Here is a 464,597-nt window from a genome sequence, read left to right as displayed (position 1 = left end):
ATAGCTCATAAGGGTGTGTTATGATGCAGTCATTACAAGGTTTAGAAAAGATTAGAAGCATGTTTGTGAGATGAGTAAACTATAATCAGCCTATTATAAAAGATCTTAACTAGCAGCATTATCACTGCTTTGAAAGCAACCAAAATATATAAGATGCTAAATACACAGAAAAATTAAGCCAAGAAAATTGTGCTGAGAAAATGATATCAAAACCTTAAAGGGGTTTTCCACATAAATTTTTTTTATTCCACATGTTTGCTCTGTATGAAAAAAAAAAGATAAAAAAAATTGGAATCCTGGTCAAAACTGCCCCTATTGATAGTAGGTTAAAGTAATCTAATTAATCTCTACTTCTGTATTTGCTTCTTAACCCCTTCACACCCGAGCCTGTTTTCACCTTCAATTTAAGAATTCTGACCAGTGTCACTTTATGTGGTAATAACTCTGAAACGCTTCAATTTGAGCAAAATTTTATAACGTTGAACCTTGAAAATTAAAAAATAAATTTTTCCTCAAAAAATGTTGTTCCAGCCACAATTTTTTCATTTTCACAAGAGTAACAGAAGAAAATGGACTGTACAATTTGTTGTGCAATTTATCCTGAGCACACCGATACCCTATACTGTATGTGGTGGAAAACTACTGGTTAGGTGCACTTCAGGGTTCAGAAGCGAAGGAGCACCATTTGAATCGGGAGCACGATTTTGGCTGAAATAGATGCCGGAAGCCATGTCGCGTTGTGCAGACCTCCTGATGTCCCTAAACAATGGAAACTCCACAAGTGACCCCATTTTGGAAACTACACCCCTCAAGGAATACATTTGGAGGTGTGGTGAGCACATTGAACCCACAGGTGTTTCAAAGAATTTTATATCAGAAAGCCATGAAAATGAGAAAATACCTACCGTATTTTTCCGACTATAAGACGCACTTTTTTTCCTCCAAATTTGGGAGGAAAGTGTGAGTGCGTCTTATAGTACGGATATAGCATGTGGGGAGGGGGGCAGCAGTGAGTGGGATCGCAATGATATCCCACTTCAGGATGTCCCCGCTGCCCGGAATCAGCTGCTGGGGAAACCATATGGCCCCGCTGGTTAAGTGCAGTGAATATTTATTGGCGGCTCCCCGCCCACCGTTCAGCTGAGCGGTGGGCGGGGAGCAGCAAATGAATACTGCACTTAAGCAGCGACACACAGTTTCCCCAGCACTGATTCCGGGGAGAATCTGTGTGTCCGGGGGAGGAGGAGGCAGCAGCAGCAGGGGCCAGGAGATCGCTGCATACCTGCCTGTGCTGGACGCTGAGCTGTCTGTGGTGCACAGGGAGGACCTGTGTGATGTCAGAAGTGGGCGAGCTGGAGCATCACATGGCAGCTCAGAGCCCTCCCTCTTCTGACATCATCATAGGTCCTTCAGACTCCCACCTAGAATCTGCAGCTTCCTCTTATGTCCTGCGCTGTGGAAAGGCAACAACAACAGGGAGGGCTCTGTGTGTGTGCAGCCATGGGATGCTCCAGCTTTTACCTCACCACAGTGTGGCTGGCTCCCACAATTAAGAGGTCAGTCTTTACAAAACACAATAAAGCACTCTGCCACTCCTTTGGTGAACTATAACTCCCAGCATGTCATAGGATCTGCAGGACATGCTGGGAGTTATAGTTCTCCCATGGGATTTTAAAGCAGCACTCCAGTGTTATTTTGCAGTGCTGGAGTGGTGCTTTCACTATAAACCCTGTGCACCCATTCTTAGGGCTCATTTCCACATGCGAGGCACACGTCCGTATCTCGCATGTGGAAACCAAGCTGTGGAGCCGGCACTCCAGAGCGGAGCGTGCGGCCGCATAGGAACACATGGAGCTGCACAGCTCCGCTCCAAAGTGCCGGCGCCAGAGCTTGGTTTCCACATGCGAGATACGGACGTGTGCCTCGCATGTGGAAATGAGCCCTTATACTCACCCTCCAGCGTCTTCATATAGTACTTCACAGACACCACACTGGTCCCGCAGCTTCCAACATAATAACATACTATTGTATATAATAACACCACATATTATAGTATGTTATTTATGTTATTAAATATTTTACCACATTTTTTTTGCTTCAAATATCTTTTTCCCTATTTTCCACCTCTAAAACCTGGGTGCGCCTTATAGTCCGGTGCGTCCTATAGTCCGAAAAATACGGTATTCCCACAAAAATGAGAAAATACATATTCCCACAAAAATGTTGTTTTTTCCCCAAAGTTTTCATTTTCATAAGGGTAACAAGAGAAAATGGACCATACAATTTGTTGTGCAATTTCTCCTGAGTACACCGACACCCCATATGTGGTGGAAAACTACTGTTTGGGCACACGGCAAGGCTCGGAAGGAAAGGAGCACCATTTGACTTTCGGAACGCAAAATTGGCTGGAATAACCTCTGATATGCCTAAACCATGGAAACTCCCAAAAAGTGACCCCACTTTGGAAATTACACTCACCCCTCCAGGATCTTATTTTGATGCTTCAAGAATTTTATAAGGTTGAGCCATGAAAATACAAAAAATACATTTCTCCCACAAAAATGTTGCTTCAACCCCAAATTTTTCATTTTCACAAGCATAACATAAGAAAATGGACCGTACAGTTTGTTGTGCAATTTCTTTTGAGTACACTGATACCCCATATGTGGTGAAAAAAACTACTGTTTGGACACACAGCAGGGCTCGGAAAGGATGGAGCGCCAATTGAATTCTGGAGCGCAATTTTGTCTAGAATAGATAGAACAGAACAGCAGCCCTCCCACAAGTAACCCCATTTTACAAACTACATCCCCAATGAATACTCACTTATATATAGCACCATTAATTCCACAGGGCTTTGCAGACATTATCATCAGTGTACCAATTAAGGCTCACAATCTAAATTCCCTATTAGTATGTCTTTGGAGTGTGGGAGGAAATCAGAGAACCTAGAAGAAACCCGCGGGAACTTACAGACTCATTTCAGATGTTGTCCTTGGTGGGACTTGAACCCAGGATCCAAGACTACAGTGCTAACCACTGAGCTACTGTGCTGCATTAAAGGGATTTTCTCAAAAACAAAGTTAATTTTAAAGTTTGATTTTAATCAGTACATCTTTCTTTCAATAATAATTTCCACGATTGGATATGTTTAAAAAGAATGTTCCTGCGCTGAGATAATCTTATAAATGTTCCCCTGCTGTGTACTGTGTAATGGTTGTGTCTCACCATACAGAGACATGGTCGGATCATGAAACACAAAAGGGGGATCAGGGATGCTTCTTTTGCAGCTGCCCTGATCCCTCTTTCGTGTTTCAAAATGCATACTTGTATCTTTCCAGTGATCATGTTTTATAGACAAGGGCGCATTGCAAAATAGATCAGCCTCAGAGATACAATTAATTTAGTGAACAGTACCGTAATTTAATTATGTTAATTTATGTGTGGTACCAATACATTTCAGTTTGCAAGTGGAACATTCAGTGACAGACCACACATGCAAAAGCTCAATTCAAAATGTTTTTTATTGGATAAGTTTACTGAATTTTAATTATAGAAGAAGCAGAATATTTCAAGTTCATAAGTCCAGTGTTGCGACAATTGCTGCTAGTGGCACCGCCACCTAACTTCTGGATATAACAACTTTTGTTTCTACTTTTAGATGAAAATGCTGTAATTGGCTGATCAGAACGTAAATTGCAACGGGCTCCTTGGCAATGAGTAAAGATGGCCTCTGTCAGGGTTCGCAGACACAGTAACCATGTCCTGCTATGAGGTCCATTTTTGGGAAGACCTTACCATCCTGACTGTATGGTTAACAGGCTTCCACAGTCAAGTGCGGCATATCATCACTGCTTTTTTTGTGGCTAGTCGAAAAGTTGATGGTTTGGGGTGTAAGTCTAATATTAATGGCCTTTTTTAAGGAAACTAGCATAATCAAAGAGAATTTGATCAAAAACTACTAGAAAAGTGGGGGAGTGTAGAAGAATTTCAGGAAAGATATGTTTTCCATTGACTTTAAATATATTTTTTCTCTTGTCTTTTAATCTGAGTTAATGCATAGCTCTAGTTTAGTGAGTATTTCTAAAAACCTTTTTAGATAGTCCAATTTTAGCCCGTTATCTAGCACCAATCAACTACATAGACAAAGGATTTTATATCCGAAACGCGCGTCGGGGTGTGCGCATTGCCTGGACAGAGTGGCATCTATAAGGTAAAGACCCTCCTAACATTATCTCTCGCTGCTGGCACTCTGCACTTTTTGCACATTGCACTCTATTACCCTATATGTGGGTTGTTTTATTCTTTGCTGCTGGCACATTGCACTTTTTATATTTTGCACACTGCTACCCTATACAAGGGTACTTTTTGATTTATTCAATCACGCTTTTTATTAATTTATATTTACACCTTGCACGAAGTGACCTTATGGGTAGCTTTTGTTTGCTTAATCACAGTTTACACTGATGTGCTCTGTGAGATATATGATCCCTTTGCCAATTTAGAGGTCAATAGGATTATTTATATTGGAGGTCTGTTTGATAGCTATATATAGATATCCGTATATACTCTTTTTAATATACCTTCTGGGTGCCACTCACTCCTATCTAGGCTTGATTTTAGATATTTTTTAAAATATTTTGTCCAATTTATGTGCACACTGTATGTTATAATTTGATTGTAGCAAACAAAGTATATGAGATTTTATATCCTTGCTAAGTAATTTCTTCGGTTAGCTTCCATGAATCTGGTGATTGGTTTACACAAATAATTGAGTGGTTTCCACTTGTTCTTTTTGTTGCACTAGAGGAGGAATTTTTGCGAAATACAGGTCCTTCTCAAAAAATTAGCATATAGTGTTAAATTTCATTATTTACCATAATGTAATGATTACAATTAAACTTTCATATATTATAGATTCATTATCCACCAACTGAAATTTGTCAGGTCTTTTATTGTTTTAATACTGATGATTTTGGCATACAACTCCTGATAACCCAAAAAAGCTGTCTCAATAAATTAGCATATCAAGAAAAGGTTCTCTAAATGACCTATTACCCTAATCTTCTGAATTAACTAATTAACTCTAAACACATGCAAAAGATACCTGAGGCTTTTAAAAACTCCCTGCCTGGTTCATTACTCAAAACCCCCATCATGGGTAAGACTAGCGACCTGACAGATGTCAAGAAGGCCATCATTGACACCCTCAAGCAAGAGGGTAAGACCCATAAAGAAATTTCTCAACAAATAGGCTGTTCCCAGAGTGCTGTATCAAGGCACCTCAATGGTAAGTCTGTTGGAAGGAAACAATGTGGCAGAAAACGCTGTACAACGAGAAGAGGTGACTGGACCCTGAGGAAGATTGTGGAGAAGGACCGATTCCAGACCTTGGGGAACCTGAGGAAGCAGTGGACTGAGTCTGGTGTGGAAACATCCAGAGCCACCGTGCACAGGCGTGTGCAGGAAATGGGCTACAGAGAAGCAGCACTGGACTGTTGCTAAGTGGTCCCAAGTACTTTTTTCTGATGAAAGCAAATTTTGCATGTCATTCGGAAATCAAGGTGCCAGAGTCTGGAGGAAGACTGGGGAGAAGGAAATGCCAAAATGCCTGAAGTCCAGTGTCAAGTACCCACAGTCAGTGATGGTGTGGGGTGCCATGTCAGCTGCTGGTGTTGGTCCACTGTGTTTCATCAAGGGCAGGGTCAATGCAGCTAGCTATCAGGAGATTTTGGAGCACTTCATGCTTCCATCGGCTGAAATGCTTTATGGAGATGAAGATTTCATTTTTCAGCACAACCTGGCACCTGCTCACAGCGCCAAAACCACTGGTAAATGGTTTACTGACCATGGTATTACTGTGCTCAATTGGCCTGCCAACTCTCCTGACCTGAACCCCATAGAGAATCTGTGGGATATTGTGAAGAGAAAGTTGAGAGACGCAAGACCCAACACTCTGGATGAGCTTAAGGCCGCTATTGAAGCATCCTGGGCCTCCATAACATCTCAGCAGTGTCACAGGCTGATTGCCTCCATGCCACGCCGCATTGAAGCAGTCATTTCTGCCAAAGGATTCCCGACCAAGTATTGAGTGCATAACTGAACATTATTATTTGATGGTTTTTTTGTTTGTTATTAAAAAACACTTTTATTTGATTGGACGGGTGAAATATGCTAATTTATTGAGACAGGTTTTTTGGGTTATCAGGAGTTGTATGCCAAAATCATCAGTATTAAAACAATAAAAGACCTGACAAATTTCAGTTGGTGGATAATGAATCTATAATATATGAAAGTTTAATTGTAATCATTACATTATGGTAAATAATGAAATTTAACACTATATGCTAATTTTTTGAGAAGGACCTGTATTTATGTTTGGACTGTGCCGACTGTTATTTTGAACAAATTATTATTTCTCTGAGGTGTATCACATTTTTTAACTTATTACAGGACATGAATATCATCTACATAAAATGAATTGACGTCAGGGGTTACCAACTACAGTGTTTAATTCAATTTAAGATTATAGATGACTTTGTCAAAAAGTATTTATTGAGAGTAATGGCTGGCTGCCACAGTCATGAGTCAAGTGAGGCATATCATCACTGCAGAGTAGTAGACATATTGTATATAATCAATGAAAAGTATTTTGCTGGAAAAGCATCAACAAAAGCTAAAATATGACTTTTTATCATGAAGACAGTACAAAGAGCAGAAGAAGTGCAATATGTGCCGTGAACTTATCCTATGTTTAAATGCTAAAATATAGTGTAATACCATTGTCTTTGCATACTTGTTTTGGGTGTCAAAACACTTATCCTGTATCTGTAAGAAATACATAATGAGCAGAAGGTTGACTAAAAAAGTGCAAAAAGGGCACAAACAAGATATTGCACAGGTTGTTAAAAGGTCTTCCATAAGACACTTTATTACCATGGGGAAGTGAAGAATAACCTATGGTAGATGAATGCACTGGCCAAATAATGCCATTGAAGAATTGGTAGCTAAATATTGTATAATCAAAAGTGACTAAGTGTAGAGTTAAAAATGGTAATCTGCATCACTGTATTTGATTATGCCCATTTAGTGTGAAAAAAAACAGCAGAAAAAAAGCAGCACCTCTTACCTGCCTAGGTCTTTGAACAAATGCACTACAGGATGCAGCTAGCCCATATAGCCACAAAAGAGGACTAAAATCCTCCAAAAATAAAAAAAAACATCATCCTGTAGTGCATTTGTTCAAAGACCTAGGCAGGTAAGCAGTGCTGCCTTTTTTATGCTGTTTTTTTTTTTAATTTTTGGAGGATTTAGTCCTCTTTTGTGGCTTTGCTATTAGTTTAGGGACAGGACTCGCATGTCTGGGGACCCTTGACGCGGGTTGCGAGCTTGACGTATTTTGGCCAAAATATTGACCAATACCTCACTGTTTTTATGTATTTTGTGCACTATATTTTTCAGGGTGCAGCCAAGCCCAGCACGTTTGGTGTTGTATACAGGTTTGTTCACACTGGGATGCATTGAGAGAGTGCTGGGCAGCGGGCCTAATCGAATAGCAGGGGCTTGACTAAAAGGCTGAGAACCAAACACTATGCATTTCCTTTATGTGAACAGCATCCTATACAGGCATTTATTGTGCAAATGTAATAATAAGCAGTCACCCCCTCCATTAATGGGTAGGTGGTGAGTGGCTGTCTATTTAGTATTTTACATCTGTGTTGCCAACATCTTGCTATATGGGCTGACTGCATCCTATAGTGCATTTGTTCAAAGACCTGGGCAGGTATGCGGTGCTGCCTTTTTTCTGCTGTTTTTTTTTTATTTTTAGAGGATTTTAGTCCTCTTTTGTGGCTTTGCTATTAGTTTAGTGATAGGACTTGCAAGTGTGAGGACCCTTGACGTGGGTTGCGATCTTGCGTATTTTGGCCAAAATATTGACCAATACCTCCCTATTTTTATGTATTTTGTGCACTATATTCTTCAGGGTGCAGCCAAGCCCAGCACGTTTGGTCTTGTATACTGGGGTGTTCACACTGGGATGCATTGAGAGAGTTCTGGCCATCCCCGCCTAAACGAATAGTATGGGCGTGAGTAATAGGCTGAGAACCAGACACTATGCACTTTCTTTATGTGAACACCGTCCTATACAGGCCTTTATTGTGCAAACATATACTAAGCAGTCACCCCCTCCATGAATGGGTAGGCTGTGAGTGGCTGTCTATTTAGTATTTTGCACTTGTGTTGCCAACATCTTGCTATATGGGCTGGCTGCATCCTGTAGTGTATTTGTTCAAAGACCTGGGCATGTAAATGGTGCTCCCTTTTTTCTACTTTTTTTTTTAATTTTGGAGGATTTTAGTCCTCTTTTGTGGCTTTGCTATTAGCCCATTTAATGTGCCCAACAGTAAATAATGGATTGAGGCTGGAATCTCATATTAAGAGTAACCAAATGCACGAAAGAATCTAAAGGAAAGGACATTTCTAACTTCAAATGCAGTGATATGTGCACTCATATCAATAAAGCCTGATCTTCATTACTACTGGCTGGTACTAGACTTTGGATTTGCATCCACAACGTCATGACACAAGGACATCTGTGTTTGGCTGCAGAAATTGTATGTCCTTGGCCATATAAAAACTGAACATCTTGTTTTGCTGGCACCATTGTCTCAGTATCACAGTGCAGAGAGGTCACTCCTGCTCGTGCTGCTGCTGCTGCTGCTGCTGAAAGTAAACTTGGCAGTTAGCTAGATAGGATCCTGTCCTGTGTGAAATCTTCCAGCTTCAAACTACATTGTGCAAAAACTGTGTGGCAGACTCCGGAGGCACCATTTGCTAATCCAAATCTTTTGTGATAAAACTGTGTTTCAGTGGCAAATTAGAAGGCCAGATTTCCACTTAAAATTCATTAGGCCTAATAATGGGGTGCAGTCACGAGGCCCAATTAGCTAATTGAAATAGTTTGTGATTAAGCTGTGTTTCACAGACAAATCAGAAGGCCAGATTTACACTTAAAAAAAATTAGGCCTAATATTGGGGTACAACTACGAGGCCCAATTAGATGCTCCAAAACTGTGTTTCCGTGGCAAATCAGATGGCTAGCTCTGCATCAAGTGGCCTCTCCTCCTCTTCCTCCTCCTTAACATCACACACAGTACAATCCTCAGAGATGGCACTCCAATCACCCTTTTTCCCTAATGTCAAAAATTTCCAAACATCCAACTGACTGTGGGGAACCACAGATGAGCCATACTGCAGAGCAGTTCACACATTCTATTCCATGGACATCAGAGGTTTGCTCCGAAGCATCACAGAATCCAGAGGAGGAAAGCATCTGCACCAATGCCCAAAATTTTTTCATGTTGGATCCAGTGCCGGACAAAGTAGGGTCCCAGCAGAATCCAGACCCTTGTCACCAGAAGTTAACCACCAAGGGTGGAGGTGAGCCTCTGTTGGGTCATCCTTTGTGGTCTCAAAAAAGGCCCAGGCTAGGCAACCCTTGCCACCCCAGCAAACTGCACACTCGTGACCGATGCTGGCCACAGCCAGAGTTGTGCTGAGGATGCAGTGCTTGTTCTGGTTGCATCACTTCATGTCTGTTAGGTGTCAAGTTCCCGCCGCTGAACAGGGGGAATCTCGGGCTTTGTCTGCTGCGGTCTCCCATTCTCCTCCAGCCGCAGTGGAACCTGCTCAGCGGAGACATCGTCCCAGCGTCGACGTCGGTCCCAGCATCTGGCTCAGCCTGATACTGTGCAAATGGTTACTGTTACCTTTCCAGGCTCTGCCCTTGTAGCCAGAACTGGACAGCGGCGAGCAGGCTTTTCTGGAACTAAGTCCTGCTTTTCACACACTGAGCATGCCCACGGGAAGTCCTCTCATTGAAGGTCGGGAGTCACACACTCGGGCCCTGTTGCAGCTCCTATTGGTCCACCAGGAAGGTCCTGTAGAGCTGTAAGTATAAAAGGTTCGCATGGCCGCACGGCCATGCGCTAGTATCAAATGTGTTTGGCTTATGCCAGTGGATACTATACCACTCTATACATATGTGGTTTGAGGCTGTAGCTTTGGGACTGTACACTCAGGCAGGCAGCTAGCATCAGTGGGGGCAATTAGCTTTCGCTTAGCATCTGGATCCTTCATGTGTGCGGTTAACACAGAAGAGTTCCAGAGCAAGCACAACCCGTAGTTAGCGTAATAGTTTTGTGTACAGCGCGAATCTGTGAGTCAACAGAGATCGCTTCCAGTTCACACGGCGTGAAGCTTAACCCACGTGTGAGCTCAGAGGTTATCCGCCGTTACTTTGCAGCAGATATCTCTGCACGGTGGATCCCGGGCTGCGAACGCACCTTGTAGCTACCTATCTATACTCGGTGCGTTCCACTAGCCCTAACAGTATACTAGCGCCAGGGTCTGGCTAAGTAATGGAAGACAAACAGCGATTGCAGGGGTACATCCAGCAGCTGGAGGGCAGGTTGGCAGCTCTCGAGCGTGCAACCTTAGCTGTGGATGTTACCGCAATAGCTGTTCAGGCTGCTAGTGTGGCTGCAGCAACTTTAACCACTGTCACCCCTGTTCCGATCTTATCCCACCTTCTACTGCCAGAGAAATACTCTGGTGACAGTAAATCATGTAGGGGTTTCGTGAGCCAGTGCGGTATAAACCTCGAGCTCCTGGCTGCACGTTTTCCCACAGAGCGGGCAAAGATGGGAATCATTATTTCTCTTCTGTTGGACAGGGCGTTGGAGTGGGCTACGCCGCTGTGGGAGCGCGACGATCATGTGGTGCAGAGTGCTCCTCGGTTTTGAGCACTCTGAAACAGGTCTTTTTAGGACCTCGAGTCACCCATGATACGGCGCTCCAACTGCTGGCATTGACTTAGGGTTAGTCCATGGTCAGCCATTTTGTCGTCCACTTTCGGACTTTAGCATCCGAGCAGGAGTGGCCGGATAAAGCCCTCATCCCGGTATTTTGGAAGGGGCTGGCTGACGATGTGAAGGACGCTTTGGCCACTAGGGAGATTCCCGCCACACTGGAGGAGCTCATAGCAGTATCATCTCGCATCGCCCTTCATTTTAACGAGCGAAGGTTGGAGCGAGCCCAGTGTAGGCAGAGGTTCCGGCTGGCTCCCACCTTCGCCAAAGCTCTGGAATCTCCGGTCCAGGCGTCTGAGTCACATGAGGCCATAGAGGTGTCATGAGCGGGATCTAAGTCCCGGACAGCTCGTGCACTTAAGGTCTGTCATGTTTGCCGGCAGTCAGGACACCTTGCCTCCAGTTGTTCTCAGCGTTCGGGAAAACATCAGCCTCTAGTGGTAGTCGGAGGAGGTACACTAGACAAGGCGACGTTTTCCTCCTTCAAGGGGACAATTACCATAGGCCCATCCACTCTTATGGTAGAGCTTTGCGTGGACTCCGGGGCAGAGGGCAATTTTATGTCAGCTGCTTTCGCCCAATGACACTCAATACCCTTGGTGATGCTCGCCAAACCTGTGACCGTTCGAGTGGTAAATGGGTCGACACTACCCTCACAGATTACACATCAAACCATTCCATTCACTCTTTCCATGTCTCCATCTCATCAGGAGATTATTTCCCTACTAGTCATTCCCGAGGGAATTGATGAGGTCTTGTTGGGGATACTATGGCTACGCTACCACTCTCCTCATATAGAGTGGTCCTCAGGGAAAATTCTGGGATGGAGTAAATCCTGTGAGGGTAGATGTCAGAGGGAGTGCGTTCAGGTTGCTACAACTGTGGTACCCGCAGATCTTTCCTCTCTCCCCAAGCACTATTGGCCCTATGCGGATGTGTTCTCCAAAAGGGCTGCGGAGACCCTTCTGCCTCACCGTCCCTATGACTGTCCTATTGATCTCTTGCCTGGTGCAGAGCCTCCCCGGAGTCGAGTCTATCCATTATCTCTTCCGGAGACGGAGGCAATGTCCCAGTACATCTGAGAGAATCTGGCAAGAGGATTCATTAGGATGTCAGTGTCACCTGCAGGGGCTGGGTTCTTCTTGTGCAGAAAAAGAGCGGAGAACTACGTCCATGCATAGACTACAGGGGTCTTAATGCCATCACCGTTAAGAATAAGTACCCACTACCCCTGATATCTGAGCTCTTTGATAGGCTATGGGGAGCAAGGGTATTTACTAAATTAGAGTGCTTACAACCTGATTTGCATCCGTGAGGGGGACGAATGGAAGATGGCTTTTAACACCAGGGATGGGCACTATGAATATCTGGTGATGCCCTTCGGGAACTGTAATGCCCCAGCCATTTTCCAAGACTTTGTGAACGACATCTTCCGGGATATGCTGCTCACCACCTCGGTCGTAGTCTATCTGGATGATATTCTCATCTACTCTCCAGATATTGACTCCCACCGGAGAGATGTTTGCAAAGTCTTCGACCTCTTACAGGCAAACTCCCTCTATGCCAAGTTGGAGAAGTGTGTGTTTGAGCAGGAGTCCTTGCCTTTCCTTGGCTATATCATCTCTGCCCAGGGATTGGCTATGGATCCTGCCAAGCTACAGGCTGTGATGGACTGGCAGGAACCTCATTCTCTTAAGCGGTGCAGCGCTTTATGGGGTTCATTAATTACTATCGCCAGTTCATTCCCCACTTCTCAACTTTGGTAGCTCCCTTGGTTGCCCTCACCAAGAAGGGAGCAAATCCCAAATTGTGATCGGAGGAGGTCTCCAAGGCCTTTCTCGCTATTAAGTCACTCTTCGCTAGCGCTCCCATCCTACATCACCCCGATGTAGATAAGCCGTTTATAATGGAGGTGGATGCCTCATCTGTTAGTGCTGGAGCAGTCCTCTTCCAAAAGGATGCTCAAGGTCGGAAGCATCATTGCTTCTTCTTTTTCAAGACCTTCTCACCAGCGGAAAGGAATTATTCCATCGGGGACAGGGAGTTGCTAGCTATGAAGTTGGCTTTCTCAGAGTGGAGACATCACCTGGAGGGGGCTCGCTTTCCCTTCCAGGTTTTTACAGACCACTAAAAATTGGTGTACTTACAGACAGCCCAGCGGCTAAATTCTCGCCAGGCCAGATGGTCCCTGTTCTTCTCCCGGTTCTATTTCACCCTCCATTTTCTCTGGGGAGAAGACCATTCGTGCCGACGCTCTCTCCCACTCCGTAGTGTCATCAGAGGAGGAAGAGCCTCAGCTTATTGTCCCTTCTGAGAGCCTGATAACGGTGGCTCCGGTTTCACTAGAGTCTGTGCCCTTGGGCAAGACTTTCGTACTATCAAATTTGGAAACGGAGGTTCTCTCTTGAGCTTGAGGACATACTGGTGGCCGCATATGGCTCGTGACATCAGGGATTATATTCAAGCGTGTGTCTCCTGCGCCAAGAATCAGTCTCCTCAGCAACAGCCTGCTGGGCTACTTTACCCCCTGCCGGTGGCAGACAGGCCCTGGGAGATGGTTGGGATTGACTTCGTGGTGGGCTTACCTATGTCTCATAGCTGCACCGTTATCTGGGTAGTCACCGATCATTTTTCTAAAATGGTCCACTTGGTGCTGCTTCCACGGTTACTTTCTGCACGGGTCTTGGCGGCATTGTTCATTAAACATATTTTCCGTCTACATGGCATGCCTGACAAAATTGTCAGTGACTTGGGTCCCCAGTTCGCCTCTTGGTTTTGGAGAGAGCTCTGTCGTTTACTCAGCATTGAGCTGAATCTATCTTCTGCATACCATCCCGAGACGAATGGGTTGGTAGAGAGGGCCAACCAGACTCTGGTGACATACCTGCGACATTTTGTCTCTGTTAGGCAGGATGACTGGGCATCTTTGCTACCTTGGGCAGAATTTGCTTTGAACAACGCCGTAGCCGACTCCACTGGGCAGACTCCATTTCTCCATAATTACGGCCAGCATCCGTGTGTCCCTGTGCCCATGCTCGTGTCATCCACTAATTCCAGGGTGGCAGACTGGGCAGTGGAGGCACGTGACATTTGGGACTGCACACAGGATGCCATTCGGGCCTCCAAGGAGAGAATGAGGGTTTCTGCCGATGCACACCGGCGCCCTGATCCGACCTTCACTGCTGGCGACATAGTGTGGCTCTCCGCCCGTAACATCAGGCTGCGAGATGAGTCCACTAAGTTTGCGCCTCGCTACATTGGTCCTCTCAAGGTTCTGGAACAGGCTAACCCTGTGGTCTACCATTTGGCTATTCCTCTGCACCTTGGTATCACCGACACCTTTCATGTTTCCCTCTTAAAGTCCATCTATACTGTATGTCCTGCCTTTCCGAGTCATCTGCCGGGACATCGGGTTCATCCACGGATGAGTACAAGGTGAACTCTATCTTGGGGTGCAAGGTGGTACGTGGCAAGAAGTACTATCTGGTGGACTGGAAGGGTCACGGCCCAGATGACAGAACCTGGGAACCTGTGGAGCACATTCGGGCTTCGCTGCTTATTGCAGCCTTTGAGCGAAGCGAGGCTCAAGGAGGAGGGGGCGCTAGGAGGGGGGTAATGTTAGGTGTTGAGTTCCCGCTGCTGCACAGAGGTCGGGGGTCACACGCTCAGGCCCTGTTGCAGCTCCTATTGGTCCACCAGGAAGGTCCTGTAGAGCTGCAACTATAAAAGGTTTGCATGGCCGCACCGCCATTCGCTAGTATCAAATGTGCTTGGCTTATGCCAGTGGATATTATACCACTCTAAACATATGTGGTTTGAGGCTGTAGCTTAGGACTGTACACTCAGGCAGGCAGCTAGCATCAGTGGGGGCAATTAGCTTTCGCTTAGCATCTGGTTCCTTCATGTGTGCGGTTAACACAGAAGAGTTCAAGAGCAAGCACAACCCGTAGTTAGGGTAATAGTTTTGTGTACAGCGCGACTCTGTGAGTCAACAGAGATCGCTTACAGTTCACACGGGGTGAAGAATAACCCACGTGTGAGCTCATAGGTTATCCGCCATTACTTTGCAGCAGATATCTCTGCACAGTGGACCCCGGGCTGCAAACACACCTTGTAGCTACCTATCTATACTCAGTGCATTCCGCTAACCCTAACAGTGTGGGAAGCCGCAACGTAACTTCCTCATCTTCCTTCTCCTCCACCTCCTGAGCTGCTCAGCTGTGTACCTCTTGGTTCACACCAAGTGGTATCTACAACCTCATTGTTATCCTCTCTGTTATCACACTCCTCAATCTGAGAATTACCCTCCTCCTCTTTCTGCCCTGACACCACAGTACAGCCCGCGTGCGCTCTGGTATCTAAGTCTCTTCAGGTTCACTCTCATAAAAATGAACTAAACCTGGATTAGCCAACACTTTTCCACACTACCAAAAGATATCAGCACATAAAGTGTTTGTAATACTCAATATTTTAACCCCTTAAGCCCCGAGGGTGGTTTGCACGTTAATGACCAGGCCAATTTTTACAATTCTGACCACTTTCACTTTATGAGGTTATAACTCTGGAACGCTTCAACGGATCTTGGCGATTCTGACATTGTTTTCTTGTGACATATGGTACTTCATGATATAACTTGCGTTTATTTGTGAAAAAAACTGAAATTTGGCAAAAATTTTGAAAATTTTGCAATTTTCCAACTTAGAATTTTTATGCCCTTAAATCACAGAGATATGTCACACAAAATAATTAATAAGCAACATTTCCCACATGTCTACTTTATATCAGCACAATTTTGGTACCAAAATTTTTTTTGTTAGGGAGTTATAAGGGTTAACAGTTGACCAACAATTTCTCATTTTCACAACACCAATATTTTTTAGGGACCACATCACATTTGAAGTCATTTTGAGGGGTCTATATGATAGAAAATAACCAAGTGTGACACCATTCTAAAAACTGCATCCCTCAAGGTGCTCAAAACCACATTCAAGAAGTTTATTAACCCTTCAGGTGTTTTACAGTAATTTTTGGAATGTTTAAAAAAAATGAACATTTAACTTTTTTTCACACAAAATATAATTCAGCTCCAATTTGTTTTATTTTACCAAGGGTAAGAGAAGAAATTAGACCACAAAAGTTGTTGTGCAATTTGTCCTGAGTACGACGATACCCCATATGTGGGGGTAAACCACTGTTTGGGCGCATAGCAGAGCTCGGAAGGGAAGGAGCGCTATTTTACTTTTCAATGCAAAATTGACTGGAATTAAGATGGGATGCCATGTTGCGTTTGGAGAGCCCCTGATGTGCCTAAACATTAAAACCCCCCACAAGTGACACCATTTTGGAAAGTAGACCCCCTAAGGAACTTATCTAGATGTGTTTTGAGAGCTTTGAACCCCCAAGTGTTTCACTACAGTTTATAACGCAGAGCCGTGAAAATAAAAATTCTTTTTTTTTTTCACAAAAATGATTTTTAGCCCCCAGTTTTGTATTTTCACAAGGGTATCAGGATAAATTGGACCCCAAAAGTTGTTGTCCAGTTTGTCCTGAGTACGCTGATACCCCACATGTGGGGGGGAACCACTGTTTGGGCGCATGACAGAGCTCGGAAGGGAAGGAGCGCCATTTGGAATGCAGACTTAAATGGATTGGTCTGCAGGCATCACGTTGCATTTGCAGAGCCCCTGATGTACCCAAACAGTACAAACCCCCCACAAGTGACCCCATATCGGAAACTAGACCCCCCAAGGAACTTATCTAGATGTGTTGTGAGAACTTTGAACCCCCAAGTGTTTCACTACAGTTTATAACGCAGAGCCGTGAATATAAAAAATCATTTTTTTTCCACAAAAATTATTTTTTAATCCCCAGTTTTGTATTTTTCCAAGGGTAACAAGAGAAATTGAACCCAAAAAGTTGTTGTCCAATTTGTCCTGAGTACGCTGATACCCCATATGTGGGGAGGAACCACCGTTTGGGCTCATGGCAGAGCTCGGAAGGGAAGGAGCGCCATTTGGAATGCAGACTTAGATGGATTGGTCTGCAGGCATCACGTTGCATTTACAGAGCCCCTGATGCACCTAAACAGTAGAAATCCCCCACAAGTGACCCCATATTGGAAACTAGACCCCCCAAGGAACTTATCTAGATATGTTGTGAGAACTTTGAACCCCCAAGTGTTTCACTACAGTTTATAACGCAGAGTCGTGAAAATAAAAATTTATTTTTTCCCACAAAATTTGGGGTAAACCCCTGTTTTGGCGCATGGGAGAGCTCGTAAGGGAAGGAGCACTGTTTTACTTTTTCAACGCAGAATTGGCTGGAATTGAGATCGGACGCCATGTCGCGTTTGGAGAGCCCTGATGTGCCTAAACAGTGGAAACCCCCAATTCTAACTGAAACCCTATCCCAAACACACCCCTAACCCTGATCCCAACCATAACCCTAACCACACCCCTAACCCTGACACACCCCTAACCCTAATCCCAACCGTAAATGTAATCCAAACCCTAACCCTAACTTTAGCCCCAACCGTAACTCTAACTATAGCCCCATCCCCAACCCTAACTTTAGCCTCAACCCTAACTATAGCCCTAACCTTAACTTTAGCCCCAACCCTAACCCTAACTTTAGCCCCAGCCCTAACCCTAACTTTAGCCCCAGCCCTAACCCTAACTGTAGCCCCAACCCTAACTGTAGCCCTAATCCTAACTGTAGCCCTAACCCTAGCCCCAACCCTAACCCTAGCCCCACCCCTAACCCCAACCCTAGCCCCAACCCTAGCCCTAACCCTAACACTAGCCCTCACCCTAGCCCTAACCCTAGCCCTAACCCTAACCCTAGCCCTAACCCTAAACCTAGCCCTAATGGGAAAATGGAAATAAACACATTTTTTTAATTTTTTTATGTTTCCCTAACTAAGAGGGTGATGAAGGGGGGTTTGATTTACTTTTATAGTGGGTTTTTTAACAGATTTTTATGATTGACAGCTGTCACACACTAAAAGACGCTTTTTATTGCAAAAAATATTTTGGCGTTACCACATTTTGAGATCTATAATTTTTCCATATTTTGGTCCACAGAGTCATGTGGGGTCTTGTTGTTTGCGGGACGAGTTGACATTTTTATTGGTGCCATTTTTGGGCATGTGACATTTTTTGATCGCTTTTTATTCCGATTTTTGTGAGTCAGAATGACCAAAATCCAGCTATTCATCAATTTCTTTTGGGGTGGGGGGGTTATACCGTTCCACGTTTGGTAAAATTGATAAAGCAGTTTTATTCTTCAGGTCAGTACAATTACAGCGATACCTCATTTACATAATTTTTTTATGTTCTGGCGCTTTTATACGATAAAAAATATTTTATAGAAAAAATAATTATTTTTGCATCGCTGTATTCTGAGGACTATAACTTTTTTACTTTTTTGCTGATGATGCTGTATGGCAGCTCGTTTTTTGCGGGACAAGATGACGTTTTCAGCGGCACCATGGTTATTTATATCAGTCTTTTTGATTGCGTGTTATTCCACTTTTTGTTTGGCGGTATGATAATAAAGCGTTGTTTTTTGCCTCTTTTTTTATTTTACGGTGTTCCCTGAAGGGGTTAACTAGTGGGACAGTTTTATAGGTCGGGTCGTTACGGACGCGGCGATACTAAATATGTGTACTTTTATTGTAAAATGTATTTATTTATTGTAAAAAATAATTATTTAGATAAAGAAATGTATTTATGAGAACAATATTTTTTTTTTCTTTATTTAGGAATTAAATTTTTTTTTTTTTTACTTTGTCCCAGGGGGACATCACTGTATAGTGACAGATTGCTGATCTGACACTTTGCAGAGCACTGTGTCAGATCAGCGACCTGACATGCAGGGCTCCTGACTTACCAGTGCCTGACTTACCAGCGCCTGCTCTGAGCAGGCACTTGGTAGGCCACCTCCCTCCAGGACCCGGAAGAAGCCCCACGGCCATTTTGGATCCGGGATCTGCAGGGAGGAGACGCTCGGTACAAGGAGAGCACATCGCCTTGTACCGATCATCTCAGGGAAGCACGCAGGGAGCCTCCTCCCTGCGCGGTGTTTCCCTGTACCGCCGGAATGCTGCGATCATGTTTGATCGCAGTGTGTCAGGGGTTAATGTGCCTGGAGCAGTCCGTGACTGCTCCTGGCACATAGTGCCGGATGTCAGCTGTGATAATCAGCTGACACCTGGCCGCGATCGGCCGCGCTCCCCCCGTGAGTGCGGCCGATCACAAATGACGTACTATCCCGTCACTGGGAATTGTCCCAGGTCACCTTGACGGGATAGTACGTCATATGGGATTAAGGGGTTAATGAAGCCCGCCAGTTGTTGCCTTTCAGAGGTCTATAGATGACCCTAATCATATTTTCTGTCTGGCTTTGCACTTTCTGCAAAGCCTTTATCTTTTATGCTTGTATAAGTACATCAACAACAAAATATTATCATTCAAAATGTTGTTATGGATTCAGTGACTCATCCATACAGTTTAACATGGTTATTGTTGTATTATGGTGGTATTTTAAACATGCAAAAATCATAGAAAAATAGTTCAGGATTAAATTACTCATACATACAGTATTAAGTGCTTTATGTCACATTTTTGTGGTGTGTAAAAGTAGAAAATGTGTTTGAAAATTTTGCTTGTTTCTTCACATTTCTTACCCATACACTATTCCATGTTCTGGGGTACTTTTTTGTGATATATAATAAATACTAAAATAAAGTTTTGCTGGGTTACATTTCTCAGCCATACAGTATTATATATTCTTGGATACATTTCGTTCGTATATAACCCTCCAAAATCTTTTTCAATATTTTATCACTATTATATTGGTCACCTACAGACTATTCCGTTGTCTGGAGTACATTTTGTTGCTATAAAAGCCTCAAAAAATTGATAAAAATTTTATCGTTAAAAGAGGAGGTTTTGCAGGTGAAGCAAGTTGAGATGGAGCAAGAAACTATACTGGGTGATACTACACAGCCCATCCTCATCTCATCTCATCTCATCTTCTTAATGAGATTTGGGTGATAATGAGGAGGGGAAGGTGGAGGAGAATGACCAGGAGCTGGTTGCCTACGCTACAGATGTTAGTACCCACACCACCTTGATCCCATCTGTTCAGCGTGCATGGCCTGAATAGAAGATGGAGAGGTAAGACGAAGAGGACAACATGGACAGTCGCCCTCTTGGTGGGGATAGAGAAGTCTTGGCTGTTGGCAGTCTGGCACACATGGCTGAGTTTATGTTCCTCTGCTTTTCCTGTGACCATTGTGTTATATGCATTTTGGACACTAATTACTGACTGGTCACCCTTCTAGACCCACACTACAAGATGAACTTTACATCTCTCCTTCCATTGGCAGAAATGTCTGATAGAATGTTGCAGTACCAGAAAGCCCTAGTTGAAGAATTGTTAAAAAAAATCCCATCTGACAACACTGGAGACAGAGGTCACAGTTCCTTAATCAGCCAAGGAGTAGAGATGAGGAAAACACACACCAGATACAGTGGAGGCAGGGAAACAATATTAACCCCTTAATGACCAATGTCGGATCTATACGTCAGCAGACACCTCCCCGTTTGGTGCGAGCTTCGTCGATTTTCCGATCTTATCAGCTATGTGCCGCTAACAGCTATGGGAGAAATCGCAATCCTTCCGTGTCTGTTAACCTGTTAAATGCCGCTGTCAAACGCTGACTCCGCTGCCAAATACGCTTGGCAGTGGAGTCTGGACGCTAAGAGTGATGTTTTTTGCTTGTCTGTCTCTCATTTGTCAATGTCCCCTGTGTTTGTACCTGTCATGCTGCTACAGTGCAGTACAGCGCAACCTCCACCAGGGGGAGCTTGAAAGGGAAGTGAGACTGCACACACAGAGCAGCAGAACAGATTCCACCAAGTAGCAAGAGAGTGGTCAGACATGGCGAGTCAAAGCACGAGATAGCATGACAGTACAAAAGAATTAGACAGAACGGATAGTCAGGACGTAGCAAGAGATCAGTAAACCAGAACGTCAAATATACAGTACAATAGGGACAAACAGTAACGGAGTCAAATAGCCAAGCCAGGAGGTCAGAACTGGAGAATCAAGCAGATAAACAGAGAAACGATGGGAAAAGGGCAGACAGAGGGAGTAAACAGACACGGGACAAGTCAGGGATCACAGCAGGACAAATCAAGAGTTACCAGAGTCAGGTTCACACGCCGAAGACAGAACTATACCTGACACCACCAGCAGGATACCTGGGAGCTAAATAGCAAACCTGAGCCCAGAATGAGGCAGAGAAAAGTTAACCCTTGACATGATTCGCCCGGAAAAAGAGCAGACAGGACTAAACTCTGGAACGGATCATGACAGTACCCTCCTCTCAAAGGGGGGTCACCGGACCCCCAGGTTTTCCAGGATAACATGCGTGAAATGCCCAGACCAGTCGATCAGCATGGACAAATCGCGACGGGACCCAAGATCGATCCTCAGGACCGTAACCCCTCCAATGGACCAAATACTGAAGTGAATTACGGACCATGCGAGAATTAACAATCCATTCCACTTCAAACTCAGTCTGACCATCCACAGAGACAGGAGGTGGAGGGGATGGAGGCCCAGCAGAGGATGGTACAAATTACTTAAGAAGGGACTTATGGAACACATTGGGAATCCGAAGCGACGGAGAAAGCCGTAAGCGAAAGGCAACCGGATTGACCACTTCAATGATCTCATAAGGACCAATAAACCTGGGACCTAGCTTAGCAGAAGGAACCTTAAGGCTACTTTCACACTAGTCTGCCGGTAGGGGCCGTTGCAAACCGTCGGCCCGACGTACCGACAGACAGTGTTTTAATGAAGCACAACGGGGGCAGCGGATGCAGTTTTACAACGCATCCGCTGCCCCATTGTGAGTTCCGGGGAGGAGGGGGCAGAGTTTCGGCCATGCATGCGCGGTCGAAAATGGCGGACACGACGCACAAAAAAAGCTACATGGAATGATTTTTTGTGCCGACGGTCCGCCAAAACACGATGCATCCATCGCACGACGGATGCGACATGTGGCAATCCGTCGCAATGCGTCGCTAATGCAAGTCTATGGAGAAAAAACGCATCCTGCAGGCAACTTTGCAGGATGGGTTTTTTCTCCAAAATGACTCATTGCGACGGACAGCAAACAACGCTAGTGTGAAAGTAGCCTAAGATGAATGTTCCTGGTAGACAACCACACTTTATCTCCTACCAGCAATATAGGTCCTACAGACTGTTGCTTATCCGCAAAAAGTTTATGTTTGCCCTGAGCCTCGCCAATGTTCTTCTGGACCTCCCTCCACATCTCCCCCAATTGTTGCACTGCCGTATCAGCCCCTAGACATCCTGAATCTAGCCTAGAAAATTCTCCAAAATGGGGGGTGAAAGCCATAGTTACAGAAGAATGGAGATGTGCCCGTGGACTGGTTAATCCGATTGTTAAATGCAAACTCAGCCAGGGGCAACGAAGAACACCAATCATCCTGCCGAGACGTAGCAAGACACCTCAAAATCTGTTCAAGTGACTGATTGGTCCTCTCCGTCTGACCATTGGTCTCAGGATGGTAAGCAGAGGAGAAGGTCAAGCAAACACCCAATCTTTTACAAAATGCCCTCCAAAATTTGGACACAAATTGTACCCCTCTATCAGAAACAACATTTAAAGGCACGCCATGCAGCCATACAATGTGCTCAACAAACAGCTTAGGTAATGTTTCAGCATTAGGCAATCCCGCCAGAGGTACAAAATGTGCTTGTTTACTGAATCTGTCAACAACTACCCAGATTACAGTTTTGCCATTAGAAGGAGGGAGGACAGTGATAAAATCCATGGACAAATGAGTCCAAGGTCTATCCGGAATTGGCAATGGCACCAATTCCCCAGCTGGCCGGTTATGGGAGCTCTTAGCATGGGCACAGGTATCACAAGCAGATACAAACACAGTGATATCAGAGGTCATGGAGGGCCACCAAAACAGCCTAGGAATGGCTTTCCGGGTGGCAGAGATCCCCGGGTGTCCACTGAGAGCAGAATCGTGGAACTCTCGGAGAACCCTCAACCGGTACTGAACCAGGACAAAGAGCATATTGTCAGGCAAAGAGGGAGGAGCAAGAGTCTGAGCCTTCCGAATCTCCTGCTCCAATTCAGAGGATACCTCTGCAACAACCACCCCGTGCTGAAGATAGGAGAGGGAGGTTCAGGGGGTGATATCGGATCAAGACTGCGAGATAAGGCATCCGCCTTGACATTCTTCGAACCAGGCTGAAAAGTGATTGAAAAATGAAAACGAGAATAAAAAGCGACCACCTAGCCTGTCTAGGAGTTAACTGTTTGGCAGATTCAATATACGTCAAGCTCTTGTGGTCCATAATCACCGTGATCCGATGAACCACCCCCTTCAAAAAATGCCTCCAATCTTCAAAAGCCAATTTTATGGCCAATAAATCCCGATTACCAACATCATAGTTTCTCTCTGCAGAGGAAAACTTCCTGGAGAAAAAGGCACATGGTCTTAAATTGGTCAAAGTAACGGGTCCTTGAGACAACACCACCCCCACTCCCACCTCTGATGCATCCACCTCTACAATGAATGGTTCAGATGGATTGGCCTGAACCAATACAGGAGCAGACATAAAACACTTTTTTAATGTAACAAATGCTTCAACCGCCAAGGGTGACCAAACCTTGAGATCAGCCCCCTTGAGGCTAAGATCGGTGAGTGGCTTGACCACCTGAAAAAACCCTTGATAAATTTTCGATAATAATTGGCGAAACCCAGAAAACGGCTGTAACCCCTTGAGGTCTCTGAATTGCACCCAATCAACAATGGCCTGTACCTTTCTGGGATCCATCCGAAACCCATTGGTAGAAAGGATGATCCCCAGAAAAGAAAGATCCTGGACACAAAACAAACGTTTCTCGGGTTTAACGAATAGAGAATTTCCCCGTAACCTGTGAAGAACAGCACATAAATGACCAATGTGGGATTCCTTGTCGGGCGAGAAAACAAGGATATCATCCAGGTATACAACCATAAAGCGCCCAATAAAATCAGAAAAAGCATCATTCATGAAGTTCTGAAACACGGCAGGCGCGTTCGTGTGACCGAAGGGCATGCTCCCCTGAGATCAAGTTTGGAAAACCACTTAGCCCCAGACAATTGGTTATAGAGATCAGGAATGAGTGGGAGAGTGTAGGTATTCCTCACCGTAATTTTATTTAGTTCCTGGAAATCGAGGCATGGGCATAAACCACCATCTTTTTTCTTGACAAAAAAAAATCCCATGGCCACAAGTGAGACAGAGGGATGAATTAGACATTTGAGTAGACTATCAGAGATATAGTTTTTCATAGCAGTACTTTCCGGGCCAGAAAGATTGTACAAACGGGCTTTGGGCAATTTAGAACCCAGAATAAGAATGATGATACAATCATAAGGACGATGGGGTGGTAAGACCTCAGCCTTTTTCGGAGAACACGTCCCCAAAGTCCTTTAGCTACTCCGGAATACCCTCCGGACTAATGGCAGACACAAAAACAGCAGAAAGACAACCATTGGAACAATTAGGAGCCCATTTAACAATATCACGAGATCCCCAGTCTATAACAGGATTATGCCTCTGCAACCATGGGAATCCCAGCACCAGTCCCGCAGGAAGATTATTAATAACAAAACATGAAATTCGTTCCTGGTGCAAGGAACCCACCTTGAGGAGGAACTCCTCGGAGACAAATGTAAGGACATTTTGAGCCAATGGTGTCTTATCAATGGCAACGATATGAATGCGAGCCTAACTGTCCCTAACTTTAACTTGGACACCAGACTAGAGTCAATGAAGTTCATGGAAGATCCACAGTCCACAAACGCTGAAGTGAATGCAGAACCACATCCATAACACAGTTCCATCTCTAACAAAACTTTTTGAAATGATGAAAATGGTACCTGAGAGTCTGCATGACCTCCTAGACCATCACCCAGACTCGGCAGCTTGTTACTCGATGGACAAGAGGGGCAGTCCTTCTTCCAATGTCCCAGATCTCCACAATAAAAACATAATTTCCCATCATGTCGTCGTTTCCTCTCTTTCTCCTTGAAGTTGGTGGCACCAGCCTCCATAGTCTCCTTGAATGACATCACCTCAGACTTGGCAGGCAATATAGGAATCTCACGCTTGATAATTCCTCTCTCCTGTAACCTCCGGTCCATACAAATGGCCTGGGTCATGGCCTCCTCTAGGGAACCGGGTGGCGTATGAAGGGCCAGCGCATCCTTGAGATGATCAGAAAGTCCTCTCTCAAATAGGCATCTCAGAGCAGAGTCACCCCAAGACACCTCAACAGACCACAGCCTAAACTCAAAACAATACTGTTCAGCAGTGAGTTCATCCTGGGAGAGACTCATGATCATGTCCTCTGCTACCCTGACCCAGTCTGGTTCATCATAAATCAGTCACAAAGTCTCAAAGAATCTGTCCATAGACACACATTCAGGGGCAAAAGCAGGTAAACAGAGAAACAATGGGAAAAGGGCAGACAGAGGGAGTAAACAGACACGGGACAAGTCAGGGATCACAGCAGCTGACACCACTAGCAGGATACCTGGGAGCTAAACATCAAACCTGAGCCCAAAATGAGGCAGAGAAAAGTTAACCCTTGACATGATCCGCCTGGAAAAAGAGCAGACAGGACTAAACTCTGGAACGGATCATGACAGTACCATTTGCAGTGTGAGGTGACAGCGAAGAACAAGTTTCCTGATGTAGGTGGGGGGAATGACCCACTTAGGGCATTAGGGGAGTGCAGGGACACAGGCTCAGGTTTGAGCTCAGGAGGTGTCCACCCCTCATTTTCCTATTGGTAGGGCCTTCCTCTCCCCTTTTCCATCCTGTTGTGTTTGTTGCGGTGTCCGCTGACCGACCCCCCTTTGGGTCATTGTATTTCATGAAAAGCGCCACCCGGTGGTCGGCGCTCATAGCAAGTAAAGTATTCTGCTACATGCAGGCGATCTGATCTTTGCCTGCATTAGCAGAGCCGATTAAGTTATGTCAGCTTCTAGTCTCCCATGAAGACTATTGAAGCATGCCAAAAGTGGAAGAAAAGTTTAAAAAAATATAAAAAAATAAAAAAATATGAAAGTTCAAATCACTCCCTTTTCGCCCCATTCAAAATAAAACAATAAAAAAAAATCAAACATACACATATTTGGCATCTCCACCTTCAGAATCGCCTGATCTATCAATAAAAAAAGGATTAACCTGATCGGTAAATAACGTAGCGAGAAAAAAAGTCAAAATGCCAGAATTACGTTTTTTTGGTCGCCGCGACATTGTATTAAAATGCAATCATGGGTGATCAAAAGATCGTATCTGCATCAAAATGGTATCATTAAAATGTCAGCTCGGCAGACAAAAAATAATCCCTCATCCGACCCGAGATCATGAAAAATAGAGACGCTACAGGTATTGGAAAATGACGCAATTTTTTTTTTAACAAAGTTTGGAATTTTTTTTCACCACTTAGATAAAAAGAACCTAGACATCTTTGGTGTCTATGAACTCGTAATGACCTGGAGAATCATAATGGCAGGTCAGTTTTAGCATTTAGTGAACCTAGTAAAAAAGCAAAGAAAAAGAACAACTGTGGGATTGCACTTTTTTGCTATTTCACCGCACTTTGTATTTTTTCCCGTTTTTCAGGACACGATATGTTAAAACCAATAGTGTCATTCAAAAGTACAACTCGTCCGACAAAAAACAAGCCCTCATATGGCCATATTGACCTCTGGTCATGAAGCGGTTAAAGGTCTGGTCTGATGGGACCCGTAAAAGCGCTGTTGTTCAGCGCGAAACGGCTGTTGTTCCGTCCTGCGCACTCCTCACTCGTCAGACTCCCCCATGCCGTGAAGACTTATCCTTACATGTTGCAATAAAAAGAACACTTTGACCACAGTGCCGGTGAGTGCTGCGTTTATCTTTTTGCTTTTCATTTATGATAGACTTTTTGTTTCTACGCAAGCACCGCCGGTAGATACATCGGTGGGTCCGCCCCACTTTGGCAGTACACTGTGATATATATCCTCTGGAACAAGCTGTGCCACTTTACTTCTTTTTTTCTCTTTGTTCTTTCTCAACCTATAGTTAACTGTCCTGCCGTTGGTTTGAAGTAATGCTTGGAGCCTAATACTTCCTCGGCGTTCTGGCCACCGGCTACACGCCTCAGTAGGATGTTGCTGATCTTGTGGCACGACTCCTACTGGCTTTATCTCCTTTTTGCTGCGATCTCGTTACTCACTTCTCCACAATAAACCTTGCTTCTTGTCCTTTCTTAGGATACCGCCGCAATGAAGTGCAGGCGCGGTTCCGTAACGTTCTGTCTTGTTCGCTAGGCCTCTGTCAGGATCCCACCCCTGACAGGGACCCCCCTGAATCTTTCCCCTGCAACACCCTCTGCCACAGGATGTTGCCTGGTTCCAACCCAGTCAGCTTCTAATTAACTTCCTATCCAGCCCCCAGTTTTACCAGATTGTGAGGAGTGGCCTAGTACATAGAACCCTTTGCTCCCCCTGGTGGCCAGAATGTGAAGTGTATTGGTGCCTGTGATACCTGGTCAGGTGAACTCCTTAAGTGCCATCAGACGTACCATCACCCCCCTTAGCGGCGGAGCGTCAGTACTGCAACGACCAGGACTCTGGGGCACTGCAAGTATATGTATGAATATATATATATATATACATACTGTATATATATAAGTGCAGCGCCCCAGAGTCCTGGTCGTTGCAGTACTGTGGCTCCGCCACTAAGGGGAGCTATGGTGCGTCTGGTGGCACTGAAGGAGTTCATCTGATCAGGTATCACAGACACCAATACATTTCACAGTCGGGCCTCCGGGGGGAGCTAAGGGTTCTATTCACTAGGCCACTCCCCACCATAGTGGGTAAACTGGGGGTCAGGCAGGAAGTTAGAGGAGAAAGCTGACTGGGTTGGAACCAGGCAACACCTTGTGGCAGAGGGTGTTGTGGGGGAAGATACAGTAGGGTCTCTGTCAGGGGTGGGATCCTGACAGAGGCTTGGCAACTTGAACGAACGTAACGGGACCGTGCCTGCTCCGGGTAGCGGCGGTGCCCAAGGAAGGATTAGAAGCGAGATAGATTGTGCTGAGTGAGAAACGAGATCAAGCAAAAGGAGAAATACCAGTAGGAGTCGTGCTGTAAGACCGAAGCAACATCCTACTGAGGCGCACTACCGGTGTCCGGAACGCCGAGGGAGTATCATAACATTCAGCTTCAAGCAATACTCCAAACAGCGGCAGGACAGTCAGTCTAAGGCGGGCTGTCTAACTTAAATCACCTATGCAGTCTTGGGGTGCAACTTGTGGAGAGGGGCGACTCTAGGGTCCCGGAAGAGCTCCGAGCCTACCCATCAAACGGGTGCCGTCCCAACCAGAACACCAGGGAGGGACGGAGGATTAGCAGAACATCATCTAATTGAGTTGTGAGGGAACTTAAGAAACAGACACAACAGTTGTGGGGACTTTCTGTAAGCACAGCAGGGAAGGACCACAACACCTAGCGCTAGAAGGAAGGCACAGATTTCCACCTGCTAGGAGAACTGCGGAGGTGCCATTGGGCCGGCCGGACTTGCGCAGCCTGGTTATCCGGATTCCGGACTGAGGACCCAGAGATCTTCAGTAAAGAGGTAAAGAGACTGCAACCTGGTGTCCTCGTTATTTACTGCACCGCACCACCACAGCCTCATCACTACCATCATCCATCATATCTATCCACATCATTGACTGTGCGCCCCTCGGCAGGGTCACGGACCGGGGCCTAGCCGCCGTGACAACCCCAGAGCAGAGACTCAGAGGCCCGGTACCGGGTACCCCTCGGCCCTGCGGCAGTGGGGGCGCTACAATTTGGCGTCACGAACAGGATCTACTTAAGCCTGAAGAATCAGGTCATGTGTGCCTTGGAACTGTGATTTGTTGTGCTTGGACTGTACTTTATTACAAAGACTGTGCTGCGCCATTTACTGCCAAAATCCGCCGCCATTATAGCGCTGAGGAGAGCGCAGGAGAAGAAGAGGGGCGTGGAGTGGGCGTAGGCAAGCTGAAGAGCGCGAAAAACAATGGCCGCCCAGTCTAAATATTTCTGCACCGTGAGGACGTGTCCGTCAGCAGCAGAGATCCGCCTCCTAATCCTCAATGCAGGGCGGAGACCGAGAAAACGACACCGCCCACGAAGGAGAGAGCGGGAAAAAGACCAGGAAGTGACCCACGTGGAGGACGCTATGGCCAGCAGCTCCGAACCCGACAGTGGGGTTGAAGTGGAAATCTCCCCCAACTACCCGGATGAGCACGGCAGCCCGTTCTCCGTGGACAGCACTGAACTTCTGCGGGACGAGATGGAGAGCCTGATCGACCAACTCCTCCAACTGAACATGAAGGCCCAGGCCCCGCACCAGGCAGCGCCGGAAGAAGGTCCTCAGGCGTCGGATCCTGCACCGTCACTGGAGCAGCCGCTGAGATCCTCGTCGACACCGCCGGAGGAATCTGCCGCGGAGGAGGCCCCTGCATCGGCTGGTGAGTCCGCCGACCCCGTCCCACCGGCCGAGGGCTTACTAGTAGGCCCCGTTGCGGCACCCCCTCTCCCCGGGACCCATAGACTCCAACGCCTGTTACCCTGGGAGGAGGCCACGGGCATGGAACACCGCATGAAGGCCCCGATCGCGCCAACCACCCTGCTGTGTGAAGTCCGTGCAGAGCGCACAGTGTGTCGCTGGATGAACCCAGGCTCTAACCTTATGGGGTTCCCCGGGGTGAAGACCCAAGAGGGGGAGATGGTACAGGCCCTAAGCTGGGAGGAATACCGGGTCCAGCTAGAACAACAGTGGAAAGAGGAGGAGAAGACATACCAGGCCGGGCTGGAGGCCCACCATCAAAAAGACTTGGCGGTTAAGGACCGGGCCCGCAAGGATCCCACTGCTCAGCAGGCCCCGCGCAGGCCGGGCACCGTCATTGACTTTAAGCTCCGTGGAGGCTGGGGCTTTATAAAAGAGCCGGGTCTATATGCCGAAGTTTTTGTTAACCGGCGGGATGTAGAGTCGCATCTTAGAGAGGGCCACCCAGGCCGGGATCTTTATCCGGGGGATGATGTCATCTACACCCGGCACCTTGGAGAGAAGGGGTGGTTTGCCCTGAACGTCCACAAGAGGCACAGTCCCATGACCCCCTTGCCTAGGGTGTCCGAAAAGTTGTCCCCCATGGCCAGGGTGCCCCCTTGTGACCGGCCCACGATTACCACTGAGACCACCGTGGTCACCCCAACAGGCACAATTGTGAAGACCACGACTTGCCGCGTCATGACCTCCACCGCTGTCGTGGCCACGCAGGCACCTCCTCAGGTGACCAGCGTGTCTACTGCTCAAGGATTGAAGACTGTGGGTACACAGACCCCCAGATGGGACGACAGGCCCCCTTATGCAGTACCAGGCGGCTCGCAATACCCAAAGGGGTTGCCCCCGCCGGTGCTGCCTCCTGGGTGGTTTGAGTAGACGTTCTCGTATTCTGAATATGTACATAGTTTCTTAACTGTTGTTTGTTTCCTGATTTTTGCTGCTGAAACCCGTCCAGGGTTAACTTTAAATGGGATCCTTTTGTTGACCCGGGATCCCTATTGTTTTGTTTGATTTTCTGAAGTTTTTGCACAAAGTTTCCAGAACTGCCGCAATCATGAACAGTGCATGATACGAACTTTTTGTACATAGTTTGCACCTTATTAAAGGTGCTCCCTACTGGTTTTACTTAAAGAAGGACTCTTTGTGAAGATACCACACTGGAACCTTTGCTGAGTATGGACTGGTAGCTTGAGAAGGCGTGCTACCTCATAGAGACTCGGTCCCCTCTTAAAGGGGATGTTCATCTGTTGCACTTGAATGGTGATATTGCTTTAAGACAGATAGCAATAATGTTTGATGAAAGAAAGTAATGATAATGTTTATATGAGAAAGTTTTATGTATCCAACCTGTTAATTGTAAAGAAATGCTGATGATGTTCTCTGAAAAGAAAAAGTGAAAGATAGAAGAAGGATGCAGTGGGCCCGTAGGGGTAGACGTGGTGTCCAGCAAGCATGTTAGTGAGAAAGATAATGAGAAGGTTTAATGTTCGATAAAAGAAACTGTTTTTGATAATGTTGATAGATAGTGGGGATAGAAGGTGAACCCTGAGTCCTCAGAGGAGTCAGGTAAAAATGGCTCGGTGCTCTTAAACTGAAAGTAATGTTATGCTCTATACTGTGTATAGTAGTTGAAAAGGCAGTAGGCCCGGGCTGAACGGGGCGGTCCTGCATAGAAGGGAGAGGCAGTAGGTCTGGTGCCGTTAGGACAGGCGGTCCTGCAGATTTGAAGAAGGAGAATGGAAAAGTTAAATTACCTTATAATGTGATTATAAGAAGGTCTTTAGTGGATACAGAGTGTATGTCCTTAAAGGCAATGTTAAATTATTGTTCAACAATTTTGCACTTAGTAGAATACCCGGTTGGGTAAAAGGAAAGTTAACTATAGCATGTTGCTATGATATCTAACCATGTTTGTAACGTTCAAGTGTCCTCACCTCCCATAAAGGGAAGCTCTGTTTAAATATGCTTATTGTCATTGCACTCAACAAAATTGTATGTCTTTTTGCTAACTTGTATTGTTGTTTTCTTCCCAGTCCCGGAGTACTGTGTTTAACCAGGGGGGAGTGCAGCGCCCCAGAGTCCTGGTCGTTGCAGTACTGTGGCTCCGCCACTAAGGGGAGCTATGGTGCGTCTGGTGGCACTGAAGGAGTTCATCTGATCAGGTATCACAGACACCAATACATTTCACAGTCGGGCCGGGGGAGCTAAGGGTTCTATTCACTAGGCCACTCCCCACCATAGTGGGTAAACTGGGGGTCAGGCAGGAAGTTAGAGGAGAAAGCTGACTGGGTTGGAACCAGGCAACACCTTGTGGCAGAGGGTGTTGTGGGGGAAGATACAGTAGGGTCTCTGTCAGGGGTGGGATCCTGACAGAGGCTTGGCAACTTGAACGAACGTAACGGGACCGTGCCTGCTCCGGGTAGCGGCGGTGCCCAAGGAAGGATTAGAAGCGAGATAGATTGTGCTGAGTGAGAAACGAGATCACGCAAAAGGAGAAATACCAGTAGGAGTCGTGCTGTAAGACCGAAGCAACATCCTACTGAGGCGCACTACCGGTGGCCGGAACGCCGAGGGAGTATCATAACATTCAGCTTCAAGCAATACTCCAAACAGCGGCAGGACAGTCAGTCTAAGGCGGGCTGTCTAACTTAAATCACCTATGCAGTCTTGGGGGGCAACTTGTGGAGAGGGGCGACTCTAGGGTCCCGGAAGAGCTCCGAGCCTACCCGTCAAACGGGTGCCGTCCCAACCAGAACACCAGGGAGGGACGGAGGATTAGCAGAACATCATCTAATCGAGTTGTGAGGGAACTTAAGAAACAGACACAACAGTTGTGGGGACTTTCTGTAAGCACAGCAGGGAAGGACCACAACACCTAGCGCTAGAAGGAAGGCACAGATTTCCACCTGCTAGGAGAACTCCGGAGGTGCCATTGGGCCGGCCGGACTTGCGCAGCCTGGTTATCCGGATTCCGGACTGAGGACCCAGAGATCTTCAGTAAAGAGGTAAAGAGACTGCAACCTGGTGTCCTCGTTATTTACTGCACCGCACCACCACAGCCTCATCACTACCATCATCCATCATATCTATCCACATCATTGACTGTGCGCCCCTCGGCAGGGTCACGGACCGGGGCCTAGCCGCCGTGACAACCCCAGAGCAGAGACTCAGAGGCCCGGTACCGGGTACCCCTCGGCCCTGCGGCAGTGGGGGCGCTACATATACATATATATATATATATATATATATATATATACAGTACAGACCAAAAGTTTGGACACACCTCTAAAGATTTTTCTGTATCTTCATGACTATGAAAATTGTACATTCATACTGAAGGCATCAAAACTATGAATTAACACTTGTGGAATTATATACTTAACAAAAAAGTGTGAAACAACTGAAATTATGTCTTATATTCTAGGTTCTTCAAAGTAGCCACCTTTTGCTTTGATGACTGCTTTGCACACTCTTGGCATTCTCTTGATGAGCTTCAAGAGGTAGTCACCGGGAATGGTTTTCACTTCACATGTGTGCCCTGTCAGGTTTAATAAGTGGGATTTCTTGCCTTATAAATGGTGTTGGGACCATCAGTTGTGTTGTGCAGACGTCTGGTGGATATACAGCTGATAGTCCTACTGAATAGACGGTTAGAATTTGTATTATGGCAAGAAAAAAGCAGCTAAGTAAAGAAAAACGAGTGGCCATCATTACTTTAAGAAATGAAGGTCAGTCAGTCCGAAAAATTGGGAAAACTTTGAAAGTGTCCCCAAGTGCAGTGGCAAAAACCATCAAGCACTACAAAGAAACTGGCTCACATGAGGACTGCCCCAGGAAAGGAAGACCAAGAGTCACCTCTGCTTCTGAGGATAAGTTTATCCGAGTCACCAGCCTCAGAATTTGCAGGTTAACAGCAGCTCAGATAAGAGACCAGGTCAATGCCACACAGAGTTCTAGCAGCAGACACATCTCTACAACAACTGTTAAGAGGAGACTTTGTGCAGCAGGCCTTCTTAGTAAAATAGCCGCTAGAAAACCAATGCTGAGGACAGGCAACAAGCAGAATAGACTTGTTTGGGCTAAAGAGCACATGGAATGGACATTAGACCAGTGGAAATCTGTGCTTTGGTCTGATGAGTCCAAATTTGAGATCTTTGGTTCCAACCACCGTGTCTTTGTGCGATGAAGAAAAGGTGAAGGGATGAACTCTACATGCCTGGTTCCCACCGTGAAGCATGAAGGAGGAGGTGTGATGGTGTGGGGATGCTTTGCTGGTGACACTGTTGGGGATTTATTCAAAATTGAAGGCATACTGAACCAGTATGGCTACCACAGCATCTTGCAGCGGCATGCTATTCCATCCGGTTTGCGCTTAGCTGGACCATCATTTATTTTTCAACAGGACAATAACCCTAAACACACCTCCAAGCTGTGTAAGGGCTATTTGACCAAGAATGAGAGTGATGGGGTGCTACGCCAGATGACCTGGCCTCCACAGTCATCAGACCTGAACCCAATCGAGATGGTTTGGGGTGAGCTGGCCCGCAGAGTGAAGGCAAAAGGGCCAACAAGTGCTAAGCATCTCTGGGAACACCTTCAAGATTGTTGGAAGACCATTCCCGGTGACTACCTCTTAACTTTCAAAGTTTTCCCAATTTTTCGGACTGACTGACCTTCATTTCTTAAAGTAATGATGGCCACTCGTTTTTCTTTACTTAGCTGCTTTTTTCTTGCCATAATACAAATTCTAACCGTCTATTCAGTAGGACTATCAGCTGTATATCCACCAGACGTCTGCACAACACAACTGATGGTCCCAACACCATTTATAAGGCAAGACATCCCACTTATTAAACCTGACAGGGCACACCTGTGAAGTGAATACCATTCCCGGTGACTACCTCTTGAAGCTCATCAAGAGAATGCCAAGAGTGTGCAAAGCAGTCATCAAAGCAAAAGGTGGCTACTTTGAAGAACCTAGAATATAAGACATAATTTCAGTTGTTTCACACTTTTTTGTTAATTATATAATTTCACATGTTAATTCATAGTTTTGATGCCTTCAGTGTGAATGTACAATTTTCAAAGTCATGAAAATACAGAAAATCTTTAAATGAGAAGGTGTGTCCAAACTTTTGGTCTGTACTGTATATGTATATATATACAGTTTATATATATATATATATATATATATATATATATATATATATATATATATATATATATATATATATATATATATATATATATATATATATATACTGTATATATAACCCATAGGGGTAAATGTTTTCAGCCCATGCTCTTAATGCATGGGCATTACCAGTCTAGGATACCCACTATTTAATAATGGGAAAAAAATAATGTGTGAGGCCCACCGCTTCGTCTCTTTAAATGTGTATTGGAGTGCCTACTTCCAATTTTTGGCATCCCTTGCATTTAGTGCATACACTTTACCAGTATAGGAGACCCACTCCTTAATAATCAGAAAAAATGCTTTTCTGTGGATCCACCTTCTAATTGAGATAACATTTTTGGAAGCCAAAATCGCCGATGTTTTCTATTAGTAGATAATCCAGTGCCTTGCTGTCAGATGGTTGTCACATAGGATCACAATGCATAGGAATAAAGGAGTTCACTGCCGGAATAGGAGCGTTTGTACAGTAAGTACAGAAGATCCTGGTATCCTCTATATCAGACAGTGTAGATGTGAAAAGCTACACTATATTCCTCTACAGGGTTGATGAAATAAGAGTCATTGATGCTGCTACATTAAACTAATTGCTTTTTTCAGGGCTAATTCAAATAGACTCTATTTTGTCATAATAATACTGCTCTTATCTGCAATTCGTCTATGGATGGAGAGGTATGGCAGTAAGTATAGCATATGACAGGCATCTAGTCAGGGATTATTGCCTTAGAAATTCTAAGCCTTGCTGCTTTTTTCAATAGAATCATTGACCGATTCATATTTTTTTCGGTCATCTGTACTCAGAAATTCATTAAAGCTACCAGTGTTACTTGCATTCCTCCAGACTTTGTGGCTGCCACATACATGAAAAAATGTTTTCAGGGCCGGTTCAAATCCCTTGTATATTCTGCAATAATACCTCTCTTATCTGCAATTGGTCTACAGAGAGGTGTTGCAGTGGGAATGGCGTATGACAGGCATCTAGTCAGGGATTATTGCCTTATAAATTTTAAGCCCTGCTGTTGCTTTCTTCCATTTATTCCATGGACTCATTGACCAATTCATGTTTTTTATGATAATTTGTACTCTGAAATTCATCCAAGCTGCCAGGGTTACTTGCAGCTTCCTCCAGACTTCATTACTGCCATGTACATGAAAGCATTGTAACAAAGAGCTATCATAATCAAGTTGATTTGAACAGTTTCATTGATATGTTCAGTTGCGATCTAGTAGTATGGCTTTTAAATATTCCTTGACGTCAGTTGACTAGAGCTCACAGAAATTGTAAGAAGTGGAAGAGTATACAAAAGAAGCAGACAAATAGAAATTAAAATTTGTAAATAGAAGATGAATGTGATGCTGAGTCACTATTCACGGATAAGCCATGAGACAGGATTGTTAGGAGGTCCAAGGTCAGGAATCAGGAGGGCTTATAGTGCAGAGGGTCAATAACAAAGGAGTGGTCAAGTAACAATCTGGGGTTCAATGCCAGGAGGGTAAGTCATGATAAAGGGATAAGAAAAATGGATAGTCAGAGGCCAAGTCCAGAGTCAGGTACCTGAGGTCGAAGAATGTCAAGAGCAAAAGGGATAACACAAACAAATAGTCACAACAAATCCAAGGTCTGATAGCAAGATCAGGAAATCAGACACAGAGCAAAGCATACACATCGCCAAGATGGAGAAGCCTTGATAACTTTTCACAGCTACAGCTTGTCTCTGCCGATCTCCATCTTCTCAGGTCTTCTGCAATACATCCCTGCAAGAAGCCCTTAAAAATAAGAGTGTCATTATAATAAAAATATCTGTCCATACTATGCCATAAATAAACCTCCTATGGTATATGGCCTCCAGTCTGTCTGCACTTATGAGCTATCTAGGTTGTCAAATTCATCGCACACTCTAATGATGAATGTAATTTCTTTTTATCTCAAAATTCGAGTGCTGGTAACATCAGCTCAAAACAAGCATAAAGAGCAAGCTAAAAATGCGATACATATAACATTTAGACCCGATCCCGGGTTTTGTTTGCAAAGTTGCTCTTATTATGCTGAGCATGTTAATAAGAAGTCATGGTGGTCCCTTGTGGGGTAAAGTAGAAAACTTTGTCCTTGACTGTGTTATGCTGGGGTGTGCACCTGTGCCTCAGCTGTATGAGCTACATATGCCACACTGTCTCCCTTAATGAGCTACACTTGCCACACTGTCTGCCATCACCAGCTATAACCACCACAGCATCCGTCCTTATTAACCACAGCCTATACCCTGGCTGTCCCCTCTCCACTTTTTCCCTTACACTCTTTACATCTCCACACTGTCCCGCTGTCATGCTAATCTTTCTCCATTCTGTGCCCCTATTTGACGCTGCCCTCTCCATATCCATTCTGTTACCCCTTTGCTCACTATGCCCCATTATATATTATGGTACATACCACAGCCCCATATACATAGTATGATGTCCACCACAGTCCCCATATACAGTATGATGGGCCCTAATAGTCCCCATAATGACCCATACAGTATAATGGTCCCCCAGTCACCGATACAGTATAATGGCCCCGTCCACAGCCCCTTATATTCTGTATAATATGTAATGACCCCCACAGTAGCCCACACAGTATGATATCCACCATAGCCTCCCTATATATAGTATGATATCCACCACAGCCTCCCATATAATCATATAATTTTTCCACCACAGCACCCTATACACTATGGTTACCACAGCCCTAGGTATAATGTTCTCCATAGTGGCATATGCAGTACTGTACCATAAACCCCAATATAAGGTCCCCAACAGCCCTCTATACAGTAGGGTCATAGCACACCCCAGTGTAATGTCCCTGACAGCACCCCTATACAGTATAAAGACTCCACATCCCCCAGTGTAACATCCTCCACAGACCTCTATATAACAATGTCAAATAGAAAGAAGAGATGCGGCACTCACCCAGTTGTAGTGAAATCCAAGTCCTTTATTTTACCATCCAAAGGTTAAAAAACATTTTTAGAAAATGGCAGGTTAGTACGAGGGTGCGGGGAAAGTTACTCTGACATTCAGCAATGTCAGTTTGTATTTTTCTTTTCAAAATATGTCCCCTCAGGAAAGCAGGAGGTAGCTTTCTAGGCAGGTGACTACCCTGTCTGGCCCTTTTCTCAGCTCTATTAGGAGACACACACTTCATAATGAATCAGAAGCGTTTAACAAATGATGTATGGCCCCCACAAATCTTACTCCAGTCTGCGAGTGCTTGTGTCCATTACAGCACAACCCCTTCTTGATCACTTCAGTCCCTCATATAATATAAAAATAAACAATTTTCACCTAATTATTTTCCCTGTTATTTACTGTACGTATGACGTACGAGAAGATCACGGCATAATATGAGCATTTTAGACATATAAAAAGCAGGTTTAGTGGCTAATCATTATCCAAAAACTTTGTGGAAAACCTTAGTTCTTTTCCTAAGGAATATGGATTTTTGATTATAGAAAGTACCTATAGGAAACACTAGGGAGAATGTTGGGAACAGAATCAGGGTTAAATTGTAATATTTCTCTGCTCACATGCAGTTGTGCTCAAAAGTTTACATACCCCTGCAGAATTTTTGCTTTCTCTGCCTTTTTTCAGAGAATATGAATGATAGCACCAAAACTTTTTCTCCACTTATGGTTAGTGGTTGGGTGAAGCCATTTATTGTAAAACTACTGTGTTTTCTCTTTTTAAATCATAATGACAACCCAAAACATCCAAATGAACCTGATCAAAAATTCACATAACCTGGTGATTTTGGCCTGATAACATGCACAGAAGTTGACACAAATGGGTTTGAATGGCTACTAAAGGTAACATCCTCACCTGTGACCTGTTTGCTTGTAATCAGTGTGTGTGCATAAAAGCTGAGTGAGTTTCTGGGATCCAGACAGACTCTTGCATCTTTCATCCAGCCACTGTGTTGTTTGTCGAAACAAAACCATGGTCAGGTAGACCAACAAAAATGTCATCCAGAACTTCCAGGAAAATTGTTTGGGATGCAAAGAATAACCCACAAATAACATCAGCTGAAATACTGGACTCTCTGAAAACTAGTGGTGTGGCTGCTTCAAGATGAGAAATAAGAAGGCACTTGAAGAAACAAGGGCTGCATGGTCGAGTCACCAGTAGAAAGCCACTACTGCGCAAATGTCACAAATTATCTTGCCTACAATACGCAAAACAGCACAGAGACAAGCCTCAAAACTTCTGGAACAAGGTAATTTGGAGTGATGAAACCAAAATTGAACTTTTTTGCCACAACCATAAACGTTATATTTGGAGAGAGGTCAACAAGGCCTATGATGAAAGGAACACCATTCCAACTGTAAAGTATGGAGGTGCATTGCTGATGTTTTGGGGATGTGTGAGCTACAAAGGCACAGGAAACTTGGTCAAAGTTGAAGGAAGGATGAATGCAGCATGCTATCAGGAAATACTGGAGGCAAATTTGCAATCATCGGCCAGGAAGCTGCGCATGGGACGTACTTGGACGTTCCAACATGACAACAATCCAAAACACAAGGCCAAGTCGACCTTTCACTGGCTACAGCAGAACAAAGTGAAGGTTCTGAAGTGGCCATCTAAGTTTCCTGACCTCAATATCATTGAGCCACGCTGGGGAGATCTCAAGCGTGCAGTTCATGCTAGACTGCCCAGGAATTTACACAAACTGGAGGCTTTTTGCCAAGAAGAGTGGGCAGCTTTACCATCTAAGAAAATAAAGAACCTCATTAACAACTTAGGCTACTTTCACACTAGCGTCATGCACTGCACGTCGTTATGCGTCGTTTTGTAGAAAAAACGCATCCTGCAAAAGTGCTTGCAGGATGCGTTTTTTCTCCATAGACTTGTATTAGCGATGGATTGCGACGGATTGCCACACGTCGCAACCGTCGTGCGACGGTTGCATCGTGTTGCGTCGGTCCGTCGCCACCAAAAAACGTTGCATGTAACGTTTTTTGGTGCGTCGTGACCGTCTATTCCGACCGCGCATGCGTGGCCGGAACTCCGCCCCCTCTTCCCCACACCTCACAATGGGGCAGCGGATGCGTTGAAAAACTGCATCCGCTGCCCCCGTTGTGCGGCGCTTGCACAGTATGCGTCGGTACATTGCGTAACACAAAAGACTTCAAGCTGTCATCGATGTTAGAGGGGGCAATACACAGTATTATGAAATGGGGTATGTGAACTTTTGATCAGGGTCATTTGGATGTTTTGGGTTGTCATTACATTTTAAAAAGAGAAAACACAGTAGTTTGACAATAAATGGCTTCACCCAACCACCAACCATGAGTGGAGAAAAAGTTTTGGTGTTATCATTCATATTCTCTGAAAAAAGGCCAAGAAAGCTAAAATTCTGCCGGGTATGTAAACTATCAAGCACAACTGTATATATATATATTATATTTCATAGGAATGTGAATAGGATTTTTAGCGTTTTGTGGTATAAACGAGACATGTGGGTATATCATACATAGCTTTCCTATCCCCAGCGATCAGCAAGTTATCCTATATGTTATAGATCGATTATTGCCTGTAATGCATTTCATTATTTTTTATATGATTAGATTTATAAGAATATGCTTAAGATTTCATAATATAATTGAGATCAGGTTTACTGAAACCCACATATTGTTATTAGAGGCCTATTTAGAGAATGAAGTAAAAAAAAGTCTCATACTAATAGGAATTTGCATGAAGGCCAGGTTTTTCCTATGAAACTGTAATTACAATGCAAGCTCCAGGTAGGTACCACTCCTCCAAAGCAAATAACTGAATATATAGTTTGCATTGAAGCCAAACAAATAATTAGAGTAACAGCGGAGCAGCATGATTATATAATTATTCTAGCATGAATACCGCACGCATCACCATTAACTGACAGCAATTTAACATTTTAGGCGTGTCTGCAAGATGTGCTACATGTGCTACCTGTTTCACTACATTCTTCAGCTTCTTCTGAACGGATGTCATCCAGCAGGTAGAAATGAGAATCGTGTTCTCCTATGGTCATTTTTTATTATTGTCATCAATCAACACATAAACTGTCACTATCATATCATAAAAGTTTGGGCATGTCATAGACACTTGAGAAGTTTGTGTTCTAAACGTTCACCGACGACTGGAACTAAAGGGGCACTGAGCCCCTAAATTCTATTCAGTTCCATAAGCCCTTAACTTGTCATTATTTGCACTGAATCCATAACCTCCGATTAGCTGCACTGAGCCCCTAACTTCTGATTAGCCGCACTGAGCCCCTAACTTCTGATTAGCCGCACTGAGCCCCTAACTTCTGATTAGCTGCACTGAGCCCCTAACTTCGGATTAGCCGCATTGAGCCCCTAACTTCTGATTAGCTACACTGAGCCCCTATCTTCTCATTAGCTGCATTGAGCCCCTAACTTCCGATTAGCTGCACTGAGCCCCTAACTTCGGATTAGCCGCACTGAGCCCTAACTTCTGATTAGCTACACTGAGCCCCTAACTTCTGATTAGCTACACTGAGCCCATATCTTCTCATTAGCTGCATTGAGCCCCTAACTTCTGATTAGCTGCACTGAGCCCCTAACTTCGGATTAGCCGCACTGAGCCCTAACTTCTGATTAGCTACACTGAGCCCCTAACTTCTGATTAGCTACACTGAGCCCCTATCTTCTCATTAGCTGCATTGAGCCCCTAACTTCCGATTAGTTGCACTGAGCCCCTAACTTCTGATTAGCTGCACTGAGCCCCTAACTTCTGATTAGCTGCACTGAGCTCCTGTCTTCTGATTAGCTGCACTGGGCCCCTAACTTCTGATTAGCTGCACTGAGCCCCTAACTTCTGATTAGCTACACTGAGTCCCTAACTTCTCATTAGCTGCACTGAGCCCCTAACTTCTGATTAGCTGCACTGAGCCCCTAACTTCTGATTAGCTACACTGAGTCCCTAACTTCTCATTAGCTGCACTGAGCCCCTAACTTCTGATTAGCTGCACTGAGCCCCTAACTTCTGATTAGCTACACTGAGCCCCTAACTTCTGATTAGCTACACTGAGCCCCTAACTTCACATTAGCCTCACTGAGCCCCTAATTTCGGATTAGCCGCATTGAGCCCCTAACTTCTGATTAGCTACACTGAGCCCCTAACTTTCTAATTAGCTGCACTGAGCCCCTAACTTCTGATTAGCTGCACTGAGCCGCTAACTTCTGATTAGATGCACTGAGCCCCTAACTTCTGATTAGCTGCACTGAGCCCCTAACTTCTGATTAGCTGCACTGAGCCCCTAACTTCTGATTAGATGCACTGAGCCCCTAATTTCTGATTAGATGTACTGAGCCCCTAACTTCTGATTAGCTACACTGAGCCCTTCACTTCTGATTAGCTGCACTGAGCCCCTAACGTCTGATTAGCTGCACTGAGCCCCAAACTTCTAATTAGATGCACTGAGCCCCTAACTTCTGATTAGATGCACTGAGCCCCTAACGTCTGATTAGATGCACTGAGACCATAACTACGGATTAGCCGCACTGAGCCCCTATCTTCTGATTAGCCGCACTGAGCCCCTAATTTCTGATTAGCCGCACTGAGCCCCTAACTTGTTATGATTAGATGCACTGAGCCCCTAACTTCTGATTAGCTACACTGAGCCCCTAACTTCTGATTAGCTGCACTGAGCCCCTAACTTCTGATTAGCTGCACTGAGCCCCTAACTTCTGATTAGCTGCACTGAGCCCCTATCTTCTGATTAGCTGCACTGAGCCCCTAACTTCTGATTAGATGCACTGAGCCCCTAACTTCTGATTAGATGCACTGAGCCCCTAACTTCTGATTAGCTGCACTGAGCCCCTAACTTCTGATTAGATGCACTGAGCCCCTAACGTCTGATTAGATGCACTGAGACCATAACTACGGATTAGCCGCACTGAGCCCCTATCTTCTGATTAGCCGCACTGAGCCCCTAATCTCTGATTAGCCGCACTGAGCCCCTATCTTCTGATTAGCCGCACTGAGCCCCTAACTTATGATTAGATGCACTGAGCCCCTAACTTCTGATTAGCTACACTGAGCCCCTAACTTCTGATTAGATGCACTGAGCCCCTAACTTCTGATTAGCTACACTGAGCCCTTAACATCTGATTAGCTGCACTGAGCCCCTAACTTCTGATTAGCTGCACTGAGCTCCTAACCTCTGATTAGTTGCACTGAGCCCCTATCTTCTGATTAGCTGCACTGAGCCCCTAACTTCTGATTAGCTGCACTGAGCCCCTAACTTCTGATTAGCTGCACTGAGCCCCTAACTTCTGATTAGCTGCACTGAGCCTCTATCTTCTGATTAGCTGCACTGAGCCCCTAACTTCTGATTAGATGCACTGAGCCCCTAACTTCTGATTAGATCACTGAGCCCTTCACTTCTGATTAGCTGCACTGAGCCCCTAACTTCTGATTAGCTGCACTGAGCCCCTAACTTCTGATTAGATGCACTGAGACCTTTACTTCGGATTAGCCGCACTGACCCCTATCTTCTCATTAGCTGCACTGAGACCATAACTTTGGATTAGCCGCACTGAGCCCCTAACTTCTGATTAGCTGCACTGAGCCCCTAACTTCTGATTAGCTACACTGAGCCCCTAACTTCTGATTAGATGCACTGAGCCCCTAAATTCTGATTAGCTGCACTGAGCCCCTAACTTCTGATTAGCTACACTGAGCCCTTAACTTCTGATTAACCGCACTGAGCCCCTATCTTCTGATTAGATGCACTGAGACCATAACTTCGGATTAGCCGCACTGAGCCCCTAACTTATGATTAGCTGCACTGAGCCCCTAACTTCTGATTAGCTACACTGAGCCTCTAACTTCTGATTAGATGCACTGAGCCCCTAACTTCTGTTTAGCCGCACTGAGCCCCGAACTTCGGATTAGTTGCACTGAGCCCCTAACTTCTGATTAGCTACACTGAGCCCCTAACTTCTGATTAGCTACACTGAGCCCCTAACTTCTCATTAGCTGCACTGAGCCCCTAACTTCTGATTAGCTGCACTGAGCCCTTCACTTCTGATTAGATGCAAAAAAAAAAGATTATTAGATGCACTGAGCTCTATCTTCTGATTAGCTGCACTGAGCCCCTAACTTCTGATTAGCAGCACTGAGCCCCTATCTTCTGATTAGCTGCACTGAGCCCTTAACTTCTGATTAGCTGCACTGAGCCCCTATCTTCTGATTAGCTGCACTGAGCCCTTAACTTCTGATTAGCTGCACTGAGCCCCTAACTTCTGATTAGATGAACTGAGCCCCTAACTTCTGATTAGATGCACTGAGCCCTTCACTTCTGATTAGCTGCACTGAGCCCCTAACTTCTGATTAGCTGCACTGAGCCCCTAACTTCTGATTAGATGCACTGAGTCCATAACTTCGGATTAGCCGCACTGAGCCCCTATCTTCTGATTAGTTAGCCGCACTGAGCCCCTAACTTCTGATTAGCTGCACTGAGCCCCTATCTTCTGATTAGCTGCACTGAGACCATAACTTCGGATTAGCCGCACTGAGCCCCTAACTTCTGATTAGCTGCACTGAGCCCCTAACTTCTGATTAGCTACACTGAGCCCTTAACTTCTGATTAGCTGCACTTGCAGCGCCCCAGAGTCCTGGTCGTTGCAGTACTGTGGCTCCGCCACTAAGGGGAGCTATGGTACGTCTGATGGCACTGAAGGAGTTCATCTGACCAGGTATCACAGACACCAAGACATTTCACAGCTGGGCCACCAGGGGGAGCTAAGGGTTCTATTCATTAGGCCACTCCTCACATACTGGTAAAACTGGGGGTCAGGCAGGAAGTTAGATAAGAAAGCTGACTGGGTTGGAACCAGGCAACACCTTGTGGCAGAGGGTGTTGTGGGAGAAGATTCGGTAGGGTCCCTGTCAGGGGTGGGATCCTGACAGAGGCCTGGCAACTAGAGCGAACGTAACGGGACCGTGCCTGCTCAGCATAGCGGCGGTGCCCAAGGAGGGATTGGAAGCGAGATAGATTGTGCTGAGTGAGAAACGAGATCAAAGCAAGAAGGAGAATACCAGTAGGAGTCGTGCTGTGAGACCGAGGCAACATCCTACTGAGGCGCACAACCGGCGGCCAGAACGCCGAGGGAGTATTACAATATTCAGCTTCAGGCAATACTCTAAACAAACGGCAGGACAGTCAGTCTAAGGCGGGCTGTCTCACCTAAATCACCTATGCAGTCTTGGGGGGCAACTTGTGGAGAGGGGCGACTCTAGGGTCCCGGAAGAGCTCCGAGCCTACCCGTCATACGGGTGCCGTCCTAACCGTAACATCAGGGAGGGACGGAGGATTAGCAGAACATCATCTAATCGAGTTGTGAGGGAACTTAAGAAACAGACACAACAGTTGTGGGGACTTTCCGTAAGCACAGCAGGGAGGGACCGCAACACCTAGCGCTAGAAGGAAGGCACAGATTTCCACCTGCTAAGAGAACTCTGGAGGTGCCATTGGACCGGCCGGACTTGCGCAGCCTGGTTATCCGGATTCCAGACTGAGGACCCAGAGATCTTCAGTAAAGAGGTAAAGAGACTGCAACCTGGTGTCCTCGTTATTTATTGCACCGCACCACCACCACCATCCACATCTATCTATCACTGTACGCCCCTCAGCAGGGTCACGGACCGGGCCTAGCCACCGTGACAACCCCAGAGCAGAGACTCAGAGGCCCGGTACCGGGTACCCCTCGGCCCTGCGGCAGTGGGGGCACTGCACACTGAGCCGCTAACTTCTGATTAGCTGCACTGAGCCCCTAACTTCTGATTAGATGCACTGAGCCCCTAACTTCTGATTAGTTGCACTGAGCCCCTAACTTCTGATTAGCCGCACTGAGCCCCTAACTTCTGATTAGCTGCACTGAGCCCCTAACTTCTGATTAGATGCACTGAGCCCCTAACTTCTGATTAGATGCACTGAGCCCTTCACTTCTGATTAGCTGCACTGTTGTGAATTCTGCTTTTGGGCTCCCTCTGGTGGTTGTAGGTGGTAATGCAGTTGTCCCTGAGTTGCAGTCCTGGTCAGGTGTATCTGCTGATTGCAGTTCTGACTGGGGTATTTAGGCGTGCAGGATTCATTAGTCCTTGCCAGTTGTCCATGGTTGTTGGGAAGTTTTGGTCCTGGTTTGGTTCCTTCTGCCGTCTGTCAAATCAGCAAAGATAAGTGTCTGGTTTTGTTTCTGTGGCACACATGCTGTGTGCTTAATAATTCTGTGCTATTCAGTGTTTTTTTTTGTCCAGCTTAGATTGTGTCAGTATTTTCTCAGTCTTGTTGGATTCTCTGGAGTGGCAGATATACATTCCATGTTTTTAGTTAGATTGTGGAACTTTTTGTATTATCTGCTGTGGATATTTTTGGAAGGGTTTTAATACTGACCGCTTAGTATTCTGTCCTATCTTTCCCTATTTAGCTAGAGTGGCCTCTTTTGCTGAATCCTGTTTTCTGCCTGCGTGTGTCTTTCCTCTCCTACTCACAGTCAATATTCGTGGGGGGCTGCCTATCCTTTGGGGTTCTGCTCTGAGGCAAGGTAGTATTCCTATTTCCATCTATAGGGGTATTTAGTCCTCCGGCTGTGTCGATGTGTCTAGGGTTTGTTAGGCACACCCCACGGCTACTTCTATGTTATGATCCCAATGGCAGAAGATCTCTGATATTCCGGCAAGATAGCAAAAATATAAATACTGCTCTAGGGAGGTGGAAACTGGGCTAACCGCATACCTGATCCTGACACAAACAACTAAAAGTAGCCGGTGAACGTGCCTACGTTGGTTCTAGACGTCTCGAGCCAGCCGGAGAACTGACTACCCCTAGAGGGAAAAAATAAGACCTCGCTTGCCTCCAGAGAAATTGAACCCCAAAGATATAGAAAGCCCCCAACAAATAATAACGGTGAGGCAAGAGGAAAACACAAACGTAGAGATGAACTAGATTCAGCAAAGTGAGGCCCAATAGTCTAGATAGCAGAAAATAGATAGTGGACTATGCGGTTAGCAGAAAACCCTACAAAACATCCACGCTGAACATTCAAGAACCCCCACACCGACTGACGGTGTGGAGGGAGAATATCAGCCCCCTAGAGCTTCCAGTGAGTCAAAAATCAAATGTAAAGCAAACTGGACAAAAACACTGAATAATGCAAACGATCCAAATTGTACAAAACAGACTTAGCTTTTCTTGCATGAGGCAGACTGAAAGGAATCCGGAGGAGACCAAATAGGTCTGGATACAACGAAGCCAGGCAAGAGACTGAGTCCAGAGGAGACTCAAATAGGAAACACCCGCTGCTTAACGACACAGCTGGAGCTCAGGCCTGCAACAAGACATACCTAACACAATACCGTTAGTGACCACCAGAGGGAGCCCAGAAACATAGTTCACAACAGTACCCCCCCTTGAGGAGGGGTCACCGAACCCTCACCAAGACCCCCAGGGCGATCAGGATGAGCAGCGTGAAAGGCATGAACCAAATCAGCCGCATGAACATCAGAGGCGACAACCCAGGAATTATCCTCCTGACCATAGCCTTTCCACTTAACTAAATACTGGAGTTTCCGTCTAGAGATACGAGAATCCAGAATCTTCTCCACCACGTACTCCAACTTGCCCTCAACCAAAACCGGGGCAGGAGGCTCAACAGCAGGAACCATAGGCACCACATACCGCCGCAACAAGGACCTATGGAACACATTATGAATAGCAAAAGACGCTGGAAGGTCCAAGCGAAAAGACACCGGGTTAAGGATTTCCAAAATCTTATAAGGACCGATAAAGCGAGGCTTGAACTTAGGAGAGGAGACTTTCAAAGGAACATGCCGAGAAGACAACCAAACCAAATCCCCAACACGAAGTCGGGGACCCACACCGCGGCGGCGGTTGGCAAACCGCTGGGCCTTGTCTTGTGACAATTTCAAATTGTCCACCACATGGTTCCAAATCCGCTGCAACCTATCCACCACAGAATCAACCCCAGGACAGTCAGAAGGTTCAACCTGACCCGAGGAGAAACGAGGATGAAAACCAGAGTTGCAGAAAAAGGGTGAAACCAAGGTGGCAGAACTAGCCCGATTATTAAGGGCAAACTCGGCCAGTGGCAAAAAGGTAACCCAGTCGTCCTGATCAGCAGAAACAAAACATCTCAAATAAGTCTCTAACGTCTGATTAGTTCGCTCGGTCTGGCCATTAGTCTGAGGATGAAAAGCCGACGAAAAAGACAAATCAATACCCATCTTAGCACAAAAGGATCGCCAGAATCTGGACACAAACTGGGATCCTCTGTCAGATACAATATTCTCAGGGATGCCATGCAAACGAACCACATTCTGAAAGAACAAAGGAACCAAATCAGAGGAGGAAGGCAACTTAGGCAAGGGCACCAAATGGACCATTTTAGAAAAACGATCGCACACCACCCAGATGACAGACATCTTCCGAGACACCGGAAGATCCGAAATGAAATCCATGGAAATGTGCGGCCAAGGCCTCTTTGGGATAGGCAAGGGCAAAAGCAACCCGCTGGCACGAGAACAGCAAGGCTTAGCCCGAGCACAAATCCCACAGGACTGCACAAAAGAACGCACATCCCGCGACAAGGAAGGCCACCAAAAGGACCTGGCCACCAAATCTCTGGTACCGAAAATCCCAGGATGTCCCGCCAACACCGAAGAATGAACCTCAGAAATAACTCTGTTGGTCCATCCATCAGGGACAAACAATCTCTCTGGTGGACAACGATCAGGCCTATCAGCCTGAAATTTTTGCAGCCCTCGTCGCAAATCTGGGGAAATGGCAGACAAAATTACTCCCTCTCTGAGAATACCAGCCGGCTCAGAGACTCCCGGAGAATCAGGCACAAAACTCCAAGAAAGTGCATCAGCCTTCACGGTCTTCGAACCAGGCAGGTACGAGACCACAAAGTCAAAACGGGAGAAAAACAACGACCAACGGGCCTGTCTAGGATTCAGGCGCTTGGCAGACTCGAGGTAAATCAGATTTTTATGATCAGTCAAGACCACCACACGATGTCTAGCTCCCTCGAGCCAATGTCGCCACTCCTCAAATGCCCACTTCATGGCCAACAACTCCCGATTACCAACATCGTAGTTCCGCTCAGCAGGCGAAAATTTCCTTGAAAAGAAGGCGCATGGCTTCATCACGGAGCCATCAGAACTTTTTTGCGACAAAACAGCCCCTGCACCAATTTCAGAAGCATCAACTTCAACCTGGAAGGGAAGAGAGACATCCGGCTGGCACAAGACTGGCGCTGAAGTAAACCGACGCTTCAGCTCCCGAAAGGCCTCCACGGCCGCAGGAGACCAATTCGCAACATCAGAACCCTTCTTGGTCATATCCGTCAAAGGTTTAACCACGCTGGAGAAATTAGCGATAAAACGAAGGTAAAAATTAGCAAAGCCCAAGAACTTCTGCAGGCTCTTAACAGACGTGGGCTGAGTCCAGTCATGATGAATGGCACGGACCTTAACTGGGTCCATCTCCACAGTAGAAGGGGAAAAAATAAAACCCAAAAAAGAAACCTTCTGTACCCCAAAGATACATTTTGAGCCCTTCACAAATAGAGCATTCTCCCGCAAAACCTGAAACACCATCCTGACCTGGTTCACATGGGACTCCCAATCACCAGAAAAAACCAAAATATCATCCAGATAAATAATCTTAAATTTATCCAGATATTTCCGGAAGATGTCATGCATGAAGGACTGAAACACAGAAGGAGCATTAGATAATCCGAAAGGCATCACCAGGTACTCAAAATGACCCTCAGGCGTATTAAATGCCGTTTTCCATTCATCTCCCTGCTTTATGCGCACAAGGTTATACGCACCACGAAGATCTATCTTGGTGAACCAACTGGATCCCTTAATCCGAGCAAACAAATCAGACAACAATGGCAATGGATACTGAAATTTAACAGTGATCTTATTCAGAAGACGATAATCAATACAAGGTCTCAGAGACCCGTCTTTCTTGCCCACAAAAAAGAATCCTGCACCAAGAGGGGACGAGGATGGGCGAATATGTCCCTTCTCCAAAGACTCCTTTATATAACTCCGCATCGCGGCATGCTCTGGCACAGATAAATTAAAGAGTCGTCCCTTAGGAAACTTACTACCAGGAATCAAATCTATAGCACAATCACAGTCCCTATGAGGAGGAAGGGCACTGGACCTGGCCTCATTAAATACATCCTGAAAGTCTGACAAAAACTCAGGGATCTCAGAAGGAGTAGAAGAAGCAATAGACACCAATGGAGAATCGCCATGAATCCCCTGACACCCCCAACTAGACACAGTCATAGCTTTCCAATCTAAAACTGGATTATGGGCCTGTAACCATGGCAGACCCAAAATGACAACATCATGCATTTTATGCAGTACCAAAAAACGAATCACCTCCTGATGTACAGGAGTCATGCACATGGTCACCTGCGTCCAATACTGAGGTTTATTCTCTGCCAATGGCGTAGAATCAATTCCTCTAAGAGGAATAGGATTTTCCAAAGGCTCCAGGACAAAACCGCAGCGCTTGGCAAACGACAAATCCATCAGACTTAAAGCAGCACCAGAATCCACAAAAGCCATAACTGAGTAAGGGTATGTTCACATGTTGCGGATTTCTTGCAGAGATTTCCTGAAGAAAACCGGAAATTTTCTGCAAGAAATCCGCATTTTTTTTTTTGCGTTTTTTTCCGTTTTTTTCGCGTTTTTTTTAGCATTCTGCAAGCGTAATTAGCTTGCAGAATGCTAAAGTTTTCCAAGCGATCTGTAGCATCGCTTGGAAAACTGACTGACAGGTTGGTCACACTTGTCAAACATAGCGTTTGACAAGTGTGACCAACTTTTTACTATAGATGCAGCTTATGCAGCATCTATAGTAAAAGATAGAATGTTTAAAAAAAATAAAAAAAATAAAAAAATGCTTATACTCACCCGCAGACAGCTGCTCTCCTCACCGGCGTCCGTTCCGTATAGATGGTGTGTGCGCGCAGGACCTTCCATGACGTCACGGTCACATGAGCGGTCACATGACCGCTCACGACCAATCACAGGACAGTGACGTCATCGGAAGGTCTTTCACCGCACACCAGCTACAGGAACCGAAGCGACAGCATGCAGCTGAGAGGCGGGAAGACATCGAGGGTGAGTATAGGACTGTTTTTTATTTTAATTCTTTTTTTTTTTTACCAATTATATGGTGCCCAGTGCGTGGAGGAGAGTCTCCTCTCCTCCACCCTGGGTACCAACCGCACATAATCTGCTTACTTCCCGCATCGTGGGCACAGCCCCGTGCGGGAAGTAAGCAGATCAATGGACCCCTAGGTGTGCGGAATCCCCTGCAATTCCGCATTTTAATGAACATGTTGCTTTTTTTTCCGCGATGCGATTTTTTCGCGGAAAAAAAGGCTACATTTGCACAAAAAATGCGGAATACACTTAAAATAATAGGAGGCATATGTAAGCGTTTTTTTCGCGTTTTTATCACGTTTTTATAGCGAAAAAACGCGAAAAAAACGCGAAAAATACTTAACGTGTGCACATGGCCTAAGAAGATAATGAACAAATTAAAGTCACAGACAAAATAAACTTAGGCTGAAAAGTACCAATGGCGACAGGATTAACTTTTTTCTTTAAGCGTTTAGAGCATGCTGAGATAACATGTGTTGAATCACCACAGTAGAAACACAACCCATTTTGACGTCTATGATTTTGTCGCTCGGCTCTGGTCAGAATTCTGTCACATTGCATTGAATCAGGTGACTGTTCAGACAGCACCGCCAAAGGATTATCAGATTTGCGCTCCCGCAAACGTCGATCAATTTGAATGGCTAGAGCCATTGAATCATTTAGACCTGTAGGGATAGGAAACCCCACCATCACATCTTTAATGGCTTCAGAAAGACCATTTCTGAAATTTGCGGCCAGTGCACACTCATTCCATTGAGTAAGCACGTACCATTTCCGAAATTTTTGGCAATATACCTCAGCTTCGTCCTGACCCTGAGAGATAACCAGCAACATTTTTTCAGCCTGATTTTCAAGATTAGGCTCCTCATAAAGCAAACCAAGTGCCAGAAAAAATGCATCAACATTCACCAATGCAGGATCTCCTGGCGCCAGAGAGAAGGCCCAATCCTGAGGGTCGCCGCGCAAGAAGGAAATAACAATCTTAACTTGCTGAGCAGAATCACCAGAGGAACGAGGTTTCAGAGACAGAAACAATTTACAATTATTCCTAAAATTCAGGAATTTAGATCTATCTCCAAAAAACGGCTCAGGAATAGGTATTTTTGGTTCAGACATAGGGCTATGGATAACAAAATCCTGAATGCTTTGCACCCTAGCAGCAAGCTGATCCACACTAGAAGTCAAAGTCTGGACATTCATATCTGCAGCAGAGTTTCAGCCACTCAGAGAAAAAGGGGATGGAAGAAGCTAGGCAAACTGCAGCAAAAAAAAACAAAAAAACTCAGAACTTCTTTTTAATCCCGCTTCTGCGATGCATTAATCATTTTCTTTTGGCCTGGCATTCTGTTATGATCCCAATGGTAGAGGATCTCTGATATTCCGGCAAGATAGCAAAAATATAAATACTGCTCTAGGGAGGTGGAAACTGGGCTAACCGCATACCTGATCCTGACACAAACAACTAAAAGTAGCCGGTGAACGTGCCTACGTTGGTTCTAGACGTCTCGAGCCAGCCGGAGAACTGACTACCCCTAGAGGGAAAAAATAAGACCTCGCTTGCCTCCAGAGAAATTGAACCCCAAAGATATAGAAATCCCCCAACAAATAATAACGGTGAGGCAAGAGGAAAACACAAACGTAGAGATGAACTAGATTCAGCAAACTGAGGCCCAATAGTCTAGATAGCAGAAAATAGATAGTGGACTATGCGGTTAGCAGAAAACCGTACAAAACATCCACGCTGAACATTCAAGAACCCCCACACCGACTGACGGTGTGGAGGGAGAATATCAGCCCCCTAGAGCTTCCAGCGAGTCAAAAATCAAATGTAAAGCAAACTGGACAAAAACACTGAATAATGCAAACGATCCAAATTGTACAAAACAGACTTAGCTTTTCTTGCATGAGGCAGACTGAAAGGAATCCGGAGGAGACCAAATAGGTCTGGATACAACGAAGCCAGGCAAGAGACTGAGTCCAGAGGAGACTCAAATAGGAAACACCCGCTGCTTAACGACACAGCTGGAGCTCAGGCCTGCAACAAGACATACCTAACACAATACCGTTAGTGACCACCAGAGGGAGCCCAGAAACATAGTTCACAACACTTCTAGTTGCGGTGTTAGTTCAGGTTTTGCGGTCAGTACAGTTTCCACCTACTCCAGAGAAAGTTCATGCGGCTCCAAAGTCACCGGATCATAACAGTACAACTGGCCCACTATGAGTTAAATGCATCTCAGAAGAAGGGAAGAAAGGTGTTGAGTCATTTTTTTTTCTGCAGTTTGCTTTGCCTTCTCTTCCCTCTTTTTCTCTGGGTGGCTAAGGATTCTTGTGTTAGCATGGATGTTCAGGAATTAGCTTCTCGTGTAGACCAGCTTGCTGCTAGGGTACAGGGAATTTCTGATTATATTGTTCAGACTCCTGTTTTAGAGACGAAGATTCCTACTCCTGATTTGTTTTTTGGTGACAGGTCCAATTTTTGGAGTTTTAAAAACAACTGTAAACTGTTTTTTGCTTTGAGACCTCGATCCTCTGGGGATTCTATTCAGCAGGTTAAAATCGTCATTTCCCTGCTGCGTGGTGATCCACAGGATTGGGCATTTTCCCTGGAATCTGGGAATCCGGCTTTGCTTAATGTAGATTCCTTTTTTCAGGCTTTAGGACTATTATATGATGAGCCTAATTCTGTGGATCAAGCGGAAAAGACCTTGTTGGCCCTATCTCAGGGTCAAGAGGCGGCAGAATTGTATTGTCAGAAATTTAGAAAATGGTCTGTGTTGACTAAATGGAATGATGATGCTTTGGCGGCAATTTTCAGAAAGGGTCTTTCTGAATCCGTTAAAGATGTTATGGTGGGGTTTCCCACACCCATCGGTCTGAGTGATTCTATGTCTTTGGCCATTCAGATTGATCGGCGCTTGCGTGAGCGAAGAACTGTGCGCGCTGTGGCGTTGTCCTCAGAGGAGAGTCCTGAGCCAATGCAGTGTGATAGGATTCTGTCTAGGACAGAACGACAAGGACTCAGATGTCAGAATAGGTTGTGTTATTATTGTGGCGACACTTCTCATGTCATTTCAGTCTGCCCTAAATGGACAAAGAGGATCGCTAGTTCATTTACCATCAATACTGTACAACCTAAATTTCTGTTATCGGTGTCCCTGATCTGCTCATTGTCATCATTTTCTGTCTTGGCATTTGTGGATTCAGGCTCCGCTTTGAACTTAATGGACCTTGAGTTTGCCAGGCGTTGTGGTTTCCCCTTGCAGCCCTTGCAGAACCTTATTCCCTTAAGGGGCATTGATGCTACACCTTTGGCTAAAAATAAGCCCCAGTTTTGGACACAGGTGACCATGCGCATGGCGCCAGCCCATCAGGAAGATTGTCGATTTCTGGTATTGCATAATTTACATGATGCTATCGTGTTGGGTTTTCCGTGGTTGCAGGTACATAATCCTGTGTTGGATTGGAAGTCTATGTCTGTGACTAGTTGGGGTTGTCAGGGGGTCCATAATGATGTTCCTTTAATGTCCATCTCCTCTTCTTTCTCTTCTGAAATTCCAGAGTTTTTGTCTGATTTTCAGGATGTATTCGATGAGCCCAAGTCCAGTTCTCTTACACCACACAGGGACTGTGATTGTGCTATTGATTTGATTCCAGGCTGTAAGTTTCCTAAGGGCCGACTCTTCAACCTGTCTGTGCCGGAACATACCGCTATGCGGAGTTATGTTAAGGAGTCTTTGGAGAAAGGGCATATTCGGCCATCTTCTTCACCGATGGGAGCGGGATTTTTTTTTGTTGCTAAGAAGGATGGCTCCTTGAGACCCTGTATTGATTATCGCCTCTTGAATAAGATCACGGTCAAGTTTCAATACCCTTTACCTTTGCTTTCCGATTTGTTTGCTAGGATTAAGGGGGCTAGTTGGTTTACGAAGATTGACCTTCAGGGGGCGTATAATCTTGTTCGTATTAAGCAGGGTGATGAATGGAAAACTGCATTCAATACGCCCGAAGGCCATTTTGAATACCTTGTGATGCCGTTCAGGCTCACTAATGCTCCATCTGTTTTTCAATCTTTCATGCATGATATCTTCCGGACTTATATTGATAAATTCTTGATTGTATATTTGGACGATATTTAGATTTTTTCTGATGATTGGGAGTCTCATGTGGAACAGGTCAGGATGGTATTTCAGATCCTTCGTGACAATGGTTTGTTTGTGAAGGGGTCTAAGTGTCTCTTTGGGGTGCAGAAGGTTTCTTTTTGGGGTTTTATTTTTTCTCCTTCATCTATTGAGATGGATCCGGTTAAGGTTCAGGCCATTCATGATTGGATTCAACCCACGTCCGTAAAGAGCCTTCAGAAATTTTTGGGTTTTGCAAATTTTTATCGCCGTTTCATTGCTAACTTTTCCAGCGTGGTTAAACCCTTGACCGATTTGACGAAAAAAGGCGCTGATGAGGCGAATTGGTCCTCTGCGGCTGTTTCTGCCTTTCAGGAGCTTAAACGTCGATTTACTTCTGCTCCAGTGTTGCGCCAACCGGATGTTTCCCTTCCGTTTCAGGTTGAGATTGACGCTTCTGAGATTGGCGCAGGGGCCGTTTTGTCCCAGAGGGATCATGTTGGTTCCTTGATAAAACTGTGTGCATTCTTTTCCCGTAAATTTTCACCTGCTGAACGCAATTATGATGTCGGCAATCGGGAGTTGTTGGCTATGAAGTGGGAATTTGAGGAGTGGCGACATTGGCTTGAGGGAGCTAAGCACCGTATTGTGGTCTTGACCGATCATAAGAATTTGATTTACCTCGAGTCTGCCAAGCGGCTGAATCCTAGACAGGCTCGATGGTCCTTGTTTTTTTCCCGTTTTGATTTTGTGGTCTCGTATCTTCCGGGTTCCAAGAATATTAAGGCTGATGCCCTTTCTAGGAGTTTTTTGCCTGATTCTCCTGAGGTCCTTGAACCGGTCGGCATTCTGAAAGAAGGGGTGGTTCTTTCTGTTATTTCCCCTGATTTACGACGGGTTCTTCAGGAATTTCAGGCTGACAGACCTGATCGTTGTCCAGTGGGGAAACTGTTTGTTCCTGACAGATGGACTAGTAGAGTGATTTCTGAGGTTCACTGTTCTGTGTTGGCTGGTCATCCTGGTATTTTTGGTACCAGAGACTTGGTTGGTAGGTCCTTTTGGTGGCCTTCTTTATCACGTGATGTGCGTTCTTTTGTGCAGTCCTGTGGGACTTGTGCGCGGGCCAAGCCTTGTTGTTCCCGTGCTACTGGGTTGCTTTTGCCATTGCCGGTCCCTGAGAGGCCCTGGACGCATATTTCTATGGATTTTATTTCTGATCTTCCGGTTTCCCAGAGGATGTCGGTTATCTGGGTTGTTTGTGACCGGTTTTCTAAGATGGTTCATTTGGTGCCTTTGCCTAAATTGCCTTCCTCTTCAGATTTAGTTTCATTGTTTTTTCAGCATGTGGTTCGTTTGCATGGTATTCCGGAGAATATTGTGTCTGACAGAGGTTCCCAATTTGTTTCTAGGTTTTGGCGGGCCTTTTGTGCTAGGCTGGGCATTGATTTATCTTTTTCCTCTGCATTTCATCCTCAGACAAATGGCCAAACCGAGCGAACTAATCAGTCCTTGGAGACTTATTTGAGATGCTTTGTGTCTGCTGATCAGGATGATTGGGTGGCCTTTTTGCCATTGGCCGAGTTTGCCCTTAATAATCGGGCTAGTTCGGCTACTTTGGTTTCGCCTTTTTTTTGTAATTTTGGTTTTCATCCTAGCTTTTCTTCTGGGCAGGTTGAGCCTTCTGACTGTCCTGGTGTGGATTCGGTGGTTGACAGGTTGCAGCAGATTTGGGCTCATGTGGTGGACAATTTGGTGTTGTCTCAGGAGGAGGCTCAACGTTTTGCTAACCGTCGTCGGTGTGTTGGTTCCCGGCTTCAGGTTGGGGATCTGGTCTGGTTGTCTTCCCGTCATGTTCCTATGAAGGTTTCTTCTCCTAAGTTTAAGCCTCAGTTTATTGGTCCTTATAGGATTTCTGGGATTATTAATCCGGTGTCTTTTCGATTGGCACTTCCGGCCCCTTTTGCTATCCATAATGTCTTCCATAGATCTTTATTGCGGAAATATGTGGTACCCGTTGTTCCCTCTGTTGATCCTCCGGCCCCTGTGTTGGTTGATGGGGAGTTGGAGTATGTGGTTGAGAAGATTTTGGATTCTCATTTTTCGAGGCGGAGGCTTCAGTATCTTGTCAAATGGAAGGGTTATGGCCAGGAGGATAATTCTTGGGTTTTTGCCTCCAATGTCCATGCTGCTGATTTGTTTCATGCTTTTTATCTGGCTCGTTCTGATTGGCCTGGGGGCTCTGTTGAGGGTTCGGTGACCCCTCCTCAAGGGGGGGGTACTGTTGTGAATTCTGCTTTTGGGCTCCCTCCGGTGGTTGTAGGTGGTAATGCAGTTGTCCCTGAGTTGCAGTCCTGGTCAGGTGTATCTGCTGATTGCAGTTCTGACTGGGGTATTTAGGCGTGCAGGATTCATTAGTCCTTGCCAGTTGTCCATGGTTGTTGGGAGGTTTTGGTCCTGGTTTGGTTCCTTCTGCCTTCTGCCAAATCAGCAAAGATAAGTGTCTGGTTTTGTTTCTGTGGCACACATGCTGTGTGCTTAATAATTCTGTGCTATTCAGTGTTTTTTTTGTCCAGCTTAGATTGTGTCAGTATTTTCTCAGTCTTGTTGGATTCTCTGGAGTGGCAGATATACATTCCATGTCTTTAGTTAGATTGTGGAACTTTTTGTATTATCTGCTGTGGATATTTTTGGAAGGGTTTTAATACTGACCGCTTAGTATTCTGTCCTATCTTTCCCTATTTAGCTAGAGTGGCCTCTTTTGCTGAATCCTGTTTTCTGCCTGCGTGTGTCTTTCCTCTCCTAATCACAGTCAATATTCGTGGGGGGCTGCCTATCCTTTGGGGTTCTGCTCTGAGGCAAGGTAGTATTCCTATTTCCATCTATAGGGGTATTTAGTCCTCCGGCTGTGTCGATGTGTCTAGGGTTTGTTAGGCACACCCCACGGCTACTTCTAGTTGCGGTGTTAGTTCAGGTTTTGCGGTCAGTACAGTTTCCACCTACTCCAGAGAAAGTTCATACGGCTCCAAAGTCACTGGATCATAACACTGCACTGAGCCCCTAACTTCTGATTAGCTGCACTGAGCCCCTAACTTCTGATTAGAAGCACTGAGACCATAACTTCGGATTAGCCGCACTGAGCCCTTATCTTCTAATTAGCCGCACTGAGCCCCTAACTTATGATTAGCTGCACTGAACCCCTATCTTCTGATTAGCTGCACTGAGACCATAACTTCGGATTAGCCGCACTGAGCCCCTAACTTCTGATTAGCTGCACTGAGCCCCTAACTTCTGATTGGCTACACTGTGCCCTTAACGTCTGATTAGCTGCACTGAGCCACTAACTTCTGATTAGATGCACTGAGCCCCTAACTACTGATTAGATGAACTGAGCCCCTAACTTCTGATTAGCCGCACAGAGCCCCTAACTTCTGATTAGCCACACTGAGCCCCTAACTTCTGATTAGCTGCACTGAGCCCCTAACTTCTGATTAGCTGCACTGAGCCCCTAACTTCTGATTAGCTGCACTGAGCCCCTAACTTCTGATTAGAAGCACTGAGCCCCTAACTTCTCATTAACTGCACTGAGCCCCTAACTTCTGATTAGCTGCACTGAGCCCCTAACTTCTCATTAGCTGTACTGAGCCCCTAACTTCTGATTAGATGCACAGAGCCCCTAACTTCTGATTAGCTGCACTGAGCCCCTAACTTCTGATTAGCTACACTGAGCCCCTAACTTCTGATTAACCCCTTTCTGACATTGGGCGTAATAATACATCCCTGTGCCCTGGGCCTTATTGACCAGGGACAGATTATTATGTCTAGGTGTGGCACCCCAGGAGTTCAGGTACCACAGTAGTATTACTTTCCTCTCGAGGAGGGTAATGCCAGGCCTGGAGACAGGAGGGATCCCTTTGGCAGGTAACCTAACATGCAACGCATTCTGACTCCAGGCCAGAAGGGGGAGCTCAACACCCAACTTGAGGGGAGCTGCTCTCTCTGGTCGGGAGGATGAGTCAGTTGCTAGGCAGACAAGCAGACAGTTGACAGTTGGTAGCAGACAGTGAAGGAGCACAGAGGTACTTAGGAGCTAGAGAAAGACTGCTACTGGGTCTCTAAGCTGAGAGCAGAAACTGGGTACCGAGAGCCCGAGGCTGAGGGGGACTGCAAGCTCCACGGCAGAACCAGAGGGCAGGAAACTAAAAGGGACTTGCCCACATAATACCTGAGGTACAGCAGCAATCAGAGTTCAGAGTCACCGTGAACAAAGACCCAAAAGAGACGTCTCAAGTTGCCTACCGTGCAGGTACTGTCCCTAGACAGGGAAGAAAGAGGGCCTTGTTAGACAACTACAGGCAGCAAGGGACCACAGACCAGCGCTTAGTGGAAGGCTCCCAAACTTACCTGTCAAGGGAATTTCAACCTGTCTTCAGGCTGCCTGGATTCCAACTACAGTTGTTACCGGTGCCCTGGACTGAGGCTGAATACCATCTCAGTAAACCAGGTAAAGACTGCAACCCTGTGTCCTCCAAATATTTGTGGCATTCACCATCCCTGCCAAATACACCGGGAGCCCTGGGGACACAGCTTCACCTGTGGGAAGTGACACCATCTTTGCTGCAGCACCATCGCCCCCAGAGGACCCTTTTAAGCAGCGACGGTCACCTCTGACTGAGAACCACAGGTGGCGTCACAAACTTTCCTTATTTCCACAACCCCTTTAAAGACTGTCCCTTTAACTTGGGTGCCCAGGGCCACGGACCGGGTCACTGCCAACGTGACCACCCCATTAATTGCGACCGGACCCGGTACCAAGTACCCCACGCCCCTAACGGGCAACTCATAGGCAATCGGGCGCGCACAAAGCTTTGCGCGCATGATCACCGTGGGTATCAAGTAATTCTTTCAGCTGACACCTGGCACTAAGTGCCAGGAGCAGTCACAGACCACTCTCAGCACTTTAACCTCCTAAATGCTGCAATCGAAATCGAATGCAGCATTTCAGGAGCAGGCAGAGGGAAGACAGCCCATCTGCCCTTGGAACAGAGACCCCGCAGCATGATGTGGAGTCCAGATTGTTGCCATGGTGACCCGGTGTTGTCATGACGACGTTCATGTCACCAGAGCTAGGAAAGTTGCTTGATCATGCTCAGAGCATGATCAGCAACTTTCTCTGTCAGCGCAAAGCTGACAGTTTGCATAGCATGGGGATGCTGCTGCATCCCCATGCTGTACAAGCGATAAGCCTGCAAAAAATGATAGTTCCATAGTGGGACAAAGTAAAAAAGTTAAAAAAAGTAAAAACATTTTATACCCATAAATAAATATTAGTGATGAGTGAGTGTGCTCATTACTAGAGTTTTCTGAGCATGCTCGGGTGTTCTCTGAGAATCTTGGGCGTGCTCGTAGATTATGTTTGAGTCCCCGCAGCTGTATGATTTGCGGCTGCTAAACAGCCTGAATACATGTGGGGATTCCTGTTATGTCCTGGTGGTTAAGGAGCAACACTGATATGACCTGGTGGTTAAAGAACAACATGGGACAAGCTCTGAGGAGGTGGTATCTTTACTGACAGCAGTTCCTAATCCTAACACCAACACTAGAAATAGCCGTGGAGTGTTCCTGTCTCTCCCTAGACACCTCGTCACAGCCTGAGAACTAACTACCCCTAAAGATGGAAACAGAAAGCTATCTTGCCTCTGAGAAATTCCCAAAAGGAAAGATAGCCCCCCACAAATATTGACTGTGAGTGAAGAGGGAAATAACATACACAGAAATGAAAACAGATTTTAGCAAAGGAGGCCAATACTAATCTAAATAGACAGAATAGGAAAGGATACTGTGCGGTCAGTATTAAAAAACTAAAAATCCACGCAGAGTTTACAAAAATGATCTCCACACCGACTCACGGTGTGGAGGGCAAATCTGCTTCCCCAGAGCTTCCAGCTAGCCTGAATATATCATAATGACAAGCTGGACAAAAGGAAACATAACATGAGCCGAGCAATAAAGTCCAAAACAAATGGACAACAAAGAACTAGCAAAAACTTATCTTTTGCTGAAATGGACAGGCCATCAGAGAAATCCAAGGAGAGATCTGAATCCCAAACCAGAACATTGACAGCTGGCATGAACTGAAGACCAGAGCCAGGTTAAATAGCAAAGCCAGGAGAGACGATCAGTGAAAGCAGCTGCTACAGCTAAACTCAAGGACCAGCAGTTCCACTCGAAACCACCAGAGGGGGCCCAAGGGCAGAACTCACAAAAGTACCATTCACAACCACAGGAGGGAGCCCAAGGACGGAATTCACAACAGTACCCCCCCTTGAGGAGGGGTCACCGAACCCTCACCAGAGCCCCCAGGCTGATCAGGACGAGCCAAGTGAAAAGCACGAACCAAATCGGCAGCATGGACATCGGAGGCAACAACCCAAGAATTATCCTCCTGGCCATAACTTTTCCACTTGACCAGATACTGAAGCTTCCGCTTCGAAAAACGAGAATCCAAAATCTTCCACCACATATTCCAACTCCCCCTCAACCAACACCGGAGCAGGAGGATCAACGGAGGGAACCATGGGCACCACATATCTCCGCAACAAAGATCTATGAAAAACGTTATGAATGGAAAAAGAAGCTGGAAGGGCCAAACGAAAAGACACCGGATTGATAATTTCAGAAATCTTATAAGGACCAATAAAGCGAGGCTTGAACTTAGGGGAACAAACCTTCATAGGAACATGACGAGAAGACAACCAGACCAAATCCCCAACACGAAGCCGGGGACCAACACACCGACGACGGTTAGCAAAACGTTGAGCCTTTTCCTGAGACAACGTTAAATTGTCCACCACATGAGTCCACATCTGCTGTAACCTGTCCACCACTGAATCCACACCAGGACAGTCAGAAGGCTCAACCTGCCCTGAAGAAAAACGAGGATGAAAACCAAAGTTACAAAAGAAAGGCGAAACCAAGGTAGCCAAACTAGCCCGATTATTAAGGGCAAACTCAGCCAACGGCAAGAAGGTCACCCAATCATCCTGATCAGCAGACACAAAGCATCTCAAATAGGTTTCCAAGGTCTGATTGGTTCGCTGCGTTTGGCCATTTGTCTGAGGATGGAACGCTGAAGAAAAAGACAAATCAATGCCCATTCTAGCACAAAAGGACCGCCAAAACCTAGAAACAAACTGGGAACCTCTGTCAGACACAATATTCTCCGGAATGCCATGCAAACGAACCACATGCTGAAAAAATAATGGAACCAAATCAGAGGAGGAAGGCAACTTAGGCAAAGGTACCAAATGGACCATCTTAGAAAACTGGTCACAAACCACCCAGATGACAGACATCTTCTGGGAAACAGGAAGATCAGAAATAAAATCCATGGAAATATGCGTCCAGGGCCTCTCAGGGACCGGCAAAGGCAAAAGCAACCCACTAGCACGGGAACAGCAAGGCTTGGCCTGGGCACAAGTCCCACAGGACTGCACAAAAGAACGCACATCCCGCGACAAGGAAGGCCACTCCTCAAATGCCCACTTCATAGCCAACAACTCCCGATTGCCGACATCATAATTACGCTCAGCAGGCGAAAACTTTCTGGAGAAGAAAGCACACGGTTTCATCAAAGAGCCATCAGAACTTCTCTGAGACAAAACGGCCCCTGCCGCAATCTCAGAGGCGTCAACCTCAACCTGAAAAGGGAGAGAAACATCTGGCTGACGCAACACAGGGGCAGAAGTAAAACGACGTTTAAGCTCCTGAAAGGCCTCAACAGCCGCAGAGGACCAATTCATCACATCAACGCCTTTCTTCGTCAAATCGGTCAGAGGCTTAACCACACTGGAAAAATTAGCAATGAAGCGGCGATAAAAATTAGCAAAGCCCAAAAAATTTCTGAAGGCTCTTCACGGATGTGGGTTGAGTCCAATCATGAATGGCCTGGACCTTAACAGGGTCCATCTCAATAGCCGAGGGAGAAAAAATGAAACCCAAAAACGAAACCTTCTGAACCCCAAAGAGGCACTTAGACCCCTTCACAAACAACGCATTAGCACGAAGGATCTGAAATACCATCCTGACATGCTTCACATGAGACTCCCAATCATCGGAAAAAAACAAAATATCATCCAAATATACAATCATAAATTTATCCAGATAATTCCGGAAGATATCATGCATAAAGGACTGAAACACAGATGGAGCATTAGAGAGCCCGAATGGCATCACAAGGTATTCAAAATGGCCTTCGGGCGTATTAAATACTGTTTTCCATTCATCACCCTGTTTAATATGAACAAGATTATACGCCCCTCGAAGGTCAATCTTGGTAAACCAACTAGCCCCCTTAATCCAAGCAAACAAATCAGAAAGCAAAGGTAAAGGGTACTGGAATTTGACCGTGATCTTATTGAGAAGGCGATAATCTATACAGGGCCTCAAGGAGCCATCCTTCTTGGCAACAAAAAAGAACCCCGCTCCCAACGGTGACGAAGACGGGCGAATATGCCCCTTCTCCAAAGACTCCTTTACATAACTCCGCATAGCGGCATGCTCTGGCACAGACAGATTGAAAAGTCGACCCTCAGGGAACTTACAGCCAGGAATCAAGTTAATAGCACAATCGCAGTCCCTATGAGGAGGAAGGGAACTGGACTTGGGCTCATCAAATATATCCTGGAAATCTGACAAAAACTCAGGAACTTCAGAAGAGGGGGAAGAGGAAATTGACATCAAAGGAACATCACTATGTATCCCTTGACAACCCCAGCTAGTCGCAGACATAGATTTCCAATCCAGCACTGGATTATGTACCTGTAACCATGGAAAACCCAGCACAACAACATCATGCAAATTATGCAACACCAAAAAACGAATATTTTCCTGATGTGCTGGAGCCATGTACATGGTCAACTGTGTCCAGTACTGAGGTTTATTCTTGGCCAATGGCGTAGCATCAATCCCCCTCAAGGGAATACGGTTCCGCAAAGGCTCCAAGGAAAAACCACAGCGTTTGGCAAATTCCAAGTCCATTAAGTTCAGGGCAGCGCCTGAATCCACAAATGCCATAACAGAAAAGGACGACAATGAGCAAATCAGGGTAACAGACAAGAGAAATTTAGGCTGTACAGTACTAATGGTAACAGACCTAGCAACCCTCTTAGTACGCTTAGGACAATCAGAAATAGCATGTGTAGAGTCACCACAGTAAAAACACAGCCCATTCTGACGTCTGAATTCCTGCCATTCCGCTCTAGTCAAAATCCTATCACATTGCATAGGGTCAGGACTCTGCCCAGAGGACACCGCCATATGGTGCACCACCCTGCGCTCGCACAGGCGCCAATCAATCTGAATGGCCAAAGACATTGATTCGTTCAAACCAGCAGGCGTGGGGAACCCCACCATAACATCTTTAAGGGCTTCAGAAAGACCCTTTCTGAAAATTGCTGCCAGGGCATACTCATTCCATTTTGTGAGCACAGACCACTTTCTAAATTTCTGGCAGTATACTTCTGCCGCTTCCTGACCCTGACACAGAGCCAGCAAGGTTTTTTCTGCCTGATCCACAGAATTAGGTTCATCATACAGCAATCTGAGCGCTTGAAATAATGCGTCTATATTGAGCAATGCAGGATTTCCTGGCTCAAGGGAGAATGCCCAGTCCTGCGGGTCTCCACGCAGCAGAGAAATGACAATCTTCACCTGCTGAATGGGGTCACCAGAGGAACGGGGTCTCAGAGCAAAAAACAATCTGCAGTTATTTTTAAAGTTCAAAAATTTAGATCTATCCCCAGAAAACAAATCAGGAATAGGAATTCTAGGCTCTAAAACCGGAGTGTGAACAACATAATCTTGGATGCTCTGTACCCTTGCAGCGAGTTGATCCACACGCGAGGACAGACCCTGAACCTCCATGTCAGCACCGGAATCCTGAACCACCCAGAGATTAAGGGGAAAAAAAAGACAAAACAGGCTGCAAAGGAAAAGAAAAAAAAAATGGCTCAGAACTTTTTTTCCCTCTTTTGAGATGCATTCAACACATTGCGGGCCAGCTGTACTGTTATGACCTGGTGGTTAAGGAGCAACACTGATATGACCTGGTGGTTAAAGAGCAACATGGGACAAGCTCTGAGGAGGTGGTATCTTTACTGACCGCAGTTCCTAATTCTAACACCAACACTAGAAATAGCCGTGGAGTGTTCCTGTCTCTCCCTAGACACCTCGTCACAGCCTGAGAACTAACTACCCCTAAAGATGGAAACAGAAAGCTTTCTTTCCTCAGAGAAATTCCCAAAAGGAAAGATAGCCCCCCACAAATATTGACTGTGAGTGAAGAGGGAAATAACATACACAGAAATGAAAACAGATTTTAGCAAAGGAGGCCAATACTAATCTAAATAGACAGAATAGGAAAGGATACTGTGCGGTCAGTATTAAAAAACTAAAAATCCACGCAGAGTTTACAAAAATGATCTCCACACCGACTCACGGTGTGGAGGGCAAATCTGCTTCCCCAGAGCTTCCAGCTAGCCTGAATATATCATAATGACAAGCTGGACAAAAGGAAACATAACATGAGCTGAGCAATAAAGTCCAAAACAAATGGACAACAAAGAACTAGCAAAAACTTATCTTTTGCTGAAATGGACAGGCCATCAGAGAAATCCAAGGAGAGATCTGAATCCCAAACCAGAACATTGACAGCTGGCATGAACTGAAGACCAGAGCCAGGTTAAATAGCAAAGCCAGGAGAGACGATCAGTGAAAGCAGCTGCTACAGCTAAACTCAAGGAGCAGCAGTACCACTCGACACCACCAGAGGGAGCCCAAGCGCAGAACTCACAAAAGTACCATTCACAACCACAGGAGGGAGCCCAAGGATGGAATTCACAACAGATTCCCTAACAAACAGGCAATCCCTGCATGTGTTCAGGTTGTCTAACAGTCGCAAATCATGGAGCTGCGGGGGCACAAACATAATCTACGAGCATGCCCAAGATACTCGGAGAACACCAGAGCATGCTCAGAAATCTCGAGTAACGAGTACACTCGCTTATCACTAATAAATATTTGTATGAAAAAAAACCTAAAAACAAAAAGTATCACCGCGTCCGGAATGACCTGACCTATTAAACTGCCCCACTAACCTCTTTAGTAGTGTTGAGCGATACCGTCCGATACTTGAAAGTATCGATATCGGATAGTATCGGCCGATACCCGAAAAGTATCGGATATCGCCGATACCGATACCCGATACCAATACAAGTCAATGGGACACCAAGTATCGGAAGGTATCCTGATGGTTCCCAGGGTCTGAAGGAGAGGAAACTCTCCTTCAGGCCCTGGGATCCATAGTAATGTGTAAAATAAAGAATTAAAATAAAAAATATTGATATACTCACCTCTCCGGGGCCCCTGGACATCACCACTGGTAACCGGCAGCCCTCTTTGCTTAAAATGAGCGCGTTTAGGGCCTTCCCTGACGTCACGGCTTCTGATTGGTCGCGTGCCGCTCATGTGACCGCCACGCGACCAATCACAAGCCGCGACGTCATTCTCAGGTCCTAAATTCCTAGAATGAGGAGTTTAGGGCCTGAGAATTACATCACGGCTTGTGATTGGTCGTGTGGCGGTCACATGAGCGGCACGCGACCAATCAGAAGCTGTGACGTCATGGAAGGCCCTAAACGCGCTCATTTTAAGCAAAGAAGGCTGCCGGTTACCAGCGGTGATGTCCAGGGGCCTCCGGAGAGGTGAGTATATCAATATTTTTTATTTTAATTCTATATTTTACACAGTAATATGGATCCGATAACGATTCCCGATACCACAAAAGTATCGGAACTCGGTATCGGAATTCCGATACCGCAAGTATCGGCCGATACCCGATACTTGCGGTATCGGAATGCTCAACACTACTCTTTAGTGAACACCATAAAAAATAAATGAAAAACAAGAAAATAATTATGTATCATCGTACCGTGAACAAAAAGTGGAATAATATATATAGGGAGCTTCCACGTTACTGGCAGCACAAAGGCTCTGGAAAAGCGAAATGGCTCCTCAACCTCCAAAAGAAATTCAGCTGATTCTCTGCTCCCAAATTCAAATGCTCTCTATCTTCTGAGCCCCACAGTGTACTTAAATACATATAGGATCCACATGTTTGGCATTTCTGAAGCTTATGGGTGTCATTTTATTATTTTTACTTCTCAACTTTATAAACTTCTGTGAAGCACCTGGGGTTTCAAAGTGCTCTCCACACATCTAAATACATTCCTTGAGGGGTCTTCTTTCCAAAATAGGGTCATTTGTGGGGTGTTTCCACTGTTTAGGCACATCAGGGGCTCTCCAAAAGGATTTGACGTCCGCTAATGATTCCAGGAAATTTTACAATGAAAAAGTCAAATGGCACTCAGTGTTCCCTTCTGAGTTCTGCCATTCGCCCAAACAGTGGTTTTCTGCCTCTTATCGATTATCGGCATGCTCAGGAGAAATTACACATCAAATGTTAGGATCCATTTTTTCCCGTTACCCTTGTCAAAATAAAAAAATTTGGATCTGAAATAATTTTTTTATGAAGAAAAGTTAATGTTCAATTTTTTTTCCACATTCCAAAAATTCCTGTGAAGCACCTGAAGTGTTAATAAACTTCTTCTTGTGGTTTTGAGCACCATGAGGGGTGCAGTTTTTAGGTGGTGTAAATTTTGGGTATTTTCTGTCATATGGACCCCTCAAAATCACTTCAAATGTGAGGTTGTCCCTAAAAAAATAGTTTTGTACATTTTGTTGTAAAAATGAAAAGTCACTGGTCAACTTTTAACCCTTATAACTTCCTAACAAAAAAATTGGCTCCAAATTTGTGCTGATGTAAAGTAGACATGTGGGAAATGTAACTTATTAAGTTTTTTGTGTGACATATCTCTGTGATTTAAAGGGCCACTGTCACCCCCCCTCCAGCCGTTATAAACTAAAAGGGCCACCTTGTGCAGCAGTAATGCTGCATTCTAACAAGGTGGCTCTTTTAGTTTTAGGTTCAAGTATACCCCAAAAAAAGCGATTTGATACTTAGCCATAATTGGTGTCTCTAGCCACGTAGGCTGGTCCTCCCTCCCCAGCTCGAAACGCTCCTCTGCCGTCACTCACATCTTCTTGGTCTTTCTGCGCCGCCCCCTCAGCGCTGTTTACGTTTTCAAACCGGCGCCTGCGCTGTGTAGTACTGTTCTGCGCAGGCGCAGTAAGCTCTGGCCGTCTGCCGTCCCAGCCCCGCACAGTGTTATGCATTATGCACAGTGCGGGGCTGGGATTCCAAAGGTGGAGGCCGCACTGCCCACGCAGGCGCAGTGTGAAAGCCTGGCTTGGACGGCAGACGGCCAGAGCTTTACTGCGCCTGCGCAGAACAGTACTACACAGCGCAGGCGCCGGTTTGAAAACGTAAACAGCGCTGAGGGGGCGGCGCAGAAAGACCAAGAAGATGTGAGTGATGGCAGAGGATCTGGCCAAGCTGGGGAGGGAGGACCAGCCTATGTGGCTAGAGACACCAATTATGGCTAAGTATCAAATCGCTTTTTTGGGGGTATACTTGAACCTAAAACTAAAAGAGCCACCTTGTTAGAATGCAGCATTACTGCTGCACAAGGTGGCTCTTTTAGTTTATAACGGCTGGAGGGGGGGGTGACAGTGGCCCTTTAAGGACATGAAAATTCAAAGTTTAAAAATTGCAAAATTTTCACCAGGTTTCAATTTTTTTCACATATAAAAGCAAGTCATACCGAATAAATTTTTGCCATTATCATGTAGTACAATATGTAAGGAAAAAATGCACTCAGAATCAGCGAGATCCATTAAAGTGTTCCAGAGTTATAACCGTATAAAGTGACAGTGGTCAGAATTGTGAAAATTGGCCCGGTCATTAATGTGTAAACCACCCTTGGGGGTAAAGGGGTTAACTACACTGAGCCCCTAACTTCTAATTAACAGCATTGAGCTCCTAACTTCTGATTAGCTGCACTAAGCTCATAACTTCCAATTGGCTGATTTGAGCTCGTATTTTTCAATTAGCTTATTTGAGCTCCTAACTTAAGATTAGCTGCACTGAGCCCCTAACTTCAGATTAGCTGCACTGAGCCCCTATCTTCTGATTAGGTGATTTGAGCTCCTAATTTCCGATTAGCTTCACTGAGCTCCTAACTTCCAAATAGCTGATTTGAGCTCCTGACTTCTGATTAGCTACACTGAGCTCCTATCTTCCGATTGGCTGATTTGAGCTCCTGACTTCTGATTAGCTGCATTGAGCCCCTAACTTCTGATTAGCTGATTTGAGCTCCAAACTGCTGATTAGCTGCACTGAGCCCCTAACTTCTGATTAGCTGCACTGAGCTCATAACTTCTGATTAGCTGATTTGAGCTCCTAACTTCTGTGTAGCTGATTTGAGCTCCTAAATTCTGATTAGCTGCACTGAGCTCCTAAGTTCTGATTAGCTGCACTGAGCTCCTAACTTCTGATTAGCTGATTTGAGCTCCTAACTTCCAATTAGCTGATTTGAGCTCCTAACTTCCAATTAGCTGTACTGAGCCCCTAATTTCCGATTAGCTGAATTGATCTCCAAACTTCCAATTAGCTGATTTGATCCCCTAACAGCTGATTAGCTGCACTGAGCGCCTAACTTCCGATTAGCTGCACTGAGCTCCTAACTTTTGATTAGCCGATTTGAGCTCCTAACCTGTGATTAGTTGTACTGAGCTCCTAACTTCTGATTAGGTGATTTGAGCTGCAAATTTCCAATTAGCTTCACTGAGCTCCTAACTTCCAAATAACTGATTTGAGGTCCTAACTTACGATTAGCTGCACTGAACCCCTAACTTTCAATTAGCTGCACTGAGCCCCTGATTAGCTGTATTAAGCCCCTAACTTCTGATTAGCTGCACTGAGCTCCAAACTTCTGATTAGCTGCACTGAGCTCCTATCTTCTGATTAGCTGCACTGAGCTCCTAATTTCCGATAAGCTGCACTGAGCCCCTAACCTCTGATTAGCTGCACTGAGCTCCTGTCTTCTGATTAGCTGCACTGAGCCCCTAACTTCTGATTAGCTGCACTGAGCTCCTAACTTCTGATTAGCTGATTTGTGTCATGTCGGACGCTGTTCAGACCAGGTCGTTGGACAGACAGCGGTAATTCCGCTTTTGACCACTATTTGCTCATTGGCGTCGGCTAGATTTTATCTAGCTGTTCCGGGGTTAATTTACCTGATCCTCGGATTGGAAGCTGGGCCATGCCCATTGCCTTTAAATAGTTCTCCTGATCATTGGGCGTCTGGAGTGGAGAGCTGGTTGTTGGAGATTCGTTGCTGGTGGTGTATTTTCCTTAGTCTTATTTACTCCTTCCTATATTTGTATTTATTTTGCCCTGCACATTTATAGTGTATTCCTGAGTGACTGCGGCATGGTGTATATTTTCCTTTATCCTTGTCTGTGCTACTGTGGGTATTGGTGTATTACCTCTTCACTGGGTGGTGGGCAGAGGTTTCAGCCTAGGGTTGAAACAGGAGACAGGGTGAGGTTCGAGGCCTGGACATGCACACCATCAGTGTAAACTCCAGGTAGAGGGTCAGCCAGGATTTCCCTAGTCTGAGGGAAATTGCAGGGGCCCGGGTTATTAGCTCTCGCTCACCTAGTCTCCCCGTGACAATTTGAGCTCCTAACTTCTGATTAGCTGCACTGAACCCATAAATTCCAATTAGCTGCACTGATTGCCTAATTTCTGGTTAGCTGCACTGAGCCCCTAACTGCCAATTAGCTGCATTGAGCTCCTAACTTCTGATTAGACAATTTCAGCTCCTAACTTCTGATTAGCTGCACTGAGCTCATAACTTCCAATTGACTGATCTGAGCTGCTAACTTCAGATTAGCTGATTTGAACCCCTAATTTACGATTAGTTGCACTGAGCTCCTGTCTTCTGATTAGCTGCACTGAGCTCCTAACTTCTCATTAGCTGCACTGAGCTCCTAACTTCCAATTAGCTGATTTGAGGTCCTAACTTCTGATTAGCTGCACTGAGCCCCTAACTTCTGATTAGCTGCACTGAGCTCCTATCTCCTGATTAGCTGCACTGAGCTCCTAGCTTAATATTAGCTGATTTGAGGTCCTAACTTACGATTAGCTGCACTGAACCCCTAACTTCTGATTAGCTACATTGAGCCCCTAACTTCTGATTAGCTGCACTGAGCTCCTATCTCCTCATTAGCTACACTAAGTGCCTAACTTCTGATTAGCTGACTTGAGCTCCTAACTTCTGATTAGCTGCACTGAGCCCCTAACTTTTGATTAGCTGTACTGAGCTCCTAACTTCTGATTAGGTGATTTGAGCTCCAAATTTCCGATTAGCTTCACTGAGCTCCTAACTTCCAAATAGTTGATTTGAGGTCCTAACTTACGATTAGCTGCAATGAACCCCTAACTTCCAATTAGCTGCACTGAGCCCCTAACATCTGATTAGCTGCACTGAGCCCCTAACTTCTGATTAGCTGCACTGAGTGTTATGATCCTTAGTGGCTGAGGATCACAGATAGGACTAGCTAAGTTACTGAACATAGAACAAGCTCTAGGGAGGTGGTAACTGGACTGACCGCAAAACCTGATCCTAACCAAACACACTAAAGGTAGCCGGTGAACGTGCCTAAATTCCTGGACGTCTCGACGCAGCCTGAGAAACTTGCTACCCCTATAGAGAAAGTAAGACCTCACTTGCCTCAGAGAAATGACCCCAAAGATATAGGAAGCCCCCAACAAATAATAACGGTGAGGTAAGGGGAAAATACAAAACGTAGAAATGAAAACAGATTCAGCAAATGAGGCCCACTAATACTAGATAGCAGAAGACAGGCAGGGAACTGTGCGGTCAGTAAAAAACCCTATACAAAATATCCACGCTGAGAGTTCAAGAACCCCCACACCAACTAACGGTGTGAGGGGAGAAACTCAGCCCCCTAGATCTACCAGCAAGCAAGGAAATCACATATTAGCAAGCTGGACAAGGACAAATAAATAACCAAGAAACATATTGAACACTGATGAAGAAAAAATAACCAAACAGAAACTTAGCTTCTCTTGGCGAGACTGATAACGAAGGAATTCAGGAGCGATCAAAATAGCACTGAATACATCGACAGCAGGCAACCACTGATAGTCCAGGTGAGCTAAATAGGGAACCAGCTAACAGATAACGAGACAGCTGATCCAGCCTCAGACCTGCAGAATAACACAAAGAGCCACCAGAGGGAGCCCAAAGACAGCACTACACAGTACCACTTGTGACCACAAGAGGGAGCCCAAAAACAGAGTTCACAACAGTACCCCCCCTTGAGGAGGGGTCACCGAACCCTCATCAAAACCCCCAGGGCAATCAGGATGAGCCACATGGAAGGCATGAACCAAATCGGCCGCATGAACATCAGAGGCGACAACCCAGGAATTATCCTCCTGACCATAGCCCTTCCACTTAACCAAATACTGAAGCCTCCGTCTAGAAATACGAGAATCCAAGATCTTCTCCACCACGTACTCCAATTCGCCCTCAACCAGCACCGGGGCAGGGGGCTCAACAGAAGGAACCACAGGCACCACATACCTTCGCAACAAAGACCTATGGAACACGTTATGAATGGCAAATGGCGCTGGGAGGTCCAGACGAAATGACACCGGGTTAAGAATTTCCAAAATCTTATAAGGACTGATGAAGCGAGGCTTGAATTTAGGAGAGGAGACCTTCATAGGAACATACCGAGAAGACAGCCATACCAAATCCCCAACATGAAGTCGGGGACCCACACCGCGACGGCGGTTGGCAAAGCGCTGAGCCTTCTCCTGTGACAACTTCAAATTGTCCACCACATGGTTCCAAATCTGCTGCAACCTATCCACCACAGAATCCACCCCAGGACAGTCAGAAGGCTCAACCTGACCCGAGGAAAAACGAGGATGAAAACCAGGATTGCAGAAAAAAGGCGAAACCAAAGTAGCAGAACTAGCCCGATTATTAAGGGCAAACTCAGCCAATGGCAAAAAAGTCACCCAATCATCCTGATCAGCAGAAACAAAACATCTTAAATAAGTTTCCAAGGTCTGATTAGTTCGCTCGGTTTGGCCATTCGTCTGAGGATGGAAGGCCGACGAAAAAGACAAATCAATGCCCATCTTAGCACAAAAGATCCGTCAAAATCTGGACACAAACTGGGATCCTCTGTCAGACACAATATTTTCAGGGATGCCGTGCAAGCGGACCACATTCTGAAAAAATAGAGGAACCAAATCGGAGGAGGAAGGCAACTTAGGCAAGGGCACCAAATGGACCATTTTGGAAAAACGATCACACACCACCCAGATGACAGACATTCTCTGAGAGACTGGAAGATCCGAAATAAAATCCATGGAAATGTGCGTCCAAGGCGTCTTCGGGACAGGCAAATGCAAAAGCAAACCGCTGGCACGAGAACAGCAAGGCTTAGCCCGAGCACAAATCCCACAGGACTGCACAAAGGAACGCACATCCCACGACAAGGAAGGCCACCAGAAGGACCTAGCCACCAAATCTCTGGTACCAAAAATCCCAGGATGGCCTGCCAACACCAAAGAATGAACCTCGGAAATAACTTTGCTGGTCCATCTATCTGGGACAAACAGTCTCTCTGGTGGGCAACGGTCAGGTCTATCCGCCTGAAATTTCTGCAGCACTCGTCGCAAATCTGGGGAAATGGCAGACAAAATCACTCCCTCTCTGAGGATACCAGCCGGCTCTGAAACTCCCGGAGAGTCAGGCACAAAACTCCTAGAAAGCGCATCAGCCTTCACGTTCTTCGAACCAGGCAGGTACGAGACCACGAAATCGAAACGGGAGAAAAACAACGACCAACGAGCCTGTCTAGGATTCAGCCGCTTGGCAGACTCGAGATAAATCAGATTTTTGTGATCAGTCAAGACCACCACACGATGCTTAGCTCCCTCGAGCCAATGTCGCCACTCCTCAAATGCCCACTTCATAGCCAACAACTCCCGATTACCAACATCATAATTCCGCTCGGCAGGCGAAAACTTTCTCGAAAAGAAAGCACAAGGCTTCATCACAGAGCAATCAGAGCTTCTCTGCGACAAAACAGCCCCTGCTCCAATCTCAGAAGCATCAACCTCGACCTGAAAAGGAAGAGAGACATCAGGCTGACACAAAACTGGAGCCGAAGAAAACCGGTGCTTCAGCTCCCGAAAGGCCTCCACGGCCGCAGGAGACCAATTAGTCACATCAGAACCCTTCTTGGTCAAATCCGTCAAGGGTTTAACCACGCCAGAAAAATTAGCAATGAAGCAACGGTAAAAATTAGCAAAACCCAAGAACTTCTGAAGACTCTTAACAGATGTAGGCTGAGTCCAGTCATGAATAGCCTGGACCTTGACTGGGTCCATCTCAATAGTCGAAGGAGAAAAAATAAAACCCAAAAAGGAAACCTTCTGTACTCCGAAGAGACATTTTGAGCCCTTCACAAATAAGGCATTAGCACGTAGGACCTGAAATACCATCCTGACCTGCTTCACATGGGACTCCCAGTCCTCAGAAAAGACCAAAATGTCATCCAGATACACAATCATAAATTTATCCAGATATTCTCAGAAGATGTCATGCATGAAGGACTGGAACACAGAAGGAGCATTAGAGAGTCCAAAAGGCATCACCAAGTACTCAAAATGGCCTTCGGGCGTATTAAATGCTGTTTTCCATTCATCCCCCTGCTTAATACGCACAAGGTTATACGCACCACGAAGATCTATCTTGGTGAACCAACTGGACCCCTTAATCCGAGCAAACAGATCAGATAATAATGGCAAAGGATACTGAAATTTCACCGTGATTTTATTTAGAAGACGATAATCAATACAAGGTCTCAGAGAACCATCCTTCTTGGCCACAAAAAAGAATCCTGCACCCAGAGGGGAGGAGGACGGGCGAATATGTCCCTTCTCTAAAGACTCCTTTATATAGCTCCGCATCGCGGCATGTTCTGGTACAGACAAATTAAAAAGTCGTCCCTTAGGGAACTTACTACCAGGAATCAAATTTATAGCACAATCACAATCCCTATGAGGAGGTAGGGCACCGGATCTGGGCTCATCAAATACATCCTGGTAGTCTGACAAAAACTCAGGGACCTCAGAAGGAGTGGAAGAAGCAATTGACACCAAAGGAGCATCGCCATGAATCCCCTGGCAACCCCAACTTGAAACAGACATAGCTTTCCAATCCAGTACTGGATTATGGGCCTGCAACCATGGCAGACCCAAAATGACAACATCATGCAAATTATGCAGCACAAGAAAGCGAATCACCTCCTGATGTACAGGAGTCATGCACATGGTCACTTGAGTCCAATACTGAGGCTTATTCTCAGCCAATGGTGTAGCATCAATTCCCCTCAGTGGAATAGGGAATTCTAAAGGCTCCAGGACAAAACCACAGCGCCTGGCAAACGACAAATCCATCAGGTTCAGGGCAGCACCTGAATCCACAAAAGCCATGACCGAGTAGGATGACAGAGAACAAATTAAAGTAACAGACAAAATGAATTTAGGCTGTATAGTACCAACGGTGACAGTTTTAGCGATTTTTTTTAAGCGCTTAGAGCATGCTGAGATAACATGAGTTAAATCACCACAGTAAAAGCACAACCCATTTTGACGTCTATGATTTTGCCGCTCAATTTTGGTCAGAATTCGGTCACATTGCATAGACTCAGGTCTCTGTTCAGAAAACACCGCCAGATGGTGCGCAGATTTGCGCTCCCGCAAACGCCGATCAATCTGAATGGCCAAAGCTATTGAGTCATTCAGACTTGCAGGCATGGGGAACCCCACCATAACATTCTTAATGGCTTCAGAAAGACCTTCTCTGAAATTTGCAGCCAGGGCACACTCGTTCCATTGAGTAAGCACCGACCATTTCCGAAATTTTTGACAATACACCTCAGCTTCATCCTGGCCCAGAGAGAGAGCCATCAAGGCCTTTTCAGCCTGGTTCTCAAGATTAGGTTCCTCATAAAGCAAACCAAGCGCAGAAAAAACGCATCCACATTCAGCAATGCAGGATCTCCTGGCGCCAGGGAGAAAGCCCAATCTTGAGGGTCGCCACGTAACAGGGAGATAACAATTCTAACTTGCTGAGCGGAATCACCAGAGGAACGAGGTCTCAAAGAAAGAAATAATTTACAATTTTTCTTAAAATTCAGAAACCTAGATCTATCTCCAGAAAACAACTCAGGAATAGGTACTTTTGGCTCAGACATAGGACTGCGAACAACAAAATCCTGAATGCTTTGCACCCTTGCAGCAAGATGATCCACACTAGAAGTCAGACTCTGAATATCCATGTCTGCAGCTGAACTCAAAGCCACCCAGAGATTAAGGGGATGAGAGAAGCTGGACAGACTGCAGCAAAGGGAGAGTAAAAAAAAAAAATAATAATTGTACTCAGGACTTCTCTTATCCCACTTCTGCGATGCATTAAACACTTTTATGGCCTGCTGTACTGTTATGATCCTTAGTGGCTGAGGATCACAGATAGGACTAGCTAAGTTACTGAACATAGAACAAGCTCTAGGGAGGTGGTAACTGGACTGACCGCAAAACCTGATCCTAACCAAACACACTAAAGGTAGCCGGTGAACGTGCCTAAATTCCTGGACGTCTCGACGCAGCCTGAGAAACTTGCTACCCCTATAGAGAAAGTAAGACCTCACTTGCCTCAGAGAAATGACCCCAAAGATATAGGAAGCCCCCAACAAATAATAACGGTGAGGTAAGGGGAAAATACAAAACGTAGAAATGAAAACAGATTCAGCAAATGAGGCCCACTAATACTAGATAGCAGAAGACAGGCAGGGAACTGTGCGGTCAGTAAAAAACCCTATACAAAATATCCACGCTGAGAGTTCAAGAACCCCCACACCAACTAACGGTGTGAGGGGAGAAACTCAGCCCTCTAGAGCTACCAGCAAGCAAGGAAATCACATATTAGCAAGCTGGACAAGGACAAATAAATAACCAAGAAACATATTGAACACTGATGAGCAAAAAATAACCAAACAGAAACTTAGCTTCTCTTGGTGAGACTGATAACGAAGGAATTCAGGAGCGATCAAAATAGCACTGAATACATCGACAGCAGGCAACCACTGATAGTCCAGGTGAGCTAAATAGGGAACCAGCTAACAGATAACGAGACAGCTGATCCAGCCTCAGACCTGCAGAATGACACAAAGAGCCACCAGAGGGAGCCCAAAGACAGCACTACACAGTACCACTTGTGACCACAAGAGGGAGCCCAAAAACAGAGTTCACAACTGAGCTCCTAACTTCTGATTAGCTGCACTGAGCTCCTATCTTCTGATTAGCTGCACTGAGCTCCTAATTTCCGATTAGCTGCACTGAGCCCCTAACCTCTAGCTGCACTGAGCTCCTGTCTTCTGATTAGCTGCACTGAGCTCCTAACTTCTGATTAGCTGATTTGAGCTCCTAACTTCTGATTAGCTGCACTGAACCCATAAATTCCAATTAGCTGCACTGATTGCCTAATTTCTGGTTAGCTGCACTGAGCCCCTAACTGCCAATTAGCTGCATTGAGCCCCTAACTTCTGATTAGACAATTTCAGCTCCTGACTTCTGATTAGCTGCACTGAGCTCATAACTTCCAATTGACTGATCTGAGCTGCTAACTTCAGATTAGCTGATTTGAGCCCCTAATTTACGATTAATTGCACTGAGCTCCTGTCTTCTGATTAGCTGCACTGAGCTCCTAACTTCTCATTAGCGGCACTGAGCTCCTATCTACTGATTAGCTGCACTGAGCTCCTAGCTTCCAATTAGCTGATTTAAGGTCCTAATTTCGATTAGCTGCACTGAACCCCTAACTTCTTATTAGCTACATTGAGCCCCTAACTTCTGATTAGCTGCACTGAGCTCCTATCTCCTGATTAGCTGCACTGAGTGCCTAACTTCTGATTAGCTGACTTGAGCTCCTAACTTCTGATTAGCTGCACTGAGCCCCTAACTTTTGATTAGCTGTACTGAGCTCCTAACTTCTGATTAGGTGATTTGAGGTCCAAATTTCCGATTAGCTTCACTGAGCTCCTAACTTCCAAATAGCTGATTTGAGGTCCTAACTTACGATTAGCTGCACTGAGCTCCTAACTTCCGATTGGCTGCACTGAACCCCTAATTTCCAATTAGCTGCACTGAGCCCCTAACTTCTGATTAGATGATTTCAGCTCCTAACTTCTGATTAGCTGCACCGAGCTCATAACTTCCGATTGACTGATTTGAGCTGCAAACTTCTGATTAGCTGATTTGAGCCCCCAATTTACGATTAGTTGCACTGAGCTCCTAACTTCTCATTAGCTGCACTGAGCTCCTGACTTCCAGTTAGCTGATTTGAGGTCCTAACTTCTGATTAGCTGCACTGAGCCCCTAACTGCTGATTAGCTGCACTGAGCTCCTATCTCCTGATTAGCTGCACTGAGCTCCTAACTTCTCATTAGCTGCACTGAGCTCCTAACTTCCAATTAGCTGATTTGAGGTCCTAACTTACGATTAGCTGCACTGAGCCCCTAACTTCTGATTAGCTACATTGAGCCCCTAACTTCTGATTAGCTGCACTGAGCTCCTATCTCCTGATTAGCTGCATTGAGCGCCTAACTTCTGATTAGCTGACTTGAGCTCCTAACTTCCGATTAGCTGCACTGAGCCCCTAACTTCTGATTAGATGTACTGAGCTCCTAACTTCTGATTAGCTAATTTCAGCTCCAAACTACTGATTAGCTGCACTGAGCTCATAACCTCCGATTAGTTGCACTGAGCTCCTAACTTCTGATTAGCTGCACTGAGTTTATAACTTTTAATTAGCGTCTTAGCACCGTCCAGGTTGAAAACTGTACACTATGTTCCAAATTATTATGGAAATTACATTTTTATCAGATTTTCCTAAATGGTCGGTGCAAATGACAGTCAGTCAAATAAAAGTCATCACCCGTTAGATTATACATCAAATTTTATTGAAGAAACCTCTCAATGATAGCAGTATAATCTCCAAAATGAATAAAAACTCAAAATGTACTGTTCCAAATTATTATGCACAGTAGAATTTCTAAACATTTGATATGTTTTAAAGAACTGAAAATGCTCATTTGTGGAATTTGCAGCATTAGCAGGTCACATTCACTGAAAAAAAAAGCTATTTAACGCCAAAACATCCCAACAGGCCAAGTTACATGTTAACATAGGACCCTTCTTTGATGTCACCTTCACAATTCTTGCATCCATTGAACTTGTGAGTTTTTGGAGAGTTTCTGCTTGTATTTCTTTGCATGAAGTCAGAATAGCCTCCCAGAGCTGCTGTTTGGATGTGAACTGCCTCCTACCCTCATAGATCTTTTGCTTGATGATCCTCTAAAGGTTCTCTATAGGGTTGAGGTCGGGGAATATGGTGGCCACACCATGAGTTTATCTCCTTTTATGCCCATAGCTGCCAATGAATCAGAGGTATTCTTTGCAGCATGAGATGGGGCATTGTCAGCATGAAGATGATTTTGCTCCTGAAGGCACGTTTCTGCTTTTTAGACCATAGAAGAAAGTTGTCAGTCAGAAACTCTATATACTTTGCAGAGGTCATTTTCACACCTTCAGGAACCTTAAAGGGCCTTACCAGCTGTTTCCCATGATTCTGGCCCAAAACATGACTCCTCCACCTCCTCGCTGATGTTGCTTCCTTGTTGGGACGTGGTGGCCATCCACCAAACATCCAATACTCCATCCATCTGGACCATCCAGGGTTGCTCAACACTTATCAGTAAGCAAGACTGTTTGGAAATTAGTCTTCATGTATGTGTGGGCCCAATACAACCATTTCTGCTTGTGAACACTGTTTAAGGGTGGCCGAATAGTAGGTTTATGCACCACAGCAAGCCTTTGAAGGAGCCTACACCTTGAGATTCGAGGGACTCCAGAGGCACCAGCAGCTTCAAATATCTGCTTGCTGCTTTGTAATGGCTTTTTAGCAGCTGCTCTCTTAATCCGATGAACTTGCCTGGCAGAAATCTTCCTCATTATGCCTTTATCAGCACAAACACATTTGTGCTCAGTTACAGCCACAAATCTCTTAACGTTTATGTTTTTGGAAAATTTCTAATGTTTTCATCCCTTCACCAAGGCATTGCACTATTTGATGCTTTTCAGCAGCAGAGAGATCCTTTTTCTTTCCCATGTTACTTGAAAACTGTGACCTGCTTAATAATGTGGAACATCATTTTTAAGTAGTTTTCCTTTAATTAGAATCACCTAGAAAACCAATTATCACATGTGTTTAAGATTGATTTCAGTGATCCATTGAGCCCTGAGACACAATACCATCCACGAGTTTATTTGAAAAACAAAACAATTAAATCTTTATAACACTTAAATCCAATTTGCATAATAATTTGGAACACAGTGTATATCCCCTAGATGTGGATTACGGCATGGGACACAACGACAGACAGCTATGGTATATTGTTGGTTTGTTATTTTACTTTTAATGCAGTAGATCGAGGGCTTTGCAGGAATTAGGTGAGGTTGTAAGTATGATCACCACCAATAAAGGAACTCAATAATAGATACCAACAAAAAGCAATATCTATAAATCTCATCGAAACTGACGCTTTTTAGATTGGTCAAACAGTATAAACTTTATTACAACATATCAATAAAAACACGTAAAACTATTGTAAATGGGAAAAGAAGAACAAGTACAAGAAAGGAAAGGTGGGTATGGCATCAAAGTGGCATAGTTATATCAGGTGCATGAAAGGGCTATAATAATCAGTATCCACAGAGAATAATAATAAATATATTTTCAATCTTAATAGGTGTTGAAACATACATTATATACAATCCATCAACTCAGACTGCAAGCAGTAGGAGTCGAGCACCACATAAATATAAGGTGCATAATTTAAAGAGTAAACATATTTTTGTGCTAAAAAATGCATACAACACAGATCAACAAAGTGCCAGAGCACCACCTCTTGCAGAGCTGAGGTATATATTGATAAAACCCTAAATGCACCATGAAAAACATTTACCTTATTAAAGCCAGCAGCCAGGGACCCACCACACCCGATGTGCATTTCGTAACTGAAAGCTTCGTCCAGGGGTGGTGGGTAGCTGAAAAAGAGGCTATTTATATATGTTTACTATTTAAATAGCCTTAGAGATGCACCTTTTCTGGGGTGACTGAGAGCTGATTTTTTAGCCAGGGGAAGCCATTATCCATGGCCCCTTCCTAGGCTATTAATATCAGCCCCCAGCTGTCTGCATAGCCTTTGCTGGTTATTAATTGTGGGGGACCCAGTAATGGCTAAGTATACAGTTGTGAGCTGATATTAACCCCTTAACGACCGCCGATATGCCTTTTAACGGCGGCCGCTAAGGGTACTTAAACCACAGCGCCGTTAATTAACGGCGCTGTGGAAAAAGTGAATAGCGCCCCCCAGAGTCGGATTTTCTCTGGGGTCTCGGTTGCCGAGGGTAGCCGAGACCCCAGAGAACATGATTCGGGGTTTTTTTACCGACCCCCGAGTTGCGATCGCCGGTAATTAACCGTTTACCGGCGGTCGCAACAAAAAAAAACAAAACACGATTTGCCATTTAATTTCTCTGTCCTCCGATGTGATCGCACATCGGAGGACAGAGAAATAGGGTCCCCGATGGCCCCCGATAGCCCCCCAATACTCACCTATCTCCCCCTGTGCTCCTCGTGGCTCCCGATGGGCGCCGCCATCTTTTTCCGGGGAAAAAATGGCGGGTGCATGCGCAGTGCGCCCACCACCCGGCCCCCGGAAGATCTTTGGGGTCTCGGCTGCCGGGGGTAGCCGAGACCCCAAAGAACATGATCGGGGTCGGTTTTTACCGACCCCTGTTTTGCGATCGCCGGTAATTAACTGTTTACCGGCGACCGCAAAAAAAAAAAAAAGCGATCTGTAATTCTCTGTCCTCTGATGTGATCGCACATCAGAGGACAGAGAAATAGGGGGATTCGGGGACCCTATCATACTTACCGGTGTCCCTGGGTCCTCCTGCGTCTCCTCCTGCTGGCCGGCTTCTTCCTCGGGAAAGAAAATGGCGGGCGCATACGCAGTGCGCCCGCCATCTGCTGCCATCTGCTGGCCGGCAGGAGAGACGAGTTGGGGCTAAAATTAGGGTTAGGGTTAGGGCTAGGGCTAGGGTTAGGGTTAGGGTTAGTGTTGAGCATTCCGATACCGCAAGTATCGGGTATCGGCCGATATTTGCTGTATCGGAATTCCGATACCGAGATCCGATACTTTTGTGATATCGGGTGTTGTGATTTTGCTTTTTGCTCCCTCTAGTGGTCATTAGTGATTTGACTCTGGAGCGTCTGTCTTTTCCTATATCCTCACCTGGGCCGTTAGTTCAGGGGCATTGCTATTTAAGCTCCCTGGACCTTCAGTTCAATGCCTGGCATCGTTGAATTCAGAGCTAATCTGTTGTGCTCTTGTCCTCTGATCCTGGTTCCTGTTTTTCAAGCTAAGTCTGCTTCTTTGCTTTTTGCTTTTGTTTTGTTTGGTATTTTTGTCCAGCTTGTTCCTATCTGTATCCTGACCTTTGCAGGAAGCTCTAGGGGGCTGGTGTTCTCCCCCCGGACCGTTAGACGGTTCGGGGGTTCTTGAATCTCCAGCGTGGATTTTTATAGGGTTTTTGTTGACCAGATAAGTTATCTTGCTATATTCTGCTATTAGTAAGCTGGCCTCTCTTTGCTGAACCTGGTTCATTTCTGTGTTTGTCATTTCCTCTTACCTCACCGTTATTATTTGTGGGGGGCTTGTATCTTGCTTTGGGGTCCCTTTCTCTGGAGGCAAGAGAGGTCTTTGTTTTCTTCTCCTAGGGGTAGTTAGATTCTCCGGCTGGCGCGAGTCATCTAGCGATCACCGTAGGCATGATCCCCGGCTACTTCTAGTGTTGGCATTAGGAGTAGCTATTTGGTCAACCCAGTTACCACAGCCCTATGAGCTGGATTTTTGTATCTTGCAGACTTACACGTTCCTCTGAGACCCTGTCCACTGGGGTCATAACAGTATGCCAGGCCAGTATTAAATGTTTAATGCATTGCAGAAGTGGGATTATAAGAAAGAAAATGTTGAGTTTTTTTTTTCCCTCTCTCATTTTTTTTTTTTCTTTTCCCCTTTACCTCAGAGTGGCTTAAGCTTGCTGCAGACATGAATGTCCAGACCTTGATTACAAGTGTGGACCAGCTTGCCGCTCGTGTGCAGGGTATACAAGATTATGTTACCAGAAATCCTAGGTCTGAACCCAAGATTCCGATTCCTGAACTGTTTTCAGGAGACCGATTTAAGTTTAGGAATTTCAGGAATAATTGTAAATTATTTTTGTCCCTGAAACCTTGTTCATCTGGAGACTCTGCTCAACAAGTAAAAATTGTTATTTCATTCTTACGGGGTGACCCTCAGGATTGGGCTTTTTCGTTGGCGCCAGGAGATCCGGCATTGGCTGATATTGATGCGTTTTTTCTGGCGCTCGGTTTACTTTATGAGGAACCCAATCTTGAGATTCAGGCAGAGAAAGCCTTGCTGGCTATGTCTCAGGGCCAGGACGAGGCTGAGGTGTATTGCCAAAAATTTCGGAAATGGTCCGTGCTGACACATTGGAACGAGTGTGCACTGGCCGCTAATTTTAGAAATGGCCTTTCTGAGGCCATTAAGAATGTTATGGTGAGTTTTCCCATTCCCACAGGTCTGAATGATACCATGTCCCTGGCTATTCAAATCGACCAGCGGTTGCGGGAGCGCAAAACCGCAAATTCCCTCATGTTGTTGTCTGAACAGACACCTGATGTGATGCAATGTGATAGAAAAACCGCAAATTCCCTCATGGTGTTGTCTGAACGGACACCTGATTTGATGCAATGTGATAGAATCCTGACTAGAAATGAGAGGAAAATTCATAGACGCCAGAATGGCTTGTGCTACTACTGTGGTGATTCTACACATGTTATCTCAGCATGCTCTAAACGTATATCTAAGGTTGTTAGTCCTGTCACCGTTGGTAATTTGCATCCTAAGTTTATTCTGTCTGTAACTTTGATTTGCTCACTGTCATCTTATCCTGTCATGGCGTTTGTAGATTCAGGTGCTGCCCTGAGTCTTATGGATCTCTCATTTGCTAAGCGCTGTGGTTTTATTCTTGAACCATTAGAAAATCCTATCCCTCTTAAGGGTATTGATGCTACGCCATTGGCAGAAAATAAGCCGCAGTATTGGACACAGGTTACCATGTGCATGACTCCTGAACACCGCGAGGTGATACGTTTTCTTGTTCTACATAAAATGCATGATTTGGTTGTTTTGGGGCTGCCATGGTTACAGACCCATAATCCAGTCCTTGACTGGAAGGCTATGTCAGTGTCTAGTTGGGGCTGTCGTGGTATTCATGAGGATTCCCTGCCTGTGTCTATTGCTTCTTCTACGCCTTCGGAAGTTCCGGAGTACTTGTCTGATTATCAGGATGTCTTTAGCGAGTCCAGGTCCAGTGCATTGCCTCCTCATAGGGAATGTGACTGTGCAATAGATTTGATTCCAGGCAGTAAATTTTCTAAGGGAAGACTGTTTAATCTGTCGATACCTGAACATACCGCTATGCGTTCATATATCAAGGAGTCTCTGGAGAAAGGACACATCCGTCCGTCTTCTTCCCCTCTTGGTGCGGGATTCTTTTTTGTGGCTAAAAAGGACGGATCTTTGAGGCCTTGTATTGACTATCGGCTTTTAAATAAGATCACTGTCAAATTTCAGTATCCTTTGCCGCTGTTGTCTGACTTGTTTGCCCGGATTAAAGGTGCCAAGTGGTTTACCAAGATAGACCTTCGTGGTGCGTACAACCTTGTGCGCATTAAGCAAGGGGATGAATGGAAAACCGCATTCAATACGCCCGAAGGTCATTTTGAGTACTTGGTGATGCCTTTTGGGCTCTCTAATGCCCCTTCAGTTTTTCAGTCCTTTATGCATGACATTTTCCGGAACTATCTGGATAAATTTCTGATCGTTTATCTGGATGATATTCTGGTTTTTTCTGATAATTGGGACTCGCATGTGGAGCAGGTCAGGATGGTCTTTAAAATTTTGCGTGAAAATTCTTTGTTTGTCAAGGGCCCAAAGTGTCTTTTTGGTGTACAGAAGGTTCCCTTTTTGGGGTTCATTTTTTCCCCTTCTGCTGTGGAGATGGACCCAGTCAAGGTCCGAGCTATTCTTGATTGGACTCAGCCCTCGTCAGTTAAGAGTCTTCAGAAGTTCTTGGGTTTCGCTAACTTCTACCGTCGTTTTATCGCTAACTTTTCTAGCATTGTGAAACCTTTGACGGATATGACCAAGAAGGGCTCCGATGTGGTTAATTGGGCTCCTGCTGCCGTGGAGGCTTTCCAGGAGTTGAAACGTCGGTTTACTTCGGCGCCTGTTTTGTGCCAGCCTGATGTCTCGCTTCCCTTTCAAGTTGAGGTGGATGCTTCAGAAATTGGAGCAGGGGCCGTTTTGTCGCAGAGAGGCCCTGGTTGCTCTGTTATGAGACCTTGCGCCTTTTTCTCTAGGAAGTTTTCGCCTGCGGAGCGAAATTATGATGTGGGCAATCGGGAGTTGTTGGCCATGAAATGGGCATTTGAGGAGTGGCGTCATTGGCTCGAGGGTGCTAAGCATCGTGTGGTGGTCTTGACTGATCACAAAAATCTGATGTATCTCGAGTCTGCTAAACGCCTGAATCCTAGACAGGCCCGCTGGTCATTGTTTTTCTCCCGTTTTGACTTTGTTGTCTCGTATTTACCAGGTTCAAAGAATGTGAAGGCCGATGCTCTTTCCAGGAGCTTTGTGCCTGATGCTCCTGGAGTCGCTGAACCTGTTGGTATTCTTAAGGATGGTATTATCTTGTCAGCTATTTCTCCTGATCTGCGACGTGTGTTGCAGAGATTTCAGGCTGATAGGCCTGATCCTTGTCCACCTGACAGACTGTTTGTGCCTGATAAGTGGACCAGCAGAGTCATTTCCGAGGTTCATTCCTCGGTGTTGGCAGGTCACCCAGGAATTTTTGGCACCAGAGATCTGGTGGCCAGATCCTTTTGGTGGCCTTCCTTGTCTAGGGATGTGCAGTCATTTATACAGTCCTGTGGGACTTGTGCTCGAGCTAAGCCTTGCTGTTCTCGTGCCAGCGGGTTGCTCTTGCCCTTGCCTGTCCCTAAGAGACCTTGGACACATATCTCCATGGATTTCATTTCTGATCTTCCGGTGTCTCAGGGCATGTCTGTTATCTGGGTGATATGTGATCGCTTCTCCAAGATGGTCCATTTGGTTCCTTTGCCTAAACTGCCTTCCTCTTCCGATCTGGTTCCTGTGTTTTTCCAGAACGTGGTTCGTTTGCACGGCATCCCTGAGAATATTGTGTCAGACAGAGGATCCCAGTTCGTTTCCAGATTCTGGCGATCCTTTTGTAGTAGGATGGGCATTGACTTGTCGTTTTCGTCTGCTTTCCATCCTCAGACTAATGGACAGACGGAGCGAACTAATCAGACTTTGGAGGCTTATTTGAGGTGTTTTGTCTCTGCTGATCAGGACGATTGGGTGACCTTCTTGCCGTTAGCTGAGTTTGCCCTTAATAATCGGGCTAGTTCCGCCACCTTGGTTTTTGCCGTTTTTCTGCAACTCTGGTTTCCACCCTCGTTTTTCTTCGGGTCATGTGGAACCTTCTGACTGCCCTGGGGTGGATTCTGTGGTGGATAGGTTGCAGCGGATCTGGAATCTTGTGGTGGACAACTTGAAGTTGTCACAGGAGAGGGCTCAGCGCTTTGCCAACCGCCGCCGCGGTGTGGGTCCCCGACTACGTGTTGGGGATTTGGTGTGGCTTTCTTCCCGCTTTGTTCCTATGAAGGTTTCCTCTCCCAAATTTAAACCTCGCTTTATTGGTCCTTACAAGATATTGGAAATTCTTAATCCTGTATCCTTTCGCCTGGATCTACCTGTGTCGTTTGCTATCCACAACGTGTTTCATAGGTCCTTGTTGCGGCGGTACGTTGTGCCTGTGGTTCCTTCTGCTGAGCCTCCTGCTCCGGTGTTGGTTGAGGGCGAGTTGGAGTACGTGGTGGAGAAGATCTTGGATTCTCGTCTCTCCAGGCGGAGGCTTCAGTACCTGGTCAAGTGGAAGGGCTATGGTCAGGAAGATAATTCCTGGGTGGTCGCCTCTGATGTTCATGCGGCCGATTTAGTTCGTGCCTTCCACGCCGCTCATCCTGATCGCCCTGGTGGTCGTGGTGAGGGTTCGGTGACCCCTCACTAAGGGGGGGGGTACTGTTGTGATTTTGCTTTTTGCTCCCTCTAGTGGTCATTAGTGATTTGACTCTGGAGCGTCTGTCTTTTCCTATATCCTCACCTGGGCCGTTAGTTCAGGGGCGTTGCTATTTAAGCTCCCTGGACCTTCAGTTCAATGCCTGGCATCGTTGAAATCAGAGCTAATCTGTTGTGCTCTTGTCCTCTGATCCTGGTTCCTGTTTTTCAAGCTAAGTCTGCTTCTTTGCTTTTTGCTTTTGTTTTGTTTGGTATTTTTGTCCAGCTTGTTCCTATCTGTATCCTGACCTTTGCAGGAAGCTCTAGGGGGCTGGTGTTCTCCCCCCGGACCGTTAGACGGTTCGGGGGTTCTTGAATCTCCAGGGTGGATTTTTATAGGGTTTTTGTTGACCAGATAAGTTATCTTGCTATATTCTGCTATTAGTAAGCTGGCCTCTCTTTGCTGAACCTGGTTCATTTCTGTGTTTGTCATTTCCTCTTACCTCACCGTTATTATTTGTGGGGGGCTTGTATCTTGCTTTGGGGTCCCTTTCTCTGGAGGCAAGAGAGGTCTTTGTTTTCTTCTCCTAGGGGTAGTTAGATTCTCCGGCTGGCGCGAGTCATCTAGCGATCACCGTAGGCATGATCCCCGGCTACTTCTAGTGTTGGCGTTAGGAGTAGCTATTTGGTCAACCCAGTTACCACAGCCCTATGAGCTGGATTTTTGTATCTTGCAGACTTACACGTTCCTCTGAGACCCTGTCCACTGGGGTCATAACAATCGGGCATTGGTATCGGGATCGATATTAATGTGTAAAATAAAGAATAAAAATAAAAAATATTGATATACTCACCTCTCCGACGCAGCCTGGACCTTACCGATGTAACCGCCAGCTTCCGTTCCTAAGAATAAGCGCTTGAAAGACCTTAGATGATGTAGCGGCCTGTGATTGGTCGCGTGAGCGGTCACGTGACCGCTCCGTGACCAATCACAGGCTGCGACGTCATCTAAGGACTTTCAAGCGCTTGAAAGACCTTAGATGACGTCACGGCTCGTGATTGGTCGCGTTGCGGTCACGTGACCGCTCCGCGACCAATCACAGGCCGCGACGTCATCTAAGGACTTTCAAGCGCTTGAAAGACCTTAGATGACGTCACGGCTTGTGATTGGTCGCGTTGCCGTCACGTGACCGCTCCGCGACCAATCACAGGCCGCGACGTCATCTAAGGACTTTCAAGCGCTCATTCTTATGAACGGAGGCTGGCGGTTACAACCAGGGCGCGTCAGAGGGTGAGTATATCAATATTTTTTATTTTTATTCTTTATTTTACACATTAATATGGATCCCAGGGCCTAAAGGGGAGTTTCCTCTCCTTCAGACCCTGGGAACCATCAGGATACCTTCCGATACTTGGTGTCCCATTGACTTGTATTGGTATCGGGTATCGGTATCGGCGATATCCGATACTTTTCGGGTATCGGCCGATACTATCCGATACCGATACTTTCAAGTATCGGACGGTATCGCTCAACACTAGTTAGGGTTGGGGCTAAATTTAGGGTTAGGGTTGGGGCTAAATTTAGGGTTAGGGCTAGGGTTAGGGTTAGGGTTAGGGCTAGGGTTAGGCTACTTTCACACTAGCGTTTTTTGGCTTCCGTCGCAATGCGCCGTCTTGGAGAAAAAACGCATCCTGCAAAATTGCTTGCAGGATGAGTTTTTTCTCCATTGACTTGCATTAGCGACACATTGCGACGGATTGCCACACGTCGCATCCGTCGTGCGATGGATGTGTCATGCTTTGGCGGACCGTCGGCATAAAACAACGCTACATGTAACGTTTTTTTGTGCGATGTGTCCGCCATTTCCGACCGCGCATGCGCGGCCGTAACGCCGCCCCTGCCTCCCCGCACCTCACAATGGGGCAGCGGATGCGTTGAAAAACAGCATCCGCTGCACCCGTTGTGCGGCGCTTACAACGCTAGCGTCGGTACGTCGGCCCGACACACTGCGACGGGCCGAGTACGACGCTAGTGTGAAAGTAGCCTTAGGCTTCTTTCACACTTGCGTCGGTACGGGGCGGTCGCAATGCGTCGGCCCGACGTACCGACGCACGTTGTGAAAATTGTGCACAACGTGGGCAGCGGATGCAGTTTTTCAACGCAACATAACGCCCGCAGACAATTCTATCAAAGTCTGCATTCCAAAACAGCGCTCCTTCCCTTCCGAGCTCAGCCATGCGCCTAAACAGTGGTTTACCCCCACATATGGGGTACCAGCATACTCAGGACAAATTGGACAACAACTTTTGGGGTCCAATTTCTCTTGTTACCCTTGTGAAAATAAAAACTTGGGGGCTAAAAAATCTTTTTTGTGGAAAAAAAAATATTTATTATTTTCACGACTCTGCATTATAAACTTCTGTGAAGCACTTGGGCATTCAAAGTTCTCACCACACATCTAGATAAGTTCCATGGGGGGTCTAGTTTCCTAAATGGGGTCACTTGTGGGGGGTTTCTACTGTTTAGGCACATCAGGGGCTCTCCAAACGCGACATGGCGTCTGATCTCAATTCCAGTCAATTTTGCATTGAAAAGTCAAATGGCGCTCCTTTGCTTCCAAGCTCAGCCATGCGCCCAAACAGTGGTTTACCCCCACATATGGGGTGTCGTCATACTCAGGACAAATTGTACAACAACTTCTGGGGTCCATTTTCTCCTGTTACCCTTGGTAAAATAAAAATTTGGAGGCAAAAAGATCATTTTTGTAGAAAAAATGCGATTTTTTTATTTTCACGGCTCTACGTTATAAACTTTTGTGAAGCACCTGGGGGTTTAAAGTGCTCACCACACATCTAGATAAGTTCCTTAAGGGGTCTAGTTTCCAAAATGATGTCACTTGTGGGGGGTTTCCACTGTTTAGGCACATCAGGGGTTCTCCAAACGTGACATGGCGTCCGATCTCAATTCCAGCCAATTCTACATTGAAAAAGTAAAATGACACTCCTTCTCTTCCAAGCTCTGCGGTGCGCCCAAACAGTGGTTTACCCCCACATATGGGGTATCGACATACTCAGGAGAAATTGCACAACAACTTTTGTGGTCTAATTTCTCCTGTTATCCTTGTGAAAATAAAAATTTGGGGGCAAAAAGATCATTTTTGTAGAAAAAATGCGATTTTTTATTTTCACGGCTCTACGTTATAAACTTCTGTGAAGCACTTGGGGGTTCAAAGTGCTCACCACACATCTAGATAAGTTCCTTAAGGGGTCTAGTTTCCAAAATAGTGTCACTTGTGGGGGGTTTCCACTGTTTAGGCACATCAGGGGCTCTCCAAACGCGACATGGCATCCGATCTCAATTCCAGCCAATTCTGCATTGAAAAAGTCAAACGGTGCTCCTTCACTTCCAAGCTCTGCGGTGCGCCCAAACAGTGGTTTACCTCCACATATGGGGTATCGGCATACTCAGGAGAAATTGCACAACAAAATTTGTGTTTACATTTCTGTTTTTACACTTGTGAAAATTAAAAAAAATAGTTCTGAAGTAAAATGTTTGCAAAAAAAAGTTAAATGTTAATTTTTTTCTTTCACATTGTTTCAGTTCCTGTGACGCACGTAAAGGGTTAATAAACTTCTTGAATGTGGTTTTGAGCAGCTTGAGGGGTGCAGTTTTTAGAATGGTGTCACACTTTGTTATTTTCTATCATATAGACCCCTCAAAATGACTTCAAATGTGATGTGGTCCCTAAAAAAAAGATGGTGTTGTAAAAATGAAAAATTGCTGGTAAACTTTTAACCCTTATAACTCCCTAACAAAAAAAAATTTTGTTTCCAAAATTGTGCTGATGTAAAGTAGACATGTGGGAAATGTTATTTATTAACTATTTTTCATGACATATCTCTCTGATTTAAGGGCATAAAAATACAAAGTTTGAAAATTGCAAAATTTTTAAAATTTTCGCCATATTTCCATTTTTTTCATAAATAATCGCAAGTAATATCGAAGAAATGTTACCACTATCTTGAAGTACAATATGTCATGAAAAAACAATCTCAGAATCAGCGGGATCCGATAAAGCGTTCCAGAGTTATAACCTCTTAAAGTGACAGTGGTCAGAATTGTAAAAATTGGCTCGGTCATTAAGTACCAAATTGGCTCTGTCACTAAGGGGTTAATAGCCTGGGAAACTCCATGGGTATTACCCCCTTCCCAGGCTATAAACATCTGTCCCGAGTCAATGGCTTTCCCTTTGCAGGTTAAAAAAATTGCGTGGGAGCCTACGCCATTTTTGTCTGAAAAATAATCTTTTATTAAATGTGTGTACAGTGCACACACACTGTACTAATTGTATTCGTCACTGACCTCTATATATCTACCTATTCTATATGTATTTACTGTATGTATTCCTTCTCTTCTATCCTGTCGGCTCCTGCAGTGATTTTACAGAACACTGCAGATGATTTACCGGCTTTTCTTCTATCTATCTATCTATCTATCTATCTATCTATCTATCTATCTATCTACACTGTGTTCCAAATTATTATGCAAATAATATTTCCTCCTATTTTCTCTAAATTACCTATCTGAATTGCAGTCATTGTTATTTTCCAGTCATCTACTATTCTAGTATAATTGCAATGTTTTGGAACAAACTGCCTATGAAAACAGTATATTTAAAAAAAAAAATAAACACTCAAAATGCATGTTCCAAATTATTATGCACAGCAGAGTTTTCAACCTTTTTTTTTTATTTTGAACAAAAAAATGGCCAATTGTGAAGTTATAAGCATTATCAGCTTATTACAAAATTAAATCAAACAGTTTTCAAGTGAAAACTTTATTCTAGGTGATGTTACATTTGCACGTAGGACCCCTTGTTCAAAAGAAGCTTCTGAACTCTCTCGTCCATTGAATTTGTCAGTTTTTGGATGGTTTCTGCTTCAATTGTTTTGCATGTGGACAGAATACCCTCCCAGAGCTGTTGCTTAGATGTGAACTGCCTCCCGCCATCATAGACACTCCTTTTGATGATGCTCCAGAGGTTCTTAATGGGGTTGAGGTCAGGGGAAGATGGTGGCCACACCATAAGTTTGTCCTCTTTTATGCCCATAGCAGCCAGAGATGCAGATGTGTTTTTTGCAGCATGAGACGGTGCATTATCATGCATGTAAATGATCCTGCTGCGGAAAGCACGGTTCTTCCTCTTGAACCATGGCAGGAAGTGTTGTTTTAGAAACTCCACATAGATTATGGAGTTCATCTTTACCCCTTCAGGGATCATAAAGGGGCCGACAATCTCTCTCCCCATGATTCCAGCCCAAAACATTACTCCACCTCCTCCTTGTTGGCGCCTTAGCCGTGTTTTCATGGGGTGTCCATCAACCAGCCATCCTCCACTCCATCCATCTGGACCATCGAGCGTTGCACGGCACTCATCAATGAACAAAACAGTTTGGAAGTCAGTATTCATGTATCGTTTGGCCCACTGGAGCTGTTTCTGCTTGTGTGCAGTGGATAGAGGTGATCGACAGGATGGCTTACGCACAGCTGCAAACCTCTGAAGGACCTGCGTCTTGTTGTTCTGGGGACGTTGGAGGCACCAGCAGCTTCAAAAACTTGTCTGCTGCTATGACAAGGCATTTTTGCAGCTGCTCTTTTAACCTTATGCAATTGCCTGTTGGAAAGAGTCCTCAATTTTTCCTTATCAGCACGCACACGTGTGTGCTGGGAATCAGCTACATACTTCTTGATTGTGCGATGATCACGATGAAGTGTCTTGGCAATGTTGATTGCAGTCATGCCTTGACCTAAATACTCCACAATTTGTTGCTTCTCAGCAGCCGACACATCCTTTTTCTTTCCCATTTTGGCAAAAAATGTAGGCTGCTTAATAATGTGGAACAGCCTTCTTAAGTAGTCTTGCCTTTATTTGGACACACCTGCCAAACTAATTTGCACAGGTATCTGCAATTGCTTTCAGTGATATAAAGAGCCCTGACACACATCACCATCAATGAGTTTAAATGACAAACAAAAAAATTCTAACCTTATCACTCCTAAACTCTATGTGCATAATAATTTGGAACACAGTGTATCTATCTCGCTATGCAATCTAAATACATATATATGTCTGTGTCACTGAGATATATATATCTATGTATTCTATGTCTATATATCTATTCTATCTATTCTATTCTAATCTGTAAGTGTGATTTTACTGTACAAGCACGATTTGCCGGCTTTTCTTCTATCTATCTATCTATCTATCTATCTATCTATCTATCTATCTATCTATCTATCTATTATATATGTGTGTTTTGACAAATATTTCCTTTGAAAGTGATGTGTAAATGACATAGAGACTTGCTGTATCTAAATGCTCATGTTAAAATCACATTGCAATAGGATAGCCATCACACTGCATTCGGATGTAAATTGGATGCTAGGTGGGAAAAATCAGATTATACGCGCATAAAAAACGCATGACACTTGCATGACACTAGCATTACACTTGTCCGACTTGTCCGACATGGCAGTGGACGTGGTGTGGTGGGGGCGGGCGAAGCCCAAAATTCAAATGGGCATGTTTTAGCTGGCATTGGAAAGCGCTGGGGAACACCGTAATTTTTGGACTATAAGACGCACTTTTTTCCTACAAAAGTGTGGAGGAAAATGGGGGGTGCGTCTTAAAGTCTGGATGTCCCTAATCTGGCTGTGGTAGGGAGGTGAGGAAGCGGCAGCGGTGGAGCAGCAGGTAACAGGAGGTAGGAGCCAGCTGAGAAATGAATATTCACTCCATTCCACGTCCATGAGCATGGAAAGGCCTGAATATTCATTTCTCTTTAATAGCGAGCAGTGTTATCTGCAGCAGCCGGCTTCTTGCAGCTGCCCAGCGTTCTAGTGTGCCAGCTACTCGGCTACTTAAAGGGAATCTGTCACCCCATTTTTCGCCTATAAGCTAAGGCCACCGCCATCAGGGGCTTATCTACAGCATTCTGTAATACTTAAACCAAATAGAGAATAAGCACCAGAAAAACCTATTTATAAAAATAACAATCTTTGTTAACATACAAAAGTACAGAGACAATAACGAGAGGTATCAGGGAGATGACAAGGATCTCACCAAAAAGAGTGGCAAAGCAGTACCCACCAGGCAAATAAATAGTATAACTTAGTAATCATGAAGAGCATGCCAGTGCTTTATGCAAAGGTTACAAGAGAACATGTAAACACAACCCATTTGTAAGGGATATCCAAGAAATCACCTGGTCATGGAAACCAATTGCAGCAACAAAGCCCATATATGAGAAAGGAGCATAACCCAAGTGGAAAAAAAAGGAGAGTAGTAAATTACTATATTTACCTGGGGGACCACGATGCCACTCACCCCAATGCGCGTTTCGGCGCTGTGCCTTCTTCCGGGCGGCACAGCGCCGAAACGCGCGTTGGGGTGAGTGGCATCGTGGTCCCCCAGGTAAATATAGTAATTTACTACTCTCCTTTTTTTTTCCACTTGGGTTATGCTCCTTTCTCATATATGGGCTTTGTTGCTGCAATTGGTTTCCATGACCAGGTGATTTCTTGGATATCCCTTACAAATGGGTTGTGTTTACATGTTCTCTTGTAACCTTTGCATAAAGCACTGGCATGCTCTTCATGATTACTAAGTTATACTATTTATTTGCCTGGTGGGTACTGCTTTGCCACTCTTTTTGGTGAGATCCTTGTCATCTCCCTGATACCTCTCGTTATTGTCTCTGTACTTTTGTATGTTAATAAAGATTGTTATTTTTATAAATAGGTTTTTCTGGTGCTTATTCTCTATTTGGTTTAATTATGCATATGCACTGAACCTTTCCTCTCCAATCCTGGCACTATATTACTTGGTGTTGTAGTGATGTTTTTGGTTTAGGGTTATATGATTTGAGCATTCTGTAATACTGTAGATAAGCCCTGATGTAACCTTAAAGATAAGAAAAACAAGTTAGATTATACTCACCTGCGGCGGTCCCGGTGTGGTCCAGTCCGATGGGTGTCATGATTCCCTAATGGCATGGGAACATCAGAAACACAAAATAACAGACTAGCCCTCGGGTGATGGAAACTCAAGCTAACCGTGACCTAAATCTACCACACAACTAACAGTAGCCAGGAAGCATTCCTACGGCTGCCTAGATGCCATGCGCCAGCCGGAGAACTAACTACGCCTGGAAGAGGAAGGAACAGACCTGGCTTACCTCTAGTGAAATTCCCCAAAGATGATAGTAGCCCCCACATATATTAACGGTGAGTTCAGAGGAAAAGACATACACAGTATGAAGGTAGATTTAGCAAAGCGAGGTCCACTTACTAGATAGAGGAAGGATACAAAAGAGGACTTCACGGTCAGCTGAAAAACCCTTTCAAAAACCCATCCTGAAATTACTTTAAGACTCCTGTGTCAACTCATGACACAGGAGTGGCAATTTCAGTCCACAAGAGCTTCCAGTAACAGGAAATGACAAACTGTAAACTGGACAAAAAATACAAAACAAAAAGGACAAGAGTCCACTTAGCTGATCAGCAGACTGGTAGCAGGAACATGCAACTGAAAGACTCAGTTACAATGATGACCGGCAAGGAAGTGACTGGAGAGCAAGGCTAAATAGGGAACTCCCAAAACTGATGGAAGCAGGTGAGCTGAGGCAGAAAAGAACACACAAGTCTCCAGTACCACCAGCCACCACTAGGGGAGCCCAAAAAGCGGATCACAACAGTACCCCCCCCTTAAGGAGGGGGCACCGAACCCTCACAAGAACCGCCAGGGCGACCTGGATGAGCCCTATGAAAGGCACGAACCAAATCCGAGGCATGAACATCAGAGGCAGTTACCCAAGAATTATCTTCCTGACCATAGCCCTTCCATTTAACCAGATACTGGAGTCTCCGCCTGGAAATACGGGAGTCCAAGATCTTCTCTATAACGTACTCCAATTCACCCTCAACCAGCACAGGAGCAGGAGGCTCAGCAGAAGGAACCACCGGCACCTCGTATCTCCGCAACAACGACCGATGGAACACATTATGGATAGCAAAAGATGCCGGGAGGTCCAAACGAAAGGAAACAGGGTTAATAATCTCCAAAGTAGGTTCCTCATACAGCAACCCTAAAGCCAGAAAAAACGCATCCACATTGAGCAACGCAGGATCCCCTGGTGTCAATGAAAATGCCCAATTTTGAGGGTCACCTCGCAGCAAAGAAATCACAATCTTAACCTGCTGAACAGGATCTCCAGAGGAGTGAGGTCTGAGAGAAAGGAATAATTTACAATTACATTTGAAATTCTGAAACCGAGATCTATCTCCGGAAAATACCTCTGGTGTAGGAATCTTAGGTTCAGAAATAGGTGTACGTATAACATAATCTTGTAAATTCTGAACCTTCGTAGCAAGATTATTTAAACCTGCAGCCAAACTCTGAGAGTCCATCCTTAAACCGGAGAGATCAGAGCCATTCAAGGATTAGAAGGAGAGAAAGGCAAGGCTGTAAATAGAGCAGAAATACAACTGAGCCAACTAAGTAGCAAACATGTGAGGAAAAAAAAAAAAAAAAAAAAAAATCTACAGACTTCTTTTACTCTCCTTTCTTCTGCCAATTACTTTAAGTGGCCGGTCATACTGTCATGATTCCCTAATGGCATGGGAACATCAGAAACACAAAATAACAGACTAGCCCTCGGGTGATGGAAACTCAAGCTAACCGTGACCTAAATCTACCACACAACTAACAGTAGCCAGGAAGCATTCCTACGGCTGCCTAGATGCCATGCGCCAGCCAGAGAACTAACTACGCCTGGAAGAGGAAGGAACAGACCTGGCTTACCTCTAGTGAAATTCCCCAAAGATGATAGTAGCCCCCACATATATTAACGGTGAGTTCAGAGGAAAAGACATACACAGTATGAAGGTAGATTTAGCAAAGCGAGGTCCACTTACTAGATAGAGGAAGGATACAAAAGAGGACTTCACGGTCAGCTGAAAAACCCTTTCAAAAACCCATCCTGAAATTACTTTAAGACTCCTGTGTCAACTCATTGCAATTTCAGTCCACAAGAGCTTCCAGTAACAGGAAATGACAAACTGTAAACTGGACAAAAAATACAAAACAAAAAGGACAAGAGTCCACTTAGCTGATCAGCAGACTGGTAGCAGGAACATGCAACTGAAAGACTCAGGTTACAATGATGACCGGCAAGGAAGTGACTGGAGAGCAAGGCTAAATAGGGAACTCCCAAAACTGATGGAAGCAGGTGAGCTGAGGCAGAAAAGAACACACAAGTCTCCAGTACCACCAGCCACCACTAGGGGAGCCCAAAAAGCGGATCACAACAGATGGGCGTCGCAGGCTGGGTCCGGCGCCTCCCATCTTCATGCAATGAAATCCTCTTCTTTGCTTCCTGTCGCGGCTCCTGCGCAGGTGAACTTTATTTGCCCTGTTGGTGGCAGAGCAAAGTACTGCAGTGCGCAAGGGCGGGGAAAGGTCAGAGAGGCCCGGCACCTGTGCACTGCAGTACTGTGCTCTGCCCTCAACAGGGCAGATAAAGTACACCTGTGCAGGAGCCGCGACAGGAAGCAAAGAAGAGGATGTCATCACATGAAGATGGGAGGCGCCGGACCCGGACAACGACGCCCATCGGGCCCATCGGACCCATCGGACCAGACCGCACTGGGACCGCCCCTGGGTGAGTATAATCTAACTTGTTTTTCTTATCTTTCAGGTTACATCGGGTGCTTATCTACAGCATTACAGAATGCTGTAGATAAGCTCCTGATGGCGGTGGCCTTAGCTTATAGGCGAAAAATGGGGTGACAGATTCCCTTTAAGGCAATGAATATTCACTGCAATCCATTCCCATAGACATGGAATGCAAGAATATTCCTTCCCTTTAGTAGCGGCACACGTGAAATCCCGGCAGCTGCAGGAACCCGGTGGCTGCGGCTGACACTGTGCTCGCTAAAGAGCAATGAATACTCACTGCGCTCCATGCACACATTCCCAGCGTGGAGAACAGTGAGTATTCCGGCAGCTGTTCTCAGGACTTGTAAGCATGACATCACTGCCATGCGCTGCTTACAAGCATAAAGCAGCCTCTGGCAATGAAGCAGGACACTGCGAGGGCATGCAGGGAATGTAAGAATGTTTTTTTTCTGCTGGGGCAATGCATACCAAAATGGGGAAGGGGCCAGTTATACCAGGATGGAGATGGGGGCCATGCATACCAGGATAAGGATGGGGCCATGCATACCAGGACAAGGAAGGGGGCAATGCATACAAGGACAGAGATGGGGTCCCTGCATACCAGGATAGGGATTGGGGCCAATCATTCCAGGATAAGGATGGTGCCATGCATACCAGGATGGGGATGGGGAGGAGCCAACATACCAGGATAAGGATGGGGCCATGTACATGGAGCACCCGCCAGGGCCGTGGGGATACTCAGTACCAGGCCGGTTCTTAAAGGGATGTGTCACGGCAGCAGTGACCTAGTCTGTGGCCCTGGGCATCCAATAAAAGAGTGATGATGAAAAGGGGAATAATGTTTATGGGAAAAGGGGAATTGTTCATGACGTCACCTGTGGTATTCAGCAAATAGGAGATGTTAGCCGACGCTGCTTGAAGAGATCACTGAGGCTGATGGTGATGCAGCAGTGTTGTTACAGCTCTCCACAGATAGAGCTACACCCCAAGGCAGTGATGGTGTTAAAGGGTGATGATGGTGGTTGTAGTGCAGGGCAGGTGACGCTGTAATAATTCAGAGGACACAGCAGGGTAGAGTTTCCACATGTTTACTCACAGTACTTAGTTGTAGTCCCCAGCCGGGGTGCTGTGTCCTCCGGGTCTGTGGTCCAGCCAGCTCTCAAGTAAATTGGGTGCACCTTCCAGAACCCCCTTTCTATGTTCCTTTCCTGGCCATCTCACTGTGCTGGTTCTCACCCTTCTGCCCTGCACCTTCACACACAGTGTCCCAATCCAGCAGCCTCAGATCTTGTCCGGTGACATTCTCTGTTGGTCCCCTGGATCCTATGGGGCTGCCTTTTCAGTGAATGTGTTGGATGTGGCTGCAGCACATGCAGATCTGCAGCCTCCAGCTGGCTAGCTGAGTCTTATAGTCCTCCACTAGTCTTGGGGGGCCAGTTCCCCACTGTGACATGGTCCCTCCACCTGGTGATGGTCAGGGTGGATGCAGGCCCCACGGATTAATTGCTTACTACCCGTGCCCCTAGGACCCCTTATTTCTCTCTTCTTTCTGTAACTTCTCCTTTCTCTAGCTCCCTCTGACCGAGAGCTCCTTTCTCTATGTCTCACTTCATCTCTTCCTCTTCACTGACTGACTTCTTTCCTTCCAAATTAGCCCCTCCTCTAGCTACTGGCTCCATCCACACCCTTTACCTAGTTACCCTATCCAGACTGGGGTGAGGTCATCCTCCCTTACGGTACACCAAGATGCCCTGATTAGAGTGTTGTGGTGTTGGATGCTGGTGTGGATTCCCAGTTAGTGCTCCCTCCTTACCCGAGAGCAGAGTCCCTAAACCTCTGGATGAGGTGCAGTACCTCTGTGGCGACCAGACTTCAGGGGCGCCACATATACCAGGATGGAGATAGAGTCCCTGCATACCAGGATAGGGTTGGGGCCATGCATACCAGGATGGAGATGGAGGCCCTGCATACCATGATAAGGATGGGTCCCTGCATACCAGAATGAGGATAGGAGCCAGTCATACCAGGATAAGGATGGGGCCATACATACCAGGACAGAGATGGAGGCCCTGCATACCAGTATGGGGATGAGGGGGCCATGCATATCAGGGGAGAGATGGGGGCCCTGCATACCATGATGGACGATATTAAGTAGAGAATTGACTACATTTTTTGCTTCAATTTTTTTTCTAATTTCCACCTCTAAAACCTAGGTGCATCTTATAGTCCGGTGCATCTTATAGTGCGAAAAATACGGTATATATTCCACTATCTAGCTATCAATTTTGAATGAGTGAGAGCCCTCCCAAATGTATGATACAGGGCCACCTGAGGGCCCTTCCCAACCTCAGGTTTCACAGCACCTGCCGGTCCTCTGAAAATGTGAAGTGAGGGCCACATAATGACATTGCGCTGGACGTGGTGGTGGTTGATGGCGAAGCCCAATATTCAAATGAGCATGCTTTAGTTGCCATTGTAAAGGGATGGGGAATATGTATTTCACTAACAATTTTGAATGAGGGAGGAATCTCCCAAATGTAGGAGTAAGAGTCCTCACAAATATAAAAGGAAAAACTAAAACCAAAATGCTATGTGTGAACATATGCGAAATAGGAGGTATAATTTTTTATTATTATTATTTTTTTTTCCATTATATACAAGTAATTATGAAGGAAAAAAATTTTACTTAGCATTTTTCCGTTTAACAAAAATGTAGGTTTGATTTGGTAGGTCTTCTTAGAAATCCATAAAACCGGCGCAATAGTCTGACAACATTATTCCCAGATACCATATGTGAGTCAGAAGGGCATGCAGGCATCTTCTCCATGCTGTTCCCATTTAGTTTTACTTCTTTCCCATTCATTTCAGCTTTATTCTCAGGCACCCAGATTTGTTTGTTGGGTCCAGCAGAAAAATATTCGGCTTTCCCATTGACTTGTATCGGATTCGTTATTCAGTATGAATACATGGATATTAAAAATTATTCATGACAATTTTCCCGAATCTGAATATTTCATTATTCTCTAATCACTAATGGTGACCGAAAAATGGCAATTCTAGTGCTCCGATTTTTTTCTTTCAGCATTTAAAGCACTTTAAATAATTTTATTTTTTGATAGACAAGACTTTTTTTAACAATGACAACATCAAATGCTTATTTAAAAAAAAAAACTTTATTTCTTTGTTTTTCAAGGGATAAAACATTTTTAGACATTGTTTGTAATGTTTTTATTTATAGACACATAGGGTATGTGTCCACGTTCAGGATTACATCAGGATTTGGTCAAGATTTTTCATCAGTATTTGTAAGCCAAAACCAGGAGTGGGTGATAAATGCAAAAGTGGTGCATATGTTTCTATTATACTTTTCCTCTAATTGTTCCACTCCTGGTTTTGGCTTACAAATACTGATGGAAAATCCTGACCAAATCCTGATGCAATCCTGAACGTGGAAACATACCCTTAGGGTATGTTTCCATGTTCAGGAAACGCTGCGTTTTTGACGCTGCGTTTTTCCGCAGCGTCAAAAACGCAGCGTCCAGATGTTACAGCATAGTGGAGGGGATTTCATGAAATCCCGACTCCACTATGCGTTAAAAAACGCATGCGTTTTTGCCGCGAAAACGCATGCGCGGTGCGTTTTTTCAAAACGCAGCATGTTGCTACAATGAGCAAAACATGCAGGAACACCGCAGGTGACCTGCCAGTGACCTCAGGTGCAGTTTTGGTCAGGATTTTACTTGCATAAAATCCTGACCAAAGCCTGAAGCAAGCCTGAACGTGGACACATACCCTAAGGGTATGTCTCCACGGTACGGATGGGCGGCGGTATCGCCGCAGCGGCGAAGCCGCTCGGCGCTAAGCCCCGCCCCCTTAATGGGACGCGATCGTGCCGGATGTGTTAACTCTTCACATCCGGGATGATCGCTCTCTCCCATAGGGCCCTGTGATATGCCTTGCGGGGACGCTGCGTCCCCGCAAGATGTACGGGCATGCTGCGATCTGAAAAGACGTGCAGCATGTCCGTAGTCGCAGGGCCGCTGCGTGCGGGTTTCCACGCATAGTGGAGACAGGATTTCATCAAATCCCCTCCACTATGCTGGAACATCTGGACGCTGCTTGTTTGACGCTGCAGCGCTGCGCAGCGTCAAACAAGCAGCGTTTCCTGAACGTGGAAACATACCCTAAGGGGACCTGAACCTGTTATATACTGCTGTTGTAGTATATGGTGAAATCGCAGTTATCCTATGAAGCCTGTGGCTGACCCTCACAGAAGGACTAAGGGTATGTGTCCACGTTCAGGTTTGCTTCAGGCTTTGGTCAGGATTTTATGCAGGTAAAATCCTGATCAAAACTGCACCTGAGGTCACTGGCAGGTCACCTGCGGTGTTCCTGCTTGTTTTGCTCATTGTAGCAACATGCTGCGTTCTGAAAAAACGCACCGCATGTGCGTTTTTGCGGGAAAAACGCATGCGTTTTTTAATGCACAGTGGAGACGGGATTTCATGAAATCCCCTCCACTATGCTGTAACATCTGGACGCTGCGTTTTTGACGCTGCGGCTCAGCGCTGCGTCAAAAACGCAGCGTTTCCTGAACGTGGACACATACCCTAACAACACTGTTACAGGAGTCTCAAGCAGACCTTCAGCTGCCATGGTAACCCATCAGTTCTCCATAATCACCAAAGTGACCAAAAATGCAAAATTGTTTATTATGCAAGTAATGTAGTGAGCAACATCTAAGGGTTCAAAACTGTTTTTTAATTTTATTAGCTAAAAACTTTCTCCTCTGCTTTTCGAGTAAAGGCCTCTCACGTGGATGATCCTGTAGAAAGAATTAGCAGATAACAAAAATATACCAAGCATCTACTATAGGCCAATGCATAGACCTAGAAAAAAACCTTTAGGGTATGTGCACACATTGCGGATTTCCTGCGGATACGCAGAGTTTTTTGCCTTGCAGAAACGCTGCAGATCCGCAAGTTATTTACAGTACAATGTAAATCAATAGGAAAAAAAAAGCTGTACTAATGGTGCGGAAAATTCCATGCGGAAACGCTGCGGATTAAAAGAAGTAGCATGTCACTTCCTTTGTGCGGTTCTGCAGCGTTTTTGTACCCATTCCATTATAGAAATCCGCAGTGGTAAAAAACGCAGTAAATCCGCACAAAATCCGCACAAAAAAATCTACACCTGCGTTTTCTGCCAAGAGATGCAGAATCCGCACAAAAAATTCCTGAGGCTAATCCGCAACCACATAGCCTAACTCTTACAGCCCACATAAGAAGCAGGAGAGCATCATCTAGTGGCTATGATTGGAAATACATGAGTTTTAGAAGTTAGGCCAGGGTCACACTTGCAAGTGTGATGCGAGAAACTCGCACAAGCCTCTTGCATCAATACCTGGCACTGCCGCCGGCACTTGGGACCGGAGGGTGCGGCTGCATGTATTTCTATGCAGCCGCACGCTCCAGTCCGAGTGCCGGCCGCAGTGTCGGGTATTAATGGGAGAGACTTGCGTGAATTTCTCGCATCACACTCGCAAGTGTGACCCTGGCCTTACATAAATGTTAAATTAATGTGTGCTGGCCTTACATAGCAGTTTCATCAAGCTTGTTTTTAACCTTATCCTGACATGTGCCATATATTTATGGCGCTGCAGAAGCTGCATTCCTGCAACCCACCGTACATATACTGCTTCACAATCGTGCGGGCTCACACTGAGCAAGTGTCAGTTCTATATGAGAGCTGACACTCTGCAGCAACGCCCACAATCTGTGCTAGCACGGATCGCAGGCTTTTAACAGCTTTATTGCCGCTGTGATCGCATTGTGCCAATGGTCTCCATGGTAACCCAGGGCTGAAAGATGGTCGTGGGGTCACCCAGAGATGGTGGCCTATAAGCTCGTGCTCAGAGTTCAAGGTGCTCACCACATGTCTACAGTAGGTACATTTCTTGAGGGGTCTAGTTTCTAAAATGGGGTCACATGTGGGGGGGTTTCCACTGTTTAGGCACATCACGTGCTCTCCAAACGCGACATGACTATTCTATCAAAAACTCCTTCCTTTCTGAGCCCTGCCGGCGTCCAACCAGTAGTTTTGCCCCACATATGGGATATCTGAGTACTCAGGAGAAATTTATCAGCAAATTTTGGGGTCCATTTTCTCCTGTTACCATTGTGAAAATAACAAAATTAGTGCAAAAGAACATTTTTGTGGGAAAAATGTTATTTTTTATTTTCATGGCTCAACGTAATTACATGGGGGTTCAGGATGCTCATCGCAAATCTAGATAAATTCCTTGACGGGTCTAGTTTCCAAAATGGAGTAACTTGTAGGGGTATTTCCACTGTTTAGGAACATTAAGGGCTCTACAAATGGCATCCGCTAATGATTTCAGCAAATTTTGCTTCAAAAAGTCAAATGGTGCTCCTCCCAGTAGTTTTCCTCCACATATTGGATATTGACATAATCAGGAGAATAAATTGTACAGTGTATTTTCTCCTCTTACCCTCGTGTCATAAAAATATTGGTGCTAAAAGAACAATTTTGTGGGAAAATTTGATTTTTTTATTTTCACGACTCTACGTTATAAATTTCTATGAAACACCTTGGGGTTCAAAATGCTCACCACTCATCTAGATAAGTTCCTTGAGGGGTCTAGTTTCCAAAATGGGGTCACTTGTGAAGGGGTTTTTTACTGTTTATGCACGTCGGGGGCTCTCCAAACGTGACATGGCGTCTGCTAATGATTTCAGCAAATTTTGCGTTCAAAGAGTCAAATGGCGCTCCTTCCCTTCTGAGCCCTGCCGTCCGCCCAAACAGTAATATTCCACCACATATGGGGTAGCGGCGTACTCAGGAGAAATTTCACAGGAAAAGTGGCATCAATTGACCCACAGTAGAAATTTGATAATGGCACAGCATCAGTAAGCCATGGGCCATTCTTGAGGTATCAGGGTCTGGGCCAGCATGAATAGTTTTTAATTTAATTTTAAATTAAGACGAGGTGGGTGAGGGGTCAGTATAATCCTGCTTTGCTGGGAGCCCAGATATCTCATGCAACAGCTCAAACTGCTTTTCTGCTCAGGCACACTCAGGTGCCACAAATATCAGCTTCTTTGACTACCATTGTTAAAAACATTTAAGGATAGTAACACAGGTATTTGATTGAAAGTAAATGCAGGCCTGCTGGTCTGGGAGCCCTAATGCTGCAGGTAACACACTTGAAGGAGATCCAACTTGGAGTTCAAATATTTCCCCAAATTATTGCCACATACCACTAAGTGTCATCAATTTCCCTAGAGTAGAAATAGTATAATTGTACAGTTTTTTGAAACTTTTGTTACTGAACGGGCTAGGGCTACTCGACTCCCTCTTTTTGGCGGGCGCACAGCAGTATTATTATTATTTATTGTTATAGCGCCATTTATTCTATGACGGTTTATATGTGAAAAGGGGAATACACAATAAAAACAAGAGCAATCATCTTAAACAATACAGTTCATGCCTGTGAGGACTCAAAGTCTACAAGGAATGGTTGAGGATTAATGATGAGTAGTGTTGAGCGATACCGTCCGATACTTGAAAGTATCGGTATCGGAAAGTATCGGCCGATACCGGCAAAGTATCGGATCTAATCCGATACCGATACCCGATACCAATACAAGTCAATGGGACTCATGTATCGGACGGTATTCCTGATGGTTCCCAGGGTCTGAAGGAGAGGAAACTCTCCTTCAGGCCCTGGGAACCATATTAATGTGTAAAATAAAGAATTAAAATAAAAAATATTGCTATACTCACCTCTCCGACGCAGCCTGGACCTCACCGAGGGAACCGGCAGCGTTGTTTGCTTAAAATTCGCGCTTTTCCTTCCTTACGTGAAGTCCCGGCTTGTGATTGGTCGCGTGCCGCCCATGTGGCCGCGACGCGACCAATCACAGCAAGCCGTGACGTAATTTTAGGTCCTTCAGGATTTTAAAATTACGTTCTGGCTTGTGATTGGTCGCGTCGCGGTCACATGGGCGACGCGACCAATCACAAGCCGTGACGTCACGGGAGGCTGGACACGCGCGCATTTTTAAATTCCTTGTTTCACAACTCTCCAACCACCCTACTGACTGTGGGGAACCACAGATGTGCGAGTCTGCAGAGCTGTTCACACATTCTATTCTATGGCCATCAGAGGTCTGCTCCAATGATTCACAGACTCAAGAGGAGGAAAGCATCTGCACCGATGCCCCAAATTTTTTTCATTTGGATCCGGGGGTGAAGGAAGTAGGGTCCCAGCAGAATCCAGACCCTCAACACCAGACGTTAACCCCTGGAGTGGAGGTGATCCTGATGAGAGTCAGATATCTGAGTCGCACGCGGATTGTACTGTGCTGTCAGTGCAGGAAGAGGAGGGTGACTCTCAGAGTGAGGAGTTGGAGAACAGAGAGGATGATGATGAGGTTGTAGATCCCACTTATTGTGAAGCCAGAGGCATGCAGCTGAGTAAATTAACAAATGAGGTGGAGGAGGAGGAAGACGAGAAGTTTACATTACGGCTTGCTGCACAAGCACAGAGTGATACAACCACAACAAGCACTGCATCCTCAGCTACAACTCAGTGTGTGGCCAGCAGCGGTCACTGGTTTGCAGTTTGGGTGGCAAGGGTTACCTAGCCTGTGCCTTTTTTGACACCGAAAAGGATTATCTAACTCACGGTATTTACCAAATTTGTTTAAAAAAAACAGTCAGTAGAGGCAAAAATTGCAATAATTTGACTACTACATGCAAGAACTGGCACATGTGCGATCAACATGCGTTAGTCTGGGACTCTCACTGCCCTAAAATGTGACCTAGTGGGCCTCGTCAACCACATCAACTGCATCTGCTGCTTCTTCCTCTTCCGATAGCGTGGCAAATAATCTCATACAGGTCTCTGGCTGCAGAGCCTCCACTTGTTAGCCGCTACAGACAGGGTGAGTGAAAGCCCGTCAGCTGTTACGGAAGTGGGCCTGCCTGCTGTTTTTGACAGATATCAGAGACCGAGCACATCACATCTTTCTCAATTCACCATAATCTATCTGCCTGCACCTTATTCACAGTCAAGCACTTTGTCTTGTTTACCCTAGTCTTCCCTCTCTCAGCACAGCAGCCAGCCTTAGATCCTGCAGTTGTTATCATGTGAAAGATTGTTTCATCATATACATGGCAAAGGTAAGAACTTGAACTTCACCATCTCCAATTTGTTGGCCACAGAAATGGGGCTTTTCTGCCTGGTGCATACAGATGCTTTCTGAAAACTCATGCCCGTCGCAGTTCCCCAGTACCAGCTGCCTAGTTGCCATTACTTATCTAAGAAAGCTGTGCCTGTGCCACACCAGCATGTCACAGACAACATTACCCATTCCTTGAAAAAATCTATGTCTGCCAGGGTGCATTTCACCACTGACATCTGGACCAGCAAGCATGGCCAAGGGTGTTACATCTCGCTGACTGGGCACTGGGTGACTCTGGTGACTGTCAGGGCAGGCAGTGAAGAGTCTGCTCCACAAGTCTTGGAATCCCCAAGACTTGCAGAGCCCTTAAGGATGGAGAACTAAAACACTACACAGCAGAGGATGGAGAACTAAACTTCTAGACAACAGAAGTTGGAGAACTAAACTACTAAACACCTAGGGTTGGATAACTAAACCACTACACACCAAAAGATGGAGAACTAAACTACTAAACACCTTGGGTTGGATAACTAAACCACTACACACCAGAAGAAAGAGAACTAAACTGCTAGACAACAGGGGTTGGAGAAGTAAACTCCTAAACACCTAGGGTTGGAGAAATAAAGCACTACATACCAGGGGATGGAGAACTAAACCACTACACAGCAATGGATTGTGAACTAAACAACTAGACACCAAAGTGTCAAATAGACTACAAGTCTTGGAATCCCAAGGCTTATGGGACAAACCTCTGTATCTAGCACTTCCTCCACTGCCTCTGCCTACTCCACCTCCTGTAGATCACAGTCACACAGCTAAAGAGTTGTGGACACTAGGGTTGAGCGAAACGGATCGTTCATTTTCATAAGTCGCCGACTTTTGGCAAAGTCGGCATCTCATGAAACCGACCCGATCCCTGTGTGGGGTCGGCCATGCGGTACGCGACTTTCGCGCCAAAGTCGCGTTTCAATGATGCTAAAAGCGCCATTTCTCAGCCAATGAAGGTGGACGCAGAGTGTGGGCAGCGTGATGACATAGATCTCAGTCCCCACCATCTTAGAGAAGGGCATTGCAGTGATTGGCTTGCTTTCTGCCGCGTCACAGGGGCTATAAAGGGGCGTTCCCGCCGACCGCCATCTTACTGCTGCTGATCTGAGCATAGGGAGAGGTTGCTGCTGCTTCTTCAGAAGCAGGGATGGTGATAGGCAGGGTACATAAAGCCACAAACTGCTTGTGCTGTAGCGATTTCCACTGTCCAACACCACCTTTTGTTTGCAGGGACAGTGGAAGCTACATTTTTTTTTCCTCAGCGCTGCAGCTCATTGGGCTGCCCTAGAAGGCTCCCTGACCCTGATAGCTGCGTTGCTGTGTGTGTACGCCGCTGTGCAAACCAACTGCTTTTTTCAAAGCACAAATCCTGTTGTTCCTTCCTTTCTGCACAGCTATCTTGTGTGTTAGTCCCCACTTGTGTGTGCAGCAGTCCTTTTTATAGCTGCCTGCCATACTTTCCTGAGATTACTGCAGGGAGATAAAGATTGGCAAGTCTGCCTCTGTGCCAGTCCTGTGTGTGGCATCTGTCTCTCATTGTGTGCCACCGAAAACCACTGTGTAATACTGGGCCTTTTTTTTTTTTCTAAATTCTCCCTGTCACAAAAAAAATTATTAGTGGGAGATAAAGATTGGCAAGTCTGCCTCTGTGCCAGTCCTGTGTGTGGCATCTGTCTCTAATTGTGTGCCACCGAAAACCACTATGTAATACTGGGCCATTCTTTTTTTTGGGGGGTAAATTCTCCCTGTCAAAAAAAAAATAATTAGTGGGAGATAAAGATTGGCAAGTCTGCCTCTGTGCCAGTCCTGTGTGTGGCATCTGTCTCTCATTGTGTGCCACCGAAAACCACTGTGTAATACTGGGCCATTCTTTTTTTTTGGGGGTAAATTCTCCCTGTCAAAAAAAAAATAATTAGTGGGAGATAAAGATTGGCAAGTCTGCCTCTGTGCCAGTCCTGTGTGTGGCATCTGTCTCTCATTGTGTGCCACCAAAAACCAGTGTGTAATATTGGGCCATTTTTATTTTTTTTTAATTCTCCCTGATAAAAAAAAAATAAATGGTGGGAGATAAAGATTGGCAAGTCTGCCTCTGTGCCAGTGCTGTGTGTGGCATCTGTCTCTCATTGTGTGCCACCGAAAACCAGTGTGTAATATTGGGCCATTTTTTTGGGGGGGTAAATTCGCTGTTGTGAATTTGGATTCTGGGCTCCCCCGGTGGCTACTGGTGGAATTGAACTGGTGTCTTCATCTTCTCTGTTCACCTGTTCCCATCAAGATGTGGGAGTCGCTATATAACCTTGCTGCTCTGTTAGTTGCTTGCCGGTCAACAATGTTATCAGAAGCCTCTCTGTGCTTGTTCCTGCTCCTAGACAACTACTAGATAAGTTGGACTCTTGTCCATGTTTGTTTTTGCATTTTTGTTCCAGTTCACAGCTGTAGTTTCGTTACTGTGTCTGGAAAGCTCTTGTTAACAGGAATTGCCACTCTGGTGTTATGAGTTAATGCCAGAGTTTTAAAGTAATTTCTGGATGGTGTTTTGATAGGGTTTTCAGCTGACCATGAAAGTGTCCTTTCTGTCTTCTGCTATGTAGTAAGTGGACCTCAAATTTGCTAAACCTATTTTCATACTACGTTTGTTATTTCATCTTAATTCACCGCCAATACATGTGGGGGGCCTCTGTCTCCTTTCGGGGTATTTCTCTAGAGGTGAGCTAGGACTAATATTTTCCTCTGCTAGCATTATTTAGTCCTCCGGCTGGTGCTGGGCATCTAGAATCAACGTAGGCATGCTACCCGGCCACTGCTAGTTGTGCGTTAGGTTTAGTTCATGGTCAGCTCAGTTCCCATCTTCCAAGAGCTAGTTCCTATATATGCTGATGCTATGTTCTCTTGCCATTGAGAACATGACAGTTTGACCGGCCCACTAAAGGGTTAAAATCCTTGGCTGAGAAAGGAGAGAAATAAGAAGTCTGCTGAGATTTTTTATTTTTTTTTTCTCCTTCTAATCTTTGAATGGCTCTGTGTCCACCTGTTTGTAATGGATCTTCAGAGTGTAACTGCAGGTTTGAATAATCTCGCCACGAAGGTACAAAATTTGCAAGACTTTGTTTGTCATGCACCTGTATCTGAGCCGAGAATTCCTTTGCCGGAATTTTTCTCGGGGAATAGATCTGGGTTTCAGAATTTTCGAAATAATTGCAAATTATTTTTGTCCCTGAAATTTCGCTCTGCCGGAGACCCTGCACAGCAGGTCAGGATTGTGATTTCCTTGCTCCGGGGCGACCCTCAAGACTGGGCTTTTTCATTGACACCAGGGGATCCTGCGTTGCTCAATGTGGATGCGTTTTTTCTGGCCTTGGGGTTGCTTTATGACGAACCTCATTTGGAGCTTCAGGCAGAAAAAACTTTGATGTCCCTATCTCAGGGGCAAGATGAAGCGGAAATTTACTGCCAAAGATTCCGTAAATGGTCTGTGCTTACTCAGTGGAATGAGTGCGCCCTGGCGGCGACTTTCAGAGAGGGTCTCTCTGATGCCATTAAGGATGTTATGGTGGGGTTCCCTGTGCCTGCGGGTCTGAATGAGTCCATGACAATGGCTATTCAGATCGATAGGCGTTTGCGGGAGCGCAAACCAGTGCACCATCTGGCGGTGTCCACTGAGAAGTCGCCAGAGAGTATGCAGTGTGATAGAACTCTGTCCCGAAGCGAGCGGCAGAATTTTAGACGGAAAAATGGGTTGTGTTTCTATTGTGGTGATTCTACTCATGTTATATCAGCATGCTCTAAGCGCACTAAAAAGCTTGATAAATCTGTTTCCATTTGCACCTTACCGTCTAAGTTTATTCTATCTGTGACCCTGATTTGCTCTTTGTCATCTATTACCACGGACGCCTATGTCGACTCTGGCGCCGCTTTGAGTCTTATGGATTGGTCCTTTGCCAAACGCTGTGGGTATGATTTAGAGCCTTTGGAGACTCCTATTCCTCTGAAGGGGATTGACTCCACCCCATTGGCTAATAATAAACCACAATACTGGACACAAGTAACTATGCGTATTAATCCGGATCACCAGGAGATTATTCGCTTTCTGGTGCTGTATAATCTACATGATGATTTGGTGCTAGGATTGCCTTGGCTGCAATCTCACAACCCAGTCCTCGACTGGAGAGCTATGTCTGTGTTGAGCTGGGGATGTAAGGGGGCTCATGGGGATGTACCTGTGGTTTCCATTTCATCATCTATTCCCTCTGAAATTCCTGAGTTCCTGTCTGACTATCGTGACGTCTTTGAAGAAACCAAGCTTGGTTCGTTACCTCCGCACCGAGAGTGCGATTGTGCCTTAGATTTAATCCCGGGTAGTAAATACCCAAAGGGTCGTTTGTTTAATCTGTCTGTGCCTGAACATGCTGCTATGCGAGAATATATAAAGGAGTCCTTGGAAAAGGGACATATTCGTCCATCGTCATCTCCCTTAGGAGCCGGTTTTTTCTTTGTGTCAAAAAAAGACGGCTCTTTGAGACCATGTATCGATTATCGGCTTTTGAACAAAATCACTGTTAAATATCAATACCCATTGCCGTTGCTGACTGATTTGTTTGCTCGCATAAAGGGGGCCAAGTGGTTCTCTAAGATTGACCTTCGTGGGGCGTATAATTTGGTGCGAATCAGGCAGGGGGATGAGTGGAAAACCGCATTTAATACGCCCGAGGGCCACTTTGAGTATTTAGTGATGCCTTTTGGTCTTTCAAATGCTCCGTCAGTTTTCCAGTCCTTTATGCATGATATTTTTCGCGATTATTTGGATAAATTTATGATTGTGTATCTGGATGATATTCTGATTTTTTCGGATGACTGGGACTCTCATGTCCAGCAAGTCAGGAGGGTTTTCCAGGTTTTGCGGTCTAATTCTTTGTGTGTGAAGGGTTCTAAGTGTGTTTTTGGGGTACAGAGGATTTCCTTTTTGGGATATATTTTTTCTCCCTCTTCCATTGAAATGGATCCTGTCAAGGTTCAAGCTATTTGTGATTGGACGCAGCCCTCTTCTCTTAAGAGTCTTCAGAAATTTTTGGGCTTTGCTAACTTTTATCCTCGATTTATTGCTGGTTTTTCGGATATTGCTAAGCCATTGACCGATTTGACTAAGAAGGGTGCTGATGTTGCTGATTGGTCCCCTGACGCTGTGGAGGCCTTTCGGGAGCTTAAGCGCCGTTTTTCCTCTGCCCCTGTGTTGCGTCAGCCTGATGTTGCTCTACCTTTTCAGGTTGAGGTCGACGCTTCTGAGATCGGAGCTGGGGCAGTGTTGTCGCAGAAAAGTTCTGACTGCTCCGTGATGAGGCCTTGTGCCTTCTTTTCCCGTAAATTTTCGCCCGCTGAGCGGAATTATGATGTTGGGAATCGGGAGCTTTTGGCCATGAAGTGGGCTTTTGAGGAGTGGCGCCATTGGCTTGAGGGGGCCAGACATCAGGTGGTGGTATTGACTGACCACAAAAATTTGATTTATCTTGAGACCGCCAGGCGCCTGAATCCTAGACAGGCGCGCTGGTCATTATTTTTCTCTCGGTTTAATTTTGTGGTGTCATACCTACCGGGTTCTAAGAATGTTAAGGCGGATGCCCTTTCTAGGAGTTTTGAGCCTGACTCGCCTGGTAACTCTGAGCCCACAGGTATCCTTAAGGATGGAGTGGTATTGTCAGCCGTTTCTCCAGACCTGCGGCGGGCCTTGCAGGAGTTTCAGGCGGATAGACCGGATCGTTGCCCACCTGATAAACTGTTTGTTCCTGATGATTGGACCAGTAGAGTCATCTCTGAGGTTCATTCTTCTGCGTTGGCAGGTCATCCTGGCATTTTTGGTACCAGGGATTTGGTGGCAAGGTCCTTCTGGTGGCCTTCCCTGTCACGAGATGTGCGAGGCTTTGTGCAGTCTTGTGACGTTTGTGCTCGGGCCAAGCCTTGTTGTTCTCGGGCTAGTGGATTATTGTTGCCCTTGCCTATTCCTAAGAGGCCTTGGACGCACATCTCGATGGATTTTATTTCAGATCTGCCTGTTTCTCAGAAGATGTCTGTCATCTGGGTGGTGTGTGACCGTTTCTCTAAGATGGTCCATTTGGTTCCTCTGCCCAAGTTGCCTTCTTCTTCCGAGTTGGTTCCTCTGTTTTTTCAAAATGTTGTTCGTTTGCATGGTATTCCTGAGAATATCATTTCTGACAGAGGGACCCAATTCGTGTCTAGATTTTGGCGGGCATTCTGTGCTAGGATGGGCATAGATTTATCTTTTTCGTCCGCTTTCCATCCTCAGACGAATGGCCAGACCGAGCGGACTAATCAGACCCTGGAGACATATCTGAGGTGTTTTGTGTCTGCTGACCAGGATGATTGGGTTGCTTTTTTGCCATTGGCAGAGTTCGCTCTCAATAATCGGGCCAGCTCTGCCACTTTGGTGTCCCCGTTTTTCTGTAATTCGGGGTTTCATCCTCGATTTTCCTCTGGTCAGGTGGAATCTTCGGATTGTCCTGGAGTGGATGCTGTGGTGGAGAGATTGCATCAGATCTGGGGGCAGGTGGTGGACAATTTGAGGTTGTCCCAGGAGAAGACTCAGCTTTTTGCCAACCGCCACCGTCGTGTTGGTCCTCGGCTTTGTGTTGGGGATTTGGTGTGGTTGTCTTCTCGTTTTGTCCCTATGAGGGTCTCTTCTCCTAAGTTTAAGCCTCGGTTCATCGGCCCGTATAAGATATTGGAGATTCTTAACCCTGTTTCCTTCCGTTTGGACCTCCCTGCATCCTTTTCTATTCATAACGTTTTTCATCGGTCATTATTGCGCAGGTATGAGGTACCGGTTGTGCCTTCCGTTGAGCCTCCTGCTCCGGTGTTGGTTGAGGGTGAGTTGGAGTACGTTGTGGAGAAAATCTTAGACTCTCGTGTTTCCAGACGGAGACTCCAGTATCTGGTCAAGTGGAAGGGATACGGCCAGGAGGATAATTCTTGGGTGAATGCATCTGATGTTCATGCCTCTGATTTGGTTCGTGCCTTTCATAGGGCCCATCCTGATCGCCCTGGTGGTTCTGGTGAGGGTTCGGTGCCCCCTCCTTGAGGGGGGGGTACTGTTGTGAATTTGGATTCTGGGCTCCCCCGGTGGCTACTGGTGGAATTGAACTGGTGTCTTCATCTTCTCTGTTCACCTGTTCCCATCAAGATGTGGGAGTCGCTATATAACCTTGCTGCTCTGTTAGTTGCTTGCCGGTCAACAATGTTATCAGAAGCCTCTCTGTGCTTGTTCCTGCTCCTAGACAACTACTAGATAAGTTGGACTCTTGTCCATGTTTGTTTTTGCATTTTTGTTCCAGTTCACAGCTGTAGTTTCGTTACTGTGTCTGGAAAGCTCTTGTGAACAGGAATTGCCACTCTGGTGTTATGAGTTAATGCCAGAGTTTTAAAGTAATTTCTGGATGGTGTTTTGATAGGGTTTTCAGCTGACCATGAAAGTGTCCTTTCTGTCTTCTGCTATGTAGTAAGTGGACCTCAAATTTGCTAAACCTATTTTCATACTACGTTTGTTATTTCATCTTAATTCACCGCCAATACATGTGGGGGGCCTCTGTCTCCTTTCGGGGTATTTCTCTAGAGGTGAGCTAGGACTAATATTTTCCTCTGCTAGCATTATTTAGTCCTCCGGCTGGTGCTGGGCATCTAGAATCAACGTAGGCATGCTACCCGGCCACTGCTAGTTGTGCGTTAGGTTTAGTTCATGGTCAGCTCAGTTCCCATCTTCCAAGAGCTAGTTCCTATATATGCTGATGCTATGTTCTCTTGCCATTGAGAACATGACAATTCGCCCTGTAAAAAAAAAAAATTAATAGTGGGAGATAAAGATTGGCAAGTCTGCCTCTGTGCCAGTCCTGTGTGTGGCATCTGTCTCTCATTGTGTGCCACCGAAAACCACTGTGTAATACTGGGCCATTCTTTTTTTTTTGGGTAAATTATCCCTGTAAAAAAAAAAATAATAGTGGGAGTCTGGGAGATAAAGATTGGCAAGTCTGCCTCTGTGCCAGTCCTGTGTGTGGCATCTGTCTCTAATTGTGTGCCACCGAAAACCACTGTGTAATACTGGGCCATTCTTTTTTTGGGGGGGTAAATTCTCCCTGTAAAAAAAAAAAATAATAGTGGGAGTCTGGGAGATAAAGATTGGCAAGTCTGCCTCTGTGCCAGTCCTGTGTGTGGCATCTGTCTCTAATTGTGTGCCACCGAAAACCACTGTGTAATACTGGGCCATTCTTTTTTTGGGGGGGTAAATTCTCCCTGTCAAAAAAATAATAATTAGTGGGAGATAAAGATTGACAAGTCTGCCTCTGTGCCAGTCCTGTGTGTGGCATCTGTCTCTCATTGTGTGCCACCGAAAACCACTGTGTAATACTGGGCCTTTTTTTTTTTTTCTAAATTCTCCCTGAAAAAAAAAAAATATTAGTGGGAGATAAAGATTGGCAAGTCTGCCTCTGTTCCAGTCCTGTGTGTGGCATCTGTCTCTAATTGTGTGCCACCGAAAACCACTGTGTAATACTGGGCCATTCTTTTTTTTGGGGGGTAAATTCTCCCTGTCAAAAAAAAAATAATAGTGGGAGTCTGGGAGATAAAGATTGGCAAGTCTGCCTCTGTGCCAGTCCTGTGTGTGGCATCTGTCTCTAATTGTGTGCCACCGAAAACCACTGTGTAATACTGGGCCATTCTTTTTTTTGGGGGGTAAATTCTCCCTGTAAAAAAAAAAAATAATAGTGGGAGTCTGGGAGATAAAGATTGGCAAGTCTGCCTCTGTGCCAGTCCTGTGTGTGGCATCTGTCTCTAATTGTGTGCCACCGAAAACCACTGTGTAATACTGGGCCATTCTTTTTTTGGGGGGGTAAATTCTCCCTGTCAAAAAAATAATAATTAGTGGGAGATAAAGATTGACAAGTCTGCCTCTGTGCCAGTCCTGTGTGTGGCATCTGTCTCTCATTGTGTGCCACCGAAAACCACTGTGTAATACTGGGCCTTTTTTTTTTTTTCTAAATTCTCCCTGAAAAAAAAAAAATTATTAGTGGGAGATAAAGATTGGCAAGTCTGCCTCTGTTCCAGTCCTGTGTGTGGCATCTGTCTCTAATTGTGTGCCACCGAAAACCACTGTGTAATACTGGGCCATTCTTTTTTTGGGGGGGTAAATTCTCCCTGTCAAAAAAAAAAATAATTAGTGGGAGATAAAGATTGGCAAGTCTGCCTCTGTGCCAGTCCTGTGTGTGGCATCTGTCTCTCATTGTGTGCCACCGAAAACCACTGTGTAATACTGGGCCTTTTTTTTTTTTTTTCTAAATTCTCCCTGAAAAAAAAAAATTATTAGTGGGAGATAAAGATTGGCAAGTCTGCCTCTGTGCCAGTCCTGTGTGTGGCATCTGTCTCTAATTGTGTGCCACCGAAAACCACTGTGTAATACTGGGCCATTCTTTTTTTGGGGGGTAAATTCTCCCTGTAAAAAAAAAAAATAATAGTGGGAGTCTGGGAGATAAAGATTGGCAAGTCTTCCTCTGTGCCAGTCCTGTGTGTGGCATCTGTCTCTCATTGTGTGCCACCGAAAACCACTGTGTAATACTGGGCCTTTTTTTTTTTTTTCTAAATTCTCCCTGAAAAAAAAAAATTATTAGTGGGAGATAAAGATTGGCAAGTCTGCCTCTGTGCCAGTCCTGTGTGTGGCATCTGTATCTAATTGTGTGCCACCGAAAACCACTGTGTAATACTGGGCCATTCTTTTTTTGGGGGGTAAATTCTCCCTGTAAAAAAAAAATAATAGTGGGAGTCTGGGAGATAAAGATTGGCCAGTCTGCCTCTGTGCCAGTCCTGTGTGGCATCTGTCTCTAATTGTGTGCCACCGAAAACCACTGTGTAATACTGGGCCATTCTTTTTTTTGGGGGGTAAATTCTCCCTGTAAAAAAAAAAATAATAGTGGGAGTCTGGGAGATAAAGATTGGCAAGTCTGCCTCTGTGCCAGTCCTGTGTGTGGCATCTGTCTCTAATTGTGTGCCACCGAAAACCACTGTGTAATACTGGGCCATTCTTTTTTTTTTGGTGTAAATTCTCCGTCAAAAAAAAATAATTAGTGGGAGATAAAGATTGGCAAGTCTGCCTCTGTGCCAGTCCTGTGTGTGGCATCTGTCTCTCATTGTGTGCCACCGAAAACCACTGTGTAATACTGGGCCTTTTTTTTTTTTTCTAAATTCTCCCTGAAAAAAAAAAATTATTAGTGGGAGATAAAGATTGACAAGTCTGCCTCTGTGCCAGTCCTGTGTGTGGCATCTGTCTCTAATTGTGTGCCACCGAAAACCACTGTGTAATACTGGGCCATTCTTTTTTTGGGGGGGTAAATTCTCCCTGTCAAAAAAATAATAATTAGTGGGAGATAAAGATTGGCAAGTCTGCCTCTGTGCCAGTCCTGTGTGTGGCATCTGTCTCTCATTGTGTGCCACTGAAAACCACTGTGTAATACTGGGCCATTCTTTTTTTGGGGGGGTAAATTCTCCCTGTCAAAAAAAAAATAATTAGTGGGAGATAAAGATTGGCAAGTCTGCCTCTGTGCCAGTCCTGTGTGTGGCATCTGTCTCTCATTGTGTGCCACCAAAAACCACTGTGTAATACTGGGCCATTCTTTTTTTTTGGGGGGTAAATTCTCCCTGTCAAAAAAAAAATAATTAGTGGGAGATAAAGATTGGCAAGTCTGCCTCTGTGCCAGTCCTGTGTGTGGCATCTGTCTCTCATTGTGTGCCACTGAAAACCACTGTGTAATACTGGGCCATTCTTTTTTTGGGGGGGTAAATTCTCCCTGTCAAAAAAAAAAAAAATTAGTGGGAGATAAAGATTGGCAAGTCTGCCTCTGTGCCAGTCCTGTGTGTGGCATCTGTCTCTCATTGTGTGCCACAGAAAACCTAGTGTGTAATATTGTTGTTTTTTTTTTATTTTTTTTATTTTTGTTTTAAATTCTCCCAGAAAAAAAAAAATAGTGGGAGATTAAGATTGGCATTTCTGCTTGAGTGCTGGTCCTGTGTGTGCCATCTGTCTCAAATTATTGGGGCACAGAAAACCTAGTGTGTAACATTGGGCCTGATTTTCCTTTCAGTGTCAGGCACCTATAAAGGTATATACAGTTAGGTCCATATATATTTGGACAGAGACAACATTTTTCTAATTTTGGTTATAGACATTACCACAATGAATTTTAAACAAAACAATTCAGATGCAGTTGAAGTTCAGACTTTGAGCTTTCATTTGAGGGTATCCACATTAAAATTGGATGAAGGGTTTAGGAGTTTCAGCTCCTTAACATGTGCCACCCTGTTTTTAAAGGGACCAAAAGTAATTGGACAGATTAAATAATTTAAAATAAAATGTTCATTTTTAGTACTTGGTTGAAAACCCTTTTTGTTGACAATTACTGCCTGAAGTCTTGAACTAATGGACATCACCAGACGCTGTGTTTCCTCCTTTTTGATGCTCTGCCAGGCCTTCACTGTGGTGGTTTTCAGTTGCTGTTTGTTTGTGGGCCTTTCTGACTTAAGTTTAGTCTTTAACAAGTAAAATGCATGCTCAATTGGGTTGAGATCAAGTGACTGACTTGACCATTCAAGAATGTTCCACTTCTTTGCTTTAATAAACTCCTGGGTTGCTTTGGCTTTATGTTTTGGGTCATTGACCATCTGTAGTATGAAACGACAACCAATCAGTTTGGCTGCATTTGGCTGGATCTGAGCACACAGTATGGCTCTGAATACCTCAGAATTCATTTGGCTGCTTCTGTCCTGTGTCACATCATCAATAAACACTAGTGACCCAGTGCCACTGGCAGCCATGCATGCCCAAGCCATCACACTGCCTCCGCCGTGTTTTACAGATGATGTGGTATGCTTTGGATCATGAGCTGTACCACGCCTTAGCCATACTTTTCTCTTTCCATCATTCTGGTAGAGGTTGATCTTGGTTTCATCTGTCCAAAGAAAATTCTTCCAGAACTGTGCTGGCATTTTTAGATGTTTTTTTTTAGCAAAGTCCAGTGTAGCCTTTTTATTCTTGATGCTTATGAGTGGCTTGCACTGTGCAGTGAACCCTCTGTATTTACTGTCATGCAGTCTTCTCTTTATGGTAGATTTGGATATTGATACGCCTACCTATTGGAGAGTGTAGTTCACTTGGTTGGCTGTTGTGAAGGGGTTTCTCTTCACCATGGAGATTATTCTGCGATCATCCACCACTGTTGTCTTCCGTGGGCATCCAGGTCTTTTTGCATTGATGAGTTAACCAGTGCTTTCTTTCTTTCTTTCTCAGGATGTACCAAACTGTAGATTTTGCCACTCCTAATATTGTAGCAATTTCTCGGATGGTTTTTTTCTGTTTTCGCAGCTTAAGGATGGCTTGTTTCACCTGCATGGAGAGCTCCTTTGACCCCATGTTTACTTCACAGCAAAACCTTCCAAATGCAAGCACCACACCTCAAATCAACTCCAGGCCTTTTATCTGCTTAATTGAGAATGACATAAAGAAGGGATTGCCCACACCTGTCCATGAAATAGCCTTGGAGTCAATTGTCCAATTACTTTTGGTCCCTTTAAAAACAGGGTGGCACATGTTAAGGAGCTGAAACTCCTAAACCCTTCATCCAATTTTAATGTGGATACCCTCAAATGAAAACTGAAAGTCTGAACTTCAACTGCATCTGAATTGTTTTGTTTAAAATTCATTGTTGTGATGTCTATAACTAAAATTAGAAAAATGTTGTCTCTGTCCAAATATATATGGACCTAACTGTATAAATCCAACAGAAGTCTGAGTTCACCTTATAAGTTGTTTTACAGTAACAAATACCGTTACTTTGGTTACGTTTTGCAAACAATGAGGAAGTCTAGTGGAAGAGGTCGTGGCCGTGGGCGGTCATTGTCAGCTGGTAATGATGGTAGTGGTGGTGGAGCATCAGGTGGTCGTGGTAAAAGCACTACAGCACCTAAGTCTCGAGTTGTTGAGCCAGGTTCGTTGTCTGGCTACACAAGGCCTCGAACGCTCTCTTTTCTGGGAGTAGGAAAACCACTTTTGAAGCCGGAGCAGGAGGAACAAGTATTGGCTTTCATAGCTGACTCTGCCTCTAGCTCTTTCGCCTCCTCCTCGGAAAGTGCCAAATGTCAGAGCAGTGCATCGTCAGTGGATGCTCCCGGTCAGGAACAAGTCGCTTCCTTGTGTCCTTCACCCAGAACAACAGTGAAGGATGCATCAGTCGACACAACAGGTTACTCCATGGAGCTCTTTTACACATACCGTTCCTGGGTTAGACAGTGAAACAGTTAACAGGCCATGCCCATTAGAAGTTGAATCGGACACAGATGCACAGCCACAGCCAGATTACTAGGCAGAATCAAACCCAGCGGAGACTATGGTGCCCCGTCACGAACGCTATACCACCGGCTTACACGGTGACACAGACGAAGTTGCACACGACATAGAAGAGGAGGTCATAGATGACCCAGTTGTTGACCCCGATTGGCAGCCATTGGGGGAACAGGGTGCAGGCGGCAGTAGTTCTGAAGCAGAGGAGGAGGAGCCACAGCAGGCATCAATATCACAACAGGTTCCATCTGCCGGGCCCGTATCTGGCCAAAAACGCGAGGACAGCGTGGCCATCCGGTTAAAGAAGCTCAGTCTGCAATGCCTGAAAAGGTATCCGATAGTAGAAAGAGTGCAGTCTGGCATTTTTTTAAACAACATCCAAATGATCAGCGCAAAGTCATCTGTCAAAAATGTTCAACTACCTTAAGCAGAGGTCAGAATCTTAAAAGTCTAAATACAAGTTGCATGCATAGACATTTATCCACCATGCATTTGCAAGCCTGGACTAACTACCAAACATCCCTAAAGGTTGCAGCACCCTCGGCCAATGAAGCTAGTCAGCAACGCTACATCCCTTCCCTCACTGTAAACCCACCATTTCCCACACCACCTGCAGTATCTGTGCAGCTTTCGTCGCCAGGCCAAAGCAGTCAGGGAATCACCAGGTTTGCAGTAGGAAACACTGCATGTAGGGCACTGGCAAGAATACCATCTCCAACCCTCTCTCACTCACCCATGTCCACCGGCACCACCGCTAGTTCCACGATCTCCAGCTCTCCAGTCCAGCTCACCCTACATGAGACTCTTGTTAGGAAAAGGAAGTACTCATCCTCGCATCCGCGTACACAGGGTTTGAACGCCCACATTGCTAGACTAATCTCAATAGAGATGATGCCCTACCGGTTAGTTGAAAGCAAAGCTTTCAAAGCACTGATGGACTACGCTGTACCACGCTACGAGCTACCCAGTCGACACTTCTTTTCTAGAAAAGCCATCCCAGCCCTCCAACAGCATGTTAAAGACCGCATCGTCCATGCACTCAGGCAGTCTGTGACTACAAAGGTGCACCTGACAACAGATGCATGGACCAGTAGGCATGGCCAGGGACGTTACGTGTCCATCACGGCACACTGGGTGAATGTGGTGGATGCAGGGTCCACAGGGGACAGCAATATTGGGACAGTTCTGCCTAGCCCACGGTCAAGGAAAGAGTTGGCTGTAGGCGTTTGCCCCCCCCTCCTCCTCTTCCTCGTCCTCCAGCAGAAGCGAGAGCTCGTCCACAGACCGCAGTCGCATATCCACTCCATCCGCAGCTGCCACTGTTGCACACCAGGTGTGCCATTATGGGACAGCTAGTGGCAAGCGTCAGCAGGCTGTATTGGCAATGAAGTGTTTGGGAGACAACAGACACACCGCGGAAGTTCTGTCCGAGTTCTTGCAGAAAGAAACTCAGTCATGGCTGGGCACTGTACATCTTGAGGCAGGCAAGGTAGTGAGTGATAACGGAAGGAATTTCATGGCTGCCATAGCCCTTTCCCAACTGAAACACATTCCTGTTATGGTCCTGGTGGTAGGAACACATGAACTGACCTGATAGGTAAACCAAAAAATAGGACAAGCTCTGGGGATGTGGGAACTTTACTGACCGCAATCCTGATCCTATCAACACACACTATAGGCAGCCGTGGAGCGTTCCTAACTCGGCCTAGATGCCTCTGCACAGCCTGAGAAACTAGCTACCCCTAGAGAGAAACAAAGCCTCACTTGCCTCAGAGAAATTTTCCCCAAAGTGAGAGCAGCCCCCACAAATAATAACGGTGAGTTAAGAGGAAAACACAAACATAGAAATGAAAACAGGTTTTAGCAAATGAGGCCCGCTAATAACTAAATAGTCAGAAGATAGCAAGGAATCTGTGCGGTCAGTATAAAATACTACAAAAATAATCCACGCAGAGAATACAAAAAGACCCCCACACCGACTCACGATGTGAGGGGCGCAACTCCGCACCCCAGAGCTTCCAGCTAGCAATCAAATAGCATATAAGCAAGCTGGACTGAACTCATCATATACTGAGAAACATTTTCAAATAGCAATGAGCAAAAATAGACTAGCATGAACTTAGCTTCTCCACGAGGAGACAGGTCACAAGGGAAGTCCCAGAGAGATCTGAACCAGTACTGAATACAACGACAGCAGGCAACAAGTAAAGGTCCAGGTGGAGTTAAATAGGCAGCAAGCCTAGCAGGAAACGAGGCAGCTGGAGTCCAGCTACAGACCAGCCGTAACACTCAAAGCCACCAGAGGGAGCCCATGAACAGAACTCACAAAGTACCACTCATGACCACAGGAGGGAGCACGAGAACGGAATTCACAACACATTCCTTGCCTGGCTCACACCTTAAACCTGGTGGTGCAGTGCTTCCTGAAAAGTTATCCGGGGTTACCCGACCTGCTCCTCAAAGTGCGCAGACTTTGCTCGCATATCCGCCGTTCGCCCGTACACTCCAGCCGTATGCAGAACTATCAGCGGTCTTTGAACCTTCCTCAGCATCGCCTAATCATCGACGTTGCAACAAGGTGGAACTCAACACTGCACATGCTTCAGAGACTGTGCGAACAGAGGCGTGCTGTTATGTTTTTGTGGGAGGATACACATACACAGGCAGGCAGTTTGGATGGCAGACATGGAGTTGTCAGGTGTGCAGTGGTCGAAGCTACAAGACCTGTGTCAAGTCCTTCAGTGTTTTGAGGAATGCACACGGCTGGTTAGTGCAGACAACACCATAATAAGCATGAGCATCCCCCTAATGCGTCTGCTGATGCAAAGTTTGACGCACATAAAGGAGCAGGCATCTGCAGTCGAGGAAGAGGAAAGCCTTGATGACAGTCAGCCATTGTCTGGTCAGGGCCGTGTACAGGACGCGGTAGCGGGCGAAGAGGAGGAGGAGGACGAGGAGGATGATGGGGATGAGTACTTTTTTAATGAGGAAGCTTCTCCTGGGCCAACAGAAATTAGTGGCGTTGCAAGGCCGGGTTCTGTTTTTTTAAGGGAGACAAGTGATGTAGATTTGCCTGTAACTGCCCCTCAAATCAGCACAACCGCAGATTTGACAACTGGAACTTTGGCCCACATGGCGGATTATGCCTTACGTATCCTCAAAAGGGACCCACACATTATTAAAATGATGAGCGATGACGATTACTGGTTGGCCTGCATCCTTGACCCTCGCTATAAAGTCAAATTGCAAAATATTATGCCACATGAGAACCTCGAACAAATATTAGCAACCAAACAAGCTACTCTTGTAGACCGTTTGATTCAGGCATTCCCAGCACACAGCGCCGGTGATGGTTCTCACACAAGCTGCAGGGGGCTACAGGGCAGAGGTGTTAGAGGTGCACAAATCAGAAGTGGTGTTGGACAGAGGGGTTTTCTGACCAGGTTGTGGAGTGATTTCGCAATGACCGCAGAGAGGACAGGTACTGCAGCATCTATTCAAAGTGACAGGAGACAACATTTGTCCAGTATGGTTACTAACTATTTTTCTTCCCTTATCGATGTTCTCCCTCAACCGTCATTCCCATTTGATTACTGGGCATCCAAATTAGACACCTGGCCTGAATTGGCAGAATATGCATTGCAGGAGCTTGCTTGCCCAGCAGCTAGTGTGCTATCAGAAAGAGTATTCAGTGCTGCTGGTTCAATATTAACCGAAAAAAGGACTCGTCTGGCTACCCAAAATGTGGATGATCTCACCTTCATTAAAATGAACCACTCCTGGATTTCAAATTATTTTGCCCCACCTTTCCCGGCTGACACCTAGCTTTCCTATAAAAAGGTCTTGCTTGTGGACTGGTCTTACTGAGTGTTCCAATCTCTTAATTTGCAGCAGCTGTTTGCCCAGCATACGACATGTTTACACCTCCCTCAATGGGAAAACTCCCCCCACGGGGCCGTGGTCTCGCCACTTGGCGCAAGCACCCGTTAGAGTGCCGTTTGTCTGAAGAGGTGGGTGTGCCCACTTTTGGTCGACGGCACTGCCACTGGGTCCCTCATAGTACAATAAAGTGTCTCTGGCGGTGGTGGCGCGCACCCAACGTCAGACACACCGTTGTAACATGAGGGGCCCTGGGACGGTACCGCCGGCCACAAGAGAGTTCCCCCCCCAGCTCAAACTGTGCTCTACCACGTGCAAAATTATCTCACACAGCTCCACCAATGTTTAGTCTATGCGCTGACATCATTCAATGCCTGGCACTGACAATACCAATTTGTTGACATCTATGATGCTAGTTAAAGTAGTCTGGGTCAGTGTCCTATATTGACACCAGTAAATACTTACTGCCAAATTACTTTGTCAGAAACTCAGCAGATGAGCCCACCCCTGTACCTAAGTATGCCACACTTTTTTTTTTTTGTTGTTTTGTGAGACATTAACATCTATTTATTTTTTGTGAGTAGTACTAACTGTGTCAGACACTCCTTGCAATCCTCCTTCTCCGCTGACCACAATGCTGCCTGTGTATCCATGTAACCGATTTAAAAGTGGCTTGAGCCTTTTTTTTTGTTATTTTAGGCCTTCGTTAGCCTGTCTGCGGTCCCTCCTTGCAATCCTCCTCCACTGACCACAATGCTGCCTGTGTATCCATGTAACCGATTTAAAACTGGCTTGAGCCTATTTTTTGTTATTTTAGGCCTTCGTTAGCCTCTCTGCGGTCCCTCCTTGCAATCCTCCTCCACTGACCACAATGCTGCCTGTGTATCCATGTAACCGATTTAAAACTGGCTTGAGCCTATTTTTTGTTATTTTAGGCCTTCGTTAGCCTGTCTGCGGTCCCTCCTTGCAATCCTCCTCCACTGACCACAATGCTGCCTGTGTATCCATGTAACCGATTTAAAACTGGCTTGAGCCTATTTTTTGTTATTTTAGGCCTTAGTTAGCCTGTCTGCGGTCCCTCCTTACAATCCTCCTCCACTGACCACAATGCTGCCTGTGTATCCATGTAACCGATTTAAAACTGGCTTGAGCCTATTTTTTGTTATTTTAGGCCTTAGTTAGCCTGTCTGCGGTCCCTCCTTGCAATCCTCCTCCTCCACTGGCCACAATGCTGCCTGTGTATCCATGTAACCTATTTAAAACTGCATTGAGCCTATTTATATATTTTATTTAATATTAATAAAGCCATGATGGACTACGCTGTACCACGCTACAAGCTAAACAGTCGACACTTCTTTTGCGAGAAAAGCCATCCCAACCCTCCACCAGCATGTAAAAGACCGCATTGTCCATGCACTCTGGCAATCTGTGAGTACAAAGGTGCACCTGACAACAGACGCACGGACCTGTAGGCATGGCCACGGAAGGTTACGTGTCCATTACGGCGCAATGGGTTAATGTGGTGGATGCATGGTCCACAGGGGACAGCCTACTAAGTCTGTCTGCAGTCCCTAATTCAAATTGTCCTCCACTGTCTAAATCTGAGCTTCAACCTTCTGGCTCTCATTAAGTGCTGTTTTTTAAAAAAACTTGGTGGTTACGGCCTACTAACGGTGTCTGCCGCTCCCTGGTGTCATCCTTAAGTGAATAAATCTGAGCTTCAACCTTCTGGCTCTCATTAAGTGTTTTTTTACAAAAAAATGGTGGTTAGGGCCTACTAACGGTGTCTGCCGCTCCCTGGTGTCGTCCTCAACTGAATAAATCTGAGCTTCAACCTACTGGCTCTCATTAAGTGCTTTTTAAAAAAAAAATGGTGGTTAGGGCCTACTAACGGTGTCTGCCGCTCCCTGGTGTCGTCCTTAAGTGAATAAATCTGAGCTTCAACCTTCTGGCTCTCATTAAGTGTTTTTTAACAAAAAAATGGTGGTTAGGGCCTACTAACAGTGTCTGCCGCTCCCTGGTGTCTTCCTCAACTGAATAAATCTGAACTTCAACCTTCTGGCTCTCATTAAGTGCTTTTTTTAAAAAAATTTGGTGGTTGGGGCCTACTAACGGTGTCTGCCGCTCCCTGGTGTTGTCCTCAACTGAATAAATCTGAGCTTCAACCTTCTGGCTCTCATTAAGTGCTTTTTTTAAAAACATTTGGTGGTTGGGGCCTACTAACAGTGTCTGCCGCTCCCTGGTGTTGTCCTCAACTGAATAAATCTGAGCTTCAACCTTCTGGCTCTCATTAAGTGTTTTTTAACAAAAAAATGGTGGTTAGGGCCTACTAACGGTGTCTGCCGCTCCCTGGTGTCGTCCTCAACTGAATAAATCTGAGCTTCAACCTTCTGGCTCTCATTAAGTGCTGTTTTTTAAAAAACTTGGTGGTTACGGCCTACTAACGGTGTCTGCCGCTCCCTGGTGTTGTCCTCAACTGAATAAAGCTGAGCTTCAACCTTCTGGCTCTCATTAAGTGTTTTTTAACAAAAAAATGGTGGTTAGGGCCTACTAACGGTGTCTGCCGCTCCCTGGTGTCGTCCTTAAGTGAATAAATCTGAGCTTCAACCTTCTGGCTCTCATTAAGTGCTGTTTTTTAAAAAACTTGGTGGTTACGGCCTACTAACGGTGTCTGCCGCTCCCTGGTGTTGTCCTCAACTGAATAAATCTGAGCTTCAACCTTCTGGCTCTCATTAAGTGCTGTTTTTTAAAAAAGTTGGTGGTTACGGCCTACTAACGGTGTCTGCCGCTCCCTGGTGTTGTCCTCAACTGAATAAATCTGAGCTTCAACCTTCTGGCTCTCATTAAGTGCTGTTTTTTAAAAACGTTGGTGGTTACGGCCTACTAACGGTGTCTGCCGCTCCCTGGTGTTGTCCTCAACTGAATAAATCTGAGCTTCAACCTTCTAGCTCTCATTAAGTGCTTTTTTTAAAAAAAATTGGTGGTTGGGGCCTACTAACGGTGTCTGCCGCTCCCTGGTGTTGTCCTCAACTGTATAAAGCTGAGCTTCAGTCTTTAGGCTTTTGGCCTATAGTAGCAGATATTAAACTGCATTTGGCCTACTAGTGTGGTTGGGCCCTTAAAACAGTGTCTGCTGCTCCTGGGTTTGCTACTCCACTGAACAAAGCAATGCCACCTGTTTAGTCCTGTTACCAATTTTGAACTGCATTTTGCCTACTTTATTCTTTGGCCCTATATCTGTGTTTCCTCCTCATCCTGCCCATTGCCCAGCCACTGCTAGATGAGTCTGCTGGTACATTGACCTAGACCACTACATTCCCCTTGCACTCTACACAGCCAGAATCTGACCCTGCTGAAAGTAAGGTTCCCCTTCCCGCATGTTATACCACATTACACAGGGATAGGGTTGAGCGACTTTCATTTTTTTAAGATCGAGTAGGGTTTTGGGAAACCCGATTTTGTCCAGAGTCGAGTCGAGTGCAGTCGGCCGATTATCGCTAAAAGTCGGGGATCGACCGAAACACGAAACCCAATGCAAGTCAATGGGGAAGCATAGTCGGCAGTGAGTGGAGGCCAGGAAAACACCTACAGTGCCCATTTTAATGCCAAAAACATCCATTCTTGTTTCTGAAGCTTGCCAATCTTAATTAACTGTATAATAATAGTTGGGCATAGGGAATTGGGGGAAAGTTGTGGGGGGAGTAGGGCTGGCTCAAGTTTTTCGTGGGCCCAGGAAATGCGGACTACGTCACGGCGGTGTTGCAGGGAAAGGTAAGTATTTAAAAGTTGCAAGTGCTGTGATCCTGAGCAAGCAGGGGGGGGCCCACTCGTTCGCATTGCCACTGGCACAGGGCCCCTCAAAGTACGGCGGTGTGTTTGCATGGCGGGGGCGCCTCCCACCAGCAGCGACACTTTTGCGTACTCTGAGGGGCCCTGTGCCAGTGACGTCGCCAACGAGTATGCCCCCCCACCTGATGAAGGAACCTGCACTTTCATCTGCACCTTCCTCTTTGTCCCTGTGTAAGGTGGTATAACATGCGGGAAGGGGAACCTTACTTTCAGCAGGGACAGATTCTGGCTGTGTAGAGTACAAGGGGAATGTAGTGGTCTAGGTCAATGTACCAGCAGACTCATTTAGCAGTGGCTGGGCAATGGGCAGGATGAGGAGGAAACAGATATAGGGCCAAAGAATAAAGTAGGCTACATGCAGTTCAAAATTGGTAACAGGACTAAACAGGCGGCATTGCTTTGTTCAGTGGAGTAGCAAACCCAAGAGCAGCAGACACTGTTTCAAGGGCCTAACCACACTAGTAGGCCAAATGCAGTTTAATATCTGATAGTATAGGGCGAAAGCCAGAATGTGGAAGCTCAGCTTTGTTCAGTTGAGGACAACACCAGGGAGGGGCAGACACCTTTAGTAGGCCGGAAAAGCCTATTGCATTTTTTAAAATGGTAATTTGGAGCAGAAGGTTGAAGCTCAGCTTTATTTAGTTGAGGGCAACACCAGGGAGGGGCAGAAGCCGTTAGTAGGCCCTAACCACCATTTTTTTTTTTAAAACCACTTAATGAGAGCCGGAAGGTTGAAGCTCAGCTTTATTTAGTTGAGGACAACACCAGGCAGGGGCACACAGACAGACACCTTTAGTAGGCCGGAAAAGCCTATTGCATTTTTCAAAATGGTAATTTGGAGCAGAAGGTTGAAGCTCAGCTTTATTTAGTTGAGGGCAACACCAGGCAGGGGCACACAGACAGACACCTTTAGTAGGCCGGAAAAGCCTATTGCATTTTTCAAAATGGTAATTTGGAGCAGAAGGTTGAAGCTCAGCTTTATTTAGTTGAGGGCAACACCAGGGAGGGGCAGAAGCCGTTAGTAGGCCCTAACCACCATTTTTTTTTTTAAAACCACTTAATGAGAGCCGGAAGGTTGAAGCTCAGCTTTATTTAGTTGAGGACAACACCAGGGAGGGGCAGAAGCCGTTAGTAGGCCCTAACCACAATTTTTTTTTTTAAAACCACTTAATGAGAGCCGGAAGGTTGAAGCTCAGCTTTATTTAGTTGAGGACAACACCAGGGAGGGGCAGAAGCCGTTAGTAGGCCCTAACCACCATTTTTTTTTTTAAAACCACTTAATGAGAGCCGGAAGGTTGAAGCTCAGCTTTATTTAGTTGAGGACAACACCAGGCAGGGGCACACAGACAGACACCTTTAGTAGGCCGGAAAAGCCTATTGCATTTTTCAAAATGGTAATTTGGAGCAGAAGGTTGAAGCTCAGCTTTATTTAGTTGAGGGCAACACCAGGGAGGGGCAGAAGCCGTTAGTAGGCCCTAACCAAAGTTGAAGGCCAAATGCAGTTTAATTTCTGATACTATAGGCCGAAAGCCAGAAGGTGGAAGCTCCGATTTAGACAGTGGAGGACAATTTGAATTAGGGACTGCAGACAGACTTAGTAGGCTGTCCCCTGTGGACCATGCATCCACCACATTAACCCATTGCGCCGTAATGGACACGTAATCTTCCGTGGCCATGCCTACAGGTCCATGCTTCTGTTGTCAGGTGCACCTTTGTACTCACAGATTGCCAGAGTGCATGGACAATGCGGTCTTCTACATGCTGGTGGAGGGTTGGGATGGCTTTTCTCGCAAAAGAAGTGTCGACTGGTTAGCTTGTAGCGTGGCACAGCGTAGTCCATCATGGCCTTATTAATAGTAAATAAAATATATAACTAGGCTCTATGAACTTTTAAATAGGTTCCAGGGGTACACGGGCAGCATTGGTGTGGTCAGTGGAGGAGTATTGCAAGTAGGGGCTGCAGACAGGCTATCAAAGGCCTAAAAAATAACAAACAGTAGGCAGTCATGGCAGTTTTACATCGGTTACATGGATACACAGGCAGGCACTCCAGGCAGCATTGTGGTCAGTGGAGGAGTATTGCAAGTAGGGGCCGCAGACAGGCTATCAAAGGCCTAAAATAACAAACAATAGGCTCATGGCAGTTTTACAGCGGTTACATGGATACACGGGCAGGCAACTTGGTGGTGGTGAGTGGAGGAGTATTTAAAGTAGGGACCGCAGACAGGCTATCAAAGGCCTAAAATAACAAACAATAGGCTCATGGCAGTTTTACAGCGGTTACATGGATACACGGGCAGGCAGCTTGGTGGTGGTGAGTGGAGGAGTATTTAAAGTAGGGACCGCAGACAGGCTATCAAAGGCCTAAAATAACAAACAATAGGCTTATGGCAGTTTTACAGCGGTTACATGGATACACGGGCAGGCAGCTTGGTGGTCAGTGGAGGAGTATTTAAAGTAGGGACCGCAGACAGGCTATCAAAGGCCTAACATAACAAACAATAGGCTCATGGCAGTTTTACAGCGGTTACATGGATACACGGGCAGGCAGCTTGGTGGTGGTGAGTGGAGGAGTATTTAAAGTAGGGACCGCAGACAGGCTATCAAAGGCCTAAAATAACAAACAATAGGCTCATGGCAGTTTTACAGCGGTTACATGGATACACGGGCAGGCAGCTTGGTGGTCAGTGGAGGAGTATTTAAAGTAGGGACCGCAGACAGGCTTCAAAGGCCTAACATAAGAAAATGGGCTGGCTGTAGGCACTTTATAATTGGTTCCAGGGGTACACGGGCAGCAGTGGTCTGGTCAGTGGAGGACTAGTGGAAGGAGGGACCGCAGACAGGCTTCAAAGGCCTAAAATAACAAACAATAGGCTCATGGCAGTTTTACAGCGGTTACATGGATACACGGGCAGGCAGCTTGGTGGTCAGTGGAGGAGTATTTAAAGTAGGGACCGCAGACAGGCTTCAAAGGCCTAACATAAGAAAATGGGCTGGCTGTAGGCATTTTATAATTGGTTCCAGGGGTACACGAGCAGCAGTGGTCTGGTCAGTGGAGGAGTATTGCAAGTAGGGGCTGCAGACAGGCTATCAAAGGCCTAAAATAACAAACAGTAGGCAGTCATGGCAGTTTTACATCGGTTACATGGATACACAGGCAGGCACTCCAGGCAGCATTGTGGTCAGTGGAGGAGTATTGCAAGTAGGGGCCGTAGACAGGCTATCAAAGGCCTAAAATAACAAACAATAGGCTCATGGCAGTTTTACAGCGGTTACATGGATACACGGGCAGGCAGCTTGGTGGTGGTGAGTGGAGGAGTATTTAAAGTAGGGACCGCAGACAGGCTATCAAAGGCCTAAAATAACAAACAATAGGCTTATGGCAGTTTTACAGCGGTTACATGGATACACGGGCAGGCAGCTTGGTGGTCAGTGGAGGAGTATTTAAAGTAGGGACCGCAGACAGGCTATCAAAGGCCTAACATAACAAACAATAGGCTCATGGCAGTTTTACAGCGGTTACATGGATACACGGGCAGGCAGCTTGGTGGTGGTGAGTGGAGGAGTATTTAAAGTAGGGACCGCAGACAGGCTATCAAAGGCCTAAAATAACAAACAATAGGCTCATGGCAGTTTTACAGCGGTTACATGGATACACGGGCAGGCAGCTTGGTGGTCAGTGGAGGAGTATTTAAAGTAGGGACCACAGACAGGCTTCAAAGGCCTAACATAAGAAAATGGGCTGGCTGTAGGCACTTTATAATTGGTTCCAGGGGTACACGGGCAGCAGTGGTCTGGTCAGTGGAGGACTAGTGGAAGGAGGGACCGCAGACAGGCTTCAAAGGCCTAAAATAACAAACAATAGGCTCATGGCAGTTTTACAGCGGTTACATGGATACACGGGCAGGCAGCTTGGTGGTCAGTGGAGGAGTATTTAAAGTAGGGACCGCAGACAGGCTTCAAAGGCCTAACATAAGAAAATGGGCTGGCTGTAGGCACTTTATAATTGGTTCCAGGGGTACACGGGCAGCAGTGGTCTGGTCAGTGGAGGAGTATTGCAAGTAGGGGCTGCAGACAGGCTATCAAAGGCCTAAAATAACAAACAGTAGGCAGTCATGGCAGTTTTACATCGGTTACATGGATACACAGGCAGGCACTCCAGGCAGCATTGTGGTCAGTGGAGGAGTATTGCAAGTAGGGGCCGCAGACAGGCTATCAAAGGCCTAAAATAACAAACAATAGGCTCATGGCAGTTTTACAGCGGTTACATGGATACACGGGCAGGCAACTTGGTGGTGGTGAGTGGAGGAGTATTTAAAGTAGGGACCGCAGACAGGCTATCAAAGGCCTAAAATAACAAACAATAGGCTCATGGCAGTTTTACAGCGGTTACATGGATACACGGGCAGGCAGCTTGGTGGTGGTGAGTGGAGGAGTATTTAAAGTAGGGACCGCAGACAGGCTATCAAAGGCCTAAAATAACAAACAATAGGCTCATGGCAGTTTTACAGCGGTTACATGGATACACGGGCAGGCAGCTTGGTGGTCAGTGGAGGAGTATTTAAAGTAGGGACCGCAGACAGGCTTCAAAGGCCTAACATAAGAAAATGGGCTGGCTGTAGGCACTTTATAATTGGTTCCAGGGGTACACGGGCAGCAGTGGTCTGGTCAGTGGAGGAGTATTTAAAGTAGGGACCGCAGACAGGCTATCAAAGGCCTAAAATAACAAACAATAGGCTTATGGCAGTTTTACAGCGGTTACATGGATACACGGGCAGGCAGCTTGGTGGTGAGTGGAGGAGTATTTAAAGTAGGGACCGCAGACAGGCTATCAAAGGCCTAACATAACAAACAATAGGCTCATGGCAGTTTTACAGCGGTTACATGGATACACGGGCAGGCAGCTTGGTGGTGGTGAGTGGAGGAGTATTTAAAGTAGGGACCGCAGACAGGCTATCAAAGGCCTAAAATAACAAACAATAGGCTTATGGCAGTTTTACAGCGGTTACATGGATACACGGGCAGGCAGCTTGGTGGTCAGTGGAGGAGTATTTAAAGTAGGGACCGCAGACAGGCTATCAAAGGCCTAAAATAACAAACAATAGGCTCATGGCAGCTTTACAGCGGTTACATGGATACACAGGCAGCTTGGTGGTGAGTGGAGGAGTAGTGCAAGGAGTGTCTGTCCCAGTACTCCCAAAATATAAATAGATGTTAATGTCTCGCAAAACAACCACAACAAAAAAAAAGGTGGCATACTTAGGTACAGGGGTGGGCTCATCTACTGAGTTTCTGACATAGTAATTTGGCAGTAACTATTTAATGGTGCCAATATAGGACACAGACACAGACTACTTTAAGTTGCATCATAGATGTCTACAAATTTGTATTGTCAGTGCCAGACATTGAATGATGTCAGCGAATAGACTAAAGATTGGTGGAGCTGTGCGACATAATTTTGGACGTGGTAGAGCACATTTTGAGCTGGGGTAGGGGGGAACTCTCTTGAGGCCGGCGGGACCGCCCCAGGGCCCCTCATGTTACAACGGTGTGTCTGACGTTGGGTGCGCACCACCACCGCCAGAGACACTACATTGTACTATGAGGGACCCAGTAGCAATGCCGTCAACCAAAAGCGAGCACACCCACCTCTTCAGACAAACAGCAGTCTCACGGGTGCTTGCGCCAAGTCGCGATACCACGGCCCCGTGTGGGGAGTTTTGCCATTTAGGGAGGTGTAAACATGTCGTATGCTGTACAATCAGCTGCAGCAAATTAGACATTAGAAAAGTAATTCACAGGCAAGAGCTTTTCATAGGAAAGCTAGGTGTCGGCCGGGCAAGGTGGGGCAAAAGATTTCGAAATCCAGTTGTGGTTCATTTTAATGAATGTTAGATCGTCAACATTTTGGGTAGCCAGACGAGTCCTTTTTTCGGTTAATATTGAACCTGCAGCACTGAATACTCTTTCTGATAGGACACTTGCTGCCGGGCAAGCAAGCTCCTGCAATGCATATTCTGCCAATTCTGGCCAGGTGTCTAATTTGGAGGCCCAGTAATCAAATGGGAATGACGGTTGAGGGAGAACATCGATAAGGGATGAAAAATAGTTAGTAACCATACTGGACAAATGTTGTCTCCTGTCACTTTCAATTGATGCAGCAGTACCTGTCCTGTCTGCGGTCATAGCAAAATCACTCCACAACCTGGTCAGAAAACCCCTCTGTCCAACGCCACTTCTGATGTGTGCACCCCTAACACTCCTAGTCTGCTGCCCCCTGGAGCTCGTGTGAGAACGATCACGTGCGCTGTGTGCTGGGAATGCCTGAAGCAAACGGTCAACAAGAGTTGATTGTTTGGTTGCTAATATTAGTTCCAAGTTCTCATGTGGCATAATATTTTGCAATTTGCCTTTATAGCGTGGATCAAGGAGGCAGGCCAACCAGTAATCGTCATCGTTCATCATTTTCGTAATGCGTGTGTCCCTTTTTAGGATACGTAAGGCATAATCCGCCATGTGGGCCAAAGTTCCAGTTGTCAAATCTCCGGTTGTGATTGGTTGAGGGGCAGTTGCAGGCAAATCTACGTCACTTGTGTCCCTCAAAAAACCAGAACCCGGCCGTGACACGCAACCAATTTCCTGTGCCCCCGGGAAAGGTTCGGCATTAAAAATATACTCATCCCCATCATCCTCCTCGTCCTCCACCTCCTCTTCGCCCGCTACCTCGTCCTGTACACTGCCCTGACCAGACAATGGCTGACTGTCATCAAGGCTTTCCTCTTCCTCTGGTGCAGACGCCTGCTCCTTTATGTGCGTCAAACTTTGCATCAGCAGACGCATTAGGGGGATGCTCATGCTTATTACGGCGTTGTCTGCACTAACCAGCCGTGTGCATTCCTCAAAACACTGAAGGACTTGACACATGTCTTGTATCTTAGACCACTGCACACCTGACAACTCCATGTCTGCCATCCTACTGCCTGCCCGTGTATCCTCCCACAAATAAATAACAGCACGCCTCTGTTCGCACAGTCTCTGAAGCATGTGCAGTGTTGAGTTCCACCTTGTTGCAACGTCTATGATTAGGCGATGCTGGGGAAGGTTCAAAGACCGCTGATAGGTCTGCATACGGCTGGCGTGTACAGGCAAACGTCGGATATGTGAGCAAAGTGCACGCACTTTGAGGAGCAGGTCGGAGAACCCAGGATAAGTTTTCAATAAGCACTGCACCACCAGGTTTAAGGTGTGAGCCAGGCAAGGAATGTGTTTCAGTTGGGAAAGGGAGATGGCAGCCATGAAATTCCTTCCGTTATCACTCACTACCTTGCCTGCCTCAAGATCTACTGTGCCCAGCCACGACTGTGTTTCTTGTTGCAAGAACTCGGACAGAACTTCCGCGGTGTGTCTGTTGTCGCCCAAGCACTTCATAGCCAATACAGCCTGCTGACGCTTGGCAGTAGCTGGCCCATAATGGGACAACTGGTGTGCAACAGTGTCATCTGCCGATGGAGTGGTTGGCAGACTGCGTTCTGTGGAAGAGCTGTAGCTTCTGCAGGAGGACGAGGAGGAGGAGGAGGAGGGGGTGCGAACGCCTACAGCCAACTGTTTCCTAGACCGTGGGCTAGGCACAACTGTCCCTAAATTGATGTCGCCTGTGGACCCTGCATCCACCACATTCACCCAGTGTGCCGTGATGGACACATAACGTCCCTGGCCATGCCTACTGGTCCATGCATCTGTAGTCAGGTGCACCTTTGTACTCACAGATTGCCTGAGTGCATGGACGATGCGCTGTTTAACATGCTGGTGCAGGGCTGGGATGGCTTTTCTGGAAAAAAAGTGTCGACTGGGTAGCTCGTATCGTGGTTCAGCGTACTACATCAGGGCTTTGAAAGCTTCGCTTTCAACTAACCGGTAGGGCATCATCTCTAACGAGATTAGTCTAGCTATGTGGGCGTTAAAACCCTGTGTACGCGGATGCGAGGATAAGTACTTCCTTTTTCTAACCAGAGTCTCATGTAGGGTGAGCTGGACTGGAGAGCTGGAGATCGTGGAACTTTCGGGTGTGCCGGTGTACATGGCAGACTGAGAGACGGTTGGAGACGGTATTGTTTCCGCCGGTGCCCTAGATGCAATATTTCCTCCTACAAAACTGGTGATTCCCTGACCCTGACTGCTTTTGGCTGGCAAAGAAACCTGCACAGATACTGCCGGTGGTGCGGAAAATGGTGGCCTTACAGTGACGGAAGGGATGTTGCGTTGCTGACTAGCTTCATTGGCCGAGGGTGCTACAACCTTGAGGGACGTTTGGTAGTTAGTCCAGGCTTGAAAATGCATGGTGGTTAAGTGTCTATGCATGCAACTAGTATTTAGATTTTTCAGATTCTGACCTCTGCTTAAGCTAGTTGAACATTTTTGACAGATGACTTTGCGCTGATCAGTTGGATGTTGTTTAAAAAAATGCCAGACTGCACTCTTCCTAGACTCGGATCCCTTTTCAGGGATTGCAGACTGAGCTTTAACCGGATGGCAACGCTGTGCTCCAACAGGTTTTGGCTTTGACACGCGTTTTGGGCCAGATACGGGCCCGGCAGATGGAACCTGTTGCGATGTTGATGCCTGCTGCGGCCCCTCCTCCACCTCCGCTTCTGAACTACTGCCGCCTGCACCCTGTTCCCCCAATGGCTGCCAATCGGGGTCAATAACTGGGTCATCTATTACCTCCTCTTCGAGCTCGTGTGCAACTTCGTCTGTGTCACTGTGTCGGTCGGTGGTATAGCGTTCGTGGCGGGGCAACATAGTCTCATCAGGGTCTGATTGTGGATCTGTACCCTGAGAGGGCAATGTGGTGGTCTGAGTCAAAGGAGCAGCATAGTACTCTGGCTGTGGCTGTGCATCAGTGCACTCCATGTCAGAATCTACTTGTAATGGGCATGGCCTGTTAAATGTTTCACTTTCTAAGCCAGGGACGGTATGTGTAAAGAGCTCCATGGAGTGACCCGTTGTGTCGCCTGCTGCATCCTTCTCTCTTGTTGTAGTTTTTGCTGAGGAGGACAAGGAAGCGACTTGTCCCTGACCGTGAACATCCACAAGCGACGCGCTGCTTTTACATTTACCAGTTTCGGAAGAGGAGGCAAAAGAGCTAGAGGCTGAGTCTGCAATGTAAGCCAAAACTTGCTGTTGCTGCTCCGCCTTTAAAAGCGGTTTTCCTACTCCCAGAAAAGAGAGCGTTCGAGGCCTTGTGTAGCCTGACGACGAAACTGGCTCCACAGCTCCAGACTTAGGTGGAATATTTTTATCCCCACGACCACCTGATGCTCCACTACCACTACCATCATTACCAGCTGACAATGAACGCCCACGACGACCTCTTGCACCAGACTTCCTCATTGTTTTAAAATCTTAACCAAAGTAACTTTATTTGTTGCTGTCAAACAACTTACACGGTGAGCTATAACTTCAGTATGATTTCAATATCCCTTAACAGGTTGGTGAGACCACAAGGAAAATCAGGCACAATGTTACACACTCTGTTTTCTGTGGCACAAAATCACAGAGATGACACACACGCAGGACTGTCACTCAAGCACTAATGTCAATATTAATCTCCCACCTAATTTATGTATTTTTTTTTTTCAGGGAGACTTTAGAAACCAAATAATAAGAAAATAAATAAATAAATAGGCTTTCTATAGCCCACTGAATGAAAGGGAGAGAGGTGGCACACCCAGGAGTCAAGACTGGCACACAAGCTGAAAGGGCAATATTACTCTCCCACTGTTTTTTTATGTATTTTTTGTTTTTTAAGGGAGACTTTAGAAACCCAATAATATTTAAAAAAAAAAATAAATAGGCTTTCTATGGCCCACTGAATGAAAGGGAGAGAGGTGGCACACCCAGGAGTCAAGACTGGCACACAAGCTGAAAGGGCAATATTACTCTCCCACTGTTTTTTGTATGTTTTTTTTTTTTTTTCAGGGAGACTTTAGAAACCAAATAATATTAAAAAAACCAAAAAAAAAATAGCCTTTCTATGGCCCACTGAATGAGAGAGAGAGGTGGCACACCCAGGAGTCAAGACTGGCACACAAGCTGAAAGGGCAATATTACTCTCCCACTGTTTTTTTATGTATTTTTTGTTTTTTAAGGGAGACTTTAGAAACCCAATAATATTTAAAAAAAAAAAAAATAGGCTTTCTATGGCCCACTGAATGAGAGGGAGAGAGGTGGCACACCCAGGAGTCAAGACTGGCACACAAGCTGAAAGGGCAATATTACTCTCCCACTGTTTTTTTATGTATTTTTTGTTTTTTAAGGGAGACTTTAGAAACCCAATAATATTTAAAAAAAAAAATAAATAGGCTTTCTATGGCCCACTGAATGAAAGGGAGAGAGGTGGCACACCCAGGAGTCAAGACTGGCACACAAGCTGAAAGGGCAATATTACTCTCCCACTGTTTTTTGTATGTTTTTTTTTTTTTTTTCAGGGAGACTTTAGAAACCAAATAATATTAAAAAAACCAAAAAAAAAAATAGCCTTTCTATGGCCCACTGAATGAGAGAGAGAGGTGGCACACCCAGGAGTCAAGACTGGCACACAAGCTGAAAGGGCAATATTACTCTCCCACTGTTTTTTGTATGTTTTTTTTTTTTTTTTCAGGGAGACTTTAGAAACCAAATAATATTAAAAAAACCAAAAAAAAAATAGCCTTTCTATGGCCCACTGAATGAGAGAGAGAGGTGGCACACCCAGGAGTCAAGACTGGCACACAAGCTGAAAGGGCAATATTACTCTCCCACTGTTTTTTTATGTATTTTTTGTTTTTTAAGGGAGACTTTAGAAACCCAATAATATTTAAAAAAAAAAATAAATAGGCTTTCTATGGCCCACTGAATGAGAGGGAGAGAGGTGGCACACCCAGGAGTCAAGACTGGCACACAAGCTGAAAGGGCAATATTACTCTCCCACTGTTTTTTTAGGTTTTTTTTTTTTTTTCAGGGAGACTTTAGAAACCAAATAATATAAAAAAAAAAAAAAAAAAAAAAGGCTTGCTATAGCCCACTGAATGAGAGATAGCACACACAGCAGTGGCACACAAGCCCTGACTGAGGCCAATATTTTTCTCCCACTGATTGATGTAGTGTTTTTGTGTTGAGGTAGATTTTAGAACACAAATCACGGAAAAAATAAATAGGCTTTCTATGGCCCACTCAGTGAGAGATGGCACACACAGGGATGGCACTGTAGCAGAAATGCCAATCTTAATCTCCCACAAAAAAAAACAAAAAAAAAAAAAAACTGTCCTACAATTACTATCTCCCTGCAGTAATGTAAGCCAGGTATGGCAGGCAGCAATAGGAGTGGACTGATGCACAAATTAAATAAAAAGTGTGGACAAACAAAAAAGATAGCTGTGCAGAAAGGAAGGAACAAGAGGATATGTGCTTTGAAAAAAGCAGTTGGTTTCCACAGTGGCGTACACACAGCAATACAGCTATCACGGAGCCTTCTAGGGCAGCCCAATGAGCTACAGCGCTGAGGGGAAAAAAAAAAAAAAAATAGCTTCCACAGTCCCTGCACACCGAAGGTGGTGTTGGACAGTGGAAATCGCTGCAGCACAAGCGGTTTGGTGGTTAGTGGACCCTGCCTAACGCTCTCCCTGCTTCTGACGAAGCGGCAGCAACCTGTCCCTAAGCTCAGATCAGCAGCAGTAAGATGGCGGTCGGCGGGAACGCCCCTTTATAGCCCCTGTGACGCCGCAGACAGCAAGCCAATCACTGCAATGCCCTTCTCTAAGATGGTGGGGACCAGGATCTATGTCATCACGCTGCCCACACTCTGCGTTCACCTTCATTGGCTGAGAAATGGCGCTTTTCGCGTCATTGAAACGCGACTTTGGCGCGAAAGTCGCGTACCGCATGGCCGACAAGCACAGGGGTCGGATCGGGTTTCATGAGACGCCGACTTAGCCAAAAGTCGGCGACTTTTGAAAATGATCGACCCGTTTCGCTCAACCCTACACAGGGACAAAGAGGAAGGTGCAGATGAAAGTGCAGGTTCCTTCATCAGGTGGGGGGCATACTCGTTGGCGACATCACTGGCACAGGGCCCCTCAGAGTACGCAAAAGTGTCGCTGCTGGTGGGAGGCGCCCCCGCCGTGCAAACACACCGCTGTACTTTGAGGGGCCCTGTGCCAGTGCCAATGCCAACGAGTGGGCCCCCCCTGCTTGCTTAGGATCACAGCACTTGCAAACTTGACATACTTACCTCTCACTGTTCCACCGCCGTGACGTAGTCCACGTTTCCTGTGCCCACTAAAACCTTGAACCAGCCCTACCCCCCACAACTTTTGCCAAATGACCCCCAATTTCCAATGCCCAACTATTATTATAAAGTTAATTAAGATTGACAAGCTTCAGAAACAAGAATGGATGTTTTTGGCATTAAAATGGGCACTGTAGGTGTTTTCCTGGCCTCCACTCACTGCCGACTATGCTTCCCCATTGACTTGCATTGGGTTTCGTGTTTCGGTCGATCCCCGACTTTTAGCGATAATCGGCCGACTGCACTCGACTCGACTCTGGACAAAGTCGGTTTTCGCAAAACCCGACTCGATCTTAAAAAAATGAAAGTCGCTCAACCCTAGTGGACACCTATCCAGGCCGAGTTTGAGCAATGGCTGTCTCCACAGAAACTGGATGCAGGGAAGGATGTGTGCGATAACGGTGAACCTGTTGGTGGCCCTATACTGGGGCAACCACACACACGTGCCTTGCAGGGCTCATGCCTTCATCCTGGTGGTCCGGCAATTTCTCTGCCACTATCCTGTCCTTGATGCAATGCTGCAGAGAGCACAGTTGCTGTGTGCTTACTTTCGCACCCCGTGGGTCATCGACTTGCACTGCTACAGAGGTCTTTGGGGCTACCGGTTAACTGGTTGATATGCGATGTGCCGACTCTTTGGAAAACCACTATGCACATGTTCTAGTGACTTTCACATCAGTGACGGTCCCTGCTTTAGCATGTCCTTTTGCATAGCTTTGGACAACGCAGTACGGATGCAGTGCAAATCACGCTTGCGGAGTGGGCACAGATGAAGGACCCCTGCATCCTTCTGCATCCTTCTGCACAGTTTTGAAATGGCTACTAGGATCGTTAGCACTGAAGATGCAGTTATCAGCATCACTACCCTGGTAATTTACATGCTGGAGCACACTTTGAATAGTATGCGGGATGAGGTGGTGGTTAGTGATGAGCGAGTACCGATATATCCGTAATTGCTATACTCATAACGAGTACTTTTAAGAATAGCATATTCGTTCCAAATAGCGAGTACAATGCAAGTCAATGGGAAATACGAGTTATTTTCTGCTGGACCTTACAAAGGGGTCTGGGGGCCTGAGGAAAAGGCTGAAATGGATGGGCAAGTGATGAAACAGAATGGAAAGAGCCTGGAGAATATGCCTGCATGCATTTCTGATTCACAAATGGTTTCTGGGAACAAGTTTGTCACAGTATTTCGCCACTTTTACAGATACACAAGAACAACTACCAAACCTAGAATTCTATTGAATATGTATCCCCTATCTCAGTCACAATCTGGGACAACCTGTCACAAGGGCCTCCAATGACAAATATTAGTTTGGTCGGACTACTCTACATTCAAGATTTGTTCACTGCACAATGTGCATAGGGTTTGTAAAAATTAGCTTTATGGGCTGAGTCATGGTTGATGCAGGAAGCCACCATCCCAAGGGCGTCCAATCACAAATAGTAGTTAGGATGGAGTAGGAATACTGTCCTGGTTTGTCCACTACACAATGTGCATACGGTTTGTAAAAATTATCTCTATGGGCTGAGTCATTGTTGATGCAGGAAGCCACCATCCCAAGGGCCTCGAATCACAAATAGTAGTTAGGCTGGAATAGGAATACTGTCCTAGTTTGTCCACTGCATAAAGTGCATAGGGTTTGTACAAATTAGCTCTATGGGCTGAGTCATGGTTGACGCAGGATGCCACCAACCCAAGGGCCTCCAATCACAAACAGTAGTTAGGCTGGAGTAGGAATACTGTCCTGGTTTGTCCACTGCACAATGTGCATAGGGTTTATAAAAATTAGCCCTATGGGCTGAGTCATGGTTGACTGCATTTTCCGTAGAGAGGCGTGTGCACCTATTAGTGATGATTGACCAGTGGAACTGAAAACTCGCTTTGACATCACACTAGCAGCCGGGCAGGCCAGCACCTCCAAGGCGTATAAGGAGAGGTCGGGACAAGTGTTCAGCTTGGACACCCAATAATTAAAGAGAACTGAAACATCAGAAAGGATGCACGTATAGTCATTTAAGTACACCTTGACTATGTTCTGCACCTTCTCCCTCCTAGGCAATGTAACAAGCACAGATAGCCCTTGCTGTCGTGCTGGTTTATTGAAATTTGTTGAATTTGTGCACATTTTCCCCCCACCTCTGTTCATGTCTCTCCCCATTATCCCTTGGTGTTGAAAACAGCCGCTACCTCTGCCTCCAGCATTGTCTGACGGTGATGTTTTCTACAATGGCCCTCTTGAACGATTCCATTGTAAAACTCTTTGGTGACTCCAAAAGGAGAGAATTAAATTGGATTGAGAAAGGTGTCCAACCAGTATTGGTTGTTGGATAAAATGGGTATCACTAGAGGGTCTTGCCACAGACACTTACACATGAACTGTGCCATGTGAGCCAAGCTGCAAAAAGGCAAATGTTCTGTGTCTCCAACAGGAGGAACAGTACCCATTCCCTCCTCACACTGACTCACCTCCTCCTCCAGGCAGCTCAGACATGAAACTTGGGTGAGTTGGGAGTCCCCTCTGTAGCATTAGGAGTCCCCTCGGTAGCACAGAAAAACAAGTCTTCTCCCTCATCCTCCTCATCACCCAATGTTGCCTCGGAATATTGGCTGGGCTGGGTAGGATCACTCATTGTGAAATCTGGCTCCATACCAACATGCTGGGCACTCAAAGCTTCCTCTTTGAAATTATGCAGTGATTGTTTCAGCAGCAGGATGGTTACGCTGATAATAGCCTGATCACCGCTCACGAGCTTGGTGCAGTACTCAAAGTTCTCAAGAACCTCACAAATGTCAGCGATCCACACCCACTCCACAATTGTTATGTGTGGTGGCTGACTTAGTCTGATTGGCATGTTGAAGCTGGTATTCAGCTACTGCCCTCTGCTGCTCACTTATCCTCACCAACATATGATAGGTTGAGTTCCACCGCGTGGGCAGGTCACAAATGATTCGGTGACTTGGCAAATTCAAGCACTTTTGCAGCACTGTAAGACCAGCAAAAGCAATAGAGGAATGGCGGAAATGGGCACTAGTATGGCGCACCTTCTCAAATAGATACGGCAAGGCAGGGAACTTTTCAGAAATTTCTGAACAACTAGGTTCAGCACGTGAGCCATGCATGGCATGTGTACCAGCTTGCCGACCTTTAAAGCTGCCACCAGGTTACACCCATTATCACAGACGACCAGACTGGGTTGGAGGTGGAGTGGGGAGAGCCACTGATTGGTCTGTTCTTTTAAAGCTTGCCACAGCTCTGCTGCAGTGTGTGGTTTATGGCCTAAACAGATCAGCTTCAGCAGAGCGTGTTGCTGCTTTGCCAATGCGCTGCTGCACAGGTCCCAGCTTGGCAGTGATGGGGAGGGTACTTCAGCAGAGGATGAGGAGCAGGAGGAGGGGAGAGTGGAAGTGGAATATGAAGAGGTGGAAACACTGACAGAAGTTGGCCCACTATTCTTGGCGTGAGTAGGATGTGTGATGTTCCAGCTTGCGCCTTTTTCCCACCCTCCACCAGGTTCACCCAGTGTGCCGTAATGGAAATGTATCATCCCTGTCCACAACAACTTGTTCAAGTGTCTATTGTTAGGTGTACCTTCCTGGTTACGGAGTTGGTGAGAGCACAGTTCAGATTGTTTAACACGTGCTTGTGTAACGCAGGGACGGCACACCGGGCAAAATAGTGGCAGCTGGGACTACTGTATCATGGGGCAGCCACAGCCAAGAGATCACGGAAAGACTGTGTTCCCACAAGCCTAAACGGCAACATCTCCACAGCTAGCAATTTGGCAATGTGCGAGTTTAGTATTTGTGCCTGTGGGTGGGTGCGTGGCTGGGTATTTACACTTTCTTTCCAAGCTCTCAGGCATGGACAATTGGATGCTTTGCTGGGACAAGGAAGTGGACGTGGTTGATGCTTCTTGTGTGTGATCAACCGTAGCTTGTGGACAGGAGGTATGATCACCTCCTTCCTGAACAGCACTTTCTGAAGGACATAGCCCAGGCGACATGGCAGTGATTTCACCCACAGACACAGATTTGGTACCCTGATGTTCTGCCCACTTACTGGGGTGCTTGGCTGCCATGTGGTTTCACATACTGGTGGTGTTCAGGTTGCCTTTGACCTGGCCTCTGCTCAACTTGGTATGGCAGATGCTACAGCCTAAAATGTTTTTCTCTGAAGGACTTTCAGAAAAAAAATTCTACACAGCGGCTGAACGCCCGCTTGCTCTGACTTGGCGTACAGCGTGGGTGCTCTTGCGAACAGTTGTCCCAGTTCTCACTCTGGGCAAACCCCTTGGTGCGTGTGTTGGTACTACATATAACGGTCCAGGTCGGATCAGTGAACTCATCATTGACCACCTCATCTTCCATCTCATCCTCCTTCCCAGTTGACATTGTAGGCTAACCTGATGGCAACTGTGTCTCATCATCATCAGCCTCCACCTCTGGAGACAGTAAATGACGTTCCTTTCTTCTGGCCGTAGGTCCTCAAATACTTGAGCATCAACGCACGCCACCTTATCACGTCCCTCTTCAATGCTGCACGGTGATAGGCCAGAGCCAACTAAAGGATACGTAGAAAACAGATCCTCGGAGTGGACAAGCTTGGGGTCATATGTCTCCTGTGACTGATAATGGCGGGAGGAGGGAGAACCAGCTTCATGATTGGATGGGCCACCCTTCCGTGTATTGACAGTAGACTGTGTGGTCGTGGAAGATTTGTTGCTGTTTGACAAATGCGTAGAGGCCTTGTCTGCTATCCAAGACAGAATCTGCTCTCGCTCTTCTGGCTTCCACACACGTTTACATTTCAGACCGGGAAATTTTTCCAGGAGCATAGTGGTTGCATCCTTCTTCTTCTAACCTGACACAGACTCAATGCCTTTTTGCGCACCACTGTCAACAACATGTCCACATCTCTGCCCTTAACAACAGACTTTTTTGGCATTTTGGGTTTTACCCCCAGATTTTCAGATGTTGATGGCACATGCTAAGCTAGCTGTCACAGCCAAAATAGTGGGAAAAATGCGTGCTTGGTAGCAGGCAGTAGGAAATGTACTGCTTTGCGTAGGGCACTAACTGCCTTTTTCAGTGCACATCAGAAGGCAGGCTCTGACCCCTAAAACAGCGGGGAAATTGGCCTGGTGCATGCTAAGAAACAGGCAGTAGGAAATGTTTGGATTACTGCTGTGCATAGGGCACTTAATGCCTTTTCAAGTTGACTAATGTGGACAACAGAAGCCAGGCTCTGACATCATAAACAGCAGGGAAAATGGCCTGGTGCGTGATTGGTAACAGGCAGTAGGAAATGTTTGGGTTACTGCTTTGCGTAGGGCACTAACCGCCTTTTTAAGTGGACTAATGTGGACAGCAGAAGGCAGGCTCTGAGTCTAAAAACAGCAGGGAAAATGGCCTGGTGCGTGTTTGGTAGCTGGCAGTAGGAAATGTTTGGACTACTGCTTTGCGTAGGGCACTAAACGCCTTTTTAAGTGGACTAATGTGGACAACAGAAGACAGGCTCTGACCCCAAAAACAGTGGGGAAAATGGCCTGGTGCGTGTTTGGTAGCTGGCAGTAGGAATTGTTTGGATTACTGCTTGGCGTAGGGCACTTAACTCCGTTTCAAGTGTACTAATGTGGACAGCAGAAGCCAGTCTCTGACCCCCAAAACAGCAGGAAAATGGCCTGGTGCATGCTTGGTAGCAGGCACTAGGAAATGTTTGGATTACTGCTTTGCGTAGGGCACAAATTGCCTTTTTAAGTGGACTAATGTGGACAACAGAAGCCAGGCTCTGACCACAAAAACAGTGGGGAAAATGGCCTGGTGCGTGCTTGGTAGCAGGCAGTAGGAAATGTTTGGACTACTGCTTTGCATTGGGCACTAACCACCTTTTTAAGTGGACAGCAGAAGGCAGGCTTTGACCCCCAAAACAGCAGGGAAAATGGCCTGGAGCGTGCTTGGTAGCAGGCAGTAGGAAATGTTTGGATTACTGCTTTGCGTAGGGCATTTAATGCCTTTTCAAGTGGACTAATGTGGACAACAGAAGCCAGGTTCTGACCCCAAAACAGCAGGGAAAATAGACCGGTACTTTAAAAAAAGGCAGTACTAAATGCTAGCACTCTGTGTGCTGGAAACATATTGCTTTGCCTCTAACAAGAGCTGTTTGAAGATGGATGTTTCTTCAGCTCTGAAAAGAGCTATTTTTTGGTGGTATTGTGGAGCTAGTGACCATCTCCTTTAAACTATCCCTGCTTGAGTATCTCTCTCCCTACTCTACACTGACCTAGTTTAGACTGCAGGTAGCCCTGAAAAGGGTTTTTGTCTTACGAAGAGGCTTAAAGACTTTCCCTAGCAGCTGAGCGATATCTCCCTATGCTTGTAGAACACAGGCTCCGGATGCAATGTGCAAAAAATGGCGGCGATAGGGCTTCAATAGACCCTATGATGCTGGGCGGCCAGCCAATAATAGTAATGCCACAACCAAGATGTCTGCGGCATTACTGTGACTGGTTAAGAAGCCCAGCATGTTTAGTGGCTGCAAAGGAGGCACTAAAATTGCAGGGTAGGACATCCGAATATAGCGAGGCGAGTACACAAATACTCGTAATGTAACGAGTAACCCGAATACCGTATTATCCGTGTGAATAGCGAATAGTAATGAATACACTTGCTCATCACTCGTGGTGGTCCCAGAGGAGGAAGCAGAAAGGATAACAAAATCTCAAAGTTCCTGAATGTCATCACACAAGAGGGTGCCATGGGAGAATGGATTACAGCGATCTATGGGGGAGTGCAGCGCCCCAGAGTCCTGGTCGTTGCAGTACTGTGGCTCCGCCGCTAAGGGGGGCTATGGTACGTCTGATGGCACTGAAGGAGTTCATCTGACCAGGTATCACATACACCAATACATTTCACAGCCGGGCCTCCAGGGGGAGCTAAGGGTGCTATTTATTAGGCCACTCCTTACCACTGTGGGTAAACTGGGGGTCAGGCAGGAAGTTAGTTCAGAAAGCTGACTGGGTTGGAACCAGGCAACACCTTGTGGCAGAGGGTGTTGTGGGGAAAGATTCGGTAGGGTCCCTGTCAGGTTTGGGACCCTGACAGAGGCCTGGCTACAAGAAAGAACGTCACGGGACCATGCCTGCTCAGCATAGCGGCGGTGCCCTGAGAAAGGATTAGAAGCGAGATATATTGTGCTGAGTGAGAAACGAGATCAAAGCAAGAGGAGAAATACCAGTAGGAGTCGTGCTGTAAGACCGAGGCAACATCCTACTGAGGCGCACAACCGGCGGCCGGAACGCCGAGGAAGTATTTATATATCTAGCTCCAAGCCATACTTCATACCAGCGGCAGGACAGTCAGTCTCAGGCGGGCTGTCTCACATACATCACCTATGAAGACATGGGGGGCGCACTAGGAGAGGGGCGACTCTAGGGTCCCGGAAGAGCTACGAGCCTACTCGTCATATGGGTGCCGTCCTAACCAGAACATCAGGGAGGGACGGAGGAGAAGAACATCATCCGAACGAGTTGTGAGGGAACAACAGAAACAGACACAACAGTTGTGGGGTACTATCCCGTAAGCACAGCAGGGGAGGACCACAACACATAGCGCTAGCAGGAAGGCACAGATTTCCACCTGCAAAGAGAACTCTGGAGGTGCCATTGGGCCGGCCGGACTTGCGTAGCCTGGTGAACCGTATTCCGGACTGAGGACCCAGAGATCTTCAGTAAAGAGTTAAAGAGACTGCAACCTGGTGTCCTCGTTATTTACTGCACCGCACCACCACCACCATCCACATCTATCAGATACTGGGCGCCCTTCGGCAGGGTCACGGACCGGGGCCTAGCCACCGTGACAACCCCAGAGCAGAGACTCAGAGGCCCGGTACCGGGTACCCCTCGGCCCTGCGGCAGTGGGGGCGCTACAACTTGGCGTCACGAACAGGATCTACTTAAGCCTGAAGGATCAGGTCATGTGTGCCTTGGAACTGTGATTTATTATACTTGGACTGTACTTTATTGCAAGGACTGTGTATTGCCATTTACCGCCAAAATCCGCCATTACAGCGCCACGAGGAGCGCAGGAGAAGAAGAAGGGCGTGGAAGTGGGCGTGAACAAACTGAAGAGCGCGAAAGACAATGGCCGACCAGTCTAAATATTTCAGCACCGTGAGGACGTGTCCGTCAGCAGCCGAGATCCGCCTCCTAATCCTCAATGGAGGGCGGAGACAACGAAAACGAAACCGCCCACAAAGGAGAGAGCAGGAAAAGGACCAGGAAGAAGAAGTCAGCGACATGGAGGACGCCATGGCGAGCCACCCGGAGCGGGAGCGTGGGGTCGGAGCCGAGGACTCCCCCAGCTACCCGGAGAGGCATCGCAGCCAGACCTCCACAGCTGACGCTGACCTCCAGCAGACCGGAGCGGACGGGCTGATCCGCCAACCCCTGCAGACGCAGCTGAGCACTGAGGCCGGGTGGAAGAAGACCATCATCGGGAGCCTCGCCAGACGTCTGTCGGTAGCCTCGTCTGGTCCGGAGCAAGAAAGAAGTTCCAGCGCGCCGAAGCCAGAAGGCAAGGCCCTGCCGGAAAGCGAGATGCTGCAAACGGAGATGACAACGCCGCAGCGCAAGGCCCCGCAACCAGCGTTCCAGACCCCAGCGGAGGCGGAGCAGACCGGCACCGGAGGGACCACGTCTGAAGCAGGTATGAAGGACGACCCTGCCCTGACGACCGACACCACTCCAGTGACTGCTAGTGCCACAGCTGCTGATTCCGTTCCAGTGACTGATCTTGCAGCAGCCGCTACCTCTGCTGCAGCAAATGCCCATACTCAAGCTGCACGGACCTCCATCGCTGCGCATGATTTAACTGTACATGAAAGACGGATTAACGGCGTTTGTCCAGCACTGGGTGTAACCCTGGACCTCACTTTGCCCAGGCCAAGAAGGGTTAAGTGCCAGGTGCAGCCCTGGAAGCCGTCCAACTAAACCTCGGAAACCTGAAACTGTACATAGTTAACTGTTTGTTTCCCTGCTTTTTGCTACTTTAAACCCGACCTGGGTTATTCTTAAAGGGATCCCTTTGTTTACCCGGGATCCCTTCTTCTGCTTTTTGTTTTGTTTCCTGTTTATTCATCACTGAAAGAACTGCTGGATCATGAACAATGCATGATACAAACTTCTTGTAAATAGTTTGCACCTTCTTAAAGGTGCTCCCTACTGGTTTTACTTAAAGAAGGACTCTTTGTGAAGGTACCACACCGGAGCATTTGCTGAGTATGGACTGGTAGCTTGAAGAAGATGCGCTACCTCATAAAGACTTGGTCCCCTCTTAAAGAGGATGTTCACTTGTTGCACTTAAAGAATGGTATTGCTTTAAGACTGATAGATAGCAATAATGTCTTGACAAAAAGAAAGTGATGATGATGCTTATATGTAAAAGTTATATGTATCCAACTAGTTGATTGTAAGAAATGTTTGATAACGTTGATAGAAAAATGAGGACAGAGAGTGAACCCGTATGGGGTTAGTCAGTGAGTCCTCTTAGGAGCCATGTAAGGATGGCTCAGTGATTTCAAACTGAAAGTAAATGTTATGTTCTATACTGTGTATAGTAGTTGAAAAGGCAGAAGGCCCGGGCTGAAAGGGGCGGTCCTGTAAAGAAAGGAGAGGCAGTAGGTCTGGAGCATCTAGGACAGGCGGTCCTGCAGATTTAAAGAAGGAGTATGAAGTTAATTGCCTTATAATGTGTTATAAGAAGGTCTTTAGTGGATTTAGAGTGTACATCCTTAAAGGCAATGTTAAATTATTGTTTAACAATTTTGCACTTAGTAGAATACCCGGTTGGGTAAAAGAAAGTTAGTTATAGCATGTTGCTATAATATTTAACCATGTTTTGTAACGTTCAAGTGCCCTCACCTCCCATAAAGGGAAGACTGTTTAAATATGCTTACTGTTATTGCACTCACAAAAATTGTATGTCTTTTTGCTAACCTGTATTGTTGTTTTCTTCCCAGTCCCGGAGTACTGGATTTAACCGGGGGGGAGTGCAGCGCCCCAGAGTCCTGGTCGTTGCAGTAATGTGGCTCCGCCGCTAAGGGGGGCTATGGTACGTCTGATGGCACTGAAGGAGTTCATCTGACCAGGTATCACATACACCAATACATTTCACAGCCGGGCCTCCAGGGGGAGCTAAGGGTGCTATTTATTAGGCCACTCCTCACCACTGTGGGTAAACTGGGGGTCAGGCAGGAAGTTAGTTCAGAAAGCTGACTGGGTTGGAACCAGGCAACACCTTGTGGCAGAGGTTGTTGTGGGGAAAAATTCGGTAGGGTCCCTGTCAGGTTTGGGACCCTGACAGAGGCCTGGCTACAAGAAAGAACGTCACGGGACCGTGCCTGCTCAGCATAGCGGCGGTGCCCTAAGAAAGGATTAGAAGCGAGATATATTGTGCTGAGTGAGAAACGAGATCAAAGCAAGAGGAGAAATACCAGTAGGAGTCGTGCTGTAAGACCGAGGCAACATCCTACTGAGGCGCACAACCGGTGGCCGGAACGCCTAGGAAGTATTTATATATCTAGCTCCAAGCAATACTTCAAACCAACGGCAGGACAGTCAGTCTCAGGCGGGCTGTCTCACATACATCACCTATGAAGACATGGGGGGCGCACTAGGAGAGGGGCGACTCTAGGGTCCCGGAAGAGCTACGAGCCTACTCGTCATATGGGTGCCGTCCTAACCAGAACATCAGGGAGGGACGGAGGAGAAGAACATCATCCGAACGAGTTGTGAGGGAACAACAGAAACAGACACAACAGTTGTGGGGTACTATCCCGTAAGCACAGCAGGGGAGGACCACAACACATAGCGCTAGCAGGAAGGCACAGATTTCCACCTGCAAAGAGAACTCTGGAGGTGCCATTGGGCCGGCCGGACTTGCGTAGCCTGGTGAACCGTATTCCGGACTGAGGACCCAGAGATCTTCAGTAAAGAGTTAAAGAGACTGCAACCTGGTGTCCTCGTTATTTACTGCACCGCACCACCACCACCATCCACATCTATCAGATACTGGGCGCCCTTCGGCAGGGTCACGGACCGGGGCCTAGCCACCATGACAACCCCAGAGCAGAGACTCAGAGGCCCGGTACTGGGTACCCCTCAGCCCTGCGGCAGTGGGGGCGCTACAGGAGGTCATGATACCAGACAAACTGTTAGTATAGGTGTAGGAGCTGAGGAATAAATAGAGGAAGACGGGGAGGAAGCGGTGATGGGCACGCAACAGTCAGAAGATGAAGAGGATAATGATCCCCTCTCTGTTGTCTGTTGTTGTTGTGAAGGGATGGAGGAAGGAAGCTTGAGTGTTACCCCACCACCAAGACACCATGGAATTACTTCTTACTGCACTATCTGCAACATGATGCCCATATTGTTAGGATTAGAAATAGTGCTGACTACTGGGTTGTTACTCTGTTATATCCATGATACAAGAATACATTTTGCCAGATGCTTCCCACCCAAAAAGGGATGCGCGCACGTTGAAGTACCAAAATGCGCTTGTAGACAGTCTTAGGAGTGATTTTCCCTAAGACAGCAGTCAGGCACACAGTGTGCATCGCAGTTTTAAACTTCCAATACTGGGAACGTTGAGTTGTCAATGCAAAAACATTAGCAGGAGCAGTGTAAGTGGCATAAGCAATTTCTGTGAGTCATTTCACACATTTTTTAGACCAGCACATACACCAGCAGAACACAGTACAAGTCTGACACGTTGTTAACTACTTGAGAGGATGGTGCAGGAGTATTTCGAGCTCAAAATCAATGTCATCAGGGGAATTTGGAACCTTTTGCATTTTTGTCTTCAAAAATAGAAGAGTTGCCTTTAGTGATGAGTGAGTGTACTCGTTGCTCGGGTTTTCCCGAGCACGCTCGGGTGACCTCCGAGTATTTATAACTGCTCAGAGATTTAGTTTTCATCGCAGCAGCTGAATGATTTACAGCTAGTAGGCAGACTAAGTACATGTGGGGGTTGCCTGGTTGCTAGGGAATCCCCACATGTAATCATGCAGGCTAGTAGCTGTAATCATTCAGCTGCCGGGATGAAAACTAAATCTCCGAGCAGTCATAAATACTCGGAGGTCACCCGAGCGTGCTCGGGAAAACCCGAGCAACGAGTACACTCGCTCATCACTAGTGGCCTGATCTTGCCTGTCATACTTTGGAGGTTTTGTCATGCCCAGAAACCAGCGTTCTCTCAGAACATGTCTTCAGCGTTTAATAAAGATGAACAAGTCATGAATCACCAATTACTTTTTCACCCCAGTCGCAGACTGAGCAGACTAGGTGATGGTGTAGTTTTTAGTGTGCTGCATTGATCTTGCGTTATTCCAGTCTGTGACACCTTTCTTGTGTTTTCTGGTGCCTGATGTTGCTACTGCTTTTGATGTTACTAGTGATTTTTTTAAAATATGGAGACTCCAAGTTGTGTCTCCATATGGTGGCTTACCTGTAGTGGAAGGGGTGTCAGCGCCCCATTATACTATTTCTACTCTGGGGATATTGTTGACACTTTAGTGGTGTTCGCTCCTATTTTTTGGAAATGTTTTGACTCCAAGTTGGGTCTCCTTTATGTTTGTTGCCTGACTTTGGCAGGGCTGTCACAACACCAGGCCTATAACTTTCACTCATCCACCTGTTACTGATCAATGTTTAAGCTAGAAATGCTGGTCCAAGCCCTGTCCCATGCATCCATGCCGCACAACTATACGATTTGTACTCTGGCTCGGTTGAGCGGTTGGAGAGTTGTGATGTGGGAAGAATCAAGGGTAACTGTGGTGCCACCTCTGAGGACTATACTGTGTGTGATGTTAAGGTGGAGGAAAAGGATTAGAGGCCACTTGATGCAGTGTTTGTCAACCCCTGCAGCACATGCTCTTTCTGGCCCTCATCTAGAAGGCGTACCGCTGTGCAGCTGCCAAAGAAAGGGAGTCGAGTAACCCATCCAGTAACACAAGTTGGCAGTTGTCTTTCTATAGGACAAGCTGGTGTTTGTTCAGTAGCGCTTCCAGTACTATTACCACCTACTCCATGCACATCTCAAACACCAAGCCTATTCCCCTTTCACCACAACCTTGCTTTTTCCCACTCATGTTGAAGGTACCCTTACCCTCTTTTAACCATCTGTTTCACAACCCTAGGCAAAGACCTGTCAGTCACCTGTTACTAAATTAATAATTTAGTATTTATTGGCTGATATAGTGTGACCTGACCACAGAATTAGCACAAAAGATTTATATGTTGAAATGTGGACTGGTAGCTGGACCACACAATTTGCACAAACGATTTAGATTCTGAAATGTGGACTGGTGGCAGGTCCACAGAATTAGAACAAAAGATTTAGATTATGAAATGAGGCATGGTGTCTGCAACCGAGTATTATCACAAACCATTTGGATTATGAAATGAGGTCTGGTGCCAGCACTAGACTATTATCCCAAACGATTTGGATTATAAAATGAGGCCTGGTGTCTGCACCAGAGTATTAGGCCAAGCGCTTTGGATTATGAAATGAGGTCTGGTGCCTGCAACAGACTATTATCCCAAATGATTGGGACTATGAAATGAGGCCAGGTGTCGGCATCAGAGTTTTAGGCCAAACGATTTTGATTATGAAATGAGGCCTGGTGCATGCACCAGAGTATTATCCTAAACAATTTTAATTATAAAATTTGGTCTAGTGTCTGCACCCGAGTATTACCCGAAACTATTTGGATCATGCGATGAGGTCTGGTGCCTGCACCAGACTATCATCCCAAACAATTTGGACTATGAAATGAGGTCTGGTGCCTGCAAAACACTATTAGCACAAAGGATTTATATTATGAAATGTGGGCTTGTGCCTGCAAATATTATCCCAAACGATTTGGATTACAAAATGAGGTATGGTGCCTGCACCAGACATTGTACCAAATGACTTGGATTATGAAATGAGGCCTGGTGCCTGCACCAGAGTATTAATCACAAATTGCCAAAATACAACAAAATATAACTTTTGTTTAACAATTTTAAAGGAATAATATAGCATAAAATTTGCATGAGTCAATGTGCGTATTTTTTTACAACACACACACTTTGTGAGGTAGACATTTGTGTTAACATTTCTGGATGATGTCGATTTTTTTTTTGTTCTTTAGCCCTTTACCCCCCAAGGCTGTTTGCACCTTTACGATCAGGCCAAATGTTACAATTCTGACTACTGTCAGTTAATGAGGTAATAACTCTGGAATGCTTCAAAAGAGCCCACTGATTTTGAGAAGTTTTTTCGGGACACAGTATACTTCATGAGAGTGGTAAAATGTCTTCGATATGACCTGCATTTATTTGTGAAAAAAAATGGAAATTTGGTGAAAATTAGGAAAATGCAGCAATTTTCAAAATTTGGATTATGCTCGTAAATTAGAGAGCTACGTCACACAAAATAGTTAATAAATAACATTTCTCACATGTCTATATTACATCAACAAAAGTTTTGAAAACATTTTTTGTTATGAAGTTATAAGGGTTAAAAGTTGACCAGCAATTTCTAATTTTTACAACAACATTTGCAAAATCATTTTTTTAGGGATCACATCTCATTTGAAGTGACTTTGAGGGATCTATATGACAGAAAATACCCAAAGATGACCCAAATCTAAAAACTGCACCTCATTCAAGAAGTTTATTAACCGTTCAGGTGCTTTACATGAACTGAGCAATGTAGAAGGAAATAATCAACATTTCACTTCATTTCAATAAAATTTAAATTTAGACCCACTTTTTTTTTTTTTTTTTTTACAAGGGTAACAGGATAAATGGATGCCAAAATATGTAGTACAATTTCTCCTGAACATGCTGATACCCCATATGTGGGGAAAAATACTATTTGGACGCATGGTAGGGCTCAGAAGGGAAGGAGCACCATTTGACTTTTTGAATGCAAAATTGGACCCCAAAAAGTTGCTTTTCAATATCCCCATGTAAAGGACCAGGCCCTTAAACATTATCATTTCTACTGCATCTATAGGAATCCAGTTAGAAAATGATTAAGAAAGGTTTTGTGCCAAAAATTGCAGGGTGTATAAATATGTTTGAGCCACAATGAGGTTTACAAAATCCTCAGAGAAAAACAGCTTGAAAAAGTCAATCTTTGGGGCTCAGATCCATACGGGGTCAGTAATGGTGGGCGCTGGTTCTGTTTCTACCCTGGGGCTTCTGCGTGGTGGTTCAGCATCACTTGAGGAAGAAGATGAGGAGATAGAGGAAAAATAAAGGCAGGTGGGATCCCCTCCCTCACTATCAATGTCGGAGGCAAGGAAGGCGTATGCAAATACCGTGTTTGGAACGAGGCAGAATTTATTTTTTACGTATGCAATATTTGTGTGAATACCACATTTCATTCAGGTGTGGTTGTGTTATGACCTGGTGGTTAAAGAGCAACACTGATATGACCTGGTGGTTAAAGAGCAACATGGGACAAGCTCTGAGGAGGTGGTATCTTTACTGACCGCAGTTCCTAATCCTAACACCAACACTAGAAATAGCCGTGGAGTGTTCCTGTCTCTCCCTAGACACCTCGTCACAGCCTGAGAACTAACTACCCCTAAAGATGGAAACAGAAAGCTATCTTGCCTCAGAGAAATTCCCAAAAGGAAAGATAGCCCCCCACAAATATTGACTGTGAGAGAAGAGGGAAATAACATACACAGAAATGAAAACAGATTTTAGCAAAGGAGGCCAATACTAATCTAAATGGACAGAATAGGAAAGGATACTGTGCGGTCAGTATTAAAAACTAAAAATCCACGCAGAGTTTACAAAAATAATCTCCACACCGACTCACGGTGTGGAGGGCAAATCTGCTTCCCCAGAGCTTCCAGCTAGCCTGAATATATCATAATGACAAGCTGGACAAAAGGAAACATAACATGAGCTGAGCAATACAGTCCAAAGCAAATGGACAACAAAGAACTAGCAAAAACGTATCTTTTGCTGAAATGGACAGGCCATCAGAGAAATCCAAGGAGAGATCTGAATCCCAAACCAGAACATTGACAGCTGGCATGAACTGAAGACGAGAGCCAGGTTAAATAGCAAAGCCAGGAGAGACGATCAGTGAAAGCAGCTGCTACAGCTAAACTCAAGGACCAGCAGTTCCACTCGAAACCACCAGAGGGAGCCCAAGGGCAGAACTCACAAAAGTACCATTCACAACCACAGGAGGGAGCCCAAGGACGGAATTCACAACAGTACCCCCCCCCTTGAGGAGGGGTCACCGAACTCTCACCAGAGCCCCCAGGCCGATCAGGACGAGCCAAGTGAAAAGCACAAACCAAATTGGCAGAATGGACATCGGAGGCAACAACCCAAGAATTATCCTCCTGGCCATAACCCTTCCACTTGACCAGATACTGAAGCTTCCGCCTCGAAAAACGAGAATCCAAAGTCTTTTCCACCACATATTCCAACTCCCCCTCAACCAACACCGGAGCAGGAGGATCAATGGAGGGAACCATGGGCACCACATATCTCCACAACAAAGATCTATGAAAAACGTTATGAATGGAAAAAGAAGCTGGAAGGGCCAAACGAAAAGACACCGGATTGATAATTTCAGAAATCTCATAAGGACCAATAAAGGGAGGCTTGAACTTAGGGGAAGAAACCTTCATAGGAACATGATGAGAAGACAACCAGACCAAATCCCCAACAAGAAGCCGGGGACCAACACACCGACGACGGTTAGCAAAACGTTGAGCCTTTTCCTGAGACAACGTTAAATTGTCCACCACATGAGTCCAAATCTGCTGTAACCTGTCCACCACAGAATCCACACCAGGACAGTCAGAAGGCTCAACCTGCCCTGAAGAAAAACGAGGATGAAAACCAAAGTTACAAAAGAAAGGCGAAACCAAGGTAGCCGAACTAGCCCGATTATTAAGGGCAAACTCGGCCAACGGCAAGAAGGTCACCCAATCATCCTGATCAGCAGACACAAAGCATCTCAAATAGGTTTCCAAGGTCTGATTGGTTCGCTCCGTTTGGCCATTTGTCTGAGGATGGAATGCTGAAGAAAAAGACAAATCAATGCCCATTCTAGCACAAAAGGACCGCCAAAACCTAGAAACAAACTGGGAACCTCTGTCAGACACAATATTCTCCGGAATGCCATGCAAACGAACCACATGCTGAAAAAATAATGGAACCAAATCAGAGGAGGAAGGCAACTTAGGCAAAGGTAACAAATGGACCATCTTAGAAAATCGGTCACAAACCACCCAGATGACAGACATCTTCTGGGAAACAGGACGATCAGAAATAAAATCCATGGAAATATGTGTCCAGGGCCTCTCAGGGACCGGCAAAGGCAAAAGCAACCCACTAGCACGGGAACAGCAAGGCTTGGCCCGGGTACAAGTCCCACAGGACTGCACAAAAGAACGCACATCCCGCAACAAGGAAGGCCACCAAAAGGACCTAGCAACCAACTCTCTGGTACCAAAAATCCCAGGATGACTAGCCAATACTGAACAATGAACCTCAGAAATTACCTTACTAGTCCATCTATCAGGAACAAACAGTTTCCCCACTGGACAGCGGTCAGGTTTATCAGCCTGAAACTCCCGAAGCACCAGCCGTAAATCAGGAGAGATGGCAGAAAGAATCACCCCCTCCTTGAGAATACCAGTAGGCTCAAGTACTCCCGGAGAATCAGGCAAAAAACTCCTAGAAAGGGCATCAGCCTTCACATTTTTAGATCCCAGAAGATACGAGACCACAAAATCAAAACGGGAGAAAAACAGAGACCATCGAGCTTGTCTAGGATTCAACCGCTTGGCAGACTCAAGGTAAATCAGATTCTTATGATCGGTCAAGACCACAACGCGATGCTTGGCTCCCTCAAGCCAATGTCGCCACTCCTCAAATGCCCACTTCATAGCCAACAACTCCCGATTGCCGACATCATAATTACGCTCAGCAGGCGAAAACTTTCTGGAGAAGAAAGCACACGGTTTCATCAAAGAGCCATCAGAACTTCTCTGAGACAAAACGGCCCCTGCCCCAATTTTCAGAAGCGTCAACCTCAACCTGAAAAGGGAGAGAAAGATCTGGCTGACGCAACACAGGGGCAGAAGTAAAACGACGTTTAAGCTCCTGAAAGGCCTCAACAGCCACAGAGGACCAATTCATCACATCAGCGACTTTCTTCGTCAAATCGGTCAGAGGCTTAACCACACTGGAAAAATTAGCAATGAAGCGGCGATAAAAAATAGCAAAGCCCAAAAATTTCTGAAGGCTCTTCACAGATGTGGGTTGAGTCCAATCATGAATGGCCTGGACCTTAACAGGGTCCATCTCAATAGCCGAGGAAGAAAAAATGAAACCCAAAAACGAAACCTTCTGAACTCCAAAGAGGCACTTAGACCCCTTCAGAAACAACGCATTAGCACGAAGGATCTGAAATACCATCCTGACATGCTTCACATGAGACTCCCAATCATCGGAAAAAACCAAAATATCATCCAAATATACAATCATAAATTTATCCAGATAATTCCGGAAGATATCATGCATAAAGGACTGAAACACAGATGGAGCATTAGAGAGCCCGAATGGCATCACAAGGTATTCAAAATGGCCTTCGGGCGTATTAAATGCTGTTTTCCATTCATCACCCTGTTTAATATGAACAAGATTATACGCCCCTCGAAGGTCAATCTTGGTAAACCAACTAGCCCCCTTAATCCGAGCAAACAAATCAGAAAGCAAAGGTAAAGGGTACTGGAATTTGACCGTGATCTTATTGAGAAGGCGATAATCTATACAGGGCCTCAAGGAGCCATCCTTCTTAGCAACAAAAAAGAACCCTGCTCCCAACGGTGACGAAGACGGGCAAATATGCCCCTTCTCCAAAGACTCCTTTACATAACTCCGCATAGCGGCATGCTCTGGCACAGACAGATTGAAAAGTCGACCCTCAGGGAACTTACAGCCAGGAATAAAGTTAATAGCACAATCGCAGTCCCTATGAGGAGGAAGGGAACTGGACTTGGGCTCATCAAATATATCCTGGAAATCTGACAAAATCTCAGGAACTTCAGAAGAGGGGGAAGAGGAAATTGACATCAAAGGAACATCACTATGTATCCCTTGACAACCCCAGCTAGTCGCAGACATAGATTTCCAATCCAGCACTGGATTATGTACCTGTAACCATGGAAAACCCAGCACAACAACATCATGCAAATTATGCAACACCAAAAAACGAATATTTTCCTGATGTGCTGGAGCCATGTACATGGTCAACTGTGTCCAGTACTGAGGTTTATTCTTGGCCAATGGCGTAGCATCAATCCCCCTCAAGGGAATAGGGCTCCGCAAAGGCTCCAAGGAAAAACCACAGCGTTTGGCAAATTCCAAGTCCATTAAGTTCAGGGCAGCGCCTGAATCCACAAATGCCATAACAGAAAAGGACGACAATGAGCAAATCAGGGTAACAGACAAGAGAAATTTAGGCTGTACAGTACTAATGGTAACAGACCTAGCGACCCTCTTAGTACGCTTAGGACAATCAGAAATAGCATGAGTAGAGTCACCACAGTAAAAACACAGCCCATTCTGACATCTGAATTCCTGCCATTCCGCTCTAGTCAAAATCCTATCACATTGCATAGGGTCAGGACTCTGCCCAGAGGACACCGCCATATGGTGCACAACCCTGCGCTCGCGCAGGCGCCGATCAATCTGAATGGCCAAAGACATTGATTCGTTCAAACCAGCAGGCGTGGGGAACCCCACCATAACATCTTTAAGGGCTTCAGAAAGACCCTTTCTGAAAATTGCTGCCAGGGCATACTCATTCCATTTTGTGAGCACAGCCCACTTTCTAAATTTCTGGCAGTATACTTCTGCCACTTCCTGACCCTGACACAGAGCCAGCAAGGTTTTTTCTGCCTGATCCACAGAATTAGGTTCGTCATACAGCAATCCGAGCGCTTGAAAAAATGCATCTATATTGAGCAATGCAGGATTTCCTGGCTCAAGGGAGAATGCCCAGTCCTGCGGGTCTCCACGCAGCAGAGAAATGACAATCTTCACCTGCTGAATGGGGTCACCAGAGGAACGGGGTCTCAGAGCAAAAAACAATCTGCAGTTATTCTTAAAGTTCAAAAATTTAGATCTATCCCCAGAAAACAAACCAGGAATAGGAATTCTAGGCTCTAGAACCGGAGTGTGAACAACATAATCTTGGATACTCTGTACCCTTGCAGCGAGTTGATCCACACGCGAGGACAGACCCTGAACCTCCATGTCAGCACCGGAATCCTGAACCACCCAGAGATTAAGGGGGAAAAAAAGACAAAACAGGCTGCAAAGGAAAAGAAAAAAAAAATGGCTCAGAACTTTTTTTTCCCTCTTTTGAGATGCATTCAACACATTGCGGGCCAGCTGTACTGTTATGACCTGGTGGTTAAGGAGCAACACTGATATGACCTGGTGGTTAAAGAGCAACATGGGACAAGCTCTGAGGAGGTGGTATCTTTACTGACCGCAGTTCCTAATCCTAACACCAACACTAGAAATAGCCGTGGAGTGTTCCTGTCTCTCCCTAGACACCTCGTCACAGCCTGAGAACTAACTACCCCTAAAGATGGAAACAGAAAGCTATCTTGCCTCAGAGAAATTCCCAAAAGGAAAGATAGCCCCCCACAAATATTGACTGTGAGTGAAGAGGGAAATAACATACACAGAAATGAAAACAGATTTTAGCAAAGGAGGCCAATACTAATCTAAATAGACAGAATAGGAAAGGATACTGTGCGGTCAGTATTAAAAACTAAAAATCCACGCAGAGTTTACAAAAATAATCTCCACACCGACTCACGGTGTGGAGGGCAAATCTGCTTCCCCAGAGCTTCCAGCTAGCCTGAATATATCATAATGACAAGCTGGACAAAAGGAAACATAACATGAGCTGAGCAATACAGTCCAAAGCAAATGGACAACAAAGAACTAGCAAAAACTTATCTTTTGCTGAAATGGACAGGCCATCAGAGAAATCCAAGGAGAGATCTGAATCCCAAACCAGAACATTGACAACTGGCATGAACTGAAGACCAGAGCCAGGTTAAATAGCAAAGCCAGGAGAGACGATCAGTGAAAGCAGCTGCTACAGCTAAACTCAAGGAGCAGCAGTTCCACTCGAAACCACCAGAGGGAGCCCAAGGGCAGAACTCACAAAAGTACCATTCACAACCACAGGAGGGAGCCCAAGGACGGAATTCACAACAGTACCCCCCCCCCCCTTGTGTGTGAGTGCTTGGTGTGAAGATTTTTTAATTAGAAAAAAAAAGCAACAATCGGAGGTTGATCACTGATGAGCATCAGTGATCAGCACTGGATGGCTGTAGGGCGAATGCACGGATTATTTTTTTTTACGTGCTGACACACAACTCAATTCAGTAAAAAATACTGTAGTAGGCGACAATTACTACAGTATATTTTATAGTCTCTGATCTAAATAATTTTTTTATTCTCTTTTCACAAAAATAACCCCCAAGTACCGGAGGTTGATCACTGATGTGCATCAGTCATCAGCGCTCAATGGCTGTAGGACATGCGGATTATTCTTTTTTCCGCGCTGACACTAACTCAACTCAGTAGAAAATACAGCATTAGATGACAATTACTCTAGTATATTTTACTGTCCCTAACCTAAATTATTTTTTTATTCTCTTTTTACAAAAAAAACAACCCAACAACCATAGGTTGATCATTGATGTGCATCAGTGATCAGTGCTCCACAGCTGTAGGACAGATGCACAGGTGATTTTTTTTTCCGCTCTGATACTAACTCAATTCAGTAAAAAATACCATATTAGACAACAATTTCTACAGTATATTTTAACTGGGCCTAATCTAATTTTAGCAACTAATCTAACTGCTTTTTCCTCAATTATTTTTTTATCCCAAAAAAACAAAACAACCAGAGCTCAACGGCTGTAGGACTCACACAAGGATGTCGTGCAGAAAAGTGATGAAAAATAGGCAGGAGAAAATAAGGTCCAAAAAAGAAAGGAATGTCCAGCTTCACCGAATCCGTAAAAAAGAGTTTTGTTTATTCACATACTTTTAAGCATAGAGGATACAGACTTCAGCACAAGCCATATGGGTAAGAATCTCAACGCGTTTCTGGAGACTAAGCTCCCTTAATCATGACATTCCAAAAGACCCATGTGTCCCACTTAAATAGCCCTAAACCGGAAAACACACCGGTGGGGTAAATGATTAGCATAACTAATTTGAAAAGTGGGCGTAAGATAAACAGACATAAAAAGTTCATAGCATGGCAATCCATCTGAGCAATATACATATATAACAAAGCAAAAATATTACCAATAATTATACAGATTAAAAAGATTTATACAATGAAGTCTATATCAAAGATACATAGATAAAAATTATTATTAAGAATTGAACAATTACGGCTACAGTTATTAATAACTAAATACTTTGAACATTGAACATGACAACAACAAGTATAAATTGCAAAAAAAGGGAACACCCAGTACCAAAAAGCAAAATGTCCATGAGTAATTACAATCGCAGGCAAAAAACGCAACAAATGTGCTTATGGCACTAAAATGACAATTGTTGTTATTTATTTTTCCATATGCCAAGCTTATTAGTGACGTTTGTTTATTAACAAAAAAGAAGAAAGAACCAACAACTATTATAAGATATGATGGTATGCTTCAGGAACTAAAAACAAAAGAGAACACAAGAAATTACGGTATGTTAAGGTACCGTCACATTAAGCGACGCTGCAGTGATAGCGACAACGATGTCGATCGCTGCAGCGTCGCTGTTTGATCGCTGGAGAGCTGTCACACAGACCGCTCTCCAGCGACCAACGATGCCGAGGTCCCCGGGTAACCAGGGTAAACATCGGGTTGCTAAGCGCAGGGCCGCGCTTAGTAACCCGATGTTTACCCTGGTTACCAGCTTAAAAGTAAAAAAAACAAACAGTACATACTCACCTGCGCGTCTCCCAGCGTCTGCTTCCTGACACTGACTGAGCTCCGGCCCTAACAGCACAGCGGTGACGTCACCGCTGTGCTTTCACTTTCTCTTTAGGGCCGGATCTCAGTCAGAGCAGGAAGCAGACGCTGGGAGACGCGCAGGTGAGCATGTACTGTTTGTTTTTTTTACTTTTACGCTGGTAACCAGGGTAAACATCGGGTTACTAAGCGCGGCCCTGCGCTTAGTAACCCGATGTTTACCCTGGTTACCAGTGTAAAACATCGCTGGTATCGTTGCTTTTGGTGTCAAACACAACGATACACGGCGATCGGACAACCAAATAAAGTTCTGGACTTTATTCAGCGACCAGCGACATCACAGCAGGATCCTGATCGCTGCTGCCTGTCAAACTAAACGATATCGCTAGCGAGGACGCTGCAACGTCACGGATCGCTAGCGATGTCGTTTAGTGTGACGGTACCTTTAGGCTGTGTGATGTTATCAGATCATTGCCGGCAGGGATTAGTGCAGAGACTCTATCTAAACAAGATTAATTAGTGCACATGACACAGTACAAATAGTTGCTAAACAACGAAAGAAGAAAAAGATAAGAGCCTAAAAACTCCTGCTCCGAAGCGCAGCCACGAGTCAGCCGTTAAGGTACCTTCACACTAAACGATATCGCTAGCGATCCGTGACGTTGCAGCGTCCTGGCTAGCGATATCGTTTAGTTTGACACGCAGCAGTGATCAGGATCCTGCTGTGATATCGCTGGTCGTTGAACAAAGTTCAGAACTTTATTTGGTCATCAGACCGGCGTGTATCGTCGTGTTTGACACCAAAAGCAACGATACCAGCGATGTTTTACACTGGTAACCAGGGTAAACATTGGGTTACTAAGCGCAGGGCTGCGCTTAGTAACCCGATGTTTACCCTGGTTACCAGTGTAAAATGTAAAAAAACAAACAGTACATACTCACCTTCGCGTCCCCCGGCGTCCGCTTCCCACACTGACTGAGCGCCGTAAAGTGAAAGTGAAAGTACAGCACAGCGGTAACGTCACCGCTCTGCTGTTAGGGCCGGCGCTCAGTCAGTGCAGGAAGCGGACGCCGGGGGACGCGAATGTAAGTATGTACTGTTTGTTTTTTTTACATTTTACGCTGGTAACCAGGGTAAACATCGGGTTACTAAGCGCGGCCCTACGCTTAGTAATCCGATGTTTACCCTGGTTACCCGGGGACCTCGGCATCGTTGGTCGCTGGAGAGCTGTCTGTGTGACAGCTCTCCAGCGATCAAACAGCGACGCTGCAGCGATCGGCATCGTTGTCGCTATCGCTGCAGCGTCGCTTAATGTGAAGGTACCTTTAGCCGCACATAAGAGGGGAGTTGGAGAAACTTGTAATGAAAGTAAAAAGCCTATTTAACCCATTGATACATGTGTGAATACAATTAGTAGGATAAGGCTGAAAGAATAAAACCAAAAATGTGTGGCTGAATGTGAGTATTTAACAAAAACACAGAGTTCATAAATATAATTAAAGCCGCAAAAGGGAAAATGCGGCATGTGTAGTGTAAATGCTACAATATTGAGCACCCATGGTAAAAACTTGTCAGGAACAAAAGGTTCATGAATGATTAAACCGCAACAAAAAAACGCGGCATGAATATTGTTGGTGCTACAATACTAGAGACCCGTAATAAGAAGGGCACAGAAGATTATCAATATAATATACAATATAATATTGTGATTATAACACTCATAAAAATGAAATGGTTTCATTCTAAACAAAATAAGTTCCTACAACTAACTGGATGTGAATAATGTGATATGTGAAAACACGTAGCATATGTAATGCTGCAATACTAAAATCCCATAGTAAAAAGGGCACACAAGTAGTCCGAATATAATAAAATATGATGTTATGATTTTAATACTAATGGGAATGAGAATCTTATTCCAAACAAAATAAATTTCTGCAACTAACTAAATGTGAATAATATTTATAAGAGAACTGATCATTAATAAAATAACATCATGTCTTTTCTTTTATTTAAACCTGCTGGAACCCTAGTATTTAATTTTAGCATCCACCAAGCTTCTCTGCTCCTCAACATAGTTTCAACATCACCCCCTCTTTGTGACTTGTGTATTTTTTCTATGGCATAGATTTTTAGTGAATCTAGATTGCCGTTATGGCAACCTAAAAAGTGCTTGGAAACTTGTGATATATTCCTATTGGAATTAGCATTTTCTACGTCGTGAATATGTTCCCGAATTCTGGCTTTGAGCTGACGTATAGTACTGCCCACATATTTCAAACGACAAAGCGTACATTCCATGATATAAATTACATTGCAAGTATTGCAGTTCAGAAACGTTTTTATGGGAAATGTGTGTTGTTCACTAGAATCCATAAAACTAGAACACTTTAATGAAAATTTACAAGTCTTACAAACTTTATGTCCGCACTTAAAAAAGCCCTTTGTATGAAGCCAGCTCTGAGGATTAAGATGTGGAGATTTTAAACAATTAGGTGAAAGGACGGTGCTCTTCTTGATACGATTCTATAACCATTATTTAAGATATTTGCTATTTCTGGGTCCTCTCTCAAGATGCACAAATTATTTTTAATAATTTTCCTAATCGCAGTAAATTGGTTATTATACTGTAGGACTAATGTGACTGGACTGGTATTAATGCGTTCTTTCCTTTTTGGTTTTGAATAGAAACGCGGTCTCCCCTCCACTATTTTCTCAGCTCGGTTTAAGTTCCAGTTAGTATACCCTCTCTTTTTCAATCTTTCCTTGATTTGGATAACCTCACTATTATAATCTATTTGTGAGCTACAATTACGTTTAGCTCTAATCATTTCACCCACGGGAATGCTCTTGATGGTGTGTTTAGGGTGATGGCTATGGGCATGTAAGATAGTGTTACCTGCAGTGCTTTTTCTAAAGGTGGAAGTTTTAACCACATCTCCATGTGTGTCTCTTAGTTTCAAGTCCAAAAAATTAACCTCATTAAAATCCTGGCATACCGTAAATCTTAAATTGAAAAAATTACAGTTTAGATAAAAATCAAATTTTTCTGTAACAGAAAAATTAGGACCACAAATTAAGATGACATCATCAATATATCTACCGTACCACAGTATGTGGTCTTTGAAAGGATTGTCAACAGTATAGATATATAATTCTTCCCACCAGCTCATAACGAGACTGGCGAGAGATGGGGAATATTTCGCCCCCATAGACACGCCGTCTGTAGAAGATATCATTGAAACAAAAATAATTGTTAGAAATAAGGAAAATTACAACATCACAAATATAATCCTGAAGTTCTATTGCAAAATTACTATATTTCTGTAAATGAAATTTTAATGCATGTAAGGCCACTTTATGAGGTATAGATGTATATAACGAGATCACATCTGTAGTGATCCAAGAGAACCCGCTACACCAAGTAAAGTCCTGCAAGGCATTAAGTACATCAGAACTATCCCTCAGATAACCTGGAATCCTTTGAACCAGAGGCTGGAGAAGTGAATCCAACCACTCGCCTAGTTTCTCCCCAAGGGAACCAATTCCTGAGACAATTAGTCTCATGGAAGGGGGATTGGTGCCCTTGTGTGTCTTGGGTAAGGCATATAATATGGGAATTACAGGATTTTCCACTTTAAGGTATTCCATTTCCTTTTTATTAAAAAAACCCAAATGAAAACAAATGAAAACCTTCATCAATAATTTTGTGGATGGGCACTTTAATTGTCTCAGTGGGATTACTTCTCAAATGCTCATAAATAGCCTTATCATTCAACATGTTCTCTACCCAACTCACATAATCTATTTTATTCATGATTAGTGTTGAGCGATACCGTCCGATACTTGAAAGTATCGGTATCGGAAAGTATCGGCCGATACCGGCAAAGTATCAGATCTAATCCGATACCGATACCCGATACCAATACAAGTCAATGGGACTCAAGTATCGGACGGTATCCCTGATGGTTCCCAGGGTCTGAAGGAGAGGAAACTCTCCTTCAGGCCCTGGGATCCATATCAATGTGTAAAAGAAAGAATTAAAATAAAAAATAGGGATATACTCACCCTCCGACGCAGCCTGGACTTTACCGCCGTAACCGGGAGCCGTTGTACCGAAGAATGCGCGCTTGAAGGGCCTTAGATGAGGTCACTGCGCTCTGATTGGTCCGTAGCGGTCGCGTGACCGCTACGCGACCAATCACAAAGCAGTGACGTCACCTAAGGTCTTTCAAGCGCTTGAAATGCCTTAGAAGATGTCCGCAGCTTCTGATTGGTCGCGTAGCGGTCGCGTGACCGCTACGCGACCAATCACAAAGCAGTGACGTCTTCTAAGGTATTTCAAGCGCTTGAAAGATCTTAGGTGACGTCACTGCTTTGTGATTGGTCGCGTAGCGGTCACGCGACCGCTACGGACCAATCAGAGCGCAGTGACCTCATCTAAGGCCCTGCAAGCGCGCATTCTTAGGTACAACGGCTCCCGGTTACGGCGGTAAAGTCCAGGAGCCGCCGGAGAGGTGAGTATATCCCTATTTTTTATTTTAATTCTTTATTTTACACATTGATATTAATCCCGATACCGATTCCCGATACCACAAAAGTATCGGATCTCGGTATCGGAATTCCGATACCCGCAAGTATCGGCCGATACCCGATACTTGCGGTATCGGAATGCTCAACACTATTCATGATAACTACAGAACCACCTTTATCAGAATTTTTGATTACAAGGTTGTCATTATTTTTTAACTGTTCATAAGCTATCTTCAAATTAGGTGTTAAATTGGAGTTGGTTGGTTGTTTTCTGAGTAAATTCTCAGACACTAATTTCAATTCCAATTCCACAGCATTTTGAAATTTATCCATGGCAGGTCTCCTAGATTGCACAGGATAAAAATGAGGATTCGTTATATGTAAATGAGAGTTCAGTGGAACGCAATCCTGATTCTCAGAATCAAGGTCTTGCAGGCATGTGAGCAATAGTTGTTCAGAAAAGCTGAGTGTTTTAAATTGATTAGCTGGTATAACACTATCCTCACTAGTGGGGTTAATATCTTCCTCAAAGTGTAATTTAAGTGTGATATTTCTAATAAACTTATTAACATCACAAATAGTGGAAAACAAATCAAAATTAGAGCTGGGAACAAAATTAAGTCCGTGCGAAAGCAAAGCCTGTTGATCCGAGGTGAGTGGAAAAGAGGACAAGGTAATGACGTCAAAGTTACCTAATGTGGAGTCCTCAGGTGATATCTCTGTGTTCCTTTGTTTAGATTGGTGCTTCCTCCCTTTTCTTCGTATTTTCTTTTTTTGAGGTACGGTGGACGCTTGTTCTTTTTGAAATACAAGTTTTTGGATGTTTGTGCTGTTTCCGCATCTGAGTCCTCTGTAGCTCCGACTGAAGTATCTAGCTCAGATGAGCTGAAAGTCACCTGTTTGGGTGAGTGATGGGGATTGAAATGGTGTTTAGAGCGTCTCAGTATAGGTCTGGGGGATTTATTCACATTCTCCCATCTCCCCCACTCATAAACTTGATCCAGGAAATAGTCATTTAAATCTCGTTCTAATTTGCGTTTTTTTATATCCATTATTTTCATCTCCGCTTTGTGGATTTTTTCTTCACTTTGAGCAAAAAAGTTTTTTAAATGTTCTTTAGACATTTTGCTGTTGATTTCTTTTTTCACAACTTCAATGTTATTTTGTAGTTCAGATAAAGCAATTTCCTCTTCCCGTATAATAAGAGAAATCAACTTCAGTGAGCAATCTGAGAGGATAACATTCCAGTCCTTGACAAACTTGTCTGAATAAATTGTACTAGGAATTTTCTTAATCCTTAAGGTACCTTCACACTAAACGATATCGCTAGCGATCCGTGACGTTGCAGCGTCCTGGCTAGCGATATCGTTGAGTTTGACAGGCAGCAGCGATCAGGATCCTGCTGTGATATCGCTGGTCGTTGGTTAAAGTTCAGAACTTTATTTGGTCGTCAGATCGCTGTGTATCGTTGTGTTTGACAGCAAAAGCAACGATACCAGCGATGTTTTACAATGGTAACCAAGACAAATATCGGGTTACTAAGCGCAGGGCCGCGCTTAGTAACCCGATGTTTACCCTGGTTACCAGTGTAAAATGTAAAAAAACAAACAGTACATACTCACCTTTGCGTCCCCCGGTGTCCGCTTCCTGCACTGACTGAGCGCCGGCCGTAAAGTGAAAGCACAGCACAGCGGTGACGTCACCGCTCTGCTGTTAGGGCCGGCACTCAGTCAGTGCAGGAAGCGGACGCCGGGGGTACTTAAAAGATGATCAAGTACAGATCAGCGCTAGGTGGCAAAAGGGGCATGGTTAGAGAGAAAGATGTTGGTATAAGGGGGAAAGATGGGGATTGGAGTGAATTAGGAAAGCAGCCAATCAGAGCTGGCTCTGGTGATCCTTACATCACCGAGCATAGGCTGGACATCAGTATTTCAGACAATCCGATTGCCTGAAATACTGAGAAACGCTGTGATTGGCTGTTCAGAATTGAACACCCAATAACAGCCATTGTAGTTGCGAGGGAGCGTTGCCACCCCTTGGGATGATGAATCCATGTGGCCTGAGATAAGATGGTGTTGCAACTTTAACCCCTTTCTGACATTGGACATACTATCCCATCGAGGTGGGGTGGGCCCGTATGACCACCGACGGGATAGTACGTCCAGCGCGATCGGCGGCGCTCACTGGGGGAGCGCGGCCGATCACGGCCGGGTGTCAGCTGACTATTGCAGCTGACATCTGGCACTATGTGCCAGGAGCGGTCATGGACCGCCCCGGCACATTAACCCCCAGCACACTGCGATCAAACATGATCGCGGTGTGCTGGCGGTATAGGGAAGCATCGCGCAAGGAGGGGGCTCCCTGCGGGCTTCCCTGAGACCCCCGGAGCAACGCGATGTGATCGCGTTGCTGCGAGGGTCTCTTACCTCCTCCTCGCTGCAGGTGCCCGGATCAAAGATGGCCGCGGCATCCGGGTCCTGCAGGGAGGGAGGTGGCTTACCAAGTGCCTGCTCAGAGCAAGCGCTTGGTAAGCCTGCAGCACTGTAAGTCAGATCGGTGATCTGACAGAGTGCTGTGCAAACTGTCAGATCAGCGATCTGTGATGTCCCCCCCTGGGACAAAGTAAAAAAGTAAAAAAAAAAATTTCCACATGTGTAAAAAAAAAAAAAAAAATTCCTAAATAAAGAAAAAAAATATATATTATTCCCATAAATACATTTCTTTATCTAAATTAAAAAAAAACAATAAAAGTACACATATTTAGTATCGCCACGTCCATAACGACCCCACTTATAAAACTATATCGCTAGTTAACCCCTTCAGTAAACACCGTAGGGAAAAAAAAAAACGAGGCAAAAAACAACGCTTTATTATCATATCGCCGAGCAAAAAGTGGAATAACACGCGATCAAAAAGACAGATATAAATAACCATGGTACCACTGAAAACGTCATCTTGTCCTGCAAAAAACAAGCCACCAAACAGTGTCATCAAAGAAAAAATAAAAAAGTTATAGTCCTCAGAATAAAGCGATGCCAAAATAATTATTTATTCTATAAAATAGTTTTTATCGTATAAAAGCGCCAAAACATAAAAAAAGATATAAATGAGATATCGCTGTAATCGTACTGACCCAAAGAATAAAACTGCTTTATCAATTTTACCAAACGTGGAACGGTATAAACGCCTCCCCCAAAAGAAATTCATGAATAGCTGTTTTTTTGTCATTCGGCCTCACAAAAATCAGAATAAAAAGCGATCAAAAACTGTCACATGTCCGAAAATGTTACCAATAAAAACATCAACTCGTCCCGCAAAAAACAAGAACTCACATGACTCTGTGTAACAAAATATGGAAAAATTATAGGTCTCAAAATGTGGAGATGCAAAAACTTTTTTGCTATAAAAAGCGTCTTTTAGTGTGTGACGGCTGCTAATCATAAAAATCCGCTATAAAAAACGCTATAAAAGTAAATCAAACCCCCCCTTCATCACCCCCTTAGTTAGGAAAAATAATAAAATTAAAAAAATGTATTTATTTCCATTTTCCCATTAGGGTTAGGGTTAGGGCTAGGGTTAGGGCTAGGGTTAGGGTTAGGGCTAGGGATAGGGTTAGGGTTGGGGCTAGAGTTGGAGCTAAAGTTAGGGTTGGGGCTAAAGTTAGGATTAAGGTTGGGGCTAAAGTTAGGGTTAGGGTTTGGATTACATTTACGGTTGGGATTAGGGTTGGGATTAGAATTAGGGGTGTCAGGGTTAGGGGTGTGGTTAGGGTTACCGTTGGGATTAGGGTTAGGGGTGTGTTTGGATTAGGGTTTCAGTTAGAATTGGGGAGTTTCCACTGTTTAGGCACATCAGGGGCTCTCCAAACGTGACATGGCGTCCGATCTCAATTCCAGCCAATTCTGCATTGAAAAAGTAAAACAGTGCTCCTTCCTTTCCGAGCTTTCCCGTGCGCCCAAACAGGGGTTTACCCCAAGATATGGGGCATCAGTGTACTCGGGACAAATTGTACAACTTTTGGGGTCCAAGTTCTCTTGTTACCCTTGGGAAAATATAAATTTGGGGGGCTAAAAATCATTTTTGTGGGAAAAAAAGATTTTTTATTTTCACGGCTCTGCGTTGTAAACTGTAGTGAAACACTTGGGGGTTCAAAGTTCTCACAACACATCTAGATAAGTTCCTTGGGAGGTCTAGTTTCCAATATGGGGTCACTTTTGGGGGTTTCTACTGTTTGGATACATCAGGGGCTCTGCAAATGCAACGTGACGCCTGCAGACCAATCCATCTAAGTCTGCATTCCAAATGGCGCTCCTTCCCTTCCGAGCTCTGCCATGCACCCAAACAGTGGTTCCCCCAAACATATGGGATATCAGCGTACTCAGGACAAATTGAACAACAACTTTTGGGGTCCAATTTATCCTGTTACCCTTGTGAAAATACAAAACTGGGGGCTAAAAATCATTTTTGTGAAAAAAAAAAAGAATTTTTATTTTCACGGCTCTGCGTTATAAACTGTAGTGAAACACTTGGGGGATCAAAGCTCTCAAAACACATCTAGATAAGTTCCTTAGGGGGTCTACTTTCCAAAATGGTGTCACTTGTGGGGGGGTTTAATGTTTAGGCACATCAGGGGCTCTCCAAACGCAACATGGCGTCCCATCTTAATTCCAGTCAATTTTGCATTGAAAAGTCAAATGGCGCTCCTTCCCTTCCGAGCTCTGCCATGCACCCAAACAGTCGTTTACCCCCACATATGGGGTATCGGCGTACTCAGGACAAATTGCACAACACCTTTTGAGATCTAATTTCTTCTCTTACCCTTGGGAAAATAAAAAATTGGGGGCGAAAAGATAATTTTTGTGAAAAAATATGATTTTTTATTTTTACGGCTCTGCATTATAAACTTCTGTGAAGCACTTGGTGGGTCAAAGTGCTCACCACACATCTAGATAAGTTCCTTAGGGGGTCTACTTTCTAAAATGGTGTCGCTTTTGGGGGGTTTCAATGTTTAGGCACATCAGGGGCTCTCCAAACGCAACATGGCGTTCCATCTCAATTTCAGTCAATTTTGCATTGAAAAGTCAAATGGCGCTCCTTCCCTTCCGAGCTCTGCGGTGCGCCCAAACAGTGGTTTACCCCCACATATGGGGTATCAGCGTACTCAGCACAAATTGTACAACAACTTTTGGGGTCCATTTTCTCCTGTTACCATTGGTAAAATAAAGCAAATTGGAGCTGAAATAAATTTTGTGTAAAAAAAAATGTAAATGTTAATTTTTATTTAAACATTCCAAAAATTCCTGTGAAACACCTGAAGGGTTAATAAATTTCTTGAATGTGGTTTGGAGCACCTTGAGGGGTGCAGTTTTTAGAATGGTGTCATACTTGGGCATTTTCTGTCATATAGACCCCTCAAAATGACTTCAAATGAGATGTGGTCCCTAAAAAAAAAGGTGTTGTAAAAATGAGAAATTGCTGGTCAACTTTTAACCCTTATAACTCCCTAACAAAAAAAATTTTTGGTTCCAAAATTGTGCTGATGTAAAGTAAACATGTGGGAAATGTTACTGATTAAGTATTTTGTGTGACATATCTCTGTGATTTAAGGGCATATAAATTCAAATTTGGAAAATTGCGAAATTTTCAAAATTTTTGCCAAATTTCCATTTTTTTCACAAATAAACGCAAGTTATATCGAAGAAATTTTACTACTATCATGAAGTACAATATGTCTCGAAAAAACAATGTCAGAATCGCCAAGATCCGTTGAAGCGTTCCAGAGTTATAACCTCATAAAGGGACAGTGGTCAGAATTGTAAAAATTGGCCCGGTCATTAACGTGCAAACCACCCTTGGGGGTAAAGGGGTTAATGCAATCACAGTGACGTATCCATATGTCCAAGATCTTTAAGTATCAAGTGACCTGGACGTATGGATATGTCCAAAGTCGTAAAGGGTTAAAAAAAAAAATTTAGTCTTGCCCACATAAGCATTGGTTTTCAGGATTTTTGTTTACTAGATAATTAAAACAGAGGGGTATTAAAATGTCCTTCTTGTTTGCAGTGTTTGAAGAATAAAAAAGTTGTTATTAAAGTGCTGTCACTGAGGCATCAGTGGCGTAGGAAGGGTGGGGCGGTCTGCCCCGGGCGGCACAATGCGGGGGGCGGCGCTGCAGCTGTTTAAAGGCTTGTTTCCATTTGCGAGAAACACGTCCGTGTCTCGCATGTGGAAACCAAGCTGTGGCGCCGGCACTGTGGAGCGGAGCGTGCGGCCGCATAGGAACACATGGAGCTGCACAGCTCCGCTCCAAAGTGCCGGCACCACAGCTTGGTTTCCACATGCGAGATACGGACGTGTTTCTCGCAAGTGGAAAGGGGCCCTCGCTATTGACGTGCGGGCCCGAGCCCGCACGTCAATAGTTAACAGCCGCCAGCCAATCTGAGGCTGGCAGCTGACGTCAGTCCCAGCGTGCATGTCGCCGGCGTCTGACGTCATTGTCAGTTGCTGGCGAGTGCACGCTTCAGCTGCATGAAGATCAGGAACGCGGCAGGTAAGCAGAACTTGTTTTTGTTTTTGTTTTTTTTTAATTGAGAGCGGCGATAGGGGGGACCCAGGGCAGAAAGCTGGACACTGGGGGGGCAGAAAGCTGGACACTGGGGGGCAGAAAGCTGGACACTGGGGGGCAGAAAGCTGGACACTGGGGGGCAGAAAGCTGGACACACAGAGGGGGCAGTATGCTGGACACAGAGGGGGCAGTATGCTGGACACAGAGGGGGCAGTATGCTGGACACAGGGGGGCAGAAAGCTGGACACAGAGGGGGCAGTATGCTGGACATAGAGGGGGCGGGGGCAGTATGCTGGACACAGAGGGGGCAGTATGCTGGACACAGATGGGGCAGTATGCTGGACACAGAGGGGGCAGAAAGCTGGACACAGAGGGGGCAGTATGCTGGACACAGAGGGGGCAGAAAGCTGGACACTGGGGGGCAGAAAGCTGGACACAGAGGGGGCAGTATGCTGGACACAGAGGGGGCAGTATGCTGGACACAGAGGGGGCAGAAAGCTGGACACAGAGGGGCAGAAAGCTGGACACTGGGGGGCAGTATGCTGGACACAGAGGGGGCAGTATGCTGGACACAGAGGGGGCAGTATGCTGGACACAGGGGGGCAGAAAGCTGGACACAGAGGGGGCAGTATGCTGGATATAGAGGGGGCAGTATGCTGGACACAGAGGGGGCAGTATGCTGGACACAGAGGGGGCAGAAAGCTGGACACAGAGGGGGCAGTATGCTGGACACAGAAGGGGCAGAAAGCTGGACACTGGGGGGCAGAAAGCTGGACACAGAGGGGGCAGTATGCTGGACACAGAGGGGGCAGTATGCTGGACACAGAGGGGGCAGTATGCTGGACACAGAGGGGGCAGAAAGCTGGACACAGAGGGGCAGAAAGCTGGACACTGGGGGGCAGAAAGCTGGACACAGAGGGGGCAGTATGCTGGACATTGGGGGGGCAGTATGCTGGACACTGGGGGGGGCAGTATGCTGGACACTGGGGGGGCAGTATGCTGGACACTGAGGGGGCAGTATGCTGGACACTTTGGGGGCAGTATGCTGGACACTGGGGGGGCAGTATGCTGGACATTGGGGCGGCAGTATGCTGGACACTGGGGGGGCAGTATGCTGGACACTGGGGCAGGATGACAGACATGGCAGCATGACTGGAGACAGATGGGGCAGGATTGGAAACAGATGGGGCAGGATTGAGACACAGGGGGCATGATTGGAGACGGGGCAGAATGGTGATACAGGCATGATTGGAGACACTGGAGGCAGGATTGGAGACAGATGGGGCAGGCTCATGGGGCAGGATGGATACGATGGAGACAGATGGGGCAGGATGGGGAGATCATATGGGGCAGGATGGATACTCATGAGGGCAGGATGGGAGAACATATGGCTGACGCCAGGAATGAGACACACGGGGCCAGGGTGGGGAATATTATTACCATAGGGGCTAATTAAGGGATATTATTACTGCAGTGATGTATTTATTTTATTTTTTGAGTATACTGTTTTAAATGGAGGGGCGGTCCTATTACTGTGTACTGTAGAGTGACACTATGTCGCCTTCTTCATGTGGTGTAATGTAGAAGTTGGGAAAATTATGTAATGTGTTATGCAAGTGGAACTCGAGATAACTGTGTTATTTCCTGCAGAGACGAGTCCTGGCTGGATGAAGTGATGGCGGTCTGTGCGGGATGAAAGATGAAAGGCTTCACCTAGAGACGTCACTGGTGAGTCAGTGTGTTACCTATACACTGACACTATACACTGTATACTGTATACAGAGCTCCTGTGTATAATTTCACTAGTGATCACTGTATTACCTATACACTATATACAGAGCTCCTGTGTATAATGTCACTGGTGATCACTGTATTACCCGTACACAGACACCGCATACTAAGTACAGATCTCTTGTGTATAATGGCACTTATGGTGATAGTATTGTGGGTTTTTTTTATTATCAGTATTGTAGTATTCACTCACTATGTGGTGGTAATATGTGGTCTGGTCATGATGTTGTGGTATTTGTTCCTTGTATTTGATATTATTTGACCACTGTGGTGGTAATATGTCATCTGGTCATGGTGTGGCGGTATTTGTGCCTTGTAGATAGTATTATAGGTCACTGTGGTGATATGGTGTCTGGTCATGGTGCTGTGGTATTTGTTCCTTGTATGTGGTATTATAGGTCATTTTAAAAATTGAAAAATAAATAAAAATATACCTAAATTGTACTGCATATTTTAACAAATATTTAATAGGTTACAGTAGAGTAGGGCCCGGCCAAAAGAGTCTACCTTGTCATTTTGGTGGCTTAAAAAAATCTTTTGAGCTGGGGGGGGGGGGCGCCAAACTCGGGAACAGCCCCGGGCGGCAAAAGCTCTAGCTACGCCTCTGTGAGGCATATCACAGATCAATTCATAGTCACACTGAATATGCAGATTCAGCACCTCCCTATATCACTTGAATCTTTGGATTATTATTCACAAAAAGAGAACCACTCTAGGTTACTGATGGCCTAGAAATTCCTGGAAAGTTCACACTTTTTTTTGACTGTCAGTAAAAAATTATTTTGTTTTTTCAAGCTGAATAGACTTCTACGGATTTTGATTGTAATTATCATCGTTGTACAGAATGAAGCTGTTGTCTTCATATCAGAATTATGGGCTGTAGACTAGACATATATCACTGATAATCATTTATTATGGTTTTCAGATGTGCCCTCAGTGACAGAGCCAATTTGGTAATTAATGACCACGCCAAATTTTACAATTCTGACCACTGTCACTTTATGAGGTTATAGCTCTGGAACGCTTCAACGGATCCCACTGATTCTGAGAACTTTTTTTCATGACATATTGTACTTGTAAAATTTCTTTGATATGACTTCAGTTTATTTATGAAAAAAACGGAAATTTGGCAAAAAATTTTAAAATTTAGCAATTTTTAAACTTTTAATTTTTGTGCCCTTAAATCAGAGAGTCATATCACACAAAATAGTTAATAAATAACATTTTCCACATGTCTACTTTACATAAGCACCATTTTGGAAACATATTTTTTTGTTAGGACATTATAAGAGTTAAAAGTTGACCAGCAATTTCAAATTTTTCCAACAAAATTTACAAAACCATTTTTTTAGGGACCACCTCACATTTGAAGTGAGTTTGGGGGTCAATATGAAAGAAAATACTCCAAAGTGACACCATTCTAACAACTGCACCCCTGAAGGTGTGCAAAACCACATTCAAGAAGTTTCAGGTGCTTCATAAGAACTAAAGCAATGTGAAAGGAAAAAATGAACATTTTCCTTTTTTCCACAAAAAAATTTACTTTGGAACCAAATTTTTTTATTTTCACAAGGGTACCAGGAGAAAATGGACCACAAAATTTGTTGTGCAATTTCTCCTGAGTATGCTGATACCCCGTATGTGGGGGAAAGCCACTATTTGGGTGCATGGCAGGGCTCAGAAGAGAGCGAGCACCGTTTGACTTTTTGAACGCAAAATTGGCTGGAATCAATGGCAGGCGTTATGTCGCGTTTGGAGACCCTCTAATGTACCTAAACAGTGGAATCCCCCAATTCTAACTCCAACCCTAAAACGCCCTATCTCCAACACACCCCTAACCCTAATCCAACCCTAACCACAACCCTAACCCCAACCCTAACCCCAACACAACCCTAACCCCAACTCTAAACTGTGCCCAACCCTAAACCTTGCTGAACCCTAATCTTAGCCCAACCCTAGCTCTAACCCTAGCCCCAACCCTAACCCAACCCTAATCCTAGCTATAATCCCAACTATAACCCCCAACCATAACTCTAACCCTAGCCCAACCCTAACCCCAGCTATAAGCCCCACCATAACCCTAGCCCCAAATTTAACCCTAGCTATAACCCAAACCATAACCCTAAACCTATTGGAAAATATATATATTTTTTATTTTATTGTTTTTACCTTAGTAAGGGGTGATAAAGGGGGTTTGCTTTACTTTTTTTAAAATTTTGATCACTGTGATAGGGCAGGCGGCACTGCCCATGTGCCCGGCATTTGCTTCCCGGAAGAAGATGCCGATGGCTGAGGCACAGGACCGGGGGATACAGGAGGGTCCAGGTACACCGGAGGAACCAGGGGGGTCTCAGGGGGCCCCAATTCTCTCTCCTCTGATGTGCTAGATCATATCAGAGGAGAGAGAAATTAAATGGGAAATCAGACTTTTTTTCTTTTTTTTTGCGATCACCTTTATTCGGTGAATGACTGTGAACGCAATACTGGGGTCAGTAAAAACTGACCCGAATCATGTTCTCCGGGGTCTCAGCTACCCCTGGTAGCTGAGACCCCGAAGAAATTCCGATGCTAGGGGGGTGCTATAACCTTATTTCTCAGTGGCACTGAGAAATAAGTACCCTTAACTGCCGCCGTTAAAAGGCGTATCGGCGGTCGTTAAGGGGTTAAAATATATTGTTTGTCTGTGATTTTTGATAAGCTGTCCAAAAAAATAAAAAGTCAAGTTGTCAACCTTGGATTTACTCCTATTTTCATTGTGCTTCAACATTGCACCACAATCAGATTAATTCTTTTTCTATCCCTTTGTGGAATAAGCTGTACACTTTCTCACCTCATTATCTTTGCAAGTGTTACCATATATAATATTCTGTAGATTCAAGTTTTTCATTGCTATTCTGAAATAAATAAAGAATAATAAAAATTAAAAATGCGTCTAGTGTTAACCTGCTCTCATCTGTGAAGAAGCAGATCCCAATCCTACAGCTGGGTTGATGCCCTTGTAACAAGGTGGGACTGGGTGGTAGTCATGGCCGAGTCCATTAAATAACAGTCAGTGAGCACCCTGGCCCCTTGTACATGGAATAACACATGGAGTCCCAGTCCTGCAGTACAGTCAGTTACCTTCACACGCTCACTTCAGTTGCCAGGGATCAGTCTCAGGAAACACCACAGGACAGAGTTCTGCTCCAACTGAAGAAACTTTACAAACATGGTGCAATGGTCCCTGCTCTTTCCCTCCGACTTCAGTAAGCTGCACAACACCAGCTCCTGCCTTGGTCCCAAACCCCATATTTCTCCTGGAGATGATCCTGCAGAGCCAGTGTCCACTTACGCTGCCCATCAGTCTGGGGCAGCTCTTTTCTCCCCTCATACGGGGATCTTCAGTCCACACTATGACGCAGGTATTGCCCTGGGCAAGCCTGCCTGGGCTCTGCTGCAAGAGCAGGAAGTCCATTCCCTATAAGCCTGTTGCATCATCCCCCTTTTAACTCCTCCTAACAGTTTACCTCTTAGTATTCTGTCCCTAAGCTAAACATGTACATTTACAGTGTAGAACAATAAGAGAACACATACAGCACATTACACGTCAGAGTACAACACATCACAATGACATACATAGCAATATAAAACATTAGCAAACCATCAGGGTGCCGCAGGCGACACTTGTGCTCAGTATAAAGGAGAGAGGAGGCATGTGAGGGTCCCCGCCACCTCCTTACACCCTGTCCAGCTCTATTTATGTAATGTCTTGTGTTCTAGTATCTGCTCATTGTTCTTTAGACTGCGATAGAAGATACAGCAAATATTTCAACAATATGTATAGATGTGCCAGCTCAAGTGTGGTGAAGTTACTGCCTCTTTCTACCAGTAGTGAGAGCGAAGGACACTAGCAAAATAAAAAAAAAATAGAGAAGAATGACTCAGAAAGTATAAGGAAAAAGAGGTTGTGTGTGTCCACTACCAGCAAAATCATTCTGTGTTTGGCTGTTGTCCTGCTTCACCAGTGAACCTGTTATCACTTTCATTTGCTGCAAAGCAGATGACATTAATTCAGGCTTCCCAATTAGACAGAATGATATCACTGATGCCTAAGGGTTTGTGCACACGTTGCGGATTTGCCTGCGGATTTTTCCGCACTGAATCCGCATCTCTTGGCAGAAAATGCAGGTGCGTTTTTGGTGCAGATTTGATGTGTTTTTAATGCATTTTTTGATGCGTTTTTGTATGCGTTTTTGAAAGCTAAATAAAGATCTATTATTGAACAAAAAAAAAGATGTGTGATGTCATTTCTTGTTTTCTTGTCCAACCTCCTCTTTTACATTTGTCCAACCCACACTCCATTACACACAGATAGATAGATAGATAGATAGATAGATAGATAGATAGATAGATAATAGATAGGTGATAGATAGATAATAGGTAGATAGATAGATAGATAGATAGATAGATAGATAGATAGATAGATAGAAGGAATGAGATAGATAGATCTATAGATACATAGATATATCTATTCATGTATCTATTTATAGATATATCTATGGATAGATATATCTATGGATAGATATAGATAGATATATGGATAGTTAGATAGATATATGGATAGATATATCTATCTATAAATATATCTATAGATAGATATATCCATAGATATATCTATAGATATATCCATAGATATCCATAGATATCCATCTATAGATATATAGATATATCTATAATATCCATAGATATATAATAGCAAGGCCAATATTTATTAATGAACAATATGTTTAATTTTGAACAAAAATGGGAAAAAAATGGCATGGGCTCCCGTGTGGGCCCCTTCCCAGACTATGAATATCAGCCCGCAGCTGTCTTCAAAGCCGTTACTGGCTATTAAAATAGGGTGACCCCCCAAAAAATGACATGGGGTCCCCCTATATTTTATAGCCAGAAAGGCTATGCAGACAGCTGCAGGCTGATATTCATAGCCTTGGAAGGGGCCATGGATATTGGCCCCCGGCTACAAATACCAGCACCCAGCTGCCCCAGAAATGGCGCATCTGTAGATGCGCCAATTTCGGCACTTAGCCTCTCTCTTCCAACTGCCCTGTAGCGGTGGCATATTGTACTGTATTGTAAGGTGACATTAAGCCTGGTTAGTAATGGAGAGGCGTCAATAAGACACCTATCCATTACTAATGCTATAGTAGTGAAAGAGTTAAAAAAAAGACACAGCCAGAAAAAAGTATTTTAATATTCTTAATTTCACCATACTTACAAGCACTCCTAATTCCTGCGATGCCCTCGATCCCCTGCAAAAAAGTAAAAAATAATAAACCAACCGTACACTCCCTTTCCACAGTTGTCCAATTAATAACGAGTGTCCCATGATGATCTCCCCTATAGAGCTGTCACATCAGGAGATGTGACAGCTCTATAGACCTTCAGTAACACACTGACAGGAGACAATGGCTCCTGCAGTGCATCACTGAAGAGGTTACTTTAGTTCATTGCTCTCACTTTATGGCAATGCTGCGTGGGAAATTTCCCACACAGCAGTGCCACAAGTGAGAGTATGAACTATACTGTATTCACAGCGGCGGAGGGATACAGTGCGGAAGGATACCTTCCATCATTGTATCGCCGGAGCCCCTGGAGAGCGGTCGCATCAACTGATGTGGCAGCTCTCCATGAGAGATCGTCATGGGACAATCGTATTAATTGGATTACTGCGGATCAGAGAGTATATTGTTGGTTTATTATTTTAATATTTTTTACAGGTGAGCAAGGGCTTCGGGATCAAGGTGATTGGTGAGTATGTACTCTATGTTGTATGTACTGTATGTCTAAATGTATGTACTGTATGTACTGTATGTTCTGTATATGTGTGTGGTTTTTTTTTACATTCAACACATTAGCCGGATGATGGGGCTACTACTGTCTCATCATTGGCTAATGTGTCAATCACTGCCACTGTAGCAGGCATAGCCGGATGGGACTTGTAGTCCCATCAGACGATGCCTGCGCACACACACACATAATCCCCCAAAGACCCCCTGCACAGCCCGCAGACCCCCCGGACAGTGCCGCACAGCCCCGTAGACCCCCGGACAGTGCTGCACAGCCCCGGACAGTCCGCAGACCCCCCGGACAGTCCCGCAGATGCCCCGGCAGACCTCCACAGACCCACGCACAGCCCACAGACTCCGCCTGCGCACACTATACACGCACTCCCTCCTCCCGAACTGCAGCGTTTCATCCACAGCTAAACTGCAGATCTTTTTTACATCTGCGGGTTTGCTGCGGATGTGCCTGACTCAGTGCAAGTCAATGGGTGCAGAAATGCTGCAGATCCACAAAAAGAATTGACATGCTGCAGAAAATACAACACAGCGTTACTGTGCATTTTTTTCCGCAGCATATGCACAGCGGGTTTGGTTTTCCATAGGTTAACATGCTACTGTATAACGCATGGAAAACTGCTTCAGATCCGCAGTGTCAAAAATGCTGCGGATCCACAGGTAAATCCGCAACTTGTGCATATAGCCTAATAGTGGACTCTTTTGAAAGGTACGTCTGAGAATATAAATTTGCATACAAGTCTTTAAAATTGATATGTACCTGTTTCTATGCCAATTTTATATAAAGGTACAGATTGATGTCAAATGTTTTATTCCCATCAAAAGATAGCAACATTCTCTACTTGTCACTGCTTTCTCAATCTGATTGCAATGAACTCAAATACAATGGGCCCAAAAATCTTTTGTTTTTTTCTTTATCTAAAATGCTCTTTATTTTTGTCTGTACAGGTTTTTTGTGACTTTTTAGCTCATAATGTTGCATGATCCAATAAAATGTTGCAAAGTTTATGGAAAAGTTTCAAATGCACAAAAAAATAATTTCATGGGAAAGGTGGGGAGATTAAAAATTCGCAATTGATGAGTAAACCGAAAACATCTGGAAACCCAGATAAAATAGACTTTAAAAAAAGGATCAAGTTATAAAAAGAATAAGGCACAAATTAAAAACAGGTAAAAAAGGAGCAAATACAACAATGAATAGGGCCGAAAGAGCTTTATTATTTTATTGGTGGCCTGAGGCCATGCTCTTCCAAATTTAGTAAGTCAATTGTAAGTGCATTCAGTGTTTTCTTAAAAGTCTTACTAAGGCCCTGGGCAAAAGTGTGCATGCCTCTTCTTAAATGTGTAACATTGATAAACATGAATGTTTAATTCAAATTATTTTTTTTACCTCTTTTTCAATGTGAAATTAGAAAAGACAGAAGAAAAACATGTTAGTAAATATAATATTTAATAATGAAAATTCGGCTATAGAATCGAAGCTTATAAACTATTTCTTTATTTTCAGACTTGTGTAGAAGTGTTTTTGCAAAGCAGATAACACTCATATACATCTTCCAGTTATGTATTTAGGCGAATACTATGTTATAAAATCTTGATATTTTTAATCTATGTGGATAAACTATTTAGCCAGAAATTCCTATGTTACATGAGCCAGCTGTAATGAAACTGTACCATTCAGACATAATATCTATATGTAAAACAATCCCGTCTCAATCTTCGATCTTCGCATGGCTCATTGATGTAATGTTCCTCACAGTGTGATGGATATTTAGCTACACCCTGCTCCGTCCCTTCCCAACTGTCACGACTGGGGCTTTGCACCTAAGAGTAAACCAAAGAAAAACATATTATTAGGACAAAAGTAAACAAATCAAATTCAGTAATTTACAAATCTGTTTTCCCACCTCTTATCCAACACTTGTTTATCAGCTATAATTATCTGTCTACTGAAACCATGCGAAACCAAAGTCACTAATAATTTGCTAAAGCGATGTGTCAAAACCTTAGAACCAGTCCTCCTCAGACTTTCGGAGGAGGAAGGCAAATCCCCGCATGTACAAAAAGAGAATAACAGATGAACATTTGCGCTCATTTATGTGGACGATCTTTCAGACTGTTTTGAGTGACAAGGGGGGAAACAAGAATATTATAAATACTAAATCAGAATTTTGAGACCAAAAATGTTCTAAACATAAAACATAACCTGGAATTTATATTGAGAGAGAGGAAGATGGCAGTTGTTTTCTTAACCAATATCATAAGCTTAAACTTTGGGTTGGAAAGATGCAAAGCCAGAAAACTACTTATAAGGACCACCTGACTGAAGACGATGAAGAAGTAATTTGCTGGAAAATGACAATCAATACAGGAAGGCAATAGGAAAATTGCTTTACATTGCCACTGCTGTAAGACCTGACATTGCATCAGGATTTGGAATCTTATGCAGAATCTCAGTACAAAGTCAGATAGATTGGAATGTCAAAAAGAGCATCATATATTAGCAGAAGGGAACAATTTGTTTCAAACTAAGGTTACCAGCAAGTGATGAATGTAACTTGACCAGATATGTGGACACTGACTGAGCTGGAGACCCTTGTGACAGAAAATATGCCAGTGGCTCTTTCCTTTTTCAGTTGGAGCGGCAAATTGGACTAGAAGAAAACAGCTCTCTGTGACACTTCGGATGCCACGTTCAAATCCCACCAAGGACAATATCTGCAAGGAGTTTGAATATTTTCTCCGTGTTGGCGTGGGTTTCCTCCAGGTTCTCCGATTTCCTCGCACACTCCGAAGACATAGTGATAGGGAATTTAGATTGTGAGGCCCAATGAGGAGTTATGGTGACCTCTGTAAAGAGCCACGGAATATAATGGAAGTACATAAGCAAATCATAATAATAATAACAGAGACAGAGTTTGTTGAAGCAATGAGAACAAGTCAAGAAGACTTTTGGCTGAAAAAGCTCATGTTAACAACCAACTGGACATGCACAGCCACAGAGCTTTGAATACAACCAAGGCTGTCTAACATTTGCACAGATGGAAAGAGTTAACCAAAGAACCAAACTTATTGCTGTGAAGTCCCAAGCTCCAACTAAAGACTGTGGATATTTTTACAAAGCCATTGATTGTAAAGAGACATTCTGGGCTAATCAGGAAGCTGGTGCTAATGTACTAAGCGGTATCTGCTCAGGCGATGAATTCCAAAAGTAGAAAAATGAGATTTTATCAGGCGCTGTCAGATGGTATTATCAGAATGTGTACAGCTTGATTCTGTTCTCAAATTGGCTTATCTTTTAGTCACGAAAAGTAAAACAAAATTATCCAATAAAATATTAAATATTAAGTGCTACAACGAACACGTTTTGAACCAAAGTCTTCATCAGGTAAAAAGCACATTGATACAGTGGATTGCAACTGACAATTAAATAACAAAATACAAGAAAAAACAACAGGTCAAAGCTTAAGTAAGTGGGCTACGGAGGCCTGGAAGGGTCAGAATTGAAGACTGGTAATGCATTTTCAAACACAGTTCTATTATACTGCCAGTAGAGGTCATCAGCATGACTGCTATTACTTTTTTGTCATTATATGAAATCATTTCTATGGCCACAATATGTCACTTTAGTTATTTTTAAGATGTTCTAAAGTTGTAATTCTTATGTGATTCCACTAGATGTTCTTGGTGTAGCTATTTTTAATTGGCTGTTTTGGATGTAGAACTTTTTCAGCTATTAGCTGTAACTGTAGTGCCCCCTTCATTTATTTATTTTGTAGCAGTATTAACTCCACAGCGCTTTATAGAGATCACCAACACAGTCCCCGTCGGGGCTAACATTTCCTATCAGTTTGCTTTTTTAATATTTTTATAAGTTATCAGTTTTGACATACAGTTAGGTCCATATATATTTGGACAGAGACAACATTTTTCTAGTTTTGGTTATAGACAATACCACAATGAATTTTAAACAAAACAATTCAGATGCAGTTGAAGTTCAGACTTTCAGCTTTCATTTGAGGGTATCCACATTAAAATCGGATGAAGGGTTTAAGAGTTTCAGCTCCTTAACATGTGCCACCCTGTTTTTAAAAGGACCAAAAGTAATTGGACAGATTCAATAATTTTAAATAAAATGTTCATTTTTAGTACTTGGTTGAAAACCCTTGGCTGGCAATGACTGCCTGAAGTCTTGAACTCATGGACATCACCAGACGCTGTGTTTCCTCCTTTTTGATGCTCTGTCAGGCCTTCACTGCGGTGGTTTTCAGTTGCTGTTTGTTTGTGGGCCTTTTTTGTCTGAAGTTTAGTCTTTAACAAGTGAAATGCATGCTCAATTGGGTTGAGATCAGGTGACTGACTTGGCCATTCAAGAATATTCCACTTCTTTGATTTAATTAACTCCTGGGTTGCTTTGGCTTCATGTTTTGGGTCATTGTCTATCTGTAGGATGAAACGATGACCAATCAGTTTGGCTGCATTTGGCTGGATCTGAGCACACAGTGTGGCTCTGAATACCTCAGAATTCATTCGGCTGCTTCTGTCCTGTGTCACATCATCAATAAACACTAGTGACCCAGTGCCACTGGCAGCCATGCATGTGGTATGCTTTGGATCATGAGCTGTACCACGCCTTCACCATACATTTCTCTTTCCATCATTCTGGTAGAGGTTGATCATGGTTTCATCTGTCCAAAGAATGTTCTTCCAGAACTGTGCTGGCTTTTTTAGATGTTTTATAGCAAAGTCCAGTCTAGCCTTTTTCTTCTTGATGCTTATGAGTGGCTTGCACCGTGCAGTGAACCCTCTGTATTTACTTTCATGCAGTCTTCTCTTTATGGTAGATTTGGATATTGATACGCATACTGTTGTGGATTCTGTTTTTGGGCTCCCTCTGGTGGTTACAACTGGTACTGGGTGACTTTGGTGGGTTGCGGTCTCTGGTTTCCACCTGTCCATCAGTGGCTGGGTGTTTCCTATTTAACCTGGCTTTCCTGTCATTCCCTTGCCGGCTATCAATGTATCAGTGTGTGTCTCTGTTACCTGCTCCTAGGCCTTCAAGACAAGCTAAGTCTGTATTTCCCTGTTTCATGATTGCTTTCATGTTTTTTAGTCCAGCTTGCAGATATGTAATTCTCTGCTGCTGGTTGCTCTAGTGGGCTGAAATTACCACTCATGTACCATGAGTTGGCACATGAGTTCAAGTAATTTCAGGATGGTATTTTGAAGGGGGTTTTTCAGCTGACCGCGCAGTTCACCTTTTGTATCCTCTGCTATCTAGCTTAAGCGGGCCTCATTTTGCTGAATCTGTTTTCATAACTACGTTTGTGCCTTCCTCTCATTTCACCGTCATTATATGTGGGAGGCTGCTATCTCTGTGGGAATATTTCTCTGGAGGCAAGTGAGGTCTGTTATTCTTCTGATAGGGGAAGCTAGATCTCCGGCTGGCGCGAGACGTCTAGGGGCCCCCCAGGAACGTCCCCCGGCTACTGTTAGTTGAGTGTTGAGGTTCAGGATCACGGTCAGCTCAGGTTCCATCACCCTAGAGCTCGTCCTGTTTTTGCCCGTGTTATGTTGACAAATTCCCTGCCATTGGGAATCATGACAGTATAGCCGGCCCACAAAGTGTTAATTGTTTGGGCTGAAGCAGGAGAAAAAGAAGTGTTGAAGGGAAATTTTTTATTTTTTTTCCCCTCAGAGTTTTGCTGCCTAGCCCTTAATTGCTGTCTAGCTGCTTCTTACCTCCTCTTAACCCTTGAATGGCTCTGACCTTAGCTGTTTAACATGGATGTCCAGAGTTTGGCTTCCAGCCTGAATAATCTTGCTGTAAAAGTTCAAAATATACAGGATTTTGTTGTTCACACTCCTATGTCTGAACCTAGAATTCCTATTCCAGAGTTTTTTTCTGGAGATAGATCTACCTTCCTGAATTTCAGGAACAATTGCAAATTGTTTCTTTCTTTGAAATCTCGCTCCTCTGGAGACCCTGCTCAGCAGGTCAAGATTGTAATATCTTTCCTGCGGGGCGACCGTCAGAATTGGGCATTTGCATTGGCACCAGGGGATCCTGCATTGCTCAGTGTGGATGCGTTTTTTCTGGCACTGGGATTGCTCTATGAGGAACCTAACCTGGAGATTCAGGCTGAAAAGGCTTTATTGGCCCTCTCTCAGGGGCATGATGAAGCGGAAGTATATTGTAAAAAATTTCGGAAATGGTCGGTGCTTACTCAGTGGAATGAGTGCGCCCTGGCTGCAAACTTCAGAGATGGTCTTTCTGAGGCCATTAAGGATATTATGGTGGGGTTCCCTGCGCCTACAGGTCTGAATGAGTCTATGACTATGGCCATTCAGATTGATCGGCGTTTACGGGAGCGCAAACCTGTGCACCAGTTGGCGGTGTCTTCTGAACAGGCACCGGAGACTATGCAATGTGATAGAATTCAGTCCAGAAGTGAACGGCAAAATTATAGGCGGAAAAATGGATTGTGTTTTTATTGTGGTGATTCAGCTCATGTTATATCAGCATGCTCTAAACGCACAAAAAAGGTTGATAAATCTTTTGCCGTTAGTACTCTGCAGTCTAAGTTCATTTTGTCTGTAACTCTGATTTGTTCACTGTCATCCATTTCCGTCGATGCCTATGTGGACTCGGGCGCTGCCCTGAGTCTTATGGATTGGTCTTTTGCCAAATGCTGCGGTTTTAGTCTGGAGCCTCTGGAAGTTCCTATTCCTTTGAAGGGAATTGACTCTACACCATTGGCTATGAATAAACCGCAGTACTGGACACAAGTGACCATGCGCATGACTCCCGTTCATCAGGAGGTGATTCGCTTCCTTGTATTGTATAATTTACATGATGTACTAGTGCTTGGTCTGCCATGGTTACAAACTCATAATCCAGTCCTGGATTGGAAAACAATGTCTGTGTTAAGCTGGGGATGTCAGGGGGTTCATGATGATGCACCTCTGATTTCAATTGCTTCATCTACTCCTTCTGAGGTCCCTGCGTTTTTGTCTGACTATCGGGATGTTTTTGAGGAGCCTAAGCTCAATTCGCTCCCTCCTCATAGGGATTGTGACTGTGCTATAGAATTAATTCCTGGCAGTAAGTTCCCTAAGGGTCGTTTATTTAATCTGTCAGTGCCAGAGCATACGGCTATGCGGAATTATATTAAGGAGTCCTTGGAAAAGGGACATATTCGTCCATCTTCGTCCCCTCTGGGAGCAGGTTTTTTTTTCGTGGCTAAAAAAGATGGTTCCCTGAGGCCTTGTATAGATTATCGCCTTCTGAATAAAATTACAGTCAAATATCAGTATCCATTGCCATTATTGACTGATTTGTTTGCTCGCATTAAGGGGGCTAGGTGGTTTACTAAGATAGATCTTCGCGGTGCGTATAATCTTGTGCGGATAAAGCAGGGTGATGAGTGGAAAACCGCATTTAATACGCCTGAGGGCCTGTTATGGTTCTCAATGGCAAGAGAACATAGCCCAGCATACATATGAACTAGCTCTTGGAAGGATGGAAACTTAAACTGACCATGAACTAAACCTGCCGCACAACTAACAGTAGCCGGGTAGCGTAGCCTGCGTTTTATCCCTAGACGCTCAGCGCCAGCCGGAGGACTAACTAATCCTGGCAGAGGAAAATACAGTCCTGGCTCACCTCTAGAGAAATTTCCCCGAAAGGCAGACAGAGGCCCCCACATATATTGGCGGTGATTTTAGATGAAAATGACAAACGTAGTATGAAAATAGGTTTAGCAAAATCGAGGTCCGCTTACTAGATAGCAGGAAGACAGAAAGGGCACTTTCATGGTCAGCTGAAAACCCTATCAAAATACCATCCTGAAATTACTTTAAGACTCTAGTATTAACTCATAACATCAGAGTGGCAATTTCAGATCACAAGAGCTTTCCAGACACAGAAACGAAACTGCAGCTGTGAACTGGAACAAAATGCAAAAAACAAACAAGGACAAAAGTCCGACTTAGCTGGGAGTTGTCTAGAAGCAGGAACATGCACAGAAAGGCTTCTGTGTTGTGAATTTGCTTTTTGCTCCCTCTAGTGGTTACTAGTTTTTTGACTCTGGTTTTTCTGTCATTCCTTTTATCCGCACCTGGGTCGTTAGTTTAGGGTGTTGCTATTTAAGCTCCCTGGACCTTCAGTTCTATGCCTGGCAACGTAGTTATCAGAGCTAGTCTGCTGTGCTCTTGTCTACTGATCCTGGTTCCAGTTATATCAGCTAAGTCTGCTTTTTGCTTTTTGCTATTTGTTTTGGTTTTGTATTTTTGTCCAGCTTGTTCCAAATATATATCCTGACCTTTGCTGGAAGCTCTAGGGGGCTGGTGTTCTCCCCCCGGACCGTTAGACGGTTCGGGGGTTCTTGAATTTCCAGTGTGGATTTTGATAGGGTTTTTGTTGACCATATAAGTTACCTTTCTTTATTCTGCTATCAGTTAGCGGGCCTCTCTGTGCTAAACCTGGTTCATTTCTGTGTTTGTCATTTCCTCTTACCTCACCGTTATTATTTGTGGGGGGCTTCTATCCAGCTTTGGGGTCCCCTTCTCTGGAGGCAAGAAAGGTCTTTTGTTTTCCTCTACTAGGGGTAGCTAGATTCTCCGGCTGGAGCGTGTCATCTAGAATCAACGTAGGAATGATCCCCGGCTACTTCTAGTGTTGGCGTTAGGAGTAGATATATGGTCAACCCAGTTACCACTGCCCTATGAGCTGGATTTTTGTATTCTGCAGACTTCCACGTTCCTCTGAGACCCTCGCCATTGGGGTCATAACAGTTTGCCAGGACAGTATTAAATGTTTAATGCATTGCAGAAGAGGGATTATAAGAAAGAAGATTCTGAGTTTTTTTTTTTTTTTTTTCTTCTTCCCCTTTACCTCAGAGTGGCTATGCTTGCTGCAGACATGAATGTCCAGACCTTGATTACAAGTGTGGACCAGCTGGCTACTCGTGTGCAGGGCATACAAGACTATGTTATCAGAAATCCTAGGTCAGAACCTAAAATACCGATTCCTGAACTGTTTTCCGGAGACAGGTTTAAGTTTAGGAATTTCGTGAATAATTGTAAATTGTTTTTGTCCCTGAGACCCTGTTCATCTGGAGACTCTGCTCAGCAAGTAAAAATTGTTATTTCGTTCTTACGGGGCGACCCTCAGGATTGGGCTTTTTCGCTGGCGCCAGGAGATCCGGCATTGGCTGATATTAATGCGTTTTTTCTGGCGCTCGGTTTACTTTATGAGGAACCCAATCTTGAGATTCAGGCAGAAAAGGCCTTGCTGGCTATGTCTCAGGGGCAGGACGAGGCTGAAGTGTACTGCCAAAAATTTCGGAAATGGTCCGTGCTGACACATTGGAACGAGTGTGCACTGGCCGCTAATTTTAGAAATGGCCTTTCTGAAGCCATTAAGAATGTTATGGTGGGTTTTCCCATTCCCACAGGTCTGAATGATACTATGGCACTGGCTATTCAAATTGACCGGCGGTTGCGGGAGCGCAAAACCGCAAATTCCCTCATGGTGTTGTCTGAACAGACACCTAATTCGGTGCAATGTGATAGAAAAACCGCAAATTCCCTCATGGTGTTGTCTGAACAGACACCTGATTTGATGCAATGTGATAGAATCCTGACTAGAAATGAGCGGAAAATTCATAGACGCCGGAATGGCTTGTGCTACTACTGTGGTGATTCTACACATGTTATCTCAGCATGCTCTAAACGTATAGCTAAGGTTGTTAGTCCTGTCACCGTTGGTAATTTGCAACCTAAATTTATTCTGTCTGTAACTTTGATTTGCTCACTGTCGTCTTATCCTGTCATGGCGTTTGTAGATTCAGGTGCTGCCCTGAGTCTTATGGATCTGTCATTTGCTAAGCACTGTGGTTTTACTCTTGAACCATTAGAAAATCCTATTCCTCTTAGGGGTATTGATGCTACGCCATTGGCAGCAAATAAACCGCAGTATTGGACACAGGTTACCATGTGCATGACTCCTGAACACCGCGAGGTGATACGTTTCCTGGTTTTACATAAAATGCATGATTTGGTTGTTTTAGGGCTGCCATGGTTACAGACCCATAATCCAGTCCTGGACTGGAAGGCTATGTCAGTCTCAAGTTGGGGCTGTCGGGGTATTCATGGGGATTCCCTGCCTGTGTCTATTGCTTCTTCTACGCCTTCGGAAGTTCCGGAGTATTTGTCTGATTATCAGGATGTCTTCAGTGAGTCTGAGTCCAGTGCACTGCCTCCTCATAGGGACTGTGACTGTGCTATAGATTTGATCCCAGGCAGTAAATTTCCTAAGGGAAGACTGTTTAATCTGTCGGTACCTGAACATACCGCTATGCGTTCATATATCAAGGAGTCTCTAGAGAAAGGACATATTCGTCCGTCTTCTTCCCCTCTTGGTGCGGGATTCTTTTTTGTGGCAAAAAAGGACGGATCTTTGAGACCTTGTATTGATTATCGGCTTTTAAATAAGATCACTGTCAAATTTCAGTATCCTTTACCGCTGTTGTCTGACTTGTTTGCCCGGATTAAAGGTGCCAAGTGGTTCACCAAGATAGACCTTCGTGGTGCGTACAACCTTGTGCGCATTAAGCAAGGTGATGAATGGAAAACCGCATTCAATACGCCCGAAGGTCATTTTGAGTACTTGGTGATGCCTTTTGGGCTCTCCAATGCGCCTTCAGTTTTTCAGTCCTTTATGCATGACATTTTCCGGAAGTATCTGGATAAATTTTTGATTGTTTATCTGGATGATATTTTGTTTTTTTCTGATAATTGGGATTCGCATGTGGAGCAGGTCAGGTTGGTCTTTAAAATTTTGCGTGAAAATTCTTTGTTTGTCAAGGGCTCAAAGTGTCTCTTTGGTGTACAGAAGGTTCCCTTTTTGGGGTTCATTTTTTCCCCTTCTGCTGTGGAGATGGACCCAGTCAAGGTCCGAGCTATTCTTGATTGGACTCAGCCCTCGTCAGTTAAGAGTCTTCAGAAGTTCTTGGGTTTCGCTAACTTCTACCGTCGTTTTATCGCTAATTTTTCTAGCATTGTGAAACCTTTGACGGATATGACCAAGAAGGGCTCCGATGTAGCTAACTGGGCTCCTGCTGCCGTGGAGGCTTTCCAGGAGTTGAAACGCCGGTTTACTTCGGCGCCTGTTTTGTGCCAGCCCGATGTCTCACTTCCCTTTCAGGTTGAGGTGGATGCTTCAGAGATTGGAGCAGGGGCCGTTTTGTCGCAGAGAGGCCCTGGTTGCTCTGTTATGAAACCTTGTGCCTTTTTCTCTAGGAAGTTTTCGCCTGCCGAGCGAAATTATGATGTGGGCAATCGGGAGTTGTTGGCCATGAAATGGGCATTTGAGGAGTGGCGTCATTGGCTCGAGGGTGCTAAGCATCGTGTGGTGGTCTTGACTGATCACAAAAATCTGATGTATCTCGAGTCTGCTGAACGCCTTAATCCGAGACAGGCCCGCTGGTCATTGTTTTTCTCCCGCTTTGATTTTGTTGTCTCGTATTTACCAGGTTCAAAGAATGTGAAGGCCGATGCTCTTTCTAGGAGCTTTGTGCCTGATGCTCCTGGAGTCGCTGATCCTGTTGGTATTCTTAAAGATGAAGTTATCTTGTCAGCTATTTCTCCGGATCTGCGACGTGTGTTGCAGAGATTTCAGGCTGATAGGCCTGAGTCTTGTCCACCTGACAGACTGTTTGTCCCGGATAAGTGGACCAGCAGAGTCATTTCCGAGGTTCATTCCTCGGTGTTGGCAGGTCACCCGGGAATTTTTGGCACCAGAGATCTGGTGGCCAGGTCCTTTTGGTGGCCTTCCTTGTCAAGGGATGTGCGGTCATTTGTGCAGTCCTGTGGGACTTGTGCTCGAGCTAAGCCTTGCTGTTCTCGTGCCAGCGGTTTGCTCTTGCCCTTGCCTGTCCCGAAGAGACCTTGGACACATATCTCCATGGATTTCATTTCTGATCTTCCGCTATCTCAGGGCATGTCCGTTATCTGGGTGATATGTGATCGCTTCTCAAAGATGGTCCATTTGGTTCCTTTGCCTAAGCTGCCTTCCTCTTCCGATCTGGTTCCTGTGTTTTTCCAGAACGTGGTTCGTTTGCACGGCATCCCTGAGAATATTGTGTCAGACAGAGGATCCCAGTTCGTTTCCAGGTTCTGGCGATCCTTTTGTAGTAGGATGGGCATTGATTTGTCGTTTTCGTCTGCTTTCCATCCTCAGACTAATGGACAGACGGAGCGAACCAATCAGACTTTGGAGGCTTATTTGAGGTGTTTTGTCTCTGCTGATCAGGACGATTGGGTGACATTCTTGCCGTTGGCTGAGTTTGCCCTTAATAATCGGGCTAGTTCCGCCACCTTGGTTTCGCCTTTTTTCTGCAACTCTGGTTTCCATCCTCGCTTTTCTTCGGGTCATGTGGAGCCTTCTGACTGTCCTGGGGTGGATTCTGTGGTGGATAGGTTGCAGCGGATCTGGAATCATGTGGTGGACAACTTGAAGTTGTCACAGGAGAGGGCTCAGCGCTTTGCCAACCGCCGCCGCGGTGTGGGTCCCCGACTACGCGTTGGGGATTTGGTATGGCTTTCTTCCCGCTTTGTTCCTATGAAGGTCTCCTCTCCCAAATTTAAACCTCGTTTTATTGGGCCTTACAAGATATTGGAAATCCTTAATCCTGTATCTTTTCGTCTGGATCTTCCTGTGTCGTTTGCTATTCACAATGTATTTCATAGGTCCTTGTTGCGGCGGTACATTGTGCCTGTAGTTCCTTCTGCTGAGCCTCCTGCTCCGGTGTTGGTTGAGGGCGAGTTGGAGTACGTGGTGGAGAAGATCTTGGATTCTCGCCTCTCCAGGCGGAGGCTTCAGTACCTGGTCAAGTGGAAGGGCTATGGTCAGGAGGATAATTCCTGGGTGGTCGCCTCTGATGTTCATGCGGCCGATTTAGTTCGTGCCTTTCATGCCGCTCATCCTGATCGCCCTGGTGGTCGTGGTGAGGGTTCGGTGACCCCTCACTAAGGGGGGGGGTACTGTTGTGAATTTGCTTTTTGCTCCCTCTAGTGGTTACTAGTTTTTTGACTCTGGTTTTTCTGTCATTCCTTTTATCCGCACCTGGGTCGTTAGTTTAGGGTGTTGCTATTTAAGCTCCCTGGACCTTCAGTTCTATGCCTGGCAACGTAGTTATCAGAGCTAGTCTGCTGTGCTCTTGTCTACTGATCCTGGTTCCAGTTATATCAGCTAAGTCTGCTTTTTGCTTTTTGCTATTTGTTTTGGTTTTGTATTTTTGTCCAGCTTGTTCCAAATATATATCCTGACCTTTGCTGGAAGCTCTAGGGGGCTGGTGTTCTCCCCCCGGACCGTTAGACGGTTCGGGGGTTCTTGAATTTCCAGTGTGGATTTTGATAGGGTTTTTGTTGACCATATAAGTTACCTTTCTTTATTCTGCTATCAGTTAGCGGGCCTCTCTGTGCTAAACCTGGTTCATTTCTGTGTTTGTCATTTCCTCTTACCTCACCGTTATTATTTGTGGGGGGCTTCTATCCAGCTTTGGGGTCCCCTTCTCTGGAGGCAAGAAAGGTCTTTTGTTTTCCTCTACTAGGGGTAGCTAGATTCTCCGGCTGGAGCGTGTCATCTAGAATCAACGTAGGAATGATCCCCGGCTACTTCTAGTGTTGGCGTTAGGAGTAGATATATGGTCAACCCAGTTACCACTGCCCTATGAGCTGGATTTTTGTATTCTGCAGACTTCCACGTTCCTCTGAGACCCTCGCCATTGGGGTCATAACATTCTGATTACAATGTTGACCGGCATGGAAGTGACAGAGGAGCAAGGTTAAATAGCGACTCCCACATCCTGATGGGAACAGGTGAACAGAGGGGATGATGCACACAAGTTCAATTCCACCAGTGGCCACCGGGGGAGCCCAAAATCCAATTTCACAACAGTACCCCCCCCTCAAGGAGGGGGCACCGAACCCTCACCAGAACCACCAGGGCGATCAGGATGAGCCCTATGAAAGGCACGGACCAGATCAGAGGCATGAACATCAGAGGCAGTCACCCAAGAATTATCCTCCTGACCGTATCCCTTCCATTTGACCAGATACTGGAGTTTCCGTCTGGAAACACGAGAGTCCAAGATTTTTTCCACAACGTACTCCAACTCGCCCTCAACCAACACCGGAGCAGGAGGCTCAACGGAAGGCACAACCGGTACCTCATACCTGCGCAATAATGACCGATGAAAAACATTATGAATAGAAAAAGATGCAGGGAGGTCCAAACGGAAGGACACAGGGTTAAGAATCTCCAATATCTTGTACGGGCCGATGAACCGAGGCTTAAACTTAGGAGAAGAAACCCTCATAGGGACAAAACGAGAAGACAACCACACCAAGTCCCCGACACAAAGCCGAGGACCAACCCGACGCCGGCGGTTGGCAAAAAGCTGAGTCTTCTCCTGGGACAACTTCAAATTGTCCACTACCTGCCCCCAAATCTGATGCAACCTCTCCACCACAGCATCCACTCCAGGACAATCCGAAGATTCCACCTGACCGGAGGAAAATCGAGGATGAAACCCCGAATTACAGAAAAAAGGAGACACCAAGGTGGCAGAGCTGGCCCGATTATTGAGGGCAAACTCCGCTAAAGGCAAAAAAGCAACCCAATCATCCTGATCTGCAGACACAAAACACCTCAAATATGTCTCCAAAGTCTGATTCGTCCGCTCGGTCTGGCCATTAGTCTGAGGATGGAAAGCAGACGAGAAAGACAAATCTATGCCCATCCTAGCACAGAATGCCCGCCAAAATCTAGACACGAATTGGGTTCCTCTGTCAGAAACGATATTCTCCGGAATACCATGCAAACGAACCACATTTTGAAAAAACAGAGGAACCAACTCGGAAGAAGAAGGCAACTTAGGCAGGGGAACCAAATGGACCATCTTAGAGAAACGGTCACACACCACCCAGATGACAGACATCTTCTGAGAAACAGGAAGATCCGAAATAAAATCCATCGAGATGTGCGTCCAAGGCCTCTTCGGGATAGGCAAGGGCAACAACAATCCACTAGCCCGAGAACAACAAGGCTTGGCCCGAGCACAAACGCCACAAGACTGCACAAAGCCTCGTACATCTCGTGACAGGGAAGGCCACCAGAAGGACCTTGCCACCAAATCCCTGGTACCAAAGATTCCAGGATGACCTGCCAACGCAGAAGAATGAACCTCAGAAATGACTTTACTGGTCCAATCATCAGGAACAAACAGTCTACCAGGTGGGCAACGATCAGGTCTATCCGCCTGAAACTCCTGCAAGGCCCGCCGCAGGTCTGGAGAAACGGCAGACAATATCACTCCATCCTTAAGGATACCTGTAGGTTCAGAATTACCAGGGGAGTCAGGCTCAAAACTCCTAGAAAGGGCATCCGCCTTAACATTCTTAGAACCCGGTAGGTATGACACCACAAAATTAAACCGAGAGAAAAACAACGACCAGCGCGCCTGTCTAGGATTCAGGCGTCTGGCGGACTCAAGATAAATTAAATTTTTGTGGTCGGTCAATACCACCACCTGATGTCTAGCCCCCTCAAGCCAATGACGCCACTCCTCAAAAGCCCACTTCATGGCCAAAAGCTCCCGATTCCCAATATCATAATTCCGCTCGGCGGGCGAAAATTTACGAGAAAAAAAAGCACAAGGTTTCATCACGGAGCAGTCGGAACTTCTCTGCGACAAAACCGCCCCAGCTCCGATTTCAGAAGCGTCGACCTCAACCTGAAAAGGAAGAGCAACATCAGGCTGACGCAACACAGGGGCGGAAGAAAAGCGGCGCTTAAGCTCCCGAAAGGCCTCCACAGCAGCAGGGGACCAATCAGCAACATCAGCACCCTTCTTAGTCAAATCAGTCAATGGTTTAACAACATCAGAAAAACCAGCAATAAATCGACGATAAAAGTTAGCAAAGCCCAAAAATTTCTGAAGACTCTTAAGAGAAGAGGGTTGCGTCCAATCACAAATAGCCTGAACCTTGACAGGATCCATCTCGATGGAAGAGGGGGAAAAAATGTATCCCAAGAAGGAAATCTTTTGAACCCCAAAAACGCACTTAGAACCCTTCACACACAAGGAATTAGACCGCAAAACCTGAAAAACCCTCCTGACCTGCTGGACATGAGAGTCCCAGTCATCCGAAAAAATCAGAATATCATCCAGATACACAATCATAAATTTATCCAAATAATCACGGAAAATGTCATGCATAAAGGACTGAAAGACTGAAGGGGCATTTGAAAGGCCAAAAGGCATCACCAAATACTCAAAGTGGCCCTCGGGCGTATTAAATGCGGTTTTCCACTCATCCCCCTGCTTAATTCGCACCAAATTATACGCCCCACGGAGATCTATCTTAGAGAACCACTTGGCCCCCTTTATGCGAGCAAACAAATCAGTCAGCAGTGGCAACGGATATTGATATTTAACCGTGATTTTATTCAAAAGCCGATAATCAATACACGGCCTCAAAGAGCCATCTTTCTTAGACACAAAGAAAAAACCGGCTCCTAAGGGAGATGACGAAGGACGAATATGTCCCTTTTCCAAGGACTCCTTTATATATTCTCGCATAGCAGCATGTTCAGGCACAGACAGATTAAATAAAAGACCCTTAGGGTATTTCCTACCCGGAATCAAATCTATGGCACAATCGCACTCCCGGTGCGGAGGTAATGAACCAAGCTTAGGTTCTTCAAAAACGTCACGATAGTCAGACAAGAATTCAGGAATCTCAGAGGGAATAGATGATGAAATGGAAACCAAAGGTACGTCCCCATGCATCCCCTTACATCCCCAGCTTAACACAGACATAGCTTTCCAGTCGAGGACTGGGTTATGAGATTGCAGCCATGGCAATCCAAGCACCAACACATCATGTAGATTATACAGCACAAGAAAGCGAATAATCTCCTGATGATCCGGATTAATTCGCATAGTTACTTGTGTCCAGTATTGTGGTTTATTACTAGCCAATGGGGTGGAGTCAATCCCCTTCAGAGGTATAGGAGTTTCAAGAGGCTCTAAATCATACCCACAGCGTTTGGCAAAGGACCAATCCATAAGACTCAAAGCGGCGCCAGAGTCGACATAGGCGTCCGCGGTAATAGATGATAAAGAACAAATCAGGGTCACAGATAGAATAAACTTAGACTGAAAAGTGCCAATTGAAACTGACTTATCAAGCTTCTTAGTGCGCTTAGAGCATGCTGATATAACATGAGTTGAATCACCACAATAAAAGCACAACCCATTTTTTCGTCTAAAATTCTGCCGTTCGCTTCTGGACAGAATTCTATCACATTGCATATTCTCTGGCGTCTTCTCAGTAGACACCGCCAAATGGTGCACAGGTTTGCGCTCCCGCAGACGTCTATCGATCTGGATAGCCATTGTCATGGACTCATTCAGACCCGCAGGCACAGGGAACCCCACCATAACATCCTTAATGGCATCAGAGAGACCCTCTCTGAAATTCGCCGCCAGGGCGCACTCATTCCACTGAGTAAGCACAGACCATTTACGGAATTTTTGGCAGTATATTTCAACTTCATCTTGCCCCTGAGATAGGGACATCAAGGCTTTTTCCGCCTGAAGCTCTAAATGAGGTTCCTCATAAAGCAACCCCAAGGCCAGAAAAAACGCATCCACATTGAGCAACGCAGGATCCCCTGGAGCCAATGCAAAAGCCCAATCTTGAGGGTCGCCCCGGAGCAAGGAAATCACAATCCTGACCTGCTGTGCAGGATCTCCAGCAGAGCGAGATTTCAGGGACAAAAACAACTTGCAATTATTTTTGAAATTTTGAAAGCAAGATCTATTCCCCGAGAAAAATTCAGGCAAAGGAATTCTAGGTTCAGATATAGGAACATGAACAACAAAATCTTGTAAATTTTGAACCTTCGTGGTGAGATTATTCAAACCTGCAGCTAAACTCTGAATATCCATTTTAAACAGGTGAACACAGAGCCATTCCAGGATTAGAAGGAGAGAGAGAGAGGAAGGCTGCAATATAGGCAGACTTGCAAGTGATTCAATTGAAAGCACACTCAGAACTGAAGGAAAAAAAAAAAAAAAAAAAAAATTTCAGCAGACTTCTTTTTTCTCTCCTTTCTCTGCCAATTAATTTAACCCTTTGTAGGCCGGTCAAACTGTTATGGTTCTCAATGGCAAGAGAACATAGCCCAGCATACATATGAACTAGCTCTTGGAAGGATGGAAACTTAAACTGACCATGAACTAAACCTGCCGCACAACTAACAGTAGCCGGGTAGCGTAGCCTGCGTTTTATCCCTAGACGCTCAGCACCAGCCGGAGGACTAACTAATCCTGGCAGAGGAAAATACAGTCCTGGCTCACCTCTAGAGAAATTTCCCCGAAAGGCAGACAGAGGCCCCCACATATATTGGCGGTGATTTTAGATGAAAATGACAAACGTAGTATGAAAATAGGTTTAGCAAAATCGAGGTCCGCTTACTAGATAGCAGGAAGACAGAAAGGGCACTTTCATGGTCAGCTGAAAACCCTATCAAAATACCATCCTGAAATTACTTTAAGACTCTAGTATTAACTCATAACATCAGAGTGGCAATTTCAGATCACAAGAGCTTTCCAGACACAGAAACGAAACTGCAGCTGTGAACTGGAACAAAATGCAAAAAACAAACAAGGACAAAAGTCCGACTTAGCTGGGAGTTGTCTAGAAGCAGGAACATGCACAGAAAGGCTTCTGATTACAATGTTGACCGGCATGGAAGTGACAGAGGAGCAAGGTTAAATAGCGACTCCCACATCCTGATGGGAACAGGTGAACAGAGGGGATGATGCACACAAGTTCAATTCCACCAGTGGCCACCGGGGGAGCCCAAAATCCAATTTCACAACAAGGGCCATTTTGAGTATTTGGTAATGCCTTTTGGACTTTCTAATGCTCCTTCAGTCTTTCAGTCCTTTATGCACAATATTTTCCGTGAATATCTGGATAAGTTTATGATTGTGTATTTGGATGATATTTTGGTGTTTTCTGATGACTGGGAGTCTCATGTTCTACAAGTCAGGAAGGTGTTTCAAGTCCTGCGGGCCAATTCTCTGTTTGTGAAGGGCTCAAAATGTCTCTTCGGAGTCCAGAAGATTTCTTTTTTGGGGTACATTTTTTCTCCTTCTACTATTGAGATGGATCCCATCAAGGTTCAGGCGATTTGTGACTGGACACAACCTACATCTGTTAAGAGTCTTCAGAAGTTCTTGGGTTTTGCTAATTTTTATCGTCGGTTCATTTCTAATTTTTCCAGTGTTGTTAAACCTTTGACTGATTTGACTAAAAAGGGTGCTGATGTTGCAGATTGGTCTCCTGCGGCTGTGGAGGCCTTTCAGGAACTTAAGCGCCGGTTTTCTTCTGCTCCTGTGTTATGTCAACCAGATGTTTCACTTCCTTTTCAAGTTGAGGTTGATGCTTCCGAGATTGGAGCGGGGGCGGTTTTGTCACAGAGAAGTTCCGATGGCTCGGTGATGAAGCCATGTGCGTTCTTTTCTAGAAAATTCTCGCCCGCCGAGCGCAATTATGATGTGGGTAATCGGGAGCTTTTGGCCATGAAGTGGGCATTTGAGGAGTGGCGTCATTGGCTTGAGGGTGCTAGACATCGTGTGGTGGTCTTGACTGATCACAAAAATCTGATTTACCTTGAGTCTGCCAGGCGTTTGAATCCTAGACAGGCTCGTTGGTCGTTTTTTTCTCGTTTCAATTTTGTGGTTTCATACTTGCCAGGTTCAAAGAATGTGAAGGCAGATGCTCTTTCCAGGAGTTTTGTGCCTGACTCTCCTGGAGACTCTGGGCCTACTGGCATCCTTAGGGATGGGGTAATATTGTCCGCCGTCTCCCCAGACTTGCGACGTGCATTGCAGGAGTTTCAGGTGGATAAACCTGATCGGTGTCCACCAGAAAGACTGTTTGTTCCGGATGATTGGACCAGTAGAGTCATCTCCGAGGTCCATTCTTCTGTGTTGGCTGGTCATCCTGGAATATTTGGTACTAGAGACTTGGTGGCCAGGTCTTTTTGGTGGCCTTCCTTGTCAAGGGATGTGCGCACCTTCGTGCAGTCTTGTGAAGTGTGTGCTCGGGCTAAGCCTTGCTGTTCTCGGGCCAGTGGGTTGTTGTTATCCTTGCCTATTCCGAAGAGGCCTTGGACGCACATTTCCATGGATTTTATTTCAGATCTCCCTGTCTCACAGAAAATGTCCGTTATCTGGGTTGTGTGTGACCGCTTTTCTAAGATGGTTCATTTGGTACCCTTGCCTAAGTTGCCTTCCTCCTCTGAGTTGGTCCCTTTGTTTTTTCAGAACGTGGTTCGTTTGCATGGGATTCCGGAGAATATCGTTTCGGACAGGGGATCCCAGTTTGTGTCTAGATTTTGGTGGACGTTTTGTGCTAAGATGGGCATTAATTTGTCTTTCTCGTCTGCATTCCATCCTCAGACGAATGGCCAGACGGAGCGAACTAATCAGACCTTGGAAACTTATTTAAGGTGTTTTGTTTCTGCTGATCAAGATGACTGGGTTGCCTTTTTGCCACTGGCCGAATTTGCCCTTAATAATCGGGCTAGTTCTGCTACTTTGGTTTCTCCTTTCTTTTGTAATTCGGGGTTTCATCCTCGTTTTTCCTCTGGTCAGGTGGAGCCTTCGGATTGTCCTGGAGTGGACGTGGTGGTGGATAGGTTACATCAGATTTGGAATCAGGTGGTGGACAATGTGAAGTTGTATCAGGAGAAGGCTCAGCAGTTTGCTGATCGTCGTCGCCGCGTGGGTCCCCGACTTCGTGTTGGGGACTTGGTGTGGTTGTCTTCTCGTTTTGTCCCTATGAAGGTCTCTTCTCCCAAGTTTAAGCCTCGGTTCATCGGTCCTTATAAGATCTTGGAGATTCTTAACCCTGTATCTTTTCGTTTGGATCTCCCAGCATCGTTTGCTATTCATAATGTGTTCCATCAGTCGTTATTGCGGAGGTATGAGGTGCCCGTTGTTCCTTCGGTTGAGCCTCCTGCTCCGGTGCTGGTGGAGGGAGAATTGGAGTATGTTGTTGAGAAGATCTTGGATTCTCGTGTTTCCAGACGTAAACTCCAGTATTTGGTTAAGTGGAAGGGTTATGGTCAGGAGAATAATTCCTGGGTGGTCGCCTCTGATGTTCATGCGACTGATTTGGTCCGCGCCTTCCATAGAGCTCATCCTGATCGCCCTGGGGGTTCTCGTGAGGGTTCGGTGACCCCTCCTCAAGGGGGGGGTACTGTTGTGGATTCTGTTTTTGGGCTCCCTCTGGTGGTTACAACTGGTACTGGGTGACTTTGGTGGGTTGCGGTCTCTGGTTTCCACCTGTCCATCAGTGGCTGGGTGTTTCCTATTTAACCTGGCTTTCCTGTCATTCCCTTGCCGGCTATCAATGTATCAGTGTGTGTCTCTGTTACCTGCTCCTAGGCCTTCAAGACAAGCTAAGTCTGTATTTCCCTGTTTCATGATTGCTTTCATGTTTTTTAGTCCAGCTTGCAGATATGTAATTCTCTGCTGCTGGTTGCTCTAGTGGGCTGAAATTACCACTCATGTACCATGAGTTGGCACATGAGTTTAAGTAATTTCAGGATGGTATTTTGAAGGGGGTTTTTCAGCTGACCGCGCAGTTCACCTTTTGTATCCTCTGCTATCTAGCTTAAGCGGGCCTCATTTTGCTGAATCTGTTTTCATAACTACGTTTGTGCCTTCCTCTCATTTCATCGTCATTATATGTGGGAGGCTGCTATCTCTGTGGGAATATTTCTCTGGAAGCAAGTGAGGTCTGTTATTCTTCTGATAGGGGAAGCTAGATCTCCGGCTGGCGTGAGACGTCTAGGGGCCCCCCAGGAACGTCCCCCGGCTACTGTTAGTTGAGTGTTGAGGTTCAGGATCGCGGTCAGCTCAGGTTCCATCACCCTAGAGCTCGTCCTGTTTTTGCCCGTGTTATGTTGACAAATTCCCTGCCATTGGGAATCATGACAGCCTACCTCCTGGGGAGTGTTGTTCACTTGGTTGGCTGTTGTGAAGGGGTTTCTCTTCACCATGGAGATTATTCTTCTATCCTCCACCACTGTTGTCTTCCGTGGATGCCCAGGTCTTTTTGCATTGATGAGTTCACCAGTGCTTTCTTTCTTTCTCAGGATGTACCAAACTGTAGATTTTGCCACTCCTAATATTGTAGCAATTTCTCGGCTTGTTTTTTTCTGTTTTCGCAGCTTAAGGATGGCTTGTTTCACTTGCATGGAGAGCTCCTTTGACCGCATGTTTACTTCACAGCAAAACCTTCCAAATGCAAGCACCACATCTCAAATCAACTCCAGGCCTTTTCTCTGCTTAATTGAGAATGACATAACGAAGGGATTGCCCACACCTGTTCATGAAATAGCCTTGGAGTCAATTGTCCATATACTTTTGGTCCCTTTAAAAACAGGGTCGCACATGTTAAGGAGCTGAAACTCCTAAACCCTTCATCCAATTTTATTGTGGATACCCTCAAATGAAAGCTGAAAGTCTGAACTTCAACTGCATCTGAATTGTTTTGTTTAAAATTCATTGTGGTAATGTCTATAACCAAAATTAGAAAAATGTTGTCTCTGTCCAAATATACACTCACTGGCCACTTTATTAGGTACACCTGTCCAACTTCTTGTTAACACTTAATTTCTAATCAGCCAATCACATGGCGGCAACTCAGTGCATTTAGGCATGTAGACATGGTCAAGACAATCTCCTGCAGTTCAAACCGAGCATCAGTATGGGGAAGAAAGGTGATTTGAGTGCCTTTGAACGTGGCATGGTTGTTGGTGCCAGAAGGGCTGGTCTGAGTATTTCAGAAACTGCTGATCTACTGGGATTTTCACGCACAGCCATCTCTAGGGTTTACAGAGAATGGTCCGAAAAAGAAAAAAAATCCAGTGAGCGGCAGTTCTGTGGGCGGAAATGCCTTGTTGATGCCAGAGGTCAGAGGAGAATGGGCAGACTGGTTCGAGCTGATAGAAAGGCAACAGTGACTCAAATCGCCACCCGTTACAACCAAGGTAGGCCTAAGAGCATCTCTGAACGCACAGTGCATCGAACTTTGAGGCAGATGGGCTACAGCAGCAGAAGACCACACCGGGTACCACTCCTTTCAGCTAAGAACAGGAAACTGAGGCTACAATTTGTACAAGCTCATCGAAATTGGACAGTAGAAGATTGGAAAAACGTTGCTTGGTCTGATGAGTCTCGATTTCTGCTGCGACATTCGGATGGTAGGGTCAGAATTTGGCGTAAACAACATGAAAGCATGGATCCATCCTGCCTTGTATGGAGCATCTTTGGGATGTGCAGCCGACAAATCTGCGGCAACTGTGTGATGCCATCATGTCAATATGGACCAAAATCTCTGAGGAATGCTTCCAGCACCTTGTTGAATCTATGCCACGAAGAATTGAGGCAGTTCTGAAGGCAAAAGGGGGTCCAACCCGTTACTAGCATGGTGTACCTAATAAAGTGGCCGGTGAGTGTATATGGACCTAACTGTATGTGAAATATAAAAAATATAAAGTATTAAAATGAAAAAATAAGTTAAAAAAGTATTGGTTCTCAAGTTGATTACATGTTTGCTACATTATTCTCTAATATGTTCTCTAATAAAGAGCTCAACGGCAAAATTCACAAAAGTTGTTTGATCCATGAGTTGGCCAATACATTTTGTGGTTCAATTAGAATTGGTATTTAAACATTCCTCCACATCATGCTGTTCTCATTCTGACATCATGAAACCAAGACGACACCTAACACCTTGCGAGACCGCTACGTCATCACATTGTGGCAAGGCATTACAGGGAACGGGAGCATCGCGAGGAGCGGGAAGGCAGCGGGGGCCGCCAGAAGGTGACAATATCACAATTTTTAATTTTAATTCTTCCTTTTTTTTTACAGGTTTATGGTTCCCAGGGCCTGGAGGAGAGTCTCCTCTTCTTCACCCTGGGTACCATCCGCACATGATCCGCTAACTTCCCGCATGGTGGGCATAGCCCCATGCGGGAAGTAAGCGGATCAATGTATTCCTATGTGTGAGGAATTGCCATGATTCCGCACAACGAATGAACATGCTGTGCTTTTTTCCGGAATGCGATTCTGCCCCGGAAAAAAATTCAGCATGTGCACAAAAAATGCGGAATGCATTAAAAATGATGAGATGCTTATGTAAGCGTTTTTTTTAGCATTTTTTCGTCGGAAATGGCCGAAAAAATGCTAAAAATCCTGAACATGTGCACATAGCCTAAAGGGAGGTAAGAGGTACCCAAGTGTCACATCAGATCATTCTAACCATTTACATCAGTATGGTCTGCGTGCTAAACGACCTGCAAGAGTACCTGATCACACCACCAGGCATAGGCACATGGGCCAGGGACCATCTAAGCTGAATGAGGGCCCAGAGGGCCTCTGTGTTGTTCACTTATGAAAGTTGATTCAAGCTGAACTGAAATGATGGCCACCAATGACGTTGGAGATGTCAAGGAGAGCACTATGCATCAGCCACTTTTGTCACCAGTGGTGGTGGTGTTACTATGTGGGCAGGTGTGTCTAGTCAGTACAGAATGCCCTACACTTTGTGAACGGTCCAGTAACTAGTACTTCAATAACAGCATTAATCCAGTTTTTGCATCTCTGCACAAACAATGCCGCCCTCATTTCATCTTCATGGACAACAATGCTCAAACTCATTGAAGTCGCATCATTAGCAAACGGCTGCTGGAGACTGGAGTACCTCAAATGGTGTGGCCTGCACTTTCACCTGACCTGAATCCCATAGAAAACCTATGGGATCAGCTGAGCCGATGTGCAGAGGCTAGTAACACTGTATCCCAGAACATCAATGACCAGAGGGATGCCTGTCAAGAAGAGTGGGATGTCATGCCTCAGCAGACAATAACTTGACTTGTGAACGGTATGAGACGTCGTTGTCAGGCTATAATTGATGCTCAAGGCCACATGACAAGTTGTTGAGTCATTGACTTTTTTGGGGGGTTACACGTACCACTGCTGTTGGCGTTTGCTTCAATAAATTGTTTGAGAGGAGGAAATCACCATTGCATGCTTCTTAGGGTTGAGCGACTTTCATTTTTTTAAGATCGAGTAGGGTTTTGGGAAACCCGATTTTGTCCAGAGTCGAGTCGAGTGCAGTCGGCCGATTATCGCTAAAAGTCGGGGATCGACCGAAACACGAAACCCAATGCAAGTCAATGGGGAAGCATAGTCGGCAGTGAGTGGAGGCCAGGAAAACACCTACAGTGCCCATTTTAATGCCAAAAACATCCATTCTTGTTTCTGAAGCTTGCCAATCTTAATTAACTGTATAATAATAGTTGGGCATAGGGAATTGGGGGAAAGTTGTGGGGGGAGTAGGGCTGGCTCAAGTTTTTCGTGGGCCCAGGAAATGCGGACTACGTCACGGCGGTGTTGCAGGGAAAGGTAAGTATTTAAAAGTTGCAAGTGCTGTGATCCTGAGCAAGCAGGGGGGGGCCCACTCGTTCGCATTGCCACTGGCACAGGGCCCCTCAAAGTACGGCGGTGTGTTTGCATGGCGGGGGCGCCTCCCACCAGCAGCGACACTTTTGCGTACTCTGAGGGGCCCTGTGCCAGTGACGTCGCCAACGAGTATGCCCCCCCACCTGATGAAGGAACCTGCACTTTCATCTGCACCTTCCTCTTTGTCCCTGTGTAAGGTGGTATAACATGCGGGAAGGGGAACCTTACTTTCAGCAGGGACAGATTCTGGCTGTGTAGAGTACAAGGGGAATGTAGTGGTCTAGGTCAATGTACCAGCAGACTCATTTAGCAGTGGCTGGGCAATGGGCAGGATGAGGAGGAAACAGATATAGGGCCAAAGAATAAAGTAGGCTACATGCAGTTCAAAATTGGTAACAGGACTAAACAGGCGGCATTGCTTTGTTCAGTGGAGTAGCAAACCCAAGAGCAGCAGACACTGTTTCAAGGGCCTAACCACACTAGTAGGCCAAATGCAGTTTAATATCTGATAGTATAGGGCGAAAGCCAGAATGTGGAAGCTCAGCTTTGTTCAGTTGAGGACAACACCAGGGAGGGGCAGACACCTTTAGTAGGCCGGAAAAGCCTATTGCATTTTTTAAAATGGTAATTTGGAGCAGAAGGTTGAAGCTCAGCTTTATTTAGTTGAGGGCAACACCAGGGAGGGGCAGAAGCCGTTAGTAGGCCCTAACCACCATTTTTTTTTTTAAAACCACTTAATGAGAGCCGGAAGGTTGAAGCTCAGCTTTATTTAGTTGAGGACAACACCAGGCAGGGGCACACAGACAGACACCTTTAGTAGGCCGGAAAAGCCTATTGCATTTTTCAAAATGGTAATTTGGAGCAGAAGGTTGAAGCTCAGCTTTATTTAGTTGAGGGCAACACCAGGCAGGGGCACACAGACAGACACCTTTAGTAGGCCGGAAAAGCCTATTGCATTTTTCAAAATGGTAATTTGGAGCAGAAGGTTGAAGCTCAGCTTTATTTAGTTGAGGGCAACACCAGGGAGGGGCAGAAGCCGTTAGTAGGCCCTAACCACCATTTTTTTTTTTAAAACCACTTAATGAGAGCCGGAAGGTTGAAGCTCAGCTTTATTTAGTTGAGGACAACACCAGGCAGGGGCACACAGACAGACACCTTTAGTAGGCCGGAAAAGCCTATTGCATTTTTCAAAATGGTAATTTGGAGCAGAAGGTTGAAGCTCAGCTTTATTTAGTTGAGGGCAACACCAGGGAGGGGCAGAAGCCGTTAGTAGGCCCTAACCAAAGTTGAAGGCCAAATGCAGTTTAATTTCTGATACTATAGGCCGAAAGCCAGAAGGTGGAAGCTCCGATTTAGACAGTGGAGGACAATTTGAATTAGGGACTGCAGACAGACTTAGTAGGCTGTCCCCTGTGGACCATGCATCCACCACATTAACCCATTGCGCCGTAATGGACACGTAATCTTCCGTGGCCATGCCTACATGTCCATGCGTCTGTTGTCAGGTGCACCTTTGTACTCACAGATTGCCAGAGTGCATGGACAATGCGGTCTTCTACATGCTGGTGGAGGGTTGGGATGGCTTTTCTCGCAAAAGAAGTGTCGACTGGTTAGCTTGTAGCGTGGTACAGCGTAGTCCATCATGGCCTTATTAATAGTAAATAAAATATATAACTAGGCTCTATGAACTTTTAAATAGGTTCCAGGGGTACACGGGCAGCATTGGTGTGGTCAGTGGAGGAGTATTGCAAGTAGGGGCTGCAGACAGGCTATCAAAGGCCTAAAATAACAAACAATAGGCTCATGGCAGTTTTACAGCGGTTACATGGATACACGGGCAGGCAGCTTGGTGGTGGTGAGTGGAGGAGTATTTAAAGTAGGGACCGCAGACAGGCTTCAAAGGCCTAACATAAGAAAATGGGCTGGCTGTAGGCACTTTATAATTGGTTCCAGGGGTACACGGGCAGCAGTGGTCTGGTCAGTGGAGGACTAGTGGAAGGAGGGACCGCAGACAGGCTTCAAAGGCCTAAAATAACAAACAATAGGCTCATGGCAGTTTTACAGCGGTTACATGGATACACGGGCAGGCAGCTTGGTGGTCAGTGGAGGAGTATTTAAAGTAGGGACCGCAGACAGGCTTCAAAGGCCTAACATAAGAAAATGGGCTGGCTGTAGGCACTTTATAATTGGTTCCAGGGGTACACGGGCAGCAGTGGTCTGGTCAGTGGAGGACTAGTGGAAGGAGGGACCGCAGACAGGCTTCAAAGGCCTAAAATAACAAACAATAGGCTCATGGCAGTTTTACAGCGGTTACATGGATACACGGGCAGGCAGCTTGGTGGTGAGTGGAGGAGTATTTAAAGTAGGGACCGCAGACAGGCTATCAAAGGCCTAACATAACAAACAATAGGCTCATGGCAGTTTTACAGCGGTTACATGGATACACGGGCAGGCAGCTTGGTGGTGGTGAGTGGAGGAGTATTTAAAGTAGGGACCGCAGACAGGCTTCAAAGGCCTAACATAAGAAAATGGGCTGGCTGTAGGCACTTTATAATTGGTTCCAGGGGTACACGGGCAGCAGTGGTCTGGTCAGTGGAGGACTAGTGGAAGGAGGGACCGCAGACAGGCTTCAAAGGCCTAAAATAACAAACAATAGGCTCATGGCAGTTTTACAGCGGTTACATGGATACACGGGCAGGCAGCTTGGTGGTCAGTGGAGGAGTATTTAAAGTAGGGACCGCAGACAGGCTTCAAAGGCCTAACATAAGAAAATGGGCTGGCTGTAGGCACTTTATAATTGGTTCCAGGGGTACACGGGCAGCAGTGGTCTGGTCAGTGGAGGACTAGTGGAAGGAGGGACCGCAGACAGGCTTCAAAGGCCTAAAATAACAAACAATAGGCTCATGGCAGTTTTACAGCGGTTACATGGATACACGGGCAGGCAGCTTGGTGGTCAGTGGAGGAGTATTTAAAGTAGGGACCGCAGACAGGCTATCAAAGGCCTAACATAAGAAAATGGGCTGGCTGTAGGCACTTTATAATTGGTTCCAGGGGTACACGGGCAGCAGTGGTCTGGTCAGTGGAGGACTAGTGGAAGGAGGGACCGCAGACAGGCTTCAAAGGCCTAAAATAACAAACAATAGGCTTATGGCAGTTTTACAGCGGTTACATGGATACACGGGCAGGCAGCTTGGTGGTGAGTGGAGGAGTATTTAAAGTAGGGACCGCAGACAGGCTATCAAAGGCCTAACATAACAAACAATAGGCTCATGGCAGTTTTACAGCGGTTACATGGATACACGGGCAGGCAGCTTGGTGGTGGTGAGTGGAGGAGTATTTAAAGTAGGGACCGCAGACAGGCTTCAAAGGCCTAACATAAGAAAATGGGCTGGCTGTAGGCACTTTATAATTGGTTCCAGGGGTACACGGGCAGCAGTGGTCTGGTCAGTGGAGGACTAGTGGAAGGAGGGACCGCAGACAGGCTTCAAAGGCCTAAAATAACAAACAATAGGCTCATGGCAGTTTTACAGCGGTTACATGGATACACGGGCAGGCAGCTTGGTGGTCAGTGGAGGAGTATTTAAAGTAGGGACCGCAGACAGGCTTCAAAGGCCTAACATAAGAAAATGGGCTGGCTGTAGGCACTTTATAATTGGTTCCAGGGGTACACGGGCAGCAGTGGTCTGGTCAGTGGAGGAGTATTGCAAGTAGGGGCTGCAGACAGGCTACCAAAGGCCTAAAATAACAAACAGTAGGCAGTCATGGCAGTTTTACATCGGTTACATGGATACACAGGCAGGCACTCCAGGCAGCATTGTGGTCAGTGGAGGAGTATTGCAAGTAGGGGCCGCAGACAGGCTATCAAAGGCCTAAAATAACAAACAATAGGCTCATGGCAGTTTTACAGCGGTTACATGGATACACGGGCAGGCAGCTTGGTGGTCAGTGGAGGAGTATTTAAAGTAGGGACCGCAGACAGGCTATCAAAGGCCTAACATAACAAACAATAGGCTCATGGCAGTTTTACAGCGGTTACATGGATACACGGGCAGGCAGCTTGGTGGTGGTGAGTGGAGGAGTATTTAAAGTAGGGACCGCAGACAGGCTATCAAAGGCCTAAAATAACAAACAATAGGCTTATGGCAGTTTTACAGCGGTTACATGGATACACGGGCAGGCAGCTTGGTGGTCAGTGGAGGAGTATTTAAAGTAGGGACCGCAGACAGGCTATCAAAGGCCTAAAATAACAAACAATAGGCTCATGGCAGCTTTACAGCGGTTACATGGATACACAGGCAGCTTGGTGGTGAGTGGAGGAGTAGTGCAAGGAGTGTCTGTCCCAGTACTCCCAAAATATAAATAGATGTTAATGTCTCGCAAAACAACCAAAACAAAAAAAAAGGTGGCATACTTAGGTACAGGGGTGGGCTCATCTACTGAGTTTCTGACACAGTAATTTGGCAGTAACTATTTAATGGTGCCAATATAGGACACAGACACAGACTACTTTAAGTTGCATCATAGATGTCTACAAATTTGTATTGTCAGTGCCAGACATTGAATGATGTCAGCGAATAGACTAAAGATTGGTGGAGCTGTGCGACATAATTTTGGACGTGGTAGAGCACATTTTGAGCTGGGGTAGGGGGGAACTCTCTTGAGGCCGGCGGGACCGCCCCAGGGCCCCTCATGTTACAACGGTGTGTCTGACGTTGGGTGCGCACCACCACCGCCAGAGACACTACATTGTACTATGAGGGACCCAGTAGCAATGCCGTCAACCAAAAGCGAGCACACCCACCTCTTCAGACAAACAGCAGTCTCACGGGTGCTTGCGCCAAGTCGCGATACCACGGCCCCGTGTGGGGAGTTTTGCCATTTAGGGAGGTGTAAACATGTCGTATGCTGTACAATCAGCTGCAGCAAATTAGACATTAGAAAAGTAATTCACAGGCAAGAGCTTTTCATAGGAAAGCTAGGTGTCGGCCGGGCAAGGTGGGGCAAAAGATTTCGAAATCCAGTTGTGGTTCATTTTAATGAATGTTAGATCGTCAACATTTTGGGTAGCCAGACGAGTCCTTTTTTCGGTTAATATTGAACCTGCAGCACTGAATACTCTTTCTGATAGGACACTTGCTGCCGGGCAAGCAAGCTCCTGCAATGCATATTCTGCCAATTCTGGCCAGGTGTCTAATTTGGAGGCCCAGTAATCAAATGGGAATGACGGTTGAGGGAGAACATCGATAAGGGATGAAAAATAGTTAGTAACCATACTGGACAAATGTTGTCTCCTGTCACTTTCAATTGATGCAGCAGTACCTGTCCTGTCTGCGGTCATAGCAAAATCACTCCACAACCTGGTCAGAAAACCCCTCTGTCCAACGCCACTTCTGATGTGTGCACCCCTAACACTCCTAGTCTGCTGCCCCCTGGAGCTCGTGTGAGAACGATCACGTGCGCTGTGTGCTGGGAATGCCTGAAGCAAACGGTCAACAAGAGTTGATTGTTTGGTTGCTAATATTAGTTCCAAGTTCTCATGTGGCATAATATTTTGCAATTTGCCTTTATAGCGTGGATCAAGGAGGCAGGCCAACCAGTAATCGTCATCGTTCATCATTTTCGTAATGCGTGTGTCCCTTTTTAGGATACGTAAGGCATAATCCGCCATGTGGGCCAAAGTTCCAGTTGTCAAATCTCCGGTTGTGATTGGTTGAGGGGCAGTTGCAGGCAAATCTACGTCACTTGTGTCCCTCAAAAAACCAGAACCCGGCCGTGACACGCAACCAATTTCCTGTGCCCCCGGGAAAGGTTCGGCATTAAAAATATACTCATCCCCATCATCCTCCTCGTCCTCCACCTCCTCTTCGCCCGCTACCTCGTCCTGTACACTGCCCTGACCAGACAATGGCTGACTGTCATCAAGGCTTTCCTCTTCCTCTGGTGCAGACGCCTGCTCCTTTATGTGCGTCAAACTTTGCATCAGCAGACGCATTAGGGGGATGCTCATGCTTATTACGGCGTTGTCTGCACTAACCAGCCGTGTGCATTCCTCAAAACACTGAAGGACTTGACACATGTCTTGTATCTTAGACCACTGCACACCTGACAACTCCATGTCTGCCATCCTACTGCCTGCCCGTGTATCCTCCCACAAATAAATAACAGCACGCCTCTGTTCGCACAGTCTCTGAAGCATGTGCAGTGTTGAGTTCCACCTTGTTGCAACGTCTATGATTAGGCGATGCTGGGGAAGGTTCAAAGACCGCTGATAGGTCTGCATACGGCTGGCGTGTACAGGCGAACGTCGGATATGTGAGCAAAGTGCACGCACTTTGAGGAGCAGGTCGGAGAACCCAGGATAAGTTTTCAATAAGCACTGCACCACCAGGTTTAAGGTGTGAGCCAGGCAAGGAATGTGTTTCAGTTGGGAAAGGGAGATGGCAGCCATGAAATTCCTTCCGTTATCACTCACTACCTTGCCTGCCTCAAGATCTACTGTGCCCAGCCACGACTGTGTTTCTTGTTGCAAGAACTCGGACAGAACTTCCGCGGTGTGTCTGTTGTCGCCCAAGCACTTCATAGCCAATACAGCCTGCTGACGCTTGGCAGTAGCTGGCCCATAATGGGACAACTGGTGTGCAACAGTGTCATCTGCCGATGGAGTGGTTGGCAGACTGCGTTCTGTGGAAGAGCTGTAGCTTCTGCAGGAGGACGAGGAGGAGGAGGAGGAGGGGGTGCGAACGCCTACAGCCAACTGTTTCCTAGACCGTGGGCTAGGCACAACTGTCCCTAAATTGATGTCGCCTGTGGACCCTGCATCCACCACATTCACCCAGTGTGCCGTGATGGACACATAACGTCCCTGGCCATGCCTACTGGTCCATGCATCTGTAGTCAGGTGCACCTTTGTACTCACAGATTGCCTGAGTGCATGGACGATGCGCTGTTTAACATGCTGGTGCAGGGCTGGGATGGCTTTTCTGGAAAAAAAGTGTCGACTGGGTAGCTCGTATCGTGGTTCAGCGTACTCCATCAGGGCTTTGAAAGCTTCGCTTTCAACTAACCGGTAGGGCATCATCTCTAACGAGATTAGTCTAGCTATGTGGGCGTTAAAACCCTGTGTACGCGGATGCGAGGATAAGTACTTCCTTTTTCTAACCAGAGTCTCATGTAGGGTGAGCTGGACTGGAGAGCTGGAGATCGTGGAACTTTCGGGTGTGCCGGTGTACATGGCAGACTGAGAGACGGTTGGAGACGGTATTGTTTCCGCCGGTGCCCTAGATGCAATATTTCCTCCTACAAAACTGGTGATTCCCTGACCCTGACTGCTTTTGGCTGGCAAAGAAACCTGCACAGATACTGCCGGTGGTGCGGAAAATGGTGGCCTTACAGTGACGGAAGGGATGTTGCGTTGCTGACTAGCTTCATTGGCCGAGGGTGCTACAACCTTGAGGGACGTTTGGTAGTTAGTCCAGGCTTGAAAATGCATGGTGGTTAAGTGTCTATGCATGCAACTAGTATTTAGACTTTTCAGATTCTGACCTCTGCTTAAGCTAGTTGAACATTTTTGACAGATGACTTTGCGCTGATCAGTTGGATGTTGTTTAAAAAAATGCCAGACTGCACTCTTCCTAGACTCGGATCCCTTTTCAGGGATTGCAGACTGAGCTTTAACCGGATGGCAACGCTGTGCTCCAACAGGTTTTGGCTTTGACACGCGTTTTGGGCCAGATACGGGCCCGGCAGATGGAACCTGTTGCGATGTTGATGCCTGCTGCGGCCCCTCCTCCACCTCCGCTTCTGAACTACTGCCGCCTGCACCCTGTTCCCCCAATGGCTGCCAATCGGGGTCAATAACTGGGTCATCTATTACCTCCTCTTCGAGCTCGTGTGCAACTTCGTCTGTGTCACTGTGTCGGTCGGTGGTATAGCGTTCGTGGCGGGGCAACATAGTCTCATCAGGGTCTGATTGTGGATCTGTACCCTGAGAGGGCAATGTGGTGGTCTGAGTCAAAGGAGCAGCATAGTACTCTGGCTGTGGCTGTGCATCAGTGCACTCCATGTCAGAATATACTTGTAATGGGCATGGCCTGTTAAATGTTTCACTTTCTAAGCCAGGGACGGTATGTGTAAAGAGCTCCATGGAGTGACCCGTTGTGTCGCCTGCTGCATCCTTCTCTCTTGTTGTAGTTTTTGCTGAGGAGGACAAGGAAGCGACTTGTCCCTGACCGTGAACATCCACAAGCGACGCGCTGCTTTTACATTTACCAGTTTCGGAAGAGGAGGCAAAAGAGCTAGAGGCTGAGTCTGCAATGTAAGCCAAAACTTGCTGTTGCTGCTCCGCCTTTAAAAGCGGTTTTCCTACTCCCAGAAAAGAGAGCGTTCGAGGCCTTGTGTAGCCTGACGACGAAACTGGCTCCACAGCTCCAGACTTAGGTGGAATATTTTTATCCCCACGACCACCTGATGCTCCACTACCACTACCATCATTACCAGCTGACAATGAACGCCCACGACGACCTCTTGCACCAGACTTCCTCATTGTTTTAAAATCTTAACCAAAGTAACTTTATTTGTTGCTGTCAAACAACTTACACGGTGAGCTATAACTTCAGTATGATTTCAATATCCCTTAACAGGTTGGTGAGACCACAAGGAAAATCAGGCACAATGTTACACACTCTGTTTTCTGTGGCACAAAATCACAGAGATGACACACACGCAGGACTGTCACTCAAGCACTAATGTCAATATTAATCTCCCACCTAATTTATGTTTTTTTTTTTTTCAGGGAGACTTTAGAAACCAAATAATATTAAAAAAAAAAAAAAAAAAAAAAGGCTTTCTATGGCCCACAATTAGAGAGAGAGAGGTGGCACACCCAGGAGTCAAGACTGGCACACAAGCTGAAAGGGCAATATTACTCTCCCACTGTTTTTTTATGTTTTTTTTTTTTTCAGGGAGACTTTAGAAACCCAATAATATTTAAAAAAAAAAATAAATAGGCTTTCTATGGCCCACTGAATGAAAGGGAGAGAGGTGGCACACCCAGGAGTCAAGACTGGCACACAAGCTGAAAGGGCAATATTACTCTCCCACTGTTTTTTTATGTATTTTTTGTTTTTTAAGGGAGACTTTAGAAACCCAATAATATTAAAAAAAATAAATAAATAGGCTTTCTATGGCCCACTGAATGAAAGGGAGAGAGGTGGCACACCCAGGAGTCAAGACTGGCACACAAGCTGAAAGGGCAATATTACTCTCCCACTGTTTTTTTATGTATTTTTTGTTTTTTAAGGGAGACTTTAGAAACCCAATAATATTTTAAAAAAAAATAAATAGGCTTTCTATGGCCCACTGAATGAGAGGTAGAGAGGTGGCACACCCAGGAGTCAAGACTGGCACACAAGCTGAAAGGGCAATATTACTCTCCCACTGTTTTTTTAGTTTTTTTTTTTTTTTTCAGGGAGACTTTAGAAACCAAATAATATTAAAAAAAAAAAAAAAAAAAATAGGCTTGCTATAGCCCACTGAATGAGAGATAGCACACACAGCAGTGGCACACAAGCCCTGACTGAGGCCAATATTTTTCTCCCACTGATTGATGTAGTGTTTTTGTGTTGAGGTAGAATTTAGAACACAAATCACGGAAAAAATAAATAGGCTTTCTATGGCCCACTGAATGAGAGGGAGAGAGGTGGCACACCCAGGAGTCAAGACTGGCACACAAGCTGAAAGGGCAATATTACTCTCCCACTGTTTTTTTTATGTATTTTTTGTTTTTTAAGGGAGACTTTAGAAACCCAATAATATTTTTTAAAAAAAATAAATAGGCTTTCTATGGCCCACTGAATGAGAGGGAGAGAGGTGGCACACCCAGGAGTCAAGACTGGCACACAAGCTGAAAGGGCAATATTACTCTCCCACTGTTTTTTATGTATTTTTTGTTTTTTAAGGGAGACTTTAGAAACCCAATAATATTTAAAAAAAAAATAAATAGGCTTTCTATGGCCCACTGAATGAGAGGGAGAGAGGTGGCACACCCAGGAGTCAAGACTGGCACACAAGCTGAAAGGGCAATATTACTCTCCCACTGTTTTTTTAGGTTTTTTTTTTTTTTTTCAGGGAGACTTTAGAAACCAAATAATATTAAAAAAAAAAAAAATATATAGGCTTGCTATAGCCCACTGAATGAGAGATAGCACACACAGCAGTGGCACACAAGCCCTGACTGAGGCCAATATTTTTCTCCCACTGATTGATGTAGTGTTTTTGTGTTGAGGTAGAATTTAGAACACAAATCACGGAAAAAATAAATAGGCTTTCTATGGCCCACTGAATGAGAGGGAGAGAGGTGGCACACCCAGGAGTCAAGACTGGCACACAAGCTGAAAGGGCAATATTACTCTCCCACTGTTTTTTTATGTATTTTTTGTTTTTTAAGGGAGACTTTAGAAACCCAATAATATTTAAAAAAAAAAAAAATAAATAGGCTTTCTATGGCCCACTGAATGAGAGGGAGAGAGGTGGCACACCCAGGAGTCAAGACTGGCACACAAGCTGAAAGGGCAATATTACTCTCCCACTGTTTTTTTAGGTTTTTTTTTTTTTTTTCAGGGAGACTTTAGAAACCAAATAATATTAAAAAAAAAAAAAATATATAGGCTTGCTATAGCCCACTGAATGAGAGATAGCACACACAGCAGTGGCACACAAGCCCTGACTGAGGCCAATATTTTTCTCCCACTGATTGATGTAGTGTTTTTGTGTTGAGGTAGAATTTAGAACACAAATCACGGAAAAAATAAATAGGCTTTCTATGGCCCACTGAATGAGAGGGAGAGAGGTGGCACACCCAGGAGTCAAGACTGGCACACAAGCTGAAAGGGCAATATTACTCTCCCACTGTTTTTTTATGTATTTTTTGTTTTTTAAGGGAGACTTTAGAAACCCAATAATATTTAAAAAAAAAAAAAATAAATAGGCTTTCTATGGCCCACTGAATGAAAGGGAGAGAGGTGGCACACCCAGGAGTCAAGACTGGCACACAAGCTGAAAGGGCAATATTACTCTCCCACTGTTTTTTTAGTTTTTTTTTTTTTTTTCAGGGAGACTTTAGAAACCAAATAATATTAAAAAAAAAAAAAAAAAATAGGCTTGCTATAGCCCACTGAATGAGAGATAGCACACACAGCAGTGGCACACAAGCCCTGACTGAGGCCAATATTTTTCTCCCACTGATTGATGTAGTGTTTTTGTGTTGAGGTAGAATTTAGAACACAAATCACGGAAAAAATAAATAGGCTTTCTATGGCCCACTGAATGAAAGGGAGAGAGGTGGCACACCCAGGAGTCAAGACTGGCACACAAGCTGAAAGGGCAATATTACTCTCCCACTGTTTTTTTAGGTTTTTTTTTTTTTTTCAGGGAGACTTTAGAAACCAAATAATATTAAAAAAAAAAAAAAAAAAAAATAGGCTTGCTATAGCCCACTGAATGAGAGATAGCACACACAGCAGTGGCACACAAGCCCTGACTGAGGCCAATATTTTTCTCCCACTGATTGATGTAGTGTTTTTGTGTTGAGGTAGATTTTAGAACACAAATCACGGAAAAAATAAATAGGCTTTCTATGGCCCACTCAGTGAGAGATGGCACACACAGGGATGGCACTGTAGCAGAAATGCCAATCTTAATCTCCCACAAAAAAAAACAAAACAAAAAAAAAAAACTGTCCTACAATTACTATCTCCCTGCAGTAATGTAAGCCAGGTATGGCAGGCAGCAATAGGAGTGGACTGATGCACAAATTAAATAAAAAGTGTGGACAAACAAAAAAGATAGCTGTGCAGAAAGGAAGGAACAAGAGGATATGTGCTTTGAAAAAAGCAGTTGGTTTCCACAGTGGCGTACACACAGCAATACAGCTATCACGGAGCCTTCTAGGGCAGCCCAATGAGCTACAGCGCTGAGGGGAAAAAAAAAAAAAAATAGCTTCCACAGTCCCTGCACACCGAAGGTGGTGTTGGACAGTGGAAATCGCTGCAGCACAAGCGGTTTGGTGGTTAGTGGACCCTGCCTAACGCTCTCCCTGCTTCTGACGAAGCGGCAGCAACCTGTCCCTAAGCTCAGATCAGCAGCAGTAAGATGGCGGTCGGCGGGAACGCCCCTTTATAGCCCCTGTGACGCCGCAGACAGCAAGCCAATCACTGCAATGCCCTTCTCTAAGATGGTGGGGACCAGGATCTATGTCATCACGCTGCCCACACTCTGCGTTCACCTTCATTGGCTGAGAAATGGCGCTTTTCGCGTCATTGAAACGCGACTTTGGCGCGAAAGTCGCGTACCGCATGGCCGACAAGCACAGGGGTCGGATCGGGTTTCATGAGACGCCGACTTAGCCAAAAGTCGGCGACTTTTGAAAATGATCGACCCGTTTCGCTCAACCCTAATGCTTCTAAGTGCCATACTTTCATGATAAAATATCACTGTAACGTGAATTTTTTTATGTTTTCCATAAATTTCGCCTTAGAAAATCACATACATCCATCGATTATAAGTTTTTGTGGATCAGATGCATGATGACAGGTAAAATGTTTTGACACACTGTGTTTCATACATTTTCTACAGATATTGAAACGCTGATTATTTTATCTGTCACGTAGCATTTGAACAGTTGTGTCAACATATTGTTGTTGACATGGACATTCTAGTAGGTACAGTATATAATGTATTTGCTTTGGAAAGTAAGATGTTCTGTGCTTTTAGTCTGTGGCAGACTGAAAAGATGTCTGGCTGTGTGCTATTATACAGCAGCACAGACATTGAGGATGACAACATTTATAACTGCCAGGTTTCCCTTGTGGTTTAGCCACAGTGTTATTTTTGTGTTACTTTGTCTGCTCGGTGTAAGGATTTTTTTTATTGTTGGGGTTTCCTGAAAATAACTACAGGTATCTTTGGAACAATATCTCTTAAAAAATAGTTTTGATCAGAATATTCCAGTTTCTATTTATTATGTCAGCAATTCCTTTATGGGGGTTGAAGTAGTAGTGCTAATAGACTTACAGTATGCCATGTCATTGCATCTATTTATTTTCCATTCAATATGATGAACAAATCATTAATGCATCTTCTGTACAAAATCTTCAAGGACATCCATGCCAAGGCTTGCCTGGGTGGGGGGCGACGTCAATTCCCATTGCAATACTGAGGAGCTAATGGTAAATTTCCCCATTGCATAGAAAAAAAAGTTGTTTCTTGAAATCAATTCTAGGCTGTTGATCAGAAAGGTATTTTGAAGTTGAGATATGGAATCATTCTTTTGTTGGTATGCATATACACAGTGTAGAACAATTTTGTGTTTAAATTGCTGTAAAGTGAGGTGACAAGCATAGTTATAAGTCTATAGTTTATATTCCAGATGTATCTGTTCAATTCTTTAATCAGCTGAGTGGAGTCCTTAGGTGACTGGGGAGATTTGCAACATACTATTGAAGATAGGGTTCTAGATAATGAGATAAATGGCAAGTAGCTGAGATAATACTGGAAATTATTGACCTACCTGGGGGATTTGGTAATGATTTGTATATTTTTATATTTTGGGGACATGACAGAAATTGGGTAGCTGGATGTGAGATAAGTAGAGAAACATTTTCCTCTTGTGAGTATTTTATTGTGGCTTCTTTGATAAGTTTTTGAACTTATCGAAATGGATTTGTGGTCAGTTTTGAGTAGTACAGAATAGAATCTGCTTAGCTTCATCCTGATATTCTGCAATAACTCTGTATCATGATACCTCCTCCCTCGTCTGCTGACTAGTGATGAGCGAGTGTGCTTGTTACTCGAGTTTTCCAAGCATGCTCTGGTGTTCTCCGAGTATCTTGGGTGTGCTTGTAGATTGTTTGTGTTCCTGCTGCTGTATTATTTGTGGCTGTTAGACAACCTGAACACATGCAGGGATTGTCTGTTTGTTAGGGAATCCCCACATGTAATCAGGCTGTCTAGCAGTCGCAAATCATACAGCTGCGGGGACTCAAACATAATATACGATCACGACCAGGGATACTCGGAGAACACCCGAGCATGCTCGGAAAACTCGAGTAACGAGCACACTCGCTCATCACTACTGCTGACTCAAAGACCGTGTCTTTGATGCTTTTGAATACACTTAGGGCCAGTTTTTCTTTTCTGAATACATTTGCTTTTTTGGGATGTTTGTGTTGCGGTTTTAAAAGATCCTGGATGTCACTGTGGACTCCAACATGGAATGTCTTCATGTGTCCCTGACTCTCCAGTGGATAAAGATAGGTTTACATCTTTATGCATAAATGAACTGTCCACGGTATCCGTGACTGTATTTACTTTGCTAGATATATCTTTCTTTGATTTTTTATTTTTGCTTATCGCAAAATGTCTATGTAGAGTTAAGTTGTGTTACTCCATGATGAATCCAAAAATAGGCTGAAGGTTTTCACAATGTTAGAAGGGCAAAAAAATAAGCCTTTCTCTAAGAGGTCTGGTTCGTATGGAGTCAATTTGTAGTTTGACAAGATGAACATGTGCCTAGTGGGTGTTAATTTTTGTTTATATACCATTTTCTTTCTATTTTTCCTTTACTTTTTTCCCTATTTTTTAATTTTTGGATTATTTGTTTTTGTTTAATTGGAAACAATGTTGCAAGGAACCTGCCAGCAGAATTGTGCTCAGTAACCTACAGACAGTGTCAGGTTGGTGCCATTATACTGATTAGAATGATACCTGGGTTGATGAAATCCATCTTGTGGTTGTTGTTTAATCTTTATTTGCAGTTTTCAGTTAATGGGCGGGTCTTCATGTGGTGCTCTGATTACATATGCATCTGTATGGGCTTATAACAAGTCACTGATATTTCAATGACCTGTGCCTATTTTACATACTGCATATCATATTGTGCTCTGTAGCATGGTACAATGGCTAAGATTCATAAATGAATTTATGATTTAGTCATAAAGTATTTTAGGTAGAAAAAAAATTATCTTCAGCAAAATGGCGCCGCCACAGTAGTATCTATCACGTTCCGACAGATGCTACTGTGCAAAGTGCTGCCGCAGGCACCATTTTGCTGCAGAAATTTTTTTGGCTCCATCAATATGAACAGTTCATTCTCCTATAATATTTGAGTGCTGATGATTCTGCTTAAAGTATAAAGGGACTCTATCAGCACAGAGGGACTGCATAAACCAAGTACAGATGCTGAGTGCATCCTTGGTTTGGCCAAACATGTAAGTGTGCCTTCCCACCTACTTGTTTTCCCTCTTGCCTAGTTGACAGCCCTGGCTTTATAGAGCCAGAGAAGGGCCAAGATAGATGGACTCATGATTTCTCACCTAATCTATAGCTACTGCCCCACACACATACTCCAAATCTCTAATATTAATCTTGTGCACACTCTGGAACTCACTACCCTAATCTACCCGACTCTGCCAAACCTTTCAAAACTTTCAAATGCAACCTGAAAATCTATCTATTCATAAAAAACTTACAATCTGCAAAATAGCTCATGCCACAACACTGCCATATGAGCAATCTCTCCTCTCACCTACTGTCTATTTCCACATACCCTTATTGATTGTAATACTTCGCAGGCACAAAACTCCCTCCCTCTTTACCAATCATTATTTTATATTGTTATGTAGGGGTGGGAAAATATTTTCCCAAGGGGCCACATGAGTAGGTGGATGTTTTCAAGGATCAAACCAATAGGCTGAAATTAATTCTGCTTAATATTAATAATAATATATATTTTTTGTTTATATATATATATATATATATACTAGCTATTGAACCCGTTCTACGCCTGGGTGGCGAGCATTTATATTGGTATATGGTCTCCATCCTGATATGTGCTGCTCCCATCTTGCTCTCCCATCCTGTCATGTGCTGCTCCATCCTGCGCCCCCATCCTGTTATGTGCTGCTCCATCCTGCGCCCCCATTCTATCATGTGCTGCTCCATCCTGCGTCTCCATCCTGTCATGTGCTCCCATCCTGCACCCCCATCCTGTCATATGCTGCTCCATCCTACACCTCCAACCTGTCATGTGTGTGCCCCCATTCTGTCATATGCTGCTCCCATCCTGTGCCCCCATTCTGTCATGTGCTGCTCCCATCCTGCACCCCATCCTGTCATGTGCTCCCATCCTGCACCCCCATCCTGTCATGTGTGCACCTGTTATGACCCCAATGGCAGAGGGTCTCAAAAGTACATACCAAGTCTGCAAACATAAAAAACCAGCTCATAGGGCAGTGGTAACTGGGCTAACCGTATATCTAATCCTAGCACCACAAATAGCAGCAGCCGGGGAACGTGCCTATGTTGGTTCTAGACGTCTCGCGCCAGCTGGATGTCTCACTGCCCTTTCAGGTTGAAGTGGATGCTTCTGAGATTGGGGCAGGGGCCGTTTTGTCGCAGAGAGGCCCTGGTTGCTCTGTAATGAGACCATGTGCCTTTTTCTCTAGGAAGTTTATATAGCAACACCCCTGGACTAATGACCCAGGTGGGTGCCAAACTGAGGAAAGACAATCCCAGAGTCATAACACTAGTGACCACAAGAGGGAGCCAAAAAAGTCTAATTCACAACAGTACCCCCCCTTTAAGGAGGGGTCACCGAACCCTCACCAGGACCACCAGGGCGATCAGGATGAGCAGCGTGAAAGGCACGAACTAAATCGGCCGCATGCACATCAGAGGCAACCACCCAGGAATTATCCTCCTGGCCATAGCCCTTCCACTTGACCAGATACTGAAGCCTCCGTCTGGAGAGACGAGAATCCAAGATCTTCTCCACCACGTACTCCAACTCGCCCTCAACCAACACCGGAGCAGGAGGCTCAACAGAAGGAACCACAGGCACAACGTACCGCCGCAACAAAGACCTATGGAACACGTTGTGAATGGCAAACGACACCGGAAGATCCAAGCGAAAGGACACAGGATTAAGGATTTCCAATATCTTGTAAGGACCGATGAAGCGAGGCTTAAATTTAGGAGAGGAGACCTTCATAGGAACAAATCGAGAAGACAGCCATACCAAATCCCCAACACGAAGTCGGGGACGCACACCGCGGCGGCGGTTGGCAAAACGCTGAGCCTTCTCCTGTGACAACTTTAAGTTGTCCACCACATGATTCCAGATCTGCTGCAACCTATCCACCACGGAATCTACCCCAGGACAGTCAGAAGGCTCCACATGTCCCGAGGAAAAACGAGGATGGAAACCAGAGTTGCAAAAAAAAGGCGAAACCAAAGTAGCGGAACTAGCCCGATTATTAAGGGCAAACTCAGCCAACGGCAAGAAGGTCACCCAATCATCCTGATCTGCAGAAACAAAACACCTCAAATAAGCCTCCAGAGTCTGATTAGTTCGCTCCGTTTGTCCATTAGTCTGAGGATGAAAGGCAGACGAAAACGACAACTCAATGCCTATCTTAGCACAAAAGGATCGCCAGAACCTGGAAACAAACTGGGATCCTCTGTCAGACACAATATTCTCAGGAATGCCGTGTAAACGAACCACATTCTGAAAGAACAAAGGAACCAGATCGGAAGAGGAAGGCAGCTTAGGCAAAGATACCAAATGGACCATCTTGGAAAAGCGATCACATACCACCCAGATGACAGACATGCCCTGAGACACCGGAAGATCTGAAATGAAATCCATGGAAATGTGTGTCCAAGGCCTCTTCGGGACAGGCAAGGGCAAGAGCAACCCGCTGGCACGAGAACAGCAAGGCTTAGCTCGAGCACAAGTCCCACAGGACTGCACAAATGACTGCACATCCTGTGACAAGGAAGGCCACCAAAAGGACCTAGCCACCAGATCTCTGGTGCCAAAAATTCCCGGATGCCCTGCCAACACCGAGGAATGAACCTCGGAAATGACTCTGCTGGTCCACTTATCAGGAACAAACAGTCTGTCAGGTGGACAAGAGTCAGGTCTACCAGCCTGAAATCTCTGCAACACACGTCGCAAATCCGGAGAAATGGCTGACAAGATAACTCCCTCTTTAAGAATACCAACTGGTTCTACGACTCCAGGAGAGTCAGGCACAAAGCTCCTTGAAAGAGCATCAGCCTTCACATTCTTTGAACCTGGTAAATACGAGACCACAAAGTCAAAACGGGAGAAAAACAATGACCAGCGGGCCTGTCTAGGATTCAGGCATTTAGCAGACTCGAGATACATCAGATTTTTGTGATCAGTCAAGACCACCACACGATGCTTAGCACCCTCGAGCCAATGACGCCACTCCTCAAATGCCCACTTCATGGCCAACAACTCCCGATTGCCAACATCATAATTCCGCTCAGCAGGCGAAAACTTCCTAGAGAAAAAGGCACATGGTCTCATTACAGAGCAACCAGGGCCTCTCTGCGACAAAACGGCCCCTGCCCCAATCTCAGAAGCATCCACTTCAACCTGAAAGGGCAGTGAGACATCAGGCTGGCACAAAACAGGCGCCGAAGTAAACCGGCGCTTCAACTCTTGGAAAGCTTCCACGGCTGCAGGAGCCCAGTTAGCAACATCAGAACCTTTCTTGGTCATATCCGTCAAAGGTTTAACAATGCTAGAAATATTAGCGATAAAACGACGGTAGAAGTTAGCAAAACCCAAGAACTTCTGAAGACTTTTAACTGACGTGGGCTGAGTCCAATCATGAATAGCTCGGACCTTGACTGGGTCCATCTCCACCGCAGAAGGGGAAAAAATAAAACCCAAAAAGGGAACCTTCTGTACTCCAAAGAGACACTTTGAGCCCTTAACAAACAAAGCATGCTCACGCAAAACCTGAAACACCATCCTGACCTGCTCTACATGCGAGTCCCAATCATCAGAAAAAAACAGAATATCATCCAGATAAACAATCATAAATTTATCCAGATACTTCCGGAAAATATCATGCATAAAGGACTGAAACACTGAAGGAGCATTAGAGAGCCCAAAAGGCATCACCAAGTACTCAAAATGACCTTTGGGCGTATTAAATGCAGTTTTCCATTCATCTCCTTGCTTAATGCGCACAAGGTTGTACGCACCACGAAGATCTATCTTGGTGAACCACTTGGCACCTTTAATCCGGGCAAACAAGTCCGACAACAGAGGCAAAGGATACTGAAATTTAACAGTGATTTTATTCAGAAGCCGATAGTCAATACAAGGTCTCAAAGATCCGTCCTTCTTGGCCACAAAAAAGAATCCAGCACCAAGAGGGGAAGAGGATGGACGGATATGCCCCTTCTCCAGAGACTCCTTGATATACGAACGCATTGCGGTATGCTCAGGTACAGACAGATTAAATAGTCTTCCCTTAGGAAATTTACTACCTGGAATCAAATCTATGGCGCAGTCACAGTCCCTATGAGGAGGCAGAGCACTGGACCTGGACTCGCTGAATACATCCTGATAATCAGACAAATACTCAGGAACTTCCGAAGGAGTAGAGGAAGCAATAGACACCGGCGGGGAATCACCATGAATTCCCTGACAGCCCCAACTTGACACAGACATTGCCTTCCAATCCAAGACTGGATTATGGGTCTGTAACCATGGCAGACCCAAAACGACCAAATCATGCATTTTATGCAGAACAAGAAAACGAATCACCTCCCGATGTTCAGGAGTTATGCACATGGTTACCTGTGTCCAAAACTGCGGTTTATTTTCCGCCAATGGCGTAGCATCAATACCTCTAAGAGGGATAGGATTTACCAAAGGCTCAAGAACAAAACCACAGCGCTTGGCAAATGACAGATCCATAAGACTCAGGGCAGCACCTGAATCCACAAATGCCATAACAGGGTAGGAAGACAATGAGCAAATTAAAGTCACAGACAAAATAAATTTAGGTTGCAAATTACCAATGGCGACAGGGCTAACAACCCTTGTTAGGCGTTTAGAGCATGCTGATATAACATGTGTAGAATCACCACAGTAAAAACACAACCCATTCTGACGTCTATGATTTTTCCATTCATTTCTAGTCTGAATTCTATCACATTGCATTAAATCAGGTGTTTGTTCAGACAACACCACCAGAGGATTAGCAGTTTTGTGCTCCCGCAAACGCCGGTCAATTTGAATAGCCAGCGCCATGGAATCATTCAGACTTGTAGGAATGGAGAAACCCACCATCACATTCTTAATGGCTTCAGAAAGGCCATTTCTGAAATTTGCGGCCAGAGCACACTCATTCCACTGAGTAAGCACGGACCATTTCCGAAATTTTTGGCAATACACTTCAGCTTCATCCTGGCCCTGAGATATAGCCAGCAAGGCTTTTTCTGCCTGAATTTCAAGATTCAAGATTGGGTTCCTCGTAAAGCAATCCGAGCGCCAGAAAAAACGCATCAATATTTGCCAATGCCGGATCTCCTGGCGCTAGCGAGAAGGCCCAATCCTGAGGGTCGCCCCGTAAGAAAGAGATAACAATTTTAACTTGCTGAGCTGAGTCTCCAGATGAACGGGGTCTCAGAGATAGAAACAATTTACAATTATTCCTGAAATTCCTAAACTTGAATCGGTCACCAGAGAACAGTTCAGGAATAGGTGTTTTAGGTTCAGACATTGGACTACTGGTAACAAAATCTTGTATGCCCTGCACACGAGCAGCAAGCTGATCCACACTTGTAATCAAGGTCTGGACATTCATGTCTGCAGCAAGCACAAGCCACTCAGAGGTAAAGGGGAGGAACAAAGAGAGAAAAAAAAAAAAAACTCAGAATTTCCTTTCTTATTATCCCACTTCTGCAATGCATTAAACATTCAACTTTGGCCTGGCATACTGTTATGACCCCAATGGCAGAGGGTCTCAAAAGTACATACCAAGTCTGCAAACATAAAAAACCAGCTCATAGGGCAGTGGTAACTGGGCTAACCGTATATCTAATCCTAGCACCACAAATAGCAGCAGCCGGGGAACGTGCCTATGTTGGTTCTAGACGTCTCGCGCCAGCCGGATGTCTCACTGCCCTTTCAGGTTGAAGTGGATGCTTCTGAGATTGGGGCAGGGGCCGTTTTGTCGCAGAGAGGCCCTGGTTGCTCTCTGATGAGACCATGTGCCTTTTTCTCTAGGAAGTTTATATAGCAACACCCCTGGACTAATGACCCAGGTGGGTGCCAAACTGAGGAAAGACAATCCCAGAGTCATATCACTAGTGACCACAAGAGGGAGCCAAAAAAGTCTAATTCACAACATGCGCCCCCATTCTGTCATGTGCTGCTCCCATCGTGCGCAATCATTCTGTCATGTGCTACTCCCATCCCGCGCCCCCATTCTGTCATGTGCTGCTCCCATCCCGCGCCCCCATTCTATCATGTGCTGCTCCCATCTTGCGCCCCCATTCTGTTGTAATGTGCTGCACCCATTCTGCCTGTTCCTGTTTCCATTCTGCCATATGTTGCTTCCATCTTTCTCTCTCTGGCTCTACTGCCCGAGTGCGGCTGTGATGAGTGCGGGCGGCTGTGCTGAGTGCGGGCGGCTGTGCTGAGTGCGGGCGGCTGTGCTGAGTGCGGGTGGCTGTGCTGAGTGCGGGCAGCTGTGCTGAGTGCGGGCGGCTGTGCGTGGCTGTGCTGAGTGCAGACGGCTGTGCGTGGCGGTGCTGAGTGCGGGCGGCTGTGCGTGGCGGTGCTGAGAGTGGGCGGCTGTGCGTGGCGGTGCTGAGTGCGGGCGGCTGTGCGTGGCGGTGCTGAGTGTGGGCGGCTGTGCGTGGCGGTGCTGAATGCGGGTGGCTGTGCGTGGCGGTGCTGAATGCGGGTGGCTGTGCTGAGTGCGGGCGGCTGTGCGTGGCGGTGCTGAGTGCGGGCGTCTGTGCGTGGCGGTGCTGAGTGTCAGCGGCTGTGCGTGGCGGTGCTGAGTGTCAGCGGCTGTGCGTGGCGGTGTTGAGTGCGGGCGGCTGTGCGTGGCGGTGCTGAGTGCGAGCGGCTGTGCAAGGCGGTGCTGAGTGCGGGCGGCTGTGCATGGCGGTGCTGAATGTGGACAACTGTGCGTGGCGGTGCTGAGTGCGGGCGGCTGTGCGTGGCGGTGCTGAGTGCGGGCGGCTGTGCGTGGCGGTGCTGAGTGCGGGCGGCTGTGCGTGGCGGTGCTGAGTGCGGGCGGCTGTGCGTGGCTGTGCTGAGTGCGGGCGGCTGTGCGTGGCTGTGTTGAGTGCGGGCGGCTGTGCGTGGCTGTGTTGAGTGCGGGCGGCTGTGCGTGGCTGTGGTGAGTGCAGGCGGCTGTGCGTGGCTGTGGTGAGTGCGTGCGGCTGTGCTGAGTGCGGGCGGCTGTGCGTGGCTGTGCTGAGTGCGGGCGGCTGTGCGTGGCGGTGCTGAATGAGGGCGGCTGTGCGTGGCAGCTCTGAGTGCGGGCGGCTGTGCTGAGTGCGGGCGGCTGTGCTGAGTGCGGGCGGCTGTGCGTGGCGGTGCTGAGTGCGGGCGGCTGTGCGTGGCGGTGCTGAGTGCGGGCGGCTGTGCTGAGTGCGGGCGGCTGTGCTGAGTGCGGGCGGCTGTGTGTGGCGGTGCTGAGTGTGGGCGACTGTGCGTGGCGGTGCTGAGTGCGGGCAGCAGTGTGTGGCGGTGCTGAGTGCGGGCGGCTGTGCGTGGCGGTGCTGAGTGCGGGCGGCTGTGCGTGGTGGTGCTGAGTGCGGGCGGCTGTGTGTGGCAGTGCTGAGTGTGGGCGGCTGTGCGTGGCGGTGCTGAGTGCGGGCGGCTGTGCGTGGCGGTGCTGAGTGCGGGCGGCTGTGCGTGGCGGTGCTGAGTGCGGGCGGCTGTGCGTGGCGGTGCTGAGTGCGGGCGGCTGTGCGTGGCGGTGCTGAGTGCGGGCGGCTGTGCTGAGTGCGGGCGGCTGTGCGTGGTGGTGCTGAGTGCGGGTGGCTGTGCGTGGCGGTGCTGAGTGCGGGCGGCTGTGCGTGGCGGTGCTGAGTGCGAGCGGCTGTGCGTGGCGGTGCTGAGTGCGGGCGGCTGTGCGTGGCGGTGCTGAGTGCGGGCGGCTGTGCGTGGCGGTGCTGAGTGCGGGCGGCTGTGCGTGGCGGTGCTGAGTGCGGGCGGCTGTGCGTGGCGGTGCTGAGTGCGGGCGGCTGTGCGTGGCGGTGCTGAATGCGGGCGGCTGTGCGTGGCGGTACTGAGTGTGGGCGGCTGTGCGTGGCGGTGCTGAGTGCGGGTGGCTGTGCGTGGCTGTGCTGAGTGCGGGCGGCTGTGCGTGGCTGTGGTGAGTGCGGGCGGCTGTGCATGGCTGTGTTGAGTGCGGTCGGCTGTGCGTGGCTGTGGTGAGTGCAGGCGGCTGTGCATGGCAGTGGTGAGTGCGGGCGGCTGTGCATGGCTGTGCTGAGTGCGGGCGGCTGTGCGTGGCTGTGCTGAGTGCGGGCGGCTGTGCGTGGCAGTGCTGAATGCGGGCGGCTGTGCGTGGCGGTTCTGAGTGCGGGTGGCTGTGCTGAGTGCGGGCGGCTGTGCTGAGTGCGGGCGGCTGTGCGTGGCGGTGCTGAGTGCGGGCGGCTGTGCGTGGCGGTGCTGAGTGCGGGCGGCTGTGTGTGGCGGTGCTGATGCTGAGTGGCAGCGGCTGTGTGTGGCTGTGGTTAGTGCGGGCGGCTGTGCGTGGCTGTGGTGAGTGCGGGCGGCTGTGCGTGGCGGTGCTGAATGCGGGCGGCTGTGCGTGGTGGTACTGAGTGCGGGCGGCTGTGCGTGGCGGTTCTGAGTGCGGGTGGCTGTGCTGAGTGCGGGCGGCTGTGCTGAGTGCGGGCGGCTGTGCGTGGCGGTGCTGAGTGCGGGCGGCTGTGCGTGGCGGTGCTGAGTGCGGGCGGCTGTGCATGGCGGTGCTAAGTGCGGGCGGCTGTGCGTGGTGGTGCTGAGTGCGGGCGGCTGTGTGTGGCAGTGCTGAGTGTGGGCGGCTGTGCGTGGCGGTGCTGAGTGCGGGCGGCTGTGCGTGGCGGTGCTGAGTGCGGGCGGCTGTGCGTGGCGGTGCTGAGTGCGGGCGGCTGTGCGTGGCGGTGCTGAGTGCGGGCGGCTGTGCGTGGCGGTGCTGAGTACGGGCGGCTGTGCGTGGCGGTGCTGAGTGCGGGCGGCTGTGCGTGGCGGTGCTGAGTGCGGGCGGCTGTGCGTGGCGGTGCTGAGTGTGGGCGACTGTGCGTGGCGGTGCTGAGTGCGGGCGTCTGTGCGTGGCGGTGCTGAATGCGGGCGGCTGTGCGTGGTGGTACTGAGTGCGGGCGGCTGTGCGTGGCGGTTCTGAGTGCGGGTGGCTGTGCTGAGTGCGGGCGGCTGTGCTGAGTGCGGGCGGCTGTGCGTGGCGGTGCTGAATGCGGGCGGCTGTGCGTGGCGGTACTGAGTGTGGGCGGCTGTGCGTGGCGGCGCTGAGTGCGGGCGGCTGTGCGTGGCGGTGCTGAGTGCCGGCGGCTGTGCGTGGATATGCTGAGTGCCGGCGGCTGTGCGTGGATGTGGTTAGTGCGGGCGGCTGTGCATGGCTGTGGTGAGTGCGGGCGGCTGTGCGTGGCTGTGGTGAGTGCGGGCGGCTGTGCGTGGCTATGGTGAGTGCGGGTAGCTGTGCGTGGCTGTGCTAAGTGTGGGCGGCTGTGCGTGGCGGTGCTGAGTGCGGGCGGCTGTGCGTGGCGGTGCTGAATGCGGGCGGCTGTGCGTGGCGGTGCTGAGTGCAGGCGGCTGTGCGTGGCGGTGCTGAGTGCGGGCGGCTCTGCTGAGTGCGGGCGGCTGTGTGTGGCTGTGCTAAGTGCGGGCGGCTGTGCGTGGCGGTGCTGAGTGCGGGCGGCTGTGCGTGGCGGTGCTGAGAGCGGGCGGCTGTGCGTGGCGGTGCTGAGTGCGGGCGGCTGTGCGTGGCGGTGCTGAGTGTGGGCGGCTGTGCGTGGCTGTGCTGAGTGCCGGCGGCTGTGCGTGGCTGTGCTGAGTGCGGGCGGCTGTGCGTGGCGGTGCTGAGTGCAGGCGGCTGTGCGTGGCGGTGCTGAGTGCGGGCGGCTCTGCTGAGTGTGGTCGGCTGTGCGTGGCGGTGCTGAGTGCGGGCGGCAGTGCGTGGCGGTGCTGAATGCGGGTGGCTGTGCGCGGCGATGCTGAGTGCGGGCGGCTGTGCGTGGCGGTGCTGAGTGCGGGCGGCTGTGCTGAGTGCGGGCGGCTGTGCGTGGCGGTGCTGAGTGCGGGCAGCTGTGCGTGGCGGTGCTGAGTGCGGGCGGCTGTGCGTGGCGGTGCTGAGTGCGGGCAGCTGTGCGTGGCGGTGCTGAGTGCGGGCGGCTGTGCGTGGCGGTGCTGAGCGTCAGCGGCTGTGCGTGGCGGTGCTGAGTGTCAGCGGCTGTGCGTGGCGGTGTTGAGTGCGGGCGGCTGTGCGTGGCGGTGCTGAGTGCGAGCGGCTGTGCAAGGCGGTGCTGAGTGCGGGCGGCTGTGCATGGCGGTGCTGAATGTGGACAACTGTGCGTGGCGGTGCTGAGTGCGGGCGGCTGTGCGTGGCGGTGCTGAGTGCGGGCGGCTGTGCGTGGCGGTGCTGAGTGCGGGCGGCTGTGCGTGGCGGTGCTGAGTGCGGGCGGCTGTGCGTGGCTGTGCTGAGTGCGGGCGGCTGTGCGTGGCTGTGTTGAGTGCGGGCGGCTGTGCGTGGCTGTGGTGAGTGCAGGCGGCTGTGCGTGGCTGTGGTGAGTGCGGGCGGCTGTGCTGAGTGCGGGTGGCTGTGCGTGGCTGTGCTGAGTGCGGGCGGCTGTGCGTGGCGGTGCTGAATGAGGGCGGCTGTGCGTGGCAGCTCTGAGTGCGGGCGGCTGTGCTGAGTGCGGGCGGCTGTGCTGAGTGCGGGCGGCTGTGCGTGGCGGTTCTGAGTGCGGGTGGCTGTGCTGAGTGCGGGCGGCTGTGCTGAGTGCGGGCGGCTGTGCGTGGCGGTGCTGAGTGCGGGCGGCTGTGCGTGGCGGTGCTGAGTGCGGGCGGCTGTGCGTGGCGGTGCTGAGTGCGGGCGGCTGTGCTGAGTGCGGGCGGCTGTGCTGAGTGCGGGCGGCTGTGCGTGGCGGTGCTGAGTGCGGGCGACTGTGCGTGGCGGTGCTGAGTGCGGGCAGCAGTGTGTGGCGGTGCTGAGTGCGGGCGGCTGTGCGTGGCGGTGCTGAGTGCGGGCGGCTGTGCGTGGTGGTGCTGAGTGCGGGCGGCTGTGTGTGGCAGTGCTGAGTGTGGGCGGCTGTGCGTGGCGGTGCTGAGTGCGGGCGGCTGTGTGTGGCGGTGCTGAGTGCAGGCGGCTGTGCGTGGCAGTGCTGAGTGCGGGCGGCTGTGCGTGGCGGTGCTGAGTGCGGGCGGCTGTGCGTGGCGGTGCTGAGTGCGGGCGGCTGTGCTGAGTGCGGGCGGCTGTGCGTGGTGGTGCTGAGTGCGGGTAGCTGTGCGTGGCGGTGCTGAGTGCGGGCGGCTGTGCGTGGCGGTGCTGAGTGCGAGCGGCTGTGCGTGGCGGTGCTGAGTGCGGGCGGCTGTGCGTGGCGGTGCTGAGTGCGGGCGGCTGTGCGTGGCGGTGCTGAGTGCGGGCGGCTGTGCGTGGCGGTGCTGAGTGCGGGCGGCTGTGCGTGGCGGTGCTGAGTGCGGGCGGCTGTGCGTGGCGGTGCTGAATGCGGGCGGCTGTGCGTGGCGGTACTGAGTGTGGGCGGCTGTGCGTGGCGGTGCTGAGTGCGGGCGGCTGTGCGTGGCTGTGCTGAGTGCGGGCGGCTGTGCGTGGCTGTGGTGAGTGCGGGCGGCTGTGCATGGCTGTGTTGAGTGCGGTCGGCTGTGCGTGGCTGTGGTGAGTGCAGGCGGCTGTGCATGGCAGTGGTGAGTGCGGGCGGCTGTGCATGGCTGTGCTGAGTGCGGGCGGCTGTGCGTGGCTGTGCTGAGTGCGGGCGGCTGTGCGTGGCAGTGCTGAATGCGGGCGGCTGTGCGTGGCGGTTCTGAGTGCGGGTGGCTGTGCTGAGTGCGGGCGGCTGTGCTGAGTGCGGGCGGCTGTGCGTGGCGGTGCTGAGTGCGGGCGGCTGTGCGTGGCGGTGCTGAGTGCGGGCGGCTGTGCGTGGCGGTGCTGAATGCGGGCGGCTGTGCGTGGTGGTACTGAGTGTGGGCGGCTGTGCGTGGCGGTGCTGAGTGCGGGCGGCTGTGCGTGGCTGTGCTGAGTGCGGGCGGCTGTGCGTGGCTGTGGTGAGTGCGGGCGGCTGTGCATGGCTGTGTTGAGTGCGGTCGGCTGTGCGTGGCTGTGGTGAGTGCAGGCGGCTGTGCATGGCAGTGGTGAGTGCGGGCGGCTGTGCATGGCTGTGCTGAGTGCGGGCGGCTGTGCGTGGCTGTGCTGAGTGCGGGCGGCTGTGCGTGGCAGTGCTGAATGCGGGCGGCTGTGCGTGGCGGTTCTGAGTGCGGGTGGCTGTGCTGAGTGCGGGCGGCTGTGCTGAGTGCGGGCGGCTGTGCGTGGCGGTGCTGAGTGCGGGCGGCTGTGCGTGGCGGTGCTGAGTGCGGGCGGCTGTGTGTGGCGGTGCTGATGCTGAGTGGCAGCGGCTGTGTGTGGCTGTGGTTAGTGCGGGCGGCTGTGCGTGGCTGTGGTGAGTGCGGGCGGCTGTGCGTGGCGGTGCTGAGTGCGGGCGGCTGTGCGTGGCGGTGCTGAGTGCGGGCGACTGTGCATGGCGGTGCTGAGTGCGGGTGTCTGTGCGTGGCGGTGCTGAATGCGGGCGGCTGTGCGTGGTGGTACTGAGTGCGGGCGGCTGTGCGTGGCGGTTCTGAGTGCGGGTGGCTGTGCTGAGTGCGGGCGGCTGTGCTGAGTGCGGGCGGCTGTGCGTGGCGGTGCTGAGTGCGGGCGGCTGTGCGTGGCGGTGCTGAGTGCGGGCGGCTGTGCGTGGCGGTGCTAAGTGCGGGCGGCTGTGCGTGGTGGTGCTGAGTGCGGGCGGCTGTGTGTGGCAGTGCTGAGTGTGGGCGGCTGTGCGTGGCGGTGCTGAGTGCGGGCGGCTGTGCGTGGCGGTGCTGAGTGCGGGCGGCTGTGCGTGGCGGTGCTGAGTGCGGGCGGCTGTGCGTGGCGGTGCTGAGTGCGGGCGGCTGTGCGTGGCGGTGCTGAGTACGGGCAGCTGTGCGTGGCGGTGCTGAGTGCGGGTGGCTGTGCGTGGCGGTGCTGAGTGCGGGCGGCTGTGCGTGGCGGTGCTGAGTGCGGGCGACTGTGCGTGGCGGTGCTGAGTGCGGGCGTCTGTGCGTGGCGGTGCTGAATGCGGGCGGCTGTGCGTGGTGGTACTGAGTGCGGGCGGCTGTGCGTGGCGGTTCTGAGTGCGGGTGGCTGTGCTGAGTGCGGGCGGCTGTGCTGAGTGCGGGCGGCTGTGCGTGGCGGTGCTGAGTGCGGGCGGCTGTGCGTGGCGGTGCTGAGTGTGGGCGGCTGTGCGTGGCGGTGCTGAATGCGGGCGTCTGTGCGTGGCGGTGCTGAATGCGGGTGGCTGTGCGTGGCTGTACTGAGTGCGGGCGGCTGTGCGTGGCGGTGCTGAGTGCGGGCGGCTGTGCGTGGCTGTGCTGAGTGCGGGTGGCTGTGCGTGGCTGTGCTGAGTGCGGGTGGCTGTGCGTGGCTGTGGTGAGTGCGGGCGGCTGTGCATGGCTGTGTTGAGTGCGGTCGGCTGTGCGTGGCTGTGGTGAGTGCAGGCGGCTGTGCATGGCAGTGGTGAGTGCGGGCGGCTGTGCATGGCTGTGCTGAGTGCGGTCGGCTGTGCGTGGCTGTGCGTGGCTGTGCTGAGTGCGGGCGGCTGTGCGTGGCAGTGCTGAATGCGGGAGGCTGTGCGTGGCGGTTCTGAGTGCGGGCGGCTGTGCTGAGTGCGGGCGGCTGTGCTGAGTGCGGGCAGCTGTGCGTGGCGGTGCTGAGTGCGGGCGGCTGTGCGTGGCGGTGCTGAGTGTGGGCGGCTGTGCGTGGCGGTGCTGAATGCGGGCGGCTGTGTGTGGCGGTGCTGATGCTGAGTGCCGGCGGCTGTGCGTGGCTGTGGTGAATGCGGGCGGTTGTGCGTGGCTGTGCTGAGTGCGGGCGGCTGTGCGTGGCTGTGCGTGGCTGTGCTGAGTGCGGGCGGCTGTGCGTGGCAGTGCTGAATGCGGGCGGCTGTGCATGGCGGTTCTGAGTGCGGGTGGCTGTGCTGAGTGCGGGCGGCTGTGCGTGGCGGTGCTGAGTGTGGGCGGCTGTGCGTGGTGGTGCTGAGTGCGGGCGTCTGTGCGTGGCGGTGCTGAATGCGGGCGGCTGTGCGTGGTGGTACTGAGTGCGGGCGGCTGTGCGTGGCGGTTCTGAGTGCGGGTGGCTGTGCTGAGTGCGGGCGGCTGTGCTGAGTGCGGGCGGCTGTGCGTGGCGGTGCTGAGTGCGGGCGGCTGTGCGTGGCGGTGCTGAGTGTGGGCGGCTGTGCGTGGCGGTGCTGAATGCGGGCGTCTGTGCGTGGCGGTGCTGAATGCGGGCGGCTGTGCATGGTGGTGCTGAGTGTGGGCGGCTGTGCGTGGCGGTGCTGAATGCGGGCGGCTGTGTGTGGCGGTGCTGATGCTGAGTGCCGGCGGCTGTGCGTGGCTGTGGTTAGTGCGGGCGGCTGTGCGTGGCTGTGGTGAGTGCGGGCGGCTGTGCGTGGCTGTGGTGAGTGCGGGCGGCTGTTCGTGGCTATGGTGAGTGCGGGCGGCTGTGCGTGGCGGTGCTGAGTGTGGGCGGCTGTGCGTGGCGGTGCTGAATGCGGGCGGCTGTGTGTGGCGGTGCTGATGCTGAGTGCCGGCGGCTGTGCGTGGCTGTGGTGAGTGCGGGCGGCTGTGCGTGGCTGTGCTGAGTGCGGGCGGCTGTGCGTGGCTGTGCTGAGTGCGGGCGGCTGTGCGTGGCGGTGCTAAATGCGGGCGGCTGTGCATGGCGGTTCTGAGTACGGGCGGCTGTGCTGAGTGCGGGCCGCTGAGTGCGGGCGGCTGTGCGTGGCGGTGCTGAGTGCGGGCGGCTGTGCGTGGTGGTGCTGAGTGTGGGTGGCTGTGCGTGGCGGTGCTGAATGCGGGTGGCTGTGTGTGGCGGTGCTGATGCTGAGTGCCGGCGGCTGTGCGTGGCTGTGGTTAGTGCTGGCGGCTGTGCGTGGCTGTGGTGAGTGCGGGCGGCTGTGCGTGGCTGTGGTGAGTGCGGGCGGCTGTTCGTGGCTATGGTGAGTGCGGGCGGCTGTGCGTGGCGGTGCTGAGTGTGGGCGGCTGTGCGTGGCGGTGCTGAATGCGGGCGGCTGTGTGTGGCGGTGCTGATGCTGAGTGCCGGCGGCTGTGCGTGGCTGTGGTGAGTGCGGGCGGCTGTGCGTGGCTGTGCTGAGTGCGGGCAGCTGTGCGTGGCTGTGCTGAGTGCGGGCGGCTGTGCGTGGCGGTGCTAAATGCGGGCGGCTGTGCATGGCGGTTCTGAGTACGGGCGGCTGTGCTGAGTGCGGGCCGCTGTGCTGAGTGTGGGCGGCTGTGCGTGGCGGTGCTGAATGCGGGCGGCTGTGTGTGGCGGTGCTGATGCTGAGTGCCGGCGGCTGTGCGTGGCTGTGCTGAGTGCGGGCGGCTGTGCGTGGCGGTGCTGAATGCGGGCGGCTGTGCGTGGCGGTTCTGAGTGCGGGTGGCTGTGCTGAGTGCGGGCGGCTGTGCTGAGTGCGGGCGGCTGTGCGTGGCGGTGCTGAGTGCGGGCGGCTGTGCGTGGTGGTGCTGAGTGTGGGCGGCTGTGCGTGGCGGTGCTGAATGCGGGCGGCTGTGTGTGGCGGTGCTGATGCTGAGTGCCGGCGGCTGTGCGTGGCTGTGGTTAGTGCGGGCGGCTGTGCGTGGCTGTGGTGAGTGCGGGCGGCTGTGCGTGGCTGTGGTGAGTGCGGGCGGCTGTTCGTTGCTATGGTGAGTGCGGGCGGCTGTGCGTGGCGGTGCTGAGTGTGGGCGGCTGTGCGTGGCTGTGCTGAATGCGGGCGGTTTTGTGTGGCGGTGCTGATGCTGAGTGCCGGCGGCTGTGCGTGGCTGTGGTGAGTGTGGGCGGCTGTGCTGAGTGCGGGCGGCTGTGCGTGGCTGTGCTGAGTGCGGGCGGCTGTGCGTGGCGGTGCTAAATGCGGGCGGCTGTGCGTGGCGGTTCTGAGTACGGGCGGCTGTGCTGAGTGCGGGCCGCTGTGCTGAGTGTGGGCGGCTGTGCGTGGCGGTGCTGAATGCGGGCGGCTGTGTGTGGCGGTGCTGATGCTGAGTGCCGGCGGCTGTGCGTGGCTGTGGTGAGTGCGGGCGGCTGTGCGTGGCTGTGGTGAGTGCGGGCGGCTGTTCGTGGCTATGGTGAGTGCAGGCGGCTGTGCGTGGCTGTGCTGAGTGCGGGCGGCTGTGCGTGGCGGTGCTGAGTGCGGGCGGCTATGCGTGGCGGTGCTGAATGCGGGCGGCTGTGCGTGGCGGTGCTGAGTGCGGGCGGCTGTGCGTGGCGGTGCTGAGTGCGGGCGGCTGTGCTGAGTGTGGGTGGCTGTGCTTGGCGGTGCTGAGTGCGGTCGGCTGTGCGTGGCGGTGCTGAGTGCGGGCGGCAGTGCGTGGCGGTGCTGAATGCGGGTGGCTGTGCGTGGCGATGCTGAGTGCGGGCGGCTGTGCGTGGCGGTTGTGAGTGCGGGCGGCTGTGCTGAGTGCAGGCGGCTGTGCGTGGCGGTGCTGAGTGCGGGCGGCTGTGTGTGGCGGTGCTGAGTGCGGGCGGCTGTGCGTGGCGGTGCTGAGTGTGAGCGGCTGTGCGTGGCGGTGCTGAGTGCGGGCGGCTGTGCGTGGCGGTGCTGAGTGCGGGCGGCTGTGCGTGGCGGTGCTGAGTGCAGGCAGCTGTGCGTGGCTGTGCTGAGTGCGGGCGGCTGTGCGTGGCTGTGCTGAGGGCGGGCGGCTGTGCGTGGCTGTGGTGAGTGCGGGCAGCTGTGCATGGCTGTGTTGAGTGCGGGCGGCTGTGCGTGGCTGTGGTGAGTACAGGCGGCTGTGCGTGGCTGTGGTGAGTGCGGGCGGCTGTGCATGGCTGTGCTGAGTGCGGGCGGCTGTGCGTGGCTGTGCTGAGTGCGGGCGGCTGTGCGTGGCGGTGCTGAATGCGGGCGGCTGTACGTGGCGGTTCTGAGTGCGGGCGGCTGTGCTGAGTGCGGGCGGCTGTGCTGAGTGCGGGCGGCTGTGCATGGCGGTGCTGAGTGCGGGCGGCTGTGCGTGGTGGTGCTGAATGCGGGCGGCTGTACGTGGCGGTTCTGAGTGCGGGCGGCTGTGCTGAGTGCGGGCGGCTGTGCTGAGTGCGGGCGGCTGTGCTGAGTGCGGGCGGCTGTGTGTGGCGGTGCTGAATGCGGGAGGCTGTGCGTGGCGGTGCTGAGTGCGGGCGGCTGTGCGTGGCGGTGCTGAGTGCGGGCGGCTGTGCGTGGCGGTGCTGAGTGCGGGCGGCTGTGCGGGGCAGTGCTGAGTGTGGGCGGCTGTGCGTGGCAGTGCTGAGTGCGGGCGGCTGTGCGTGGCGGTGCTGAGTGCGGGCGGCTGTGCGTGGCGGTGCTGAATGCCGGCGGCTGTGCGTGGCTGTGGTGAGTGCGGGCGGCTGTGCATGGCTGTGGTGAGTGCGGGCGGCAGTGCGTGGCTGTGGTGAGTGCGGGCGGCTGTGCGTGGCTGTGGTGAGTGCGGGCGGCTGTGCGGGGCAGTGCTGAGTGCGGGCGGCTGTGCGTGGCGGTGCTGAGTGCGGGCGGCTATGCGTGGCGGTGCTGAATGCGGGCGGCTGTGCGTGGCGGTGCTGAGTGCGGGCGGCTGTGCGTGGCGGTGCTGAGTGCGGGCGGCTGTGCTGAGTGTGGGTGGCTGTGCTTGGCGGTGCTGAGTGCGGTCGGCTGTGCGTGGCGGTGCTGAGTGCGGGCGGCAGTGCGTGGCGGTGCTGAATGCGGGTGGCTGTGCGTGGCGATGCTGAGTGCGGGCGGCTGTGCGTGGCGGTTGTGAGTGCGGGCGGCTGTGCTGAGTGCAGGTGGCTGTGCGTGGCGGTGCTGAGTGCGGGCGGCTGTGTGTGGCGGTGCTGAGTGCGGGCGGCTGTGCGTGGCGGTGCTGAGTGTGAGCGGCTGTGCGTGGCGGTGCTGAGTGCGGGCGGCTGTGCGTGGCGGTGCTGAGTGCGGGCGGCTGTGCGTGGCGGTGCTGAGTGCAGGCAGCTGTGCGTGGCTGTGCTGAGTGCGGGCGGCTGTGCGTGGCTGTGCTGAGGGCGGGCGGCTGTGCGTGGCTGTGGTGAGTGCGGGCAGCTGTGCATGGCTGTGTTGAGTGCGGGCGGCTGTGCGTGGCTGTGGTGAGTACAGGCGGCTGTGCGTGGCTGTGGTGAGTGCGGGCGGCTGTGCATGGCTGTGCTGAGTGCGGGCGGCTGTGCGTGGCTGTGCTGAGTGCGGGCGGCTGTGCGTGGCGGTGCTGAATGCGGGCGGCTGTACGTGGCGGTTCTGAGTGCGGGCGGCTGTGCTGAGTGCGGGCGGCTGTGCTGAGTGCGGGCGGCTGTGCATGGCGGTGCTGAGTGCGGGCGGCTGTGCGTGGTGGTGCTGAATGCGGGCGGCTGTACGTGGCGGTTCTGAGTGCGGGCGGCTGTGCTGAGTGCGGGCGGCTGTGCTGAGTGCGGGCGGCTGTGCTGAGTGCGGGCGGCTGTGTGTGGCCGTGCTGAATGCGGGAGGCTGTGCGTGGCGGTGCTGAGTGCGGGCGGCTGTGCGTGGCGGTGCTGAGTGCGGGCGGCTGTGCGTGGCGGTGCTGAGTGCGGGCGGCTGTGCGGGGCAGTGCTGAGTGTGGGCGGCTGTGCGTGGCGGTGCTGAGTGCGGGCGGCTGTGCGTGGCGGTGCTGAGTGCGGGCGGCTGTGCGTGGCGGTGCTGAATGCCGGCGGCTGTGCGTGGCTGTGGTGAGTGCGGGCGGCTGTGCATGGCTGTGGTGAGTGCGGGCGGCAGTGCGTGGCTGTGGTGAGTGCGGGCGGCTGTGCGTGGCTGTGGTGAGTGCGGACAGCTGTGCGTGGCTGTGGTGAGTGCGGGTGGCTGTGCGTGGCTGTGCTGGGCGCCGAGTGCTGGGGCCCTGAGCAGGCGGGGACACCGGCGCGCTGTGGGGGTCAGGTGCCGGAGTCGCCGCTACCTCAGGCCCCCGGCACTTGCTATATTCACCTGTCCCCCGTTCAACCGATGTGCGCTGCTCCTTCCTCCACATCCTCTGGCTGCGACTGTTCAGTCAGAGGGCGGCGCGCATTAAGCGCGTCATCGCGCCCTCTGAACTGAACGTCACAGGCAGAGGATGTGGAGGATGGAGCAGCGCGCATCGCTGGAACGGGACAGGTAAATATTGCATACTCACCCTCCTGGCTCGTCCCTGCTTCTCCGTTGGAGATCGCGGTGTGCGTTCAGTGCTTACGCACACCGCGATCTCCTGGGAGTGTCACTCTGTGGGGTCCAGACTGCGCCGGCGCTTGCACTTGCGCAGTCTATAAAGGCTTCGGACAGAGTGACACTCCCAGCGTTATATTATAGATATATATATATATAAGCTTCCTTACCTTCCCAGTGATACCAGGTTCAGCTTATGATTTGCTGGTCTGGCGCATTGTCAACAATGCGCTGTATTCTGCGCTTATGACGTCATGCCAGGCCAGCAAATCAAATGCCACTCCTGGGAGCATGGAAGCTAGCCTAGGAAATTAGCGCCGCTCCCGTCCACAACCAGATTGCAGTGACTTAGACCGTGGTTGCGTGAAGCGATCCGTTCATCTCTAACATTATTATTATCACTTAATATTAAGCAGAATTAAGTATATTGATGTACAGTACAGTCATAGTCAAAAGTGTTAGTATTATTGCAATTATTGCAATTACACATATTTTGTTATACACGTTTAAATTCCTTTGGGTGTATTGGAACAACACAAAAAAACTGAGAAAAAAGGCAAATTGGACATAATTTCACACAAAAACCCAAAAATGGGCTGGATAAAATTGCTGGCACCTTTCTAAAAATTTTTAAAGATCTTTATGTTCTTTTGTCCACAGTATCATCACCCGGCAAACCCATGCAAGTACTGGGGCCTTGGGCAAATTTGGGGGCCCACTCGCCATCAGGGACAGCGGCACCGGGTCATCCCTCAAATACCTCTCCTCGTTCCCAACAGCTGAGCAGCTCCAGTGTCTTCAGCATTTTCTGACTCTGTAACGTCTCAAGGCAGATGGCGCAATGACATCACTACAGTGCGCCCTCAGTCCTGAGCACCGCAGAGAATCAAAAAGCGCTGAGTTTACCAGACCAGCAGCAAGAATGGGAGAGGTAAATATTTGAATTTTTATGTATGCAGCATTATATGGGCGACATTGTACTATATATAAAAATATATGGGGCCCATTATACTGAATGAAGCATTATTTGGGTTCCATTTAACTGTATCGAGCATTATATGGGTCCGATTATACAGTATGGAGTATTATATGGGGCCTATTATACTGTATGTAGAATTACATCGGGCCTATTATACTGTATGTAGCATTATATGGATCCCATTATACTGTATGGAGCAATATATGGAGCCCTTTATATACTGTTTGTAGCATTATATGGGGCCCATTATACTGTATGGATCATTATATGGGGCCCATCATACTGTATGGAGCAATATATGGGCCAATTATACTGTGTGGAGCAATATATGGGGCCCATTATATTTTGTATGCAGCAAAATGTGGTTGTCATTATATACTATATGGAGCAATATATGGGGCCCATTATACTGTATGGAGCAATATATGGGGCCTACTTTACTGTATGGAGCACTATGTGGGGCCACTATTCTGCCTGGGGCAATATATGCTGTCACTATAATGTATGGAGCACTGTGTGGGGCCATTATACTGTATGGAACATTATATGGGGCACATTATACTGTATATAGCAATATATGGGGCCCACTATTCTCTATGGAGAATTATATGGGGCTAATCTACAGTGGATCATTATATGGGGCCCATTTTACTGTATGGAGCACTATTTGGAACCCATTATACTGTGTTGTGCACTATATGTGACCAATATACTGTATGGAGCAATATATAGAGCCCATTATTCAGTACGGAGCATTATATGGGGCCAGTATACTGGATGGACCATTATATGTGGCCCAATATACGGCATGGAGCAATATATGTATATGCCTTTATACTGTATGGAGCATTATATGGGGCCCATAATACTGAATGGAGCAATATATAGGGCCCATTGTACTGTATGGTGCATTATATGAGGCCCATTATACTCTATGGAGGACTATGTGGTGCCCATAATACGGTATGGAGTATTATATGGTGCCCATAATACTGTTTGGAGGACTATGTGGTGCCCATAATACGGTATGGAGTATTATATGGTGCCCATAATACTGTTTGGAGGACTATGTGGTGCCCATATACAGTACTGCATAGAGGAGTATGTGATGCCCATATACTGTATTGAAGAATATGTGCTGCCCATAAAACTGCATGGAGGACTATGTGGTGCCCATATACAGTATGGAGGACTACGTGGTGCCCATAATACTGTATGGAGGACTATACTGTCTGGTCTAAATGATAAGTCTGCAGTCACTCTGCATACTGTGCGCTGTGAGGATTTGGCGATTTATGTGCTATTGTAGAATTTACAATATATATCACTCATGTATTGTAAGAAGTAAGTGAAATCTTTCTTACTGTACTATACCTATCATGGATTTACTATGGTAAAGAGGAGCCAGAAGACAGCAGCATCTGATTTCTCCTACTCCAGCACTGATTAGAAGCGCTTCACCTTCATATTAAAAAGTGCAAGATTCGTTTAGCAGTGCAGGGGTTAATCTGCCCAGTTGAGAGCTCCTGAAAGTTTTCTGGCATTAAGCCTCTCAGCTGTGCACTGTTAGCCCCTCCCATCTCCTATGTAATTTGGGCCCTGGCTGTCACTCATTGTCAGAACAAGCTTTTGCTTGGCTGGAGGTTTTTGGTGGTTGTTATAGGAGAAAGTGCTTGGTGGATTTATCTGTGGCTGTTGCTAGGTTTCGAGTGTGTGATAATCCACTTTCTTCTCCTACTGTGGTTCAACCCCATCCTCCACTCCCCGATCCATTCCTCTGTTGAAATCTGTTTGTATTACCTTGTTAGTCTGGTTAGTATATTACGGTACACTATTTCTCCCCTCTGCCCTGAGTGGGAGAAGGGTACAAACTGAGTGCAGACTCAGGGGCTAAGGCAAGGTAGGTGGCCCTGGCATCTTCACCATCAGAAGTAATCCGGAGAACAAGATGACCTAGGGCACCCTTAGCGTTAGGGATTGAGAAAAATCCCCTGGTCCCATGACACCTGACAACAGAGTCATGACAACACCTATATTTCTTATCTGCATCATGAATTGTGGTATGTGATAAAGGGGCCCAGTGAGACGGTGTCGCCCGGGGCCCATGAAAACCTGGAGCTGGCCGTGGTGACAACGCACATCAAGATGAGTGCCTTTGATAGGCCAGCCATCTTTCAATATTACTGCTATGTGACGTCAGCGAGTGGCCTGTCACAGAACAGAGCGCCCTGTCACAGCTGCAATCAGCAGCCATTTTATTGACCACACCGAATATGAAGCCACAAGGGGACGCCGGGGGAGCGCAGGAAGGTGAGAAGAATCTTTTTTTCCCGTCTGTGATTTTGCAGGGTAGTGGACATATTGGCTGATATAGGGGGATACTATTAAAATGGACATTGGGGCCCTAGATGGGGCAACATAGGGGCCTAGCATGGAGACATTAAATAAAGGGACTCAGGGTGGGAGACATTACTACTGGAAGGGAACAGGGATGGGGACATTTTCTAAAGGGACTCAGGGTTGGGACATTATTATTGGAAGGGGACCAGGATAAGGACATTATTGCTAGAAGGGGCCCAGGAAGGGGACATTATGTCTGGAAGGGGCCATTATTACTGAAAGGGGCCCAGGATGGGGACATTATTACTGAAAGGGGCTCAGGGGACTTTTTAAAGAGGACATTGTGGTCTAGGATCGGGGCAACATAGGAGCCTAGGATGGGGGCATTAAAAAAGGGCTCCATGAATGGGACATTAAATAAAGGGGCACAGGATCTTGGATACTGATGTAAAATACTGACCTGCCGAATGTACAACTTTTATCCCCATTAGTATGAAGCAGCATGTACGATTCGACCACTGATCCATTCATTCCCTAAGGGGCTGCACATGGCTTTTTCTGGAACCCCCAAAGCAAAGAGGATGAATGGAGCTGCGGTTAGACATCACATCTGCCACTCCATTGTAAAATAGGGATAAAATGGGCATAAAAGTGAACTGTCAAGGATAAAGGTTCCCCATTCTTCCGATCATTGCGATTTCCGAAGCTCGGATTCCACTGGTCAATAAGTTATCACCTACCTAACCTGTCGAACGGTAATAACTTGTTTTCATCAAAGAACCCTTTAATGCAAACTACCCTAATTGTACATTGCAGTTATGGTGTGTGCACAGTAGATGTGCTGGAGCCTCATGTGTTTTACAGTCGACACTCCACTATTATCGGGGATAACTGCTAATAGATATTTACATATAGCTGTAGGGTGTGCCCCTTGAGTTCATTATCTCTGTGGGCCTCAGACACCCCAATCTGACCCTGGTCAGGATGGTGGATAAGCAGCCCCAATCAAGTTCCAAAAGAATTCAAGCTGTCCTGCAGTGTCAGGGTGCATCTGTGTCAGCACGAACTATCCGTCGACGTTTGAATGAAATGGCAGGAGTATCGGGAGGACTCCACAGCTGACACAGAGACATAAAAAAGCTAGACTGCAGTTTGACAAAATGTACGTAAGTCAAAATCCTTATGAGAAAGCGTCTTGTGGACAGTTGAGACCATAATAGAGCTTTTTGGTAAAGCATATCATTCTACTGTTTACAGAATGAGGTCTGCAAAGAAAATAACGCAGTACCTACTGTCAAATATGGTGGAAGTTCAAAAATATTTTGGGGTTATCTTGTGGCCTCTGGCACTGTGTGTCTTGACTATGTACATGGCACAATGAAATCTGAATATTACTAAAAGATTTTGGGTCGCAATGTAGTGCCCAGTGACAGAAAGCTGGGTTTGCATCCTAGGTCATGGGTTTTCAGCAGGACAATGACCCCACACATACTTTAAGAAGCACCCAGAAATGGATGGAAACAAAGCGCTGGAAAGTTCTGATGTGGCCAGCAATGAGTCTAGATCTAATCTTATTGAATACATGTGGAGAGATCTTAAAATTGCTGCTGGAAAAAGACACCCTTCAAATATGAGCAACCTGGAGCAGTTTGCAAAAGAAGATTGCTCCAAAATTCCAGTTGAGAGGTGTAAGAAGCTTGTTGATGGTTATAGGAAGCGATTGATTGCAGTTATTTATTCCAAAGGGAGTGGAACTAAATATTAAGTTGAGGGTGCCATCAATTTTGTCTCGACCATATTTGGGGTTTTATGTGAAATGATGTCCAATTTGTTTTTTTGTGTGTTGTTTCAATACATGCAAAGGAAATAAACATGTGTATAACAAATCATGTGTAATTGCAATAATTTTCTGGAAGAAATACTTTCCAATATTTTCTGGACTAATTTCAAGAGTGCCAACTTTCGGTTATGACATAAACTATGGCCACCTGTGGAAGCCAACGTGAAACGCCTGTTGTGGCTGTCAGCGCGGTACCACTTTGTTGTGGTACAGTATCCTTTCTGCATCTCTTCAACTGTTTATGGGGTTTATAGAGACACTCCCCCTTCCCTAGCACTGTATGTTTTTCTACCTAAGGCCCCTTTCACACATCAGTCTTTTGCCGTCAGTCTCAATCCGGCGAATTTTGAAAAAAATGGATTCGGCGAATGTTGCAGCCGGATCCGTTTTGTTCTCATAGACTTGTACTAGCGACGGATTGCGATGGATGGCCTCACGTTTCATCCGTCGTTCACCGAATCCGTTGAAAATTGTTTATCCGGTGGCCAGAGAAAACAGACGTAGTAACATTTCTTGTGTAAGTCAAAAAAACGCCGTCCGTTGTTTTCTAGAATGAAAGCCTATGGCGCCGGATCCATGAAATTACGGAATCACACACTGATTACAAGCAAAGAGGTTACAGGTGAGGATGTTACATTTAGCAGCCATTAAAACCCATTTGTGTCAACTTCTGTGCATGTTATCAGGCCAAAATCACCGGTGTATGTGAACTTTTAATCAGGGTCATTTGGATGTTTTGGGTTGTCATTATGATTGAAAAAGAGAAAACACAATAGTTTGACACTAAATGGCTTCACCCAACCACTAACCATGAGTGGAGAAAAGATTTTGGTGTTATCTTGGTGCATTCTCTGAAAAAAGGCTAAGGAAGCAAAAATTCTGCCGGGGTATGTAAACTTTTGAGCACAACTGTATATACCTATATTTTTGAATATGGTTTCTGTTTTGATGATATTGTTTCAAATTGTACAATAGAAATGGAATTGCATAATATAGTGAAAAATACGTTCTCCTATGAAGTCCACCACACAGGAGGACCAAGATTAGGGCCATGGGGGTTCGTCTTACATATGCCCTTAGCGGTGCAAAGATTAACTTTTCACAGACATCTTTATTCCAAGCAAAGTTGTCTTTGATGTTTTGGGTTATACAGCATTTTACAATGACTAACCACATTGGTTCATGGAGACACACTTGGCTGCTTACCATGTAAACATATTTTCTCCCAACAGAAAGTAAAGGGTCTTCAAATGCATGGCAGGTTTTTAGAGTCGGTGGCCGCTCGATTCTGAAAAGATTTGGGCAATAATAACAAACAGTCATACCATCGTAACATTTACTGCAGATTATCCTTCAAAGTAACTGTCAAACTATAACATTATGTTGAGACTATGTATTCTACAGACGCTGTATAACATATTATTAACATTATTTTGCTGCAAATCTCAGAATATTTAAGTTATGATTCTAGTTAAACAAATCTATCTTTAAGGTAAAAGATTCCCTTTAAACCTTGTTTTTTTATAGTGACTTTCCACTGATTTATACTTACATGGTATCAGCATATGGTCTTTTCTTTCCAGACATTAGTAGAATCACCACGAAAATTGTCATAAAGAAAAGAGCTAGAACTGCTCCTATTATTGTCCCAGCTGCCACCAAGGATGATGTGTCCTTTAATGGATAATCTATAGAGTAACAAAGTCAGGGGTATAATTCATATCAAATGCTTTAATACCACTTGTTTTTTTTATTCAGTCACATTGAAGGGAATCTGTCACCAGGTTTTTGCCACCTATTGTAAGAACAGAATATAGAGACAGAAACCCCGATTCCAGCTATGTATCACTTACTGGGCCACTTGCTGCAGTTTTAATAAAATAATTGTTTTAGCCACAGTATATTATCACTAGAGGACTACTCTGATGCAAAGTAGTTAACCCTGCCCCCATCACTGATTAGCATCTTTCTGCTTAAGCACAGTGCACTCAAAAGCTGCAAACCAGTAGTGTGGGCAGTGTTATACAAAGCTCAATATTCTGATAATTAATTGATAGATCTGCAGCAGATAAAACAGTTTTTAATGAAAACTGTAGCACCCAGTAAACTAAGTTATACAACACTGGAATCAGAATCTCTGCCCCTACATCATGCTCCTCTCAGATGTGGAAGCAACATCTGGTGACAGATTCCCTTTAAAGCACCACTCCATTGTTTTGTTTTTCCTGCGCGGAGTGGCGCCTTAAATCTAAGCCCCCTGCCTCTGATCATATACTCGTCTTCACAGTTATTTTGGTGCCACTCCGGTCTCTCTGGTCATCTTGTGACATACACTCATAGACTTGTATTGAGAGCATGTGACGTAGCTTTTCACTTCTGGACGGTCAGAAGGTACAGTGCAGACCAAAAGTTTGGACACACCTTCTCATTTAAAGATTTTTCTGTATTTTCATGACTATGAAAATTGTACATTCACACTGAAGGCATCAAAACTATGAATTAACACATGTGGAATTATATACTTAACAAAAAAGTATGAAAAAACTGAAATTATGTCTTATATTCTAGGTTCTTCAAAGTAGCCACCTTTTGCTTTGATGACTGCTTTGCACACTCTTGGCATTCTCTTGATGAGCTTCAATTTACCGTACTATTTTCATAGTCATGAAAATACAGAAAAATCTTTAAATGAGAAGGTGTGTCCAAACTTTTGGTCTGTACTGTACATCATACACTCTCAATACAAGTCAGAACAAGGCTCTCATAGACTTGTATTGAAAAGTGAGCTCCATGACGCTCTATGAAACACTGGAGCTACGAACCGGTCACTTTTTGTCAGAGACCAACCAGATAGATGCTGGAAACGGATGAAGGCGGCAGCAGGTGAGTATCAGATAGGGAGAAGGGACTAATATTTAAAGCACCACTCCAGTGGTGCAATAAGCATTGCATTGGTTGTTGGAAACTTCATAGGAGTATTCTCAAGTTTGGAAGATATCCTCCATCCGTGTGATCGGCAATAACTTATCGATCATTGGGGTCTTACCAATAGTCACGCAACGTCACGCAATACCCCTGGTTATGCTAGCTCAACCAGTAATGGTACGAGTGGTGAATGGGTTGACACTGCCCTCACAGATAACACACCAGACCATCTCTTTTACTCTGTCCATGTCGCCATCCCATCAGGAGATTATATCTCTGCTCGTCATTCCTGAGGGAATTGATGAGGTCCTGTTGGGGATACCTTGGCTACGGTACCACTCTCCTCATATCGAGTGGTCCTCAGGCAGAATTTTGGAATGAGGTGAATCTTGTGGGGGTAGGTGTCAGAGGGAGTGCGTTTAGGTTGCTACTACAGAGGTACCCGCAGATCTATCCTCTCTCCCCAAGCAATATTGGTCTTATGCGGACATGTTCTCCAAAAAGGCGGCAGAGACCTTTCCGCCCCATCGCCCCTATGACTGTCCTATTGACCTCTTGCCTGGTGCTGAGCCTCCCCGGGGTCGAGTCTATCCGTTATCTCTCCCAGAGACGGAGGCAATGTCTCAGTACATTCAAGAGAATCTGGCAAGAGGGTTCATCAGGAAGTCAGTGTCACCTGCTGGGGCTGGGTTCTTCTTCGTGCAGAAGAAGAATGGGGAACTGCGTCCGTCCATAGATTACAGGGGTCTTAACGCCATCACCGTTAAGAATAAGTATCCTTTGCCCTTGAAATCTGAGCTCTTCGATAGGCTTCGGGGAGCAAGGGTATTTACTAAATTAGATCTGCGGGGTGCTTACAACCTGATTCGCATCCGTGAGGGGGACAAATGGAAGACGGCTTTTAACACCAGGGATGGGCACTATGAATATCTGGTGATGCCCTTCGGGCTCTGTAATGCTCCAGCCGTTTTCCAAGACTTTGTGAACGACATCTTCCGGGATATGCTCTCCACCTCGGTCGTAGTCTATCTGGATGATATTCTCATCTACTCTCCAGATATTGACTCCCACCGGAGAGATGTTTGCAAAGTCTTCGACCTCTTACGGGCAAACTCCCTTTATGCCAAGTTGAAGAAGTGTATGTTCGAGCAGGAGTCCTTACCTTTCCTAGGCTATATCATCTCCACCCAGGGATTGGCTATGGATCCTGCCAAACTACAGGCTGTGATGGACTGGCAGGAACCCCATTTTCTTAAAGCGGTGCAGCACTTTATAGGGTTCATTAATTATCATCGCCAGTTCATTCCGCACTTCTCAACTTTGGTAGCTCCCTTGGTTGCCCTCACCAAGAAGGGAGCAAATCCCAAATTGTGGTCTGAGGAGGTCTCCAAGGCCTTTAACTCCATAAAGTCACACTTCGCTAGCGCTCCCATCCTACATCGCCCCGATGTAGATAAGCCATTTATCATGGAGGTGGATGCCTCATCTGTTGGTGCTGGAGCAGTCCTCTTCCAAAAGGATGCTCAAGGTCGGAAGCATCCTTGCTTCTTCTTTTCTAAGACCTTCTCACCAGCAGAGAGGAATTATGCCATCGGGGACAGGGAGTTGTTAGCCATGAAGTTGCCTTTCTCGGAGTGGAGACATCTCTTGGAGGGAGCTCGTTTTCCCTTCCAAGTCTTCACAGATCATAAAAATTTAGTGTACCTGCAGACAGCCCAGCGGTTAAATTCTCGCCAGGCCAGATGGTCCTTGTTCTTCTCCCGGTTTCATTTCACCCTCCATTTTCTTTCTGGGGAGAAGAACATTCGTGCCAATGCTCTCTCTCGCTCCATTGTGTCATCTGTGGAGGAGGAAGAGGAGCCTCGGCTTATTGTCCCCACTGAGAGCCTGAGAACTGTGGCCCCAGTTTCGCTAGAGTCTGTGCCTCCAGGCAAGACTTTTGTACCATCCAGTTTGCAACCAGAGGTTCTCTCTTGGGCACACTCGTCCAGGGTGGGTGGACATTTTGGTTCCAAAAGGACATCTGAGTTACTGGCGAGGACATATTGGTGGCCGCATATGGCTCGTGATGTCGCAGACTATGTTCGGGTGTGTGTCTCTTGCGCCAAGAACAAGTCCCCTCGGCAACGGCCAGCTGGGTTGCTTTACCCTCTGCCGGTGGCGGACAGGCCCTGGGAGATGGTCGGGAAGGACTTTGTGGTGGGCTTACCCAAGTCTTGTAACTGCACCATTATCTGGGTGATCACCGACCATTTTTCCAAAATGGTTCATTTGGTGCCTCTTCCACGACTACCTTCTGCACGGGCTCTGTCAGCCTTGTTCATCAAGCATATCTTTCGCTTACATGGTATGCCGGACAAGATTGTCAGTGACCGGGGTCCCCAGTTTGCGTCTCGATTCTGGAGGGAGCTTTGTCGTCTACTCAGTATTGAGTTAAATCTCTCCTCGGCTTATTATCCCGAGACGAATGGGTTGGTTGAGAGGGCCAATCAGACTCTGGTCACTTATTTATGACATTTTGTTTCTGCCAGGCAGGATGACTGGGCATCCTTGTTACCGTGGGCTGAGTTTGCCCTTAACAACGCTGTAGCCGACTCCACCGGTCAGACTCCTTTCCTCCTTAATTACGGCCAACATCCGCGGGTTCCTGTGCCTATGCCTGTGTCCTCTGCTGACTCCAGGGTGGCAGACTGGGCAGTGGAGGCACGAGACATTTGGTACCACACTCAGGATGCCATCCGGGCCTCCAAGGAGAGAATGAGGTCCTCCGCCGATGCACATTGGTGCCCTGCCCCGACCTTTGCTCCTTGCGACAGTGTGGCTCTCCGCTCGTAACATCAGGCTGCGTGTTGAGTCCACTAAGTTTGCACCTCGCTACTTGGGTCCCTTCAAGGTCCTCGAACAGGTTAGTCCTGTGGTCTATCGTCTAGCCCTTCCTCCACGCCTAGGTATCACCGACACCTTTCATGTGTCCCTCCTTAAGCCCGTATACATGTCCCGCTTTTCTGAGTCATCTGCCAGGACATCGGGTTCGTCTACGGACGATTACGAGGTGAACGCTATTTTGGGGTGCAAGGTGGTTCGTGGCAAAAAATTTTATTTGGTGGACTGGAAAGGTTACGGTCCTGAGGATAGGTCCTGGGAGCCTGCTGAGCACATTCGGGCTCCGCAGCTCATTGCTGCCTTCGAACGTAGCGAGGCTCAAGGAGGGGGGGTCCTAGGAAGGGGGGTAATGTTAGGGGTCGAGTTCCCGCCTCTGCACAGGGGGAATCTGGGGCCATTTCCACTGCGGTCTCCCATTTTCCTCCTGCCACAGTGGAGCCTGCTCAGAGGAGACGTCGGTCCCAGCGTCTCGCTCAGTCTGACTCTGTACAAAGAGTTACTGCTGCTTTTCCTGCTTCTGCCATTGAAGTCAGTGCTGGGCAGCGGCGAGCAGACACTTCTGGGACTAAGTCCTGCTTTTCTCATTCTGAGCATGCCCAGAGTAAGATCTCTCAGTGGAGATCGAGGGTCACATGATCAGATACTGCAGCTAAGGCCATTGGTCCTTCAGGAAGGTCCTGTAGGTGCTCACGCTCTGTGGCAGCCTCTCATTGGTCCTTCTAGGAAGGTCCTGTACATGCTGCAACTATTTAAGGCTCGCATAGCCGCACAGCCATGCGCTAGTATTGTTCCATATTATGTGCTTTGCGCTAGTGTGGTCATGTGAGTTTGTGTTCAGGGACCCGGCTGAAATAAGCCCCTAGAATGCTGGCACCTCCGGCGAGGAGATTTTGTGTGAATGTATTCAGGGACCTGGCTGAAATAAGCCCCTAGAATGCTGGCACCTCCGGCGAGGAGTTTATGTGCATGCATGACCACTGACTGCTCTCAATTGGGTAGTTAGCCTGTGCCACTGTGAAGTCAAACAGGGCGCAGTGCTTAGTTTCGGCTACTCTGTGAAGTAACAGGGTTAGCTCATACCGCCTTATAGTTCCGCCGTTTGCTAGCAGCAGGTTCTCCTGCACGGTGGACCCCGGGCTGCGTACGCATCTATTATAATAAAACCTCTATATTTACTCAGTGCGTTCCGCTAGCCCTAACAATAGTATATCAGTAGAACTTATCTCTATCAAATTGCAATGTTACTGTCATCTGGTGCAGGTAAAGACACGCTCAATATATGACATGACATATGGACAGCATGGAAATGGTAGATGTATCACATAAGAGTAAAGTGCGATAGTGCAAACAATAAACCATACAGGCAGAGTGAAAGCTAATTAAATAAACATTTTCAGTACAATACCTATTAGATAGCACCAGCAAAGGCCTAGGGGGTCCGCCTGTCTGCCCCTACGTGCGTTTTGGATGGCACCTTCATCAGGGAGGACAAGTAAGCATATCATGTTTTTCATGAGTTACACTATGTTTCCTTGGCTGACCATTGCTGAGTTCCTTCAAAAACTGTATACAAGTGTACCAAGAATTCATAAATTAATGAGGTTTTGAAGGCAAAGAATGGCTACACCAAATGTTTATTTCATTTATATTCGTCTTTTGTTCATTCACTTTACTTTTTGTTACTTGATAAACAAAATAGAAACTTGAATAGTTTATTTTGTTAAAACACTTTTACTTTGCAGCATTTTTCCATACCTGCATAAAAAGTTTACACAGCAATGTATATGAGAAAGATGATAGAGAGACAGGACATTAGCTATTTAGTAATGGGATTTCATTAGCTATAGAAAGGTATCTAGGTTTTCCGACAACGGGGGCAAGAATTCAGTTTGGCGCACCCCCAAGCACATATGTGACCTGCATTTGTGACCTGCATACCTGCATGTGCCAAGTAGCTGCTCTCTCTAATTCTTTCAATGTTCTGTGAAAAACTGAGAGAAGCAGGAAGAGAAGCTTGTTATCACATGACCGTAAGCATGAAAATCACTTATGAGTGAAGTGGCCAGGTGATGACTGCTGGAACCAGCAAGCAGAGCTGAATTCTAACAGTGAGTATATTACATGCTATTAGAATTTCTTTGCTACAGGGCTTCATTTTATAATTAAAGGGCTTGTCCAGATTTGACATGCAAGTCTGTAGTCACTATAGGTGGCTGCAGGATTCTGAATTCTCATAGTACATGCACTGCACATTTTTAGGATTCTCCTTTGCTGGTGGCAAGAGTGGACAGTTATGTCAGCACAAGTATGAGATTTATATACTTCTGACCACATTCCGACTAGACGTGTCTGGCCCCAATCAATTCATTTTGATTGAATAAGTCCATGCAAGTCTAGTCGGCATGTGACCGCATGTATGCAAATCGCTGGCACAAGAGAAACCTGACAGCGTGCACTGTGAAAATTCAGAAGTCTGCAGTCGCATAGATCATGACAAACTTGTACAACTCCTTTAATGCTCAAAACATAAATAACAATATGAGAATTAATCAGTATCTCAAAGTTTTTTTACATTCAGGTACCTGATACATGATGTAGTCTCTGGAGTTGTTATCTTTGTTTTTTTCATCTTGTGCAGACTTCATTATGTGTTTTGTCATCCATAGCTCGTCTCTAAGACTTCTATGTTCTTCAGTCTTGTGCAGCACATAACCACACGATGCCCTTAAAAATAGAAGGGTCATTATAATGCTCCTGAATAAAAATATCTGCCCTATGCTGAGCCCACTCTTCACACTGTGACCCGCCCTACAGGGCCCAGTCTCTATATTGTGCCCCTTCATGACACTCCCCCTCCTTGGCTTACTGTCCCCCTATGCTACCCATCACACTACTCAGTCTCTATTCTGTGCCCACTCACACTTTTCTTTCCCCAAACTGTCTACTCACACGTTTCATCCTCCCTTCTCATACTGCCTAATTGCACATCCCCTGATAACCATACTATTTCCTCAGATATTTACCCCCTCACTCTCCATACTGTTTGCTCATACATCACCCCGACTCCCCATAATGTGTCTGCACACATGGCATCACCCCTGCTCCCTATACTGTGTCTGAATACATTTTTTCCCTCTGGTTACTCATACTGTGTCTGCATCCATCCCTGCACTCACTAAACTGTGTCTGCACTCATCCACCCACTTGCTCCCCATACTGTATCTGAATTCATCACCCCAATCTCTCCCCATACTGTGTCTGCATATACTTCCCCCTTTGATCCCCATACTGCATTTGCACCAATCCTTCCACTCCCTATACTGCCTGCAGCCATTACCTCCTCAAACATTTCCCACTTGCTCCTCATACTGTGTTCACATCAATCCCCATTATACTGTGCCTGCACTTATCCACCCACTCACCATACTGCGTTCACACACATCCCCGACTCACTATAGTATTTCCATGACCCATTCTGCTTCTTCATACATTCCCCCTCATCTACCCTTTTGCACTTCACACTGTTTTCAAATTTCTCCAACACCCTATATTGTGTCTACACCTGTCCCTTCCTTGCTCTCCTAACTTATGTCTTCAAATCTTTTCCATTTGACTACATCACCCCACCCTGTTACACCACATCTCACCCACCCTCCCCTACACACACACTTAATCACTCCAAAACACACTAAATCTCCCACACACATACTAAATCTTCAGTGTCTTCAACACCAATGGTCAGGAGCACTTGCCCGGAGGTCAGAGCTTCAATTGTACTCTCGTCTGAAAGACATATGAACCCGGGCCCTCACCCTAGATACACCCCTGGCTGTATGTAAAGGAAGTGCTTCCTTGTCATATATTGAATGAGCTGATGCCTACCTACAGGGAGAGGATTAACCTAACTTGAAGAAAAGTGAATGAAAATAGCCTGAATAAGTTGCAAATTACACTGGAAAGTGGTGTTTTTTATCCCATTGATTCTAAGATTGTTTTTCATAAGACATTGTACTTCATGATAGTGGTAAAATTTGTTTGATATGACTTGCATTGATTTGTGAAAATATTGGAAATTTTTGCAAAAATTTAGAAAATTTTCAAACTTGTAATTATTATGCCCTTAAACTAGAGAGTTATGTCACACAAAATAGTTGATAAATAACATTTACCACATGCCTACTTTACATCAGCTACAGTTAAGTCCATATATATTTGGACACAGACAACATTTTTCTAGTTTTGGTTATACACATTACCACAATGAATTTTAAACAAAACAATTCAGATGCAGTTGAAGTTCAGACTTTCAGCTTTCATTTGAGGGTATCCACATTAAAATTGGATGAAGGGTTTAGAAGCTCCTTAACATGTGCCATCCTGTTTTTAAAGGGACCAAAAGTAATTGGACAGATTCAATAATTTTAAATAAAATGTTCATTTCTAGTACTTGGTTGAAAACCCTTTGTTGGCAATGACTGCCTGAAGTCTTGAACTCATGGACATCACCAGACGCTGTGTTTCCTCCTTTTTGATGCTCTGCCAGGCCTTCACTGCGGTGGTTTCCAGTTGCTGTTTGTTTGTGGGCCTTTCTGTCTGAAGTTTAGTCTTTAACAAGTGAAATGCATGCTCAATTGGGTTGAGATCAGGTGACTGACTTGGCCATTCAAGAATATTCCACTTCTTTCCTTTAATAAACTCCTGGGTTGCTTTGGCTTTATGTTTTGGGTCATTGTCCATCTGTAGTATGAAACGACGACCAATCAGTTTTGCTGGATCTGAGCACACAGTATGTCTCTGAATACCTCAGAATTCATTCGGCTGCTTCTGTCCTGTGACACATCAATAAACACTAGTGACCCAGTGCCACTGGCAGCCATGCATGCCCAAGCCATCACACTGCCTCCGCCGTGTTTTACAGATGATGTGGTATGCTTTGGATCATGAGCTGTACCACGCCTTCGCCATATTTTTCTCTTTCCATCATTCTGGTAGAGGTTGATCTTGGTTTCATCTGTCCAAAGAATGTTCTTCCAGAACTGTGCTGGCTTTTTTAGATGTTTTTTTTTTTAGCAAAGTCCAGTCTAGCCTTTTTATTCTTGATGCCTATGAGTGGCTTGCACCGTTCAGTGAACCCTCTGTATTTACTTTCATGCAGTCTTCTCTTTATGGTAGATTTGGATATTGATACGCCTACCTCCTGGAGAGTGTTGTTCACTTGGTTGGTTGTTGTGAAGGGGTTTCTCTTCACCATGGAGATTATTCTCCGATCATCCACCACTGTTGTCTTCCGTGGGCGCCCAGGTCTTTTTGCATTGATGAGTTTACCAGTGCTTTATTACTTTCTCAGGATGTACCAAACTGTAGATTTTGCCACTCCTAATATTGTAGCGATTTCTCTGATGGGTTTTTTCTGTCTTCGCAGCTTAAGGATGGCTTGTTTCACCTGCATGGAGAGCTCCTTTGACCGCATGTTTACTTCACAGCAAAACTTTCCGAATGCAAGCACCACACCTCAAATCAACTCCAGGCCTTTTATCTGCTTAATTGAGAATGACATAACGAAGGGATTGCCCACACCTGTCCATGAAATAGCCTTGGAGTCAATTGTTCAATTACTTTTGGTCCCTTTAAAAACAGGGTGGCACATGTTAAGGAGCTGAAACTCCTAAACCCTTCATCCAATTTTAATGTGGATACCCTCAAATGAAAGCTGAAAGTCTGAACTTCAACTGCATCTGAATTGTTTGGTTTAAAATTCATTATTCATTGTGGTAATGTCTATAACCAAAATTAGAAAAATGTTGTCTCTGTCCAAATATATATGGACTTAACTGTATTTCTCATTTTTCCAACAAAGTTTACAAAACCACTTTAATAGGGACCACACCACATATGAAGTGACTTTGGGGGCCTATATGACAGAAAACACTCAAAAGTGACACCATTCTAAAAAGTGAACCCCTTACAGTCCACAAAACCACATTCAAGATTTTTTTTGTAAATTATGGAATTAATGCAATGTGGAAGGAAAAAATTTACATTTTACTTTTCACAAAAGGTTTACTTTAGCCCACATTTTTTAATTTTCACAAGGGTAACAGAATAAACTGGACCCCAAAATTTGTTGTGCAATTTCTCTTGAGTATGCCAATACCAAATATATGTGTGTGTGTGTGTGTGTGTGTGTGTGTGTGTGTGTGTGTGTGTGTGTGTGTGTGTGTGTGTGTGTGTGTGTGTGTGTGTGTGTGCTACTATTTGGATGTATGGCAGGGCTCGGAAGGGAAGAAGCAGCGTTTGACTTTTTGAATGCAAGAAAGGATGGAATTGAGTATCACATTTGATGTGTTTAAACAGTGGAAACCCTCTACAAGTGACCCATTAGTGGAAATTAAACATCTCAAGGAATGTTTCTAGATGTGTTAACCCCCAAGTGTTTCACAGAAGTTTATAACGTACAGCTGTGAAACTAAAAAGTCACATTTTCCAACAGAAATGTTCTTTTAGCCCAAAATTTTACATTTTCACAAGAGTTACAGAAGAAAATGCACCATAGAATTTGTTATGCAATTTCTTCTGAGTACGTCGATATCCCATATGTGGACGAAAGCTACTCTTTGGGTGCACAGGAGGGCGCCATTTGACTTTTTGCATGCAAAATTTACTGGAATCATTTGTTGCATTTGGAGAGCCCCTGATGTGCCTAAACAATGGAAAAAGATGCTTTTTGGGAAACTAGACCCCTTAAGCTATTTATCTAGACATGTGGTGAGCACTATGAACCCCCAGACGCTTCACAGAAGTTTATAACGTTGAACTGCGAAAATGAAAAAATAATTTTCCACAAAAACGTTGGTTTTATTCCAAATTGTTCATTTTCACAAGGGTAATAGGAGTAAAATAGATCATATAATTTTATTATGCAATTTCTTCAAATTACACCAATACCACCCCATATGTGGTCAAAAACTACTTTTGAGGCACAGTGCACAGCTCAGAAGAGAAGAAGAGCCATATTGGACTTGAGATTTTGCTGGAATGGTTTGAGGGTGTCATGTCATATTGGCAAAGCCCCTAAGGTGTCAGAACAGCAAAAACACCCATAATTGATGTAATTTTACAAAGTACACCTCTCAATGAATTCATCTAGGGGTGTCGTGAGCATGTTGACACTACATGTGGCTCACAGAAATGTATACTATTTTTACCGGTAAAATATTTTAGCCCCAAATTTTTTAATTTTTATAAAGGTTAATATGAAAAAATGGACCTCTCAGTATGTTGTGCAATTTCTCCTGCGTACGCCAATCCCTTACATGTAATCGGGGGCAAAACTCAGATTACATATTTTACTGTTATGTAATGATCCATTGGGAGAGTCCGTGTTTGAGCCAGTGTTGAAACTTTTATTGTGAACATTTTACATAACATTTAGGATCAGATTTATCCAGAGCTCTTACTTCAGGGTTTCCATTGAAATCTCTGATTTACGTGATTTCAAAATCCCCATTGACATATCCACCTCAGCTGCCTCTAAACTTTTATCACTGACTGCCTCCTTTGGCCTCACTCAATGGTCCTCTGAGGCCACTCACAAAGATGGCCACACGCTGAACCTCATCTTCACCCCCCTCTGCTCCCTTACTAATCTCATTAACACACTGTCTGACCACAACCCACTGACATTCTCTTCCCTCTCCTCTCCTAGTGTGCAATCCCCACTCCACAAACTCCCTTGCAGAAATCTCAAATATCTCAACTTACAGTCACTCTCTGCAGGACCGGCGTCAGCACCCGGTGTACCCGGGCAAGTGCCGGGGCCCTGGCGAGACAGGGGGGGCCCATTCAGGGCCGAGGTTAGGGGCAGGCAGCTGCTTAGGGCCCCTGCTCCCTCAGGAGCCCTCAGCTAGTGGCACATCAGCAGCCGCTATGGGGCCTCTGTGAGGCAGGGGGGCCCGCCTGTCGCCAGCGCCAACTCCCCCGCTGCCACATTGAACTATACTGGTGGTGTCTGCCGGTAAAGTTCAAAGCAAATGATGGAGGAGAGAGCGTCACCTGATGCTCCCTCTCCCATCATTCCCCACTCTGCCTCTGACACTGCCGCCGAGACCGGAGCAGGGAGAAGAGCGCAGCACGGGCACGTTGAGAGGTGAGGAGTGTTTTTTTTTTTTTTTGTAACTATGAGGCCGGGGACACACTTAACGTATAAAAAAACGGTCCGTTTTTCACGGCCGAGAATCGCACAAATGTTTCAAAAACAGTGATCCGTGTGCAGTGCGAGGATGCGATTTCCTCGCATCAAATGATCCGTGTGACATCCGTGTGACATCCGTATGGCATCCGTATGCCGAGATTTTCTCGCAAGCTTGCAAAACCGACATCTAATGGATTTATGTGCTCAAATGTTCGGGAAAACATATATACAGTATATATATATAGAGATATGTCATTGAGACACATATATATATATTCTGTATTTAGATTTCATTCAGCGCGATATCTGTGAACAGCCGATAATTCAATTGCCGGCTTTTCATTTCTCCTGCACAAACCCGACATGATATAAGACATGGTTTTCATACAGTAAACCATCTCATATCCCCCTTTTTTTTATATATTCCACACTACTAATGTTAGTAGTGTGTATGTGCAAAATTTCAGCGCTGTAGCTGCTAAAATAAAGGGTTAAATGGCGGAAAAAATTGGCGTGGGCTCCCGCGCAATTTTCTCCGCCAGAATGGTAAAGCCAGTGACTGACGGCAGATATTAATAGCCAGGAGAGGGTCCATGGTTATTGGCCCCCCCGTGGCTAAAAACATCTGCCCCCAGCCACCCCAGAAAAGGCACATCTGGAAGATGCGCCTATTCTGGCACTTGGCCACTCTCTTCCCACTCCCTGTAGCGGTGGGATATGGGGTAATGAAGGGTTAATGCCACCTTGCTATTGTAAGGTGACATTAAGCCAGATTAATAATGGAGAGGCGTCAATTATGACACCTATCCATTATTAATCCAATTGTCTGAAAGGGTTAAAAAACACACACACACACACATGATTAAAAAGTATTTTAATGAAATAAACACAGCGGTTGTTTTAATAATTTATTGCTCTCTCAATCCATCAGCAACACCCTCGCTTGGAAAAATAATAAACGCACAAGATACATACCTTCTGATGTCCTATCACGTCCAACGAGGTAATCCATCTGAAGGGGTTAACTAATATTACAGGCAGAGCTGCGATAAACCACTCGCTGGTGCCTGTAATCCCCGGGTGCTGAAAGGAAAGCAGAGTGATCTATACTTACATTGAGTCGCGGTGATGCGCCCCTGCTGGATGTTCTCATGAACTGCAGCCTGGGAACTTTTTCCCACGCTCCAGGTCATATGAGGACATCCACCAGGGGGCGCATCACCGCGACTGTAGGAAATGTAGGTCAATGACCTACATTTCATTCATTCGCCGGGGATTACAGGCACGGAGCACAGCTGCCTTTGCAGGGCTCCTGCTTGTAAATTATTTTAACCCCTTCAGATGGATTACCTCGTGGGACGTGACGGTTCAGCTGAGGGTATGTATCTTGTGCGTTTATTATTTTTCCAAGCGAGGGTGTTGCTGATGGATTGAGAGAGCAATAAAATACTGAAACAACTGCTGTGTTTATTTCATTAAAATAATTTTTAATCGTGTGTGTGTGTTTTTTAACCCTTTCATACAATTGGATTAATAATGGATAGGTGTCATAATTGACGCCTCTCCATTATTAATCTGGCTTAATGTCACCTTACAATAGCAAGGTGGCATTAACCCTTCATTACCCCATATCCCACCGCTACAGGGAGTGGGAAGAGAGTGGCCAAGTGCCAGAATAGGCGCATCTTCCAGATGTGCCTTTTCTGGGGTGGCTGGGGGCAGATGTTTTTAGCCACGGGGGGGCCAATAACCATGGACCCTCTCTAGGCTATTAATATCTGCCGTCAGTCACTGGCTTTACCATTCTGGCGGAGAAAATTGCGCGGGAGCCCACGCCAATTTTTTCCGCGATTTAACCCTTTATTTTAGCAGCTACAGCGCTGAAATTTTGCACATACACACTACTAACATTAGTAGTGTGGAATATGCAAAAAAAAGGGGATATGAGATGGTTTACTGTATGTAATCATGTCTCATATCATGTCGGGTTTGGGAAGGAGAAATGCAAAGCCGGCAATTGAATTACCGGCTTTTCTATAGAACACCGCTGCATATTTCTCGCAATGCACACGCATGGTCCGTGTGTAATCCGATTTTTTCTCGCCCCCATAGACTTGCATTGGCGAGTCTCGGCCGAGATACGCTGACAATCGCAGCCTGCTGCGAGTTCCCTCGGATCCGAAATACGGTGGAGAAAATATCGGATGATGGGAGCTGGACCATAGATTAACATTGGGCCGAGTGCTATGCGATTTTTTATCGCATAGCACTCGTCCGTATTACGGTCTAGTGTGACCCCGGCCTAAGGCCGGGGACACACTTAACGTATAAAAAAACGGTCCGTTTTTCACGGCCGAGAATCGCACAAATGTTTCAAAAACAGTGATCCGTGTGCAGTGCGAGGATGCGATTTCCTCGCATCAAATGATCCGTGTGACATCCGTATGGCATCCGTATGCCGAGATTTTCTCGCAAGCTTGCAAAACCGACATCTAATGGATTTATGTGCTCAAATGTTCGGGAAAACATATATACAGTATATATATATATATATATATATATATATATATATATATATATATATGTCATTGAGACACATATATATATATTCTGTATTTATATTTCATTCAGCGCGATATCTGTGAAAAGTCGGTAATTCAATTGCCGGCTTTGCATTTCTCCTGCACAAACCCGACAGGATATGAGACATGGTTTACATACAGTAAACCATCTCATATCCCCCTTTTTTTTGAATATTCCACACTACTAATGTTAGTAGTGTGTATGTGCAAAATTTCAGCACTGTAGCTGCTAAAATAAAGGGTTGGCGGTGATGCGCCTCCTGGTGGATGTCCTCATATGACCTGGAGCGTGGGAAAAAGTTCCCAGGCTGCAGTTCATGAGAACATCCAGCAGGGGCGCATCACCGCGACTGAATGTAAGTATAGATCACTGCTTTCCTTTCAGCACCCGGGGATTACAGGCACGAGCGAGTGGTTTATCGCAGCTCTGCCTGTAATATTAGTTAACCCCTTCAGATGGATTACTTCGTGGGACGTGACAGTTCATCAGAGAGGGTATGTATATTGTGTGTTTATTGTTTTGCCAAGCGAGGGTCTGAAAATGGAATGAGAGAGCAATAAAATATTAAAACAACCGCTGTGTTTATTTCATTAAAATACTTTTTAATCATGTGTGTGTGTGTTTTAACCCTTTCAAACAATTGGATTAATAATGGATAGGTGACATAATTGACGCCTCTCCATTATTAATCTGGCTTAATGTCACCTTACAATAGCAAGGTGGCATTAACCCTTCATTACCCCATATCCCACCGCTACAGGGAGTGGGAAGAGAGTGGCCAAGTGCCAGAATAGGCGCATCTTCCAGATGTGCCTTTTCTGGGGTGGCTGGGGGCAGATGTTTTTAGCCACGGGGGGGCCAATAACCATGGACCCTCTCCTGGCTATTAATATCTGCCCTCAGTCACTGGCTTTACCATTCTGGCGGAGAAAATTGCGCGGGAGCCCACGCCAAATTTTTCCGCCATTTAACCCTTTATTTTAGCAGCTACAGTGCTGAAATTTTGCACATACACACTACTAACATTAGTAGTGTGGAATATGCAAAAAAAATGGGGATATGAGATGGTTTACTGTATGTAAACCATGTCTCATATCCTGTCGGGTTTGTGAAGGAGAAATGAGAAGCCGGCAATTGAATTACCGGCTTTTCTATAGAACACCGCTGCGTATTTCTCGCAAGTCACACTGCAGGTCCGTGTGTAATCCGATTTTTTCTCGCACCCATAGACTTTCATTGGCGAGTCTCGGCCGAGATACGCTGACAATCGCAGCCTGCTGCGAGTTCCCTCGGATCCGAAATACGGTGGAGAAAATATCGGATGATGGGAGCTGCACCATAGATTAACATTGGGCCGAGTGCTATGCGATTTTTTATCGCATAGCACTCGTCCGTATTACGGTCTAGTGTGACCCCGGCCTAAGAGTGAGTACTGGACTATGGGCCATTCTTGGGGGAAGGGGGGCTGTGCTGTATACTACATGTCTGTGCTATATACTACATGGGTGTGTTAAATACTATGTGGGCTGTGCTATATACTATATGGGCTGTTATATACTACGTGGGCTATGCTAAATACTATACGGGCTGTTACATGCTACGTGGGCTGTGCTATATACTACATGGCTGTTCTATATACTACATGGGCCGTGTTATATATTATGTGGCTGTGCTATATACTATATGGGTTGCTATATGCTACGTGGGCTGTGCTATATACTACATGGCTGTTCTATATACTACGTGGGCCGTGTTATATACTACGTGGGCTGTTATATGCTACGTGGGCTGTTATATGCTACGTGGGCTGTTCTATATACTACGTGGGCTGTTATATAATATGTGGCTGTGCTATATACTATATGGGCTGTTATATGCTACATGGGCTGTGCTATATACTACGTGGCTGTGTTATATGCTACGTGGGCTGTTATATACTACATGGCTGTGTTACATGCTATGTGGCTGTGTTACATGCTATGTGGCTGTGTTATATACTACGTGGGCTGTGTTATATACTACATGGCTGTATTATATGTGGTCATGAATCGTGGTATGTGTTAAAGGCAGGGCTGCGCTTAGTAACCCGATGTTTACCGTGGTTACCAGCGTAAACGTAAAAAAAACCAAACAGTACATACTCACATTCAGGTGTCTGTCCCCCGGCGTCCGCTTCTCTGCACTGTGTCTGCCAGCCGGAAAGCACAGCGGTGACGTCACCGCTGTGCTCGCTTTCCGGCCAGCGCTCACAGTGCAGAGAAGCAGAACGCCGGGGGACAGACACCGGAATGTGAGTATGTACTGTTTGTTTTTTTTTACTTTTACGCTGGTAACCACGGTAAACATCGGGCTACTATGCGCGGCCCTGAGCTTAGTAACCCGATGTTTACCCTGGTTACAAGCGAACGCATCGCTGGATCGCTGTCACACACAACGATCCAGCGATGACAGCGGGAGATCCAGCGACGAAAGAAAGTTCCAAACGATCTGCTACGACGTACGATTCTCAGCAGGATCCCTGATCGCTGCTGCGTGTCAGACACAGCGATATCGTATGGATATCGCTGGAACGTCACGGATCGTACTGTCGTAGCGATCAAAGTGCCACTGTGTAACAGTACCCTAAGACTTCTCCCGTGCTTCCCCTATACTCTGGAACTTTCTACACCAACACATCAGACTCTCGCCTACCATAGAAACCTTCTAAAAGAACCTGAAGACTCACCTCTTTCGACAAGCCTACAGCCTGCAGTGATCCTCAACCTTCTGAACTGCCACACAACCTGCCCTACCCTCTTCTAGTGTATCCTCACTCATCCCCTGCAGACTGTGAGCCTTCGCGGGCAGGGTCCTCCCTCCTTATGTACCTGTGTGCCTTGTTTTTTGCTCATGTTTAATGTATTTTTCTATATTTGCCCCGTATGCACATGTAAAGCGCCATGGAATAAATGGCGCTATAAAAATGTATAATAATATAAATAATAATAATTCAGATGAAAACCTCGAGGGTTGAGGAAGCAGAGTTACTCTGGACTCCATCTGCACTCTGTTCAGCTGTGTCCTTCTTAGAGGTGTACAAAACTGTGACTTTTCTGCACATCTAAAAAGATGGACACGGCCGGATCATAGGCCAGACAAAGTCCAAAGTGCCCCCATCTGCCTCATTATAGGGAATCTTCCACCAGGGGTTCCGTCTGAGTCACGTATTTCAGAGATTTACATAGAAACTCTGGCGTAAACTCTCAGCACAGAGCGCAGAACAAATGTGAGCCGAGCCTTAATGCGATCTTTAGAAGGCAAAGTGAAAAAATCAACAGCAGAATTGGTTTTATTTTTTTTTATGTTATTCTTCGTGCATTATTAGACTACTTTATTCTTCGGATCGGTGCGATTACAGTGATACCACATTTATATAGTTTTTTTTATATTTGACTACTGTCACACACTAAAGCAAGCTTCTTTTTATTTATTTTTTTGCAAAAACAAGTTTTTGCATCGTCATACAGCTCTGGCAAAAATTAAGAGACCACAGCATCAAAACCCTGTCATGGGCCGCCCAATCTCCAGACCTGAACGCCATTGAAAACCTCTGGAATGTAATCAAGAGGATGATGGAGAGTCACAAGCCATCAAACAAAGAGGAACTGCTTACATTTTTGCGCCAGGAGCAGTGTGAAAGACTGGTGGAAAGCATGCCAAGACGCATGAAAGCTGTGATTAAAAATCATGGTTATTACACAAAATATTCATTTCTGAACTCTTCCTGAGTTAAAACATTAGTATAGTTGTTTCTAAATGATTATTAACTTGTTTTCTTTGCATTATTTGAGGTCTGAAAGTACTGTTTTTGTTTTTTTAATTTTGAACATTTCTCCTTTTCAGAAAAAAAATACAAAATTTATTGCTTGGAAATCCGGAGACATGTTGTCAGTAGTTTATAGAATAAATGAACAATTTACATTTTAATCAAAAATATGCCTATAAAGAGAAAAATCAGATAAACTGAACATTTTGCAGTGGTCTCTTAATTTTTGCCAGAGCTGTATATTGAAAGTTTTAATTTTTCCAGATTTCTGCCGACACAGACATGTAAGGGCTTGTTTTTGCAGGAGGACGAGTTAACGTTTCTATTGATACTATTTCTGGGCACATGACAATTTTTGATCGCTTTCTATTTCGTATTTGGGAAAGCAGAATGAACAAAAACCAGCAATTCAGGAATTGTTCTGTTGTTTTTTTTACTGTTCCGCGTGTGGTAAAATTGATAAGGCGCTTTTACACAAAAACTTTTATTGAGAATAAAGCAATGCAAAAATAATAATTTTCTCTGAGATTTAACTTTTTAACTACAGCTGATGGAGCTATATGGTGGCTTGTTGTTTGTGGGACAAGATGTCATTTTCAGCTATTCCATTTCTATTTACATTAGTCTTCTTTATCGCATTTTATTCCACTTTTTATTCAACGGTATGATGAAAAAGCATGTTTTTTGCCTCTTTTTTCATGGTGTTCACTGGAGGGGTTAACTAGTGGGACCTTTTTATAGGTTGAGTCATTCTGAACATGGTGATACCAAATATGTGCACTTTTTTGTAATTTTTTTTCATAAAATTATTTATTTATGGGTACTAATATATTTTATATATTAATATTTAGTGATTTAATTTTTTTTTCTTAGTACCACTATGCGACTTTCACTTTTTGCATTCTGATTGCAGTTATAAAGCATTACAGTGCTTTAGAAACTGTCCATGCCTCACTGACATTTATTTATACCAGGATAGGGAAGAGGGAGGCATTCATACCAGGACAGGGAAGAGGGAGTCATGCATACAGTGACAGGGACGGCATGCAGACAGTGACGGGGATGGGGAGGCATTCATACCTGGACAGGGATGTCACGGGGAGACTAGGTGGGCGAGAGCTAAAAACTCGGGCCCCTGCAGTTTCCCTCAGACTAGGGAAATCCTGACTGACCCTCTACCTGGAGTTTACACTGAAGGTGTGCATGTCCAGGCCTCGAACCTCACCCTGACTCCTGTTTTAACCCTAGGCTGATACCTCCGCCCTCCACCCAGTGAAGAGGTAATACACCAATACCCACAGTTAGCACAGACAAGGATAACGGATAATATACACCACGCCGCAGTCACTCAGGAATACACTATAAATGTGCAGGGCAAAATAAATACAAATATAGGAAGGAGTAAATAAGACAAAGGAAAATACACCACCAGCAACGACTCTCCAGCAACTAGCTCTCCTCTCCAGACCGAGATAACAACGCACAAGACAGAAGCTATAATCGGCGACGCCCAATGAACAGGAGAACTATTTAAAGGCCATGGGAATGGCCCAGCTTCCAATCCGAGGATTAGGTAAATTAACACCGGAACAGCTAGACAAAATCTAGCAGACGCCAATGAGCAAATAGTGGTCAAAAGCGGAATTACCGCTGTCTGTCGGACGACCTGGTCTGAACAGCGTCCGACATGACAAGGGAAGGGGGAACCACGCATAGCAGGTCAGGGATGAGGGGACAATGCATACCTGGTTTATACTCGAGTCAAAAAGCTTACCCAGCATTCTGTGGCAAAAGAAGGTGCCTCGGCTTATACTCTGATCGGCTTACACGTGAGTATATACGGCATATATATACAGTGGGGAAAAAAGCATTTTGTCAGCCACCAATTGTGCAAGTTCTACCACTTAAAAAGATGAGAGGCTTATAATTGACATCATAGGTAGACCACAACTATGACAGTCAAAATTGAGAAAACAAATCCAGAAAATCACCTTGTCTGATTTGGAAAGATTTACTTTGCAAATTATGGTGGAAAATAAGTATTTGGTCACCTAAAAACATGCAAAATTTACGGCTCTCACAGACTTGTAACTTCTTAAGAGTCTCCTCTGTCCTCCACTCCTTACCTGTAGTAATGGCACCTGTTTGAACTTGTTATCAGAATAAAAGACACCTGTCCACAACTTCAAACAGTCACGCTCCAAACTCCACTATGGTGAAGACTAAAGAGCTGTCAAAGGACACCAGAAACAAAATTATAGCCCTGCACCAGGCTGGGAAGACTGAATCTGCAATAGGCAAGCAGCTTGGTGTGATGAAATCAACTGTGAGAGCAATAATAAGAAAATAGAAGACATACAAGACCACTGAAAATCTCCCTCGATCTGGGGCTCCACGCAAGATCTCACCCTGCGAGGTCAAAATGATCACAAGAACGGTGACCAAAAATCCCAGAACCACACGGGGGACCTAGTGAATCACCTGAATAGAGCTGGGACTACCGTAACAATGGCTACCATTAGTAACACACTATGCCGCCAGGGACTCAGATCCTGCAGTTCCAGACATGTACCCTGCTTAAGCCAGTACATTTCTGGGCCCATCTGAAGTTTGCTAGAGAGCATTTGGATTATCCAGAACCAGAAGAGTATTGGGAGAATGTCACATGGTCTGATGAAACCAAAGTAGAACGGTTTGGTAGAAACAAAAGTTGTCATGTTTGGAGCAGACAGAATGCTGAGTTGCATCTAAAAAACACCATACCTACTGTGAAGCATGGGGGTGGCAACATCATGCTTTGGGGCTGTTTCTCTGCAAAGGGACCAGGATGACTGATCCATGTTCCTAAAAGAATGAATGGGGCAATGTATCGTGAGATTCTGAGTGCAAACCTCCTTCCATCAGCAAGGGCATTGAAGATCAAATGTGGATTGGTCTTTCAGCATGATAATGATCAGAAGCACACCACCAGGGCAATGAAGGAATGGCTTCGTAAGAAGCATATGAAGGTCCTGGAGTGGCCTAGCCAGTCTCCAGATCTCAACCCCTTAAAGAACCTTTGGAAGAAGTTGAAAGTCCGTGTTGGCCAGCGATAGGCCCCCAAAAAATCACTGCTCTAGAGGAGATCTGCATGGAGGAATGGGCCAACATACCACCAACAGTGTGTGCCAACCCTGTTAAGACTTACAGACAACATTTGACCTCTGTCATTGCCAACAAAGGATATATAACAAAATATCGAGATGAACTTTTGTTAATGACCAAATACTTTTTTTCCACCATAATTTGCAAAATAAATCTTTTCAAATCAGACAAGGTGATTTTCTGGATTTGTTTTCTCATTTTGACTCTCAGGCCATGTGCACACGTTCAGGATTTTTCGCGTTTTTTTCGCTTTTTTTGCTATAAAAACGTGATAAAAATGCAAAAAAAACGCTAACATATGCCTCCCATTATTTACAGTGTATTCCGCATTTTTTGTGCAAATGTTGCGATTTTTTCCACGAAAAAATCGCATCGCGGAAAAAAAAGCAACATGTTCATTAAAAATGCGGAATTGCGGGGATTCCGCACACCTAGGAGTCCATTGATCTGCTTACTTCCCGCACGGGGCTGTGCACACCATGCGGGAAGTAAGCAGATTATGTGCGGTTGGTACCCAGGGTGGAGGAGAGGAGACTCTCCTCCACGGACTGGGCACCATATAATTGGTAAAAAAAAAAAGAATTAAAATAAAAAATAGTCCTATACTCACCCTCGATGTCTTCCCGCCTCACCGCTGCATGCTGCCGCTTCGGTTCCTATAGCTGCTGTGCGGTGAAGGACCTGTGATGACGTCACTGTCTTGTGATTGGTCGTGAGCGGTCATGTGACCGCTCACATGACCGCGACGTCATGGAAGGTCCTGCGCGCACAGCAGCTATAGGAAGAGGAACGGACGCCGCTGAGGAGATGTCTGGGTGAGTATAAGCATTTTTTTTATTATTTTTAAACATTCTATCTTTTACTATAGATGCTGCATAAGCTGCATCTATAGTAAAAAGTTGGTCACACTTGTCAAACAGAATGTTTGACAAGTGTGACCAACCTGTCAGTCAGTTTTCCAAGCGATGCTACAGATCGCTTGGAAAACTTTAGCATTCTGCAAGCTAATTACGCTTGCAGAATGCTAAAAAAAACGCAAAAAAAAAATGCGGATTTCTTGCAGAAAATTTCCGGTTTTCTTCAGGAAATTTCTGCAACAAATCCGGACGTGTGCACATACCCTCATAGTTGTGGTCTTCCTATCTTGTCAATTATAAGCCTCTTATCTTTTTAAGTGGGAGAACTTGCACAATTGGTGGCTGACTAAATACTCCCCCCCACTGTATATATACACACACACCCATACATACAGTATATACAGTGGGGCAAAAAAGTATTTAGTCAGTCAGCAATAGTGCAAGTTCCACCACTTAAAAAGATGAGAGGCGTCTGTAATTTACATCATAGTTAGACCTCAACTATGGGAGACAAACTGAGAAAAAAAAATCCAGAAAATCACATTGTCTGTTTTTTTATCATTTTATTTGCATATTATGGTGGAAAATAAGTATTTGGTCAGAAACAAAATTTCATCTCAATACTTTGTAATATATCCTTTGTTGGCAATGACAGAGGTCAAACGTTTTCTGTAAGTCTTCACAAGGTTGCCACACACTGTTCTTGGTATGTTGGCCCATTCCTCCATGCAGATCTCCTCTAGAGCAGTGATGTTTTTGGCTTTTCGCTTGGCAACACGGACTTTCAACTCCCTCCAAAGGTTTTCTATAGGGTTGAGATCTGGAGACTAGCTAGGCCACTCCAGGACCTTGAAATGCTTCTTACGAAGCCACTCCTTCGTTGCCCTGGCGGTGTGCTTTGGATCATTGTCATGTTGAAAGACCCAGCCACGTTTCATCTTCAATGCCCTTGCTGATGGAAGGAGGTTTGCACTCAAAATCTCACGATACATGGCCCCATTCATTCTTTCATGTACCCGGATCAGTCGTCCTGGCCCCTTTGCAGAGAAACAGCCCAAAAGCATGATGTTTCCACCACCATGCTTTACAGTAGGTATGGTGTTGGATGGATGCAACTCAGTATTCTTTTTCCTCCAAACACGACAAGTTGTGTTTCTACCAAACAGTTCCAGTTTGGTTTCATCAGACCATAGGACATTCTCCCAAATCTCCTCTGGATCATCCAAATGCTCTCTAGCAAACTTCAGACGGGCCCGGACATGTACTGGCTTAAGCAGTGGGACACGTCTGGCACTGCAGGATCTGAGTCCATGGTGGCGTAGTGTGTTACTTATGGTAGGCCTTGTTACATTGGTCCCAGCTCTCTGCAGTTCATTCACTAGGTCCCCCCGCGTGGTTCTGGGATTTTTGCTCACCGTTCTTGTGATCATTCTGACCCCACGGGGTGGGATTTTGCGTGGAGCCCCAGATCGAGGGAGATTATCAGTGGTCTTGAATGTCTTCCATTTTCTAATTATTGCTCCCACTGTTGATTTCTTCACTCCAAGCTGGTTGGCTATTGCAGATTCAGTCTTCCCAGCCTGGTGCAGGGCTACAATTTTGTTTCTGGTGTCCTTTGACAGCTCTTTGGTCTTCACCATAGTGGAGTTTGGAGTCAGACTGTTTGAGGGTGTGCACAGGTGTCTTTTTATACTGATAACAAGTTTAAACAGGTGTCATTACTACAGGTAATGAGTGGAGGAAAGAGGAGACTCTTAAAGAAGAAGTTACAGGTCTGTGAGAGCCAGAAATCTTGATTGTTTGTTTCTGACCAAATACTTATTTTCCACCATAATATGCAAATAAAATGATAAAAAAACAGACAATGTGATTTTCTGGATTTTTTTTTCTCAGTTTGTCTCCCATAGTTGAGGTCTAACTATGATGTAAATTACAGACCCCTCTCATCTTTTTAAGTGGTGGAACTTGCACTATTGCTGACTGACTAAATACTTTTTTGCCCCACTGTATATGGGAAAGTTGCAGACTCACCTTCAGAGTTTGTGAGGCGAGTACAAAGCCAGTAAAATCAACTAGAAGAGTAATTGGGTACACGAGGATGGCAGCAGCAAAGTATCTTCTGTAGATAGGAAGGTCTTGGGCGCAAATTGTCCAATTGAGGTGATGGTGATAAAATTGGAAGGATTTTATTGGAAAGTCTTAGCCAATAACACATTTCGGGGTACACAGACCCCTTTTTTTAAGTCACATAGATAGATCAGTCTGCCTAATTAACACCTTTTTAAGCTGTTTAGCAAAACTAATAGAAAGAAAACTTAATTTTAGTCAACAGGTAATATTGCCCACAATATAGTGCACCAATGGTACAAGGGATGACTAGACTTAAATTTAAAGTGATCAAAGGTATACGGTAACTTACTTTTTACTTTATGTAAGCTCATGACACATGTACAACTGGCATTTTTACACTTTGCTTAAATCTCAGTGAACTGTGAGAATGTGAAGGCTGACACATTTAAAGAAAGGTAATGAGCATACAGCTGACGTTTCTTAGTCTCGAAAAATCTGGGTCACGAATGAAACAACCACTTTTTGCTTCAATGTAGAAAACAAAATTGACAGCAAACAAAAGTGATCAGAGTACAAGAATCAGAATTCATACCCTTCCACATTGAATATTGTAGTATGCAATCAAAAACTGTGAAGAAGGCTGACATCAAACTGAAGAATCATTTGGTTGTAGTTTTCACTGGTAAACATGACTTAACCTGTAACAGGTGGACAGTGATATGGACAACAATCTCATCAATAAAACACTGTTTCTCTATATTTAATATTAAAAAATTTTTAAAGAGAAAAACATGACAAATGTGCACTGATGATTTTGTTTTTAACAGTAATACTAAAAACTAAGTATACCCTCTTTGAATAAGGCCACTTTCATACGGCCTTAGAAAACCGGAAAAATGTTGTCATTAGTATTTTCCATCAGTGTGCCATCATTGTTTATCCAGTATGGATAAAGAAATAATGAAATTTCAAAGCTTCTCCTATACTTTGCAATGTTAAACACGCACATCACATGAATGGCAAACAGATGCCATCCGTGTGTTGCATGTTTTTTTCACGGACCCATAGACATGTATTGGTCTTTGTCAGCCGGGGTACCGTTAAAAAACAGACTTTTTTCCCCCAGAATGAAGCATTTAATTGCAAAACGGGCATCGGGTATGGTGGGTTCCTGGGTCTACTTTCCTTAGGTAATGTTGCTGCATACATTGTTATATGACAAAATGATATGCGGTACTTGTGATGACACATTTTATCTTAATTAGCCAGTCTATTTTCAGTAAGCCAGGAGTCATTGTCTTATCTATATGTTGACTTTTGAATTTGTGTGTGTTGGTTAAGAAAACACAGACTTTTATTTGTATAAGCCTGCAATATTGACTTTTAAGTTGACAATCCTTGTAACATATTCTGCTGTTATCCTGGATGACAGAAAGGCAGGGCAATTAAAAAATGAGGTTTGCTGATATGTTTATTACACATTGTCCAGGCCAGCTAACTTGTTGACTTGCAAAACAAGGAGTAAAAACTATTCAAATTGATTAAAAAGACAAACAATGAGAGTCAACCTCAACACATCTTCATCTTGACTTCTGGATGCTGGCTTCAAGGACAGTTGTTAACTATAAAAGGAAGATGTATGCACCTCTGTAAGAAACATCAAGGCAGTCAAGCGACCCAGAGATCCAAAGGACCAGAGACTCTTTACAAGACAGCAGCCAGGAACACTCTACAGGACAGCAGCCAAGACATCATGGCTCCATCACGAGGGACACAGTTTTGACATTCTACAGGATGTCAGCTTAGGGGACCACGACCGCGGCTGAAAGAACACAGATCTACTCCATTGACCATCACTGAACCATGGATATATTTGGGGTAGTCAGGATTTGGACCCACTGGTCACATGAGCCTCATGGATATGTTTGTGAAAACCAGGAATGGAAGGCACTGGTCACCTGGCTCCATGGAGATGTTTGGAGAAGCCAGGTTGTGACCCTCCAGTCACCTGGCCTTGTACCTCAATGGACTGTCAGCTTCCAAAGCTTGTCATTACATCCTCTCTGTGCATGCCGCGGGTAGTCAGCCTGGCCCTGGAAGATCTGATATCACAGGAGCTCTTAAACTGGCGAGTCAGCGGAAACATGAGACTCTGTAATTTTGCACCATCTTGGGTATTTTACTGGGACTGTTTTATGTGTTATTTGCCTGTTTTGTGGTTTAATAAAGTATTGCCACACTGTTTTACCCTCAGCCTGTGTAGTCTGAGTAGTATTACATCCACAGTAAAAGGAGATCGGGCGTTAGGTGGGATGATCCACGATCCATGCGGTTTTGGCTAGCGGACTAGGGCATCCGCTGACCGCCATGTCTCCACAGTACTCCTGCTATATTGTCTAATATATTGGTGGATGGCATGTTCACATGTACAGTGAATGTTTTATTTAGAGAGATATGTGTGGCCTCTAATACTGTAGCCATACTTCTCAGACTATGTCTCTATATACTGTACATGTAAAGTGCCTCTTATTTCCCACAATTTACTGTCTATATATAATATATATATATATATATATATATATATATATATATATATATATATATATATAGATATTAAACACTTAATTTTTTTGTTTACCTCAAAATGAGGAAAAAAAAAATAATTTAAGTGACCAAAAATTTTTTTTTTTTTTTTTTTTTAAATATTGAAATTTGTTAATTAATTAATCTTTTAAGGAATACAGGAAAATATGGTACTGGAATAAATGGAGGTTACATATAAAGTCCAAAATTGACTTTTTTATGGCAACATATCTCTCGAAGCTCAGCTCACAGTAGGATGATATTTTAAGAAACAAAAGATAAAACTTTATCTTAATTCACAATCTTGATGTCAATAGAGTGCTTATATGTTATAATCATTCTTCAATTCATATTATAATTTTTTAAAGTGCATAGTACCATAAACATATATTTTATCACAAAGGTTATACACTGCTCCAAAAAATAGAGGGAAAACTTAAATAACAGAATATACCGTATTTTTCACTTTTATAAGACGCACCTGATTATAAGACGCACCCCCAACTTTGGTGAAGAGAAAAAAAAATAATTAAATGTTAAATGGGGGTCTGTCTTATAATGCCAGTGTCCGTCTTACAAATCATATGTGCCTCATCCTGGTATCTATATAACCCCCATCCATGTGCTGGCACATGCCCCCCCATGCTGCTGTCAGGCACATGCCCCCTGGGTCACTATATGCCCCCCCCTGTGCTGCAGGCAGGAACATGCCTCCCCTGGGTCACTATATACCCCCCTGTGCTGCTGGCAGGCACATGCCCCCATGGGTCACTATATGACCCGTGCTGCTGGCAGACATGCCCCCTTGGGTCACTATATGCCCCCTGTGCTGGCAAGCACATGCCCCCCTGGGTCACTATATGCCCCCCTGTGCTGGCAGGCACATGCCCCCTGGGTCACTATATGCCCCCTGTGCTGACAGGCACATGCCCCACCATCAATATATGCCCACCTGGGTCACTATATGCCCCCCTGTGCTGGCAGGCACATGCCCCCCGGTCACAATATGCACCCCTGTGCTGGCAGGGACATGCCCCCCTGTGCTGCTGACAGGTACAGCCATCCCAGTCACTATATGTCCCCTGTGCTGCTGGCAGACACATGCCCCCCATGCTGCTGGCAGACACATGCCCCCCCGTGCTGCTGGCAGACACATGCCCCCCTCTATGCTGCTGGCAGACACATGCCCCCCTCCGTGCTGCTGGCAGACACATGCGGTTTTGGCTAGCAGACTAGGGCATCCGCTGACCGCCATGTCTCCACAGTACTCCTGCTATATTGTCTAATATATTGGTGGATGGCATGTTCACATGTACAGTGAAAGTTTTATTTAGAGAGATATGTGTGGCCTCTAATACTGTAGCCATACTTCTCAGACTATGTCTCTATATACTGTACATGTAAAGTGCCTCTTATTTTCCACAATTTACTGTCTATATATATATATAAATATTAAACACTTAATTTTTTTGTTTACCTCAAAATGAGGAACAAAAAAATAATTTAAGTGACCAAAAATTTTTTTTTTTTTTTTTTTTTTTAAATATTGAAATTTGTTAATTCATTACTAAAAAAATCTTTTAAAGAATACAAGAAAATATGGTACTAGAATAAATGGAGGTTACATATAAAGTCCAAAATTGACTTTTTTATGGCAACATATCTCTCGAAGCTCAGCTCACAGTAGGATGATATTTTAAGAAATAAAAGAGAAAGCTTTATCTTAATTCACAATCTTAATGTCAATAAAGTGCTTATATGTTATAATCATTCTTCAATTCATATCATAATTTTTAAAGTGCATAGTGCCATAAACATATATTTTATCACAAAGGTTATACACTGCTCCAAAAAATAGAGGGAACACTTAAACAACAGAATATGCGGTATTTTTCGCTTTTATAAGATGCACCTGATTATAAGACGCACCCCCAAATTTGGTGAAGAGAGAAAAAAATAATTAAATGTTAAATGGGGGTCTGTCTTATAATGCCAGTGTCCATCTTACAAATCATATGTACCTCATCCTGGTATCTATATAACCCCCATCCATGTGCTGGCACATGCCCCCCCGTGCTGCTGTCAGGCACATGCCCCCCTGTGCTGCAGGCAGGAACATGCCTCCCCTGGGTCACTATATGCCCCCCTGTGCTGGCAGACATGCCCCCTGGGTCACTATATGCCCCCCTGTGCTGGCAGGCACATGCCCCCTGGGTCACTATATGCCTCCCTGTGCTGCTGGCAGGTACATGCCACCCTGGGTCATTAAATGCCCCCCTGTGCTGCTGGCAGACACATGCCCCCTGTGCTGGCAGACACATGCCCCCCTGGGTCACTATATGCCCCCCTGTGCTGCTGGCAGGCACATGCCCCCCCTGGGTCACTATATGACCCCTGTGCTGCTGGCAGACACATGCCCCCCTGGGTCACTATATGCCCCCCTGTGCTGGCAGACATGCCCCCCTGGTCACTATATGCCCCCGTGCTGCTGGCAGACACATGCCTCCCCTGGGTCACTATATGCCCCCCTGTGCTGACAGGCACATCCCCCCATCACAATATGCCCACCTGGGTCACTATATGCCCCCCTGTGCTGGCAGACATGCCCCCTGGGTCACTATATGCCCCCCTGTGCTGGCAGGCACATGCCCCCCTGGGTCACTATATGACCCCTGTGCTGCTGGCAGACACATGCCCCCCTGGGTCACTATATGCCCCCCTGTGCTGGCAGACATGCCCCGTGGGTCACTATATGCCCCCCTGTGCTGGCAGACATGCCCCGTGGGTCACTATATGCCCCCTGTGCTGGCAGACATGCCCCCTGGGTCACTATATGCCCCCCTGTGCTGGCAGGCACATGCCCCCCTGGGTCACTATATGACCCCTGTGCTGCTGGCAGACACATGCCCCCCTGGGTCACTATATGCCCCCCTGTGCTGGCAGACATGCTCCCTGGGTCACTATATGCCCCCTGTGCTGGCAGACATGCCCCGTGGGTCACTATATGCCCCCTGTGCTGGCAGACATGCCCCGTGGGTCACTATATGCCCCCCTGTGCTGACAGGCACATGCCCCCCCATCACAATATGCCCACCTGGGTCACTATATGCCCCCCTGTGCTGGCAGGCACATGCCCTCGGTCACAATATGCACCCCTGTGCTGGCAGGGACATGCCCCCCTGTGCTGCTGGCAGGCACATGCCCCCCGGTCACAATATACCCCCCTGTGCTGCTGACAGGTACCGCCATCCCGGTCAATATATGTCCCCTGTGCTGCTGGCAGACACATGCCCTCCCCCGTGCTGCTGGCAGACACATGCCCCCCGTGCTGCTGGCAGACACATGCCCTCCCCCATGCTGCTGGCAGACACATGCTCTCCTCCGTGCTGCTGGCAGACACATCCCACCCTGTGCTGCTGGAAGACACATGCCCCCCCTGTGCTGCTGGCAGACACATGCCCCCTCCCCCTGTGCTGGTGGCAGACACCTGCCCCCCCCCCCCGCCCCGCTGCTGGCAGGCACATGATAAAATAAAAAACACTTATGTGATCGATGTCAGTACAGACACAGGAAGCGCAACAAAGGAGCTGTGAGCACAGAGCCATCATCAGAAGGTGAGTTAAGTGTTTGTTATTTTATCATGTGCCTGCCAGCAGCACAGGGGGGGCATATAAGAGTGACCGGGGGGGGGGGGCATATCCATGATGGGAGATGGGAGGAGGGGAGATGCAGGCACATGTAATATTCGCTGCTCCCCTGTGAATCAACTCCTGCAGTTTCAGCAACGAGGTGATGGACAGCAGGTGCAGTGAATATTACATGAGGCTAATGAGTGGGAGCACAGGACCTCCTGCTGTCTCTGCAGCCGCAGCCAGCCCACTCCAGCCCCCTGACACCACTTCAGAGCTGCTCCCCCTCCTCTACTGCAAAACAATGGGGAGACAAAGAGCGCAATAGGGTCTTATCCACGTTACACAGAGGAGAATATACACCAAATTTGCTCACCTGGTTAGGATGAGATTAGAGCATGTAGATAGCGGCTGCTGCAGATCCACAGGTCTTCACCGACCAGAGAAAATAATGTCTTCAAAGGGAAATTTGTAGTTAAAATTCTGCGCTGCCGCTAAGATGAATTTCAGGAGAGTATAGTTGATTCACAGTGGTTTTATTCAACGCGTTTCAGGGGTCTCATGCCCCCTTCATCAGGAAATACCACACAGAATATACAGGCATCACAAGTATAGTTTTGCTAGCTTAAAAAAATTAGCTCCATCAGGTCAGATGACTCAGTGTCAAAGTTCAATGATAACACACAATTAACAATTCAAACGATTAGAGAGGTGTATATAATGAAAAAAATACAATGACTTTTATTTCTAGACAATAGTTCAAAATTTGCAACATTAAGGAGGAAATTAAAAAACAAAACAAAAAAAAACGATCTCTATTTAAATGGACAAGAACCTGTAATAAAAGGAGTTACTCCAGTTCAGGAGCGAATGCCTTACAGATGAACTACCATGTGGAATCAACAAGCTGCTATTTTCTTATTGAAAATCCATTGGAATCTTTACATGGAATGTGGAATAAAATCATGTTTTATTATTTTCCATTAAAAAGTATAGATATATATGAGAATTAATTTGTGGTGGTTTGGGGTGATCTAAAATTACGAAAACTATAATTAGTGAGTTTAAAAATTGCGTCACGTACATAAGAGTAACAATTTAAGCAGTGAACCAGCGCTCGAAGTGAGCGCAGAAACAAAATGAAAGTGACATTTCACCTGTCCAAGGACCAATGATAGATATCATATATAACAAGAGACAATATAGCATTGCCAAGGGAGGGGAATGAATGAATACACAGCACTCAGTGATCACAAAGAACAGCAGATAAAAAGGGACCCCTGGCAGCAAAAAAAAGGAGGATTGAGTTAAGTGCTCCTGTCGGGAGGGGTCATTACACCCTGTGCAGCTGCCACAATCAGCACCAGCTCCCAGGATTTAATCAGCTGGTGCTGATTGTGGCAGCTGCACAGGGTGTAATGACCCCTCCCGACAGGAGCACTTAACTCAATCCTCCTTTTTTTTGCTGCCAGGGGTCCCTTTTTATCTGCTGTTCTTTGAATTGTTAATTGTGTGTTATCATTGAACTTTGACACTGAGTCATCTGACCTGATGGAGCTAATTTTTTTTAAGCTAGCAAAACTATTTATACCTGTGATGCCTGTATATTCTGTGTGGTATTTCCTGATGAAGGGGGCATGAGACCCCTGAAACGCGTTGAATAAAACCACTGTGAATCAACTATACTCTCCTGAAATTCACCTTAGCGGCAGCGCAGAATTTTAACTACAAATTTCCCTTTGAAGACATTACCCCCTCCTCTACAGCATAGCACAGAGATTCGGATTGTAAGACGCACCCCCCCCCCCAGTTTCTCCCAAAATTTGGGGGAACAAAAGTGCGTCTTATAATCCGAAAAATATGATAACTCCAGGTAAATCAAACTTCTATGAAATCAAACTGTCCACTTAGGAAGCAACACTGTTTGACAATCAATTTCACATGTTGCTGTGCAAATGGAATAGACACCGGATGGAAATTATTGGCAATTATCAAGACACACTCAAAAAAGGAGTGGTTCTGCAGATGGGGACCACAGACCACATCTCAGTACCAATGCTTTCTGGCTGATGTTTTGGTCACTTTTGAATGTTGGTTGTGCTTTCACACTCGTGGTAGCATGAGACGGACTCTACAACCCACACAAGTGGCTCAGGTAGTGCAGCTTATCCAGGATGGCAAATCAATGCGAGCTGTGGCAAGAAGATTGCAGGGTCGGTCAGCGTAGTGTCCAAGGGCTGGAGGCGCTACTAGGAGACAGGCCAGTACACCAGGAGATGTGGAGGGGGCCGTAAGAGGGCAACTACCCAGCAGCAGGACCGCTATCTCAGCCTTTGTGCAAGGAGGAGCAGGAGGAGCACTTCCAGAGACCTGCAAAATGACCTCCAGCAGGCCACAAATGTGCATGTGTCTGCACAAATGGTTAGAAACCGACTCCATGAGGATGGTCTGAGTGCTTGACGTCCACAGATGGTGATTGTGCTCACAGCCCAACACCGTGCAGGATGCTTGACATTTGCCACAGAACACCAGGATTGGAAAATTCGCCACTGGCACCCTGTGCTCTTCACAGATGAAACCAGGTTCACACTGAGCACATGTGAGAGTCTGGAGATGCCGTGGAGAGCGATCTGCTGCCTGCAACATCCTCCAGCATGACCGGTGTGGCAGTGGGTCAGTAATGGTGTGGGGTGGCATTTCTTTGGAGGCCCGCACAGCCCTCCATGTGCTCGCCAGAGGTAGCCTGACTGACCCCTTGTGAGACCATATGCTGGTGCCGTTGGGCCTGGCTTCCTCCTAATGCAGGACAATGCCAGACCTCATGTGGCTGGAGTGTCTCAGCAGTTTCTGCAAGATAAAGGCATTGAAGCTATGGACTGGTCCACCCATTCCACAGACGTGAATCTGATTGAACACATCTGGGACATCATGTCTCGCACCATCCACCAACGTCACGTTGCACCACAGACTGTCCAGGAGTTGGCGGATGCTTTAGTCCAGGTGTGGGAGGAGAACCCTCAGGAGACCATCCGCTGCCTCATCAGGAGCATGCCCAGGCATTGTAGGGAGGTCATACAGGCACGTGGAGGCCACACACACTACTGAGCATCATTTCCTTGTCTTGAGGCATTTCCACTGAAGTTGGATCAGCCTGTCACTTCATTTTCCACTTTGATTTTGAGCATCATTCAAACTCCAGACCTACGTGTGATATTAGTTGTGATTTACGTTGATAATTTTTAGGTTTTATTGTTCTCAACACATTCCACTATGTAATGAATAAAGATTTACAACAGGAATATTTCATTCAGTGATATCTAGGATGTGGTATTTTAGTGCTCCCTTTATTTTTTTTTGAGGAGTGTATATAAATATAATGAAATTGAAAAATAATTAACAATTGCTATTTGACAGACTGGCAACTAGATGGTACTAAAGCTTCCAAATACAAAATCTCATTACAATAGTTCCTAACTGGATTGAGTTTAATATATTTATAAAATGCATATACTTCAGAGAGCAGGCACCCTTATTAAAATTTGTTCATTTTGATCTGCTATATATATCTATCTTTCCAAAAAAGGAGGTTGAAAGTCCTGACAGCAGCACTTAAGACACTGTTACAGCACACAGGTATTTACCGTATATACTCGAGTATAAGCCGACCCGAGTATAAGCTGACCCCCCTAATTTTGCCACAAAAAACTGGGAAAACTTATTGACTCGAGTATAAGCCTAGGGGGGAAAATGCAGCAGCTACCGGTAAATGTCAAAAGTAATAACAGATACCAATAAAAGTAAAATTGAGACATCAGTAGGTTAAGTGTCTTTGAATATCCATATTGAATCAGGAGCCCCATATAATGCTCCATACTGTTCATTATGGCCCCATAAGATGTTCCATATTAAAATATGCCCCATATAATCCCGCATAAAGGTTAATAAAGGCCCCATAAGATGCTCCATAGACACATTTGCCCAATATAATGCTGCACAAATGCTGATTATGGCCCCATAAGATGCTCTATAAAGATATTTGCCCCTTATAGTGCTGCACAAACGTTATGGCCCTATAAGATGCTCCATACAGACACTTGCCCCATATGCCATAGTGCCCTACAAACGTTAATTATGGCCCCATGCAGACACTTGCCCCATATAGTGCTGCACAAACATTATGCCCCTATATAGTGCTGCAGAAACGTTATGGCCCCATATAGTGCTGCAGAAACGTTATGGCCCCATATAGTGCTGCAGGAACGTTATGGCCCCATATAGTGCTGCAGGAATGTTATGGCCCCATATAGTGCTCCAGGAATGTTATGGCCCCATATAGTGCTGCAGGAACGTTATGGCCCCATAGATGCTCCATACAGACACTTGCCCCATTTGCTGCGATAAAAAAAATAAATCACATACTCCCCTCTCCGTCGCTCAGGCCCCCGCACTTTCAATAGTCACCTCTCCTCGTTCCGGGCGCCGATCTGTCTCCAGCACTGACGTTCAGCAGAGGGCGCGCACTGACCACGTCACCGTGCCCTCTGACCTCAGCGTCACTGGTGGAGACAGATCGGCGCCCGGAACGAGGAGAGGTGACTATCGCGCAGCGCTGCGCTCCCCTCCCCGTATACTCACCTGGTCCTGCCGCTGCTTCTCCGACGCCGCAGCGCTTCATCCTGTACTCAGCGGTCACATGGTACCGCTGATTACAGTAATGAATAGGCGGCTCCACCCCTATGGGAGGTGGAGCCGAATATTCATTTACTGTAATGAGCGGGACCATGTGACCGCTCAGTGCAGGAAGACGCTGAAGCTGCTGCTGCCGGCGCCGGGGAAGCGGGGACCGCGCCTGGACTAGGTGAGTATTTTTAGACAGCCCCCGCTCCCCCTCCCCTGCCGACCCCCGGTATGACTCGAGTATAAGCCGAGAGGGGCAATTTCAGCCCAAAAAAGTGGGCTGAAAATCTCGGCTTATACTCGAGTATATACGGTACTTGTATTTCATGTGTTTAAACGCACTGAATTTATGCTGGATCATGTCTTTACATATTTTGTTCTGCCACTTCCCCAGTTAATATAAAAGGCAATATAGATACCTAAACGGTAAATTAATGGTTTTCTGGAGAAGTGTAGTTTGTTAAATGGGGTAACTTATGATGGGGTTCTGCTGCTCTGGCACCACAGGGGCTGTGCCAATGTGACATGGCACCCGCAAAATATTCCAGCAAAATCTGAACTCCAATATTTGGGTCTGAGAGAACATTTTTGTGGGAAAAATTAGATTTCTTTATTTTCACGGCTCTACGTTATAAACTTCTGTGAAGCACCTGTGAAGGTTCAAGGTTATCTCCATACACCTAAATACATTCCTTGAGGGGTCTAGTTTCCAAAATGTTGTCACTTGTAGGGAGTTTCCACTGTTTATGCACATCAGGTGCTCTCCAAATGCGACATGGCGTCTGCTCTCAATTACAGTCATTTTTGCGTTTAAAAAGTTAAACGGTGTTCTTTCCCTTCCAAGCGCCAAACAATAGTTTTGCCCGACATATGGTGTATTGGTGTACTCAGGGAGAAATTGCACAAGAAATTTTGAGGTCCATGTTCTCCTGTTACCCTTTTGAAAATAAATCAATTTGGGTCTAAATGTAAAATTTTTGTGAAAGAAAAGTTAAATGTTCATTTTGTTCCTTCAACATTGCTTCAGTTCCTGTGAAGCACCTGAAGGGTTAAGAAATTTCTTCAATGTGGTTTTGAGCACCTTGAGGAATGTAGTTTTTAGAATGGTGTCACTTTTGGGTATTTTCTGTCATCTTCACCCTTCAAAGCCACTTCAAATGTGATGCGGGATGTAAAAATGGTTTTGTGAATTTTGTTGAAAAAATTAGAAATCGCTGGTCAACTTTCAACCCTTCTAACTTCCTAATAAAAATAAATGTTTCAAAAATTGTGCTGATGTAAAGTAGAAAATATGGAATAACATGTGGAAAATGTCATTTATCAACTATTTTGTGTGACATAACATTTTGGTTTAAGGGCATAAAAACTGAAAGTTTGAAAAATTATACATTTTCAAAATTATTGAAAATTTCAGATTTTTTCACAAATAAACAAATCATATCGAACAAATGTTACCAGTAATATAAAGTACAATACATCACGAAAAAAAATCTCAGAATGACTGGGATCCGTTGAAGCATTCCAGAGTTATTACCTCTAAGTGACAGTGGTCAGATTTAAAAAATGAGGTCCAGTCATTAATCTTAAAGTGGCTTGGTCCTTAAAAGGTTAGTTATACGGATTGTGGGTATAGGAGTGTTCAGATCAGTTCATTAGTCACGCCCAACTGAACAACATTTCTCATGAGAAAGCTGCTTCAATTGGAGGAGGCTGATTGATTAGTCTGGATACGTGGTCCTACATCAGCTGCCACTTTGTGGACAGAAATACTGAGCAGTCTGTGAGCACGGTAACACTAACAAGTGCATGAGAAGGACCTTTCATCCTATATAATGGTAAATGCACACAAAATCATGTCCCAAACACAACTGTTAAAATAAAGAAGTTCATTAAGGTTCTGCCACAGCTTTTTAACTGGGTTTAGATCTGAACTTTGACATTACCTTCATTCTCCTCATTTTCAGATATAGACTTGCTGGCATCCTTGGGATAATTCTCCTGTTGCATTATCTAGTTTCGTCCAAACTGTAGCTTTTGGAACAAAGGTCTCTTATTTGACTATAGAATACCTTGGTATAGAGTTCATGGTCCACTCAATAACAGCAAGGTCCCGTGGCTGCAAAACATGCCCACCTCATTCTCTCTCCACCAGCATGCTTGACAGTTGATATGAGGAATTTGGCAAGGACCAAACACAGCATTATCAGTAGATATGGGTCACAGGGTATTACTGAAAAAGATCTCCACTGTTGTCTCCCCTGTCTCAGGGACCTAGTTCCTGATGTGTCTCATGGTTTGCTCAGATGCAACTTTGCAAAATTCAACCATGTTGACATTCTTTCTAGAAGACACTTTTTTCTTGTAATCATTAAAAAAAGCAAGCCACATTTGTTCAGTATTTTTTAAGTTGTGCTGTCATGTATTCAAATCTTTACCATTCTAAAGGTACCGTCACATTAAGCGACGCTGCAGCGATAGCGACAACGATGCCGATCGCTGCAGCGTCGCTGTTTGATCGCTGGGGAGCTGTCACACAGACCGCTCTCCAGCGACCAACGATGCCGAGGTCCCCGGGTAACCAGGGTAAACATCGGGTTGCTAAGCGCAGGGCCGCGCTTAGTAACCCGATGTTTACCCTGGTTACCAGCGTAAAAGTAAAAAAAACAAACAGTACATGCTCACCTGCGCGTCCCCCAGCGTCTGCTTCCTGACACTGACTGAGCTCCGGCCCTAACAGCAGAGCGGTGACGTCACCGCTGTGCTTTCACTTTCACTTTAGGGCCGGATCTCAGTCAGAGCAGGAAGCAGACGCTGGGGGACGCGCAGGTGAGCATGTACTGTTTGTTTTTTTTACTTTTACGCTGGTAACCAGGGTAAACATCGGGTTACTAAGCGCGGCCCTGCGCTTAGTAACCCGATGTTTACCCTGGTTACCAGTGTAAAACATCGCTGGTATCGTTGCTTTTGGTGTCAAACACAACGATACACGGCGACCTAGCGACCAAATAAAGTTCTGGACTTTATTCAGCGACCAGCGACATCACAGCAGGATCCTGATCGCTGCTGCGTGTCAAACTAAACGATATCGCTAGCGAGGACGCTGCAACGTCACGGATCGCTAGCGATATCGTTTAGTGTGACGGTACCTTAACTCTGGCCTTTAGATTCTGAGCTGTAGCTCTAGGGTTATTTGTAACTGCCATTTGTGGTAAGGTTCTCTTCAAATAAATAACAGTGAAATTTGTCATGTGTTGTAGTTCATCTGAGGCTGAATTTTCCTACTTTAAAAAAAATGTCTTGATAAGTAAAGCCATACAATTTAAAGAGGGGGCACTCCATTTCGCTTCGGACAATATACACCATGAAAATAAGTATTTAATACACTGAAGATTTTGCAAGACTTCCCACCTACAAAGAACGAAGTAGAAACAGAAGGTGCTCCAGCTCCAATAAAAGAGATTCTTTATTAATGGTTAAAATCCAGTGACATAATACATCCTTGCTGTAATACAAATGTGGGGGTACAGAGCCCATGCAACGCGTTTCGATCGCTGCCGATCTTAATCAATGCATTGATTAAGATCGGCAGCGATCGAAACGCGTTGCATGGGCTCTGTACCCCCACATTTGTATTACAGCAAGGATTTATTATGTCACTGGATTTTAACCATTAATAAAGAATCTCTTTTATTGGAGCTGGAGCACCTTCTGTTTCTACTTTGTAATTATCCCTCGTCTAGGATCTGAGACGAAGCTCCGTGCGCCTGCAAGGATCGGTGAGCTGGCCATGGCTTTTTAGCCATCATCTTATTTTGTTTTTGTATACAAAGAACGAAGTCTGTAAATTTTATTATAGGCACACTTCAACTGAGAGACAGACACATTGTATGATTTTTACATAATTTGCATTTTACTGCATGAAATAAGTGTTCGATATAATAGAAAAACAGAACTTAATATTTGGTATGGAAACTTTTTTGTTTGTAATTACAGAGGTCAGACGTTTCCTGTATTTCTTGACCAAGTTTGCACACACTGCAGCAGGGATTTTGTCCCACTCCTCCATACAGATCTTCTCCAGATCTATCAGCTTTCAGGGCTGTCGCTGGGCAACATTGAGTTTCAGCTCCCCCAAAATATTTTCTATTGGGTTTAGGTCTGGAGACTGGCTAGGCTACTCCAGGACCTTGAAATACTACTTATGGAGCCACTCCCTAGTTGCCCTGTGTGGTTTGGATCACTGCCATGCTGAGGGGAGGAGGTTGTTTTTCAAAAATCTCACGTTAGATGACCCCATCCATCCTCCCTTCAATACGATGAAGTCGTGCTTTGCAGAAAAGCACCACCAAAGTATGATTCCCTCACAGTTCGGACAGTGTTCTTAGGGTTATACTCATCCTACTTCCTCTAAACACGGCAAGTGGAGTGGTTACCAAAATGTTTTATTTCGGATTCATGTGACCACAGGATCTTCTCCCAGGCCTCCTTTGGAAAATCCAGATGGTCATTGGCAAATTTCAAAAAGGCCTGGACATGTGATGTCGTGAGCAGGGGGACCTTGCATGCCATGCAGGAATTTAATCATCTTAACCCCACGAGGCAAGATCTTGCATGGAGCCCCAAATTGAGGAAGACTGACAGTCATCTTGTGTGTCTTCCATTTACTAATAATTGGGCCAACAGTTGTGGCCTTCTCACCAAGCTGCTTGACTATCGTCCCGTAGCTCATCCCAGCCTTGTGCAGGTAGCTGGTGTTCTTAGAAAGGTCTTTGGTCTATGCCATGGTGGAGAGGATGGAGTGCGATTGATTGTGTGAGCAGGTGTTTTTTATACAGGTAACGAGTTCAAACATGTGCAATTAATACAGGTAATGAGTGCAGAGTAGGAGGGCTTCTTAAATAAAAACTAACAGGTCTATGAGAGACAGAATTTTTGCTGGTTGGTAGGTGATCAAATACTTATTTCATGCAATAAAATGCAATTTAATAATGTAAAAATCATACAATGTGATTTTCTGTTTTTTATTTTTAGATTCTGTCTCTCACAGTCAAAGTGTACCTACGATAAAAATTACTCTCCGTTCTTTGTAGGTGGGAAAACTTGCAAAATCGACAGTGTATCAAATACTTATTTTCCCCGCTGCATAATTCTAGGGTATTAGATGATTAACATAAGCGGGGACGTAATTAATCAATATATTATCTTTTTTATGCCAAAGTAATACTCTATAGTCCTGCAAATAATTATGGAACTTCAATCATTTATTAAAAATTATGTATTTTACAATATAATTGTAATAAACATTGCTTAACAGCAAACATCACAGCAAGCACCAACAGTTGCGAGAATAACAAATTATTCATCATAAAAACATAGTTTACTCTAGCAAATTATAAAAAATTGGTAAACTTAAATTTGGGCACATAAAAAAAACTTCAGAGTCTGAAAATTACATCCTAACACTTACCAGAAGCGCAAGTAAAATATTTGATTTATATTTATAAAAATTCACATTATAATATGCTTTTCTAACCTCCAAATATGTTATTGCAGATAAAATTAAGATCTTAAGACCATTCTCAAGGAGACTTTACAATCTTTTACTTCTGTTCAACTATTTTAACAGAAGTGTTTATTTTAATTTTTTTGGTTGTTTTCAAAATGATCACATCCCTGATAGCAGCAGACAGCATTTAACAAATAGTTATGCTAATACATACATTCAAAAAGTGTAAAAGCAGAAAAATAAGCCACTTGTTACAAATCTATAAGCACATTATATATAGCCGGCTACAATAAAAAAATGCTTCAAAATAGTACCGAAATGGTCTCCGACCCGAACGTAAACCTACCAATCATAGATCAGCATTTCGTAAAAGAATAATTTAAAGCCAAATAAATACTCCAGTAAAATGTAATCATTTACTTGAAGATCTCTTGCAGTAGAGGGCTGGTATTGGATGAACCTCATTAAATTGTGAGGTTCTTTCAGTTTTGTAAACAATCAACTGCTTCTTGAGAAAATTGCTATGAAAATGCCTATCCTGCAAGATATAGATCAATGTATCCTAATGGTCGGTGTTTATGGATTATGAAAATTGATCATGCATACACAAATTATTACTTCTCTTAATGATATTGGCAAATGTCAATAATTTGATATTTACGATACATATGCCACTACAATCGAACTTGGGTTAGTAAAAGGTTTGCATAAGTACTATAACAATACGTAAAAATGGGGCCACCTTAAACTCTAAAGCCTCATTTAGTAATTTGGGCTTGATTATCTACAAATTCATTTCAATCAATAGCATACTCAGACCAAGGCTAAATTGTTTTAGGCTACATCTTTATGTTTGGCCCAGATTTCTAGTGTCAAACCACCCTCATACATACTGTACCTTGAGCAATGGTAAGATCCATTATTTAACTTGTTTATAGAACATGAAGATACTAGCAATGGGATACCAGTAGTATTACATTTGCACTACAAGATGTTCTTGAACGAGCGTTAATACACTCGTTTCAGGATTGTCTTGCAGTGTAAACAGGCTGCCGATAAACCGATAAACAAGCAAAACGCTTGTTCATCAGGTGAAAGGATCTTTAGTGTAGCGTGTAAAATTATCGTTGTCAGTGGAGCATCGACCTGGGTAACAGAACTTGCGCTGCCGAGAGCTAAGGCAGCCTATGCACACTCCGCGATCTGGTATAAATCGCATAGTAAGCATCATTTGCTTATAGGTTACCGATAAGCGGTCGTACCATGCTGCCGACAAGTCCATGTAAACGGACCTTAAACATATTTAAAGGTCTGGAAGACAGGAATTTTTTTTCACCATGTAAAATAAGGACAAATGCAAATCAGAACTCAACATTAAAAGTTGTACATAGATATATTTAAATTGATATGGGAACCATTTACCAAACTACTAGCATAATATTCTTAACAGATGGAAAGATTTCCAGATTTTACTATACGGTTTGTAACATTATCGATTACATACATTAAGCTAGAAACAATTTCTAATGCTAACTTTCCCTTCCAGAATAGTAGTTGTGATGTGAAAGGAAAGAACTTGACTTTCAGAGGTGGCCAATGCACAAAGACGTAATGGAGACTGACGTGATTGATTTCAAATACATTAGGCCAATATGGCCTACACAATGACTATTAGAATACAATCTAATTGAAACTGGATAACAAGTCTATTTGGCCAATGAAACACAAACATGGAGCAGTTTTGACCACTTTGGCCAAATTTAACTAGCATTGCTGCATAGTGATCAGATTATATGAGCGATAAATTATCGGTCACCTAACATTTATGCAATTATGGTTGCACTGGCAATTCCTACTGCACAAATATGTATTTTCCTAATCTAGAAGATCTCCTAATCGATCCACCATTTAAAAAAGAATTAAACATGAATGTTTCAATCTGATGCCTCACTGTTATATATACACCAACTGGCGACCCGTATCTACATAACCCAGGTGAACCCATTTCAGACATACCTTCATGTTGATTGATTAAAGAGCATTTCCACTTTCATGGTCATCGTGGTGGCAGCACCCAGCTGACTGCCCACATGGTAGCACTCAGAAAAGGGCAGACTCATACTGGCTATTAGCCAAAAATAAAAAATAACCATGTTTGTTTTAAATTGTCCTAGTTCTGTGTTTGTACAGGGATCAGAACTTACAAACATAGCTTCTTCCGATAATGAACAGCTATGTCCCCTTGAGAGTGGCGAGAACTGGAAATGAGGAAATCTGCAGTGGAGATGGGATTCGGAGCCAATTAGGATTCGATTGAGAACAATCACTATTTCTATATAGAATGCAGATGTAATTTACACCAGCATAACAAAGATACTGCCTACAACTGAAGGCACATAAATAGGCTGAGCGTCACAACTACGAGTAACAGATCATTTTTCTAACGAGGTTTTGATGGCATTCTATATGTTTCATAAGTGAAGAGTGGTGCGGTTCTTCCTCATGGCATTCCTCAGCATTTAGCACAAAACGTAAATAGTATGCATTTATCTCCCAAGCTTTCCTTTATAGTTTCTTGGGCCGCCAGGATTTAAAATCTAATTGTATATCTATTCAGGGACATTCTATGCTATGTATCAAACGAAGGAAAGTGTAGTAAAATGTATTGAAAATTAAAATTAGCAAAAACTTTTGAACTTATCTGGATTAAAGTAAAATTTTGAGGGGGGCGTTTACATCTTTCCCTGTGTAATAAAGGAGAATATTTTATTTCTTCACGATAAACTGTATTCAATGTGAAAGCAATAAAATAATAAGAACAGTAACTGTACCTTGATCATAACAGGAGTCTGTAATCACTTTCTAGGCAGCTTAGTGCAGTTTCTATAAAATCACTATTTTACTAGCAGGAGATTATCACTAGAGGACTACTTGACCTGAAGCCAAATAGTCCAACCACACCCCACCACTGATTGTCAGCTTCCTGCTTATGCAGTGCACTCAGAAAGCTGCCAATCAGTGGGGTGGGCAAGGTTATACAGAACTCCGCATATACAGAACTGGTAGATTTGCTACTAATAAAACAGTTTTTATTTAAAAAAAAAAAAACAAAAAAACCTGCAGCACTCAGTAAAAGTAGTGACACATTACAAGAATCAGGGTCTCTGTCCCTACATCATGCTGATCTCCGATGGGGTATCAAAAACCTGGTGACAAATTCCCTTTAACATGTGAAGTTCAGACTAACATTAGTAGCTGCTCGATTAAGCAAAAACGAAGTCATTCCTCTAATGTATTTCTTTACTTTCTCATCCATCCCTTCAGATTATATTAGGACATTCTAAAGGAAATGTACATGTACCAGATAACGTGACAAATTTTTATAGCGCCAGCACTATCATACTGATATTTCTGAACTGAACCGTACGAAACAAGCACCTTAAAATCGTTACATTGTGAAAACATAAAATACCCTTAAAAAATTAGGAAAACGTTGCACTTGTTTGTTCGTCTGTGGCAAACAACAGCAGTTTAGGAGTCAAATTGATGATTCTTTTAGTTATAAAACAAAAAAAGTTTGTTTTTTTACAAACATTAAAGAGGGTTTCCGTTACTAATTTCACCTCCTTTGATATGTCCTAACTTTTCCTAACTATTAGCTTTCTAATAAACTCCTTTTACCTGCCCTGCTCCTGTAAACTCATCTCTATGTGGGTCATCTAGTTTTCTGTTGTGATTCTGGATTTGCTACTTCTGGTCTGGAAAAAGAATCGGATGAACTGAGTAGTGCATGTCATTGGTGGGGGCGAGGATACCTCTGTGACAGACAGCAGCGTGAGTATGCATGTCCAGATCAGACTTCACTCTGCTCCTCTACCTGTATGCAGCTGATGCTTTGGAGTGCCGTTCCTATGGCTGACAAGCACTGCCATGTGCTGCTGATCATTAGAAGGCATATCCCAGGGCTTGTCAGCTGAAGGACGGCACTTCAATGCTTTGGCAGAGTCAGTCTGCAACACGCATGACCAAGCTTTGACATGCCATCCCTTCAGCTGACAAGCCCTGTGAGATGCTTTCTAATAACAAGCAGCACATTGCAGAGCTTGTCTGCTGAAGGGACTGCACTCCAAAGAATCGGCAGGATCTCTGCAGAAGAGTAAAATGTGATATCAGCCTGCGTGCTCAGACTGTTGTCACTCACAGAGGTAGCCCTGCTCCCACAAATTACATGGTTTACTCAGTCTGATTACGGTCCACAGACTGGAAGCAGCAGAGCCAGAACACAACAGAGTACTATGTCACCCACACAGATAAGCTTACAGGAGCAGGTAATAGGCATATATTAGAAAACTGATTGTTAGAAAGAGTTAGGACATATGAAAGTGGGCATAATTAGTAGTGGAAAATCTCTTGATGATGTTGCATATGGTTAGAAAAACATAGCGGCATTCTTCTAAAAACAACATGTGAACATGTTTGGTCGTATGGTGGTACTGCAACTCAGCAATGAAGCCAAGCTATAATGTCAGGCACAGGCTAAAGACAAGACTGTTTTTATGGAAGAAAGGTGCTTTTGCAACCCAAGCAACCCTTTTAAAACCAATAATTACCATACATAAGCATGAATATTTGTGAGCTGTCACAAAATGCAAACTATAATGCAGTATGCGCACAACACTAGGAGACAGAGGACCTCTTTCATAAAAAATAAATCCTCTTAATTAAGACAGTCATACATGAACACCCAGGCAGGTGCGAGATCATTTACTTCTCACTGGAAGGGTGTCTGGCAGCAACGTAATTTACTACCCCTATCAGGATCACATGTCACCTTTAACACAGGATTGGACAATAATGGCAAAAAGGCATGGGCTGTGTGTTTCCGACTAAAGCCCCCAAACACAGACAAATATGAGCTGCAACTGCCGATAATGACGGTTCAGATGTTACTCTAGTGTGTATATGAGCAAGCGTCAGACTAATCGTCGGGGGGAGATGATGATTTGGCATGTCCAATTTTAGGCTGCTGATGGCTTGGTTCTCTTGGACATAAGCCACCAGCAGATGTGTCAATCGTCCGCTTTCTCAAAGAGTACACAAGATCACCCGGTCCATTGAGCACTCCTTTGTATAGAACGACGGGGTGAAGCATCTTTTATCGAATAGCCATCTAATGGGGGGGGTGAGAGGTCACAGTCCTCTGTGCTTGTCTCCTGCAACGCAGTACTAAAAACTTTGGCATACTCAAATATAACAAAATATCTACATAGACACCTGCAAAGCAGCATTTTCTGGAGAAGTAGAAAAAAAAACACGGGTCATGTTTATCCAAACTTTCGAAACGTAAAACTGGCCTATTTACTCATAGTAACCAATTATAGCAAAGCTTTCATTTTAAAAGAGCAATTTATGGAAGATTCTGACTGCCTTTTATAGCGAAAAAGACCGGATTTTCTTTAGGACAATTTTAATATATTGCCCCACAGTGAGTAGTATTCTGTTATGTAGTGTTGTTCTGTGGTAACCAAATGGTATAACTTAAAATTCTTGGATCTCTATGCAAAAATCTCTAGGCGGCTTCATATGCTACTTATAATACCGTTTTTTTCTTACAAGGCAGCGTTGCTATTGAGCTCTCTTCTACGACATCGGGGCCTGGGTATGACGGCACCCCCTTAAGTTATGCTAAATGTTAAAGGTTACATACTATATGGTATTTTCTTATGTAGCAGTACATCCTTTGGGCCTTCTCCAGCATCATGAAACTATGTAAGACAGAACCCACTAAAGTATATACAAGTGAAGGTTGCATTACTGACGCACGGGCTGCATGGATTCTTTCTTGAAGTGTATGAGCCAGTACAGCAAAGGATAAAACATATGTAAGTACCCATTGGAATTTGTAAGAAAATGGCACAAATTCAACAGTAAGTTGTTCTAAGTGGCAAGAGCACCATCAGTTGGAGGCACTTTGTCTATTTAAAGTCGGTGAAGATCAGGTTATCTTCGCATGAACATAAACACTTCTTACATTTATGCAAGAAATGTGTCATTTATTTGCCCACCAATATGAATCCAAAGCTTATGTAATGGTAGAAAAGGTCTATACTGCATAACAATGCGATCTTACAAAGGTACATACAGACTTCCATCCAGGATCAGTATATATTCTAAAGTTGCAAATAGCTGCATATGCTGGCAAAGACCTGCAAGAATAAGAGTTGATCTGCTTTACCTGGAAGGAGCCACTTAACAGTATGACGGAGCTGTGCGATTCAACTCCTCAATGGTTTACATCAGGCTGTCGCCACAGCAGAGATAAGCTAGTCGGCGATGGGTGCCAATCTAATATCGATAACTTTTCCTATAGGATGGTCACTGATATCATGGTGTTCAAACACCCCTGTAAGTTTTATCTTCTATACACACTGACTTGGCTCAGTGGTATCATTCCCCAACTGTACACAAAAAACATTCTGCTCCTAGAAGAGCACACTGCATATGTAAACAAAAGGCTCCCACTGAGTTCAATCGGAACTTCATCAACCCATGGACAGTAAGCTTGGGTATTAGCCCTCACCAGTAAGTACCCTAGTATGTGGAATGTAAAAATTCATATATCCATAGGTTTCCATAATGAAGAGCAAAAATTAAACTGAATTATAGATTTGTTGAATTTCCCCCAAACTCTCATCAACATGGCTCAAAGACATGAGGATTTCTTTGTGATTTGCACTGAGAACCACTTGAATTTAGAAGGCTATTCCAATTATGCTCTCCATTCGAAAAGGTGGGAGTTGGGACCCTATTCTCAACGTGCAGTTTCCACTACCGGTGGGATCTACAGCTATTAGACATTTACAGAATATCCTGCGGATACAGTCTAAACGTCTAACATAGAAATATTGCTTTAAAGTAACATACTCTAGGACTCAAAAAATGTTCTTCTGCTGAGTTTTAGGGGGTACAACATAATATTCTTTGGCATTACTAAATGGTTAAGAAAGGTTACTGAGGAAAGGTGCCGGATCGGCTTGTTAATGCTTAAAGCGGTTGACCCAATATCAACATTGAACATCTACCAACAAGAAATAATGATCGCTGACAGCTTGCAACTCCCCAGATCACAAGATTGAGGGTCCCATTGTGCACTGCCACTTCACACAAGCTGTATGAGGACTACAAGCAGTGGGGATGCTCAACTACAATTCTGTTCAAAAAGACGACTAGAAATCTCTGGTCTCCGCAAGAAGACACATACTGTAGATAGGTCACGAGCTTTGGACCAATCCCTTTAAATTTTGTCCCATGTTTGATAGTTCATAGTTAGTGAATATAGTTACACATCTGCAGCCTTAAACTTGGATTCCTCAGGTCCGCCAAAGAAAGTGACTATGGGACCTTACCTCCATAGATAACTTGACATCTTACACCTGTAAATGAGACTGACTGCAGTGATTTTTCGCTTGTAAAAATTCAACTGTCTTTTTGTTGTGTACTGCACTCAAAAAAAACCCAAAAAACTTTTTTTTTTTTTGTATTCACACAGAAAATAATAAAGTTCCAAAATGATCAGTCGTGTAGTACTGAAAATTCTGTCTAGACTGGAATAAGGAGCATAACAAAACCTGTATAGGTGTATATTGTGCGTGCTATGTCAGAACACTGGTTTGGTGGGTGCTTTTATGTATCCACTGCACTAAACTACAGTTGTAAGCCCATTGACAAAGCCAAAACACCCAAACCAGCTCCAATATTGTTGTCATATCATTGAGTAATATTGAACAGCACTTAGTGATGTGGCAGGTTAGCATTATTTAGATTACTAGGCATAGAGTGGGATATAAGGAGTTAGAGAATTCAAATAATAATCACCTATACTTTATGAAATATTAGGAGGGACATAGGTGAAAGAGTGATGAAGTTCAGGGTAAAGGTTTTACTTGAGTAAAATACGACAAATATATATATACCGTATATACTTGAGTATAAGCGGAGGCACCTAATTTTGCCACGGACACCGAGGGAAGCTTATTGACTCCAGTATAAGCCGGGTATGCATTGTCCCCTCATCCCTTTCCTGGTATGCGTGGCTCCCCCCGTCGCTGTCCAGGTACCTGTGGTTTTCTCCATTGCTGTCCTGTTATGCGTGGCTCCCCCCTTCCATCCTTGTATGCGTGGCTCCCCCCTTCCCATCCATGCTTCCTATTACAAGAAAAAAAAAACAAACAAACAAAACATCCTACTCACCCTTCAGTGTGCCCTCGCATCTCGTTAGTGCCGGCTTCCAGTTGCTCTTCCTGCATTGAGCAATCACGTGCAACTGGAAGCCGGCACCAACGAAATGCTGCAAGTGCATGCTGGAGGGTGAGTAGGATGTCTTCTGGAAGCCGGTGGCTGCAGCTGTCACTGTGCACGCTGTAAAAGAAACGAATATTAATTTCTCTTTAGCAGCTACACAGGCTTTAGCCACAGCCCCAGGTTGCTGCCTCTGTGACCCGCTGCTCCCCCTCTCCCGCCAGCTTTCTGGGACAATGACTCGTGTATGAGCCGAGGGGGGTGGGGGTGGGGCGTTTTCAGCACAAAAAAAAAATATATGTTTTACACACGTAATTATAATAGAGGATTTCTTAAATGTCGTATTTTACTCCAGTAAAACCTTTACCCTGAACTTACCTATGTACATACATATATACACACACACACACACACACGCATATGCACATAGGGAATTCATAGGCAAGATAAAAGAAAATGCTATTATTACTACGTCTCACCTGTAAGTAAAAAAAAAAAAAAAAAAAAACTTTCATGGTCACCTACAAAAATGCAGCAATTGTGTTCTTAAACAATTCTCACACAGGATTCCATGACAGCAGTGTATACCAGTATATATACATAAAGCACCTGTTGCTAGTAAACTACTAAACTATGTGTCTTGGAAATATCTATAGTAATGGACTTTTCAACTACTCCAAGCAGCGCTCACATAAATTATCAGTAGGTCGAGCGTTAGATGGTTCAATAAAAGTGAAGATGAATATGAATATATATATATATATATATATTTGATTCAGCAGAAACAAAAAAAACAAAACAAAAAAACGGGAATATTGACAAAGGTGGAAACAAATGTTGTGGCTACATGAAAACATTTATGTTTTTTCATTTTTAATGTTCTATTAATAAAAAGGTCATCAATGCAAATAAATGATGAAAAAAATTAAATAATATTATAAATCTGATCTACACTGTCGGGTAGTTCAATTTCAATGCTATAAGCGTTAAAACATGTATTTTCTCGAGTGAAATACTAAACATACAGCACTTAATCTGAGCTGTAGAAAAAGTACAAAATTGCTAAGAAATACCTTACAAAAATAAACTGAGTCCTTGAATGTGGTGAAGCATCTTACAAATAAATCTTCGGATTCTTAACTTTCAAGTGCTCCTAAAGGTAACTGGGCTATGGTACATTTCACTGATAGCAGCATTGTTTTCCATCCTTACTAGTTTCCAGGCCATAGCAGAAAATGCAATGGATATTAGATGAATGTTCATAGAATTATCTTTTCGTGTATTGAGGCACCTGCTAGAGCTATTATAAAAGACATTCCTACACAGCCGTAATAGCACAAACATATCGAAAACAGCCCCACAAGACATTTCAATGTACTGGGCAACTGTGACATTGCTGTGAACGATAACACGTTTCAGCCGCTAGTGCCAAGTTACAAATAGGCTGTTATACCATTGTCTTTGCTATTCTAATAAATCAATTCTTCAAAACTCTATTTATTTACATAGCTCAGATTTATGTCACTACAAGAAATTATTTGACTGATATCATTTGATCATTTTAAAATATGGTAAAACAGGGAAAAAAGTTGCAACATAAAAAGTAAGATCTGAAGTGTAAATCTGACAATCATGTAGCTGAATGCACATAAGTCCACTTGCGGTAGTCTCTACACATACCACTCCCTTCTGGATATGACAGAGCCATCCACATGGGAAACCAAGTCATCTTCGTTGTCGAAGTTCTGATTGTACCGTGAGACTACCGGCATGTTTTTTTCAGTATAATTGTTGCCTGGTCTATCAAAGTGCTCTTGATATCGGTTATAGCTCACAATATGGTTCCAATCCGAATTTTCATCATCATGGAGATATTCATTATAAATGTGATCACTACTTTTAATGTCAACATCCTTCTTTGGGTTATCAGGAAATGGATCTAGATCCTCGGGTTGAAGAACATCAATCTGGGACTCTTTCTGCATATCTGAAGGAGGAATGTAGCTCTTTGTAAAGTAATCCCCTCGGAACGTCTGTTTTCTTCTGTGGTATATAACGCCAATGAGCACAATTAAAAGAATCAAAAAGAGACAACCACCAACTACGCTGCCAATAATGGTGCCAAAATTTCCATCCGGTAAAGTCGCCATGGTTGAAGCTGGAATATGAAATTTTCTGGAGTTCGTTGTTAACTCTGCATCATAGGCTGAATGGGTCTGTGGAGCTGTAGGAGGTGCAGTAGTAAGAGGAGGATCTAATGGAAGTAGACATGGACAAAAGGGAAGACAATGTCAATATGTGCTAGTAACTAAGTTTGATAATGACAAAGAACACAGGTTTTGTATATGACTTCAAAACCCAATAGTTCGTAGCAACACATCAGATTTAGTTTGATGAGCATCAGACCGAAATCAATGGAAACCACTGCTTATATTAGGCAGTAACTTGCCCTTAAGAAACCTTCAATTTGTTTTAAGCACAGATATTTCACACACATTTATATATGTACTGAATGTACATCAACCATTTTTCCTCCGATTATGCAATATGGAATCTCATCCTATAAGCCTATAAAATTAAGAGTCAAGCTTTTCACTTCACACTATGCCAAGAAGTTCACAGAATAATCACCGGGTTACTGACAACCTCATTGCTTTTATGGGAAGAAAAGTTGTGGGCAGCCTTCTGAATGATAAAATTCAACATTGTGAGACTTTTGGCTATCTTTCTACACAAGGGAACTTCATGTGTGGTAATCTTGCAGCATTACTGTACATAGCCCTGCCTTAAGCACCCATACACTTGGGAGCTGCAAGACGAACAATTGTTTGGCCAACCATTTGTCCGACAGTGAGCTCCTATGGGTCTCCCATATACAAGAGCGCTCACTATGCCAAGCACTCCTGTGTGGTCTATGAGAGCACCGCAGATAGATTTCTCTGGTAGCAGCTTATTTCTTAGAGAACAAAAGGATCAGTAGTCAAACTGGACAAGCTGGATCCTTCTGTCCCCTGACAAATGTTAAGAGATAGAAGGGAGGCCCTTAAGCACTTTAAATTGTTGGCCAAAACCATGAATGTAGGCAGGTTCGGCCAACGTTAGTCGAATGCGTATGAGGCCCTTTAATGCAGCAGATCTCTCAGCCAACAGTTACTGCTGATTGATGAGATTTTAAATACCCTTAAATGAGATTTGGAAAAATGGACTGCACTCCTCGATGCCTCTTTTCTAATTTGTGGGGTCATATATTGCAGCTCCATTCATTCAAGTAAAAAGGGCTGACATATTCTAAATGAAGCTTTGCTGAGCACTGCTATAACGGAGGACATTTAACAAAAACTAAGCAGTCAAAACTATCATCAGTAAGATAGTTGTGGAAAAAAAACCTGAAATGACATTACTTTCTAAGAGCAACTAATGAATGATGCAAATCTGCTGTCTACGTATATACACACACAAGTACAGACAGATACAGTATTGGAATACTTTAAGGACATCCAGCACTGTATTTCGTCACAAGAGCTGATTGAATCCATCCTTGCTATCTTGCTATATTTAGTAGTGTTCCTGCTGGTGCCGAGCTGAAACACTGGCCTCTATCATCCTTTGGCAAATTATGTTTAGAGCTTGCAGATCATTTCCAAAATCTATTTCTAACATAATTCAATATGACAGGGAAGGGAATGGTGTAAATCATACAAATCAAATTTTGTCTTTTCTTGTAATCGAATGAAAAAATGCTGCACGTCAAACAAAGTGTGATGAAATAATAACCTTCTGAACAGAGTGCTTATAAGTTACCTTAAAGCACCACTCCTGCTTTTTAGAAACAAAAAATTCAATGCTGGAGTGGTGCTATTAATCTAAGTTCCCTGTGCCTAGTGTTATACTTACAGCTGCCGTCTTTAAGTCTTCCCAGTGCCGCTCCGGTCCCACGCTGCCATTTTGCGAGACTGGAAGTCAGAGGTAATGGACGTAAGCTCTCAATATAAGTCTGTGACAGCCTTGTTCTGATTCACATAGACTTATGTTAAGTTGTGACATAGGCTTGCCCAGCAAACACTGGAGTGATCCGGCAGATCACAAACTGCTGGGGACAGACAGGAGCGGTGCTGGGAACAGCTGAAGATGGCGGTTGGTAAGTATGAGACTGAGTGCAGGGAACTTCGATTAGAAAGAGACATACTGACAGGGAATTTAGATTGTGAGCCCAATCGGGGACAGCGATGATAATGTGTGCAAACTGCAAAGTGCTGCGGAATATGTTAGCGCTATATAAAAATAAAGATCATTATTAAGCAACACTCCAATAAAAGAAAACGGAGTGATGCTTTAAAACAGGGGGTGTTCTAGTAATTTGCGGCTGTTTTTCTCCATCTGCCATAGCAGTGTTCCCCAACTCCAGTCCTCAAGAGCCACCAACAGATGTTTTCAGGATTTCCTGGGCACTGGAGTTGGGGAACACTGTCTTATAGCACAAAAACTATAAAAATTACTATTTACAAATAATAAAAGCTACAAGATGACCAGACAGCACTCCCAATATGTCTACTGTAGTTAAAACCTGCATTATATTCACTATTCCTGTTTGTCCAGGTTTGGATTTCGGAATCAAATGGATTATGACGATTAAGGCTAAGTGCACACGTTGCAGAATTGCCGCGGCAATTCCGCAACTCCTGCCGCGAGTATATCGCATGCGGAATTCCCGCTAAACACTAGCGTTTTGCAAATGGAATTAGCTTTCAGAATGCTAGCGTTTTCCAAGCGATCTGTAGCATCGCTTGGAAAACTGACTGACAGGTTGGTCACACTTGTCGAGCATAGTGTTTGACAAGCGTGACCAACTTTTTACTATTGATGCTGCCTATGCAGCATCAATAGTAAAAAGATCTAATGTTAAAAATAATAATAATAAAAAAAATGGTTTTGGTCACCTTCCGACGGCCCCCCGATCTCCTCAGAGGTGCACGCGGCAGCTTCCGTTCCCAGGGATGCCGTGTGCGAAGGACCTGGTATGACGTCACGGTCAGGTGACCGTGACATCATCCCAGGGCCTTCGCACACAGCATTCCTGGGAACAGAAGCCGCCGCGTGCACAGCTGACAGGCGGGAGGACTCCGGGGGCCATCAGAAGGTGAGTAGATCAAGATTTTTTATTTTAATTATTATTTTTTTTTTTTTTTTACAATTATATGGTGCAAAGTCCGTGGAGGAGAGTCTCCTCTCCTCCACTCTGGGTACAATCCAAACATGATCCGCTTACTTCCCGCATGGTGGGCATAGCCCCATGCTGGAAGTAAGTGGATCAATGCATTCCTATGTGTGCGGAATCCCCGCGATTCCGCAAATTAATGAACATTCTGCGTTTTTTTCCGGAATGCGTTTCCGCTCAGGAAAAAAATGCAGCATGGGCATACAAAATTCAGATTGCATTCTTTTAATAGGATGCTGAATGTGAGCGTTTTTTTTTTGCGGTTTTATCGCCTTTTTATAGCGAAAAAAACACAAAAAATACGGAACGTGTGCACACAGCCTTAAAGTAGTTTATAAATTAGAGAATATAAACTGTACAATACCCAATCTTCTTCCAAATCATTGAGACACAAATAGTTGCAACATGATCCCTCAACATGTTTCACTGTTTAAGACCAAAACTTCAGTGTACTCTGATCAATATTTTACACAAAAAATTAGAGAACCCCAAATAATTAACAAAAACCCATCCATTTGTTTCCAATCTACGGTATGTCTTATATATTTTAAGCGGTGCTGTTGGCCAGTTCTGTGCAGTAAAACCTTTTAGAAGGCAGTTTTATGGTTAATATTTTGTAGCCATCATCATTATCAAACATGAAAGTCAGGACCTGATTAGTATAGTTAAACAGTTAAGACAACGTATAAAGTGTTAGGAAAACCAAGTAACATTAGTAAAAGGAACAAGTAGTGTAAATCCAGCAAGACAGAGCCAAGAACACCAAGTCAGTTTATTTTTTTTTTACTTTTCTTCAAACAAACTACTCTAATGTCTTTGGGTAAGCTCACACGGAGTTTTTGCTGTTTTTTTCTGCAGCAAAACCTGATCTTCTTGGCAGGAAAGCTGCGTCAAAAACGCAAGTTAGGGTGCATTTTTGGTGCATTTTTTGTTGTGTTTTTGGTACGTTTTTTTTCCCTCTTTGTCCATGCTAATGTCCTTGGATTTTCAGCAGCAAAAATGCAGCAAATAATGATACCTGCGTTTTTTCAACACCCATTCAAGTCAATGGGTGAAAAACACTGAAAAAACACAGTAAAAAGGCTAAAAGAAGTGACATGCTCTATGTCCAAGAAACGCAGCAAAGCACAAAATACTGATGACACAAAAAACCAATGTGTGTGCATGAGATTTCTGAAATCTCATAGGCTTTGCTGGTACTGTAAAAAGCAGCTGAAAATCATTCCTGAATATTTTTTGCAGTTTGGCACAGTAAATTATGTTGCTGTAAGAAGGTACTACCATGAAGAATAATGTCATGAAAGGGTATACTTGGTGGTCTGCAACATTGTTTAAAGGGAACCTGTCACCACGTTTTTGGAAGATGGGATAAAAATAGCGTTAAATAGGGGCAGAGGTGGGCATTACATTAGTGTGTTTGTTATGCGTTTATTACCCACCTAAGTTGCCGAAATACCTTTGCAAAGTCTCCGTTTTCGCCTGTCAATCAGGCTGGTCTGGTCAAAAGGGCGTTGTCTTCCCCCAGATTTTGCGTAGTTTTCCGTTGGTGGCGTAGTGGTGTGCGCATGCCCAAGGTCCCGAATCCTCTGCCAGGGGATTTAAAAGAGCGCGCTGTTCGTTTTCATTGGTGATCGGTGGGCGCGGCCATCTTCCTTTGGCCGCGCGTGCGCAGAAGCGGCGCTCTGCTGGCCGCGGCTTCAGGAAAATGGCCGCCGCGATATCCATCTGCGCACGCGCGGCATCCCGCGGCCATTTTCCTGAAGCCGCGGCCAGCAGAGCGCCGCTTCTGCGCACGCGCGGCCAAAGGAAGATGGCCGCGCCCACCGATCACCAATGAAAACGAACAGCGCGCTCTTTTAAATCCCCTGGCAGAGGATTCAGGACCTTGGGCATGCGCACACCACTACGCCACCAACGGAAAACTACGCAAAATCTGGGGGAAGACAAGACTCCCTTTTGACCAGACCAGCCTGATTGACAGGCGAAAACGGAGACTTTGCAAAGGTATTTCGGCAACTTAGGTGGGTAATAAACGCATAACAAACACACTAATGTAATGCCCACCTCTGCTCCTATTTAACGCTATTTTTATCCCATCTTCCAAAAACGTGGTGACAGGTTCCCTTTAAAGGGAATCCGTCAGTAGGATCCTAAGCCATCCTCCTAAGCCATCTATATGGTCATAGGAAGCAGAATAAAATAATAACTTACACAGGTTTTCCCATGAACAAAGTTCATTTTAATCAATAGATCTTTGAATAATAATTTCCACAAATGGTTGTGTTTAAATAAAATGTTCCTGTGCTGAAGAGTGGGATTTCGGCACCACAGCTGCACGTCACAGGGCACTGTGACATACATGGGAGGGGGTGGCATGATAATGAAGACAGGAGGCAGAGATTTCTTCCAGGCTCCGCACGCCCCAGAGCTTGGAAGAAGTCATTACCATATAACATTAGAAATTAATTTCTCAAGATCTACACCGCAGCTATGAGGCATACAGGTAAGACTGGTTTAACCATTCTATCACCTGTATGTCCATAGTTATAGCTTAAAAGCATCCCAGAGGTGATAGATTCCCTTTAACTGTCTATGTAATCCTACCTTTAATGAAGCCCGCTGAAAACTCATATTACAATTGCAAGCTTACCTCCTGTAAGCAGTTTATATGTGTCCCTGCTTAATTGTGAAGTGCTGTGGAACATGTTGGTGCTATATAAATAAAATTATTACACCTGTTCCTGAAAGACAGGAAGTATGACTCAAAAAGACCAGCGTGTAAATTACAAGGTAATCGACTTCGATCTTTGTTTTTTCTTTTTACGTCTTGACAGAATTGAACTTCAGTACCATACTAGAGTACATATCTTAGGGTAGCTAAAAGATACACAAAGTAAATGAAGAGGCATAAGTCAACCATTGATGAATTGGGGAAATGTGAATCCATGAATTTTGGGCATCTGCACAACCAAAGAAATTATTTATTTTTAATTTTAATGACGAAGAGAAGTTTATGGTGCAACAAGCTTCAGAGCACTATTCATCAAGACTGGTGTGCAAAACATGTTTGATGGATCGGAGCCTTAGACATAAATTCCTCATTCAGCAATCAAACGAAAAAGAAATTATTTATCTTATCTACTGACTATACATACTGACAACAGTACAACATTTTGCCAAATAATTATAAAGAAATATATAATATAATAATCATTTTGATACTGCAATATATAAAAACACTATTTTACTTATTTTGTTTTAGACTACTAGATATGCATATTACAGTACTTCATGCCGAATGCTATTACGTTACACAGTAATTTAAGGACATGAGAGATTGCCTTACAAGACTGCCATGAATAGCCTACTAAATAATGTAGCCTTTTAGGAGACATTGACGCATTCAGTAATATTCATGTGTCACTGTGTGCAAAATTTAATCTCAAAATGAAACACTTAACTAGATCTTGCAAAGTATTAATATATAGCAAGTTATTTCATCTGATAGCACTTTTCTATTAGGAACATTTCCGATAGAGCTTTTTTCCAGCTGGTGAGGCGTTCTAGGAGACTTTGGCTTCCATATACCATTTAGGCAAACAGCCATGGTTGTGTACAGTGTATGTCTTATAATAGTGGAGGGAATGTGCACCGTCTTAGTGCTAACACCATTCTAGCTGGATACCAGACCAAACGGTGAGGATTAGATTTATCACTCTACTGCATTCCCACTAATAAATTTAGTCTATTTCATGGAATGGGAAAATAATACTACAGAATAGTGCTGAAGAGACCTATCAGTTACAGACTCTCAGAATCGCTTTTGTTAGGGCTAGGGCTTTGTTGGGAGCGATCAGAGTAAGTAGTCAGCATTATAAACTGAAGTGATCTCTCACCAGGTACGGACCGGGGCTGAAATTCAGCTCTGGTATTTGAAATCACACAGGCCCATGTTGTCCCAGTCCTCATGCACCAGATGGGATATATTATTAACTAGCTATTGAACCCGTTCTACGCCCGGGTGGCGAGCATTTATATTGGTATATGGTCTCCATCCTGGTATGTGCTGCTCCATCCTGCGTCCCCATCCTGTCATGTGCTGCTCCCATCCTGCATCCCCATCCTGTCATGTGCTGCTACATCCTGCGCCCCATCCTGTCATGTGCTGCTCCATCCTGCGTCCCCATCCTGCCATGAGCTGCTCCATCCTGCGTCCCCATCCTGTCATGAGCTGCTCCATCCTGCGCCCCCATCCTGTCATGTGCTGCTCCCATCCTGCGTCCCCATCCTGTCATGTGCTGCTCCATCCTGCGCCCCATCCTGTCATGTGCTGCTCCATCCTGCGCCCCATCCTGTCATGTGCTGCTCCCATCCTGCGTCCCCATCCTGTCATGTGCTGCTCCCATCCTGCGCCCCCATCCTGTCATGTGCTGCTCCCATCCTGCGCCCCATCCTGTCATGTGCTGCTCCATCCTGCGTCCCCATCCTGCCATGAGCTGCTCCATCCTGCGTCCCCATCCTGCCATGAGCTGCTCCATCCTGCGTTCCCATCCTGTCATGTGCTGCTCCATCCTGCGCCCTCATCCTGTCATGTGCTGCTCCCATCCTGTCATGTGCTGCTCCATCCTGCGTCCCCATCCTGCCATGAGCTGCTCCATCCTGCGCCCCCATCCTGTCATGTGCTGCTCCCATCCTGCGTCCCCATCCTGTCATGTGCGGATCCTGTGCACACGCTACCGGAATCGGCGCCTGCAGTGTGTCTTCAAGAAAATGGCGCCGGAAAGCGCGGACTGCGCAGGCGCCGATTCCGGCAGCAGGAGCACCACGAAAATGGCGGCGGAATGGAATCAGGTAGTGTGTGCACAGGATCCCACCCTCATTACGCTGTGGCACTTCATGCCACAGCGATATCTTACTTTTAGGCCCCCTGACTCCGGGTAATGAATTTCTCCCTGCTCCTGCAATCGGCGCATGCGCAGTCCGCGCTTTCCCGCGCCATTTTCTTGAAGACACACTGCAGGAATCGCGCCTGCACAGTCTGCGCTTTCCGACGCCATTTTCTTGAAGACACACTGAGGTTTCCAACAAATTGGCGCCGGAAAGTGCGGACTGCGCATGCGCCAATTGCAGGAGCAGGGAGAAATGGCGACGGAAAGGAATCAGGTGGCGTAAGTAACAAATAGCTGTGGCATGAAGTGCCACAGCTTCATGCCACAGCAATTTGTTACTGGCGCCACCAGATTCCTTTCCCCCGCCATTTTCTTCATCCTCCTGCTGCCGGGATCGGCGCCTGCGCAGTCCGCGCTTTCCGGCGCCATTTTCTTGAAGACACACTGCAGTGTGTGTTCAAGAAAATGGCGCCGGAAAGCGCGGACTGCGCAGGCGCCGATTCCGGCAGCAGGAGGACGAAGAAAATGCCGGCGGAAAGGAATGGCGTAAGTAACAACTTGCTGTGGCATGAAGTGCCACAGCGTAATCAGGGCGCAAATATGTGCACGGTGTCCCCCAGCTCCCGGCAGTCCGCGCCTTCCGGCGCCATTTTTTTTTCCCTGACATTCTGTAATGTAACGCTAGGAGCGTCGCGCCTGCGCAGTCTATAAAGGCTTCGGACAGAGTGACGCTCCCAGCGTTATATTATAGATATTACCCTGGATGGAGGAAAGTAAGAATTTCTACAATACCAATATTTCTAATGATACCCGTGGCCTGCTGGGGTAAGTGACGGAGTCAACGACTTTGTGCTCCATCACAACTCTTAACAGTATGAGTGTCTTGAGAACACCGATTCTGTTAACAACGTAGCAGACAAGGCAGCCCATGACCAGACAGGCCCTTCCGGCATTTGCCGGATGGCCAGTCCGGCCCTGTCTCTCACTATCACTTTTTTAAGGACATATAGATATTTGGAATTGGTGACATCCTCACCCATTGATTTACAAGGATTCCCATCTGTATGAGGCAACTGTCCAACATCATGAAATAGATCACCGAGCCCTGATGAGGAGGTATATTTACTATGCAAATCCATCCCAGAATGAATGTACAACCCTTTCTGAACACTCAGTAATTTAAGAGTTTAAGTACCTAAGTACATTCTTCACCTATGAAGCTTAATTGACAACCTCTCCCCACGGTCTTCCTCCGTGCTAATGAAATCTTGCACGTGCTCAGTAGAAGCTGCAGTCTCTATAGCACTATACTCTGGAACTCTCTACCCCAACTTATCAGACTCTTGTCTACCATGGAAACTTTCAAAAGAAACCTGAAGAACCACCTCTTCCGACAAGCTTACAACCTGCAGTAACCCCTGATCCACCAAACTGCTGCACGACCAGCTCTGCCCTCACCCACTGTATCCTCACCCATTTCTTTTAGATTGTGAGCCCTCGTGGACAGGGTCCTCTCCCCTCATGTACCAGTTGGTGACTCATTTTGTTTCGAGATTATTGTACTTGTTTTTTTTACGTTTACTTCTTTTCATATGTAAAGTGTTATGGAATAAATGGTGCAATAATAATAATAATAATAATAATAATAAGATAGGGCCCATATTCCAGCAGCATTTTCATCGGGTAATAACAGTTTCACATGTGCTCAAAACACCATGTTCACCAAGGATAAGTCTGCATTTGTGCTTATTATACCTACGATATAACAGATTTTTCCCAGACTTCAAGAAGATCATGGTTGTCAAACACAGTGCTGGGGGTGAAAGGTAGGAGATGAAGCTAAATTCTGAAGAGGTGAAAGCTTTCTGAACCATCCATAAAGCAGTATGCCCAGGAAATAAATATTCACATTGACATAACTTGAAAAACTGTAAAGACTTGCATCCCTAGAAGTGTTTTTATTTGTCACGATTAGTGTTGAGCGATACCGTCCGATACTTGAAAGTATCGGTATCGGAAAGTATCGGATCCAATCCGATACCCGATACCAATACAAGTCAATGGGACTCATGTATCGGACGGTATCCTGATGGTTCCCAGGGTCTGAAGGAGAGGAAACTCTCCTTCAGGCCCTGGGAACCATATTAATGTGTAAAAGAAAGAATTAAAATAAAAAATATTGCTATACTCACCTCTCCGAGGGAACCGGCAGCGTTGTTTGCTTAAAATTCGCGCTTTTCTTTCCTTACGTGAAGTCCCGGCTTTGTGATTGGTTGCGTCGCAGTCACATGGGCGACGCAACCAATCACAGCAAGCCGTGACGTAATTTCAGGTCCTTAAGGATTTTAAAATTACGTCCCGGCTTTGTGATTGGTTGCGTCGCAATCACATGGGCGACGCAACCAATCACAGCAAGCCGTGACGTAATTTCAGGCCCTTAAGGACTTTAAAATTACGTCCCGGCTTTGTGATTGGTTGCGTCGCAGTCACATGGGCGACGCAACCAATCACAAGCCGTGACGTCACGGGAGGCTGGACACGCGCGCATTTTAAAATGCGCGCTTGTCCAGCCTCCCGTGACGTCCCGGCTTGTGATTGGTTGCGTCGCGGTCAACCAATCACAAGCCGGGAGGCTGGACACACGCGCATTTTAAAATGCGCGCTTGTCCAGCCTCCCGTGACGTCCCGGCTTGTGATTGGTTGCGTCGCGGTCAACCAATCACAAGCCGGGAGGCTGGACACACGCGCATTTTAAAATGCGCGCTTGTCCAGCCTCCCGTGACGTCCCGGCTTGTGATTGGTTGCGTCGCGGTCAACCAATCACAAGCCGGGAGGCTGGACACGCGCGCATTTTAAAATTTTTAAAATGCGCGCGTGTCCAGCCTCCCGGCTTGTGATTGGTTGACCGCGACGCAACCAATCACAAGCCGGGACGTCACGGGAGGCTGGACAAGCGCGCATTTTAAAATGCGCGCGTGTCCAGCCTCCCGTGACGTCACGGCTTGTGATTGGTTGCGTCGCCCATGTGACTGCGACGCAACCAATCACAAAGCCGGGACGTAATTTTAAAATCCTTAAGGACCTGAAATTACGTCACGGCTTGCTGTGATTGGTTGCGTCGCCCATGTGACTGCGACGCAACCAATCACAAGCCGGGACTTCACGTAAAGGAAAGAAAAGCGCGAATTTTAAACAAAGAACGCTGCCGCTTCCCTCGGTAAGGTGCAGGCTGCGTCGGAGAGGTGAGTATAGCAATATTTTTTATTTTAATTCTCTCTTTTACACATTTTTACATTAATGTTGTTTCGATACCGATACCCGATACCACAAAAGTATCGGATCTCGGTATCGGAATTCCGATACCCGCAAGTATCGGCCGATACCCGATACTTGCGGTATCAGAATGCTCAACACTAGTCACGATACGTGCTAAACTATTCACTGTGACAGTGATACAGTTCCTGCATAAAAGAATGCTACATCAAAGATCAGGGGGCATGGCTTTCTTTTAGTTACTAATTAGTGGTGAGCGAATATACTCGTTACTCGAGCACGCTCGGGGGTCCTCAGAGTATTTTTTAGTGCTCGGAGATTTACATCTGTTAGCCAGCTTAAGTACATGTGGGGGTTGCCTGGTTGCTAGGACTTATGCTGGCTAACAGATGTAAATCATTCAGCTGCAGCAAGAAAAACTAAATCTCCGAGCACTAAAAAATACTCGGAGGACACCCGAGCGTGCTCGAGAAATCTCGAGTAACAAGTATATTCACTCATCACTATTACTAATACAAGCCGACCCTTTAGGCTATGTTCACACGTTCAGGATTTCCATCCTTTTTTTTTCCTGACTGAATCTGCAGGTCTCTGCAGAAAACGCAGGTGCGTTTTTTGGTGCGTTTTTGGTGCGTTTTTGGTGCGTTTTTTGGTGCGTTTTTTAGTGCGGTTTTTTGTGCGTTTTGTATGCAGTTTTCTCTGCAAATTGTCTGTGTTTGACACAAATAAAGCTTTAACTGCAGTGGGGGAAAAAAAAAAAAGAAATGATGTCATTTCCTTGGCCAACCCTTTTCTTCTTCCATCCTCCATTTTGGGACTAAACACCAAAATGAGTGGACGTGTTTTGAATGACAGCGCTCCGCGTTTTGCGCCGCATGCGTCACTGCAGCGCACGCATCCGGGCGCAGAGGACGCAGCAAGTTGCATTTTTGCTGCGTCCAAAATCAATCAAAAAAAGGACGCATGCGGCGCAAAACGCAGCGTTGTGCATGCGTTTTGCTGCGTTTTACTTTGCGTTGTGTGTTGCGGCGCCGACGCTGCGGCGCACAACGCAAATGTGAACATAGCCTAAGTGCCACGTATTTCAGTGCCACGTGCCACGTATTTCAGTGCCACGTGCCACGTATTTAAGTGCCACGTATTTAAGTGCCACGTGCCACGTATCTCAGTGCCACGTGCCACGTATTTAAGTGCCACGTGCCACATATTTAAGTGCCACGTGCCACGTATTTCAGTGCCACGTGCCACGTATTTCAGTGCCACGTATTTCAGTGCCACGTGCCACGTATTTAAGTGCCACGTGCCACGTATTTAAGTGCCACGTGCCACGTATTTAAGTGCCACGTGCCACGTATTTCAGTGCCACGTGCCACGTATTTAAGTGCCACGTGCCACGTATCTCAGTGCCACGTGCCACGTATTTAAGTGCCACGTGCCACGTATTTAAGTGCCACGTGCCACGTATTTCAGTGCCACGTGCCACGTATTTCAGTGCCACGTGCCACGTATTTAAGTGCCACGTGCCACATATTTCAGTGCCACGTGCCACGTATTTCAGTGCCACGTGCCACGTATTTAAGTGCCACGTGCCACGTATCACGTATTTCAGTGCCACGTATTTAAGTGCCACGTGCCACGTATTTAAGTGACACGTATCATGTATTTAAGTGACACGTATCACGTATAAGTGACACGTGTCACGTATTTAAGTGACACGTATCACGTATAAGTGACACGTGTCACGTATTTAAGTGCCACGTATTTAAGTGCCACGTATCCCACGAAGATTTTCCATGGAGAACAGACACATCCAGAGATATGTCTGCTCTCCACGGATGCAGCAACACACTGACAGGAGCCATAGTTCCTGTCGGGGTGTCACTGCGCATGCGCGAGCGAGTTTACCGGCGGTCATTGACCCCGGCACTCTCGCTTAACGGCAGTGCTGCGTGGGAAAGTTCAACGCAGCTGTACTGCTGTTAACCGAGACGCCGGAGTCATTGAACTCCGGAACAGTACGCGACACACTGCTAGGAGCTTCGCTCCTGGCAGTGTATCGCCGGAGAGCAGCCGATCGGCGTGGGACACTCGTTTTATGGATTCTGCGGACAGGGAGTATGGATTTGGTTTATTATTTTGCGATTTTTTCCTGGAGGATCGAGGGCTTCGCCTACAAGTGTGCTGTTGGTGAGTATATACTGTGTTATGTGTTGTATGTACTGTACTGTGTGTCATGTATGTGTATTGTGTGTAGGTGTTTGGTGTAACTTTACCATTGTGCTAAGTCGCCGGACACAGGGACAACTCTCCCATCCTAATACCGGATGGGAGTAGTAGTCCATACGGCGACTTAGCACAATGGTGGCACTAGCGTCGCATGGGGACACGCACACACACACGCATACACACACACATACACATACACACACACAGACACACACACACACAGACACACACACACACACACAGACACACATACCAAATCAATCAAACGGCCGACACGATCCCCATGCGCCGGTATGCCTCCATGTCTCTCCGCCCACGCACTTCCGGCCCCGCACTTCCGCCGGCTTCCCCGCACTTCCGGCTGCAGCGGTTCTGCACAACAAACCGCAGTAAAACCCGCAGATATATTTTTGATCTGCGGGTTTTACTGCGATTTTGACCTCACAATGGAGGTCTATGGGTGCAGAACCGCTGCGGTTCAGGAAGAAGAATTGACATGCTCCTTCTTTTTTCCGGGAGCTATTCAGCACGGCTTTTTTTTTAAATTTCCGGACCATGTGCACAGTGTGTCCTGTTTTCCATAGGGTACAGTGTACTGTACCCTGCATGGAAAACAGCTGCGGAACCGCAGCGGCAAAACCGCCGCGGTTCCGCGGTAAAAAACGCACTGTGTGAACATGGCCTTACAATGCCTCCTTGCTGCAGGTGCAGACTACTTTTTATGCAAGCCAGTCCACCAATATGAATGGGAGCCTTTATTGCTTTTGAAGTTATGTCAATGTGAATACTTTCTTTTCCATGAGTCCCCCTTTAACCTGATTTACATAATTGCATACAAAACATGAACAAACAATTTTTAAGATATGGAAAGAGTCTAGAACAAATCCAACTACAACTAATCCAACAATCAGCTGTCTTTAACGAACTTGACACTTTGTGAACTTAGATTTTTTTCTAATTATTTTATGTATTCATGCAATGTGAAATAGAAAATGCTTTATTTTCAATTAGATATTAATCGCAATATACACAAAACTATTGTATACAAGACATGAAAAACAAACAATAGCTTCCTTTACTGCAATAAATTATGTTTCCTTCTTTGACTATCTAAAAGATGGAAGTTGTCATTTCTATTTGCACTTGTGTGTGAAACTAAACTCTTATAAAATCAATATCTTTATCAATATGTCTCGAATAGTTAAATTATGGGAGTTGTATATCCAACATAGTGAGTATCATTCTGAAAGAGTCTGTGTGACCACCAAAACTGTCCACTAGGTGGTGGTGTAATGCTACAAACTAGATCAAGACCGCTGAAATGGTCCAGATTCCCCCTACTGGTACTTGCTAAGCTTTTCAATGAGTACCCTGAGTGCTTTCTGGAAAAAAAAAAAAATCTTCAGTAATTATTTTGAAACTAAACACAAGTGGTCAAGTGAGCAAGCAAAATAAACAGACTAGTTTCTATATAATTACTCCCATCAGGTTCCTTGTTAGGCTGGTTTCACACTTGCGTTTTGATCTGCAGCGTTTTTTAAAAAAACGCGGCGTTTTGCCGCGTTTACATGCGTTTTTTCCTGCGTTTGCGTTTTTTAAACGCATGCTGAGAAGTGTGTGACAGCTGCCAATCATCAAAATCAACTAGAAAACCCACTATAAACAGAAATAGCTAGGGTTAGGATCCCTAGTAACCCTAGGGATCCTAACCCTAACGCTAACCCTAGGGATCCTAACCCTAACCCTAGGGATCCTAACCCTAACGGTTAGGATCCTAACCCTAAGGGTTAGGATCCCTAGGGTTAAGGTTAGGATCCCTAGGGTTACTAGGGATCCTAACCTAAGGGTACCGTCACACATTGAAATTTCCATCGCTACGACGTTACGATTCGTGACGTTCTAGCGATATCGTTACGATATCGCAGTGTCTGACACGCAGCAGCGATCAGGGATCCTGCTGAGAATCGTACGTCGTAGCAGATCGTATGGAACTTTCTTTCGTCGCTTGATCACCCGCTGACATCGCTGGATCGTTGTGTGTGACAGCGATCCAGCGATGTCTTCGCTTGTAACCAGGGTAAACATCGGGTAACTAAGCGCAGGGCCGCGCTTAGTAACCCGATGTTTACCCTGGTTACAAGCGTAAACGTAAAAAAACAAACCGTACATGCTCACCCGTCGGTGTCCTTCAGGTCCCTTGCCGTCTGCTTCCTGCTCTGAGTGCCGGCCGGAAAGTGAGAGCAGATCACAGCGGTGCTGCGATCTGCTCTCACTGTACGGCTGCACTCAGAGCAGGAAGCAGACGGCAAGGGACCTGAAGGACACCGACGGGTGAGTATGTACTGTTTGTTTTTTTACGTTTACGCTGGTAACCAGGGTAAACATCGGGTTACTAAGCGCGGCCCTGCGCTTAGTTACCCGATGTTTACCCTGGTTACCCGGGGACTTCGGCATCGCTCCAGCGCCGTGATTGCAACGTGTGACCGCAGTCTACGACGCTGGAGCGATATTCATACGATCGCTGCGACGTCACGGATCGTGCCGTCGCAGCGATGAAAATTTCAATGTGTGACGGTACCCTTAGGGTTAGGGTTAGGATCCCTAGTAACCCTAGGGTTAGGGTTTTCTTGTTTTTTCTTGTGTTTAGGGTTAGGGTTAGGGTTTTCTTGTGTTTAGGGTTAGGGTTTTCTTGTTTTTTCTTGTGTTTTCTTGTGTTTTTCTATAAAAACGCATGCGTTTTTAACGCAAGCAAACGCATGTGCTTAAAAACGCATGCGTTTACATAGACAGCAATGCATTTTTTTGCCGCGAATAAACGCATGCGGTTTTTTGCGGCAAAAAAACGCCGGTAGAAATTACCACAGGTTGCATTTCTGCAACTAAACGCACGCGTCAAAAAACGCATGCGTTGCCGAAAACGCGTCAAAACGCATGCTAAAAAACGCATGCGTTTTTAATGTTAAGTATAGGGGGAAAAACGCATGCGTTTTTTAGCGATAAAACGCAGCAGATCAAAATGCAAGTGTGAAACCAGCCTTAGAATAACATTTCAACAGCAGCTTCCTCTTTACACCCCAGGAAATAGATGAAGCCCAAGTAACCCACAAAACCCAGACTGGTCATCTTTAGAGATGAGCTAATTTGATTGGGTCCCTGCTTATTCAGCAAGCTCTAGCGCTTTCCACATAAGCTACAGTGGGAACCTGGATACATGGAGGGTCCGGCTGATCAGCTGCATGTGTCACAGTCACAACACATGCATGGAGAGCCCAACACACAGGCCATCCATGCATGTGCTGTGACACGGCCGCGACACATGCAGCTGCGGAGTCGAACAGCTGATCAGCCGGACCCTCCATGTATCCAGGTTCCCACTCTGTAGCTTATGTGGAAAGCGCTAGAGCTTGCCGAAAAAAGAGGGACCTGATCAAATTAGCTCATCTCTAGTCATTTTCAGGAGAAGCCAAGTCTTCTTCACTATATTTTCAATAAAAACCATCATTGAAAGAGTAAAAGCAGCCATATTTGCAATACCATGTGCAGACACAAATACACAAACAGGATGCAGCGGGTCCCCCAAGATAAAGGCAGGGCAGCGCAAGGCAAAATACTGAAAGCAACCACTTACTAACCCAAACATGGGGGGCGCCTAGTATTCTAACTGCACACAGGTCTCCATAGGGTGTAATTCACACCATTATATGAGATGCAACAACAGCCTATTATATTAGGTGGGCTGCCAATACCATATGTACACCCAGAGGCCAGGCCAAACAAATATAGTTCTTACCGATAACGGTATTTCTCTGAGCCCATGACGGCACCACGGAGGGGATCCGCCCACCAAGGACAGGAAACCTACAGATAAAAAGGCGGTACCACTCTCCCGCGTCAGTTGTTTACTAGAGAACGATGGGAGACTATGGAATAGCGTATTAGTTTTAACATTACTTAACTTAATTGAGATACCGCGTGACTTAATCATATAAATAGCATATGGCACTATGTTAGTGTGCACACCCACAAGTGAAGGGAGGGAATGTACGGGTGCCGTCATGGGCTCAGAGAAATACCGTTATCGGTAAGAACTATATTTTTCTCTGACGCCCATGACGGCACCATGGAGAGATTTGCAGAGAACGTACATTCAGGGAGGGACCACCGCTTCCAGAACCCTTTTACCGAAGGGGAGGTCTGAAGAGGAGATAAGGTCCAATCTATAGTGCCTATAGAATGTAGATGGTGAGGACCAGGTAGCAGCTCTACATATCTGGTCAATTGAAGCTCCGGCCTTCTCCACCCAAGAAGTTGCTACTGCTCTTGTTGAGTGAGCCTTGACATCTCCCGGGACGGACATTCCACTTGATGAATGTGATAGGCTGATGGCATCCGTGATCCATCTCGCCAAAGTGGCTTTGGAGGCTTTTTTCCCCTTCTGGGGACCCTGAAAACACACAAAAAGAGAAGCATCCTCCCTACTCTCTCTGGTGGATTCTATGTAATGCATGAGGCATCTCCGGACATCTAGTGTGTGTAAGGATTCTTCCTCCTTGTTTTTAGGGTTGGGACAGAAGGAGGGGAGAGATCTCTTGAGTTCTATGAAACCGGGATGCTACCTTCGGGAGGTATGCTGGGTCTATTTTGAGAACAATCCTATCCTCCAAGAACTGTGTGTAAGGAGGGTTAGCAGATAGAGCCTGTATGTCGCTAACTCTACGTGCAGACGTGAGGGCGATGAGCAGGGATGTTTTGAGGGATAGGAATTTCAATGGAATATCTCCTAAGGGCTCGAAGGGAGGTTTAGTCAGCGCTTTAAGGACCAAATTTAAATCCCATTGAGGGGTTACTTTTACTGGAAGTGGTCTCGATCTACCTGCTGCCCTGATGAACCTGGAAACCCAACGATTCATAAAGTGATGTTTTAAGGGACAGATTTCCAGAGAAGCCTCTGACAGGGGTTCAAAAGGCGGTGTTGATAGGGATGTAAGATCCAAGTTTAAATCCCAAGGAGGAGTAAACAGAGAGGGGATGGGTCTAGACCTGGCCAACGTCTTGATGAACCTGGATATCCCCTGATTCCCAGCCGGGTCGTAATTGTACAGGGCTCTTAAAGCCAAGACTTGAACTTTTAAAGTATTTGTGGCTAGCCCTTGCTCCAACCCCTTGTGCAGAAACTCTAAGGCAGCTGTTATTGGAAACTCCCTCTTCTAACTTGGAACCTGAAAAGAAGTTCCTCCAGGTTCCCCCCCATGCAGTTTGGTGGTTCCTATATGGTCTTCTCCACTCTTGGAAACATTCACAATCAATATTATGGTTAATATTCTGAGGAGTTGCACCAGTGAAGTCTGGGTGACCAGACTTTTGACCATTGCCACATATTAGGGCTCAGAGTACCAGCCCCCGACCACCTGCACCATATTTCCACGAGGAGGGGACTTGGAGAAGCGACATGTGCCTATTCAGACTGGATTACCCAGTCATGCACCGCGGCGTCTGTTTGCGTCATAGGGGCGCGCGCTCACCCTGTGCGTGCGCACTAGCCTCCGGTCCTGGACTGCGGGAAGATCAAACAAATAACAGTTAGTACATGGATAATGGCAGAGCATTAGGATGTACACCATTACTCATCCAGGAGATCACGTCTATTCTGAATCCTTAGATGTCTAAACCCCAAGCAAGGGTTGGATATTATTGAAACTAAGGAATACACAATCCGGCAGGTAATATTTCCTGACATTACCAGAGTTGGCCTTCTCATTAGAAGCGCTGAAAGGGAAACATGGAGCATCACTCCTATTATACTGATATTACACACATATACATATCCTAAAAGGCAAGCTTGTCAGTGTTATTTATACACCCAGACAGCCATGGAGGGAGTAGCCCTACTCTATGGCTAGAGAAAAGCAGGTTTCTTCCCACCAGAGAGGTGCTGATTCGCCACAAGGCACCAAAGGCAGACATGCCGTCCCTGGTAACCATAATACAATAGACTTATGGGATGAAAATCTGTCTACTGGATGTTAATCAAGGAAACTAGCCTGATTGTCGTATGTGGAATTGGGAAGGATTCTTTCCTTTCACCTCTTGGTATTTTCTGCTCCCCGGACAGTACTATGTCCTTTTATAGGTTGAGAAACCTGTTCCAAAACGGAAGAACTGCAAATTTACTAAGCCAATTCAAGCATAGCTGTTTGATTGGGTAAGCCCTGCTGTAAAGAATGAAGCAACAGAAGTTGGAACTGGGTGCAAAACCACTAGGACTCTATAAGCCAGAGTTGGGGCCCAAGACAAAAATGTGAAGTGGTAGGCCAACGATACGATGTGCAGCCACGCAACACGGCATAAGTCAGAAGGTCTAACCAAGAGGCAAAAAAGGCACCAAGCCCGAAGTACTATGAAGCACAGAGGCACTATGACACTAATGATATCCCCTGAGGCACAGGGGCACTGAAGCAATATGATGCAATAAGATGCCCGTAAGCACACATTTTGATGCAGAGGCGCTATGTAGCCCTGATGAAATATGAAGCAAAAAAGCCCAATGAAGCACATGATGCAACACAATGCATAAAGGCAACATGAAGCACCACGATGCAACATGATGCAACACGATGCACAGAGGCACCGCGAAGCACCATGATGCAACCCAACGCACAGAGGCACCACGACGCCATATGATGCAGAGGTACCATGATGCAACATAAAACACTATAATACAACATGATGCAGAGGAACCATGATGCAATATGATACACAGAGGCACTCAATATAATGCATAGAGGCACTATGATGCAGCATGATGCACAGAGGCACTCAATATGATGCATAAAGGCACAATGATGCAATATGAAGCACCGAGGCACTCAGTATGAAGCTTAGATGCACCATGATGCAACAAGATGCACAGAGGCACTCTGTAATGATGCATAGAGGCACAATGATGCAATATGAAGCACCGAGGCACTCAGTATGATGCATAGATGCACTACGATGTAATACGTTGCACTTAATATAATGCATAAAAGTATTATGATGCAATATGATGTACAGCGGACGCAATATAATGCAGAGGCACTATGATGCAATATGATACATAGAGGCATGCAATATAATGCATAGAAGCACTATGATGCCATATGATACACAGAGACACGTAATATAATGCATAGAAGCACTATGATGCAATATGATACACAGACCCACAATATAATGCAGAGGCACTATGATGCAATATGATGCAGAGGCACGGAGTATGATGCATAGAGGCACTATGATGCAATATGACACACAGAGGCACTCAGTATGATGCATAGAAGCACTGTGATGCAATATGACACACAGGGGCACTCAGTATGATGCATAGAGGCACTATGATGCAATATGACACACAGGGGCACTTAGTATGATGCATAGAGGCACCGTGATGCAATATGACACCCAGAGGCACTCAGTATGATGCGTAGAGGCACTATGATGCAATATGACACACAGAGGCACTCAATACGATGCATAGAGGCACCATGATGTAACATGTTGCACTCAATATAATGCATAGAAGTATTATGATGCAATATGATGTACAGCTGCACACAATATAATGTATAGAGGCACTATGATGCAATATGATACACAGACATGCAATATAATGCATAGAGGCACTATGATGCACAGAGGCACTCAATATAATGCATAGAAGCACTATGATGCAATATGATACACAGAGGCACGCAGTATAATGCATAGAGCTACAGTCATGCTTGAAGATGCCAAACAGGCCCACAGTTACAAGCAAAAGAGCAATTTCTCAGAGATACGGATAAACCTCCACTCTGAATAGTACATTTCATTTGTCAGACTGACCCCATCCGAAGGAGCTAACTAATGAGCCGCAGCTGAAGGGCAGTCTTCATGGAGACAAAGTGCTCCATTAACACCATGTGTCCTCCCAAGGCCTAGAGTAGTTAAGTTGCAAAGAAAAGTGAGACACCTGTTTATCGAACCAAAAAAAAAAATTGAAAAACATGCTTCCAAAAAGTCACTCTGAAGTCCAATCATAAGGCTCTGCGCAGACAAGACATGCAACTAACTTAAGTCAAATCATGAGATGTAGCCTGGACATGTGGCCTTATTATAGCCTAGAGGTCCAAGGCCTAGCTGTGTATATGTGAAAACATACCTTGCACATGAGGCTCTAGCACAGCTTTGGCACAAAGGCATGAGACTATCAACAGAACATTCCACCCATGCACTTACCTGTGCTGGCTCCATACCTGCTAAAAAAACAGGCGGAGCTGGTAACGCCGAGAGCCCATCATGAAGGGAAGCGGCGTCCCATCAGGAATGCTGCATTGCTGTCAATGATTTTCTCTCCTGCTCCATGAGATCCAGGAAACCAGCCTGTTGCCTGTCTCGTTCCGCACTTTCTACCGTGGAATGCAAGGCGACCTTATGCTTATGCCCCGGCGCCCTGCTCTGACGTCAGCTGAAGTGCGACAACCTTCTCCACCATGCGTCTTCTTTGCCGCCTCTCCCCACACACCCTAAAGGCCCGCTGCCCCAGCAGTGGCGCCTCAGGATACCACGCCACCTGGATCAGTCTGGCCTGGCAACAGAAGTAGCAGTGGCTTGCCAGCCGACGCTGGAGCAGAGTGCCTCCGCTGCAGGAGGAAGCGGCTCCACCCAGGAGCCTCGTCCACTCACTGGTCTCTGTGGCTGAGGGACCCCCTAGGAGGGTTTCAGCCCCCGGGCTCAGCTCTGGAGAAGATTCTGGGAGAGGCAGCATGCGGCTTTTTTTTTTTCCATGCTGCACCCGGAGGCCCCTGCTTTTGCAGCTTGCAGGCTGACGCTCCAGGAGGGAGAGCACCACTCTCCCCGCAACCACAGAGGGACCCCCTGGATGTTTATCGCTGCTGCAGCATCTTACCCGAGGAGGTGGCCGCGAACTCCATGCCACCTCCCCCGCACACCCTAGAGGCCCACTAGCCCCAGCGGTGGCGCTTTGGGTCACCACACCAGCCGAGGCAGAGGGACCCCAGCTGCCTGAGTCGGACTGATTGGCCACGGAATCCAACGACGTCTTCCTGTTGGTAAGCTGTAGGTCTCCCATCAAGGACAGGAAACCAACTGATGCGGGAGAGTGGTACCGCCTTTTTATCTGTAGGTTTCCTGTTCTTGGTGGGCGGATCCCCTCCGTGGTGACATCATGGGCGTCAGAGAAAGATGTATATACTACATGAGGGATTGGTCAACATTTTGGCAAAATACACAAGCTCTGCAACCCACGGCAAGGGACCTCATTATTTTGTGAGTTTCTACACTAAATTCAAACAATTCTCTGAAAAAAGGACTAAAAATTAATAAAAACATCTCAGAGAGAAAAAGCAGCCATACTTGCAATACCATGTCCAGACACAAATGGTCTAGCAGGATGCAGCAGACCCTCATGATAAAGGCAGGGGCAGCACAGGTGAAAAATACCGATGTTATGGTGTGAATGACGCCCTATGCAAGCCTGTGTGCAATTAGAATACTAGGCAGCCGCCCCAAGGATGTTTGGTGGGTTAGTAAATGGTTGTTTTTAGCATTTTGCACTTGCCCTGCCCCCTCATGGGTGACCTGCTGCATCCTGTTTGTGCATTTGTGTCTGGATAGTGAATTGTTTTTAATTTAGTGTTGCCACTAACAAGATAGTGAGGACCCATGGCGTGGGTTTGTAACTTGCGAATTTTGGCCAATATCGACCAGTACCTCATGTATTATATACATCTTTTTGGCACATTTTTATACGGGTCCCTCTAGTGGTGGCTGGGTAAAGTGGGTTGTCTGGCCCGTGGGTGCACATATGGTATTGGCAGCCCACCTGATGTAATAGGAGGGGCATTGCTAATAGGCTGTAATGGTGTGAATGACACCCTATGCAAGCTTGTGGGCAATTACAATACAAGGAAGCCACCCCGAAACGCGTGAAGTTTTATTCTCATGTGGGACTAGCTACTATCCCTTTCTGTCTCGATCTCTAACAATGTTTTTAAGAGGATTTGAAGAAAAAGGGTTTTTTATAATCAAGAAGATGTGCTGGATTATCATGGATTAATTTTGCATGCAAATTTGTACGCTATTCCATGCACCTTTGTGGATAACTGCACTTTCTGTGGACAATTCAATGGTGAGCTGATGAACTTTTCCTTATATTTTAGGAAGCCACCCCACTATATTTTCAGTTCAAGTACTGTCCAGGAAAAACTGGCCAGCACTTGGAACAATAGGGTACATCATATGCCGGCTCCCTGACTTTGATGAGGGCTTAAACCCCAAGCCCACATCTTTCCTGACACTCAGCAGTTGATTTAATCAGCCATCATATCTCTCTAACAGCTTTGGGTGGAGGATGCTCCGCTCACTTCTGTTACCCTGCTAAATCCAGCTGTCCATCTCAGACAATGGCAATTAGCATACAGCGAAAAGGGGGCGTGCCATTCCACGATCCCGTTGGAGAGTCCGTGATGTGATCTTTGGGCGCCGATGGGTTGTCATGACAACAGGGGGTATGCTGATGACTCCTATGCCTGTCATTATGATACTCCTGTCAAAAACAGCGTTTAGCTGGCGTTCATAGGAGATCAAAATTTTCTCTATGCATGGCAGTGCTGATGCCCTGCTGCGAACAGCTCAAGCAATTTTTTTAATCCCCTAACGACCTTGGCTGTATAGGCACATCCAAAGTCATCTCCCTGCATTTGATGGGGGCTCCAGCGCTGAGAATGCACCTTTCCCTGCACACAATAGCTGATCTGATCAGTTATTGTGTGCCTCTAATAGCTGTGGGTGGATTCGAGATCCAACCACTGCTGTTAAATCTCTGACAGTGGCATTTAACAAGTGTAGACATGAAGCAAGTCACAACACACGGCCATCAGCCCCCCTGTTACCTGATGAGGCACCGATGGGTTGTCATGGCAGCCGGGGATATGCAGAAGACCCAAGTTCCTGTCATTTTAAATCTCCTATGAACACCGATACGTGCCTGGCGTTCATTGGAGATCATGATTTACACATGTGGTCAAAATTGTTGGTACCCCTCGTTTAATGACAGAAAAACCCACAATGGTCAAAGAAATTAACTTGAATCTGACAAAAGTAATAATAAATAAAAGATCTATGAAAATGAACAAATGAAAGTCAGACAATGCTTTTCAAACAACACAGTCAGTATCTGTAGCCCTATATACAGGCCAACTCACAGGTTCCAAGATTGTAGACACCTGTGATGCTAGTTAGTGGACACACCTTGATTTAACATGTCCCTTTTGTCACATTATTTTCAGGGGTACCATCGTTTCTGTCCAGGCCTACTTGGAATTTTCTCCTCGCTTTCCAGTGCACCACATGATAAAATGAATGGGGCCACTCTAAAGCCCCGCAAAAATAGAAGCTCTCATATGGCTGCATTGACGGAAAAATACAAAAATAGGCTCTTGGAAGAAGGAAGAAAACAAACAAACAAAAAAAACAACAACTGGAAAATGGATGGGGTGAACAAATTGAGTGACAGTGCTAAACAACCACCAATCAGCTAATTTTGCTGCTACAGTAGACTGTTCACACAGGAAGACTCCATTTTTTCGATGTGCACTGAACGATCACTAATAGATTGTTGTGTGTGCATAGGTAGCATTGTTCTCGGCAGCACAGGTCCTGTTTACAAAGGACGGTGCACTGAAAAAAACAATCATCTTTTGTGTAGCACAAAAGATCATTTCACAAGCTGAACAAGCGGTGTTGTCCGGTAACTGGCAGCCAGTTTAAATTGCAAGATTATTGCGAACCAATGCTCCTAAAAATGCTTGTGCTCGATAATCTGACAGTCTAACTGCAATCAATTAAATCGAGTTGCAAAATGCTAAAGGAACCCACTTTGCTAGTGGCAATATTCGTGGGGAGTTTGTCTACCCTGCTCTGTTTTTGCCTTCTCTTTAGTTTTTATTCACCCCACATCTAACTTTCACAATCATTTCTTCTTTGTGACTCAGGTTTCCATATTTTTCGGACTATAAGACGCACCCCAAATTTGGGGTGAAAATTGCAGAAAAAAAGATTTTTTTATAACATGGGGTCTGTCTTATTGTCCGAATTTACAGTATCTCACCTGAGGGCTGGCGGTGGCAGAGCAGGGTCACAGGAGGCATGGTGTCGGCAGAGGTGGGGTGATGCGGTATGGCGTGCACCTGAGCAGGGTCCCTTCCTGCTTAGGTGGGCGACGCCACGGCCTGGTGTCCATGGGAGGGTTGCAGCAGTGGTGTGGCGACGGCAGAGGTGCGGGGATAATGAGCGGTATGGCGTGAGCAGGGTCCCTTCCACAGGTGAGGTGATGCAGCGGAGCCGGGTTAATACAGGCTTACCGGCAGAGATGCGGTGGTGGCAGAGGTGCGGGGATGAGGAGGCGCAGTGAGCGGTATGGCGTGAGCGGGGTCCCTTTCACAGGTGAGGTGATGCAGCAGCCCGGTAAGCAGCAGAGCCGGGTGAATCATGTTGTTATCGGTGGTGGCGGCCATCTTCCTGAGGCCGCGCGTGCGCAGATGGAGTGCTCTGCTTCCCGGGGCTTCAGGAAAATGGCTGCGGGAGGCCGCGCGTGCGCAGATGGAGATCGCGGCGGCCATTTTCCTGAAGCCAAGATCTAAATCTGCTTACCGGGCTGCTGCATCACCTCACCTGTGAAAGGGACCCCGCTCACGCCATACCGCTCACTTTGCCTCCTCATCCCCGCACCTCTGCCGCCGCCACCACACCACTGCGGGTAAGCCTGCATTATGACTATTAGACGCACCCGCTATTTTCCCCCCTTTTGTGGGGGGGGGGAAAAGTGCGTCTTGTAGTCCGAAAAATACGGTATATACTGGCAGAATTTTCTTGAGAGTATATATACTGTACTCTATTGTATCTACTGCCCACTATTAACCCCTTCACGACATGCGCCGTACTATTACTGCGCATGTCGTGTCTCCCCCTTTGATGTGGGCTCCGGCGGTGAGCCCACATCAAAGTCGCGACATGTCAGCTGTTTTGTACAGCTGACAAGTGCGCGCAATAGCGGCGGGTGAAATCGCGATTCACCCGCCGCTATTAACCTGTTAAATGCCATTGTCAAATGCAGACAGCGGCATTTAACCGGCGCTTCCAGCCGGGCGCCCGGAAATGACCTCATCGCCGACCCCCGTCACATGATCGGGGGTCGGCGATGCATCAGGATGGTAACCATAGAGGTCCTTGAGACCTCTATGGTTACTAATGCCGGCCTGCTGTGAGCGCCCCCCTGTGGTCGGCGCTCACAGCACACCTGCATTTCTGCTACATAGCAGCGAACATCAGATCGCTGCTATGTAGCAGAGCCGATCGAGTGGTGCCAGCTTCTAGCCTCCCATGGAGGCTATTGAAGCATGGCAAAAGTAAAAATAAAAATGTTTTTAAAAATATGAAAAAAATAAAAAAAATATGAAAGTTTAAATCACCCCCCTTTCGCCCCATCCAAAATAACATAATAAAAAAAAAAAAAAAAATCAAATCTACACATATTTGGTATCGCCGCGTTCAGAATCGCCCGATCTATCAATAAAAAAAAGCATTAACCTGATCGCTAAACAGTGTAGCGAGAAAAAAATTTGAAAAGCCAGAATTACGGTTTTTTTGGTCGCCGCGACATTGCATTAAAATGCAATAACGGGCGATCAAAAGAACGTATCTGCATAAATGTGGTATCATTAAAAACGTCAGCTCAGCACACAAAAAATAAGCCCTCACTCGACCCCAGATCACGAAAAATGGAGACGCTACGGGTATCAGAAAATGGCGCTTTTTTTTTTTTTTTTTAAGCAAAGTTTGGAATTTTTTTTTACCACTTAGATAAAAAATAACCTAGACATGTTTGGTGTCTATGAACTCGTAATGACCTGGAGAATCATAATGGCAGGTCAGTTTTAGCATTTAGTGAACCTAGCAAAAAAGCCAAACAAAAAACAAGTGTGGGATTGCACTTTTTTTGCAATTTCACCACACTTGGAGTTTTTTTCCCATTTTCTAGTACAAGACATGGTAAAACCAATGAAGACGTTCAAAAGTACAACTCGTCCCGCAAAAAACAAGCCCTCACATGGCCATATTGACGGAAAAATAAAAAAGTTATGGCTCTGGGAAGGAGGGGAGCGAAAAACAAAAACACAAAAACGAAAAAGGGCCGCGGCATGAAGGGGTTAAACTGGTGCTTTTTTTTCCCACATTATCCATACAATTTTGATATTTTCCTTATTAAATGAAATTGCGTACCTTTTACTATTTATTTAGCTTCTCAGTGACAGGTGATCTTCGGCGCCCGCAGCTTTTTCCTGTGTTCAGCGGTCACATCGTATCGCTCATTAAAGTAATGAATATGTGTCCATATTCATTACTTTAATGAGCGGTACCACATGACCGCTGAACACAGGAAGAAGCTGTGGGCGTTGGAGAAGCAGGAATGTGCAGAGATGCGCCGAGAGCAGGCAAGTATGATTTGACAGCTGACACTCCCCCTCCCCCGCCTACCCACTGGGACAATGACTCGAGTATAAGCCGAGAGGGGCACTTTCAGCCCCAAAAAATGGGCTGAAAATCTCGGCTTATACTCGAGTATATACGGTATTTGTTTTCTGTCTTGGGATATTACCTTTTCAATCCTGATCCTTGCCGTTATCAGATTTTTCCACAACTAAATTGACTTGGTGCAAAAGCTGCATTTACCACAATTGCATTTTAAAACATATTTTACTAAAGAAAATTGATCGAATTACACAAGCAGAAATTGGATTAAGAGAGTCCATATAAAAGCAGTCCAAAGCAACTCACCTAGGATAGTGATGATCTTTTGGTCACTTTTCTGACCAAGAGCATTGGCGACTCTGCACATATATGTCCCAGAAACATTGTGAGTTAGGGGGTAGTTGAAAAGTAGTGAATTATTGACAGATAATAAACCTCCAGGCAAAATTCCGTCTGACCTGTGTTAATAGAAGTTACAAACATGATGATTTCAAGTGGTAGATGGAGAAAGTACACATTTAGTAAGTATTAAAAGATTATTATTTTCTTTACATTACATGGTTTAGAAAGTGAACTTTACCATAAATGCAGTAAGTAAGAATATTTACATGAAGCTCATTGTAAACTGAAATGAAGAGGCGTCTGTATTAGCATACGGTTCTAAACACTGAGCCCCACATATTAGTAAGTGATTGTAAAATGGAGCTTATTATACTGTAGAAACGGAGATAACTACCATCTGGAGGCTGCTTCAGCCGCAGGTTAGGACCCCCATCCAAATATGACTCCTATGGAGGGAGAGTGACTGTCAGACAGCTCTGGGGCCACTCACGTTAGGGGAAAGAAAGCACTGCCTTCTAAAAAACAAACAGGACAGACTCATTGATGTCCAATGGCCTCTGGTGGTCCATTACTAATAAACACTGAATATATGCATATTAGGCTGTATATAGAGAACTATGCAAATGCTGCAAAGTAAGAAGGCTTATAATAGAGGATGAATAATTTATTACAATGAGGCCATATTCAGATTTGCCATTTTTTATTAATATGGTTTAGCACAGACTGGAGCGTGTACTGTACATAGAGTTGGGGCACAAATCACGTTGCTATTACTAGATTTCACATTTTACAGTTGAAGACACCATTTACTTAGTGTGAGAGTCTCTTCATTCCCAAGTTGCTTTGTGTATAACATTTCTGCCTGCAATAGCAATGTATCATGACACAGAACATTAACTAGTATAACATCCGCCAAGCAACAACCAAAACATTGCAGAAAAGGAGTTTACCTGCTCCATTTCACCTCTGTGGGTGGTGGATTAGCATCAGCATTACACTTTAGTTGGACATTTCTTCTGCCAACAAACCAATTGCCATCATAGCCTGTGATTGACACTTCAGGAGCATCTTAAAAACAGAAAGAAAACCTTTAAATGACACTCATGCTCAGAATTGAGGATCGGGGAATAAGCAGCCCAACAGTAGCTTATCTCCTGGGGAAGGACATAGAATCAGGCTTGTGGGAATCTAACATGCTGAAACCACCTTCCCCCAAAATCTCTGCTGAGAAAGTCGGCAGACACACATACACGAGTCTGTTGGCTGATCCCAATAAGACTTCTTTCACACTTCAGTTGTTTGGCGTCAGTCTGCTCCGACATAGTGACGGATCGACGGATCCGTCAAAATTGTTGAGAAAACTGTTCTAACGGATCCGTTTTTTGACGGATCCATTACACAGATGCGTAAAAAAAACGGATCCGTTAGAACCGTTGTGACCGTTTTTTTTACATCCGTTGGAACCGTTTTTTGACAGATCCGTTTTTTAAAAACCGAGGATCTCAATGTGATTGGCTAATACAAAGTACTTGGAAATGTGACTGGCTACTGGAAACTACTGGGAAACTATATATACAGTGTATTTACACCACATCTTTGAAAGGTTGTAGAGAAAGTGGCAGAGATGGAAGGTGTACTGGCGAATATTGTAAAGATATGTGTGGGATTTCACTTTTGAGGCTAATCGGTTGGCAGTCATCGTTCGGGACAAGGAGGAAGAAAGACTATGCATCCTGCGGCAGCGGCGGAAGAGAAGGCTGTGGATCCATCCTATCACAGCCAAACGCATGACCCGTGGCGTTTATTCCACGCTGTATATTGAATTGAGGGAAAATCCTGAAAAATTGCTGGCAGGGTCTGTCTTGCTGGCTGGCACTGTGCCCTCTCTCTGCTTCTTCTCTGCTTCATGGCACATTAAAGAATGAAGCCCACCTTTCCTGTTCATATAGTGTTGGGGTTGTCTGGGAAAAGTATCTACTTTTTGGAGCATGCTCAATTGAAAAAGCGGATTGGGGCGACGGATCCGCCAAATGAAAGATCGCGACGGATCCGTCATCCATAGGCGGCCATTCTAGGGAATGACGGACGTGATGGATCCATTGCGAACCGCCATTTCGGCGCACACAAAAAACGTTACAATGTCCGTCAATGTCTAGACGACGTCCGCCAAATCTCGACGGATCCGTCACATGGCGGATGGAACGGACGACCATCCGCCACAATCCGTCGCTAATGCAAGTCTATGGGAAAATAGCGGATCCGCCCAAAAAAATGGCGGATCCGCTATTTGACGAAAACGGCGGATTCAAACTGACGCCAAAAGACTGAAGTGTGAAAGAGGCCTAAGACTGGCACATTCAGCTGGCCGCTCTCATGTGTATGGCCTGTTTACACTGCAGGCAAAAACTGCACACAGCATAGTGATGGACAACATACACCATTTTTGTGAAAGAAGGTTCCTAGAAAGCCAGCAAACACCCCCCTCACCATGGTGTGTATAAAACGTAGCCTTCATGATCACCATCCATAGAGCACAGGGGCAGATTTCCAACATCTGCTGCTACAAGCGCACAGCTACAATTAGAGCAATACACAGGGAAAGATGAGCAGTGCAGTGATGGACCTAGGAATGTGTAAAGATAGCATCTGTGTACAAGTTTTTCCATTTATACATTTCGTCTGACTCCAGAAAAGCCTGAAGGAATGCTCACTTCTTTAATCTCCTTGAAATGTTTCCCCTAATAAGGAAGTCATGGTAGCCGCTATCTCACATAGGTAGTCATTTATCAGACAGCACCTAGTTACGGAGTCGTGGCAAATGTTTATATATCACTATGCGGATATTTCAGTATCACAGCCTCAATCTGCAGCACATCTAAATGTAGCTCCGGAAAGTAATGGAAGCCACTGCCTTGTCACTTATTTTATTATTGTGTATTGTACATTCTAGATGGCTGTCGGCCAAACAATGGCTCGACTGATCGGTCGGCTAGCATCTATCTCATCAGACTTTCAAAAAAAAAAAAAAAACAGGAGAAGCTTGCTCTGCCTGTGGCTTATCTCTAAGGAATAAAATTGGACAGGCCGGACCCTAACCTGGCATGATTGGCAGGGCCCCCCATAGACATTAGACAGTCAGCGGAACCCACAGGGTTTGGCCAATGCTAGATTAAGGTGTATGGAGCCTTATCACCAATACGTCTTTTTACTGACCTGAGATAAGAGAATAGCCTCCCCATACAGGTGACAATCCCCATAGCTGTACACTATACCTGACAACTTGCTGCATCAGCCATGATCAGTGTTGGTACCGACAATTGTCATTTAACCCCTTATCCCCTTCCCAACCTGTGACGCCACGTAGGCGTCATGAAAGTCGGTGCCAATCCGACCTGTGATGCCTATGTGGCGTCATGGAGGGATCGCGTCCCTGCAGATCGGGTGAAAGGGTTAACTCCAATTTCACCCGATCTGCAGGGACAGGGGGAGAGGTACTTTAGCCCGGGGGGGGGGGGGGGGTGGCTTTGCCCCCACGTGGCTACGATCGCTCTGATTGGCTGTTGAAAGTGCAACAGCCAATCAGAGCAATTTGTAATATTTCACCTATGAAATTTGGTGAAATATTACAATCCAGCCATGGCCGATGCTGCAATATCATCGGCCATGGCTGGAGACTGCGATCTGACCCCCCCCCCCCACCCACCAACTGACAGTGGCGATCTGCCGCCGCTGTCAGTCTTTCCTCCCCTCCATTCGGTGCTCCGCTGCCCTCCGCTGCTTTCCTCTCCACTCCGGTGCCCAAAGCTGTCCGATCTCACCCCCCATACTGCTGGAGTCCTGGGGACCCTCTCGGTGACCGTCCGGCATCTTCGATGGGCGCCGCCATCTTCCAAAATGGCGGGCGCATGCGCAGTAAGTCCGCCGAATCTGCCGTCTGGCAGATTCGTTACAGGTACATTTTGATCACTGTGATATAACCTATCACAGTGATCAAAATAAAAAAAAAAAGTAAATAAAGCCCCCCTTATCACCCCCATAGGTAGGGAAAATAATGAAATAAATAAAATATATTTATTTTTCCACTAGGGCTAGAACTAGTGTTAGGGCTAGAGCTAGGGGTTAGGGTTAAGGTTAGGGTTGCAATTAGGATTAGAATTAGGGTACCGTCTCACAGTGGCACTTTGGTCGCTACAACGGCACGATCCGTGACGTTCCAGCGATATACTTACAATCTCGCTGTGTCTGACACGCTACTGCGATCAGGGACCCCGCTGAGAATCGTACGTCGTAGCAGATCGTTTGAAACTTTCTTTCGTCGTCAAGTGTCCCGCTGTGGCGGCATGATCGCATCGTGTAACAAAGGTGTGCACGATATTGTATACGATGTGCGCATAATAACCAACGGCTTCTACATCGCAAATACGTCATGAAATTATCGCTCCAGCGCCGTGCATTGCGAAGTGTGACCGCAGCGATAATGGAGCGACGCTGGAGCGTCACGGATCGTGCCGTCGTAGCGACCAAAGTGCCACTGTGAGACGGTACCCTTAGGCTATGTTCACACGGTGCGGATTTGGCTGCAGATCCTCAGCGGATTGGCCACTGTGGATTCGTGGCAGTTTTCCATCACATTTACAGTACCATGTAAACCTTTGGAAAACCAAATCCGCTGTGCCCATGGTGCGGAAAATACCGTGCGGAAACGCTGCGTTGTATTTTCCGCAACAAGTCAATTCTTTGTGCGGATTCTGCAACGTTTTACACCTGTTCCTAAATAGGAATCCGCAGGTGAAATCCGCACAAAAACCACTGGAAATCCACAGTAAATCCGCAAATAAAACGCAGTGCGTTTTACCTGCGGATTTTTCAAAAACTGTGCGGAAAAATCCGCACACGAATCCTTAGGGTTAGAATTAGGGTTAATATTAGGGTTAGGGGTGTGTTGAGGTTAGGGTTAGGCTTGTAGTTAGGGCTATGGTTAGGGTTGGTTGTGTGTTGGGGTTAGGGTTGGGATTAGGGGTGTGTTGGGGTTAGGGTTGTGGTTACGGTTATGGTTAGAGTTGGGATTAGAGTTAGGGGTGTGTTGGGGTTAGTGTTGGAGTTAGAATTGAGGGGTTTCCACTGTTGAGGCACATCAGGGGGTCTCCAATCACGACATGGTGCCACCATTGATTCCAAACAATCTTGCATTCAAAAAGTCAAATGGTGCTCCCTCCTTTCCGAGCCCCAACGTGTGCCCAAACAGTGATCTACCCAAACATATGGGGCATAAACGTACTCAGGAAAAATTGTACAACAATTTTAGGGGTCTAATTTCTCCTGTTACCCTTGGAAAAATTAAAAAATGGGGGCTAAAAAAATATTTTTGTAGGGAAAAAAGATTTTTTATTTTCACGGCTCTGCGTTATAAAATTCTGTGAAGCACTTGGGGGTTCAAAGTGCTCATCACAAATCTAGATAAGTTCCTTGGGGGGTCTAGTTTCCAAAATGGGGTCACTCGTGGTGGGTTTCTACTGTTTAGGTACATCAGGGGCTCTACAAAAGCAACGTGACGCCCGCAGACCATTCCATCAAAGTCTGCATTTCAAAACGTCAATACTTCCTTTCCGAGCCCCGACGTGTGCCCAAACACTGGTTTACCTCCACATATTGGGCATCAGCGTACTCAGGATAAACTGGACAACAACTATTGTGGTTCAGTTTCACGTGTTACCCTTGTGAAAATAAAAAATTGTGGGCTAAAAAATCATTTTTGAGGAAAAAAAAATGATTTTTTAATTTTCATGGCTCTGCGTTCTAAACTTTTGTGAAGCACTTGGGGGTTTAAAGTGCTCAAAACACATCTAGATAAGTTCCGTGGGGGGTCTAGTTTCCAAAATGGGGTCACTTGTGGGGGGTATCTACTTTTTAGGTACATCAGAGGCTCTGCAAACGTAACATGACACCTGCAGACCATTCCATCAAAGTCTGCATTTCAAAAAGTCACTACTTCCCTTCCTAGCTCTGCCATGCACCCAAACAGTGGTTTACCCCACATATGGGGTATCATCGTACTCAGGACAAACTGGACAACAACTTTTGGGGTCCAGTTTCTCCTGTTACCCTTGTGAAAATAAAAATTGTGGGTTAAACAATAATTTTTGAGTAAAGAAAAATGATTTTTTATTTTCATGGCTCTGCGTTATAAACTTCTGTGAAGCACTTGGGGGTTTAAGGTGCTCATCACACATCTAGATGAGTTCCTTGGGGGGGTCTAGTTTCTAAAATGGTATCACTTGTGGGGGAGTTCAAATGTTTAGGCACACAGGGGCTCTCCAAACGCGGCATGGTGACCGCTAACGATTGGAGCTAATTTTTCTTTCAAAAAGTCAAATGGCGCTCCTTCCCTTCCGAGCCTTGCTGTGTGCCCAAACAGTGGTTTACCCCCACATGTGAGGTATCGGTGTACTCAGGAGAAATTGCCCAACACATTTTAACATCCATTTTATCCTGTTACCCATGTGAAAACAAAAAAATTGAGGCTAAAACAATTTTTTTGTGAAAACAAAGTACTTTTTCATTTTTACGGATCAATTTGTGAAGCACCTGGGGATTGAAAGTGCTCACTATGCATCTAGATAAGTTCCTTGGGGCGTCTAGTTTCCAAAATGGGGTCACTTGTGGGGGAGCTCCAATCTTTAGGCACACAGGGGCTCTCCAAACGCGACATGGTGTCCGCTAAAGATTGGAGCCAATTTTTCATTCAAAAAGTAAAATGGAGTTCCTTCCCTTCCGAGCCCTGTCGTGTGCCCAAACAGTGATTCCCCCCCACATAAGGGGTATCGGGGTACTCAGGACAAATTGTACAACAACTTTCGGGGTCCAGTTTATCCTTTTACCCTTGGGAAAATAAAAAAATTGTTGCTAAAAGTTCATTTTTGTGACTAAAAAGTTAAATGTTAATTTTTTCCTTTCATGTTGCTTCTGCTGCTGTGAAGCACCTGAAGGGTTAATAAACTTCTTGATTGTGGTTTTGAGCACCTTGAGGGGTGCAGTTTTTAGAATGCTGTCACTTTTGGGTATTATCAGCCATATAGACCCCTCAAAGTGACTTCAAATGTGAGGTGCTCCCTAAAAAAAAAATGGTTTTGTAAATTTTGTTGCAAAAATGAGAAATCGCTGGTCAAATTTTAACCCTTATAAATTCCAAGCAAAAAAAAATTTTGTTTCCAAAATTATGCTGATGTAAAGTAGACATGTGGGAAATGTTATTTATTAACTATTTTGTGTCACATAACTCTCTGGTTTAACAGAATAAAAATTCAAAATTTGAAAATTGCAAAAGTTTCAAAATTTTCGCCAAATTTCCATTTTTTTCACAAATAAATGCAAAAATTATCGACCTAAATTTATCACTAACATGAAGCTCAATATGTCACAAAAAAACAATCTCAGAATCGCTAGGATCCGCTGAAGCGTTCTTGAGTTATTACCTCATAAAGGGACACTGGTCAGAATTGCAAAAAATGGCCAGGTCATTAAGGTCAAAATAGGCTGGGTCATGAAGGGGTTAAATGCTGCTGTCAATAATGACTACAGCATCTAGCTGGTTAGAGTGTGGGGGCTCCCTCTTTAACCCCGAAGGTATTTTCATTTTTTGGTCCCCTCCTTCCCAGAGCCATAACTTTTTTATTTTTCAGTCAATTTGGCCATGTGAGGGCTTATTTTTTGCAGGACGAGTTGTACTTTTAAACAACACCATTGGTTTTATCATATTGTGTACTGGAAAAGAGAAAACATTTCAAGGTTTTTTTTACCATGTTCACTAAATGCTAAAACTGACCTGCTTATGATTCTCCAGGTCATTATGCGTTCATAGACACCAAACATGTCTAGGTTCTTTTTTATCTAAGTGGTGAAAAAAAAATTCTAAAGTTTGTTAAAAATAAAATTGCGCCATTTTCCGCTACCCCTAGCGTCTCCATTTCTCGTGATCTGGGGTCGGGTGAGGGCTTATTTTTTGTATGCCGAGCTGATGTTTTTAATGATACAATTTAGGTGCAGATACAATCTTTTGATCGCCCATTATTGCATTTTAATGCAATGTTGCAGCAACCAAAAAACCCGTAATTCTGGTGTTTTGACTTTTTTTTCTCATTACGCCGTATAGCGATCAGGTTCATTCTTCTTTATTTTGATAGATCGGGCGATTCTGAACGTGGCGATACTAAATATGTGTATGTTTGTTTTTTGTTTTTTAAATATTATTGTTTTATTTTGAATGGAGCGAAAGGGGGCAATTTGAATTTTTATTTTCTTTTTATTATTTTAATATTTTTAAAACATTTCTTTTTCACTTTTGGCATGCTTCAATAGTCTCCATGGGAGACTAGAAGCTGAAATAATCCGATCGGCTCTGCTACATACAGGCGATGATCAGATCACCTGTATGTATCAGGATTGCTCACTTGCTATGAGCACCGACCACCGGGTGGCGCTCATAGCAATCTGGCAGTGACAACCATAGAGGTCACCGTTGGGCGGGATTTCCGGCGCACTTGCCAGAAGAACAAGTTAAATGCCGCTGTCAGAGATTGATAGCGCATTTAACTAGTTAACAGCCATGCCTGGATCGCAATTCCACCCGCGGCTGATAGAGGCCCATGTCAGCTGTTCAAAACAGCTGACATGTGCTGGAAAAGATGTGCGCTCCGTTCCGGAGCCCACATCAAAGGGAAGGAGTCAGACATCGGCGTACTATTATGCACGATGTCAAAAAGGGGTTAAACCCATCAGCACCCTGAGATCTTGAATGTGTGGTCCTGATGTTTGTCATGGCAATTCATGGCTAAATAACGGCCTTCTGCTGGCTACAGTGGCCTGTTCAGAAGTTATCAACATTTAGGTGGTAAAAATAAACTTCATTCTTGTTATGCCACATTCCTAAACAGGGTTAATAAACTACTTAAAAGCAATTTTGAATATGTTAGGGGTGTTGTTTGTAAAATAGTATCACTTTTGGAGGTTTCCAATATATAGGACCCCCAAAGTCACTTCAAAAAGTTAATAGCTCCCTAAAAAAATAAAGTTTTGTAAATTTCCTTGAAAAAAAAATGAAAAATTACTGCTACGTTTTTAAACCTTTTTACAAATGGTGCTCATGTTAAGAAGATATAAGGGAAATATTTTTTAATAATGTTTTTGTGTAGTCTGACTATCTGGATTGAACTGATAATCATTTAAAGTTTGAAAATTGCTAATTTTTAAAAAAAAATTTGAAAAATGTCTAATTTTTATAAATTAATCCAGAAAATGTCTCTATAAATTTAACATTATCATAAAGTACAATATGTTATGAATAGGAAAAAAAATCTCAAAATCACAGACATGTTTAAGCATTCCAGAGTTATTAGCCCATACTATGACACTGGTCCGAATTTAGCCCGGTCACTAAGGGGTTCAGCATAGAAATGGCTTTACTTTACAGGTTCTTTCCTGTAAAAGGCTTTTATTTTTGTTTTGTTGTGTGAAGCATTTTTACAGAATTTAGAGGCTTTCTGCAAAGCGTAATTTTTGGTACCAGTACTGTAATTTATTCAGCCACTGAAAATCCATGATGTATTATTAATTTAGGACGTTCCAGTACTTTTCCTCTCATGTGCAGTAAAGTATGCAGGCTGTATCGCAGGTCTACTCAGAAAACTAAATTCACCAATCCAGATGTATGTATTCAGCTTAAAACAAACTATATAACCAATATATAGAGTATTATTGCTAACCATCTCTGGAGTAAGTTCAGCCACACTATCAGCTCCTCATAATGGTAGGATATAGAGAAGTATAGAGCTCCTATGATAATGGGGCTGTTCCATAAAGTACCACCTACCCACATCAGAGATGATAAATGTGCGATTGGTGGGGGTCCGGCTTTTGAGACCACAAGGAGCAGTGGTTGTACACTCACTGATGCCTCATTTACACAAAGGATTTTGGGACCCTGTTCTCGTGACTGGTAGAGGGTCTAGCTGTCAAACCCCCAGAGCACATACATTTATCATCTATCTGGTGCATAGATCATGCAGTGCTGTAAAAAATAGTCACCCTCTCCAATTATTTTCTTTTTTGCATAGGTGAATATTTATAATCAAGCTACTTTTAATATTAGATAGCGATAATCCAAGTAACACAAAATGCTGCTTTTAACCCATTAAAGGGGTAGTCCCATGAGCAAAGTACATTTTAACCCCTTCTTGACATATGACATAATTAATTTTTCATTTACTCAGCCCAATGTTATACAATTCTGTAAATTGCCTAAGGGTTAAAAACGCTCACTACATCGCTAGATCAATTCCTCGAGAGGTGTAGTTTCCAAAATGGAGTCGATCGTGGGGGTAATCTGATTATGGTGTTTGCCAATCAGATAATTCATTTTATGTTTGGATAGACTGGACTTTTATTCACGATGAAATACAAAAAAGCTTTAAATTTTAATCTTATTCATAATTTTACTTGGTCCCTGGCGGTTTTTAGAGTATGTCTTCTCTGAAACACCGCAGCGTTTGTTAAACTTGCATGGCCAAACTCATACAGTCAGTGCCCAATACGTGCTGCCCGTGGATCGGCAGCATGTATTACCGTATTTTTCGGACTATAAGACACATCCCAAATTTTCAGAAGCAAAAAATGTGTCAAAAAGGGGTCCGTCTTACAGTCCGAATTCAGCTTACCAGGAAAGGGATCGGCACAGGTGGAGGAGTGGTCACAGGGGTCGTTCGGTGGTCCAGGCTGGTGCGGTGGCCTCTGGGAAATCCCATCCCAGGCTGGTGTGGTGGCGGTGCGCTGTGCTGTGGCGGCGTTCTGTGCTGGGGCGGCAGCGCTCTGTGAAACGTGAGGGACTCAGCCGAAATTTCATCAAAGCCCGAGGTCCCCGCAGCTCCGTTGCTGCGATGCGGTGGCCTCTGGGAAAATGGCCGCCGGGTGTGGCGCATGCTCAGATTCAGATCTCAGCAGCACAGAGTCCCACCGCCGCCACACCACAGAGCCCCACCAGTGAAGCACCACACAGAACCGCCACCGCCGCACCAGCCTGGGAAGGAAGCCTGCATTGGGACCGCCGCCACAGGATTTGTAAGCATATTCCGACCATAAGACGCACCCCCATTTCCCCCAAAAAATGTTTGGGAAAAAGGGTGTCTTATGGTCCGAAAATTAACCCCTTAAGCCCCGAGGGTGGTTTGCACGTTAATGACCGGGCCAATTTTTACAATTCTGACCACTGTCCCTTTATGAGGTTATAACTCTGGAATGCTTCAACGGATCTTGGCGATTCTGACATTGTTTTCTTGTGACATATTGTACTTCATGTTAGTGGTAAAATTTCTTCGATATAACTTGCGTTTATTTGTGAAAAAAACGAATATTTGGCGAAAATTTTGAAAATTTCGCAATTTTCCAACTTTGAATTTTTATGCCCTTAAATCACAGACATATGTCACACAAAATGCTTAATAAATAACATTTCCCACATGTCTACTTTACATCAGCACAATTTTGGAACCAAAATTTTTTTTTGTGACGGAGTTATAAGGGTTAAAAGTTGACCAGCAATTTCTCATTTTTACAACACCATTTTTTTTTAGGGACCACATCTCATTTGAAGTCATTTTGACGGGTCTATATGATAGAAAATACCCAAGTGTGACACCATTCTAAAAACTGCACCCCTCAAGGTACTCAAAACCACTTTCAAGAAGTTTATTAACCCTTCAGGTGTTTCACAGGAATTTTTGGAATGTTTAAATAAAAATGAACATTTAACTTTTTTTCACACAAAATTTATTTCAGCTCCAATTTGTTTTATTTTACCAAGGGTAACAGGAGAAAATAGACCCCAAAAGTTGTTGTACAATTTGTCCTGAGTACGCTGATACCCCATATGTGGGGGTAAACCACAGTTTGGGCGCATGGCAGAGCTTGGAAGCAAAGGAGCGCCATTTGACTTTTCAATGCAAAATTGACTGGAATTGAGATGGGACGCCATGTTGCATTTGGAGAGCCCCTGATGTGCCTAAACATTGAAACCCCTAACAAGTGACACCATTTTGGAAAGTAGACCCCCTAAGGAACTTATCTAGATGTGTGGTGAGCACTTTGACCCAACAAGTGCTTTACAGAAGTTTATAATGCAGAGCCGTAAAAATAAAAAATCATATTTTTTCACAAAAATTATCTTTTCACCCCCAATTTTTTATTTTCCCAAGGGTGAGAGAAGAAATTGGACCCCAAAAATTGTTGTGCAATTTGTCCTGAGTACGCTGATACCCCATATGTGGGTGTAAACCATTGTTTGGGCGCAGGGCAGAGCTCGGAAGGGAAGGAGCGCCATTTGACTTTTCAATGCAAAATTGACTGGAATTGAGATGGGACGCCATGTTGCATTTAGAGAGCCCTTGATGTGCCTAAACATTGAAACCCCTAACAAGTGACACCATTTTGGAAAGTAGACCCCCTAAGGAACTTATCTAGATGTGTGGTGAGCACTTTGACCCAACAAGTGCTTTACAGAAGTTTATAATGCAGAGCCGTAAAAATAAAAAATCATATTTTTTCACAAAAATGATCTTTTCACCCCCAATTTTTTATTTTCCCAAGGGTAAGAGAAGAAATTGGACCCTAAAAATTGTTGTGCAGTTTGTCCTGAGTACACTGATACCCCATATGTGGGTGTAAACCATTGTTTGGGCGCAGGGCAGAGCTCAGAAGGGAAGGAGCGCCATTTGACTTTTCAATGCAAAATTGACTGGAATTGAGATGGGATGCCATGTTGCATTTGGAGAGCCCCTGATGTGCCTAAACATTAAAAAACCCCACAAGTGACACCATTTTGGAAAGTAGACCCCCTAAGGAACTTATCTAGATGTGTTTTGAGAGCTTTGAACCCCCAAGTGTTTCACTACAGTTTATAACGCAGAGCCGTGAAAATAAAAATTATTTTTTTTTTCACAAAAATGATTTTTTAGCCCCCAGTTTTGTATTTTCACAAGGGTATCAGGATAAATTGGACCCCAAAAGTTGTTGTCCAATTTGTCTGGAGTACGCTGATACCCCATTTGTGGGGAGGGACCACTGTTTGGGCGCATGACAGAGCTCGGAAGGGAAGGAGCGCCATTTGGAATGCAGACTTAAATGGATTGGTCTGCAGGCGTCACGTTGCATTTGCAGAGCCCCTGATGTACCCAAACAGTACAAACCCCCCACAAGTGACCCCATATTGGAAACTAGACCCCCCAAGGAACTTATCTAGATGTGTTGTGAGAACTTTGAACCCCCAAGTGTTTCACTACAGTTTATAACGCAGAGCCGTGAAAATAATTTTTTTTTTTTTTTTTCACAAAAATGAAATTTAGCCCCCAGTTTTGTATTTTCACAAGGGTATCAGGATAAATTGGACCCTAAAAGTTGTTGTCCAATTTGTCCTGAGTACGCTGATACCCCCTATGTGGGGGGGAACCACTGTTTGGGCGCATGACAGAGCTCGGAAGGGAAGGAGCGCCATTTGGAATGCAGACTTAAATGGATTGGTCTGCAGGCGTCACGTTGCATTTGCAGAGCCCCTGATGTACCCAAATAGTACAAACCCCCCACAAGTGACCCCATATTGGAAACTAGACCTCCCAAGGAACTTATCTAGATGTGTTGTGAGAACTTTGAACCCCCAAGTGTTTCACTACAGTTTACAACGCAGAGCCGTGAAAATAAAACATATTTTTTTTCCCACAAAAATGATTTTTAGCCCCCCAAATTTTTATTTTCCCAAGGATAACAAGAGAACTTGGACCCCAGAAGTTGTTGTTCAATTTGTCCCTAGTACGCTGATACCCCATATGTTGGGGTAAACCCCTTTTTGGACGCACGGGAGAGCTCGGAAGGGAAGGAGCACTGTTTTACTTTTTCAACGCAGAATTGGCTGGAATTGAGATTGGACGCCATGTCGCGTTTGGAGAGCCCCTGATGTGCCTGAACAGTGGAAACTCCCCAATTCTACCTGAAACCCTACCCCTAACCGTTTACTGAACATTTTCTGACAGTCATAAGTGCCACGTATATAAGTGCCACGTATATAAGTGCCACGTATATAAGTGCCACGTATATAAGTGCCACGTATATAAGTGCCACGTATTTAAGAGCCACGTATTTAAGTGCCACGTATTTCAGTGCCACGATATTTCAGTGCCACGATATTTCAGTGCCACGATATTTCAGTGCCACGTATTTCAGTGCCACGTATTTCAGTGCCACGTATTTCAGGCACTGAAAAATACGTGGCACGTAAATACTTCAGTGCCACGATATTTCAGTGCCACGTATTTCAGTGCCACGTATTTCAGGCACTGGTAAATACGTGGCACGTAAATACGTGGCACTTAAATACGTGGCACTTAAATACGTGGCACTTAAATACGTGGCACTTAAATACGTGGCACTTAAATACGTGGCACTTAAATACGTGGCACTTAAATACGTGGCACTTAAATACGTGGCACTTAAATACGTGGCACTTAAATACGTGGCACTTAAATACGTGGCACTTAAATACGTGGCACTTAAATACGTGGCCACTGAAATATCGTGGCACTTATATACGTATATAAACGTATATTTCAGTGCCACGTATTTCAGTGCCACGTATTTCAGGTTAGGGGTAGGGTTAGGGTTTTTTGTTTTTTTCTTGTTTTCTTGTGTTTTTCTATAAAAACGCATGCGTTTTACCGCGTTTACATGCATTTTTTCACACATGCGGTTTTTTAAAAAAATGCATGCAGATAAAAACGCAAGTGTGAAACCAGACTAAAAGACGCTTTTTATAGCAAAAAAGTTTTTGCGTCTCCACATTTTGAGACCTATAATTTTTCCACATTTTGGTCCACAGAGTCATGTGAGGTCTTGTTTTTTGCGGGACGAGTTGACGTTTTTATTGGTAACATTTTCGGACACGTGACCATTTTTTATCACTTTTTATTCCGATTTTTGTGAGGCAGAATAACCAAAAACCAGCTATTCATGAATTTCTTTTGGGGGAGGCGTTTATACCGTTCCGCGTTTGGTAAAATTGATAAAGCAGTTTTATTCGTCGGGTCAGTACGATTACAGCGATATCTCATTTATATCATTTTTTTATGTTTTGACGCTTTTATACGATAAAAACTATTTTATAGAAAAAATAATTATTTTGGCATCGCTTTATTCTGAGGACTATAACTTTTTTATTTTTTTGCTGATGATGTTGTATGGCGGCTCGTTTTTTGCGGGACAAGATGACGTTTTCAGCGGTAACATGGTTATTTATATCCGTCTTTTTGATCGCGTGTTATTCCACTTTTTGTCCGGCGGTATGGTAATAAAGCGTTGGTTTTTGCCTCGTTTTTTTTTTTTTTTTCTTACGGTGTTTACTGAAGGGGTTAACTAGTGGGCCAGTTTTATAGGTTGGGTCGTTACGGACGCGGCGATACTAAATATGTGTACCTTTATTGTTTTTGTTTGTTTTTTTTAGATAAAGAAATGTATTTATGGGAATAATATTTTTTTTTTTATTATTATTTATTTAGGAATTTTTTTTTTTTTTTTTTTACACATGTGGAAATTTTTTTTTTTACTTTTTTACTTTGTCCCAGGGGGGGACATCACAGATCGCAGATTTGACAGTGTGCACAGCACTCTGTCAAATCGGCGATCATCCTTTCATCGGAGCAGGCTGCAGCTTTCATCTGCAGCCTGCTCCGACCCGGAAGTGCTCCCTGCAGGACCCGGATACAGCCCCTCGGCCATTTTGGATCCGGGGCCTGCAGGGAGAAGACGTTCGGTACGAGGTGAGTACATCACCTTGTACCGATCGTCTCAGGGAAGCCCGCAGGGAGCCCCCTCCCTGCGCGATGCTTCCCTGTACCGCCGGTACACCGCGATCATGTTTGATCGCGGTGTGCCGGGGGTTAATGTGCCGGGGGCGGTCCGTGACCGCTCCTGGCACATAGTGCCGGATGTCAGCTGCGATATGCAGCCGACACCCGGCCGCGATCGGCCGCGCTCCCCCCGTGAGCGCGGCCGATCGCGTATGACGTACTATCCCGTCACCGGGAATTAAGTCCCAGGTCACCTTGACGGGATAGTACGTCATACGGGATTAAGGGGTTAAGGTAGCTGTCAGGTTCATATTAGGATATGTGCACATGTTGAGTAAATGGATGCAAACATTTCTGCACCACAACTGCAATAATGCGAGATTATTTTCTGCACCAAATCTGCAAGTCAAAAGTACTCAACATGTGCATGACGCTTCAGGTTTCTCATTCACTTTGTGGCATCACTATTGCTTCAGGGTTTGCTAGCAAATCTGCGTGGCAAAAACACACCAAATTTGCAATGTGTGCACAAGCCCTTAATGTGGCCTCAGAGCTGATCTTCAGGATTGTTAGTATATGCATAAAAATTATATTTGAATAGTAAAATATTCAATGACAGTAACAATATCGTATTGTCTTATTACACAAATGCAGAAGGATGCTTGATCAGTAGAAACATTGCTGATTGTACTCACATTGTATATCCAATGTAAACGGAAGCCTAATATCACTGTCCAAAGCAGGGTGCTTTACGATGCAGGTTATGTTTCTCCTTCTTGCAAACCTGGTTGGGACTAACTTGTATTGGCTTATGACGGTCAGAGTTTTATTTGCAAACGTTGTGGAAGTGGCCTCTGCTCTCCCAAGGGACTCTTCCCAATAAATTTCCGCAGCAGGTTTTCCTGTAGCTGCTGTGCAGGTGGCTGCTACAGTTTCATTTGCGCCATCCATTAACTGGTGGGGTCCTTTTGTTATACTCACAGTGGGTTCAACTTAAAGATAAAATGACACAATCTCATTACAACAGCAGAAGACTTAATATATGCAGTCATTTAATGGCATACTGTAACGTAAAAGCAGCGATTCAGATTTCTAAACTGAGGAATAGCAGATGGGGCAGTGGAAACAATTTTGCCTTCCACATAGTAGTTTACTCCTCTAGCCATGGTAAGTAGTGTCAGCAACTTCAGACAATTTGACCTAATGGTGTTGGGGATGTTATAGCATTTATTAAAGGGTGCCATTCACCACCATTCGCTAAACGACTAGCTGACCACTATGCCGCTATGTTTCTTCTTCTGTGAACGCATCCACAGAATGTGCGGTATTATACTTTAGTTTTTGCTTTAACTATATTATCACTGTTGTTTTCACGCTTAGTCTTCTACATTCCAGCTTTGCTATGTAGTCTGGGGTAAAGACATCGGAATTACTCATTACAGACACAGGGGTTTAACCCCTTCCCGACCTTTGACGCCACGTAGGCGTCATGAAAACCCGTGCCAATCCGACCCATGACGCCTATGTGGCGTCATGGAATGATCGCGTCCCTGCAGATCGGGTGAAAGGGTTAACTCCTATTTCACCCGATCTGCAGGAAGAGGGGGAGTTGTACTTCAGCCCAGGGGGGGTGGCTTCACCCCCCCGTGGCTACGATCGCTCTGATTGGCTGTTGAAAGTGAAACTGCCAATCAGAGCGATTTGTAATATTTCACCTAAAAAACTGGTGAAATATTACAATACAGCCATGGCCGATGCTGCAATATCATCGGCCATGGCTGGAAACACTGATGTGAGCCCCCCCCACCCCACCGATCGCCCCCCCAAGCCACCGATCTGTCCCGTAGTCCCCTCCGTCCTGTGCTCCGCTCCCCCGTCCTCCTGTCCGCTCCCCCCCTGCTCCTATGCCATCCCCCCGTGCTCCGACGCCCCCCCCCGTGCCACGATCTCCCCCCCCTTATACTTACCGAGGCTCCCGGTGTCGGTCCGTCTTCTCCATGGGCGCCGCCATCTTCCAAAATGGCGGGCGCATGCGCAGTGCGCCCGCTGAATCTGCCGGCCGGCAGATTCGTTACAAGTACATTTTGATCGCTGTGGTAGGTTCTATCACAGCGATCAAAATAAAAAAAATAATAAATAACCCCCCCCCCCTTTATCACCCCCATAGGTAGGGACAATAATAAAATAAAGAAAATATTTTTTTTTTCTTTTTCCACTAGGGTTAGGGTTAGAACTAGGGTTAGAACTAGGGGTAGGGTTAGGGTTAGGGGTAGGGTTAGGGTTATGGCATGTGCACACAGTGCGGATTTGGCTGCGGATCCGCAGCGGATTGGCCGCGGATCCGCAGCGGATTGGCCGCGGATCCGCAGCGGATTGGCCGTGGATCCGCAGCGGATTGGCCGCTGCGAATTCGTAGCAGTTTTCCATCAGGTTTACAGTACCATGTACACCTATGGAAAACCAAATCCGCTGTACTCATGGTGCGGAAAATACCGTGCAGAAACGCTGCGTTGTATTTTCCGCAGCATGTCAATTCTTTGTGCGGATTCCACAGCGTTTTACACCTGTTCCTCAATAGGAATCCGCAGGTGAAAATCGCACAAAAAAACACTGGAAATCTGCTGTAAATCCGCAGGTAAAACGCAGTGCCTTTTACCTGCACATTTTTCAAAAATCGTGCGGAAAAATCTCACACGAATCTGCAACGTGGGCACATAGCCTTAGAGTTAGGGTTGCAATTAGGGCTAGGGTTGGAAATAGGGTTAAGATTAGGCTTGTGGTTAGGGTTACAGATAGGGTTAGGGGTGTGTTGGGGTTACAGTTGTGGTTAGGGTTGGGATTAGGGTTAGGGTTGGGATTAGGGTTAGGATTAGGGTTGGAATTAGGGTTACGGGTGTGTTGGGGTTAGGGTTGTGGTTAGGGGTGTGTTGGGGTTAGGGTTGTGATTAGGGTTATGGCTACAGTTGGGATTAGGATTAGGGGTGTGTTGGGGTTAGTGTTGAAGTTAGAATTGAGGGGTTTCCACTGTTTAGGCACATCAGGGGTCTCCAAACGCAACATGGCGCCACCATTGATTCCAGCCAATCTTGCGTTCAAAAAGTCAAATGGTGCTCCCTCCCTTCCAAGCCCCGACGTGCGCCCAAACAGTGGTTTACCCCCACATTTGGGGTACCAGCATACTCAGGACAAACTGGGCAACAACTGTTGGGGTCCAATTTCTCCTGTTACCCTTGCAAAAATAAAAAATTACTTGCTAAAACATAATTTTTGAAGAAAGAACAATTATTTTTTTATTTTCACGGCTCTGCGTTATAAACCTCTGTGAAGCACTTGGGGGTTGAAAGTGCTCACCACACATCTAGATAAGTTCCTTCGGGGGTCTAGTTTCCAAAATGGGGTCACTTGTGGGGGGTTTCTACTGTTTAGGCATATCAGGGGCTCTGCAAACGTAACACGATGCCCGCAGACCATTCCATCAAAGTCTGCATTCCAAAACGTCACTATTTCCCTTCCGAGCCCCGGCATGTGCCCAAACCGTGGTTTACCCCCACATATGGGGTATCAGCGTACTCAGGAGAAACTGGACAACAACTTTTGGGGTCCAATTTCTCCTGTTACCCTTGGGAAAATAAAAAATTGTGGGCTAAAAAATCATTTTTGAGAAAAGAAAAATTATTTTTTATTTTCATGGCTCTGCGTTATAAACTTCTGTGAAGCACTTGGGGGTTCAAAGCACTCACCACACATCTAGATTAGTTCCTTGGGAGATCTAGTTTCCAAAATGGGGTCACTTGTGGGGGAGCTCCAATGTTTAGGCACACAGGGGCTCTCCAAACGCGACATGGTGTCCGCTAATGATTGGAGCTAATTTTCCATTCAAAAAGCCAAATGGCGTGCCTTCCCTTCCGAGCCTTGCCGTGCACCCAAACAGTGGTTTACCCCCACATGAGGTATCGGCGTACTCAGGAGAAATTGCCCAACAAATTTTAGGATCCATTTTATCCTGTTGCCCATGTGAAAATGAAAAAATTGAGGCTAAAAGAAATTTTGTGTGAAAAAAAAGTACTTTTTCATTTTTACGGATCAATTTGTGAAGCACCTGAGGGTTTAAAGTGCTCACTATGCTTCTAGATAAGTTCCTTGGGGGGTCTAGTTTCCAAAATGGGGTCACTTGTGGGGGAGCTCCAATGTTTAGGCACATGGGGGCTCTCCAAACGCGACATGGTGTCCGCTAAAGATTGGAGCCAATTTTTCATTGAAAAAGTCAAATGGCGCTCCTTCCCTTCCGAACCCTGCCGTGCGCCCAAACAGTGGTTTACCCCCACATATGAGGTATCAGCGTACTCAGGACAAATTGGACAACAACGTTCGTCGTCCAGTTTCTCCTTTTACCCTTGGGAAAATAAAAAAATGTTCGCTAAAAGATAATTTTTGTGACTAAAAAGTTAAATGTTCATTTTTTACTTCCATGTTGCTTCTGCTGCTGTGAAACACCTGAAGGGTTAATAAACTTCTTGAATGTGGTTTTGAGCACCTTGAGGGGTGCAGTTTTTAGAATGGTGTCACTTTTGGGTATTTTCAGCCATATAGAACCCTGAAACTGACTTCAAATGTGAGGTGGTCCCTAAAAAAAATGGTTTTGTAAATTTTGTTGTAAAAATGAGAAATCACTGGTCAAATTTTAACCCTTCTAACTTCCTAGCAAAAAAAAAATTTGTTTCCAAAATTGCGCTGATGTAAAGTAGACATGTGGGAAATGTTATTTATTAACTATTTTGTGTCACATAACTCTCTGGTTTAACAGAATAAAAATTCAAAATGTGAAAATTGCGAAATATTCAAAATGTTTGCCAAATTTCCGTTTTTTTCACAAATAAACTCAGAAATTATCGACCTAAATTTACCACTAACATGAAGCCCAATATGTCACGAAAAAACAATCTCAGAATCGCTAGGATCCGTTGAAGCGTTCCTGAGTTATTACCTCATAAAGGGACACTGGTCAGAATTGCAAAAAACGGCAAGGTCATTAAGGCCAAAATAGGCTGGGTCATGAAGGGGTTAATATCAGAGGGCAGCTCATTGTGCTGCTAGAAGCTTAGATATAGTAGTATTCACAGAACGGATCCAGCAGAAATCCGTTATCAAAAAAGTTGTTCACACAACTTTTGTCCAACTAAACAAAAAAAACGGATTTAAATTGGATCCATTTTTTAACATTGAAGTCTATGAAAGACTGATCACTTAAATATCCATCCATTTTGTTTCAATTGAAATGGTTCCAGTCAGCAAAAAACGCATCCTTTACAAATGAAAGAAAAACGGATGGCTATTTAACAAATCACTTCTCCATAGACTTCAATATTTAAAAAATGGATCTAGCTGAAATCACTTTTGTTTAGCTGGGCAAAAAAGTTGTGTCTGCATAACTTTTTTGGTACTGGATTGCTGCTGGATACGTTCTAACTGCTAATTACTGGGCATGTGAACACCGTCCAACTTGGCAAGAAGTTGTACTTCATATGTAATTAGTTGAGATTGGGTTAGCCTAGTGCCATTTTCCTGACGTCTGTTACATTGCAGCTGCCATTAAACGCCACCGTCTATAGTGTATACAAATAGGGCAAAAATGGGTTTACCTCTAGATCTCTTCTATAGTTTTACATTGAATTAATGAAATGCATTTCTTTGCATCTAAAGGTAGATGGTAGTTCTTATATAGAGCAATATGGTCTCGCATCAGATGTGATGCCCACTTTGATGCGCCTGATTCCGCTTTAGATATGATTTTGATATCACACATTAGGTTTGGGTATTAGTGGGATGTAAAATTACATAATTCCATTGTAATTGTATCAAGCTGGAAGTACAAATTGGGCTCCACTGGAAATTAGTATTTTTTTATTTTGATTTATTATAAGCTATGTCTTCCTATTCCTGTTGGAGCTAGATTTCGTTATATCAAAGTATTCAACTGTGATTGATTGTGATGCACACAGCACACTGACAAAGTGCAGATTTGTCTTCTGGTTAGATCTCAGAATGGGAATGTCTGCAGGCATGACAATCTAGCAGTAGCAGCTTTGCACAGTTGCTGATATAAATAGTGAGGAACTAGTAAGGTGAACCTCTAGTTATGTATAAATGTTCAGTGCACACTACTCTGCCTACGGCGATCCGTATTCATTACAGGAACCGACTGAGATGTAATGTGGTCCTACAACCCTAGATCTTACTGGAAGATGGGGCACAGGATGCTCATACAGTACAGACCAAAAGTTTCAACACATCTTCTCATTTAAAGATTTTTCTGTATTTTCATGACTATGAAAATTGTACATTCACACTGAAGGCATCAAAACTATGAATTAACACATGTGGAATTATATACTTAACAAAAAAGTGTGAAACAACTGAAATTATGTCTTATATTCTAGGTTCTTCAAAGTAGCCACCTTTTGCTTTGATGACTGCTTTGCACACTCTTGGCATTCTCTTGATGAGCTTCAAGAGGTAGTCACCGGGAATGGTCTTCCAACACTCTTGAAGGTGTTCCCCGAGATGCTTAGCACTTGTTGGCCCTTTTGCTTTCACTCTGCGGTCCAGCTCACCCCAAACCATCTAGATTGGGTTCAGCTCTGGTGACTGTGGAGGCCAGGTCATCTGGTGTAGCACCCCATCACTCTCCTTCTTGGTCAAATAGCCCCTACACAGCCTGGAGGAGGTGTGTTTGGGGTCACTGTCCTGTTGAAAAATAAATGATGGTCCAACTAAATGCAAACCGGATGGAATAGCATGTCGCTGCAAGATGCTGTGGTATCCATGCTGATTCAGTATGCCTTCAATTTTGAATAAATCCCCAACAGTGTCACCAGCAAAGCACCCCCACACCATCACACCTCCTCCTCCATGCTTCACGGTGGGAACCAGGCATGCAGAGTCCATCTGTTCACCTTTTCTGCATCGCACAAAGACATGGTGGTTGGAACTAAAGATCTCAAATTTGGACTCATCAGACCAAAGCACAGATTTCCACTGGTCTAATGTCCATTCCTTGTGTTCTTTAGCCCAAACAAGTCTCTTCTGCTTGTTGCCTGTCCTTAGCAGTGGTTTCCTGGCAGCTATTTTACCATGAAGGCCTGCTGCACAAAGTCTCCTCTTAACAGTTGTTGTAGAGATGTGTCTGCTGCTAGAACTCTGTGTGGCATTGACCTGGCCTCTAATCTGAGCTGCTGTTAACCTGCAATTTCTGAGGCTGGTGACTCGGATAAACTTATCCTCAGAAGCAGAGGTGACTCTTGGTCTTCCTTTCCTGGGGCAGTCCTCATGTGAGCCAGTTTCTTTGTAGCGCTTGATGGTTTTTGCCACTGCACTTGGGGACACTTTCAAAGTTTGCCCAATTTTTCGGACTGACTGACCTTAATCTCTTAAAGTAATGATGGCCACTCGTTTTTCTTTACTTAGAATTTGTATTATGGCAAGAAAAAAGCAGCTAACAGTCTATTCAGTAGGACTATCAGCTGTGTATCCACCAGACTTCTGCACAACACAACTGATGGTCCCAACCCCATTTATAAGGCAAGAAATCCCACTTATTAAACCTGACAGGGCACACCCGTGAAGTGAAATCCATTCCAGGTGACTACCTCTTGAAGTTCATCAAGAGAATGCCAAGAGTGTGCAAAGCAGTCATCAAAGCAAAAGGTGGCTACTTTGAAGAACCTAGAATATAAGACATAATTTCAGTTGTTTCACACTTTTTTGTTAAGTATATAATTCCACATGTGTTAATTCATAGTTTTGATGCCTTCAGTGTGAATATACAATTTTCATAGTCATGAAAATACAGAAAAATCTTTAAATGAGAAGGTGTGTCCAAACTTTTGATCTGTACTATACTTCTAAGGCCATGTGCACACATTCAGTATTTGGTGCGCTTCTTACCTCAGTATTTATAAGCCAAAACTAGGATGGGGTGCTAAATACAGAAGTGGTGACGTGTTTCGATTATACTCTTCTTCTGACCGTTCCTCTCCTGGTTTTGACTTACAAATACTAAACCAAATACTGACCAAATACTCAATGTGTACATGTGGCCTTACTGACAAGATTTCAGCTAGATTTTTATGAAATAAGAGCAGAAAATGTTTTAAAATAACTCGAGAAAAAAATCCCTTTAATTTGTATTTATTATGTCAATAGTAAATGTGACATGAAGAAACTAGGTAATATATCTTATCAGAGAAATCAGCTTCCTGCTGCACCAAGATGGTAAATAATTCTCAGTTTTCAGGTAAAATCTCTCTTCAGTGAATACAGATTTTCCCATTACGGTGATAGGAGACGACTGTTCAACATATAACAGTGTTCTATAGAGATCTGGAACTTTCTTTTAATGAGGACTTGCAGCAGAATGTCGGCCTCTAGCTCCTCTCGCCGTAGAATGGTAAAAAGCACCAATAGCCATTTCCTATCTGAATACAGATTTTACCCATGAATTCACAGTGAGAGGTCAATTACTATGTAATCAAGGAGGAGAAAAGAGCAAATTTCTCTTATGTCTTATAAAGTTGTTTATTTTCTTGTGTACTATTGATTTATGAAGTAAAAATTAACACAATGGTTGCCATTTAACCCCTTTCTGACCTCGGACGGGATAGTACGTCCGAGGTCAGATACCCCGCTTTGATGCAGGGCTCCGGCGGTGAGCCTGCATCAAAGCCGGGACATGTCAGCTGTTTTGAACAGCTGACATGTGCGCGCAATAGAGGCGGGTGAAATTGCGATTCACGGCCGCAAATGAGCGCATCGCTGACCCCCGTCACATGATCGGGGGTCAGCGATGCTTCTGCACAGTAACCATAGAGGTCCTTGAGACCTCTATGGTTACTGATCCCCGGTAGCTGTGAGCGCCACCCTGTGGACCACCCTGTGGTCGGCGCTCATAGCACACCTGCATTTCTGCTGCATAGCAGCGATCATCAGATCGCTGCTATGTAGCAGAGCCGATCCCGTTGTGCCAGCTTCTAGGCTATTGAAGCATGGCAAAAGTTAAAAAAAAAAAAAAAGTGAAAAAAGTAAAAAAAAATATAAAAGTTTAAATCACCCCCCTTTCGCCCCATTCAAAATAAATCAATAAAAAAAAAAAATCAAACCTACACATATTTGGTATCGCCGCGTTCAGAATCGCCTGGTCTATCAATAAAAAAAAGCATTAACCTGATCGCTAAACAGCGTAGCGAGAAAAAAATTCAAAACGCCAGAATTACATTTTTTGGTCGCCGCGACATTACATTAAAATGCAATAACGGGCGATCAAAAGAACGTATCTGCACCAAAATGCAATAATTAAAAACGCCAGCTCGGCACCCAAAAAATAAGTCCTCAACCAATCTCAGATCATGAAAAATGAAGACGCTACGGGTATCAGAAAATGGCACAATTTTATTTATTTTTTTTAAGCAAAGTTTGGAAATTTTTTTCACCATTTAGATAAAAAATAATCTAGTCATGTTAGGTGTCTAGCAAAAAAGCCAAACAAAAAACAAGTGTGGGATTGCACTTTTTTGGCAATTTCACCGCACTTGGAATTTTTTCCCGTTTTCTAGTACACAGCATGCTAAAACCAATGATGTCTTTCAAAAGTACATCTTGTTTCGCAAAAAATAAGCCCTCACATGACCATATTGACGAAAAAATTAAAAAGTTATGGCTCTGGGAAGGAGGGGAGCGAAAAACAAACACGGAAAAATGGAAAAATCCCAAGGTCATGAAGGGGTTAAACAACCATTACTCAAAAGTTTGTGCAGAGATGACATTACATCCATCATTCACACCACCGATGCCGCCACTCTCCTCAGCAGTCAAGTGCGGTATATGCAATCATTACAGCCGGGCCCACCAATGTCATGACTGCCACACCACCAGGGACTACTGGAACAGTGGGGCATTTAATTGGCAAGTCAAGCTTTTTTTTTTTTTTTTTTTTTTTTTTTTTTTAAAACAACCCCTTTTAAGTCAAGGAGCTAGACATGGTCCCTTCCAGAGATCCCTAGCTGTCGTTCACTATTCTGTAATGGAGCCCCTGCAGCCAGAAGAGATCATCCTGGCCCTGAGCTGCTTGTCAGATAGTATCTAAGCATATTTCCTATCACATATTGTTACAATGAGGACTACTCGCAACAGGATACTAAGAGGACAAAATGAAGAAGTATAAGACTCCGATTTCTGCCAGGCTCCATAACATTGATAGTAACTACCAGTTTAATATTTCTGCTAAAGTCAGTGTGCAGCTATGGAGGCAGCCGGATGTAATGTATGTGGTATGTGGCTAGAACAGCTCTGTACATTATTTATTGCTCCCTGGTGATGCAGCTCAGCTCTTATACAAGAGCATGGAAACAGTGATGGAGCTGTACTGTTCTGGTACGGCAAATATCAGCTCATTAATTGACCTCCATCCTTCTGATATTGATAAAGATCAGATAATCCAGCAAGCTCTTCATACAACATTCCACTTTATTGAAATCTGTATCTGAATCCCATGTGTATAGTCTAGCTGACATGTGCATTCCTTGCGGATGAAAAGCCATTAGTTGCTTTTCATAAGTAAGGCAATATTACCCTTGCACTTTTTGGTGGGGATTGTGAAAAGCATAATAAATAATCACAGGGTTGCCAACTTGATTATTTTTTTTTTAATTCTCAGACAGCTTATCAAACAATGGCAGCCAATAGTTTCCATTCAATACCATAATAAAGTAGTATACTAAGTGATACATGTGTGCAGCCCAATTTTCATATTTAGACATTAGTTACATTGCTTGTGAAATGTTAAATGATAATTACAGTCATAATCTGTTTACCAACCTTCAAAAAAAATTCCTGACGTATCAAATTTTTTTTTACATTCAGGCAAAAAAGTGCCCTAATTTTACAGACAGTCCAAGAATCTCTGGATGGTCGACAAACCTGATGGTATAGTTTTGCTGGACTGTTGTATATTTGTTTTTGCCAACATTACCTGAGGCGACAACCTCCTATTTGTTATGTGATTGGTTGAGCATGGCAGCAAAAGTTCTTTAACCCCTTTCCGACATTGGGCATAATAGTACACTCACGTCGGTCTCCCTCCCTTTGATGTGGGCTCCGGCGGTGAGCCCATATCTTTCCCAGAACATGTCAGCTGTTTTGAACAGCTGACCTGTGCCCTGAACAGCCGCTGGGGGAATCGCGATCCACCCGCAGCAATTAACCCATTAAATGCAGCTGTCAAACCGACAGTGGCATTTAACAAGCGCTTCCGGCAATCATACCGGAAATCCACCCACCGGTGACCCCCGTCACGTAATCACGGGTCACTGGTGGGTTGGCATGACAACCAGAGGTCTCCTGGAGACCTCTATGGTTGTCTCTACCGGCTTGCTGTGAGCACCACCCAGTAATTCAGTAATTCAGCTACATATAGGCGATCTGATCATCGCCTCTATGTAGCAGAGCCAATCGGGTTGTGACAGCTTCAAGTCTTCCATGGAGACTATTGAAGCATGCCAAAAGTAAAAGAAAAAAAAAAAAGCTTTTAAAAATATAAAAAAATATAAAAGTTCAAATCACCCCCCTTTCGCCCCATTCAAAATAAGACAAAAAAAAAAATCAAACATACACATATTTGGTATCAGTGTTCAGAATCGCCCGATCAATAAAAAAAAAGGATTCTGCAGATAGCTAAACGGCGTAGTGTAAAAAAAGTAAAAACGCCAGAATTAGTTTTTTTTTGTCTCCGCGACATTGTATTAAAATGCAATAAGGGGCAACCAAAAGATTGTATCTGCACCAAAATGGTATAATTAAAAACATCATTTCGACATGATAAAAATAAGCTCTCCCACAACCCGAGATCACGAAAAATGGAGACGCTACGGGTATCGGAAAATGGCACAATTTTTTTTTTTTCTTAACAAAGTTTGGAATTTTTTTCCACCACTTAGATAAAAAAGAACCTAGACATGTTTGGCGTCTATGAACTCGTAATGATGTGGAGAATGCTAACGGTAGGTCAGTTTTAGCATTTAGTGAACTAGTAAAAAAGCAAAACAAAAAACAAATGTGGGATTGCACTTTTTTGCAATTTCAGCACACTTGGAATTGTTTTTACCATTTTCTAGTACGCGACATGGCAAAACCAATGGTGTCGAACAAAAGTACAACTCGTCCCGCAAAAAACAAGCCCTAACACGGCCATATTAACGGAAAAATAAAAAAATGTATGGCTCTGGGAAGAAGGGGAGCAAAAATGGAAGACGCAAAACCAAAAATACCTCTGATCTTTAAGGGGTTAAACATATAGTCAACTATCAAAGGTACCATGTTGGCCTCCACTACTAGCAATTCTTTATTCTTTTCCAGAGACAACTGCACACCTGTAGACGTGTCTGTGCCGGGTTTTGCAGCTCATCCACATCCTTCTTAAGGCGTAGTTCTTGTTCTGCAGACTAGGTGTTCTAGGAGCTAGGGCTTCACTGATAACACACGTCTGATCTAAAGGCTGCATCGCTTATTTTGCAGCAATTTTAGAAATGTGCGGCAAAACATTTTTTTTTTGTACGCAGCTACAGGTGAAAATTATATATTATATTAAAGCATGTCACTAAAGCTGTAAAAGACAGCAAGTCTTCGCTTTGAGATGTCAAAACATTTTAAGCCTTGAGATGTCACAAACAACTAAGTAAGTTAGGTGTAACAGGGTGTAATGAAGCCTGCCCGGCAAATTCAACAAAATTTACACCACTTTAGTGGCATAAATGACATCAGACATGTACTCCAGTCGATGACTAGGGTAACATTTCTGGCAGAGACACACAGCACTTGTAAGATGCTTCTAATTCATTAGTAGGCACACAAGGCACCAGTCTTAATGAATCAGGCCCAAAGAGCTGTGTTTATGGCTGTTTGGTGTGGCAAATCTATTTGTCTGATCTCCTTCAAAGTGACTTGAGCCTATTCTACAGCTTAGCTGATTTTTTTTTTCAATTTGCTTATTTCAGACGCATTGTTACTATATCTACAATAGAAACAACAATTAGACAAGTGTCACAATTAAGGTAACACTAGAAATCCTTTCCATCTTACTGACTTACCAAGTACGGTCACAGTAGTTGATGACTGTACATTTCCAAGTGGAAATGTAACTGCTTTGCATATGTATTCCCCAGCATCAGGAAAGTCTACATGATTGATAACAATTGTTGCATCGTGAAGTGATGTGTTTTTGAAAGTCGTTCGATTCTGATAAGATTCTTGAAAAGATATTCCATAGAGTGGGTGCTGAACAGCTATAGTTTGAACACTTTTGCCAATTACTTTTTCCCATGAGATTTGGGTTATTGTTTCATTGACTTCAATTAAACACTTCAAAGTAATGTTCTTTCCCCATACTGCAGTTTCATGTGGATCCACGTGTATTGGCCCGGCAAATGAACCTGGAAAAAGAGCAGAAAGTATGCATTTAAGGTGGTGGTAGAAATACTTCAAAAACATGCCATGGAATACCAAATGCCTTACTTTACTAGTCTTATCCCCTTTACCCCCGAGGGTGGTTTGCAAGTTAATGACCGGCCCAATTTTCACAATTCTGACCACTGTCCCTTTATGAGGTTATAACGCTTCAACGGATACCGGTGATTCCGTCATTTTTTTCTCGTGCCATTTTGTACTTCATGATAGCAGTAAAAATTTCTTTGATTTGACTTGAATTTATTTGTGAAAAACACAGAAATTTGGCGAAAATTTTTAAAATTTTGCAATTTTCCAACTGTGTGAGATTTAAGGGCATGAAAATTCAGTTATGCTACACAAATTACTTAATAAGTAACATTTCCCACATGTCTACTTTACATCAGCACAATTTTGGGATAAAAAAATTTTTTGTTAGGAAGTTATAATGGTTAAACGTTGACCAGCAACTACTGTACTCATTTGTACACTGATTTTTTTTTTTAGGGACCACATCACATTTGAAGTGACTTTGAGGGGCCTATATGATAGAAAATACCCAAAAGTGACACTATTCTAAAACCTGCACCCCTCAAGGTGCTCAAAACCACATTTAAGAAGTTTAGTAACCCTTCAGGTACTTTACAGGAATTTTTGGAATGTTTAAAAAAAAAAATTGAACATTTAACTTTTTTCACAAAAAATTTACTTCAGATCCAATTTGTTTTATTTTACCAAGGGTAACAGGAGAAATTGGACCCCAAAAGTTGTTGTGCAATTTGTCCTGAGTATGCTGATACCCCATATGTGGGGGTAAACCACTGTTTGGGCGCATGGCAGAGCTCGGAAGAGAAGGACTTTTCAATGCAAAATTGGCTGGAATTGAGATAGGACGCCATGTCGCGTTTGGAGAGCCCCTTATGTGCCTAAACAGTGGAAACCCCCAACAAGTGACACTATTTTGGAAAGTAGACCCCCTAAGGAACTAATCTAGATGTGTGGTGAGCACTTTGAACCCCCCAATTGTTTCACTAAAGTTTATAATGTAGAGCCGTGAAAATAAAAAAAAAAAGTTTCCACAAAAATGATCTTTTAGCTGGCAATTTTTTATTTTCCCAAGGATATCCAGAGAAATTGGACCCCAAAAGTTGTTGTGCATCGTTTGGGCGCATGACAGAGCTCGGAAGGGAAGGAGCACAGTTTTGGAATGCAGACTTTGATGGAATGGTCTGCGGGCATCACGTTGCCTTTGCAGAGCCCGTGATGTGCCTAAACAGTAGAAACCCCCCACAAGTGAACCCATATTGGAAACTAGATCCCCAGGGAACTTATCTAGATGTGTTGTGAGAACTTTGAACCCCCAAGTGTTTCACTAAAGTTGATAAGGCAGAGCTGTGAAAATAAAAAATAATTTCCCACAAAAATGATCTTTTCATCCCCTTTTTTTTATTTTCCCAAGGGTAACAGGAGAAATTGGACCCCAAAGTTGTTGTGCAATTTGTCTGGAGTACGCTGATACCCCATATGTGGGGGTAAACCACTGTTTGGGGGCACGGCAGAGCTCAGAAGGGAAGGAGCACCGTTTGACATTTTCAACGCAGAATTGGCTGGAATTGAGATCGGACGCCATGTCGTGTTTGGAGAGCCGCTGATGTGCCTAAACAGTGGAAACCCCCCAATTCTAACTCCAACCCTAACCCCAACACACCTCTAGCCTTCATGAATTTCTTTTGGGGGGACGGCGTTTATACCATTCTTCGTGTGGTAAAATTGATGAAGCAGTTTTATTCATTGGGTCAGTACGATGACAGTGATACCTCATTTATATAATTTTTTTATGTTTTGGTGCTTTTATACAATAAAAACTATTTTATATAAAAAATAATTATTTTTACATTGCTTTATTCTGAGAGATATAACTTTTTTAATTTTTCCGGTGATGGAGCTATATGGTGGCTTGTTTTTTTGCGGGACAAGATGACGTTTTCAGAGGTACCATGTTTATTTACATCAGTCGTTTTGATCGCGTGTTATTCTTTTTGTTCGGCGGTATAATAATAAAGCATTGTTTTTTTGCCTTTTCTTTTAACCCCTTAATGACCGCCAATACGTCTTTTAACTGACCTGAGATATAAGAGAATAACATCCCCATACAGGTGACAATCCAGCAGCTGTCGGCTGCACACTATAGCTGACAACTTGCTGCATCAGCCACAATCAGTGTTTGCTCCATCCATATCTGTTTAACCCCTTAGATGCTGCTGTCAATAGTGACTACATCATTATAAATGGTTAACAGAGTGTGGAGGCTTCCTCTTTATCCCAGTTAGTGCCCTCAGATCATGATTGTGTGGTCCTGATATTTGCAATGGCAATTCACGACCAAATAGCAGCCTTAGAGTCTGACGGCTGTAGTAATCTGTTCAGAAGTTAGAAGCATTTAGGTGGTAAAAATGCACATTTTCATTTCTGCTGTGCCACTTTGCATTAATTCCTGAAAAGCACCTGAATGGATAATAAACTACCTGACTGCAGTGTTCAATATATCAGGGGGTGTGGTTTTTAAAATGGTATAACTTTTGGGTGTTTCCCAATATATAGGACCCCTAAAGGCACTTCAAACAATGATAAGTCCCTAAAAAATTACATTTTGTAAATTTCCTTGAAAAAATGAAAAATTACTGCTACATTTTTAAACTTCCTAAAATGCTAACAAAACAAAATAACATTTTACAAATGGTGCTGATATAAAGCAGACATGTGGGAAATGTTATTTATTAATGTTTTGTTGTGGTATGACCATCTGGAATAAAGGGATAATCATTCAAAGTTTGAAAATTGCACATTTTTAAACATTTTTCTCAAATTTCTGATTTTTTTTTATAAATAAACACAAAATATATTGACCTAAATTTACCATTATCATAAAGTATAATGTGTCACGAAAAAAACAATCTCAAAATCACTGGGATTTGTTGAAGCGTTCCAGAGTTATTACCACATAAAGTGACACTGGTCAGATTTCAAAAATTTGGCTCCGTCACTAAGGGGTTAATGGTGTTCACTAAAGGGGTTTTTGTTCACTAAAGGGGTTAAGTAGTGGGACAGCTTTATAGGTCAGGTCGTTACGGACGCGGCGATACTAAATATGTGTACTTTTATTGTTTAGATTTTTTTTATTCAAAGATTTATTTATTGATGGAATAAATATTGATTTTTTTTACTATTAATTCTTCTTATTTTTTTAAATATATTTGTACAATTATTTAAAAAAAATTTTTTAATTCATTCTTAGTTTTACACTTCATCCCACTATGGGACAATCATTTTGTTCAGGCTGATCGCTTCTATAGCATGCAGATCTGCATGCTATAGAAGCTGTCAGTGCAGCAATCCCTGCACACTGACCATAGAGACTTCCTGACATGCACTGCGCATGACAGGAAGTCTCTCCGCTTTGGTAACCCAGATGTCGTCATGACGACATTGGGTTACCATGGGAGAAATCGGGACCCCGTATAATGCCGCGGGGTCTCCGATCCAAACGCAGAGGGGCTGTCAGCCCCTCTGCCGGCTCCAGAACGCTGCAATCATGTTTGATCGCAGTGTTCTGGGGGTTTAAGTGCCGGGAGCAGTCCATGACCGCTCCTAGCACTTAGTCCCGGGTGTCAGCTGTGAGAATCAGCTGACACCCAGCCGCGATCAGCCGCGCACCCCCCAGGAGTGCAGCGGATTGCATTGGACGTACTATTCCATCCATGGGGATTAAGTCCTAGGTCACATGGACGGAATAGTACGTCCAATGTCAGAAAGAGGTTAGAATTGGTATTTCCGTCTCCAAGATCCTATCCGAATATTAGGTGTACTAATAATAATATTGGTAAATACCTCCAATTAGAAATGCAGTATAGTTTTCCCTATTCGCAATGTCTCTTTCCTCACGTGCAGGCATTGCTATCCATGGATCAGATAGATTCTACTGCGCAGGCGACACCATCTTGGTGGAGACAATTTTTTTTTTTGCGGCACCTGCGCAGTAGCATGTATCAGATCGCCGATAGATGCTCCTGCGCAGGTGCGGCTGGCGCCATTGTGAGAGTTTTTTTATTCTGAATACATGTAGATGATCAAATGAAATAATTACATGGACATTATAGATGTGATCAAGCTACAGCTCAGGCGTCGCCGCCTCCTGCTGAATGTGATTTTTTTTTTTATTTCAAAACATATTATATTCAGTATGTGAAATAGGGGGCAGGTCAGTGAGGGATCACTGACTTGTCATAAGCCACACAGATGAATATCTCAGCAGAGCACCACATAAAGCCCCCCCACCACCATAAAGGCCACCCCGAAGCACGAGCGTATCATTAGCTGAAAATTACAAATAAACAAAAACAGGACCCAAAAACAATAAAGGAATTACTTTTTTTTTTCCAACCCCACACACACAAAAAAAAATCATTTGCATACAGATAGAAAAAGCAGAGCAGCACTGGAGACGTATGGGTGCAAAGCTTCCCTGGCGAAGACCCAACCATCCATACGAAAAAGCAACAACTGGAGGCAGCAAAATTCTGGGGAAAAATGTGATCGATTAGCCCATATTGTTGACAACGTTTTGGTTCTGAGGTGCTTGAGAAAGGTGCACACCTCAGAACCGAAACAACTCCATTATGAGCTAATAAATCACTTTTTTGCCATAATGTTTTCATTCCAGTTGTTAAGAGAGATATATACAGGTGCTGATCACAAAATTAGAATATCATCAAAAAGTTAGTTTACTCCAGGTCTTCAATACAAAAAGTGAAACTCATATTATATAGAGTCATTACAAACAGAGTGATCTACTTCAACTGTTTATTCCTGTTAATGTTGATGATTATGGCTTACAGCCAATGAAAACCCAAAAGTCATCATCTCAGTAAATTAGAATAATTAACAAAAAAACACCTGCAAAGACTTCCCAAGTGTTTAAATAGGTCCATTAGTCTGTTTCAGTAGGCTCCACAATCATGGGGAAGACTGCTGACTTGACAGATGTCCAGAAAGCAGTCATTGACACACTCCACAAGGGGGGTAAGACACAAAAGGTCATTGCTAAAGAAGCTGGCTGTTCACAGAGCACTGTATCCAAGCATATTCATGGAAAATTGAGTGGAAGGAAAAAGTGTTGTGGAAAAAGGTGCACAAGCAACTGGGATAACTGCAGCTTTGAAAAGATTGTTAAGAAAGGAGCATTCAAAAATGTGGGGGAGATTCACAAGGAGTGGACTGCTGCTGGAGTCATTGCTTCAAGAACCACCACACAAAGCCGTATCCAGGACATGGCCTACAAGTGTCGCATTCCTTATGTCAAGCCACTCGATCAATAGACAATGCCAGAAGAGTCTTACCTGGGCCAAGGAAAAAAACTGGACTGTTGCTCAGTGGTCCAAGATGTTGTTTTCAGATGAAAGTAAATTTTGCGTTTCATTTGGAAATCAAGGTCCCAGAGTCACAATCAGTGATGGTTTGGGGAGCCATGTCATCTGTTGGTATAGATCCACTGTGTTTTATCAAGACCAAAGTCAGTGCAGCCATCTACCAGGAAATTTTAGAGCACCTCATGCTTCCCTCTGCTGACAAGCATTTTGGAGATGGAAATTTAATTCTCCAGCAGGACTTGACACCTGTCCACACTGCCAAAAGTACCAATACATGGTTTAAAAAAAAAAAAAAAAACAGTATCACTGTGCTTGTTTGGCCAGCAAACTCGCCTGACCTTAACCTCATAGAGAATCTATGGGGTATTGTCAAGAGGAAGATGAGTGACACCAGACTCAACAATGCAGATGAGCTGAAGGCTGCTATCAAAGCAACCTGGGCTTCCATAACACCTCAGCAGTGCCACAGGCTGATCGCCTCCAGGCCAAGCTGCATTGATGCAGTAATTGATGCAAAAGGAGCCCCGACCAAGTATTCAGTGCATTTACTGAACACACATTTCAGTAGGCCAACATTTCGGATTATAAAATCATTTTTCAATCTGGTGTTTTAAAGCATTCTAATTTACTGAGATAATGACTTTTGGGTTTTCATTGGCTGTAAGCTATAATCATCCCACTGCTAGTGAGTGACAGTGAGTGACAGTGGGATTTAACTGGTTAACAGTCACAGGTGGAGCACTGCTCTACCAGTGGCTGTTAAAGGGAACCTGTCACCCCCAAAATGGAAGGTGAGCTAAGCCCACCAGCATCAGGGCTTATCTACAGCATTCTGGAATGCTGTAGATAAGCCCGCGATGTATCCTGAAAGATGAGAAAAAGAGGTTAGATTATACTCACCCAGGGGCGGTTCCGGTCCAATGGGCGTCGAGGTCCGGCGCCTCCTATCTTCATGCGATGACGTCTTCTTGTCTCCACACTGCGGCTCCGGCGCAGGCGTACTCTGCCCTGTTGAGGACAGAGCAAAGTACTGCAGTGCGCAGGGGCTGGGCTCTCTGACCTTTCCCGGCGCCTGGGCACTGCAGTACTTTGCTCTGCCATCAACAGGGCAGACAAAGTACGCCTGCGCCGGAGCCGCAGCATGAAGACAAGAAGAGGATGTGATCGTAAGAAAATGGGCGGCGCCGGACCAGACCGCGATACCCACCGCAGTGGGACCGCCCGCCCAGGTGAGTATAATCTAACCTCTTTTTCTTATCTTTCAGAATACATCGGGGGCTTATCTACAGCATTACAGAATGCTGTAGATAAGCCCCTGATGCCGGTGGGCTTAGCCCACCTTCCATTTTGGGGGTGACAGGTTCCCTTTAAAGGAACATGATGGCTGATTAAATCAGCTGTCTTGTGCTGGGAAAGATGTGGGGTGACACGCTGTCAGAACACATGATGCAAATATACGTCATGTCTTGAAGGGGTTAAAGTGAATCTGTTAGCAGGCTTTCCTATTTAATCTGCGAGCAACATAATATAGGGCAAGTGAGCCGGTTTCCAAGGATGTGTTACTTACTAGGCTGTGTGCTGTAGTTTTGATACAATTGGTGTTTTATCAGCAGGAGATTATTACTGCCTGACATGGTCTCACGTGCACGGCCTTCAGACTAATCCGTGCAACTCTGCCCCCATCACTGACTGGAAACTTGCTGACAATGTACACAGTGCTGTGGGCGCGGTTATTCACAGTTTGGCACTATGACCACTGCTACATCCATAACAGATAAAACGGAGTCTATCAAAATTATACCAAGCAGTCCTGTAAGTGATACATCATTGGAATCAAGTTATCTGCTCCTCATTTTGGGCTGCTCTCAGATTACACAGCAAAAATCTGACAGATTCCCTTTAAGGGGTTAAAAGCATCACCAATCATTTTTCACATACATGTATATATAATGTATAGTGCCGTAAATAAATGAAATGTGAACATTTCAGTTATCTGTATGACAAGCAAATGCTTGAGAGCTGGATATGCTTTTATTCGGCTATTTTTTTTTTTATACGTCATATCTCCTTTCTTTTATTTTCTAAAAAGGCACCTACTGTACCATTATTATACTTCCTGGCTAGACAGGTGATTATTACTATTTTTTGTCTCATTTTTGTTACAAAAACTAAGGACATGGCACATTATAATTTATATAATTAATCTGTCTGAAAGAAATGGCAAAAAGCCTTGGCGTTTCATACTGTGACAGACCGATTTAAGTAAATTGAAGTACCTCAATTTTAAGGCAATAATAGGAAAGAAATCTGCCAAGAAACAACTAGCAAGAATGCTCCAGAGCTATTAACAGGCTTTGTCAGGACACCCAACAGGGAGTAGCGAGAAGTCGGATTCCAGAAATGTGCCAAAAACCTTCCGGCATCCTCGTACACATGGTGCAACAACCCGGGTACAAGAGCTTTTCAGTAACGGTAAAGTGTACACAAGACATTTCCTGCGATCTTCCTCAAAAACCATACATGCTTTGTAACGGCATGAGGACTTTGCAGTAGTAGTGAATTTATATAAAGTGTTTCTATGGAAACAACACATTCACTTTGATTGAAGTCAGTGGGTAAAACAATGTAATTCTGTTTACTTCTAAAAAGAAACAAACAAATGTAGTGTCTAAAAGCAGGTGTGAATAGGGTCTTGGAATCACAACCAAAAGGCCATTCAGTTATTGAAAAAATAAATATCACCCCCCCCTAAAAAAAACAAAAACAGTTCATTGTTTTCACCCACTTTGCTATTATTGGTGTCAGGAGCCTATTAACATTCAGTGATTTACAAGATTTAATCATTTATTTGGGTAAGGGAGTCATTGCTTCCCAATAATGGACCTTATGAACAGAATTTTCATGTCATTCATCTTGACACAGAAAGAAGATCATTGATAAATAACTTATTTATTGTTCACCTTTTCCTACAAAACCATTGGATTCTCTGGTAATAATTATTCCATGATGATTCAAGCCAACTATAACCTTAATACCACAATTGCTTTTATCCCTTTTTTCTCCCTCTCCACATTTAAATGAACATTTCCAGCTTTCAAGATTATTTTTTTTTCGCTTCAAAGCCAATAATTTACAAATACTAAAATATCCTTTATTTTTTTTTAACTTCTTTTTCATTTCTGTGTGTAACAATTTTTGCTGAACTGCTACACTGCTTTATTAACGGCAGGTAAAAGGTTTGCTATACAGCAACCATACAGTAAATTGATGTACAATTCAATACAACTGGTCATATGCAATGCTGCGGAGTCATATGCTTCCTATACCTTGATTTTGTGGTTTCTATTAAAACAATAAAAATATAGCTCTAGATTGCAATGGTGCCATGAACTGTAGCTCGAGTTGTCATGTCCACAGCGCCCGGAAGGAATACAAACCTGGCGCAGGAGTGCGAAAAGATGGATTGTTTCTGTTATGCTAACATTTATTCAATCTATTTATTTCCATGGTATTAATACATCTGTTATCTGTATTGTTTCTCTAATAAGACATTAAAGGACTTATTGGCTTCTTGTAAGTACAGAGGCTTACGGTAGTTATAAATTTCTTTCCTATTGCGCATGAATTTTCAGTTTAGTGATTTTTTTTTTCTAAAAGGTACAAAATTAAGCAGGGAATCTAAAATGTGGAATTGTTAACAAGAAGTAATATACTCAACTGAAAAAGTATGTTTGCACTGCACCTTTTTCAGCTATTTTTAGGCGAGTCCACTAAGATTAAATAAATGGTGGAAAAAAGCAGTGACAAAACGATAAAAAGAATGGTCCTATAAATTTGTATGCGAGAACTACTTACTGTTCACATGTTCAGGTTTTTCAACATCTTCAAACTTTGGAAGAAACCAAGGGTTTAAAAGTAATGAGTTTATTCCTCTGGGATTTTCTAGAGAGACGCTCATTACTTTACAATACAATTCATTGGGAAGGCTTGGAGCATTTTGTCTGCATTTTTACTTTAAGAAATGCTCGCATTTTTTTAATTAATCAATGGATTAAAAAAAAACACATCAGGAAAACACTAAGAAGATAAGAAGATGTCCAAAAAAACATTGAAAGAAAATCCTGAAAGCATTTTAGAAATGAAGCGCAAACCAAGAAATACTGAAGAAAAAAAAAAAAAGACTCAACGTTTACGGCGCTCCAGAGAAAAGGAGCGTTTCCTTAAGCATCCGCTTGCTCATCATATAGCCATTCATATGCGATTTCCATAGCTGTGACCATTTTCTCTTCTGCTTCCCTCAATGTAGCTGTAACACACCTGTCTCATCTTCAGGTCTGAGCACAGTTCCCTTTCCCCATGGCCACAAGTGTCTGGTCTTACAAGTGGTCTGGCGTTCCTCATATCACTGTGTTTGAGTAGTGAGACTAATGTGTCCGGTTGCCAATGGTTTGGAGATTGCCACTATCCAGTTTCTTCTGTTGCCATGATCTCAACAGACTCTTGAATGATTTCTTTAGTTTTCCTGAAAGCAACACACATTGTTAGAGAGTGTTCTTATTACGCCACAATCTGCTGAGGATTCCACTTTCTACATCCGAGTGCTGCTTCAGACCTGCCGTTTTCCTCTTCATTTGCTCTCTTGTGGCTTCCAGTGTGTCCTGCTTCACTTGTCTGCCATCCAGTATACCCTGTTGTCTGGGTCCTTACACACTGGATCTGTATGCCCACCGACCTACGAATTTGTAACTACACCTCACCAAGTGAGAGCTGGGCGCAGCATTTACAGGTACATGTGCTGTGTATGTGCGACATAAGGAAATAGGAGCAGGAATGTATCAGTGTACTATGTATGGGAGGCAACGCAACTACAGCTAGTCTCCACCCACCAGCTCAGAGAGAACTGAAAATTAACATTTAGGATCCGACAAACTATTCATGCCAGAATTCTGGTATAAAAGCTTTAAAAATGTGCCAAATATAGGCATTGCTCCTAGGTTTGGTGACTTTTGGCATCTTCACGCAAGTTCCTCCCAGCTCCACTGAAATGGGCAGAGAGGGTGCAGGACAGTGTGTGGCTGGGAAGGTGATACAGATCATCTAATTAATGACGAGCTGTGGCATTTCATGGGCGAGAATCTCACTCCAGGCACCTTACTGGAGTGAAATGTAAGGAACCGAGCATGGGCACGTCAGATGCTACAGATTTATGAGCAGGTATGCACCTCTTCATAAATCAGGAGCATCTGACTCCAGCACACCCCCTCATCAAGACCACTGAGAACAAAGTCAGCCCAAAGTCTGCAAAGCAGAAAACTTGTGAGAATTGCAGGATACACGTCATATAATGGCGAGAAATAGTGTTATGCTTCATGTACACACAACAGCTTATAGTGAAAAGTCACCTGAAATGACATGTAAACTTCACACTCTTCACATTTAATGTTGTCCAAGCTAATTAAAAAGTTACACATAGGCAGCAAAGTATGTCATATAATGACTATATGCAGACTTTTTTCTCCTGGTAGTTCCAACACTGCCTCCCCAATGTTCCCTGCTTGTCTTCTGCTTAGTTGGTTACAAACATCACAACCTGAGCAGTGACATGACTTCTATAACCAATCACTCTTCCGCAGGTTTTGGGCTAGCTTAGCAATAGAAATAAGACAGTTGTTTACATAAAATATATTTGAAAAATTAGATTGCTTAAATTTAAATTTAGTCTGGGAAAATATTTTAGCAAGCCACAGATTAAAGTAGTGTTCTCACAGTACTCTCACATGTTGCTAGCAGAGGCAGCTTTGTCTCTCCAGCATGGGAGAAGCACAGGGACAAGTTGGCTTCACAGCAGAGTCTGCAAGCGGCACACGCTCATTGCCTAGGTAACGGGCCAGTCTGAGGACTGCAGGGTGGCCGGGAATCTAGGCAACACATCTCTACAGAACACAATTAAATTTCCCTCCATTCTTGAGAAATGAGAGGCGTTTTAATGAGAGGTATATTGCAAAGTTGCTTATTTTAACAAGCACTTTACCATTTTAACCAACTTGAAACAAACCTTTTATCTGCTGACAACACAAGTATTTTACTAACATGCACGGTTAGCTTTAGTAAAAAGGGCCTCTTAAGGTACAGTCACCCTCAGCAACGAGAACGACAACAATCCGTGACATTGCAGCGTCCTGGATAGCGATCTCGTTGTGTTTGACACACAGCAGCGATCTGGATCCCGCTGTGATATCGCTGGTCGGAGCTAGAAGGCCGGAACTTTATTTCGTCGCCAGGTCGGCGTGTATCGTCGGGTTTGACATCAAAAGCAATGACGCTAAAAATGGATGTAATGGAGCTAACAACTAGCGAGAACGAGAAGTGAGTCGCCCTTACGTCACAGGATCGCTCCTGCATCGTTCTGGAGTTGCTGTGTTTGACGTCTCTACAGCGACCTAAACAGCGACGCTCCAGCGATCTAGTTTAGGTCGGCTCGTTGTCTATATCGCCGCAGCGTCGCTGAGTGTGACGGTACCTTTACACTAAGCAGAACTGGAGATAGGAAAGCAACTCTTCCCATTTGGCTGCTGCATTTCTTTGGTTTACAGAAGTAAATAAACAGAAAACAACTAGACAATAAGATAACACAGGAAATGCCTGAACAATACAGTCCCTGCAGCATAACAAAGTAAAACTTTATTCCAGCTTCACTTCGATTTTCCACTAATGTATATGGTACATAAAGACTAAGCAAATTACTCATACTGCCCACAAGATGGCAACATTCCTCTTCTGGAACATATTGTTCCTTCCTGACACATGGAGCACAGCAGTAAGGAAACACATAATAGAGATGCAGTGTGTAATGTGCACATAAATAGAAGGCAACATGGTGACATTTCACAGTGTAGGTAAAGGAGAAATAGCCAGGCAAAACGAGCTTAACCTTTCCTATACGTTAAATAATGAGCATAAATCAAGTGACAATAGCCATGGAGTGTTCCTTAAGGGACCTATGAGAAATAACAGCCTGTTTACATAACATTCAGACAAAGTATCTATATTTAATTTCCACTTTGATAACAATCTGTACGTTATTACATGTCTCTATGCGATAAAAGGGTGAAGATTTATTCACAGCTATCAAACTATAGTACTGATGAAACAAACACCAGCATCTGTGCAGAGTAGACCGGTTACTGAGAGAAGAGTGACCTGTCTAAGATCGAAGCAGGAAGTGCAGTGTATGTGTAATCGCGATTAAACCTTCAAGGATACATTTCTCAGAAAAGCCCCAACGAAATACTATAAGGGAGGTATGAATGTAATAAGCATAATGGGGCTTTATACCCTTTAGTAAGGTTCAAATATCATGCTGACTGGTCCTCTTTAAAGATTCCACACGAACACTGATGAAGACCATTTATTCACACACAGGAGTACAATTACCACAATTACATCAGTTTTCCTCCGTCATCTCTTATAAAGATTAAAAACAGAATTCCACACAAACACAATTTATAAAGCCCCACTTGTCTCTATTATAAACTCAAATGTCAATTCTTTACTTAAATTTAAAAAGGGGACACGGCTTGCAAGTGACTACCGAATTATTAAAGCCTCCATTTTCCAGCTTTCTGCCTTAATTTGGCACAAACTTTAAGCTTACAATTCAGTGTCCTGCTTTATATTCCCAACATGTGGGCACTGTGTATAGGGGAACGTGGCACAAGCCACTACACTAGTAATAAGTTACATAGTACAGTTGAAAAAAAAAAACGTCCATCATGTTCAACCACAGAATTCCCCATGGTGTTGGTGTGGCTTGCTTCTATTGAGTTTTATTAACCAAAGCTAGGAGGGATAACGAACACTAGAGAAAACAGAGAATGGATTCAGAAGGCTCAAAATAAGCTTGAACAATGGGCAGCGACTCATAAAATAGTATTTAACAGGGAGAAATGCAAAATTCTACCTCTGGGCAAGAAAAAACGAAAATTACATCTACAAAATGGGAGGAATAGAACTAAGCAACAGCATGGGTGAAAAAACGAGTATACGAATAGATCACAAACTGCACGAGTCAACAGTGTGATGCAGCAGCAAAAAAGGCAAACAGTGCTGGGATGCATTAAGAGAAGCATAGAGTCTGGATCACTTTAAGGAATTATCCCCCTCTACTCCTCCATGATCAGGCCCCATCGGCAATACTGTGTCTAGTTCTGGGAAACACATTTTTTTAAAAAAAGACATTGTGTTCTCTGAATTTGCTCCAGTTTTTCAGAGAACAGCTACCAGGATGGTGAGCAGACTGCAAACTGTGTATTAAGAGGAAAAGGATCTGGGAATGTTTAGCTTGCAAAAAAGAAGGCTAAGAGGAGACTTTTTTTTATTAAGGGTATAAAATGTAAAAGTTTGACAATTGCTAAAGTTTCACAATTTTTGCCAAATTTCCATTTTGTTTCACAAATAAATGCAAGTCACATTGAAGAAATGTTACCACTATCATGAAGTGCAACACATCAAGAAAAAATTACCTCAGAATCAGGTGTATCCACTCAAGTACTCCAGAGCTGTTACTTCAAAGTGACACTGGGCAGAATTGTAAAATATGGCCTGGTCATGAAGGTGAAAACAGGCTTGGTGGTGAAGGGGTTAAAAGAACTATTCAAATGAAAAATCCTACTGAAAGATTCATGACACCTACAGTAGAAAGTAAAGCAGATGTCAAGTCTTGTGCAGATCTAACTTGCGGGTATAATACCTATGCAGAGAGAAATGAGCCAGAAAACCATTTGTTTTTTAACCCCTTCCCGACATGTGACGGTATAGTACGTCACATGTCGGGACCCCCGCTTTGATGTGCGCTCCGGCGGTGAGCGCACATCAAAGTCGCGACATGTCAGCTGTTTTTTACAGCTGACATGTGCGCGCAATAGCGGCGGGTGAAATCGCGATCACCCGCCGCTATTAACTAGTTAAATGCCGCTGTCAAACGCAGACAGCGGCATTTAACTACCGCATCCGGCCGTGCGGCCGGATATGAGCGCATCGCCGACCCCTGTCACATGATCGGGGGTCGGCGATGCTCCTCCATTGTAACCATAGAGGTCCTTGAGACCTCTATGGTTACTGATTGCCGGTGGCTGTGAGCGCCCCCCTGTGGTCGGCGCTCACAGCACACCTGCATTTTAGCTACATAACAGCGATCTGATGATCGCTGTTATGTAGCAGAGCCGATCGGGCTGTGCCTGCTTCTAGCCTCCCATGGAGGCTATAGAAGCATGGCAAAAGTAAAAAAAAAAAGTTTTTAAAAATGTGAAAAAAATAAAAAAAACATAAAAGTTTAAATCACCCCCCTTTCGCCCCAATCAAAATAAATCAATAAAAAAAAAAAAAAAACTACACATATTTGGTATCGCCGCGTTCAGAATCGCCCGATCTATCAATTAAAAAAAAGCATTAACCTGATCGCTAAATGGCGTAATGAGAAAAAAATTCGAAACGCCAGATTTACGTTTTTTTGGTCGCCACGACATTGCATTAAAATGCAATAACGGGCGATCAAAAGAACGTATCTACACCAAAATGCTATCAATAAAAACGCCAGCTCGGCACGCAAAAAATAAGCCCTCACCTGACCCCAGATCACGAAAAATGGAGACGCTACGAGTATCGGAAAATGGCGCAATTTTGTTTTGTTTTGTTTTTTGCAAAGTTTGGAATTTTTTTTCACCACTTAGGTGAAAAATAACCTAGTCATGTTAGGTGTCTATGAACTCGTAGTGACCTGGAGAATCATAATGGCAGGTCAGTTTTAGCATTTATTGAACCTAGCAAAATAGGCAAGCAAAAAACAAGTGTGGGATTGCACTTTTTTTGCAATTTCACTGCACTTGGAATTTTTTTCCCGTTTTCTAGTACACGACATGCTAAAACCAATGAAGTCGTTCAAAAGTACAACTCGTCCCGCAAAAAATAAGCCCTCACATGGCCAAATTGAAGGAAAAATAAAAAAGTTATGGCTCTGGGAAGGAGGGGAGCGAAAAACGAAAACGGAAAAAGCTCCGGGGGTGAAGGGGTTAAGGACTATGTATGCAGAAACACATAAAAGCTTCCTAAAGTGGAAGGGTTGCTAGGAGATGTGGGTGACCGTGAATTGGCACTTTTAAGTAATAAAATAAACTGTACACTCTTTTTATAAAAGCCGCCACTTTCCCATTCTAAATGAAGGTCAAATAAATCACTGAACACATTCTGATAAGCTTACAAGTTGGAGGCATTGTTTAGTTTATTACAAAGTCCTTCCACAGCTTCAGTCACCGCAAGCTAAGGCTTCACTGTGGCCAAACCTAAGCAAATAGTACTCATGCCCTTGGATTGTGGAAACAAATAACATATTGGCAGGGAAGGAAATTTTTATAGTAGAGAGTACAGAACAGACAAGAAGTTTGTCCGGCTGGAGTGACCTCAGAGTCATCATGTTGTTTGAGAAGTCGCAATACCTGTTAATGGAGCTGACTGGAAGAAATTCTCATGCATAATAAGCACTAGAGACAGCAGGGCTGGCTTCTCTGAGGAGACGAAGATACCACTGCAGTCTTTACTGCTGAGACAGCTGCTTACACATGACCTTCATTATGCCAGACTCCATATGGAAATTGGTAAAGGATATGTCCTTCTAAAAACAGAAGGCGTTATCCTTCATTATTGGTAAACTTGTTAAATTGCTCCTGGCATATTTATATTACAGATTATATAATCTATGAAACATCGATAATTGCACTGAAAGTTTTTGAATTACAGAAAATAAATAATAATTGGGACTGAAAAGCCAAATGTCACCAGGGCAGCATGGTGGCTCAGTGGTTAGCACTGCAGCCTTGCAGCACTGGAGTCCTGGGTTCAAATCCCACCAAGGACAACATCTGCAAGGAGTCTGTATGTTCTCCAGGTGTTTGCGTGGGCTTCCTCCGGGTACTCTGGTTCCCTACCACATTCCAAAGACATACTGATAGGGAATCTAGATTGTGAGCCCCATAGGGACAGTTGCCATAATGTTTGTAAAGCTGATGGAGAGGTGTACTCCGCTATCAGCGGTCATGCTACGGACAGGAGAGCCGTACAGGCTGTGATAATGGCAACAATAGTAAATGCAGGAGGAGAACCTGCAATACGTAGAATTTTGTGGCATCTATTAATATAACACATCTGCTAAACTAAAGGTAAAGTGCGGTCTCTCCAATACCACACTCTTGCTCAAAGTATTGCATGGTATCAAAAAAAATCTAAAGGTGCCATGTGTTAGCAAGTTAAGAATAAACATCTGAATTTGGAGACCCATTAGAAGAATTTTCTAAAAATACTTTTCAAACAGAAACTGCACCCGATATTATTTTACACTTGGGAAAGAGGTCATGCATATATAAAATGCTGAACAGAGTGATGGAAGGTTGCCCTCTCATTCTGGCTTTAGTGTGACTACATGTACAGTGGTGTTCAAAATAACAGCAGCCCAATATGACTAACCAGATTAACCATTGTTTTTGGTATTATATTACCACATGTCAAACAATTCACCAGTTGGTGCAGTAGATTCTAAGAAATGTTTTTGAGTCTGTGTATTAGAATATTTAATTGAAAGGTGGCATGTTCAAAATAATAGCAGTGTGGAGTTCAATTAGTGAGGTCAATCATTCTGTGAAGAAACACGTGTGAATCAGGTGGCCCGTATTTAAGGGTGAAGCCAGGACATGTTGAACATTAATTGTTCCTTGAAAGCCTGAGAATTATGGGTCATTCGAGATATTGTTCAGAAGAACAGCATACTTTGAATATGAGGACACATGAAAGTAAAATTGTTCTTTTTGGGTCCAAGGGCCGCAGTTTGTCAGATGACCCTCAAACTCTGCATTCAAGCAACCGTAAACTGAAGACCGTGAAGCATGGTGGTGCAAGCATCATGATATGGGCATGTTTCTCTTAGTATGGTGCCGGACCTATGTACCGTATACCAGGGATCATGGACCAGTTTGCATATATTAAAATACTTGAATAGGTGATGTTGCCTTACGATGAATAGAATATGCCCTTGCAATGGGTGATTCAACAAGACAATGACCCTAAACACACCAGTAAACGAGCAAAATCTTGGTTCCAGTCCAACAAAATTGAGGATATGGAGTGGGAAGCCCAATCTCTGGACCTTAATCCGATAGAACACTTGTGGAGTGACATTAAAAATGCCATTTCTGAGGCAAAGCCACTAAATGCCCAAAATTGTGGGATGTAGTCAAAGTGTCCTGGACTGGAATAACCGTTGACAGGAGCTTAAAGTTGGGTGACTCTATGCAACATAGATGTGAAGCAGTTCTAAAAAACTGTGTGTATACAACTAAATATTAGGTTGGTGATTCACAGGAATGCTAAATCCACAAAAAATAAAAAATAGCACATATTGTAAGTTTGTAAAGACAAATGCAGACACGGCAAATTTTTTAGAACAGCCCAATGTAAATTTTTTGCTATTTTCTGTAAAGTACCGTATATACTCGAGTATAAGCCGAGATTTTCAGCCCAAATTTTGGGGCTGAAAGTGCCCCTCTCGGCTTATACTCGAGTCATGATCGGTGGTGGGGTCGGCGGGTGAGCACTGTCATATACTTACCTAGTCCCGGCGATCCTGGCGCTCCCCCTGCCTGTCACACTGTCTTCGGTGCCGCAGCCTCTTCCCCTGAGCGGTCACGTGGGACCGCTCATTAGAGAAATGAATAGGCTGCTCCACCTCCCATAGGGGCGGAGCCGCCTATTCATTTCTCTAATGAAGCGGTGCCGGTGACCGCTGATAGAGAAAGAGGCTGCGGCACCGAAGACAGGCAGGGGGAAGGAGCGGGACGCCGGGAGCAGGTAAGTATGTCATATTCACCTGTCCTCGTTCCACACGCCGGGCGTCGCGCCATCTTCCCGGCGTCTCTCCTCACTGACTGTGCAGGTCAGAGGGCGCGATGACGCATATAGTGTGCGCGGCGCCCTCTGCCTGATCAGTCAGTGCAGAGAGACGCCGGGAAGATGGCGCCGAGGAGCTGCAAGCAAGACAGGTGAGTATGTTTTTTTTTTTTTTTTATTGCAGCAGCAGCAACAGCTATGGGGCAATAATGGACGGTGCAGAGCACTATATGGCACAGCTATGGGGCAATGGTGCAGAGCACTATATGGCACTGCTATCTATGGGGCAACGGTGCAGAGCACTATATGGCACAGCTATGGGGCAACGGTGCAGAGCACTATATGGCACAGCTATGGGGCAATGGTGCAGAGCACTATATGGCACAGCTATGGGGCAATGGTGCAGAGCACTATATGGCACAGCTATCTATGGGGCAACGGTGCAGAGCACTATATGGCACAGCTATGGGGCAATAATGGACGGTGCAGTGCACTATATGGCACAGCTATGGGGCAACGGTGCAGAGCACTATATATATATGGCACAGCTATGGGGCAACGGTGCAGAGCACTATATGGCACAGCTATGGGGCAACGGTGCAGAGCACTATATGGCACAGCTATGGGGCAATGGTGCAGAGCACTATATGGCACAGCTATGGGGCAATGGTGCAGAGCACTATATGGCACAGCTATCTATGGGGCAACGGTGCAGAGCACTATATGGCACAGCTATGGGGCAATAATGGACGGTGCAGAGCACTATATGGCAGAGCTATGGGGCAATGGTGCAGAGCACTATATGGCACAGCTATGGGGCAATGGTGCAGAGCACTATATGGCACAGCTATGGGGCAATGGTGCAGAGCACTATATGGCACAGCTATGGGGCAATGGTGCAGAGCACTATATGGCACAGCTATCTATGGGGCAACGGTGCAGAGCACTATATGGCACAGCTATGGGGCAATAATGGACGGTGCAGTGCACTATATGGCACAGCTATGGGGCAATGGTGCAGAGCACTATATGGCACAGCTATGGGGCAATGGTGCAGAGCACTATATGGCACAGCTATGGGGCAATGGTGCAGAGCACTATATGGCACAGCTATGGGGCAACGGTGCAGAGCATTATATATATGGCACAGCTATGGGGCAACGGTGCAGAGCACTATATGGCACAGCTATGGGGCAACGGTGCAGAGCATTATATATATGGCACAGCTATGGGGCAACGGTGCAGAGCATTATATATATGGCACAGCTATGGGGCAACGGTGCAGAGCATTGTATATATGGCACAGCTTTATGTGGAGTATCTATGGGGCAATGGTGCAGAGCATTATATATGGCACAGCTTTATGTGGAGCATCTATGGGGCCATAATGAACGGTGCAGAGCATTATATGTGGCACAGCTTTATGTGGAGCATCTATGGGGCCATAATGAACGGTATGGAGTATCTATTTTTAATTTTGAAATTCACCGGTACCTGCTGCATTTTCCACCCTAGGCTTATACTCGAGTCAATAAGTTTTCCCAGTTTTTTGTGGCAAAATTAGGGGGGTCGGCTTATACTCGGGTCGGCTTATACTCGAGTATATACGGTAGTTAAAAAGAAATGTATACATTTCTCTTCATGTTTTGAATTAGAAAACCGTGTGCAATGTTCTCAATCCATGGAAACAAAAACTAGTATAAAGAAGTTGTGAGTAACTCATGTATTGGAGCACACTGCTATTATTTTGAAAACTACTGTTATGTGTTAGATTCTGGTAGATCATCCATACACAGATGATTATTTACATCAGAACCCGAATGAGAGGACAACTCAGTTTTCCATCCACACACCGTGACTTGGGGACGATGCAAAGCCAGCTATACATCTGAAGCACGCTAATTAAATTACAGTAATGATTTGCTGCGTGCATCAAAATGTCACCGTGAGTGCAATGCACCAACTGATACGGTCATCTGAAGCTGCGTGCTTAACCTTCACAATTGGTGCCATTCTGCAAACAAGGAAGTCCTTCACAGGCTAATATGATTGATATCATTTTCACAGTGTCAAAGATTACAGTTTATAGGACATGGGTTTAGTTATGCTGAAAATGACGAAAAAGATTCCGTTACATTATGTTAACCCCTAATAGAACCTTACTATATGCCACAACCATCATTACAGCAATAAAAAAAAAAAGCTAGGAAGCTACTGAATCAGTCAGTTTCCCATCAGCATAGAACATAAATGATGCATAAGTCTTCAGAAGACACTCCGTTTTCAGTTCTATGGAGCTGCACTTCTTTCTAGCACACCAGAACTCTAAATGATCTTTTTTATAATTGGGTGAATTAAATCTTCATTTAGTACATCATTAGTGCTTAGACCTTCTGCTGCAGTTACACAGGAGAAGGGGGTCTTCATTTCTGCACTAACTAGGAAACCGTCTCTTTAATTAAGAGTACAAATGTCTCTGCTAAAATTCTAGCATCTAAACTTGAGTCCATTATTCCAGAATTAGTTCATGCTGATCAAGCAGCATTCATTAAAAGGAGTTCACATAACACTTACAAATTCTGCAATGTAATGCACGGCTCTAAAAATATTCCTACCCCCAAACTTATGAATAGTTCTTGTAGCAGAAAAAAAGTCACAAGAGGAAATGCACATTTAATTTTTAAAATGGGTGTGTCAAATACCTAAGACACAAAGCCTGCACTTCCAAAACTAATAGACAGTTTTGCATAAAGGGACTCAGTCACCTCCAAAATGATTAAACATATACAGTATGTGGGGAACTTCAACCATCACTCTACCAAACTGCTTGTGCATGCCCTAATCATCTCCCGCCTCGACTATTGCAACATCCTTCTTTGTGGCCTACCTTCTAACACTCTCGCACCCCTCCAGTCCATCCTTAACTCTGCTGCCCGACTAATTAATCTCTCTCCTCGCTACACTCCTGTTTCCCCTCTTTGCAAACTCCTTCACTGGCTCCCAATTTCCCAGCGTATCCAGTTTAAACTACTAACAATTACCTACAAAGCCATCCATAACCTTTCTCCTCCGTATATTTCCAAACTAATCTCTCAATATCTTCCCTCACGTAATCTCTGGTTCTCCCAAGATCTCCTTCTCTCCTCCACGCTTATTCGCTCCTCACCCAATCGCTTCCAAGACTTCTCCTGAATATCCCCCATCCTCTGGAATTCTGTGCCCCAACACATCTGGATATCCACATTTGGATCCTTCAAAAGGAACCTGAAAACCCACCTCTTCAAAGAAACTTACAGCCTGTAATGACCACACGGCCACCTCAACACCATCGGAGCTACTGCAACCCCCGACCTACTGTCTCCTTCCCCATAATCCTGCAGAATGTAAGCCCGCAAGGGCAGGGTCCTCTTCCCTCTGTACCAGTCTGTCATTGTTAGTTTTGTTTGCTGTGATATTTGTATTTTGATGTAACCCCTTCTCATGTACAGCACCATGGAATTAATGGTGCTACATAAATAATAACTTAGGGAAGAATTTATTAAAACGTGTGTAGCGCACGCCAGTCTTACTGAAGCAATCGCTAGAGTACACGGACCAGATTCGTTTGGCAGAATCACTATTTAATGAATCAGGTGCGCCTGGTACCCAGCATGCGCCATCGCCACAAATGTATGCCTGCGGGAGGCTGTTGTACAAATGTGGAAAAGTTATTCCACTTAAGTGGCGTAACTTATGATGAACTTGACAAACGTGCTTAACCCCCACCCATGCTGGCATAGCTGTAAATGCCAAAAGTAGAAATAGTTTTACATAATTGCAGAGTTGCCCAAAAATATTGTAACTTATGATGTTTACAAAGAAAACCTATTTGTTTTGTATGCAATTGAGAGAGCATCCCCGCACCCTTTGCTTGGCAAAAGCTCAGTCAACAGCACTTCTGCAAGGACACTGCGGCTGCACTCAAATAATGTCCCTGCTAACACTCCTCACGATGTAAGAGCCTGCAGTAACACTATGTGAGCACAGGGAGTGCTATTAAGTTATAAGAGCTCAGTATGCTAATTGTCGGGCATAACAGGAGGCGTGGAATACCCTAGTGGCTTCAATGCCCCTTCAGTCTGGTGCAGTAATTAAAGCAAGAGGTTATGCTACAAAATACTAAGTTATGGCATTGTAAACAATGAATCACTCTCTATGTTGTGATCAATAAATAGTATATGCAAGACTTTTGTAAATGACAGTGAAAAATGATTCTGCTCATCAGTACGATTACAGCGCTAAAAAAAATCTGGACATGTATGCTATTATTTTAATGGTGAAAAAAATTAGAAGTTTGCAAAATAAAGTTATTTGGGTTGCCATTTTCTGAGACCCGTAACGTTTTCATTTTTCAAATAGTTGACATCCAGCGCCTCTTTGGACAAATGATCCCAGGAAATCCAAGGTTTCTTAAAACATCTATTTATTTCTTCATATTAAAAACAGGTAACAAAAAAGGTCACGCAGTTTGGATACACTCATGATTTAAAAAGAAACCTCATTTTTCGGTTGATGGAGCTGTGTGACAGCTTACCATTTGCAGGACGAGACTTTTTTATTGAAATCATTTTGGGATAGATGTGATGTTTTGATCTCTTGTTCCAGCATTTTTCATGCAATTGCAGTGACCAAAAAAACTATTTTCAGGTTCTCTATTTTTTTCCTGTTTACAGTGTTTACCGATGAGATTCATTATTTTTATAGTGCGGACTTTTCTGAATGCGGCGATAGCGCGTGTATTTTTAAAAAATATTTTAAATCGGCCAAAGGGGGGTGATTTGAACTTTTTTTTTCTCACTTTTAACAGTTTTTAACCCCTTCATGACCCAGCCTATTTTGGCCTTAATGACCTTGCCGTTTTTTGCAATTCTGACCAGTGTCCCTTTATGAGGTAATAACTCAGGAACGCTTCAACGGATCCTAGCGATTCTGAGATTGTTTTTTCGTGACATATTGGGCTTCATGTTAGTGGTAAATTTAGGTCGATAGTTTCTGAGTTTATTTGTGAAAAAAACGGAAATTTGGCAAAAATTTTGAAAATTTCGCAATTTTCACATTTTGAATTTTTATTCTGTTAAACCAGAGAGTTATGTGACACAAAATAGTTAATAAATAACATTTCCCACATGTCTACTTTACATCAGCACAATTTTGGAAACAATTTTTTTTTTGCTAGGAAGTTATAAGGGTTAAAATTTGACCAGTGATTTCTCATTTTTACAACAAAATTTACAAAACCATTTATTTTCGGGACCACATCACATTTGAAGTCAGTTTGAGGGTTCTATATGGCTGAAAATACCCAAAAGTGACACCATTCTAAAAACTGCACCCCTCAAGGTGCTCAAAACCACATTCAAGAAGTTTATTAACCCTTCAGGTGTTTCACAGCAGCAGAAGCAACATGGAAGTAAAAAATGAACATTTAACTTTTTAGTCACAAAAATGATCTTTTGGCGAAATATTTTTTATTTTCCCAAGGGTAAAAGGAGTAACTGGACCACGAACGTTGTTGTCCAATTTGTCCTGAGTACGCTGATACCTCATATGTGGGGGTAAACCACTGTTTGGGTGAACGGCAGGGCTCGGAAGGGAAGGAGCGCCATTTGACTTTTTCAATTAAAAATTGGCTCCAATCTTTAGCGGACACCATGTCGCGTTTGGAGAGCCCCCATGTGCCTAAACATTGGAGCTCCCCCACAAGTGACCCCATTTTGGAAACTAGACCCCCCAAGGAACTTATCTAGAAACATAGTGAGCACTTTAAACCCCCAGGTGCTCACAAATTGATCCGTAAAAATGAAACAGTACTTTTTTTTCACAAAAAAATTATTTTAGCCTCAGTTTTTTCATTTTCACATGGGCAACAGGATAAAATGGATCCTAAAATTTGTTGGACAATTTCTCCTGAGTACACCGATACCTCACATGTGGGGGTAAACCACTGTTTGGGCACATGGTAAGGCTCGGAAGGGAAGGAGCGCCATTTGACTTTTTGAATGAAAAATTATCTCCATCGCTAGCAGACACCATGTAACGTTTGGAGAGCCCCTGTGTGCCTAAACATTGGAGCTCCCCCACAAGTGAACCCATTTTGGAAACTAGACCCCCCAAGGAACTTATCTAGATGCATAGTGAGCACTTATAACCCCCAGGTGCTTCACAGAAGTTTATAACGCAGAGCCGTCAAAATAAAAAATAATTTTTCTTTCCTCAAAAATGATTTTTAGCCCAGAATTTTTTATTTTCCCAAGGGTAATAGGAGAAATTGGACCCCAAATGTTGTTGTCCAGTTTGTCCTGAGTACGATGATACCCCATATGTGGGGGTAAACCACTATTTGGGCGCACCGTAGGGCTCGGAAGGGAAGGCACACCATTTGGCTTTTTGAATGGACAATTAGCTCCAATCATTAGCGGACACCATGTCGCGTTTGGAGAGCCCCTGTGTGCCTAAACATTGGAGCTCCCGCACAAGTGACCCCATTTTGGAAACTAGACCCCCCAAGGAACTTATCTAGAAGCATAGTGCGCACTTTGAACCCCCAAGTGCTTCACAGAAGTTTATAACGCAGAGCCATGAAAATAAAAAATAATTTTTCTTTTCTCAAAAATAATTTTTTAGCCCACAATTTTTTATTTTCCCAAGGGTAACAGGAGAAATTGGACCCCAAAAGTTGTTGTCCAGTTTCTCCTGAGTACGCTGATACCCCATATGTGGGGGTAAACCACTGTTTTGGCACACGTCGGGGTTTGGAAGGGAAGTAGTGACGTTTTGAAATGCAGACTTTGATGGAATGCTCTGCGGGCGTCAGGTTGCGTTTGCAGAGCTCCTGATGTGCCTAAACAGGAGGAACTCCCCACAAGTGACTCCATTTTGGAAACTAGACCCCCAAGGGAACTTATCTAGATGTGTGGTGAGCACTTTGAACCCCCAAGTGCTTCACAGAAGTTTATAACGCAGAGCCGTGAAAATAATAAATGTGTTTCCTTTCCTCAAAAATATTTTTTTAGCCCAGAATTTTTTATTTTTGCAAGGGTAACAGGAGAAATTGGACCCCAATAGTTGTTGCCCAGTTTGTTGTGAGTACGCTGATACCCCATATGTGGGGGTAACCCACTGTTTGGGCACATGCCGGGGCTCGGAAGGGAAGTAGTGACGTTTTGGAATGCAGACTTTGATGGAATGGTCTGCGGGCATCATGTTACGTTTGCAGAGCCCCTGATATGCCTAAACAGTAGAAACCCCCCACAAGTGACCCCATTTTGGAAACTAGACCCCCCAAGGAACTTATCTAGATGTGTGGTGAGCACGTTCAACCCCCAAGAGCTTCACAGAAGTTTACAACGCAGGGCCGTGAAAATAAAAAATCATTTTTCTTTCCTCAAAAAAGATGTTTTAGCAAGCAAATTTTATTTTCACAAGGGTAACAGGAGAAATTGGACCCCAATATTTGTTGCCCAGTTTTTTGTGAGTACGCTGATACCCCATATGTGGGGGTAAACCACTGTTTGGGCGCACCTCAGGGCTCGGAAGGGAAGTAGTGACATTTGAAATGCAGACTTTGATGGAATGGTCTGGGGGCATCATGTTGCATTTGCAGAGCCCCTGATGTGCCTAAATAGTAGAAACACCCCACAAGTGACCCCATTTTGGAAACTAGACCCCCGAAGGATCTTATCTAGATGTGTGGTGAGCACTTTCAACCCCCAAGTGCTTCACAGAAGTCAATAACGCAGAGCCGTGAATATAAAAAATAATTGTTCTTTCCTCAAAAATTATGTTTTAGCAAGTAATTTTTTATTTTTGCAAGGGTAACAGGAGAAATTGGACCCCAACAGTTGTTGCCCAGTTTGTCCTGAGTACGCTGGTACCCCAAATGTGGGGGTACACCACTGTTTGGGCGCACGTCGGGGCTTGGAAGGGAGGGAGCACCATTTGACTTTTTGACCGCAAGATTGGCTGGAATCAATGGTGGCGCCATGTTGCGTTTGGAGACCCCTCATGTGCCTAAACAGTGGAAACCCCTCAATTCTAACTTCAACACTAACCCCAACACACCCCTAATCCCAACTGTAGCCACAACCCTAAATCACAACCCTAACCCCAACACACCCCTAACCACAACCCTAACCCCAACACACCCGTAACCCTGATTCCAACCCTAATCCTAACCCTAATCCCAACCCTAACCCTAATCCCAACCCTAACCACAACTGTAAGCCCAACACACCCCTAACCCTATCCGTAACCCTAACCACAAGCCTAATCTTAACCCTATTTCCAACCCTAGCCCTAATTTCAACCCTAACTCTAATTCCAACCCTAACCCTAAGGCTATGTGCCCACGTTGCGGATTCGTGTGAGATTTTTCCGCACGATTTTTGAAAAATCTGCAGGTAAAAGGCACTGCGTTTTACCTGCGGATTTACAGCAGATTTCCAGTGTCTTTTTGTGCGGATTTCACCTGCGGATTCCTATTGAGGAACAGGTGTAGAACGCTGCGGAATCCTCACAAAGAATTGACATGCTGCGGAAAATACAACGCAGCGTTTCTGCACGGAATTTTCCGCACCATGGGCACAGCGGATTTGGTTTTCCATAGGTGTACATGGTACTGTAAACCTGATGGAAAACTGCTACGAATTCGCAGCGGCCAATCCGCTGCGGATCCGCGGCCAATCCGCTGCGGATCCGCGGCCAATCCACTGCGGATCCGCGGCCAAATCCGCACTGTGTGCACATGCCATAACCATAACCCTACCCCTAACCCTAACCCTACCCCTAGTTCTAACCCTAACCCTACCCCTAGTTCTAACCCTAGTTCTAACCCTAACCCTAGTGGAAAAAGAAAAAAAAAATATTTTCTTTATTTTATTATTGTCCCTACCTATGGGGGTGATAAAGGGGGGGGGGGGGGGGGGTTATTTATTATTTTTTTATTTTGATCGCTGTGATAGAACCTACCACAGCGATCAAAATGTACTTTGTAATGAATCTGCCGGCCGGTAGATTCGGCGGGCGCACTGCGCATGCGCCCGCCATTTTGGAAGATGGCGGCGCCCAGGGAGAAGACGGACGTCTTCTGACATTTGTTGTCTTGCTGACTGCGCCTGTGCAGCTGCGCTGCCTGAGATCCCGCCCCGCAGGGTCTTCTGATTTATTCACACTCTGGGGTTAAGTCAGCAAGACATCAAATGATGTCAGAAGACGGGCAGCGCTAACTGCGCATGCCCAAAGCATAAGATAACAGTGCAGGCACCGAGACAGTTGAAAACAACGCTGAGGAGGCGGCGCCAGGCACCAAGAGGGCATGAGTGACGGCGGTGCTGCGTCTGCATTAGGGGGGAAACACCTGCCCCCAGGACTGTTTCAAGGTATTTTGGACAAATTGCAAAATCGATTATTTCTGCAGTTACAGCACCAAGAACTAAAAGAGCCACCTTGTCAGAATGCAGCATTAGTGCTGCACAAGGTGGCTCTTTTAGTTACAAACGCCTGGGGGGGGTGACAGGTTCCCTTTAAAATAATGTACCGGTATGTACAAATCATTTCACATTTAACTTTTCACAGAATTTTAGGGTTGAAGAAATCAAAGTTCATAGCATTTATAAAAACATTGTGAGGTCCCGATATGTAATGAGGAGCTTTTTTCCTTTTTACAAACGGAACAGATGTAGTCCTTATTTAAGTATTATTCACCATAGGCTTACGGATAGTTTCTTGTATCTAATTAATTATCTCCCTGATCCTCCAGCATTCATAGTTTGTGACTTAAACAGAAACAGTGTCGATCCATCTGTTTTCTGGGTGATGTCTCCAATACTGCTGAAACCAAGATCTTTGTCATTTGTAGAAATTCGATATCTTAAATGCTAATTATTAAAAGGTTAAGATTATTTTAAAGAACATTCCCATGTTATTGTGTGTTCTATTAGATTACATATCGTTAATATACATTATGTAAGAGTAGTTTCTTTAGGCCGGGGTCACACTTCCGAGTGCAATACGATAAACTTGCGGGAGTCTTTCGCATCAATACTCAGGACCAGAGCGTTTGGCTGCATAGAAATACATGTAGCCGCACACTCCGGTCCCGAGTGCCGGTGGCAGTGCCAGGTATTGAGGCGAGTTTCTCGCATTGCATTCGCAAGTGTGACCCCAGCCTTATTCTTATGTGGCATTCCCCATAAGGGCTCACACCCATATGTGGGAAAAAAGGACGAATGCCCTGCAAGTCTCATGCGAGTACAATGCGATTTTTCTCACATAGCATCTGTATTTTCTTTCCTCTGCAACATATACACTCACCGGCCACTTTATTAGGTACACCTGTCCAACTTCTTGTTAACACTTAATTTCTAATCAGCCAATCACATGGCGGCAACTCAGTGCATTTAGGCATGTAGACATGGTCAAGACAATCTCCTGCAGTTCAAACCGAGCATCAGTATGGGGAAGAAAGGTGATTTAAGTGCCTTTGAACGTGGCATGGTTGTTGGTGCCAGAAGGGCTGGTCTGAGTATTTCAGAAACTGCTGATCTACTGGGATTTTCACGCACAACCATCTCTAGGGTTTACAGAGAATGGTCCGAAAAAGAAAAAAAATCCAGTGAGCGGCAGTTCTGTGGGCGGAAATGCCTTGTTGATGCCAGAGGTCAGAGGAGAATGGGCAGACTGGTTTGAGCTGATAGAAAGGCAAGAGTGACTCAAATCGCCACCCGTTACAACCAAGGTATGCCTAAGAGCATCTCTGAACGCACAGTGCGTCGAACTTTGAGGCAGATGGGCTACAGCAGCAGAAGACCACACCGGGTACCACTCCTTTCAGCTAAGAACAGGAAACTGAGGCTACAATTTGTACAAGCTCATCGAAATTGGACAGTAGAAGATTGGAAAAACGTTGCTTGGTCTGATGAGTCTCGATTTCTGCTGCGACATTCGGATGGTAGGGTCAGAATTTGGCGTAAACAACATGAAAGCATGGATCCATCCTGCCTTGTATGGAGCATCTTTGGGATGTGCAGCCGACAAATCTGCGGCAACTGTGTGATGCCATCATGTCAATATGGACCAAAATCTCTGAGGAATGCTTCCAGCACCTTGTTGAATCTATGCCACGAAGAATTGAGGCAGTTCTGAAGGCAAAAGGGGGTCCAACCCGTTACTAGCATGGTGTACCTAATAAAGTGGCCGGTGAGTGTACATGTGTGTGTGTAATATATATATATATATATATATATATATATATATATATATATATATATATATATATATATATATATATATATATATATATATATATATATATATATATATATATTAGATTCTACAATCATTTACAGGACCATTTACAGTGTTCTATGCCCCAGAATGGTAAGGTATCTGTAAAATCAGACGGCATATGGATGGTCCGTATGCCGTGCAATTTTTTTCTCGCACCCATTGACTTGCATTAGAGCGTCTTGTCCGAGATACGAGGACAAACGCAGCATGCTGTGATTTTTTTATCAGTCCGATTTCAGCTGAGAAAAAATAAATTGCAGATGAGATGTCACGCATTGAAGAACATTCGTCAGAGTGCAATCCGATTTTTTATCAGACTGCACATTTTTCTCACAAATTAGTATGAGCACTAAAGAAAATCAGTCACTAAAACATAATGGAAGGAAGCTTATATAGCAATCAATCTATATTTATTTGCCATAAAGTAACTGTCTTGCAAGCAGGGCCCTGCATCCTCCTGAAACAGTTGAACTACAGTGTTTCTCCAAAAATATGACAGGGTCTTATATTTTTATTTACTCCGAAATAATCTAATATGGCTAAGAATCCCTAATCCCTGGCACCGAATAAGTTAACTTTAGTTACGCCAAAGTGGGTGTTATCAAACAGCAACTTATACAGGGAGAAGAAGTATGTGCCTCCAGTGAAGAGTGTCTAATAACAAACACTTGGACTTAACTAAAGTTAACTACCGTGTTTTTCGGATTATAAGACGCACTTCTGTTCCTCTAAATTTTGGGGGAAAGTGGGGGGTGTGTCTTACAATCCGAATGTGTGCTGTGCTGTAGAGGAGGGGGCGGCTCTGGAGTGGTGTCAGGGGGCTGGAGTGGGCTGGCTGCAGAGACAGGGAGAGGTCATGTGCTCCCTCTCATTAGCCTCATGCAATATTCACTGCACCTGCTGTCCATCACCTAGGTGCTGAAGCTGCGCCGAGTTGGTTGATGGGAGTGGTGCATATTACATGTGCCTGCACTCTCCCCCCTCCCATCATGGATATGGCTCCCCTGGTCACTCTTGATATGCCCCCCTGCTGGCACACACATGGCCCCCCTCTCTCTATATGCCCCCTGCTGGCATGCACATGGCCCCACGGTCACTATATGCCCCCTGCTGACACGCACATGATAAAATAACAAACACTTAACTCACCTTGCAATGATGGCTGGGTGCTCCCAGCTCCCCCATGGCATTTCCTGTGTCTGTGTTGACATCAGATCATGTGATCAGCAGTGATGTCATCACTGTGTGCCCACGTCACATGATAGGATGCCCAGGAAACTGGAAGCGCAACCGAGGAGCTGGGAGCACAGAGCCATCCTCGGAAGGTGAGTTAAGTGTTTGTTATTTTATCATGTGCGTGCCAGCAGGGGGGCATATAGTGACCAGGGGGAGCAATATCCAGGATGGGATGGGGGGGCAGTGATGTGCCAGCAGCACAGGGGGGCAGTGGTGTGCCAGCAGCACGGGGGGAGGGGGGCAGTGGTGTGCACAGGGGGCAGTGGTGTGCCAGCAACACAGGGGGGAATGTGCCAGGATGGGGGTTATATAGATACCAGGATGAGGGACATCAATATGATTTGTAAGATGGACACTGGCATTGTAAAACAGACCCCCATTTAACATAAAAAAATATTTTTTTCTATTTTTCTTCACCAAATTTGGGGGTGCATCCTATAATCAGGTGCGTCCTATAAAGTAAAAAATACGGTACTTAGGTGCTAAATACTTTGATTGCCAATATAACCACAACGGTAAAAAAAATAAGAAATCGTTTTATTCCACTCTGATGCCACCATTATATTGTGTCCAGCTCAACATGAAGAATTTGGTGAAAGATCTTCTGCGACATGAAAAAGTCTTTTTCCTCACCTTTGTAACAGAGTTTGGCTGTTCCTCACCCAGTTTTAAGCCTCCTATACAGAAAGTTCAGTTAAAGGGAACCTGTCACCCCCCTCCCAGGCGTTTTTAACTAAAAGAGCCACTTGTGCAGCAGTAATGCTGCATTCTGACAAGGTGGTTCTTTTAGTTCTGGGTGCTGTAACTGCTGAAATAATCAGTTTTATAATTTGTCCTAAATACCTTGTCTTCAGTCAAGGAGGCAGGCCTTTCCCCCCGCTGCAGACGACACACAGCCGTCACTCAAGTCTTCTTGGTGCCGGGGCGCCGCCTCCTCAGCGCTGTTTTGAAATGAGTCGGCGCCTGCGCTCTTTTCTCCTGCCTTGGGCAGGCGCAGTGAGCGCTGCCCGTCCTCTGCCCTCATATGCAGTCTAGCTGACTGTGCCTGTGCGGCCGCACTGCCTGTGAATCCCAGCCCCGCAGTGTCTTCTGATTTATTCACATTGCGGGGCTGGGATTCACAGGCAGGACGGCCACACAGGCGCAGTCAGCTAGACTGCATATGAGGACAGACGGGCAGCGCTCACTGCGCCTGCCCAAGGCAGGAGAAAAGAGCGCAGGCGCCGGCTCATTTTAAAACAGCGGTGAGGAGGCGGCGCTGGCGCCAAGAAGATTTGAGTGACGGCTGTGCGGCGTCTGCAGCGGGGGGAAAGGCCTGCCTCCTTGTCTGAAGACAAGGTATTTAGGACAAATTATAAAACTGATTATTTCTGCAGTTACAGCACCCAGAACTAAAAGAGCCACCTTGTCAGAATGCAGCATTACTGCTGCACAAGGTGGCTCTTTTAGTTAAAAACGCGTGGGGGGGGGGGGGGGGGTGACAGGTTCCCTTTAATAATTGCTTCAACTTGCATATGACAGTGATCATTATCACCTGTTTGGTATAATTGATGCAATCACTTTGCATTTTGTTAATTGATAAAAAATAAAACTATTAACCGTTCTATTTTGGAAAGCATTTACTTTGCAGCATTATAAATATTTTACATATAGAGATTTGTGTGTACATATATAATAGATTTTTGCACAAATTAAAAAAAATGGCTAGTGTATATGTGAAAAATAAGTGCCCATACACAGATGAATAAGAGGACTGCTATTCAGAATTTTACTACATCCAAGCTTTTGTTATTAAAAGGTCTGGCAGTGGCTTATTGCCCTGTTCTTCAAAGGGCACATATACTTGGATCACTTATGGGGAGAGTATGAAGTGGGGTCGGAAGGTATTGCTGTTTGCTTAACCCCTTAACGACCAGAGGTGTTTTTGGTTTTAAATTTTCATTTTTTGCTCCCCTTCTTCTCAGAGCCATAACTTTTTTATTTTTCTGTCAATATGGCCATGTGAGGGCTTGTTTTTTGCGGGACGAGTTGTGTTTTTGATTTTAACATATCGTGTACTGTAAAACGGGAAAAAAATTAAAAGTGCGGTGAAATTGCATACAAAATGCAATCCCACAGTTTTTTTGTTTTGGTTTTTTACTATGTTCACTAAATGCTAAAACTGACATGCCATTATGATTCTCCAGGTTATTGCGAGTTCATAGACGTCAAACATGTATAGGTTCTTTTTAGCTAAGTTTATCTAAGTGGTAAAAATAATTTCAAACTCTGTATATTAAAAAAAAAAAAAAAAATTGCGCCATTTTCCGATACCCGTAGCGTCTCCATTTTTTCTGATCTCGGGTCGGGGCTTATTTTTTGCGTGCCGAGCTGACGTTTTTAATGATACCATTTTGGTGCAGATACAATCTTTTGATCGCCCATTATTGCATTTTAATGCAATGTCATGGCGACAAAAAAAAGCGTAATTCTGGCGTTTTTACTTTTTTCTTGCTACGCCGTTTAGCGACCAGGTTAATCCTTTTTTTATTGATAGATCGGGCTATTCTGAACGCGGCAATACCAAATATGTGTACGGTATGCTTGATTTTTTTATTGTTTTATTTATTAGGGCAAAAGGGGGGTGATTTGAACTTTTATCATTTTTTTTATATCTTTAAAAACTTTTTTTTTTTTTTTTTTTTTACTTTTGGCATGCTTCAATAGTCTCCATGGGAGACTAGAAGCTGCCACAACCCAATCAGCTCTGATACATAGAGGCGATGATCAGATCCATATATTTCCAAACTAATCTCTCAATATCTTCCCTCATGTAATCTCCGTCCTCCCAAGACCTCCTTCTCTCCTCCACACTTATTCGCTCCTCACCCAATTGCCTCCAAGACTTCTCCCGAATATCCCCCATCCTGTGGAATTCTGAGCCCCAACACGTCCGGTTATCCACCACATTTGGATCCTTGTAAAGAAACCTGAAAACCCACCTCTTCAAGAAAGCTTACAACATGTAATGACCACACAACCACCTCAACACCACTGGAGCTCCTGCAACCCCCGACCTACTGCCTCCTTCCCCACCATCCTGTAGAATGTAAGCCCGCAAGGGCAGGGTCCTCTCCCCGCTGTACCATTCTGTCATTGTTAGTTTGTTTACTGTAAGTGATATCTGTATTTGTATGTAACCCCTTCTCATATACAGCACCATGGAATTAATGGTGCTATATAAATAAATAATAATAATCTTCTCTATGTAGTAAATTACTCACTTGCTATGAGCGCCGACCACTGGGTGGCGCTCACAGCAATCCGGCAGTGACAACCATAGAGTTCTCCAGGAGACCTCTGGTTGTCTTGCCAATGTACCGGTGACCCGCGGTCACGTGACGGGGGTCACCGATGGACGCGTTTCCGGTCCGATGGCCGGAAGCATGGGTTAAATGCCGCTGTCAGCATTTGACAGCGGCATTTAACGGGTTAATATCAGAGGGTGGCTCAAGATTCCACCCGAAGCTATTCTGAGCACATGTCAGCTGTTCAAAACAGCTGGCATGTACCGGGAAAGATGAGGGCTCACCGCTGGAGCCCACATCAAAGGGAGGGAGTCCGACGTCGGCATACTATTATGCCTGACGTTGGAAAGGGGTTAAAGTGATCCTAACACCTGATGCATGCTGCCCAATCCGCGAGCAATATGTGTCATGCACTGGCTGTATAAACAGACAGATGTCTAACTCAGAATGCTGTGATGTTTCAGAGAAAAACATACTTTAAAAAACGCCGGGGACTGAGCCCTGCTGGAGACTAGCTGGGACAGGTGGATTCTCTCCACTCGCTGCCCTGGATTGACAGGTCTCTGCCTATAGGCACAAGCCTGTCAATCCTGGGCAGTGGGCCGAGAGAAGCTGGCAGGGACCCACCTGTCCGACTAGTCTACCTCGCAGTGTTGATCTCAAGCAGCTTTGAAAGTACGGTATGTTTTTCACATACACGTGCTGTGTTTATACAGCCAGGGCCTGATACATGCTGCTCACAGATTGGATATTGTGCATCAGGGGTCATGGTTCCTTTTAAAAATTACAAGACCAAATAGAGTTTCCCATGATAAAGAACTGCAATTTAGCCATAGAAATCAGATACAATATGTGGGCTAAGTAAGGATCCAACACGTGGAAGAAGCTAGTGCATGCATTTTTTTTCAAGGGCAGATTCTGACAGTGAAAAAATAATTGCTCATCTGCACTGCCCCATTGAATAACATTGATCTGAATGCTGTCTGTTTTTTCATGGACAGCATTGGACCGAAAACACGGTCGGGGAAATTGACCTAACACTGAGGAGAATGCTGGCACTGTAAGCAACATTTACTACATGTGTGCTTTGGAAAAGGATGGTTGCAATCAGAAATAGAATTAATTTGCGAGAAAATAATATCTCCTCTGTAAATACAGTCTGTATTGTTACAGTCAGTCCAAGTACTTGTTGGTACAGATGGAAGTGCAAGCTGCTGTACCATAAGTAATATTTGTTTTTGCCTTATTATGAGAAAAAACAATGACATCATGAAGTTAGAAACTAAATACAGGACTAGAGACTAGAGCAATCCATTATGATCCACTCAACATTAAATTCTCATATCATCTTAAAAGAAGGACTTTCACCACATTTGCATGTTAAACTGGCTACCTCATGATAAATTGTCTGAAGAGCTAAACAAAAAGTTTTCTTTTTTTCCCCATTTCTCCTCTCAGTCACAAAGTTAGGTGTCATAAATTTTAGCAGCTAATATGCCAATTTCCCCTTCAACTAAGTGGCTACAAAAAAAAAAAAAAAAACTACACAAATACAATACTCTGGATCTATCCCAAGTATAAGGCTATGTGCACACGCTGCGGATTTTGCGGCGGATCTGCAGCATTTCCGCAGCTGCGGATCCACAGCAGTTTCCCATGTAAACCTATGGGAAACGCAATCCGCAGTGCACATGCTGCGGGAAAAACCACGCGGAAACACAGCGGTTTACATTCAGCAGCACGTCAATTCTTTGTACGGATTCCGCAGCGGTTTTACACCTGCTCCATAATAGAAAACCGCAGGTGTAAAACCGCAGTGGAATCCGCACAAAAACCGCGGTAAATCTGCAATAAATCCGCAGGAAAAAAGCAGGGCTTTTGCCCTGTGGATTTATCAAATCCGCTGGAAAAATCCGCAGTGGACCATTCTACGTGTGCACATACCCTAAGGGCCGTTACCTAGGATGCGTACAGAGCGCTCCTAGTACCAAACACTGCTTGCACGATTCTTTTCACCACTGCCGCACTCCTCTCCTGGCACTGTCAAGTAATTACAATATGAATGTCATTACAGAACTGAGAAAGGAGAGCTGCAGCAGTGAGCAGTAATGAGGATGATCAAGAGAGCAACATTTTACACAAACAACGCTCTGACCTATCTGAGGTATTGGAGAACTATTACCTGATACCTGGGACAGATCTAGAACATTGTATATAATGACATTACAGTGCAGCTCTACTATTCTCCGAGCACTTGTAATAAGAGGAAGCTCAGAGGCTACGTGCACACGTTGTGGATTTTGCTCCGGATCTGCAGCGGATTGGCCTCTGCGGCTTCGCAGCAGTTGTCCATGCGTTGTACAGTACCACGTAAATGTATGGAAAACGAAATCTGCAGTGCACATGCTGCGGAAAATACCGCGCGGAAACGCTGTGTTGTATTTTACGTAGCATGTCAATTCTTTGTGCGGATTCCGCAGCGGTTTACACCTGCTCTTCAATAGGAATCCACACAAAAACCGCAGGAAATCCACAGTAAATCTGCAGTGCGTTTTACCTGCGGATTTTGAAAAAACGGTGCGGAAAAATCCGCACACAAATCCGAATCTGCAACGTGTGCACATAGCCAGAAAATGGCCGGTGTCACACTTGTGAGTGCAATGCGAGAAACTTGAGCAAGTTTTTTTTTTCCCCATTTTTCAGTACATTATTCAGTAAAATGAATGTTGCCATTTAAAAGTACAATATGCCCCACAAAACACAAGCTGTCATACCTTTATGGGGGTGGAAAAAAAAAGAAGTTATGGCTTATAAGAAGGGAAGCAAAAAACGAAAATTGGCTGTGGCACAGGAAGCATATCCTATGTTAGCCAACTCCATCGGTAGCCAGAATCTCTTGTGTTTTAAAGGGAATCTGTCAGCAGGTTTTTGCAATCCTATTTGAGAACAAGATATAAGGGCAGAGACCCCCTGATTCCAGTGATGTATCACTAAGGCCGGGTTCACATTAGCGTTTCTGTGTGCAGCATTTGATCCGCATAGATCCGCGTGCGTCATGCGCACATATCTTTAACATGATGTACGCATGTACATGTGTTTGCATGCGACATTTCAAGGTGTCCGGCGAAAGTAACATGTTGCATTTTTTGAGGCGTCAATTATGCGCAGCCATGCCCACGATTGCTGATTGAGTGCGTCAAAAAAACGCATTACTGTCTATGGGAACGCACTGGTAAGCAAGGACATGCGTACGCATGCATTGGATGAGCTTGAGTACTCCAGACTGTGCATGTCCAGAAACTGTTCTGAGACACGCCCTCCTGGAAATACAGAATGCATGTGCATAAACAATGCAAACAAAAATGCATTCAAACGCTGCAGGTTTTTTGCCGTCATGCGTAAGCTGATGCGGATAAAAAATGCTGCGTAAACATGCGTTTTGGCATGCGTTTACGCGTGCAGATGATATGCTGCACACAAATACGCAAATGTGAACTTAGCCTTAAAATAGGTTTTTTGTCAGATGTTTTTGGCAGCGTTGCTTGAAAAATGAAAATACCAAGTCGCTAATTTTTGCTCAACTCCGCATTGCAAAAAAATTTGCGCCCATTTCAGGCATAAACACTTTGATATATTAGTAGCAAAGTGTGTTTGTCTACAGAACAGAAAGCTCACAGATGAACACTTCAGTGTGCTCTACCTGTGGGGTGCTTTAATGCCACAGATTCAAGTGCAGTGAAACCACCACCAAATCGGCATGAGTTAAATGGGGATCTTGATGTGAGTTTGCCAATGGTGGCAACAGAATTCATCACTTGAATTTTGGCCTCTACAGGGTAAATGGGAGTCTATGGCTATTTACAGCAAATTCTGCATTCTTGAAGGTATCTGTCCCACAAATACATGGCTCACAAGGAATCTGTCAGCAGGATTTCACTTTCAAACTATTTTTTTATGGGCATATAGCTTTTACAAGGACCAATCCAGAAATACCTTTATATGTCCAGTTTGTTCCTCCCTTACTGATAAATCAGTGTTTCAATTGATATGCAAATGAGGCTGTATAGCAAGTCTCTGTCACTCCAGCTCTATTCCCCGCCCAGCACTGCCTCCTTCTGCCTTACTGACAGCCCCTTTTTCCTAAAGTCACACAGTATAGAGACTGTCCTACTAGCAGCCGATGGAGAATACAGCTGGAGTGACAGAGGCTTCAAATCTATGCTAACCATTTGCATATCAATATCAATTGAAACACTAAATAATGGAGGAATGAACTAGCCTTGTAACCGTATAGCTGAACTTGTCTTTATACTTGCTCATATAAATAGTGTGGGGGTGAAATTCTGCATTCAGATTCCATTTTTAAAACATCTCCGTAGTGTCTTAATTCCTGACGACTGTTTACATGTATCTTTTATAGGGCCATCTGCTGAAATTTTAGAACTATTTAAAAAATGTCCTGCCACACGTCAGGTCACGACTTTTAGTAAAAATGATTACACACCAGAGTGTGTGTTATTACTATGTAAGCTTACAGAAAGCAACTATGAGCAACTGTTTCAACAAAGACCAAAAGCTACAGTCCCAACTAGAAAACAAAGCGTAACAGGTGTATTAGTGCTTTGTTCTAAACTGAGACTGCACAGCTGGAGTGTAACCCATGCCACACAGGTAGTAAATCATCCCTCAGCAGTGTCCACACAGTTATTCCTTAATTTACAGTCCCTTCTGTTCTGAAACACAAAGAAACAATCAGAAGTAGATGGATCAGGGATTACAGCATATAAATATAGTTACATCTATATACGAGTGCTGTGCTGCTTTATGCCTACAAACAGAAGTAAAGGACTAGTGAATTTGATACAACTGCAAATGTTTATAGAACATTAAAGGACAATATTTTTTATCATTGCCTCCCTCCAGTAGTGTACTTTTACCAATAGACGTCTTCTGCCATTTCCATCACCACTCATCAGGTCCTCATCTGCATCACGTGACCACAGCTCTAACGCACACAGCGGATCTTTACTTCCTTTCAACCACTCATATAGTGATAATAAGTTGTTCGTGGTTGTAACCATGGATACCAAAGCTACTACAATGCCCTGCACATGGGGTAAGCGACATAGCGAATCAGAACTATGCCATGCTTCTATTTGGAGATATTTGCTAATATTACTACATCTACCACATACTGGGATAGGATCTTTGGGCTTTATATACACAAAACCCTGTCCTGTTTGTTCCCCCTCTTCACCTTCACTTTTCATCCACCCTTTTGTCTCTCGTCTTCTTTACCCCTCTAAGTCTGGACATACTGTGGCGCAAGTGATCTATTGTCCTGATCATCTTTTGCTGATACACATGTATTTGGAAGGACTTACTGTACTTTTTGTCAGCTGCTCAGTATTTGCATGTCTTCATGCACAGTAAGTTAAATTATTTGTTTAGAGAAAAAAAAAAATGCTTATATGAAAAATAAGAAAATTTGTATTGCCATATAGCATTGTTATATACGGTAGATATCACATCCTTCAGGCTCCAGGAAAACATTAGCAATAACTAATGTACATTTTTATTTACTGACTAGTAATGTATAGAAGCCAATATTGTGATGAATACTTTGTCCACAGAATGGATTTTACTAGTAAACGGATACTATAAAGAAGAGCAGAAAAGGTTACGTCATCACATTACTCAATAGTGCTCAGGGCATGAATGAGAAATCATCGGCACATCTTACTGGGCTGTACATCACAGACTTAGGTTACCCACTCTTGGTAGGACCAGCGTAAGACCTACATCTATAAGATAACCTGGCACAGGAAATCTACGCATGGCAAACAGAAAGCTGTATTCATGGCTTCTAGATTTTTCTTCATACACTGGCTGCATGTAGAATTTCACACATACCTGAGTGGACATGTCTGACGTATAACAACGGGACACAGCACTATTCAAGCTTCAAATATAAGGGAATATAGGACATCACATGGGATCATGTATTTAGCATCATTAGATTAAAGGAGTTATTCAGGCTGAAATGAAATGTTGCAGTCACTATGACAGTGTAAGGCTTCCCCTGTATTCCCCAAGCAGGTGAGTATTCAAGTGACTGCAGGCATAGCATACTTGTGGTCACATGCCAACTAGTCGGATCCCCCCTTCCCTCCATTCTATTGTGTGGAGAGAAGCTGGGTGAGTCTAGTCAGCACGTGATACAAATCGCATATGTGTAGTCATATGACCAGCCACACACAAGGGAAATATATGGAAATCATCACACTGTCAGGATCAAGCAGTGTGCAGTCACACACAGTGACTGCAGACTTTTCACTTCAGCCCAGACAAACCTTTTAAATCCAGAAGTTGCAGAAAATGTTTGAAATGGATTTGGGAGCATTTTCGCTAAAAATTGAGCATGCTTTGCACACGAAAATCCACAGCATGCTCTGATTTCTGTGCAGATATTTTTCTACTACATGCGGATCTGATTGTAATGGACAGAAAATGGAGTAAGTGGCGGATTATGTACCGTAAACAGCAACAAATCTTCAATATGTGGCTCAGGCATTACAGATCTGTTCTGTGAGAACCTTAGTATGGCGCCCAAACACCATTATTCTGTACATGCCTTTCATTTTCCAAACAGGTACATGGAGGTTTTTTCCTCAAAGGTGTTCTTCCCTAGAAACAGAGTATGTTTCGACAGTGTGCCATGAAGAAAGCTACAAATAAAAGACATCTGCAGCATATCAAGGATGCTGAAAAAGGTTAGCCATTCTCTGTAGGTTGAAATTACATACTAAACGTGAGAATTACAGCTTGAGCAATTTAGTCTGTCCATTTTGACATTTTCACTAAAATTAACCAGTTCATTACTTGGTTTAAAATTGACTGCTGTGATGCAACTGTTTCTTGTATCAATGCCTGGCTGGTCAAGGCAGACAAAAATGCAATGCTCCAGTGAACATGGTCACTTGAATATTTCAGTTGCTCCTTAGCAACAAACCACAAATGGACACTTTAACAGCATGAGCTATTGCTAAGCAGCAAGTTGTAGACTGTTGCTATGGAGGGAATTTTAAATGTTTGTGTGGGGCTGTGTTTACACTTTGAGGTTATATTGTGCGTTTTGTGCTGCAGATCGAAAAAAACAGCAGCCGCAAATGTGGGAATGCTTGACATTTAAAATTCCCTCTGTCGCAACAGACTTCAACTTTCCACTTAGTAAACGAACACGCTGGGAAAGTATTTCATGCATTTTTTGATGCATACAGTGAGTGGCTTGCGAGAAACATTCCATACCCTTCCCTTTTTACTTATTTTCTTACATTACAAACTGTGTTTAAATACTTGTGTAATTCAATTAGTGTGTGATGTATCAGCACTAAATAGTCTAAATGCTGGTGAAGTGAGAAAAATATAGGTATAAGTTAAATTTATAGGCTCAAATAACTAAAAATTGGCATGTGCAAATGTATTCACCCCTTTTGCAATGAAGCCCCTAAAAATTTTCGGTGGAAGCAATTACCTTCATAAGCCACATACTAAGGCCGGTTTCACACGTCAGTGGCTCCAGTACGTGTGGTGACAGTTTCCTCACGTACCGGAGACACTGACTCACGTAGACAAATTAAAATCAATGTGTCTCTGCACATGTCAGCGTGTTTTCACGGACCGTGTGTCCGTTTGGAAAACATGGAGACATGTCAGTGTTCGTGGGCGCGCACGTATCACCCGGACCCATTAAAGTCAATGGGTCCGTGTAAAACACGTACCGCACACGGATGCTGTCCGTGTGCCGTGCAGGAGACAGCGCTACAGTAAGCGCTGTCCCCCCAGCTTGTGGTGCTGAAGCCGCCATTCATTTCTTCTCTCCAGCAGCGTTCACTGGAGAGAAGGAATAAAAAATCATTGTTTTTTGGGGTTTTTTGTGTTTAAAATAAAGATCCTTGTCACCACCCCCCTCCCACCCCCTGTGCGCCCGCCCGCTGGAAATAAAATACTCACCCGGCTCCCTCAATGCTTCCTCTCAGCGCCGCAGCTTGTCCTGTATGAGCGGTCACGTGGTGCCGCTCATTACAGTGATGAATATGCGGCTCCACCTCCCATAGGGGTGGAGCCGCATATTCATCACTGTAATGAGCGGTACCACGTGACCGCTCATACAGGAAGAAGCTGCGACGCTGAGAGGAAGCATCGAGGGAGCCGGGTGAGTATTTTATTTCCAGCGGGCGGGCGCACAGGGGGTGGTGACAAGGATCTTTATTTTAAACACAAAAAAAACAATGATTTTTCATTCCTTCTCTCCAGCGAACGCTGCTGGGAAGAAGGAATGAATTCCGGCTTCAGCACCAGATGCAGGGGACAGCGCTTATCTCTAGCGCTGACTCCTGCACGGTCCGTGTGGTACCCAGTCGGCACACGGGCGGCCCACGGCTGCCGCACGTGTGCCACACTGATGTGCCACGTGAGCACACGGATAACTACGGTACCGATTTTTCCGGTACCGGAATTATCTGGACGTGTGGGACAGGCCTTAGTGAAAGGAAGTCCACCTGTGTGCAATCTAAGTTTCACATGGTCTGTCAGTATACAGACCTTTACTGAATGGCCACAGGGGCTGCAACACCATCAGGCTATGTGCCCACATTATGGATTGGTGTGCGGATTTTTCCACACTGTTTTTGCAATATCCGCAGGTAAACCGCACTGCGGATTACCCGCGGATTTACCGCGGTTTTTGTGTGGATTCCACCTGCGGTTTTACTCCTGCAGATTCCTATTGAGGAGCAGGTGTGAACCGCTGCGGCATCCGCACAAAGAATTGACATGCTGCGGAAAAAACACCACTGCGTTTCCACGCGTTTTTTTCCGCAGCATGTACACTGTGGATTTTGTTTTCCATACGTTTACATGGTACTGTACAACGCATGAGAAACAGCTGCAGATCCACAGCGTCAAATCTGCTGCGGATCCGCAGCAAAATCCTCAATGTGTGCACATAGCCTCAAGCAAGAGGCACCACTAAATAGATAACACCATGAAGAACAAGGAGATCTCCAAACAAGTCAGGGACAAAGCTGTTTAAAAAGTACAAGTCAGGGTTGGTTTATTAAAAAAAAAATCCCTATCTCTGAGCACCATCAAATGGAAATAACATGGTACCACAACAAACCTGCCAAAAGAGGGCCGCCCCCCAGAACGTTGAACTTTTTGGCCACCAAGGTAAATGCTATATCTGGCACCAAATCAACACAAGAACAATATCCCAACAATGAAACATGGTGGGGGCAGCATCATGCCATGGGGATATTTTTTTGGGGAGCAGAGACAGGAAAAATGGTCCAAGCGGAGGGGAAAATGGTGTGAAAAACAGGGATATTCTTGAGCAAAACCTGTTTCAGTCTGTCAGTGATTTGAGACGGTTGGAGGTTCACTTTCCTACAAGACAATGACCCAAAGTATACTGATAGGCCGGGGTCACACTAGCGTTGAATATGGACGAGTGCTATGCGAGAAAACATGGCATAGCACTCGGACCATTGTTAATTAGTGATGAGCGAATATACTCGTTACTCGAGATTTCCCGAGCACGCTCGGGTGTCCTCGGAGTATTTTTTAGTGCTCTGAAATTTAGTTTTTATTGCCGCAGCTGAATGATTTACATCTGTTAGCCAGCATAAAAACATGTGGGGATTCCCTAGCAACCAGGCAACCCCCACATGTACTTATGCTGGCTAACAGATGTAAATCATTCAGTTGCGGCAAAAAAAACAATCTCCGAGCCGAGCACTAAAAAAATACTAGGGAGGACACACGAGCGTGCTCGGGAAATCTCGAGTAACGAGTATATTCGCTCATCACTATTGTTAATCTATGGGGCAGCTCCCATCACCTTTTTTTCTCAGGTGTATTCTGCATGCGAGAGAAATCGCAGCATGCTACAATTGTACACGTATATCGGCCGAGTGTCGCCAATGCAAATCTATGGATGCGAGAAAAAAAATCTGACAACATACATACCATCCGTGTGACTTGCGAGAAATACGCACACATGTTCCTTATTTCAGCCCATTGAGCCATTAAATTCAATGGGGAAAAGCAGTGAGAAATGTAAAGCCATACGCATGTCATACAGATACATGGGTGCGAGAAAATTGCATTGTAAATGCATTACACACAGATGACCATACGGAGAACACTTGTGCGACTCTCGGCAGGGAGACTTGGACCGATTTTTCACACGATAAATGTGACCCCGGTCTTAAAGTAACACTCGAGTGGTTTAAGGGGAAACGTGTAAATGTTTTGGAGAGGCCTAGTGGGGTGGCCTAGTCAAAGTCCAGACCTTAAGCTAATTGAAAATCTGTGGTCGGACTTGAACATTGCTGTTCACCAGAGGAAATCATCTAACTTGAAAAAGCTGGAGCAATTTTGCTTTGAGAAATGGGCAAAAATACTAGTGGCAGAAACTTATACAAAGCGACTCGCAGCTGTAATTGCTGAAAAAGGAGGCTCTACAAAGTATTGACTTTAGGGGGGTGAATAGTTAGGAACACTGAAAAGAAAAAAAGTTAAATCCCTCCGGAAAGCGCAGAAACTTATACAAAGCGACTCGCAGCTGTAATTGCTGCAAAAGGAGGCTCTACAAAGTACTGACTTTAGGGGGGTGAATAGTTAGGAACACTGAAAAGAAAAAAAGTTAAATCCCTCCGGCAGTGCAAGGAAAAATGGCTGTGTTGGCAGCAGTGCGAAACAAGTTAGAAACGGTATCCAGCAACAGGTCTTGGGATAAATAGTTAAAACAATTAGTTTATAAAAAATCAAAAAAGAATAAAATGAAAAAAAAAAAGAGAGCTATTGCCAGGAATATGCCCAGCCTTATGCACTTTGAACTGTCATGTTCTTAATCAGTCTGGCATGATCCCAGACCTGTTGCTGGATCTCTAACTTTTCGTGCACATTGAATTGTTCAGTTTTTTTTCCTATTTGTTGTTTGTTTCACAATAAAAAGAAAAAATATTCACAGTTGTAGGCATGTTCTTTACATGAACAGATGCAAACCCTCAGAAAAAAAACAGTTACATTCCAGGTAGATAGGTAGCAAAACACCAAAAATGCCAAGGGGGTGAATACTTTTGCAAACCAATGTATAAGGCTGCGTGTCCACATTCAGGATGGCCGGTGGTATCGCCGGAGCGGCGAAGCCTTCTGGGACGCGATGATGCCGGATGTGTTAACTGTACACATCCGGGATCATCGCACCCCTCCCATAGGGCCCTGTGTTATGCCTTGCGGTGACGCTGCATCCCCGCAAGGTGAACGGACATGCTGCGATCTGAAAAGACGCGCAGCATGTCCGGAGTCGCAGGGCCGCCGCGTGCGGGTTTCCACGCATAGTGGACACGGGATTTCAAAAAATCCCCTCCACTATGCTGGAACATCTGGACGCTGCGTGTTTGACGCTGCAGCTCTGCGCAGCGTCAAACAAGCAGCGTTTACTGACCGTGGACACATACCCTAATGCTGCTTTTTTTGCGGCTCAGACTCATTAATCTCAACAGGGAAAACCACTATTCAGGTATGTGCACATTGAGCTGGTTTTTTTTGAGCTGGTCAAAAACTATGCATTTATAAACTATGCATTTAGATATAGAGGAAATTTGGGGAGTTTTTGAGCAGGTTTTTATTTGAACAGTACCTGGTTTGCAGTGTTTTCCATCAACAGCATCTTCAAAAAAGTGTCATGCACTCTCGCCAGCCACTTTTCAAAACCTGATGCGGAAGAAAAACGCTCAATAGATGGAAAGTATTAACAGCAAGTCGTTTTACAATAGGAATGAATAAGGAAGGTCCTTCAATGTTTTTCAGAGCAGACCCCATTCTAAAAGACTTCTCAAAAATCCTGTTGGTGATTACCTTAAAAACACCAAAAAAAATGGACAAGCTGTCTTTATAAAAATGCACCCTGGGTAAATAAACGCAAGGTAGACAAACTGCAATGTGTGACTGAGATTTTAGAAATCTTATTCATTTAACTACTACTCAGTTTTCTTCTGCCCTAAAGCAAAATTGCTATATGTGAATAAGACCTAAGGGCTGTCCCACACGTCCAGATAATTCCGGTACCGGAATAAATCGGTACCGGAGTTATCCGTGTCCGTGTGCCTGGGAACTCACGTAGGCCATACGTGCGGCACACGTGTGCCGCCCGTATGGCGAGTGGGTACCACACGGAGCGTGTGGTACCCTGCATCGTGCTGAAGCTGCGATTCATATGTTCCCTGCAGCAGCGTTTGCTGCAGAGAAAATATGAATAATAGTGTTTAAAATAAAGATCTATGTGTCCGCCGCCCCCCCACCCCCTGTGCGCCCCCCCCCCCCCCCCCCGCTGTTCAGAAAATACTCACCCGCTCCCTCGTTGGCTGTCGCTCCTTCCTGGTCTGGCCCCATCTTCTCCTGTATGCGGTCACGTGGGGCCGATCATTTACAGTCATGAATATGTGGCTCCACCTCCCATAGGGGCGGAGCCGACTATTCATGATTGTAAATGAGCGGCCCCACGTGACCGCATACAGTAGGAGGCGCCGGGCAGAGAGGAAGGAGTGACAGCCAACGTGGGAGCGGGTGAGTATTTTCTGAACAGCGGGGTGGGAGGGCGGGGGACACATAGATCTTTATTTTAAACACTATTATTCATATTTTCTCTGCAGCAAACGCTGCTGCAGGGAACATATGAATCGCGGCTTCAGCACCATGTGGGGGGGGACAGCGCTTACTGTAGCGCTGTCTCCTGCACGCACACGGACCCCAGACGGAGAACGTCCGTGTGAGGTCCGTGTTTTACACGGACCCATTGACTTTAATGGGTCCGTGCAATACGTGCGCTCCCACGAACACTGACATGTCTCCGTGTTTGGCACACGGAGACACGGTCCGCAAAAAATCAATGACATCTGAACAGATGCATTGATTTTTATGGGTCTACGTGTGTCAGTGTCTCCGGTACGTGAGGAAACTGTCACCTCACGTACCGGAGCCACTGACGTGTGAAACCGGCCTAAGAGACTGTTTAGGGTATGCAAATGTAAATGCACTCCCTGATTGACAGCCTGCACTGCACACATATGCTACAGGGAGGGGCGTCAATCAGTGTGCAGGGAGGAGTGTGTTCAGTTTTGTGAGCTGTGAGAAGCAGCACATTAAAGGGAATCTCTCACCCCTTTCTTTCCATTTGAGATAAAAAATATGCTTCAATTGTGCATGATCTCTGCATTACAGCAGTAACTTTCATATCCCCCGATTCCCCACCTTTGCTGAAAAAATACTGTTGTAATCTCTCCGTTTTTGTATGTAAATTCCCCGGTCCGGTCCAATGAGCGGGGTCTGTTCGCCGTTTCTCCCCACCTCCTGCCTTGCTCTACGCTCTTCTTTCCTGAGTTGGCATGGTTTTCCTGCGCAACGAAGTGGCCTCTCGCGCGTGCGCAGTATGTTTTGCCCAAAAGTGGGCAAAGCATAAAAATCATTATTGCGCATGGGCCATTTTACATTATATTCTGTGCCCCGGAAGTCTTGCCATGGAAGGGGGGCATAGAACGTAATGAAAAAAGCCGACGCATGCACAATAGTGATTTTATGCATTGACCACAGTTGGGCAAAGCATACTGCGCAGGCGCTAGAGGCCAAGTCAATGCGCACGCGCAGAAACTGTACGGAATCTGTGCTATTCACAGATCTCGTTACGTCGAGAACGCCGAGGAGCAGGGGGAGAGACGGTGAATAGGCCCCGCCCATCGGACCAGGGTAATTTACATACGAAAACGGAGAGATTACAAAGGTATTTTCTCAGCAAAGGTGGGGAATCGGGGGATATGAAAGGTACTGCTGTAATGTAGAGATCATGCACAGTTGAATAATATTTTTATCTCAAATCGGAAAAAAAGGGGTGACAGACTCCCTTTAACCCAATGATTGGAAGAGAGCGGCTATAAGGCGAACATAACTTCATTTTCTCCCTGTAGCCGCTGTTCCAGTAAGCCGGAGAAACATTATTTAACCCCATCACGACCGAAGACATATAGATGCGTCATAGGTCGTGCCTCTCCCTTTTCTGCGGGCTCTGGAGCTGAACCAGCATCTTTTCCAGCACATGACAGCTGATTTGAGCTGTCATGTGCCCCTTACAACCGCCGGCTGTTAACATGTTAAATGCCACTATCAATCTCTGACAGCAGCATTTAACATAATGCGCCAGATGAGCCACACAACCCTGCCCTTCACATGATCAAGGGGGTGTTGATGACAACTGGGGGGTCTGTCTGCACAAGACCCCCACGCTTGTTATTGTCGATCTGCTATGAGTGCCGCCCAGTGGCTGGCGTTCACAGCAGATGACCATTTCTGCTATACATGGCAGGCTAAAGCCCTGCTATGCATAGCACAAGCGATCGGAGCTTCAAGTCTCCTATGGGGACTATTGAAGCAGGTAAAAATTAGAATAAAAAAGTTTTAAAAAATATTAGAAAAAAAAGTTTAAATCACCCCTTTTATGCCCCATTCAAAATAAAAAAAAACACATATTTGGTGTCGCTGCGTTCAGAAACACCTGATCTATCAGAATCTAAAACTAAATTAATCCAATCAGTAAACAGCGTAATGAGAACAAAAAAAAATCAAAAGGACAGAATTAAATTTTTTTTTGTCGCCTCAACATTGCATTAAAATACGATAACAAGTGAGCAAAATATGGTATGCACCACAAATTAGTATAACTAAAACATCAGCTCAGTGCGCAAAAATAAGCCCTCACCCAGCCACAGATCTCAAAAAAATGGAGACACTACGGGTCTTTTTTCTTTTTACAAACTTTGGATTTTAACCACTTAAATAAAAAAATAACATATACATGCCTTGTATCTACGAGCTCATAAAACAATTATGGAATAGCACTTTCTTTGCAATTTCACTGCACTTGGAATTTGCTTCCCGTTTTCCAAAATTAATTATGTAAAATTAATGATGTCATTCAAAAGTACAACTCTTCCTGCAAAAAAACAAGTTCTCACATGGCCATATTGAAGGAAAAATAAAAAAAATTATCGCTCTGGAGAGAAGAGGAAGAGAAAACGAAAATACGGAAAATCCCAATGTTTTGAAGGGGTTAAATGCCAATTGCCTTCAGATTACCCTTATATCTGCAGGTAAATAGCATTTAATTTTGGAAGTGACAGGTTCCCTTTAATAAACATTGCCTATCCCACCCCCAATGCCTTCAGCTCCATCAGCTGGTCGCTGAGATCAATCCGCAATAAAAATCTGCATAATAATGAGCATGTTGCAGATTTTCCACAGTGTGTGACTGGGATTTGTGCTGTGGATTTGTGGTGCAGAATTCACATCACAATTCTGTGACACAGGAACTTGATCTAGGTCTTGTTTATAAATTAGTGATGTATCTTCTTGAACTGAATGACACAACGATCTAGTGAAATACAACTTTTCATAACAAGGAGCCACAGAGTAAACAAGTGACCGAACCCTAACAGCAGAAACATCAATGGAATGTCCTCACCTACTTTCTACAGCAAGGAATCACAGCTCACAGAGTTCATTTATGATTAACCAAGTTGTACGACTGCTGAACACGCAAACAATCGACATATACAGGGCTAAAAACGACAGCTCCAATGGCTAATAGTAACATATCACTTTAAAAAAAAGAAAAAAGAAACAATGTTCACAAATGATTTCTACTGGAAAACAAAATATATTTGATTTGAATCATATAAAGCCATTACATACAACAGTGCTTGATGCATAGGTCTCCTTCAAGTGTCGGTGTTTTCTAGGTTATTATTTATTGGTTATAGACTATGGCAATGTTTTCTTGTTTGCTTTTCTGGCAATCATTGGTCCACAAATAAAAACATGTCCAATTTCGATCCACTTTTCGTGAAAAAAGTAAGCACAGCACATGGATGCCATCCGTGTTGCATCAGTAAGTTTTTTACGGTTTAATGGATAGGAAGAGCTTGGAAACCTACTACACGAGCCAACTGTACTATTGATACAACTACAAAAAAGACCTTATACAGCTTGATACAAGACATTTTTTATGGTTGGTCATAGAAAACATATGCAACTACAGAGTTATATAGCTGATTCTGTTTGGCAGAACCCTGCAAACACTGAACACTATGTGAGTTTACGGTGGCTCAGTGGTTAGCACAGTAGCTTTGAAGCGCTGGGGTCAAATCCCACCAAGGACAACATATGTAAGGAATGTGTGTTTCCTCTGGATATTCCGGTTTTCTCCCATACTCCAAAGACATACTGAGAGGGAGTTTAGATTCTGAGCCCCAATGAGGACAGTGACAATACCCAGGGCTGTAGAGTCGGAGCCCATTTTGGTGGAGTCGGTGTCATGGAAATTGAGGAGTCGGAGGTTGTAGACAGGTGTCTTTTATAGTGTTAAGTTCAAACATGTGCCATTGCTACAGGTAATGAGTGAAGGACAGAAGAGCCTCTTACAGAAGTTACAGGTCTGTGAGAGCCAGAAATCTTGCATGTTTTTAGGTGACCAAATACTTATTTTCCACCATAATTTGCTAAATAAATCTTGCCAAATCAGGCAAGGTGATTTTCTGGATTTGATTTCCCATTTTGGTTCTCATAGTTGTGGTCTACCTATGATGTCAATTACAGGCCTCTCATCTTTTTAAGTGGGAGAACTTGCACAATTGGTGGCTGACTAAATACTCAAATTTAAAGGCCCCAGTGCACATTAGAATGACACAAACAGAATCTGGAGATTTTCAACCTAATGTGTATGGTGCCTCCTCACTGATTGTTCCTGGAAAGAGAGATGCCCAGTATGCTGAATTTCAATGTCTGCCAAATTATTTTATTCTCTGGGGTAAGTCGGACAGTGGAGTCAGTAAGGCTAGTTTCACAGCAGGGCTGCGGATGAAATCCTTCTTCCTCCATGAAGCCCCACCCACTGCCACGCCTCTTCCTTCAGCTCCGCATACGTCTGCATGCGTCCTGTGTACCCTATCTTTAACATTGGGTAAGCAGGCCATGCGGATGCCTCCACATACGTCGTTTTGAAGGTACGCCGACTGCAACAAATGCAACATGTTGCTTTTGACGCAGGTCAGCACAGCGTCAAGACGACGCATGCGGAAGCATCCACATTAGTGATAAGCGAGTATACTCAGTATCGAGATTCCCCGAGCACGCTCGGGTGTCCTCCAAGTATTTGTAAGTACTCGAAAATGATTTACATCTGTTAGCCAGCTGGATTACATGTGGGGATTCCCTAACAACCAGGCAACCCCCACATGTACTTATGCTGGCTAATAGATGTAAATCATTCAGCTGCGGCGCAGAAAACTAAATCTCTGAGTGCTTACAAATACTTAGAGGACACCCGAGTGTGCTCGGGAAATCTCGAGTACCGAGTATACTCGCTCATCACTAATCCACATACATCCGCATGGCCTGCGTACCAAATGTTAAAGATAGGGTACGCAGGATGCATGCAGATGTAGGCGGAGCTGAAGGAAGAGGCGCTGCAGTGGGCGGGGCTTCACGGAGGAAGGTTTTCATCCGCTAGTGTGAAACTAGCCTAAGCCAAACCACAGACTGACTCCAACTCCCATCACTGCCTCACTAATGAACATGTGCATAAAGTGCAGCACAGATTCATCTTGGCTGAAAGCAGAGATCCTCAAATCAGGAATAGAACAGAAATTTCTCGGACATTTCATAACTTTACAAAATTCTTAAGAAAACATTTACAGCACATCCTTGCACTGAACTACTGTACCCAATTTATTATATATTTTAGGAGTTTGAGTTGCTCCATTTTATACCAACTCCACCAAAATGGACACCAATTCCGACTCCACCGCCCTGGGAGTAAGTTGCTGCCAGAGGAGTCTCCCCATTTATGTGTATAGGGGGCAAGACAAGCTGTTGGACAAAGGAGCATATAACCTACAGCTATTTAACGGAGTTTTTACATTTTGTACATTTATGGCATTTCCTTAAGATATCACATAAATCTATAGTAGAGGCCAATAAGACCTGCATCTCTATCTCAAGAACCAGGCACTGAAGCATGCAGAGAAATGGCATAAATGTACAAGAATGGAATACCTCTTTAAGGTGTATGACAGCTTTGCATTTCTGAGATTTTTTAATACCATTTTAAAAGGACTCTGTCAGCACAGAATGACTGTTCAAACCAAGTACACCTTTATATACACCTTCTCACCTGTTTATTTCTCCATCTATCTCTGCCCTTCCCTGGCTAACAGAATCAAGAGATGTCAAGGAAGAGGGGAGAGGACATAGACAAGCAGGTGGGAGGTGTATGTAAATTATTGGCCCTGCCATGAAGCACCGAGCGACTGTACTTGGTTTGAACAGATATTCTGCGCCGAGTCCCTTTAATCCGTTTTCTAAAGTGGTACAGGCTAAAAAAAAAGCTGATGGTGGTCAGTTCTGTTGCTTTGTAGTGCTGGGGTCATGAGTTCAAAGCCCAAAAAGGACAACATCTACAAGGCCCAGTGTTCGCGTGTGGGTTTTCCACAGGGTACTCCGATTTCTACCAACACTCCAAAGACATACTGATGGGGAATGTTGATTGTGAGCACCATTGGGGACATTGATGATGTCTGTAAATAGCTGTGGTATAGCACTACATACTGCGAGTAAAAAAATAAATATTAGGCTACTTTCACACTATCGTTGTTTGCTGTAAGTCGGAATACGTCGTTTTGGAGAAAAAACGCATCCTCCAAAGTTGCCCGCAGGACACGTTTTTTCTTCATAGGCTTGCATTAGCGACGCATTGCGACATATAGTCACGCGTCGCATCCATCTTGCGACTGATGCGTCGTGTTTTTGCGGACCGTCGGCACAAAAAAGTTACATGTAACTTTTTTTGTGCGTCGCGGCCGGAACTCCGCCTCCTCCTCCCCGGACATTACAATGGGGCAACGGATGCATTGAAAAACTGCATCCGCTGCCCCCGTTGTGCTTAATTAACACACTGTCCGTCGGTACGTCGGGCCGACGGTTTGCGACGGCCCGTACCGACGGACTAGTGTGAAAGTAGCCTTAGGGTAAATTCCTATACTGCAGACATTTCTGTGACAGAACATCGGTTCCTTTCATCTGAACAGAATTGCTTCAGGTAATTGAATTGGGATGTGCCCTTAGGATGAGGAGTTGAGAATGCCCATAAGATGCGATAGGAACATGAGGTGAATATGCAATCTCCAGGCAGTGTGGCTTCGTCAGGAGAGGAGTTGTAGCTAGCAGAGACGCAGCCTCATGCTGTGTATCTCCAGAACATATAGTTGCATCTGTGTATACCTATATATCACACAGTGGGGACTGGATGGTAGCAGCACAAAGGTTGCTCAGCTGAGGCAACTTTGCTTCTGAGAGGAGGTGAGGGTGCGTAAGGCTATGTGCACATGCTGCGGATTTTGCTGCGGATCTGCAGCGGATTGGCCGCTGCGGATTCGCAGCAGTTTTCCATGAATTTACAGTACCATGTAAACCTATGGAAAACAAAATCCGCAGTGCACATGCTGTGGAAAAAAAAAGGCGTGGAAACGCAGCATTGTTTATTCCGCAGCATGTCAATTCTTTGTGCGGATTCCGCAGCAGTTTACACCTGCTCCTCAATAGGAATCCGCAGGTGGAATCCGCACAAAAACCGCGGTAATTCGGCAGTGCGGATTTCCTGCGGATTTACCAAAATTAGTGCGGAAAAATCCGCACACCATTCCGCAATGTGTGCACATAGCCTAACCAGCCCGACACGAGGGCGCGTGCGTGACCAGCCCGAAACGAGGGCATATTGTGCGACCAGCCTGACACGAGGGCGCGCGCGTGACCAGCCCGACACAAGGGCATACTGTGCGACCAGCCCGACACGTCGGGGGCATATTGTGCGTGACCAGCCCGACGCGAGAGGGCATATTGTGCGTCACCAGCCCGACGCGAGAGGGCTTATTGTGCGACCAGCCCGACGCGAGAGGGCATATTGTGCGTGTCCAGTCTGACGCGAGGGGGCATATTGTGCGTGTCCAGCCCGACGCGAGGGGGCATATTGTGCGTGACCAGCCCGACGCGAGGGGGCATAGTGTGCGTGACCAGCCCGACGTGAGGGGGCATAGTGTGCGTGACCAGCCCGACGCGAGGAGGCATAGTGTGCGTGACAAGCCTGACGCGAGGGGGCATAGTGTGCATGACCAGCCCGACGCGAGGAGGCATAGTGTGCGTGACCAGCCCGACGCGAGGGGGCATAGTGTGCATGACCAGCCCGACGCGAGGGGGCATAGTGTGCGTGACCAGCCCGACGCGAGGAGGCATAGTGTGCGTGACAAGCCTGACGCGAGGAGGCATAGTGTGCATGACCAGCCCGACGCGAGGAGGCATAGTGTGCATGACCAGCCCGACGCGAGGGGGCATAGTGTGCATGACCAGCCTGACGCGAGGGGGCATAGTGTGCGTGACCACACCATATAAAGTAGCCCTCGCCAGGTTCACGTTGCAGCCACACTAATCCTGCCCATGCATTTCTTCCCCACAGAGAGGAATAACAGGGAAGCCTTGACAATGGCCGTGCAGGCACAGGTGGTAAGGGTAACCAAAGCGAAGGGTAATCCCTATTGTCACACATCACACACCAGTGCGAGCCGCCGCCTTCCCGGTGACATCAGCACGAGCCATGGTCTCCCAGGTCACGGTGAGGTAGCCGGTCCCTGGCACACAATGCCGAGCGCAGGCCCGTATCACACACACTGTGAGGAGAGCGGCTCGGCCCACGGCAGACCATTGCCTGCACCGGGGGAGGGGAGCGCCGAGGCTACACGAGAACCAGCTCCAAAGTTTAAAAGGCAGAATGGACGGAAACATGGACGGCCGGAGGGGCTGAGTGACGGCCGGGACGAGGCAGGGATGCTGCTCCGGGAAGGACCGGGCTCCTCGGACTTTGTGAAGGAATGCGCCGGGCTCCACTTCCTGCCCGTACACAAGTCGGCAGCAAGTAACGGTCCTCAGACAAGTGACAATGGCTGCAGGGCACAACTAGTCATCCTCCAGCCGAGCCCCCGGGACCTGCCACAGGGTGGGGTGAGCCGTGCACAACATGACGGTGCAAGAAAAAGTTGTGGGAGATGAGTGACACGAGCCGGGCACACACCAGAGAGCTCCCCGGCCAGCACCCCGCCCCCTCCCCGAAACTACTCACCAGACACCCTGCAGAGGAGCAGCCAGGCGAGGGCACAGGCACAGGGCGCGAGTCCGGCACCGGAGCCCCGTCTCCACGCCATGACTGCGGGGAATGCCGCTGCCTCCTCTCCCCGGATCGCAGCTGCTCTGCTGTAACACAACGCGGCTCCCAGTCCCAGCCTCACAATGCGCGGAGCACGGAGGGGGTGGTGGCTGGGATGCGCCGCAGAACCCGAGCCGACTGGGAGGGGCCAGGCCAGACAGATCTCCGAGGTCACCCGAGAGCTGCTGGGGACCCCCGGTACGAGCATGTGTCCCCCGACAGCTGAGGCCCCGCACTGCTCCCCGGGAGAAGCCTCCCCGCCAGACCCTGTGTGGTGCAGACAGGAGGCGGCGGGAGAAATCCGTGCAAAGTGTGCGGGCGCCGGAGGTGTTCCTGGTCACGTAAGCCCCGCACGTCCCCGGTCTGGGACCATCACAGCCTTACCCCGGTACTTGTGGTGGTCGTGTCAGGGGAAAGTGTCGCCCCGGTAATCCCCGGAGCAGCCACAGTTGTCAGAGAGCCTCCACTGTGTGAGCCATAGGCTCAGGAGGAACAATGTATCTCCTACCGTATACATATCGTGTCAGCAAACACCAGTGGCTACATACGTATCACACACTATAGACAATGCATACATGCGACATATAATGTACCATCTGCTAGACCGCACAGATCGGGCGTCAGTGTGGGATATACACACTCATTTATAGGCTATAGATGTTTATAAAATAGACCATGCATCTGCACATGCCTTAATCAAAAATCTGCAAAAACCCCTAGTCCATGCCCTCTTCATCTCCCACCTTGACTACTGCAACCTCCTGCTCTGTGGCCTCCCCTCTAACACTCGCACCCCTCCAATTTATTCTAAACTCTGCTGCCCGACTAATCCACCTGTCCCCCCCCCCCCCCCCCCGCTATTCCCCAGCCTCTCCCCTCTGTCAATCCCTTCACTGGCTCCCCATTATCCAGAGACTCCAGTACAAAAGCCTAACCATGACCTCTGTTTCTCAGAAGAGGCAATTTGCATATTATATTTCCCAGAGGAGCATTGCGCGGCGAATAAGCCTGCTTACCTTGACAAGCCAGAGATGGTATGTCCCTCTCCATAAGGAGAAACGCTACCCCTTAGACCCCACTCCAGAGCCTCTCACCTAGCCAAATCAGTTCTCATGCTTCTCACTGACGAGGGCCAACAGCCCGAAACACCGTGTCTGCGAATTGAGATACTGATTTGGCTTTTATCCTAAGTCATAGTGCACGACTCGTTAAAGGGTTGATTGTGACTTGTAGGATCGCTACCCCCAACAGGTGGCACTATATAGAGTTCAAGTCCTCTTTTTCTCAGAAGAGGCAATTTGAGTAACTATGACATACAAAGCCATCCACAACCTATTTCCTCCATACATCTGTGACCTCGTCTCCCGGTACTTTCCTGCACGCAATCTCCGATCCTCACAAGATCTCCTTCTCTACTCCCCTCTTATCTCCTCTTCCCACAATCGAACACAAGCTTTCTCCTGCGCATCACCCCTACTCTGGAACTCTGTAGCCCAACATATCAGACTCTTGCCTACTATGGAAACTAGTGATGAGCGAGTGTACTCGATGCTCGGGTTTTCCCAAGCATGCTCTGGTGACCTCCGAGTATTTATGACTGCTCAGAGATTTAGTTTTCATAGCGGCAGCTGAATGATTTACAGCTAGTACCCAGCCTAAGTACATGTGGGGGTTGCCTGGTTGCTAGGGAATCCCCACATGTAATCAAGCAGGCTAGTAGCTGTAAATCATTAGCTTCCGGGAAGAAAACTAAATCTCTGAGCAGTCATAAATACTCAGAGGTCACCCGAGCAACGAGTGCACTCGCTCATCACTAATGGAAACCTTCAAAAGAAACCTGTACAGTAGATCCACCTCTTCCAACAAGCCTACAACTTGCAGTAACCCTCGTTCCACTGTAACACTGCATGACCAGCTCTACCCTCATCTATTGTATCCTCAGTCTCACCCATCTCTTGTAGATTGTGAGCCCTCACGGGCAGGGTCCTCTCTCCTTTTGTACCAGTCAGTGACTCGTTTTGTTTCGAGATTATTGTACTTGTTTCTTATTAGGTATACACTTTTGCACATGTAAAGCGCCATGAAATAAATGGTGCTATAATAATGATAATGTATACATTCTATACAATGTACCATCTAGTATACGTATAGATAGGGTATCTGTGTGTCAGCAAGCACAATAGTGGGATATGTAAATGTATACACTAAGGGTATGTGCACACGTTGCGGATTTCTTGCAGAAAATTCCTGAAGAAAACCGGAAATTTTCTGCAAGAAATCCGCATTTTTTTTTTTGCGTTTTTTTTCCGTTTTTTTCGCGTTTTTTTAGCATTCTGCAAGCGTAATTAGCTTGCAGAATGCTAAAGTTTTCCCTGCGATCTGTAGCATCGCTTGGAAAACTGACTGACAGGTTGGTCACACTTGTCAAACATAGCGTTTGACAAGTGTGACCAACTTTTTACTATAGATGCTGCCTATGCAGCATCTATAGTAAAAGATAGAATGTTTAAAAATAATAAAAAAAATAAAAAAATGCTTATACTCACCCAGACATCTCACCGGCGTCCGTTCCGTATAGCTGGTCTGTGCGCACAGGACCTCCCGTGACGTCACGGTCACGTGAGCGGTCACATGACCGCTCACGACCAATCACAGGACAGTGACGTCATTCGGCGAGGTCCTTCAGCGCACACCAGGTACAGAAACCGAACGGCAGCGTGCGAGGAGGCGGCAAGACATCGAGGGTGAGTATAGGACTGTTTATTATTTTATTTCTTATTTTTTGACCACTTATATGGTGCCCAGTGCGTGGAGGAGAGTCTCCTCTCCTCCACCCTGGGTACCAACCGCATATAATCTGCTTACTTCCCGCATGGTGTGCACAGCCCCGTGCGGGAAGTAAGCAGATCAATGGACCCCTAGGTGTGCGGAATCCCTGCAATTCCGCATTTTTAATGAACATGTTGCTTTTTTTTCCGCTATGCGATTTTTTCGCGGAAAAAATCGCAACATTTGCACCAAAAATGCGGAATACCCTGTAAATAATAGGAGGCTTATGTAAGCGTTTTTTTTCGCGTTTTTATCACGTTTTTATAGCGAAAAAACGCGAAAAAAACGCTAACAATCCTGAACGTGTGCACATGGCCTTAAGGTGCTATTGATAAGAAATTCTCACTAGATCTTGGTAACAACCCATCCAATCCACACGGAAAAGACCTCAAACAATAGATGTCCCTAAACTAAGTTATGTGTAATAATGAGAAATGACACAGTGAAAAGTATTGAACGCACGAAGTAAAAGCGAAGGTGCAAGAAGCCATGGAAAGTCATGACACCAGCTGAAATGTATCAATAACTAGAAAGCAATCCTGCCACTTAGTGAAAAATATCAGCTCTTCAAGTGATGGCCTATAAAAAGGTGTCTCATTACTAAGATGTCACACAAACATCTCATGATAGGTAAAACCAGTGAGCCTTCTCAGGACGTTCGCAACTTTATTATTGCAAAACATACTGATGGCATTGGTAACAGAAGAATTTCTAAACCACTGAAGGTCCCAGTGAGTACTGTTGGGGCCATAATCTGGAAGTGGAAAGATCATCATTTCACCATAAACTGGTCACGATCAGGTGCTTTCCCCAAGATTTCAGACGATTTCCTAACTATTGGAGGCAGCTGACAGTGGTGGGTTCTGCTTGACCTTTCCTGGCTGTTATCTGTGACAACCATGAAATGGCCATGAACCATGTGCTTCTCACAAGATTTCACACAGACTAATGAAAAGAATTAAGGTACCTTCACACGAAACGACATCGCTAGCGATCCGTGACGTTGCAGCGTCCTCGCTAGCGATATCGTTTCGTTTGACACGCAGCAGCGATCAGGATCCTGCTGTGATGTCGCTGGTCGCTGAATAAAGTCCAGAACTTTATTTGGTCGTCCGATCGCCGTGTATCGTTGTGTTTGAAAGCAAAAGCAACGATACCAGCGATGTTTTACACTGGTAACCAGGGTAAACATCAGGTTACTAAGCGCAGGGCCGCACTTAGTAACCCGATGTTTACCCTGGTTACCAGCGTAAAAGTAAAAAAAACTAACAGTACATGCTCACCTGCTCGTCCTCCAGCGTCTGCTTCCTGAGTCTCCTGACACTTACTGAGCGCCGGCCCTGAAGTGAAAGTGAAAGCACAGCGGTGACGTCACCGCTGTGCTGTTAGGGCCGGAGCTCAGTCAGTGTCAGGAAGCAGACGCTGGGGGACGCGCAGGTGAGCATGTAGTGTTTGTTTTTTTTACTTTTACGCTGGTAACCAGGGTAAACATCGGGTTACTAAGCGCGGCCCTGCGCTTAGCAACCCGATGTTTACCCTGGTTACCCGGGGACCTCGGCATCGTTGGTCGCTGGAGAGCGGTCTGTGTGACAGCTCTCCAGCGATCAAACAGCGACGCTGCAGCGATCGGCATCGTTGTCGCTATCGCTGCAGCGTCGCTTCGTGTGAAGGTACCTTTATCAGAAGAGTTGTCAAGGGACCAAGGATTACCTGAGGAGAGCTATAGAAAAACCTGGAATCAGCAGGTGCAATTGTTTCAAAGAAAACCATGCAATGCATTCAACCTCCATGGCCTGATTGCACGCTCACCGCACAAGACTCCATTGCTGAACAAATAGTATATTCAAGCACGCTTAAAGTTTGCTCAACAACATGTAGACAAAACTGTGAAATACTGGGGGAATATAATCTGGTCAGCCAATCATCTGACCTGAATACAATAGAACATTTATGGAAGGAATTAAGTTCAGAGTTCATAGAAGGAGCCCACAGAACCTACAGGATTTTAAGAGTGTTTGTGTGGAAGAATGGGACAAAATCACACCTGAGCAATGCCTGCCACTCGTTTCTCCACACAGGAGGCGTCTCGAAGCTGTCATCACCAATAAAGGCATTTGTATAAAGTATTAATTACCGTGGCTTGCTAAAGTATTACCCCCCTTGGCTTTTTACCCATTTTATTATATTACAACTAGGGATGTGCGAATGTGCTCGAATATCGTATTATCCGAGCATTCTTCGGTTTTATCCGTGTTTCTTGGTTGTGGTCGAGTAATATGTTTAAATCCCCGGGGCTGCATGATTCGCGGCTGTTAGACAGCTGCAGCACATGCAGATATTGAATAACAAACAAGCAATCCCTGCATATGCAGCGACTGTCTAACAGCCACAAATCATGCAGTCGTGGGGACTTGAAAATATTACTTCCATCTACCCCCCACTCCCTGAAGATGGCTGGACCATCATTGTAAATACACCATTGTAAATACACACCTGTACTTTGTATCTCCCCACCTCATTGTAGATTGTAAGCTCTCACGAGCAGGGTCGTCTTATTTTGCTTTATTGCTGTATTGTTAACATTGTTACCTATGACTGTTGTGTTTGAAACTGTTAAACTGTAAAGCGCTGCGGAATATGTTGGCGCTATATAAATAAAGATTATTATTATTATTATTATTATTATTACTTCAGCATGCCTAACATACTCGGATAACACCCGAGCATGATCGGATAAAACAATATACGAGTAAAGCCGGGGTCACACTTGCGAGTGTGATGTGAGAAACTCGCGCATCAATACCTGGCACTCGGAATGGAGCATGCGGCTGCATGTACAGGTCCTTCTCAAAAAATTAGCATATAGTGTTAAATTTCATTATTTACCATAATGTAATGATTACAATTAAACTTTCATATATTATAGATTCATTATCCACCAACTGAAATTTGTCAGGTCTTTTATTGTTTTAATACTGATGATTTTGGCATACAACTCCTGATAACCCAAAAAACCTGTCTCAATAAATTAGCATATCAAGAAAAGGTTCTCTAAACGACCTATTACCCTAATCTTCTGAATCAACTAATTAACTCTAAACACATGCAAAAGATACCTGAGGCTTTTAAAAACTCCCTGCCTGGTTCATTACTCAAAACCCCCATCATGGGTAAGACTAGCGACCTGACAGATGTCAAGAAGGCCATCATTGACACCCTCAAGCAAGAGGGTAAGACCCAGAAAGAAATTTCTCAACAAATAGGCTGTTCCCAGAGTGCTGTATCAAGGCACCTCAATGGTAAGTCTGTTGGAAGGAAAAAATGTGGCAGAAAACGCTGTACAACGAGAAGAGGTGACCGGACCCTGAGGAAGATTGTGGAGAAGGACCGATTCCAGACCTTGGGGAACCTGAGGAAGCAGTGGACTGAGTCTGGTGTGGAAACATCCAGAGCCACCGTGCACAGGCGTGTGCAGGAAATGGGCTACAGGTGCCGCATTCCCCAGGTAAAGCCACTTTTGAACCATAAACAGCGGCAGAAGCGCCTGACCTGGGCTACAGAGAAGCAGCACTGGACTGTTGCTAAGTGGTCCCAAGTACTTTTTTCTGATGAAAGCAAATTTTGCATGTCATTCGGAAATCAAGGTGCCAGAGTCTGGAGGAAGACTAGGGAGAAGGAAATGCCAAAATGCCTGAAGTCCAGTGTCAAGTACCCACAGTCAGTGATGGTGTGGGGGTGCCATGTCAGCTGCTGGTGTTGGTCCACTGTGTTTCATCAAGGGCAGGGTCAATGCAGCTAGCTATCAGGAGATTTTGGAGCACTTCATGCTTCCATCGGCTGAAATGCTTTATGGAGATGAAGATTTCATTTTTCAGCACGACCTGGCACCTGCTCACAGTGCCAAAACCACTGGTAAATGGTTTACTGACCATGGTATTACTGTGCTCAATTGGCCTGCCAACTCTCCTGACCTGAACCCCATAGAGAATCTGTGGGATATTGTGAAGAGAAAGTTGAGAGACGCAAGACCCAACACTCTGGATGAGCTTAAGGCCGCTATTGAAGCATCCTGGGCCTCCATAACATCTCAGCAGTGTCACAGGCTGATTGCCTCCATGCCACGCCGCATTGAAGCAGTCATTTCTGCCAAAGGATTCCCGACCAAGTATTGAGTGCATAACTGAACATTATTATTTGATGGTTTTTTTGTTTGTTATTAAAAAACACTTTTATTTGATTGGACGGGTGAAATATGCTAATTTATTGAGACAGGTTTTTTGGGTTATCAGGAGTTGTATGCCAAAATCATCAGTATTAAAACAATAAAAGACCTGACAAATTTCAGTTGGTGGATAATGAATCTATAATATATGAAAGTTTAATTGTAATCATTACATTATGGTAAATAATGAAATTTAACACTATATGCTAATTTTTTGAGAAGGACCTGTATTTCTCTGCAGCCGCATGCTCCGGTCCGAGTGCCGGTGGCATTGATGCAAGAGATTCGCGCATCACACTCGCAAGTGTGACCCCGGCCTAAGTTCGCTTATCACTACTTACAACCTGTGTTTAAATATTTTTGTAATTCGATTTGTGTGTGATGCATCAGCACTAAATAGTCTAAGTTACTGAAGTGAGTAAAATATAGGCATGAATTACATGGGATCAAATAACTAAAAACTGGTATGTGCAAATGTATTCAGCCCTTTTGCAATTAAGCCCCTAAAAATTTCTGGTGCAAGCAGTTGCCATCATAAGTTACATGCTTATTGAAAGGAAGTCCACCTGTGTGAAATTAAAGTGTCATATGGTCTGTCAGTGTATATACACCTTTTCATGAAAAGCCAGAGATGCTGTAACACGATTAACCCCTTCACCCCCAAGGGTGGTTTGCACGTTAATGACCGGGCCAATTTTTACAATTCTGACCACTGTCCCTTTATGAGGTTATAACTCTGGAACGCTTCAACGGATCCCAGTGATTCTGACATTGTTTTCTCGTGACATATTGTACTTCATGATAGTGGTAAAAATTCTGTGATAGTACCTGCGTTTATTTGTGAAAAAAACGGAAATTTGGCGAAAATTTCGCAATTTTCCAACTTTGAATTTTTATGCAATTAAATCACAGAGATATGTCACACAAAATACTTAATAAGTAACATTTCCCACATGTCTACTTTTTATCAGCACAATTTTGGAACCAAATTTTTTTTTTGTTAGGGAGTTATAAGAGTTAAAAGTTGACCAGCAATTTCTCATTTTTACAACACCATTTTTTTTTAGGGACCACATCTCATTTGAAGTCATTTTGAGGGGTCTATATGATAGAAAATACCCAAGTGTGACACCATTCTAAAAACTGCACCCCTCAAGGTGCTCAAAACCATATTCAAGAAGTTTATTAACCCTTCTGGTGCTTCACAGGAATTTTTGGAATGTTTAAATAAAAATGAACATTTAACTTTTTTTCACAAAAAATTTACTTCAGCTCCAATTTGTTTTATTTTACCAAGGGTAACAGGAGAAAATAGACCCCAAAAGTTGTTGTACAATTTGTCCTGAGTACGCCGATACCCCATATGTGGGGGTAAACCACTGTTTGGGCGCATGATAGAGCGCGGAAGCGAAGGAGCGCCATTTGACTTTTCAATGCAAAATTGACTGGAATTGAGATGGGACGCCATGTTGCGTTTGGGGAGCCCCTGATGTGCCTAAACATTGAAACCCCCCACAAGTGACACCATTTTGGAAAGTAGACCCGCTAAGGAACTTATCTAGAGGTGTGGTGAGCACTTTGACCCACCAAGTGCTTCACAGAAGTTTATAATGCAGAACCGTAAAAATAAAAAATATTTTTTCACAAAAATTATCTTTTCACCCCCAATTTTTTATTTTCCCAAGGGTAAGAGAAGAAATTGGACACCAAAAGTTGTTGTACAATTTGTCCTGAGTACGCTGATACCCCATATGTGGGGGTAAACCACTGTTTGGGCGCATGGGAGACCTCGGAAGGGAAGGAGCGCCGTTTGACTTTTCAATGCAAAATTGACAGGAATTGAGATGGGACGCCATGTTGCGTTTGGAGAGCCACTGATGTGCCTAAACATTGAAACCCCCCACAAGTGACACCATTTTGGAAAGTAGGCCCCCTAAGGAACTTATCTAGATGTGTTTTGAGCGCTTTGACCCACCAAGGGCTTCACAGAAGTTTATAATGCAGAGCCGTAAAAATAAAACAAAACTTTTTTCCCACAAAAATTATTTTTTTAGCCCCCAGTTTTGTATTTTCCCGAGGGTAGCAGGAGAAATTGGACCCCAAAATTTGTTGTCCAAGTTGTCCTGAGTGCGATGATACACCATATGTGGGGAGAACCACTGTTTGGGCGCATGGGAGGGCTCGGAAAAGAAGGAGCGTCATTTGGAATGCAGACTTAGATGGAATGGTCTGCAGGTGTCACATTGCGTTTGCAGAGCCCCTAATGTACCTAAACAGTAGAAACCCCCCACAAGTGACACCATTTTGGAAAGTAGACCCCCTAAGGAACTTATCTAGATGTGTGGTGAGCGCTTTGACCCACCAAGGGCTTCACAGAAGTTTATAATGCAGAGCCGTAAAAATAAAACAAAAATTTTTTCCCACAAAAATTATTTTTTAGCCCCCAGTTTTGTATTTTCCCGAGGGTAACAGGAGAAATTGGACCCCAAAAGTTGTTGTCCAATTTGTCCTGAGTGCGCTGATACCCCATATGTGGGGGGGAACCACCTTTTGGACGCATGGAAGGGCTCGGAAGGGAAGGAGCGCCATTTGGAATGCAGACTTAGATGGAATGGTCTGCAGGCGTCACATTGCGTTTGCAGAGCCCCTAATGTACCTAAACAGTAGAAACCCCCCACAAGTGACACCATGTTGGAAAGTAGACCCCCTAAGGAACTTATCTAGATGTGTGGTGAGCGCTTTGACCCACCAAGGGCTTCACAGAAGTTTATAATGCAGAGCCGTAAAAATAAAACAAAAATTTTTTCCCACAAAAATTATTTTTTAGCCCCCAGTTTTGTATTTTCCCGAGGGTAACAGGAGAAATTGGACCCCAAAAGTTGTTGTCCAATTTGTCCTGAGTGCGCTGATACCCCATATGTGGGGGGGAACCACCGTTTGGACGCATGGAAGGGCTCGGAAGGGAAGGAGCGCCATTTGGAATGCAGACTTAGATGGAATGGTCTGCAGGCGTCACATTGCGTTTGCAGAGCCCCTAATGTATCTAAACAGTAGAAGCCCCGCACAAGTGACCCCATTTTGGAAACTAGACCCCCTAAGGAACTTATCTAGATGTGTGGTGAGCGCTTTGACCCACCAAGGGCTTCACAGAAGTTTATAATGCAGAGCCGTAAAAATAAAACAAAAATTTTTTCCCACAAAAATTATTTTTTAGCCCCCAGTTTTGTATTTTCCCGAGGGTAACAGGAGAAATTGGACCCCAAAAGTTGTTGTCCAATTTGTCCTGAGTGCGCTGATACCCCATATGTGGGGGGGAACCACCGTTTGGATGCATGGAAGGGCTCGGAAGGGAAGGAGCGCCATTTGGAATGCAGACTTAGATGGAATGGTCTGCAGGCGTCACATTGCGTTTGCAGAGCCCCTAATGTATCTAAACAGTAGAAGCCCCGCACAAGTGACCCCATTTTGGAAACTAGACCACCCAAGGAACTTATCTAGATGTGTTGTAAGAACTTTGAACCCCCAAGTGTTTCACTACAGTTTATAACGCAGAGCCGTGAAAATAAAAAATCTTTTTTTTTCCCACAAAAATTATTTTTTAGCCCCCAGTTTTGTATTTTCCCAGGGGTAACAGGAGAAATTGGACCCCAAAGGTTGTTGTCCTATTTGTCCTGAGTACGCTGATACCCCATATGTTGGGGTAAACCCCTGTTTGGGCACACGGGAGAGCTCGGAAGGGAAGGAGCACTGTTTTACTTTTTCAACGCAGAATTGGCTGGAATTGAGATCGGACGCCATGTCGCGTTTGGAGAGCCCCTGATGTGCCGAAACAGTGGAAAACCCCCAATTATAACTTAAACCCTAATCCAAACACACCCGTAACCCTAATCCCAACAGTAACCCTAACCACACCTCTAACCCTGACACACCCCTAACCCTAATCCCAACCCTATTCCCAACCGTAAATGTAATCTAAACCCTAACCGTAACTTTAGCCCCAACCCTAACCCTAACTTTAGCCCCAACCCTAACTGTAGCCTTAACCCTAGCCCCAACCCTTGCCCTAACCCTAGCCCCAACCCTAACCCTAGACGTAGCCCTAACCTTAGCCCTAACCCTAGCCCTAACCCTAGCCCCAACCCTAACCCTAACCCTAGACCTAACCCTAGCCCCAACCCTAACCCTAGCCCTAATGGGAAAATGGAAATAAATACATTTTTTTTATTTTTCGCTAACTAAGGGGGTGATGAAGGGGGGTTTGATTTACTTTTATAGCAAGTTTTTTAGCGGATTTTTATGATTGGCAGCCGTCACACACTGAAAGACGCTTTTTATTGCAAAAAATATTTTTTGCGTTACCACATTTTGAGAGCTATAAATTTTCCATATTTTGGTCCACAGAGTCATGTGAGGTCTTGTTTTTGCGGGACGAGTTGACGTTTTTATTGGTAACATTTTTGGGCACGTCACATTTTTTGATAGCTTTTTATTCCGATTTTTGTGAGGCAGAATGACCAAAAACCAGCTATTCATGAATTTCTTTTGGGGGAGGCGTTTATACCGTTCCGCGTTTGGTAAAATTGATAAAGCAGTTTTATTCTTCAGGTCAGTACGATTACAGCGATACCTCATTTATATTATTTTTTTATGTTTTGGAGCTTTTATACGATAAAAACTATTTTATGGAAAAAATTATTTTTGCATCGCTTTATTCTCAGGACTATAACTTTTTTATTTTTTTGCTGATCACGCTGTATGGCGGCTCGTTATTTGCGGGACAAGATGACGCTTTCAGCGGTACCATGGTTATTTATATCTGTCTTTTTGATCGCGTGTTATTCCACTTTTTGTTCGGCGGTATGATAATAAAGCGTTGTTTTTTGCCTCTTTTTTTTTTTTTTTTCTTACGGTGTTTACTGAAGGGGTTAACTAGTGGGCCAGTTTTATAGGTTGGGTCGTTACGGACGCGGCGATACTAAATATGTGTACTTTTATTGTTTTTTTTTATTATTTAGATAAAGAAATGTATTTATGGGAATAATATATATATTTATTTTTTCATTATTTTGGAATATTTTTTTTTATTTTTTTTTTACACATTTGGAAAAATTTTTTTTTACTTTTTTACTTTGCCCCAGGGGGGGACAATACAGATCGGTAATCTGCCAGTTTGCATAGCACTCTGACAGATCACCGATCTGAGAGAAGTGCAGGCTGCTTCACAGTGCCTGCTCTGAGCAGGCTTCTGTGAAGCCACCTCCCTCCCTGCAGGACCCGGATCCGCGGCCATCTTGGATCCGGGTCTGGAGCAGGCAGGGAGGGAGGTAAGACCCTCGCAGCAATGCGATCACATCGCGTTGCTGCGGGGGGCTCAGGGAAGCCCGCAGGGAGCCCCCTCCCTGCGCAATGCTTCCCTGCACCGCCGGCACATCGCGATCATGTTTGATCGCGGTGTGCCGGGGGTTAATGTGCCGGGAGCGGTCCGTGACCGCTCCTGGCACATAGTGCCGGATGTCAGCTGCGATAGGCAGCTGACACCCGGCCGCGATCGGCCGCGCTCCCCCCGTGAGCGCCGCCGATCGCGCTGGACGTACTATCCCGTCCGTGGTCATGGGGGCCCACCCCACCTCGACGGGATAGTACGTCCGATGTCAGAAAGGGGTTAAGGAAGAGGCACCACTAACTAAACAACACCATGAAGACCAAGGAGATCTTCAATCAAATCAGGGATAAAGTGGTTAAAAAAGTACAAGGCAGGCTTGGGTTATAAAAATAGTATCCCAAAATCTGATGAGCACCATGAAATGGAAAGAACATGGTACCACAACAAACCTGCCAATAGAAGAGTGCCCACCAAAACTCTCAGCCCGGGCAAAGAGGAAATTAATCAGATGCAGCACAGAGACCAAAGGTAACCCTGAAGGAGCTGCAGAGAACCCAAGCAGAGACTGGAGTATCTGTCTATCTGACCACAATAAGCCGTAAACACCATATAGGTGGCCTTTATGGAAGAGTGGGCAGATAAAGCCTTTACACACACAAAATTTGTAAGGCTTATTTTGAATTTGCCAAAAGTCATGTGGGATACTCCCTAAATGTACAGAAGAAAGTGTTGTGGTCAGATGAGACCAAAATTTTAATTTGTGGTCACCAAGGTAAACTCTAAATCTGGTGCCAAACCTATACAGCTCATCACCTCAAGAACACCTTCCCCACAGTGAAACATGGTGGTGGCAGCATCATGCTGTGGGGATGATTTTTGGCAGCATAGATAGGGAAGATGGTCCAAGTCGAGTTGAATTGAAGATGGATGGTGCAAAATATATAGAAATCAAACCTGTTTCAGTATGTCAGTAATTTGAGACTTGGACGGAGGTTTGTTGTGAATTCTGTTGTGGGTTCTGCTCTTGGGCTCCCTCCGGTGGTTATAAGTGGTAGTCCTGCTGTTTGTCCTTCACAGCAGTCATCAGGTGCTTCCACTTTGGATGGGGCTATTTAGTCTGGCTTCACCCTTTAGTGAGTGCCAGTTGTCAATTGTTTTCTGGAGGATTCTCATCTCTGCTTGGTTTCTCCTGCTGGATTGTCCAAATCATCAAAGATAAGTCCTGGCTTTGTTTTTGCAGTCCACATGCGGTGGACTTTATAGTTCAGTGAATTGCTATGTTTTTTCTTGTCCAGCTTTGTCTGTGTAAGGATTTATTCAGCCAAGCTGGAAGCTCTGGAGTCGCAGAGTTACCCTCCATGCCTTTAGTTAGGTGTGGAGATTTTTGTATTCTCTGTGGTGGATTTTTGTAGTATTTTAATACTGACCGCACAGTACTCTGTCCTGTCTTTTCTTTCTAGGTAGCGTGGCCTCCTTTGCTAAATTCTGTTTTCAGTCTGCGTTTGTAATTTCCCTCTCCTCTCACAGTCAATATTTGTGGGGGGCTGTCTTTCCTTTGGGGATTTTCTCTGAGGCAAGATAGTTTTCCTGTTTCTTTCTTTAGGGGTAATTAGTCCTCCGGCTGTGACGAGGTGTCGAGGGAGTGACAGGAACATCCCACGGCTACTTATAGTTGCGGTGTTAAGTTCAGGGTCTGCGGTCAGTATAGAGGCCACCTACTCCAGAGCTCGTCCATGCTGCTCCTAGGCCACCAGATCATAACAGTACAACTGGCCAACAATGAGTTAACCGCATCTCAAAAGAAGGGAAAGAAAGTGCTGAGCCATTTTTTTTTCTGTACTCTGTTGTGTGTTTTTTTTCCCTCTTCACCTCTGGGTGGCTCAAGAGTTAGGCGCTGACATGGATGTTCATGGACTTGCTTCTCGGGTGGATCAACTTGCTGCTAGAGTACAGGGTATTTCTGATTATATCGTGCAGACTCCTGTTTTAGAGCGTAGAATTCCTACCCCCGATCTGTTTTTTGGGGACAGGTCCAAATTTTTGAGCTTTAAAAATAACTGTAAACTGTTTTTTGCTCTGAAGCCCCGTTCCTCTGGTGATCCCATCCAGCAGGTAAAAATTGTCATTTCTCTGTTGCGTGGCGACCCGCAGGATTGGGCATTTTCCCTGGAATCTGGGAATCCGGCCTTGCTTAATGTAGATACCTTTTTTCAGGCGCTTGGGTTATTGTATGATGAACCTAATTCTGTGGATCATGTTGAGAAAACCTTGTTGGCCCTGTGTCAGGGTCAAGAAGTTGCAGAATCATATTGCCAGAAATTTAGAAAATGGTCTGTGCTTACTAAGTGGAATGAGGATGCTTTGGCGGCAATTTTCAGAAAGGGTCTTTCTGAATCTGTTAAAGATGTTATGGTGGGCTTCCCACGCCTGCAGGTCTGAGTGATTCTATGTCTCTGGCCATTCAAATTGATTGGCGCTTGCGTGAGCGCAGAGTTGTGCACACTATGGCATTGTCTTCCGAGCGGAGTCCTGAGCCAATGCAGTGTGATAGGATTGTGTCTAGAGCTGAACGCCAAGGATTCAGACGTCAGAATAGGTTGTGCTTTTACTGCGGCAATTCTGCTCATGTTATTTCTGATTGCCCTAAGCGTGCCAAGAGAATCGCTAATTCCGTTACCATCAGTACTGTACAACCTAAATTTCTCTTATCTGTGACCCTGATCTGCTCATTATCGTCATTCTCTGTCATGGCATTTGTGGATTCATGCGCCGCTTTAAATTTGATGGACTTAGAATTTGACAGACGTTGTGGTTTTCCCTTACAGCCTTTGCGGAGTCCTATCCCTTTGAGGGGTATTGATGCTACACCATTGGCTAAAAATAAACCTCAGTTTTGGACACAGTTAACCATGTGCATGGCACGAGCCCATCAGGAAGATTGTCGTTTCCTGGTGTTGCATAATTTGCATGATGCTATTGTGCTGGGGTTTCCATGGTTACAGGTACATAATCCGGTGTTGGATTGGAAATCTATGTCTGTGACTAGTTGGGGTTGTCAGGGGGTTCATGATGACGTTCCTCTGATGTCAATTTCCTCGTCCCCCTCTTCTGAAATTCCTGAGTTTCTGTCAGATTTCCAGGATGTTTTCGAGGAGCCCAAGTCCAGTTCCCTTCCACCGCATAGGGACTGTGATTGTGCTATTGACTTGATTCCAGGCTGTAAGTTTCCTAAGGGCCGACTTTTCAACCTGTCTGTGCCTGAACATGCCGCCATGCGGAGCTATGTAAAGGAGTCTTTGGAGAAGGGGCTGTTGTGAATTCCGTTCTCGGGCTCCCTCCTGTGGTCGTGAATGGTACTTTGGTGAGTTCGGTCCTTGGACACCTGTCACGATTCCCAATGGCAGGGAAACATCAGAACACAAAAATAACGGACGAGCTCTGGGTGATGGAATCTCGAGCTGACCGTGAGCTAAATCTACCACACAACTAATAGTAGCCAGGGAGCATACCTACGACTTCCTAAATGCCACGCGCCAGCCGGAGGACTAACTACGCCTGGTAGAGGAAGGAACAGACCTGGCTTACCTCTAGGGAAATACCCCAAAAGATGATAGCAGCCCCCCACATGTAATAACGGTGAGTTAAGAGGAAAAGACATACACAGTATGAAAGTAGATTTAGCAAAGAGAGGTCCACTTACTAGATAGCAGAAGGATACAAAAGAGGACTTCACGGTCAACTGAAAACCCTTTCAAAAAACCATCCTGAAATTACTTTAAGACTCCTGTGTCAACTCATGACACAGGAGTGGCAATTTCAGCCCGCAAGAGCTTCCAGCTACAGAGAATAACAAAAACTGCAAACTGGACAAAAGATACAAAACAAAAGGACAAAGTCCACTTAGCTGATCAGCAGACTAGTAGCAGGAACATGCAACCGAAGGCTCTGGTTACAATGATGACCGGCAAGGAAATGACTGGAGAGCAAGGCTAAATAGGAAACTCCCAAACACTGATGGGAGCAGGTGAACTGAGACAGCAAAGCACACACAAGTCACCAGTACCACCAGCAACCACCAGGGGAGCCCAAAAAGCGGATTCACAACAGTACCCCCCCCTTAAGGAGGGGGCACCGAACCCTCACGAGAACCGCCAGGGCGATCTGGATGAGCCCTATGAAAGGCACGAACCAAATCCGAGGCATGAACATCAGAGGCAGTTACCCAAGAATTATCTTCCTGACCATAGCCCTTCCATTTAACCAGATATTGAAGTCTCCGTCTGGAAATACGGGAATCCAAGATCTTCTCTACAACGTACTCCAATTCACCCTCCAACAGCACAGGAGCAGGAGGTTCAGTAGAAGGAACCACCGGTACCTCATATCTCCGCAACAACGACCGATGGAATACATTATGGATAGCGAAAGATGCCGGGAGGTCCAAACGAAAGGACACAGGGTTAAGTATCTCCAAAATCCTATAAGGACCGATGAAACGAGGCTTAAACTTAGGAGAAGAAACCCTCATAGGGACAAAACGGGAAGACAACCACACCAAGTCCCCAACACGAAGGCGAGGACCAACACGACGACGGCCGTTAGCAAACTGCTGAGTCCTCTCCTGGGACAACTTCAAATTGTCCACCACTTGTCCCCAAATCTGATGCAACCGATCCACCACCGCATCCACTCCAGGACAATCCGAAGATTCCACCTGACCAGATGAAAAACGAGGATGAAACCCTGAATTGCAAAAGAAAGGAGAAACCAAAGTGGCAGAACTAGCCCGATTATTAAGAGCAAATTCTGCCAACGGCAAAAAGGCAACCCAGTCATCCTGATCCGCAGACACAAAACACCTCAAATAAGTCTCCAAAGTTTGATTAGTTCGCTCCGTCTGGCCATTAGTCTGAGGATGGAATGCAGACGAAAAAGACAAATCAATGCCCAACCTGGCACAGAATGCCCGCCAAAATCTAGACACGAACTGGGTTCCCCTGTCAGAAACGATGTTTTCCGGAATACCATGCAAGCGAACCACATTTTGAAAAAATAGAGGGACCAACTCAGATGAGGAAGGCAACTTAGGCAATGGTACCAAATGAACTATTTTAGAAAAACGGTCACACACCACCCAGATGACAGACATCTTCTGAGAAACAGGGAGATCAGAAATAAAGTCCATAGAGATGTGCGTCCAAGGCCTCTTCGGAACAGGCAAGGGCAACAATAACCCACTAGCCCTAGAACAACAAGGCTTGGCCCGAGCACACACATCACAAGACTGCACAAAAACACGCACATCCCGAGACAGGGAAGGCCACCAGAAGGATCTAGCCACCAAATCTCTGGTACCAAAAATTCCAGGATGACCTGCCAGCGAAGAAGAATGAACTTCCGAGATGACTCTACTGGTCCAATCATCAGGAACAAACAATCTACCAGGCGGACAACGATCAGGTCTATCCGCCTGAAATTCTTGCAAAGCACGTCGCAGATCTGGGGAGACAGCAGACAAAACCAACCCATCCTTAAGGACACCAGCAGGTTCAGAATCCCCAGGAGAGTCAGGCTCAAAACTCCTAGAAAGAGCATCTGCCTTAACATTTTTAGAACCCGGTAAGTATGAAACCACAAAATTAAACCGAGAAAAAAAACAACGACCATCGTGCCTGTCTAGGATTTAGGCGCCTGGCAGACTCTAGATAAATCAGATTCTTGTGATCAGTCAAAACTACCACCTGATGTCTGGCACCCTCAAGCCAATGACGCCACTCCTCAAATGCCCACTTCATGGCCAAAAGCTCCCGATTACCAACATCATAGTTTCGCTCGGCGGCCGAAAATTTTCGCGAAAAGAACGCACAAGGTCTCATCACTGAGCAGTCGGAACTTTTCTGCGACAAAACCGCCCCCGCTCCGATCTCGGAAGCATCGACCTCAACCTGAAAGGGAAGAGAAACATCAGGCTGGCGCAACACAGGGGCAGACAAAAAGCGGCGCTTAAGCTCCCGAAAGGCCTCCACAGCAGCAGGGGACCAATTGGCAACATCAGCACCCTTTTTGGTCAAATCCGTCAGAGGTTTAGCAACGCCAGAAAAACCAGTTATAAATCGACGATAAAAATTAGCAAAGCCCAAGAATTTCTGAAGACTCTTAAGAGAAGTAGGCTGCGTCCAATCACAAATAGCCCGAACCTTGACAGGGTCCATCTCAATAGAAGAAGGGGAAAAAATGTACCCCAAAAAGGAAATCTTTTGAACCCCCAAAAAAACACACTTTGAACCCTTTACACACAAAGAATTCTCCCGCAAAACCTGAAAAACCATCCTGACCTGTTGAACATGAGACTCCCAGTCATCAGAAAAAATCAAAATATCATCCAAATACACAATCATAAATTTATCCAAATATTCACGGAAAATATCATGCATTAAGGACTGAAAGACTGAAGGTGCATTAGAAAGGCCGAAAGGCATTACTAAATACTCAAAATGGCCCTCAGGCGTATTAAATGCGGTTTTCCACTCATCCCCCTGCTTAATTCGCACCAAATTATACGCCCCACAAAGATCAATCTTAGAGAACCACTTAGCCCCCCTTATGCGAGCAAACAAATCAGTCAGCAAAGGCAACGGATACTGATATTTGACTGTAATTTTATTCAGGAGTCGATAATCAATACAAGGCCTCAGAGAGCCATCCTTTTTAGATACAAAGAAAAAACCAGCTCCTAAAGGAGATGAAGAAGGACGAATATGTCCCTTTTCCAGGGACTCCTTAATATACTCTCGCATAGCAACATGTTCAGGTACAGATAAGTTAAACAAACGACCCTTTGGAAATTTACTGCCAGGAATCAGATCTATGGCGCAATCACAATCTCTGTGGGGAGGGAGTGAACCAATTTTAGGCTCCTCAAAAATATCACGATAATCAGACAAAAATGCCGGAATCTCAGAGGGAATAGATGACAAAATGGAAACCAAAGGTATGTCCCCATGAGCCCCCCGACATCCCCAGCTTAACACAGACATTGTTTTCCAGTCAAGGACTGGGTTATGAGATTGTTACCATGGTAATCCAAGCACCAAAACATCATGCAAATTGTACAACACAAGGAAGCGAATCACCTCCTGATGGTCTGGAGTCATACGCATAGTCACTTGCGTCCAGAATTGTGGTTTATTACAAGCCAAAGGCGTAGAATCAATACCCTTCAGAGGTATAGGGACTTCCAGAGGCTCTAAATCAAACCCACAGCGCCTGGCAAAGGACCAATCCATAAGACTCAGAGCGGCGCCAGAGTCCACATAGGCATCCACGGTAATAACTGATAATGAACAAATCAAGGTTACAGACAGAATAAATTTAGACTGTAAAGTGCCAATTGAAATAGACTTGTCAACCTTCCTTGTACGTTTAGAGCATGCTGATATAACATGAGCAGAATCACCACAATAGAAGCATAACCCATTTTTACGCCTATAATTCTGCCGCTCGCTTCTGGACAGAATTCTGTCACATTGCATTTTCTCTGGCGTATCTTCAGAAGATACCGCCAAATGGTGTACGGGTTTGCGCTCCCGCAAACGCCGATCAATCTGAATAGCCATTGTCATGGACTCATTCAGACCTGTGGGCGCAGGGAACCCGACCATAACATCTTTAACGGCATCAGAAAGGCCCTCTCTGAAATTTGCCGCTAGGGCGCACTCATTCCACTGAGTAAGCACAGACCATCTACGAAATTTTTGTCAGTATATCTCAGCTTCATCTTGCCCTTGAGATAGGGCTATCAAAGCTTTTTCAGCTTGAATCTCCAAATTAGGTTCCTCATAAAGCAACCCTAAAGCCAGAAAAAACGCATCCACATTGAGCAACGCAGGATCCCCTGGTGTCAATGAAAATGCCCAATTTTGAGGGTCACCTCGCAGCAAAGAGATTACAATCTTAACCTGCTGGACAGGATCTCCAGAGGAGTGAGGTCTGAGAGAAAGGAACAATTTACAATTATATTTGAAATTCAGGAACCGAGATCTATCTCCGGAAAACACCTCTGGTGTAGGAATTTTAGGTTCAGACATCGGAGTATGTATAACAAAATCTTGTAAATTTTGAACCTTGGTAGCAAGATTATTTAAACCTACAGCCAAACTCTGAGGGTCCATCTTTAAACAGGTGAGATCAGAGCCATTCAAGGATTAGAAGGAGAGAAAGGCAAAGGCTGTAATTAGAGCTGAAATACAACTGATCCAACTATGGAGCAAGCATAGGGGGAAAAAAAAAAAATCTACAGACTTCTTTTTTCTCTCCTTTCTTCTGCCAATAACTTTAACATTGGCCGGTCATACTGTCATGATTCCCAATGGCAGGGAAACATCAGAACACAAAAATAACGGACGAGCTCTGGGTGATGGAATCTCGAGCTGACCGTGAGCTAAATCTACCACACAACTAATAGTAGCCAGGGAGCATACCTACGACTTCCTAAATGCCACGCGCCAGCCGGAGGACTAACTACGCCTGGTAGAGGAAGGAACAGACCTGGCTTACCTCTAGGGAAATACCCCAAAAGATGATAGCAGCCCCCCACATGTAATAACGGTGAGTTAAGAGGAAAAGACATACACAGTATGAAAGTAGATTTAGCAAAGAGAGGTCCACTTACTAGATAGCAGAAGGATACAAAAGAGGACTTCACGGTCAACTGAAAACCCTTTCAAAAAACCATCCTGAAATTACTTTAAGACTCCTGTGTCAACTCATGACACAGGAGTGGCAATTTCAGCCCGCAAGAGCTTCCAGCTACAGAGAATAACAAAAACTGCAAACTGGACAAAAGATACAAAACAAAAGGACAAAGTCCACTTAGCTGATCAGCAGACTAGTAGCAGGAACATGCAACCGAAGGCTCTGGTTACAATGATGACCAGCAAGGAAATGACTGGAGAGCAAGGCTAAATAGGAAACTCCCAAACACTGATGGGAGCAGGTGAACTGAGACAGCAAAGCACACACAAGTCACCAGTACCACCAGCAACCACCAGGGGAGCCCAAAAAGCGGATTCACAACAGACACCCTCTGGTGGCTTTGAGTGGAACTGCTGATCTTTGAGGTTGGCTTTCTCAGCTGCCCTTGCTTATTGCTTCTGCTGGCTTCCCTATTTAACTCTGCTCAGGTCGTTAGTTCATGCCAGCTGTCAATGTCTCAGTACTGGTTCAGATCTCTCTTGGATTTCTCAGATGACCTGTCTACTCCAGCAGAAGCTAAGTCCCTGCTAGTTCATTTGCTGTTCATTGGTTTTTGAATATATTTCTCAGTACATGCTATGTTTCTAGTCCAGCTTGCTATTATGATATTTCCTTGCTAGCTGGAAGCTCTGGGGGTGCAGAGCTGCACCTCCACACCGTGAGTCGGTGTGGAGGTCTTCTTGCACACTCTGCGTGGTTTTTGTAGTTTTTAATACTGACCGCATAGTTCCCTTTCCTATCCTCTGTCTATCTAGAGAAGATCCGGCCTCCTTTGCTAAAATCTGTTTCATTCCTGTGTTTGTCACTTCCCTCTTAACTCACAGTCAATATTTGTGGGGGGCTACCTTTACTTTGGGGAATTTCTCTGAGGCAAGGTAGGCTGCTATTTCTATCTTTAGGGGTAGTTAGCTCTTAGGCTGTGAAGAGGCGTCTAGGGAGAGTTAGGCATGTGTCATGTTCTCAATGGCAAGAGAACATAGCATCAGCATATATAGGAACTAGCTCTTGGAAGATGGGAACTGAGCTGACCATGAACTAAACCTAACACACAACTAGCAGTGGCCGGGTAGCATGCCTACGTTGATTCTAGATGCCCAGCACCAGCCGGAGGACTAAATAATGCTAGCAGAGGAAAATATTAGTCCTAGCTCACCTCTAGAGAAATACCCCGAAAGGAGACAGAGGCCCCCCACATGTATTGGCGGTGAATTAAGATGAAATAACAAACGTAGTATGAAAAATAGGTTTAGCAAATTTGAGGTCCACTTACTACATAGCAGAAGACAGAAAGGACACTTTCATGGTCAGCTGAAAACCCTATCAAACACCATCCAGAAATTACTTTAAAACTCTGGCATTAACTCATAACACCAGAGTGGCAATTCCTGTTCACAAGAGCTTTCCAGACACAGTAACGAAACTACAGCTGTGAACTGGAACAAAAATGCAAAAACAAACATGGACAAGAGTCCAACTTATCTAGTAGTTGTCTAGGAGCAGGAACAAGCACAGAGAGGCTTCTGATAACATTGTTGACCGGCAAGCAACTAACAGAGCAGCAAGGTTATATAGCGACTCCCACATCTTGATGGGAACAGGTGAACAGAGAAGATGAAGACACAGTTCAATTCCACCAGTAGCCACCGGGGGAGCCCAGAATCCAAATTCACAACAGTACCCCCCCCTCAAGGAGGGGGCACCGAACCCTCACCAGAACCACCAGGGCGATCAGGATGGGCCCTATGAAAGGCACGAACCAAATCAGAGGCATGAACATCAGATGCATTCACCCGAGAATTATCCTCCTGGCCGTATCCCTTCCACTTGACCAGATACTGGAGTCTCCGTCTGGAAACACGAGAGTCTAAGATTTTCTCCACAACGTACTCCAACTCACCCTCAACCAACACCGGAGCAGGAGGCTCAACGGAAGGCACAACCGGTACCTCATACCTGCGCAATAATGACCGATGAAAAACGTTATGAATAGAAAAGGATGCAGGGAGGTCCAAACGGAAGGAAACAGGGTTAAGAATCTCCAATATCTTATACGGGCCGATGAACCGAGGCTTAAACTTAGGAGAAGAGACCCTCATAGGGACAAAACGAGAAGACAACCACACCAAGTCCCCAACACAAAGCCGAGGACCAACACGACGGTGGCGGTTGGCAAAAAGCTGAGTCTTCTCCTGGGACAACCTCAAATTGTCCACCACCTGCTCCCAGATCTGATGCAATCTCTCTACCACAGCATCCACTCCAGGACAATCCGAAGATTCCACCTGACCAGAGGAAAATCGAGGATGAAACCCCGAATTACAGAAAAACGGGGACACCAAAGTGGCAGAGCTGGCCCGATTATTGAGAGCGAACTCTGCCAATGGCAAAAAAGCAACCCAATCATCCTGGTCAGCAGACACAAAACACCTCAGATATGTCTCCAGGGTCTGATTAGTCCGCTCGGTCTGGCCATTCGTCTGAGGATGGAAAGCGGACGAAAAAGATAAATCTATGCCCATCCTAGCACAGAATGCCCGCCAAAATCTAGACACGAATTGGGTCCCTCTGTCAGAAATGATATTCTCAGGAATACCATGCAAACGAACAACATTTTGAAAAAACAGAGGAACCAACTCGGAAGAAGAAGGCAACTTGGGCAGAGGAACCAAATGGACCATCTTAGAGAAACGGTCACACACCACCCAGATGACAGACATCTTCTGAGAAACAGGCAGATCTGAAATAAAATCCATCGAGATGTGCGTCCAAGGCCTCTTAGGAATAGGCAAGGGCAACAATAATCCACTAGCCCGAGAACAACAAGGCTTGGCCCGAGCACAAACGTCACAAGACTGCACAAAGCCTCGCACATCTCGTGACAGGGAAGGCCACCAGAAGGACCTTGCCACCAAATCCCTGGTACCAAAAATGCCAGGATGACCTGCCAACGCAGAGGAATGAACCTCAGAGATGACTCTACTGGTCCAATCATCAGGAACAAACAGTTTATCAGGTGGGCAACGATCCGGTCTATCCGCCTGAAACTCCTGCAAGGCCCGCCGCAGGTCTGGAGAAACGGCTGACAATACCACTCCATCCTTAAGGATACCTGTGGGCTCAGAGTTACCAGGCGAGTCAGGCTCAAAACTCCTAGAAAGGGCATCCGCCTTAACATTCTTAGAACCCGGTAGGTATGACACCACAAAATTAAACCGAGAGAAAAATAATGACCAGCGCGCCTGTCTAGGATTCAGGCGCCTGGCAGTCTCAAGATAAATCAAATTTTTGTGGTCAGTCAATACCACTACCTGATGTCTGGCCCCCTCAAGCCAATGGCGCCACTCCTCAAAAGCCCACTTCATGGCCAAAAGCTCCCGATTCCCAACATCATAATTCCGCTCAGCGGGCGAAAATTTACGGGAAAAGAAGGCACAAGGCCTCATCACGGAGCAGTCAGAACTTTTCTGCGACAACACTGCCCCAGCTCCGATCTCAGAAGCGTCGACCTCAACCTGAAAAGGTAGAGCAACATCAGGCTGACGCAACACAGGGGCAGAGGAAAAACGGCGCTTAAGCTCCCGAAAGGCCTCCACAGCATCAGGGGACCAATCAGCAACATCAGCACCCTTCTTAGTCAAATCGGTCAATGGCTTAGCAATATCCGAAAAACCAGCAATAAATCGACGATAAAAGTTAGCAAAGCCCAAAAATTTCTGAAGACTCTTAAGAGAAGAGGGCTGCGTCCAATCACAAATAGCTTGAACCTTGACAGGATCCATTTCAATGGAAGAGGGAGAAAAAATATATCCCAAAAAGGAAATCCTCTGTACCCCAAAAACACACTTAGAACCCTTCACACACAAAGAATTAGACCGCAAAACCTGGAAAACCCTCCTGACTTGCTGGACATGAGAGTCCCAGTCATCCGAAAAAATCAGAATATCATCCAGATACACAATCATAAATTTATCCAAATAATCGCGAAAAATATCATGCATAAAGGACTGGAAAACTGACGGAGCATTTGAAAGACCAAAAGGCATCACTAAATACTCAAAGTGGCCCTCGGGCGTATTAAATGCGGTCTTCCACTCATCCCCCTGCCTGATTCGCACCAAATTATACGCCCCACGAAGGTCAATCTTAGAGAACCACTTGGCCCCCTTTATGCGAGCAAACAAATCAGTCAGCAACGGCAATGGGTATTGATATTTAACAGTGATTTTGTTCAAAAGCCGATAATCGATACATGGTCTCAAAGAGCCGTCTTTTTTTGACACAAAGAAAAAACCGGCTCCTAAGGGAGATGACGATGGACGAATATGTCCCTTTTCCAAGGACTCCTTTATATATTCTCGCATAGCAGCATGTTCAGGCACAGACAGATTAAACAAACGACCCTTTGGGTATTTACTACCCGGGATTAAATCTATGGCACAATCGCACTCTCGGTGCGGAGGTAACGAACCAAGCTTGGATTCTTCAAAGACGTCACGATAGTCAGACAGGAACTCAGGAATTTCAGAGGGAATAGATGATGAAATGGAAACCACAGGTACATCCCCATGAGCCCCCTTACATCCCCAGCTCAACACAGACATAGCTCTCCAGTCGAGGACTGGGTTGTGAGATTGCAGCCAAGGCAATCCTAGCACCAAATCATCATGTAGATTATACAGCACCAGAAAGCGAATAATCTCCTGGTGATCCGGATTAATACGCATAGTTACTTGTGTCCAGTATTGTGGTTTATTATTAGCCAATGGGGTGGAGTCAATCCCCTTCAGAGGAATAGGAGTCTCCAAAGGCTCTAAATCATACCCACAGCGTTTGGCAAAGGACCAATCCATAAGACTCAAAGCGGCGCCAGAGTCGACATAGGCGTCCGTGGTAATAGATGACAAAGAGCAAATCAGGGTCACAGATAGAATAAACTTAGACGGTAAGGTGCAAATGGAAACAGATTTATCAAGCTTTTTAGTGCGCTTAGAGCATGCTGATATAACATGAGTAGAATCACCACAATAGAAACACAACCCATTTTTCCGTCTAAAATTCTGCCGCTCGCTTCGGGACAGAATTCTATCACACTGCATACTCTCTGGCGACTTCTCGGTGGACACCGCCAGATGGTGCACTGGTTTGCGCTCCCGCAAACGCCTATCGATCTGAATAGCCATTGTCATGGACTCATTCAGACCCGCAGGCACAGGGAACCCCACCATAACATCCTTAATGGCATCAGAGAGACCCTCTCTGAAAGTCGCCGCCAGGGCGCACTCATTCCACTGAGTAAGCACAGACCATTTACGGAATCTTTGGCAGTAAATTTCCGCTTCATCTTGCCCCTGAGATAGGGACATCAAAGTTTTTTCTGCCTGAAGCTCCAAATGAGGTTCGTCATAAAGCAACCCCAAGGCCAGAAAAAACGCATCCACATTGAGCAACGCAGGATCCCCTGGTGTCAATGAGAAAGCCCAGTCTTGAGGGTCGCCCCGGAGCAAGGAAATCACAATCCTGACCTGCTGTGCAGGATCTCCGGCAGAGCGAAATTTCAGGGACAAAAATAATTTGCAATTATTTCGAAAATTCTGAAACCCAGATCTATTCCCCGAGAAAAATTCCGGCAAAGGAATTCTCGGCTCAGATACAGGTGCATGACAAACAAAGTCTTGCAAATTTTGTACCTTCGTGGCGAGATTATTCAAACCTGCAGTTACACTCTGAAGATCCATTACAAACAGGTGGACACAGAGCCATTCAAAGATTAGAAGGAGAAAAAAAAAAAAAAAAAAATCTCAGCAGACTTCTTATTTCTCTCCTTTCTCAGCCAAGGATTTTAACCCTTTAGTGGGCCGGTCAAACTGTCATGTTCTCAATGGCAAGAGAACATAGCATCAGCATATATAGGAACTAGCTCTTGGAAGATGGGAACTGAGCTGACCATGAACTAAACCTAACACACAACTAGCAGTGGCCGGGTAGCATGCCTACGTTGATTCTAGATGCCCAGCACCAGCCGGAGGACTAAATAATGCTAGCAGAGGAAAATATTAGTCCTAGCTCACCTCTAGAGAAATACCCCGAAAGGAGACAGAGGCCCCCCACATGTATTGGCGGTGAATTAAGATGAAATAACAAACGTAGTATGAAAAATAGGTTTAGCAAATTTGAGGTCCACTTACTACATAGCAGAAGACAGAAAGGACACTTTCATGGTCAGCTGAAAACCCTATCAAACACCATCCAGAAATTACTTTAAAACTCTGGCATTAACTCATAACACCAGAGTGGCAATTCCTGTTCACAAGAGCTTTCCAGACACAGTAATGAAACTACAGCTGTGAACTGGAACAAAAATGCAAAAACAAACATGGACAAGAGTCCAACTTATCTAGTAGTTGTCTAGGAGCAGGAACAAGCACAGAGAGGCTTCTGATAACATTGTTGACCGGCAAGCAACTAACAGAGCAGCAAGGTTATATAGCGACTCCCACATCTTGATGGGAACAGGTGAACAGAGAAGATGAAGACACAGTTCAATTCCACCAGTAGCCACCGGGGGAGCCCAGAATCCAAATTCACAACAGGCATGCTCCACGGCTATTTCTAGTTTGTGTGATAGGATTAGGGATTGCGGTCAGTAGAGTTACCACCTCCTCAGAGCTTGTCCCAGGTTTTCCGTTTTAACCATCAGGTCATTCTGGGTGCTCCTAACCACCAGGTCCATAACAAGGGGCATATTCGGCCATCTTCTTTTCCATTGGGAGCAGGTCTTTTTTTGTTGCCAAGAAGGATGGCTCCTTGAGACCCTGTATTGATTATCGCCTCTTGAATAAGATCACGGTCAAATTCCAATACCCTTTGCCTTTGCTTTCTGATTTGTTTGCCAGGATTAAGGGGGCTAGTTGGTTTACTAAGATTGACCTTCGAGGGGCATATAATCTTGTTCGTATTAAGCAGGGTGACGAATGGAAAACTGCGTTTAATACGCCCGAGGGCCATTTTGAATATCTTGTGATGCCATTCGGACTCTCTAATGCCCCATCTGTGTTTCAGTCCTTCATGCATGATATTTTTCGGAATTATCTTGATAAATTCATGATTGTATATTTGGATGATATTTTGATTTTTTCAGATGATTGGGAGTCTCATGTGAAACAAGTCAGGATGGTATTTCAGGTCCTTCGTGATAATGCCTTGTTTGTGAAGGGGTCTAAGTGCCTCTTTGGAGTACAGAAGGTTTCTTTTTTGGGCTTCATTTTTTCTCCATCATCTATAGAAATGGATCCGGTTAAGGTTCAGGCCATTCATGATTGGATCCAGCCCACATCCGTGAAGAGCCTTCAGAAATTTTTGGGCTTTGCTAATTTTTATCGCCGTTTCATTGCCAACTTCTCCAGTGTGGTTAAACCCCTGACCGATTTGACGAGGAAGGGTGCTGATGTAGCTAATTGGCCCTCTGAGGCTGTTTCTGCCTTTCAGGAGCTTAAGCGCCGATTTACTTCTGCCCCTGTGTTGCGTCAGCCGGATGTTTCTCTTCCTTTTCAGGTTGAGGTTGACGCTTCTGAGATTGGGGCAGGGGCCGTTTTGTCTCAGAGGAATTCTGATGGTTCCTTGATGAAACCGTGTGCCTTCTTTTCTCGAAAGTTTTCGCCTGCGGAACGCAATTATGATGTCGGCAATCGTGAGTTGTTGGCTATGAAGTGGGCATTTGAGGAGTGGCGACATTGGCTTGAGGGGGCCAAGCACCGTATTGTGGTCTTGACCGACCATAAGAATCTGATTTACCTCGAGTCTGCCAAACGGCTGAATCCTAGACAGGCCCGATGGACCCTGTTTTTCTCCCGTTTTGATTTTGTGGTCTCGTATCTTCCGGGTTCTAAGAATGTTAAGGCTGATGCCCTCTCTAGGAGTTTTTTGCCTGATTCCCATGAGATTCTTGAGCTGGTTGGTATTCTGAAGGAGGGGGTGATTCTTTCTGCCATCTCCCCTGATTTGCGACGGGTTCTTCAGGAGTTTCAGGCTGATAAACCTGATCGCTGTCCAGCAGGGAAACTGTTTATTCCTGACAGATGGACTAGAAAAGTGATTTCTGAGGTTCACTGTTCTGTGTTGGCTGGCCATCCTGGGATTTTTGGTACCAGAGATTTGGTTAGTAGGTCCTTTTGGTGGCCTTCTTTGTCACGGGATGTGCGTTCTTTTGTGCAGTCCTGTGGGACTTGTGCGCGGGCCAAACTTGCTGCTCCCGCGCCAGTGGGTTGCTTTTGCCTTTGCCGGTCCCTGAGAGGCCTTGGACGCATATTTCTATGGATTTTATTTCGGATCTTCCTGTTTCCCATAGGATGTCTGTTATCTGGGTGGTCTGTGACCGGTTTTCTAAGATGGTTCATTTGGTACCTTTGCCTAAATTGCCTTCCTCTTCTGAGTTGGTTCCGTTGTTTTTTCAGCATGTGGTTCGTTTGCATGGCATTCCGGAGAATATTGTGTCCGATAGAGGTTCCCAGTTTGTTTCTAGGTTTTGGCGGCCCTTTTGTGCTAAGCTGGGCATTGATTTGTCTTTTTCTTCCGCATTTCATCCTCAGACAAACGGCCAAACCGAGCGAACTAACCAGACTTTGGAAACTTATTTGAGATGCTTTGTGTCTGCCGATCAGGATGATTGGGTGGCTTTCTTGCCATTGGCCGAGTTTGCCCTTAATAATCGGGCTAGTTCTGCTACCTTGGTTGCACCATTCTTTTGTAATTCTGGGTTTCATCCTCGTTTTTCTTCAGGGCAGGTTGAGTCTTTTGATTGTCCTGGGGTGGACTCTGTGGTTGACAGGTTGCAGCAGATTTGGGCTCATGTTGTGGACAATTTGGTGTTGTCTCAGGAGGAGGCTCAGCGTTTTGCGAACCCTCGTCGGCGTGTGGGTTCCCGGCTTCGGGTTGGGGATTTGGTCTGGTTGTCTTCTCGTCATGTTCCTATGAAGGTTTCTTCCCCGAAGTTCAAGCCTCGGTTTATTGGTCCTTATAGGATTTCTGAGATTATCAATCCAGTGTCTTTTCGTTTGGCCCTTCCAGCCTCTTTTTCCATTCATAATGTTTTTCATAGATCTTTGTTGCGGAAATATGTGGTGCCCGTGGTTCCCTCTGTTGATCCTCCTGCCCCGGTGTTGATTGATGGGGAGTTGGAGTATGTTGTGGAGAAGATCTTGGATTCTCGTTTTTCAAGACGGAGGCTTCAGTATCTTGTCAAGTGGAAGGGTTATGGCCAGGAGGATAATTCTTGGGTTGTTGCCTCCGATGTTCATGCTGACGATTTGGTTCGTGCCTTCCATTTGGCTCGTCCGGATCGGCCTGGGGGCTCTGGTGAGGGTTCGGTGACCCCTCCTCAAGGGGGGGGGTACTGTTGTGAATTCTGTTGTGGGTTCTGCTCTTGGGCTCCCTCCGGTGGTTATAAGTGGTAGTGCTGCTGTTTGTCCTTCACAGCAGTCATCAGGTGCTTCCACTTTGGACGGGGCTATTTAGTCTGGCTTCACCCTTTAGTGAGTGCCAGTTGTCAATTGTTTTCTGGAGGATTCTCATCTCTGCTTGGTTTCTCCTGCTGGATTGTCCAAATCATCAAAGATAAGTCCTGGCTTTGTTTTTGCAGTCCACATGCGGTGGACTTTATAGTTCAGTGAATTGCTATGTTTTTTCTTGTCCAGCTTTGTCTGTGTAAGGATTTATTCAGCCAAGCTGGAAGCTCTGGAGTCGCAGAGTTACCCTCCATGCCTTTAGTTAGGTGTGGAGATTTTTGTATTCTCTGTGGTGGATTTTTGTAGTATTTTAATACTGACCGCACAGTACTCTGTCCTGTCTTTTCTTTCTAGGTAGCGTGGCCTCCTTTGCTAAATTCTGTTTTCAGTCTGCGTTTGTAATTTCCCTCTCCTCTCACAGTCAATATTTGTGGGGGGCTGTCTTACCTTTGGGGATTTTCTCTGAGGCAAGATAGTTTTCCTGTTTCTTTCTTTAGGGGTAATTAGTCCTCCGGCTGTGACGAGGTGTCGAGGGAGTGACAGGAACATCCCACGGCTACTTATAGTTGCGGTGTTAAGTTCAGGGTCTGCGGTCAGTATAGAGGCCACCTACTCCAGAGCTCGTCCATGCTGCTCCTAGGCCACCAGATCATAACAGAGGTTCACCTTTCAACAAGACAATGAGCCAAAACATGCTGCTAAAGCAACACTTGAGTGGTTTTAGTTAAACCAACTAAATGTTTTGGAGTGGCCTAGTCAAAGTTTAGACCTAAATCCCAGTGGTAATCGGTGATCAGACTTTACCCTCAAAGGTGGTTTGCACGTTAATGACTGGGCCAATTTTTACAATTCTGACCACTCTCCTTTTATGAGGTAATAACTCTAAAACGCTTCAATGTATCCCGGTGATTCTGACATTCTTTTCTCGTGACAGATTGTACTTCATGATAGTGGTAACATTTCTTTGATATAACTTGTGTTTGTTTGTGAAAAAAAAATATGCCTCTCAATCAGCCAAACCAGATCTCCACTTTGCACTGATGAGGGGCAGTACCCCGAAACACAGTGTCTGCAAATTGAGATTCTGGTTTGACTATTATCCTAAGTCATGTGACAAGGCTCGTTAAAGAGTCGACATTGACTGTTTTGATTGCTACTTCCAATAGCTGGCACTAGAGTTCTAGTCCTCTTGCTCTCTGAAGAGACAATTTGCATATTTCCCAGAGGAGCATTGTGGCTTTAAGTCTCCTCACCTCGACATGCTTATCATGTCACTCTCCACAAGGAGAAACGATACTTCTTGGATCCCTGAAAAAAAACTAGAAATTTGGCAAAAAAAATTTAAAATGTCACAAATTTCCAACTTTAAATTTTCATGCCCTTAAGTCACACAAAATACTTAATAAATAACATTTCCCACATGTCTACTTTACATCACAATTTTGGAACCAAATTTTTTTTGTTAGGAAGTTATAAGGGTTAAAACTTGACCAGCGATTTCTCATTTTTACAGCACCATTTTTTTTGGGACCACATCACATTTGAAGTCACTTTGAGGGGTCTATATGATAGAAAATATCAAAAAGTGACATCATTCTAAAAACTGCACCCTTCAAGGTGCTCAAAACCACATTCAATAAGTTTATTAACCCTTCAGGTGCTTCACAGGAAGTTTTGGAATGTTTAAAAAAATGAATATTTAACTTTTTTTCACAAAAATTTACTTCAGATCCAATTTGTTTTATTTTACTAAGGGTAACAGGAGAAATTTGGCCCTAAAAGTTGTTGTACAATTTGTCCTGAGTACGCTGATACCCCATATGTGGGTGTAAACCCCTGTTTGGGAGCACGGCTGTTATGATCTGGTGACCTTGGAGCCGCATGGAACTTTCTCAGGAGTAGGTGGAACCTGTACTGACCGCAAACCCTAAACTGACACCGCAACTAGAAGTAGCCGTGGGGTGTACCTAACACATCCTAGACACCTCGACACAGCCGGAGGACTAAATACCCCTATAGATGGAAATGGGAATTCTATCTTGCCTCAGAGCAGAACCCCAAAGGATAGGCAGCCCCCCACAAATATTGACTGTGAGTATTAGAGGAAAAGACACACGCAGGCAGAAATCAGGATTTAGCAAAAGAGGCCACGCTAGCTAAATAGGAAAGGATAGGACAGAATACTAAGCTGTCAGTATTAAAACCCAAAAATATCCACAGCAGATATTACAAAAATTCCACATCTAACTAAAGACATGGAATGTATATCTGCTTCTCCTGAGAATCCAACTTGACTGAAAATATCCAAACACAGTCTAAGCTGGACAAGAAAAAAACATGAATAGCACTGAATTGTAAAGCACACAGCATGTGTGCTGTAGAAACAAAAACCAGACACTTATCTTTGCTGATTTGGCAGCAGGGCAGGAGGAACCAGACAGAGATGCAAAACCTCCAAGAACAATGGACAACTGGCAAGGACTAATGAATCCTGCACACCTAAATACCCCAGTCAGAACTGCAATCAGCAGAAACACCTGACCAGGACTGAAACCCAGGGACAACTGCATTACCACCTACCACCACCGGAGGGAACCCAAAAGCAGAATTCACAACAGCAGAGTACCCAGACCCGCCTATCCTGGAGGCTGCATATCCAGTACCTGATCCTGTCTGAACTGTGTCCATTGTGTTATGTACCTGAAGTCCTTTTGTGTCTGACACTCCGCACCCAGTGACTGAACTTTCAGGGCTTTGATGTCCTCCCTGTGTCCTGATGCCCTGGGCTGTTACGCCAGTGTCCCAGCTGATGACCTTGGCTGCCACGCCAGTGTCCCAGATGTCTATCCTGTGTCCGATGGCCTGATGTCCTGCCTGTGTCCAATGTCTTGATGTCCAGCCTGTGTCGGATGTCCTGATGTCCAGCCTGTGTTTGATGTCCTGCCTGTGACCCGATGTTCCACCGGTTCCCTGGGGTCCACCCTGTGATGACGTCTGTCCTGGGTCGGTGTCTGATGTTCTCCTACTGAGCCAGTGCTATGCCTGAGGTCTGAGAGAGGCCGTTCTAGTAAGCCTGTGCCAGATGACCCTGGACTTCATCAACCCATGATGATCCCTGCCATCGTCTGACGTCTGTCCAAGGTCGGTGTCTGATGTTCTCCTGCTGAGCCTGTGCTGCGCCTGAGGCCTGAGAGAGGACATCCTAGTAAGCACGTGCCAGATGACCCTGGACTGCATCAACCCGTGATGACCCTTGCCATCGTCAGAAGTCTGTCTGAGGTCGGTGTCTGATGTTCTCCTGCTGAGCCTGTGCTGCGCCTGAGGCCTGAGAGAGAGGCCGTCCTAGCATGCCCGTGCCAGATAACCCTGCACTTCATCAACCCGTGATGTCCTCCTGCCTTCGTCTGTTATCCTGAGACATGTACCCTACTCTGATGTGTGGAATAGGGATCCTGACATTATGTTTTGTTATGTAGTGTTTTCATTTGAGTAAACTTTGTTTCTTCATACCTGAAGTTGTGCTGTGTAATCGAGTTCTGCATATCGCCATCTTGTCCACATGCTCAGCTGCCACAGACCCTGCTCACTGCCCTTCCCTAGTCTGAGTAGGTCCAGTTAACTCTATGTGGTCCAGTGGGTCCACATTCCGTTCCCACTAGGGACGCTCGCCCCACGTCGTTATGTCTGGCGACGTGGAAGCGTCAGCTCGGCCGCGTCTGCGGTCGCAGCCGTAACAATGCTCACTGCAGTACTTTCCTCTGCCCTGGTCAGGGCAGAGAAGTATGACTGCACAGGAGTGCGATGTCGGGGAACACTGTGGGTTACCTAGGACACATCATCCACACGAAGCACAGAAGGAGGCCTGCATCGCTAGAAGATGGGAGTCACCAGGCCAAGACCAGTTATGCTTATCGGACCGGACCACCCCGCAGGCAAGTATAATAAAAGCTCTTTTTCTTCTGTTGCAAGCCAGATTAGGGGCATATATACAGCATATTAGAATTCTGTATTTCAGGGCTGAAAGGTGCTGGTCTTATATGGGACAAACCCGGTGACAAGTTCCCTTTAATGTAAAGCTCGCAATAGCAAGGTAAGTCAAATTTTTTCCATTTATGATAGAACCAGCAGGGAAAAGGGATCCACTGAAGCCCTTGAGGAGGTGAGTGTAGTGTTGTTTTTATTTTGCTCATTTTTTGCATTAGATCTGCAGAAAAACCACTAAAATCTGCATGACTTGGTGCAGATTTGTTACTATGGATAATGTGGTTTCTGGCAGAATAGTTGCAGCAATTTCGCAGTGTATGAACATTCCCTTAAAGAAGCACTTGAATCTATATTTTTTGGTAATAAATGTATGTATATGTGCATGCTACGCAGTGTGAGTGTCTTAACAAACTCACCACTGCTCTCTCCAGTGTCCAGCGCTGTTCTGCTACTCTACTCAGTGACGTCACAGCTCCGCAGACTATCCAAGTCAATCTGCGCTCTGAGTAAGGCAGAAAATGCTTTTACAATGTAAGGGGCACCTGCAGGCGGCCGTAGATTCTCTCATCCAGAAGAATCTGGCTGAATATGCAAGTTACACTCTGATCAAACTCTGATGAGAGTTTGATCAGAGTTTCAGCATAGTGTGATCCAATTCTCTTGGATGAAAGAATAGGAGCACACTGTCAGAAGCAGATGGAGAAACAAATTTATCTGTGTACTTCATTATGTAATTTTTTGGAAATTGAACTGCACTCAAATGTCATCAAATATCAGTCTGATGATTTCCACGCCCTCATTGACTTGCATGTTTGAGTGCAATCTGAATATCGGATCAAACTTGGACATGCAGCATTTTTTCCTTCTACAGATTCAGGCTGTCGTCACACTAGCAGTATTTGGTCAGTATTTTACATCAGCATTTGTAAGCCAAAACCAGGAGTGGGTGATAAATACAGAAGTGGTGCATATGTTTCTATTATACTTTTCCTCTAATTGTTTCACTCCTGGTTTTGGCTTACAAATACTGATGTAAAATACTGACCAAATACTGCTAGTGTGACAGCAGCCTCAGAGAAAAAAATGGACATTTATACAACCCCTAGAATAATATCAGTCCAGGAGCAATCCGATGTTTTGTCGGATTCCACTCTGACCTATCATACGGTCATGTGTACAACCTCTAATCCTGTGGAGAATCGAACAAAGTTCAATAGGCTTTTTTTGTAAAATAGACTTCCGGCTCACGCATAGAGTGAGCTAGCTAATCGCAATTGCGGTGACGTCACAGAGAAGCAGAGCAAAAGAGCACTGGATCCCGGAGAGCGCAGTAGTAGGTAAGTATGGTAATACGCTCACACTAAACATTAACTATGGGTGTGCTTCTTTAAATGGGATTTACAAAGAGTCAATTTAATATTTGTGTCACAGTTTTTTATCTCTCATTATGCCCTCCACATTTTTTTTTGCTTGGCATTGAGTTCTGTTGCATACTGTATGGCAGTCTATTGGATTTTATCTCCATATACCTACCCAGATTTCCAGCATATTACCCTGCATACAAACAAATACATTTGACTACCGTAATATCTTTTTAGATATATAGCTAATAAAGTCCAGATACAAATGCCCCTTTTACAAACAGTAAAATATTTTAATAATATATCTTTATTAATTAGAATTTGCAGCTACAGCCTATATGGGATTATTTTTGTCATCCAATTCATTTCACTTGTAACATATATACCACCTTTTATGTTAATATGTGGGCACTTTAAAGTTAGGAGATTCAGTGCAATGAAGTGTTGACATGTCTCATTGTTTTCCTCGTCATTCCAAAATGTTTGTCATCTTGATGCAGATTTCAACACGTCTCCTCACTATATCACTGACCCACATTACCTTAAAGGAACCAATGAAATACTTTTCTGCATCTTTTGTCATTATGTAGAGACTAAGCAAGTGATCCGTGTCTAATCATCCTGAGACTGGTGACACTTGTGTATTGCAATACCACATTTTTACAATGTGCTTACAGTGAAATGTTTCCTATATATTAATGTTTTCAAAGGACCTATCTTCTATGATGGCTGCATATGAAAGATTAATTTATTTTTACAGCTAATCAAAGGCCATGTGTCTCCTGCCAGCCCCCCAAATATGCCCTTTCCAGTTATGTAAATACGGAATTATTAAAGGCGTTATTCAGGACTTTGACTTTTTTTGCTATAGGGCTCAGATCTTACTGGCAGGTAGTTGTTAACTACTTGCCTGTCCTGCCCTGCAATGCTTTCTCCCAGCTCAGGCTGAGATTCTCCTGCTACCTTTGAACTCACGTCAACAGAGCAGCTCTTCCTCTTCTGGTCTGCTCTGTCATAGTGGCGTCACTGCTGTCGTCATGCTGATTGATAGCAGGTTTCCCCCAGTTAGGCATCGGTGAGTCAGCTGTCAATCAGCATGACATCGGCAGTGATGCTCCTTTGACAGAACAGAGCGGAAGAGTAGGAGCCACTCTGTTGATGTGGCGTTACCAGAACTGGGAGAATCTCCAACTGGAGCCGTCTGTGACCGTTCTAAGGTGAAAGAGATCGTTGCAGGGCAGAACAGGCAGTGAGTTAGCAACTACTACTTGCCAGTTAGTTCTTAGCCCTATCGTAAAATTTTTTAAAAATAACGTTCTAGATAACCTGTAACAATTATGTGAGTACTATGGAATCTGATTGCATGGAATAAAACGAGACCAAAGCTAAGACAAATAAGTGTATTTCACAAAGCAAGAAGTAGAACATAAACAAGCAGAGACTTTCCTGCAATTGTAACGACGTGACAGCACAAAACAGAAATGTCAGCAAACTTAGTAGTGGGGCTCGGCCGCTCATACAATCAAGTTCAGCAGTAGTATGCAGCAAGAGAGCGACGGGCATTCATACGTGGAAGTCCAACAATAGTAAGCAAACTAGGGTGCGACCTGCTCTTATACGTGGAAGTCCAGAACTATGCAGATAGAGGAGATGACACTTTTCATGGAAGTCCAAACATTCATAGGTGGAGCATAACAGGGAGTAGGTCTTTAAATGTTACTTTTGGGCTGAGAAGTCCCGCTCAAGTCCCGCAAAGCAGCCCACAACAGAGCACAATCTCAGAAGTCAGGACAGCAGGTACACCCAGCCAGGATCTGGAAGAAGCTTGGAAGACTGAAGGCAACTGGAATTGGTGAGGCTGAGCACTGAGTAAGGAGCAGCAGCAGGAACTCTAGAAGCAAGCCAGGAGGAAGCTCACATGCAAACAGCACAAAATACTCAGGCAAGGAGGATCTCCTGAAATTAAATAGCAGGGCAGACAGGAAGTTCCAGGACAGGGCAAAGTACCAGACTCCATCTTGGACAAGGACAAAACAGGCTCCATGGAAACATCCGGAATCCTTACATAACTCTTTTAATGTTTTATATTGCAATTATGGGTTATTGAATGTATGAGCGCAGTTCTGTGTATTGCTACTTTACTTCTTTCTACTTTTGTACTGTGGCAAGGAAATAAATGGCTAATTGATTTTTCCCCATAAATTCAGATTTGTTTTATAGTATATTAGGTTTTCTACGTAGTTTTTTTTTTAGATAAGAGTGATGGTCATTGTCGCTACATACAGTGCCTTGCGAAAGTATTCAGCCACCTGGAACTTTTCAATCTTTTTCCACATATCGCGCTTCAAACATAAAGATACCAAATGCAAATTTTTGGTGAAGAATCAACAATAAGTGGAACCCAATTGTGAAGTTGAATGAAATTTATTGGTTATTTTACATTTTTGTGGAAATTCAAAAACTGAAAAGTGGGGCGTGCAATATTATTCGGCCCCTTTAACTTAATACTTTGCAGACCTAAATGATCTACTTTTCAGGACTTTCACACCACTACCACATAATAAAGAACATGCTACAACCATGTACTAAAGAAGTTGCCACCATTTACTTGATGTACCGTAGTTAAGGCTTGCCCAATATGTGACCCGCCAAAGGGTTTGCTACGGCCAACAGAGCTGTCTGAGAGAAGCTGGCTATTTTCTTTTATTCTTCTTGTATTCAAATATACTTGTGTCTTTCAGATGCAAATATATTTAAACAGTTTTGTGCCAGAACTGACCTCATAACGCTGCTGCCAGCACCGCAGAGGAACTGGACTCCTAGGGCACTGGTAAGTGCTCCATGAAGGAGCGGAAGATTAAATGTGGTATTCTTTTAGATGTGGGGGCCGGTGGATTGGAGGAATAGTGTTACTATGAGGGCATATAATGGGACAATGGGGGACATTATGTGGCAATTTGTGACATTAGGCAATGGGGGGACGTTTTGCAGCAATTAGTGGGGGATTGTGAAAGGGGCATAGTATAGCAAAGAGGCAGTAGAGTAGGTCGGATTTTATGCAGGCAGGCAGTGTGGAGGGATATTATAGAGATGGACATTGTGTGGGGGATATTATGGAGGGCAACAGTGTGGGGTGGGAATATTATGGAGAGGGGCAGTGTGAGGGGGTTAGTATAGAGAGGGGCAGTGTGGTGGTTACTTTGTTCAGGAATCACAAGGGAAATTTTTATTCAGGTGCCCATCATTGGAGATATTTTTATTTATTGGGCAGTATAATGATACTTTTATTTTTAATGGCATCTTGCCGGGATGTGCCACAGAAAACAAAGAAGAGGGGAGTCTGGAGAGATGAGTGAGCTCTGGGCGTGAAATCTCATCATGGCCTCTGTGCTACATGAAGACAAAGGAATGGGAACAAATACAGTCAGAGAAGATTACTATTATTATTATTTATATAGAACCATTAATTCCATGGTGCTGTATATGAGAAGGGGTTACATACAAAGTTATAGATATCGTTTACAGTAAACAAATTTACAATGACAGACTGGTACAGAGGGGAGAGGACCCTGTCCTTGCGGACTTACATTCTACGGGATAATGAGGAAGAGACTGATCGTCGGGGGTGCAGCAGCTCTGGTGGTAGTGAGGCGGCAGCTCGGGTGGTGGTGAGGTGGCAGAATGGTAATTGCAGGCTGTAAGCTTTCCTGAAGAGATGGGTTTTCAGGTTCCGTCTCAAGGATCCGATGGTGGTGGATAATCGGACTTGTTGAGGCGTGGAATTCCAGAGGATGGGGGACATTCGGGAGTAATCTTGGAGACGTTTGTGAGGAAGGAATAAGTGTGGCGGAGAGTAGGAGGTCTTGGGATGATCGAAGATTACGTGAGGGAAGATATTGGGAGATTAGCTCAGAGATATATGGAGGGGACAAGTTGTGGATGCTTTGTAGGTCAGTGTTAGTAGTTTGAACTGGATTCATTGGGGAATTGAGAGGCAGTGGAGGGACTTGCAGAGGGGAGAAACGGGAGTAGTGAGGAGGTGGAATAGTCGGGCAGCAGAGTTGAGGACAGACTGGAGTGGTGCAAGAGAGTTAATGGGGAGGCCACAGAGGAGGGTGTTGCAGTAATCAAGGCGGGAGATGGTGAGGGCATGCACATGAGTTTTAGTAGATTGAGGGCTGAGGAAGGGATGGATTCTGGAAATATTTTTGAGTTGGAGGCGACAGGAGGTGGCAAGAGTTTGGACGTGCAGTTTGAAGGACAGGGCAGAGTCGAGAGTTACTCTGAAGCAGAGGAATTCAGGTGCGGGAGAGAGCATGATGCTGTTTACCATAATAGATAGGTCGGGTATGGGAGACACGCAAGATGGAGGAAAGATGATGAGTTCAGTTTTGTCTACATTGAGGTGAAAAAGGAGGATATGGCTGATAGACACTCTGGGATTCTGGACAGCAGAGAGGTGACATCTGGGCCAGAGAGGTAGATCTAAGTGTCATCCGCATACAGGTGGAACTGGAAGCCATGGAACTTTATGAGTTGTCCTAGGCCAAGGGTATAGATGGAATAAATTATGGGCCCCAGGACAGAGCCTTGAGGGACTCCAGCAAAGAGAGGGCTGGATGATGAGGTAGAGTGGGAGTGGGAAATGCTAAATGTGCGGTTGGAAAGGTATGAGGCAATCCAGGACAGGGCAAGGTCTTTGATGCCAAGGGAAGAAAGAATCTGTAGCAGGAGGCAGTGGTCGACTGTGTCAAAGGCAGAGGACAGGTCGAGAATGAGGAGGATGGAGAACTGTCTGTTAGCTTTGGCTGTAAGTCATTAGTAATTTTGGTCGGAGTTTCGGTGGAGTGGTGGGGGCGGAAGCCATATTGGAGGTTGTCAAGGAGAGAGTTAGTTGAGAGGTGGGAGGAAAGTTGAGCATGGACTTGCTGCTCAAGGAGTTTGGAAGCAAATGGGAGCAGTGAAATGGGGCGATAGCTGGGCATAGCAGTTGGGTCAAGGTTAGTTTTTTTGAGGATGGGTGTTATGGTGGCATGTTTGAAGGCAGGGTGAAAGGTACCAGAAGATAGCGATAGGTTGAAGAGATGGGTAAGGGCTGGAATGAGCGTGTTAGTGAGGTTGGGGAGCAGGTGGGAAGGGATGGGGTCAAGTGCACAGGTGGTGAGATGTGATGTGGAAAGAAGGTGAGTAAGCTATCCTTCAGTGGTGTTGGAGAGGGAGGTTATTAGGGAAGGGCAGAGGTCTGGTGTCATGATCTCAATGGCAAGAGAACATAGCATAAGCATATATAGGAACTAGCTCTTGGAAGATGGGAACTGAGCTGACCATGAACTAAACCTAACGCACAACTAGCAGTGGCCGGGTAGCATGCCTACGTTGATTCTAGATGCCCAGCACCAGCCGGAGGACTAAATAAAACTAGCAGAGGAAAATATTAGTCCTAGCTCACCTCTAGAGAAATACCCCGAAAGGAGACAGAGGCCCCCCACATGTATTGGCGGTGAGTTGAGATGAAATAACAAACGTAGTATGAAAATAGGTTTAGCAAATTTGAGGTCCACTTACTACATAGCAGAAGACAGAAAGGATACTTTCATGGTCAGCTGAAAACCCTATAAAAAACACCATCCAGAAATTACTTTAAAACTCTGGCATTAACTCATAACACCAGAGTGGCAATTCCTGTTCACAAGAGCTTTCCAGACACAGTAACGAAACTACAGCTGTGAACTGGAACAAAAATGCAAAAACAAACATGGACAAGAGTCCAACTTATCTAGTAGTTGTCTAGGAGCAGGAACAAGCACAGAGAGGCTTCTGATAACATTGTTGACCGGCAAGCAACTAACAGAGCAGCAAGGTTATATAGCGACTCCCACATCTTGATGGGAACAGGTGAACAGAGAAGATGAAGACACCAGTTCAATTCCACCAGTAGCCACCGGGGGAGCCCAGAATCCAAATTCACAACAGTCTGGTATATGAAGTGGTTGGGGTGGTGGAATTGTCACCTATAATATATCTAGATGTAAATGTTTATTTGTGATACTGACTGCGTCTCATCAGTGCTGTGGTTTCTCTTTGGTCCAAAATCTGATGATGGTCCCCATTATCTCCGTACCAATGACATACTGGAAATTGTAGGTTCATGCAATACATTTGTATATGGAACTGACCTGACATTACAATTAATCATTGTATTAAGCTTGGTGCTGTATACATGTACTGATTGTGGTTCAGGTGCTGCATTCATGCATTGACAGGGTTTCTGGCGCCATGCTCATATGCTCTTGGTGGTTGTAGCAACGCATTCATGTACTGGTAGTGGTTCTGGCTCTGCATTAGTGTACTGACTGTAGTTCTGGCCCCACACTCGTGTCGTGTTATGACAGGGTTCTGATCTTGTATTCCTGTAGCAATCCATCAATTGCTTCATGGCTATATTAAAATTTTAAAAATCAGTTTAAGTTAGCGTGTGTTCACACTGATTTTTTTGGAACAGAAACTCTCTAAATCCTCAAATACTCAAAACTTGGTTTTAGTGATGTCTTAATGTACTGATGGTGGTTCTGGTGATGTATTCATGTAAATACCCCTTTAAAAAATGTTGCTGCCCTTGGGAATAGTTAAGTATGGCAATGTGGCCATTGCCCCAAAAAATGTTGTGCACCCATGATGTACAGTAGGTCAACAAAAATTGTAAGAAATTTAAGTAAAAAAAGTCTGCCTTTAAAACTCAAGAAACTTGCCTTTGTGTGAATGACACTGCAATGGCACAATTAGCCTTTACCTCAAAGGCCTCTTTCACACTTCCGTTGTTGGCTGTGCGTCATAGTGCAGTGAAATGACGCGTCGACGGACGTTGTGAAAATAGAGGAAAACGTGTGTGACGCATCCAGTATTATGACAGATGCGTCGACTGAGTTCTGGCCGAATTTTATAATATAAGATTCTGGAGGAGAGAGAGAGGAAGAGGGAGAGAGAGATTTTTTTTTTCCTGGACTTCAAATCCTTCCGGGCATGCTCAGAGTGGAAAAACAGGATACGTTGCTGGATTCCTGTGTGTGACGGTCAGCGACGGATCCTGCATCCATAGGCTTCCATTATAGCCGATGACGGACAGCGCAGCTGAGCGATTTTCCGATGTGCACAAAAAACGTTCCTCTGAACGTTTTCTCTGCACGACGGACTGCTATTTTCCGACGGATCCAGTGCACGACGGATGAAACGAATGGCCATCCGTCACAATCCGTCGCTAATACAAGTCTATGGGAAAAAACAGGATCCTGCAGAAAAATTAGCAGGATCCTGTTTTTTCAAAACTCAACGGATTTCGACGTAAGACAAAAGACGGAAATGTGAAAGAGGCCAAAGATGAAAATCACAAAGTACTTGTAGGTAAAATACTTTTTTGTCCACCTGTACTCTTGTATAAATAAATAAGTTCTCTTTTCCAACATCTGTTTATTAGAGCTTATTCACAGATGTCTGCTAGAACACAAAATTTATAATAAATTAACCCAGATACGCAAAATATTAAAATACTGTGAACTTACTATTCAACATCAAAAGCCAGGGCATCAAATACTAAAGGAATAGATTTCAGTGTCACCTCGCAACTGCCAACCAGCTGAGCAGAAAGATATCACTTTTCACATTTTTGTGCCTGGTTTCATAAATGTAGCCTCAAACAAAGATATTGTTTCACCATATAGCCTGCCACCTGTCCCACATGTAGATATTATAGTATGCTTCAGGACTGTCTAATCCACAATTCAAGTGACAGCAGCATACAGACCCAAGCTTCATTCACACTGGCAATTGGGAAAGCCGTGCTCCTGCCATTATTCACCAAAGTCAGGAATTGATCCCAGCTTTGTGGAGAAGAAAAACAATAAAAAAATGTAATAATGTTTTCTACTTTCCTCTGTACTGGCATCTGAAATGGTTTTGGTGAATAATGACCATTGATACAATCTCCCATGCATGTTTCAACTCTAGGGTAATACAAACTGAGGCATATCTATCAATACTATCAAATTCTTGGCAGTACAAATTTTGGATTCATTCAGACATTAGTGATATTTCTTGTTTGCTAAAACTGACCCATCAGTATTTTGATCAGTGTTTTTTCAGTCTGTCAGTTTCTACCATCACTTTTTTTCTTTTATACAAAAAAAGAAAAATTCTGGAGGTTTCTCAAGCCTTTCCTTTCAAATCTAGCTGTCCGATTTTTTCACAAATCCATAGACTGGCATTGGTTTGATCTGTGAGTCAGGTTTCAAAATCACACGTCTCTTATGTTTTGGTGCAGACCACTTCATCTGCAAAATACAAGGACATGTGAAAACCCCCAAAGACTATAGACTGACAACCACCGATAGAACTCATGTGAAAAACTGACATCTGAATGAGCCCTTAGACTAGTCTTAAAATGCATGAGATTTATCATAGAAATTCATGTTCTTTCAGAAATTTGATGCATTTTAAAACTGTCTTGTTGAAGATTACTCCACCAATTGGATTACCTTGTGCCAAAATATGCTCCACAATTCTGGCACATTTTTTACACATGATGTCACCCAATAACACTTCCCTTTTCTATAAGGCTGGTATCTCATCATTCCTAGCAAGAGCTTAAAGGGAATCTGTCATGTAAAATAACGCTATTAGCCTGCAGATATGTGGTTAACCCCTTTCTGACCTGTGACACAGTGTATGCGTCATGAAAGTCGGTGCCAATCCGACCTGTGACGCATATGCTGTGTCACAGAATGAGCGCGTCCCTGCAGGTCGGGTGAAAGGGTTAACTCCAATTTCACCTGACCTACAGGGACAAGGGGAGTGGTACTTCAGCCCAGGGGGGGTGGCTTCGCCCCCTCGTGGCTACGATCGCTCTGATTGGCAGTTAAAAGTGAAACAGCCAATCAGACCAATTTGTAATATTTCACCTATGAAAAGTGGTGAAATATTACAATCCAGCCATGGCCGATGCTGCAATATAAAACGGCCATGGCTGGAAACCCTGATCTGCCACCGCCACCGATCTCCTCCACAGTCCTCCGTCCTGTCCCGTACTGTGCTCCACTCCCCTCTGTCCTCCTGTCCGCTCCCCCTGTGCTCTGATCCCACCCCCTCATACTTACCGAGCCTCCCGGTGTCCATCTGTCTTGTCCATGGGCGACGCCATCTTCCAAAATCGCGGGCACATGCGCAGTGCGCCCGCCGAATCTGCCGGCTGGCAGATTCATTCCATGTACATTTTGATCACTGTGATAAAACCTATCACAGTGATCAAAATGAAAAAATTGCAAATGAACCCCCCTTTATCACCCCCATAGGTAGGGACAATAATAAAATAAAGAAAATTTATTTACTTTTATTTTTCCACTAGGGTTAGGGTTAGAACTAGGGTTAGGGTTAGGATTAGTGCTAGGGTTAGGGCTAGGGTTAGAACTAGGGTTAGAATTAGGGTTAGGGTTAGGGTTAGAATTAGGCTATGTGCACACGGTGTGCATTTGGCTGCGGATCCGCAGCGGATTGGCCGCTGCGGATTCGTAGCGGTTTTCCATCAGGTTTACACGGTGCGGAAAATACAGCGCGGAAATGCTGCATCGTATTTTCCACAGCATGTCAATTCTTTGTGCGGATTCCACAGCGTTTTACACCTGTTCCTCAATAGGAATCCGCAGGTGAAATCCACACAAAAAAACACTGGAAATCCACGGTAAATCCGCAGGTAAAACGCAATGACTTTTACCTGCGGATTTTTCAAAAATGGTGCGGAAAAATCTCACACAAATTTGCAACATGGGCACATAGCCTTAGGGTTAGGGTTGGAATTAGAGTTAGGGTTGTAATTAGGGCTAGAGTTGGAAATAGGGTTAAGATTAGGCTTGTGGTTAGGGTTATGGTTAGTTTTAGGGGTGTGTTGGGCTTAGGGTTGTGGTTAGGGTTGGGATTAGGGATAGGGTTGAGATTGGGATTAGGGTTAGGATTAGGGTTGGGATTAGGGTTAGGGGTGTGTTGGGGTTAGGGTTGTGGTTAGGGGTGTGTTGGGGTTAGGGTTGGGGTTAGGGTTATGGCTAGAGTTGGGATTAGGGTTAGGGGTGTGTTGGGGTTAGTGTTGGAGTTAGAATTGAGGGGTTTCCACTGTTTAGGCACATAAGGGGTCTCCAAACGCAACATGGCGCCACCATTGATTCCAGCCAATCTTGCGTTCAAAAAGTCAAATGGTGCTCCCTCCCTTCCGAGCCCTGACGTGCACCCAAACAGTGGTTTACCCCCACATATGGGGTACCAGCATACTCAGGACAAACTGGGCAACAACTATTGTGGTACAATTTCTCCTGTTACCCTTGCAAAAATAAAAAATTGCTTGCTAAAACATAATTTTTGAGGGAAGGAAAATGATTTTTTATTTTCATGGCTCTGCGTTATAAACTTATGTGAAGCACTTGGGGGTTCAACGAGCTCACCACACATCTAGATAAGTTCCTTGGGGGATCTAGTTTCCAAAATGGGGTCACTTGTGGGGGGTTTATACTGTTTAGGCACATCAGGGGCTCTGCAAACGTAACATGATGCCCGCAGACCATTTTATCAAAGTCTGCATTTCAAAACGTCACTACTTCCCTTCCGAGCCCCAACGTGTGCCCAAACAGTGGTTCCCCCCACATATGGGGTATCAGCGCACTCAGGACAAACTGGACAATAACTTTTCTGGTCCAATTTCTCCTGTTATTCTTGTGAAAATAAAAAATTGCGGGCTAAAAAATTAATTTTTGAGGCAAGAAAAATGATTTTTTATTTTCGCATTTCTGCGTTATAAACTTATGTGAAGCACTTGGCGGTTTAAAGTGGTCACTGCACATCTAGCTTAGTTCCATGGGAGGTCTAGTTTCCAAAATGGGGTCCCTTGTGGGGGAGCTCCAATGTTTATGCACACAGGGGCTCTCCAAACGCGACATGGTGTCCGCTAACGATTGGAGCTAATTTTTCATTCAAAAAGTCAAATGGCGCTCATTCCTTTTTGAGCCATGCCATGTGCCCAAACAGTGGTTTACCCCCATATGTGAGGTATCTGTTATAACCTGGTGGTTACGGAGTGGTACTGAGATGACCTGGTGGGTAAAACCAATCATGGACAAGCTCAGAGGAGGTGGCAGCTCTACAGACAGTAATCACCTATATGACCTAGTGATTACGGAGCAGCACTGAAATGACCTAGTGGGTAAAACAAATAATGTACTAGCTCTGAGGAGGTGGTAACTTTACTGACCGCAATCCCTACTCCTAACACCAACACTAGAAATAGCAATGGAGCGTGCCTATCTCTGCCTAGACGCCTCTTCACAGCCTAAGAACTAGCTACCCCTGAAGATGGAAACGGAAAACTATCTCGCCTCAGAGAAACCCCCAAAGGAAAGATAGCCCCCCACAAATATTGACAGTGAGTGAAGAGGGAAATGGTAAACTCAGAAATGAAACTAGATTTTAGCAAAGGAGGCCACTACTATCTAAATAGACAGAGAAAGAAAAGGCTACTGTGCGGTCAGTATAAAAACTAAATGTCCATGCAGAGTTTACAAAAATAACCTCCACACCGACTCACGGTGTGGAGGGGCAAATCTGCAACCCCAGAGCTTCCAACTAGCTGGAATATTTCATGATGACAAGCTGGACAAAAGAGACATAACTTAAACTGAACAAAAGGTCATAGGCAGGGAAACACCCAAAAACTAGCAGAACTTATCTTAAGCTGAAATGGACTGGCCAACAGAGAACTTCCAGGAAAGGACTGAATCCACAGGAAGGAACATTGACAGCTGGCATCCACTACAGCCCAAAGCCCCGTTAAATAACCAGGCCAGGGAACCGATTAGTGAAAGCAGCTGCTAAGTTCCACTTGAAACCACCAGAGGGAGCCCAAGAGCAGAACTCCCAAAAATACCATTTACAACCACAGGATGGAGCCCAAGAACGGAACTCACAACAGTACCCCCCCCTTGAGGAGGGGTCACCGAACCCTCACCAGAGCCCCCAGGCCGATCGGGACGAGCCAAATGAAAAGAACGTACCAAATCGGCAGCATGAACATCGGAGGCAAAAACCCAAGAGTTATCCTCCTGGCCATAACCCTTCCACTTGACCAGATACTGAAGTTTCCGCCTTGAAAGACGAGAATCCAAAATCTTCTCCACCACATACTCCAGCTCCCCCTCAACCAACACCGGAGCAGGAGGGTCAACGGAGGGAACCACGGGCACCACGGGCACCACATATCTCCGCAACAAAGATCTATGGAACACATTATGAATGGAAAACGAAGCTGGAAGGGCCAAACGAAAAGACACCGGATTGATAATTTCCGAAATCCTATAAGGACCAATAAAACGAGGTTTGAACTTAGGGGAAGAGACCTTCATAGGAACATGACGAGAAGACAACCAGACCAAATGCCCAACCCGAAGCCGGGGACCAATGCACCGACGGCGGTTAGCAAAACGTTGAGCCTTTTCCTGAGACAATGTCAAATTGTCCACCAAATGAGTCCAAATCCGCTGCAACCTGTCCACCACAGAATCTACCCCAGGACAGTCCGAAGGCTCAACCTGCCCTGAAGAAAAGCGAGGATGAAAACCAAAATTACAAAAAAAAGGCGAAACCAATGTAGCAGAACTAGCCCGATTATTAAGGGCAAACTCGGCCAACGGCAAGAAGGTAACCCAATCATCCTGATCAGCCGACACAAAGCATCTCAAATAGGTTTCCAAGGTCTGATTGGTTCGCTCCGTCTGTCCATTTGTCTGAGGGTGAAACGCCGAAGAAAAAGACAAATTAATGCCCATTCTACCACAAAAGGACCGCCAAAACCTAGAAACAAACTGGGTACCTCTGTCAGACACAATATTCTCCGGAATACCATGCAAACGAACCACATGCTGGAGAAACAAAGGAACCAAATCAGAGGAGGAAGGCAACTTAGGCAAAGGTACCAAATGGACCATTTTAGAAAACCGGTCACAAACCACACAGATGACAGACATCTTCTGAGAAACAGGAAGATCAGAAATAAAATCCATGGAAATATGCATCCAGGGCCTCTCAGGGATAGGCAAAGACAAAAGCAACCCACTAGCACGAGAACAGCAGGGCTTAGCCCGGGCACAGATCCCACAGGACTGCACAAAGGAACGCACATCCCGTGACAAAGAAGGCCACCAAAAGGACCTGGCAACCAAATCTCTGGTACCAAAGATCCCAGGATGACCAGCCAACACTGAACAATGAATCTCAGAAATCACCTTACTAGTCCATCTATCAGGAACAAACAATTTCCCCACAGGACAGCGGTTGGGTCTATCAGCCTGAAACTCCCGAAGCACCCGCCGTAAATCAGGGGAGATAGCAGAAAGTATCACCCCCTCCTTGAGAATACCAGCCGGCTCACGGACTCCAGGAGAATCAGGCAAAAAACTCCTAGACAGGGCATCAGCCTTCACATTCTTAGATCCCGGAAGATACGAGACCACAAAATCAAAACGGGAGAAAAACAAAGACCACCGAGCCTGTCTAGGATTTAACCGCTTGGCCGATTCAAGGTAAATCAGATTCTTATGATCGGTCAAGACCACAACACGATGCTTGGCTCCCTCAAGCCAATGTCGCCACTCCTCGAATGCCCACTTCATAGCCAACAACTCCCGATTGCCGACATCATAATTACGCTCAGCAGGTGAAAACTTTCTGGAGAAGAAAACACACGGTTTCAACACAGAGCCATCAGAACTTCTCTGAGACAGAACAGCTCCTGCCCCAATCTCAGAAGCGTCAACCTCAGCCTGAAAAGGGAGAGAGACATCTGGCTGATGCAACACAGGGGCAGAAGTAAAACGACGCTTAAGCTCCTGAAAAGCCTCCACAGCCGCAGAGGACCAATTCACCACATCTGCACCTTTCTTGGTCAAATCGGTCAGAGGTTTAACCACAGTAGAAAAATTAGCAATGAAGCGGCGTTAAAAATTAGCAAAGCCCAAAAACTTCTGAAGGCTCTTCACAGATGTGGGCTGCGTCCAATCATAAATAGCCTGGACCTTAACAGGGTCCATTTCAATA

The 464,597-nt window shown here is 45.3% G+C and overlaps 1 protein-coding gene across 2 annotated transcripts; it reads right to left on the bottom strand.

Annotated features, from left to right (window-relative positions):
• Positions 1-184,305: 184,305 nt before the first annotated feature.
• NECTIN3 (nectin cell adhesion molecule 3) lies at positions 184,306-414,784 on the bottom strand. 2 transcript variants are annotated; one of them, XM_077295344.1, is made up of 8 exons: positions 414,363-414,784; positions 358,524-358,865; positions 346,083-346,379; positions 330,460-330,577; positions 329,474-329,625; positions 249,398-249,533; positions 249,052-249,133; positions 184,306-184,652 (listed from the first exon to the last, which is right to left on the bottom strand). In XM_077295344.1, exons 1-8 carry the CDS (start codon positions 414,652-414,654, stop codon positions 184,506-184,508), a joined length of 1,566 nt encoding a protein of 521 aa, XP_077151459.1. In that variant the 5' UTR covers positions 414,655-414,784; the 3' UTR covers positions 184,306-184,505. The 2 variants fall into 2 exon arrangements, with proteins under 2 accessions (XP_077151459.1, XP_077151458.1); XM_077295343.1 differs by lacking the exons at positions 184,306-184,652; positions 249,052-249,133; positions 249,398-249,533 and adding an exon at positions 300,474-301,250 and having other exon boundaries at positions 414,363-414,777.
• Between the last annotated feature and the right edge of the window lie 49,813 nt (positions 414,785-464,597).

The sequence above is a fragment of the Ranitomeya variabilis genome, chromosome 3, assembly GCF_051348905.1.
Source record: "Ranitomeya variabilis isolate aRanVar5 chromosome 3, aRanVar5.hap1, whole genome shotgun sequence".
NCBI classification, from domain to species: Eukaryota; Metazoa; Chordata; class Amphibia; order Anura; family Dendrobatidae; genus Ranitomeya; species Ranitomeya variabilis.
The sequence above is the reverse complement of the archived record's forward strand: the minus strand, read 5'-3'. Positions and strand labels throughout refer to the sequence as shown.

What these genes read in the sequence shown, in the direction of transcription:
- NECTIN3 (XM_077295343.1), bottom strand. Translation starts at nt 414,654, where the DNA reads ATGCTCGTACCGGGGGTCCCCAGCAGCTCTCGGGTGACCTCGGAGATC. An exon ending in AACTACTGTGACCGTACTTG is followed by an intron (nt 346,380 to 358,523) that starts GTAAGTCAGTAA and finishes TTTATCTTTAAG; the next exon opens with TTGAACCCACTGTGAGTATA. An exon ending in ACAGAGGTGAAATGGAGCAG is followed by an intron (nt 329,626 to 330,459) that starts GTAAACTCCTTT and finishes CTATTAACACAG; the next exon opens with GTCAGACGGAATTTTGCCTG.